At 41.4% G+C, this 446,208-nt stretch overlaps 2 protein-coding genes, 1 long non-coding RNA gene and 2 pseudogenes across 5 annotated transcripts; 3 read left to right on the top strand and 2 right to left on the bottom strand.

The window, feature by feature from the left end:
- Positions 1-12,486: 12,486 nt before the first annotated feature.
- GNA14 (G protein subunit alpha 14) lies at positions 12,487-135,719 on the bottom strand. Its single transcript, XM_081152254.1, has 7 exons — positions 134,790-135,719; positions 61,795-61,979; positions 21,207-21,361; positions 18,770-18,898; positions 17,112-17,241; positions 14,493-14,646; positions 12,487-13,519 (listed from the first exon to the last, which is right to left on the bottom strand). Exons 1-7 carry the CDS (start codon positions 134,911-134,913, stop codon positions 13,329-13,331), a joined length of 1,068 nt encoding a protein of 355 aa, XP_081008380.1. The 5' UTR covers positions 134,914-135,719; the 3' UTR covers positions 12,487-13,328.
- Positions 13,401-18,865, top strand: LOC308564271. Its single transcript, XR_013999916.1, has 4 exons — positions 13,401-13,562; positions 14,893-15,089; positions 17,086-17,529; positions 18,790-18,865. It is a non-coding gene; the product is annotated as an uncharacterized lncRNA (long non-coding RNA).
- Positions 84,382-86,219, top strand: LOC308564011 (protein BEX1 pseudogene; annotated as a pseudogene). The gene is made up of 2 exons: positions 84,382-84,437; positions 85,754-86,219. The product of its transcript is annotated as a protein BEX1 pseudogene (transcript).
- Positions 135,720-162,639: 26,920 nt separating the features above from the next.
- Positions 162,640-406,035, bottom strand: LOC308564270 (guanine nucleotide-binding protein G(q) subunit alpha; the record flags this gene model as incomplete). The annotated part of the gene is made up of 7 exons (XM_081152258.1): positions 162,640-165,349; positions 168,308-168,461; positions 215,943-216,072; positions 218,540-218,668; positions 233,839-233,993; positions 318,378-318,562; positions 405,900-406,035. The coding sequence occupies 7 exons, from the start codon at positions 406,033-406,035 to the stop codon at positions 165,159-165,161; spliced, it is 1,080 nt and encodes a 359-aa protein (XP_081008384.1). The 3' UTR covers positions 162,640-165,158.
- Positions 263,159-263,561, top strand: LOC308564010 (microtubule-associated protein 1 light chain 3 beta pseudogene; annotated as a pseudogene). Its single transcript has one exon. The product of its transcript is annotated as a microtubule-associated protein 1 light chain 3 beta pseudogene (transcript).
- Positions 406,036-446,208: the final 40,173 nt, after the last annotated feature.

The raw sequence follows: 446,208 nt of genomic DNA, 5'->3' as shown, positions 1-446,208 counted from the left end.
TCATTTTATTCTCAGAAAAAAATACAGGCCCGTGACTCCGTGGGTGTCCCCTGGCAAAGGGCAAAAGCCTGAAGGATGGCAGAGAGATTGTTCTGGTGCCCCCTGGAGCCAGCAGCAGTGGGTGTTTTAACTGCTACGCATGCAGAGCTCCTGTGCCTCTCCTTCCTCTTCCCTCACCAATAAGAACCTAGAAATGTCTATTCTTATTTTTTCTCTACCATTCATCTACCTGTCAGTACCTCTTGCCACTTCTTCTGTTTCTTAAGTAGAAAGACCCAGAATGTCAGGAGCAGTAGTTTTTCAGTTGTCTTAGAAGATTGTCTTCGAGACAGTAGATCAGACGCATCAGTCTTTTTAGGGTTTTGAACACTTTGCAATTATGTATTCGATTCTGTGTTCTTTCTTCTTAAATATTATCGAGGCCGTAATCTTCTTAATTTGAAAGCAGTCTGCCCTGAATTCTGTTTTACTACATTTAATGGCTTTCTGTTTGAGAACTTTAAGCTTGTTTGGTAGTTGCTATGGAACGAGGTCCTGAGTATTACGTCATTTCTTTCTTTGTATTACTTGTTAGCTATATATTCTGGCTCATGAGTGTTGTGCGAAACCCAAGGCAGTGTGTCTGTTTCTTGCCAGCTCTCCTCCAGAAAGCTATGGTCATTAGTAACAGCAACTTGGATTTCTGGTATAAAAAGAAGCTTGTGATTTCCTCACCTTTGCAAAATACTCTCCGAACCAAAGAACATGTGCCCTTCTCCAAAGGCTCCCCCATTTCATTGTGTGTATCAGTTGCTGCTTCCTGAGCGTCAGCAAGACTGTGGGGTTTTTCTCATCCTAAGTTTAGTACAACTGAGTTATTTTCTGGTCCCTAAATAATCATTACCAGCTGCATGCAGTCCCTCCCTGTCCCTCTCTCCCCCACAGTCCTAGTCCATTCCAACTATCCTGTGGCCTCAAGTAAGAAAATTTTCTTAACTTTTTCTATTATAATTGTTTCTCTTTTTTTCTAATGGAAGTAGCAGTAATATTATCTCCATGAATATGTATGTATCTATGGAAATATCCTATAAATAGTATTCTATTTCTATCTGGTTAAAAGACTGTGCTTCAAACTGTAAGTCTGAATCCATTAGTAGTCCATGAAATCAGTTTAACAGTTCAAGACCTAGTATATTTTAAAAATGGGATAGAAAAGAAAATAAGAGCAGTGCAGTATCAAGACCAAACATTGTTTCCTGAAATATTGTTTCAGTTAAATACTCTATACTGTGTGTACTGGGTCACAATATAAAATCGTATTTCCTATTGTGAATTGCAGTTTAGAAAAAAGCAAAACTGAAAACCTTGGAAGCCATTGCTGTAGGAGGCGTGGGCCCGCCAGTGATCGTTGGAACATTCGGATTGTGTAGCGTCTGACCTTAGATGGGGCGGGAGACCCACCGCCCAGGGAGTCTGCGGGTGTGAGCACATCTTTTTCGCGAGAGTGAGAAGACAGGATAGCTGTTGTTATGGTTTATAAAGTGTTTTCCTTCACAGCGTGTATCAGGACCCACTAAAATCAGGCATCAGTGGGACCAGAAAAGGCATAGAAAAGTTCAGTTCACAGACAGCACCCAAAAAAGGCCACAGGATAGCATTTAACTTGATGTGTTTCAACCTCTTTCCCACTAAGCATTTTACTAGGATTGGGGACAGAAGTTCTTATAAGCAAGCTGAGTTTGCTTCATCTGCCTTCTGTCTGAGTCATCACACAGGTAGCTGAGGCTCTTAAAAATGGGGAGCTTATGCACAGGGTATATTCTTGTGGGGCCAAAACATTGATTCACTGGAGGGTGCTATAAAAATGCCAATGCAGTTTAGCTGAAGATAATTTTATTTCCTCATTTCTGTAGGATTCAAGTAGAAATGTAGATAACTTGCATTCCTTATGCAACGTTCAAAACGAAAGATACTAAATCTGATTTTCTTCGGTGCTACCCTGTTATCACTGATAGCTCCCTTACATACTCTCAAGGGAACTGTTCACCCTCCTGCTCAAGCCTTTGAAATGATCCCTTCCCGCTAATGGTAACCTAATCAAATTAATTAGTTAAACTTTTTACGATTCTTGTTTATATTTTTTATAATTGGCCAATACAGCTATGGGCGCAGACTTCCCCCCACACTTTCCTTTCTGCCACTGCTGGTGTAAAGTAGGACAGGCTTCAGGGCCATGCTGAAAGCAGGTCAGCCCGTGTGCTGAGAAGGTGCTGGATCTTACGTGCGTGTTGCTTGCTCTTGAGTCCGCTCTGACTCCCGGTGACTCTGTGAATGAGTGATGGCCACAGTGTCCTGTCCTCAGCAGCCCTGCTCAGCTCGGGAAGGCTCCCGCCGGGGGCTTCCTGTAGGAGTCAGCCCACCTCCCATCTGCTCCTCATTTCCTGTGCCTTTTCTTTCCCCAGCATCATCTTTCCAAAGAACCCTGCCTTCTCGTGATGTGCCCAAAGGAGGACAGTCTTACTGTACTACCAACCTCCTTCATGTTTCTTTACTTGAAACCTTTTTTACTTTATTTTCTCCTTTTGTAAAAAAAAAAAAAAAAATTATCGTATTTTAAAGTCTTACTTTAGAATTACAGATTAGTTCTTTTTTAAAAGTATTTCATTTAAAAAAAAAAAAAAGATAATTTTGGTTACCCAAAGAGCTACGTGAGAAGTGTAACTTCCACTTTTATAGTCTATATGAGTATACTTAAAATTTTTTTACTATATACAAATACACACTGATTTGCAGTATAGTTTAATGCCTGCTATGATAGACATCTTCTAACCTGAACATCCCTGTCGCTGAACACCATTCATTTAGTATTGCCGATACCTTAGTAATGCGTTTCTCCTGTGGTGTCCTTGTAACAAGAACCCCTGTGAGAGTGGTATAATGTCTAATAATCAGAACTGTACTTAAAATAGAACATGTTGGAAAACCCCAACATTTTTTATTATGTTCTCATACCACCAGCATGCCATTGGCTACCCAAAAGTTACCGACTTAGGGACTGAAAACCATCAAGTGAAAGTGCAGATTACATTGAAATGTTCTCAATGATAATCATTTCATAGCCACCCTCACAAACTGCTAGAAATTGTGTCTGGGGCTTGTTGCAAGGTCAGATAGATTGTCACAGACTTTTAAAAATGATCGTCTCTGTATGTGAATATGTATAGTACATATAAAAATGAATTTTTCAGGGAATGTGCACTTTAAAAATACTTTCTTACTGGTTTTTGTATTGACCAAATAGTGCTTCTTTGGAATGCTTATTCTTTGGTAAAAATATGGTCTTTGATGATAATTAGTTTTTTAAATATCTATTTCTGTATCACTGCAATATTTCTCCACCTTTGTGTTCCTTATCTCTTTAATGTGGGCTCCTGGCCCAGCTGCCTGTTGCATAGCCTCTGCATTGCTTTTGTGTATTCTGATAAGATAATTTATAAACACAAATGTTTAGAGTGAAGTTCTTCCTCCTGAAATTCACTTTAGTCTTTTCCCCGCCCTGAAAATTGGTTGGCTGTGCTCACTGATAACTTTTCTAAACAATAATTATTTCTTGCTATTTATTGGTAGAATTAAATTGCTTGGTCATATGATTGCCCAGTTTAATTATGTATATCTTTTTCAAATAAATTAAGTCAAATAAAGATTTCTGATTTTCAGTTCATCTCTGTTTTTTGTTAACTGGTTGAACTAGAAACATTACCAATAAGCCTTTTCTCGCTTCTCTGAACTCCACCCTCTTTGGGGCCCGAGTAAGTGTGGATAACTAACAGATTGCCAAGCTCCTGATTTTTCAGTCAAAGCCAGCCCACAGCATTCCAGGCCATCATGATTGTTGCTGACTAAGAGCTTGAGTGGGAAAACTTGCTAAATTCTTAAGCATCAAGACTGCCTCTCAGTCTCAGAAGACTTCAGATGGCTCATTTCTGTAGTAAGTAATGAATATCTTTTGAAAGAAGGGCTAGGAGAGAATTTCCTACTTGCAGAATTAATATTAACAGAAATCATGAATTCACCTCTGATTGGAGATGTCAGCCTTTTCCTTACTTCAGAAAATACTTCACTAACTTTTGTTATGATTTATCCCACAGCCCTCCTGCAACTAGAAGTGGTTAAAGGCCATCATCTCGTATGCTTTGTCAGCCAAAGCTAAGTTAAAAATAACAATAACTTAATGCTAGAAAGTGCTTTACATTTTTTTAAATCCCACATTTTTTAATTGCCCTCATTACTGATTATCTTGAGCCCTTTTCCTGTTGATTGGAAGATCAGAAGCAGTTCGTGATGGTTAGTGCATGGTGCCCCCCTTCCCAAGGTGGTCTCGCTTCTCATTTGTTATGTTTCTCGATATTCTTAAGAGCTCCTTCCCTGTCTCTTTGTCCTCTTGTGCAAATTTTTCTGGCTATTTCTGGACCTTTACTATTCCAGATAAAATTGTAACATCAGTTTCTCAGGTTCCACAAAAACTGTTGCTTTTGCATGCATTTCTTGAGTGTAAGTTTATAAAGCTTAATGTCGCTGTGGTAGAATCTCTAGCTGTCAGCAGAACCCCTGTCTCTATTGTCACTGAGGCTTGTCTTGAACCGCTTTGCACTCGGCAGTGTTCCAGCAGGATGGGGGCCGCCTGTCCAACAGGCTGGCAGGAGGCTGAGCACAGCTCCCGGGCGCCGGCCCACTGTTGCCCAGCGCGCCCAGCCAACCTGGGACAGCTTGTAGGCGGGCTGGAGGTAAGACGTGTCATACCTTAAATCCCTACGTGATGCGCGCGTGTGTGTGTCTGTATATGTGTGCACACCTTCAAGTAAAAAGCAGCAACGAAACCATCTTGGGCCTTGAGCTTGAAGCACTTTCCAGGCGATTTTGCTTCTGCTTCTGCTTTTCTGAGCCAGCTGTTCAGGGAATTCCAAGGTAACGTGATGAACGAGCACAGACCTGCCCTGAAAAGGAAAGTGCAGGGGGGCAGAATACACCCCCCTAAGATATGCCTCTTTGGCAGAGGCATATCTTGAGCTGATTAAGAAACAGCAAGCACAGGAAAAGCCCTGAAAATCCAGTAGAAGTTAACCTTTCATAGGGGAAATTTACATTTTAAGAGAAACCGCATGTGTAAAGGTGTCTGCCTCTCCGTACCTGGAAGAGGGTGACTCTAAGTCACAGGAAACTCTCATCAGTGGAGAAGCTTCCAATAAATCTGAGGAATAACCCTCCCCTCGTTTGCTGTGCTTTTCCTGGTAACCTCCTTTAACTGGCCTTTCCCGCCCCCAACATCTTTCTTGTGTCTTTAGCTAAAGAATGTATTTAAGGGGATGGCTTGGGCCCTTTTGGGGAGTTACCCAATTTTCCTGGGTCTCTCTCGCATATGCAGGAGGTATGGGTACATATATCTGTACATAACACAGGGATACATGTTATTAAACTTGTTTTTCTCCTGTTAACCTATCTTTTATTACACAGGGGTGGGCTCTCAGTCAAGAACCTGGAAGGGAAGAGAAAAAACCTTTTTCCTCACATACAGTTTGGCAGCTCCTGATGGGACCTGCTGCGATTCTGTTCTTGCTCTGGAGCCTGGCGACAGGATCCTGGAGCACTGAGGGTAAGAATTCTTACCAAAGTCAGCTCTCCCCCGTCTTTATAGAGCCCAGTGGAGAGAGGACGGAAAGTTCACTTGTCTGTTCCTTTCCATAACTTAGACAAGCAGGAGTAAATACCTGTATGAACTAGTTCCTCGGGTACAGAACTGGAAAGGATTTTATTGTATTCTTGTTTTCTGTTGACCCCTTTCCTCCCTGAGACGTTTTCTTTTGTCTCTGTCTTTTGTGTCGTTTGTCCTGAGGAGGAAAACCATAGGCCAGATGAAATTTTCCTTTTGTCTTTGCCTGTGTCTTAAGAGCTTGGCGTTCTGACCAGCTCAAGAATACTCTCTGGTCTCCGCCAGCCAGAAGATGCAAGTATAGGCTCATCTCTGTCAGCCAAGTGAATAGGCTGGGAATCTGAGAGACAGCGTGCTAAGCAGCATTCTCTTTGTCCCATAGCGCCAGCTCGCAGGACAGTTTGTCTTATGGGGTCCCGGTCTGTGAGGGGCCTTCCTGTCTCTGGGAGTGAACTTTCAGATCTTGTGAGGACTGCATCTTCTGCACTCTCTTTGGGGATGTCTCATGCCCATGGTTAAGTCATAAAAAGGCTTATTGGTTTGAGTTGATATTGAAAGTAATACACCATTGAAGATCCTACTTATCAATGGCCAATGATGGATCCTTTACATTGGAAAATCTTTTATAGTTAAAAAAACTTTTGAGAGAGATCACATTCTAAACATTTGTCTTCCTGGTACCTATGGAATGATCAAATTGGAAAGAGGACATATGAAAGAGTGTGGCATCCAGCCTTAGGGACTCGCTCAACAAGATGAAATTACAAAGCTCTTTTTACCTACACTTTCAGAAGATCCTAGGAGATTTAGAAAAGAGAAAGATGGGTGGCCATTCACAACCCCACTCACAGGAGCTGTGATTGGCCGCTCAGGGGTGTTGATCCCCCCCCACGATTGTACTGTAGTTATCAGATAAGCAGATAGCTTCTAGGGAAACGTCCTCACAGAGGAAGCAGGTGACCAGAGTATCTCCCAGATCCTCCTGCAAATAATCGGGAAATGGGTCAGCTGGACAATAATAGAGGCTTTCCCTCCTAAAGAGAGTTGGTCCAAGGTTGAATTTATACACTCAAAAAGCGCATTTGAAGGCTTTTCTTGAAGGCTTTATACAGACTCTACAAAGGCATACTGCATTAGACCCTGACATTTCAGAACATAGGAATCTTCTGATTTCCATCTTAGAGGGGACATCTCCCTGATATAAAGAAGCGAATTGAAAATAATGTATTTGGATGGGCAGGTCAGCCCCATGATGTTATTCATGCCCACCCAATTGTTTGTGGAATTGGAAACAACTGTATTTGTCTTACAAATCTTTACCAAACCAGAAATGCAGTTCTACAGGCAATACAACGTCCACCTGTCCTTACCAATCCCCCAAACTCCTCTCTTCATCTCAAAATGCTTGTAGACATTGTAAAAGATTGGGTCATTGCTAACAATTGTCCTGCACTTAGGAGGAAAAAATTAAAGAGTAATGACACTAGATATCTGATAAATGGAAAGACACCAATACCCCTTGGAGAAAACTTGGATACTTCCTCTCTTTGAGATGCAAATTTTCTACCCCCATCTTCTTTAGGACCTGAGAGCCATCTCTTTGAAGTGCAAACTTTAAAAAGATGATTCTCATCAGAAGGAAAAAGCTATTTAGAAATTGGGCAAAAGAAAAAAACATACAACATTTGTTGTCTACTCTAAAAATATTGGTGGAAAAAAGTTTTAGCCATCAGAGTAGGTAAACTTAACTTAGTCCATTCACTTAACACAATTTGGATCTAACCATTCTTTTATAAACTATTGAGTTATGTATTATTATACCTGATTCATGGCTAAAATTTTGTAACAGTAGCCACAAGGTCTCTGTTTGTACGTATATATATGTCTGTATATGCATGCTGTAGATATGTGAGATTGTTTTACCTCCAGATGGTATGGCAACATTTGGAAAAGAGCTGTATTCATTGGCTTAAAAATGTGCACTTACATGAAATAAGTATTTCTAGACTCTCAGAAATATGGAAACTAACTCAAATGTTTTCTAAGTCTACATGATCTGGGGAAACATTCAGTAAATAATAGTTTAAGTTGGTTTAATTAAAATAGACAAGTGTTCAAATTTGTCAGAATTGGATATAATGCAGACACACAACCAGGGTTTATTCATTAAGGAGGTTTGTGTTACCTGTTACAAAATTCATCAGCAAGAAAAATAACAGAATCAAACAACATATGTTTATAAGCATAACCCACGGACACAGACATTTGTTGGGGAAAGCCTGGGGGTGGGATGGATGTAGGGTGCAGGGGATCAGTGGGGATAAAAAGGGGACATCTGTAATATTCTCAACAATAAAGATAAAGAAACACTAAAAAAAAAAGAAAACAGGATGATGGATCACTTTGTTTAATGGCTCATGAAATTTTCAGGAGTAATCTAAATATGGTTTTTAAGAACAAGTGAATTAAATAGGTGTAAGTGCAATGAACTTTTAAACAATTACGGGGTTTTATAACATGTCCTCTTTAAAACAGCTTCCAAATCTTTTTGATAACTTGAAACCTTAAAATTTTGCTAAGTTAAATAATAGAAATTCATTCACTATTTAGACCATTTTCAAATAAGATAAAGTACTGAAACGTTCATTACTGAATATAGTTTTATCTGCTCTTGGCTTTTTATTACAAAGAAACTAAACATATTTGGGGCTGTTACTGAACGTCTTGTGCTACATTGCAAAGCTGTACTACGAAGAAGCATATGCTTCTAGAAAAGTATTAAGAAATTTGCCAGTCTACTTAATGTTGGTGTGTAGCAGTTCCAAATTGCCTACTTCTTAGTTTTCAATAGAAATTAAGGTTTCAAAGGTTGGGAATTCTAATTATTACATGTAATTAAAACTGTAGAAATCGTAAGGGAAACAGTTCTATGTGCACGGAAAGTAAGATGTGTTTTTGGTTAAGAAAAGGCATGAGGTAGGGAGACGAGTTTGTTACGGGAAAGAGAGTGACTTTGTCCTGAAGTACAACCAGTTGTTTCAAAACTGCAAAGAGGAGAAAAAGTACAAAATAATGGACATAGAAAGCTGGGGCGTGAGAGAGAGAACCTGTGTACCTAAGGCAGCTAAAGTGGACTGAATTTATTATAAGGATTTAAAGATAAGCTTTAATATCCATAGTGTACTTAGATAAAACTGAAACTTAATTTTCTTTCATCTGCGAACAGGGTTTCCGTGGGCTCTTCCTGATAAAAGATTGTGACAGGTTTTTTAATCTGCCTGAGAAAGCAAGGATTTTGTTTTACTAAAATAATCGTGCGCTTCCTGTCATCTTTATCACCAGATCTTTGATTACTTAAGAAAACCAAGTCTTCTCACGATTAAGAGCTAAGTTTTGCTCACAACTGTGTAACTTCCTGGATCCGCCTTTAAAATCTTTTCTTTCACTTTGGTTAAAAAGGTAATTAAGTATTGTTTCATAATGACCTGTGATCCTATTTTGTCAAGTGTCCAAAACTTTTGATATTTTGGGAAAACTTCTGAAAATAAGTCCTTTTGACCTTGAACTAACTTGTAATTTTTCAGAGACCCCCCCCCCCAGGGCATCTTAAGATTTCTCTCTCCTGTAAAAAAGGTATTAAACTAACTAGGCTTTTGTTATATTACATGGGAAGGAATTGCAAATAAGCAATGCAAAAAAATTTTTAGATATTTGTAGGAAAACGTGTTATTAATATGTGTTTTGGAAATTGTATGAAAGTTCCTGGAAATCTGATATGTCCTAGTATAATAGTTATCACTGTAACTCGAGGTATCTTAAAATGTCACAGAAACAACCAAATGTCCTTGTTGATTGCATTATGATAAACTATCATCAGATCTTTAACCATGACCACTTTTTGTTGTTGTTAATCCTTACCTGGGGATATTTTTCCCTTGATTTTTAGAGAGAGTGAGAGGAAGGGGGAGAGACACAGAGAGAGAAACATCACTGTGATAGACACACATTGATTGGTTGCCTCCAGCATGCACCTGGACCAGGGCCAGGGCTAGAGCCTGCAATGGAGGTGCACGCCCTTGACTAGGAATCGAACCCGTAACCCTTCAGTCCGCAGGCCGTTGCTCTAGCCACTGAGCAAAACCAGCTAGGGCTAACCATGACCATTTTATTTTATTTTTTATTTTATTTTATTTTAAATATATCTTTATTGATTTCAGAGAGAGGAAAGGAGAGGGAGAGAGAGAGAGAGAAACATCAATGATGAGAGAGTCATTGATTGGCTGCAGCCCGCAACGCGGGCATGTGCCCTGACCGGGAATCGAACCCCGATTGCCTGGATCCTAGGTTGATGCTCAACCGCTGAGCCACGCCTGGCCGGGCAAACCATGACCATTTTAGTCTTTTGTCATTTATAGAAATTATTGTTTTGCTTTTGCAAAGTGCTTCATCTTCACGGAGATTCATGGGAAGGACTCTGAAAGGACAGGTTCCTGGTAACTTGCAGAGCACACCATTGAACTAAATAAGAATTGACCAAGAAAATTCTAAGGAAAAAGTGGATTCATAAAACCGCTAACAAAAGGTCAAGACTTTATGATCTGGAACTGAATGAAATAACAAGGATGGTTATAATTTTTAAAACTTTTTAATATTTTGTTTTTCCAGATTTAAGGAAACTTTTTTCTTTTCTCCTAAACTATCTATGACTTATAGCAATTTGGCAAGTTCACCTTTGTGAACAAGATGAAACAGTGACTCTTCTCCCTGCCTGATTCCTCCAGAATTTGGAAATTCTGAGTATTCTTGTTTTCATGACAACACAGTTATTTGCGTAAGTTCAATAAGAATCTGTTTTCCTTGTAACAGGACACAATTAGAAACACTGGTTTTATTACCAAGACTTTGGAAAGTCACGTTTGAGAATATGCAAAGAATCATGTGTGACCAGTTTTACGGACTTTTAATAAAGCCCCTTGGAAAAGCCACCTGGTACCTTGCTTGTAGGTTTGCTGGCAGCCTTACCAGGTAAGTAAGGAAGGTCACTTTCTGGAAGGTGCAGGAACCTCAGGATATATTGGGGACCTCGAGAAGAGAGGGAGGAAATAACCCAGATGCATAGGTATTGCAGGCAAAGTGTGAGGGCAAGACCTTCCCTTGGCTTCCTAGGCTTGAGAGGCTTTTAAAAAGTCCAACCTGAGATTCCTATGGAAAGTTCCAGCAAAGCAGATTTTTAAATGCCTCTATCTGGTCAATGACTATTCTTGCTGCACTTATGTAAATAATCAGGTCAAGTTTATTGAGACTAGATTTATTTTGCAAACAAATTAGTTTTACTATAATTTTCTTCAGTAAAAATGGGGATAAAAATGATGCTTCAGTAGAACTGTAATGCTCCTTGAGGGTGTCTGATTCTAGCCCTGTTAACTGTCTGCGGTTTCCTTTTCTGCCTGAAATCCAACTGGATCTTGAATTCTTCTAGTTTTTTCAAACAATCTGACTACAACTCTTCAAACTAAAGTTTCCAATTTTCCCCCCATTCTTTTGATTCAGAATCACTACAAACAAATTTTATGAAATTCCTAGAAACCTGATATGCCCTGGTATGTTTATCACTTGTAGTTCTCATCTTAAATAATCATATTTGCTTGTCAGTGGGATTATAATGAACTCCCAGCAAGTCTTTAACCATAGCCCCTTTTTAGTCTTTGTCATTCATAGAAGTTACTGTGTTCTTGTAAAAGAGTTTCCCAAAGCCCTGCAAACTGAATGTGGGTAACCTGACATCAGCTTCAGCTAATTGGTCCCAGTAGCTCCTGTTCAGACACTCCTCGTGCCTGTTGTGTGGGCCATTCAGAAAGTTTACAGAATTCCCGGTGACATCAGAGACATTCAAACTGCAAATATGCTTCATCTAGAAGTCTTCTGACTGGCTGCCCTTGGGACTCTGAGTTTATAATTTGCTCCAACCATTAACCTTGGTTTTCTTTGGTTTCCATAGAAATGCCTCTTATTAAATATCTCACTGCTCCCACCATATAGGCCTAACTTTGGGAGCCCACCTGCAACACCACTTCCTAAAATGAGACACAGCCATTGAACTGACCTATTCTCAAGAGCAAGAGACTGGTTCAAGGAAATAATTCAGCTATCGACTCAGCTGCTGGACTGTGAAACTCCTTTAAAGTTTCAAAGGTAAGACTGAAAGGGGGCAGAACACACCACCCCAGAATATGCCGCTTTGGCATAAGGATTTTTTTCAGCTGATCATTGTTTAGAAACAGCAGACACAGGAAAAGCTCTGAAATGTAGAAGTAGTGACCCTTTCGTGGGGGAAATTAACATTTATGAGAGAAATATCCATTTGTAAGGGTGTCTCCCTCTCTATACCTGCAGAAGAATGACTCTAAATTCCAAGAAACTCATCAATGGGGAAGGTGCCAACTTTAATCTGCGAAACCACCTTACCCTTGTTTACTGTGCTTTTCCTGGTAACCTCCCTTAACGGGCCGCCCCCCCCCCACCAGAGGGCGGTGACTTCCGTGGAGTGACTGTTTTCCTGGGTATCTCCCATGTGCACAGGAGGAATGCATGCTAGACTTGTGTTTTTCTCCTGTTAAGCTCTCTCATTATTACAGGAACAGATCTCAGCCCCAAACCGAGAAGGTAGAGGTAAAATCACTTTTCCTCTCCTAGAAGGACATTGGGAACATTTCTGAGCAGTTAACTGTAAAGTTACAGCATTTTTCTGTCTAGCAGCAGAACCATAACACAACCATGAGCTCAAAGAAACACAGCGTCCAGTGCTAATGGCAGAATGGTGTATTCTTGGCCTCCTCGAAAGGCACAGCGCACGTGGTTCAAACAGCACAGCACAGCTCTGGTGGCCGCCAGAACTCTGGCAGGGTTACATCACATTCGTTAAACAGTGGGGGCTTTTAGCTATTTCATATGTTTATAAGGCCTGGTCACATACACTGGGATATATATACACACATGCTTTTCACCAGTATAACACGTGTGATCTAGAGCCCATTTACCTTATGTCAGCTTTGGCTTCTTGGTGACCCAAGTGTGGAAAACCAAATTAGACGTACCAACACAGTCATTAATTTGACTTAGAAAGTTAACACAAAAAAAGAACCATTTAAAAAAAATCTTTGGTGGCATGTTAAAGGCATCATACTTTTCAGCATAGAGAGAGAAAAACAAAAATGCCTCAAATTAGTAGATTTAATAAAAAGCTTAACTTATTTTAAAAAACAGAAAAGTCACGCAAATTAATCCTAGAGGTCCCAAGGCACAATCTCTAAATTAACAGCCCACCCCCGTTACGTGATTTTTTTAATGGCTGTTAAACACACAAATTTATTTTTTTAAAAAAAACAAAACAGCAAATCACAGTGACTTTTTAAAACTCTATAAAACCTCAAATTCAATAATTACACAAAATCTTACAGCCAGAAGTCAAGAAAAGAAATATAAAAACAATTTGGGATTCAAGGTTTTTTTAAAGTGTCGCTGAACTGAAATGTCTTACAAGCTCCATGGTCCGTGGCCGTGGCCGGGGGACAGCGCGGTGCTGCCCAGCGGGCCGAGGGGCCGAGTCCCGTGTCCCGTGTCCCCCGCGGCGCGGGCACAGCTGCTACACGAGGTTGAACTCCTTCAGGTTCAGCTGCAGGATCGTGTCTTTCACGGCAGCGAACACGAAGCGGATGTTCTCCGTGTCGGTGGCACACGTGAAGTGGGAGTAGATGACCTTCTCCTTGTCGGGATTCTGGTCTTGATAGAGCTTCAGGATAAAGTCTCTGGCCGCTTTGACATCCTGCTTCGGCCCTGGTCACAGTGAGGGTGAGACAAGAGACACACTCACCAGCAGGTAGGCCCCCCCTGAACTCCGGGCACGCTTGTTCTCATTTGGGCTCTTTCTTGAAGCTATCTTATGTCTGGAGAATAGTTATAGCTCATGAACCTGTACAAGAGGGTGTTAAAGTGTCTCCCGGTATCTGAGCATTGCACTCTAAGGCAACGTGTTGAAGAACAGTGACGTGACCCGACTGACCTCTCTGACACGGGCCACTTTCGAAGAGCGGTCATTCTTACTAACTCAGGCGGGCAGACGTGGGCTGGGAGGGGCGGAAGGAAGAAAGTGGGAACTAACGTTGCTAGGCACCCAAGTCTGATTTTAAAGTTTATGGGCCCTGTACTCCGTGGCCAGCACAGTTAATATAGGGAAAAAGTGCTAAAACAGCCCTCCTCTAAATATCAGGGCCAAACCTAGTAACACTTGAGACCTCCGGTACCAGAAATGATTAGCAACAGGCCACAAACTGGCCTGCCTTGGATGGGTCATGTATACAAAGAACCTCAGTGTCGACCCTGTGTCAATAAAAGGACTGCCACACTGTAACCGACACATAAGACGTGCCAGGTGCTCTGACCAACACTGGGGCTGCACAGATAAGTCAGGCACAGTCCCTGCCCTCAGGAGCCCACTGGGAAGAGAGCAAGGTGAACCCAGGCTGCCAAGGGAGGTGCACCTGCTCGGGGTGGGGCGAGGGTTGGGGGACAGCCGAAAGGAGGAGCTGCCTGAGCTGGGTCTTGGGGAACAAATTGGAATTAGCAAAGGGAGCTGACAAGTGTATTCCAGGCCTGGGAGAGGCCTGTGTGGAGGTGAAAACACACAATGATGCAACAGGAGCTTTGTTGGAAGGTGAGAAAGGCTGTCAGAGGCAGATCAGGGAGGCCCCTGGGAGCCGTGCAAGGACTCGGGACCGATGTCAGCAAGGTCCACAAGGTGGACACTTACCTGTGTATTCTGGAAAGTAGCTAATTAGATGAGAGTACATGATTTTCTCTTCCAAAAGATCCTTCTTGTTTAAGAACAAAATCACGGACGAGTTGAGAAACCAGGGGTAGGTGATAATGGTTTTGAATAAGGCTTTGCTCTCTTCCATGCGGTTCTAAGGGAGAAAAGGGGAGCTTGGGAAACCACATGTCAAGTCACTGGTTCCATCCCTCTGTCCTCTCACCAGCTGCAGCCTGGGGGTCACTGTCCCTGCTGAAGCTGGTGAGCACGTAGGGCCCCCCTCACTAACCACCCCAAGTTAACATGTAAGGATATAAGAAGGGCTTTTGTGCAATATGGAAAAAGAAAGTTTTTGCCCATATTTGACAAAAGTTCTGTGTGTCATTATTGGGACTTCCAGGTGGAGAAGTTCACAGCTTCCGCCCTGAGACACCCATTTTATTGGGTGTGGCCTGTGGCCTGCAGACTGTGTGTCAGGAGTCGTGGGACTATGAGAGGAAGACTCGCGGGGGGCCACGGCCCTTAGAAACGCCGGACACTGGAGAGAAGGGAACCAAGGCTGCTGAGCTCGGACCCTGTGCTACACTTCCCACACAGGTAATACCGGTGTGCTCGACAAGGGGAACAGGGCCCCTATTTTATGGGTGGGGATACTGTTGTTCACAAAATGTAAATACTTTCCCAAGCCTCTATCTGGTGGAAATTATGCAGGACAATAGAAAATATTAACTGTTCCTGATTTATGGAGAGCAGACTAGGCATGTACAAATCTTATATGGGGACAACAGTTGTTCCAGATAGACATACTCGAGAAAGAGAGCAGAGTGCTAAGAGGAAACACAAGAACTTCCCTTTCAGGAGTTCTGAAGAACATCAAGCCCAGAGGAACACGCCGAAAGTCTCTCTTTCTCCACGACTCCCAGACACATGGGCTCCTGCTCAATATATTTTGGGGCATTAAGATATGGAATTTATTGCCAGAGAGGGAACCCCTCTTGCTTTTAAAACTTCTTTAAAATTTATTATAATCTGCCTGGCCGGGCGTGGCTCAGCGGTTGAGCATCGACCTAGGATCCAGGCGATCGGGGTTCGATTCCCAGTCAGGGCACATGCCCGGGTTGTGGGCTCGATCAATGACTCTCTCATCATTGATGTTTCTATCTCTCTCTCCCTCTCCTTTCCTCTCTCTGAAATCAATAAAGATATATTTAAAAAAATAAATAAGTAAATAAAATTAAAAAAATAAAATTTATTATAATCTTATCAATAATAAGCTCTAAGGAAATACATATGAAAAAAACAATTCCTATACACACAATGAGAGGGTGCAGCATGTCTGCAGCCAGAAGGGAAGAGTCTAGAGGGGCAACCACTTAGTTTTCTCCAAACACTGATTTTTTTTTAGGAGAAGAGAAAATGTCCCGTTTTTCAGCACATCGGGCTGAAGTTCTTGTCCCTTGCACACCTGACTAATCTTTTGAGTTTCCTGAGAAACATTGAAAGTAGTTCCCGAGGCAAATTTGGAGCTAATTTTTCATATTGATAACTCAAGGACTTTCCTTTTCAAAAAAATATCTGCACCGGAAGAGCTGGGCTGCGGCCAAGATTTCCATTCTTCGCACACTGGCACAAGTAAATGGGTTAATCCTCCACAATCAGCTGATGTAACTGCTCCTCAGGATATGATTTGTTCAGTTATTACCTAATCCTGGACAGGGTTCTCGATTGACTTACTTTCACACCCTAGAAGCAGGACACATTTTCCTACAAGGTCAAGAGGTCTTGTGAAGGGGGAGGGGGCAGTGGTATCCCACAGAAACTGCCCCATCCTCACAGAGAAGTGACTGACAACGGCCAGTGTCACTTTCGGGCGGACACTGAAAGCCTGTCAGGGTGGGTCAGCCCCAGCTGTCCGAGCTGGTCCCTTCCAGGAGGCCCCTAAACAGCTCCCGGCATCTGGCACCACTCCCCCTGCCAGCTCAGCTAGGGACCCGATGCGGGAGGGCCCTGCAGGTCGGGAAGCCTGTTCTCAGGTAAAGTTTATTAGAAATAGTGTTGTTCAACTGTGGCTGTGTACATCAGCATCCCTAGGGGACTTGGAAAAGATACTCCAATCCAGTAGCAGGAACCTCTACTATGGGATCCAAAAGATGGTATTTTCTCAAAACTCCCCAAGGGATTTCAATGTGCAGCCAGGGCTGAGAGCCAGTGCGTTTGAGTGGCCCCAGCCCTGGCAGCACATTAGATTAGACCCCACACCCCGGCTGCACCCCCTCCCCACCAGGTTTCTCTATCAGGTACCCATGGAATTCCAGTGGGCACCCAAGTTTGAGAGCCAGGTTTCTGGGTCAGTGATTCTGAAACTTACATGTTTATGGGTATTACCTGGGATCTTGCCAAAATGCAGATTCTGACTTATTCGGTCTAGGTTGACTTAGTAGGTCTACATTTCCTAGAGCATCCAGGTGATGTCTGTGCTGCTAGTCTACTCACTACTCTGAATAGTAAGACAGTGTAACCCCAGGAATACAGTCTGATGGCAGAGCTGGCTGGCTTTTTGCAAACTGTGAAAATAGGTCTCTGTCTTCCACAGCTCACCACAGTCCCCACCCGGCGTACCTCGTTGTCACACTCAGCCAGGACCTGGTCATATTCACTCAGAGCAACCAAAAAAATGATGGAGGTGACGCTCTCGAAGCAGTGGATCCATTTCCGCCTTTCCGATCGTTGGCCCCCAACATCCACCATCCTGTTTTACAGAAACACAGGTCTCTCAGAGGCTGGAACACACGGCTCTGGAAAAGGGCAGGATCATTCTGCCGTGGGAACCAGTGCTTCTGAGGCTCCTTGGTGATCTACGACTGAAAGGGGACCCACAACTGAGCTGTTTGAGCACGACTGCTTTGGGCACTGAGGAGCCACCGAAGTTTCCTAGCAAAGGGGGACAGAATGTAAGTGAAGTTGCTGAAAACAGGTGCAGAGGTCATTCCGGTGGAGCCTGCTCGGAGACACTGCTGAGGAAGCTGCAATCGTCCAGGTGGGAAGTATAAGCCTCCCCTTGGGCACCACTCTCCCCACTGGGGTGCTGGGGCACCGGCCACAAAAGGGGCAGAAAGACAGCCGCCTGCCAGGTCCACTCGGCTCTCTCCAGGCCTCTGCCCCTTCCTGTTTCCATGGTCCTCTCATTTACCCACGCATCCGTCCTACATTAGGTGGAGGCTGCCCCTTCTTCCCTAGAAAGATGCGAAAGTGCCTATGGGAAAGATGGCAGGGACTCACTGCCAAAGGCTCGGTCCCAGGCTTGAGTGCCACCAGGGTCAGGCAGCCTCTGCAAAGTAGAAGAGCGGGGGCTTCGAGAGGGCCAGGGGCCCTCTGCGGGGTGGCTGCTAAACAGCTGAATCCTGGCTCTCCACTGTGGACAAAAGTGCACACTCACTACGATCAGATAACATGTTTTAAGTGAAACAGCCCAGTTTTTAAAATGTTGGCTCAAAAGTTCTTTAAAACACCAAGTAGGCCAAAGGAAATACATCTGTGGACCTGATACAGGTTTTGGAAGTTGCGAGCAGCACTGATGCTGAAAATTCATGGGCGCACACAGCACAGGAGATGCTCACACAGGGCTCCCCAATGCCCCAGAGCACTGAGATATGTGGGGTTTACAGACAGGACCCGGATGTGGCGCATATAATGACTATTAGGAGGAATGAGGGAACTAATGGATGTAAAAGTGCTTTGCAATTTGCAGCGCTATGTATGCATAAGTACCATGTTGTTACTCATTTTTGCCATAATTAAATGCAATGAAGATCTACTTAAATCATCCTAAAACTACTTCCTATATTTATACATGGAAATTCTTATACAGCTGTAAAATAGTTTATTATCTTATGTAATTTTTAATACACATCTTTCTATTGATTCTCAGTGTCTTTAAGGATAAATCTTGGAGAAGGGAACAAAAGGGAAGAGAAATATTTTCAACGTTATGGAAAAGACGTCAGTATAGTCAGTGTGTGTGTGTGTTTGGGGGGGGCACACAGAAGAGTCATCCCAGACTCCTCATCTCCAAGGGGAACAGAAATAATAGAAAGGTGGGTTCCCCTCTATTCTAGCACGTGAGACCTACCACAGTCCTAAATACCCTGGGATGGAGAGGGCACACTGCCCTGAAAGGTCCAACCCCTTTTAGGAATAACATATTTAAGACCCTTTGGGGGCCTCCCAAGCGTGCACGCACAGATTCTTAACGGGCCGTGCCAGGAAGGCATTCCTACCGAAAGATGATGTTTTCCAGGTCAAATGGATACTCGATGATGCCAGTCGTGGGCACTCGGACACGAAGCACGTCTTGCTGCGTCGGCACATACGAGGGCAAGGCGATTCGGTCAATGTCAGTCAGGTAACTGTGATTTCAGAGAAAGGAGACATGTCGATCCCAATCCAGGGAAGTTGCCACGGCTCAGAGCAACCCCCACTCAGATGCCTGGCTTCCGTCAGTGACCCTGAGAGCCAGCCGTCCTACAGATGTTCCAGAGAGAATTGGATCGGGCCTCAGGAGCCTCTGGGAAGCCTGCAGCTCCCTCCCTGCCCCCCTCCCGGTTCCAGCTCCATCACTGGCCGGTGAGAGGGGGACCGCAGGATGTTGGCACCTGCCCCCCGCCTTCCAGCGGCCCTTCCTCCCACACTCGCCCGCGGCCACGAGCGCTGTGGACTGCACGTGCTGTTCGGCAGCGCTTTGCTCAGGGAATTAGTTTCTAAGAAAGCATACAAAAGCATAAGTCAGGCCGACAGGAAATCCTTTCAAAATAACAAGAGAAGGTTTTCCTGCTACACGGGGAAATTAAACATCTAACACAAACCAAAACTTGTCTTGGATTATGTTTGCCATATAGTAAAACCCTGAGCTTAAAACATATCACTTCTCTGTGGTAAAACCAGAGGCACTTAAGGCATTTTTTAAATAAAATAACTCACGTCCTGGCCAATGATGGAGTTGTGATTCCAAGCCCGGCGGCCTTCTGCAACCCGCCCCGTGCCCCATACGTGACCCTAAGGCTAATCGTCATTGGCTTCCATATGTGTGGTTTTTCTTTGGTTACCTACGCCAGTCTTGCTCCACCAGACTGTATGTTCCTTGACGTTAGAGAGCACTTGCTGTACCCTCACCATGGTACTTGGTCCATAGTAGGCACATATCACATTTTTTGTGCCGTGAATGTCCAAATAAGCAGACATGACTCACAATCACCGACCTGGACCAAGGAAATGCACAGGCGTCTCACTGGTTTCAATGGTGGGGCAACTCGCCGAGTTTATTTCCTCTGCTGCAGCTCTGCCCACCAACCTAGTCACTTTCATCATTCCTCTCCTACTTGTCCCCATTTTCAGGGCTCCATGGAACTTTATAGCAGCTCCAGTGGGTCTTTTCCAAATGGATCTACATCAAGAGCCCTAGCCCCTCCCCAGGGCCTTCACAGAGCAAATGATGCTGGGCTCTCAAGGAAGGGCCGGATGCCTTGGCCCGGCCGGGGGCTGTCCCTGCTCCCCAGCTCTCACAGGCAGTCTGCTCTCCTCTACGGGACACTGCCTCCTTCCTTCCAGCAGTTTTCTGTGCCCATCCGACACCTTAGTGGGACTTCTTTTACTTCCTTTTCCTGCTTTGCACCTAAATATTCCTGAACTCAGATAGGTTGTGCCAACCTGGATTAATGGATTAAATATTCAGCCAGGGACCAATGCCAGAGGTAAGACTCCAGTTCCCTCTCCTGCTCACTGCCTCATCCAGGTGACGGAAGCGAGTCACCCACCCACGCCAGCTCAGAGGGCGATGGCAGCACCTGAAGGGAAGGCGACACCTCGGGAAAGGACTTTGGGGCCCTCAGAAGATGGAAGATGACTTGGGCCAAGGGGGAAAGAGCTGCAGAAGCAGGAATCCTCTCTTGAAGAAGGACCATGATTCAACTACTTGCCCAGTGATCTGTCTGACCCAGGCCTTGCCTCAGGAAATTCCTAAGAAAATGAAATTCTCTGATCTCCCTGGGATACTTTGCATGCAGGACCATCTATTTTTTTGTGACCCTAAGGATAACAAAACTAGAGCTTTATGGATCAAAAACACAGGGTGTAGGCCTATTGCAAGTTGATAATAAAGAGAGCTCCTGGGCTGAGCTTCCTCCCTGTGCTGGGCACGCAGAGCCTATCTTGTCCACTAGAGGGCAGCACAAGACCAGCCACTGATGGGGCCCTTAGCACTGCGATCTAAATTCTGATTTTAGATTTTGGGGTAATTGGAACTTGGGTCTACTGATCAGGAAACCAGAAGGCAAAGGGACATGGAGAGGAGGAAAGTAGAGGCCAAAGGCAGGTGCAGTTCTCACTTAGATCTTTCAGCACCCCAAATGAGATCAGATCCACCAAGGGAACTCCACATTTTATTGGGCCTCATTGAAGAGCACAGAAGCTCAGGACATGGTGAGGAAAGGAGGGCATGGGCAAGGGGAGAAATCTGGATCCATGGGGGAACTGAAGGTTTTAGGAGGTGGGAAGAGCCTCACCATGAAGTAAAGGGGGAATGCAGACAAGCGGGAGGGAGGGAGTGTTGCCACTGAGCTAGAAGCAGCTCCTTTCTCCCCGTGAGAAGCTTCTTTGAAGCACAAGCAGCTCGCTGGCCTGCAAGCCCCTGGGGCAGCCCGCCCGAGGCTCTGTACTCACTATTTGGCAGAGTCTGACAGCTGGTATTCCCTCCTCCTGTCGTAACACTCCTGGATTCCTGGGTCCAGCCAGAGCTGCTTGATGGCCTGCACCTGGTCCCTGGAGAGCGTGGAGACCCTGTCTACTTCCACTTCTCTGATTAGCTGGGCATTTTCCTACTCGAAAGAAAGAGAACCTTTTATTAAGCGAAAGCAAGGCAGCCAACCCACCGGTGAGTTGGGCACTGGACTTGCCCTGGCTCCCGGATCAGGGAAGCCACAGGTGCTGGGGTGTGTGTGGCAGGTGCCCTCGGGAGGGGCTTCTCACAGCCACTCCACTCAGCTGCAGCCACATGGAGTGGAGCTGATGTGGCGCCTCACTCAGTGGCGAGAACCACAGAACCCAGCACCTGTCGCTTTTGGTCCCAGCAGTCCTCGGAGGCCAGTTTCACCAGCATGCAACACCCAGTCGTTAAGAAACACTGACCGATTGAGCATCATGGTGCTAACAAACTTGACTACCTCTTCAATATGCTACTTATTTGAATATCTGCACAGCCAATGGAGCAATTTAAAAATAACCATTGTCAGTGGCAAACCAAGGGCAGGGTGGCAGAAGTGGGTGGAAACAGCAAAGGAGTGCATTGTCTTCAGAGAATTGAAAAACAATAGTAACACCAACGAAGGCCAGTCTACTCTCTTTCCTCTTTTAAATATTTTTTTTAATTGACCTTATAGAGCAGTTTTAGGGTTACAGCAAAACTGGGCAGAAAGTACAGAGCGTTCTCATGGAGTTGGCCTTTTTTCTTTTAATCCTCACCTGAGGATATGTTTTCATTGATTTGAGAGAGAGAAATATCAGTGTGAGAGAGAAACATCGATCCGTTGCCTCCTGTATGCTCCCTGATGAGAGATCGAACCCACAGCCTTTTGGTGTTCAGGACAATGCTCCAATTGACTGAGCCACCCAGCCAGGGTGAGTCTGCTTTTTATGGTCACGTGTCACTGATAAAACTCCCGCTGGGAGAATCAGTCCCATAGCAACCCCCCATCCCTGTGCCATTGATTGCTGTTCTGTTATTATGTATATTATTATCACCATCATTATTAAATAATTATCACTCTAATACTATTACCCTACTTCAGTAATTAAGAACATTATTACTGTAATTATTACTATTACAGCAGCTACCATTTATTGCCCACTTACTATGTGCCAAGGGTTGTACATACATTATCGCACAAGACCCAGAAATCTTTCCAGACCTTAGCAAATGAAAATGGTAAGGTTGGCCTGCATCCACAGCACGTCCACGTGCCGGTCCCGGAGACTCAGCATCCCATCCTTGGCTGCAAGTTGCAACAGATGAGAGAATGCTGCCGAGAGAGGCAGGACCCGGCCCTCCCTCGCTCTCCCATCCTGCAGTCCCAGAGCAGTTACATCATGGAGAGCTGGCTGTGCGCTGGCAGCTGTGAGTCAGCAAAGCGTCTCTTTGGCAGCTGTGATCTCGAGCCTATACGGTACCCCCGGAAAAGTTGCTCTTGCATTACTCATTCTCAGCAGGAAGCCAGAGAACAGGGAGTTCAGATTCACCTGGCTCGAGCACGCCCGAGGCTGTGATGAAATCAGCAGAACTTCGCACCACATCCGTCACAAGATCGGACATAAACTCTTCCGCTAGGCTGGGACCCTCCGGCAGGCAGTCTCCAACAAGGCCGCACGGGGATGGACTAGTGGGAAGTGCCCTGGGCCGGGAATCAGGACCCTGGGTTCTAAGTTGTGCAGCTGGCACTTTTAAGGACCCCAACAAGTCACATGCCTCAGGGCCCTCGTTTGTAAAAGGAGCCAGTGATTTTCAGGGGAACCTGATTTATAAAGTATCACACCCAAATGTAAGTAGAATTAGCATTATTGTTATAGCAGATGCCTAATATTTCTTGTTTGCAAAGCAGGACACATTGATGGCCCTTAAACCACGACTTCTAACCCCACCCGCTGGCACGTTTGGCATTACCTGCCCTATTCTCAGCCAGAGGGAATAAGTGGAGACCTGGACAGTGTTTGTACGGGACACAGGGCTGTCTCCCACCTCCTTCTCTCTGCTCTCACCCTCCCTCTTCCCAGAAGGATCACATGATCTCTTCTCACCCTCTAGACTTAAAGTATCTGTTTTCTTCTTTGTCTTCCCCACAAGTCAGGCAATGCCACAAGGCAGAGTCCTTACCTCCCAGAACCCAGGCCAGTGTCTGGCAAAGGACAGGTGCCCTCTGTTGACGCAGGCGTCCAGTGAACATTTGTGGCATTCATAAAAATGTATCTAACAGACAGAAAATCACAAGGAAATAGCACAAGGATGCTCGGGCAGGACGTTTTTATCAGCCTGTAAAACTGGTTTTGGTGTGTGTAGTTTCGCTTAAAGCCCCAGAGCCCATCACCAAGGTTAAGTGAGGGCTTACTGTCCACTGTTAACGATGCCTGTGTGTTGGGAAGAGAGGGGATGTGTGGCCTTTCCCTCTGGCCGGGCTAGGCGATTTCACACACAGGAGCAGGGGCGTTTTGATGGGTCTGTTCAAACCACCTCGACAGGGCACAGCCTCTATGCGCAGGGGCCCCTTATAAATGTGGGAACAGTTTGTGCCATTTAAGACTGGCTTCATCTCCTGGGAAGAGGGGGAGAAGAGCTGGAAGAGGGTCGGGTTTAGGGAAATGTTGTGGCTGGGGAAGGGGACATGCTGAATCTGCCGTCACCAACATCTAGGTGGAGATGCCCAGGGTGCGGGTGGTTAAAATGGTTTGTAGTTCACAGGACATTCCCAGGCTAGGGGAGCATATTGAGTTGAAATTGCCTCACACATTCATTTCATGAAAGAAAAATCACAAAGAGGTAAATATTACGGGAGCAAATTCAGCGGATGCAACAGAAACATGGCCAGTTTCTCAAACACTGAGCTCATCTCTGGCTTCCTCTCTTCTTTTCCAAACAGAGCCACCAGTTCCACTGCCCGGGAGGAGGGACATGGAAAACAGATGAAATACATGTGTGTTTGGCTTGGAAATTCCCAGGGTGACAGTGAAAGGAGCTGCTCACGAAAGGGGTGCCTTGCTGGTTTCACACACGGTCGGCTGCCTGGGTGACAGAGCCTCTCAAGCCCAGCGAGCCCCTCTGGCTGGACCCAGAGCCCAGCAGGCAGCCCAGTTCCCCACCGGGTCCTCCCTGGGAAAGCCCCTGAACCATCCACTGCCCGGGACTGCGGGGCCCAGAGCTGCCGCTCCGAGGCCGGCTTTCTCACTGACTAGGGTACAGGGTTAGTGCGGTTCATATACAAGTTTTTAAAAAGCCACTTAGGTCTGGTTTCATTTCTGGCACCCCCCGCCTCCCCATGCCTGCCTCCCAGTGGCTCTCTCTCCAGGCCCCGGTTTCTCAGACCCAAACTGCAGTACCACTTCCTGCACCCACATCTCCTCACCCCCTGCTCCCCCAAAATCAGAGGTGTGCCAGGCAGGAGGGAACGGCTCTGAGCTCCTCTTAGTCTTTACTTTCCTTTATCCATATCTGAGCGGAAACTCGGTATTATTAGAGAGGAGAAGCTAATGACCCCAAAATTTCAGTGCCTCAACAACACACACACATACACTTTACATCTTTCTCAGTCCAACATGAGTCAAGGGCGGGGGTGGAGAGGACTCTGCTCCATATCCAGAGACCCAGGCACCGCCCCCCCCCCTCCAGTGTCCCACCACCTCCCAGGGCCCTGGGGTCCTGCACTGGACTATTTTCACCAGCTGGCAGGTGACAGAGGAGAGCATGGAGCAGTGGGCTGCACACCTACAGGCTAGGTCTCAACAGAGTGGACTTCACCTCTGGACACAGTTCATGGACCAGAACTAGTCACAAGAGGCCCCCTGCCTGCACAGGAAGCTGGAAATGGGGTTCTCCTGCGCTCAGGTGGAAAGTGGAATGGGATCTGGTGAACACCTGGCCTCGTCTCTGCCACTCACAGATCCTCAGTCTCTTCTTTTCACCACAGGGACCTTTTCACCACAGGGTCCAGTGCCTGTGCGAGCTTCTGTAAAGATCGGGGTAAACTATAGCAGCGGCCACATGCAGCTCACTGCCCGTCCGTGTAAGTTAAGTTCTACTGGGACGCAGGCTGACCCTGCCACACTGCTGGCTGAGTTCACAGCTATGACGGCAGCCAGCTGCTGCCACGGGGCCTGTAAGGTCCGCAAAGCCTACAATACCCCTCTGACCCTTGTTGACAAGAAGTGTACGCCGAGCCCTGGTGTAGATGAATGATTTCTAATCAGTTGTGCCCAAGTAGAAACTGCTGTAACCGGAGCTCCATTCACTGAATCAGTGGGCGCGTAACTACGAAGCACCTGCTCTTTGCCTGGCACAACATTAAGTACAAGACTATAGCTATGAAAGAACTTTGTCTTCATGGGAATGATGGTAAAAGGCATAGAAAAAGAATCCTCTAAAAAACATATCCAACTAGTGTAAAAAGCAAGAGAATTCTACCTAAGTAAATCTCCCCAGCTCTTCAGAATTTTCAAAGGGCAGTGCCCAGAACTGGCCCGGATTTTTTTGTGTGTGGACCTGCCCGGTGACTGGAAGCATAGAGTAGAATGAAACAAACCACCACCCAGTGGAGGAAGCTGGACTTGTTTCTGATCCAGGCTCCTTTTCACAAAATTCCGAGACTGTTCCCATTTCCTTTTCTCCATTACTTCCCTAGGCAGGTCGTTTTATTACGTCCTTGCTTCCTAACGTGTAACATTACACTGTTTGTTTCTGTCAAGTCTGTGCTATGTGACCAGCCGGGGACCAAGACCAGATGTTTCCAGGCACCCTGAAATCCAGAACCCCAGGCTGGCCCTGGAGTCGGGGAAAGGTCCCATGTTCTTCCTGGGCACGCCTGACAGCAGAAGCCACTGGAATAGAGGAAGACTCTTTAAGGCAACTCCAAAAAGATCCTCCCATCTACTCCTGTAGCACAGGTATTCTAGTCACACAGCACAATGTGAAGGAAACACGAGATCCAAGACTCAGTTCAGGAGCACCGACCAGGCAGACACATCCAAGGGTGAGCTGAAGGACAGACATTAAGAAATAAAGTTCTTCTGCCCAAGCCAGTGTGGCTCAGTGGTTGCAGCATTGGCCCGAGTACCAGAGGGTCAAAGTGTCAATTCCCGGTCGAGGGCACATACCTGGGTTGCAGGTTCAATCCCAGGCCCCAGTCATGGTACAAGCAGGAGGCAACGAACCGATGTGTCTTTCTCACATGGATGTTTCTCTCTCTCTCTCTCTCTCTCACTCTCTTCCACTGTCTCAAAATCAAAGGAAAAATATCCTCATATGAGGATTAACAACAAAAACACACAAAACAAACAAAAGTTATCTCAGGGGTGCCGAGCCAAGGCCTTATCTTGACGTCTCTCATTAAAGGGCGTCCCAACCATCATTCTAGAAATCCCTGCCTCATTGTCATTCAGAAATCTCCCTACCCACCATGAAGGTCAGAAAGAGCAAAGAACGTGGGAAATCAGTAGGAGCGGGTGGTCCTGGGCACTGTGAGCTGGACTGGCAGAGGGACATTTGCACTCCGTGGCCCCTGGCATCCTTGGGGCATTTGTCCCAGGGAGGGCAGGATTCCGGGACTCTGGATTTCTGGCTGCAGCTGGTCAAACTAAGTGACTTGCCCTTTCTGTCTCCACCCAGGATTCCTCATGCTCATTACTCTTGAGTCTTGGTTTACAAGATGGGACGCAGGCAAGATGAGGTGCTCTCCTCTCAACAGTTCAGCGCACGGGGCTATGGTCAGCCCAGCAGATATGAAGTGCTCAGCGCGGTGTCCGCCGCCCGGTCAGCTCCCCACAGAGGGCAGCCCTCATCCACTTCCCCAGGCCTTCCTACAGGCCTGGTGTTTACGTGTCACCTTGAAATAAGTGACACAGATCCCATGATTGCAAATTCGCCTACTTGCTCAAATTTGTAACCCCCCAGATCAAAATTCACAGCCCTGCCGTGGCCATTTACGGGCACGCAGAGAGCAGTAAAAAGCTGGAGATGACTGATGCCCAGGCTCCCGGAGGTGGCACTTGGTGAGGCTCTGCCTCTGGTTTAAGCTCTCATACTCTAAGCACGTGTCCTCTTCAAGGTCAATTTAGTGCCATGGTTTGACATGTCTGTGCTTTTCCTTGATTTTGCTATTTGAAATGCTCCCCCAGTGCAGTGCTGAAGCGCTGCCTGGGATGCTAAGCACAGAAGGCCGGGAGCCTTACGGAGAGAGGACACTGTTAGGAAGCTTCCTCGGCATGCGGACCTCAGGACACCATTCCAGCTCATCCCTCAATACTGAGCTTTGAATAAAGGTGTCGGGCCCTCGGGCCGTTTCCTCGTTGGTAAAATGAGGTGGGGTGATCTTTCCTGCATTAGCATTCTATAGTGCTAAAGAATGTACACCCTTCTTTCAAAATATAAAGGAAAACACACCCACCATAATCGCTCTTTCTGGAAAACCCAAAGCAATCATCATCATTGCTGAGGGAGGGTGAGTAAATTATAATGAACTGTGGATGTGAGAGACTGTCCCCATTAAAGTCCAAGGAACAGACAGAACCACAAAGGACAAGGGGCTGTTTCTGCTCCTGGGACCCAGGGTTAAGGCTCTTCTGGGCTGGCCCTAAAAATCATTAGCTTGACCAGTGTATCAGCCCATCTCTCTCCTGTGTCTTATCTAACCTCTAAATAACTGGGAGACAGCATCACAGCCAGTTACCACGCCCCCCAAAGATGATATGACCCCAACTCTTTTCCCTTTCTCATCACAATTCACCAGTAACCCTGAGGGCTCTGGACCTCGGGTTATCCCATCTCGGAACCTGCCAATCGATATGCCCCAGAGGCACTCAGCCTCTTCCCATAGCATGAGGTTCTCTGGGGTAACCTGGTGAGTGAGGAAACCTGCTGGGATTGGCGCAAAGTGAGTCTCCCCTCAAGCATCTCAGAGTTGTACAAACCTTTACCCAAGCTTCATACTTCCTGTCAAAAAATCCTGACCAAGCAGCCAGCTGAGCACATCTGGGTGGCGGGTACTGGGTATTTGTGTAAAGAACTGGACATGGTTTCTTCCAAGTCCCTGGAGTCTAATACAAATGAACACAATAATAAAAATAGCTAGAATAAACTGAGTCATTATTATGTTATCTCATTTACAAGAACCTTATGAAATTAGATACTCTGAATGTCCCGATTTAACAGATGAGGAAGCTGAGGCTGAGAGAGGAGGGGGGTGGAGGCGGGGCGGCATTCAAGCCCAGGTGTGTCCGGGACCCAGCCTGTGCAGTTAACTGTCATGCTCAGCGGATGTTAAAACGTTTCCATTGTAAAGGGCGGACGGAGTGGGGGTCGTGGTTGCCTGTGAAACCCCCCAAAAGAGTTGTTTTCTGCAAACCTTGCCTGCCAACTGCTCTTCAACACCCTAAAATGAAGTTCTTTGGAATACAGAATTCAATAGCGAAGCTCTTCTCAAAAGAAAGGGGGAAGGGGCCTCCAGAGAGAAAAGAAGGGTCTGGGAGCAAGCAAGCTTTTCCCACAGTGGATTGCAGTCAGGTACAAGAGAACATCTGACACCAAGCCCCAAGCATGACATGACTGTTTCCATAGAGAAGACGTTCAGACATACGTCACACAACTGGGAGTAAAATGTGTTCTTCTTAAAATAAAATATGAAAACCAGAGTTAGAAATACCCATTTGGAAGGCTCACCATTGATGCCAGTAATTGTATTCTTTAATCCTTACTCTAAAGGTTGTCATTTATATACTTAACACTTCTTAAAATCAGTTAATTGTTGTTCATATAAGTATCAATATCAGTATGATGTTTACAGATAAGTAAGCAACACTAATGCGTTCACATACTTATCTAGGCCAATGAATAGCCCTGACGGGGGAAAGCCTGGCCATTTGGTTCAGGCCTCTATGACTCGTGGCATGTCACCTAGTGACAGCTTCTCTGATTGCAAGTCCACTGACAGTGGCAAGACTCTTCACGGTCCTTGCTTTACACCCTCCAATAAAGCTTTAGCCAGAATCACATGGTCTGGATTTTATCTTGAAGTCCATCTCAGAGTTTATAATGCCTGGGTAATGGCTGAGACATTCTCACTCTGAGGGGGGGGAGGGAGAAAGTGATTGAGAGTCAGAGATTAGTGGGAGGTGTATCCTTGCTTTTTCCTGCTATGTCTGAGGCTAGTACAATATCAACCACTTGGAGGACAGTGACCTATAAATTCAAACTTCACGGGCATGTCCTTTGAAGTGTATAAAAGTTGACAAGAAGGGTTAAGTCGCTTCCACTAGTCATAAGGCAAATGAGTGGGAAGGGGACTGAGCCCGACTGTCCCCTAAGCTGTCCATACTGCTTCCTCGGTGCTCTCATAGCCAGCTTTGTACACGGACAGGCAAGGCCCTGCCAGGGTGTGAAAGGCCCCCAGGCAGACAGCCAGTCTCCCTCGCAGCCAAGGTGCTGCGTGAGGCTGTGCTACTGTTTGCACCGGATTTAACATCATGTTCCAGGGGCGCATGTTTCCATTGGTGCACCTTTCATTTCACATGCATGTTCATCTGGGCTCGAGACACCCTCACCCCCACCTCACACCTTTTAAACTTTCAAAATCATGCCCCAAAGATGCTATAGTTCCCCTTCCACACTGAAGCTTGTATTTCTGAGAACAAAATAATTGCTACACAATTCCAGAGAATCATCCAACAGCATTCCTTGCTCTGGGTGGGTTTTTTTTCTTTTCTTTTTTTTGGTTTTGTTTTGTTTTGTTTTTTGGTGTTTCACTTTTTCCATGCTTTTCAATAGCTTGAAAAACTTCAGCACACCACAACAAATATTTGGGTCACAGCTTGCTTTAATGATGTGCTTTCGAAATGGTGGTTTCAATTCTGGATGCATATTTGGTTGCTGTTTTCCTTCAGCAATGAGAACCCACAGGCATGTCTGCCAGGGAGCAGCCTTAGGAAAGCAGGGCACCCCAGCTTCCCAAAGTCTCCCTCGTCCTTGATTCTGAGGGAGGCCATTCTAGTACCCCCACCCTATAGTGCTTTAAAAAATATTTTTAATTTTTCAATTACAGTTGACATACAATATGGTATTAGTTTCAGGTGTACAACCTAGTGATTAGATATTACATAACTTACGAAGCAATCAACCCGATAAATCTAGTACCCATCTGACACCGTACATAGTTATTACAGTATTATTGACTATATTTAAAGAAACTCAAAACGCCAATTTGAAAAGAAATATGCACCCCTATGTTCATCATGGCATTATTTAAAATAGCCAAGATATGGAAGCAATCTAAGTGTCCGTCAATGGGTAAATGAAAAAAGATGTGATATATACAATGGAATATTACTCAGCCATAAAAAGAATAAGATCTTGTCATTGGTGACAGCATGGATGGACCTAGAGAGTGTTATGCAAAGTGAAATAAATCAGACCCATCCTGCCATCTTCAGAGCATCCGTCCTGGGCTCTCTCTAGAAGGGATAATAGAGGAGAAACTACTGCCTTTAGGGGGGCACCAGGCTGGTACATATTGTTGTGTCTCAGTCGTTACCCACTGTCAGTGACAGCAGGTCCAAGTGCACAGCTCTGAAAGGGAAAGGGGGGTCTCCTGGGAATTCCATGTGGCCTGAGGGGTATGCGGGAGCTGTAGTGCTTTGTTTTGGAGCAGAGTTGGGGTCAGGGATGGGCCCACCACGTGTGCACAAGCCTGCGGCGTTCCCAGTGGGCCAGGAACTGGTGGAAAGAGACCCCACTACAACTAAGTCCTGGATTTAATCAGAATATGATTACTAAATAAAAACAGAGGACAACCGGTTAGGATTGGTTTTCATATACACAACAAATTCGCTTTTAATATAAGGATGCCCCATGCTTTTGAAAAGAAGTTGTGCTAAAGTATCTTCTCTTTTCACTTTTTAGGTTTTTTATTTAAGTATAGTTGGTATACAATTGTATGTTAGTTATATTAGTTTCAGTGATTCGACATTTTTATACCTCACAATGTATCACCTCACTAAGTCTATTAATTATCTGTTACTCTGTAAACTTATCACAGTATTATTGACTATATTCCCCTTGAGGGGAGAAAACAGAAATCAGTGCCCATTCATCTCTGAGTGGCATCTCTCTGCTCTGCTCCCCAGTGTCCCAGGAAGTCCACTTAACTGTAGGACCAAAGCTTTTTTTGATCCCAAACAGGAGGACCAACTTTGCCCTTGACCCAAGACTCCAGGCCCACCTCCTCACAGGTCTCTTTCTGCCACCAACATTAAGTAACGCCCCACTGCCTGCCATCCCTCTCACACGCTATAAAGTAAGGAACGTGCACATTACTATGGATGTACTTTAACTCCACTGAGCTGTGCACTTAAAATTGGTTATAATGATAAATTTACTGTAATGTATATTTTACAACAATTTAAGAAAAGAAAAAGAAGCGGGGCTTGTCTTGCTATGAGATGCCTGCAGTGCAGCCCAAGCCTGGCACGCCCTGGGCACCCGCCTCCTACAGAATTCGGGCGCAGCGATGTCTCACCTCACGGCCTGCTATTTGCCTCCAGTGTGTGCTCTTTACTTCACCCACCGCAAATCCATGGCCTTTCTTGCTACCGTGATCTGTCTCCACATGGCTCTCTCTCCCACAGATGGCCCCACCCACCCCCTCCTGCCAGAGGAAACCTCACAGCTCTCAGCCCCCCATCTCCAAGATCCCCCTGCAAAGTCTTTCCTAAGCTCTCCCATCAGTCCGACTTGCAGGAGAGGCTGGGCCCCTGATTCCTCCTGCTATTTATGGAATATTAGCAATATCAACAGTTTTATTTTTTCCAAATGTCAAATCAGCTACTTGGTAGCCAAGCGTAACAACATGTCCTTATTCAACCCCACACCCCCCTGACTGACAGGTACAAAGCTTTCTCACAACCCATGGGGCCCACAAAGTGCCTTTTTAGCCTCCTGGCATCTCACGGCTGCCCGCTGCCAGGTGTCTCCATTCTCTACCCTGTCCCCAACCTCACAGTGGCCTGGGCTGAGGAGACCTGCCCACCGAGCTGTCCTGGGAGGCCACCTCTGAGTCACAAGGAGAACCTCCTATAGCACCCACATCGCTGAGCCGGGGCGCCCCCGGTACCTCTCCTGTTCTCCTGGACCAGTTCATTTCCTTCTCCGCTTTGGGTTCCCTACTCTACAACCCTGGCAGAAAGCTCTTCCAGATTCTAGTGAGTTGAACAGCGTCTCCACCAAATTCTGTCCACCTCAGAATGTGGCCTTACTTGGAAATAGTGTTGTTGGTGATGTACCTAAGGTAAGGAGCAAGATAAGATCATACGGGATTAGTGTGGCCCCAAATCCAACGGGAAGTCCTTATAAGAGACAGGAAAGGACACACCGAGACACAGGGAAGAAGGCGAAGTGAAGATGGGGACAGAGACTGGAGTGATGAGTCCGCAGGCCAAGGAAGGACAGGAGCTAGGAAGGGCGCATGGAGCAGACTCTCCCTCAGAGCCTCCAGAGGAGCCAACCCTACCGACGCCCGACCTCCGACGGCTGGCGCTCTCCCTGCGCGTGTGCCCAGCCGCGTTGGCCAGGCAGCCGCGCCTCTTAGACGGGCGGTTAGTCTTCTCTGTGAGGTCACCTGTGCTCGGGCCTGGTCACTGGAATACCAGCAGTGGAGGGGTCCTCTGACTCTTGCTGTCAGCTCCCCCATGAAATAGCCGGATGAAATTCTCTAGCGGCTCCCCAGCCTCCCCTCCACTCTCCCAGCTTGGATAGGAAAGACTCAGCCCCCACTCACTCTGCAGCTCTCTCCGCCTTGCAGGATTCAGGGGGAACGGGGAGCTTCAAACTGCAGCCAGCAGCCCCAGATCTCCAAACACCAACTTCCTCCACCACATCTGCTATCCGTGGGCCTCCCTACCAGGCTCCAGTGGTCTCCCCAGTAGATGGCTCCTCTCACGGTGGGGGAACTCGGCTTGAGTTTCCTCCTGAGGTCACTCTATGGGGACTTCAGCCTCATCACCACCCCATGGCCCTCTGGTGGTAAAACTCAAGGGTATTAAACAGGATAAAAGAGAGGAGTTTGAAAGACCAAGCTCTTAGCTTGATCCTCTGCAGCTACCAAGACATTTCAGGATACAGAGTTAGACCGGCTCTCCTCTAGATTTGAGAGCGAATGGCAGTAACTCTGAATCATAAAAGTCTCACGCCAATACGCAGACTCGTTTGCTGTCTGGATGAGAAAAGATACTGTGGGTCCCCATCACAGCCAGACACAGCAACAGTGCACCTGAAACAGAGGCCACTGAAAAAAAAGAAAAGGTTGCATTATAGGCGTGGGATGGTCAGTTCTAAGACAAATGCTGACCTTTGCTTTAGAAAATCTCCCTGTGTGGCACAGGGCAGGATCATGGCCGAGGGGATTAAATGGGAGAAAATGGACATTTACCCTTAACCTTTCGTTTTTAACTCCAGCCAAACATTTCTGTCATTTAGAAAGTGTGATTAGCTTTTAGATAAGTCTTTTTTCCTTCAGCAGAGAATATACATAGTTTCTTAATGAGTATCAAAAGCAACTAGAAATATCTCAAAAATGATTATTTGGCCCCCATTTCAGGAGTGGGTGGTGGTAGGACAATGCCAAAGTCAACAGGCCAGGACTCTATGAGCCCTGAACAAGGCCAGGAGATCTTAGGATAAGATCTTAGAAGCTGGACACAACCAGTCTAAATGAACGGCTAAAATTTAGGAGAAATTCCAGGGTCATTCTGGCTTCATGTCGGTGAAAGTTCATGTGTGGATTCCTTTCTTTTATACAATTGCTTTTTTTTTTTTTTTTAATCAGCAAAGAGATGAAAGAAAAATAAATATGTAATGAAATTGTTTTTTATCACTGTCCACATAATTACATTTCCTGGAACTCTATTTTCTCATGTGTATTTGAATTATTGTCTGTGTCCCCACCTTTCAGCTTGAATAACTTCCTTTAGTATTGCTTTTAAGGAAGGCCTGCTAGCCACGAATTCTCCATGTTTTTGTTTGTTCTTTGTTTTTTATTTTTAAATTTGGGAATGTCTATATTCCTCTTTCATTTTTAAGCCAACTTCATTCAGATATAATTCACATACCATACAATTCACCCACTGAAAGTGTAAAATTCACTGGATATATAGTCTAAAAGGAGCTGTACAGCCATCACCATAATCACTTTTAGAACATTTCTATCACCCCAAAAGAAGCCCTGTACCCATTAACAGTTAACTATGGGATGAATTCTGTCCTCCAAAACAATACGTTGAAGTATTAACCCCTGGTTCCCGGGGTTAAAGTCCCGGTGACTTTATTTAGAAATAAGATCTCTGCAGAAGTAATCAAGTTAAGGTGAAGCCATTAATACCTTTGACTAGTATCCTCATAAGGAGAGGAAAAATTGGACGCAGACACAAGCACAGAGGAGAATGCCACGGGAAGCCAGACATGGACACAAAGCGAAGATGGAAGTTGAAATTTGGAGTGACGCTGCCACAAGTGAAAGAGTGCCTGGGACCACCAGAAGCTGGAAGAGGCAAGGGAGGATCCTCTCCCAGAGACTTTGGAGGGAGCACGGCCTTACCAATCCCTTGATTTTGGACATCTAGCCTCCAGAACTGTGAGAGAATAAATTTGTTGTTTTATGCCATCCAATTTGTTGTACTTTGATATGGCAGCCCTGGGAAAATATACACAGTCACTCCCCATTCCCTTCACACTGACCCAGCTCTAGGCATCCAACAGTACACTCTCCATCTCTATGGGATTGCCTGTTCTGGAAATTTTATACAAGTGGAACCACATAATGTACAGTAGTCCTTTGTGACTGACATTAGCATGTTTTCAAGGTTCATCTATGTTGGAGCATGTTTCAATACTTCATTTCTTTTTATTGCCTGATAATACTGTATTATATGAATATATTATATTCAACCATTCATCAGTTGATGGGCATTTGGATCTTTTACACTTTGGGGCTATTATGAATAATGCTGCTATGAGCATTTGTGTGCAAGTTTTTGTGTGGCCATGTGTTTTCATTTCTCGTGAGTATACACCTAGAAGTTGAATTGCTGGGTAGCTCTATGTTTAACTTTTTAGAAACTGTCTGTTTTCCAAAGCAGCTGCCCCATTAAAAAAAAAAAATCCCACCAGCAATGTATGAGGGTTGCCTTCATTTTTGAAAGATAGCTTTACTGGATACAGGATTTTTAGTTGACAGTTTTTTTCCCTTTGAGCATGTTGGATACATACAGCCTTCTGGGCCCCTTGGAGTGAGTGTGATCTCAGGACAGTTACTCTTGGCTGTCTTCAATCTGCCATTTTGCTTGTTGCTACTACTATCATCAAGCTACCAGCACCTTTTTAACTGCTCACCACCAAGATTTCCTTTGGTTTTGACACTGACCTTGGGCATGAGTGTTTTCATGCTATATTCCAAGTAAAGTCAGTCCTCCTGGTGGAAAAACCACTTTTACATCCTGCCTCTTTCCTGGGATAGAATCCCTGTGCCAAAGCTGGAGGTGAGGACTTCACTTCCCCTGGAGTTAAACTTCTGCTCTACAAGTGGGTACTGTGTGCTGGGGAGAGGAAGTTGATAATCCTTGGTCTTCTTTTCTTGGCCCTCCTGACATGGAATTGCCACCCTATAAGTAGGCTTTGCTGGGGGCAACTGAGGCCCCAGTATGCTCGGCCTATCATGTCTGGGACAGAGCTTATGCCCTATGAGTAAGAGCTGAGTGGGGAAAGGGAGCCCAGACTTCTCAATCAGACTTGCCTAAGATAACGCTTCCACACACAGGATTGGAGACAATGAGATGCCCCTCTCAGAGTGAAACCATAGCCCTGGACTAGAAGTTGGGGAGAAAACTAGTAACTGGTCCCATCTTCTCAGTCACATCCTCCTGGATTACAGCTTCCATCACATGGAACTGGAGGAAGGCATGTGAGAATAGGTCATGGCTCAAATGCTACTAATTATTGATGTTTCTACTGAGCTATAGATTTTCTTGAATGATTGTTTCTCCATTTGCTGTATGCTCTTAGAACAATTTCCAGAAACTTTAAATGGTTTTTATAATTTTCACCAATTAAATGGTTTCACTGGAGAAAGGGTCTACCAATCTTCTCACACCATCATTTTGAAGATCTGAAATCCTCTCTTATATTCAGATGTACAGAGGTCAATCAAGTTCTCCTTTCCACCGCAATCTAAAACACCCTCCTAGATCTTAAGTCACTATTCTGTCTTTGTACCATGTTCGCTATGTGGTATAGACATTTCTAATATCAGGAATATTTTAGGTGCTTCTCTCTTTCCAGGAATATAGAAAGATTATCTTTTCCTGTCCTCACTGAAGTTGGGTGTGACTCCTATCTTCCTTGGCCAATGAAATGTGAGAAGTCTGTCATTTCCAACAAGAATCATTTGCTTGGAATTAGTTGCTTGATTGCCCCTGTATGCTTCTCTATCTTTTCTCCTCTGCTGCAACAAACCCTGGAGCTTTGTGATGACAGCATCATAAAATGGAGAAGCCTCTGTTATCCTGGATCCTGAGTGGTAACTGGGTAAAGTAGAGCCTTCACTCTTCTGGTTGGACATGTGTGAGGAAGAAATAAATCTTGGATGTTCTAAGCCACTGAGATTTGGGAACTGTTTGCTTCTGCAGCATATCCTAGCCTATCCTGACTGATAAGAATATTGTTTTTAAAACTTCTATCATATGCAGTACATTTTTCTGAATTTCAGAAGATATTGGTTAAGGTCAATTTCATCGCTTGGTGTATGTATAAAATCCTAGCTCCTTAGCAAGTCCACAAGGAGGTCTATGTCTGTGCCCTGCCAATCTGTTGGTCTCAGCTCTCCAAGGAAGCTCTACCTGCCTCTTCCTCTTTTGTATGTAACTGCATAAGGCTCACACCCCAAGCATACTACCTGTTTCTCCCCCCTTCCTTCACATGGTACCACCATCCATCCTTCCAGACTCAGTACGTGTCACCTTCTGCAGACAGGGAGGGCTGGAAGGGAAGGCGGGGTGAAGAGAGAGAATGAATAATACTGCATTTGCATATAAATTGCTGTGAAAATGGGAGGGCCCAGAAACAGTCTTAAGATGAACTGTATTTTTTTTCTTTAAAGAAAAAAAGAGCTTTGCAGAATAATTGCTTACAAGCTTGTGTCAAAGTTTTATTTCAAGCTCTTGGCAAGAAAAGACTGACAACAAGAAAAATAAAAGTCTGGTTAAAGATTATTCAGTTAGTCAGTCAGTTGGGTGGACAACCCTAACTTCCCAGACATTCTTAATCATTTAGAAGTATCAGAAAATTGCTCAAGCATTTAATTAGGAATGCAAATTACTTCCCAGAAGGATGTTGGGAATTACATCACACAGAAAGTTGTGCTGCAGACCTAGTTTGACATTTTTTCTTTCTCAGGAGGCTACAAAGAGACAGTGTTGGCTTGATTGGTTGTGGTTCAGTCATCAGTTTCCTCTTTAGAATTAAAAAGCATTCCTGGATTTTTGTTTTCATTCATTCAAGCATTTATTAAATGACAAATGACTGGATGCTGATGATATAAAGATGAAAAGAAAGTCTCTTCAGAGAGTTCACACCTTTGGGGGGAGACAGACATGTCCATACATAATTGTATAAACAAACAAAACTGTGCCTTGGTATGTTCAGGAGGCTCTGCAAGCTATGCAGAGGATGTTGGTTTATTAGGACTCGTCGTGATGGCAGGAAAAACGAAGAATACAGAGTAGGTTAAAGGAGTAATATTTATATTTTGAGGGACAGCAAGGAGTTACCAGGACCTCCAGACACTGTGGGAAGTGGAGAATGCTCAGAATGGACATGGCATGTTCAGGATATCCTGAGAGAGGGAAAGAGAGAGAGAGAAAGAGAGAGAGAGTGAGTGAGTGTGTGTATAAGGGAGAGGATGGGGAGACTGAGGTTGGGAGGGGTAAGGAGCCTAGAGTGAGTCCTGAGGGCATAGGGTAGCATCAAATCATATTAGGAAGGGAAGTGCCTGATCAGATGAGTCTGGATAGTATTTTCAATTAGAAGAAAGTGGAAAGAGATGAATGAGCAGCTGAAAGATCCATAAACATGAGGATAAAGCACAGGTGGGAAATGATCAGGGTCTGATCCCATCGAGTGTCAATGTCAACCATGGTGGCTGTAAAATACTCTGTGATGGATTCAGTCAATGTCCATTTCCTTGCCAACAGCCTATAGGAGATTAAGATATTCACACATACACAAATATAATTAATTAATAAGACAGAAATTGAAAAATACCTACCAAACCTACAGTTAAAGTGCAACAGGGGTTCAGAAAGCACAAGAGATTACTACTAACTGGAGTGATCAGGAGAAATTCAAAGAGAAGGTAGCATTTGTGATGACTTATAAGGGCACAATAGGATGACCTAACCTATCTCTGGAGTTTCAAAAGGCACCTCTGGGTCTCACCATCTCAAAGAGTTATAATTATGAACATCAGTGTGCTCATCACACCAAGCTGGACCCTGGAGCTGGTTAACACAAAGCTACAAAACCTAGCTGACATCACGTTTGATACCAGGACCACTACAGAAAAAGGGCATGGATGACTTGGAGGTTTAGGAAAAACAAGGCAGAGACTTAAAGCACTGTACCTTAAAATGCATTCCCCCAGACCCTCTCCCAGTCCTGTTTCTCTGAGGAAAATTCCACAATCACAACTTCTTGGGAAATATGGCAGAGTTTATTTCCAGAAACTCACAATGCACGTTAGTGTATGGAGATTGTCTCAGAGAAGAGATGGTTTTATTTGATCTACACAGTATTTCTCAAATATGTTGGGGATCATTTGAGATTTACCATTTATTTAAATCCCCGTTGAGGAAGACATTTTGGGAAATTCCAATTTAAAAGAATTGGAAATCCATATCTACAAGGAAATACTGAACTGGAAGTATTTACCTTTAAAGGTGAGAACCAAAGAGAGAAGAAGGAAGCTTCAAATTTGCAGAGTTGTTGTATACACACTGGAAACTCTTGCACTGCTGGACGACAGAGCACAAGGAAATGGGACTCCCTCAGTAGAGATCTAGGTTACACCAAGGAAGAACTATGAAAGATCTCAAGTTGCTACACAGTGAGTAGAGGATTAAAAAGACTCCTTTTCAAAGAAATCCCCGAAATATGGCAAAGGTAGCTATTTAGCCAAAAATAAATTCTTCTTTCCCACCACAGTAAAGAGTTGTTGCAGGGAAACCACTTTTGGGCTAAAAAGCCCTCTGTGCCACAGAGACTTGGAGACACCAAGTTGAAGATGGCAGACAGAAGCACAGTGTGAAGCATCCTGAAACCCTGAGTCACTGCATGGCAGAAAGTTGTCTCACCGGGTATATGGACAGTTTATGAACAAGAAATAAACCTCTACTGTGTTGAAGTGCTGAAGTCTGGGAGTTGTTTGTTATATCAGCTCGTAACACTCACCCTGATTACATAACAAATATGGCTAACAGATTTTGACAATGCTGAGTGGTGAGCACAGAGGTATTAATTATGCTCTCTACAGTTTGCTACATGCTTAGAATATTTCGTAGTAATGGAGAAGCCAGGATGCTCCACACCTTTAGACACTGAGAAATTCACTGCAGGTCATAGCTAGAAAAAAGGAAGCACATAGGAAGGGAGAACGTATATATAAGGGGCTTCAACTTTGTTTTAATGCTCTATTTCTTTAAAGACAAGTTGCTTTGAGGTGACGCAGTCAAACAAAGAAAGGCTACTTGCTCTATTATGCAGTTAAAATCCTATTACTTAATGAGTCAGCATTCTTCCCAGAGAGGATGATGCTTCGTGAAAGGCATACAGAAGGTGCATGATACCAGGAGGCCCTGGACGTGCTCTGCGAGGACTGGCTCCCCAGGCCAGCAGAGGGAAGGCCCTGCTCAGGGAAGGGCTGTGGGGCAGGGAGCATATCTCCATTGTTCTTGGAATCTTTTATTGCACCCTCTGAAGATGAGTAAATAGGGAAGGAATTCATTGTTTTTTCCTTCCTTTGGCAAATAATGACATTTCAAATCATGATAGTGGAAAAGTACCATTTTTGAAACAGTAGACTTTTAGGAAACTTTTGAGTAATCTGTTTGCACGAACACTGACTAGGTTACTTTCCCCTTCACTGATTCATCTAAGCCTCAGGTACAAAGTCAACTTCTCCCAGGACATAACACTGCAGTTCTTTAACTACTTGTCATAAAGCCCTTTTAAGGAGAGCTTTGCCCTAGACTGCCCTCATACAGAGCTCAGGTCCATGCAAACCTCCTGGGATGTTCCTAAGCACCCTCTGTGGCCCAGGAATAGCAACGGCTGTGAAAGAAGGGTAGTTTGATCGAAATATTCCACTAAAAACACATCTGAAAGCACATCAGTGCCCTTGACTACACCAGTTTCTTTGACCTTGTCGCTCTTGCTGGGGTGTGTTCTTAGTATATCTTCCTCCCATGTTTTCACATTTTATATTGACAACACTCTGCACCAACGACCCATCGAAGGAAGTAAAATTTGAAACTCAGAGCTAAAACTACCGAATGACTGGCTTCCACCTGGGGCATCAGAGGCTTGCTGCTGACGCTGACAAAGAGCTCTCTGAGCCATGCCCGGGCCTGTGGGTCGCGAGGAGCACCGAGTTAAACAAGACAGTGTAGTAGGAAAGATATGACCTGGATCTGCCAAGAAAGAAGCACTAACTGTATGGCAGGAATTCATGGGCACATTCTTTCAGCCACAAGGGGAATCGGAGATATTTTCATGGAGGTAGTGACATTTGAACTAGACCTTAGAGGAACAACACTCCTCCAGGAAAGGTCAAGTTTATTGAAAATCAGTAAAGTGCTTACTGTGGGATTAATCCACATTTTATGCCCCACTCATGGTATGCTGTTGTTGTTTTTTAATGGACTATTTTGAGCGAACAGAAAGGAATAAAGACTAATATAAGAAATGTTTTTGCACTGCTGTCCTTCTTAGTCAAATCGTAACATTGTATGGTATTTGCTTTAGGTCTTAATATCGCATAGAAGCTTCCTAGGGAGCCCTCCATTTTATAGTCTTCTCTTTCTCTCCAGAGGGAATCCCCGTTTTTTCTAACTTGGACTCTGTACCCTCTGCTTCTCCATGGCAGATGCTACCAACAGACTATTTAATCCTTCCCCATGAACCTTAGAAGAGTTCTCCACCCCCGGCCCCACTGACTGAGTTGTCATGAATGATAAAACCTACTGGCCTTGCCTCTAACTCCAGCTCTTTCCAGAAGGCTTAGAACCTAAGGGGTGGGTCTGATCTGCCCTTTGGCTTCTCACCTGGGCCAGAATCTCACCTGGGCCTTAAGTGCACACTCCAGAAACTGTTCATCTGGGGAGACAAAGACCACACCAGACCAACAGTCGGAGATCCTGGTTTCAGACCATAGCTCCTCCTGCCCCTAGAAATGTCACCATGGGCAGGACACTTAGGTTTACTGAGTCCATTTCTTTACCTACAAAACAAAGACACCACTTGCCTGAGCTGCAAGCCTACCAGGGCTGGGTCTGACCTTGAACTTACCTCTATTGGAACATCTCATAACTGCATAATAATTATTGACTCTTGCCTTCTCCACTGAATTGTGAACTTCTGAGAGTAAGGACCATGTGCCTGACATACAATAGGTGATCAATAAATACCGGATGAATTAAACTGACCAAGCAAACATATTTACAATCTAACACACTTATACACATATATTTATGATCTATAAAGCATACAAACAACTAGCAGGTGTAATTCTCTTTTGGCAACACAAATCAGCCTAAATGATACTGGGAGCCGGTACCATCCCACCTGAGCGTTGATACCTGGAAAAGCTCCTGGGATGATGACTGAGGCCTCAGCCTCAGTAGCTAGGCTGTCGAGGGTCAAATCCAGGCACTGCCACTTACTCGTCATGGCAAATTACTTAACCTCTTTGCTTCTCAATTTCTCATCTGTAAATTAACCCAAATCAAAACAGTCTGCACCAGGGCAAGGATTTGGATCTATTTTATTCATGAATCTAACAACATACTTTCAATAGGACTGGGCCCATAGTAGGAAGTCCAATTATAATGTAGTTCTTGATGAAACGGATCCTAGGACCCACCTCCTAGGGTCATCATCGGGATCATGTGATTAAATGGGCTGCCTGGAAGTGCTCAGCACACATAGTGAGCACAGAATATACTTGCAACTCTTTCAAATAATGGTTTTGATAGATAGTTCATGGCTCTGAGGGGATGAGTCTTGATCTTGGTCTCATAGCCCTCAGACTTCCCCACACTGAGGGATGCCATGGGCTTAGTTTTTCCCACAGCCTAACGACCCATGTCAGGGGCACTCACGGGTGTCTTTGGTCCTCGTGACTTTGTGTGGTGCCATTCCTAGGGTCCCATGATGACAGACAGACCACTGGCGGCGAGTGGGGTCTGTCCTCACACTCCCTCACCTCCACTCTCCTCCCCATTCTGTCTACAAAAATCCACACACTGGTGGAGAAATGCTAACAGCTGTGAGGAATTATGTGAATGGAATTTTCTGACACTTTGGCCTGATGTGAGGGGAGCGAATGTCAAACATGTTCTAGACTGGGGAGAAAAACAGGCAAAATGCAACTATGTGGGGAATTCCACAAACATATTGGAAACATAAGAGGGTATTAATGAAAGGGTAAGTAATTAGCCAGTGGTTACCCCAGGCCCTTTAGCCTTGCTACCTTTAAGCATCAATTCAGACCATTGATTCCTTAAGTAACATTTGTATATTTTCCTGATTTCAAAAGCTCATTAGGTTTTTCGTAATTATAAAAGTTCCTTGTAAAATTCTGGAAAATACCAGAAGAATGATTATAAAATACGGAAACCTTCACTACCACCAGTGATAACCACTGTTAGCATTTTGGTAAATCTCCTTCAGTATTTTATAGTTGATATACTACTTTAAATAAACAACTCATGACCATGTTTCAAAGAACTAAGGACAGTGTTTTTTTCCATCTAGACTGTTTACATCTTACCATGTTATGAAATAGACTTAATTTTTTAATATTTTAGTCTATTATAAAGTAAGGCATCCATACAGAAAGGAATGTACACCATATATAGACATTTAAATATAAGAATAAAAAAAAACCAGAACGAACACCCTGGAATATGGTTCTTGCTACTACATAGTATTTAATCACATGGAGGTGACATAATTCAATGTTTATCCTGTGAAGTACTTAGGACCTAGGATCTCTGAGCACACCTCTGATTATTTTTTAAATGGCATTTACAATTATAATATTGTAGGAAATATGAAAGTATCTAAAGTACACTGATGTTGTTACTAACACTGACCAAACCAAAAAGTAGAGAGAAAAGACACAAATCACCAATGCCAGTAATACAATAAATAGATTCACCACATAGACCCTGCAGACACTAAAAGGATTTATCTGTTGTTTAATGTTGAATTCTCTGATTATTTCTTTACAAAGATGAAATCTGGTGATGAACTACTGAGGCAAAGGATATATAACGATTTTTTAATTTAAACTTTTTATTTTGATATAATGATAGATTTTCATGCAGTTGTCAAAAAATAATATACAGAGATCCTGCATAACCTTTATCCAGTTTCTGCCAACAACCAGGTTCTATGAACACCAATACAGCGAAGATACAGAACATTCCTCCATCTCAAAGATCCCTTATGTTGTGCTTTTATAGCCACAACTACTTCTAACTTGTCCCAAACTCATTCATAACTCATGATGTAAAAGGTAAGGAGCCTACCTGGGAGGCACCCGATAAATGCGTTTATACTGTACGGGTGAGTTCAAAAAGTTGCAACTGAACTTCTCACAGAAATATAAAGGAGGCTGCTAGATGAAAAATGGCTTTAGGAAATATGCATCGTTGATGTTCATCCCTGTTTCCCCACTCCTCTGCATATGAGCTATGTGCTTGGATTAATTTCTAAAAATGCTCTACAGAAAAGTAGCAAATACCTAACTTGACTGAGGAAGTACACAGATATTTCCATCCTGTGTAGGCCAGACCACCAGGATTCCACTGCAGAAGGCAGCAAACCGCCCGCAGGCCCCTCCAGGGAGACCTATCACCTCCTTCTGGATTCTGGCCCCTCACTACCCATCCCAACGGCCTTCATCACCCTCTTCTGTGAAGTTTCCACCTGAGAAGTGAGAGTTTAAACAACGTCCCTCATAGCCCATTTAAGCTATGAGTAATGGAAACAAATATTTTTTGCCATTTTCCATCAGAAATTCTTTTCAAGGGCCCTTATAAACACTGTCATTTTTTTTTAAAGCCTTAAATATTTGATCACTTGTTCAAGAGTAAACAAATGAGATCTTCAATTCACAAGGCTGCCTCTCACGCGGAACCTGCTTCCCCTCTTCAGCCTGTAGGGCAACACTGTTGAGACCACACAGAGCTCTCTTCTGGAGGCCAAAAGTCAGAAATGTTTAAAAAGGAGAAAGCTCCTCAGAAGACTCATTACCACGCCAAGTTTTCAGCCTCCAAAACTATGATCTCCTTTAAAAAAGGGGGAGGGGGGGGAGAGGGGGAGAGGGGGAGAGAGAGAGAGAGGGAGAGAGGGAGAGAGAGAGAGAGAGAGAGAGAGAGAGAGAGAGAGGAGAGAGAAAGAAGTCCATATACAGCCCCACTGACTATGTCCTCTGTTGGGCTATAGAGTTTGGCCATCTGGTCAACTTAAAATTCAAGTTCACTGGGACCTCTCAAGTTAAAAGTCTCTGATCATTTGTATTTATTCTTTCCTGAGGGAATGTAGAATTAGAGATATGGGTCCAAATGGGAATCTCAAGAGAGAACCTCCCCCTGATAAGTAGTCTTTTGACAAATTGTTCACCCATGAATGCTTTTTACCAAGAATAAGTCTAGCCAAGGATATAGTTTAGTGGACAGACTAAATTTGAGAGCATAAGCAGACCCAGCCTGATGAGTAAAGAAAATATATAAAATAAGAATCTCTTGAAAGTGCCGGCTAAATAAGAAACTATTTTAATATTTGTATTTGCTATCCTTCAATCTCTTTAAATAAACTTGGCAAAGCTTCTTTAAATAACAGCATAAATAATCAAATCATAAATCACCCCAAAGCCAAGTCAGGTTTTGGTTGCCTTCCTCCCTTTCTGGTCACATTTGCATAGAGCTCCAGACCAGTGTTTGCAGGGCTAGATTGGAAATTACTAGACCTCATGGCTGCCTCTCTCCTCCTCTTCCGTCTCTCGAAAGACTGGGAATTCTGAAAGGCAGGGCTGAGTTGTAATTCATCTTTGTACTATGAGGACACACTATAGTGTCTGAATAAAACTCATGAAATAAATAAATGGATGCTTGAACGAATGAGTGATCCAATAAAAAATAAATTAGCAGATTTTGAGTCACATGCTATTTGCTAGTTAGAAATTCTCATATATGACAGAGAGGGACACAAACTGAGATTCAGCTGGTTTTCCATCAGGGAGGAAGACTACCATTGTAGCAAGGCACCACCGTCTGTCTTATTTTTATATAAAACTTTCATGTCCCCAGCCCTATGTGAATGTGCGGCATACTGACAAAACAACATCCTTCCTGGTTTTTTTGTGGGGAGTCTCAGATGAAAATAGGTTAGACCAGCCCGGCCGGGCGTGGCTCAGCGGTTGAGCATCAACCTAGGATCCAGGTGATCGGGGTTCGATTCCCAGTCAGGGCACGTGCCCGGGTGGCAGGCTCGATCAATGACTCTCTCATCATTGATGTTTCTATCTCTCTCTCTCCCTCTCCTTTCCTCTCTCTGAAATCAATAAAGATATATTAAAAAAAAAAAATAGGTTAGACCAGCACTGTTAGATATATAAGGCGATGTTTAGGAAACATATGTTAATATCACTTACAAAATTTAAAATTTTCCAGTAGTCATTAAAAATAAAAAAAGAAGAGAAAATAATTTCAATAAAACTTTTCAAACTCAATATATCCAAATCATTTCAACATATAATCAATGTAAAATATTATTGAGCTATTGCAAGTCTTTAAAATTCAGTGTGTATTTTATAGTCACAGCACATCTTGATTCAAACTAGCCACATTTCAAGGACTCAATAGCCACGCGGGGCCAGTGGCTGCCGTATTGGACAGCAAAAGGTTAGAAACATACTTTGCATTCATCTTCAGCAACTACTTCTTGTGTGGGTTTCCAGTGTCATTAAATTTCCTCCCTCCCCCCTGCCCCATCCCATGACTCTCAATTATTTATCCTGCCATTGTCAAAGTGGTTAGAGAGGTCACATTTCTTAAAAATATTTTTGGCAAGTATGCAGGGCATAAATTCTAAATGACAAGAAAAACAAAGCAGGTTTTATCCCCATTTCACAGCTAAAGGGTTAAAGTTGTGAGGTATCTATAGGCACATGGCTAGTTAAGTCTCAGGCCATAACTAAAACCTAGGTCCTGCGTCACTCTGCTTTCATCTCACCAGCTCTTAGAAACCAGAGGACTTTCTATCAGGGAAAACAGCTTTTTTCGGAGTTGAGTAATGAAGCAAAAGAACCTCTTGTTTCAATATGCTTACCCAACTCCTACACAAAAGGCCAAATGGTTCTCTGGGGTGACAATGAGGTTAGGTCTCAAAAAGAAGTTATTTTCCCAACTTGAAAGACATACTTGGTTCTGTTCCAAAGGCAGGAGAACCTTTAAAAATAAATCAATTCCTCATTTTAAGAACAGCCATGTAGAACATGCATGCTGGATCAAATGTCACGTCTGAGAAAATGTCACCATCAAAGCCAAGTACAGCAACCAAGCCCCCAAGCGGGATAACATCTTATCGAAATTCATAAAAAACAGCTGTCTTTCTCTCTATTTTCACTCATGCACTATTTCTTGTTTAAGGCAATATAAAAAAAGCATTTACTCCAAAAGTCAGAAAACCAGATTCTTCTTCAAAAAATATTTTTTTTCCTTTGGCTCCTCTCTTCCCAATTCTAACCTCTTTTATACCTCACTCTTGTTTAGTCATTTGAAAGTTTTTAATGTTAGAAAATCAATCTCTCTCTCCCTCCCCCCCCCCAACTTTTCCAAAACCACCATTACCTCAACCTCATCTTCCCCACCCACTAAAAAGAAAAATAGGTCCATAAAATGCATTTAGCATAGCTAAGAATCAGAAGTTGTGAATTTTATTCTTTAGTTTTTAAAATGATTAGTGCTATTGCTGTGATAAATCTGAAATTATTTTGTTTGCTGAAGGGTAGAGCAGATAAGTAAATATGTTGGTATTCTTTGGAACCAGAGTTGTTTTATGGGAGAAGAGAGATAAGTATAGATTGAGGTGAGGTGGGGAAAATGTGGTGTTGAATTTAAATTGAAGACTAATGATTACCATGTCTGTATGTCATTTGTGTGTGTGTGTATATGTGCCTGTATGTGTATATGTATTGTGTGTGTATGTATATGTGTGTATGTGAGTGTACATACTGTCCACTGAAAGGGTAAGAAGCATATGACAAGCAGGTAGCAATGAGCTCGCCTGGCATCCAGACCCTGGTTTCTGACAATTCCCCTATAAGTGGAACCACATGTCCTTGGAGAAGTGGCCGTGTCTAAGACTGGGACGGGGGAGTAAAAGCAGGCCTGCGAACGTAGGCCAGGAAGTAAGGGACACTCAACGGGGAAAGAGGGACACAGAAGCAGCTTGAAGGGCCTTCTGGTGGCCAGTTTCCAGAATCAAAGAGAGTAATTAGGATAATATACTGAAATAAGAAGGAACAAATTAGAATCTAATGAGGTCTTTTTCTTGGTGGTAAAATATAAATAGCATAAAATGTATCATCTTAACCATTTTTAAGTGTACAATTCAGTGGCATTAGGGATACTCATGTTGTGTGACCCTCACCTTCACCCATCTCCAGACCTTTTTCATCTGCAAACTGAAATTCTGTGCCTATGAAACAATAACTTCCCATTCCCAGCTCCCCCAGCCCCTGCCAACCGCATGCTCTTTCCTGTCTATGAATCTCACTACTCTAGGTACCTCGTACAAGGGGAATCACACTATATTTGACCTGTTGTGTCTCATTTATTTCACTCAGCATAGATCTCAACATTCAAGGTTCATCCATGTTGTAGTATGTGTAGGAATTTATTCCTTTTTAAGGCTGAGTAATATTCCATTGTATTTCCTGCATTTTGTTTCATCCACTCATCTGTCAATGGGCATGTGGCTTGCTCCCCCCTTTGGCTATCGTGGATAATGCTGCTATGAACATGTGTGTACAAATATCTGTTTGAGCTTCTGCTTCCAGCTGTTTTGGGTACATACCAAGAAATGGAATGGCTGAGTCAAATGATAATTTTATGTTTAATCTTTTGAGGACTAGTGAGTTTTTAAAAAGAGGGAAAAGAAATACTTTCTCTATAGAAATTTACTGGTTAATAAATATAAAAAATATGACCAATAAAAATCACCATTTCCCCCACGTGTGCAATATATCTTACTGGCAACAATCATCAGTGGATGCTAATGGGTGGAGAACAGGATGTTCTCACCGTGGCAAGCATCACCCCTCAGATTACTTATTAATCACAGAGAAAGGTACTTTTATAATGGTGAGATCTGGCAGGAACCACGTTATCCAAGTGGTTAAAACTCAGCATCAACAATAGTGGGACAAACTGGCATTAAGTGGGGAGGACACATCACCACATACTATTCTTTATTTTCTAATAACAGTTTCATTGAGATATAATTCACATGCCGGACACATACATTTACCACTCAAAGTGCACAATTCAATGGTTTTTTAGTATATTCACAGAACTGCGCAGCCATCACTACAATTTTTAGAACATTTTTACCTGTCCCCTCAAAGAAACTATATACCCATTAGCAGTTACTCCGTAATTCCACCATCCCCAGACAACCACCCATCTCTCTCTTTCTCTGGATTTGCCTATTTCTGGAAATTTCATATAAATGGAATTATAAAATATTTGGCCTTTTGCAACAGGCTTCTGTCTTTGAGCGTAATGTTTTCTTTCATGTTGTAGCATGTATCAACGCTTCATTCCTTTTTATTGCCAAACACTATTCCATCACCTGGATGTGCCATTCATCAACCAATGGACATTTGTGTCATCTCCACTTTGCCTCTATTATGAATAATGCTGCTGTGAACATTTATTTACATGTTTCTTGTAGACATGTTTCCACTTCTCTCGGGCATACACCTAGGAGAGGAATTGTTGTGTCCGCTGAAACTCTGTTTTAACCTTTTGAGCAGCTTCCTAACTCTTCTGCAAAGTGGCTGCACCATTTGCATCCTGAGTGAAGAGTAGGAGGTTTCCTCTGTAAACTATTCTCGCCGCAGCTTTCATTTTAATGAGAAAACAAAATGAGAAATCCTCTTTGTGGGGCATTCTATGATACAGCTGGCCTGGTCCCTTCAAAAATGTCAGTGTCACTAGAGAAAAAATACAAAGGCAAGGGGGGATGGTATAATTCAAGGTAAAGGGAATAAAAACTAAATATAATGCAAGGTACTTGATTTGTTCCTGGATTTTTAAAAAAGCCTTAAAAGACATATTGAGGGCACATGGAGACATTTGAACCTGCATTTTATATTGTATAATATTATAGCTACAAAGTATGGGGGTGCTGATGATACTATCGGAGAATGCGCTGGTTCTGAGAAGACACTCCTTGAAGTACTTAAGGGTGACATCATGATGCCTGCAGCAGACTTCTATTCACATAAAGAAAAAGTGTGTGTGTGTGTGCACATGCGAGCTCACATGTGCAAAAAGGGGAGATAAGGAGAGAAAATATCACAAAATATTACCAGTTGGCTGAGGGTATATGAGTGTTCATTGTGCTAGTCTTGCAAGTTTTTTTTCTAGTTGTGAAATTTTTCTTTTAAAAGATTGAGAGGGAAAGTTATTTGAAGAGCACCGAAACAAAACAATTGCTAACCTATAGAAAGTCTGAATTAAAATGGGGAGAGGATTTTTCAGATGCTACCTCAATTTATGATTTCAACTTCTGACAGGGTGATGTTAAAAAAAACTAAGAGCCTCACTTTAAGACTCACGTTTATGTCCACGCTGGATTGACATGAAACAGACCCTACTGAGATTCTTTCCCGTCCTCCTAGCTTGCCTTGGGCACATCTTTGGACCACTTTGGACTGCAGCTATCCAAACCATGGAGAGATCTGGGTTGACCTACAAGAGACTTGAGGGTTCCTGCAAGCTCTGAAATTCTGACTCTATAATCCAATTTTTGAGTGGGATTCAGGATAAATCTCTAAATATATTCTTACTGAGGTGCCACTTAGGGCTTTTGCTTCACAGAACTTTCGATGGAATGAGTAATTTATTTCTAACTAACTAAAAATCTTTAATCACATTTAAACAGATGAGCCTGAACATGGTAGAAATATCCCACAGTCCTTATGCCAACACACATTGCCCTCAGATGGGTCCTGCTGCACACTGAGGTTTGGTTCCCAGTCAGTGGCATCTAGGCATCTCACCAAGGAGCAAGCCTCCACCCATGACCCCGAGATGCCCCTGGGACAGCCAAGGAGACAGAGCTGGAATGTTCCCTTTGGCCCTTTCTATATCGGGCCCCTAGGATATAATTAGGAGGCAGCCCTCAACAGATGTGTAGGGAGTTATGTTGAAAGTGTCCAGGGAGAGAAGGGGGAGAAGAGAAAGGAGGCATCTTGTCTGGAGGTGTTCTAGGATTCTAAGATTATCTGATAAATGATGAAGCAGCCCAGCCAGCCCTTGGGGGAAGGGCAGATCCTCTCAGAACTAGCCAAAGTCAGGAAGGGCCAAAGTGTCTCCATATTAGAATTGCCTAGTAGATTTGAATCTCAGGCCCCAAGATCCCAGGGCACCAGACATTTTCTCATCTCAAAAAAACTCTATTTTTTTTAAGTCAGGAGGGAATAGAGGTTTAAAAAAAACAACAACAAAAAACCTTCCCAAGATGACCATAATCTTATGAAATTCCAGAATGTCCTCACTTTATGATTCTCTAATTCTAAGATAGGTCCTTCATTTCTCTATAGTTCGGAAATTTAAAAGCCATTTAGTCCAGTGCCCTCATTTTACAAATAAGGAAGAAGGTTCAGAGAGGACAAGTAACTTGCCCAAGTTACCCAGCTCACTAGCCACCAAGGCACTGTTCCAATCCCTGCTTTGCTCATCAGAACAGACCTTATTCTTAGACCCCAAGAGTGCCAGCCAAAGTGTGTCTAAGGCTGCATAAAAAACAGAAGACACCCCACTCTCCATGGGTGAAGGGGTCCCATGTACCAGCTCACTGGCAGGCACTGGGAACCAGGGACCATCCCTCACTGAGACAGAGAACTTGGAGGTTCCACGTGCCTGCAGTAGGAGACATCATGTTCACATCACTCCTCTTTCTCCTCCTATGCTTTTACCAACTGAATTAGACCAAACTCGTGAGCAGGTCTGGAAGTCTGAATAAATTGGGGGTGAAACGAGTTAAAACAGAACCACCCTGGAGACACGATCCAGGCAGAATATCGAAGTAAATGAGTCCCACTTACTCCGTCATCAGAACATACTCTCCAGGTTTTATTTGATCTTTCCCGACTATGGCTGGTTCGAAGGTCATTGTCATGTTTTGTTTGTTTCAATTTGCAAAATAAATTTAAAATCATCTCTGGCTTGTTTATTTATCTCCTCTAGGGAAATAGAAAAAAATTAAAAATATTCTTCATGCAACTGTGTCAAATCCACTTAAAAGAAAGCTCTTCAATCCTCAAACTTCATCCAACAGATGCACAATCCTGATATTTCTGGGGGTTTTTAATTGCATGACTCGTATGTGTAAATATTGATAGAGATAACACTGACAATTGTGTGAGCAGGTTGGAGCCCAGTCAAGGAGAAAGTAATTATTTGAAAGTGGCCAGGAACAGAGATTTTGAGAGAGAGAGAGCCCTCCTTTCATAGAATTTACTGTTTTTAAAATCAAACCTTTAAAGGAAGATCCAAGACCTCCCAGTGTATATGCCTTATCTTACCCATAGAGCAGGAGTGAGGGACATCTGGCCTACAGCAGCGTGCGAAATCATTTGGTCTGGCCCTGCCAAGGCAACTGTAGGCAAGACTTGAAATCTCATAAATCTAGGAGCTTTTTTCGTAGCTAATTTTTAAGTTGATAATTTTGTATGGCCCTGGAATGATGTTATAAATATCCAAATGGCCCTTGGCAGAAAAAAGGTTCCCCACCCCTGCCACAGAGGAACACGAAGCACAGGTGTTAACAGCGGGGCCTGGGAAGTCAGGCACCTGGGTTCAGTTTCCAGCTCTGATATATAAACCTGTCTGATCGTGGGGAAGCTATTTAACCCCAATAAACCTCAGTTTCCATATTGGTTTCTATGTTCGGACAGTGTCCACACTGAAGAACTGAGGATAAATGATATCTCTTCCATAAAGCCTGGCACAGAATCACACGTTTTAGTGCCCACCCTTAGGGAGCTAACTAAGCATAGGCAGGGATGGCCCGTGATAAGTGCTATGACCAGGTGATACACAACACTCTCCATGTGGAGGCATGTCTGCTGAGTAACGCTCCTGACCACTGCCCCTGTGGGTGAGGCCTGGGGTCTTCCAGACCCGAGGAGGACCTTATGGGTAAGTCAGTCCCATCCTGAGTAAGTATTCATTAGAAAGGTCGCATGACTTAGTTATAAAGCACATTCTCTGCCCGTAGCTTTAGACAAACAAATGCTATTTAGGTCACCATGTGCCTTATTTCTTTGTCTTATTTCTCCATTACTTTACAGCTGGGTTGCTGAGTTGTAAAGTAATTCACTGACTCTCTCTTCTAACTAATAAGCCAGCCATGCTTCCCTATGGCACCGTATTTTGTTTGTGTTGTGTTTTTTTTGCCCCATGGGATTCCAAAGCAGCTGCCTGGTGACTCAGCTTAAGAAGAGTCATCACCGCTGACTTAACTTGCACAGGACATTTATTGCTCACCAAACACATCCCAAGAACTGATGAGGCCAACCCCAAGCTTCCTCCACTGGCTTTTGAACCTCATGACTATGCAAGGCTTCCTGGTTATCCTGCAGCCCAAAAGCAGTACTTCAAATTGCCAAATATTTCTTTGGAAAAAACACACACATGGGCATGTAAACTCTCTGTTCCTTTTTGCCTGATGTCACAATCCCAAAGGTAAGGGAACAAAAACATATCATGTGAAAGAACAGCTCCGTCATCCTCCAAGATTGTGGATCTCACCCCAGGACAAAGCCCTCAGACAGCTTTGAATTAAGGACGTTATGTTCACACAAGGTATTAATGTTACGTCACTAACCATTATTGAGTCCAAAGGAATACAGAGATGAACAGGACATGACTTCCAATCGCAAAGAACTCCGAGTCTGAAGTGGGGGTGACGCATAGAGAACTATAGTGTAATATGCTCAATGCAAGGTATTACAGGTACACTGGAAAGAGCACCTAACCCCACAAAGCATGGAAGAGGGAGGTTGTCAAAGGAGCCTGCTATAGTATTGGATGCCTTATTCAAGATAAATAAATGAAGTTACTATTTATGAGTGCAGAGGGAAAAGGCGTCAGGATATTCTAACAGATGAAAAACATGAGCAAACAGAGCGGCATGGGATGTGCCAGAGCCACATCCAATAGGGAGAGCAGATGAGACTGGATAGCTTGTGAGAGACAAGTTCAGGAAAGGCCACATGTGACCCAAAGCTCACCTATTTGGGTTCACTGAAAAAAATCAAAATTCTTTTGTCCCAGAAATTGGTTCTTCAGTGGTTAGGCTTTTGGCAAAATAGCCTGCATCCATGTCAGGCCCTGGAGTTACAAAAGTGGGTAAAAGCAGAGATGTCCTTGGCCTTCATGGATCTTTCATTCTAGTCGAGGCCAAGAAAGACTTGGCTAGGCAAAGAGGGAAGGGGAGAGCAGAGAGAAGAGCGCGTGCAGAGTCCTGGGCATGAAGGAGCGTCAGGAACACTCAGGGCGAAAGAGAGGAGGTCACCACGGCTGGAGGTGCATGAGCCAGCAGTAGAGCGGTGGACACAAAACCAAACAATTTCCTAACCAGATCTTGTAAATGGTCAACTTAAACAAATCTTTACTTCAGTTACAGATAGAAAGTGCCAAAATATTTTTAAATTTAATTTAGGGAAAATACAAAGCAATAGTACCAACGTGAAAGCTATTTCAATTAATTTAGATCATTCTTATTTAAACCTGACAGAGTTTTAAGTGTCAGAAATCGAGATGAAGTACATGAGACACAATGTCTCAACGCCCCCTGAAAACATTTGCGCTTCGGAAAAGAAGTGTCAATGGAAAAAAAAAAAAAAGCAAAAGCTTACTGTTCTGGTTACTAATGAATATGGTTTTTACTCTAAAGGTAGATCTGCTGATAAACACACCCACAGTGTGTGCAGAGGCAGGTGTGTACACACACACACTTTTGACAATTTGTTTCTGTTGGATTAGTATGTTATCCCATTTGAGCCCCCACCTTAAAAAAAAATCTTCTGATACAGAGAGGATGTTTTGCCTAGGATAATATTGCAGAGCTAACCAATTAATAAGAAAATCTACCTCTAAATTCAATAATACTAGATGAATACATGATTCCCTTGGCAGGGCTCCAAAACAAATCCAGAGGGTAATTTACCTCTTGGCACAGTTTACGGCATTCATTCATCAGGGAGGTAACGAGGTATTCGGGGAAGGTGGGGCTGGGGGCGGGGCTAGGAAATGACACACCTGTTACCTCTCTACCAGCAGAGAGTGAGTCCAGCCTTGCCAGGAGACAGCAAATTGTGAAGGGCTTAGATCTCAGAATAACTTTCGTAGCATCACTAATTATGATTCTAGCTTTTACTGAAGAGTTTGAATCATGAGGGTGTTTCCCATTATATTTTAAGATAGCAGCAAAATAGAGTGTAATTTTAAAATTTATCTTTATTGTTGAAAGTATTAAGACTCGAGGCAAACATTTCACATATGTTGGACAGATGGACGGATGTTCAAATAGACTGATGGTCACGCTGGTTTCTGGATTGTTTGTAACTGAAATTTCCCCCTTTCACCAGATTTTTAAAAGCATCTCTTTGGATGTGTTAGGATGTGCTAACCTTGAGGTAGGGGAAGAAATTAATATTTCAATGGTCAAATAACTTCCTCTCCTCTCATCAGGCTCAGTGGGAATGGGTGGTCAGATTTACTTCTGAGCGTGATTAAGGAAAAAAACAGTTCTTTCTCCAGTACATTCTTTGCCCTTTTCCAAAAATCTTACATTTCAAGCTCTGATTATAGCAACTTTTACATGACAGTGAAGGCTGATTAATCAGAGAACTATTGGCATAAATAGAAAAGCTCCCGCCTAGGATTTTGGTGGAGAATTTGTTGTTGTGACTCTAGCTAGAACTCTAAGTTCTTAGTAAGAAGAAAAATGTGCCACACGACTTCACTATCCAAAAGGACCCGGGAAGAAAGAGCCTGAGCTGAACATCTGCCAGAGAGCCAGCGACCCTGGGCTCCAGCCAGCGTCTGAACAGGGGCCTCCCCATTCCCAGGGGCTCACACAGAACCGGACTCTTCAAATTGGAAGAGGAAGGAGGACTGAAAAACATATTTAAACAGATGTTTAAAAAATTAGACAATAAGAGTGTCTTAAAATACTTCCAGCCCTGAGAAACTCTTCTACAGAAAGTGACACCCATTGACTCTTTTCACTTAACTGGGCCTGATTTCCTCACATGAGTCTTTACAGACCCTTCTGGAACTCCAGCCTCTTGCTTCCTGAGAATGAAAGGCAAGCTGGAAAAGTTATATATACACAGATGGGACATTATCAAAGCTCATTTTGGCGTTAAAAAAAAAAAGTCATCTTCTGTGATCCTGCTCCATGAATATTACACTTTATTGCTTAAATGTAAAGTTGTATATTTGATGTGTAAGTTTTATACTCAGTAAGCTATCATCTCAAGAGATTAAAATACCTTTTAAAGATGTGTGAAAATATATAATTACTTACTTTCCTGACTGGCCATGTCTCTACTCACACTGTAAGCTACTTTTAGGATAAACAGAATCTACATCTTGGACATATTATCAACATAAACTGTATCCTTGCTTTTTTACTGATCAAAAAGAAATTGTAATTTCCACAGAGCAACAGTAGGAAAGGGAGAGCGAGAAGGTGCCACGGACCGGCCTCTGGAATGAGACGGGGCCTGTCCTCGCCCTGCCCCGCCCATCCCTAGAGCTCTGGGCTTCACACCGCTGGGCCCCTGAGAGACTCAAAGGAAACAAACACAGAACCTGACCCGAATCAAGCATGTCCCCTGGAGAGGCTGTCGAGACTACCGGCACCTAACCTAACCAAGGCAGCCAGCGCAGCCGAACAGAACAAGCATCCTCCCTGCAGTCACTCAGTTACTGGGGGGGGGGGGAGGGGGGGGAGCCTAGCTGGGCCACTCCAGGGGACAGGTTCCCAGAAGTCTCCCTCCCACTGTGGGAAGACTGAGAGGAAAGTCGGATACAAACTGCACACCTCCAAAGAAGACCGAGAAGCTGCACCAGTGGTCTCAACCTTTGCCTCCTAATCAGAATCACCCGGGAGGCCTCTCAAAGTCAAGGCGAGAGCTCAGGCTGCTTTCCAAGAATATTTAGTCTGACTCTTGGGGGTGGTACCCTGGGCAGCAGCAGCAAAGGCCCCTGGTGATTCCAACTCACAGCCAAGACTGCAAACCAACCACTTTCCGATGTCCTATTGCCTGACTGACTCAGGAGTTGGGAAGGGGCACTCCAAGGGGCTGACACTCAGGACACTACAGGGACCTGATGACAAAGGCATCTGTTTACCCAAATGCAGAACCTGCCAAACTGCAAACCCACCTAGCAGAGGCCCTGTGAGTCCATGCAACCCCCAACATTCAGCCTGAGCTGTGTGGTCAGCTAGATGCCCCCCCCCATCTCAGCTGTGACTGGGAATCAGCAAAAGCTTCCAATGGAGTAAGATGCTCTTTGGGGGAATTTCAGACCTCATTTCTAGAAACACTGAATTCTAAATTAGCTACTTGAAGTGGAATGGCAGACAAATAATTTTTTAATTATTAACTTTCCTTTTAAAAATGTTGTTTTTGTAATGAGTCCTTGCAATTAAATCTGTGTAACTTATGCAAATATGATGTCTCTAGTGTCCTCAAGGGCTCCTAAAAGCAAGGGGTCAGGGAAGAAGCTGGGGCTGCTGCCCAGAGAACCTATAGACCTAATTCTTTTTTCCAGGGACCACTGAACATGGAACTGGAAGGCTTTTGAGAAGTCAGGCAGGCTGACCTGTGCCTTTGGGAAATTCTGTACCTAAATCATCCAAGCAGATTCGCAGAACCTTTAAGGGGATCAGAAAGATTTCCTTCTAGAATGAGATTTTTCCAAGTTGGGAGATACTACAAACAGCAAAAAATATGAAGCTCTCCAGGCTGCAATGAAATCATCACTAGTAAGCATGAGTTATAAGCTAACTCAAATTTAGGAGGCCTGCCACTGAGCATGCCTCTGTAAAATTTATTCAAGAAGTTATAAATTCTCACACAGGACTCCTGAGACACATTCATAAATAGTGAGGCTTAACAGAGTGAGCAAATGCATAGGAATCATTTCTTTACAAATAAAAGCAGGCAAGGTAGGAGAAACTATTCTTCAAGGCTGTATCTTAATTGAAAAAAAACACACACACATGTTGGTTAAAAACCAAATGCTGAACTAAACTTCTGATCCTTTTTCTTTGATAAGCAGCCTGTCTGTAAATAGGCAAAGGTTTTCAGCAACTTCCCTGAGCAATAATCTTGCTAACATTTAAAATTAAAAAACCTCTAAAGTCACTTTTCATTTTGTTACACATACTTTTAAGAAAGTGTCCGGGCTCTGAAAAAAATCAGATAATCAAATCAAATCCTCAGCAAAGAAGAACTGAGGGAAGGAATGCACCTCCATGGAAATAAAAGCTAAGGAAGCTTTGTTCATTCTTATCTTACTAGTCAATTGTTTCAAGTGATGCCATACTTTGTAAAGAAGGTACTAGAGTATGTATCATGCTTCTTTAATTACTTAATACTATCGGAACATTAATCATCTTATCATTATATGACTTAAGTGAGTATGGTACTTTGTTACAGTTTCATGTTTAGAAATCAGTGTTAGCCCACAGAGAAAATTATTCAGAAAACAACAGAGAAGGAATGGATGACAATGACCTAAACAAGTAACAGAAGAAACAGTGAGTCCTTTTTTGGTTTTTGAACCTGCCCTAGTAATAACCTTGTATTTCTTGAGAGTCGTTTAATTTGTAAAGCACTTTCCTTTGCTCCTGTTGCCTCATAAAGTAGACAAGGCATGTGTGGGCTACATGGAGAAATGCAAGACCAGAGAGGTTATATGGCTTCCCCTAGAACCAGGGGGGCAACTACAGCCCGTGGGCTGAATCCACTTGTGGTCTGTCTTTGTGTGGGCCATGGGTTAAAGAGTAGCTCCTACATTCTGCCAATGGAGTTTACAAGTGAGTCCCACTCACGTGCCTATGCAGGGCCTATGGCTGCTTTTGCACTACAATGGCAGAGCTGAACACTCGCCACAGAGACTGTACAGCCCTCAATGCCAAAAATATTTCCTCTCTGGCCCTTCACAGAAAAAGTTTGCTGACTCCTGCCCAAGACCCACAGGGGAGACATGAGCAGAATCCAGGTTTTTAAGGACCAATCCAGTGTTCTTTCCACTCCACGTTGTGCCTTTCCTTACGCCATTTCAGCATGTGGTCCATCCTAGGCATATATGAGGGTAAGAGGAAGCATGATTAGGTATTTAAAGTAGAAAGAAAGACGGCATTGAGAATGGAGCCAGATATATCAAGTGAGGAGGAGACAGGAGGTACAACTGACTTGGTCCTAGTTTCACAGGTCTGCAGGAGGAGAGAAATCCTGCTCCAGGATGGACCAAATCCTGACTCTCACCCATGACAAATTTAGATTATTTAAATGCTGAGATTTAGTGCCTTTTGAGCTGATATTTAGATTAGATATGAGACAGAGTTGATGCTGGAATAGATTAAGACTTTGGGGAATATTGGGATGGGGTGAATGTATTTTGCAGGTGGGATGGACATGAAGTGGGGAGCCAACTCCACTGAGCTGAACAGCATTCCCTCTGAAATCCATGCAAATCCCAACCTCAGAAAGTAACTATATTTGGAAATGGGGTCTTTGTAGATGTAATCAAGTTATATCCAATGACTGGCATTTTTATAAGATGAAGAAAATTTGGCACAGAGAGGAGAATGCCATGTGAGCACAGAGACACGGGGGGGGGGGGGACTTGATGTGAAGACAGAGGCAGAGTCTGGAAAGGACATCAAAGGTTGCCAGCAACAGCCAGAAGCGAGGAGAGAAGCACGCAACAGTTTCCCTCAGAGCCTCCCGTTGGAACTAATCAACCTTAATTCTGGACTTCTAGCCACACAAATTTATCTTCTAAGCCATCCAGTGTGAGGTTCTTTGTCACAGCAGCTGTAGGAAACTAACATGGACTGGTGGGCAAGTGGACATGGCCTGATGAAAAGGAATGAAGATAGAGGGAAAAGAAGGAAGTGGTAGGTGTCAAGCCCCACAAAACCTTTCTGTTCCAAATACAAACTCAGAGCAGCCCTAGAAGACCTTGAGGGAAAACAAAACAAAACAAAACAAAAACCCAGAGGCCTTGATTACTAAACCTGATTGGGTTTTACGGACACGTCTCCAAGGTAAGCAGGACGGACTTACACTTAAGCATTTTCTTCCCAATAGGTCTGTTCACAAATCCATCCCTAAATTCCAAGCTTTCCCTGGTCTCCTTGCTGTGAGAAACCGAATGCATTTTAGAATAGAAAAAAATAGATTAAACCACAAGGTTCCTGACATACCTCTTCTAATCCTAAAATTTCACAGATGGCCTATTTTTAAAAATACCTTATACAGGGTGATTAAAGACTGGCACACACAAACACACACACAAAGAATGGCACAGGTTCAAAAGATGCAAAGCGTGTACTCAAAACCCATGTGCAAAAGAATCAACAGAGTCACTTCTAGAATCTCCCAATGGCTCCCTATGAACCTCTCACATTACTTGGCACCAGATATATTGAAGGGCAATCCTGCCTCAACACACACACTTTTCAGTATAACACTGTTAACAGTTGAAGCTAAAGGCAAAATACATTCCTTTATTTCTTCAAGATGGTAAGGAAATGGTGGTAGACACGAATCTGCAGACACGATGTAAAAGTAAGCCTAAGATTTGGTATGTGCTGTGTTTTTCTGGGCAATCCAATCACTGAGAAATAAAAAGTTTAGGTTGATTGCTTTGAAAGTCTTTGTATATTATACACACACACACACACATACATATGTGTATATATATGTGTGCATATATACATACATATACATGTATGTATATAATTACATGAATACAGGTGCCACCAGTTCATGATAGAGTTGTCCTTGGGGTCTGCAGTAAAGCCCATGCAATTCTGGCTTTTTAGCAGCTATATTCCTTTTTAATAGATCCACAGAAGACTCACCTTAGACGGAATATTTCTCTTTATCATCATGTCACGTTGTATTGCTTTAAATAAACTCTATTTCTAATCCAGATTCCTAATGAACTCAGACATAGTCTTTCCAATGGCTTTGCATTCCGATATCCCCTATAACATTTATTTGCCTCGTCCTCCCACCATCCTGCCTCATTATTCCCGGTCTTACCCGGATTTGTGTTTTAAATAACCCATGGTGATAGGAAAGCCAATGCCAGCTCACTACCGTTACTTTATCAGAGTGCACTGCTAGCTGGGATATAAGCATCACTCTCATAAGCTCTCACTTAACTCCCCAGAAGGGCTAGCTCCCAAAATAAACAAACAAAACCCACTGCTTTCTCCAAGTAGTCTACAGGGCATTTGTAAAAATACCTCCTATGACTGGGAATTCTTAACAGTTGGCCATTATAAACCCAAGGTCTCCGTTGCTCCACTGAAAAACTAACTGGGTATCTCAGCAGAAAGAGAAATGTATACGCCTCCCTTTCCTCAGTGCCTGAAATAAGCAGACTCCACAGCGCCCGCGTTTCTGGGTCCTGCATGGGGGAGCCCCGCCACAGCGTGCCAGAGCTCGGGCATAAACAGGAGCGCACGGCTGACTCCGCGCATCACACTTCTCTGAGCTGGAGCTCAAGCGCGTCTTCTGGTCTCTGACCAAAGCACTCGGTAAATCTTCTGTTCAGGAGCATCTGCCAGCCAGAGCAGGGAAGCATGCGATCACCAACAGGGCCCCGGCCCGCGAGCACTTACCTTATTCTGCTCACACACGTACTGTATCCGCAGCGTGTCCATGGCTCTGATCATGGCTTGCACGGCCGTGAGTATGTTTTGGTAAACCAGCTTCGTGAACCCCTTTCTGTCTTCGTCGCTGTAACCAGACCCATGGATGATTCTCATTTGCTTGATAAAGGTGCTTTTGCCACTTTCACCAGTTCCTAACGAGACAAAACAAGTGAGAAATGCAGTCAGCAGTCTTCAAAGGGAACACACTGAGAAAGACAGGACCTCCTGGCAGCATCGTCCGTATCACGATTAACAGGTCAATGTGGTGAACTCGGAAAAGGCCTGTCGAGTGTTGGTGCAGAGTAGTTTCATCCTAAATCCTGGGCAGAGCGGTCTTTACCCTGGACACCGCTTTTGAAGGCCTCATATCAATCAATCAATCAATCAATCAATCAGCCTCTCTCACTCTTACACACACACACACACACACACGCACACACACACACACAAATTCATTAAGGACACCTGAGTGTCTGTGTCACTTGGAGCAATCCTAAACGTCAGTTCTTATGACTAACACGGTTTAGGCCCCAGGGAACTGCTCCCCTGCATCCCTTAACCGAAGTCCTCAAGGAAACTGGCAACTGCATGAGAAAGCCCGACGCCTGAGGGCTCCCCACGGCCTGTACGGGGCAGGGGCAGTGACCGAGGCTGCTTCTCTGCGGGTGCCGGGCATGCACCTTTGACCTGGCAGGACTCGGGGCTTCCTTACAAGACGCTTGCTCCTGGCTTCAGTGTCTCCCCAGACTGCGCCATTTGTGTACCTACCTTGTGGTTTTTATCATATTCATGTACCACCTGGATAGTTATTTAATATTTTTGCATTCTTTTATGTAGATAAGCTTGTTATGAAAGGAAACATGAATGTCATAAATGAAAAACTGATATCATTGGCCATGATTAATCAAATTAAATTATAAGAAACTAAATAAGGGGGTGGAAGCCAGGTGGAGGGGATCAATGAGGGGGAAGGGGACATCTGAAATACTTTTAACAATAAAAAAGAAACTAAGATTTCAGTGACATTCCAACTAATAACATCTTGTCTAGCACCAGTGATCTGGGCATCATATTTTGAAAAACAATGCACACAAATTATTGTCCTCTTTACATGGAATTTACCCTTCTACGTCCCATCCTTGAAGGAACTTTCCCCCTTTCTGTCTAGAGGTATCTCGAACCCACCCATGAACTGCACCCAGATACAGAAAAGCTGAGGGTTGAAACTCATGTATAATTGAAAAAGCGCCAACAAAATGTTTTTGCACAAAAATTCTAAACTCTTTTTGAGATTTGAGAAAGCAATACGAGGTTCAAGTTTCAGATGGATTTTAAATACACAGAAAGCTCATGAAGCGAAAAAATGGTTGCTTTTGCGGAACCACAAGGTTACAGGCCAAAGCAAAATACTTACTTTCCGAGTGACAGACCAAGGACATCCAAACAGAAAGCCAATTGTTCTAAAGTTGACCTGCTGTCTTTAGTAAAGACGGCCTCCCTGAGAGCCAAGGCCAGGAGCCGATAAAGCTTCTGCAATGGGCAGAGCCATCTTCAGCAGTAGGGATGTTTTCTAAAACCCTCTGTGAGAAGTCATTGTTTCTTAGCTCAGTGTTACAGAATAAAAATCACAATAAAAATGAGAACACAACAGGACATTGGTCGCATGGTCTAAATGATCTGTGAGACCAGTGGGCTTAGAAGAGGGTCTAGACACACTGATATGACCCACAAGTTTGCTCTATAAGCACAGGGCCTATTTCTCTTGTTCCCTGGAATCTTTGGAGCCTAAAACAGAGCACACAGTAGGAGCCTAATACATATTCATGAATAAGTATTTGTTGACGAAGACCAGGATGGTCACTGTTTTGGAAAGCAATAGGAAGTGGGCCTTCCTAGCTAAGGGAAGGCTCTGCATGGATTGGATAAACCTGAGTATACAGAGCTATCTCATCCAGAAGCAGGCACCCTGCCACTTGCCCTTTCTCATGAGGACACTTAAGACCCAGTGCCAGCCACCCAGGGAAGCAGGCTCAGGTTCTGGATCAGTGTTTCCTGGGAGTGGAGATAGAAGAGTTAAGAAAATTTCTTTTGGAATCTTTAAGCTGGAGCATTCTCAGCAGCATGGAGAGCAGAGAGTGATGAGATTTTGGGGCACTCTGCTCAGCTCCCTCTAACATCCAGCTGACTCTGGGCAGCAGCCACCCCACACAGTGGGAGTTTCTGCAACTGTGAGTGCTGCAATCCTGGAACTTGTTATCCTAAACATACTGATTTATGAGAAAATCTGGCTAACACTGGGGAAAATTCCAAGTGATTCTCTATAGCCATAGTCTGAAGTTTGTGTTCCCCACCCCCACCCCAATTCAACCTAATGAACTGAAAACCTAATCCTTAATGTGATGGTAGTAAGGGCCTTTGGGAGGGGATTAGGTCATAAGGGTGGAACCCTCACGAGTGGAATTAGTGCCCTTATAAAAGAGAACCTAGGGAGTTCCCTTGCACCTTCCACCATGTGACGATAAAAGAAGAAGTCTGCAATCTAGAAGAGAGCACTCATCAGAACCCAGCCTCGATGGCATCTAAACCTCCAACTTGCAGCCTCCAGAATGTGAGCAATTTCTGCAGTTCATTTTATTTCCCACATTCTGTAGGCTGGAAGTGGAGGTCAGGTGCCATCAAGGTTGGGTTCTGATGAATACCAGTCTGTGGTATTTTGTTATAGCAGCCGGATCAACTAAGATGGACTAAGGCACCTACACAAGCGCAATCCAGTGGAGGGAGGGATGCTCAGTAGAAATGCAGACTCTGGGATCCTCCTCAGTTAAAGCCTGACTGGCCCTTGCAGGAGCCTGGGAATATGCAATTTTAACCAGCGCTCTAGGGACTTTGCTGTAACCAGAGCACTGGTCAGGAGCACTTCTCCAGGGCTCTTTCTAAGGGAACTTCTGCTAATGTAATCTACGAGGGACCGGAATGCTCAAGTTTTTACATCACATTCAGTTTAGAAGACGGGTTTTTATACCAAGTTCCAATTTCATTTCTGCATGAAATAAAATATCCCTGTATGAGCTCTGTTTTTCAATTTCCAGAGGAAAAACATTTCTAAAGTGCCATAAAGATTTATTTATTCAAGTCATCCCTGCTTCTCTGAGCCCCCATGTCACATCACAACCATGTCACCTTCCCCAGATTCTGTGCTTGCAAAGAGAGGAGGTGCTATGTTTTTCACCGCAAAAGGAGAAGAGGCACCGTCCCAGGCAGCACAGGACTGTAAACAACTGAAGACAGGGTGAAGACAGGGCTCTCAAACTTTGAAAGAATCTGAGTAATATAATCCTAGAATAGTTAACACGAGAATGAGTGTAAAATCAGAACTTGTTCTTGCTCTAGCTACGAGTGTCCAACAGTTTGATGTTGCTCATGTTGAAAAAAAAACAGAAGAAAGACTAGTAAACAGATAAAAATTCCTCAAAGGAAAAGAAAGCAGCTCTAAAAGAGACAATGGACTTAAAATCCTTGAGTCTCAATAGGTGTAGGAGACCACTTGAAACAGTGAAGCGTTTTGCTCAAACACCAGCAACTACAGAGTATCTGACCCACTCTTCTATCTGTCCTCTCTCATCCCCAAAGATAAATTGAAATGAAAAGAAATGTTAAACAAAAGTAGCTACTAGTGCAATTAAATGTAGGATCGGCTTAAGAATGGAATTCCAAACTACGAGGTTTGAAAATACAAGGCACTGCCCTCCATCCCCCTCGGGTAGCTAAAAAATTGTTCTCCCAAGAAGTCCTTCGTATGATTCTGACAGAATATGAAATGAGCTTTATTCAGGTTTAAGTAGACCTACAAATAGGTATATGGTGTTTTTCAGCCCACCACTGTAATCAAAATATGTGACTTTACCCTTGAAAGGTCCAGTTTAAATAAAACAGGCTATTAGCAAGGTTACAACAACCACTTAAAATGCAGGCCACGTGATTTTTGCTTTCCTTTCTCTACCCAGTAGGCCTGCTGACTCCCAGGTCAACACATCACACAGCTCCAGTATCACTTTTTCCATGGATGCTCCTGAATTCCCAGGTAGAAGACTTTTTCTTTTCTTCCTGTCACTACTGTATCTTTACATATCGTTATTATTACATTTTGTCATGATGTCTTTATGTTTATATGTCTTCTCACCAGTCTGTGATTTCCCCTAGAACAGGAACCCTCTTCTCTACCTTGAACCTCAGCACCTTGGGCAACACCTGCCACAGAGCAGGTGCTCAATAAACGTCTGAATATTGGAAGAATCACCTGATACCACTCTTCTTGACACTCTCATCTAATCACCATGCAGCCTTGGAATCTTTCCTATTGTTTCATTCAGCGGGGAGGCTTTCCCAAAGTAAATGAAATATATTCTCCCCCCTTAATTCTCCTCTTAATCCAAATCAACGAACAAGTTTGTGCCTATGCAACTCTTGAGTTCTCATCAAATGGTCTTCATTAGGGCTACATCCACGGAAAGAGAGAAATTTCTTTTCTGTTGTACAACTATGAATCACTAAGTTCACAATCCAATGCAGGATGTGCTTAGTCATTCCAATCATTATTTATTGAGCATATACTGAGTGCCTCGGTTGGGCACTGATTCTAGGGCATGCATTTTCACCCAAGTGGGGAAACACAACTCCCTGGTTTCCTTTCCTCCAGGCCAAGATCCCTTTGAACCTCAGTCTCCCCAGAACCATGAGCTCCAGAGTGACTATGACCAAAAGCTTTGGATGAGAATTTTTCAACGTGCCTCTTACAGATATCCAAAAGAGTTCCTTAAATATATATTTAATTTTCAAGAAACAATCTAATGATTCATGACTAATAATAATGTCCAGCCCCACTCATAAAGCTCTCTCTCTCTTGTGGGAACGCCTCTCCACAGGGTGAATTAAAATGACAAGTCTGACCATATCTTCCAGTTGTCCAGGATCAGCCTTAGTTTATACCTGTTGTCTTCAGGTAATTATTAATAGTATCTTTTTTAATTCTCAAAAGTGTTCTGGTTTGGCCAATAAAGTATATGGGTCACCCTCGGTATAACTGCCTAATTGGGGTTGGGAGAGACTTTACAGCCTCCCCTGGCCTTACAATTCTAATTTACTGCTTAAATACACAGCCCAAGATAAGAAAATCCATAACCTTCGCCTTAAGAAGAAACCTAGCTTTTCAGTAATTGTCATTATGGGAGTTGCTAACATGTTTCTTATATTGGGAGGATGTCCTTTTGACCTTGCTATAAAACTGGCTGAACAACAGAAGCTAACTAGCTGCTTTGTTACTGGCAATGGGAAAATATATTCAAAAGAGGTCATTCAACTAAAAGAAATCTGTATATGAAATAGCTATTATCTCTATTAATTGTATCTCCTGTGACCTACTTCTGGGGAAGAAAACTTTCCACCAAAAGCCAATTCGATGTCTCTTCTAAGGCAGTAATTAAACATATAAAAGAAATTCTGTTGTTTTAAGGGGGAAAAGAAAGAGGCAAATAAGCTCTCTCTTTTGATGTAATAAGTTACATCAACTGTAACTGAAAATTAAAAGGTTTTGTAAAAAAAAATAAAGTTACCTTTTTAGGAGTGAATGTGGGTGAGCAATTAAGTTTCTGCATCATTGCGGCAATATCAGCTTAATTTCATCAGCAACGACCCCAGAAGTTCAGACTCAGGGATCCCATTCCCATTTTACTTGATTGATATCTTGTTCAACAGGTTTATTTTTAATTGGAGTCTGCTGATTCTCCAATTCCACACAAATCCTCCCAATTCTTTCCCTAGTCCCCACTGTCTCATACCAGGTCCAGTCACATACTTATGGTACCTGCTGAAGCCGTGGAAAGATGACTTTGCCAGCCCTGAACTCCATGACCTCTAGAACCCCATGGCCCTGAACCCAGCCCTCCCCTCCCAGCTAGGACCATTTCACCTCAAATCCCCTTACCCAACAATTCTGAGCCACCCATTTTCCCTTATTAATCAGTTCCTTTGTGATTATCCTCAGTTCAGTTTTTGTCTCCCCACGACTAGATTAAAAATAGCTTTGTGTTTTGTATACTCCCACAACACCTAGCCTGACAATCTGCACAGAACAGACATGCGAGTGTCTGCTGGCTAAAAACAAAAGGGCCAGTGAGACGCCATCCTGCAGTTATTCCCATTTTCCAGGGCAGGACACAGTGCCACCATCACAGTCGGACAAAGGAGCTTCAAACCCTCTCTGGCCTCATTCATCTTTCTCCACCCAGTGGGGCAGCGAGGCCACAAGGCCAAGGGGACATTCCTACTTGCAGTGCTTGTCCCCTCCCAGCTTCAAGACTATGCTCCAGGCACCTGAGAGCATGGAATTTCACTGCCCAGTGGCCCCACACCCACTCCCGGGGCTATGCGGGCCCTTCCCCAATCCATCCTCTTGAGGGTGAACATCCCATCGGTGTGCACGTCCCTGGGCCTACAGGGCAGCCAGGACACAGATGTTTGTGAGGGGTGTGGACAAAGCGTGGATGTGCTGGCCTGAGTGCATTGCGGGTGGGAGGTGGTGACGACAAGGGGACACCAGCCAGGAGCCTCCATTTGTATTCCTGCCTGTGCCCTTTCTTTAAGTGCCTCCCTGGCTCCATACGCACTCAGGGTTAAAGAGATCAACCTCAATAATAAAATTTTCTTATTTATCACTTTCACCCAGGACATGTCTTCCCAGCCTGGGTACATATCAGTGTAGATCTACCCAGGAGAGAAACATCTAACTTCTAGTTATTTGCTGAAAGGGTGACAGACGAAAACAGAAAGGACGTGTTTTCACCCAGGGTCTTTAAGAACTGAAGAAAACTTTGAAAGCTCATAAGAGCGGTACATATTATTGGCTAAATATGTCAAGATTCTTCTGAGTTAGCCAGTGTTTCTGGCCTGAGGACAATTGGGGGGCGATGTCACATCATCACATTAAATCAATACCCACCCTGAAATAACCATCATCACAGAGCACATGCAGGTTCCAAACACATGCATTATCATAAAATGAGTTTTAGTTAGGCACTACAGTGTGAAAGCAATTTGATAATACCACTTAAAGTGTATTTAAAATATCGTCAAAGTAGCCATTAAATCACACTTTATATATTCTCCCACATAATCCAACTATTATCTACACTTTGAAATCCAAACAGAATCTAATGGGAGATGGAAATGAGACGGCCTTGGCAGGATTTTGCCGAAGTCTGATTGTCCACAGGAGAAACAAGATTGCTTAAGTGTTTGGTCACTTCCATATTCATACACTGGAAATTTCGTTACATCAGGTCTCACGATCAGATCTGCGATTTTTCCTTACTGGTTATGATACTGTGGGTCTAATTCCTGCTTTAAGTTCTGCAGGGAAATGAAAATTCAGTTCTGATTTTCCTGATGAAGGCGATAAATCTTTCCATGCAGTCTGCTTAGTCTTCCCCTGCCCCTGCCCCACTCCAGCGTATGTGGATGATTTTTTTTCCATTATAGACTTAAGGGGGGAAAAAGTCAACCTCTTTGGCAGGTGAGCTAAGAAATTTCATTATACTCACGCAGAGCTCAATGTGCCTGCACGTCAACCAGAACCTGAATCCAGACTCCTTGGCTCATGTTCGTGGAGTCTGATGTACCTTCTCTAGCTGTTCTTTTCTTCTTCGTTCTATTTCAAATTCTGAATCTTCTCAGATTCCTGGAGGATTCCATTTGCATTCATCTGTTGATATATTTACATCCAAACTCTGTCCTGCAGATAAGCAGGGTCTTTAACTTTCTTCATCTGGACTGTGACATCCGGCAACCACCAACTGACACAAGCTCACCCTCTGTCCACCCCAGCCTGCCCGTTCCTCCATGCCATCCAAGATTGCTCAGGAGACTAGAACAACTGGGATCTCATCACAGACGTACACACACGCTCGCTCACCCACCCTTTCAGGTGACCCCAAATCGCTGGGCCAGCAGGAACTGAAGCCCCTTCCAGACTGGAGCCCTCTTTCTGGCCCCCCTGCTCCTAAAGCCTGGTCAACTCCAGCCCCACAGGAGAGAGCAGAGTGAAAAGGGAGGGGAGGGCTATTCTCCTCCTGGGTCTCAACAGCACCTCTGGGAAAACAAGAAACAGCAAGAAAAGGGGGTTGGTGGTCTGCTCTTTGTTTTTTCTTAAAAAACAATCATTTTCATTTTCTTGGCTTATCTGCTGGAAAACAGCTGCAGTATTTTAGAGTGGCAATGTTTGCAATAATGCCTAGATATAAAGAAATGCCACAAAGCCGCCAGTTATTTCCAAAAAGTTCTAAAATTAAAAAAAATCTATAATATCCAGATTTGGGGGGATTACTTATTTACATGTTTGTGTTGGGGGACTTATTTTGGTGGGGAAAAGTGAAGGGAATGTGGCGGATTTGGAGACTGAGAGAGGAGCAAGTCTCCCGTTTCCCTCTGATGATGTGGCCTGCTGGAGAGGCAAGTCCCAAGATAAAAGGCCTATCAGAGTCCCTAAGCAGCTTTATGCAAGCTAACAATTCTCATACATCATTCACAGGAGCCACATAAACATTTATCATTAATGAAATGGGGCAATCTCAATTATTAGTCCTGCTTTTTGTTTCTTCTCCCCCAAACCAACTCTTGGATATGGCAAGACCACTTAAGTTCGGACCTCTAAGACAATGCAAGTGACAGAGACAGGGAGAGGGTAAGGCGAGGACTGTTTACCGAGACACTGTGCCAGGGACCACACCTGCCGCTCTCATAAATGGCATTTCAATAGTGTTGGGACTAGATTTTAACCATACATGAACAAACAAACAAACAGATCTGTATGGCATATCAAAATTAATCCCAAATGAGTTAAAGAATTACATGCAAAAATATCTAAATGATTGATATACTTCAAGAAAGTAAAGGTGAATATTTGTCCAATATTACATTGGGGAAATTCAGACTGTTTTAATATAAACAAGATGTAAAATACATTAAAACACATGAAAAGACAAAGATCTAGCTAGGTAAAAACTACTCTAACAAAGAGTTCATAATTTTCATTTAAAGAACTATTGCAAATAAATTTTAAAAAGATCAATAGAAGAGAAAATGTAAGTACAAAAAGACAATTCACACAAAAAAAATACAAGTTGGCATAGGAAAAATATTTGACCTCACTATAATGAAACAGTGCAAATTAAAATAATCAGGTACTATATTTTGTTCATGACAGGAGCAAAATTGACAAATTCCAGCATTAATGGGAATATCAGAAAACAGAAAACCATTCCAATTTATTCCTGCAGCACCTGTTCACAGCAGTAGGAAGGAGACTATGAGAGCTTAGATCAGCATCATTCAAAATGTGATATTATGTCATCCAGAAATTCCAATTCTAGGATATGCAACTTAAAGAAATCATTGGATTTCGGGTGTCTGAAGACATATGTAATGGGACAGTGATCACTGTGTTATACACAACAGCAAAAAATAAAAAAAAATTAAATGCATAATGATAGGAGATGAAATCAATTAGTTATGTTGACTCTATACAACGAAAATATCGTATGGCCAAGAAAGTTGATGCAGATGAGTCCTTACTGATATGGAATGATGTTTCTAGTAGAGTACATGAGAAAGTCTTGCATAAAACCCACCTTGCCAGGAGGGAGCATAGTAAATGTAAAGAGGGCTCCCTGTGTTCAAATTCTCGGTCTGCCTGTCACTTGCTGCCTAACCTTGAACCTCAATGGCCTCCTCTGGAAAATGGGAATGAGTATAGTATTAGCACTTAGACCACTGCTTAGCCCATAGTAAACGCTCAATAAGTGTTAGTGTTACTTTTAAGTGAAAGTGATCTGGGTTGCTTTTATGCCTGCATGCTCACACGCGCACACATATACACACACACATACACTTTCAAGTTAAAATTATAGTCACCAAATGTTAATAGTGGTAATTACTGGGTAGTAGGGGTAGAGTGTTTGCTTTTATTACTTATGCATAAGTAGGTAAACAAAATTTTATGCTCACTTGTTTATGAACATATCATATCTATTAGCTGTCAAGGTTTAAAACTAAGAGTTTTTGCTAAAATTTTTTTAAAGTTTTACTGTTACAAAGAGCAGGGATACAATCTGCTCTATTTCTTCCCTATTCTCAGTGTTAGAGCTTCATATCATGTAGGCTATTCTAATACTAAAGTTATCCATCTCATATGAATTTTAAAATGACATTAACTATTAATACTTGACTGAAAAAATTTCAGATCCCCAAGATAATTGTGTCAAAACATTCTCTGGCAAGACTTCTGGCTGAAAGGTCCACGTTTATAAAATAAAGAACTGAGCTGCATTAGTTTTCCTTCCTAAATCTTCAGAAAAATATAAGCCTCCTGCTTGAAACTGCTCACAGACATGGAGCTTATTACCCTGTGCTAGAAGCCAAGTTGGGATTCATTTATACTCTGACAAGTAAAGATAAAATCTCATACTTGAATTACATGTTTTTGTGGCTGACTTTTCTTTTTAAAAATGCAAATGCAAAAGTGATACTTTTTATCCATCTGACTAGCAAAAATTAAAGTCAGACAATAATAAAATGCTGGTGAATGTGCAAGTAAGTTGAAATTTTCATGCATTGCTGTGGGGAAAAATCAATTAGTACAGATGCTTTGGAGAGACTTTGGCAGTAGTTTTTAGAAGAAAAATATGCACATTCTAGGTTGGTGTTATATACTATGGAATTATTATTTAACTTTCTTAGGTGTGATCACTGTATTATGGTTATATAAGAGAATGACCTTGTTATTAGGAGGTCAATGATGGAATATTTAGGAGTGAGGTCTAAAACTTTAAAAGATTCAGTTAAAACCAACACCTAAATACATATATGTAGGTGTGTGTATATACATGTCTGTCTATTTATCATCTATTTACCTACCTACCTACAGAGAGTGAGAATGATACAAACTGAGTATTTGTGTCCCCCCTCCCCAATTCGTATGCTGAAACCTAATCCCCAAGGTGACAGTATTAGGAGGTGGAGCCTTTGAAAGGTGCTTAGGTCATGAGGGTGAAACTTAGGTCATGTGCAGCACCCTTAAAAAGAGGCTCCAGAGAAGTCAATTCCCCTCCTGCCATGTGAGGACACAGTGAAAACACAGCTGTCTATGGACCAGGAAGCCGGCCTTTGCCACACACACAACTTCTGGCGCCGTGACCTTGGACTTCCCAGCCTCCAGAACAGTGAGAAGTAAATGTGTTGTTCATAAGACACCCAGTTTATGATATTCTGTTATATCAGCCTGAACAGACCTGGGGGGTGGGGGTAAGGGTAAGGGTCGGGGTGGGGGGATGGGGGAGTGAGAGAGAAAATAATGGAATTAAGTAATTGGATGATTTAGGTGAATGGGAAGCAGGTAACTATTGTACGCTCTTTCAACTGTCCTATAGGCTTGAAAATTTTCAAAACAAAAGAGTTGGAGAAAAAAGTGTCACCCCTTCATGTGCACAAGACAACATGCACCACTGCACCAGCATCTGTGACTGTAAAGAATTGAAAATTGCCCAAATGGCCAAACAAATACATATTTGTTGGACAAAAATATTTCACAGCAATGAAAAGGCAGGCATTGAATCTGAGCATGGGTACATAGATGGATCTTATAAAACAGTGCTGAATGAAAGATAAATAAATAAAAGTAGGCTGCCCAATGAGTCTTCCATCCGTTACTTAAATGTCCATTTTTAAGCGCGCACCAAAGGTGTTGTTTCATAGCTGCATAGCTATGGAAGGACTGAACGGAGAATGGACTGAAAGAAGTCATGGTAGATACATGAGGTGGATGCTAATTCGGTGGGTGGGGGATCAGAGGAAAAAGAGGGGCCATGACTAGGTTTTCAGATAATACAGAGTGGGGCAAAAGTAGGCTTACAGTTGTGAGTACACAAAACATAGAGTTTATTCTTGTATTATTAATTTTGTGTTATTTGCCATACAAATAACTGTACGTCTAATTCTAAGCAACACATCTGGGGAAGGTTTTGTTGTGTTTTTTAATGGGTCAAATGCTTTAGAAAGGAATAAAAAGGGTTCATTATACAACGGAATCATTCCAGGCCACCACCAAGGCGTCACACTGCACCAGCATTTGTGTGTTAGCAAATCCCAGGGAACCGAGGCTTCCTCTTCTTCGCAGCCCAGGCCAGTCACCAGTGTGTGCTCTGAGCTCTCTCCCTTCTTTCTCCCAGCCAAGCCCAGGCCTCCCAAATCAGAAGCTGGCTTGAAAACTGCCTTGTACGTGACTGATACGCCACACACACGTCCCATGGGTTCTTTCTCCTTATGGTCATCAAGCAGGCTCTATGAGACAATGACCTTCTTGTCGCCCTTCATTCTGTGGGCTATGCCAACGTAAATATAAACCAAAGGAGTAGGGTGCCCCTCCGCAGCAGCCCACCCTGTGCCTGAGGGCAAGGAGTCCCCCAATACATGAGCATGCTGAACAAGTGAATGATGCATAAGTGAATAAGAGAGAAAGGAGGAGGGAGAAAGACAGAAAAAGAAACAACAGACTCAATGGGACCATGATGAGCTAGCAGAGCCAGCCGCATCGCCCAGATTTATTGCACCCAAGAGCAATCCTGGCCAGCTGGGAGAATCACCAGAACACGGCGCATATCAACAAAATCAGTCAAGCCAGGGGAGACCACCTTGCTCTCTCCAGTGTTTGTGTTCCAGGGCAACTGCAGACAGCGGGCTGAGCACGCTCGCTCCACAATTACCCAAACAATACTTCATTAAGAATGAAATATTGCTCAGCAGGGAATGTGAATGGCCATGTTCGGGAAAGTTTTTGGCAGGGGATGAAACCATCTTTAAAAAAAAAAACACAACACAAAAATAGGATGGAAAAACAAGAGTGGGCCTAGATAAATGGTACAAAGGAGTATGCTCCGTTTAACGGTGTCCCTCCTCCAGCGGAACAAGGGGTACAGTGGTTAATAAATGATTCTCTCATGGGAGGAAATGGCACCATAGAAGGGAAGGTTACCTTTAGCTTTCATCCCTAAACTAGACAATTCCTAATCAGAAATGAAGAGGCAAAAAAAACTTCCTTCAAAAACCCAGAGTATCGTTTGCATATTTTTACATTAGCAATTTATAATATTTTTGAAAGGGAAATGAGAAGGGACCTTTGGAATTATCTTACGCAACCCACTCGTTTTGCCAATGAGCTCACAAAGCTAGATGCCTCCCCTCAGGCCTCACCGCAGTTTAGAAACGCAACCCAGGGCTCCAGAACCAAATCTCAGATTTTCCACATGGTACCACTTTGTTCTTTCCTTCAGTTCCCCACCCTCTGAAATCTGCCTCAGTTTCCCAGTCTCCGAGGTGTTTGCTAGGAAATTAATTTTTAAAAATTATTCTTAAGAAAGTGAGGATATTTGAGTACAGATTGGATATTCTAGACTATGGAAGTGTTAACACTCTGTGTGAGGTAGGTAGGGGAGGGCATAGAAGGGAGGCGGCAAGCTGGAGTAAGGGACATAGTCTAGGAAGCAGAAAGAAACACGAAAAAGGGAGGCTGACACCTAATGAGACAGTGAAGAAGGGGTGGCCTGAATGATTAAAAAGGGGCTGCCAGCGTGGCAAAGTCCTGTGTGCAGGAAAGCACCCATTAGCTATTAATTCTGCTGGGAAATGTGTAACAAAAATGCAGTACTTGTTTCATGCCTGATTCAGTCTGTATTTTCAACCATTCTTGATAGTATAACCTAAAGTTTTTTAAATGCAAGCTCAAATAACTTTGTTTATAATTTTTGTTTTATTTTTCAAAAGGAAACGTCAATTAGGCCACCCCCACCTCCAGTATATTTACTCTGAAATATTGGGCCCCCCTTAAAGTGGGCTCACTTTAAGTGGCCTTGTCCCTAAATTATCATCTTTAGATCAGGGGCCCTCTTAGATGTCTTAATGAACTTATTCCAGCCCTGGATAGAGTTAGATCCCAATAAGAGACTTCTCGGCTTCTGGAAGCAAACATGGGTGCCTGCTAGCAGATGTCCAGTAACTTCAGAATCTGTCTGAATCCAATCTGGCTTTGGGTTGCTCACATAAATGCAGCAACTCAGTGGCAAGGGATTAAAGCATCACACCTCTCACCGTGTACTACTGACTAGCAAATGGAAACCCAGGGACTGGAGCCAACTAAGGAAGAGATTTATGGAGCTAGGAAACGCCGTCATCCCAGCAGTGGAGCCTCATGTAGATCCCTGGTCCACTCCAGAGCTCCTGCTGTACGTGACCATTAGGAGGGAGGTGCTGAATCAGTTTCTTCAGGGTGTGAGTGTTCCCATGGTGACAAGAACGCATGCCTTTAAACTCCAGGACAAATGAATGGAGTGTTCAGTAAACCAGGCAATTTCTGGGTATTTTCAAAGCCAAGGAAAAGACAGATAAGTCCTGCCAACATTGATTTGTCTCATTTCTAAGCCAGACGAGGCCAATGACGGGGAAATGTAAGAAAACCACATCCTAAACCAATATTGACTCAAGCGTAAAATATGCCTGATTCTCAGAGGGGCTTATCTTGTCAAATGAAATTACACTGGCTTCACCCAGGATGGCACTGACATTGGGACTGTCATGGGTTCAGGCAGAACATAGCAATAGGAAAATGTGTTTTTTTAAAGAAGTTTTTCCTATTGGTCCAATTGAAGCGGTGCTTCCTAAATACCAAGGATGGTTAATCTTATGGTTTCAAACGGTGATGATGAGCTCATGAATCTAAGTGAATAATTTTTAAAGTCTATAATCCTTTCTTTTGTGAACTACCTATTAGACAATTTTCTATGGAGTACAACTCTGGGTCTTGCCACCATTTATGTTTGTTTGTTAGAGTTTATCTAGAATTGCTTTAAAGAAAGACCAGCACTACTTTTACAGACTCTCTTCACCAAAGTTGACATGAATTTTACAGCCATGGGTTAGGAAGACTCTTATCAGACACTGCAATTTTCACAAAACAATGTCAAAACCATCCTTCAACTCCTTTGACCTGTTTTAACTTTAAAATGTATATCTGCCCTTCAACAACAGGAAACCCTCAGCAGACAAAGTGCCTGAAAGTACCTTTCATCAGATTCTTATTCATGGTTCTCAACTCTGGCCACACTTTAGAGTCATCTGAAGAGCTAAAGATAGAAGCCCCATCTTCAGGATTTTGATTCAATCTGTCCAAGGTGGGTTCCAGGCAGGATATTTTTAGGAAGCTCCCCTGGTGATTCTAAGGTGTAGCCCAGGTTGAGAACCATTGGCATCCAGAGGCTGTCAGGATGGTTAGACCTAATGAGCTCAGTTTTTAAAGCACTTATTATTATAAAAGTTCTACATGAATACATTCATCCTTATTTAAAAAGTGTAAATATTACAGTTAAATTCTGCCTCAGCCACCTCGACTGCCACTCACAACCCCGGTCCTCTCTTAATGACAGGTGCTCTTCCAGAAACTTTTCTATTTATTTATATACACGTGTTTTTACTGATCTATCAGTGCAAATACATTGTGAAAATACGTTTTATTTTTCAAAATAATTTTTAACGTGTCATACCACACAGGTTGTTCCGCTGCTAGATTTTCACTTAATAATATGCCTTGATCTCTTTGGATGAAGTACTTCTCTGCCTCATTATTTTTAACTGCTGCATAGTATGAACATGTCACAGTTATTTATTTCTATTTACCAACCTCGAGAGAGAGAGAGGAAGTTGGGGGGGGGGGGAGATCAACCTGCCTCTCCACCTGCCCATGCAGTCATTGGTTGATTCTTACATGTGTCCTGACCAGAGACCGAACTTGCAACCCTGACGCATTGGGACAATGCTCTAACCAACTGAGTTACCTGGCAAGAGCACCACAGTGATTTTTAAAAGCCACTCCTCTAAATCTATTCCATCCAGTGTGGTAGCCACTAGCTACATGAAGCTATTGAATACTTTAGTGAGGCTGGTGTGAATGGAGATATGCTATAAGCATAAAATATACACCAGATTTTGAATATTTACTACTAGAAAAAAAATGAATATAAAATATCTCAATAATTTTTCATACTGATTACATGTTGAAATGATAATATGTTGGTATATTGGATTTAATAAAATTAACATTAAAATCAGTTTCACCTGTTTATTTTTATAATGCAATGGTTAGAAAATATATATTATATTTCTATTGAATGGCTCTGTTTTAAATGATGGGCATTTAGAATATTTGATTTCACTTGGCATTACAAAAAAGTGCCCCAGTGGACATTCTTATACATCTCAACAGGGGGCAATTTTGCACCCTCTCAGGGGACATTTGGCAGTATCTGGACACATTTTGGATCTCACAACTTGGGGACACAATTGGCATCTAGTAGGTAGAGACAAGGGATACTGTTGAACATCTTATAATGCACAGCACAGCCTCCACAGCAAAGACTTGTCAGGCCCCAAATATCAAAGTGTTGAGATTGAGACATCCAGCTATGCCCGAATCCTGGCCCATGTGTGGAAGTAGTTCTCAAGGTAGCTCTTAAGTCGTGGAGTTGCCTGAGCTCTTGAAGGTTTTGTAGATACCACCAAACTCCCCTCCAGAGTGGACATGCCAGTTTCCTCTCCCAAATAAATAAAACCAGCCAGGAAAAGTTGAAAAGGGCTCAAAATGTAGTCTCTGAGTTCTCACCATCAATAACAGGAGTGGCAATATAACTCTGTGTTGCAGAGTTTTAAGTAACGTTTGGAGGTTTAATCTCTCCCATCCTTTTAAAAACTGTCTTCTTTGATCTCAGAACGTAATTCATCTGGGGTCCTGACATTGTTAATTTTTAACTAACTAGACTAATTAACTAGTATCTCTCTGTTTTTCAACTGTGGCCAGTATTTGAATGTTAGGAGAGTGGGCTGCAAGTCTCAAATGCTGTGCTAATTGTTTTTTAAAAATTACTTGTGTTTATCTTATACTCAGGGCCCTAAAGCACTATCTGTTTTCCCAGCAGAGGCTGCCCTTGGAATGACCTTCAGTGTAGTAACTGATCATACAAGTCGCATACCGACAGGCGTTTGTTCTAAAGCATACTCTATATTTATTAGTTGGAGATGATCCTGACAAATAAATCAGCAAGAAAAAATATATTACAGAACTAAATCTGTTATGCAAATCCAGAGGTAAAATTTATATAAAATGCACTGCTCCCATATTTGCATTTTACCTAGTCTTTTTTTTAAGGAACAAAATTATTTACCTTCTCCAGTTTTCAATTTTCATATTTACAAAAATGCAAATTGTAGCAAACGTGGTTCATGTTCCCAGTTTTTTGCATGACAAGTCAAATGCAAGGTGCTCCACAGTCAGAAAGTTTAGGAAAATTATGACTCTCATAAGCTTCCTCTGTTGTGAATTCCCAATAAAGAACTAACTTTAACTTTCTTCCTGCAGTGATTTTTGAATCATGAATCTATTCTCAGTATAAGAGCATGAGAAATGAGATGAATGCCGGAAACAATTACGATTCGTTGTGACTGGTCACCAATTCCTCCCCACCCCACCACCACATGCTTTAAAAATATGTTTTGTGGGGCAGTTTCCAAAGTGAAAGTATTCAAATCATGGCCGACATGTCTGGCTCTAAAATAATATTTATTGACTTTCATATTTTGACCCTAGAAGATTCTAGATAATAAAAGAAAGAAGGTGGGGGTGCAGGGGAGAGAAAGACGATGGGGAAGAAAAGGGAGAGGCTGAGCTGTAAACTCCTGCCGAAAGAGATTTGTCTTTCCGGTTTATCACTCTGTCCTCAGCTCCCAGCATATGTCCTGGGACATCTAGTCTAATTCAAATATGTGTTTAAAGAGTGTAAGATGGAGAAAAATAGTTCCCAGGTAAAAAAGCATACGGGTCGGACCCGTATTTGATTCAGAGGTGCAAATGAGGAAGAGCAAAGTTATGCGTGCTGGACAGATGGTGGGAGGTGGGCAGAGCCCCCCTCGACAGTTGCAGGAAGAAGCACCAGCCATGCCTTCCTGGGGTGTGGGAGGTGGGGGAGGGATGGTAAAGTCTCTCCGAATCTGTCTTGTTCTGTGCCCACTCGTCCTTTGTAGCAGGTTGCAGAGCAAACACGGTTGCCCCAGCAAACCTGCTTTGGCTGGCCTAGTGGAGGTAGCAAAGATGCAACTGACGCATACAAGTTACCCTTCAGAAGACCCTAACGGGATTCAATTTGTAAAAGAAATGTCATACCACTCCTGAGATCAGCAAGGGTCCTTCTGCTACTTAATCATTTCAGATGAAACTCCAAATCAAATGAGTTTGCCACTGTCCAGGCAGAAAGAACCTTCTATTTAGCTGAGCCGTGATGAAAAACCAGAGTCGCACAGGTTTACCCTCTCATTCTGTGCAGGGGCTCTACTGCCCCAGATGCATATTAAACTGAATACTTAACCTAACGTATCTCTTTTGCTGCTTTTTTTTAAAAAAATGGGGTAGAAAAATAATGTTTCTTCCCTGAAGAAGGTGGCTTGACCTTACTCTTGCTATAACATCTTCTGAGACATGCTTCAGGCATGCTCTTTCCTTCGTCCTGGCCGTGAGGTGGTAACTAACAAGAGAGGCCAAGGGGATCATGGTCCTGGTCTAAGGTGCACAACTCAGGAAGAAACACACGTTAGAGATGCAGCCTGGAAGGAAGGTGCTGGGGCTTTAGCAACTCCTCTCCAGAGCTGAGGGGCCAGAACGGTCCTGCCCAACAGGCTTCCTGAGCACCAGAACCACCTCTCCCGCCACTTGCCAAACTAATAAAAATGATGGATCAAATATAACAGCCAGGTGACTGCCCTGCACATAAACAGATGAGAAATTGAGTCACATGCATAACAGTGACTCTAGAAAAATTCCTCCCAATAGAAGCAAGGAGAGGAGCTTGGAAAGCAGAGGTTATGAAAAGGAGAAGCCCGTGCAGGATCTTGTAAAGGAGAACGCAGGAAGACTGGGAGGTGGGGCTGCCTGGTGGGTCAATTAACATCAGTGTCGAGAAGGAGGAAGGACCCCTGGTGCCAAATGCTGAGCAGAAATGGGACAGCAAAGATGAGACAGTGCTTTTGATTTGGTGATTAGGCAACTGCCCCAGGCCTCCAAGATCCTATCAGCACAGTGGCTGGAAGAAAAGAAAGCAAGGGGTGGCAAAGATGGACTTCTCTGAACATTTCAGAAGTATGTTGGAGAGACGGGCTGCTGGTCACTTGAAGAGAGGTCAAAGGAATTCCCTTTTAGCAACAAGAGCCATTCAGAAGAGGTCAGACAGGAGAGAGATTCTAAAGATCAAGGCAAGAAGAAGGGCCAAAGAAGGAGCACAGTTAGAGGAGGCCGGTGATCACAGACGGAGCCCTGGAAAGGCCAGGCGTGCTGACATCCACGAGGCGACACTCATTCGCAAAGGCCAGTCTATCCCACTTACATATTACAAGCAGCTAACAGTCAAATGAGAAAAAATACCAATTTGTCCACTTATATTTATACTCAACAGTGCAGTGATTTAGGTCAATGGTAAGCATTATGTCAATTTATGAATGGGAAAAGACACCGAAATGTTAAAAGTAATACAGCAACTATTTTCCTTCAACCCCTTTGCCTTTTAATTTCATCACTCATTCATTTAATCTTCCTTCTGTTCTTATAATACACCAAGCTCTGGAGGATGAGCCTATGGAGAATATGAAAGAGGAAGAAAGTGTAGAATGCACACTTTATTTAACTTGAAAGTAAACCTTAATCCTGAGAACTCAAATGAGGTGGGTTGGAGGCCTCTGTTAATAGACAAGCCAAGAAAATAGTCATTGGTCCTCTCCTTGGGAGCTTGGAGGAAGGTTGCAGATAGAATGGAGACAGTCAAGAGTGCTTGACTTTAATGCTAGGTGTCACCTGATAGGGGATCTGTTTTTACTCGAAGCACATCTAAACCGTGGACATGTTGAAATTCCAGCAACTCAGGGGAACAGCAGAAGCAGAGGGGGGCTGAGACCAAAGGACTTAATGGGGAAACCTGAGTAGTGTGGCCTGGAAAGCCCCTGAAAACTAGGATAAGCAGAAAAATCATGTCATTTGGGAAACTACAGTTGGTCTTCACTGGCAATGGGTGATATCTGGCCAGCAAGTGATAAAGAATTGAAAAAGGGACAATACTGACAACAATATTTCACAAGAAAACAAAATATCAGGGGGAAGAAACAGACCCAAACTTGGGGGAGGAAAAATTATAAAAGGTGTCTGTGAAAGTATTTAGACTGGGAAATAATATCCAAAAAAAATCCAGACAAATCTTACATCTTTTCCCCTATTTTGGATCAGTCCTCCATTAAGGCATTTCTCTTTTTTCAACTCTCTTTCTTTTATAAAGTGAAAACACATATATCTTAGTTCTACAGAATATGTAATGAGAGACTAATTCCAAATTCATCCCAAAAGATATCTCAGAAGAGGCAGCTTTGTTTCAATGGGAAATAAACTAATATGTAACCTGTGGTCCACAGTTTTAAAAATATTTATATCAGAATCACAACCTGTAATTAAAAACAGAAATTAACTCGCTACAAACAAAAAATCAAATTAGTTTGAATTGGCCAACGTAATGGAGTCTATCAAAGAAATTAAATATTTTAAAGCAATAATTAGCCAATAAGGCATCCCATGCCTTGAAATTTTTGCAAAAACCTGCTTCTTGTGTGTCTTCTGGGGACTCTGAGCATTTTGAAATGAGGTTAGCCCAGATCCAATTAGAAAGGTGAACAGAGGAATATTTCTAAATGCTTTGGGGTCATAATTTAATGAGCTGTAGCAATAATTTGCTAAATATTCCACTGGTGGCTTCATGGAGATAATATTGCAGGTAGACAAGCGCAGGTCTGTAGAACTAAGCAATTAGGAATTGCAGATATAAACCGTGAATAATAATCTCACAACACAGGGTGAAATACTTAGTGGTGTTATTTCAGCTAAAATCAGGTTATAGGTTATTTTAATAGCCTGCTTGAAAGTTACTTTTTTCAGATGTTGAAAATTTCCAGAGAACAATGTAAGATGAATTTTTTTGCATAAAGGATGTTGGGGTTGCAGGAAAGGGGAGCATGAATAATGAAGGTCTAGGTTTTAGCTTCCACTGGGATGTGATCGGCCTGTGCTCAGGCAATTGAATATACTGGGTACATTTCTCAGTACCTGGGCATCTGAAGGCTCCTTGATAGTGAGGAAGGAATGAGGGAAGGCGAGGCATGAGCAGTAGAATGAGGAAGGTCTTTCATCACAACCTCTAGGAGACCAGGATGCTTGACATCAGCTCAAGAACCATCATCACAGTTAAAAGACAGTCAGTGGCCCAAAACAACTAGACTTCTTGTACCATTTAGGTACCACCATTTGTTTGTTTTTGTTTGTTTGTTTGGTTGGTTTTGTTTTAACGTGTCTGCTTCTCTGTGGTTATTAGACTCGAGGCTGGGGTAAATTTTGGGGTTCGCATGTTACTAGCTCCCCCTCAAGAAAGAAGGGAAGCAGGGGGAGCACAGCACACAATCGGCTTAGCAGAGAGAGACCCTGCAGGACACAAGGAGGAGCAAGTTTCCACTGAGTATAGGCCAGTGCGCGGTGTTAAAACCAGTCTCAGCAGCAGAAAGATCAAGCTTGTCCTTAAGGGCATTTCAGGTATAAAGAGGTGAGGTTGACAGAAATAATGACTTCTGGTGTCTTTCTTATGAATTAAAGAAGTTGTTTGATAATTTCAGGTGAAATAAAGGGTTTTTCCCTCAGGTTACCACAAATCTGAAAAGATGGTTATATACATGCATTACAGCTAATAACAACTAATGAAAGAAAAAAACACTGATATAATCTGGAGTCCATATACTGGTATACTATTTCTCCTCTTAGATTGGATAGGTAGGAACATAAGGATTAATATATATACATTTTCTCCTCTTGCTTTTAAATGGGTGGGAACATAAGGATTGAAATCAGCTGGCGCTCTCAGGAATATTCATGAATCTTTGAGAGTCTTGTGATATATAATTAACAGTAACCATCACATTGGACAAGCTCTGATATATAATCTCAATAGCGTGTTTATTTACACTCAATCTCTTGCAGGCAGGCGGCCCTCCTCCACGACAAAGCTATGCTATCTACAACATGTGGTCCACCCAACCTTGAGGCAGCAAAGGAAGAGAAATAGGAGACACCTGGGCTCTTACCTACATTGTCCCAGAAGGGACTCTCTGCTAAGAGTCACATGGTTCCAATATAACTGTAAGGGAGGAGTAAAAACACGCAAAATATTTGGTGACACTAACTGATGTCTGCCACACACTCCCAACTTATTAAAGACAAGTAATCAGCCAGAGATATGCCTCACTGTGGGTAAAGTAAATGAGATTGCTAATGAAATGTTTAACTTCCCTAGAGGATAGTTTGAAATCTCCAATGTTAGCTGGAGACAAAAGGTAATGTTTGTGGACAAGTTGGTAGAAGGTTATGATTTTACACTTCATAAGAGCAGAAGGTAGCTGTTGGGGTCCCACTTGATTTCAAATAGGGATAAAATCCAAGTTTCTCAACTTCAAGTCCAATGTCATAAAAACTAGACGTTGCTTCCTTCTAGAATGTGGGGCTCCTATTGAGATATCAAAGTTGCCTAAACTTTCCACTTAAAAAAAAATTAACTCCAGGTCTTAGAGTACTGTTGATCAACCCTTGCAAGTTATAATCACCTGAGATATTTTGAAAACTAATGATGTCTATGACCCTTCTCAGGGTAATTGAATTACAATGGCTAGGTACAAACCCTGGCAATGATTTTATTTTTTAAGCTACCTGGGTAATTCTAAGAGGCAATTAAGTTTGGGAATCTCTAGTTTAGAAGAAACTCACCTTATCAGGAAATTACCAATTTCTATTGGTGTTAAGGCTGGGAAGCTTCAATAAGTATTAATGCTTGGGACCCACCTCAGATATTCTGGTTTAAGTGGTCAGGGTGGTGGGGGCTGGACTTTGGGATATTTAAAGTTCTTCAGGTGAATTTAATATGTAGTGAATTTTGTAAGAACTGCCATTTTACGGCAACACAGCCATCTCTAGCCCCACTTGTCAGACCAGAGGTGGCGTGAGTAAAACTGGGGAGGGGGAAGCAGCCCCAGGTGGTGCTATCCGTGGTGCTGAAATGTCACTGCAATGAATTTTCTATTGGTGAGGTGGTGAGCATTTATTGTTAAGATGATAAAACATAAAATCTTCTACTCTTGTATATTTTTAAATTGAGAGATAAAAATCTTTGGCTAAGCCCGGCCAGGCGTGGCTCAGCGGTTGAGCGTCAACCTAGGATCCAGGTGATCGGGGTTCGATTCCCGGTCAGGGCACATGCCCCGGTTGCGGGCTCGATCCCCAGTTGGGGGCATGCAGGAAGCAGCCGATCAATGACTCTCTCATCATTGATGTTTCTATCTTTCTCTCTCTCCCTTCCTCTCTCTGAAATCAATAAAGATATATTAAAAAAAAAAAAAATCTTTGGCTAAGCACAGAACTACTGTTCTGTGGGTTTTCAGTTCTATGTTATGGCTTGTTAAGGGAGAGAGGCTGGGGAGTATAGTGAGTGGTGCATGGGGATGAGAGAAGGGTGTTGAAAGAACGACTGCCTGCTGTTTGTCCAGAGATCGAGACATAGGTTAAAATAATTACGTCTGGTGCATTTTAGAATCCACATATTCTTATTTTTAGCTGGTGATAGTGTCCTGAATATTTTTTTAAGTTTAAATTATCAGAATTTTTTTTAAAATGTAAGACACTTTACTTCCCATGTAAAGTTTGAAAGTATAAGTGTAGAGAGCAGTCGTCAATCCAGTCTGGGCACCAGCTTCCCGCGGCCCTGTGCATCGGGCCCAGGGAAAGCGGAGCAGGAGTAAAGGCGTCCAAAGAGGAACAAGTGGTGAAAGCTCTCAACATGGAAAATGCCCAACAGGAAAATGAAGAAAAGGGTGAAAAAGAACAAAATGCTAATAAAGGAGAGCCCTTGGCCCTCCCTCTGGAAGCTGGTGAATATTGTGTGCCAAGAGGAAATCGTAGACGGTTCCGTGTTCAGCAGCCCATCCTGCAGTAGAGAGGGGACGGGGGTCAGAGGCTTGGAGAGCCACAGGCAAGGATGGGACAAGAGAACAGGGAAAGGGGTGGGGAGGAGATGAGACAGCCGATGGAAAAGCTGAGGGGAAAGCAGTTAAGTCATGGTCTGCGGGCAGTTAGCACTGACCCCTCTCGCCATGACCATCATGATGAGTTTTGCCTTATGCCTTGAATCCTGATGTTTCCTCTTAAGTTAATAGGGAGACACCTACTTTCTAAACATACATGTTTGTAATGTACCTTTGTTGTAAATCTTTTGATGTCACTTGTTTCTGATGGGTTTTACCAGCTTCTAGTTGAATATTGTGCTTTTGACCCAGCCTGAGAGATTTTGTTAGCAGGAGAATTTTACCTAGTGCATGGAAAGATACTTATTATATATTGTGAAGTTAATAAAGCAATTTTAAATATCAAAAAAAACAAAGAAAAAAAGAAAGCATAAATGTATATAGCTTTTATTTCCCTGCTTAAGACACAGTTTCAGAAAGAGCCTATTTTTACAAATTAACATCTTCACCTTGTACTATTTAATGATACTACCACTGAAGATTTCCAGTTGACATATTTGTGTAGCTTTATAAAAAAAATGAGTTAACATGGTGTTATAACCCCCCAAATTAGATGTGGCCTAAAGGGTATTGTTTCCCACCTTTCTCTCCACGTTCCTTACATTATTATTACAAATGACTTTTCCAGTCAGTAATTTCTTATATTCTCCACTGTTTAAAAACCCATACTTTCCCCCTTAAACTTTTATGGAGATGATATATGTTCCATAACTCTATCTAATAACAACTCAGGAACAAAAGGGTTGGATGAACACTTTAAACTTCCTCTAATTTATGACTGTTCTCAGGAACAGAAAATGTTTTTCAGAGTAAATGACAGTATGAAAATATGAGCCTCATTGTTAACCTAAAAATGTCAAACATCTGAACCCTAATTATAAACCAGTAACACAGAAACTTATTTCTCTTCCTTGCTAAATTCTAGCCTTTTCCATTAGTAGTAGTATGCGCATGCACAGAACTCTAATAAATCACACAGAAGTATCCTTTGGAACAGTTATATTCCTAGTCCTCTGCAAGAAATCATAAAATAAGGGCTTTAGGCTAGACACCAAAGCACTTGGATATATTAATGTGTATCCATAAGCTATTTTAAGTGTTAATAGGAGGGAAACTCTTTCATCTTAAGTTAAAATTACTCAAGAACTCATTTAACTTATTACCGGGCTATATGAACTTAAACACCTGAATTTACTGCTTTAGGGGTAAGGGGAGCATCTGCCCCATATTTTGTTATTTTTATTTATTAATTTTAAAAAATATATGTTTATTGATTTCAGAGAGAGGAAGGGAGAGGGAGAGAGAGAGAGAAACATCAATGATGAGAGAGTCATTGATCGGCTGCCTCCTGCACGCCCCCGACTGGGGATCGAGCCCACAACCCGGGCATGTGCCCTGACCGGGAATCGAACCCTGATCGCCTGGATCCTAGGTCGACGCTCAACTGCTGAGCCACACCCGGCCAGGCTGCCCCATATTTTTTTAAACAATCCACACTTCAAAGGAAGAATTTCAGATAAGTCCCATTTTCCCCTAAATGGAAGTTCAGAGCTTTGCTGATTTGGTTAGTATAACAGTAAAAGAATGTAGTTCTCAGACCTTGACAGTAGCTTATTCTTCATTTATTTAGACATTTAGGCAGTGGGTCTGGTAGCCACAGCCTTTTAGTGGATTCTAATCAAGGTGCTTTAAAACACACACACAAGGCCACCCATCTTCCAATAGTGGGGGCACCCTTCCTCCCCTCAAGGCTGTCACCAGGCAGATAAGGCTTCTCTTTGCCAAAGGGCTTTCAGGAGGGAGCTAGTTTACCATCAGTGCAATTGGAATCATTCTAGTGTAACTTCCTTATATTTCTGTTATTACCTATCTATAAATTAAACACACTGAGACCTTGCCTATTTATTGACCCCTTTCAAAGAGGGCTCTCTAGAATCTGAAGCAGGAAGACAGAAAGATTTTGAAGGAGGTACTTTGGAACTGCTGGTCACATTATTAGGGCTCTGGGGGGCTGTTTTGATGGTAAACTCATAACTTCCTCAGGCTCTGATAGATCCCAGCACCCCACTGTCTGGCTCTGCCACTTACTCAGCTCTGCAGTAAACTTGTTTTTTTCCCATCAAATGGTTTCAAAACCCTTGTTCTCCAAGGAGTCATGTTTTTTATGGAAGTAAACAAAGAAATCATAAATACTCCTCTCTCACCACTCTAAGTTCATATCACGGCAGTGTCAGGACACTCATCATCAGAAGCCATAAACATTAGGCCAAGGGCGGCAGAGTGAATCAATAAATGGCCATGGCAACAAGAGTAAGTCCTGCCTCACTTTTATCTGAGGACCTTTGGGACTATCATGCATCAGCGGTTCTGCGGTTTTGGTCTCTCACATAATTCTAGAAAACTCTATTGTGTCTAGGGCCAATGACAGTTTTATATCACTTGAAAAACTTGCTTAGAACTTGTTCTGCATTGTGCTTCCAATATGACTCAACTGTTGGGATGGGTACAATGGTGAAAAATACCAACCTATAATACGAAAAGAACGAGTTTGGTCACATGCTACTACAATCTTAAGATATAGATTAGCACGGGCTACCTTAAAACTCACAAAATTTAGAGTCAATAATATTGTAATAACTATGTATGGTATTAGGTGGGTACTAGACTTACCAGAGTGATCACCGTGTAAGTTATATAAATGTTTAATATAATATTGTATGTCAACTATAACTGAAAAATTTAAAAAGCACAGAACTAAAAACACAAAATTTTAAAAAATTGAATGAGTGAAAAAAAAATTTTTATGCAAGTATAACCAGAGCCTCAGTTTAAACAATGATGACTGTTCTTCCAACACTTATCTCACTTAAAACCTGGTCCTCTAGTTTCCCATATTGTAGTTCAGTAGAAACCCTCAAAGCACCTCATTTCTGCACAAGTTTGTCCTTATAAAGAAATAGGCTTCAAACATAAGGAGGATTCATTACCAGGAAAGGGAATGGCCCAGCTGAGTGAGAGGGGCAGAGGCTGTAAGGCCACTAAAATACTACAGTAAACTAGAGCTCCATGGTTTTCACACGTAATCAATCTTTCCAAACTGACTCTCATCCAAAACACAGCCTCGTGGCCGTAGAGAATGCTGTGGCCCTTACTTCAGACCACAGGACAACACTGGTGAAAATGTGTGGGGCGGCTGCTGAGTCACTGCCTCGGGCCCATCCAGCTCTGGGAGGTTGGGAGTGAGATGCAGAAGATGGAATGAAGATGCCTGTACCTGGTGAGGGGGAGGAGGGTTTGCCACCCCAAAATATGCCCTTTTGGGGGATTCTGATGATTTTAAGCTTAAGCTGGTTATTTTTAAGAAATAAAAGACTCAGAAAGAACCTTTGACCTTCCCCCTAACAACCTAAAAGAATTTAGATAGAAGACCTGCTCTAGCTATCATCATAAATAACTATACTTTAATATGAACTGGGCGTGACACACAGGGAGGAACCTGGCAAAGCCTGTTTGAGCATAGTCCTCTCTGGGTCCCATGGTTAAAGATGGCAGCAAACATTGGTTTACCAAACGTTTGCTTTCTATCTCCATGGCAACTGCCTTCCTCCCCTTTGAAGTACAAACCAATACCCTCCTCCTTCCTCCTTAGCTCAAGATGGCATAAAAGTCTAATCTGCCCAATTTGTCCCCAGGTCTTTTATTCTATGGAACCCCCAAATGTACATACATAATTACATTCGGTTATTTTCTCCTATTAATCTGTCTCATGTCAATTTAGTTCTTACGCCAGCCAGAACTATAAGGGGAAATTGCCGCTCCCCCATATCAGGAACTCTGAGATCTGTGGCACTGGTCCCGTCCTACGGCACTCCTATGAAGTTGGAGTACCAGACCGTGCGCTGGCCCTCGGGCACCCTGAACAAATCAAGAGTCATCATTCCACGGCTGAGAGTACAAGTGAATTCAAAGGAACAGAGCAAGGGGGTTGACAATTGTCCTCAGGTCATAATACTTTGTGCCAACACACACACACACACACCCCCCTCAACTGTTGACCCAAATACTACCAGGATTAGAAGTTCCAGATGGGGGGTACCCCAAGCCATGCCCTCCCCTAACAACAAAGACAAAAATTTGGAACCAGAGACCAGCAACTTGCCCAAGCTGGTACTGGTTCTGGTCTCATGATAGCTCGATGACCTTGGGGCACATTCTTACAATTTCCCAAAAATCAAGTTTCTCCAGTTATGTAAAGTGATGTTAGCATTGCAAATTCAAAGGAAATCTTGATTCCTGAAATCTCTGGTCCTGGGCTTTTCAAAGACCTATTATTTCTCCGTTAGCCATTTAAGGTTGCTTTCCACTGCAAGAAATGCTGAATGGACCCCAAGCTCTCCCCCAGACACATTTCAACTAACTGGATTTCATGTTCCCTTTGGGTCTGCTGACTGATTTCTTTAAGTCAATGGCAAGTATTAACTTGTTCAACTGTGAAGTGGTTGGACAAAAGTTATTGCAAAATGTGGCCTGTTTGCACTTTGCAGTGTGGATGAAAAAAGGGGTCTGCAGAAAGTAACCTCCCAGGGTGAGCTGATCTCTAAGTGGGCTGGTCACGGTGGGTAGTCATGCCCCCAGCATTTAACTTTTAAGGTTTTGTCTTTGCCTAAAGCCAGGCCTGTCCATTGTTTCTGTGAATCTAGGTTAACACCTTTGAAAGGCCTCTTTTCAGACCCTCAGAAGCCACTATCATGATGGCACATAATCTTGTTAACTATCCTGCAATCCAATTCCCACCTTGCTTTCTCCCACCTTCATGTAACCTTTACATTCCCTCCTTAATTCCAAGTGCATAAAAGAAGCTGCAAACTGCCATTCTAGGGAGCATTTGAGATCTTGCTTTCCAGCAATCGTCAGTTTGGCTCAGATAAATTCTTATGAAAATTCTCTACAGGTTAGGGCATTTCTTACTTGACACCAGCTATGTCCCTTCCTTGCTCTCAGCGATTCTTTCCTATTTTCTTCCACACACCTCTTTAGGACAGACTGAAACTCTGCCATTTATTCCTTCAAGATCTATTCAACCAGGTTTTTTGGAATTTGAGATTTGGGAATTTTTGTCTCCTTCTGGCAGGTTGGAAATATTACAGGTCCACTTGCAGCTTCTTTCAATTCTTACTTAAAATAGAACATACAGCTAAAGGAACCCTGTGCCCTGGTTTGCCCAGAAAGCCCTAGTTTGTGCCTGTGGTGCTGGCATAATTAATAGCACCCACTTTTACTCTCTGACTGTCCCAGTTTGACTGATAAATTATATTGTCACCTTATGGCTAACTAGATCCACTGGGAGTTCTCAAAGGCTTGGGGTGGAGGGGTATGGGTGGGAGGAGAAGGACCCTCGTTTATAGGGACCTTGTGGAACCTTATTTATTTGCTAGTCTGTGGCCGGCTGTGCAAGGAAACCATGAAGCCTGCTGCCGCCTTTGAAGAAACATGTTTGGAATCGTTTATTTTCAGAATCAGCCAGCCACATAAAGAGACTGAGAACAGACTCCACAGCCAGACATTTCCTAGCTGTGTAAACATGGGCCAGTCATTTAACCACTACGCACCTGCTTCCTCATATGTGAAGTGAAGACAGTATAGTACCTACACCATGAGGTTGTTGTAATGATAACATGAGTCCGTGTGCCTGCGTATACTAACTGTTAGAAGAGTTTTCTGCCCTAGACGCTCACCCTGCATCCAGATCCTAGTCTCACACAGCTACATATCGGCCAAGCATAAGGAGATCCACTTTTAGAGATTTGATACAAAAGACTTTGGTTTGGCCCTGGCCAGTGTTGCTCAGTTGTGTGGGCATCGTCCTGTACACTGAAAGGTTGCCCATCTGGGTTGCAGGCTCAAAACCCAGTAGGGGGTGTGCAAGAGGCAGCCAATGAATGTTACACTCTCACATCAGTGTTTCTCTCTCTCCCTCTCTTTTCCTCTCTCTCTAAAAATCAATTTAAAAAATTTTTAAAGACTTTGGTTTGGGTATTGACAGAATCAACCCAATCAGATCCTCTCTTTTAGCAAATAAATGCTAGATGAACTAGGCAGGTCACTAAAGTTGAATCTCAAGTGACAGAAAGCTCCTGTTCCCACAGTTCGACTAAGTCACAGACTCCTTAGGCCCCAGGGCTCCTGACCGCCCAGAAGAATCAGCCTTGATCCCACATTACTGTGAATCCTTGTCATGCTCTCCCATCATCCAACTTCATCTGCTGGTGGATCTCCCACCACCTTAAATAAATACAGGGGACAGGCCAAGCTTAATTCACAGAGGAAGAGGTGCAGGGGAAGTCTGGCACCCCAGACCTCAACATCCACTGGCACCTTCCCCGTGTGAAATATTAAATGCTAACATCTCACTCTCTGACCACAGCTTCCGTTCAACTCAGCTTCCTGGAGCTCATCAATACTTTGGGTTCCTTTTGCCCCCATTTTCCCTCAAATTATTTTCTTTCCTGGCTTCATTTTCTTTTTTACGCAGTCTGGACCAGGTGGTTCTATCATTTTTAAAGTAATACACATGGTTCTATCATTTTAACCCCCTTTCAATGACACTTTACTTTCACTTCCAGTGTTTGTCCAGCCATGGCACCCAAAGCTTCCAACCCTTGCTGATCCTACTCTGCCCATGAAAGCCCCAAAGAATCTGAAGAACCCTTGAGATAGGTGCTGCTGCTCAGTGCTAGTTTACAATTTCAGCAGCCCCTCGGTGCCGTGCTTTCCCCCGACTTTGGTCAGTTCCCACTTTTCCACTGCCCACTACAGCTTTACCAACTTTCCGGCCTCCTCCTTTGTTTGCAGATTCACCCCTCCCCTACTACTCTGCACCCCAGTTCCATACACCCTGGTTTGCAAGACATTGTCTACCAGGATAAAACCCAGACTCCTTAGTCACTGTCCATCTGCCCCTCCTGAGATCCTGTCCATCACCTTGACCTTGCAGGTGGCCAACACCAACACCAATTCACATGTCCATTTTGCATAATCTAGTCTATCTATCTGGATTTCTTTTTATTCTCTCCAGTCCACTAGACAAATATTATTTAACTTTCACACACAGCCCCCTTTGCCCAGTCATCTTGGCTGCCACAAAATTTAATCACTGACTCCACTCTTATCACTTGACACCTCCTACATATTTCAATTGTTGTATGACATATCTGTGGTTGCCAAAATATCTGCCTACAAATCTATATCTGCCACAAGACACTGAGTTCTGTAAGTCAGAGGCCTGGTCTTGCTTATCGTTGATTCTCAGGACATGGAGCAGTACCCAGGGGGTGTCAGAGCCATTGCATTGATGGACACCTCCATCTGGCTGGCAGATTGTGTTTTCACACCTCTAATCAGCCATGTTAAATCAGGTTCCCCACTGACTTCAGCAGTGCTAGCGTCTGAAATTTGTTTGGGCCAAACCACATATAGAAGGATGCACAGAGATTCCCCAGCAGCCCTCATGGGTGGAAGACCTAGATGTCTTGGGATATGCAAGAGTTTCATCCCATCTCTAATAGACCTAATTCCCAAACAAATTAGGAGACAGCAAATTCTGTGAATCTGCTCAGGAAATGGAGGCAAGGCCTTAAAGACTGAGTTCAAATTTGGAGGAACAGGAAGAAAGAAATCAAGGGAGGCAAGAGCACATTAACTTTATGCCTGAAGTTATTAAGCTTCAGCTAGGAAGGCAGATAAATTGCAGGCAGCTGGGAAATGTGGAAAAGCTCTGGCAACAGAAAACCTCATTCAAGGAATCTGGACTAGTCTGACTGCAGATTTCAAAATAAATGCTTTCTCTGTAAGTTCATGAAATTCCAGTAAACTTTTGTTTAGGATTTTAAGTGTTCTGGTTTTATCTTGTTGGTTGAGGGGTTAGGGACTTTTTAAAAAATTCTTTTCCGATTAGTTCTATTGGCTCTGACTGACCCATTTCTGAGTGTGAGTCTGGGCAGATGCTGAACATCTTAACTGCCACATCTAGTGTCTACAAGGTTATGACGAGATTCCATGATCTCCTACATGCCTCCTGCCCTCTACCACCCCTCCCCACAAAATATCCTTGGTTGGCCTTTTCACTAGTGTTTCTAAAACTTTTCTGTGCATACAGATCTCCCGGGATTCCTGTTAAAATGCAGATTCTGACTCAGTAGGTCTGAGGTGTGGTCTGGAATCTGCATTTCTATCTTGCTCATAGATTATGCCAGTGCTAGTTTGGGAACTACTTCTTGAGTAGCAAGGGTCCATGGCTGGACCCAATGTGAGTCATCCAGGGGACAAATGAGACACTTCCCTGATCCATAGGAAGAAAATAAACTTCTATTTACATTATTTTTATCTAAAACTTTTAAATCTAAACAAACACAGGTACCTTCACTTGTTTGATCTGTCAAATGGCATCCCATCAGGTTGTGGGAAAGAATCATGAGAAAGGGTGGAAATAAAATTCTGCAAATCGGAGGGGTTGAGAGAGGTGACCTATTTGTTCAACCCCATGCAGTTTACTGCAATAGGCTGAAATGTGTATGTCACAGAATGTATGGGACACATTATCTAGTTTCACTTAAATGAACTCTCACAAATGTATAAGAGGTTTAAGTAATGCCAAGAAGCTGCCAATTAAACATAACATTAAGAACTTAAACCTGCCAACTAAGAAGTTGGTCCAGAAATCCAAAATTATAATGATGATTATATGGAATACGGATTTATAGTCATCTTTAATTATGACCTTGAGGGTATATTACATCTGTAAATAATAGCAGTATATGCATGTAATTTTTAAGTAATAATTCCCACTTTGAGGAGCACAAATGCAAATATTATTTTATTGATGGGATCCACAATCAAGGGTTGGAGACCACTGCTCTATACTACCAGCTGGTCTCTCTTGTACCATCAAATAAACAACCTGGCATCCTTTGGTCAACCCTCCACCTCCAACCCATTTAGTCTTCAGTGCTGTAACACCCCCCCTTCCAAACCCTCCATTCCAACCAATGTTTCAGCTGCAGTGGCAGCAAGAAAAGCCAATGATTTCAAACTCAAGTGCCTACAACAGTGAAGGAGGGATCAGAAAAGTATAGAGAGAGAAGAGTGTTTAAAAAGATGATAGCACACACGTGATGATAAGTGGAAACTGCCTGTAGATCTCAGCACTGGGAATATAATAGGGAGTAGTAAAGGTTGTGGCATCATGGAGAGTGCATGCCTTCTATTCTTGCTGGGTTTTGCCCATACAGGCATGCAGTGCAGACCCAGAGTTGCCCGATCTTCTGGTATTTCAAGGAAAACATATATCTGGAATTTAACTGGATATCACACAATACTGCACATACACACACACTTGAATTTGCCAAGACTTCAAGTCACATTTGGACCATGAGCCATCAGTCGGCTCTAACCACTATATTTAGAGTTAAAACCTTTAGCTGAAGCCACATAATCATAATTAAAACAAAGAGAGGCAGGAAATGAAGATCAAAGTTCATAAGTCATGAAGTCAGAGTCAACAAAAAGCTAAATCCTGTGAAGGGGAAGGAAAAGAGAAAGAAATGCATGGAAAAGCAAGATGAAGAGGCCAGCTAAGGAGAACAAAAGAGCAAAGGCGGGGATTCTTGTTTGCTTCCTTCTTTTTTCCCTGGGGGTTGATAATTAACCCATCTTGCTTCCCCAGAGTTGTGGGCCCACTATGCATGGTCTTGGGAAAGTGACTTGTGCTCACTAATGTTCATGTCACTGTCTTTTTCTGAGCAACATTCTGCTTTTCCCAGCATTCCTTGCAGCAGGTGTGGATGTGTGACTGAATTTACACCCATGGAATGTGGGCAGAAGGGATGTGCAGGAGTGCCAGGCCTGGACCATGAACACACTCACACTCACACAGGCAAGCGTGCGGAATGCCCACTTTCTCCTTCGTCCTTTCCTCCATAAGGAAGCAAAGGTCTGGAGGAAAGTGGAACCATATAATCCACAAGGCTGAGCTCAGCTCCCACCACCACAGGCCCCTCTGCATTATGATGTGAGAGAGAAAGAGACTTCCATTTTGTTCAGCTACTTTGGTCTTAAGAACTCCCCACTTTGAGTAGTACAATTATCACGGCCTGCCTCCTCTTGCCCCAAATCTTTCCTTCTTCATCTAAACAGCCCATTTTCTTGACCATTACTCCAATGGCATGATTCCAGTCTCTGGCCTCTCATTTCTGAACATGCTCTGTTTGGCCTGTATGATTCTCAAGGTGGGGAGCACAATACAGAATTCCTAATCTGAAGAGGGGCATGACTAGTGCAGAACAAAACAGAATCGTCACCTCCTTTTTCCCAGATGGTATGCCTCTATTGATGCAATCTGTGATGTCTATCCACAAGCCCCATATGTTTTCTACTGGTGCTTGTCTTCTGCTACATCTTCCCCATCTTATAATTCCAGATTTCTCTCTTAGACTGTCAGAGCTCTGAAGTCTATCACAATAGGTTTATCTTGTTATTCTGTACTATTTCCTTCTTAGCATGCTGGAGTGAATTGTTTTTGCCTTTCTAGCATCCATTTGCCTTTCTATTTCAATTACACACAGTCTCAGTGGTACTAGCAATCAAGGACATCTGCCACCTTCTGAACTAGCAACCAAACATTAATAGGCTATACCAGCCACTCTGCCCTCTTACATCAAGAACACAAGAATTGAAAGCAACCAGAATAGATACATCTTACAAGCAATGTCTCACATGGATCATCCATTAATTCCTGCTACTCAGAATCCCAGAGCATCTTTCCCATAACTTGCTGTTTAACATTTCCTTGAATTCTGTGAGTCCCTCTGTATTTGTTTTTTATTACTGCTATAACAAATAACCACAAACTCAGTGGCTTAGCACAACACAAATTAAGGGTCTAGCATCCAGAATATATAAAGTCAACATAAATACAAAATCCAATTTTAAAATGGGCAAAGGACTTGAATATAGCATTCTATATGTAAGATATACACCTAAAAAGTGATGCTCAACATTATTTGTCATTAGAGAAATGCAAACCAAAATCCACTAGTGGGATACCTGCTAGGATAGCTATAGTTTTTTATAAAAAGGAAAATAAGTGTTGACAAGGATATGAAGAAACTGAAACCCTTGAATCTTGCTGGTGCAAATAGAAAATGGTTCAGGCGCTGAGGAAAACAGTGTGGCATTTCATCAAAAAGTTGCACTAGCCCTGGCTGGTGTGTCTCAATACTAGAGCGCCAGCCTGTGCACCAAAGGGTCGCGGGTTTGATTCCTGGTCAAGGGCACATTACTGGGTTGCTGTTCACTCCCAGGTCTGGGCATGTTGGGGAGGCAACCAGTTGCTGTGAGACATTGATGTTCCTTCCTCTGTCTCTCTTCCCACCTCCCCCCCTCCTTCCCTTCCACTCTCTCTGAAAAGCCATTGAAAATATATCCTCGGGTAAGGATTAACAACAACAAAAAGTTACACAGAGTTACTACATGATCCAGCAATTTTACTCCTAAGTATATACTCCAAAGAATTGAAAACAGGTACTCCAATAAGTACATGCATATGCATGTTCATAGCAGCACTATACACATTAGCCAAAACGTCAAAAAGGCCCAAATGCCCATCAATGGATAAATAGATAACAAACTGTCCTATATCCAAACAACAGAATAGTATTCAGCCATAAAAAGATATGAAATACTGACACATGCTACAACATGGATGAACCTTAAAAACATGCAAAGTGAAAGAAGCCAGACACAAAAGGTCACGAACTGTATGATTCCATTTATATAAAATACCCAGAGCAGGCAAATCCATAGGGACAGAAGACAGGTTGGTGGTTACCAGGAGGAGAAGGGCTGCAGGGATGAGAAACTGCTTAATAAATACCAGGTTTCCTTTGGGGGCTGAAAATGTTTTGGAACTAGGTAGATGGCTGCCGAGCGTGGGGAACGTACTAAGAGCCACTGATCTGTTCACTTTCAAGTGTTTACTTTTATGTATGTTATGTGAATTTCATGTTAATAAACATGCATATGCAAGCACACAAATTTATCATCTCACAGTTCTAGAGGTTAGAAGTGCTAAAATCAAGGGGTTGATGGGTCTGTGTTTCTTGGGGAGAGTTTGTTTATACCTTGCCTTTTCCAGCATCCGGAGGCTACTTGCATTCCGTGACCTGTGGCCTCCCTTCCAGCAATGCCACCCCTCTGACCTTTGCTTCTCTCATCGCATCTCCTCTGACTGACCCTCCTACCTCCTTCTTAGAAGGACCCCGTGATTACACTGGGCCCACCTGACAACCCAGGATATTCTCCCCATTTTAAGAGCCTTAATCCATCGGCAAAGTCCCTTTTGCCACGTAAGGCAATGTATTCACAGGTTTCGGGGTTTAGGATGTGGACATCTTTGCGAGGTCACTTCTGTCTACCACGCCCCCAAGTCCTTCCATGAATTCCTTTTCTTGCTTACGTTAGCAAGCGTCTATAGTTTGTAACTACAGAACCTCAATCAATAAAATGCTTTACATTTTTCAGCATTTTGAATGAATGGGGACCATGAAAGCAGGCAGGATTCTGTGATTTCTTGACATGACAAGAATGACTGAGGAGATCTGCAGGAATTTTACGTTTGGTGCAGTGCCTTCCCCAGGAACACGGAGGCAAGGTGAGCGGATGCTTAATAAGTGTCTGAGGGCTGAATGAAAAAACCAGTGAGGACAAATTACGGAAAGTTTAACAAAAGCATTTAATCGGAGGCTGCGGAAGGGTAAGTCTGCACGGAGATGGGTCAGGAAACAGAAAAAGGTAATAAATATAAAACCTATGCTAGAGCTCTGCTTAGCATCTATGGCATGGAAGTTGCTACCCACCCTTCTTTATGGGGTGACGCCTTCCTACTATCAAGCCGTAATCGGAGTCAGAGGTCACCTCAGCCCCAGGAAGTCCTTCTGCTGTCCCCAGACAGAATCAACAGCTTTCTCCACTCGGCAAACATGTACAGAGTGTTTACTGTGTTGCTCTGAACTGTTCGAGTCCCGGCCAATTTTTCAAAGGTGGAGCATGCTTCAGGATTCACTTGGCCGCTGCCTCAAAGTGCCCGGGAGCACAGCGGCGGATTAGCATGTTAGTCTCATTACGAGAAAGAAAGAAAAAAAAAAAGCACCAGCAGAGCCAAAAAGGAGTGCTGTTTGTTTTAGACATTAGCATTTAAAGGCATCTTCATTTTTATTCCATTGTTATATAGATCCTTCAATATATTTGAAAAAAAATCAAGTTTGGAATCAGAGAACTTTTGAGGGGCTGAGGAATCTATTTAGTTCACTAACTTTTAGGACCAGTTTACCAAAACCTGGCATTGGTTTTCACAGGTACATTTCTTGCAAGCCCTGCTGGCCTGGTAAGCAAATAATCAATCATGGGGACAGTCTCACTCTCTGACAGGACAGGCCACTTCATTTCCTTGAGCCTTTTTAGGGCAGAGCTATTTGACTGCCTCTGCCTTAAACAAACTGCTAGTATAGACAATTTATTTGACTTCGACCTAGAAATTTTATTCAGGTGAAACGAAACGAGCTAGGTTTTTATTAGGAAGTCAAGGTTCCTGAAAAAGCAAAGAACATTCTTTGTTCAACATATCATCTTGGGGTTCAGGCATCACTTGTATTTCATTCTCAAAAGTCACTGTATGAGTCAGCTTGGCCTTTAATAGACATGTGTTTGTCAAAAGGGGAGGGGGGTGTTTGTTCGTGCAGGGTGGAGAAAGCATTGAGGATGGCTGGATATTGCTTTTTCCTTTCTGCTTGGGTTGTAACCTTTAGTCGGTACACACTGGGTAAACTAGGTTACCTGAAGCAACACAGATAGTTGGAGCTGCCTGTGAATGCAGTCTCTAGAATTTTAATGATGACCATCAGAGTTGGTGCCTTCAGGACAGAAAACTTAACTTTCTACAGTGAAGCTGTGCAACACATATCTTTTACAGTCAGGAAAACACTAAATAAGAGTCCAGTTGACCCTTGAACAGTGTCAGGGTTAGGGGCACCAACCCCTTGCACAGTCAAAAATCAACATGTAAGTTTTGATTCTCCTAAAACTTAACTACAGTCCCTCAGTATCCACAGGGGATTGGTTCCAGGACCCCCACAGATACCAAAGTCCATGGTGCTCAAGTCCCTTATATAAAATGGAATAGAACAATGCCTACCATTGGCCCTCATTTGTGGGTTCCCAATCTGGATAGAAAATACTGTTTTCGATCCGTGGTTGGTTGAATCCTGAGATGTAAAACCCAGGGATATGGAGGGCGGACTGTACATTCAGTGAAAAAATAATCCATGTATAAATGGACCTGCGCAGTTCAGAGATTGTAACCTAATAACTGTGTGTATGTGTGTGTGTGTGTGCACGCTCACACATGTTTATTCACATGGGATCTTAGCTTGTTTTCCAGTTGTCAAAAATTGGAACATTTCACCTAAAAGAGTAGATTTCTACATTTTCATGAAATATAAGACCTAGTAATTTGGGGCCTATATTCCCCGGTGGCAACCATTGGCTTGGCCTGAGAAGTTGCAACCCCATTAGGAGAGATGAGCCTTCTCCAGTTTACCCCAGTCACCACCACTCCTTATAGTATTACTCATTAGGTTACCTGTTTGGTCCTCTAAAGGCATTTGATTTTGCAACCCCTGATCTACATCCTACCCATCCTAAGCCCTTCATAAATTCATCTGTATTCATAATTTTTTTCTTCCTCTTTTTCAGCTCCCATAGCTGTATTTGTTAAGGTATGTATCATACAGTAACACTAACACTGTAGTATACTGTGTCACAATACTTTATGTTCTTGCTTTATTACCCTTCCTGAAGTACAAGCCCCTTGAGACAGGACCCATGACTGACTGTGCCTGGCTTAGCACCAAACACAAGCAGGTACTTGATTAATCATTTACAATGAACAAAACCCAGGTATTTCATCATAAGAAAGTCAGAGCTCACAAGGCATGAGACTTTTCTCCCTGGGCCGGGCTTAGTTTCAATGATCAATTATTCGTCCTAGGAAAAATTATTAGGGAGCTGGTGTGGGGGGAAGGGAGATGGCAGGAAGAGAGATGAAGGTCCACTAGGAAAGGAGAGGAAGTCACATTTATAGGCCTGATGTGCAATTTCAAATTTTGTCCTATATTCACTTGCAGGAAAAAATTCCTTAAACTCTTTAATGAGAGATGTGTTAGGATTCTGTATCTGGTTAGGGCTTCACTTTGTTCTGTGTATTGTTACAGACATTATTACTCTAGAATCACATAAGAACCTTGAGGTCTTAAGGCAGCATTATGACCCCTCAATTACAGAGGTGAAAGGAAAAGCTGTACTTTGCATAAACAAAACACCTCCGCTAACAGCTCCTGACTTCTGAATGCTGAAATGAGGGGAGACTCACGCAGGGCCGAGTGGCGGGCACTCGGATGTCTGAGCTACGAGCAACGTGTCCGGCAATGTGTCCGTCTGCACCGTCTGAGCTCTGATCGGCCTGTCACAACACATCCTGCAAAGAATCACAATCACCCTCTTGCCTACAGATTCTCCTTTTCATCTTTGTTATTCAGCTACATATTGGCAAAGCAGAGAAAAGGCAGGGGGTGGGGGGTGGGATCCAGGTCAAATGTGTGCATAGTTTTAAACAGCTTGCTTTTAAGTATTTTTTTTACTCTTTCCTCCTAGTGAGCAAATGAGGAGAGCTGATAATGCTAAAACTACCTTATATTGTACTGTTGTTCAATGGTCAGAAAGTAGTTGGTGGAACTTTCTTTTTGCCTAATGCCTCAGCATCTAAAAGCTGTTTCACCAGCAAGGCCTCATTTGTTAGGAGTTGGGGGAGGGGAAGAGTACATCACTGCCAAGACTCAATAAACTGGAAACAGTTACAGAGATAAGGAAATAATTCGGCAGCAACATGTTGGAACAGCAGACTCAGAGACAGTCAGAATGTAAGAACTCTCAGTTTAGAGACCGGGGCAGGCCCATTCCCTGAATCCAGGCGTGTGCTTTTCTAGACAGTCAGTTCTTCTAGTCCAAGATAGAGATTATGTCTGCTCTACTGAAAAAGGCAGGTCAGAGATTCACAAGTGCATCAGCTGTCCCCAGCCCTCCCTACATTGGCCTGGACTAGTAGAGGAAAAGGGAACTTTCCATGGGTCCTCCTACAGGGCTGGTCTCCAGCTGGCCCTAAATAGGGCAAGTACAAATCACAGTGTGTCTTCCCCCCAAAGTTTTGGTGTCTATGGGTCAGCTGCTGGATTCTAAAGAACTGAGTTAACACCAGAGCCACAGAACTAGTCGGTCTTGGCAAAATGTCTTCTTTCCTAGTCTCTCAATTTTAAAAAAGGCCCCAGGTACACTTAGAAAATGTAATACTTTGGCTGGTGTCCATAAAAGATGAAAGAAATTAAAGAATTTATCAAGTGTCATGAGACACCCTCTCCTGAGTTAGAACTGCGTTTGTAATGAGCAACCCTTTCTCCGAACGGAAGACGCTGGGCTTGGCCTTGGCCCTGCCAGGTTTGCTCAGGTTTCAACGAAGGTGCCCCCCCCATGTGAGTGGAGAGCTGCAGGCACTGCCCAAGTCTGTGGCCACTGCAAACTACTCTGGTTTTGCTTAAAGCAAGATACCAATGTGTTATAAAAATAAATACTGCAGGCCTTTGGGAAGAGAAAATAAGTAACCAGCATTTCGTGTAAGTGTAAAGGTTAAACCAAGCCTGTTTTGCAGCCTGACATGCCAATCCCCAAAATTTCCACCGCTTATCACTGCCCAGTTCCAATGCCACCTTTTGCAAGAAATCTTCTCTGACTACTTCCAAACTGCTAAGCACTTGACACCTCGCTTGGCGGCAGTCCTACCTACGGTGTAGCTGTTTGCCATGTCTCCTGCCCCTGTTGGAATGTTTGCCACTATTGCCACATCTCTTATATTTGCCTTTTCCACACCACTTGGCAAGATTCGCGAGTACACGGCTGATGCTTGATGACTATTTGCTAAATGAATGTCTGGATTTATTCCTTGGCTTCGCTCACCAAGGATTTGAGGAGCTCAATTAATAAATTACAGATGGGAAGGACCTTCTCTACCCCAAATGGGCTATCGCAGCTCAAGAGCACAGTGGATGGTTCTCGCTGACAAATGCCTTCAGTGCTTCTTCCTAGCTTTTATCCCTATTAATGATAATGCCACCCACCCAGGGCTTTCCACGTCCACGCTGTTGACACACACACAAGCACACACACCCCTCATCTTTTTAAAAATATGTTTTTTGTTGATTTTAGAGAGAGAAGACGGGAGAAGAGGGAGAGAAAGAGAAATATTGATAAGAGAAACATCAGTCGGCTGCCTCCTGCACTCCCCCACTGGGGATCGAGCCAGAACCCAAGCATGTGCCCTGACCGGGCGTCAAACTGGCAACCTTTTAGTGCACGGGACAACGCCCAAACGGAGCCACACCGGCCAGGGCACACCTCATGCTGCAGAAGATGAAACCAGTGGCTACTTAACTCCCCTAAGCCTGAGATCACACAGTAAGGAAGGGGAAGCAGGATGATGGGGCCTCAGAGCTCCTGCTTTTATCCAGGAGCAGGCACCTGCCCCCTTCTGACCCGTTGACCCTACAGGGAGACGCTCACTGTGTGAGTGTAAGGCTCCGGGCTTCTCACCGCCGTCCCAATTCCTGCTGCGCGCAGCTAACCCACGCTCCCGCCTGACAGGCCTGTGAGTGTGACAAAGTAAATCTGGACAGCCCGACGGACAGGAAATGAATTTTACTGCGGCAAAATCCAAACAGCAACCATTCCGACAAGAGAGAGACAGGATAGAAGCCCTCGAGGCTTTTAGGGATGTTTTCAAAAGACAAACGCCTCTTCATGGGGCGGGCTGAGTGTTGTTTTGTTTTGTTTTTTTAAACAAAGACAAGATATGAGTCCTTTGGAAGACTGCCCAAGACAGGGCTGTGTTTATCCGCCGGGACAGGGAGAGTGGGAACAGCACACTGCGGCTCCCTCGGACCTACAGGCAGGGAGCAGTCATCCCCGCTGCAGGCCGGGAGTCCAGGACGCACGGCCAGGCGCCCTGCGTGAAAACAGCACCGCAAACGCAGCCGAACAGAAAAACGCGAAGCCACTTCATGTTCCTCTGCACCGCGACCTGCTGCTCTTCGAATGCCAACCACACCAGCTCAACAGCCAGTGCCACTGAACGAGCGCCATTCACTGCATCGAGCACAAACAGAAACATCAGGATGAATGAAAAGATGTTTTCTTAATGACTGAAATTAAGCCATGTTCATTAAGCTGCCTTTAGAACCTGTGAACAGGCAACACTGTTTCCATTCATTTCTTTCTCTCTGGCCAAAGGGACTCGTTGTATAGAACACGGTATTGCACAACTGTATTTGCGGTCTGTCTTTACCTCCATGAGAAAGAAAGACCCGACTGAGAAGTCGCACAGGCCCCCTTTCAACCAAGGCTCCTGCTTTCTACTCCGCCCGCCTCTTCCCCACAACGTCCCGCGACGAGAGCTGCCGGTGCCGCCGAGCGACGCGCCCTGGATGAAACGCTCCTTGGGATATACTTCAGGCGGTAACATCAGGGGGAAGAAATACGGGTAGGACATTAAGCTGACTCCAAAATATTCCAAAAGGGAGAAAAAAGCAGCGTGGTCATTTTACTGCCTTACTTCAAGTTGGAATTCTAAGCCTGGTTGGATCTGTTGAAGGGTGATTTTATAGCTGTGGGCAGCACTCTGAACCAACAGCATTCCTTAGGCCTAACTAGACCCTCCGAACTGCCCTGACAACCCAACATCTTGCCCACGTTCAAAGAGGTTGCATTTGTACCACGTAAAACCCTTTTGGTCTCACGGCCTGAACTTCTCTGGAGGACTGATACATTTTGCAGAAACGGCTGTAGGTAAGGGGCCCTGAACGGGCCTTCAACGGGCACAGTACACTTTAAAGACAAAACTGAGTTTTGAAAACAAATGCAACAGCATCGTATGCCAACATGTTGATGAACTTGAGAAACAGCCTCCGCCTCAGTTCAAGGTTCTTTTCCAAACCCATCCTCTTCAGCAAGTTTTTAAAATATTGGTCTTGCTTGGGGTTCCACCCTCAGTGATCTTCTCGGTAGAAAATACAGAAAAATGAGCTACTTGATAACATTCCCCCTTTTAACTTTCTCCAACAAATTTTTTTTTAATTAAAAAAGCCTTTTTTGATCATATGCAACCTTTTTCCTTTAGTGTGTACTGAATGCTGGCTTCGCCCATTGAGTCATTTTGTGTTCACCTGGCGATGTTCCATGGGGTCAGTCCTTTCGGGGACTCCACCACCTCAGCAGTTTGGAACTGATATACATGCTCTCCTGAGTCCCCTTTGTAGCCGCGTACCCTACGGCAGGATGGGGCACGTCAGACAAGCATTTCTCAGTTGAATGAATAAACTGAAATCCTCCTCGTCATTCAAGATCCATCTCAAAATCTGCTCCCGCGGAGAATTCTCTAGTCACCAAAGACTGTGGTGATTGCTGACCTCTCGTGCGGTTCATCGCTTTATATTTCTCTCCCTAATTAGAGTATATGCTGACCTCTCGTGCAGTTCATCGCTTTATATTTCTCTCCCTAATTAGAGTATATGCTACCTCACAGACGGTGCTTTCTGTCATAACACTGCTGAATAAGCAAAGCGGTAAATCTGCCTCAAAACCATCAAAGCCCACTGCTCCCGAGACCCAGGTAAAAACAAGGAAAGGGGGCGGGTGGGGGGAATCACTCTTTCTAGAGGTCTTACTAATTCCTGACCCAACCATGAACTGCATACAAATTACCAACTGGGCTCCAGCAGAGAGCCAAGAGGGCTCTGCCCTGGCCGTCTTCGCTTTGATGGGCTGCTTTAAGGAGAAGTCTCTGGGAATCCCCTATTTAAGTGAAAAGCACCGTGGTGGGTACAAAGTCTAATTGACCAGTTCAACACCATGATTCATTATTTACTAGTCAGGCACCTATTCATGCTTAAATAATAAACCATGAGCCAGGGATACAAAAATGACTAACACTGCCTCTGATTTCCAGGGGATCTCCCATTAGGGGAGACTGGTGTGTAAATACTTATTAAACAATGTAAGAAATATAAAAATAGATGAACACACCCAGTACTACAACTACTCGGAGGAGGAAATAACAACCGTTGAGAGTGTCAGGAGTTTTTCCACAGAGAAATCGATAGTTAAGCCTTGCAAAATGAATCAAATTTTCACCAAAGTCAGGAAACTGTATTCTGGACAATGAAAACAGCACTGGCATTATAATGCGTGCCTAGAACAGCCACTGCTGTTTACATCTTGGTTTGAATTTATTCACTGCGTAATTAGGTCATTCGGTAAAATGAAGGCCCTGGAAGAAAAAGCCACGCAACAGAGAAGCTTCGAGTAGGGGAAGGCTAGACCCCTGTGCTGCAAACAAACATCCCGGTAAGTGTGCGCAGGGCACAGGCCACACCAAGGGTGGAAAACCAGGGCTAAACCTGGCCCAAGGGATTTGCTCTGAGAGGTCACCTTCTCCAAATTCCCATAAAGGTGCATGAGAGGCTACCTGTGGCTCTGCTGATAAACAAAATTTCATCACCGTGACGAAACAGATGAGTGGGATCGATGACACTAGCTTTGTAATTTAGACAAGCTTGGCCCTGAGGGCACAGCACCTGCTAATCCCAGAGGAGCCTCTTGTGGTCTATTTCCAGCCCTGGGTTGGTCAAGTTCAGATATATTGGTCAAGTGTGTGCTGGACCATGAGCTGCCAGCTGCCACCAGGCCTCCTTCAGTCGAAGGCATTTGCCCTGGTGAGGCATCCCTTCCATCCACTATCATACCAAGTAACATCAAGTTTTAAGACATGGTAGCTGGTGACAGAAATGAAGAAAATTAAATCTAAAAGACTAGACAGACAAAAAAATGGTATGTGTTGCATCATAAAGGATCTCAATTTTAAAAGTGAGGTAACAACACCTCTCTTTCTGTTTTAATTAAAATTCAGCTATAAACAGTCATGCGGTCCTTGTTTGGGGGCCTTTCCACAGCTGTCTAGTTTTTTAAAAAGTATTGGAGGTTGAGATTTTATTAAGATGTCCAAACTCTGAATCTGCCTAACGGAGCAAGAGAAGAGAGGGCAGAAGAAGCACATCCCTTGTCATCCTTGCAGTTTTCTTTTTTTAATTAAATTTATTGGGGTGACATTGGTTAATAGGATCATACAGGTTTCAGGTGTGGATTTCGATGTTACAAGATCTGTGTATCGCACAAAGCAGTAAAATGTAATGATGGTCGAGCCCCTATCCTGAAAACCGAGCTTAAGCATTCTTACTGAGAAAGAGTTTTTGTCAGTAAAACTGATTTTTAAAACTTTTTCTTAGGAAATTTTGAGAGCAATTGATTTCTCCTTCAACTACCACCTGGAGTGCACAGGGACATGTGAGGGTTCTTCTTGACACAACTGGGAAATCTGTGACCTCCAGGCACTCCTTCAGGGGCCCCAAATGTGCAATGCTCTAACGCCTGTCACACAGCACCTTGGAGTTGCTTAACACATTCAGGCAGTTCCCCTTCAGTGTGGTCCAGAGAGCAAGAGGAGAAGCCACAGTGTGAGAAACAGAGCATGAGTGCTATAGAGATCTAGCAAGAGAAGTCAAAGGAAGAGTCTTTTTTACTCAAGATCAGTCAGTCACCAACATCAGTGTTCACAGGCAGAACCCTCATTTATTCGGATGAAATAAACATGCCTTGTAATAAGACTCTCCAGCCCTACACACGATACGATGTCTTGGGAATTAGGATTTCCAATATTTTCTTATGGGAAAACAACACATTCCTGTAGCCACAGGGCTTTATTCTCCACAGAACTTTCTCAGTTTCAGAAACTTTATCAGGGCCGGTCACATGGGTATGTGAGTTGCGTTACTGCACAGAGCCCCATGCTTAGAAGGGCCTTGTGCTTGGTTGAATGCTCTCTGATGCCGTCTTGAAATTCTTCATGTTTGCGCAGAGGCCCCGTTTTCATTTGGCACTGGCCCACACACTGTGCAGCCAGCCCTGAACACTATTTAACCTGCCACCCGATTCATAAATGTCCTGCATGTCCTGGGTTATATTTCCACGTTGCCAACTCTTTATTGCCTTCTTTAAAGTAAGGTAAACACCTGGTCGCACAGGCTCCTGACAAATCATTGGTTGTCCAAGTTTGGCCCAAAAGCTCTTCACACAGTCGGCAGGCTCACGCTGGCATCTGTCAGGTGGGCGTGCTCACATTCTTCTTCCACGAACAAATTACATTAGTATTTAAACCAGACATCACTTCCTACTATTACAAAAGCGATGTCCTTCCCTGAGCTATAGAGTAGCCCCCCCTTATCTGCAGGGCTATGCTGCAAAACCCCCAATGGATGCTGAAACCACAGAGAGAATCAAACCCTATATACACTATGTTTTCCCTTACACACATACCTATGATAAAGTTTAAGTTACAAATTAGGAATAATAAGATTGACAGTAATAATAAAACAGAACAATGATAATATACTGTAATAAAGGTTATATGAATGGGGTCTCTCTCTCTCTCTCATTGTTTTAGGGTACCATCCTCACCCTTCTTATGATGGCGCGAGGTGATACGGTGCTTGTGTGAGGAGATGGAGGCGAATGGCGTGGGCACTGTGACACGGCATTAGGCTACTGCATGGGTTACTTGCACGCGAGAGTTGGGTTCACTTGACAGTTGATTTGACAATCACACAGCTACAAAGTGACCAACTCGGACATGCTGGACAAAGGGATGATTCACGTCCCAGGTGGGATGGTGCAAGATTTCATCCTGCTTCTCAGAACAAAGCACAATTGAAAACTTATGAATCATTCATTTCACGGAAAGTGAAACTGCAGATAAGGGGGACAACTGTACCACTGTGATGGTTTCGTGGGTGGAAGTGGAAAGTGAAACACTTTGGTCTGGTGACTTTTCTAAGAGCCATTGATGCAGACCCCAAACCACACCTATTGGCCATCAGGACTGACCCCAGATTTCCCCAGTCCCAGCAGGAACAGGAGGAACTCGAGTACTAGCCTGGGTCTGTGCTTCTTAAACTACAGAAGAGAAACCTAAGGGCAGCTGGCTGTGTGCTGGGTGCACAATCCACAGAGGAAATGTCCAGAAAGTAGATATTACTCATTGTAATTAATCTGGAACATTATCTTTAATACGCGAACAAATATCTTACAGCCTAACGTAATTCCCCATTAATTTTTGTAAATATAAGATGTCAGAGATACTTCCTGCTGAGATACTGTTGGGTAAGCTGATACTCAAATGCCAAAGATTCCTCCTTCATTCTCCTCTGCTATTAAGGATCTTGGATGAAAAAGTTTAAGATGCTATTTTCTGCTATAACAAAAACCACAAATATGACAAGGTCTCACAGGGTGACAGTCCTGTGCTTTGTATTTAGAGGAAGCAAGCATCTGGTAGAGACTGAGTTTGAGCCTCTCTCGGTTGGGTAAAGCCCTAAGGGGAGGTCCACCGTCAGCAGAGCAGGGTGGGATTCAGGGTGGATGCTGTTCCTTACACCTGTCACTAAGGCGGATCTGGCCACATGGGCAACAGGACCAGCTGATCGCTCTTTCAAGTCCGTCATTATCTCAAGTCTGTAGATAACGTCTGAAAACATGGCAAAATAAACCCCACCTGGCTTCTCTTTCATAACTAACCGCCTTGTCCACCTGCTGGTCTACCTCACAAATCTTACCAAGGAAGCAGAATGACATGAAGCAAAAACACAATCCAGAGCCCCAAAATCCAGAATGAAGTCATGGTTCCACCCCTGGCTAAATGTGTCTGAGTTTCTGCAAAGGGAAAATGGAAACAATACCTGACTACCTACAAGATCATTATAAGGATCAGAGTAAATAGAGAAAAGCACTATGTACACTCCAAGGTGCTCACAATGATCACCTCATTCTTTCTACCCTTCTTTCGACTTTAGCATCATCCAACAGTCCAACTTAACCCTATGAAAATTGGTTCTTAGCACTATGAAAATTACCTAAATACCTCAACATTCATTTTTTAATTAAAATATTTAAATATGAAAATCCAACTGGCCAAAATGTCTATAGGAAACAGCCCACCCTGCACCTCAGCTATGCTGGTCGAAGAGATTACCAACCCTTGGATAGAATGATGGACACAAGGCCTCCCCAGTGACATCTAAGTGCTCAGAATAAGACGTCAATGCGGAAAGGACATCCCAGCAACTCCAGAGTTTTAAAGGCCTAGGGCCCTGCTCTTCCATTAAAAAAGCCTTTCATTTCACAAATTCTAGAGATAATGATTTAAAAAAATAAATAGCTCTGGTAAACAAGAACGATGGACGTAAATTCACACTCAGCTGCAAATGCACAGCAAGGGAGCCTTTCCTGCACACAGGTACTGGCAAGCAGCAAGCTCACGGGAGAGCAGCTGCAGAGCCCCAGGGAGGGGAAGAATGGGGGAAGGTGAGAGGTGATAGAGGGCTGGAAACCCCAGAGCAACTAACTCAAAGAGGAAGTTCAACCCAGCAAGTAGTCTGACTCACGTTTCTCTCCTTTCACGTTCTGGATCTCTGCATTTCGAAGCATAAGTTCCTACCATTTCCCCACTGGACTAGCAGGGACCTAAGACTAGAGTCTAGACTAGACTAGAGTCACTGTCAGCATTTTCTTTTCTTCCTATTTTTTAAAAAAAGAAGATTCTAAGCCAGAATATTCACTTTACACGACAGCCAGTGACTGCTGTGTGAATGCCAATTTGACTCTGGGGCCTACAGTGTCTGGCACCCAGAAATGCTCAGTAAGCATTTGGGGAACTTCTCAAGAGACCATAATCCCTGTTTTCTGGAGACATGTCTCTTACATCTTTGAGTGACAGAGAAGGCTCAAAGAATTGTTGCCCGAATGCGGCCATGAGATTCGCTTTGTTTCTGTCTTTCACCATGGATAACAGTAAAACACGGCTGACAAAGCTCCATCTAATGAGAAGGAGGCCAGCATTATGGGTCAGAAACCACACTAACCTGGACACCAGGGAACCTCGGTTCTAGCTCTGATGCTTTACTAATTAGCCAGTTTCCGCTCTGGGTCTCAGGTACCTCAGCTCAAAATAATGAAGTTGAACTGTAAGATTCCTAAATTCCTTCTGTGTTCTAAGATCCTATTATAACCAGCATTGCTTTTCCATTCCAAAACAAAACTAGATAAAAAACTATCCACTGGCAAAGAGTAATTCTTGATAAGTTTAATATATTCTGTTGAAAGACATCTCCCTTTCCTGTTAATGGGAGGGAGCCATTCAAACAATGAAGTAATTCAGGAAATGTTTGCCAGAGCAAGATGAACTAGATTCTTAAGCGGGCAGCGGTGAAATGAAACAGAAACATTGTAAGCGCTTTATTATTTTCCCCAAAGGAAGAAACTATTCTCTCCTTTTAAGGCCTTGGCCCAGGAGAAAGCAATCTAATTGATCTGGAAAAAAATTACCAGCAATTAATTGTTATTGTTCTCTGAAAAAGCTATCTCCCACCAAAACAATACATTTTGAGAAGGTAATTTTTCAGTTACTAGGATAAAAAACTTCATTTATACTGAATCTTTCTAGTGTATGTACAAATCTCTTTGAAGTCAATCAGCATTTCTCCCTACAAACCCATTAAGTTGGTTGTTATTTCTGGAACAACTAGTTAATGACTATTACCCTGTAATTATACAAAACCAGAATCTCAGCCTCTCGGACACTTTATTAATGGGCATAGCCCGTTCTTTTCAGGAGGTGAATGGCTATTATCGCTAAAAGAAGTATCATAAATATCAAAACTGACATCTGTTTTCATATGCTGTGTCTCCTGCATACAGAGGGACTCACAAAATTCAAGAAAATGTTAAACCAACCAAGTTGTGGGAAAGATGCTCTGGGGTTCTGGGGTAGCAGGAATTAATGGATGATCCATGTGAGAATTGGTACATGAATGCTGCCATCAAATGGGCTATAAAGGGCTTAATTAGTTGGATATCATGGGGTTGTCATTTTCTGGGTAGATGTTGTGAAAGGAAAAATACTATATAGCTCAAAAGCTTCAACCTTGCTAAGCCTTCTGTTTTGCACTGAATGTCTGTGTCCTCACAAAATCCATATGTTGAATCCCTAACCCCCAAACTGATATTAGGAGGTACAGTCTTTAGAGGTAATTAGGTTTAGGGGAGACCATGCACTGGCGCCCCCATGATAGGGTTAGTGCTCTTCTAAGAAGAGGAAGAGATACCAGAGCTTCCTCTCTCCACCACATGAGCACACATAAAGAAAACAGCTATCTCCAAGCCAGGAAGATGGCCCTCAACCATGCTGGCACCATGATCTTGGACTTCTCAGCCTCCAGAACTGTGAGAAATAAATGTCTATTGTTTATGTCACCCAGTCTATGATACTTTGTTATAGCCTCAAGCTAAATAAGACACCTCCCCCTTTTCTTATCTGGAAAATAAAGTATTTGCATGAAATGATTTTATATTTATTCAAGCTTCAACAGTCTACGATAATAAAAGAAAGGACAGATTACCACAGGAGTAGGAGAATTCCATGTTAGTCACTGTCTCATCTAGACAGAGATATCAAGTGACATGCTGAGAAAACACAATTAAGAAATCAGAATACGTGATTGCTGATGAATTCCAAAAATAGAAACCATCGTAAATCAATGACCAGGGAAAATGACTTGATGGAACCACTATTTTGAGGCAGAGGATTCAAATAAGCATGGATGGGCATTGGGATGGCACGCCGGGTCAGATGTGTTCAGACATGTCTTATTCGGATTAACATTATCTTCGCCTCACACACCTGAACCTGATAGAAAAAATGGCTGTGAAGCCAGAAGATGATTTCCCGTCAAGACTGACTCCCAAGATCCTCACTAATGTTTCTGACTGCTGAACGAGGCCTCTTCAATGCCTGCGTACTGATCTGTATCAGTTTCTTGGGGCTACCATTACAAAGTACCATAGATGATTTTAACAAACTAGATGATTTAAACAAACAGGATTTTTTTTTTTATCACAGCACTGGAGGCTGGGAAGTCCAAGATCAAGGTGCTGGCCAATTCTATTCTTAGTAAGAGCACCCTTCCTGGCTTGAAGATGGCCACCTTCTCACTGTATCCTCATGTAGTAAACTGAGAGCAAGATCTCTGGTGTCTCTTTATAAGGGCACTAATCTCATTGGACCATGGACCCACTCTCATGACCTCATCTAACCCTACTTATCTCCCAAAGGCTTACGTTCAAATACCCTCACATTGGGGGTGAGGGCCTCAATTTATGAATTTGGAAGGGACACAATCTTTCAGTCCATAACATGCTCCTCTACACTCACAAGCTAAAGCTAAAAAAGCCACTGATTCATTAATATCAATATCTATACAAGTTTGATCAAATGCAGGCAGCCAAGTAAAATACTCCTGTCACTCGTTTCTGTTACAACGCTATGGACCAGAGCAGAGAACAAAGCAAGAATCATTAATCAGGAATATTTGTAAAACGTAAGAAGATTCAGCTCTTGCTTCAGAGAAGACTAATGTGTGATGCCACCCATTTCCCCCCCTCACTTGTGATAAAAAGGATTTGGTTTCATTTCTTAAAGTGTTTTCCCCTCCCTTGCACTTCAAGGATGATTTTGCTCTTGTCAAACTGGGGCTTTAACTATGCAGGATCAGGAGGAAAGGGAAGTAGGCGGGTAAAGGCACATTCTGACACTGGGCCACATCCCTCATGACTTCAGTCCAGTTACATCTGTTTTACACCCCACCTTACCCTCCAGTGGTTTAAGGCAGCCAGAAGACTGGTCACTAAGATGGTGCTGTCAAGAACTAAGAAGGCCTAAGATTTAACCCTACTTAAAAGCTAACAAGTTAGCCTGCCACAGTTTTCATGGATGCTGGAAGAGGACATGAGACTCCAAGGGTCAGAGACAAAGAACTTTATTACTCGTAACACAGAAAGAAGCCTTTGCATCAGCATATTTGTCTCAGTTCCCCTGAGGATCTATGTGGGCAAGCCCAGATAGATGCCTAGATGCTCTGTGGTTGCATTACAGGAGAGGAACTCTGCGCTTAGGAAATGTGGATTTTATAGTGGATTGTATGCATGCCCACCCTTTACTCTGGAGAAGGACACTATCTCTGTCTTTCAAGGCTGTTTGTTATATGAACATCCTTGAAAAGAAAGTTCAGGAAAAGGACAGTTAGTGTCTCACTTGCAAGACATGCAGGAACATGAGTGGTCCATGAGAAATTACCTCCCAACAGTGGCCAAGAAGGTAGAAAGCAGAGATTTCAGAATCTGCCTTGGCTTTAATCATGCTCTCTTGGCTGTCCCCTTTCCAGCCCTTCTCTCATACATGTGTTCTCCAGAGAAAAAGAAGGAAGCAGAGCCAAGGCAATGAAAGTGAGAACTTATTTTTCTGCTACTGGCGGCTTTGAGTGACTTGTCCTTCTTGCACCCACCACAACCTGACACAAAAGTTAAAAATGGAAAAGACTATGCTCAGTGATCCAAATAGCATTTAGCCTTCAGATTTCTACACTGAGCTGCCCTTATGGCACAAATTACTTAGAATTCTCTCATGATCTGGAAGTTTCAAAACTTCAGGTGCCCCCAAAATGCACAGTATGAAGACCCAGGATCAATGCACAACTTAAAAAACGTCAGCCTAAGAAAAACTAAAGAGGAAACAACAGGTAACATTGTCACTAATAGTAATAAAACAGTCAATGAGCCACGTATTTCCACCAACAACAAACTATATATATATATATATACACACAGACACACACACACACACACACACAAGCATGGTCTCATAAGATTAAAATGGAACTGAAAAATTCCTGTCACCTAGTGACATCGTAACCATTGTAGCTCAATGCAATTCTCACATTTGTGATGCTATTGTGAACACACCTACTGCTCTGCCAGTCATATAAAAGTATAGCACATACAAATATATTTGGTACATAATACTTGATAATAATAAATGACAGTGTTACTAGTTTATGTATTTACTATACTTTTTAGTCATTATTTTAGTATGTACTTTCTAGTTATAAAAAAGTTTGCTTTTGAACAGTATGTTGTGTTACAGCACAGTAACCTCATGCATCTCATGTTTACCCAGTCTTTGATTGCATTATTCTCACTTGTGCTTGATTTAATCTCCTGTTGTTCTGTAAATTTGGTGTAGCCTAAGTGTACAGTATTTATACAGTCCACAATAGTGTACAGTAATGTCCTAGGCCTGAAACTAATACAAAATAATATTGAATGTAAACTGTAATTGAAAAATAATTTTTTGAAAAAAAGAGTTTTAATCCTGTTGGAATACATGTTGCAGGTAAGAGGAACCTATTCATTAAGGGTTAGCAGCTATTTCTCCCACAGTGTAAGAGAAGAAACAGCAGCTAGTCACTGACAGCAGCAGAGAGGTTATCACTGTATTTCTTGTTTGGAAATAGAGTGTATTAGTCAGAGTAGGCTAGGTTCTGTTGTAGTAACAAATAAATCCCAATATCTCAGTGATTTTACACACAGTGAGAATTTATTTTTCATTCACACACATAAAGTCCAATGCACGTGTTCATGGTTGGGCACCTTTCTGCCAAGTGGTGACTCAAACCACAAGGCACTGTTTATCTCGTAGCTCTGCCCTCTCTAGCTAATGGCCTCAAAGATGCCTGCAGAAGGAGATGAAGAGGATTGTGAATGGGAGATTCATTATGGGCCAGATTTATTACTGCCAAATAGATGGCACTTACTCTACATAGAAAAGGAGAGAAGTCACTTCCAATATTGTAGGCTGTAAGTAAATGACCCTTAAGATTGATTTCCCTTTAACGGCTTAAAAACCATTCTCTCCTGATGTCTCTGAATAAACGGAAATGATGCACATCACTTCCATCCATGTTCTAATGACCAAAACTGGACACATGCCCCACCCATCCTGTTGTCTGCCACACAGGGTCAGCCAAATCACTCTGGGTCCTTAGTTCTTGGGCTGTCTGGATTAGAATCCCCACATCTTAGTATTTTCTGTGTATTTCTTCAATAAATCCTGAGGCCCCATGCAGCTCAATTATGACATTGTGTCACATTGAAATAAACACATTGAAGCAACTAACATGTATTTAATTCTCCAATTCTTTCTCAGTCTACAAAATGCCAAGTAAGAGGTGTATTCTTAATTTTCAGAAGGTATCCTAAAAATGTTGTCCCCTGATCACTGTTTCTTTTAATATCTTCCACACAGAAAGAAAACATTCCCTGAAACTCTCCTACTCTCAATACTCCACACTCCCTCTGAAAAAGCCCCCTGCCACTCAGCCCCATGGCTTTTCCCTCTTTCCTCTTCCATACTTCAGATCACCTTGGCCTCCCTCACTTCTTCAGCATTCTCTCTGCGTCACCCACTGCCTAGATCTCCCAGGGAGAGCTACCCGCTGACCCAGTGGGAAAGAATCTTGTCCTCAAAGAGACAGTCAGGGGTGGTCAATTGCAAATACTCCCACAACCATAATTTACTGTAAATGCCAAGAACATTTAAAGCAGCAGAAGCCAGCTGGTCTCCTAAAGGATTATGAGCCTGGAAAGACCAGGGGGCTTAAAAGTCCTATTTAACTGAAATTCCATTTACGTTTGTCAATCTTACTCCTCTCTGTACCCGCAGTTCTTGGCACAGAGAAAGTTCTCAATTGCCCGTGGAATAGAGGCAAATGGTTCTGTGGCTGAAACAAATGTGACAGGAACACTATCATCGAACCTTTACACAGTAAGAAATGCCACCAGCCACTGGGTTCCATCAGTCTCCAAATTAGCCAGCAAATTTTTAGAGAATGAATTCTCCGCACCTTTCTCAGAAATTATCCCAAATTAATCAGTATGTCAGGAGACATTTTTAAGCTATTAAAGGGAAATCTATCTTCAGTGACACTTATTTATAGTCTAGAGTGTCAGAAGGGCCTTCTTTTTCTCCCTAAGTAAGCAGCACCAGTCTGGCAAGGTCCTGACCAGTTCTCACCTCCAGGGAAACTTGTCAAAACCCCGGCTGTCAGGATATAGCACTTCCCGTTCTGCCCTCGCCAGGCATTTGGCGCGTGCTTCATCCTGCTGTGCATCACCTCTCAGTGTTTGTGTCCCCTCTCCAAAGGACACGGGGCCCTTTGTCAGAGCAGAATGACCAAGCAGGAGCTTACATCCTGTTTACGATGGTAAACAGGCTGGTGACAAAAGGCCTTCACCAACCTGTTTATCGTCACACAGTCTGTACTCAGAACATCCCAACTCAATGTTGAGGGTTGAAAATGCTGTACATAGAATTACGTATATTGTGGCATATGATACATGTAACATGTCATATATATGTATATTTAAATAACGAGTGAAGAATTTTACTATACCCAAGGCTTCACTTTGCATGCAAGTCTTCAAAAGACTACAGAACCATCAGTTCTTTTCGTTTTAATTTTTTTAAATCAGAGAGAACCCAAAATACAAGAGAGAACATGGCTTCAAAGGGAGAGAGTGAGATGTTTTCTTGTGTCATAACAGTAATTCAATTTTTTCGTATCTTGGTATGATATAACCATACCATGGTTTATGATATAACTGTGGAATAAAAGAATGAAAGATCTGGCTGAAATCTCATAGTTCTTAGCCACAGGGCAGGATGGGGCGCACCCCATCTGTAGTGTTCATGCTGCGATACAAATAACACGCGCAGGGCCTTGTCCACCCAGACACTGGCTATTGTAAACCATGCTGTGCAGCGTTCACGGAACGGTAAGTAGAATGAAACATAATTCACGCAAGAGATCAAGGACCTCAGCATTCTGGGTTATTTGTAAGTGACTGGTCCGTGGAGGCGATTCTTCCCAACTTCACACGGCAGATTTAACAATGTTTAGGGCATGGCATGGCATGGACACTGACCAATCAGAACAGATGCTTACAGCGGCTGGAATGGAAACAAGGAAGCTAAATGCAGAGAGAGGCGTTACTTACTAGTTGCTGAGTAGAGGGAGAGCTGACATATTCCAGGTCTATTCTAGCCTGGAAGCAACGGGGCCCTCAGGCTAAAGGCTATTTGCCAATGGACATAGGAATATTTCAGTACTTAAGGCCTGGTACAGGCCTGATGACGCTCACCAGCTGATGACCAGTCCTGGTTACAGCTTTTACCCAAGCACAGAACCAAGACCATGTAGCAGTAGAGGGAAAATACTTCTTTATCTACGTTATGATGCCTGGCCCTGTGACTTACATTACGATTCAAAGCGAAGCACCATAAAGGCCTCATCCTTACCCTAGGGAAAACTCAAGAGTCAGTGACCAGATGAAGCCGTAGCTCTATTTCCAGCTCCCTGTGTCACAGCGAAGTCCCCTCTCTAAATACCCCAATTTCAGTCCTGGTGTCCACACTTACACAGACATATGGATGGGGAAATGTTTTAAAACAGAACTGTTGATTCCCTGTCCCCCTCCCCTCACTCTCACCCATCTCGGTAAATGGTATTACTATTAACCCAGGCACTCAAGCCACTTCCATAGCCTCTTGGTCTTTCTGCTTCCACTCTTATAAAATACAGTCTAGTCTTCCCTGTCCAGCACTCTGAGTTTCCTTTTTTAAAAGACAATCAAATCATTTGCTCTCCCTTGGCCTCCTGAAGCACTTAAATTGAAATCCAAACTCCTACTTCTCCAGCCATGCCTCCTATTATCCTCTCCCTCCTTCAACTCAACACAGTGCCTTTAGCCCTTCCTGAAACCCACTGAGCCTGTTTCCACCCCAGGCTGATTCCCCGTCGGGGACACTGTGTCACACCCTGGTATGCTCTTCCCTGTGTCTGCATGTAGCTGTCTCATCTCTCATCCCAGTCTCCCCTCAACAGTCACCTCCTTAAAGACGTCTTCCTATTGAAACCAGACTCACCAGTCCCCCAGGTCTCAAGTCTCCATTCTCTAGCCCCTTCACTCTTTCTTTTTCTTCACAGTACTTGCCTAACCTAAAATCATCTATTTATCATCACATTACGGTGCAAGCACCATGAGGGCAGGGGCTTTTAGTTGTTCTCTTCTGAATCCCAGGGGTCTAGAACAGGACCTGGCCCACAGTAAGCTCTTGGATATTTATGAAAGAAATAATTAATGTTTTAACCCACTAAAGCATGGTCACTTTCTGAAAATCCTTCTCTGGCATGCACACATATATTGACATAACACTGCTTTTGTGATTCTCAAAGGATCATCTCATTGTTGAATCCTGATCTTGGAATGCACCCTTCATGCTACTAAAGCAGGGAAGAAACAAGTAACCTCATGGTAAACTACTTGGAAGAGAACAGGTGCTTCTCATTGTAGATTCCTAGAATTTCAGAGCTGAGGTTTTAGTGATCATCTGTCACCAGGGTCTTATTTTGTTAGCTCTCAAGGGTTTCCAGAGCCATGCCATCCGATATAATAGCCACTAGCTGCCTGGGCCATTCAACACTTAAAATGTAGATAATCTGAATTGAAATGTGCTGTGGGTAAAATATATACCAGATTTCAAAGACTTAATATGAAAAAGGACAAGATATCTCATTGATAAATTTTATTAATTATATGTTAAATGATTATATTTTGATATATTGTGTTAAATAAAATCTTTTATTAAAATTAATTTCACCTATTTCTTTTTATGTAATTTCAAAATGAGACTTGAAAATTTTAAATTACACATGTGGCTCACATCTGCAGTTCATTCTATTTCCATTGGTGAGATTAAATGACTTCCCCTAAGTCCCACTGCCCTGTAATGGAAGACACAGAACACGCCAGACCTTTCCCTCCAGTCAGACTTCTTTCCACTGCCCAACAGTAGTTTTTTACCAGGGCGGAGAGAAGGGCAGTCAGAGCAAGGAACCCCTAGAACCAAACTACTCGTCAATCAAATCCCAGCTCCACATCTAATAGTATGTGACTTTGGGGGGCTCACTTAATCTTCCTTTCCCTCAGTTTCCTCATCACATGGAAAAAGTATATCACATACCTCAAGGATGGAATAAATTAACAGATATAAAACCCTTAGAATTATATCTGGCATACATCAGTGTTATGTAAGTTTACCATTATTATTTTATTATTAAATGTTTATATGCTTTAAAGTAAATTGAAAGCTAGAAGGTTTTTAACTAATGACAAATAGTGTTAGTTCAGGAGTCATTTTCATGTCAATAGATGTTTCCACAATGAGAAGCGACAGTCATTAGCAGTTCAAAACATTTCTGCCCCTGACAAACCTGTTCCGATACACTGACATCATTACAGATGTGAAGTCTTGTATTACGTGAAAATTCAAACATGGTTAGAAAAGAAAGGCATATGAAGAACTCTATTTATGCCATTTGTCACAAAGGCAAACAGCAACCAGATACTATGCCCTAGGTTGTGCTGGAGGCACACACCACACACATACAAAAACACACAGGGTGGTTTCTACCTTAGTGATCAAGGTAACCAACGCTTTCATGATGGCCACAGAGTTACATGGAAACTCAGAGCCAGAAGCATTCAGAGACCCCTGAATCCAGCCTCCTCATTTGACTGATGAGGAGCCTCCATGATCTTGTGATCTGCCCAAGGTCACACTACAGATTAGAAGCCACACTGGGACTCGTACCAAAGATTTCTGGCAATCCGTCTACCCGGCTTTGGACAACATCCACCTTCTTCACATAGTTGAAAGTTTAAAAGCATTCAAAGGAAAGGCAATTCACTAAATAGGCAATGCAGCAAGTGTAATAAGGAATGTGTAGTATTCTGAAAAAAACATGCAAATTTGAAATATTTCTAATTTTTCAGATATCATAATATAAATCAAGGTATTTCTTGAGTTTCCTTAATCATAATAGTAATTAAAAAACCCATTCTGTTTTGGCCAACACAGTTCTTCTTATAGAGAAAGTTGACTTTAAACAGAAATTTCAGATGCTCAAGATGAACATTTAACTAAACAAAGGAATACAATTTTCTTAGATAGTAAGTTTTCTGGCCATTTTCTGGTTTGCACCAAGATATAACTCCATTGTAGATAGAATTGGTTTAATTATCCTAATGGAAAATTCAAATTGCCTTGTAAGTGCTAACTGATTTCAAATTATCTGATGGTAATGGTGGTGTGTGTTTGTGTGTATGTGCACACGTACAAACACATAGGATAAATTGGCTTCATTGGGGTCATGCCTATTTGACTGCCACTAACTTTAGTGTCCAATCTTTCCTTAATGAGCTTATGTCAAATAAACCAACACCTCCTCGTTTCCTCCACCTGCCCATCCCCTAATGCAGACACAAACGAAATTATTAGGCAAGGGAGAAAGACTTCCTCGTTGCCCTAGTGAATGGTAATTTGAAAATGGCCAGGGAAAGTTCAGGCAGTTTCCTCATGCATGAGTTACCTATAGACAGCCTGCAATTCCAGAGCGACAAATACCAAGGCAGAGAGATGTCAAAGGGAGTGATTCAGCCAACTTTTAGACATTTTAAAAACAAAAAGGTATTTAAATTTAAACCTAAATGCATGCTTCAAGGACTTGCAGCTGGTGGAGTTTTCAGTAGGCTTGTGATTAGGGTTTTATATTTAATTCACTCTATTTCACCGTGTATTTAACTCATTCTTAAATTGCTTTATGTTTCCGTTGAAAGGGAAGAAATGCGGTAACAATATTAGACTGATAAGATGTGTTCAAACACAGGACATCCAGAGCAGAACAGAGACAAGCATTAAGAAAGGACCTCATAATCTCTCATTACTCAAATCTGAGATCTAAGCTTTTCTTCTTTAAAGTGACAATAAAAGAATTAGAAGTGATGCTCATGAGACAGCTAACAGTTTTTTTAAAAGTTCAGAATCTCTTCAACACAAGTCAGGTAATGAAGAAACTGCCACTGCAGGCTCTGCATCTAATCAATTCAAATGAGGCGATTAAAAGGTTTTTTAAACAGTAAAAATTGGAATAAAGGAATAAGTGATGCGTTGGGTAGCAAGAAATTGTAGGGACTTGAAAAATTGTCCTCTTAGGTTGAGATTGTAAATCTTTTCTTCGCTGAGCGGAACTTTGCAAGCCCCATTACACTACGGAGTAAGAACACCTAAATCATACATGTAGCAATAAGAGTCTAAGTTAAATTTAAGAAGTATAGTAATCATGAGTCAGCACTGAATTTTTTTGATACTGTTGTTATTTAAGGTATTTCAATCTGATATTAAATAATCTATTAGAGTTGTGATAAATTTAAGGAGTATTTTATTACATTTAGAGACAGTATTTGACTATTTAAAATAGGGATGGGGAACCTTTTTTCTGCCAAGGGCCATTTGGATATTTATAACATCATTTGCAGGCCATACAAAATTATCAACTTAAAAATTAGCTATGAAGAAAGCTCCTAGATTTATTGAATTTCAAGTCCCATCTGTAGTTGCCTTGGTAGGGCCAGACAAAATGATTTCGCAGGCCTGATACGGCCCACAGGCCGGATGCTCCCCACCCTTGGTGTACAAGAGTAAGATTAATTTAATTTATAACTTTAGGTTTATGAGGTCTACTGGAGTCTCTTAAATGCTTAGCTTTTACTTGCCAGCTTTGTCAGAGGTCTGAAATATTTGAGAATACTCAGGCCTTTAATACGTGTAAATATGTTTTAAAATGTCTGAAGGAAATCTAATCATTTAATTCACTGAATTAACAAATGGAGTTAATTTAGTAGTAAATTAAAAAGTAATCAAATAATTAAGTGAAATGCATGGTTATTTTTATACAAAACTGCTAGATTTTTAAAAATTAAAATGAACATTAAAGGCTTAGGAAAACTAGATTTTTCAATGTTAATGAATTCAATATTACTTGAACCAAGCAGCTTCAAATGTATCTTTGCTCACAGAAAAGCCTCTATGGAATATCTGCAAACTCAGTTACAGAAAATACAGGAGAGCATGTCATATATCTCAATGCTGATGACTGTGCAAGGGTGAGGGACGCAGGTACAGCATTGCCCATAAGCTGGCCAGTAACATCCTCACATTAGATTCCCCTCCCCATATTATTACATTCTGACTTTCCTGCCTTAGAATTGCATATGCTTTGGAAAGAACTCCCAGACATATTGCTGAGCACTGAAAAGCTAAATGCAAAACAGAATGCATAATATTTTATTAGCTAGGATTCTAGTTTATCTGCTATTGACAAGGGTCCCCTCATTCCTAGTTCAGGGTTGATATGGGAGCTTCATGGAATCAGGGTCACAGGCCTTTCCTACTTTGCTGCTTTTACATCCTCAACATCTGATTTCCATCTCTTTGTAAAAGATGGTTGCTCTAGCTCCTGCCAACAAAGTCACATCCTTCTGTAGAAGGAAAGAAAGCCTCCTTTCCTTTTAAGGTCAAGACTCAGAAATTGCCTGTATTATTACAGGTTTACATCCCACGGGATGTAAGTTAGTCAAATGGCCACACCTAGCAGCAGGCAAACTGAGAAATATATAGTCATTAAGTGGTGTCCCTATGCCCAGAAAAAAACTTCTAGTATTACAGGAGGAAAGAACAGATAGACAGGAGACTGCTAGCGGTCTCTGCTACAAATATGCCACATTTTAAGTAAAAAAATAATAATATATTAAGAGTATTCATTTTTGTACATAAGAAAATCTGAAAGCTTAGGAAACAAATAAGATGCATGAATTAAATCACAGATTCCAGAGCATCGGCCCACACTCCAATGTCAGTATGTAATGATATTTCATTAGTCCAAATGTGAAGGTTTAAAAAGAATAAACAGTCATAAAAGCACATTTATTCAATTTAAAGTGTTATCCTCTATTAAGAATAAGCCCTTTCTACTTTTTTGTGGTTAAAATATCCTTTCTTTTATGTAATAATGTTGATTCTAACTGGCAATATATTTGTTCATTCAGAAATGTATAGTGTCTGGGTGTTTCAGAAACAAGATGCTAAGGACTCACTGGTTCTAAGAGTCCCCAAGCTCATCAAATTTAGAGTCCAGCAGGGAAGACCGATAGTAAATACAGTATCAGAAGGAGAGTTTCAAGCTAGGATAAGCACTATTTAAAAAACAACAACGTAGGAACAGGCTATGGGAGAATATTCTGGGGAGACTTTGAACTGGGGAGTCAGGAATGTGTGGGAAGCAGGAATATTTAAGATACATTCTGCAAATGAGTAGCAGTTAGTTAGGACTAGCAAGGAAGCGTGTGTGGGAAGATGGATCGGCATATGCAGGGGCCTAATGAGGAAGTTTGGCCCAGTGAAAGTCCTAAAAGGCTAAGGCCCTGTGGCCAGAAATGAGTGATCACGGAATAAGGCAGGGGGTGGTGGGGGACAGACAGAGGGTCCCACAGGCCATGCACAGATTTTAGATTTACACCAAAGGGCAATGAGAAGACATAAAAAGGTTTTGAGCAGGAAAATAATCAGATTTACATTTTTAAATTATCGCTCTGGCTGTAGTGTGGAGAATGGACTCAGGGCTAGGGAGTGGTGGATGATGGAGTAATCCAGACAAGAGATAGAAGGAAAGAAAAATGGCAAATAGGATGGCAAGAATTGGGCACAGCAGGGATTTGGCCTCTGGGGGAGGTTCTGGTGAGATATGGGCTTTGGAAGACAGAAGCACGACTATGATTATATGTGGAGCACATAATGTCTTATCACTTCAAATATCCCTACTTAGTGCAAGATAAGATTATTATTTCTGTTAGCTGCACAGAAAGAGGCCGATTTCATATGAATTTTACTCAGGTAGTATGGCTCTTAACACACCAAAGTAGGTCTTAAACTTTAGGGGAGTTAAGTCCTTGCAATTACTGAGTCCCCTTTAGAGCTACCAAATTTCTTATTCATAAAATTAAGTGTGCAATGGGCCTCTAAAGTCAAGAGGTCTAATGCCTTTATTTTACAGACAGAGCTATACATATTGAGAAAAGTTCCATAAAGACCAGGAGGAGTTATCATTGTTTTCAAATTATTTTGGAATAAAGCAGTAGGGAAGAATAATAGCTTCTCAACTGTAGTTCCAGTTACACATCTAAATTTTATCCTGCACAGTTATGAGGAAAAGTCGTTACAGGGGTACAATGACTATTTTCCAGATATCATTTCAGTCCTGGGACCCAGGCTCAATTTGCATATTTTGAGACCACTAATCTAGGTAATAAATATATATTCAAAATGAGCACTTAGCCAAGATAGTCGACATTTTTAAAAAAAATCAATCCTGGGATTCTCTAATTTGTCTTTCTTAAAGAAGCAGCCTAGGCCTATCTTTTTCATGAACTTTCCTAGACCACCCCCAAACAACAGAGATCTCCACCTCCTCCAAGAAATTCTTCATACTTCTCATCCAGTATTTCATGTAAACTAAATAAAGAATCACACATATGTTCATTCAGCCAGTATCTGAGCTTAGCTTGGTGCTCAACACTGTGGGATCAATGGTGAGCAAAGCCTTCATGGAGTTCAAGGTCTCAAGTGAAATTCTTCCTAAACTTATCTATTGCCTGGATGTGGCCCATCCACAGTTATGCAGACATGGGAGCTCTCACAACATTTGGTTGCTCTTTTTTCTTAACCTTTTTTGTATATGACAGTCTAATCTAGGAAGCAACCCTTTTCAAAATTTCATATAATAACTCAAAATAAAGCCCTGTGGGCTAAAGGCAATACAAAGAGGTTTCTTCCCTAATCTAATTGCAGCATGAAAATTGGTTTCATGGATTAAATACAATATTAATAACTGGAAGAGTTTTGCTTTATTTTAAATTTGTACTATCTAATTAGGGGGAAAAAGGAGAAATAAATTACCTATATCCTTGATTCCAAGATTTATTACCACACAAGTGAACATTTTTAAGGTTGAAATGCCTTTGCATTGAAGTGTACATTTACTATGGTGGTGGTTGTTCTCCTGAAAAAGCTGTTTTCAAATCAATGGCAAGTCTTACAATCAGTGTTGCTTTAGAAACAACCAAATTCAACATGAAGATTTAGAGTGACTTATTGCAAGGATGGGTTGGCAACTTAGAGACTGGACTTCTAGCCTTGGTTCTGCTGCCAGTCGGCTCCTGACCACCAAGCCGTGTGACATCTGCTGAGTCACTTGACTCCTCTGGACCTTTTCCACCCCATCTATAAAATGCAGTTTTGCACTTGTGTTCCTCAAACTGTCTCTGGTAAGGGATGAGTTTTTAGAACTTTCCCCTCAGTTGCAGACTGATACATTTATAAAATACAATAAAAATACCCTTCAATGGCACAGCAATGTTAAATTGCTGTGAAAGTTTCCAGATGCTTACTCTCAATTTCTGTGCTTGTCATGTGTGAACAGACTGGCCTGGGCCCATTTGGAGTGGCACTGACTTAGACTACTACTAGGATTTAGACTGCTTTGTAGATTAGATGATGATTCTGCAAATTTTTCCATCTTCTTTTATTTGAGTTTGTTCAGTAATACAATTAGCTTATATTTCCCATTTACCTAGCAGCTGAGCAAGAGAAACAAAAATTCTGGGAACGAGTTATTCAAAAGGAGGGTGTTATTTATGGCAGGTTTGAGAGGGCAGTGGCATAGTTAATCCATTTGTGGGTCACTGACAACTAACAATACAGAAGACACCCTTCAGGAAGAATAGTAAAAGATAAGTGTTCTCTTTTTCTATTATTCTTTTTTTTTTAAAAAAGGTAAAAAAAAAATGAAGATTTATCAGTTACTTAAAAAAAAACTTGGCTACCAGGAATATTACCCTTTGGATGGAAATACCAGCCAATGTTTCATGGAGGGTGAATTTTTCAAGAGAAGACAGATATACGGGAGCTCGTACTAGAATATGCTTCCTCTGCACCACTTAGTTCAGGATAGAAAGATAACTGCTTAATGGTTATTTGCCACAAAGCCATTGCAATTTAAGGAGCATAACTTTTTGAGTAGAGCATCAAAGTGCGAGAGTGCACGCAAGCGTGACCACTCTGCTTTTGTAAGGACTCTGGCCACAGTAAATTGTACGTATGTGCTTGCTCTTCCTCTTTGCCCACCAATTTGGGGTCAAGGTTAAAAGACCCCTACAAATTACCCAGCTCAGATTCTAAAGACCCTTCATCAAGTTCATGGGGAGAATGCTTCAACTTTAAGAAACAGAGCATTCCCTAGGCAGGTCAGTCCCCAGGGCCTCCTGGGTAACTGCTCGAAGACAAGGATGTCTGCCTGAGGGCCTAGAGTGACAATCAGAGGCTGCCCAGTCCTGAGCTCCAGGCCATTGTTATCAGACGGAGTGTGTTCTCAACCTGAGCATGTGTCAGGATCACCTGCAGGGCTTGTTAATACAGATTGCTGGCCCCATTCCAGAATTTCTGATTCAAAGGGCTGGGGAGTTTGCATTTCTAACAAGTTCCTGGGAGATGCTGATGCTACTGGTCCTAGAAACACACTTTGAGAACCACTGGTATAGCACAGCCGATGATAGAATGGGGTAGGACCTCAGAAATCACTGAATCCAAGCCTCTCATTGTAAAAGTGAGGACCCTGGGGCTCAAGGGAAATGTCTTGTCATTTACCTAGTACTCAGAGGCTCCCCCCACCGCCTCACACACACACCAAAAAAAGAAACTCAAGTCTCGAGAGCCTTAATACACTTGCTCACTTCATGATTCTGTTATGGCCACACACTAGGCCCCTAATCTCTGAGAAGGGGTCACCAGCAGAGACTTCATGCTGTTGACCCTCCTGCCCACATGTCCTCTGGGAACTCGACGTGCTAGTTCTATCAGTGTAATAGTAGGTAGGTGTCCTGAACCCAGATGAGGGGTTGGCAGGGCAATGGGAACTAACTACTCGCCTAGATTTTAAACCCAGAGAACATGTTCTCACCACTATGCCATGCTGCTCTCCCCCAGCTTCCTGCCAGCTGGGCACAATCAGATGGTCTGAGATTGTGAAAAGTGATACCAGGATGCAGGAGATGGTCAGCGTATTTGCAGCTCTGCTATGGAGGTGAGCGTCCAGCACAGCTCAGTGACTCAGGGGGAGCAGAGTCACTGGCTGTGTGCTGGCAGTCTGGTCTGATACCAGTGTCAAGACTCCCTTGGATCCTGCCCTTTGGCTGAGCCTGCTCTGCAATTCCCATCGATTCTGTGTGCTTCCTGCTTCCGCTCCAATAAATTATTCTTCTGCTTAAATGGTCTGCAACCAAGAACCCTGGCCAACATGATAGCCCATTAATTTCCTCATCAGCAGAGAGCCAACTGCTCACAGCGGAAGTTGGGGCTCCCGCAGAGGCTCCTGCACAGACTTCTGCCTTTAGAGCTCTTAGATTTCCACTGATGCACTTCCATTCCTTTGACAGTGTTTGACTCACAGGGAAGCCCACCCCAGGCCATGTCTGTGATGGATGTCTCTCGGCCAGAAGTGACTGACCCAGGAGTTCACCCTGATCCACAGCAGGCCTTAGACTTGCACAGGGGAAGGAAGGCCCAGAGGGCCCTCAAGCTTGGAAACAGTGGAGCCAAGTCATGCTGATGGCTGTGCCCCAGAACTGCCCTGCCATTTGCTCTTTCCTCGTCTTTATTACTCAGTTCCTTTCATTTCATGAGATGCCCTGGTGAGAGCCCTTCCAATAAAGTCCCCTTTGGTCTGAATTCCAACCTCTGTCTTTAGTAACATAATAGCTTTTTGACACTGACTCACTGAAAACCTCTCTCTCTTTCTCTGCCTTCTCAATCTGGTTACCTCTCTCCCTGCAGCCCCACACGTGCGGGTTCTTACAAGGTAAGCTTTTCTCTTGTGATTCAGGTATCATGGGAAAAGAAAAAACAAAAGGTGATCTAGACTAGAAGGCACTTTAAAAAAGAAAAAGAACATCTTGAATGTTAAGACGTATTTTTACACTGCTCTTTAGCCAACTCACTGTCAGATTTTTTCATTTCAGCTCTGCTCACAGTCTCAAAACTTTCATCCTCTGACTCCATGCTTCAGAATGTGGTTTTTCAGGTACTAGATACTGAGCATTGATTTGAATTAGTGGACTTGATAGCTTTGTTCAAGTGGCTTAAGCATCGTAAAAGAAAAGGTGAAGTTCTCTACTAAAAGAACCAAGGCCCTGCAGAGAAACAGCTAATTCCTGGGCTGGGAAGGCTGATATAAGATGAGCCTGGAGTTATTTCTGAAAGTAAGAAAGTGCTCAAAGAAATGATGGAGGCATGTGACAATGACAAAGGGACCAGCTTGAAGGGGATTTCATTGTGCGAATAGAGTATATTTGAGCACAAAATGATTAAAAACAGTAATGAAGTAAAAAAACATTGGTTAAAAACAACACCGTAGGGATTAATGAGTTTGTATGGATTATAAACAAACAAATAAATAGCAAAAGGAAGGTTGTTACAGGGCCGACTGGTAAATGTGGGGGTAGTGCTGGAGTTGGGAAATCATCATTTAGTAGCCATCAAGTTACAGATTGGATCAGGACACAAAATCTAGAGGGATATTTTGATGAGCAGAATATGTGCATGGTCTTAGGAACTATCACCCCCAAAATTGTTAGACAGTGGAGAAAACAAGCAGGTGATCAAACTAAATATCACCAATGAGGGACAGACAGACATGGGGTGCCTGTAGAGGTGACCCCCTGGGAAGGACATACATCACCTACCTGGAGTTCCAGCCCAGAATGTATAGTTGGCATCTCTAGTTATAAGAAAATCATCAGACAAACCCCAAATGAGGAACGTTCTACTAAAAAGGGAGAGGGTTTAACTGAGGGGGGGGAAAGAAACAGGAAGAGGGGACTATATTTTCCAAAAATGTAAAGTCAAAAAAGCAATGCCAGCCTATGGAAATGTTCCAGATTAGAAAAAACTTAAAAAAGAACATAAAGAAAAACATTTTTAAAGAATATATGAGAACTGATACGTATAATTTACCCTCAAACATTTCAGAAAAACCGAAGGGAACAAATGAGAAAGAAAATGGGGTAAAATTTCAATAATGGGTTGACTGGGGAATAGGTATACCTATGGGTTTTTTGTATTATTTGTATTCTTACTAATTGTTTCCAAATTTTAAAAAATGTTTTAATGATTTGCGGAAAGGAGGTTAACTACAGAGGGGCACAGAGAAGTTTTGGGAATGACGGAGATGTTTTATATCATGATTGTGCTGATGCTCATACAACCATTCACATTTGTCAAAACACATCTAGCTGCCCACTTAAAATGGTGACTTTTATTGTATGTAAGTCATACCTCCACGCACCTTATTTGAAAAGGTACAAAGGGTAAAAGTCCGTTATCTGAAAGGTTGTGTGTTCGTTTAAAGGCAGAAAGAAGAGGGAGGCCTTGCCTTTGCCTCCTGAGGGGCTCCAGGGACGGCTGTGTCACGGCGGGAGCAGGCCGCCTGGTGAGGGGGGTTTACTGCACCAGCACGGACATGGGCCACGGATCAAGTCTCATGGCCTCCCTTTCGGAAGCACATCGTGGCACAAAACATTAAGCATTTCTGGATTAACATTTATTTTGTAGTGAACATAATAGTCACATAAGTGGCTAAGATAAAACACCAAAACTCAATGAAACCTGCCCCCGAGGGGTCCTTCGTATTATCCCAGATCCTGAGAACAGCACTTACTGTCCTCACAAGTTTCTCCAGTAGGCAGGGAGCAGCCCGCATGTGGATGGCCTCAGCATCCTGCCCCCATCTCTAAGCCCCTTCTCAGAGGACCCCTCCCTGCCCCTGTCACGCCTTGTCGTCCCCCGTCAGCGGTTACGACCACCTTCCTCATGGCAGCTACCTGTGGAAAAGCAGCTCCCACTCAGCGTGGAAACGATCCTCAGCTCCGCGCACCATGTGTTTGGATTAAACTAAGTGAGAAGGGAGGAACGTGGGCACACTGACCATTTTGTGCCTTTTCTTCTTCACAGAACCAGAAAATTCTGTCACCTTCTACTGAGAAACCCATACTCTCTACGCCATTTCCTCTAACAGGCTTCCAGCCCAGAAACATGACAGCTCTAAAAGGGGATTCTGTTGTAATCAATGCAATAAAACTTCCTTGGGCTCAGATTTCCAACTTTGGTACAAGGAGGAAAAGTGACTTTAAAATGAGCATATGGCCCTGGCCAGGGTGGCTCAGCTGGTTGGAGGTGGCAGGTTCAGTCTTGGTCAGTCTTGTGCAGGAAGCAACTGATCAATGATTCTCTTTCTCTCTCTCTGCCACTCTCTAAAATCAAATTTTTTAAAAAATTGCTGTTTAAAAAAAAAAAAAAAGAGCTTATGGCTCAAAAACACAGTGAGAAAGACTCAAAGCAAGACATTTTGGTCAAAGTACTACCAGGACTATTTAGACAAACTGCTATGCTACCTACAACTGAACAACTAAAATGGAAAGTGACACCTCTCTGGTGCTTAAAAATGCTCAAAAATGGACCAATGATAGCTGATGCTTACCAAGCACTCATTGCCAGACAAGGCCGAGAGAAGCTAGTCCACAGCTAAGGGGAGAGCCAAGGTCTGAACACAAACAGTATGGCCTAGGAACCTCCATTTTTAACTCTTATACCAACAAAAGTTCAATTCCAATTCCCCAGTAAATGTTCCTTCCAGACAGTTCCAACAGGAGGTCTGCATCCAAAATTAAGATTCAACCTAATTAACATTCACCAAGCCTCATTTAATACTTTAAAAAAAAAAAAAAAAAATCATTAAGAGATCACATTTCTCCCCATTTTATTTCTATTGCCCACACACTCTCCTTACACTGACGAGTACTTATCGGGGTTCTTATCGGAACTACTTTTTGTCCTACTTTCATCTGAGGAACTGATAAGGATTTTCTTTCTGCTGGAGTGGAGAACCTTCTTTATTTCCAACTTCATTCCTCTGAGAGAGCATTACACTGACATCTCGCGATTACTAGCCCTAACCAGACAGCAGCTTTTATCTTTCCTACGGACACTGGCCCACACTTTCATTAAGCACAAACAGGATATGCACTGAACCATCAGATGCACTTCAGAAACATCCTCAGCTTGTGTTATTGCAAAAGTATGCTTCCTTGTGGAAGAGTTGGTGACTCTGCAGGTCAGCCCACACTCCACACTCGATCCTAAGCTTCCATTTGCAAAGTGGAGCTTTCACCTGAGGCATCTGAGCAGTGGATCATCTAATTCACGCACTACAGAGACTCAGGTGAATGAACTTTGCACTCAAACTGCCTGACTTCAGACAAAACAGCATGGATCCTTCCCTGCCTCCTGTATTTTCTGAGTCATTGATTCCTCCTTTATTTTGAGAAAAAATAGAAGTGTGCACTACTCCCTTAAAGACTGAAAGAAATCAGAGGTTTTGAAGTCCATCCTTTGGGAGTTTCTGGGCAGCTCCATCTCATTTGGAAACTATTTCTAGCCATTTCTGAGTGACTGGCACTGACTCAAGGAGGTAGTCACAGCAGTCCTGCTTGAAGGGGACAGGAAAAGGGTTGGGGCAAGGACCTGGGGAGATGAAGGATTCTAGTCACCAGGATTAAATTTGACTTCCAGGGCAAATGATTTATCTGCAAACATTCCTTCCCTGGTTTGAGTATAAAATGCAAGCATTTTCCTTCAAACAAATAGGCTTAGTGCCAGTACAGTACAGCTCAGCTTACCACTTCATTTTTCATATAAGAGCCAGCATTTTCCAAGCTCCTAGTGTATTCCAGGCACTGTACTTCATACACTAACACACATCAAAATACATCAAAATGAAAGAGGGTTCAGCCTGTCCTTGACCAGAAGAAGTATGTAGCTAACACCAGCCCGCCCCTATCATCTATAGGGCCTGGGGCAAGAGTACAAATGGAGGCTCTCATAATTATCACTAAAGTGCTAATCAAGCTAGCAAACTGTCACACCTTGACAAATCCAGCTTTAGAACCACTTGGAGTCCAGGTATAATTTAGAATTCTCAGACCCCTCCAAGTTCCAGGACAGGCTTGAAAGAGCAATGCTTCCCAAATAACAGATGTCTTCCCTTCCCCATCCAGGGAGGCCTCTGGGACATACCTGTGGACCCTCAGCCCACATTGCCGGCTATTCCACAACCTGCACAGCTGCCCTGTTGGCCACTCCTCAGGGATGGAGTCTGCCTTCTCTGCTTGCAAAGGCCCTGCAAGCAAGCTTGGGGGCTTTGGGCAAAGATTTCATGGGTGTCTGGGGCATGAAGGTCAGTGGGGGCTCTAGGTGGGCAGCCTACTTCACCTGCAGACACTTAGCTCAGTGGGGAGGGGCACAGCCTGGGGAAGGTCAGACCCTGCCCACCAAAACGCTGGGAAATAAGTGTAAGGGGTTTTCCTTGCCTAGGTCGCAGGCAAGGCTGACTAAAAGCCTTCTCTATTTTGTTCTAACTAGACCAACTTTTCTTTCCTTAACACTTTCTAGGAGGGAGACTCCTTGTATCAAAGACAAGACCAAAAAAACAAAAACAAAAACCTGGTATAAGAGAGAATTCCTGTCTGGAAGGGATGAAAAAAAAAAAAGTTGAAGTACTTGCAGCTGCTCCAGAGGGATCTGACAGCAGATATACTGGTCTGAAAGCAAGAAAAGGTAAATATTCCTCAAAGAGCAAATGGATTGAACAGGGTTCTAGAAAGTCAGAAAGGTGGGCCCTAAGGCATAAATGGGGCAACCTTAAACGTTTCTTTCTGTTTTTGAAAATGTGTCCTACCTAGAGCAAGGAGACAAAAAGAGCCAGAATCCTAGGAACCTGAGTCAGCTGGGGAGGGGAGTTTTGGGTCTGCTGCAAACAGAGAGGCCTCCCAGAGAGAGCCAGGATTGGCAAGTGGAGGGAGGGGGGTCACAGGTCGAGGAGTGGCCAGGACCTGGGCTTCACCCCCACGACTGACCTGGTATCTCCTTTGCCTTTTCTTGGTCAAGTCTAATTCGCCCACTTTCTGGGCCTCCATTTTTAATTCTCTAAAATGGGGATATAGTACCTGCCCGCATCACTCTGCGGTGACGCCCGTAAGAACTTAGCACAGTCCTGCACTTGGTAAGCACTCCGGCAACAGTACTTATTTAGAACTGAGAGAGCAGGGGCCAGGGCTAGAGTGAACCCAAGATGTGGATCAGGCAGCTCCCCGCCACAGCTCCGGCCCGAACATCCCAGGTGGGGTTCTGCGGGATCCGCGTGCGCGGGGGGCGAGGGGTGGGAGGTCGAGGCTTAGGGACAGAGGCTAACCAGAGCAGCTGGGGAAGGCACACAGAGGTCAAGTGTTCCGTCTCGACCCTGTTGGGGGGCAGTCGGGAGTCGTCCAAATGGAGGTGCCGAGAACTGGCGTCTAAGACATCTGCAAACCCCGGGCCTGGAGGGAGCTGCGGGGCGCCCGCTCGGCTCCAGGCCCGGCGGGGACCCCGGCTGGGCCGCGGCTGGAGGGCGGGGGTCACTCACCCAGCAGCAGCAGCTTGAGCTCGCGGCGCGCGTCCTTCTTGTCCCGGCGGAGCTGCCGCTCGATCTCCGCGCTGATGCGCTGCGACTCCTTCTCCTCGGCCGACAGGCAGCAGCAGCCCGCCATGGTGCGCGCCCCCGACGGCGCGAAGCGGCCCGAGCGCCCGGGTCCCCGCGCCGGGCGCACCCGCGACGGGCACCGGCTTGCAGGAAAAAGGCGGGGGCCGACTTGGGTTTCCGAGTCAGAGGGAAACCTGGACCTCTCGGGTTTAATCCCTCCTCGCGGGTGGGCTCCGAGGCGGGGGTGGGTCCCGAGCACGGGGACCTACCGAGTGCCCCCGGGATCCGGGCTCCCGCAGCCCGCGCTCGCTCCGGCGGGACGAGGCGAGCGGGGCTCAGCGGCGGGCGTTGCGGGCCCGCGGAAGATGCGCACACCTTGGTCAGGGAGTCGGGCACCAGTCAGGGGGCGCAGACGGCACGGAGAGAGACAGGTGGGGCGTCGGTGCCCGGGGGAGAGCGGACTCTCCCGGGGCTGGGGGTGTCCCAGGAAGGCTGCAGGCACGGCGTCGGTTAGAAGTAAAGGTCCTGGCTGTCCCTGGTCTGGAGAGTTCTGAAAACCTCAGCAGTGACCGCAGACTAACACCAAGTGCAAAGGTCCCTGCTGGCGCAAGTGCCCGCCAGGAGGAGGCGGAGCGTCTCGAACCTGCAACCCTGGCGTCTGCCGGAGTTGGCCTTGGGACACACCAAGCCGGTGGCGCCTCTGGACGAAAGGGGCGAGCAGGGAGCTGAGGTGCGGGGCTGGGGGGCTAGAGTCTTCGGGAGCAGCCGCTACACCTGCCTCCCCGCCGGCGGCGTCCTGGCGTGGGGAGGGCCGCCCGCGCGGCTGCCGCGACCGGCGCGCTCTGGCCGCCGGGCCCGCGCCCTGCCCAGATCCGGGTTCCGACAGGTGAGCGCGTTTCACCAACTCCCGGCCGCAGCTCCTCCCCGCTGCCGGAGGAGCGCAGGGGAGCCAAGCCCCCGCCGCGGGACGGGCGTGCCGGGCACCGGGCTGAGCGCTCTGCCCTCACCCGACGTTGAGGTTCGAGCACCAGCCTCCCTGCACCGCACCCCCTGGATTCCTAAACGGGCTCCCTCAGCTTCTCGGACGCCCCAGCCCAGCGCGGGCTTGGTCAAAGCCCTTGGTCAGCTCGGCCGCTGGCCTGCAGGGCGCGGCTAGTCCCGAGCCCGCGGGCGCTGCGCTCGGAGAAGCGGCTGCCTCTGGGCTCAGTTAAATACGAGGAATCCAAGGGCAGACAGTAAATACCCTCCCTCACTACATCACCGGACGAGGGGGCTGGGGCTGCGGCGATGGAAAACCGCTGGTACTTTGCATTTTATATTGAGAAAGACTCCTGCTTTGTAGAGGGAGCTGATTCGTCGCCAGCCACACCTGGCAGTCCCCTGCCCCGGCCCCGGAGCCTGGCCGAGGTGTGTCCGCGCAGCCAGGTCGGCCCGGCGCCTGGGACGGCGCGAGCGTGTTTGAGCTGCATTGATAAAAACTTAAAGATGGAAAAGCACCTCTTTGTTCTAAAATGACACTATAGAATGTAGATGACATCTGATTTTGTCTTATGTGTAGATTTTGAGGCAGAGCGCAGAGAGGTTCACGGGAAAAGCAGAAAAGAGAAAGCGCAGGGAGGGGATCCTGCGGTACACAGCCATGGATGTTTGGGTTTTTCCCCCTTCTCTTCTTCAGGTCAGCATATGCCATTCAAACCACTTTATGGTGTTAGGTAATTAGCTAATGCTTCCTCTAGTAAGAGCAAGCAGCAGTGCCTTTCCTATGAGTAGCATATACTTAATCAATTCAAACGGAGGAGCACGTTGAGTGGAGAGAGTGGTGTGTTATTATATAAAGAACTTGGCATTATAATGCTATCCGGCAGTTTTGCAATTTAGAGAAGGTAGACAAAGCAGGCATTAAAAATGAATGTGCATTCTTAAATGCATGACTTTATTTTCATTTCCTTGCAGGCATAAGTTGACAGCAACAGTGACCCCTACAGGAAAACTCCTGGACATTGCTCATTTGACCCTTGGTCACACATTTCTCCCTTAGCCCTTACAGATTCAGTTACAATTTGAGAATAAGATCTCTTGACTCCTCAAACTAATAGTTGCATCATAATTATTAGTATTTTTAAATGAATAAAATTAGGGCAAATTTGAATTCCACATTATTTGGAATAACTGGTCCAAAGCTGGTAAGATTTCAAAAACTATGTGAAACATATTGCTCATGGTAAATCAGCAAATCTTTCCTGGACTGATCAACTTAGTAGTATGTGTCAGAAGCCTGAAATGTGTCCACACCTTTTGACCAAACTGGTATTTCTCTCCTTAAGAAATAATCAGAGAGAAACCATGATTTAGGTGCAAAGGTTTTATTTCTAATAACAACAACTATGATGCAAAACAACCTAAATGCCCAATAACAAGAAATAGGTCAAATAAATTATGGTATATCCATACAATGAGACATTATATAGTCACTAGCTATGTGAAAATGCGAGTGACAAATTTGTGAATAACAAAGATTTGGGGGGAAACCTCAAAACATATTTAGTGAAAAAGGCATGATACAAAAATTATAAACAGCATGATACAAGTTTTATTATGGGAACACACACATTTTCAAGAGACTAAAGGGATATGTGCTAACAAGGTAAGTTGCACTGAGTCATAGCTTTTTGGTTGGTTTTAATTACCTGATATAAAATTATTTGGGGTAGCTCTATTAAAATCATCTAGGCCCCACTTTCCTCAACTGTAAAATGAGAGGGATGAACCAGATTAAGCTCTAAGGGATCCCCCAACTGTAACATTCAATTCTTTCTTTGATGATTTTCACATTTACATGAGAGTATTAAAAATAACCATAAACCTGTTATTGAGCATTGGTAGCTAGTGAGAACTATAAAACTCGGATATCACAAGTCAATTATTTTTATATTACTATTTTTTATTCATGCCTCTAATTTTCTTATCTTCAGGATCTGGGGGCAGGATGAGAATAATTTTAAGTTATTAATTCATCTGCAACATCTTACCAGGAAGGGGTAGTTTTGAAAAAAGGTCTTAGCGAAAGCGAATGTTTGTTTTTTCCAGAGCCCTGCAATTCCATGTCATTCAGCTTGGAGATCAGAGCACAGCCGGGACATGTGGTTCAGATTCCTGCCAAGTGCTGGGCTCCTAGGGTGAACTGATTGATATTCCTCTGAATGCCCTTTGCATCCACACCAGGCCCTATACCACGCACTGGGGATTTAGATGGTAAGACCTTCCAGACTTTAGGTAGACTGTAGTCTAGCAGTAAAGAAGGAAGACTGAGACCCTGAAATCTGAAGCCACCCCTTCTTGCATCCTCCCAGAGAGCAGACAGTGAGAGCGTGCACAGCGGGGCCTTCAGCTGAGCCTCATTTCATGTCACTCTGCTGTGACTCCAGATAAATGTAACTAACATGTTCTCCCCACCTCCATGTCTTGGCACATGCTGTTCCCTCTTCCAGGAATGCCATCTTTCACCCCAGGTAAAGTTAGTTAGGTTACTTTCTTTCCCAAACACCTCTCTTCTGAGAAACCATCTCCACGTGGGCCTTGTCAGGCAGACCCATCTTTCTCTGCTGCCGGAGCACTTTCTGTGGTCCTCTCTTTAACGTCTCGCTCTATTTCACCTGTTTGTTTCCTCGCCGGAGCCACTAGTTACTCACAGGTGGAGGGTGTTTTCTTGTTCATCCTGGAGTTTCTAAATTAATAAAATGTAGTTGACTGAATAAAATTGAAAACAAGAAGAATTAGCCAGAGATAAGAGAAAGAAACTCAAAGAGAGAAAAGGAAGTTTGTGTGGTGGAAGACAGTGAAAAACCAAGTCCACAACAAATCGATGTATGACTTAGGGAAGACTTAGGTCCCCAATTTGCCCCCCTTAGAGGAAGTGACTGCCCTGTTTCTCATTCAAAACTCTGAGGAAATGTGCAAGTGGAGGGCTGGAAAGATGCTGTTCTCTTTGACAAATGTACTATCTTAGAACTTTAACAAGTAACAAAGTAAAAATGTGACCTTGAAATTCCCAAAACTGAAGTAGCCCTAATACAAATGCACCCATGCTGCTCTGTGGCTGTGTTTTTCAAACTGCAGTTGTGACCCATTCCTGGGTTCTGACAATCAATTTTAATTTTTTTTTTTTTTTTTTAGAGAGAAAGAATAGAATAGTAATAGAAAATAGTAAAGTATGCTGAGTGTATTACTGTGTCATGAAACTTTTGTTTCAATTGTATACATGAGTATCTACTCTTAGGCAGGTCAGTCATCATGGGGTGTTTGCTTAATCTTATGCCAGGTACTTTGAACTAAATGATTCCCAATTTTCTAATTCATTTTTCTGAGACCAACACATTCCAAATTTTCCACTCAATTTTCTGAGTCCAGTGTGTTCTCTATAATGTTTTGAGACCTTCTGCCCGCTCCCCACTCCCCTCCAAATCATCTCCAGTTTTTCATGAGCGTGGTAAGTTAGAGATATCTGTCTATTGTCCACCTATTGTGGACTTTGGATGAATTGACAGAGTAGTGATGGATGTTTAGATGAATGGATAAAAATTGTATTTGGTGGATAGATGTACTCAACATCTATTTTTCTAAGGCAATCAACATGTTACTCCAAAATATTCTCTGCCCGAACACCAGAAATTGTTTATTATATAACTTCTGAGAAGACTAGAATTCACACATAACATTTAGGGCGGTGGACCGCATACAAGATGGTAGTCCCGTAAGATTATAATGGAGTTGAATCTCCTGTAAGAAATCGAAGGATCTGTGGTTCAGGTGGATGTTTTTTTCTCTGATGAGAGCAATATCTGTGGAGCTCGGCAATAGATTCCCTGTCCCTCACAGCACCTCAATTTTTAGTGCACAGATAACATCCCAGTCAGTCAGCCACTGACCTGCTTCAGCCACAGAGGAGCCTGTCTCCCCAGTACTATGTACTCAGAGGGCACTAAGTCCCTCTCAGGTATAGCTTGATGGTCTTCAGAGGACATTGCTGTAAATCCTCTGTTGAGGACCTAAGATCCTGTAAAAGGACACAGGCCCACAGGAGCCACCTTAATCAGTATTAAGTGCCACTTGAGTATAAGCTTTCTGTGGTAGTGTGGAGCCAGCCTGTCTCTGTACTTTGGATATATTTTCAGGTTGTAATGATATAAAAGATAGATAAGTCTTAGTTCTTCCATCAGTTTTGTGTTTGTGCCAGGCAGGGTCATTGAAACCAAATACAAATTTCCAAAGTCAAAATATTGAATCCTCAGTTCTACTACACCCTCTTCATGTTAAAACACACTCCCCCCCCCTTTTTTTTTTAAACAAATACCACAAAGTTCCTTAATCTGGCGACTGCTCCAACATGCAATAGCCAAAACCATATTGCCATGACAATCCCTTATGTTTCTTTATCTTACCATCTTGATTTCTTATTTCCATTGATCTTCAAGCCACCTTTCACTCCTTCCTGACAGCCACTGTTATGGTGATCTGTGCCTTACCCAGCCAGGTTCTTGATATTTTCAATCAGTCCAGCCCACACTCCTGTTCATAGAGCAGAACTGACAGCTTCAATGTTCTATTTCTCACCCTGTCAGAAGGAAGAGGGGAGGGCTTGTGGGACAGTGTGTATAAAGTCTTTAATCATGTAGAGTGATGTCCTAGGCCTTCACATTCACTCACTCACTCGCTCACTCACTCACTCACCCAGAGCAGCTTCTAGTCCTGCAATCTCCATTCATGATAAGTGCCCTATATGTGTGTATCATTTTTTATCTTTTATACCATAATTTACTGTACCTTTTATATGTTTAGATATGTTTATACACAAATAACTTACCATTGTGTTACAATTGCCTACGATTTATAGTACAGTAATAGATTTGTAGCCTAGGAGCAATAGGCTGTGCCCTGTAGCCGAGGTGTGCAGCAGGCTAGACCATCTAGGCTTGTGGAAGTGCCCTCTGTGATGGTCACATGACAAAAGTGCCTAATGACGCATTTCTCAGAACACACCCCAGTCCTTAGGAGATGCAGGACTGTATGGACAAGGCCTGCCTGCAAACACACGTGACTGTGAGTGGGCAGGAATAGCTACTGTTTGGTTTTAAATCTGAGTTTTCATGGGAATTGGGTATCTCAAGAACTTAAGGAGTAAATATCTTTCTGATAAGCAGTTTGGAGATTTTTATTTTACTTGTTTTCCTTTTTAACATAAGTCCCCCTCTCCACTTACATTGCTCTCCTCCTGAATGAACCAATGTTAACAACCTAGTATGTTTTCTTCTCTATTTTTTATGCTCTCATATGATACATAAGCATAAAAAAGCTCATAAACATCCAGAGATGGAGCTTGTCATCATTGGTTTTAAAATGAGATTATATTACGTGAACTCTATATTTTCCTCTCTTCTCCAACAATAACTATGGGAATCTAAGTAAACTGTTACCTTGGATTCAACTCAGTCTTTCATACATTTATACATGTATTCCGTGATGTAAAAAAACCATATTTTATTCAACTTTTCCCCTTTGAGGAGCATTCATTTTTATTTCCAATTTTTGACCACTAAAAACAAAGCTGTAATAACATCTCTGTATATGAATTCACATGCACTAGTGCCTTTATTTCTATGGGATAGAGTCCAAGGGAAAAAAAACAAAACTGCTTAATTGAAGGATATATACATTTTTTATATTAACAGATGTGGCCAGATTCCTGCTCAAAAATTCTACAACAATTCACATTTCCACCAAAAATATGGATATCCCTTTCCCTACCAGCACTGAATATCACTCGTTAATTTTTGGCCGGCTGAAGGGATAGAAACAATATTAAACTATTGCTTTACTTTCTGTTTCTCTGACAGCTCATGAATTTGTTCATTTCTTCATAGCATGTTAGCATTTGCATTTGCCACCCTGTGAACTGTCTATTTACATCCTTTGCTCATTTTCAAAAATTAGGTCATTTGTCTTTTTCTTGACAATCTGTAAGAGCTCTTCAATGTTACATATCAACTTTGTCATCTGAATTACCACTTTTTTGTCTGTCCTTTATAATTTCAATGGAATCTTTTGCCATAGAAAAGATTCTATTTTTACATATCCAAATATCTCTAATTTCTTGTACAGCTTCCAGAATTACAGTCTTTGCAGGATGGTCTCCCCATTTCTAGATTGTACATGCAGTATCTTAGATTTTCTTGCAAGCACTTTTATTATTTTGTTTTTAACACTTAAATATTAAATAATATTTAACCCATCTGGTGTTTATTTTTGTAAAATGTGTAAGATAGGAGACTAATTTTATTTTCTTCCAGATGGATAGCCAGTTGTGCCAACATCATTCATTTACTGAACATTCCAGCCTTTTCCCAATGAATTAAAGTTCAGTCTTTGCCATGTATTATTACAGTCTCGTATTGACTGAAATCCATTTCTTTGAGCCTATACTCTTCCACTGAGCCACTAAATTTTGAGAGTTTACTGAGCAACCACAGATGATCTGAACTCTGGTAATATTTCATATAGTGTAATAGTTACTAATCTGCTAAATCGGGTTATTTCTGAACTGATCCAGGACCAATTAAGCACACTAAAGCTGGCCACGGGAAGGTCCTTGAAACAAACTGAACATCATTACAACAGTCTCAGCGTTGTGGAGAGTATGCCTTTTTCTTTTGAGTATATACAGGCACTGCCATGTCAGTGAAGGTATGGAGGACCCAGTACACACAGCAATCCAGAGAAACTTCGTACTCATACGCCAACTTTTTGAGCTATGTATCAAGCACTGGTGTAATAACAATTGTGAGAAACAGGACTTACCCTTATGGAGCACATAATCTACTAGAGAATATATTCAGAATTATTTTCTCAATGATTTTTGGAAAAGGGGGTTGCAGGGGGAAGAGGAGGCTACATAATCCTATAATTGTATTACCGAACTTTGTCCAAATTCCATTTCAACAATAAAGTTTAGTTTTAGAAAAACCAATAAATTGTGGTGCCTCATATATGTATGGAATTTGTGATTTGAAATTTGTTTGTTTTATACTATATTATGTAATGGCAAGGAAAACAAAACACTCCTGAGGACCCTTGATTTGTGGAGATAGGACATGGCATGTTGATTGCAAGCAACAGAGACCTAATATGAACTGACATAAGTTAGAAATGAACTTTATTAATGATTAGGACTAAGCAATTCAGGGATGGTCTTGGTTTTAGGCTCTGCTAGATCCAGATGCTCAAATGATGTCATAAGGAAGCCATCTCTCTCCATCTTTTTGGCTGGACTTGCTCCTGAACTCTATCCAGTCTCAGGTAAGTCTCTCCCAGCATGGTGGCAAGATGACTGCAAGAAACTCCCTACTTATCTATTGGCAACCTCAATAGAAAGTGAACTTTTCCTTCCCAATATCCTAGCAAAAATTCCAAGATTAACTCTGATTAACTGAGCTTGAGTCAATGGTTCTTCCCTGAATTGATTTGTAATGGCCAGAATAACAGAACCCTCTGACTCACCAAGCCAAGATAATACATCCACCCCTCAAGGGTGAAATTAATTTCAGTAATTATTTTATTTAACCCAATATAGTCAACATGTTATTGTTTTTTCAATGTTACAATTTCTAATGAATGTTTTATTTATATTAAGCTGCAGTTTACGGTGCATATTTTACACTTACAGTAATCTCCATTGAGACCAGCCACATTTCAAATGTTTTATAGCCACTAGCCACATTGGACTGGGCAACTCTAAAGATTCATTGTGGTATAAGAAGAATGGAATGGAATGGAATGGAATGGAATGGAATGGAATGGAATGGAATGGAATGGAATGGAATGGAATGGAACAAGCTAGGATAGAATCAGAATCAGAATTGAAGGAGAGAGGAGGGGAGGAGAGAGGAGAGAAGAGAGAGAGAGAGGAGAGAGGAGAGAGATGAAAGAAAAGAATGCAACTTGGAGCACTCAGGGAAAGAAACCTGTGTTCCTTTAACCCTGGAGCCTAGTGAAAGAATCTGAAAGTTGGTGTGTCTTCCTGAGAGAGGTACAGAGGTAGGCAATGGAGCAGGAAGGACCTGAGTCAGGGCTGTGGGGACCTAGTAGAGGACACCAGAATGAAGCAGGGTAGGGAATCTGCATCTCACAGAGAAGAGACGACTTGACCCAAGATTGGTTGAGAGGAAGACATCATAGCGGAAGCTAGCTTGAGCAGATGACAACCTCAGACCAGACCTCTCCCTGACCCCCACCCTCTTCCTTCCTTTGGAATTCAGGGTAAAGACAAGACAGGAGACCATAAATTGACTGAGAAAGATCTGGTATCACTGGTTTACGCTATTGAGGTTTTGACAAGGTCAGGTCACTTGTAAGGGCCCCCACAGTTTCTGTTTGTTTGATCTTCATTATTTGATTCCAAGTTTAAAATATAGTCAAGAATACTACAGGCCATTTAGATAGTTCTTATTTCATTATATTAGTAGGCATGTAGTGGGAATGTGATTTAAATTTTAAATTTATACGTTAAAACAAATCGAAAACAAGAAAACAGTCCATTTCTTTTCTGATTGATGAGAAGATCCAGCCATTTAAGACCTTACTATTCAAAGTATGGTCGGCCGACCTTAGAAATTCAAAATCCAAATCCCTCCCCAGATGTATTGAATCAAAATCTGCATCTTTAGTGACATTCCCAAGTGACTTATATGCACATTAAAGTTTGAGAAGTAACAGTCAAGACACTAACTAGAGGATGGGTGTCTGACATACTGGGTTTTCCAAATCAAAGGGTTATTTGTGGCAGACACTCTTGGGACATATTATCCATTTCTTCTTTTTCCTAACTAACAGGAAAATTTTATACCTAGCTGAAAGCTACATTTTCAGTCCCTCTCGGAGTTATGAGTTGCTGTGTGACACAGTTCTGCCCAATAAGATAGAAATAAAGGTCACTAGGGGAGGATTTAAGGAAAGAGCACAGATTCATTGGACACGCACGATTTGCCCACCTTCTTTCTCCCTGGTACCTGAACTTGAAGCGAGAGGTAAAGATACTTCTGTGACCCTGAGGCATTAAACCACATACTACGGATGGCCGTGTGGCAAGAGGCCCAAAGGGCCCTGGACTGCCTGCCTCCATACCTCTTTTACGCAGGTGAAACGAAGCTTCTGGTTTCAGTCACTGAATTTCCTATTACTGTCAAACTCAATCCTTAACTGATACACTGTTCAAAGTATTTCTTGACAAGTTTGGGGGAACCACTGGCATAGCAGCATAAATATGAAGGGAGGCAGACACTATCTTGGGGTTTTTTGCTTCATTTATGATTTTGTCCATCAAGAGAGACTGAAATGTGAAATGTATTCCTTTCACACTTGTGAACAGGAACAGCTGGACCTCCTCCAGAAGGCTGTCATAAGGGAGACGGATTCCTGCTGTAAAAGCATATTCATTTAAATTCTTGGATCCACAGACAGTCAATAATTGGTGAAGACTATTTCCTGTTAATGAAAAAGGGTGAACAGAGACTCACCCTATGTTGCAAATGTTCTTCCTTCTCATATGACAGTAATCCCAGTCCCATTGGTGGCTCACTATCTCTGTTAATTTTTTTAGACTTTTACCAAAGAAGAGGAAATGTGCTTGTGCATGAGTGTGTATGTGCACATTATGGCACATATTTTTCCAAATTATATTGCATCTTGTTCTAAAAACAATTTGAGATTGTTCTTACATGTCACCTTTTATCACCATTCAGGACTGACTTTGCACAGATGAATTTTTGATGTCTAGTACTTGGCTTCTCAGCCAGGTATAATTAATTCCTGGTTGGATTTAATGAGTTCTCACTCATCTTTGAAACCCCTCCTCTATCCCCTTGTACTCAGTAGAAGAGTTACATTTTGTTTAATGAATCTATTTGTTAAACACTTACTAAGCACTCTATTTGCAAGGACTGCAACAGGCTACAGGGGCTGGCAAGCTTTTTTGTAAAGAGCCTGATAGTAAATTTTTTAGGCTTCATGAGTCAAGAGGCAAAAGTGAGTATATTATGTAGGCACTTACATATAACTATGTAAAATGTAACCATTTAAAAATGTAAAAACTACCCTTACTTCACACCATATACAAAAATCAACTCAAAATGAATCAAAGACTTAAGTGTAAGAGCGAAAACTATAAAACTCTTTGAAGAAAATATAGGTGTAACTCTTTATGCCATGGTCTCTTAGATATAACACCAAAAGCAAGAGCAACAAAAGAAAAAATAGATAAATTGGATTTCACCAAACTTTTATGCATCAAAGAAAATTATTAAGAAAATAAAAAGGTAACCGGCAAAATGGGAGAAAATATTTGCAAATCTTATACCTGATAAGGGTTTCATATCCAGAATATATAAAGAACTACCATAAGCCAACAACAGAAAGACAAATAACCCAATTAAATGAGCAAAGGACTTAAATCAACATTTCTTCAAAGACCATATATACGAGTGACCAATATGCACATAGAAAGAAGCTCAACATCATTATCACTACAGAAATGCAAATCAAAACCACAATGAGACACCACTTCACATCTACTAAGACAGGTATAATTATTTTAAAAAGGAAAATAAGTGTTGGTGGGGCTGTGGAGAAGTTGGAGGCCTCCTGCACTGCTAGTGGGAATGTAAAATGGTGCAGCTGCTATGTAAAACAAGTTGGCATTGTAAAACAAGTTGGCAGTTCTTCAAAAAGTTAAACATTGAAGCTCCTTATCACCCAGCAGGTCCACTCCTATGATCCAAGAGCCCTAACTGGTACATGGACACTTCCCAAGACACTTTCATGTTCATTACCTTCTTTAATTCTCAGCGCCTGAGGTCGGTGGCCGAGTCAGGGCTGGAACCAGATCTCCTGCATCCATACTAGGCCCCCTTCTGTCATGTCGCACAGCCTCATGGAGGGAGCTGTTTGGTGCAGTGTAGGCTTTGCTGTAGGAACAAGTGTGTCAGCCTTGGCCAAAGTCAAGGGCACTCTCAATGCTGGAAGGAGTTTCTTCATGATGCAGCCAAATGCTGAGGACTGGGTCCAGAGAAAACAAATGAACAAGGAAAGGCTGTTAGGCACTAATGTGATCAAACTGCATGATTTATTTGCTTAATGGTTGCTGAAAAAGAATATGGCATTTAACCATTCCCTTCTCAAATCTTGTGTCAATCTTTTAAAATTCAACCAATGAGATAATTGAACAGAGAATCGTTGTGATTTTCACTTGCTACTATTCATGTAAAAATAAATCAAGAACAAACCATAACACCAGTTACAAGAGACCACATACTACTGTGTGATTTCATTAGCATGAAAGGCCCAGAATAGGCAAATCCAAAGAGACAGAAAGTAGGTTAGAGCTTGCCAGGGGCTGGGGAGAGGGAGAATGGGGCATGACAGCTAACAGGTATGGGTTTCTTTGGAGGTTATAGAATGTTCTAAAATGAGATTATAGTGATGATTGCACAACTCTGTAAATAAATTAAAAAACCAATGGAATGTGTACTTTAAACAGTGAATTTAATGCCTTGTAAATTATATCTTAAAAAAGCTGTTAAAAAAAAGAGCAACTCAGAAAACATTACGTTTCTGTTTTATAACTCTACCTTCTAATATTAATAGGAAACACAAATAACTTTTATTAATATCAGCAATGTGCCAGTCATTACATTATTTAATTATACCAACAATATTATTAGGCAATCATTATTATTATCCCATTCTGCAGATGAAGAAACTGAGGCTCCAAGAGATCATATTATTTGGTCAGTGTTATATTGCTACCTAGGAGGTTGTACCCTGGGACTTAAATCCAGATCTAGCTGATCCCGAAGGTTTAGGCTTAAATATTTGGATTATTTTTTGATTATTTGTTTTGTTTTTGTTGTTATGGTATGTATGGTGAAGACTTTTTACCAAAACAGGCAGATGCTTCCTGGTTTCTGAAATATCCTGAAACACATGTCTACTGTACCTGCTTTATCAAAGGCTCCCTTTGTGGGTGGGAGAATGGCTGGGTCATTTCACTAGAGACTAAGGGGATAAAATGATACAACGTCCCCTGCACCTGCCAGTTTTTAAAACACTCAATTCAGTTGTCTGGGGTTTTTATCTGAAAAGCAGACTGTAGACTTTCAGCTCTGCCTGAGCTCATAGCTCCAGGCACTTAGCTTAGATAAAATTGTGCTCTCAAGGTCTCTTTGAGTTGGACACTTTGTCCAGCCTCTGCCTACATTGAAAACCTCAGGATTTCCCTGTGTTTCAAAGATTAGCTGCTTTGGAAATCACTGGCGAGGCTCCCCTATAGTGTATGTTTAAAGGTGATGGTTATGTTTTTCTTTCTGCAAAATACAGACTTGGATTTATAGGATGTAAGGGGTACTGTTTGGCAGAATGTAAAATCCGTCTTAAATCTCCCCATATTTAGCAATGAAGTTCTCTCTCTCCTTCAGCAGATTTCCAATTGCACTTCACAGATGGATTTCAGCCTGTCCTTTGTCCCTGTTATATAAACTCGAGAACGATTATTTGGGCTATGTTTCAAACCAGTCTTCCTTGAACTTCAACCACCAAACACTGCTAAATGTGCCAGAAACTCTAACTGTAATTCTTTGCCAGAGTTTAGAAACACCACTTGACACTTTCAATGCCAGCATTTCCAGTCTTTGTCTATAGATTGTTCAGACACTGAGAAGCTCCTTTCTCCCTGTGTAGGCCTTGGATCTTTTTCATTGTCTCATTGCTGGACAGTAATCCTGCTTCCATGTCATTGGAGAGGGTGAGAAAAAAGAGAGAGGTGAGCTATCAAAAAAGGGGATAATTCAGGAACTCATTAAAAAAAAAAATAGAGTTCATGTTAGTGACCCAGATTAGAGAGAGAGACCCAGCCAGTGTCCACCAGCAGGGAAACTTTTCAAGTGTAAACCACTCATCCTAGCGCTAGTTGCTAAGCCAAAGATTTGAGGAGAAGTATGTGTGTGTGCAAGGGGTGGGGGGCTAAGAATAGTTTGATATATTTGCTGTCTTTGGGTATCGGCCCCTCTCCCACTTTCTGACCATCACTGTATATGTCGCCTAATGAACCTTTCCAGAGAGACAATTCCTAGTTACACTTTTTGTCCCTTACTCCCTAACCTACTTCTGCACAGGCACGACTTCTTGAAAACACTGTGGACCCATAGACACCATGCTGTTTATCCCCTGGGATTACATGTTTCGATGAGTTAAAGGAAGGCTATTTTTGATGTGTACAAATAAGTATAAGAATACAACAGACCTGTTGCACTTTAGGGGTGAAAATCATTTGCAAGTTGACAGCAGAGAGATCTGAGAACTGAGTGTTTCAAAGAGACTTCCCACACGGTTGCTTTTCTGTATTTGTTCTCCTGGCACTGAGTGAACATTTTAAATTCCCAGTTGTTCATTGAGGTTGACGATAAATTCAAGCAGGGATATATTTAATATCCCTGTAGAATTCTGATGGAAGTGACTTTGGGTTCTCTGCTATTCCTATAAAGCTGAACAAACTTGGTAACCAGAGTAATTGTCAAATGAAAGTGACCAGGGGAACCAATGGGACTTCAGGAGGGTGGGACACTTTGATATTAGAGATGAGGCAACTGAAGTCAAGGGAAGCAAAGCAACTTGCCTAAGGTCACAGAGGTTAAGAGTGGAGGGGCGTCCGTGGAGGGGCCTCACACTCATGCGGTTACTCGCTTGATTCCCATAGGGAGGCAACTTGGTCTTTCACGCCACCCGAAGCAGTTGAACACGCAAACCAACGGTGCGCGAATCCATGCAGGGCCTTGGGTAATGCAGGGAGGAAAGTGTGTTAAATGTTCACACTAAGAAAGGGAGAACTGAGGAAGGCCTGGCAGTGCCCCCAGAGTGGCAGAGAGGGAACAGGGAGCAGGCAGGTAGCTGCCACCAAGGTCTGCTGGACCCCAGTCCACATATCTGCCATCACTTCCTCCCTCAAAAGATAGGATTATAGAAAACGCAGCCGTACCTCGGAGATACTGTGGCTTCTGTTCCAGACCACTACAGTAGAGCAAGAATCACAGTAAAGCAAGTCACAACCTTTCTGCTGGTGGAGCGTCTTGCCTTAAATTAGTAAAGAAAACAACATGAAGCGAGGCATGGTAAGGAGGGGCGTGCCTGTATGAAAAGGGCAGGGACGCCTTTAGGTCGGGCTCTGACCCTTGACTGCACTTCAGGATCACCTAGGGAGCTTTAAGAAACTGGATCCCCAAGCTGCACCCCAAACCACAGTCAGCAGTGTGTTTTCAAGGTGGGCTCAGAGTATATGCAAAATTGAGAACAGCTGCTCTAGATGAATCTCCTGTGGTCCCATTAGGAATGCTAGGTGTAGTTTATTCCTGAATTCTGCTTTCCTTTCTAAAGGTCCTGACCTCTGCTATCAAAAATGAGGCAGAATCCTCTCACAGAGCCGGTGTTCTTTGTTAGTGATAATACAGTGACATACTGGACATATGCTGAGTTTGGGCCACCCAAGTACTGACCACCTTTATATTCTTTTCCAATGAACTACTGATAGCTAAGAAATCCCCCCCAAAGTTAGTGATTTACAACAGCAGTGACTATTACCCCTCAAGATTCCTTGGGGTGGCTGGGTGGTTCCTCTTCGGCCTTTGCTTGGGTTCAGTGACATAGTAGCTTTCAGCTGGAGGGTTGGCTGAGCTGACAGACAGGAGAAAGCCTCACACACCTGCAGTTAGTGTTGGCTGTTGGCGGGGGCACCTCAGTCCCTTACAGGAAGTTCCAGGTCAGCATTCCGGGAGAGTCAAGGTGGAGCTACAAGGTCTCTTAAAGGCCAGCCGTGGAAATCACATGGCTTCACTGTTGCTGCCTTTCACTGGTAAAGCAAGCACAGCGATGGCCCAGGGAATGTATCTTGCGGACCACCCACTGCAAGGAACGTCAGCGATCGGGGCCTCAGCTACCATGCTTTGGAACTCATCGCTGAGTTTGTGCAGAGGCCACAGGCTGGGTACTATTGCTGAGAGACACGGGATTCCCTTTTCAGTCAACTTTGGCTCAAGGAATCCCCAGTGGCTTTACCAAATATTTCTTAGACACTTCTACCCAGCTGTCTCTCCCTCTCTCCTTCACTCAGGATGGGACTTGCATGGGTTTGACGGCGCTCTCAACTTTCTCTCCAGAATTTCCTCCCCACAGGTGCTTCCCATAATCAACTCCTGGCGCGTTTCATCTTCTGTTTCTCAGAAAACCTGAATCAACCCAGAAACCTTGAGACCAGCGCAGCTTCGACAGGAGGGAAACAGACCCCGCTTGTGGACGGAGAAGCAGCATAGTCACTCCAAAGGAGCATGAGAGGAGCTGTCCCCACCACCTTGGTGCACATCTACCATGGTCTCCCCTCGGGAAACGCCTTCCCGCCACTCGGCACAGGCGCTTTGGGAGGAGGTGACTCGATCCCCGCTCTAACGGGCATGTGACACCAGCCGGGTGGTATTAACAGGTGGGCCTCTGGGGGGTCATAAGGGTCACGTGAAGTCTTGTGGGTGGAGCGCCTGGGATGCAACTAGTGTCGTTTTTAAGAAGAGAAAGAGACTAGAGCTCCCTCTGTCCACCATGTGAAGACACAGTGAGAGGCCCGCTGTCGTCGAACCAGCCGCAGACCCTCACTAGACACCAGCTCTGCAGGCTGCCCCCGGGACTCCCCAGGCTCCAGCATGGTGAGACTTGTTTGTTGTTTGAGCAGCCCGGTCTATGATATTTTTGCTCTGTCAGCCTGAGCTGACTGAGACAGAAGGCAAAATACCTGACTAATAATCTGTAAATTAATTACATATTGAGATAATAGTTTGGATATATTGGCTTAGATAAAATACATAATTATAAATTGATTTTACCTTTTTAATTTTATTTTGCTAACTAGAAAGATCACATTTCCAAGAAATTAAATCGATATTTTTATTTAAAATATTTATTTTGAAATAATTGTAGATTCACATGCCATTTTAAGAAATAAAACAAAGAGATCCCTTGTACCCTTTACTCAGTTTTCCCAATGAAAACATGCAAATTTAGAGAATAATCTCACAACCAGGGTATTGATATTGTCAAGAAATAGAACATTTTCACCATCACAATGGTCCTTCTTCTTGCACTTCTAGCGTCACACCCAATACCCGGCCATTCTCTTGGTAACCCCTGGCAACCACAACACTGTTCTTTTTTTAACCTGTAAATATGGTGGATTAGATTGACTGGTTGACTTTCAAACATTAACCTAGTTGTGAAGCCCTGGAATAAACCCCATTGGGTCATGGTACATGATTCTTTTTATATATTCCTGGATTCTGCTAGTATTTTGTTAAGGAATTTTGCATCCAAATTGTTATGGATTGAATGTTTGTGCCATATACACCCCTAAATTCCCATGTTGAAGCCCTAACCCCTAATGTGATGGCATATGGAGATGGGACTTTTGGGAGGTAATTAGAGTTAGATTGGGTCATGACGTTGAAGCCTTTATAATGGTATAAGTGGCCTTAAAAGAAAAGGAAGAGATCTCTCTCTGTCCACTCCCTCTCCTCTATCATAGAATTTGTGCCAGCTTGGATGGTAGAGAAAAGTGATATATGACACAAGATGCATTCCCAACACTCACAAGAATGTTTGATTTAATGTGTGGACTGAAGGGATCATAATGCCCCTCAAGTTCTCTAAAGGCAGCAAAATTGGTTATTGGAAGGAATTTTAACCACAAGTTCATTTAATCTCCTTAAATTTTGTACTCACAAGAAGAGAGGCTTATAACTTTGAAGATATAATCTACATGAAACAAATATGGGGAAGGATTTGTTTGGGACAGAAAGGAAACATATCTGCATTTTGTTTCCAGATTTCTCATTAGTCCTGTGCTCTTGCCCCTAAAATTCCTCAATGCCATGGGGCCCTCTGTTCGTGGTGGCTGAATTCCATTAGAAAGAAGAGTTAGGATGAAGAGTGGCTCCTTGCCATTGCCATACATATTCCTGATTCCTTCTCTGACCAATGCCTAACCCCCATCTGCCCCTGGACTAGGCCCAGTTTGGGAGATTGGTATTTGAATTGCGTGTGTGGAACACATGTTCAGTGCAAATTTTACAATAAAAAGTCCAACTTGACACTCAGTAGGAGACTAGGAGTAACTTGAATAGAATTGGTTGGTGAGGCTAGGATTTCCTTCTCAAAGAGCTAGATTGCGGGCTGTGTCAGGAAATGGTCTAGGAAGAAAATCTTTAATATTTTGTGTTCAAGATAACTGATTTCAAGAGGCCAAACAGTATAGAAGCAATACGCTCAAGAAAAGAAAGTATTAATTCTGCTATCCACTCGAGTTTTATTTTATTCACTGATATCAGGAAGGAAAGAGTCGTAAGCGCAGCTACAGGTTAACCAAGAGTGAGGCCTGTGTCGCAGTGAGGCATCAGGCCAACAAGGAGAAATCAAGTGTACACTTAGTCCAGCTGCTGTTTCATCATCGTTCAAATGTGCTAGTGCTTCAAGAATGTGCTTCACATAGTTTGCTTTCCACGTCATCTTATTTTCCCCAAACACATCTATCTCTTGGAGAATTCGTGGCTTCCAGCTTTGCTTTTGGAAAGTCTTAAGCGATTTAGCAACCACGACTCCATTTGCAAGATTCCGGCTAAGGCACAATTCCTGCTCTCAGAGGTCTGACTGACACTCTGCCAAGTGACCTCAAGGACGGAGTGATTAACTCTTGGGGCAGCCACCCAGTTGCACATTGAACTATGAGAAAGGAGGGCGTTGTCAGTGTAGCATTTGGGAGAAGTCTCAAGGCAGTCTCTGTATGTGGGCTTTTGGCTTGAAAGAATGTCTAAAGGAATATCAAGGTCGGGGCCCAGTAGGAGGCAAGGAGTGCTAAGAAGTATGTGTCAATGCCCCTGAACTTGGAGGTTACCTTAATGAAACATTCCTATAACAGGATTTTCAGTCAGGAGTTATCTGGAAGGCTCTAAGAGGAATTTGTCGAGTGATACAACTCAGATTAATTAGCACCGTGTCCTCTCTGGAAGGAGTCTCATCAGTGTTTTCAAACTGGAACCAACCATGCTAATTGGAAAAGGCTTTTCGATCCTGTATTAACTTCCTGTTGCTGCTGTAACAAATTAGCACACGTTTAGTAGCTTAAAACGATGCAAATCTAATGTCTTACAGTTCTGGAGGTCAGAAGGCTGACACAGGTCTCACTGGGCTAAAATGAAGGCTTGGGCAGGGTCGTATTCCTTTCTGGAGCCTCTGGTGGAAAATCTATCTTCTTGCCTTTTCAGCTTCTAGAGGCTGCCTGCTTCCCTTGGCTCATGGTCCCCTCCCACCTTCAAACCAGCAATGGCCAGTTGAGCTCTTCTCACATCATTCCACTTTTAAGATCACTTGTGATTACACTGGGCCCATTCAGATAATCCAGAATAAGATACTTATCCTAAGGTCATCTGATTTACAGCCTTCATTTCATCTGTAACCTTGATTCCCCATTGTATGTACCATAACCTATTCACAGGTTCCAGAGATTAGGTTGTAGACATCTTTGGGAGGGGGTCATTATAACACCTATCATGACCCCACTGACCTTGGAGGCTTGTGTTACCAAAGTTTAGTAGTTTATAGTTAAGATACCCTAGTTGGATTTCCTAAACCACCTCTTTATCATTAGAGCTTTTGTTTTACTAGCAGTTTTAGAAGGCATTCCTTCCTGTGGGATATACGGTTTTGTTTCTGAGACTTGCCAGCCTGAGCACAATGTATTACACAAGTGCTTTGTAGGTGGAGAAGTTACAGATTCAAAGAGTGATCATGGAAATGGGTGGCGAGGGTGGGGTAGAGGAATTGATCACTGGGGATGAAAATGTAGAGGATCCAAAGTGTAGGCTGCCAAACGGGTTATTTATACAGATGCTGGAGCCACCCAGGGGAGGTTAATAGGTGATAGGAACTAGGAGGGAACTGGGCTTGTTTATTTTCTAGATCATGGATCAAAGTTTTGCAAAGCCTTTATAAATCCCTGTGATCTCTTAAATGGCCTAATCATACCATGTGATGTCATCTGTGTTCTCCTACTAAAATACCTATGCATATTTAGCATGTGTGTTTTAATGATTTTAACAACCTGGACTCGTGATGCAAGAGCCTGCTGGGTGACTGACTCAACTCCCATTCAGAACTTTCTCAATTGGGCTCTTTCTTGAGTTAGCCATATGATACATATATGGCAAATGAGATGTGAGCAGAAATATGCTACGGAGTGTCTGGAAAAGCTCTTGCTTTCCTGACACAGGTACTCCCATCTCTTTCTTTAGTCTTCCGCTGTGTGTAGTAATGAGGGCTGGAACTGCAGCAGCCACCTTGTGACCATGAGGAAATGGCCTGAAGGCCTTAGGGATATCAGCCACGTTGCAGCTGAGTCCTCAAAGAATGAGCAGTATTGACTTGGGACTTCATGATACATGAAGGGAAAAACCGATCTGTTGAAGTCACTTTAGCAGACTTTTGTCTCCAAAAAATTCTTAGTGTACATGGTACATAGCAGACATAAGCACAAAGATAAAAATTCATGGTAATGAGTTGGCTTCTTCTGATGGTCAAAAGTGTGCCCCTCAGTCCGTTCCATACTGCTTAGCCCTCTAAATCCCCCAACCCCAACTAAGCAAGAGCACAAACAGATTTCACGTCAAAAATGCCCAGGATTAAACAATAGGAATAGATCACTTTCTCCCTAGTCTACTCCATGTTTGGTAGATTATGTGTAATACAATCTAAAGTACTCATGATACAATTTAATATTCATATTTAAGACCAGCAGATTCACATGGAGATATGTCCCATTCAAACTAATAAATCAACTCTCAACGGATGTCAAAAGGAAAAACAATCTTCCCATTCCTCAGTGTGCTGTTTGAATCTATCTTGGAAAAGCTAATAAGTAACAATAAAATCAAATGGTAAGAAGCTAGGAAGAGGTCTCAAACTGCCATCAGAATAAATGAAATGAGGCATACTTTAAAAATTTATAAATGATGGAGAAAAAGGATAAGAAATTATAACATTTCTGGTGGTCGGTTAGAGTGGGAGAAGTTAATCTTATTAGAGATTTTCCTGAATCACTCATATTTTGAACCATTAAATAAGTCTCTTGGTGCCTGATTCCTCAAAAACAGTCAGTTTACTTTTTACCTAAATGCCACCCCCCACCTTAGTTTACCTAAATTTCTGCCAAGTTCCAGACACATGGCATTTATTCTTTCATATGGATGTCTTTGAATGATTTTTCTGTTAAATATACTAAGCCATCACTGGAATTTGTTGTTTTTCTTTCTGGAAATATCTTTTCACTCTTTATAGAATTATGCCCAGCAACAGTGTTTGGGTAAACAAAATCTGGTCTCATGAAATAATTTGGAATCCTGACAGTGCCTTCTAAAAAGATAACCACATTTGATTTTGAATACAATTTTATTTAGCTTTGAACCATCTCAAAATTTACAGGCATGTAACCCCTACCCCAAAACTCATTCCTTTATAATCTAGTCCAAGGACTTACTTAGGTGGCACCTTACTGGTCACCCTCAGCCAGTCCAAAATAGTGACCTAGAGCACAGCCCAGTACCCCAGGGGGCTGAGTCTGTGTAGGCATTTGTGTGGTGTGAGTCTGGGGCTCTGCGAATTCATCATCCTTCATGGGAAGTGAGCAGTCTGCATGGGGAAAGCTTAACTCAGGAATGGAAATGATAAATGCGACAGTGACTGTGCCCTAAATCAGACAGGCCTGGCCCTTGTGCTTTGGATAAGACAACATTCAGTTTCCACACCTGCCAGGGAACCCACCCTCCTGCAATCTGCGGGAAGTATAGCCCCCCATCATTCAGAGACATCGAGGCCCCAGCCTAGGTTCATCTGCCCTGCAGAAAACATTGTTAATTTGCTGTAATTAGGCATTCTTTCATAGACAAGGCAGAGCTCTTTAAAGGTGGCACCTGGAAAGGCTGGCAAAAGAAAAAAAATGTTTAAGAAAACATTAACCATGGATTTTGTGATCTTTTCTGTCTTAATCATGTCAATATGAATTCTTTTCTGTGTGTCAAAATGCTTCTAATAAGGGATAAGCAAGTCTGCACACACTCATGCGTATTTGCACATGTATCTGTGTACACGACTTGAACAAAATCAAACCATTTAAAAATTTTACAAGTAACCCACATATGTATAGAGATTAGTTTCTAAGGAACATTTTGGATTAATGTTTTCACCTGACATGAACCTTTTTATAGGCTTTTTCTGTGTTCAGCAACAATTGAGCTGCTTGGAGACACAGTTCACATGTGCATACACACACACACTCTCTCTCTCTCTCAAGCTCACAAACTGTTACATCAATCCAATATCCAAATGGAGTTTGCATTCTTACCCACAGCTTCCTGGCTATCCATTCCTGCCATTCCTTTTGAGAGTTTAAATAGTTCATATTTCTGGCCAAGCTGCCAGTTCTCAGAGGCATCTTTGGCAATCAGTCCCAGGTCACAGGGAGCAGACATGCATTTGCTCAGGGCGCATTGGGCCAGCTAGGCCATCCTGCTGCCATTTTCCTAGGTTTATAGAAAGTCATCTTAAAAGACTGTGGGTGCTGGGCAGGTGCAGCTTGAGAGCACCCATTGTTAGCCTCTCTTCTCAACTCTGAGTTCAGTGACATCACCAATCAGTAGCTTCAAACTGGGCATGGTGGAAGTATTTGTTTCCACAGTGGAAATAAGCACCCTATAAACTAGTTCCATAACCCTGTGCCGCCACCCCCTCCCATTGTTAACCCTTTACCATGATACCACTAGGTGGGCCCTTTTGTATTGCTCAAAGAAAGCAGGCCCCTTTTGCTAATGTTGCTGTGGTCCCAGGGATATAATCATTGCTGCTATGCCCTTCCATGTGGGCCCTGAATCTCAAGTGTGCCCGACGGGTCAGAGTGGCAGGCAGGGTGGGCTTCCACACTGCCAGGCCCGGCATCCTAGGGGAGGCACACCCCAAAGGAGACAGACACGGTCTGCTCAGCTGCTGTGTTTGCTTCCTGGGTGCAAGGCACAGAATTCCCATCTGCAGACTTCTAGGGTTTGGAAGCCCCATTTGCCAGTCTGTCTTTTCCTGGTCCCTTCATTTCTAAAGACGCTTTAAATATCCACCATGCAAGTATATTGGGCGAACTGAACAGAGAGAAGATTGCAGGGGCCTTCTGCATGCAGTCCATCACCATAGGATAGGTCCAGTCCTCTAAGCTGCAAAAACACCTCCTCCAGGCCCAGAGGTGCTTGAACAGGGCTGGGGAAGGCTGCACCAAGGGATTCCTGCCAGCGGCTCTGTTATCATTTGGCTTAATGACCCTCTTAATTAAAAATGGGTAAGTTGCCTTATTGTACCCACAGGCTAATGGGACAGAAAAAAATACCTTGGATTCTTGGCGAAAACAGGATGTTTCTCTGAGAGAGAAAATCAACACAGATCAAATTTCAAGTCCTGAGGTATTAAGAATTCAAAGAAAAACGAATCTTTTCAGAAGTGCCTGTGCACCTCAGATTTAAAGAGACCCACATTTCATAACCAAGGCCTTGTTTTGCAGGGACCTAGGCAGCTTCCTTAAAATAGACTGTTCTACTCCTTGCAAATAGCTGGATCCGTATTTTAATTAGTCCTGGCAATAAAACAAAGGAACCATGGTAATACATAGATAACTTAAAAGAAAACAAACCAACTAGAAGCCCACCGTTAACCATTGCCTTCCATTCTCCAACCCTGACCAACATTTCAATAAGGGCTTCAAATGTGGAGTAAGGAAGAGCGTGATGACTCAACATCAGATAAGAGAATAGCAACTGGCTAACTTACCATCAGAAATTGCTCTGTACACACTATCAACGCACCACTGTTGTTCCTTAGCCTCAAGTTCCACCCCCACTCTTGTGATGGTTCAACTGGTTTCTAAAGAGGCAGCACTCAGACCACCACAAATTACAAAAAATGGGAGGAACAGGGAAGATGAAGAGCCAGACAGGGAAGCTTTCAGACCAACCGCTTTTTTATTGCTTCCAAAAGAATAGGACAGAAAAGAATGACTAGGCAGGCTTGCTTGGTGAGTGAAAATGGCCCAGGTAAAATATCTGAGCGTGGATCAATGTTCAGAGGGGATGCAGATGGACCCGGCTCCTGCAGTGGTCAAGCCCAGGCCGAGCTGGGACTGCTTAACACCCTGCTTTCTCAGCAGAGGCTGTGGGCACTGATCCCTCCAGACCTGTACTAAATGACAGTCCCCAGTCACACTGTTCCAACAGTCGGATCTGGAGAGAAGCGAACACCATCTAATATTGGGAATGGTCTCTGAAACGTGCAGGAATGGGATAGGAGAGCCTTAAACCGAAGGCTTTTCAGTAAAAAGGTCACTTTCTTCTCTAAAGTATTTGGACAAACTGTATTCTGAAAAACACAAAATTCTCTAAGCAAGGTCTGGGCTGTCAATCAGAAAGACCTGATTAGGTAGCAGAAACAGGTTTTGCTTTTGTTAGGGTTTTAAATCCCTCCACAGGCACCAATTCTCTAGAAAAACACTTGCTACCATCACCACCAACTTCACAAATTTGCTAGCAAAAGAAATGCTATGTTTTAGCTGATCTCAAAAGCTTAGATGAGTGCCTTTAAAAGTCATGACATAAAGGACACCTACGCCAGGACCTTTTGCCCAGGTAGAGCGGATCCGTTCACCACGCTGCTGAACTGGAAAACGCTGAGCCAAGCATCGCTGCTTTAGGCCCGTGCTTTCTCCTCAGTAGGCGGCTGCCTCAGCTGGAAGATTGCGCCCCTTTGTCAGTCTTTCTTGAACAGCTGTATAAATTTATTTTTACAGTTTCTTGCAATCTAGATCAAGGCAAGTTGTTTGCTTTTTTTTTAAAAAAAGCTACTTTTATCAATACTATCAATTCAAATATTCCTACTAATGGAGGTGGCTGAAATTATAGAAAGAAGGGAAAATACTTTTTTGGTTGGTTTCGACGCTACTGAACCCGTCTGCTTTGGAAAATGCATGAGCAGTATGAAGTGTTTTCAGGAAGAAAACATTTATTCCAATACTGCTCATAATAAATGTTCTGGGAGAAGCTTGGGCAACTTCAAGAGAAGCAAAACTCAAGAATGAAGAATACTGTAGTACAAAATTATGGCCAAAAATACTGTATTTTTAACCAGCAAGATCATTGGGGCATTATTATACAACATTAGGTGTTTTTTGCAAAACTAGTTCCCATCCCCAAACAATAGACAATACATGCATTTGAATGACATTTTAAGAACAGTAAATATGATTTTTTTAAATACTGCAAGTTAAAAATGTTTTCTGACAAAACTCCCTAAACACATAGGTCCAGTAAGGGTTTCCAACATGATGACGGGTGAGGGATCCAGCAAGAAGTTGCATTTAGAGAGTTGAGGAAAAGAAACCCACCAACACCATGTTTCCTTCAAAGTAACTTGAACAAAGTTACATAGTCATTTTTTATCTTTCTTCCTAAACTTAAAAATATTCTACTGAATATCTTCCTGTTATTTTTTTTCTGTCTACCATAGCTTATATGAAAATCAGAATTCCTTTATCCATTAAGATCCAATTTTACCAAAGAGGTGTTTTAATAACATGTAAATGTCATTTACTATCGGGTTGGAATTATGTGGGGAGATGGAAGTACATGACAGATAAGGGAGGTAAGAAGAAAATTAATATCTGAGCACCTACTATGTGCTAGGTGTGTATGCATACTTTGAATGGATGATTCTAGAGGCAAGTGTTACCGAAAGGGCACTGCTAGCTGGGAAGAAGGCAGGAAATGTTTTTTATTGTGAGAAAAACAAATGACAAGTTGAGACTCTGTACTAAGTAGCTACTAAACAGCAGGTGTCTGGCTCCAAAAATCTCTAGCTAATCACATACAACTAGGCCATTTCTTTTCCTAATTTGATGGAACCAAAAATTAAATCCCAAAGACACAGTTACCAGGACAGATCTATTAACGCTACATATGCTGGAAATATGTAGAGATAGATAAACATACAGTATTACTCATTTTAATTTTTGTGTGTTTCTAACCAAAGATATATCTTTGGAAGAAAATGTTAACGTATACCAAGCACACCTTATTTGTATCAATTGAGATGCTGTCAATTACCAATTAAGTGGTTTTCAACCCTTACTTAATTTTAAGAAGAGCAGCAATATACATTACAATATTTGGGTACACTTTATTTTTATATGGGTTAACATTCTGCTATATTTCATTTCATTCGTTCTTTTTTGAGAAACTGAAAACAAAGAGAAATTGAAGGTAATTTGAAGGTTATTTCCAACCAATATCTGAGTCTTGCAGTATTTCATTATGCAGCCCTTTCTTCCCATTATTTTTTATTTTTTTGCAAATAAGTCATTTTGACCCAAATCCAGCATAAATAGCATGTCACCAATTCCTAACTTAAGACAACTAAAATTTACAATCATGTGGCAGTATAAATTTTAAGATTACAGTTCGTACACCTTGACAATCAAGATAGTCTGAAGTACAAAAAGTAAATTGTCCTTTAGCTGAATTACCTTTTTAAATATTAGGCCTGCTAGTTAATCTACAAAAAAATACAAGTTTCAGGTGTTCTTCAAATACCTTTTGTAGATGTCATTTGTTAGTAAACAACATATGCAGGTTCCTAAGAAGACCGCCCCCCTCCCCCAGTCTATTCATGACATTCAACAGAGCTCTTTATATGGAAATGTTTTAAAAAAAACTTTGCGGGGGATGTATTTACTTTTGAATGGGCGTGTTATTTCCCTTTGTTTCAGATATGAGGCACAAACTTCTGAATTTAAGCTCTGTAAGGCATAGTACAAACCTCCAATTTACAGATAAGGAATTCTCTGTGGGTTGGAACTGCCATGTCACGCAAAAAAGGGAAAAATCATCTGTAAACTTGGTACACTGCGATGTGTTAAGTGAGTCATGAAATGGCTGCTTGCCTTGGTATGCTGAAGAAAGGTTTTTTTGGGTTTTTGTTTCTGAGTAAGACATGCCCAAGTCACCATAAAACCTGCCACAGGCCTCCGTCACCTAGAGCATCAACAGGAGTCCAGTGGCTCACGCCGATAACGCTTGCAATCACAATATAATATAAAGCATGAGTAAACTTGGTTTTTATACAAAACTGAAAAGAATCCCTTCCCGCCCCTAACCCCTTCAATAAAACCCCAAACAGAGAAATGAAAAAGAAAATCCTTTAGCTTCGACTGACTAGTGTGGCTACAATTAGGCCTCTAGGCATCACTGCAGCTAGGGTGATCAATTTTTTCCTTTCTCAAGAGAAAGGATCTTGTCATGCACCCTAAGAGGGACAGTGAGGCCACAAACCTCAATTCTGCATAGCAATCCCATTCCAATTTCATAAAGACACACAGAACAATCTTTCCCTGTGTTGCTCAGCTTCCTCTGAGCTTTAGGATCATGTTTAATCAACTACAATCTACTATAGCTCTATTAAATAGAATATCTTGATTCCCTACAACTGTAACACTTATGATCTTGTGATGAGGTTTTCTCTATACACACTGTAGGCCTTCAAATGTTGTTTACTTTTTTTTGTTGTTGTTGTTTTTTGTAATTTTTTTGCTGCACCAAATTTAAGATCGCCCTTTCAGGCAAGCAGTGGTCTCTAGCTGTTAAAACATTTCCTTAGTGGATCACAATAGCTTCTAAAACTGCCTTTCTAATAAAGGCCATCTGAGAGGTAATACTAAACTGTGCATTTGCCAAATAAGAATATGAATTGTATAAAAGCTCATATTCCAATCCTAGGTAAATGGCAAAAGTTCTACAAAGTTGGTTTCCATGTTTGTATAAAAGCTCCAACTGATTTGATGTATTTTGCTATGAAATTACCTTTGGGACTTATAATCAGTATACCTCTACTCAGGAATGTGCACATGATTTTATACAGCACGATGCTAGTACCGCTCTGTACGACAGTAAGATTTTTTTTTTCTTCTTTTCTAAATGGAAAAAAAAAATATCCCTAGTCAGAAATAAACTGACAAATTTACATTCTCCTCTCTTAAAAAAGTAAATAAAATAACATTATTCAAAATGTGAATTAGCTATAAGACATACAATTACATAGATACATATCAATACAGCACATTCAATCTGCCAAAACAATTAATGATCACAAAGCCAGTATGGATGCTGCAATATCAAGAGAGATGTATGTACAACGATTAGAGCATTCGTAATTGCACTATACTTACAGGCAGTCTGTTTCGTAATTAAATTACAGGTGCTTTCTGAGCAAGGAAAAAAAGTAACCTGTGTTTTTTGAGGCTGGGAGAGTAGAGAATGAGAACACTTCATTACTATTTAGTAACTCTGGTACTCATCTAATAAGCCATTGATTTTCTCCCTCCCCTTTGTTGTTCCAGGAGAGTGATTTATATGGAAGTTTAGACTTGTGCCAAATAGTATTATAGTTAAAATGAGACCAGTGTCATGGCCTAATTCTAACTTCCCAGCAGGTTTAAAACAATCATGATTTGTTTTCTTAAATCATGTTTCAACTCATGCTGCTTGACAGGAGAGCTCATCAATGCATGTGCTGTATTTTTTGCATGTGAAAATTGCACATAGAGAACTCCAAACATCTCTCTTAGTAGGTTCAGTTACATAAATACATGTTCTACGGAACAATGAGAGGTTACTTTTGAGTTAAGCCCACAAATCTTCCTTAACTTAACCAGTCACCAGTTCAAAAAGATCCAAGGTAAACTAGCAGTAGCTTCAGAGTTTTGCAAACTAAAGGTGACAGAATAATACTATCAATCAATGTTCTTGGCAGACCTACTCGAACATAGAGTAAAACTGGCTTCAAATGAAGAGACACAAGCGAATGTCACGTTGCATCACAGGGACACTTGTCCACATTGCTGATTTGGACACTCAACATGGAACGTGGAGACTAAACAATGTAATTTAAGGTCAAAGAAAAGAATGGACCATGAGAATCAAATTTACAGTTACCAACTGTTTGGCAACTGGTGTTTCAGGTTCATTCTCAGCCAATCATTTTAGGCTTCACAGTCTTATTCTCTTACAATTTTAAGATACCGGCTTTTATTTTTAAGTTCTTCTTATTCTGTTTTACAAAAAGCCAGCTTTGGCAACACAGACCCATAATAAAAGTCATCTAAAAATTGTGGCCCAAATACTAAGAAAAAAAGGGAGGAAAAATCTTAACTAAGGGGGGAAAAAATTAAGAGCAACCTATGAAAAGGCCCTGGGTAGCAGCCACTGGGGTAATGTAGTGTCTGTTGGCATATTTTTTGGCATCTGCAATTTAAAGAAGAGGCGGTAAAAGAAAGAAAAAGTAAGGAAGGGAGGAAGGACAATGGCACATGGCATTTCAAAAGAAAGGACTCCTTCTGCGCCTCTCTGCCCTCGCCTACTGACTTCTGCACATTTCTCTGAGCAGCCACGCTATGGCTGGAGGCAGAATCCAAAAGAAATGACAACTGTTAGACGGGCATCCAGCCCAAAGTGAGGCAAGACAATATACTTATATAAAAAACTCTATATGTGTATCCAGAGCAATACATTTAAAACCATAGTATTAATACTTATAATCCTTCAGCAAAAACTAGACTGTTACATTAAGCTGATGTTGATGGCTTAAATTTTTGAATGATGTTGTCCTGAACTGATTCATTCGAGAGAGAAACCTGACCAAGAATGGAACCAGGATAAAGGCCATTGTAACCAGGGAGAAATCAGGAGAGAGGTATGGGCTAGGGAAAAGGAAATCAGCTTCGTTTTGCTCAATAGAAAAGAGAGAGAGAGAGAAACAACTTATCTTTGTGAGTGCATGACTGAGAATTTAAAATACATTGAATCACGAGGTTTTGCCTAAAAAAAAAGAGAGAGAGGAAATGTGCTGGGACTGTATTCAGCATCCTGTTTTTCCTCGGAATAGTTTAAATAAAATCATAATATTTACTACAAACTCTGTGGACACACTCACACAGAGTCCAGGACGGCAATAAATTAGTATTATGCAAATTGTTTTCCACAGAAATACAGTCCCTCTGTATAGCTTCAATAGCCCACCAAGGAAGGGAAGGGCGGTGTCGAGGAGGCACAATTAGACCAGATTGTACTCCTTCAGGTTCAACTGGAGGATGGTGTCCTTGACGGCAGCAAAGACAAAGCGGATGTTCTCGGTGTCTGTGGCGCACGTGAAGTGGGAGTAGATAATTTTGTCACTGTCCGGGTTCAGGTCCACGAACATCTTCAGGATGAATTCTCGGGCTGCCTGCGCATCTCTCTGGGGTCCTGTTGGCCAAGGGAGGAGAGGGGCAGTTTGTGAATGAATGAGCTTCCATATGCTTTTGTACTTACCTTATTTGGGAAAAAGGGTCTACCTATTTTTTCTTTATTTTCCTTTTTACTCTGAAGAATATCAGAACTAGACTCGAGTTCATTAAAGAGCACTTGGAGTATGTTATGTTTTTAAGTATAATTATGTTATATGAATGAACACAAACTACAAAGAAATCATTATAGCCATGATAGCAGAAACAGAATTCCACAGCCCCTGAACAATTTGGCAATTCAAGTCCATGTGGAAATGATAGTTTCCCTTCCTAAAGAGAAATACCAAACTGGCACTCATTACGATTAAAACCTTGTAAGTGCAGAAATGTGGAAGTGTGAAATTTATAATACCATAAACATGTTTATTACAAAAACATCACTGCAGAGTGGGCCTAGCATTTGTTCAGTCTTAGCTCATCTTACAAGGGCTTCGGATCTCCTAAAACGACAGCTGCGTTTGCTTTGTGACTAACTGCCTTCCTGCCGGGGCCAAGTGTCCTATGCGTGTTAGGTGTATACTGGGGGAGAAGAACAGTAACCACCACCTTCCGATGTTAAGACATTCCCAACGGGCACATGTTGGACGGAAAATACTCACAGTGATGGGGAGTCTGAGGAAAATATGACAAAGGAGATATGTAAAGAGATCAGGAAGATGTCGTATAGAGAGGGGGGAAAAAGGCTTTGTTGCAGAAAAATACAACCGATGTGTGATGTGGCTGTGTGCTGCACCGAGCAACCTGAGCCTTGGTGGGCAGGCTGTGCTGGGTCTGCCTTCTGTCATCCTGAACGCAAGCATGTCATGGAAACATGCTGGTTGACATGTGGGCACTATGTGAGGGGGGAGAGGTCATTTCCCATCTGCTGATTCTCACCAAATTCTGAGAAAAATGATGAATCTCTCTTTCCGGGGGGTGAGGCAAGCACGTGTGTTTTGGTGTAAGCCAGATGCTCTGTGCCCGTCTTACTTGGGCAGATGTTGCGTTTAACGCACTTGCCGTGGGAGAGCAAGTGAACTACACATGAAGTTAGTTCCTTCCATAGTTTTCTCAGGGAGACTAAGGAATACAGTTTCAGGCATTTATGACTTGGTGGCAGGCTAGTGGCAGATTAAAAAGGGTAACAGTGAAAACACTGTTTAGGGTGGGAAAGTACTTGTTTTTAAAGGAACAGCACCACACAAAGGAAAATGTACTTGGAGAAGAGATGGGAACACAGTGCTAACAAAAACGGCACTATCTCTAATTGCTGATAACACCACAGACAAATGTTACTTTCAGTTCGCCAGCCTTCAGAATCTATCATGAATCTGGGAAGGGACCTTCAGTTCTTTAAACATGCACCGTCTCTCTTCCTTGGGCAGCACACCAACGCGCGTGGAATGAAAGGATGAGTAAAAGGCCATCCCTGTGTGTGTGTATATTCGGAGAGCTGTGAAGCCAAATTGAATAGTTTTTTGAATCGTAGTTTTTTGAAGTAATTGTCTTTGAGGGAGCTTTTAGAAAAACAGAAACAATGTTGAACTGATATCCTTCCCAGATACCATGTTGATGAAATTAATGTAAAACTAGTCTGTTCTCTTGCTGTTACGCACCCTCTACAATAGATCTTTGGGTTTATGCTCTTCTGTGGTAGGTACTATGCTAAGTGACTTGACTTTATGACTCCATTCAATTCTTTTTTACTTAGGAAGAAAGTGAGGAGTTGAATAAACTTATCCAAGGCATCATGGCAAGTAGCAGGGCTGGGACTCTGACAGTCAAAGCTTGTCCTCTAACTACCATTCTATCTAGACCAGGGTTTGGCAAACTTTCTCTGTAAAGGGCCAGAGTAAATATTTTAGGCACTTGATCTCTCTCATAACTACTTAATTCTGCTGTTGTAGCATGAAAGCAGTCATAGTGCCTAAATGAATGGATGTGGCTGTTTCAATAAAACTTATGGGGCAGCAGCTGTAACTCTTTCACTTTATTTAGAGTGGCTAGGAGCAGGCCTTGGCCAGGTAGCTCCCGTCTTGATATGCCCAGGTTAGGGTTCAAGTCCCAGTCAGGGCACATACAAGAATCAACCAATGGATGAATGAATGGGTGGAACAACAAATCAGTGGATACATTTTATTATTAGTTGATCAAGTATTTCTCAGAATGGGTTGGATGTTCTGTACAGTTGTTCAGGATTTTACAGTCTAGTTGGGGAGGCAAGATCTGTTTATAAGAAGGAAGTAAAAAATGCAAAGCCATATGAATACTGGATTGCTATTGATTCTAAATACTAGAGAAAGAGCTTAAAGTATGGGCAACTTTCCTAAGGAGGATGGTCCTTCATCGGCCCATAAAGCCTCCCCAAAGTAAATATTTCCTGAATATTCACTACATGCCAGTCGTTATGCTAAAATGTCACACATATGTTATCTATCAGAGTCTACAAAATAATCCCATGAGTTTGGTCCTAAAGCCCAGAGAAACTAAGTGACTTGATCGTGGTTCTATAAAGAGGAAGCATAGATTTGAACTCGGGTAGCTGACTTCAGAGCATGGCTCTTGACCCCAAAACGGCGTTCTCTCTCCAGAGAGAGGCAGAGGCAGACTGTCACCAAATGAAAGGGAGATACAGAGGGAATTATAATGGTTGGTACACAATTGGTTAACACTGCTGGATTGTTCCCTCTTCTGATATACTCATTGCAAAACATGCAAGAAGTTGTTTTCTTTTGCTGTATCTCTCAGTATTGTTAGGGAATGAAATGTTTCATGTCATCAAAAGATGGAGCAAACAAATATTCATCCTTCATCAGTCACAACACGCATGCTTCTGAGGGCAAAGGCAGCAGGGTGCTCTGCAGGGTGGTAGCTCCTGCGCCGGTCCTGGGAGGAAAACCATCTCCCCAGTACTGGGCTGGCTGGAGGGCTGACTTACCATCGTATTCCGGGAAGTAGTCGACTAGGTGGGAATACATAATTTTCTCCTCTAGAAGATCTTTCTTGTTTAAGAACAGAATAACTGAGGAGTTCTGGAACCAGGGATACGTGATTATTGTTCTAAAGAGTGCTTTGCTTTCCTCCATTCGGTTCTGAAAGAAATCATCAGAAAAACAAGGCGTGAATTACTTGATTACTCAATCTGTGAACTGTGTTTCTGAAGTCCCACCTGTCTTCTGTATGCATCCGATTTTGTAGCCTTGGCCTGAGCTGTAGTAACTTTTATCAGGATTTACATGCAAATGGTTCAGGACACATACGAGCTGTTCTCATGATGTAAACTCTCAGGTTGACAGGCAGAAGAGAACACTAATAAATCTGCTGAGATAACTTCCCTTCGACCTTAAGAGAAAGCAAGCAAAGCCACGAGAATCCTGTTGTACATGGCACACTGTCATAAATTCTCACCAAAAATTATTCATGACCAAATCCTTAAGATCTGAATTAACAGCTACATACTAGGCTTCATTTTTGTGTTTACTAAGCTGTGTTTAATTTGGGGCACCAGAATTAACTATTTTAAACAATGAAAACAAAGATAATTCTTTGCCCAAAGTGCATCTATATTTCTAGAATTATTACTAATATATATATATATATATATATATATATATATATATCCCCTGATAAAAAAACTAGTGGAAAAATATTTTTAGAGCATACACTTCCCTTTTATTGGAGCACAATTTCTCCCTACATTTCACTATAATTTTCATACAGGATTGCACAGGTTATGTGGAGACTATGTAATTACCTGGAGATAGAAATGTGATTATTTCTAACCTTCAGTTTTTACCCGAAGTTATACTATCAAACCAACCTTGGTAACATATAACCTTAATGAATTCTCAAGCAATTAGTCAACTTGCTCTGTAATGAAGATGCTAATCAAAGCTACTCCAGAGTCAAATCACTCCTCTTAGAAAATGCACTCATTATCCAAAAGTTAGAGAGCTTCATCCACATCTGCTTGCCAGGTGTTCCTCCCACAACCACACTCACTTCAAAAAATTCCCACCCTCAGGTCACAAATAAAGGTGGCAGAATTGGGGAGTCGTCCTTTCCTAGGACATAAGCTATGGTGTATGGGCACGTTTCTAGACATACAGGTGATACTTTCCAGCCCCGATTTAGTTCTACATGTTATGATTGAGTTTCAGGCAACAAAGAAGCCTGCCTGGGACTGAGCCCACCTCTACTGCTAACTGGAGGCTCAGAACATCCCATTCCCCTGGCACCCTGGTTGGTTCAGGCCTGGGTCAATCAATCAGAATATCTCTTCCCTGGCTTATAATCTTCAGTTCAGCTAAACAGCTTAATTGGTTTAATTAACCCAGGACTTTTGCTGGGAACTCTGGAACAGAGAAACTTGCTTTCATGAAGAGTGTGGAAGAGGGCTCATGTAGCTTCAGGAGCGCCTAGCAGCCATCTAAAACCAGGTCCTGTGCACAATTAAATTACAGAAAAACCATCATGGAGAACCATGAAGGCAAGCTGAAAAGAATTCCTATAACTAAAGAAGCCATGTTGTGACTGGTAGGAGGGGCGGAGGCATGGAACAGGCAGCTCCCACACCGTGTGGCAGTTAGAATCGGGAGGGGTATCTGGGATGCAGAGGTCCCCCCTGAGCAGCCAGGGGCCACAGCCCCACACCCGGCTCCCCAGCGCTGAGAAGAGGATTCCCTATAATATCTGGCTGTGAACAACAGTGAGGGGGGGGACTGCAGCCGAGAAAGACAAAGGGCTGCAGGATGCAGAGTCGATCTTAAAGAACCAGTGGGCAGACTCACTCACAAACTCCCCCCTCTAAGCTCCACTGCAGGAGCAGCAGCTCGAAAAGCACCAGGAACAAATGGGGAGGAACTAAACCGACTTCAAGGTGAGGGCCAGGGAGCAGGGTGAGGGTAACGGGCTCCTGGGACGGAAGCACTGGAAGGCGCTATGTTCCTTTGGTGAACCCTCCTCCCACGCAGGTAGCATGGCACAGGTGGGAGCTAAGTCACTGCTCTTCATTAGCCTAGCTGAGTCCCTTCACCCCACCCTCGTGCCCCCCCCCCCGACACGCCTGCCCAGCCCGAGCCTCTTCCAGTGACTCCTCCACATAAGCAGCCTGCCCCAGCTTGTGCTGTGGACTTTTGCAAAACCTCTCAAATGTCCGCAAACCCCAAACAAGCAGTGGCTGGCCTCAGCATACCTTTTATTTTTTAAAAATATATCTTTATTGATTTCAGAGAGAGGAAAGGAGAGGAAGAGAGAGAGAGAAACATTAGTGATGAGAGAGTCGTCATTGATTGGCTGCCTGCTGCATGCCCCCCACTGAGGATCCAGCCCACAACCTGGGCATGTGCCCCGACTGGGAATCGAACCACGATCTCCTGGGTCCTAGGTCGATGCTCAACCACCGAGCCATGTCTAGCCAGGCTCAGCATAACTTTTAAATCTTGCTAAGTAGCTCCAAGACTAGTACAAGTGGCAACCAGTCTCAGCTTACATTGTAATTCCCATTAGGTGGCCCTAAGTCTGGCCTAAGCAGTGGCCAATCTTGGCCTAGAATGTAGTTTAAATTAAGTGGCCAAAGACCCAGTAAAAGTGGCAGCTTGCCTCAGCTCACATCGTGGTGCCCACCAAAGGGTCCCAAGCCCAACACAAGTGCCAGCCAGATTCAGTTCATAGCATAGTCTCTCCCAAGCGACTCCATGCATAACACAAGTCACAATCAACCACAGATCACTTTGTAGCTCCTACCAAGATCACTTTGTAGCTCCTACCCTAAGCCTGGAACAGCAGTGGCTAACTTTGCCTTGCACCAGGGGACCTCTCAAGAGGTTCCAGAACCAACATACCTAGTGGCTAACTTTAGACCACATCAGAGTACCACCCAACCAGCTCTACAAACACACACCTGAAGGGCAGGTTCAGCTGGCACAAGAGCCTCACAAAAGTGACTTCTGCTCCATGGAGTCAGCCCTCCCACAACAGCTCATCCAATGTAGTCATGGCCAATCCTCACAGGCAGTCATTCTGTGTCAAACCCACACACAATCCACACAGGAGACACCCCTGGAGTACCTGGTGCAGTTGACCAGGGAGAATGAGCCAGAGGGCCCCAGAGAACACCTTCTATATAAGGCCACTCTGTCAAGGCTGGGGGATACAGAAGATTTACCTCATACATAGAAACAAACATAGGGAGTCAAAGGGGCATGATCCAAATGAAAGAACAGGACTAAACCCCAGAAAAAGAAACTAAATGAAATGAAGTCAAGCAACCTACTTCATACAGAGTTCAAAATACTGGTTATAAGGATGCTCAATGAACCTAGGGGAAGAACAGATGAATTCAGTAAGAACTTCAATAAAGGTAGAAAACCTAAAACAGGAGATAGAAAATATGAAAAAATAACCAGTCAGAAATGAAGAATACAATAACTGAAATAGAGTATACACTAGAGGCAATCAATAGCAGATTAGATGAAGCGGAGGATTGAATCAGTAATCTGGGATACAAGGTAGTAGAAGACACACAATTGAAATATAAAACAGAAAAAATAATTTTAAAAAATGAGGACAGTTTAAGGGACTTCTGGGATAAGCATATCAACATTCACATCACAGAGAGAACAGGGATTGAAAACCTATTTGAAGAAATAGTGACTGAAAACTTCCCTGACCTGGCAAAGAAAACAGACATACAAGTTCAGGAAGTGCAGAGAATCCCAAACAAGATGAACCCAAAAAGGCCCACAACAAGACACATCATAATTAAAATGTCAAAGGTTAAAGAAAAGGAAGAATCTTAAAAGTAATAAGAATAAAGCAGTTAGTTGTGTACAATGAAGCTCACATAAGGCTGTCAGCTGATTTCTTAACAGGAGCTTGGCAGACCAGAGGGAATAGCACAAAATGTTCAATGTGCAAAGACCTACAACCAAGATTACTCTACCCAGCAAGGCTATCATTTAGAATTGGAGAGATAAAGAGCTTGCCAGACAAGAAAAAGCTAAAGCAGTTTATCATCACTAAACCAGCATTACAAGAAATGTTAAAGGAACTTCTCTTAGAAGAAAAGAAAGATGAAAATATGAATAAGAAAATATAACAAAGAAAAAATTCTCACTGACAAAAGCAAACACTTAGTAAAGCAGTGGCTCAACCAACTATAAAACACAAAATTCCAAAGTCAAAGACAGAGAGAATCTTAGAATCAGCAAGAAAAAAGCAGTTAGTTACATACATGGGAGCGCCTATAAGACTATCATTTGATTTCTCAACAGAAACTCTGAAGGCTGGGAGGAAATGCAAATTAAAACCACAATGAGATATCACACCTGTCAGAATGGCAATCATCAATAATCAACAAGTGTTGGCAAGGATGTGGAGAAAAGGAAATGCTTGTGCACTGTTGGTGAAATTGCAAACTGCTGCAGGCACTATCAGAAACAGTATGCAGATTCCTAAAAAAGTTAAAAATAGAATTATCATATGACCCAGCAATTCTATTTCTGGGTATTTATCCAAAGAAATCCAAAACACTAATTCAAAAAGATGTATTTGCCTCTATGTTAACTGCAGCATTATTTACAATAGCCAAAATATGGTAGCAACTTAAGTGTCCATCTACAGATGACTGGATAAAGAAGCTGTGGTACATATATACAATGGAGTATTAGCCATAAAAAGAATGAAATCTTGCCATTTCAGACAACATGGACAGACCTAGAGGGTGTTATGCTCAGTGAAATAAGCAAGGCAGAGAAAGACAAATACCATATGATTTTGCTTATATGTAAAATGTAAAAAACAAACAAAACAGAAACAAACTCATAGATACAGAGAACACACTGATGGTTGCCAGATAGGAGGGCGATTGGGGGGGATGGGTGAAAAAGGTGAAAAGGGATTAAGAAGTATAAATTGCCAGTTATAAAAACAGCCATGGGGATGTAAAGTACAGCACAGGGAATACAGTCAATAATGTTGTTCATAACTATGCATAGTGTCAGATGGGTACTAGATCACTTTGATGATCCCTTTTAAGGTATATAATGTCTAACCACTATATTATACACCTGAAACTAAGATACTATTGTGTGTAAACTGTAACTGAAAAATAAATTAAAACAAAAAATAAATGAACTCCCAAAACCCCATGCCTAAATTTAGTTATGCCTCTAGATTTTTTAGTAATATCAGCCAATAAGCACCTTTTATAGTTCTGAAGCTATTTTGACTTGTAGCTTCTGTTTCTTATTATATCAAATACTTTTGGTTGGTATACCTAGATACATCTCCCTCCCAAATAAGCTCTTTTGAGTGAGGCTGATGCTGCTGACTCACAAATCACATGTGGAGAGGGAGGTGTGGAAAGCTTGATGAACCAGTAGGACAACGTGGAAGGCAATGCTCTACCCCACTGTTGGGATAGAAGTGTGAGTAGACACATCCAGCCAAGTGTCTGAGTCCCTGCTATGAAAATTTAACCTTGCCAGCTTCATTCTTTTTTGTTTTTCCCAATTAAGGTGAGTTAATATCCTGACATTATGCTGTGTGAGTTTTTTCACTCCACAGTGAAAATTCTTTATGTTCCCCCCACCCCCAACTGAGAATATTTACAAACCGACATGCTCCATATCAAGGCCCCTGGACTACATCCTAAATGGACTAAATGAGATTTTCACAATACTTCACAAGGTAGTGCAACGTGCAGAGCATGAGGCATAATCCACTTTGCTCAGTAGGAATTGCAATCTAGGAGGAACAGCAGGTTCCAGGGGACTTCATAGCACTTGTTTAGTCATTTGCCAGTGCATGGGGTTTCAAGGAGGAAAACAAAACAGCCCTGTAGGAGACACATGTATGGCTGAGGATCAGGGTTTTACAGGGAGCTAAACACAGGCTCCCTGTCAACTGCATGGGCCTGGCCTATGCCTGAGGCCCAAGGGGGCTTCTGATTTCTTGTCAGCCACCAGCCACCACATGTACTGGACTGAAAGCAAGTGTCTCTCCCAATGAAGGGTGGCCTGGATGGATGCAGGTGAGGAAGCAGAGACTAGATGGGCGTGCCTGGTCTGTGTCCCCACACAGAGATGGACATGGGAAGGGCAAAGTGGCCACAGAACCTGAGGGCAGGCTGTGAGCAAGAGAGCACATTGGCTTGGCTGGTCTCCATGCAGTCACAAATCCCTTGCCCCCACATTTACCCCTTGCCTGGGGTAAATGTGTGCCTCTCTAAAATGCACACGTTAAAGTGAACAATACCATTGTGATGGTATTAAGAGGTAGAGTCATCAGGCGGTGACTGGGATTAGTGCCCTTACAGAAATGATCTCAGAGAGCTCCCTCACCCCTTCTGCCATGTGAGGACAGAACAAGACAGACAAACATCTATGAACCAGGAAGCAGGCCTTCCCCAGACACCAAAACTGCCTGCACCTAGATCTTGGGCTTCTCAGCCTCCAGATCTGTGAGAAATAAATGCTGTTTATAACCCACCCAGTCTATGGTATTTTGATATAGGCCAAATGGACTAAGACAATGCTGATCAAGTAACCCTCCTCCCATGGGCTGGAACCAGTGAAAGGTAGAGCACAAAACTGGGAACATTCACCCTGATCCCTGGCCCATGGAGGACAGGCTATCTACTCCCCAGTTTGTAACCTCAATGGACCATACAGTATCTTCCACTGTCATCAGAAAAATACCTGCTGAAGCCATCAGTGAGGGGGTCTCATAACTCTAATCTCTAACATCTCAAATTAATTCTCAAGATCTCTAATCTGCAGAAAACATTGCCATCGCCTGCTAACACAAGACTGACTAATGCTGCCTATAGAGTAAAGCCCCCAGTTCCTCAGTCTGGCACTCAGAGCTGAGCACAGCCTGACCCCAGTGCACACCTTCCATCTGAACCCCACACAAATGCTCTCGTCCCCATAAATGGACTCAATGTCAGCACTGTCACACAAGCACGACTGAACGTTCCTGACCTGTGGCTTATAATGCTGTCCTCACTCCTAATCCTTCAAGGCCCAGATCTACCTGACTTCCCCAAGAAATCCTCTCCTGAGCCCTCGCTAGACTGGCTCCTTCCTTGCATCCCCAGCACACAGTCCTGCTCCTCGTTTGCCCATCACTCAGTACACACACAATAAGGGTTTGTTAGAAGCTGGGACTGGCATTCTGGAGATGGGGTGTGTGTCCTGGAAGACTAAAGACAGGAGTGCCAGTGCGTATTCCAGGTCCACGTGATGGCCAACAGAGGAGGGGGGTCATGCAAGAAGGAAAGACTTGACTGAAAAGCAAATGTAGCTGAGTTGCATCTTGACAGATGGAGAGATTACAGGGAGAAAGGAGAACAAACGCAAAGCAGAGAAGAATTTAAACCCACAAATCTGTAAGGAGATCTGGGAAAATTCTGCTTCACTATTTCCTCTGAGACATAACTCATTGAAGAATATCTTATGTTACCTTATTAAAGGTCATTATTACCTTAATTTAAAAAAAAATATATGTCTTTATTGATTTCAGAGAGAGGAAGGGAGAGGGAGAGGGGGAGGGAGAGACACCAATGATGGGAGAGTCGTCATTGACCTGCTGCCTCCTGCACGGCCCCAACTGGGGATCGAGCCCGCAACCCGGGCATGTGCCCGGACTGGGAATTGAACTGCGATCTCCTGGATCCTAGGTCGATGCTCAACTGCTGAGCCCCGCCCGGCGAGGTCATTATTAAAAGACCAAGACTAGTTGACTTTTTTATGTAATAACCCATGATGATGTAAAATTTGACTCAAAATTATCATTTGTAGCTTATCCAACTTTGGATACTTTATTTCCATAAAAAAAAATTCACATACATCCTTAACAAACATGGATGTTAGTGACTCAGGAACATACTCTCTCAGGTATTTATTTCATTTACATATGTCAACTGGGTAAATAAGTGCAATGACTCAAAAGGAAAATAACTCCAGAGCCTTATGAAAAAAAATTTGCAAGCCTGGTCTTCTGAATAAGGGTTTCCTCCCTCAATTACTTAGGAAAAAGCTTGCTGTATTTGACTTTGTAGCTCCATCAGGATCACGTTGTTATGTGTCCTGTCTGATGTCAACATGACCAGAATTCAAAACATATTCAGTGCCAAGATCCTGTTGTTGGATGGAGCGGGGAGAAGGAAAGGGTCAGGGCTATGAGCTGGAGACTGGTTTGAAACAAAGGCTCCATCTTAAATACTCCTTGTGACCTTGGGCAAGTGACTGAACCTCAGTTTCCTTCTATCCCCAGGGTTTGGGATGACAGAATGAAAGAGTGCATGCAAAGCTTAGCTACAAGCCCAACACACTGGCAGTAGCTTTCACTGGCAGCGACCATCAGAGATGGCAAAATGGCCATGGAAGAACCTCTTGGTTAGGCAGTGCCCCTACCTCAAATCTCTGGCCAAACCATAAACCCAGTGAAATCTTTCTACTTACTGGAATTGCACAAAGTTAATCTATTCATGATTTCAAGTCCATATACATCTAACTGGAAAATCATTCAGGTTTCCGCCAATTTCACTCATTCGATACTTGAATGTTTCTTCCAGTGTCTTAAAAATCTCTAAAAATGCTCTCAACCTCAAAGCAAACCAAGAGAACAGATACAATATATAAACGAAGCAGTTGAAATGAGAAATAAAGACACTCCTTATCTATCCAAATCAGACAATAGGGATGGAAACGATAAGGGCAGCAAACTCAGCTGGGCAGATGCCATTTCCTCCATGATTTACTTAGTCTTTGCAAATCTTTGCAAGTGATTATTTGCGATCAAATGTGGAGTACACTCTAGGCTTGAAGAGGGCTCCTGAAGGCTCTAACATTATAATTCCTGCCTATGAATCAATGTATTCTGCCTGTACAGGATGTTTAGAGAAGCAAAAAATAGAACATATTTGCCTATTGCCTCCAGGTTCAAGGTTTCTAGGCAATGAGATGAGATCACAAAGCAGGCCCTTGTAAAGAACGAGTGCAAACCAGCGAGTGGCAGGAGGAGAAAAGGGGAGGAGACTGCGGGAAGGGTTACGGGTCACACGCCCCCAGACCGAGGAGTAACCCTCTCGGCCCTGAAGCCCTCGGCCCTCGAAGTACGAGAAGATAGGACTACTTCCTTAAATATTTTCTAGTATTTCAGTTTAGCCAAGTAACCAAGTAGCAATCTCCTTTCAAAGACTATTTTAGAGCACACTGATCTTTCTACTTAAAATTACCCTACACTCCATATCCTAACTCATTTTATGCTTACATGCCAGTGAGCCAAAGTCTACCCTTACATACATAAATTCCTTCTTTGCTCATAACACTCATCATGCCTTGAGTATTCACACCATTGACTTTTCAATTCACTGATCTTCCTCCCATCCTTCCCCTCCATTCCCACTGTTCTGTGTCATCATCTCGGGGTAGTTCCGCTAGTGGCTCAAGAAAGATCGCCACCTTCTTGCTCTGTGATATGGTATTTCATTGCTAAAAGCAACTGCCCCCCCGACCCTGCTCCAGGCCTGCCTTTTAAATTGCTCTATCACACTGCAAACTTAAATCCCATGTGCTGTCACTTTCAGTGCAACTCTTCTCCCTCCACTAAATATCTAGACACCAGAGAATTTCCCTTAGCTGGTTCATCGCACATTTCTTCCAGCTTGAATCTCATGAGGACCGGTTCTTCCCATATTTCAAGCATATCTAAGTTGATGGCTATAATTTGTTCCCACTGGAGCTAACTGGAAAAGACCTACACATTTTTACATAATTAAGATACAGATTTACCTTCAGAGTTTAGACAGAACAATAACTTATTTAGTATTCCAATCTATCATAAACTCCTTCTGTCCCCAATCATATAAAATATTTTAGCAACAACCAACCAGATAGCCATGCACTGAACCAGCCATCAAAAAAGCCAAGGAAACAACTAGACAGATCGATATGAAGTGGCTGATAACCCGAGTGGGTGGACTCTAATCATGGACCTCGATGGGCCCATCAGCACTATGTCAAGAGTCCAAAGAAACATTTGACTAAGCATATGTTACATTGAGGTCACTGTAGAAAAAGCTCAGGTTAATGAACCTGAGAAATGATTTTTAATGTAGAGTCACATGTGGCTTGCAGCTACTGTATCAGTGCAGTTTTAAAGGACTGTGATTATGTTGTATATAAAATTTTATATCCTGTATTTTGCTCAACATTACATCCTAAGATTTTTGTTTTATAACTCATAAACATTTTGAATTGTTTTGTTAAGTTATAGTGAGTTTAATTAAATCCCTATCGTAACAGGGGTTTTTTTGCACTATTATAAATAGCACTATAATTTACAACTTTGTGTATAAAGATTTTTCTAGTTAAAATTTTCTTTATAACAGCATTATCAAAGCACATGGCAAAATCTAAGGGTCTTGATAACAGACTACCAAGTAGCTTTCTGGTGGGGTTGAACTAACATATACCCCATAATGTGTGATTTTGCTCATTTTACTGTTCCATTTCAAGAAGGGAGTTCTATCTTTTAAAAATATTTTTCATATCAAATTACATGAGGCATGAAATGACACATCAAATGACACATAGGGTAAAGAAAAATAACTCACTGCCTTGGTTTGAATATTTTTTGAATATTAGTAAAGCTAAACATTTTGCAATAGATTTGCTAACCTGTAGTATTCTCTTTTGTGAATGATCTGCTCGTGTCTTTGCAAATGAAAATTGTCTGCATGTTTCTTTGCTTTTATTTTTATTTATTTTTCAATCCTCATCAGAGGATATTTTTTCGATTGCTTTTCAGAGACAGTGGAAGGGGGAGAGAGAGAAAGAGAGAGAGGAAAACATCAATGTGAGAGAGACACATCGACTGGTTGCCTCTGGGCCAGGGATACATGCCCTTGGCCAAAATCAAACCCAGGACTCTTCAGTCCACGGGAGCGATGCTCTAACCATTGGGAAAAACCCACTAGGGCTGTTTCTTTGCTTTTAATGTTTAGTTATAGATTTAGATTTGTATGAACTCTTTATATACTGAAGTTATTAACCATTATTTTAGTTTTTCTTTTTGTCACATTTTGAATTTGGGGTATTTCAAATAAGTTTCCTGGAGCATGTTTGAAATTAAACAGCTTCAATATTTCTAACTTAGAAAACAGTTCTACTTTATTACAAAAACCAAATGTCAGTTTCCCAGTGGGGAACTTTCCTTAAAGCTAACTCGGTTTCTGGTACTAGCTATCTAGGTGAACATCAGCCAGTGCTCAGCCTGAAAAACTCTTCTGCAAATCAGACTGGAGCTGTAATCAAGGAGCAGGGTGTGTTTGAGTGCCAGCTTCCTTGGTTTTGGTTGTCCAATTTCTAATTGCACAGTTGATGAATAGTGACTTGGCCCAATTGCTGAAGACTTTGGATAAAGAGATATAGAAATAGATTGTGGGGATGTAGAAGTAGGGTTTAAAGAAAACAGACTTGATACAAGTGGGTTTGGAAACCCCACATAGCCTGAGAGGGCCAAGGGAGGATTTGATCTGTCTACACAAACCAATCACGTACACATCAGCACATCTCACTGAATCTGAGCAAATGCTTGTGTGATTGCCAGGAAAGTCTAAGTCTGGGGAAAATAAGGATGGGATGAAATAAACTAAGGTAACTCAGTAATGTATTTCTTTAATTGCCTCAAAAAAATTTTAATGGATGGGTCAATTTGGCCTGAAAACACGTGGCTATTTAATTCTTTGGCAAACACAATAGGGTGATATTGGTTTAGGATAAGAATTTGGTTTGCCTCTGTCCAAAGAGATAAATTCAAGGGCTTGTATGCATTGTATTTAGAGCTCTGTCCAAAGGGGTGCCACCTGACCTGACCCAGCCTTGATCATATACACACTGAAGTTCTTGTCATTAACTCTTGGTGCCTGTGTCTTTTCTCTCCTCTTTCTACCATCCAAAGACTGCAGGCATGTGGCTAGAATTTCCACTGAGCAGGATCAGACAGTAGGTAAAAATGGAGAGCTAAGATAGGGAATCAGACTATGTCTGGAACTGAAGCACTGCGGTAAGCACATAAATTGATCATATGACAAGAAAATTAAGAAGGAAGGAGGTGTAATCTGTTAACTTGAAAGTTTTCTCATAAAAAATACATATATTTTATAAATATTCTGAAAATAAGTCCCTTGTTAAGTGAGCTAGGTGTACTGTACGTACTCCTAGGGCATTTTTATTTTTAAACAATAACTTACAATTAATAAGGTTTTTTTCTCTTTCTTTTTCATTTATTTTATTTTTTCCCCCCACATTATCATTCAGGATGCCTCAGTTTTTTTCTTTTTAGTCTTATTTTCAGAAACAATATGTCATGAAACTTTTCAGACTCTGATGTATTTTTAGCTACATGAATGTCATTTATTTTATATAAAATATAATAATAATGATAACAACTAACATTTGTTTAGTGCGAATATGCACCAGATTGTTCAAAGTAACTTTAGTAGGTAAAAAAGGCTGGCAAGCTTTTCTGTAAAGGAACAGCTGGTAAATATCTTAGGCTCTGCAGGTCACACCATCTCTGTTACAATTACTCAATGCTGCTGATGCCGCAGGAAAGAATATACATAAATGACTGTGTGTATGCCTGGGTTCCAATACAACTTCATTTTGGACACTGAAATTTGAATTTCACATACTTTTTATGTGTTATGAAATATTATTCTTATTTTGATATTTTCCAACCACTTGCAGATGTAGAAACCGCCCTTTGCTTGGAGCTGTCCGGTAAGAGGGTGGGCTGGCTTTGCCCCGGGCCAGGCCTGCTGCCTTCAATGCTCCCCCCACGCCCAGGCAGGCACTGCTGGGACTCCTGTCTCCCACCGGGGGAGACTGGTAAAAAGTTACGTTGCACAGCTAGTATTAAGTTAAGTAACTACCATAGCTATGTGAATCCTTAGCAACATTACAATTTACATATATGTGTACATTATACATATATTTAAGAGTTCGAGTGTATTTACTTACAATTATGTTCAGATAATTTATAATGTATGATGAAGCACATGTATGTGGAAATAAAGGCAAAATATAACAACTCCCCCCTATAACTTTTTTGTAATATCTTTGAGCCTGAATTTTCTCCCTAGTTACCTTTTTCCTCGTAATTCTTACATATTGAATTTCTAAATTTATTCCCCCCCTTCTTTCTATAGCCTGGATGATGAAACAGAAAGATATTGAAATAAATGTTTTAATTCGTTTGCTTCATTTTAGTGTCAGGGCAGTAGGCCTATTTTTCCAGATGTTTTAATACCTCCCATCTGGCATTTTAAACCAATAAGATTATTGTGAAACAGTCCTCAGGTGAAGATGAAGATATATCTTTCATGTTACTTTAAGTAGTTTTAAGAAAATAATTCTACCAACATTCTTAATGAACAAGATCCTAATAATAGTCTGTGCGGATTTACTCTGTCCCTGCTTTTATTCTTTATTCCTATAGACGACTGACAATGTGAAGGGAGGGCAGGGAAAATAAACATGAAAAATCAAACCACTTAGATGATAGGATTTTGGGGTAAACTCTTGGCAAAAATTCTGTTGTCTGTATTACCTGCAGTTTTCAGTGATTTATCTGACCCTTGTTCTATTACTAGTGGTTTTATTTGACTGTGAACACTAGAACGAAGTCCTGGCACCTTTTAAAAGCAATGTTTACTGTCTGCTTATAAAAAACCAGTATCCCCATCTCGAATGACTTATGGGTAGGTACAAGAAATCCACGCGGCTAACTGTGGGCTGATTCGAATGATCCCTCCTTGGAAAAGTATGAAGTGCTGACACATGCTCTGGACTAACAAGCTTTGAGAAACAATGGGCTTCCTCTTGCCTTTTTTAAAAAATGCCAGCGTTCTGTATAACGTGTACATGACGGTAATTAATACACAAGGTGCAAGGGCATCATAAAATTTACAAAGAGACTATTATTTTTTTCAACAAAAAAGTATTATTAACTACCCCAATGAAAAACTGAAAACTGGTGATAAAGTGTTAAAATGGAAAGTTTCATTATTTTGCCCTAGAGAAGAATTTTCTCCTTCTCTTTGCTCTTTATTCTGATAAAAGTTTGCTGAATGATTTTTAAATATTTTAAATAAAATGTTTTTGATAAGACAGCTGCAATATAACTTTACTACTAAGTTGGATAGTCAGACAAAAAAATTTTAAATATCAGTGTTCCACTCTGTACAGAAAATTGTACTCTGGGTTATGCAGGAAGTAAAAGATCTCTTCCAGAAGCCAATAACCACTGAGATCAGAGGTAAGTCCAACACAAATAAACACCTTTAAAGACAACTAATAGAAATATTAAAATCACACAAATCAGCTTCTTCTATAGTGAAACAAAGGCGGTGGGAGTGGGAGGGGTATGTGGATAATTCAGGTACTATGAAGAAAGCAGACAACTTGGAAAGACCTGAGGCAAGACCTGGAAGGATCAACACATGAGCAAACACCAGTAATTAGACTTTATCAGGAGATTAAGCAGGAGAGTGCACAGAGCCTTGAAAGAGTAAATCCAATTTAAAACAGTTGAAGTGAAGTAATTCTTCGGGTATCCAGACAATAGAAATATGTTGGAAAATTTATGAACTCACAAATACAAATGTGCTGGAGACTAGAATATATGAATGAATGTAAAAGGAGAAGGGATCAGAACTAATTCTGCGGAAATGTAACAGATGAGGGAAACGGACATCACAGATCTCAAAACTGACGGGCAGAGTGAGGCAGCAAGAGTTCAACTCTGGGGGGCAGACGCGTTGTAAACCAGCTAACACTAAGTTCCTGGTGGAGGTCCCCTGTGGCGATGGTCTTTTCTGATTGATTGGTAGCTGTGCCATACTTGTTAAATATTTAGTGCACTTCTAAGATTTTGTAAATTTATAAACTATAAGTTTCATTCAACTTTAAGAAGAGCACGTGAAATACCCAGTCTGTCCTCTCCATGCATGCCACATTTCCACCTTTCAGGCCAAGTAAAGGATTAAGAAACTACTGCTCCTGATCTAACTCTGAACTATCCAGTGGAAGCTCAGAAACTGAAAGTGGAAGGAATTTTGGGTGACAGTGACCACGACCTCTTTAGTGGCTGTGATAACAGAAAAAGAGCACAGGTCTTAATATATATTCCTGTTGACTTTAGGAATGTGACTTAATAACAACTAGGACCAGGGTGCAAGGTGAAAATCATAGAGTCTAAGTTCTTTAAAGTGTATTTTGAAGGTCTCTACTGGTGGCCTCACGACCATCTCGCCATGCCTATGTCCATCACAGCCTGCTGTTCCCCCTAGTGGTAGAAAAGGTGAAGGTTCCTTTAGTGAGCACCAGGTGAAGCTTGGTTTGGGTTTGGGTTTGCAGGAAAACAAAGACTTTGCATCACCGCGTATCCTGGAGCATCCCAGCTCACATTCTGCACTGAGAGCTGCTCACAGGAGGTGAGGCATGCAGGAACTGAGACCACCTGAGGGAACAACTGATCCCGTTTCTCCACCTCACATTATTTTACTGCATCCTCTCAGAGCCTTTTGTGTAACTTATTTTCTGTTTCTCTCTTTGTTTTTTTCCCTTTTGAGGAGCTAAACATTTATAAACACATTTTCATAAATCCACTTTTGGTGCAACTCTACTGTGTAATTCCATAGCATGTGTCTTTAAAAGTGACACAGACCCTAAAAGATTAGATACTCTCAAAGATCTGATTTGGACCACTTGAGCCAATGCATTTTGATGATGGTGAAAAGAAACTTCCAAAACCATCATGGATGCAAAGGAAGCTTTCCCATGATGGAAACTTTTGAAAAAACAAAATGGGGGTGAAGGGAGGAGCTGTGAAGAAAATCACATAATCAAAGATACTTAGGTAATGTAAGGACCTAAAAGAATTACCATCAGGTCCTAGGCTTAGTAGGTGCTCAGAAATTGTTAAGTAAATGAAGGGAAAACTGGAAAAACTCAAACCCTTAAAAAATGCCAGGAGCAATTGGATTTAAAAGACTTTCTCAGAAACTTCCAAGCACAGCATATTTATTCAATTCCCTGAGACACCCAACAAAACGAAACAATAAAACCTAATGAAGACACTGGGAAACAACTCCAACCACAGACGTAGAAGAATTTCTGCCAAATATGTGATATCTGCACTGACCCAGAATTGCTGCTGAAAGCCATTAAACACCTTTGCATAATTCAGTCAGGCTGAGATTTGTGTGTGTAAATGCAGGATACACAGGCACTCATGTGATAAACTTTCACTCAGAAAACAGAGGACTAATGGTGTGAATTGGTCCTTGGAGAGGCTGAGAAGAGCTCATTAAATACCTAGTTCCGTAACTCATGGCTGCACAGGAAGCAAGACTGATGAGAGGAACAGCTGGGTTATGCTATCCTTACACTCTCCAAAACCCGGACTCCTAACCCAGGGAACTGCCTGAAGGGGGGCAGGGGAAAGAAAGCTGTTTAGTGTCTTACTGCTGCATAATACCTAAGAATCCCAAACATTTGAAGAAAATGCCTAGCATGAAAACAAAAAACCTAAGCAAACAAATCAGGACAGAGATTAATGTGAGAAACTGAGAATACTTTGAAAAGGAAAACAAAAATCCTCAGAAAGACATCCTTGAAACAAAAACAGGATACTGACAAAAAAAAAAAAAAAAGGAACTATCTGAAGAATAAAAAGAGCTCTTAAGAGTTTCAAAAACAAAATTTATGAAAGCCAACATACAAACAAACAAAAATGATGGATGGAAGATTAAGAAATTTTTCGAGTAGCAAAAAGAAATGAAAATTTGTAGAGAAAAGTTGAGAAAAATGAAAACAACCAATCAAGGTAGTCCTCCAGCCAAAAGAAATTATAGGAAGAGAAAATGGAGAGGATAAATTTTTCAAATGAATACAAAATTAAAATTACTTATAATAAAATCTCTAGGTTAAAGAGCCTGGGGAGTAGTAGGAGGGAAAAATCTTCACCAAATAGATCCTCCCTTAAATTTGAGAATATGTGGGATAAACATAAGTTTTTAAAACTTTCCATAGAAAATAGGGTAACATATGAATAAGGAAGCAGATGAGCCATGGATTTTCGAAAGAGAACATTAGCAGACAATGAAATAACATTTTCAGAATTATTTTTGTCTGAGAATTCTATACCCAGCCCAAATATCAATTAAGTTTGAAGGCAGAATATGGAAATTTTTAGACATGAGTAAAAATTTAAAACTCACTCTCTCCCTTGGACCCTGCAGGAGGATATGTCCTAGGGAAAATAAGAAAATAAACCAAGAAATAAGACAACACTGGATCCAGAAACAGAGAATTTAACACAGGAAAGAACTTAATTCCCAGGATAATGGTGAAACAAGGGTCCCAGGATGACAAATGTATAAGATGCAACAGAACAATCAGTCTTGATTAGAAAAGACAAAGGATTCTAGAAGGAAGATCTCCAACTAAAAAGAAAAATTACTATATTATCTGAAATGTTGACCATGTTTTGAAAGATTTCACAGATCCGTTGATGAATTAGAAAAGCATCAGCTAGCAATATACACATGCACCCAATCATGCACACAGGCGCGAGCAATTATTAACCTGAGAAAAAAGTTTACCAAAAAATGACTGAAATCACAATTTACTTAGCTTATTAATGAACAACATTTATACTGCCCTACAGTGTAAACACTGAATTACAGAAAAAAAATTGTGATATAACTATGTTGAAAGGATAGGGGAAAAAGAAATGGGTGAGAGGGTTAAAACACACGATCTTTATTCACCGTAAGAGATGGATAAATTTGATAAATCAAAAAAGATCAGGATAAACACGTTTAGAGATATTAAGGAAATAACAGAAACCAAGAGATAAAAGTTGAGGGTAGGGTCTCTGATGATCAGGACTGTGGAGGGGTGGCAGATGAGGAACTGCCATTTTAGATTTTTATTTATTTTTAATATATCTTTATTGATTTCAGAGAGAGGAAAAGAGAGGGAGAGAGAGAGATAGAAACATCAATGATGAGACAGTCATTGATCGGCTGCCTCCCACACACCCCCGACTGGGGATCGAGCCCGCAACCCGAGCATGTGCCCTGACCGGGAATCGAACCCTGATCACCTGGATCCTAGGTCGACGCTCAACCGCTGAGCCACGCCCGGCCGGGTGGAACTGCCATTTAAAAAACTGTATAGCTTTTAGTTATTCAGCTTTGTAAACCACTAATTGATTTAAAAATATAAATTAATTTTTAAATTAAAAAAAAAAGATGTACTTGTTCATGGGTAAAAAATAAATTTCTGGGAAAATGCACACAAAACTGCTGGCAGTAGTTACCCACAGCTGGGAATAGAAAAGGAAGAGTGTGAATATGAAGAAATTTTTACTCTCTTCTATATAGTCTCCTGTATATTTAGAATTTTTAATAATGAACATGTATTATCTTAGTTATTAAAATGATAAAATTGGCTAATATGTTTTAAGAAATTAACAATACATTTATTTTATATTAAAAAATATAAAAATCAAAAGGCAAGACATACAAGGAAAAGACAAGCCTATTGCTGGGAGTGATACATGGTGCAGAGTTGACAAATGCCACACAGAAAATCTAACTCTCGCTTTGTTCCTGAATACTCCGTCAAGGAGAAGACTTTTCATATTGAAAAGATAAACAGAAGGTCATCAAGGAGAAAATAAGATTGGTAAGGAGATTGTAAGAGGCTACCCTAATTGCTCTAAATGATATCAAAACGTTCTAAGGCAACATGTCAATCTAGTTTTAGTTATTACCATTTTTGTGAACATTAGTCTATCTGATTAGCAAAGCCACCAAGAAATGGGTCCAAAGATCCTGAATATTGGTCAGGAACAGGGTCAGAGTGGGATGGTGCATGGGAGGAAGTTTGCCCACGCTGTATTTGGAAAACCTCAGATATTCTAAGGACAACACTCACCTAGCTAATAGCACTTCCTAAACAAAAGGGCGGGTGAGAAGGCATTAGGGACCAACCTTGCTGACTACTAGGAAAGTGTCCCAAGCTTATAATTCCTGCGTAGGAACTTATGTCTTGAGCTTCTGTTCTGTGCTAGGTAGTGGAAGTGTCACCTCAAATAATTTATGCAACCTGTGAAATGAAGTATTCATTTCTTCCACTGTACAGATGATCAGAGCTGCAGCTTCATTTTCAATTTCCCTGTCTAGAAAGTCCATTTTTTTTACTAGGCCATTAGATGATATTAATTGATGAGGAATTTTCAAAAAATATCCTCATTCAAAAAAAGCAACACATTTAAGATGCTGGTGAACATCCCTCATGCTTTATTCCAGCAGGACAATATGTCATAGAGCTGGGTACTTGGGAGAGTTTATTTCTCAGCCTGATCCCCAAGGCCACTCCTTGAGAAGTCTTTTCACCTCTCAAGGCTCAGTTTCCTAACCTAGATATGAAATAAAATCCTGCAGAAGCAATACTAATATGATAAATATATTCAGCTATTTTAAAATGGATTACTTCAATCTTCACCGTTTCTTTTAAATCTACATCTCATTGCACTTCAAACGGTATCTTTTTAAAATTTTTATCAAAAGCTGTCATTTCAAGGCACTAAAAGTCAAGCCTAGGCAATGGGAAGGACAGCAAATGACTGAAGCCCTCTTAAAATACCCTAGAAGGATCAAAGGATTCATCTGGGCAATGGAAATAGATGTTCCTAGCACTCACCAGATACTCCCAATTAACTTTTAAGGATGAGCATAAAGCTTTGTAGAGCCTGATGCCCTAAGTAAGCACTACAGTAAATGTGGGGCATAAATTGCCTCCCATTAAACAACTGTGGAGGGATCAGTTTCCAACAACAGCCTAGCCCAGTAGGCTAAGTAGTGAAATCCATCACTCAAGGGCTGGGCATCTTTGAAAGTTCTGGGTAATAGGGAAAATTAAACCTTCTTTGCTGAAATTTTCTAGTTCTAGAGAGGAAATGTCAATTGCTCTTGTCAAAAAGCATGTGGGAATTAATGGCACAGCATCAATATGACCAATTTTTAATAAGATACAAAGTACATATAAATGACAAGTATTTAATACACGGATATTGGCTCACTGGGGTGGGAGTTGAGTGTACCATGTGGTCCAGGCACAACTCCCTTTAGAAACATTCATTTACATAAATGATATGCAACGTGCAGGTGATTTTTTCCAGTCTCTAATGCTGTACTAGAGACAGTGCCAGTGCTCTCTCAGGATTTCTGTTGTTACAGTCAGATTCCACCAGTGTGAAAAAGCTGTGCACAGGGATGGGGTGATTCAGCCTCAGGGCAGGCTAAGGAGAAGGTGTGTCTCCTGCTTGGACCTGGCTTCTGACTTTCCAGTGGCTGGCTGTGTCCAACCTTCCTCGCTTCTCCATTCTCTGTTCTCAGCCTCATAACCCCCCTTCCCACTCCGTCCTGGCCGTTCAATGCTGTCCCTCGTTTTGACATTTTCTCCTCCCCAGCTGCCTCGGTCAGAACAGGCAACTGGCACCAGACCCTTATGGGGGAAGAGGCTGACCCACAGGAACAATGAGCGGATGCCAACCAGACCTCCACAAAGTGAGGGCACTGGGCATTCATCCCAGTGTACCCCTTGTTATAACTCCCTTAACCAGGCAACAGAACATTTTCAAGGAAACCAGGCAGAAGGCTTTAAGTATGTTAGCAGGTCCTTCTCATCCTTCCTTTTCTCATTGCCTAGATTTCTCAGGAAGGCGTGTACATGGGAATAAGCTTCTGGTAAGAACCGGGGCACTTTAGAACATTCATGTACATACACGATATGCAAGGTGCAGATGATTGTTCTCCAATTGCTAACACTAGGACTTGGACGGGTCTTCCAGGCCAACAGCTGTTCCTGTGATTCCACTTACTGTGTACACATTTGAGAAATAAGTTGGCATTCTTTAAAACAATGTTTTTAAACTACAGATCACGACCCACAGTAAGAAATACAGTTTACAAAGCAATTCAGTAATACACACGTATAAACACACAGAGCTGAAGCTAAAGCTTCGTGATCAGTATTTTTCCTTATAACAGGAAATGTACCGTCTCACTCAATTGCATTTTGTCATCCCTTTGCCATTCCAGCCACCTGCATTTTAAATATAAGTGCTCAACAAGGCCCATTAAATTGATTTCTGTACCCAGTAATGGGTCTTGAGTGCTGAAAAAAAATATTGTGGGTATTCAGTATTTATTCACTAATTTAAAATGTCTTCTCCTCAATCATACTACAATAGCAAATATTTTGCAAGATTGGACTAAAAATAAAAAGTCTCTATAGCCAAATGAATACAGTTTTGAAATCTTGTGGTAGAAGTCCTGATTGGCAAAATAATATATTAGTCACATCTAATACATCTTTAAAAAATATTATCTCCACTGCAAATCAGCTATAAATTTTCATTTTATAAGTGCCAAGTATCAAAAAATAAATCGTACAATTCTTTTCCAACAACATGAAAAGATTCCTAATTCATGAACTAAGAAGTTCAATTATACTGATCTTTGTATTTGTTATAGAATTATTAAGAACGGATGTTTTGGACACCCAATCTTTGGACACGTACACTTATTTTAAATGTAAAATATGAAAAGTAAGACAGCCAGCAGCCTGCCTCTCCCCAGCAGTGCTAATCCTAATGCAGTTTTACTGAGTTAGCAAATAGAAATGGGGCCTTAATAAGAATATTTTAAATGTAAGGAGATTTTTGTTACAATATCCCATCAGTAATTGTCCTTATGTAACTTAGAAATACAAATAATGTGAGTCTCTGTCATTTCCAAGATGGTATATAGAGGCTAGCCCCATGCCCTCTCTTCTCCAACTAAATGGAGCAGCTCAATCTTCTCAGGAAATGCCTGTATTTTGGGGTTTTACTGACTTTATTTTCACTCTTCTCTCTGATTAAAATATCTTTAATTCTTACCTCCTCTTCTGAAAAAATTGCCTATTTTGAGTTTTATCTTAGAAGCCACCTCTTTCGTGAAGCCTCCCCAGTCACCAAGGTGGAAAAAAATCTCTGAAATCGAACACGATTTGTACGTATCACTTATGTTATTAACCCCCCTTTACTTTTCATGACAATTATTCATGTAAATGGTCCATCAGCCCTGACAGACCGTGAGTGTCTTACTTCTATTCTCTCTCCCAACACCCAAACACAAGCGTCTCACGGCGGGTGACTGGGTGAGTGAACATTCTGAACAAGGAAGAAAAATGTCATATATCTAAAATGGTGGAGTAACATGTATTTAATGCTAAAGTGGTTTAAAGACATACCAACTCAGGAGTGTAACGGGAGACCCGGTACTGCTTTGCCTGTCTAAGTTTTCCCCTTTGAGAATATTCCTTTACAAATCTGTTCCCCTTTAACAGTCCAGATAGCATGCATCATGTGTAGTCAGTGGAATCCCATTTAGTAATTAAAGTGATTAAGAGAAGAGCTATTAGGCATCTGTTTTCAATATCATTCCAGGCATGGCAATCAGTTATATCCTACCTTTCCCCACAATTCACTGCTTAATGCCTTCATTTTGGAAGAGCTGGTTCAGCTTTTTGTGGTCTTACCTTGCTAAAGTCTGCAATAATTCCACATGTTCTGTGAAGGTATTGCCAAAGGAACAGCAATATCCTAGAGTGGTCTGAGTGGCTTCCCTGATTGCATATGCAGGCCTGACAATCTCGTGCTGAGAAGCAGCTCTAGGGGAGCCTGGCACGTAACCAGTAAAACGAACAAACTGCTTATGTGAGGATTACAGCATCTATGTGTACGCACTTTAATATAGCTGAGTTTATTTCAGAAGGCCCCGTAAAGAAAAGACATTAGAATAAGTGTGGTTAGTTAGCCTAGAAGTAGGTAGAAATTTTATAATAGGGGCTGGGTGGGCTGGGGACAGAGGGGGAGAGAAAATGGTGACTTCATTCAAAGCAATGCTGCCACCCTTTGGACACCAAGAGCCAGAACCTGCATCTGAGTCAACAGCGCTCCCTTCTCCTTAGCATTAAACAAGGAAGACCTTTCACTTCCTGTGATTGCAATTTGATGGCTGTTGCCAGGACAACCAGGAAATGAGGCAGGAACAGAGAGACCTCAAAAAAACAAACAAAAAACCCCCCCAAAAACAAAACTAGGTAGGTCACTGAAGTGAAGTTATATTAATGTTAATTCTAACAAGAACAGCCGCTCTGCCAAGGGTTCTGTAAAAATGAATTTGAAATGAGGTGCCACTGCCTTGATATATGCTGGTTGCACGCCCATGTCAGGCCGCGAGAGGCTCATACATCAAAGAGGGCATGTAAGTGCTTCCCTTGGACTGGGAAGACAAAACGGCTTTCTCGAACTCTTATCACGCACACAGTGGGAAGGAAAACCTCATTTTAAAAAATCCATAGTCACTTGTAAGTTAATCACTCTGGCGAGTATTTCTTTGTGCAGCTGAACTGTCAAACAGGCAACAAAGCAAAATAAAACGGTGTGGCGAAGTCCCCAGGCAAAACCGCAGTTAATGTACCTGGGTGAAAATGGCAGGAGCCTTCAAAAGGACTGTAGAAACTGGGAAAATTTAAGATGAAGAAAGAATTCCAAAGGTGCACTATGAGCCTTATTAGGAAGTGACTCTTATTTGCTACTAAGGAGTGTCTCATTGATGCCCTAGGCAGGTAGAGTAAGTAGGTCCCTGTTAAACGTTTGCTAAATGAATGGAACTGCCAGGCTGAGAGGTTCTGATAGGACTGATGTGAACAAGCGTTTCACGCTCCCACTCAAACGCTAAGGAACAAGTGGGAAGGGAACGTGGAGTTCATCCAGGCGCAATCTCCTCCTTTTACAACAGATCCAAATGCAACCTGCAGAGGTAGAGGAACTTGTTCCAAAACCCACAAAGTCTTTCTGGTAAAGCCAAGACAAGAATTCAGTTTTCTCTCCCTTAAGTGCAAGGCTCTCTGTTTCCTCCTTTTGCTACACGGTGCTGTCTCTCTCTGTTGTTAAACCTTGTAACCCTGAATTACTTGTGCAAACTCTCCAGGTTTCTATAGAAATTACGCTCCCTGTGAACTTTGTCTTAATTCCTCCCAAATGATTTTAAATTGAGGGCAATTTCAAGATTAGCTTTCTTATAGATGGAAATTTAGTGGCCTCTGCTGAGGATTTGTTTCATAAATGGGTAGTAGAGAATTTAAGTCCAGTTTTGAAGTCCCACTGCTCAGACACATACTTGAGACACCCGTTCTTCCATGTGACCATCGGGAGGTGGTATGTTCATTCCTTCACACACACACACACACACACACACACACACATACACACACACACACACACCCCTCGAAGGAAAAGGTTTCAGGTTACAATATAAAATAGCTGCAGAAGGTACATCTTCACACTCACTTTTACAGAGGCATGTTTTCTTGGCTTTGAGATGGTAAACAGTCCCTTCGTGGAACTGTCAGGCATGCCCACTTTGCCTACAGAGGGCTGTACGTGGACACCTTTGCCTTCAGAATGATGACAGCTAACACTGAGAGTGTCTCTTTAATAGGAGAGGAAATAGCTTTCATAGATTAAAAGGTGCCTGCAGTTAGCCAGACTCCAATTCAAATAATAAATATAAAATTGTTTTGGGAGGGTTCTTGGGAATGTGGTGATATGATTGGGGCTGATAGGGAGAGGAAGTATAGTCTGATAATTTAAACGATACTCATGATATAGGTAAAACTACTTTTTTCTCTAGAGAGGTATAGAAATACCAATTTGGGCCCAGCCGGGCGTGGCTCAGCGGTTGAGCATCGACCTAGGATCCAGGCGATCGGGGTTTGATTCCCGGTCAGGGCACATGCCTGGTTGAGGGCTTGATCAATGACTCTCTCATCATTGATGTTTCTATCTCTCTCTCCCTCTCCTTTCCTCTCTCTGAAATCAATAAAGAGATATTAAAAAAAAAAAAGAAATACCAATTTGGTATCTATCTGATCATCGTATTTATTATTCTTTAGCATGTTTCCTAAAATCATTATTGCATAATATGAATGACAGAACAGGTACTGGATATCCTCCTTTAAAAAAACCCCAATATGTCAGATTTAATTAAAAAGTTCATGAGCCAGCAGGGTATTTAACAATGTTAAATTACTCTATGTACTTACTAAATGCAGCAAGAGTTTCCTAATTTGAAACAGTAAAGCAAAATCTCCCAGAACTCTCCTATTATGATGGTATCTTTGTCAAATCACTTTCCTTTCTTCTGTGTGGGGATTGACTTCACTAAGCCATAGTCAAGGAAAAAAATTTCTCTTGAAAGCAAAATCTCTGTCTTTCCCCTGTAAGCCCTGATGGGTGGAATACTGAGAAATAACATTGGAGGAGTGTGGAGAGGCCAAACTAAAAGGGTCTCTTTGCTGGCAACCTCTCATCTGTTGTCAGGAGTCAGCCTAGGCATGTGTCCTCAGCACTGAGTCCCTCCGAGACAGGGTTAGGTGCTTTTTGTTTCTTTTCCCACAGCACTGAGACAAACTGCTATGGGGATGTGTTACCGCCACACTGCCTCTCACTCCCTCTAACTTGAGTGTCTCCTCCATTTCCTGTAGACCAGAGCATCCTAATCATCCAGCACAGTTCCTAGGACACTCCATAAATATTTCTTGACAAAATAAATAGGTATTTTATATGGATTATCTCATTTAACATTCATAACAAGTTCCCAAGTCATAACAGCTATTTTATTTTAATGGTCCCAGTAAAAAGAGCGAAAATAACCAAAAACATTGTTGAGCTGTAGAATTCCCTTATTCTTTCCCAGCCTTGAATAGAACAGGACCTTGAAGAGGACACCACGTGGTCCTGGGCAGTAGGCATACTGTGACCAGCTAAGTGATGCTTTCTGCTATGTAAGTGTCCTGCACAGGATTTGGGGATCAACAGGACTCACTAACAGGAAAGACAAGTTCCAAGACCTGTGAAGTATTTCAAATTAGGAGACCTACTTCAAGGGCACATTACAACCTGAGTGGAAACCACGTAGTACAGCTGTGGATTTCTATAAAGCCAGAACTTCAGACAGCCACCTGCCCGGGAGCCTGGCGTGCTCCTATGGCAGAGGCTATCCACTACCCAGCCAAATGGACTCCTCCCCAGGGGAGTGACTTCCCATCGAGACTCCATGTCCAAGCATCTCCTGAATTTCTATGGGACCACATGACTAAGTTCTCACAAATGGAATGTGAACCAAGTGATGTGTGCGGCTCTGTGTCTGGGACTTCAAAGCAGCTGTTCTCTACCTTCAGCTGACTGTCACTGATGTGACAGTGACTCAGCTTCAACTGCCCACATGATAACCGTGCCCTAAGGAACGGTGGAGTGACGGCTGGAGGGAACTGGGCTCCTGTCTGGCCGTGAGGGGCAGGGCTGCTCTGCTGACCCGGATTGCTTCCTTAAAAGAGAAGTGCATGTCTGTATTCTTTAAGCCACTGTATTTTCAGGACTCTTTGGTCCCGCAGCTGAGCTTTCCCCTAACTAATAAGTTCTCTAAAAAAACAGGAGGAGATGGTGCCCTCATCTCCCCTTCACATTTCTGAGGTTCAAATGCCCTTATCTGTGAAATGAGAAGAGTAACTAAAATCCTTTCTGGCTCTAAAATGCTATGATTCACCATTATTCTCATTTCCACGAGACCCATCCGATCCCACCCTATTATGCACCCCGTTCCCTCGAGTTTGTTTTCCCTGAGCCTTGTCAGAGCCTCCTCCACAGCCTTTGCTTACCCTGATAACAGCCTGCTATCTCAACTTGGCGCTTTTGCCACAGAGGATCAAAGCCTTAACTTCAAGGACTGAGCTCCTATTTGAAAGCTCAGGTACCAACTGGAGTTGATGAGATTTTGGAAGGGCAAGGACTGTTCCTGAAACGATTCCAGTGAAATGGAACTGTCAGGCTGAGCTCTGCTTGTACTGAAACATAAACACGCTGACAATCTGTTACGACTGTCTTCCAACAGGAGAGAGCCTCACCCCACAAGCACTACAAACCAGACCCCAATTTTTTTGAAACCAGCGAAGGAACCATCCTCGAGGACCTATGATGACATCATTTCTGTCATGGCCACCCTAATATTTACCCTTCACCGGACCTGCAAATAATGACCAACTTTCTAACAGGTTAAAAATCTCTTCCCCATAGTTCTACAATGACTCCCACATCTACTGAATCGTTTTCTTCTTCCTTCCCACCTCCTCTCCAGCTCATCAATACTTCCTATTACTTCTAATTATTATTCCTAATACTTTGTACTACCGTTAATACGACTTTCACATCTATATCTCTTACAGCCCGGTATCTGCACTATTGGCTCAGGTCTCCAGTTCTTACCAGTGTAGAAAATACCCACTATAATATTTTCTCCCATTGCTGCCAAGCCATCAGTTATCACCACAGAGCCCTCACTATGTCTTGGATATCAACTTGTAGGAGAATATCAACCCTAACTGCATTTCTGTCTTCTACCAGTTCTGTTAATCCATTAGCAAGATAAATGTTCTCCAATTTCACTCACTGGCATATCAACTGTTTTTACAACTTCCAGTAGTCCAATGTCTAGCTCCAGTAGTACTTGAAAATCATTTTACAGTTTCCTCCAATCAACATATAGCTCCTCAACATATAAATATCATGCACATTTGAACTGCTATGAAAATTTCTAAGCCTGCTAAATCCAGGTATGTCCCTAAAGCTAAAAGCAAAATTCTGAAAGCTACAAACATCAATCATCTCAACTGTAATATTCCTTGATTAAACACCGAGTCTAAAGATCTTATTGAAATTAAAGCCAATTCAAAGTCAGAAAAGTTTATCTGGAAACCTCTTGTACAAAGAATTATTTCTCTCCAGCAGGGGGGGCCATCTTTGATTATTTGTTCGCAGTGCCCTGCAAGGACATTTGCCCTATATTTGCATTCAGAATTCTACTTATACCCATTCTGAAATTATCCATTTTCTTTAAATTACCCTTTGTAATAATACCTCTTTCCTCTAATATAGGTTGCATGTGTGTTTGACATGATTTTCCTTAAGATCACTTAGCACAGGTATTAATATATAAGAATTAAAGCAACAACTAAATTAAAAGCCCTGAACAACATTATAAATGTTCTAAGACACAATATCAAGGAATACATTTAAGAAACATTATATAAAGAAAAAGCAGGCATATATTTAAATGGCACATATATATGACATTTTTATGATACAACTGTGATTTAATGATTACTAAATATCAAAGTACTAATTTCTAAACTTGTTAGCTTTTAAAATGGAAATTACATATATATGGTAAAAAATTTTTAACATAAAAAATATAGAAAGGAAAACAGGAATTCCTTTCACCCTATATTCATGTTACCTCTCTGTGTTCTTCTGTATCATCTCAGAAAAAGTTTATGTACATACAAACATATAATATGTAATTATGTACAATTTTTAGTTAAATGGAAGTATATCATATGTATTGCCTATGCTTTCTTTTTTCCCCACTTACTATGTTTTTGAGAGTATTCTATGTCAGCTCATGTAAATCTGGCTTATATGTTTATTAAAGAGCTTGAATAATTTTCTGCATCAGTCATGTTGATGTTCACTTGTTTTTTTCCCAATCTTCTCAATCTCTGCACATAAGTTTTGTACAAATGTGCACAAATAAGTAAAGCTGCTGAGGCAAAGGACATGTACATTTAAAATTTTGAAAGATATCCAAAAATGCTTTCAAGAGACTGCTCTATGTTTAATTTAAAAAACAAATCATCTTGTTTGTAAAGACTAAAAACAGCCCACTGAAATAAATATACAGATAAAAATAAATAAAAGGACTCAACAAAGTGTCCTTAGAATATGAAACAATCTGGATGTGTACAAAGCCTCTAAAGACATACTTTTTTGGCAGAATTCTGCAGACCCCCACGAAAATACATATTTCAGATTCCATAGATCAATATTAGTAAAATAAACATGGCATTCAAAACAATATCATGCCAATTTTATCAACATTGATCTGAACCTAATGCCATTACATACAGAGGAAAAGTCATAATTTCATAGCTCCCTAAAAGCTTTAAATATTTTAGCAAATCCTTATTTGGGGCTTTTCAATTAATAATGAGAAAACATCTGGATGCTGAATGAACATAACGAACCCAAAATCTTTTTATATTTCTGTTACATTCAAGCATAGCAAAAGTAAACTCTTTTCATTAGACGTTTTTCAAAAACCAAAAATGGGATAGTCCCTTGCCAATCCGAGCACTGAGATAACATGGTTAGCTACTTAGATGTGAAATATGTAAAAGCCTGTGTTCAGCTCAGCGCCCTGAATGAACACGCGCAGGACTGACTCGCTCTGCTCCCTCTGCGGCCCGCGGTGAGGCAGGTTGGGGAACAGCGCAGAGGCCCGACCCACAAACTCGCCCTCCTTCAATCCAGGGCCCAGGAAACCCCCCCCTCAGCGCCACCCCACCCTGTAACTTGTGAAAAGGCCAGAAACCGACACCGACATTTTGCTAATACCTGAAGAATGAAAGAGGAGAAGACTAGTGACAGGGCACAGGAGCGGGCGGGAAAGCTTTAACAACGTAAAACAAAGCTCGAGACGGCAACAGGGCCCTGGATAAAGTAACCCACGGAAAGGGGGCAGGGTTTTCGTCTCCTTTTGCCTTCTGGAACTATTATGTGCCATGATGATAATATTCTATGTGCAAAGCCGCTCAAATTGTTTCCCCCGCCCCTGTGACTGTGCTAACTGTACTTTTCAGGAAGGTGCCTCTTGGACTTCGGTGAGTCACTGTCCTGTGACGGATCGAATGTGAAGGGATCCCATCTACATTCACTACAAGGGTAAATAAAGACCGTTACTCTGAACATGGCTGAGCTGTACAAACATACAGTCGAAAATGTCCTGTCTGGTGGGATGATTCTGTACAGAGACAGACACGCAGTGAAAAGCAAAGCACGGTGGGTACCACGGGCAACCTACTTAGGGAAAGGGCAGGTGAGAAACAGCGTGTGAAAATCTGTCACTGACCGGCAGCCTTGAGCATTGCAAGCTGCTCTGGGAAACCTATATAAATGTTCCACATAAATGCTATTTGTGTGCTTTCTGCAATACATTGCTATAAAATAGTTGTATTTTGTTAGTAGTTCTCATTTAATTGCAGGCTTATGTATTACTGGTAATGTTTACACCAACACTAGAAAAAGTTAAAGTCGCAAAAAGTGAAAAAATGGTTAGCTGGTGTCCAGATTTCATCCAATGCCACTAGAAAAGGTAAACAGAAATTTCCATCATTTTGTGGTAGAAAAATACAAAGCTATGCTCTCAAAGAAGAAAGTAATTATTAAGTCAGGGAAATATCAGGGTTCCAGTATCACAGTACCAGCCTTAGACTAAATTTTTACATAATACGAGCTTGAGAATAATCTGCATACATTTCATGCTACCTCTTAATTTAATGATAAAGGTGCCAAGTGTTGGATATTAAATGATTTTCCCAAGACGAATAGGTAAATTAATGGAATTTTGTTTTCCTTATCTGTAGCCCAAGGATCTTTCATACCCATGGTTTCCTTTACTCGTGGAAGAAGGTATACTATCCTGGGCTCTAGCATACTCTAGGACATTCTGGGATGATTTTTTTAATAGTTAGCAGTGGCAACATGGGGAATTAGATTAAATACCAGATCAGGAATAAAAGCCCTGCACGGAAGCCTGGCTTCATCAGTAACTAACAGTGTGCGTGACCTTGGGCAAGTCACTTAACCTCACTGAATCCCAATTTTTTCATTTATAAGGAGAAGGTTGAAACACAGATAAACTCAAACCTTCAGTGCTAACATTTTATAAATGTGATTAGTTTGTTCAACTTAACATAAACACCATATTTTTGTGAGAAAACAAGTCTTTGTCAGGACAACTCTGGAATTTACCCTCAGCTTTATGCAACTACTTCATACTGTAGTTAGAGTACCACCTAGTGGACATTTGACTCACTTGAGTAACGGAGAGTCAAAACTTTAGTTTACATAAGGGCTAGAAAGCTTTATCTATTACCAAAAAAATAAAAATAAAAGGATTGGAAGGACACCCAAAGATCATATTGCTCTTTCTCCCTGACTTTAGGAGGGGTCAAAAATAACTATCTTTGATATATGAGAATCTACTTATTTACTAAAGTGATTGATTTCCATTATTTGGTATGCTATAAAAATAATATTTTCAAGAAACTGATATCAGGTATGGAATGAAGGATAATATTTGCAAGGTATACATCTGATAAGGGTATAATATAAATAACTCTTATAACACAACAACAGCAACAAAAAACCTGATTCAAAAATAGGCAAAGGAATTGAAGACATTTCTCCATAGAAGAGATACAAATGGCCAATAGGCACATGAAAAGAAGTTCAACACCACTTAGAAAAGTCAAAATCACAATGAGATACCACTTCATATCCATCAGGATGGTTATTAAAAAAATAAATAAAAACCCAGACAATAAGTGTTGGACAAACACGCAGGGAAACTCAAATCTTTGTACACTGCTGGTGAGAATATAAAATGGTACTGCCAGTATGAAAAATACTAAGGCAGTTCCTCAAAAAGTTAAAAATAGAAGTACCATATAATCCAGCTATTCAACTTCTGAGTAGAAGCAAGAATTGAAAGCAGGAACCCTAACGAACTGAAAGTGTAAACTTGAACAAATACCTATAGACCCACGTTCAAAGCAGCATCATTTAAACCGCCAAAATGCAGAAGCAACCCATGGGTCCATCAATGGATGAATAAATAAACAAAATGTGGTATACACATACGATGGAATCTTATTCAGCCTTAAAAAGGAAGGGAATTGTGATACATACTACATGAATAAAATTTGAAGACATCATGCTAAGTACGATACTGTTTGAGTCTGGTTAGATGAGAAACCTAAAGTAGCCAAATTCACAGGAGAGTAGAATGGTGGTCTGTCAGGAGCTGGGGAAGGGAGAGTGGGCATGAACGCTTCATGGGCTCGGTTTCAGCTCACAAAGATGAAGGCGTTCTGGAAACAGGTGGTGGTGATGGCTGCACAACACGAATATTCTTAACACACTGCACACTTAAAAATGGTAAACTTTATGTATATTTTACTACAGTAACAAAACTGGTATCAGTGTGAAGTAGAAAATAAAAACCTCGGTTCTCAGAGAAGAAACAAGAAAAAACCTCTTGTTTCCTTAGGACATTTAAAAAAAAACTTTCCTTAGTTCCTTTTCTGCGGTTTAGAGTTCACATTACTTCAATGGATACATACTGGAAAGAGCGAAGTGCTCTTAATAACTGTTGAAACACCTTCAAAGGGGAATCTGGGAGAAACTATTAAACACCATTGTCCCTTGTGATTTTTGACTAATAATGCACATTTGATGAGACTTCTGGGCATCTCTGATTTTCTTGAGTTTGGTCCAGGAGGGAGAGGTGCTAAATGTGAAAATGTCCACTCCAATCCAGGGCTCAGCACGGGGTGGGGGAGGGAGGAGAATCGGACATTGGCACGGATTCAGGCGCCTGGCGTGCTGGCCCCGCAGCTCTGCTGCCACAGTCTATAGCCCGAGAGCGGTGAAAGCTAGTGACAGCTGGAGCTGCCTTTGATGGAGGAGATGGAACTCTATCAGGAATGACTAACTCTGAGTGAATGCCCTTTCTAGTGTTTTCAAAGAGGTGGCTGCATGAGGCCTCTTTGGGGAGCTAAGGTATGGCTGTCCTTAGCAAAAACTACTGAAGTTAACTTTAGGTTTTGATAAACCCTTTCCAGTGACTTTCCTTTCCGCAATACTCTCTGCATTCCTGCACTTAATTCATCTCTACAAAATCTGCCTTTGGAAAGACATACTGAGGAAACTAAATTTCCCTTACATATAAATGCCAGGGGAAGCTTAATGTGTATTGGCATTTTAACAGACCCGAGAAAAGCCAAATGCATTAACTTCTAACTTCAAAATTCTTGGTGTCAGTCTGCTGGCAAAGGGAAGGACTAGGGGGAAGGTATGGATCCTCTGAGTCCATCTAAAGCCGGGTCTTTCAACCTCTGCACTGCTGATTATTTGGGGCAGGATAATTCTTCGTTGTAGGATGTTTAGCAGCATCCTTGACCTCTCCAACCAGATGCCAGTAGCACCCCTCCAACTGTGAGATCCCCAAAATGTCTCCAGTCATTGGCCCTTTGCTGTTCCTTGGGGGGCAAAATAGCCTCCCCCAGCCCAGTTGAGAACCACTGTTCTAAACATACCATGTAGGTGGTCAGCTGCTTTATCAGTACACATCACTAGTTACTCTGTCCATGGAGTTTATAAACTCACTAAGAAATTCAGAGAGATACTGAAACTATTAGAAAGTAGTACAAGACAGGATGTAAGAATAAGTGCTCGAAAGCGCAAACAATTTGACAGGAACTCTTGTCAGATTTCCACACGAAGCTTTCAGGGCAATTTGCTAAAATGAAATGAGAATATTAATATCTAAAGAGAAGTCTCTCTTTTTCTTAAATGACAAAACTGCTTGAAAGAGGAGGAACAATATAGATTTCAAATTGGTGTGTTTTCAAGGGATTTCGTATATAAAACATTCCACCTTCTTTCTCTTGCCTCAGCCCATCCAGATATTTAATCAAGACTGTTAAATCTTTTTTTTTAATATATCTTTATTGATTTCAGAGAAAGGAAAGGAGATGGAGAGAGAGATAGAAACATCAATGATGAGAGAGTCATTGATCGAGCCCACAACCTGGGCATGTGCCCTGACCGGGAATCGAACCCCGATTGCCTGGATCCCAGGTCGACGCTCAACCGCTGAGCCATGCCCGGCCAGGCAAGACTGTTAAATCTTGAAGTCATGATGCTCCCCCCCGCCCGCTTGCTTCTTCTGCCAGGGAATATCCCTAAAATGTCCTCCAAATGTTGGGAATTTACTGAGTTTTAATGTAGCTTTTATACTAGGAGCCCCAGGTAAGTAGCAAATTTCCAAAGGGAATGTTTTTAGGCTCCTGAATTAGGAATCACCATCATCATAATTATAATAATCACTTTCATAGCATTCACTATGTGTCAGGAACTCATCTAAATACTGTACATATATGAAGTCACTGGATCCTTGCAAATAACCCTAACACTGTTGAAGAAAGTACTGTTATTGTCCCTACTTTACAACTAAATACACTGAGGCCCTGAAGAGCCCCAAGGTCAAGTAGTGAGAAAGCAGCAGGCCTGGGGGTCTGAATCCTCTTTAGAGTTCTAAGCACTTTTTGCTAAAACTGCTAATGGGAAGTTAACAGCCCAGGAGGGGTGCTCAGACCTCTTTAGGCCTCAATTCCCTCACCTGCAGATGTTCAATAATAATTCAGCCCTGGAATTTTCTGCCATGAGATACTCGGCTCAGAGGCAAGAATGTCCCCGCCACAACTCGATCTTCAGGCGCAGGGCTGTGAAACAAGCACTGAGCTCGGGACCTTAGGACCTGAGTTCAAAGGCCTTCCCCTCCCTGCACGCAGCCCATCTGCTCCGCAGTTTCTTTCTTGTTTTTAATCTTCATCCAAGGACATGCTGGGGGGGGGAGGGGGGTGTCGGTTGCCTTCTGTATGCACCCCGACCAGGGCTGGAACCCACAACCCAGGTAGTGCCCTGACTGGACCTCGAACCGGCAGCCCTTCAGTGGGTGGGGCCATGCTCCAACCAACCGAGCCACTCGGCCCTGCTCTCCAGTTTCAAACAGACTGATTGGCTTTCATGGCAAGAACAGCAAGATCCACTTTTCTTTCAAGTGTTCCTTTATATCAAGAAGTGTTTTCTGAAGAAACCGCTCTCTCAACTTTCTGTTAAGGAATCAGCTCTCCAAGTTCTACTTTAATGTGGCCAAGCACACAGGAGTCTACACAAGCTGGTGGGATTGAAACCGATGGGCAGCAGCAGTTAGCAGGGGCCTCGGGCTGGCATTAGGCATTATGAAGCTTCTCCTCCGGTAACATCAGTTACGGCCTAACAATGCTGAGGGGTGTTCTGAGTCCCTCGTGACTCTGGATAACCCACTCTGATGACAGCCAACTGGAATGAGAGACCCATCCCAGGGAATCCTTTTAACCCTGGCCAGTGATGTGCAGACACCGATAAAATGAGGGTGTGTGCTGTCCCAGATACAGAGAGCGAGCTCAGTCTTTGTTCCTTGAAACCCACTGGAGTGACACCCTATATCGAACAGCTAAGCAACTGCTCTAAGAACAAATCTGTCAAACCACAAAGAAAGGGGGCGAGCTGCTGGGGAGAAGAAACAGGAATTGCAAACAGCACTCGGCGTTCATAAAGCTCTATATCCCAGGCGGGCAGAAGGTTTGATGGGGATGCACGGGTTTCTTATCTACTGAGGCTATGATACTCTACAGAAGAACACAGATTAATAGTTCCAACAAGGATGATCTGTTCTTGGTGTGAAAGATAAGCCGGTCCTAATAGGGATTGCGTCCTTGGTTAATGGAATAGCTACAAGCACTAGTTTCTCCTCATGATGTGCATACTGACTGGTTAATGGGACTGAATAATTAGCAAAATGATTGGCACAATTTGAGACATTTCAGGTGTTAGAATTTAACATATGGTCTGGAATATTAAGAATTCTGTGTTAACTTTAGTGCTTAAAGTGATACATATCATTCCACAAGATTAGGTTTAACATGTATCTTTCATTTTTTAAAAGGCAGTCTCTCGATGGGAGGAGATAAAGGAAGACCGTATCGATTAATGAACACAAATCCATTGTCTAATAACGAGTAGAATGGTTTTTACCCAGTTAGGTGCTGGTTCACCTATAATGTGCTCAGTGCCTGGAGGATCTGTGGAAAGGCAGGTAAACACTTCCCATCCCAAGACCCAAAAAAATACAATCTCAATCGAAACCAGAGACTAGAGCCTGCCAGACTCAAAAGGACAGGGAGCTTATTATCAGTATCAACAAAAGGCCTTTGTCAGAAAAGTCTTCCTCCCCGGGTGTGTTTATTACCATCTTTCCCTTTGGAAAGAGCTCTACTTCTGTGTGAGCAAGCATCTGAAATTCCAGCCTGTGAATCATGTAGCCAGGCGGCTCAGACCACCCTAACCTCCAGCGCCACCATCTCAGGAGCTTCTCTTGTTCTATAAGTCCCACCGCAAGACTCAGGCAAGACCTCCCTACTCGGGGGGGAGGAACTAAACAGCACAGAAATTCTGGCCATTTTAGATAATATGAATTAAAACAAAAGAGTACATATGTTTGGTATCTGTGCCAAAGGAACTCTTACTGAGCAAGGTTAATTTGGAAATTGAATCACAAAGCAAAGATAGAACTTTTAAGATTTTTCTTTCTTAGGTTATGAAAAATAAAACACTGCTTTACCCAGTTGGCCCATAGTTTTTATATTTAAAACCATAGTTGTTTTTTGGGGGGTGGGGTGGGGTGAGGAGTGAGTCCATCCATTACTCCAGTTCAATGGGCAGCTCTAAGATGAGATGAGAGGGAAGCACCTGCATATGAACAGTGCATGTTAGAAACTTAGTTTAATGAACACATAACCTGGGCGCAAGCTCTTTTAAATTAGATTCTGTCTCTTCCTGTTTACTAAGTTGACAGCCTACGGCGGGGGTGTGGGGGCACTGAGAGGATGGGGAGAAATGGGGCACACATTAAACATAAGTTTGGGCTGCCACGGCTTCAGCGATTAGTTTCTGACCAACCTCACTGGGCATGGCAGCCTGGTGCGATTGTGGAAGTGAGGCAGGAAATGATCAACATGCTGCAAATTAATCAGTAGGAACGTGTTTAATGTCATTTTTTAAAATGAGAAGTCAAACTAAGAGGCATCAGGTGACACTATGTTTGACAGAGAATAAAAGATATATTCTCCTTTTAAGTACTGTGCCCCAGAGCACAGGTGAGCACTAAGGGTGTCCACAGCTCTCTGGCTGTAGGCAAAAATCATTCTAACCACTGATCTCTCAGTTTAGTGTGCACTGGACAGGGCTAGCTACACAATTTACAAGGCATTATGTAAAATAAAAATGCAGAGCCCTTATTAAAAAATAATTAAGGTGGCGGCATCAGAGGATAGTTAAACCAAAAGTGGGGCCCGTGTAGCTGCATGAGATTGCATGCCTGTGAAACCGGCCCCGTTAGTGGAAGACTGTACATGTTAAAACATACAAATTGGGTAGAATTTGTGGCTGTAGCTGATTTTGATAATTACTTTTATCTTAAATTAAGTCACAGAAAGGAAGAAGAAAAACAAAGACTGCCTGCCTTCACACTCCCTAACCGAAACAAAACCAAAACCCAACCGGGAGGTTGGGAGCAACCACTTCCCACCTGCTGGCGCGTGGTGCTCCATCCTCACTGACCCTCCCAGTGCCCAGGTGGAGCCCAGCTCCAGGCGGACTACCTGCCCCCTGACGCCCGTCCTTTACCAGTGACGAGTGTTGTGCAATGTGAACCTGGAACCTTTCTAAACTGGAATCCACATCAACAAATACATTTTAGATTGTATTTAGTACACACACATATACATAATATAATGGGGACAAAAGTTTCATAAAATAATAATTCCAACTGACTGTGATTCCCTTTGATATTTTCTGTTCAATTTTATTTAAATCTGTTCTATTTCATTTTTTAAAGATGCTGTTCATGACCTACCACATGGAATTCAAAATCCAATAATGGTTCCAACTCACTGATGGGTTGAAACCCGCGATTTGAAAACAACATTACAGTGGCTACTGTTTTTCTCTGCCAGGTGTGCTCTCCTCCCTGACCCCCAGTCTTCTGGAAACCCAAGCTGTATCTGACTACTAGGTCAATGTTAACTTATACGGAGACAGTCAACACAGTACATTCCTGTCCCTAAGTTTTTCAATTTGAAGTTGGAGTGGAAACTCCCTTATCTCTTGGGTTGCTATGCTGGGATGATGTGATTCAAGGTTTAAAGAGAGATGCCCAATCCAATCCCTGGTTCAAGCAGCCCCTAAGAGAACTTCCTGGTTGCATGAGCCACTCTGTGCTTGAGCTGGTTTGTGAGAATTTTTGTCTTTTCGACCACAAAGTCATGAGTAATATAAACACTATGATAAATAAAACATGTAAGCAGATAACAAATATGTTATGAATATGAGAGCTGTATTTAAAAGCCATACTGATTTCTTCAGTTCCTTTCTCTGCATTTTAAAACCTTTTTCTTCTGTTATTCCAAAAAGAATTTTCTTAACCTAAGGCTTCTTTGTTTTTTAGCACTTGTACAAATAACAGTTTCCCCCACATTTTATCTTATTGAACAAATATCAGTTAAGCCTATTATTCTAGCTGGAAGGCATAAATGTTAAATCAAAGAGTTCTCTTTTAAAGATGATGTTGTTTAGAAATGAAAGTTATCACACCGTTTCTTTCATTATTAAGATTATTGGTACTATGAACTCTCATTTACTGAATGTCTCTGTGCTCCAATAAGTTTGTGTGTTATCTAGTTTAATAATCCTCATAACACTTTGAGACAAATAATGTCGTCATTTTGTACATCAAAAGGGAGGCACAGGGATATTTTGTTCAAGATTACCCGGCTCGAAGTGGGTGGAGATGAGATTGAAACCAGGACTCTCTCTGATTTCCCTGTTGCCTCTTCAGAGACTGCCTTGAAGTTGTACATCACAGTGGCCCAAAGTCCTTCAAAAGAGATCCCTGTTCTCTTATTCTCTTCAAAGGAACAATTCACATTACATGAACTGGCAATTCAAAAAATATATTGCTTTCATTCATTTCTTCATAGACTCATGCATGGAAACATGTTGGAGATATTCCTGTAGCAGATTTAACTGGGGCAGCAGAAGAAACCTAGAGAATGGCAGTTAGTCATGCCTCTGAATCTTTTTTCTTTCTGTATGTTGTTATTGACTTCAGAGAGAGGAAGGGAGAGGGAGAGAGAGAGAGACAGAAACATCAATGATGAGAGTCATCAATTGTCTGCCTCCTGCACACCCCCTACGGGGGATGGAGCCCACAACCCACGCATGACTGGGATTCGAACCGTGACCTCCTGGCTCACAGGTTGACACTCAACCACTCGGCCATGCCAGCCAGGCAATGCCCCTGAATCTTAATCTAACCTCTCTGAAGAAAATGTAATGCAATCTGGACCTCCTATTAAAAAACACTGAGTGTGAAGTCCCATCAAATGTGCTATTTTTTTGAGAGTAACAAAGCCCGAGGCGATGATCTTCAGCTTTATAAAAATGCAGATTCCCCACTAAAAGGCAAACTCTTCTCTTTTTAAAAAAAAAGGGAGAATCAGATGGTATTCAAGAAAGACCCCAGCTAGTTAAATCTGGCTACCGAAGTCCGGATTCCTCTGGCTTTGAGCCCACAGCATTTTCATTTGATCGTCCACAATGTCGAGCTGTCACCTACTTGAGCTATAAGCCTTCTGCATTTGCTCCATCTAAGATGAACAAACAAGGTTGAGATAAAGCCTGACCTCATAAAACTGTTTCCCTTATTTCAATAACTCCTTAATTTGTATTATTTCTACAGGCTGTCTCAGTTTTAAAGACATTTTGAGCAAACTGACAGAAAATGGCTGTTTTCTAATACTGCCAGGATTCTTGACTAGTCACTTTTTACTGATTTATTGCTTGTATCTCCATCCTAGTCTTCTTAAAGCAATGAGGAAAACAGAAAGCAACCTAAAAAGCTTGTTTTTATTTAACTAGATTCTAATTGATAAGCACTTAAAAATATTTCTTAATTTCTAAAATATCTATCATTTCTTTAATGGAAAAAAATAGAAAATAAGTAAAATGAATGAAACATAAAAACAAAATTGCCCTTAATCTAACCATTCAGAAATAATATTAATTATACATCCATATTATTACTTTAGTATTTAAATAGTATTTTATTTTTTAGATATACACTGATTTTTTTTTTAACTAATCTCCTACTGTTGAATAATTTGGCTGTTTTCAATTACTCACAACCATATACAGTGCTATGAGAGACGATCCTCCATGTCTTTGAGACATCTAGCCAATTAAATAATTAGTATAAATCCCTGTACGGGGAATTACTGGATTAAAGAGCACAGGCGCCTTGAAGGACTTCACACATCACCACAGGCCTGGCAGTTACACCAGTTCCCCCCTCCCCTCAGCAGCATATAAGAGCCTCTGTTTCTCTACATCGTTTTTATATTTGATCTTTCCCATCCTGATAGGTAAAGGGCACTTCCACACACCAGGTGTGTTTCTAGGATTATGGAATGGTCAGATAAGCCTTTAAAATTCGATTGAGAGAAGCACATACACATGAGGAGCAAGGACCTCCAAAAATCCACTCTTCCTCAGAAGTAATAAGATAACTGGCAAAAATTGTAACAACAACTTTTTCTGAACTTTGAAAGTTACCCAAAGGCTTTCAGCAATCTAAAGAGCAACTCCTTAAGAAAAAGAGCTGAATTTATGTGAGAACAGTGAGTTTTACGGTGTATTGGAATAATGCAACTAGTCTTGAAAACCAACAGCCCCTCAGCCACAGCAGCTGTGAAAATCAGCAGTAATATTAAATGTAAATGAACAAACACTGCAATCAATAGGCAGAGACTGGCAGACTGAATTATAATAAAAAACCATGATTCAACCCGAAAAAAAAATCTCAAAAACAATGCTGAGAAATGAATCAGGGAAGGCTACACAAGGCCTTTAATTGTATCTGTGTCATTTTCTTTCTGTAAAAATAAAGACTTAAAGCAAATATGTCAAAATTTTAAGTTCCCTATAATTTTATACTTTTTCATTTCACTGAAATAGTTTATGAAAACAGAAGTACACAAAATCCACTTCCCTAGCTATTCTCAGTTTTATTCTTACATCAAGTTGTATGTTTAGGCCACAGTATTGGCTCATCACAAACTTTGATATTATGGCACCAACTTACACTGAGCAAAGCTTCAACAGCCCTTATGATATTTGGTTTCTGGAGGGATATTATCATGGATATAACTTACTACCTCCCACAGCATCTCTTTATGAAGCTGCAGGAGTCATTCAGGCTCAGTACCAGGAAAAGCCAATTTGTTTTAAAAACAGGGTGACTCTTGTAACAGACCATGATTACCTCCTTTTACTGGTTGGTAAGAGATGCTTGACTAAATTTTGGACTACCACTAGGAAAGGTACCTGGCTGTGTGACTTACATTTCACTTCTTAATCTTATCCTCCAATCCTTCTGTCCTTTCATCCAAATTTTTGAGGTGATTTATTTTATCCTACTATGTGTGTGCAGTTATGCAAACACACACACACAAACATAACCATAAAGGAAAATTTTGATAGATTTTATTATATTAAAACTTACTACTTCTGTTGATCAAAAGACGCCATTAAGAGAATAATTGGCAAACTACGAAGTGGAAGAAGATGCTTGCAATACATATGATAAAAGGCTGACATCCAAGAATGTAAGGAACTCCTACAAATCAGTAAGAAAAAGATAGATATTCCAAAAGAAAAATAGACAAAGTTGGTAAACAGCAGAGCTAAAATCCCAATCTGAAGTCTTACTGTGTTTTACTTTAAAAAAAAAAAAAATATATATATATATATATAGTTTCAGTTATTTGTAATGCTATCACCTGGCAATAATGAGAATCACTGTTTACACCTTGGTCTTGATATAAAAATCTTCCAAATTATTTTCTTTGTGGGAGCTAATAACCCTCCCTATAATAATTCTATATGTGTTACTAGTTGTGATTACAGAAATCAGATTATACTAATCATACTATTTTGTAATCTTTTTCATGTAACATAATTCATCTTTTTAAAAAAACTATTGCATAGATTATACTAATATGGGTTCAATGTAAAGTCTTTAAAAGGTTTCTGATACACATTCACACAAAAAGTGTCCATATGTGTGTCTGATTCCCACACCCTTACCAGCAGCATTAAGGTATCTAGTTCAAACTCATAAATCGTGATCAGAAAAATTCCTTCTAGTTTCCTTTAAACAATGCAAACAAAGAAATTAAGAAGTAAAATAACGGAGGAAACAGAAATGGTGAGTAATGAAAAAGGTGAGGAAAGGAATTTCAAATAGGAACAAGTGGCTAAATGATCAAAGGAGTAAGGAAATGGAAAAGGGGTTAAATATAAAAAAGTAGGGCGTCTTTCAGGAATATCCTCGCTAATCAGGCCATGAATCTGAGACAAGTATACCAAAGGCTGAGAAGCTAGATGTAGTTTCTGATTTCATAATTTATTAAAAGTCAACAAAGGAGGGTTAGAATCAGTCTAATTGAGACCGGATTTCTTAACCTAAGCTCTTACTTTTAACTACTACTTAAAAGTTTCCTTTAGCCATTTCCTTTTGGAGTTCAATTTTTTTCTCCTCAATTTTTAGTCAGTTTTCCGCTCAAAGCTGAATTTTATCTGAAAAAAATTCCCAGAGCTCCCTTGGAGTTTTTAGAGCAGAACAAAGTACATGTTTCACACTTTTAAAGAAAATGTTCAAGCTCTGGTTGCAGTTGAATAATTTCAAAATGGCTTCATTTTGAAACGAAGTAGAGGAGAAATATCCAAAGGAAATGCATCTTTTAGACTATTTGTTTTAAGATAGTTCAAAACCAACTGAGCACTACAGGAACTGTGAATTACTGGTAGAGTCTACTGTTACCTATGAGAATAATCAGAGCTTAGAGGTAGAGGAGAGGTATCTCAATCCCTTTTTGAAAGGGCAGGATTTTCATTCTATTTCCATGCTCCCGGCTACCTTTAACAGCTCCTCTTGTTTTTCCTCTGAGTTCGTCTCTAATTTCTGGGAGACACTGTGAAGGAGGGGAGGGAAAGCTGGTATAGAATGGCAGGGGACAGAGCCCTGAGAGATCCTGACCATGGGTCTTAATCTCTCCACATTGTATCCCTAACGCACACCAGCAAACCTGGATCTAACTTCACAGGGAGGTCAGCTGGTGAGATGCAAATGAGTAATGGTTTAAGCAAGTTTTGAATAGGCATAAAGCGCTTAAGGGATTGTAAATGTCTACTCTCTTCTTTTACTATTTTTGAAAAATATACTGAGCAATTCCAAGAATCAGATTCGAAGCGTAAAAGGTTATGAGAACAAATATCACCTTGGAATACCAATATCACCAAGGAATACACCTTGGTTGAAAGGGGGGCCTGGGGTATGAAAAATTCTCTTTATATTTTCTAAAACTAAAACATAGCCAGTCACTGACCAATTCAAAAGTATTAACATAAGTTGGAAGCACACATTCAAAAAAGAAGTGGAGGGGAAAAGAGTCTAAGTCACTGAGATTCGATAAAGCGGTTGGTCCGCAAGGCAGACCCGGGGTCAATGTCTAAGAAAGCATCTTTGTGTTATGCTCAGATATTCACGTAAGAGAAAACCAGGAAAATCAAGACTAGAGGACAGAGTTTGCATACACACTGATAAACTGAAATATGTTATGCGAATGCCTTGCGGTGTGCTCGGGCTTTCAGGGCCACTGAAATGATATATGCATGAGTGATTGCAGCAAAGCAGTTGCTTCGGGCCGATGTGTTATCCCGGGAAGACCAGACTCCAAGGGACTACGCAAGTCAACACAGCTCTGCAACCCCGACTGCTCCAGCCCACTATCAATCATGGACTTCCTTCTTGGGAGGAAGAAACAACAAAAAGAAACGTATTCCCCAAACTCGAGGAGGGCTGAGCATCTAGACAGACAAAAGCAGATCTACATACATTTTGAAAACTGATGCAAACACTTAAAAATATTAAAAGCAAAAGCAATAACCTAAACTACTTCCCATAGCAGCTTTGGCTAGTGGTCTGTAATCCATTTTCTGCAGTTCCCCAGCACAGAAAAGGAAGCTGTCGGTATCCATTTGCAGGTTTTTTTCTCACAATTATATACCAAGGGAGATACAACAAAAGTCTGCTCTCCAATGAAGTGATGAACATCGGATTTTAAAACCAAGAACAAAATTGGGGGTGGGGCAACTTATTTCAGTTTTGTCTAACAAAAACATGAAATTTAAGGAAAGTAGAATTCCTTAGTTCCAAATTTCCTTAATGATTTAAGAAAGTAGAGAGGCAATGACATTTTCATATATTAGTACAACTAAAAAAAGTAATAATGTGACTACATCCTGATATTAAAAAATACTTTGACAGTGTTTCCTAATTACCAGCAGTGCCAACAGTGATGATTATAGCTAACATGGATGAAGTTAATAAAGAAGCGGTATTTTTCTTATCATGCTTAAGATTATCTGCAATACTACCATCAGGCTTTGAGGTCTGAAAACAAACAACATAGAAATGACTTTTATCTCTGCCCTGGCTGGTGTGGCTCAGTTGGTTGGAGCGTCATCCTATAGACCGGATTCGATTCCCAGTCAGGGCACATGCAGGAGGCAACCAATTGATGTTTCTTTCTCTCTCTCTCAAATCAATTAAAAAATGACTTTTATCTCATAGAATTATAAGTTAGGCTTTTAAAATATTCACAAGTGATCAGGGAGTCCTAATGAAAATATAATAGATTTATTATTTAAATTGTAGCATAATAAATCACCACAGGAATCAAAGAAACTACAAAAATATTTTTTAGATGTACATAGTGCCTATACATGGAAGTTACTGTGGAAAATGTAATTATGATATCTGATCATCAAAACAGTGTCATCTTATTCTAATTAATATAAAATAATATACTATTTTACACAGAAACCTGATCTCTATAAGCAACATCTGGTGAGGAAATGGATGAACTAGAATTAGCTGATGAGCTGCCTAAGAAATTTACTTTCTGTTCTGTTTTGAAAATTTTAAATTGGTAAAATGATTAGCATTAAACCACAACATATATTTCTTTATAGTTACAATGCATTTATCTCATATGCAATATGTACTGATAAACACATTTTTCCTCTAGCTATAATGTAAACAGTGACATAAGAAATGAGATTGTGTTTCTTACATCTTACAAAAGTATATCTCTTTTACGAGGTCTCTTAGGGCAAAGTTGATTTTTGTTTTTTTCATTTCTGTATCTCTTTAGATTCCCTGGTACCCAGCAAATAGTAGACAAGCCCTCAAAATATTTTTTTGTCTTGATTCAATATTTAACAACATCAGAAATATGCAGTATGTTCAAAATACAACCAAGGATTATGGAACAACAGACCAACGCAGATATAGATAAACATAGAAATGCCTACAGTAGTCCCCCCCTTATCTGCAGGAAACATGTTCTAAGATGGGTGCCTGAAACTGTGCATAGCACCAAACCCTATACAGACTATGCTTTTTCCTATACACACATACCTATGACAAAGTTTAATTTATAAATTAGGCACAGTAAGAGATAAACAGTAACTAAAATAAAATAGAAAAATTATAGCAATACTGCAAAAAAAATCATGTGAATGTGGACTCCCTTATAAAGTAGAAAAGTTTCACCTTTTCACTTATAAAAAGCACTGTATTGCTTCTCTTTGGCATATAAGAACTGCCAGCATCACCACTCCTGTGCTCTGGGGCCATTATTAAGAAGAAAAAGGTTACTTCAACACAGACACTGCAATGCTTTGACAGTCGACCTAATAACTGAGGTAGCTGGCTACTTAGTGATTAAGGGACAGGGAGCATCTACAGCGTGGATACTCGGGACAAAGGGGTGAGTCATGTCCCAGGTGGGACGGTGCAGGATTTCATCAAGCCCTCAGAATGGTGCACAATTGATGTGTGGCTCAGTGGTTGAGCGCTGACCTCTGAACCAGGCGGTCACAGCGAGATTTCCGGTCAGGGCACATGCCCATGTTTCGGGCTCGATCAATGGCCTCTCTCATCACTGATGTTTCTCTCTCTCTCTCCCTTTCCCTACCTTGTTCTGAAGTCAATAAAAACATTTTTTTAAAAAACCTTAAAAAAACAACAAAACTTATGCATTGTTTATTGAGTTGTTTATTTCTGGAATTTTCCATTAGACATCTTTGGATCTCAATTAACTGCAAGTAACTGAAACCACAGAAAGTGAAACCGTGGAAACGGGGGGACTATTGTATAGAGATATCACAGCTAAAATTCTAGTGGCAATTGATTAACTTAAATTTTGATAACATTTTCAGGCGATTTCCATTACAGCTACAGAAGGCAACTGGCTGATAAACCTCATTCTTAAAAAGAAGTTGTTTTGATTGGTTCAAAAGCTCATATACTTGCACCCAGGAAAGATTCTGAAATGCATGAATTGGTAATTCTCAGCTCTATATGAAATAACGGTTCCTGAATTCTTTATCAGTCCTACATACAAAAGAAATGCTATGGAGGATTAGATGGGCACATTAATGGAGACATTAACACTTACAGAAAATAAAATACTTAAAAGGACAAAGAAGCCAGAATTCTTGTATACCTAACAGATGTACATTAGAAGTATATTTTAATATGCCAGATCTTATTTTAATCAGCTATTGGAGATATCTTCACTTCCTTCTCTTTATTTTCTACCCTATTAGAAGGATATTTAATACTCACTATTGGCGTGTCAGTCTGCAATCTTTGCCTCTAACCGGGTATATCAATGGCATCTCCTCCATTCCTCCAACACACGCACTGAATTCCGGCTCAAAGTCAGTTTTCTATGCCCTTTAATTGTACTCTATAATCAACTCTGACTCATCAGCAGCCTTTATTATCCTCAAAATCCATATTTATACCTGTTAAATTTTCATGTACTGGGGAGGAGCTTACATTACTGGATCAGTTCTCCAGACAGGCATACCAAGGACACTCACTGCCCAGTAGAGACGAAATTATGCAACAACAGCCTATAGAATTCTGTACGCAGAAGGCCGCATCACCAAGACCCTTCGGGCTCCACAGCGGACCGACTTAGAGACCAGCTGCAACATCACTCACATTTGCTGAGAGAGGCTTTGAGTTTTGAGTTCTCTTTGGGACACACCCACCACACAAACAATGATTTAGACAAAATGAAAACAAAACCAAACAGGCTGACTCACTCCAACTCTCCCGACTCCCGCCTGCAGGAAGAAGGCTACAATATGAACTGATGATTAGCCTAACATTTCGGTGTTATTTTCATTTTCAGAGCCTCTGCATTGTGTGAAAAGTATCAAATGGGGTCTAATTAGAGCTGATCATACAGACCTGCTCAGACATCTGACAAAAGAGCTTACCTTTCTGAGTGTACCTTGTGTACCACTGGGTGACTTTCCATTATTTTAAAAATCCCAAATAGTCAAGAAAGCAATGAAGTCAGTTTATTCCATACCCCACACTCTATCTACTTCCTAGTGTTTATTTGTATCAGATAATAAAATGATAACCCACTGCCTGTTCAATAGGCACTCACCTCGTTGTCCGATTCCACGAGAACTTGATCATATTCACTAAGCGCTACTAGAAACATGATAGAGGTGACGTTTTCAAAGCAGTGTATCCATTTTCTTCTCTCTGACCTTTGGCCCCCTACATCGACCATTCTGCAAGGTTAACAATATTCATATTAATAGCATATAAAGAAAAAATCAATATAAATATAGCTTTACTTACAAACTTGGGAAAACTACTCTCTAAAGAGGATGGTCATCCAAGTCAATTCAATGAATACTTACTGAACATCTAATAATTTTCTGTCACCTAACAATCAAAGTCAAGATATTCTGGGTAATAAATCATTGTGGTTATCAGAAAGCTACCAGATGTGTATGAAAATTATAACTTAGTAAAAATAATCCTGTGCCTAGCCAAGCAAAATGGTGTTTTACTCAAACACTGAAGAGTAAACAAAATGAGTTTTATTTATATTAAGCTCTAATGGCAAATGCTGACTTCAGTTTATCTTCCTATAAAATGAGAATGAAGATCCTCATATATTTCTCAAGGATGCTAGAAATGACTGCAAATACATTTAAAAACTGGAAGATGCTATACATTTCAATATGGGTGTGTGTAATGCTCCAATTAGATCAAAACACAACTCCCCTGGACCTTTATCAGTAGGGTAAGCATATGCGGTTTTCTTCCAATACTGGCAATAATTTGGGACAGGTCCAGGCATACTGGGTAACAGTGCGATTAGCCTTATGCATAAAACAACTTGCTAACCTGCCATAAATATATGCTACAAGAGGCCATCATTTAAACTATTTCAAGGATTTGTTTTTAACACTTCAATTCTTTGCTGAGTTACTGTTCAGGAACCAACACTGACATCAATTAATTTGAGTGATAATATATATATGAGAATACCTAGCAGTACTTGGCAATGGATCCAAGTTTCTTCAAACTGTTGTTCCATATCTCAACAAAAATGTGCACAATGTTTGCAGGGTAAAATACTTTCAGAGAATGAGGGTTTTAGGTACAAAAGTTGGAGAGTATGGCTCTGTATGCGTCTGTTGAAGGCTGCAGTTGTTTCTGGTGTTCTCCTGCCTCTAAGCTTTAAATCTAAACTAAGAAATCAAGGCTCTTCCGGTGACTGATTCTAAACGTTTTCTAAGGCATGGAAGAGGTATCTGAGGGGCAAAACAATGGACCCAGGGAGACTTACAAATATGGGCATCAAAACTGGAATTCTTAGGTCTTTAGAAAAATTAAAATGCTAGCTCTTGCCTGATGTTCAGTGAACAGTATGCTACTCTGTTACATGAAATCCTGTCATACTAATCTCTACAACATGCTTTTGATGGCAGAAAATTATTTTTCTAAGTCACTATTTATAAAACAATAAGGATTTGAAAATCTCCATGAAATGCTATATGTTTTCTGAAAATATTCTGTAATATGGTTATAAGAGGAATGAAATTTTGGTGTCTCAAATTAAAGATCTCTAAATGCTATGAACTCAAAATTTAAGTAATCCAGAATGTCGAAGCTATAAGGAACCTTGGTGATCATTTAATGCAACTGTTATACATGTGAAAAAAACTGAGGCAGAATTATTTCCAAAATGTTGCACAGTTTTAGATATGTCTATTAGAGAAAATACAGCAGCTCGATGTGACCACAGATTCAGAGGCTGATTAGAATAAAACACAGAGTGCCTTGGCAGGGAACGACAGAGGGCCAGCTCAGCAGAGTCTTGTGGCAGACTCACACAGTGAGAGTTACACCCTCCTACTTCACAACCCTGTATTGTATGTAGTTTTCTTCAATGCGATGGGCTCTACCAAGGAACTCAACTCTGCACTCAAAGACATATTCACATGTCTTCATTTCTCAAAGCACCCTGTGGTTTGTATTCTAACTAAAAGGACAACTGAGTGATGGTGTAGTAAGAGATTAAATTAAAATAATCAGTATTATTTTTTCCTCATCCTAAAAAAAAAATGACATCTTAAAAAATACTTCTGCTGAAGTATTACTCAGAACAGCAGCAGTGAGGAAGTAATACTTTCACTCTATTTTCCTATGTAAATTTAGATTACTCAACCCATATTCAAAATCATGTATTTTGAAAAATTTCAAGCAACTTATCTTAGGAATACAAAGCATCCCATAGTTTTATTGCTACTGAAAAACTGCATTGGTACCAGAGGGCGTGGAGGAAACAGTGACCTGAAAGCTTCTGCCAACATATAATTTCTATTATTAACAGGGTCATATACAAATCTAGTAATATATCCATTGTCTTCATAGGTAAAATGATTCCCAAAAAATTATAATCAGGACTAATGTTTGAGTAACTAATTTTATTCAACCAATCAGCAAACTAAGATTTCATTGATTTCCTGGTGATTTAATCTGACATGAGAAACCTGCCCATATATCTTTCCTCGGCTGCTTCTTTCAGGCACACATGATTTCATTTTGTATATCTACTGATAATAATTGGTACACAGGTGATAATGTTTTAAAGCCTACACATGATTTTAATATTTACAGAGGTCATCAAATATTCTCAAGGCATAAGAGTTTAGAAGTGGGTTGTATGGACTCAGTTACTACCTGAAAATGACACTTTGTAAGTCAAAGGGGTATTCGATGATCCCTGTGGTGGGGACTCGAACTCTAAGCACATCTTGTTGCGTAGGCAGGTAGGCAGGGTCGGCAACACGGTCCAAGTCGTTAAGATAGCTAGAGGGGGGAGACACAATGAGAACGTCAGTGACACCATCGCACTGCGCCTGCCTGTGGAAAGAGAAGGGCGAAAATGGATCACGAGAGAGAAGCGGATAGGAAGGAAGATCAGAAAGTGGCAGAGAAGTCTGGGAACTCGAAAGAGTCAAGTCAACCTGCCCTTGGTCAGAGCAAGGTGACCCCTCTATGGACGATCTGGCTCACTGTATTTCTCATTTGTTCTCTTAAAATCAGTTAGAACCCACACAAGAGAAAAAGAGGGAGAAGAAAAGTAATCAGACAAGTCTCTTACTCTCTACTTGCTTAGCAGGTCTGGAGGGTAAAACAGGAGTTTAAAGCATAGTTTTTGAATTATTTATACAAATAAAGTTTGTATAAATAACCAGATAAGAGTTACATATAAGGTCAGAATGCTTTTTTTATTTTTTGGCCTTTTGCAGAACATCAGTTTCTTCCTGGCATGTATCTCCTTAATGCCCTAAGGGGGGACACAGAATATCATGTCCTAAATTCTGTCCAAAGTCTAAGTCATTCATGACTGAGGTGAAGCCACGAGATTTCTAGCTACTGAGGTAACAATGTCTAAGGTCAGATATTCCCAGTGTTTAGGGTCACCACACCTAAACTTTAAATTTATCAGCTTATATTATATTTTTCTATTCCTTTGGAGAAAAAAAACGCACATTTTATTTTGAAATAATTTTAGACTCCTAAGACATTGCAAAAATATTAGAGAGAAATCCCCTATACCCTCAGTTACCCCAATGGTAATGTCTTATTAACTATGGTACATTATCAAAACTAGGAGCCTGACATTGATCTAGTACTATTAGCTAAACCACAGACCTTATTTAGATTTCGCCAGTTTACACACACACACACACACACACACACACACACACACACTGAGGACATATAGTTGTATGAAATGTTATCACATATAGAGATTCGTGCAATTACCACCACAATCAGGATACAAATTTGTTCTGTTACTACAAAGAAACTGCCCTGTGCTCTCCATCCCAACCCTAACCCCTGGCAACACATGTTCTCCATCAGTATAACTTTGGCATTTAAATAATACTATATTCCATTCACTTTTCATTCTCTCAAAGAGCAAAAAATAATTTGCAACCCTGAGAATGACAAAATTTGATATAATTGATGACAAACAGGTGAAAGTGACTGTCCTACATGGGACCCTCACCATTCAAAGAGGCACAACGACCCCCTGGCCCTGGGGAGCATGGAGCACAGACGCGGACGCAGCTACAACGTGTAGGCGCAAAGTACTTGCCTTGTGAGTAAGGCTTAAGGAAGCGATGGAGCCACTAACAGGACCGAAAAGGGTCAGAGCTGCACAACCTTTATGCCCACAAATAAGAGACAGTGAGTTCTGAGACATAGTATAACAGGAAATGTCTCGTGCAGAGCATGTTATAACCCATCAAGCACAAACACTCCGTCAATGTGACCGAAGGTAAGGGCTTTGTCTCGTTCATTGTTATTCTTGCCTTAGTACCTACCTGGCAAATAGCACTCAATGAATATTTGTTGGTTAGATGGGTGGATGGGTTTCCTATGCTGAGGTTTAGTTTTAGCACTATTTAAATACCATCCACACTAGTGTTATTTCCATTTAATAATGACATTATTAAATTTGAAATTGGGTGTTGGAAAAAAGTTACATTAAGTCTCTTAGATTCATGGGATCATAAAATAGTAGAACTAAGTCTGACTTTAACGAAGAAAAAAAATCACTGCCTTTTTAGAAGTCTATCAATCCTTTAAGACAAAAATGTATCTGCCTAGAAATTCCTACACCAAAGCAACTAATTAGTATTCTAGTGGCCTTATCCCAAACACATCAATGACACTCTAGCTGGCAATTAGCTCTCTACTGACTGATCAGAACCAAACTTTAATTATTAAAAAAATTCACTGGAGGGTAAAAAGAGGGAGGGAGAATATGGGCATGAGAGGCAGGAAGGAAATATAAAGATGTACTGGGCCTCAAATTTTAGTCAATATCTTGGCATAGTCTTGGAGTTGTCTGATGGGGTTAACAAGTCCATGTTCCAGGAGTTGGTCTGTACCTCATCTTACAGATGAACCAGCTCACCACACATGAATGCAAAATCAGCTGGCTACTCTGTATAGACAGATTTTCCTGACTTATCAGCTCCTTGATTTGAAAAACTTAAAATGAATGTACATTTTGAAACCTACAAGATCACTATTTAACTACTATATACAAAAATTTAATTCGGAGAACTTCTAATTTACATTGGCAAGCTTGCTCAGAAATACGCTGCCCAATAAACTGTTTCTACTCAACCCAATACACAGGAGGTCAGAACAGAGGGTGGCTAATTCCTGTCATGTTCCTGTGGTGAAGAAAGATGCTGGCCTTCTGTTCTCAAAGATGAACTAAGCAGACTACTCGTGGCCACTCCATTTCTAAACATGTATTTGCACAGGAGAATTTAAAGAACCAGCACGTGCAGTGGGAAAATACCTGTCACTCTGCTCGGCAGGATCCTGGCTAGTCTCTCTCTAATTTCGAGTGAACCGAGCTCCCTGAAAAGCATGCTCAGGTAAGAAAAACAGGGCATACACCTGTGCTTGGAAAACTACTTGCAAGGAGGTAGCGGCTGCCCCACAGATAGTCAGTGGTGTCTCTCTGTGAACTGGGCATTGCTGAGACATCAGCTGAGTATCAGAAACATCTAGTTCTGGCAACAGTGTTTTCTTCCTCTTCACCTTTTGCTCCTCTGCAGTATCAGTACAGTTCATGGAGAGTAACAGCAGCACAACATGATGACCTTCTACTGAGTGCTTGCTGCCTGCCAGGCTCTGTTCTGTCTGTTCCTTGCTGGGTCTGAACATATGTTATGGCAAGGAAAGGGCCCTTAAAGACGCTCCGTACACTCCCAGGTCACTTGACAATGAACCGCAGCTCTTTCTTGACATTCTTTTTGCTTTGCCGCAGTTGGGTGGTGGAAAGGCTCACTCTACCTGGAGTAAAAAGGTTAATTTAGTTTAACAACAAAAACTGAAAGGAACTGTATCAAGCCCTGCTAGCTGCAACATGCGCTATCTAGAACCAAACAAACACCCCAAACAAGGCAAGACAAACAAAACAAAACAACGAACCCTCCGAACAAAAGATACGAACTATTTTCTCCTAGAGGAAGGTCTGAGCAGCTCAGAAGCTACATGAAGGTTGTTGAAGATAATTTGTGAAGCAGTTAAACCTGCAGGCAAAGAAGAGCAGCATTTTTCACTGCCCAGGAGAGCCGGTGTGGAGAGCTTCTGCCCACGTAAGTCCCAACCCCGTGTGCCCCTCGCTCTGGCTGACCCCCAGCACTCTCTGCATGTCACATTTGCTTAGGGGGAAAAGCCACTTATTCGCTTAGGGACGGAGTTCTGGCACGGTAAGACCAGAGCATCCTCGTTTGTTGATTCTGGTCACATTGTGAGAAAAGGGAATGGAATCATCTCTTAACTGAATTGTACTTTCCATTGAAGCATCTCATATTCTGAGGGAAAACATTGGTGAAATATTGGGGGGATGGGTTCAGGTTGGATTATTCCGTTCATTTAACCTTTAACAAAAAAACACCAAGGTCTGAACAAATTTATAGTGCAGAGTAAAATCAGAAAGTTAATTATAGCTATAATTTGTTTTGTAGAAATGAGTTTGAGTGGCTGCTGAGGTCATTCTTGGGGTGTTGCTATGGTGACAGGCACAAGGTACATTTCCAAGGCAATGTATGTTTAACAAGTGGCTGGCCGCAGCTCTCTCCTGCTGTCAGGGAGACAGCTCCCGTGGTATACATAAGGCTCATTTAACTGTCCAGGAGACAAGACACAGCTAGGACTGTGCTAAAAAATGGAAGGTTTAGTGGATTAAACTCACTCTAATCCATTCATGGGGATTTAATGACTTGCCATTGCTTTGAGTCATTAATAATAGATATCTTTATAACTGATTAGGAAAAAAACTCATTATTTTTCTACATGTTTGCCCAGTTAGGGCTCTCATGCTCCATGGGGTGAGGGACCATGACTACCACTGTCCATGCTGGTCACCAACCCTTAGCCGAGGGCCTGGAACACTGCAGGTGCTCAACCTGTGACCCTAATTAAAACTATTTTATGGAAAATGCTGTAGTCATTAGAAAGGTGGTTATACCTTTCAGAAGAAAACCAAGGGGTAGGGAGGGTGTCTGTCAGCTACTCACGTAATCAGCTCTCTGGGCTCTTATTGGCCTGTATTACGTAAGAACTGAATTCTGAATTAAACTGCCTCTGATGGATGTAAAGACAACACAGAGAGGAAAAGCAGCCTTTGTTTAACTTCATTTACTAGCTATGCTTCCTGCTCTTCTTTAGGCCCTGGCCACAAAATGATCTAATTTGTATGTCTGTTTTATGCCTCTTACTAACAAGCTTTCAGACCCGGGGTTCACTTTAAGCCAGGCCGAACGAGGGAGGTAGTGGTACCTAATTAACAGACAATTCTGACACAATCTCTGTAGTGAAAGAAATAGGTTTCTGATGGTTTTCAGTGAAAAGCAAAGCAACAAAGAGACTCGTGTAAAATTTCAGCAGTTCCTTTCCGACCACGAGAACAATGCAGGGTCATCTGGAACTCAACAGCATGTTTTGACCATGACATTCTGGTAGATGCTAAGGGTATAAAGATTCCCCGCCTGTGATCCCTGCCTGCAAAAAGTTTACCAACTTGTGGGAAGAAAGGGGTTTAATGAAGAGGAGAAATGGTGGGGTTTTATGGGGATGAAATGAACATTTGTATATTTTGGACAGAGTCATTTTCTGGGAACCTGTTTGAATCAATCGCCATCTAATCCTTGGTGAGTATCTACAAAACATCTTTCTGTAGCGTGATGGACTTGCATGAAAGACTTAAGGAAATCAAGTACATTCGTTTATAATTACACCTCATAACTGCTGACTTCTTTATATGTTTAACTTCAAGATCATCTCTGGCTGCAGAAAAAATTTAAAAATTCAGAAATGGGATATAATCCATAACTTTAAATGACTAAAAATATACGAGGAGCTTAAACATCACTATAACAATATACTCAAATCAAATTAAATGGGGCATTTTCTCCCTAGAATATGTTTTTAAAAGACATGCCAATTGTTCCTTCGTTTTGATAATAGTTTGTCAATAACATTTTTTTTAATTAACCTTCAAATTTAACTTACACTTCAATTTGACATGTAATGAAAACTTATTTTTTAAAATTTTAATTAGAAAAACCCCACCACCTATGACTAGAAGGGTAATTGAAATCTAAACCAAGAATAACATAGAAATTAAAAATTCAAGTTTTTTTTGTTTTTTTTTTAATGAAGGCAACATAAATAAAAGTCAGAGATAATTTGCCAAATAATCTATATCACACTACCGCTGGGGTTGAAAAAATTAAAGTTACAGACCGGCAACCCTCAGCAATTGTATCAAAAGGGGGAAAGTACCTGTGAGTGGTAAATGGAATAGAAATCTCTGACATTTAGTATAAATCCAACCAAGCATAGTGAGATAATGAAAATAGCATCTTGGGGCATTCATGCAGCTTGCTATGAGGAATTTATTGGGTTCTTCAACTCCTATGTAAGGGCCTCCTATCAAGAGGTGATATTTTTAACAGATATGCAGTTCAAGTCAGATATTAAGATGAAGTTCTGGCACAGAAAAAGACTCTGGGTAGAATTGCACATTTTTAATTATTAAAAAGAAGGTTAGAAAAACTAGGTCGACTTCATTAAAAAAATTAAGAAGACCTCATTGTAACAGGAACAGTCTTGGGGGATTTGAAAGATAGATCATGCTATGAGATCTTATTTGACACTGTCAAAAGTGGTGGTGGAAGCTAAGGAGAAACCAGAAACACACAGGTATTGAACAGTTGCTATGTGAACATAGGATTCAAAGGAAAAAAGTAGTATTTTCAAAGTGAACTTTAGAAAAAATGGAGTTAAAGTAACAGGTCTGCAAAACTGCCATCCTGAGGGAAGAATCAGGTACAGATTTTGGTACCAAGTCCCTCCCTTATCTGGCAAATCCTACTGCTGAAATGAGCCTGCCTGGTAACCTGGTTAGGCTGATTAGCTGCACAGGATTACTCATAACACAAACACTTCCGTCTCCCGAAGAGCTCATTCTGTGGAGGGCAATTCAACTTTCCTCTCTAACGTCTGGCACACCATGATTAGCGTTCAAGGAGGTGCAGCATTTGTTACAGGTATTCTGTTCTTAAGAAGTTATTTTCAATACAAAACTCCAGGTTTAAAACAAAGATCGCCCAGTGGTAGCAGGTATGTGACAATACCACAGTTCATGAAAATTACTCATGGGACAATATTCTGTGGGATAAAAGAGAAGTCTAAGAGATCAAGAATTTTAATTTTCCTTTGCCAAAGAACTGAGCTAATCTAGAAAACCCAGAGTTTAAAAACTAAATTAAGTATCTCATAAGAAGATCCTATCACTGCATTTGGTAACTAGTTTCATATCTTATGAATCTTATATACGGATAGTTGATCCAAACATCTACAACAGACCACTAGTATCAAATGGGGAATGGGCTGAACAACTAAGTGTCAGGTGGACACCAGGGCCAGGACCAGGCATAGGTCAGATTCTTAGGTCTGTTGCTCAAACAAATAAATTGGCTTTGTAATGAAAAACAAAATAAACAACAGTAACATGAGAGAGAACAAGATAGATAAATGGATAGATGGATGGATGGATGGATGAAGAATGAATAGATAAATAGACAGATAAGAGAAAGGAGGAAGGGGGAAAGAGGCTTTTTCAATTTGCCTATTTGGCTCAGTTAATTTATTCATCTTTCTATGATAACTTTCAAAGCTGTTGAATAATTTTGATACTATTTTTATATTTCTAAAACATCAAAAACAATACCAAAGACTGCTTTTTATTCTAGCCTGCCTGTCTTGAAATGTAATGATATTGCTTAACTCAGTCAATTTACACATATTTATTGAAAATCTGTTATAAGCTAAATTCTAAAGCACTTGTGTGTGTTGGGGGTTGGTACAGGGAGTTGGTACAAAATACTTATATATATTCTTTGCCTTTGGGATATCAGGCTACCTGGGAAACAAAGATAGCACAGATGAGTCAATTAAGAAATAATTAAGTACCAAATTGTGAGCTGCTAACTATGAATGCAATAAGAAGGGAGAGATGATTATGAACTGTAGTCACTAGAGAACAGTGTGGAGAAGAAGTGGGGGATGAGTTATTCCATGCAGACAAGAACAGAAGAGAGAGATGAGAAGAAATTTTAGCAAAGACAAAATTTACTTAGTCTGTTACTACTTACTCATTTGACAACTTTCACTGAAGGCCTACACGGAAAGCTAGGCACTGTGCTTACAACTGAGTGGGAACCACAAAATTAAAAAAAAGGATACGAATCCTGTCCTCAAGAAGCTTATATTCAATAGAAATAAAACGCTATAAATAACCATACTATAATGCAAATGCCATGTGGGCCATAACAGAGGTTCCAGTGATTGTAGCCAGGATAGGCCATGAGCAAAAGGTTGCTGTTTAAAGCAGATCTCTCGCGGTCATGTGACCTTAACTTGGACACTGATTCAGTAAAATCAGAAGTTTCATTTTGACAAGAATGATGAGATCTGAGGAGCTGGTCATGCTAACTAACTTTATTAAACTAATTACAGGTCAACATTCCATTCATAACTTTAAATCAAGAAGCCATAGCGATCATGAAGAAGAACATCAGGGTTGGCCAATCAGAGTCCAAAGGCTGCGTGGTAGACCGGGAGTAAGAATAAAGGAAACTGAATGACCTTCAGGGTTACATGAAGATAACAAGGTTCCTGGGCTCATCTGTGATCACAGGTGGGGCTGTCTTCTAGTCAGTTCTAGTTCTATTAGGCCCCTTAACAAAAAGCCTGTCAGGCCTCACTTTTGGTTCAGGTGATTAAATCTTATCATATTTTCCTTAACCAGCTGCCACAGGCATGATAATCAGTCGAAAGCCAAGACACGAGATGTGATCCTTGCTCTTAGGGCCAAATCAACTCAATGAACATTTCTGGTCATTTATACATACCATACTTAGTACCAAACATTCTTTGCATGACATTTAGAGGTACTGACAGGGAATACAATCTAGAGCTTTCTGATACTCACTTCCTATCAAAAGTTTTGTTGTGCAAAGCAATATTTATGAAGTATTGCTGAAGTAAAGCAGGCCACCCACTTTCTCAGTATTCTAAAATTTATCTCTGAGTTAACTCAGAGAATGAGGCCTAAGCTAGGTTCTATCTAAATGATGGAAGAAGAAGCACAGTACTAGTTGTCCGTCAACATTCAATCTTCTACAGAAGAGCTCACAATTTTTAAAGATCAGATAGAAAATATTCTAGGCTTTGTGTGCCATACAGCAACTATTTGTGGGCCATGTTGCAACTATTCAACTCTGCTATTGGGTGCAAAATCAGATACAGACAATACACAATACATAAACAAACGAGCTTGGCTGTGTTTCAATAAAACTTTATTTATAAAAACCGGCAGCAGGCTGATTTTGACCTGGTTGGTTTGCCAATCCCTGTTCTATAGTAACAGCACCCTGGGTTTCAGCTGGGTACAAAGTCATCCTGAGTGGACAACGGAAAGGACTGTAAGGAAGAGGCCAAACTACTGAAGGTGAAACTGCCAAAATGTGAGCAAGCAGCAAACTGGCAAAGTGAAGTGTGTCTCACACCCACTGTGCCCATTAGGCAGAGAGAATGGATGGGCACACAGGTGCCAATGCAAGTCCTTTCCCTAGTAGGCTCTGTTATGAAGGTTAGAGAGTGGCTAAGCATATCTCAGCCTCATCTTATCATCTCTAACAGCTCCAAGCCTTCTGAAAAAGGAATAATAAAGACCTCAGAATCATCAGAGTTCACTGTGGAAGACAAATACAGTGGCTTTTGTTTTATTTATTCTTGCAAAAGGTTATTTGGCTCATTAGACAAAGAAACAAAACAAAAATAAAATAAATATATCACTTAAGTGAAAAAAAATGATATACCACGCTATTATTGTCACTCTTTAGAAAAGAGCAAACATATTCAAGATAATTGCCATCTTCTGAGTGTAAGATAGCATTTTTAGTTATTTAACCATGTAGAGAGTAATTTCTCTGTCCATTACGTTTCCAGGTAAATTTGGGGGTGCTAGGTTTTCATCTGACTGCATAGAATAATGTTTCAGTTGAATGAAGGCTGCCCACTGTCACAGACTCAAAGAACTTCAGAATTTAGAAAAGAATTTTTCAGATTTCAGGTTTTTGGCAAAAGACTACTTTGTCAGTGTACACCTTATGAGATAAAAAAATTTCTAATCTTGATTTACTGAAGTCCCTTCCAAGGAGTTTAGTAGATCAGACACCGATTTTTGAGGCAAATGAGGTTTCTACTTAGTCAATGCCCCAAAGATGACAGGAAATTCAACCACTGGATCCTGGCCCAATGTTTGTCTGCCTCTAAAAGCCTGTAGTAGGCTTACACTTCTATCACCAGATCAAGAGAAAAGTCAGGATGGCTGTGAGAGACAGAGCCAACATACCCTGGAGTTCAAGTATTTGGCTCATCTATCAGAAACATTTTATTTTAGCAAGGTACCTCTTTAAGGATTCAGCCCTAAATCAGGTGGATATGCTAATCTACCTCTGAAATTCCTTTTGCATTTTTAAATTCAACATTCATATTATTTGTGCATTTAAAAATTAACTTAAAATTCTAAGCATGAAGTTAGAAGTAAACTCCAAAAGCCAATTTATTTATGTACGTCGGATTTATGGGCTCCAGAGCATGTGAAAATTTCAAGGTGTCTGATATGACCCATAGATACAGAGAACAGACTGATGGTTGCCGGAGGTGAGGGGGCTTGGGGGGCCTAGGTGACATAGGTGAACGGACAGAGAAGTACAGATTGACAGTTACAAAATAGTCATGGGGATGTTATAGTACAGCATAGAAAATGTAATCAATAATATTCTAATATCTATGTATGGTGCCAGTTGGGTACTGGAAATATCAGAGGGAACACTTTGTAAATTATATGATTGTCTAACCACTATGCTGTACATCTGAAACTAATACAAAATAATACTGAATGTAAACTGTAACTGAATTATTTTATTTTTTTATTTAAAAAGAAGGTGTCTGATCTATTAAACTCCTTGGAGGGGACTTCAGTAAAATGAAATTAGGGATTATTTGATCCCATAAGGTGTACACGGACAGAGGAATCATTTGCTAAAAGCCTGCGGAATAAGGACTTTTCTCACTATATGCCGATGTGATTGAAGTATGTGTTCTCTGGCTAATGTCAGGGAGCTTTTGGTACTGTAGGCAGTGAACTCATTTGACCTGATGTCTCAGTATTTTAAAGCAGGTGGTAAACCCCAGAAAAAACAGTAAACCTACAGCCATCTGTTTACTGTGCTCTTTATCTAAAGCTATTCAGAGCCCTCAGGCTTTTTTACCAATAATGAAAAAATAAAGGAATTTGCAAAACCTCTTGAGCACTTTAGAATGCTTTTATTCTAGCATTAAAGAGAATCTGAAGAAGGCACCGAATGAAAGCCAATCGCCTACTTATCCCAAACTGCTTCTCCCTCATCCAGTTTCTCATCTCCTTGTTTCTCCTAGTGCTGCCTGCCTGTCCTTTGAGCCATCTGATTGCTTATTATGATCAGCAAGTTGGCTAATCAAAGTAGAAAAAGGGAAGCTCAAATCGTTTTATTGTGTCCTTCTTACTGGCTTTATTTGACTACAGCACAAAGTTATTATGTGCAGTGTGGAGGGGAGGGGTTAGGCTAAAATAAAGAAATACTATTTTGTAGGCTAAAATAAAGAAATACTATTTTGAAATTATCTGTGACTCAGAACATCTTCCATGCTGTATGAATAACTGATACCCGTTAAACATGGCTAAGTTTTCTCGATGATAAAACCATGCGGGGTCGGCTCTTCAGTAAATTCGATGTAATTTCCCCTCCTGACTTTATACTTACGAGATTGCCTATAGGCACCATTGATAAAAAATAATAAATCATTTGTACCTTTCATGGTAAATGATTTACCTAAGCATAGATATTTATCTATTAGTCTATCTATCTATCTATCTCCATTTATCTATCCATCCTCTGTGAGGCTGTATTTCACACTAGTTAAAAACTTGGGGTTTAGAGGCAGCAAATCTAAATTCAACTCCAACTCCTATCATTTATTAACTGTGTGACCTTGAACAAGTTACTGAACCTCTCTGAGACCAGTTTTCTTCCTCTGCTTGATGGGGAGAAGAAATATCTACCACTTTGGATGGCCTTGAGGATTAAATGAAATAATGCATATAAATGACTAAGCACAGAATCTAAGGTATAGTTATTCAGCATGTAGCAGCCATTGTTGTTTTTTGATAACAGAGCTTTCCAGATCCCAGACCTTCCAAAACAGCAGGAAAAAAAAAAAGACTTGAATTGAATGCCTTCAGCTCTTAAACTTCATAGTTCATTTATAACAGCCACGGAAAGATAGAGCCTACATCATGGTCACTGAAATAGTGGAAAAGTACCCATCTATTACTTCATGGAACAACCATTTGTGAAGGTCAAACACAAGCAGTCACTGGTAGGTGCTGAGGGAAGGAGAGAGGGACTTTAAATGAACATAATAACAGACACGAAAGAGATATGTACAAAGTGTTAAGATAGATGGAATAGTGACTCACTATCTTTGGTGTTAGGCAAGACTTTCAGTGGGTGTGGTTTCAGATTTGGGTTTTGAAGGCTGAATAGGAGCTCATCAAATAGAAGAGAGGCATGCTTGACCTCTGCTCTCTCAGTAAGTGGCCTGAACTGACTTTCAGAAATAGCAGGGTCCTTGAGAGAATAACTGCTTTGATGCAAACCTTAAGCATATGTGCTTGGCACGCCCCAATTCTCACATTGCTAGAGACTAGATATCTATGTACTATAGTCCCTAAATCTAAACTAAACAACCACAACCAGAGACAGTCAGTACTCAGAGAATTTGGTCTATCAATGAATAATTTTCTATTTTAATTATAAAGATAAAATAACACAAAAACCCCACATGAAATAAAGGAGGCAAGATAATACTAAAGATATACCAACAGAATGTACACAAAAAAGTCAGGAAGGAAAAGGCATAACTACCTCAAATCAGAGAAAGGAATCATTCTAAGTTATTCTGTGCGAGTGAATTCAGTATTGGGAATCAGTGATGCTCAAGACAGGGGACCTACATCCATCAGTGCTATCCCTATAGTCCGCAGAGCATCTGCTGGGACTAACTGGAGAAACGTGGAACACAGCAGCAACTGGATGACTCCAAAAAGCCACCTGTCCTACCTTTGTGCTGGGAGGGTTTTCCTGACTCAGGAAAAGGAAAAGGAAAAGTGCCCAGGGACTAAGAGGAAGAAGAATGTGACTCTAACACTCAGGGCCCCTGGCACAGTGTGACTGAAGGCAGGCCAGCCAGGCTGCATGGGCGCTGACCGACGAGTGCTGAAACTTCCCAGGCAGAGGCTAGAAACATGGGCCAGCCAACTCAGGTTTCCATATACAATCCTTATCTGGCTGGCAGGAATAGATTGGTTCTATTCTCCTTAAAGTAAGCAGAGTCTGCTAAAGAAAATGAAGGGGGGGGGGGGAAGAAAGAAAGGAAACAACTAAACACCTCCCTAGGTTGCATTTAGCTGAGGGGACCAAATGTCCCTGCTTGACCAGGAGATTCCCCATTTATCCTGCTATTTCATCATAATTATTAATAGCAACCCGTTCCTTCTCAAAGTGTCCTGGTTTGGATGACAAATGACACAGTCACCACCTATTTAGTCCATGTAACAAACTACTGTGACAAAGAGAAAATGTATTTCAGGATAATCAAAGAGCACCAGTTGAGGAGTGAACCTTTCAATTCACAGAAGAATGCCAACGTAGACCAACTGACTAAAGTAGAAAATCTTTCTTTCACAAATCCAAATGGAACTACTAAATCAGACAAGAAATATCACTTGGAATTAACACTATTAGGTGATGAGTTGACGGGGAACTGAAGATCCCTCAGGGACACCACACTGATGGCTTTTGGTGGCAGGAGGAAGAACATAACCTTATAACGGAGGGTGCCAGGGTCCTGATACTCTGGTGAACACTGACTTCACCAAAGACGGGTAAACCCGTGCATGACGTGAGTTTTGCCTCCTACTCAGAGGGTCTAGCCCGGGAGCAGGCGGTAAAGCAGTTTGCTAGGGGTGCCCTCACCCTGGTGAGCACCTCACCTTAGACAATGGTGTGCCGATGCCCCAAACAGAGGAACTCTCTAGAGGGAGAGCAGGGGTGTGCCGGGCACAGGATGGTCAGGTGAAGAGCAGAGGGAGGGTTTATGACAAAAGTAAGAAGGTAGGGGGAGAAATGGTGAGGGCGACGCATTCATTCATAAAAGTAGACCTGTCAGATGGAGGAGTTATTCATTAGTAAGGGCCAGGAGCGGCGAAGGAGCAGCAAGTGAGACGGAAGAGGAGGTAAAGGAGCATCAGCGGGGAGGGCGGAGAGGCAAGCGCCAGATAGGAGACGCAGTGAGCGGGGACAGGGGACAAGGGACAAAGCACAGCAACATGGGCGATGCAATCTGAAATGGCAGAGGAAACAGAAGGACAGAGGGGGCAGGAAGCAAAAGAAAGACAGCTGGTCAAAGGTTGAGGGGGCAGAATTTGGAACAGACACGGGCTGAGTGCATCTTTTTCATCTCTGCGCTCAGAAACTTACATGGTAGGAGCTCAGGAGAGAGCCAAAGAGCAGGAGGGGAAGGGGGGGCAGGGGGCCGGGGATGGGGGGGCAGGCAGTGAGCGGGCAGGAAGGAAGAGTGAGGGGGACAGGAAATAAGGAGCCAGGAAAGCACACCTTTCAGAAGCACACGAGAGGGTTAACACTAGAGCAAAGGGGACTGACATGCCAGATGCACGGGATCCCAGTTTCCTGTAAGAACACCAGAACTGTTCTGACCCGGCAACATTTATGTGGCTGGCCTGCATCACATCTTATACAAATGCCTGGAACTAGGGTAAAAGCATGACCAACTTGATAGAAAAAACAAAACTGACTAGCTCTTGGATCTTCTATGCACTACTGAGTGAGCCAGGCAGCCTACAGGGCTCCTTATTTTCCCCAGGGTGCTGCTCTTGCCCAGAGGGTCATTTCAGCATATGAACTGACCTGAGGCAGCTGCATATTTTCCACCCATTCTTCTGTCTGCCCAGAACCAACACAAGAGGTGGATGCTGGTTAACATAATTAATGTGGACAGAAATTTGGCTAAATACTACAAAAAAATCCATTTTTCAGGCGCCTGATTATCTAGATTGCTGACTGCATTGATTACATTAATCCAGTGATGGCCAAATCTTTACTTTTTTCCTGTTAGGCGAGATTTAATCTAGAGAACTCAAAAATCTCTCCAGGATGCAAATCTCTCCCAGGATAAGATTTTGATTGACAACTCACAAAATAACTTTGGCATGCAAGCAAAATTAGACTCACGCGCAATTTTCATGCAAAGATAAACCTATCCATCAACATAATTTTGGCTCCAAGAAAGCAGTCAAGATTCTGTGTCTGGAAACTAGAAACTAGGACGTCTGATGTTTTAGAAGCCATAATCAAGCATACTTGTTTGTAGTTCTTGCCGTGTGTCGGTGTTTTTTAGCACATGAGTAAGATTATAAATTTATATTAGAAATTAATATTCAAAGATTTCAAATCACAATGGAGTTTGTGTTTGTGCAATTTGGAGGAAGAGATAGGTTGGTGAACTCAGATTCCTGGAGTCATCAGTTGGTTTTCTAAACAGAAAAGAGTAAAGGAAACACTCTCCCGAACTCAAAATGCCAGTCCCTTATGAGGTTGGAGTAAGTTTATTATCTATACTTCCTAACTTTGACGTTTGAATCAGACACTATACACAAAGCAGAGAATGCAGAAGTTAACACTGCAGAGAACCTGCACATGGAAGTAAAGAGAAAGATCCAAAGGGCCTCCTGGGCAAATACTCACTATTTGGTAGAGTCAGATAATTGATATTCTCGTCGTCTATCATAGCATTCCTGGATTCCAGGATCATTCCATAAACTCTTTATTGCATCTACGTATGGATTCTCAAAAGCAGACACCTTCTCCACATCAACTTCTCGAACTAATTGTGCATGAGCCTGTTAAAGAAAAAAAATAGCAGTTTTGATCTCCTTTCCATCACTAAACATTGCCTTTGGTTCACATGTTACAATGAGCACATTGAGATCTTCCTTTAAATACTGGTTTTCAAACTGGTTTGTAATAAGCTAGTGCTTTTTTTTCTGAGATACAGCCCAGTCCCAAATCATTCCTTGTAGAGTAAACCTTGAGGCTACTTAAAGATGACTGGAGGAAAGCAGAGTGTGCAGCTCCCATCAGAACAATGAGGATGTCATGCTACACACACGGCTGGTTTTAGGTGATACTCACATCATAAAGCAATTAACTTTATTAAAGGGAAAAAAGGAATAACTATCTCCTCTGTAGTTTATTATAATCAAACACATAATATACCCAGCACATAGGTGTTACATCTTAGCAGAAACTCAGTCAGACTCCTTAACTAATCAGGACTACTCTCTATAGTTTAGAGTGTAAAACCACCAGAACAGCAGTTAACAGCAATGACTTAACTTGAACAACAGAAACCATTCCCCTTCCATTCCCACACACCCCAACTCCTAAAATATTTATTTTATATCTGACTTCTCCACATTACCAGGTTGAGGACCCTATTCCAGTTTTCAACAAAGAAAAAGGACTTTGGTATTTCATTCTACAATATTTAGCAGGAAAGAAGTAAGGAGATTTTAAAAAATGTTTTCAATAAAATTGAAATAAAAACATTGTATGGTCAACCCCCAAATTAATCAAAATATATCACTGTTTAACAATCACAATTAAAACAGGTTACATGGATGTAATATATATGCAAATTATACATATACATAAATATGCAAATATGATAATTAATTACCCTGAAAACTGGAGGTAGGCGGCTGATAATTTATTCAAAGAGTCTTAATGTTTTACAAAAATACAAAACTCTGAACTAAGTTAGTGAGTGGCTATCATGATCACACGATGACCTAGTCATGCATTTCATAGAGTTTTAAGCAGATAGAATTGCAATAAATTTTATCCATCTCAGGCCTTGTCTGGTTCCCAACCTTTACCTTCCTTCTCTGTCCATAAGTGAGAAGGGCTACCTGTCCTTAGACTAATCTTGACTTTAATAAGGTTTTAAGAAGTACAACATGCTAAGACTGAAGAAACTACCTTTCTTGCTAGTTCTGCTCTGACCTTGACAGTCAGATCTAGTAATAGAGAAGCCCTAGCTCCACGATGGACCTCAATCTTGGAAAACAGGTCCCTGTAGTTGCTTTCTGTACCTAGTCCCTACCCAGGCCGTCTGCCTTGTTATCCCACCAGCGGTCCTGCCAGCCTGGAGTCCTGTTCCTGAGTCCCACTCCAGGTACCCCTATCTCAATCATAGTTCCCCATGAGATTCACTCTTTGAAAATAGTTATCACTGGTGACCCAATGAATCCCTAATGCGGTGCTCTGCTTGGCTCTGGAGGACTTGTTTTTCTGTGCTGGACACCAAAGGCTGTACTAGATCCAACTTCTCTGCCTTCGGCCTGCTGAATCGGACCTCCTCCAAACATAGAACACTAGGTGTGGGGGCCTCCCCACCCTGCCCAACAGGTATGTAAGAACGTCAAGTTTCAACCCTTGCCTTTCTGCCCTTGCTCACTGAATATGATCAAGCTCTAACTCGTTGTATCCTGAGACATGACAATGATTACCTTGCTATAACCCTAAATTAGAGTACCCATCGTTACATCTGTATTCCAGGGTTCTCTGAGGATTCAGTGGATCCTGGAGGGCCGCTGGGGGCAGAAGCAGGGATATACAAGATGGTTTCTTTCAGGATAAACTCTCAAGACAGGGTTTTGAATCTGACTCTGCTTCTTCTTATGACACCAGTGTTAATCCTAGTGGGGAACATACTGCCCCACTAGCCTCAAGTGGCTTTGTACTGTGTTACAATACTGTAGGGTCCATGGTTCTCAAAAGGTGATCTACACTCTAGCCACACCACCTAGGAATTTGATGGAAATGCAGATCCTCTGATTCCACCTCAAACCTTTTGAATGAGAAACTCTAGGAATAGGCTGAGCCATAGAACTGCTATGGGAAACTAAAGAGAAGAGGCCCACAGAGGCATCAGTCATTCCAAAGCAGGAGTCATTAACAGATGTTAATAAGGGCTAGGAAGCCATGGAAACAAATAAAACAGGCTGCATATATGCAATAGGGAGTGAAGGGGACTGTGGCACACTGGGAAGCACACGCACTAATTAAAAAGGGCAGTTGCTATTTAGCTCCAACCAATTGCTGACATTAGGAATGTAGGTCTATTGTTGCCAGATCTTCCAATTTTTTTAAAATATATTTTTTTATTGACTTCAGAGAGAGAGGACAGGACAGCGAGAGAGAGAGAGAGAGAGAGGGAAACATCAATGACAAGAGAGTCATTAATCAGCTGCCTCCTGCACGGCCCCCTGCAACTCAGGCATGTGCCCTGACCAGGAATTGAGCCTCGATTTCCTGGATCATAGGTTGATGCTCAACCACTGAGCCATACCAGCCGGGTATCTTCCAATTTTTTTATTTTTTAAAAAATATATCTTTATTGATTTCAGAGAGAGGGAAGGAGGGGGAGAGAGAGAGATAGAAACATCAATGATTAGAGAGTCATTGATCGAGCCCACACATCAGGCATGTGCCCTGACTGGGAATCGAACCCGGATGGCCTGGATCCTAGGTCGACGCTCAACTGCTGAGCCACACCCGGCCGGGCATCTTCCAATTTTTTAAGGGAAGCCAAATAGATTTTTATGTGAAACATCTCTAATTTTAAACCTTGGCAACCCTATAAAAGAAATAAAGTATGTCTGTGCCCAAGTTTGATTGGGGGACATTCATCTGTAGCATTTGTTCTAAAAGATTCGTCTCCATTTGCTCCCCTAATAAGCTTGACCAATAACACTATGTCCCTGTGTAGAACCTAGAACTCAGGAGCTAGCTGGCCACTGGTTAACACATGCTAACAAATGAGTAATTTTCAGAACTTTCCTACACTAATATTTATACAAACTATTATACTATCCATAGGGATAAATGGTTGAGAACTTTCTCTGAACTGGCTAGTAGCCACATGGTGACATGGGTTAGTGTGGGCAGCATTTGAAATGAACTGGATACTCACTACACTGGGCCAGCCATGCCATTTGGAAGGATTTGTGTTTCTGTTTCTAGAGAAGTTAGCTTCTGCCAGAGAAAACAGTTTCAACATACCAGACACTTTCACCATTATGATTAACTGTCTATTGGACCCCATTGAGATGCTAGGTAATATAGCAACAAGGAGTTAGACATAATTCCCATGGCGGGGAACCATTCATATAGATGGCAACCAAACAAAGCACAGGATTATGTGATCCGGGAGTAGGAACAAGAGGGAATTCTTACATTTCCAGCCTTAATTTCAGTTGGCTGTAAAGGCATTTAACTAAAGACAACATTCTCAACAGTGTATTGTAACTTTCCACTGAGTGCCTGCTTCTGTAAAGTGAGACTACTTTCTGTAGCCAGAAAACTCCTATCATGGTCTATCTCTGCTTACTTTTTCTTACATCTTCCTTTCTGTACCTTCTTTAGCTTTTGTTCTCGGGCTATGTCATGTGCCATCTCTCTGATTTTTCTCCTCTCCCTAAATGTGATCTTTGCATCCTTTGAACCATGGAGCTTTTACATTTTACTTTGTTAATCACTGTGTTTTCCCTTATTCCTCTTGTAGACTGTATGTTGAGGGACAGGGCTGTAGGTTACTGACTAATTTCTTTTGGGACCCAACACAGAGTAAGCAGACAAATATTGGTTTAATTTAATTGCACTTAAATATACATATAAATACAATGCCATGTCCTACAAGTCAGTTTCTCAAGGAAACAGTCCGTCCATTACCTGTTCTCACAGCACTACATAATCCTTACCAGCACTTCTCTCAGTAGCTGGTGTACAAGAACTTGTGTGATATTTGTTAACATCTTCCTCCCTGATCATAGTATAGGTTCCAAAACAGGCTCAACGGTGCAGTATCAGGGCCTAGCAGAGTGCGTGCCACCTGGTAGATGCTTGATAAATATCTGTTGAATGAAGAATGCAAGGAAGGAAGAGTGGAAATTGTACTAAATTGGAAATCAGGATATCTGACTTCCAGTCCTGGTTTACCTCCAACACTAGCTATAGCCCTTAGAAGAAATTACTTTACTTCTTTATAACTTTACTTTTCTTGACCATAGGTGATGCAGTTGGAGTAAATGATATGCCTTATCTAGCCATAAACTGTATAATTATAAATATATAATAAATACATCTACAATGTGTAGAGGACCAAGGAGTTATGACATTGTCCCTCTAGAAGCACATATCACTTATTAAAATGAGACTTCACTATTTCCAGCAGTATCTAACAGTACAGGGCAAAACATAGTTAAGTCTGCACATGAGCAATGCCGCACGTGGACTGAGCGAGCAAACTCAGTATTGACAAAGAAGGCCAAACAAGGTGTCAAAGAGAAGACAGGGTTTGTCTGGCAGGAGGAGATGAAGATGCATGACATTTCCAAGGAGGAGGAATAGATGGACAAAGGTTCACTGGACAAAAAAACATGGCACTTCCTTTAAACTGTGAAAAAACCCAGTCTAGTGAGGAGTTTCGTGCTATTCATTCAAATTAACCTCCACAGTGAAAGCTATATGAACCATATCCGCTATGAGCCATAACTCTGAGAAGTCAACCTCCAGCATCCATGAAAGGGTATCGCCCTCAACAGCACACAGATCACCAACTGGCCTTCATCCAGGTCAGAATTTCTAAGTCATTTTTACTGCCTCCTAAACTTTGTTGTTTAATTCCATCCTTGTTGTTTTGGAAAATGACATTCAAATATAACCAGCTGTAATTTGTATTTATGTAAGAGTTTTCAACTGAAGTTATCTAATTGTTTAAAAGTATGATAGCATTTTACAAAATACAGAATTTTAAGATTGCCTATATGCATGACACCAATGGAAGTTCAATCCTCTCACTTTCTTGGTAAAAAAATATTCTGTATGTGGAAAGAATGTTTTTTAGTATGCTAGAATAAGAAGATAAATTAAACACTTTTCTATTTGCCCAAATGTCAAATGTGAACAACAGTAAAAATCACAAGTAATTATGTGAAATTAAACAATTACTAATAAAAAAAACTATGATGAAGTGATTTCTAATAATATTATAAGTAATAAGTCAATTACAACTGAGTACCCTTTTTATTTTGAACATTTTATAGAGAAAAGCAAAACAGAAAGAGTTAATCATATAAACAAAATGTAAAATATAACTCTATTTCATTTTGTTAGAATTGAGCACACTGGATGAAAATATTTAATGGTGAATGCTAGCTTTCAAACTCCTTAGCAAGCTGGTGGCAAGCCTTAGAGGGAACATTGTGAGAACTAAGTAGCTACTCTTAGAAACTCTGGCAGAATTCTAGGGAAAGACCGCATGGAAACCGCAAGCTGTGCCAATGTGGTAACGTCTTGTTTTAGTGATTCGGTGGTCATAAAATTCAGGTAAATCTTAGACGTGTTGATATTTCCATGGTTGCTTAGGCAAAGTGGGGGAAGAACTGAGTTCCCACCATAGTGGGCCTTTGCCCACAGAAGGCCAAACCTTCAGAGGGAACAAAAAGGATCTTATAGTCACTTTGGAAGGATTCTCAAAAACTCATTAACACCTCATGGTGGCTTTAGGCTGGAATGTCACACCTATTCCTGTTCCTATACTCCCGAAGTAGAAAAGCAAATGCTAACTTCCACATCTGTCGAAGCTCTTAGACACAAATATTCAGCTCATTAGGCCTGCACTGTCTGAAAAGATGTCCAACACACAGAGAACCTCTAAATTAGAAAAAGTCCCAACCACTGTTGGAATCCATTTTAACTCTGAAGTGAGGCTCACAATGTCCTGTTCCTTTTCCTTGGCGCTTATTTTCATTTTGGTTTTTGATTCTAGAGAAACTGCAGACCCTAAAAAAACTGGGGGGAGGGGGAGGTCCCAGGCTTTTTTGGTTTTGTTGTCTTCTGCTCAAAGGAAGTACAAAGTAAAACAACTGAATATGGGTCAGATCGCTCTGTTGTAATCCCACCTCCACCTGTACAAATTGAGCATGACTTTGGGTAAGCTACTTAACATTTCTAAGCCTCTGTTTCCTAATCTGTGAAATGGGGGTAATAATAGCACTTATCTTAGAGGGTTCAAGTACAGAATGCACTACAACGCTTAAAAGCAGAGCCTAACACCTAAAGCTACTAGTTATTTAAAAAGCAAAAGAAAAGCCCCAGTGTGGCTCAGTTGGTTGGGCATCTTCCTGTGCACTAGAAGGTTGTTGGTTCAATTCTGTCAGGGCACATGCCTGGGTTGTGGGCTTGATCCTCAGTAGGGGGCATGTGGGAGGCAGGTGACTGATGTTTCACTCTCACATCGATGTTTCTCTCTCTCTCTCTCTCTCCACCCTCTTCCTCTCTCTCTAAAATCCAATAAAAAAATATTTTAAGAAAAGCAAAATAGAACAGAAAATATTAACCATGGTGTATACACCTACTAGGTTCTGTGACCTTGAGCAAGTCACCCAAACTTTAATTTGCTCAAATATCAAATAACATTCTGGAGGTCATACTGGATACTGGGTCTCTGGCTCCTCAAATTTGTAAGCATTCCTTAGCATAAAGTTTCCTACACAAATCTTAGATAAGAACTGTGCTTCCTTAGACCACCTCACCATCTCTGACTTCACGATTTGAACTGACCTCCATTAAGGTGCCTTATACACAGAGGGACAGTTGATGCACTTTTTTAATGAGCATTACTGCATAAATGACAAAGCGCAGCAAAGTCCTGCTGAGCTGCAGCCGGCCGGGTTCACACAGCAAGTGATTCATTCCTACAGAACTGCCTCTCCACATTTACAATTCAACTCATGGCTCAGCAAAATTACAAGTTACTCCATGACACAGCCTTTCGGAGTCCCTGAGGAAGATTATAAATCCTGTGTTTGGAATCCTTCAGACCTAGGGATCTGCTGATTCTCTTTTGTTAATAAGTGCCCATGTCCTTCACCCCAGTATCAGAAGGAGAACACTGGACCTCTCAATGGGAAATCCAGAGACCCGGAGGAGAGGAGAGGAAGACTGAACAATAGCTTGAGATCAGACCAGGTTTCAATCATAATTATGTCACATTCTAGCCCTGTGCCTTTACGCAGGTCACTCAACTTTCCTGAACCTCAGCTTCCTCATCTATAAAATGGGTAAATAATGTATTGTAGGGCACTTAGGAAAATTAAAATGTTAGTAAAATGCCTAAAACAATATTGTAATTATGTAATCTTGTGTTATCTCAAAATTACCATTAATAAATATTAATTATTTCAACAAATATTTATCTACCATGTGTCAGGCAATGCACTAGACACTGATAAAGCAGAGAATTTATGTTAAATAAAATGTTCCAGATAACAAAATATTAGATAAGAAAGTTTACCAAACTGTCACCTATTATTCTACGTTTATTAAGATTTTACAAATTGATTTATTATCCCCTTATTAAATTTGCTCTTCCATCGTTAGATTTTTATTTTTAATCTCCATTATGGCATTCGTCAAGGCAATTAATGACTATAAGGCACACTGCCTTTCCCAAAGAACACCTGCTGAAAACATACTTCTCCCTTTGGCTTTGCTTTATTTATAGGCTGTACTTGCTTATTCTAACATACAATGGATTCCTTCTTGGGAGAAGGAAATACTCCATTTTTCTGTTTAAAATATATATATATATTTTTAAAGAACTCAATCTCTTTCTTGGCCCTACCACTGTAAATTCCCATGTAAACTATTCTGCTACTTAGTTCTTTGCTGATCATTTCCCTTCTTCATGACCGTCTGCCATGTCATAACGATCAGTACCAATGACATGTAGGTCAGACGCTTGATGCTTGACGCAGTGGCAAGCAGTTCCAAAGAGTCTGCCGGCTGATGTAATTACATGGTTCCATTGCACAGCATCTTGCCCTCGGGTCCGTAAAATCTTAGGATGCAATATAAAATTTTGCACTATTTGAAATGCTACTGATTACCTCATGATTATGACACTATCATAATATGTAAATATATGTAGTGAATACTACAAAAAAGTTCATTTTCAAAGAACTTATACAAAGTCACAGTGATAAAGAAATTAGAAAAGGAGACTCTTTTAAAGATAGGCAAGTTCATTAAGATTCAAAATAATTAGGTATACCTAGATGGCTGCCTTCAAAGGATATTTGAGGAATGTTAGTAACTTGGGATTTTAATGACTGCTTATCTGGAAAATGGGTTCTGAAATCAAAATCAGATAAATGTGGAGTGTGATGGCTATACAAAGTTAGGTGGATGTCGTACTGCAAAGGCAGGACCTTTACTAAGGTAACGGTGCTGAGAGTCCCTGAGCACGGGGTAGGGTTGGTGACATCACTTTATTTCTCAAACTTGTTTGATTCTGGCAGCTACCCCCCAATCAGTCGATGAGACTGGTCTTCTTGTGAAATCATGTTTTGAAAAACACTGACTCGGGACTGAGACTCCCAAGAACACACCGGGGGTTGATTTTACAGAAACGAAACAATGAGTGAAGGGATTCTCCCCACCCTGGCATCAGGCAAACGCCTGCTCTGTGGACTCACATCATCTTCCTTTCTGAGATCACATTTTGCATGTGGCTCATTTCCTGATGGTAGAAGACACGTCTCAGAAAAACCTAATCGGTTAGCCCTTTGCAATGTCTGTGCTCCTGCAATCTTATTAACAAGCAGAGCGTGCTGCTGCTGGTTTGGGATTTTATTTTGTTTGACAACAGGAAAAACAGATAAAGACGATTCCCCTGTTCAGCTTGGTAGACATTCAAACAAAGCCAGAGGGGAAAAAACACACAAGCTCCTTAATGGAGGGCGGCCCAGCTGCTCCTGGGATTCCCAAGTCTTGCACAGGCAAGGTAATCTTTCTGGAGCATCCGATGTGAAACCGGACCCCTGAGGCTTCAGATCTTGTGTTCAGGAGATGAAAAAAATTCGGAAAAAGGCTCATCTCACAGAAGGAAAGAAGCTTCATAGAACACTTACTTAAATATCTCTTTAACTCAGAGAGCAAGCAACGGTTCCAATAGTAAGAATGTAAAAAGAAAGGATGGCAATGGTGCCAAGTTGTCCTATGAACAGTAATTAAACATTTAGAATCCGAGGAGCAAGAAGGGGAGGGAAGTAAGAAAACTCACATCTCACCAGGCAATTTTGTTTTTCGTAAATTAATTTAAAAAACTGGGGGGAGTAAATGAGTTATATAATTTGTTGCTTTGAGAAAGAACCCAAATTTCAGAAAGATTACAGATAAGAATCAATTGCAGAAAGTTACTTGGACCAGTGTTGAGAAACCTGCAACTTTCCAGTGGGAGTATGATGACAGTTTAGAGGCTACACATGGCACTTTTGAGTATGAAAATGGTTACTAAAATTAAATTATTAAAAGTTAATGTTATATATCTTTAAAATATATGTTGACTAATAAATCAGTTCATTACATTGTGTTCTCAAATATAGAATTCTTCCTAAAAAGTAAAACTTTCATATATCTGTATAAAGTACAAAAAAAAAAAAAAAAAAGAGTAGAGGAATTTTTTCTTGGTCCATTCATTTATTTTAGTCATGTTCTTAGCCATAGCCATTCCTAATATCCTGTCCCTGACAGTTTTCAGAAGACTACATTTCTTTTCAATATGAACATATTATAAATTTAACTATTTCATAAAATGGCTGCAATATTCTTTAAAATTGCATTAATCACTTTAGGTTAATAAATTTGAAACAGTTAATATTTTCAAGTGGGTCCTTCTCTGTAGACCTCAATATTTTTAGTTCAGAAATACCCTCTCTTAGAGGCTGAAATACCTGTGAAGCCCAGAACAAATTCTGCTAAACGGAAAGTATTCTTAACTCTACTATTTTTTTCAAATGCAAATATGTAAATATTTCAGTTCAATATTTTCATAGGAACTATTTTTTCTAGCAGTTCATAATATTATTCTTTCACAAATACTTTTAGGAGATGAAACTCATGACTGGTAGATTATCACAGCTTGTTTGGACACAATTATGACTTATATGTGAGTCATAATCAATTCCAAGTACATTTCTGCCCCGTAGGCTTCGTAATTTAATAAATGCTTTCTTTATCATGACACCATGCATCATTAAGAACTATATTCATATCTTCTTACAAAACACTTTTACTTTCAATATTTTTAAGGAAGCAAAAGCATTTACCACTGAATTTTGTGTGATTGAAGATATCATTATGGCCACAATGGTGAATGTTAAATATGGACAATTCTGTACAAGTTACACATTATTTTTAACTTTCTTGAGGAAGAAAAATTCGGTATTTAATTTGTTGTTAAACATGCATTTTCAGGATTTTTTTTAAAAAAAGCTTATAATGGCCCGGCCGGTGTGGCTCAGCGGTTGAGCATCAACCTGTGATCCAAGAGAACCCGGTTCAATTCCCGGTCAGGGCACATGCCCAGGTTTAGGGCTCAATCCCCAGTAGGGGGCGTGCAGGAGGCAGCTGATCAATGACTCTCTCATAATTGATGTTTCTATCTCTCTCTCCCTCTCCCTGCCTCTCCCTGAAATCAAATTTTTTTTTTTTTTGAAAAGCTTATTATGGACAAAAGGATTTACTGCAAAATAAGGATTTACTGCAGGATCAAATAATAAAACAAATAGTAACAGATTTATGTCAAACTATAAACAATAAAGCCATTGAAGCCAAAGCTTTCAGACCACCACGGCAAGAGTGCTCAGTGTGATTTTCCATATGCACCTAACAATTTCCTGCTGCTCCTGCTCAGCGACGGCCTGGTGTCTTGGTGGACCTCACAGCCTATGGACCCGAGCACAGCATGCCTGGCTAATCACAACAAACAGATGGGAACGGCAGCCGCGCCACATCTGTCTCTACCCCCTAGAGGCTGAAAGGAGAGCACTGTCCCTAGTGCCCCTTGTTCCAGCTTACCCATATTAGCAGTGAATGCTCACGTGCTGTATTTAAAAGCTTTGAAAAACGCTTTTCAAAGGATTTGGAAAAGAGTTGGAACATCTTTCAGATGTAACCAAGTGTTAAAGGGAGAAATCTGTTCAACTGCATGGGCAGAATCTGGAAACACAAAATGAAAGCCTATCAAATCCATCCTGGGTTTTTTTGTGCAGCTAGTAATAAGAATGCTAGTCCTAAATAGAGGAAATGATACCTTTGCCACAGCATTTCATAAAGCTTAAATATTATACTATACATAAAACAGTAAACAGAAACAGCCTTGAGTGTGTACTTCAGGTAGATCCAAGGGGAACGATGGTGAAATATCCCCATCTAGCCCTTGTCTTATATTCAGCGAACCAACTCCTTTGGGGATTTCAACTTTTGGAAATGTGTTCCAAAAATATAAAATAATTTCAATGGTTCTTCCCAACATGCTTTATAGCACTACCAGTTTTATATCTTAGGAAATGCTGTTCTAAGCTCTTAAATTATGGGTTACTGGTGATTATTCTACAGTTACAATGGTTTTTCAACTAGAAGCATGTTGACTTTAAGTAACACAGAAGTTTTCTTTCCTCCTCAAGAAAGCCCCAATCTCATTATACTGCATTCATCTCGATGTCATGTTTTCAAAACATGCAAAGACCACAACCTGATTAAAATCTTTTTAAGACAACCAAATAGATATATATGAAGATTTTACTAGAGATTATATATCCAGACATGCTCTTCCCCTTAAATTCTGGTGAGCTACCCATGGAAAAGCTGAAGTGATTGGTGATGTAGCATGGGTCATGAAATAAAACCAAGCCAAATTCATCTCTATATATCTCAAAAGGGCTTAGCAAATTGCATTGCTTTTTCAGGAAGATAAAAATGCATATTGCCTCTTTTATGTGTTCTTAGCTGTATATCTATTTTTGAAAAGGTTTCATGTAAATTGTAAATTTAGCTCCTACTTCCTTTTTACTGTGCAATCTGAGCTACAGTCCATCTCTGATAACATTCTGATCTTCACTCCAAGGAACATACATGGAAGCTGCCTCTCAGAAGGAAGATAACCTTTCACTAACCTCTTCTGTGCTTGTGGATAGTACAAGATAACCCTTCCTTCCTGTCTCCAGCTTCTATGGGTACCATCTACATATATCTTGAATAGTATTTTAAAATTACCTTTACTTGGTGAGAGGAAATTTCAACCTTTCTAGAGCTTCACCATCTTTTATTAAACAGATCTCTTGCTAGGAAAATATGAGTTAAAGGAAGAAACTCATCCCTCTTCAGCTAAGGCAGAGGATGGAAGGGAGAGAAAACAAAAAAGGTGGCGGTAAAGAGAGAGTCAGTGTGCCAGAATGGGGTTAAAAACACAGTGCTCATATAGGCAGAGATTTCAGAACCATTTATCTGGGTTAACTACCATGCTATGACATGTTCTTCACCTTTTATTCTCCATTCATCAGTATCAGACTTAAGAGAGATAAATTAGACAGTGATAAAAATTTGGGGGTATGAAGGGAAAACTAAGCAATATATTCAAAATTATAAGCAGAAACAACCTGAGTGTGTAGCAGTAAATGTAGCCCAGAAGTTTTACATTTATGAAGGAAATCATTAGTCACAAAGAGCATAGCCCCTCATTAAAAAGCTAAGCAACAGAGCTGGTGAAGACGGGATGGATAGTGAAGCCTAGTCTTCCAAGAATCCTATCCATCCTGCCATCTGAGCCTTTCCTGACAGTCTTATCTTCTTGGGGGATTCAGTCTTCATAAACCGTTCGTTGGGCACAGGGTACACATTGCTGGCACTGCTATTTAGTCGCTCCATGTTTGTGTACACAGAATTTCCAACAATGCTGTACATTGCTTTAGGGCGGGGACTGTCTAATATTTCTTATACTCTAGCACAATGCTAGGGCTACTCAATAAATACTTTTACAATGGAACAAAACTGTCTACTTTCCAGTATATTTGTCCAGAAATGCGATGTAACAAGACTGTGGATGAAAAGAAATAATGACCAGCATTGGACAAGGAAGCAGTCCAGGAAGTTGGAAACCTGGTTGCGTTTCTGGTATGATCTTGGATTAGCCTCCAAGCCTTCATCGATTAAGTGTTGAATTCTGTAACTGAGTTAATGGATTTGAGAATGGCCGAGATGCCTTCCTCTAATAACTACACAATCAAACATAAGCTGGAGTGAAATTACAGTATTTAACCAGTGGTATGGGTACTAGCCAAACAGAACAGAGCAGGTTCTGGACTTTTCTTGCCATGCCTCACATCCACCTTTTAGCTAGTAGATCCCAAAGAGGCCAGAAGCATCTCAGAGTAAAAGCAGGGCTGCTGGGGTCACTCAAGGAACTTGGGGCAGTGGCTTTAAAATACTATAATTTAAAATTTTTAACACCAGTACAGTATTACCAATGGGTAAGAGCTGAATAGCAACTGTGCCTATAAGTAATATCTTTGAGTCATAAATATGTTAATTTTATTCAAATACTATTATTCTCATCTGATGGCATAGAACTACTTACAGAGCTGGCAATAAAATGAAAATTGGAATTCCTACCAACACTATAGATAATGTATCTTTTTCATTTCACTTCTCCCCACACTTCTAACTCAACATTTTTTGGAGGTATCCAATCTTTAACTCCTGGCTTCTCCACAACAGCACTGATTACACCTTGCGATAAGAAGCCCAAGCCAAGCTATGTTCCCTCTTTTGCTCAATAAAGCATCAAGTCCAAGAACAGATCTAACTACTATCTTGGTTCTGTAGATGAGGAAAGTGCTACTTTTTTGTTCACAATAAAATTCCCTGTGACATGTAACAGCAATTATGGTCCCACCTAGGAGCTTGTGACCCTGTGAACACAGCTGCAGCCTGAGGCAAGCCAATGGTCTGAGAGCCCAAGAGCATGATGCAGCAAACGGGGGGGGGCTGATGGAACCCCAGTACTGAGTGGTAAGAAGTATTACTTAGTGTTAGTACTTGGATGAACATTATAATCACCTGGGGAACTGTAAAAAACACTCGTGTCAGGGTCCCGCCCTTGGAGAGTCTGATGTAATTGGCCTGGGAAGCGGCCAAGGTTGGTTAACGCTCCCGCGGTGGTCTAATGTACACCCACGTTGAGAGCAACGTGGACACCTTGTGGTGTCCAGAGCAGGGGGCACATAACCACCCACAGGGTGAGAGATGAACTATCAAAACCTATGTGTTTAATGTGAAAAGGAGAAAAATAATATATTTTAACTGTATTTAATGGATGGAAAAACAATGGTACCCTCCCTCATCTGACAGCCGAGTGCGGCGTCCAGGAGAGCTCCTGAGAGATCCTTCCTCCATTCATTCCTTTCAGTGTGTTGCTGCCTAGCTCCATTTACGTGTCCCCAGTTGGTAATCTACAGATTCTCTTATCTTAAAGAGTAGAGTCCAGACAAGAGTTTAGAATGAGAAGGGGAATTGTCAGGGAAACATTTTGAGCCATGAGAGGTTTCCTAATTATGTGAACCACTTACAAGAACTGTATAGCTTAAAGAGGAGCTGCATGTTTTTCTTTTACAAAATGACAAGTGTTTTAAATACGCTGACCTTTTTTATTTTTTGTCATGACGAGGAGGTGGAGATATTTTAATGAACATAAACACATTTAATCAATCTCTTGGAGGCCAGAGAGCATTTTAACAACAGTGAGAGAGAAATCGCTAGGAAACCTGGGCTGTGAAAAGAGAATTTTGAAAATGGATATTTGGAAATGTTTCCACTGCGATGTGGTTTTGCTGTCAAAACCAATGTAAGGTGTGACACTAGGAAAAAGCAAACTATCTCATGTATGAACTTAAAGAACTCGGGAGGAAAATTTAAAGAAAGAGTTTCAGGGGGCGTTTTAAACTGTTTGGTTAAAAATGAATGATGTAATGCATTTCAATTAGTCTGAAAGAAGTGTTGGTTGATACCAGTGAAGATGGAAATTTACTAGCAAAATTCCAGTTAAAAACCTTTGCATAACTGGTGAATGGGCCTGAAAATGAGCACTATGGTTTAGCAGGCACAGCCAATGAGACAGTTTCTTCCATTTACAACTTCATATCTTGTGTGATATCTTTTTATTTATGAGTCATTAAAAATAAGTACTAAATTAAACTGAACTTAGAACCAGACCACTGAATCACTATGACATAGAATTAATCAGATTTTTAAAAACATTAAAATGTTTTACATTACAAAGGACTCAACATTTTGTTAAGCATAATTTCAATAAAAGCCAAAATAATTTTTATCAGTGGGGTACATGATCAAAAAAGTTTGGCTCATATTCTGTGTTTTCAGTCAGCCACCCCAAAATCAGAAATCTGAAATGAGAAAGGACGTTTGCACTGGATACTATAGACACTGGTTACCTGCTGGGTTGGTGGTATACAAGAGGGAGGTACAGAAAAATTAGGAATTCTGTCCTATAGAGTGAGCTATGAAGAAACTTCTGAACTCTGCTAAAGATTGGTTTAGACATCAAGCATAATTGCGTCAGCAGGCAAATGCCATGAACCTGGGGAGAAACTGTGCCTACTATTTTCATTCCCCCAGTGTCTCCTACTATGGTTTTGTATGGTGGGTGCTCAACAGATGCTGTTGACAACAGCCAATTATTTTTTGGTGAAAAAATTGTATAATCTCAGCAGTGTAGTAACAGGATCCACTTCCACTAATGCAACATCAAATCACCATGCTTATAATTGATGATGTGTTGTTCTGATATAATATCTACAATGGTCAGCCACTGGGAAGTGGAAAAATTATTAATTAGTATCGCTGCATCATAAAAAGCCTCCGTTAAATATAGTACAGTGGAAAACTACGCGCTGGTGTTCTGAGCCCCAGAAGACACCCACTTTCAATCTGTTAGGATTATCTGTTTCACACTCCATGTATTAATATTTGGTTTAGTTGCTCAAATCACTAAACATCTTGATCTTAATATTACTGTGCCTATAAAAATGCCCATGTGATATAATGGAAACTATTATATAAAGATTACATCTCAGATCACGGAAACACAGTTTCCGCTTTTGTGAAATATTATCCTGAAAAGCAAATCTTTAAGGAAATGGATTAACTACAGGCAGTAAGTATTCATGAACATTTTTATGTATTCAAATAACTCCCCTTTGGTTTCCTTCCAGTGCCGGGGTCCCCTGTGGCCTAAACTAGTTGGATGCAACGGCCCCCACCAGGGCGCCTCTGAGCGCATTAACCGGCAGCAGGGTCCCCCACGGCTCCGGATCATGTGCCTCTCTCACCCGAGGTGCCTCTGCTCTGGGTAACCGAGGAGCGAGCACATGTAGGTCACAGACATCCTTTGCAGAGATTTAAATCCATCCCACACCCCGGGCAGCATTTAGAGCACGTTTGCCGCCCCCCCCCCCCCGGCTGCTTTTCTATTTTTCAATATGGGGCACAAAAATCTCCTGCTTAATTTCTCCGTGCAGCACCCATCACATGCTGCCGTCCCACTCATTTCACCAGAAGTGTCCTTCGCTCCCTGCTTGCTGATTCACGGTGGACAGGAGCTGGAGAAGGAACGAAGTAAATCCACCCGAGGATTCACCTACCACGACAGTTTTTCCCTCAAATCCAGATGTCCAATAACAGAGCTCTTGCTCTAACTACTCACATTATTTGGTTTGAAAGTTATGATACAGATTGTGCGCCCAGGTCTGCAGAGCTGTAGGCACACACCCTACTGCGGGCAGCACCAGGGCGGGAGCAATGGACATGGGGCACCCGGGACAGGATGCCGGCAGGCGACGCCTGGAGTCCCAGGATATGCTAACAAAATATGTATCTAGGTAGGCGAGCAACCACAGCACCCAGAAAGTTAATGTTAGAATTTAGAAAAGCACCTAGGAAACCCCAAAAACATGATCTGGGGAGAACCCAAGTCAATGATAACAGGTATCACCTGTTAATACGCATTAACGGAATGCTCATCTCCCAGCCCTTCAAGACTATTTCACCTTTACCATTATTCTCCCAACACTTGCAGGGTATGTGCGAAATACTTTATTCTATTTAATATCTAAGCACCTACTTTGTGCACAGCACTGTGATGAGCGCTTTAAAAGATACAAAGATGCAAATAGTGAGACAAGTATGAAGACAAATAATAAAAGGAAGAAACGTGAACAAGAATGCAGACAAAGCGGTGTTCAAATAAGAGGTATCCCCCAAGTGCACATACTGATGAAACATGCAGATCTTTCTAGGAGCTCCTCACATGCCCATCCTTACACTTAAATCTGTGATGCCCAGAAGAGGAAGCTAATGGGAGCCCAGTTACCTAGTACAGTTACGTTATGTACCATACAAGGCCCTAAGCCCAGGGGGACAGTGGGAACCGAAACCCCGCCGAGTGCTGCTGGCCCGACACAGTGTCCACGCACAGGAAAGCCTTTTGCATTTCACACGAAGGCACTGCTCAGATAAGGCCAGGCCTGCAGGAAAGGTGCCAACTGTACCAGCTCATAGACCTTTCTCCGCTTTGCCTCCAAGCAGCATTTATGGCAGTGTGTGCTGCACAGTCTAACAGCTAATTCTATACTGCCATGTGCTGTTCCTGCTTTATTTTATATTCTTAAATATCATCTCTCTGACTAGACTTTTCCTGGGGGGTAGTAGCATGTCTCAATTTCCTGAGAATGCCTTAGTTGGTCCTGAATTTCTGTTTCAGGTACCTGTTTGGACCAGAAGTAAACAACTAGTGGGTTGGTACCCAGCCACTTTCGGTTAATGACAGACAATTCCCAGGGTTTGTAGTAAAAACTTCTCATTGCTCTCTAGGGTCATCTGGTTCATGCCTCTGTATTTGGCCATGTAAAGACATGAAACTGTTCTTGAAAAGATAGGTGATATCCTGGGGGTAAAACTGAGTATCTCAACTTGATTTAATTATTTATTAGTTTATTTTATTTAATTCCTTAGATGCTCATGCTGAAGAAAAATTGGGACCTGAGAAGTTTCTCTGAGAATCTCTCTCATAGGATATAACAGCGGCTTCAGAGAGCAAGGAAGTCAGCAAGCTCCGCTTCCTCTTTAGGCAGTGAGTCTGGTCAGACACACACATTTTTAACCTGTATTCTATTGCTAAGCAGACAATTTGCTCAATAAGGCAAATGTTTTATGTAGCTCGTACAATTGCCACTCTTTCTTTTGCAGAAAAGACTCTACATAAGGAGAAGCTGATCCAATAGTTAAAGTATGAAAGACTTGGCTGTTGCAGAAAAAACATTTTCTTCCAACATCTAGGCAAAGACAGTTTCCAAAATTCCTACGGTCTGATAAATTAAAACCACATGGAAAATGGTGTTGAGGGTTTTGGATATGTGTGTGTGTGTTTCATAGAAAACATTTTAAAATATGTAATAATACGTTTAGAACTTAGGTACCAGGTACCAAATAAATACTATCATTTTGAAACTGAATGTCAAAATTCTCTGTGTTAAAACAGAAAATAAGTAATAGTTGCACATAATGACTTAGTGTCACCCTACAACTATGCATTTGTACCTGTGAGGGCAGACTGAAACAGTGAAGGCAGTTTGAGCTTTCTGTTTTAGCTCTCAGATGCACAGCAGGTGATCTGTGATGGATGGAATTCAGTATTCCCCACTTCCTCATTTTGCTCCCCTGTAATTTACACAACCATTTTTGGGAAACACTGACTATTGAGAGATTATTTCTGGCATACATTATGAACTGTTAAATAAAGGTGGTATATTGCTTTTTTACTAATTTATTTAAGGCTTGTGATTCTCAGCAGATCTGATTTTATGCCTTTAGGCTAACTAAAATGGACAGTCTATGGCTTGAACAGCTTTTGGCAAAGAATTTTTAAAATACACTATGACTCCATCTTTTTTTTTTTTTTTACAGAACACTGTGGAGATCCTACATCATTAGCCAAATTTAATGCACCATACTCTGCAACTCTGGTTGGTTTTAGAAAGAATTACAAACCTTACTTTGAGAATAAAGCCTGGGCCACTTGCGTTTAAAATGACCCAAGGCATCTGATTCCTGGCATACCTGCTGGCAGGACAAGGCGCTGCCCTGAAGACCTCACAGGTACTGGAAAGGTAGCGACTTGTGAAATTTGGTAGTAAGAACAGTTTCTGGAATGAACAAAAATCCACCTCCAATCTGCTTTTTCAAAAACCTGACTAAGAAGATGGGAATAGGCAAGATCTACTTTGGGGGCCTTGAATTGATTGAGTCTTAAGAGCATTACATAGGCAAGTTCTGTCATGGTATTTATTGGTTATTTGAATTTTTGACTTCAGATTAGCAAAATGACATATTACTGGGTGATGTAGTTCTCTTTTCAGTTATTAAACTCCACCAAAAAAAACCACCCCATACAACAATATATTTACACACTCTTAAGACCAGAAGTGACTAGTGAGGAGAGAAAACCTAATACTTTAAATCTAATGATTTAAAGAACTGCGATAAGAATATAACTTTCATAGTACTCATCAATGGTTCCTGGAATAATAAAAACAAAACTAAAAGATGTTTAGATTCAGTCAACTTGAGAAAGAAAATATGTTGTAAATCCTGTATCTATTAAGCCTACAACTAAAATTAAATCATGGAATTTATGTTTATAGAACGCATTGTGAATATTATTATTCATCTTAATGACATAATGATTTCTGATTTCCTATCTTCCATAGCAATGAGAAAATAGATGTGGCCTGCAATAAATCTTCAGTTTTAAACACTAATGATTTCAAAATTATGATGTTGTTTTGTAACTTTTAGTTGTAAAAGGAACTATTAGGAATTTATTTCCTTTATGAAGAACTGTTTACCTAAAATTCAGTAACTTTTTTTCAGTGTCTCCCTAATTTTTTTCTACTACTTTTTAGTTCAAGTAAAATTAAGTTAAATAATTATATGTAACATTTATATAGAAAGACATAAGTTAATCAGTTGCTCTCTCTGTGCATCTGAAATGATGTTCAACAAATGCCGACGACAGTTGTTTCTCAGGGGTAGGATTCTGAGTGACTATTTAAAGTTGTCTCTCCATAATGACTGACTGAAAGTATTTTTTTCAAAAAAGGAATAAAATCACTATCCTAAAAATGCATCAAAATGACTTCTAAATATATTACTTGACATGAAAAGATGTTAAAAATACAATATTGTAACTAAAAGGTAGATTGTAACATAGTAAAACACCATTTTTATTTTTAAAATCCACATGCATAAAATTCCCAAAAGAAATAAATCAAAATATTAAGGGCTATTAAACCAAATGGGATACTGAGTGATTTTAATTTTTAAATTGATCTTTACAAGCAATTTGTCTACAAAGGACAGTATCACTCATGAATTTGATATAAATAAATGTACACATTCAAAATAGAACCTGGATCATTTTTACTGGGGTGCAGCTAAGATTTTTAATGGAAATTCTGAACAAAAGATGATTTCTAGACAAGACTTGTGACTCTAATGAGAAAAAAAATCCTACTCTGAAAGAAAGCTTTAATTTCTGAGAGCTGACTCTATAAGAGACATGTGGGCTGAACTTAAATGGCACCCTCTTTACAATGATCATCTTTGGGGTCCACAGTGGCCGGGCTGGGGACTGCCCTTCTCCTTCCTTTGTTGCTCTAGAACTTCCATTTCTGGTTCTCACACTCTGTCTCTGTTCTCCCCAGGACTCCTTTGGTGAACACTATGTTATAGCAGGTGAATATAGCAGTTCTTTCTGAACCATGTGTTAACCCAAACTGGGATTCAGTCTTGATTGACCAAGACCATAAGGCCTCATCCAGAGTCTCAATTTTTACAGTAAAATGAGATGGCCATTCAAGCATTGCTTTATTTCAGACAGTCCTTCATTCATTGACTTGGGGCTAAGGTAACTAAAGAAGGATTTAGGGAAGGATTTCTGAATGGGCTGAAATCTGCTCCCCATGAATTGTTACACCATGCAACATTTTCCAGAAACAATGAGTTTACTAGCTGCCCAAAGCCCTGGATGAGCATGTTGGAGAAAGAAGGGCCGGAATTTGACACTTACAAATTATAGCCTTTATACACAGACCAAACTCTGCTTAGGACTCCTCATTTGATTTGATTTTGAATACAGGCTTCCACAAAAAGATCACATTTCACTTTCTAGCATGTGCTTCCATGGAGTTGTTGAGACCATCCTGGGACTGCCAGGGACAGCAGGGGACTTGAGCGCTGGCTGCCTGGCCCGAAACAACACTTGTGCCACAACTTAAATGAAGCTCCATGAATGACAAGAACCAGGAGGGCAGGAAGGTACAATTTCAATGTTGAGAGCTGGCTCTACTTGGTGGCACCATCTGATCAGATTTGGAGATGGCAAAAATTTTTTATTTAAAAGTAACTACCTTATTCTGTGTTGTGGGTTACAAGCTTGAATGTTACTCTCGTCTTTCTGATAAGACTAAGAAAGCTGAAAAATACACAAGAACTATGTATTTAATTAGAACATTAACCAAAAGATGCCTTCCCCAATACTTTAGCCTTCCTAGGCCCAATTTATGATGACAGAAAGTTCTGTTTTTTTAACACTGCTGAGATTTCCGAGAGGGCCAAGTTCAACTTTTGACTGTCTGTTTTATTTTCTTCGCCAGCAACTGGAGAGTATAGCCTTTCCAGATGACTCAGTGATTCATCTTTAATTCATTTTTCCTGTCTGGGAACCTGGACATTTTTCTCTGCAAATGTTCAAGAAGCACATGTTTCATTTCTCAAAAGAAAATGTTACATTTCTTCCTCTGCCCTTTTGGATGCATACTTTGCTTGGTGAATGGCTGATTGAATAATGATTTTTTTAAAAAATACGTAGTCTGGTGATATGAAAGAATTCATGTATTTCTAAATAGAACATTTCCTCTTTTTTAAAAAACATGAATGGATTAGCATGTAGTTAGGTGAATTGGGTGTTTGGTGCAGATGTGTGCATTTCATTATGTTTTATGACTTATATGTTATATAAGTCTTATGTCTGCATCAAATATTTTAGAAGAAAACAGTGAATGGGTGAATGATCAGCCTTCATTATTAATGTTAGAGTCTAGGTCATGTGAATGTGCCAGCCTCGGGGAGGGGTGGGAGGGAGATTATTGGCTCGTGCGCCTTGAGTTGGCAGGGGCAGTTCCTTTCTCTCTGAGCCCAAGGTCACAATTCATACTCTTCCTTTCCCTTCAGGGACAGCAGCAGAGAGAGAGGGGCAGAAGGTGGTAGACGGGGAGAGCAGGTCATCCATGGCCGCTTCCCAGCACTGTGAAGGCCTACGGACTGTACTCTGGTGAGAGACGTGAGTGGAAGAACATCACTGCCTCTGCACTGGCTGCTGGGCCCCATCCTGCTCTGGTGCACTCCAGACATCACGCCTCATGTATTCATGCTTTTAAAAAACTCAGCTCGACTGAAATGGCTTGAAGCACAGACACACACAAATACACACAAAGAATTTTCAATATTTTCTGCCCCCTATGGGAGTTTAGGCTGACCTATAAAGGAAAAAATTCTTTGTACACATAACACATATATTAGTGAACATTTCTTAACTGCTTTGTGGTAAGAGAGTGGCATTAAAAATAGATATTGAAAGATTTAAATAAAAAAATTATCCAGCATCTCACAGTGAAGTCAAATTTTGCACTGACATTTCCAGCAAGGGCACATGGAAGGAAAATAGCCCAAAGCTCTCAGCATTGTATTTAAAGCAGCATGGCCACAGAGAAATGATTGGCAATGGGACAATCATCATTCTGCAATTTTCACAATAAATTGGGCAAAATCACTGCAATTTGGTACAAATGTTCCTTTCAGGTATATTTCTCAGAGTAGGCATTACATTTTATGCCAATGTTTCTTTTCCCTCCTTGCCTCTAAGTTGCATTCTAGAATTTTTATTAAAAAGGAATCTACAATAATCATTATTATTTGTTTTAGATTTATCAAGGGTTGTATCAAGTATTAATAAGTAATTATGTACATAAATAAAATTAAGTGAAACAAACCATATGTAAATTATGCCAACTTTTTTAAAAGACAGTTTGACATTGGTAAAAGTCCTCTGACATGAATAACTCTGACTAGACACCATCCTTAACACTGAGATTTTTTTTTTTTTTTTTTAAAGGAGAAACCGAGTCAGAGGTAATTTCTTAGCAGGGATGCGCAGTGGCTTCTTGGGGAGGTAAAGAATCCTGTCCTGTGTCTGTAAGTTGGGAGCACCCTCTATTGCCCAAAACCATGCCTTCAGTTAAGTTATTCAGAAAGCTCTGCATAATATATGCCAAATCATTAAAAATGAAAATAGCCTTTTGATTTATCTGCAGGTGTATAGCTTAGAAATCACTTAAGGACGATTTGACATGGGAGTTTGATTTTCAATAAATCAAATCCCTCCCCAGGGGGACTTCTATGGCCCAAGAAATGATATTAAGTTTAACTCCCTGATTATCTCCCCCGCCCTCCCAGACAGATGTCATCACAGTCCAACCACGGAGCTACACCATCCCGCAGGCCTTCCCCAGCTGCCCGCAAGTCACCCTCAGCTGTTCTTCAGAAGGGATGCTAGTACCTCCTAGTGTGAGCCGGCTGGAGCTACAACCCAGACCCAGTGCTCTGGCCGTGGTGAGGAAAGCGGGAATAAAACCATCTAATGAGTTCCCTCTTTATGGCCTGATCAATCCTGACGGGACCGTGTGAGCAGAAAGGAAAAAACTCAACAGACAACATTCCTCAGCTAACAAAATGGATCCGGTTTTCATCAAAACCAGTTTAGACATGCTATTGGGTGGAATGTAGAAAGAAACCCAATTAATATTTGGTGATGGAAAACAATCTTGTTTTGGAGAAAAGAGATTTTCCTTCATTTTGATTTCTGTTTGCTATGTTTTGGAGATGTTACGCTAAAGGCTGCCTAGAGAGACAGGAACGCTGAAAGATGTGTGGCATCGTGCTTTTAGCATGCTTTCCAAGGCCGGGGATGCTGGGACGCAGAGATAGTCACCTGGTTCCCACATGCTGCTGACTCCGGGGCCTTGGAATGGTCTCAGTCTTGGCAGGACAGCCCCTCTGCTGCCTCGGAGACCTCCAGGTGTACGGCTCAAGCAAGCTGGGCTGCCTTTGGGACTCCCGGGATACTCTGATGAGTATATACCTCATTTGCAAGGCTCCTAGAATTATATATGCTACCTCAGTGCAATGATATCCATTATTAGAGGTGCCACACTGACCATGATTTCTACTACAGCAATGCCTGAGGTAGGAAAGAGATACCAACCTCAGGTTCCCAGGACAGCCTGTTTCCCAGCAGATTATGGTGTGCAAACAGACCCCGTAAGCCCTTTCCTGGCAGAAAGCAATGGAAAGTGCCACCAATTCCACACCTGGGCAGGAGGACAAGACCAAGGCAAACTGGAAGAGACGGTAACAGAGCCGCCAGTCTCTTCCTCAACCACCCTATCCCCTCTGACCCCTCCTCCTTTAAAATAAAGGGTGGGGGGAAGACCCATTTGACTGACTGAATGGATGTTTACATTATTCTTTATGTTATTTCTCCCAAAGACGTGAGTATTTTAACTAGCGACAAATGCATAGGAATAAAAGAAACCATCAGAATAAACTCCAAGGAGAAAACTCAGGCTTCAACCAGGTGCTGAGTGTAGGACGAATCCCTAATATTCTGAAAATCACAAATTGTCAGGAGAAATTAAAATGAAAGATGAGCCCAGCTGAGTGTGGCTCAGCGGCTGAGCATCGACCTGGGATCCAGGAGATCGGGATTCGATTCCCGGTCAGGGCACATGCCCGGGTTGCGGGCTCGATCAATGACTCTCTCATGATTGATGTTTCTGTCTCTCTCTCTTCCTCTCCTTTCCTCTCTCTGAAATCAATAAAGATATATTTAAAAAAAAAAAAAAAAAGATGAGAATGTGGATCTCAATATACCACAGGCTCTCCATGTGCCCTGGGCAGGTTGGTTAGCATCTGTGAATCTGCATTTAAGCCATAAAATAAAATTAGAAATCTCTTTAGGAAACTATTTTACCTACCTCATCATGAAACTTGTGGGGGTGAAATGAGATACTATAGATGAAAGTGTTGCTAAATTGCAAAGATCTACTCTAACGTGAAATTATTTTTTAGCATTTTAAGACTGACTGGTTGGGAATATAGCTCAAAGAACTAAAGATTTTAAAAAATTCATTTTTGCATTAGTTCTTGGTTCCAGTTCTTGTCAGAAAAATTAAAATGCATTTCGCTTTCCCCTGGTTATGTCTACTGTTTGCTTCTTTTAATAAAGCCAGTGGCAAGTGTCCGAAGCAATTGCTGAGCCTAAGCTGGCACTGGGCCTTCCTTTTTCAAAAAAATTCTCTGGTGGTAAATGACTTCCTTCAGTGTATTATTTCATTATAAACTTAGGATGGGATCCTGGAAATCCCTCACAATCCATCTGTCATAAAAAAGATATGTAAGTTAGATTGTCAAATATAGGAAACATTAGAAAATCTATTGAGTTCCTTTGTGGACATAATTTTAAAAAGCAGTTTCATCTGAGCATGGTTATGTCCTCACTTGAACCCCCAAAGTTACTTAGGGAAAATAATTTCAAATTCACCATGGCAAGGCTTGTGCCCACCCCTGCACTAATCCTTCCCTCAGTCTCTCAGCCATCTCGCTATAAAGATGGCCTCCTCTTCCAGAAACACCAAAAGAAGTAGAGATACTTACTATGAACTTTTACAAGGAATACATACTCTGGAGTGGACAAAAAGTGAGGGGTATAAGAAGTCACCCTCTGGAAGAAAGAGCAGTATCTTGGAAGGTCTAGTACCAGGAAACCCAAGAACAGAAGGGCCTAGACCTGTACAGACAAGAAGGTCCGAAGAGAATGTAACTGTTAAGGAAAGAAAGAGTTGTGCTCAAGGACCTAGGGAAGGTCACAAACCAGCAGTCCAGCAAAACACAGCTTAAAAATGTGTTTTTGGCCACATTCTGTTGATATACAAAATATTATTTAAAAATATTGAAATAGTTTCCAACATTAAAAACGGGGAAATTTCACATAAAAATCCTAATTTCTGCCTTCTCTTGAAAAATGAGAAGGTACATGGCAAGTCAGGACCTGCAATTCCACAAGGCAAGAGCTGTGGTAGCAGCTGCCCCCTTCCGAGAGTCGCACACTCTCCAGTCTGGAGGCCTGGGCGATCCTGGGCAGGCCGAACAGACCTCTTCAAAGTGTGAGGCAGACAGAGGACTAGTTAGAAGGGTAAGTTATCTAGGGAGCAGAGAGATTACTGGACTATTTATCACCTTATTTTCTTCTTTATATGAGAACATGCAGCAGAGTAAAGCATATATCCCCCTTTTAACTTAAATGTCGTGAACAAGGCTCTCTCCTTGGTTAACCCTCCTCTGCACAACAGCATCCTCAAAGCTTACCTAATAGAATAACATTTGTATAATGCTGTAGAGTTAGCAAAGCACTTGCACACACATTTTCTTTCATGTACCCCTCAAACACAATTTTGCTTGCTATGCTAGGCAAACAGTATTATCGCCTGCTATAGATGAGATGGAGCTCAGGAATTTGGGTGGAATGTGCACCGGTCTTTTGCCACTACAACCCACGGACTCACCACTCCCCAGCAATGACCTGACCTGTACTGCAAGGAACACCGCACCACTTCCACCTGCCTGGCACCGTGGTCACTCAGATACCAACAATGCCAGCTAGAGATCTAGGAGGCTTTTCCCTTACTGGGATAATCCTTCCCTGAGCAGATCAGATCCGTCCTCTGAAACTCAGACTGCCAGGAGTTTGTTCAGCCTACAAGGCAGTGGTCAGTTCTGTCGAGAACCATCCCTTATTTGTTCACGAAAGTCCTGCAAATATTTTGGCAAATAAATTCAGAAAGCCGGAAACGCTAATTATTAAGCAGAGGCAAACCCACAGTAATAACATAAACAACAAAGTGCCTTTTCAGCGCTGTTATTCAACGAGCCTTCCTGTTGCCGGTGCCACGAAAAACACGCAGGAGTGGCCTGGAGGAGATGGGAGAGGAAATGACTCCTTTAAAGACCACGTCCTGTGGGCAGACTGTGGCCTCAGCATTTGCTACAGCAGATATCAGAAAGGAAGGGTGGGCAGGGTAATTGGCAGGGAGAGAAAAATGGTTTAAAAAATGGAGTTCCTGAAGAACACCGCTTAGGTGGGGCACTTACAATTCTGTAATGGATGAACTTTTTTGTTTTCAGGCTGGGAATGAAGAGAGCAGGGAGATAAAGATTTTGATCAGCTGGTCGCAAAGCGTGTGAACTAGTCTTTTGTCAAGACATGCCTGGCTAGGTCCTCCACACATGGTTGTGCATTTTGTGCCTCGTGCAAAAGTGAGCGCAGTGGGGTCAACCCGGGGCCTGCAACCCTGCCGGCACTGTGCTTGCCAAGCTGTGTGCCTTGTTCAGCCAGGAAAAAACTATATGCTTTTTGTAACTGGACGCCCTTGTTCATTTGCAAAGGCATGCCATGTGCTGGCAGCAGCCCTGGGCCTAGACGAAGGTCTGCCCATTTCAGTTTCTGGCCCTCTGAATCCATGTCATTGTATGTGTCAGGCAGTGTAGTCATGTTATACATCCTGGATTCGAGTAGCAGCCATGTGGAGCCTCTCGCATGTCAGGTAAGTGATTTTCTGCCTTACTTGCTCCAGCAGAAGCAATGAGAACAGCCCCACCTGCCCCTGCTCGTTAGGGCCATTGTGAAGCCACTGCCAAAAGTTTAATCACCTTTCTTTCCTCAACATGTCCAGAAACGTCTCCCACAGTGCCTTCCTGTATAGTAACATCACCGCCTTCCTCCTCATTTAAGTTCAAAGTCAATAAAAGAATAAAGATTATAAGTTCAATGATGTGCTAAGTGGCAAAGGGCCACAGGCCCACTTTAATAAAGCAACTTCCATTTTCCAAGCAAATCACGCACTTCCACATGTCTAAATTCCAATCACTCTCACAGGTCCACAAGCCATCTCACTAGAACACTCTTAACAAGCACCTCCATAGCTGGCATCTCTGAGGCAGTAAATCAAAACTCAAACCCCATATTGGCTTGTTTCCCCAGACAAATTGCTGGGACACAGATTCCTGGCCAACTGCAGAAGAGCTGGCAGACCCATACCTCTTCCAGAGTTGGCTTGGCCAGGGCAATGCAGAACAATTGGTCTCATTGCCATCTGAGATGACAATTAATTAGTGTGGTGGAAACAAGGAGCAGTCTATCCAGGGAGCTGAGCCTCTGTCCTCCTGAGGGCTGTGGCACTGGCCTCTCATCGGAGCCAATGCCTGCATACAAGATGCACTGGGGATGGCTTCTGGCCTCCCTTAAGGCAGTCTATGGGGCACAAGGGATGGAAAACCTTTCAAGGACTTCATTGCTGTGGGGGGGAAAGGAAAGAGAACACCAGTAGTGTTAAAAATCCAACTCAAAACCAGAGATAAGTAGCAGCAAAAAGCAATAGTATGTCAGAGAACACTATTTTAGACATAATAAGAAAATATAAATGTTTCATTGAGAAGTGCCTCAGAGCGTGGCATACAGAAGGATGTGTGGTGACAGGATCCAGCCCCATTGAGGAAAATCTGAGCTCGGTGACAACATCCTCAGCAGGCTTTATTAGGCCCTCGTACCAAGCACATTGCTCAACATGCTGTTGAATGAGAATGCATGAGTCACAGGAGAGCACCCTCCCCCTACTTGAGCCAACAGCAAAGGGCATCGCTTATTTAACTGTAGAAGAGGGTGACAGATGACTCCCAAGGGTTCTTCAGAGAGGAATATAACATCTCATCGCAGGGATGGGAGAATTAAAACATGACTCTTAAAACAAGCATCTTAAAACCATTTGAAAAAGAGAACTGATAAGGGAAGTCACTATCGCCACAGTCGGACCCGCTGCCACCTAAAGCTGTAGGACCCTGCCAGCCTCGTGCCATGCCATCGAAGAACACCTTCAAGCTGCGCCGCACCTTTGAACAAAGAGATGTCCAGCTTATCCGAGAGCGGCATCCAACCAAAGTCCCAGTGATGAAAGAACGATATAAGGGGGAGAAGCAGCTTCTTGTCCTGGATAAAACCAAGCCTCTTGTACCCAGTCACGTCAGCAGGAGTGAGCTCATCAAAATAATCCCAAGGCGCCTACAGCTCAACGCTGATCAGGCCTCCTTCCTGGCAGCAAGTGGGCAAGGCACGGCCAGCCGGCCACCCTGATTTTGGAGGCGAGTGCGCTGAGGATGAAGGTGGGCTCCTGTATATGGTAGGTGCCTCTCAGGAGACATTTGGGATGGAATTGTCCGTGGAAGACAAGAAAAGTGCGTCTGTTCTAGAATTTTTTTAAACCCTTACCAATGGGGGGAAAAAAGGATGTCACAACTGAGATTGACCAGTTCATCTAATCCCAGATCATCAAAGCAGTAATGTTCCTGCTTAGGAGTTTTAGAAAGTTGTTTTTGTACTTCAAGCAGAAAAACTGAGCTCCAAATGAGCACATTCAGCTTTGGAAAACTATATTATTTAACCTAGGTTTTCTTGTTTTCAAATGTAGAAGTTTAAAAATAAAATATTTTGCAAGTTACCAATAAAAATTTTTTAATGTAAAGAATAGAATTATTTAGAAATAAGGAATAGTTTTTTTACTAAAGATTTTATATGCTTCATAGAGTACATACCCCTATTCCTAGGCTACAGTAAAAGCCTTGATATTGAGGTGGCGTCAGGAGTTCAATTAGTAGCTATACGAAGTCTAAAAATAAAAGCTTGGTTTAATTCTGACCCCCTGGATACCTTACCTGCCAGTTCTTTCTGTTTCCTCTCCCAGCCAAATGGAATTAAAATGGTCATCCATACTGCCTTTTCGACCTGTCTCCCGCCCCTTGGCTCCTAGCCTGTTATAAGTCACCTCCCTGCTCCACTGGTCCACTGACACTGCTCTGGTCAAGATGATCGAATCCAAAGAGCCCTTTTCAGGTTTTCTCTTACTTGTCTTCCTTTCAGTATTTGCTAATACTGACCACTCTGCCTAAAACTGTGTTCTTCTGTGATTTTCTGGTACTACATTCTCCCTTTTCTATAATACCAGTAGCACCTTACCTTTCCACTTTAGCATTTCACCTGAATCCCAGGCCAGTATTTCCAGATGTCTGCTGGGCCCCCACCTGACATCCACAGGCACCTTCTATTCCGGTATGTCCCAAGCCCCCAAAGCTGGCCTCCCTCTTCTTTACCTGTCAGGGCTAACAGTGTCCTTATTCACCTAGTCACCTAGGCAGAAACTCTGGACAGTGCTGGCCCCTCCCTGCCTCTTGAATCCCACTTCCAATTAGCCACTAAGCATTATTCAATCTACTCCTTACCCATCTCTCATACTGTTTGCCTCTGCTCCACTTCCACTTGCCTTGGGTCTGGACCTCATCATCTCCTACCTGGATCACAGCAAGAGCTTCTAAACTCATCTTCCTGCACTCAGGAAGCTCCCTTTCAAATCCAGCCTCCATACTGCTATCAAATCGTGCCTTCTGAACACAAACGCAATCACGTCACGCAACTGATTAAAATCTCCCCTGGTCTTCTCACCTCCCACTCTGCATCTTCAATCTTAGCGAAGTGGACCTCCTTTCAGTTCCCTGAGCCTGGCAAGCCCGTTCACACCAACATACCTTCTCTCTTGAGGTTCTCTATGCCGTATGTGCCCTTGTCCATCCTTAAAAAGTGCTTCTTGTCCTCCATAACCCAACTCAAATGCCTCCTTTTCTCTGAAGGCTTTCCTGACCCTCCTTGTGCCCATCCCCAGGGAGTGACTCCTGTCTCCTTGCTCACACAGTAAATGTGCATCTCCATGCCCCTGTCTGTCGCACACAGGCTCTAGGAGTGCCCTGGGGAGACACTACCACTTTTCTTCTCTCCCCTCTGAAGCTCCTAAATAAAGTGCTCTGAACCTTGCAACCACCAATAACTTTTTCCTGAAAAAAAAAAAAAAATAGAAGATATTGCCCTTTCCTAGACCTTCACTGGTGTATGTAACTTCCTAGCCCTTCGTTCCATGCAAACCTGTGTTTGTTAATGTGAACAGATATTTATTTCATCCAACAAGGACATTTCTACAATGGGGAGAGAGCAGCAGAGTTGTATGGCTTACCTACATGCTAAGAGGCAAAGATTCAGAGACCAGGTTTTCAGATAGAAGACCCATTTTTTCCCTCTATGATCAAAGAAAAGTTTCTGTAATAAACTTCCCTCAAAACAGGATGCCTATTGTGTAGGACATGCCTCCTCCGCCTGCCACAAAATTTTAAATGATCAATGATAAATTTTTTCTGATGTGTATCATTAGCTGGGAATTCTGGGTACTTTTGTGTGGGGAGCCAAGATCTGTGCTTCCCCAGAAAGTATACAGGACTTATGCTCTATGGTCATTCTTGTATATATACAGAGGTCACTGACAGGAACCCTAACTCAGTACAACAGGTAAATGACATCAAGCCCATCTTAACATCACTGTTCTAAGTGTTCTGCTTTTTGTTTTGATCTCCAAGCAATTACATATACCTCTGCTGCAGTAACTGTGTCCCTGCCTGGTCCCCATCAGTCTCCAACTTGGTGACTCCCTCCCAGTCCCGTCCCACCCTAGAGGTTATTACAAACACTGGCAGCAGGATGTAGTGGGAAGCTTGCTCTGCCTACTTTAATTGCTGCTGCCCTACTTCCGCTTGCTACAAAGACCCCTTACTCTCCACTCCGTCATTTTCCAGCCTCATGCAACGTTCACCCCCACATCAACTGAGCTGGCTCTTCCCTGTCGATGCACTGTTTCAGGGGAAGGTTATTTTTTTTGGCTTAAGAGGCTTTCTCTTCCAGCTCTGGATGAAAAATCAGCAAAGATTCCTGTTCTTATCAACTGAGTGCTTAAGTAAACAGAGCAGGTGCCAGAGTCAATAGGATATGAAAAAATGAGATTTTGCTGAAGATTATTTGTCATGGGGCTCTACTGCCCACCTACATAGAATCAGGAGTTCACACTCTGTGAAAAAGAGCATAAAGGGGAAAGAGCCAGAACTTCCCCAAGGGGGGCGGGCTGGTCTGCCTGCACTGAGTGGTCAGGTGAGGCCCATGCTTTCGTGTGACCAGGCGGGGTTCTCCTCCAGCTGAAAGAATGCTCACGTCTGTTAACCCAGAGAAGGAAACACTCCACTCAGCCCTGCCCTCATTTCAGTGGACTCTGAGTGTCCTCTGTGCCACCTGACCACTTCACCTACTTAGGACTGAGCCTCCTTTGCCTGGACTCCCAGCTCAGAGGCACAAGGGCTTTGGCAGAGCAACCAGGAAAGGGATGGAGTGGAACTGGGCGAGCTGTGCAGGGGCAGAATAACCAAGGCAACCATGCTTTCCCAACTGGCTCTGCCCTGCCAAGCCCAGGAGCCCCATGCCCACTGACTAGGGTGTGCTGTCCCTGGCTCCCACACTCTTGGCCACCAGCAGCACTCAAGTTGGTTGGTTCTTCCAGCCCTTCACTGCCATGTGAATTTACACCCTCTTTCCAGGTATGCTTGTATCATCTCCAGGAAACACTGCTGCTGAACTCTGGGGCGATGGGAAGACTCCTAGCACAGTGCTCTTTCGCCTACTCTTCTTTTTCCTTCAAAACAGAGCACCTTTTATAGGCTGCGCAGGGATCTCAGTATCTAATGAGGAAACCTGTTTTATATCTGAATGATATCTCTGGCCTTGAATTTACAATGATATTTTCTATAAAGAGCTGAAAGAACTTTACAGCAATCCCTCATTAGGACTTTGATGGCGATTTCATCACCATTTTACCTGTGGGGAAACAGAGACAAAATAAAATTGAAGAATTTACACCCACCGGAGTATAAATTCCGAGGCTCTCAAAATTGTGGCTCTTTGAGCGTACAGCTTCAAGCATGCACAGGTGGAGAAAAGACTTTGCAGCAGGCCTTATATTTTCCCTTTTCTCATTCTATAAAAACTTATGGTATTTTAGAAAAGTACAATAGGGAGACAAAAGTGGGTAAAAGTTGTGATCAACCAAATTATACCAATAGGAAGGAAATTTTAGAAGAGTACACTGCATGTCATTTTCCTACTTGATAGTTTTTCTACCCAGAAAAACAGAGAAATTGTCAGCAGCAGTCAGGAGTCAGATCTGAGCTAAAGTTACACTACTGTGTGGCTCTGAGCATATTTTAAATTTCTTAGTTCCTCATTTGAAAATGAAGATGGGGTGGTTCTCTCAAAGGGATGCTATGGGAATTACATGAAATGATGCACATAAACAGGATTAACAGGGCCGTGCACGAGGCAAATGGTTAATTAGATCAGTTCTTATTATTATGTATACTACTGGATGAATAGCAGATCCTGTCTTCAGTAATTGTGAGCTCAACAGTTTATTTTCAAAACCATTTACCAGGAAAGTAAACTGTGAAAACCATTCTCTTGACCAAGAACTTGACAGTCTTTCGGACAATACAGTAGAGCAACAATAATTCTAGATTTTCTGTCAAGCCCTGAGAAACCCTGATCAATTGGCAGTTTGAAAATGAACCTATGATATGCACAACCATAAATCACAGAGACAGGCCTGCTGGATATGATACAGAGCAGCGCACTGCGGCGTGCCCTATTATTCCATTAAATTTCAATTTAGGATCTTTGTAAAATTATGACCAAAAAACCAAGGCACTATTTCATTAGAAGAAAGCAATTACCTTATATCCACTCTGTCCCATTTCTAAGAATCTTTCCCGCTATTACATAAACCACCTAAATGAATTTTGGAGTGCCTCCAGGCAAGAGGACAGAGCTTGCTGAGATGTGCTGATATGATAATGACAAGCCACTGCTATAAGGAAAAAATGAGTTAGGGGTTCAAATTGTTTTTGAACCTAAATCGGAAGACTCTCTTTCTGATTTTTATCCTGAAACCCAAATATAAAGCCACTATTTCATATGGATCATGTGTCTCTCTTACATCCTGTATATAACTCTTATACCCATAAGTACATAATAGAGAAGACTGTTGAGTTAGCTTCTGGAAAAGTACTCAGGTTTGCTTGTTTTAAGTCACTTGCAGCCCAGATGAATGTATTTAAGACTGTTATAAAGTGCAATGGCTGAAAACCACGTCTCATGAGAAACAAATTGATCAACTTCATGGCTAGACATAATGCAACTGATAGCCCCCACTTATTTCTTAAGCGTGACTGGTCACATCAATTTTAACATCAAAATTCTGGAAATACTTGCTATGGAACTTATCAGGAAATATTCAAAAGAAATGAAAATAGGCAAGATCCTTCATGAGGCCAGACTAAGCACAGGTGAAACTTGGGAGTTACCTGTTCACTCGCTGCTTCACATGTGGTGTGTCCATGCGTACTCTTTCTTTTTAAATGGTCCCTAAGACCAGAAGCAAATCAGCAAGATGTGAACGTGTCCTACTTTCTGTGCCCTGGGCTGCCCTATTCATTCATGAACAAAAGTCTGAATGCCTTTTAAGGAGATGAGGCCAAGGCAAGGCCAGCATCTCCCGCTTTTCTATACTAAGCCAGCGCACCACCACACAATGTGAGCTCTGCTGGAGCCGGGCACCTAACGCAATCTATAGGCGCAAAGGTGCACATGGTATAATTCACAGGTTGGCATGGTAAGCAGGATAATGGTATGAATTTAGCTTTTCTCTTAAGAGAGTATCATTTCAACATGTAAGATCTGCTCCCCTTAGGAGCTCAATGTTTTGAAATATAAAAATTTTAGTTTAATTTGGGGAAAAAACACCCTTTATTTTCAAAGGACAAATAACCAGTCTTTCTGGGAAATGGACACTTCAAAAATAGGAAAAAAGAGTATTTGATAAAGCTCTGCAAATAGTTCACTGTGGTTATTGCCTTTTTTCCCAGAAATGACTTCAATGACATAAAACAAAAGTACCGTTGTGCCTTCGTCCCAGCCCAAAAGAAATTACACAGACTTATGCCCTAAGAGTGGTCAGTTGGCATCTTAGTGAAGAAATATCTCTGAAAATACAAGTAGAAATAAAGAAGGGAAACAAGGGAAATGAAAATTAGTATAATGAGGCAACAAGCGGGAAAAATTAGGATCAACAAAGCGAAAGTAATTACAGAGGGTAAAATAAAAGAAGCACAGAGAACCTTGTTAAAGATGAACAAACGTGTTTTTTTTGCAAAAAGTCCCCTTTCATAAAAAATAAAAATTAATAAAAGCAAACTAAAGTATCATGGCTCCTTGGCTAGAGATGTAAGCTATGTTTTCAATCACAGCCTCAAAGGATGATTCTTCAGGCTCCTATTTTGATGACGCTTGGTATACATATAAAACCAGCTTATTATCACACCAGTTATTTTCTTTTTGTTGGCTTAAATGAGGTCTATTTTGTATGAAAACAAAGAATATGGCCATCATTGGGGGAAAATCATAAAATTAAACATGCAGAAACAAATATGGTTTACCTACAGCCAAAAAACGAATGCCACAACTGGTGATATTAATTTATTAAAACATTTAAGGGCAAAGACGCTAAGTTTTAATTTCCTTGTGAAAGTCAGTTCCACGACCTACCAATACAAAATACAATGCAATGAACTCTAAAGAGAAGCCTTTGCCATTTGTTATAAATGTCATGACTGGCTAGAATGTGAGAACTAAAAACAGGTGAACCAAACAGAAGCATCCATTGATATTTTATGTTTGCATTAAACACAGAAAAGCATTTAATTTAGTTCTTATATTTACTATATACTTTTGTCAAAATATACATACAATAAACCTTCTAGTCAAAGGAATGAGAAACTAACACAAGCTGCAACTTCATTCCTGGCATAGGGCTTGGTTCACGGGTCTGGTTTACCAAATATTTGTTGAATGAATAAGTAATCTAAATACCATTTATATTTGCTTTATATTTTGGCATATGAAGTACCTGTTTTTCAGTGAAAGGCATTCCTGGGCCTACACAAGCATTTCTGTTCTCTAACTGATGTGGGCAGAAGCTGTGATTTAAGAATTCGGTTTACCCTATAGTGAACCTCCAACTCTGGGGAACTGAAGAGGTGCCTAGTTCTTGGTCTTGTGACTGCAGATGAACCTTCCTATGAAAGCCAAGTGCAATCGACCAGAGCAGAAGAAATGAACATTTTATATTTCAGAGACTGTTGTGTTGTGTTATATAAAGAGTTTGGAAATATATATACACGACTACTAACAAGTAATCAAGTCAATTAGCTCGACCTTTTAACAAACTGGAAACCTGGATTTTTTTTCTGGAGTAAGTGAATAGTACCAGTTTTTCATACAGAAGTTTTGTATCTTTGGCAGCATGCAAGGTCTAAGCGATCCTTTTCCGGCCGGTGTGGCTCAGTTGGCTGGAGCATTGCCCTGTGCACAGGAAGGTCGCTGGTTCGATTCCCGGTCAGGGCATATACTTAGGTTTCAGTTCGATGTCTCTCTTTCACATTGATGTTTCTCTCTCTCTCCTTCCCTCTCTCTCTAAAATCAATTTAAAAAAAAAAAAAAAAAAAGGCTGGACCTTACCCCAAACTTCCCCTTATATGGTGCCCTCAGTTCCTTTAGAAGCACACATTAAGCTTTCAACACGATTATGGCAGAAGGAAAAAGATGAAGACTACCAAAATTAAGGAGAGTCCCTTACAGAATTACTTTAAATTAGTTTTATGATATAGACTCTGAGTACTTTATAAATGGGTCTGCTAGGCAGGCAATTAAAAACTATTTCTGGAATAACCAGGCTGTGTATCAACTAAGCCTTTGCTCCTATTATATTATTTTACCTTGAAAACAATAAACATGAAATAAGAGATTTAAACATAACTTCTTACCACCAGTCCTTTTAAATAAATATTTAATTGAAAGAATTTTGTGAACAGTGTGGAAATACTCTGTGGAATCAAGAGGTGTTAGTACCATCTGGACCCACACCTCTTCCAAATTCTCTCCATCACTAAGGCCTCCCTTCCATCATCATGGAAAACCGAGAGCTGACCTTCTTGGTCATATAACCACCACTGCCTCTAAAACCACAGAAAAGCCAAAAAGTTAAGCAAGGCACGCTAGGCAAAGCAAGAGAGTGAAATTCAGACCCATCCAGGTTCAAGTGTGAGGAAAACCCAAACTTGGACTTGGCTGGGCACTAGCATCTCGCTACCTCAGGGCCCTTTCTTTACCAAACATGGAATTCTCTGTTGTGAAATTCAATCACTTTCAATAGGCATCTAGAACTTGACCCACATCTCTCAGCTCTGTGAAATTAGTGGTGTACAGTTCCCTGAAATACCATTTTTAACGATATCACACTTCTTATCTAGATCTCTGTTTAACCTGCAGGGATCCAGATCCGCTGCAGTACACACTGTATTCCAATCCAGGCAGGGGGAGGGAGAGGGCCATCTACCTAAGTTCCTGCCCTGAATGTTAATGCCTGTTAATAGTAAAAGGAAAGAACTTCATACTATTTTTAAAAGACCATTTTATTTTCTTTTGTTTAACTTAATGAAAAAACAATTTATAGGTAAAACATGTTGAGAAGGCTTAATAAAGGCGTGTGTGTGTGCGTGTGTTGAATTTAGGTTACATGTTTCACATAGCATTAGGTTTCTTTTTATTTCTTTACAAACTCCCCAAAAGCTTTTTTAAACAGAGCTGTCAGCTCTGTTTGTTCCAGTCTCTGATTTACAAAGAGCCTGAGGATGAGAGCAAGTACCAAGTCGGCAAGTTGTAGCATTTCCATTACAATCCTGCTTTTGATCCCATGAGCAGGAATCTACCCTTCCTGCTTTCCAAAGTGGGGCTCTCTGCTCACCCCAGTTCTGGCAGGTGGCAGGGAATGGAAGAGTGTGGGGGAGGGGATGGTTTTCAGCTCGTGGGATGAAGTCCCCAGACCCAACGATAGCGTGGGTTCTACGTTTCCTCCTCCAGCATTGAGATTCTCGTTCCAGAGACATGTGGTCTGGACCATGAAACCAGGCAGAGCTTTTCAACATAATACGTAGCCTGTCCCACATGAGGACAATTGCTCTAAATCCATAGTAATAAGTGAATCAAAGAAGTAGGGTGTTTTGCTAAAAATCAGTCCCCTTCAGTCACCTGGCGTGACCACAACTACCTTCTTTTCACTGTCAGACCAAGAAATGTGTCTTCACTTCTCACTATGCCCTAATCTTCCTCTCTGAGTCAACCTTCTATTCTGAGTGGGCAGCTCTTTCAGATCTCCAGAGGCCTTACCTGTGGTCTTGTCTCAGTCTGTATCCTGCTCTGTAGTATGAGACACCATTAGTCACCTCTTCTTGAAACTGCTGCCAGGTTCTCTGCCAACTCCTCCTCTCTCCTTGGCCAGGTTCTCCCCTCTGGCTGAACCCCCTGTGCACTCACTCCCCTTGAATTCTATACTAGTCCATTATGTTTCTCTCCACCCTATCTAGGTCATTCCTCGAGCTGCAGATACCACCTGCATGCAGGTTAACCCGAGACTCTCACTTCTTCAGCCTATTACCTCTTAAAAGCTTCTGAACCTGCTCTGTAATAGCCTGCGGGTATTTTAACTCCTCTAACCTGATGAGGACTGTGGGGCATCTCAGGTCAACTAACTCCTTCCCTCGGCCTCCTCCTAATTTTCCTGTTACTGTCTTCACATCTCTATACTTGGGTCTCCTCACACCAGCTATAAAGCTCAGTCCCTGGGCTGTTTGGGGCCTTTGTCCTGCACACCAACCACAGTAACGGAATCTTGCCTCTTCCTCCCCAAGACGGTCTCCCGTGTTACACCCTTAACCTCACATCACCCGTGTGAGTGCCCACACCTGCTTAAAGGCTAACTCCTAGAAGTTTTCTCCACATGGCCTCTCTTCTTGCCACTAGTATTTGGTAGCACAACTGTGACACTTGCCATACTGCTGATGAATAACAAAATGAAAGCCAGGAGCTACGAGCTCCTGCAGGCACATCCTTGCAGTGTGTTCAGAGACGTATCTAGTCATTCCCTTCATGGGGTGGTTTGTTTGCTTTCACTACAGAGGAAGGCACCTGTGAAATACTAATTTAATGATAGCATTAAATCAGCCCCACACTTTCATCCACTTATCTGTCTGGCTACACTGTGTATAAAATAAAAAGCCTATTAAGTTTATTAGGCCATTAGTATAAAACTTGAAAACATGATTTAAAAATGACCTCCATTTGTGCAATTTGGAACTTCTGCTTTAAGTAAACAAGCACTGGCTGCCTTTTAACATAAAGATTTCAACTCTAAGTCCTGGCCATCCAGAGAGATAATCAGATCCAAGCTCAAGAAAATTAGCTCCATTCAGCTTTTCCTGTGTTTATAGATTTGGACCGACTGTCCAGCAGCACTTTTTCAATGGAAGGCAAGATTTTAAAACGATATTTAAAGTACTGCTAGGCTGGCACCAGCCATACAGGACGCAGAGAAGTGTGCAGCTGGCCGTGTAGGATGAAGACTGACTGTAGGAACCCACCTTGCCACTATTCTGGGTCTTGAAAGAGTGAAGCTCTCACTGGGCTCAGGAAGCCACTTGTGAGCTAGCAAAATTATAACTTTTTATGCTGGACTTAGTAAAGTATGCAGTGGTAAAAACATTTCCCTGCTTGAGCGAAGAAAAAAATCCCCAAATAAATGCACAGACAGACATCTATAATTTATCTTCTATATTAGGAAGGCCAGGAAGGGGATGATTAAGTTAAGTGTGGTTTCATGCGAAAATTTTCAAAGGAGGCTGACTTTCTATTCTTCCACATTGAACAGAAACCGTAACATATTCCTAGGCTGAGATTTCACATCAAGGGTGCCCTGAGCAGAATCACTATTTCTCAGCAGCACAGGGCCTGACCCCGGGGGGCATCTGCAGGCTGGCTGAGGGAACTCCGCTGGTGTCTGGGTTCCACGGGCGCTCTCAGGCCTGGTGCCCACCTTTCCGACTGGTTTCCCTGCCAGACCACAAACGCAAGCACCTCACATACATGACCACTAATACTGCCAGTGACCTGGAAAAACAAATATTATCCTTGATTCATAGATGAGAAAACTAAGTTTGAGAGAAGGTAAGTAATGTGCCCAAACTGGGGAGGTCGGTTTGCCTCCTTTCTCACTGGCGGTGATTCTCAATGGAGGCCGAGTCCATAACCCGTGTCAGTAGCGTCTTTATCAATAAACCTATTCCAGGTGGCCCTCAGAAGGACAAAGGCAGTCTTTTTTGTGTGCATGGGAGGAAGACTGACAGTAACTGCGTATGGAAGTATCACATGCACCAGCACACATTCAGGAAAATATTCCTGATTCTAGACTACAGTTCGTGCTATGAATTAAAGTTGCATGACATGAAGAACTAGCTCATCTGATCTAGATGATTTCTAAGCAGTATTATGGATGATGACCAGAGATAGGTCTAAAAGACACACAGGGCCCACCCGGTGTGGCTCAGTGGTTGAGCGTCAGCCCAATAACCAAGAGGTCACTGGTTCGAGTCCGGGTCAGGGCACATGCCTGGGTTGTGGACTCGATCCCCAGGAGGGGCGTGCAGGAGGCAGCCGATCGATGTTCCTCTCTCATCTATGTTTCTATCTCTCTCTCCCTCTCCCTTCCTCTCTCTCTAAAAAATCTATAAAAACATATTTTTATAAATAAATAAATAAATAAATAACATGAAGGAATAAATAAAGTCTTTCATTAAAGCCCTATGAGCACAAATCACTTATCACCTTGGACCAGTAATTTAGCTTTGAGATGTAATTCTGTGTAAAATCTACCAGCCCCAAGCATAAATATTAGACTTTGATAGAGCCAATTTTGCTTAAGGGTAGGTGATACTTAGGAGTTATAGACACCCTGACTGCTTGCTTCTCTTATCACAGATGCAATAAGCATCAGCATATATTATGATATACTTGTCTTTCTAAGTATATATCATAGCATGTAGTATATGAATATATAATACCTATATATTTTCTTTAGTAGTAGAATTATTAGCAAATTATATTATTAAATCAATTCCATCTCAGAACAGTTCTATGGTAATACTCTTCAAATAAACCCACTCTGTCCAAACCAAACAGAGTTCACTGCTTTGGTGTTCAAGGTACATGGCCTTGAACTCTTTTCCATCTGCAATTATGCTTTTCAAAGAAAATGCCAATCCTCACTGACACAGGCCAAACTTTATGAGTTATGAGTCAGAGGATACTTAATGATTTGTGGCATAGTCTGATGAAGAGACTTACCTTTAATAAGGAAACAGTTTATTAAGTTTCTTCTTAAATGATGAAATTTCCTGAAATTTAACTCTTCAAGAAATATAAATGCTAAATATATAAACATTATTTTCAACTGCCTCTCCGCTGTCTTTCTCAATATTTACAGACATAAAATTTCGTTCTAAATAAACTAATCATGTAAGTAATTATTCATTCTATCATCATTTTGATAGAAAAAAACAAACAAACAAAGAATTGACATTCGGGAGAGGAAATTTAGCTGAATAATTTGTAGCCTAATAATTTGGGGCCTAATTAAATGAAGTCAGAAAATGGTATTTTCTACTCTTCAATGTCAAGCCATTTTCTTTCACAATGGGAATAATAGGCCCCAACCCTAAGTACTTGAGGAGAAAACATAGAAGGAAGAATGATAAATTAACAGGTCATGGTTGCTTGTGTTTATCAGAGCATTTCAGGGACATATAAAATATTTATAAAAGAAGACTGGATGTATAGGAACATAGTCACTTGGGTCAAGAAGGCTAAATAAGTGTAATCAACGTAGGGAGAATTTTATCCTCTCTTAGAATTGGTAAACAAACATATTTACCACATATACATGTAAAGACTAGGACAGAAATGAAATCTTAAGTAGTACTTTAATGACATCACTGCCTTGCTGAAAAATTCCTAACTGTTCTCAAATGCTTAGGATAATATCCAAACTTCACTGTGTAGCCTAAAAAATGCTCCTTAATTTGGCCACTACATACCTATATTATTTTAGAACCACTACTCCTCAGCAGGGCCACGATTCACTCTACTGTGAATGGACCTAACCAACCATCTCTGCTCAAATGCACCCCCTTCCTGGAATGTGCTCCCCACTTTCCATCACTCAAGACCTAACACGAGGTCCCCCTTTACCACTAGTCTTAAGCCACAGAGAACACTAAAAATATTTAGAATTTCTAATTAGATAGCTAGCTAGATAGAAAAAAATTGTAACTTAAATATCTATATGTATATAGAGAGGTTCTCTCCTAAGTAGCGTCATGATAACAGGGACTTTGTCTTTGAGATCTTTGAATCACCTGCAATCAGAAATACAGTTAGGATGGAAGAAGACTTTACTTGGGGTGGTGAACACACAATGCAATATACAGATGATGTATTATAGAATTGTACACTTGAAACCTACATAATTTTATTAACCAATGTCACCCCAATAAATTCAATAAAAAAAGAAACACAGCTAGAACAGAATAAATAATTACTTCCCTTCATCACTTGGCTCTTTTTAATAACTCTGGAAGGTAATATGCTGACATAACAGTTTTTGAGACTAGGATAAAATATGACTTTCTGGCTACAAGAGCTTAATTAGCTAATGGAGAATTTTTGCATAGTTTCCTTGGGGGATACTTTCGTTATGTGCTACTGATAAGCACATTTGTTACATATAAATGAGGTTTGAGGAAGTGGTTTGAAATGTATGTTTGAAACATCAAAGAAAGTCTGATGCCTTTTTTAGGTGCTAGCTTTTTGCCTACCAGTAGCACAAACTTTACCCTAAACATTAAAAGTTCAAGCTCTCTACTTGAAATGGGCACATTTTATTGAATGTAAATTACATCTCAAAGTTAATCTTTTTAAAAGAAATGTAAAGCTTAGTTATGACTCTGCCTACAGCATATACCATATTACAGGATATACATAGTAGCTAAGGAACTAAAAATTGGTTGACAAAAGACAATTCAGTTTCTTTTTTCTTGTGATACCACTTTATTTCTCTAAAGACATGCCCTCTGGGTTCCCCAGAAGTATATTACATCTGTTTAACCAGCAATGTACTTTCAAATCACAGTCACTACTCAGTACTAGTATTATGTTTTGGAATCCAGGGTGAGAGCAGCCAGCCCAGCAATCTGCTCCAATGAGATAGGTTAAATGTAGAGCTCAGAAAAGTTATTGTCAAAACACCCAGACTGGCACAAACAGAATTTTTATTGTTTTTTGATTTGCGGGGGAGACCTGTTATGAAATCTCAGAGGGGTCTTCAACAGCCGAGGGCTTTTCTGATCCCTTGTTATGTCTTTTTCAAAGGCAAGGTATTCAAATGCTGCTTCCAGCTGGTTTCCTCTCTCCTTCACTTTGCTTTGTCCCCATGTCTGACTCCATGATGAGCTCCCAGATGGAGTGATAAAGATGTGTCAGTTGTACGAAGTATGCTATAAAAATATCACTGTTTTCTGATCTCTAATACAACTGCAGAGTGTTACTACCTGAGTGGACAACTGGACACCTATGGTTCTTGAACATCAGAGACCAGCTGCTATAAAATAACATAAAATAAAATGTACTCTTGTAGGACAACTTGAGATTTTCTGATTATCTGAGCTCCACTGAACTTTCTCCAGGGGGTGGGTGGGTGGGTGGGTGGGTGTGTGTGTGTGTGTGTGTGTGTGATGTTTATATAAATGGCCATGTGGAAGGAGCAAGACTGGAGATTGAACGTTTGGACAAAACACCTCTGTGCCCTAAATTATTACCTTATGTATGCTAAATGTCAAGTTTTACTTTATTCCAAGGCTAATACAAACTACATTTTAGTAGTTCCTCCAAATCAAATCAAAGTAGCTCGAGTGTCCAAAATTTCCTGAAGAGCAAATGTTATGACCTGCTTGTCAGTCTTATAACTTCTATATTATATTCTACTATATTATATATGACTCAATACTTCTTGAGCACAGCACTGAGCTAAGAAACTGGAAATGTGACATGGAATGCCAATGCACTGCGTGCAGTGTGGTCATAAAGTGTGCACTTAAAGTAAAAATTACATGTGGTCAAAATTAACTGAAAATTCCTAAAATCACTGTGAGATTACCCTTAAACTACTAGGATCTGGGTTCTTAGTAATTTAAAAGCAAAAAAAAAACCCACATTATTTTGTTTCTATTAGCATTTCAGTTGTGGCTTTCCCTTCCCTGGGGCAATGGAAGCCAAGGCTTCTCTTCCCCGGGGCACTATGTGTGAGCTGGACTTGCCACATGCTAAATGTGTACATGACACAGCTCTGTTGTGTACAGAACTGCTTCTGACTTTAGGAAACTCACACTACAAATCTAATTTCACATGAGGTACAAATTACAAAGCACATTTTAACCCACTTCAGTACACTCGGTTCTTGACCACAAATTTGTGAGACTGCTGTGGAAGAAATTACCCTCCACTTCACAGATGGGAAGATGAAGCCCAGAAATGGAGACAAACCCCGAGATCACACGCACGAAGCCCCTCGGGGCCTCTGACTCGTGGTCCCGTGCACTTTAGAGCACACTGGCCTCTCTCTGTACCATGCACGGCCACGTGAAGGGGGCTTATGTAGACTCAGAAAGCAACACAGTACACCTGAAGGTTGTGACACTGACTGGACACTCTCCCAAGGGTAAGGACAAGTGCGAAAGGAAGAACGGGGACTCCAAGGTGAAGCCTGGCGGGAGGAAGGGAGGCTTAGAGGACAGAAAGAGGATACTGCAGGCCACAAAGGCCCTGGGGGGAGGGAGCAGCAAGCAAACGGGCTTTGCTGGAAGGAAGAATGTACTGGAAAGTACGAGAGAAGACGGTTTTGTATCACTCCCTTGGGGTCTCTAATCCTGAGGATGTTACAACACTCCAACACCCCGCTCAGCTGAAGCTCCTTGAAGGGGAGAAACGAAACTGCAGTGACGGAGGTAAGCAGATGTTCGCCGGCACAATGAAAGGGCTGGATCTGTTTTCACGTCCAAGGTATAACAGCCGATGCCGACCCGCGCTGGGTACAAAAGGGAAACGAACCTTATTATACTTATTATCCTTCGTAGGCTGGGCTTTACCCCCGAGGGAAATAAAAGCTTGTGCATTCACTAACAGCGCTAATGGCAGACATGCCTATTTATTTTATATTTATTTGCAGTGCTCCCAGGAGTTGAAAATTTCCCCAGAAATGAAAGCATATGTAGGAATCAAATCACGAAGCTGCTCTTCTCTTACTGCAAATAATGCATTCAGGACTTTGTTGGCAGGTGTTTTTATGTCAGTGGCATTTCCTGAGACACAAAGATGCGGAAGAGGTGGGAAGGGCTGGGGAAGAAGAAATGTCTGGAGGAAGACCATGAAAGGCAGCCTCGAACACCGCTTCTGGCCCAGGGGGCAAGAGGATGCAAGATTTCCCAAAGCAGCTGTGTGCCGAGGCACCAAACAAATTAAGGACATAAACAAAACATCTATTGTTGGTGTTCAGATTCACGATCATGGGTGGTTCACACTGATGCATCTAAAGCCTTCCATCATTCTTTTTGCTTAAGTACAGAACACATCCAGACTGCAGTAGGCTCTGCACACAGTATGTGAGGCTCAGACTTGCCTTGGGTATGTCCATAAAGAAGGAAAAATGAGTTTTTCTTCATGGTCCCACTTCCCTTTTCTGGAACGGTGTACCTTGGGGCAGTGACCCAGGTTCCAAGGTGCTCTTCCTATCACCTCATCCTATCACCCACCTCATCACAATCGATTCTATCTTCAACACACTAGCTCAGGGATTTGCAGATAAAACTAAATACCAGGAGTTTCAAAAGAAAGAAACAGGTCATTTCAAGGAGTCTGGTGATAGCCTTTGGGGCAGGGGACTTTCCTCATGTCCCCAAAGCCTCTTGAACTTTGGTACCCACCATTTCTACTTACATTCAAGGGTGGCTGGCTGAAGCAACCCACCTAAAGTTTAAAATTCAGTGTGATTTATTTCACCCACTGAGATTATTGAAAACCAATTCTCTGGTTAGGCTTCAGTAAACAGCAGAGGGGGAAAAATGAGAGGACTTCATCACTGCTTCAGATAACTAGCGTCCCTCACACTCCTCCAATCTAAAAACGGTCAGCTGCTTACCCTACATCCTAGAACTACTTCCATTTGCTTTAGAATTTAAATCCTCTACACAGCCTAAGTGAATCTCTTCAGTCACAGGGCAAGGGGTTACATTAACCCACATCTTTGCTGTTAGAATAAGTGTAAGCATAAATATAATTTAACTTTTTACCAGGCTCAGCCACAATCAGCTGTGCTAACTGTCCCCAAAGAAGGCAGGAGCACCAGCCAAGCCCACAAACTACTGGGCTGAGAGTTGAGCATTCACTGCAGGCAGGTCCATCTACTCTTCTGCTAATGACTTTATGGATTTGCTTCCCGTAAATATGATCTCCATGGAGCCCTCGGGAATGGGGAATCGCCCTGGAAAACATCCACTTTCACAGATCAGAGCCAATCTTAATGCCAACAAAGAGCCTCAGAGGCTGATCTCATAAACTGGTCACCGTTTTCCTGGTAAGGAGGAGACTGAAGCCGCAGCACTGAAGACATCACTCCAGGCTCAGTCACGTAGACAACAGGAGTCTCTGAGAGAGTGAGCGAACACGAAGGCGATGCGAGGAAGCCAGCAGAACTTACGGGGGTCAAATAAAATAAAAGAATCCTGATCCCAATCCATCCACCCAGGGTCCACCCCACAATCAGACTAACCAGCTTAACTCACCATTCTTATTTTTCAGTGTGTGTGGGGGTGGGGGGTGGGGTGAAAAGAGGAAGAAAAAGAGAAAGCCTACATATAGAAAGGTGTGTGATACACAGCAGTTTCTCAAAATCCAATCACCCACATGACACTCACACAATTTTCTGCCATATCTGCATATCATCAGGATTATTATTTACTTCATAATTTTAAAAGGCACCTTATATCATAGCTGTAAGTGAAAAACAAATATCATATTCCATATACACCTCCAATAAACATAAAATATATTGACTTTTTTAAAAAAAAAGTCAGCCCCTGAAGTGGAAAGAGAACGGGTACAGGAAGGACCCCAAAGAACAGGGCCCCAGTGAGCAGAGGCACAGATGGCAGAGTCTGGTCGCCCCCCCCAGGAACGCCGGGCAGGGTGCAGAGCTCGGCTCCGACACGCAGCAGTGTGAACTACCCACGGAGGAAGAGGGCTTTTCAGACAGGCCTGGGTTACATTTCCAGCACCAACCACAGTACTCTCTGGATGAGTTTAGGCAAGTTACTCAATCACCCTATTCAACAGACTGGCCACAAACCTCCTTTTCACAGTGGTTGCAGAGAGCAAATGAAATAATGTACTGGCACGCAGCACTTCTCCTGCTCAAGAAAAGGTATCTATTATGGCTGCTGCTGCTGCTACTGTTTTAACTCTAAAACGAGGACAGGCAAACATCGCCCCTCTACAGTATTGTCCTAAACCTACTGTTTTCAGTTAATGTTTATTAAAGGACTTGTTTTCTAGGTGCTAGGCATTATGCTAAGCACTGGATGTTATTTCTCATTTGATCCTATCTCTTTTGAGCCTTCTAATAACCCAATAAGGTAAGTATTATTAGTATCCCTCTTTGACAGAAGAAAAAAGTGGGACTTGCCCCAGGTCATTCAGTAATAAATCAGTGAGCTGGCTTCTAGACCAGTTTCTGTGGAAGCAATGAAACACTGTGGAGAGCTGTAGGAGTGTGAACTATCTACAACTCACATGCCCTCCACTTGACTCTCATTACCTCTTAACCACACAATATAACCTTAAAAGGCCAAAATTCTCCACAAAGAGTAACTGAGAAAAAAAATCAATTGAAATAGATCTTCATGTCTATTATAGTATGAAATGAAATGTAATAAATCCTTTCAACTAAATTTATTTTCAGCATACTAGCCAAAAAACTCATACTTGGAAGCACTTGAGATTAACCGTTTTCAATACTGACATTTCCACAGATGAGAGCGTTAATGAATGGGTGCTATGATTACCCTGTGACATTCTCTATCTGACATCGCTTGCAATGCTCCCCTTGCTTTCCTCCAAAGACTCTTCTGTGGTGGACATTCAAATATTCTGTACTCCCATGTAATTTGTTTATATTCCCTATTCCATTTTATAGAGGCTATCATTATGAAGGTTATTATTATTATCAGTTTTTCATGAAATTTGTTTCAGTATCATGAACACCAAGTACAATGGTCTCAGTAACAGAAATAGCTCCTCCAACATCCCATGGGACAATGAAAGTGGGTAAAAACTCATCAGTTATTTTCAAGGGACACTTGAGATTTGGAGCAGACCTGCAATTCTGTAACATTTGTCTTATTTTTCAAATTAAGAAACTCTGCCAAGTGGGAAAAAACATAGGTGAGTAATAAATGTTTATCATTTTCAAATGAAGCTTGTTATTTGAGAAGTGTGATACAATTAAAGTAACCTGCTTTAATTTAAAATTTTAATATAAAACAATTATGATCTCATTTTGTTTAATCAAATAGGAATAACGTATTTTTATTGAGATGGGGGCAGGAGAAGATGGCCTTAAAATGCCCTGCAAGCAACACGCCCCCACTGCAACACCTACTTTTCCGATGTTGTAATTACTTACTGCCCCACAGTTCAAGTTCTGCTAGCCTCAATACAAGTGTCCCAACTACAGTTGACCCCTGAACAACATGGGTTTGACTTGCAAGTGTCCAATTACACGTGGAATTTTTTTTCAATAAATACCTGTGCTGTTTTCAGTCAACAGGTGGGAGTCCATAGATATGGAGGGCGGACTGTATGAATTGATCTACCCCATTTTATATAGGAGACTTTAGCACCTGTGGATTTTGGATCTCTGTGTGGAAGGGCGTGGAGGGGAGGCACAGTCCTAGAACCAATCCCCAGATACCGAGAAAAATTAAGTTTTGGGGTGTCAAAAGTTATAAGCAGATTTTTGACTGCACAGGGTTGATGCCCCCTAATTCCAGTGTTGTTCAAGGGTCAACTGTATTCCCCCACCTGAATGTCCAATGCATTTTCAGTTTACTGCACTGACCAAAGCTTACTTTCTAACTCTCCCACAAACCAACTGGCCTAGTCACCACACTTTTAATGACCATGTCCCTTGTTCCCAGGTGCCTGGGCGTCCCCTGAGGACAGAAGCAGAAGTCTCATTCGCCCCTCTAACCCCAGCACTCAGCACAGTTTTCAGAACAGGGCATATGATCAATAAATATTTGCTGAGTGAATGACGGCCTTTGTTTAGTCTCTACCTTAACTGCCAGTTCCCAGGAGCATTAGATGGATAAAGTTCTGGCTCTCTGGTAGGAATTATGCAAAGCAATGGAGGATTTTGTTTTTAAAGAATCCCTGCCAAGTACATAAAAAACTGCAATCCAACTGAATTTTTAAATTTGATTTGGGGATAACAGCCCAGGGTAATGGCAGAAAGGGAAAAAGAAAGAGAAGATGTGCTTTTAATTCGTAAGAGCTGGTCTGGACGCCACCTCTGTGCCTTACAGGCTATGTGACTTGGGCAATTTAATCCTCGTGGGCTGGGTTCATCTCTAAAATGGGAAGCATAACATACATATGATTGTTTTGGGGGGGGGGGTTAAATGCATTGCATATAAAATGCTAGCACACTTCCTGGGCCATAAAATGCACTAAATATGTTGGCTTCCTTGCCTCTCCCAGGGTCCCTTTTCAACCTCTAGTTATTTAATTTAAAGAAATCATGATAATCAAGTTCCAGGGAAAAAAAGAAGAAAAAAAGTGGGATCTAAAAATTAAGGCCTATTACAGTGCTATAAAGCTAAACATTTGAGACAGAAACTTTAAAGTTCATGAGATTTGTGAGTATATTTTAATTTAAAATGAATAAAATAATGAGTCTGAAAAGTAATGACAAGTGAAGAGCATCTGAAAAATCTGGAAAAGGTACAGGAAAAGACTGCAGCTTTAACTGTAATACTAAAGGCCTATTTTTCTCTTTCCTGTGGAAAATCATTCTTTAATGGCTCTTACTGGATGCCGATTCTTCTTATTGGACATATGCCTTTGAGTAATATCTGTTCAGACTAATTAGAAGAAAAAAACCGAAGCCTTGATCATTTTCTTGACAAAAAACCACTCAATATCTAATAGATATTTGTGGGCAAGGCCTAAAATATTTTAAAAGTTATACATAATGCCTTTAATGATTAAAAATGTATTCTTGCAAAGTAGCCACTGAAGGAGCAGATAAAACAGAGTGAGATTTAATAGAAAGATTTAGGTTGTGTGTATAAACAAGTCAGACCAGATCTGAAAAATCTCATTTAACCAGATCACTGAGTTTGAACTTAATTTCTACCCTCTGGGTTCTGCTCTGTTGCTGAGCTTGAAAATTCCCTGTTAGAGGTATTTTAACATCCTCACGTGGTTTTCACGATGTGTGCATCACACTCTCCTTCAAGGAAAACACAAAGATCAGTAATCCGTTTAATGTCCAGGTGTGCCACACGGCACAGTAACAAGTAGAAAATTGGTTACCACCTCAAGGAAAGGAGGGAGGAAATATCTCATAATTGATGGTATTTGGCAATGTATTTATCAATCAGTCCTCCCAATGAACAAGGAAGCCACGGAAGCACAGTGGCCCTGGAAGAGACCTGCCTGGGACAGAGAGAGTGCGGCTTGGTGAAGCCGGCTCACAGCAATGCAATGGCTGGTTCATACCAGCTTGAGAACAAGTCTGGCACTACCTGTGCCCCAGCTCTCTCTGCAGTAAAACGGGAGAGTTGAGAAAGACGTCCTGGCTGATGCTTTAGCATTTAGGGATTCATAATAATTTTTATAGTTCCACTGAAATCCAAATGGAATTATACATTTTGCACATAGTTTAGATTACAGCCAATAAACCTGGATATTTTACTAAACCATATTTTCATTTTCAAAAGCTTAGTTCACTAATTTCATGGTATCCTAAATTTTATTTAGCTGAGAGGGATAGAAAATGGGCATTTATCAGGGAGAGTTTCTGGTTTCTTCTGAGGCCCACTGTTTCACGTTAGTTTACTCCTGGTGGCGCAGGTAGACACTGAGTGTTTCACACTTTTCAATTCATGGAAAAGACACACTTCCTAGGGTCTGCCCATGCATGACAGGCCTGCGGCTGAAGACAGTGCTCTACGGGACCACAGAAACCAGGACTGAACACATTCTGGGTTTATTTGTATAGGTATTGGTGTGCAACAACAGCCTGAAGGCAAGGAAAGACACTGAAGGCCTGGGCCCAGGGCAAGTCCCTGGGGTCTTCTTTCTGGCATGTCCTTGCCAGGCTCTCTGTATGGGTCAGCAAACTTACTCCCTTCCTCCTGCAGGTCTTGGACCAAATGTCAGCATCTCAGTGAGGCCAACATCTTCCTTCATTCTGTACATGTCCCATTCCCCTTACACTACTATTAATTTTGTTCATAACACTGATCATCTCCTAACACACTATGTAAAAGATTGTGCTGTTTATTTTCTCCCCCACCCCATACACACGACAATGTCACTTGCACAAGGCAGGAGCTGCCATCTGAGGTACCTTGAGCACCCAGAACACTACATGGCATGTAAGAGGGGCTCAAAATCTCTTTGGTGAATAAATGAATGATGTCCCTTCAGCTGATTTTTTTTATAACAAATGCGATAGATGACTGACCCTTTTACTCACAGCCTATTTTCTGCACAAGTACTGTCTTTCACTGAGTTTTTATGGACACCAACCAAGGGTGTAGAGTATTCATACTCTTGAGAACTGTTACTGACCGAATTAGCTAACAAGAAATATTTTAAATGGTATTATGAATGTATTGCCATGTCTTTATATATAGTTTTATGAAAAACAGAGCCTGCTAGGACATGAATCAATGTGAAGCTCTTTTCCCTTTCCCCAAATGATGCACAAGATGGGAGAGCAGGAATGCTGGGCAGCATCTTTTATGGAAGTGACCTAAACTGAACCCAGTGTTCTGGAAAAATAAGCCATCCTGGAAGGCAAATAACACTTCTAGGAATTTACCTAAAGGTTACAATCAAGCAAATATAAAAGGTTTTCAAGAATCTCGTTACAGCATTGCTTACGCTGGTGAATGACTACAAACAATGTAAATGTCTAACAGTCTGGGCTGACCATGCAAGCTGTTTGTAGGCACACAATGGGAAATTGCACAGCCACTAACACGCGTTGGAGAAAATGGTCAAGTGACAGGAAAGGCATTCACAGGGAGGGTCAAGGAAGTGGCATGCTGAGACTCAATTTTTGGTAAGAGAAATAGGAAAAGCAAGTGTTGGTGATTCATGGCCCGGGGACGCGACACTTGATAGAAACTTGTCCTCTTTTTCACTTGTGTATGTTCTAATTATTTTTTCAATAAAGAAAAACAATTTTTAAAGTGCCTGTATGCAGATGAGAAACATAGGAACATGAGACTGAGCCCACCGTGAAACAAGCTGAGCATTTACTCAATGATTTTCAACCCAGTAAGTCTGTTGTTCTTACCATCCACAGTTATCTCCCTTTTGAGAAGAAAGCAAATTTTCTGGAAATCAAAATGCAAACATTTCAGTTCACAGCTTATTAGCCTAAGAAACTATCATACAAGAGAATAGAAGTGATTAGTAAAATCAATTAAGACGTTTAAGTGATTGGGGAAAAAACATAGTAGCTGAAAAGAGAAGGGGATGTGTTTTTCCCATCTGAATTCCATCAGTTAATGGAAATGCAATTAATATCCCCAAATACCCACGTCTCAGTATAAACACAGTCTTTGCCCTGACTCTCTCCACAGAGAGAGCCCCCAGCCTCTGCCTACTGTGCTAGGCTAGCCTTTGTAGTGGCAGGGGGAGTGACATCAGGCTACACTGTGTATGGGAGTCTCAGGACCTTTTCAGCAGCATCTAATCTGGAGAATACACTACCTGAATTCTCATTACCTAGTTCACAGAGAGAAAACAAAGAACTGGGTAGAGTGCTTTTCTAAGAGGCTGAGGAAGAGTGGTTCTTTGCCATAGGGAGAAAGAAAGGGCTGGTTCTTTGTGATGCTTGGGTTTTAATATACTTTCTTCTGCATCGAGTCTCTGGATCACTTGTGAACCCAGGTATGAACAGTGTTCAGTGTCTGAGGAAAATTTATTTACCTTCCATGCTGTCCTACCCCTATCTTTGCTTCCTCAACTCCCTCCAATCCCGAACTGCCCAATTCCTGCTCCCTGCCTACCCCCACCAAAATAATTACAACTGGTAACATAGACACTACCAAGTTTGTTTAACACTGTCATAGGCTCTCAAGTGCTTCTCAAGATTTTGGTGTCTCAGAAAATTGAGTTTAGCTGAAAACAAGAGGATGTCTTTGACTCACCAATATACTCTCAAAACAGACACGGAGGGCCACTTCCTGATGACAGATAAATCTCTGAATGGATGGTTGCTCTAGGGGACAAGCAAATCATATAGCTGCCACAGAGACAGCCCGCCCAAAAACATGCTCAAAGCTACTGACGTTTCTGTAGATTCAGAAATACTCTCAGGGCTGGAACTGGGGGAGAGAGAGAAAAAAAATTTCCCTGGCCGGAGTGGCTCAGCTGGTTGGAGTGTTGACCATACACCAAAAGGTGGCGGGTTCAATTCCTGGTCGGGGAGCATGCAGGAGGCAACCAATCGATGTTTCTCTCTCAGATCGATCTCTCTCTCTCTCTCTCTCCAATCAATAATATCAATAATAATATATGTAAATCAATATATATATTCCCTCCATTAAGTTAGGTAGGTGACTCCTCTCGCACTTGCTTCTGGCAAGTTCCTAAGGGGTGGGGAGCCAGCTGCCTTCGGGCCGCGGCACACCAGCTGTCCCTAATCAGTGCAGGCCATTTCACCCCCAATCTCCATTCTGCTGCACTTCAGAGAAGAGAAAAGGCAACGGATTACGAAACCCAAAAGGGGTTTATTTGAAGTAGGGAAAAATTTCAGGCATGAAAGGAAACAATGAATGAAGCAAGCTGCAACAAAAGTGAAACTTTCCACAGCGGAGTAAGGAGTTAGGAATCTCAGCTCCTCCCGCTGCAGTCGCCAGCCGCCTGGAGAACATTTCCTTCGCCCCCCACCGCCACCCCCAGGTGAGGGAAAGCTCTGCGCCACTTCCTGCGTCAGCTGCCGCTCTTAGGAAGGGTCGCCCTTCCCGACATGTGGAGGGCGAGGGATGTTTGGCACGTCGGCCTCCTGCTAATACACCCGAAATCTCTGTCAGCATTCCCTGAACTGTCAATGTCTCCTTCTGCTAGGGAAGGGCCACTGCCCCAAGGACACTGAGAGTTAAGACACTTGTCAGAACTGCCAGGGTCCAGAGAGGGAGACTCTGAGGAGGAAGCGCTATTTTCTCATGTGGGACTTGGTGCCACCGTTCTTCAATGAACAATGGCTGTGAAGATTCCTCAGAAAAGAAAGCCATAAACACAGTTCACTGTCTTTTTTTCAAATCCTCACCTGAGGATATGTTCATTGATTTTTAGAGAGAGGAAGGGAGGGAGGGATGGAGGGGAGAGAGGGTGGAGGGAGAAACATCAATGGGAGAGAGACACCTCGATGGGCTGCCTCCGGTACACACCCGACCAGGGGCCAACCCAGCAACCTGGGCACGTGCCCCGCCCGGGAATCGAACCTGGGACCTCGTGGTGCACAGAGCCACACCGGCCGGGGCAATGCTCACTGTCTTTGAACACCGGCTACCACTTATGCTCGATCCTTGGTTGTGTTTTCTTTAAGGGCAAAAGCCTGCCGTTCATTTCTGTTTTCTAAACTCTTCAGAGAGCAAAAGTCATGGCCGCTGCTTCCAGGAAAGGGAAGTTTTTTGTTGTTTTTTAAAATATATCTTTATCCATTTCAGAGGGGAAGTTTTTAAAATGGGAGGAATTCAATAAACCCATCCGTCAAGATGTCCTACTCTTGAATCAGCCCCAAAGGCCGTGCACTTTACCACCGCACTGAGGCAGGCGTGTGTCGGAGGAGTGGCAGGTGTTTTACAATTAGGGAGTTCATTTCCAACAGTCGGATGCTCTGTGTTCAACGGTGACAGATAAAAGCAACATTTCAAAACCCAACTTTGAAGCGCTGGCCCTTTGCCCCTGCTCCCGCCCTGCGAGGCGCGCCACGGCCCGGTGCGCTGGCTGTCCACCTTTGGGCCCTGCGTCAGAATCACCCTCAGGTGGACAAGCGCATTACTTCTGAACCTCAGCGTCCGTATCTACAAGCCTGACGTGGTATTTACATCACAGCACTACACGCAAAGTGCCCGGCACTCTGCCTGGCCTATAGCAAGCCTTCAATAAAAATGGCAGCCGCGGACTCCTCCTTTTTTCGGAAGCAGCAGGTACAGCGGAGAAAAGCACCGATACTGGACGGCCGTGGACTGAAACTCCAGCCCTCCTGCTCATTAGCTCTGTGATCTTGGAGAAACCCACCAACTTCTCTAAGCCTTATCTATAAAAATGGAGAAAACGGTGGTGCCTATCGGTTGGGTTTCTAAAGACTAAGACCGCATAGGCTCCCTGCCCATAACAAGCTGACTACAGCCAGGGGAATAACGCCAGAGCTGGGATGGACTTTAGAGGCAGTTTAGTCCCACATCCTCATTTTATAGCTAAGAAAACTGGAGCTCAGGGAAATGAAGAGATGTGCCCAAGGTCTTGGCCTTTTCTTGAAACTCCCAGTGCTCACACGCTGACAGAAGTGTAAGCTCTGCTCTTTCTCAGGAGTTATCAGGCCTGCAGAGCCGAGAATGCCAAACAATCCAAGCGCATGGCAAAGTAAAGATGATGTTGAAAACAAAATCCCAAGAACAAGCTGGACTTCTAAGAGAGCTCTGCCGAGGGCTTAGTAGGTTTGAATGAACTATTTTCTTTCTATTTGTTAGGGGTTAAGGAAAAGAAAACAAGCACCAATGGAGTCTTCCTCTACAGCACAACTTTCCTGAGGGTTAACTGGGTTTCAGTAACAGAGCTTGGAAAAAAAGAAAACATAAAATGTGTAAATCAGGTTTTTAGCTTTCCAGGGGGTATGATATTCTACATTTACAGCCCACAAAGACTTTCCTTTGCCTTTATGATTTTGAAAATACCAAGTCCTCAAATCTAAAGACCCTTTTCAAACTCCCTAAAATCATTCATGGTTTTGAACAACTTACATTTCCCTAAAATTAATTTTTAAAAATATGACTAAAAAAGAGAACGTCTAGAAAGAGTTAAAAAGGGATGAGAACTGTGATATTATGATTTATAATATTAACTATATAATTTGGTCATCCTTCCTGTTCCTGGCACAGAGTTCCCAGAACCTGGAATTTCCTAAGAGCCATAAAGGTGAAAGGAGAGTCTTTTGTTATCCTTGACAAGCCCCTTTGAACCACACCAGAGTTTACGTTAATGAGTGATTGCTGGAAAACACCTAGATGACTACGAGATGGGGGCTGGTTGCTAGAGGAAACCAATGACAGGATTAGAGGGTTAGGACTTTCAGCCCCTCAACTGAAACAATCACCAATAGCCAATGATTTCATCGATAGTACCTACAAAATGAAGCCTCTGTAAAAATCCCTTAAGTACAGGGTTTGAGGGGCTTCCAAGTTGGTAAACACATGGAGGTGCTGGGAGGGTGGCACACCTGGAGCGGGAGGGCACAGAAAGCGCTGTGCCCTTCTGTATACCCTTCCCTAAGCATCTCTCCCGTCTGGCTGTTCTTGGGTGACATCCTTTTATAATAAATGAATAATCTAATAAGCAAACTTTTTTTTTAGTTCTGTGAGCTGCTCTAACGAACTGTCAAACTCGAAGAGGGGGTCGTGAAAACCTCTGATTCATAGCCAGCTGGCCCTACCTGGATTTGTGATTGGCATCTGAAGTGGGGGTAGGGATGCAGTCTTGTGGGACTGAACCCTTAACCTGTGGGACTGATACTAACTACTGTCTACTAGGTAGACAGTGTCAGAACTGAACTGAACTGTGGGACATCCAGCAGAATTGTTTGGTGGGGGGAAAAAACTGACATTTGGTGGCCCTAAGTATTGAGTGTAAAGCAAAGTACTTGTAAAGCAAAGAGAAGAGGAATACGAGTTTTTCCTTTAAGGACAAAAAAAAATGGTATTATCATCTTGACAATATGTCTTTTGTTGAAACTAGATTCAAATTCAATAAAAGTGGATATTAAAAGAACATAAAAATCTTACCCTTAAGGTTTAAACTTTTAATATGATTTAGTGACCTACTAAAATGCTCTAATATATTGTCTTCAGCATTTAAAAAGAAACGTAGTGCCTTTTATTTGTACAGTTAAATAAATCTGGAGAAACTTGTCAGAAAATATATTTACACAATTTAATTAAATTGAGTTTTTTTAGCAGCGAAAAAAGAAGCATTTTAGCAGCTAATTTCTAATAGTCCAACCATTTTTCCCAGAAAGTGGGAGCATTATGAGTTGCTGCAATCCAGAAACAATGGCCCATGGATTCCTGGAATAAATGTTGAGTTCTTTTTGAAAATGCATTCCACTGGCTTAAAAAATAGAGGGCTGATTAGCAGGAAAGATTTTGGTTGGTGGGACATTCAAATATATATTATCTGATAATAAGGTGTTTACAAGACAAATGGAAGAGTAAGTCATGTAAAGAACAACAACACTGTATTGAGAAGTGAATACAGTCTGTGGCCATACAATCAACCACAACAAAGGAAGTGCTGTAGAAGCTACTACCCCCATAAACCTGTATCTGACTGACTGAAACTATAAGTAAAGCTTAGCAAAGCTACCACTTCAGAAATCCCCCTGCACCCACCTCCCAAAAATAGAGAAGCCATTCCCTAGAAAAGCTGATTTAGGTCTCCCATGTTTGGGAAAGAGCTTCAAGTTTGCTTTAACAATACTGGCAGATACACTCAGGCTACTAAAAACTGAAGATATTTCCTACATTTCAAGGTAAAGGGTCTTAAAGCAAATCTACCTATTCTTTCAGACTATAATTTTAAACCAAAATGAATTTTATACTTTTTTTGCCTTTATCAAAGGAAATAAAGAAATCGTTTTTAGGGTTCAGCCATAGACTGCTTATACTTGAAATAAATCATCAGACTGTTTCTTACTTGCTTCACTCCCTCAATTTCTATCTGCCCCCAAGACAAGACCAGCCTTGCAGCTTTACATGCAGTTTTGTGCTTGTGCATCTAAGGAATGTCGGCTAAATTGGGGACATTTGCTGGGGGGGCACTATTAGTCTGCTCTGCCATCACAGCAAGAGTGTCACAGAATCCTAATCCAACAGTCCTCCCCGTTGCAGTACTGTAGGATGTTTTTATTGTTACACAGGTTCCTAATAATATATAATATTAAAATGTGATAGTATATATTGTTATATGTATTAGTATACAATTTAATTAGTATTGTATATAATAATCACATATATGTGACATATACACACATTTATTATTATTATTGAGGGCCTATGTTGTTCTTTTACTTAATTTTATGTCACTGCGAGCATCGTTTCATCCACACCCTTTCAATAAGTTTTTATTGAAGACTTATTGTAAGCCAAGTACTGGTTCTTTGGCTCATGTAATGATTATATGTATTAGCAATTACTCTAGATCAGCAGTTCTCAAAGTATGGTCTGGGTGCCCCTGGGGATTGCTGAGACCCTTGAAGAAGGTCCGGGAAGCCTAACAGCTCACATTCTTTCGTGACTGCAGTGGAGTTTTCCAGAGGCCACAAGACATGTAATGATGCCATCGCTCTAATGGCTAATGGAATGAGTGCTTATGTTTTGACAGTGTCTCAATTTTAATTTCTAATAAGGTAAATGTCAATAGACCTAGCCTATATAAACAAAAGCCCATATAGGGGTCCACAGTAGTTTTTAAGAATGTAAACAAGTACTGAGACTAAAAAGTTTGAGACTCTCTATTCTAGAGAGTCCTGAAACTATAAAGACTTCAGAATACTAATTCTTGGGTGGCTTCTGGAACATTTATCCTTCAAAATGAGTGTTCCCAGAGAAAACAGTACAGCAGTAATAGCTCTGCTGGACTTTACTGGCAGGATGGGGGGTTGGGGGTGGGTAAAGGCAGGAAGGGGCAAGTGATTAGCAACAAGAGTGAAAACAGTTAAATGTCACCAACCCTCTCATACCTCAGTAAAGATGACTATAATCTAAACCTAAAAAATACGTACTTGGGGTTATCTTGTAGTTAGAGTTCTGCCTGCCTTTAAAAAAAATAAATAAATAAGAGTACTGAATCTTAAAAAATCAACACTGAGTCTGCTTACTCTGTACAGGGGCACCGATCAAGAAGATTGTCAGCTTTTGGAAAGATGCTTTCGGCCTGAGTTTACGAGAAAGATGAGGAAAATAATCGTTCCTGTAAATCAGAGCAGCAGAGGGGGAGCCTCCAAGTTATTCACTAACAATTAGCCCAGCGAAGTCCCTTAAGTGTCTGATGCATCAAAACACGAAAGCCATTTGCTCCCTCAGAGGGCAGAGGATGGGCGAGTGCAGAAGAGTCCATTTTCAGCATGGAGCAGGTCATCGACCTAGAAAACCAGAAACGTTTTATACTCTGCTCATGAGCCCCAGTTCCTCTGTCACGCTACATCCTTTACGCCCAGGGTTTCCGTTGAGACGCCATGCATCACATCTTAAACTAAACACCTCAAAACAAATTTTGATTCCTTCCACTTTAGTCAAAATATATCTACTGAATTAAACATTTCAAAAATTTACTTAATCCTACCTAATCTTTTATAAGGCTGTTTATTCATTTCTGATCTGTGACTAGAATCTTGCCTTTGTAAATACGGCATTCCAGGCGTTTTCAGAATATTTCCAAAGAGGGATCACTCCCCCAATGATTATGGACATGATGTTGATCCTTCCAGCCCCCATGTCATGCTGCAAGCTCATTTTCAATTTGCTGTCCATGCTGGACCCCTGACACTAGGCAGGAACGTTTCCTGCTTTTTCCCTCTTCCCATTATTACCACAGTCTCTAATGAGTTCTGCTTGCTGTATTAAATTAGTTTGCTTCCCTTTGTTAAAATAAATCACCGTTTATTTCTTAGCCAATGAATTCCTATCTCTATATCTATCCTCTTGTTATTTCCCCCCAGAATCTTAAGTTACCATAGGCTAGAAAGTTTAACAAATGGCCATGTCATCCCATTTTGGAGCTTTTGTCTTGATCTTTAGAATAATTTTCCACTGATGAGATAATGTTTCTATCAAAGTCAACCTGTATTAATTTTACAAACAAAAATTCGATAACACACCAAATCCTACCTGCCTACTGAACTGAAACAAGCAAAACTACAAGTTAATTGTTCCTTTTATCTACTTATAAAACACATACAAATGAATCCTCCAAAGAGACACTGGTTTATTTGCCTGACATGCTCTCTCCTTTATTCTTTAGTATTTAGCTAAAATTTTTATTCAGATGTTTTTGTTTTCTTTCCCACACATACAATATTTTCATGGAAATAAAGGTACAATTGCCTATTTGCACATATGTTTGTATTGGTTACTTGGGTAGGTAGGCAGAACACTAATACCCCTTCTAGAAACCTCCCCGGCCCCGTTATGTGATTTGGCGGGTAAAGACTTCAAAAATGTACCCCAGCCATCCCACATGAGTTAAGCTGCGCCTGGGAAAAGTTTAGTAGCAGTCATTTCCTAAATGCTCTTATTTTATTCTGAAAATACAGGGGGCAGAACAATATGAGAATTAGAAGTAAGTCATAACACAGCATTTCAGTAGTAATATAAATTCTAACAAAAATGCACTGAGGAGGGATCAGGATACTCAAGCTCAGTTTTCAAAAGACCTAACATCTTTGTGCAGGAATCATTTGCCCAGAGACCTAGAACATGCCGATACGTGCAGTGCTGTTCACTCTTCCAGTGGGACCTGGTTAGAGCAGATTCCAAAGTTCCCTTTCTCTCATTTCCCAGTTTTGTTTTGTTTTTCTTCAAGCACATTTTAGACTCTGAGCAACTGATCCTTGTGGACAAACCCCTTTGAACTAGAGCTTTAAAGCCAGTTCATCGCCCCAGGCATAAAACAAGATGAGAAATAAGCCTTTAATTACTCATTTCACCAAACCCAGCCTTTTTTCAAAAGCCAAGGTTCTGTACCCAGAAAGCCCCCCAGCCCTTTCTGTGCTTTGAGCACCAAATTTGTTATTTAAAGACCTACTGGATTCCAGTTTTACTTGTCCACCTTTGGCATCTAGAGAATTTTAAATCCAGCCTTATAAATAGATGTCAAGTCCATTGAATTCACTAGAATGTTACCGGATACACCTGAAGCCTCTGTCCTCACCTCATCTTTACAGTCAGGCCTTCCAACCCCTCCTCTCTCTCCCCAGCACCCCTACAGCACTCTACCCATCACCGGCACCTTCAGCCTCTCTGGATGCCATGTAAATACATGAAGTGTGTTCAAGTCACACCACCACTACCACTAATCATCAAGTGCCCAATGAACAGACAGGACGTCCTCTCACATTCACAGGCTCAGTGCTGGCTGCCACGGTGTCCCCATGGTTCCTTCCAGGTCAGGGCCCATTTTCACCGACAGCGTTGGGGGTGGGGGGATACGCTGTTCTATCTTACAGGAGTGCATTTCCTAATCACAGCCCATTCAGTGATATGCAGTCCCTCGGCGCTGAAAGCGATTTTTAACAGTAGTCGTGAGCCGTGTTTTGTTAAAAACTGAAGCTGAAGAGCATTACTGAAAGTCAGCATGACCTGGGTTTTATTCTATGGCATTACTGGTGTGGAAATCAAACACAGGCCAGTCATTCTTACGGGATAATGCTTCATTTGTGGGGCTTAGATAAGGATCTGTCAGTGGATTAAAAACAGGGAACAATCCCTTTTGGAAATAATACAGTTATTTAGTTAATAATACAGATTTGGAAAAGAAAGCAAGCCTCTGTGATATTTTGTAAAGTTTTTTTCTTACCCTCTCAAATAGGAGAAAAATTAAGGAGGCACGCCTAGAACGTACGCCTACCTGAAGGCAGTGCACACGAAAACGCTGCTGAAACCTCGCTTTCCTGCCCTACCCAACTCCCAGCTGGCAGAAGGTAACTGCCCACTTCGTGGCCAATCTGCGCGCCCTGGAGGCCGGCTGCGCCGTGCGGTGAAGAGGCGAACCAGGAGGCCACGCGCGGACTCAGGGCACGTGCAGGCTGTTCACCTGGAACCTTGAGACGAATTCGAGGACATCTGGTCCCGGCATTTGGGCCCCTGGGTGTCACAGCCCCGCACTGGGCAGAGGGGAAGCGGCCTGCGCGCGGCCCCTCTGGGCGCAGCAGGAGGGGCTGAGCTCTCCCCGCAGCGACCTAGCCCCGCGCCTCCCGCTCCCGGGGCGGGGGCAGGGGCAGGGGCAGGGGTGAGGGACACGGCCCAGGGAAGTCGGCCAGGGCGGCACCCCGAGAGGTGTCAGAGGTGAGAGGGGAGGTGGGGACACTCTGGAGAGACTGGACCCTTGGGTCTCAGGCCCTCAGGAGAGCGGGGGCGCAGCACAGCCTTCAGTGGGAGTCAAGTTCTTCATACCCTTCCTTCCTCCTTGTGGGAGATGACAAGGAAGAGAGAGGGCTGGGCAAAGAGCAAATACAGAAATCCTTTCGTTAGAAAACACCTGAAATTATGCAGCTTGTCATACAATCGTAGGAGGTATGATGAGGCAGTGAGGTGTCCTCAGAAGCCTGCTCACAGCTTTTATATACAAATTTGGGGTGAGAGAGTTATTCGTATTTCTTTAGTTAATCAATCCATGATCTCTACTTAAAAATATTGGAATTTACAACCTAAGAAGCTGAATTGGAACATTTGTAAACTACTTAACAATACTCAGTAGCTATTTCCTTCTAAAGAACTTAGAATTCAGTCACTTTAAAATAACCACAATGAAAAATTTGAAATATACATAAAAGTTTGGAGAAGGGTAAAGTGAATCACCATAAACCCTTCAGCAATCATCAAGATTTTGCCATCATATCCAAGAAGCTTCACTTATTCCACCCTTTAAAATTGTTCTGTTAAAAGATTTCAGAGCAAACCCCATTTGTCATGGATTCCCTACATGCTTTTAACATGCATCTCTAAAAATGCATATAGATGCATATAAAAATAAAGTTTTATAAGTCACAATGTGCTTTATAAAACTGGCAAAACAACAAGCCTGGCAAAACTAAGAATAATTTCTTGCCATCAGGCCTGGTCTATATTCAAATTTCACTGATTATCTGAAAATTATTGCTTGCTTTTTTTTTTTTTTAACTTGCTTTGTTCAACACAGGACCAAAACAATAGACACATATTGCATTTTGTCTCTTTAGTTCATTTTAATCTAGAACAGCCCCTCCTCAACTTCCTCTTTTTATCATGCCAGCAACTTAAGGAAGAAGAAACTAGCTCCATTAAAAGCATTTTATTCACTTCATGTTCCCAGTTATTTACTATGCACATCAGAACAGAGTGGACCTGATTGATACCTTCCAGCCTCAGAGTCAGTTTTCCAGTTCCCTTACTTTTTGTCTTCAAAGAAGAAAACAACTACATATGACACATCATAGGGGCAGCTGTGTTTTGTCTTCCAGAAGTTATCTACATTACTAAGGACTAAACATGTCTGTTATTACAATGATACTTAATTACAATGGGAAGCACACTGAAGTCCTATTTTCGAGACTGGTAGGAATCCAGCCAAACCTACCCCTTTGCCCCACTACAAAGGAGGCACCAGTGCCAAACCTGGGTAATTCTTTCAAGAACAGAGCTGCCCATTGTTAATTATGGAGTTGGGGAATTAGTAGGCTAACAGACGACTGGGATGCAGAGGCAAAATCAGTTTGCTCTATCACAGAATGTGCTCAGCTCATTTTCTCTGTCAGGGGTTTTTAATTATTTATGATGAAGCTCCATTGCATGTTTTGTAATAATAATGAAGTCTTAGTAACACAAAACCTCACTGCAGCAGGGCACAGCTATTAAATCTTTGCTGAGAGCAGGGCGAGGGAGCCAGGGCTTGTTACCAGCTCTTTTTTGACTGGTAATGACTATCGGGTCTGTAGACCAAAAAAAAAAAAAAGAGAGAGAGAAAAAGAATTGGCCAACTCTAAATGGCAAATCCAGTTTTGTCAGTGAAGCCACCAGTGGCCTTTTTGCATTTGTCAGCCACAGTTCTTTCCTGCTCTGCCCTCACTGTTCGCCTTCAGCTCTGGGCTTGAGCCAAAGGCTGATGAGCCCCGACAGTGGCCCCAAGCAAAGCTTCCTGTGGCTATGTCCCCTGAGAGTCTCATAAAGATCATCTCCTTTTGACACTCCTGGTTTATATTCTATGAACTGAAACACACACACACACACAAAATATGCATGTGGATGAAATGAGGCCACTCAGGACCTGGGTGGCTGCTGCAAGCGCCCAAGTTGGCAAAGCCCACAGTGTGTGGCTGAAAGGCGCTGGGGCCCCTCCTTCTGGCTCCCCGGCACTCCACTGTTACTCATTCAAACCCGTTATCTCATTTCAGAAATTACCGTGATTTAAAAAAAAAAAAATCAGCGATCATTTTAAAAGGTTTTCTCTGAGGAAAAAGCAATCCAAGACATGTTTCATTTAGAATAAAGCCAAGTGAATGGTAGGAAGGGCCAAGGTGGGATGGGAAAAATTATCCAGAATTAAATCTATGGGAGGGTAACATCTTTAGAAGCAATAAAATACAGCCACTCTTAATTACCAAGAGGCCAACTAACTGTTCTGTCCCTGGATAATCTAGGCCATTCTCCCTCTCCAATCTGAGGTTATTTTCTCACATGCTGTACATTTGTGTTACTTAGTGCTAATAAAAGGCACAATACACCACACACTTGCTATCGCCCCTCTTCAACTGCGTATGGGTTTCTGGGGGACAGGGGATGTGCTTAAATCAGACCAGAGGTTTGCACACAGCAGGCACTCAATAAATAACAGCTTTAGCCAAAAAGTTCTAAGGAGTCTCCCTGTCCCCCTCACCCACCCATCCAGGCTATACTGCCTGTCCAGGGTATGATATAGTGTTTCCTATGATAAAACTCAGTATACTACATTGTAAACTGGCCATATCCTTACTTGCTTGTGTCCCCAGCTAGCAGGTTAACAACTCAAGAGCAGCTTAGCTGTTAGTTATAAATAATGCTTAGGACCAGTGCCTGCCACATAGGTGTTTATTAAATATCTTGAATGAATGTGGCAGTGAAAGAAATCTATAGACAAAAATTTGTATTTTTTCAAATAAATTATATACAAAAGAAATAAAAATCAAGCTTTGATTCAACACTCAAAAATCAGCCTCTTTGTTGATCTACATTTCCTCTTTGAAGACAGAAAGGGAACTGAAAAAACACTCTGCTGCTGGAAGATATTATGAGTTTATTGTATACCCATTTAGTATTTTTGGCTATTCACTTATAATATATACACTTCAGGGTGTTTATTTCCTCCTTACATATATTTTTTAAAAACAGGATTACATTATGCATTATAGTTTACAACTTGTTTTTAAAAAAAATAATATGCCATGCATGACTTCCCAGATGAGTACATACCGTTCTCCTTCACTGTTCATTTCAGCTGCAGAAAATTCTGGAGAGTAGCCATACCATAATTTATTTCTTCATTGATAGATATTTAGGTCATTTACAAGTTTTCACTATTATAAACAATGCTGTACAGAACCTAATTCACAATTAATGTGTTTGTGTGTGTGTGTTTGTGTGTGTGTATGCATTCCATGTGCAAGCATGCAGACTCTGCTCTGTACCAGGCACTGTACTAGCTTGGGATATAATGGTGAGCAGATACTAACCTGCTGTCAAGAAGATCAGAGCTTAATGAGAGAGATGAACATTCTTCAAATAATCACATTAACAAATGTATGATCACAAATGAGATAAATGCTCGGAAATAAAAGAATCTGAAAGAATGGAGAGGTGGGTGGCATGTGCAAAGGCCCCAAGTATGAGGAAACATGGCAGAGGCACAGAAGTGAAAGCCTATCTGGCTGGACCTCAGAGAACACTGGCGGAGAACAGTGTCCTTGCGCACTTTTATGAGTGCTTCCATCACATATTTATTTAACAAATATGTACTGAGCACATATTACATGCAAGAACTGTGGTAGGTGCTGTGGATTCAGCAGGAACAAAAGCTTTCATTCAAAAGCAAATTCTGTAGAGAGGAATTGCTAGCTGAAAGAGCACATATAATTTAAATTTTACTACATGCTGCCAAGCTGCCCACTTTGGGGTTTAAGTCCTTCCAGGGTCCACTTGTTCACTGGTTTAGCAGACTCCTCAAAGCTATTTCTTGACTGAATTGGGTTCCTTGGCTCAACATAGTTCTTTACTAAGTCAGTCAGTGATCCTGGGGTTGCTGAACTGTCGGGGGCCACATGGACTCCACATTCTGACAGAACCACATGTACAAATACCACAGTAAAAAAAGATGCATCAGACACTCCATCAGGGGATGCTAAGATATTTTACTGCAAAAGAAGTTTATTGCTAAATGAGATTTGGGGCCTGGCTGGAGAGTTAAATTATTCATGTTATCCCTGTTCTTCCTGATCATGGAAAATCGAGTGATGACTGTATGGAATCCGCTACCCAGTAGGGCAGCTGATAACATCTACTTGTGGTTAGATATGGGATGCTCAGCAATTCTCAGCAATTCCTCTCAGGTTCACTCTCTTTCACTAATTCCAATTATCTGCACCTCAAGCAATTTTTTCCTTCATTTTTTCCATCCTAACCCCCCTGCTTTACTCGCTCCCCTTTCTCGGCAGATGATCCTGCCTACCAGTTCTGATGGAACTGATCGGAACTGTCAGTCAAAAGCTGCCTTCCTCTCCGCTAGAAACTTGAACTTCAATGATTCTCTTTTTACTTCCAACACTTTCAAAGTAATGAGTAGCCCGCTTCTCCAGAACTTTTTAATGCCATGTTCTCCCTGCTGTCAACAACTTCCCTCTTTACCAGCAATTTCCACTGACCTCCCACACACCCAGGTCTGGTCTTAAGTTAAAAAACTAAACCAAAAAAACTTGTTTAAATTCTGCTTCTGGCTTCCCCCTCAAACTACCATTTCTCTCCCACATCCCTCCCCTCAGTCCTGGTTGGGATTCTCACCACCTCATTTCCCAGGTGTTCCTCCCGCTTCCAGATAGTGCCACGTGTCACACTCTGGCCTCAGCTGTATTCTGAAAACATAGTCTCCCATCGCCACCTCCTCTAGGCCTGAGCTCTGGACGGCCCTCGAGGCAGCTAGAATCAATCTCAGGAGTGTGCGATTCAAGGGTTCTCACAATCTGGCTCCCCTGAGCCTTTCCAGCCTGCCAAGCCATCGCAAAACTTGCCTCACCTTGCTGCCTTTGGTCCATCACATTGCTCATCTGTTAGACTCCTCCCATTGTTCAGGACCCAGTGCAAATGTCACTGGCTGGTCTCCTCTGCAGGCAGAGCTACTCTCTCTTATTTGTCCCTCCCTTAGTTGTCGTACTTGTCCGTGTCCCTCACTGGACGGACGACTCATTCCCCGGAGGTGGAGGCTGTAGGACCTTACTCACCCCTGTATTCCTCACACAGATGGCCTAAAAACCCTTGTTTTGAACCCATCGTCCCTGTACTTCTGCATTTTCAGCCTAGTTATCTAGCTTTTCTGAATCTGGTTTATAGGTAAATTGAGTTAATAATGCTCACCTTTTAGGATTAAATTTAATTAAATTTATTATAACCCACTGGGTAAAGCAAAATGCAACTTTCAGAACTTTCTTATACCTAAAGCAAGCTCCAAATACATAAAAATATATCTTATTTGCTTTCTACTTGCTGTCACAATTAATTTCCCAGTGATATCATTTACCTTATAAAAAAAATATTTTTCTCATACCTGTGGTACATCTCCAAGTTTCACCAAGCATCTTTTCAATAATATTACTTTGGGTATTAGCATTAGCATCCTATTTCATTAAAAGTCTCAGCCTCGGTGCAGACTTCTACAATGAAACTTTGCTCTGCAAACAAAGTTCAGGGGAATATCTTAACAGGTTATGACAGTGCCAGATGAGATACCTGGTCTGACACCTACTAAAATGTTTACTTTGAAATTGCAAGAAAGTAATAAAGGCAAGTGAGAATGTTTACAATAATAAAGGACAGGAGATCTAAATTGTTTTTAAAAATCAATAATCCACATAATGTTATCAATGGTGCGCTCTCATTTCAGTCTTAAGGATGGAGTTTACGAAATCTAAAGTGGGGTAGGAAAGTGAATATCGATTTGCTTCTGGATGAAACAGGATAAATTTGAATGGAGAATATGGAATTTCCCCCAGCTTTGTCCTTGGTGGCACTAGAGGGTACAAGAGCTGCCTACAGCCAGCCGGCCTCCTAAGCTATTAGCCACAGTAACTGAATGAACTTATTTCAAAGTCCTGTTTTACTTCATGTACTGATCTCAACATGTAATCTTGGAGTTTTTGCTTTAATAATTTTGCCATTTGGCGCAAACCTCAGTATTACACATAGTTCATAACCATAGAAGGAAGTAAAATTCATAGCTGTCACTAATCTCCAGGCAGACATCAGGGCCTGTTAGCCAGAGAAGCGATATGAGCAAGGCCAGGAAGGAGTGGCCAGTGCAGGAGCTGGTCAGGACAGGGGCCGGAAGGCAGCCTGAGCGAAGAGGGCCAGAGGTCACAGGAGAGGTCAACTCAGGGGGGCAGGGGCAGGCACTTACGAATGAGGGGGAGACCGGACATAAAAGATTCAGGTCTGAGGAACCCAGGGTCTGACTCCACCTAAGTGGGCTGTCATAGGCACAGCAAGAATGGAGCTGATGGTCGTGGCAGCCTTACAAAAACCTGGGTGTTAGGTTCATCTAGAGATGTCACCTACCCGCTTGGCAACCCTGAATATTATTTCATGTTGCAAAGCCTTGGTTTCTTTATTTATGAAAGGAAGAGAACAGTAGCAGGGAGTGTGAGGAATAATATGGGACACTAAGGTGTCCTAGGACATCTGGTACCTGGTGTGGACAAATAGCTGGCTAAGAGTGAACCTCTCAATAAATGTTAATTCCCTTCCCTTTCCCCAGGGATGAGGGTGACTCTTCCGCTCAGGCTCTATCAGGTTTACAGGTAGGTGAGTGATCCACCCTGGGAGAAGCTGGGGTGGGTAGCAAAATAATTTCCAACATGAGCTTTTTTAGTCCAAACCTATTATTAAAGTACAAGTGAATATACCTTATTTTTATTTTTTAAAATATATCTTTATTGATTTCAGAGAGAAGAAAGGAGAGGGAGAGAGAGAGATAGAAACATCAATGATGAGTGAGTCATTGATCGGCTGCCTCCTGCACACCCCCGACTGGGGATCAAGCCCGCAACCCGGGCATGTGCCCTGACTGGGAATCGAACCCTGATCACCTGGGTCCCAGGTCGACGCTCAACCGCTGAGCCATGCCCTGTCGGGCTACCTTATTTTTAAAGGACTAAAAACAAAATTGTTCCAAAGTGAACTGTCATTTTTCTAAAGGAGGCTCCAGGGTTGTATGCTTGTGGGAGGCCACGTAAAAACCTGTGCCTGTTTCCTCACATCTACCAGCCAGGCTGCCCTCCGCTCTCCTGGGAAACACTAAGACAAACCAAAAATCCCACTGGATCATTGTGAAATCGAAGGCAAACCATAAATGCCCTAACAAGAGCAGTGATGCGATGGCTTCTGACTTCCTATATCTATTTGCATAATTTGGCGAGCCAGGTCAGACTTGCTGACCTAAGATAGAGCCGGGCCCTTTCCCCTGCTAGGTTGAACGTTTGCTGGAGCAAGTTCACAGAAGATTAATGGTACATCCCTGCTCCTACTGGGACAGAAAGTCTCTCCTGTTACATTTTGGAATACTTTTGTTTTTAGTTTAGTAAATAGCTGATGGCAGTGACCACAGATAATCAATTTCCAGGACACAAAGGAATCTGGATAATGAAGCTGATGGAAGCTCACACTTAGGTTTTAAGAACAAGGTTCATAAAATAATTAGTGCTTAGGTCAAATAATTAGCAAGTCTTTCGGGGTGACCCAAATTGCAGTAGGTGTAGGCTAACATGCTTTCACGTTTCTTTGACTCCAGAATGTTGAAGCACACCAGCATGTTGCAAAACGATGCACACTCGTTCTGCTTAGTTGCGGAACAATTGTTCGATTGTTCAGAACAATGTCTGTGATAGGATCTCCAAGGAAGCAGCTAGAGTCTATACAGGCTCATTTCAAAAAAAGACACACAAAGAAGGATACACACAACACAAACTGTAAGGAAATGAAATGCAAACTTAATAAAATATACGACAGTGAGATCATGTCAATAGGAACTTTTCTAGTTTGCCTGTAGTAGTCTATGGCTTAGCTAAAGAAAACGAAATCCGCTTCTTAAAATGATTTATCATAAAAATGCTACACATATTTGTTTTCTCAGCGTTCAAAAGTTAAGAATGGCCCTTATTTCAAGTACTCATTCTCTACTACCCAGAAATAAAATTTGATCAGATATGAAGGATGAGGAATACAAAAGTTCCTCATTCATTTAAAACGGAACTCTGACTAATAATGAGTTGTCAGCCCTGGCTGGGGTGGCTCAGTGGTTAGAGCGTCAGTGTCGGACTGTGCGCTGAAGGGGCTCAGGTTCGATGCTGGTCAAGGGCATGTACCTGGGTTGCAGGTTCGATCCCCGGCCACAGTAGGGGTGCATGCGGGAGGCAACCGATCCATGTGTCTCTCTCACAGCAGTATCTCTCCCCCCCCAACACACACACCTCCTTTCTACTCTCTCTGAAAATCAAGATTAAAAATATCCTTGGGTGAGAATTAAAAAAATAATAATAATGTTATCAGATATATTTACAACATTCATAACAGTACTATTAGTGAGAATTTTATGATCATCTGTATTGCTATTATAACAATATCTACATTGACAAGTATAAAATCACTTCTATAGTTATTACTATTGTTATAATAACCTAATTAAAATCCAGGCTGGGCTGCCTTTCTGGAGGCAGCCCTGCTCAGGTGTCTGCTGCGCGGCTGGGCTCGGGTATCTGCCTGGTGATGAAGCTCCCCAGGTGATTTCAGACCTTACCAATATCTGAGAACCACCGCCTCAAGCTCAGGGGAAATCTTTATAGACACGAAATGAAAAGATAAACCACCAAAAGTCCTCTTTAGAACAAGCAGTGTGACCATACTATTTTACATGTGTCAGAAAACTGTGTGAGGTAACTACACAGGGCCACTGGGTATAGACTTGCTTATGTCACCAAAGGTTGATGGTGTAACTTGGAGAGATTTTAAATTGAATGCTTCAGATGTGAATGTCATTCAGTACCCTTTTTGAATTCAGAAGATTTCTGTCCAAATGATATTTGAAAGAGTCCTCATCATAGGTACTATTACTCTTGTCCATGCTAAACAAGCCATATGTGAGAATGAGCACAACATGCCAGCCAGGAATTAAACGCCTATTTGGCCTAGAGCTTGCTGGCACCTACAGTGACATTTCTTCTTCATCACAACTCACTTTTTAAATGAAATAAACAATGCAAGTAATCATATCTGACATATAATTAATATCTCCAAAAAGTTATAACAGCCTCAGCTTAATAACTTTAAAAATGTCCCAATCTCTGGAATAAATCTAGATCAGCTATGGTCAAACAATTATAAAAAGAACATCATTAAATTTTTTTTTAAAAAGTAAGCTGATGTATAACTTTCACCTATTAAATTGAAAAGGCTTAAAACATTAATAAAACAAAGTTGGCAAGGATATGCTAAAAACAGGCATACTCAGACCCTACACTGTAATATGGTATGATCTTTTAGGAAGGCAAGTTAGCAATCTTTATCAAAAGCCTTAAAAGTATGTGTACATCTTGACCCAGCAATTCCATTTCTAGCAATTTATCCTGTAAGGATGTTCATTACAGTACGAGTGAGAAAGCACATCAGAAAAAAAAGTATTTGTGGTATATATCCAATAAAAACAGTATGTATTTATATAAAGGTCCACACTCCCTTATCTATAATCTAAAATCACAAAAGTTCCAAGAACTGAAAGATTTTTCTTTGGAATTCATTTAATTTCATTTATTGTCATTGATGACCTGCTGCAAGGCTATTTACAGTCTTTTATTCCACTAATTGCAAATATTAATATATTTTGCTGCTGAAATGTCAACAGTGAATCTATATTTATGTGTACATAGTTAAATCTTAGTGTGTTTATATATCATAATGTTCACAGTGGCTTTCTCACATGGTAAAATTACAAGTGATTTTTACTTTCCTCCTTTGCTTTTATATGTTGTCTGGATTTTGTTTTTACGATGAGCACATTTGTCTTTAGAGTAGCCTGGATCAAGACCCAATGGCAGGTCAAGAGTGCAGAAGCAGCTCAGACACCTCCCCTGGCTCCCATGAAAGATCATTCCACAGGCAACTCTGGGAAGACAGACAGACACCCAACAGTGCCAGACGCATCACTACGTGCACCACCCAGAACGCAGCCAAGAGGACAAAGGGAAATTTCAAAAAGGAAGCGAGACTGTGTATGCTTCCATGTAGAAATCTTTGTCTCGACTGCAGATTAAACACTCAACCAATTTTTTTGAGTAAATCTTCCCCCTCCAGTAAGACTGCAAGTCCCTATAAACAAAGCACGCGTCTTAAACTTCCTCTAGCCCAAAGAGAAATGAACAATGCTTAGGTGTGTTGTTGTTTTTTAATTTAACTAGACATTAAACAAATAATCATGTTATGAATCAAAAATAAAAAGAAGAAATAAAAAAGTATAGTTAGGTAGCAGAAGTCGAATGATTGTTAAAAATTAAAGAGTATAAAAGGCTCACCACAATAGTAGTATCACACAATCAGCTCTCTGGTTATATTTCCATTCGTTCGTTCTACCGTATTTACTGCACCCAACTGTGGATCAGGCCCTGTGCTGGGTCCAAGGGGCAGCGCAGTCACAGAGCAGTCTTGCCTCAGGCCCCGGCTGAAGTGGTGGGAAACAGCCGGAGTGGCCGCACAGAACTACACATACTCTTTCTCAGAAGGAAACTAAATAGTATGTGTCCTGGTGCCAAAGTTGTTTATGGAGTCAAGAACATAAGTTGCCTTTTGGGAATTATTAAACCCAACTCTGGTTTAAATCCAGCTCCATAAACTTACAAATTGAGTGATTTGGGAACACATTTTAAACATTTTTCATCTGTAAAACTAGAATGCTACTACCTACACCTCCTACTTTTGAGCATATTAAATACCTGACATTGTACCAGGCTCAGAAGCACTGGGCAGTTATTTCTCTCCCCTTTCCTACCCCTCGCTTCCCTTTTCCTCATTGGCTGCCCCCTCTAAGCTGCAAACAGCCTGGAGTCCAGATACCAAGATACCTTGACTATCGGAATTATCGGTGCTCCTTGTTCTCAGGAGTAACAAGGACCCGGGAACCCCTTCACTTACATTCCTCACAATCACTTAAATGCTAGACCAGCTATCCTAGGTCCTATCCGAGGCCAGGCCGCTGCTTTCAGGACACCACTGGTGTATCTGATAATCAGAAACCATTTCTCATGCTGGAGTCATAGCCGCTTCAATACTTTTAAACAATCCACAGCTTCTCCTTAGCACATTCTGCACTTTACCGAAAGGCCCACACATTTCTCCCAGCCCAGCTCTTTCTGGGAAGAATTCAACCACCACCACTTAGTGGGTGCTTACTATACCGATGTTATCACCCTAAAAGTTTTAGATCTTCTCTCTATCTTCTCCCATTAGTGCCCACATCAACTACATGAAGAGGTACCATATGGCCCTGTGAAGGTCAAAGTTCCTACAACTCTGACAGCTCTGATAACACCAAATGTTCCATTATAACCTGGAATACAGGAGCAAGGTTATCTGCAGAATAATAGAATCCAAAGTACTTTAAAACCCAACTTTAGTGAGGGTTCGGCTGCAATGTACTATAATCAAATAGCTACACATCTTTCTCCCCTTTGGCCATGGCACAACCTGTTACCAGCCAGTAAAAACAGCTTAAAAAGGTCAAGAGAGTGAAGGCTAGGCTAGTTTTCAGAATGCACAAAAATAATCACCTGAATAACTGAACTCCTACCACAGACATGCCAGTGTCTACTCCTGTCTCTACAGCCTTCCTTTTAGCTCAAAACCTTTAAGAGTTTGTACGACAGAGGATATGTGTATGCCGAAAGAAGCTTATAACCTACCAACCAATCTAATACCCTTGTTCATCTCAGCAGTGATACCAAGTTTCTTGATATATGTCAGTAATGCCGCTCTTCTAAGTCACTTCTCATTTTAAACAATACCATATTGTAAGAAAACTGCATAGTTGCCTTACAGTGTAGTGGTGGCAACGAATTAAAGACATCGCCTTAGAAAATTTACTTTAAGAGACATAAAACCAGGAAAATGTATGTGTTCAAAGTATAAGTCTACAACATATCAGCCAAAATTAGTAATCACAGCTTTTAATGAAATACTTTTCTATACCATAAAAGATAGGCTTCCTTCTATAACAGGACACAAAAATGTCATTCTTTTTTCAAGTACATTTGCTTGCTGGTATTTGTGTTTGCACACACGGGAAGTGCTCATGAAGATCATGAGTATGTTAACAATATACTACTTAAAAGCCCAGTTACGTAGCAAGTATGACTGGTTTAGGGCAAAACAATCCAGTGGAGAATAAGAGTCCAGTTCCTTAGCACAGTAAGATTCGAGGCTTTGATACACACATGGCTTAGATAAGCAGAACTGCCGTTTTGCCAAGTATTAAGCAAGCCCTACCGTAAATGTCTGTAAAAGCAAAAAGTGAGCTCGGAACTGTACTTCCTCAGTGGGGTGAGAAGGGAAAGGAAAAGTGCTAGCATTTCTCACCCTCCCTACATGGCTTCGGACTTCATCAGGCATTCACTTTCCTTGGTTCCAACAAATACACTCTGCGTCTCTAATTGAAAGTAGATGTTCTGGTTTAAAATTAAGGGGAAAATCATGCATTACTTGGTTGAAAAGAAAAAAGAAAGCATTTGTGTGATGCTTTGCCAGGAGTTAACTAAGAACAGCCAAATGACCAGATTCACAACTTCCTACTAAAATGTGTTAAACTATGCCACATGTATTTTATATGGTGGCTGTCAGTCCTGGACATCCAAGGTCTGAGCAGCTGAAAGGGATTTAGAGGGAAATTGCTTAAGCAGCGTTCTTCGTGTGTTTGGACAAATCAGTAATGTTCCTTAGAGCACTTTTTAAAAAACAGCCAAATTGGTTTATGTTGACTAGCACATGAGAGATACTTTCGTTCATTTGTTTAACAAACAGAGTGGAACCATGTGCCAAATATTGTGCTAATTTAAATAATTAAAGCCCTATCTCTGCCCTCAAGTGTGAATTTTCTTCCTTTCATCCAATTTTAACCAATGTGGATTACTTGAAGGCAGACACATGGGATGAGTTACTTCCAGATGAGATGAGCTGCAAAGCAGACTGGGGAAGTAAGCTAGAGAAACATTATCTGAAGACAGTCACTATACATGTACAATATGGAGAGGATGCTTGTCTTCCATCAGGCTCATCCCCACATATATAAATAATGTCCAAAGGTCATTTCTAATGCACAAATCAACAAACACACACAAGTGTGTGCATAAATGTGTGTGTGTGTGTATACATATGTCTATAGTTCTGCCTGTGCTTAATATCCCTACTTCACCTAAATAAGTTGCTACCCAATATCCTCAGACAAAAATGAATTAAAAATTTACATAATAAGATTAAAATACTGTTAACCAAAGGGAAAAACCAGCTTGCATTACCTTCTTACCTGACTATAGCCCTCACATTGAGCCATCTATTTCCACAACAGCTGGAGACCACAAAACAAATAAAGAAAACCCAGGTGAGCCTGTTCAATCCTTCCACTATGCTTTGGATAGTGAAGATAGGAAATCAGAAGGGATTCTGGTGCCAAATCAGCCAGATTTGAGTGGTGCAGATAAATGTTGGCCTGAAAAGGGGTCAAGGGAAGAGAACTTGGTAGAACCCCATTGCACTCACAGTCCAGTTCCCACTCTTGTTAGAGAAAATGCTACTGTGAGAAGGAACATGATCCCACTAAATAACAACAAAGCCACACAGCAGCTCCATCACCCTTCATAAATGAAGTAATTGATAAAAAAAAATGGCATGTTGTTAATCTAGGAAAAGTAGAAGTCCTTGTACTGAGCTTGGCAGCCAACATACACTGAATAAAGAAATAAACTAAGGCACCAAGGAAGGGAAGATGTTTGCATTATAGAGTACAATTATATTATTTGGATTCACCTTTGGAAATCTACCCATTAGTGAAGGACATGTTCTTCCTTAAAGAACATGTCCTTCACTTTAATTTAAAGTGAATAAATTCAGTTCTTGTACAATCTTGAAGAAGAAATCTTGAAAATAACCAAAGCTGAATGACTTATGCTGTACAATATAAAATTCACTGCAAAGCTTAGTCATTAATAGAGTGTAGTATTGACACAAAGGTATACAAAATAGACCAATAGGTCAGAATAGAGAGTTGAGAAACAAATTCACACGTATATATTTATTTGATTCGTAACAAAGGTGACAGACACTGCATTGCACTGGGTAATGGATGGTCTTTTTGATAAATGAGTTGGTTTAATTAGATATCCATAAGGGAAAAAAGTGACCTGTCCCTCCACCTCACGCCATACTCTACAATTCGTCTGAAGTGGATTTTAGATCTGAATGTAAAAAACAAAACAATCAAGAATTTAGAAGAAAAAACAGCAGATTATTTACATGACCTTAGAGTCAGCAAAGATTACTATAAATGGATATAAAAAGCACTAACCAGAAGGGTGACAAATGATGAACTGGATTTATTACAATTAAGAACTTATTTTCAATAAAAGAACCAAGAAGGGAGATCAGATCCCAATAAAGTCCTAAGAGAAGGGAGAAGAAAGTGGTAAACCAACCTCAGCAAAAAAAGGTGGTTGACAAATCAAGTCAGTCATAAAAAGTCTCTAGATTACTTTAGACTGTTCATTAGGAAAGAAAAAAAAAAACTCTCAAAAATTTAAAAATCAGGAGTAAAAATTTCCTTATGACAAAGTGCAGATTGTCTTTGGTAGTCAGTAGCCAACAACGCAATTAAAATAACTATCATTAACAATACCCACAAAACCTGCATCTCATTTTTTTAATCAAATATATTGGGGTGATGCTGTTTCATAAAATTATATGGGTTTCAGGGGTACAATTCTATAATACATCACCTGTAATATTATATTGTCTGTCCACCACCTCAAGTCAAGTGTCCTTCCATCACCATTTATCACTTCCTTTACCCTCTCCTACCTCTCCCCAACCCCTTTCCCTCTGGTAATCACCATGCTGCATCTGATTTTGAACTTTAAACACTGTTTTAAAAAAAACCTACAGAGATGTAAATAATGTAATCACTATGGGATTTAGATACAAAGAAAGAAAAATCTCCACTGAGCTAGAGATCATTATCAAAATGAATCTGTTTATTGTCTTTTAAAAAAAAAATTATAAGTACTCTGGAATGCACAAAGTTCAAAAAAGGTAGAAGCTTTAAATTAGTATGAAATACCTTTAACAACAGCTTCATCTCTGTTAGAGATGTGGACTCAAAGAATCAGCATGTAAAAAATAGTGTTGGGAAAGGTTTCAGAGGTTGTCAAGTCCATCCTTTATCTTATTTCAGCAAAACTTCCTTAAAGAATTTGACATGTTAAAAATACATTCTATTTTTGAACACAGCCAGAAAAGGAGATTTCTCTACCTCCCTTGATATCCCATTTCAATGACTGTCACTCAGAGGAAAGTTTTCCTTAGAAACCTCCTAAATCTGGTCATGCTATTTAAATTATTTTCTGTTTGTTTTATTCTTAATAAAAATGAGAGTAGTAGTATTCATTTTCTCCAAGATGACAATTCATCTTATAATAACTTCCAAACTCCTTTTTTTAATCATTTGTAAAACATTTTCGTATATGTTATCTATTTAACACTTGAAACAATCCTACTATTATCTGTTCCATTTTATATATGAGGAAGTTCAGGCTTAGAGAGTAAAGAAATTTAGATTTAGGAAGGAGATGTGACAATCCCAAGGTAACTCAGCTATTCAGTGCTTGGTCTCAAACTCAGCTACTTACTTCATATGTAACTGTTACTAAATCACTAACCCCTCAACCTCCTCCTGCTCCCCACCCTGAACAAGCCCAGAATAAGCAGTTGTACTTTGGGACAGGCTTAGCAAATGCTGAGCAAAACTGAAGGGTTTGCTTCTACAGAGAACCCCTGCCAATTTATTTTCTAAACTGACACTGATTTTGCAGTGGATAATTGTGATTTGTGCCAGCATCATTCCTCTTCTTCTACTAACTGAACCCACATTTCCCTCAGGGACTGTCCATCAAATTGCCCAGCCTTGTCCAGAGAGCTAGCACAGGATCCAGGCTAGGCCAATAGGGCAAGTTTTCCCTGGAATTTGTATCGTGAGTGGAGTGAAAGAAGACTGAAAACAGTCAGAGTTCATCGGTCTCACAGATGAGTTCCTAGGACCTGCCCTGGTTTCCAAGAGCTAGTCCTTAAGCTTCTCCTCAACTCCGAGAATGGCCTCATAGTCCTACAAGCTCTTTTACTGCTTCAGTTAGCCAGTGTTGGCTTCTGTTGCTGAGCAGAGAACCTCGACTGATACAACTCTTCAGAGGAACAGATTAAAATACATAATGATTAACTTCTGTTTTTATTGTGTGCTTATTATATAGGTGAGAAATACTAAAATGAAATCAGGCTCTTGGCATTTTGTAAACTAAGAAAATGCCCTCATGGTGGAAAAAGAAGTACAGAAATTTCTTGTTCCGCTGATCAAGGCAGGAATAAGGTGGCAAGTTCTCGAGGATCTTGGCTACATTTATCTTTTGAAAAATGGCTTCTGAGGTCTTGGATTTCTCAGGAAGTTCAGAAAGTTCAGAAAGCTGTACCTGTGTTTAAAGAGGTACTTTCCCTGTGACAAGTCTTTTCCTAGAAGAGTTCACAGAGGACAACAGGTACCGTAGCAACCTGTCCTCCCGGCCTTTGCACCCAGGAGAAAAAGGAAACACAGTGTGGGGCCCGCACACTGCTGGCTGGGGAGTCAAAGGCAGTGGCAGCCCAGGTGCTACATGAGCCTTGGTCACAAGGACTAACAGTCTAAAAGTGGAAACCAGAGCAGAAAAGAAGGTGACATTGCCTACCCAACATTAGCAGGACTTCTTCAAGAAGCACTGCATCAGATTCTTTGCTCTTCCTGGGGTTGGCAAAGGGAGCCGAGGCCTGTCAATACTTCGAAATTGCATAAGAATACCTTGATTTCACAGTTCACAAAAAGTATGAATGAGGCCGCGATAAAGAGATGATAGCAGGATCTGCACCTGGGAAAATCTGCTCAATGAACAGAAGCTCCTACAACATTTGTGGCATGTTGTGCAGGAGACAACGAATTATGAAACCACAAGCTTGCTTACTGTAAGGTAGTTTTAAATCTGACTGGGAAATTAAGGCACACGCCTGTGAAAAGGAGCGGGCCATGCAGGAAGAATGCCAGCGGCCAGGTATAGACAGGAAGTACACACAAAACAAGGGTCAGAGCCTTATGAGCTACTTACTTCCCCAAGTAGCTCTTTAAGACAGTCCTTAGCAGGTAAACATAGAAACTGCTTATCTCTTCCTTTTTACTAAGAGCTGACTTCAGCAGCAAAGCAAAAAATAATCAAAAGAGTACATCTATATAAGATAAGAAAACAAAAAATAACAGCAATGAAAACTCTCCCTTTTGGAAAGTAAGGAATGATGCAGTGATCTCATATTCCAGTGCCTTCCACAGAGTGTAACTTTTGGTTTGACTAAGGAACAAATATTTAATCCCTTTCAACATCAGCTATCAACATTTGTGTTTAGGGAAATGGCAAAGTACTATTAGGAAGAAACAAACCCTAGCTCACAATATAGTCTGAAGAAGTCCTCAAACTATTCTCTCCCGTTGGCTGAGTCCAAGCAGCTCACCTATAAACATTCATTGTTTGGCAAAGTCCAAGAACAGGATAGTAGATACACAACTCAGGGAAGAATGAATCTTTATTTTGGAATTTATTACAAGCCACTCCTGAACTGCTGATTCCTGGAACACTGAGTACGGTCTACAAAGTCATGCGATGCCATCTGGGATAGGGATTGTGGTCTGGACTCCCCCTGACCACTGCACAAGCCCCCCCCCCCCCCCGGCTAAAAAGAGGGACTCTGGATTCAATACAGTAACACATAGGAGCAAGAGAAAATCCAATATTCTGGTGTGGCATTCCATAATTAAAACCATTTCCACAGCAAACAAAACTGCGAGTAGTTTTCCAGTTAAAAACAGGCCATATCATTTGTAAGTAATGCTTTGCCTTATAAAATACATGAACTCAGAAGCAAGTACAAAGTTAGGCTGGACAATCCTGGAAAGTGTTTTTATTTAATGCTACTACCACAGATTATGGCCAATGTAGGCATGTGGTGCAAAGGAGCTTTTAAAAAATGAAATGGTTATTTATTTTATATCTTTAGTGTCCCAAAATAATATAAATCACAATGCACTGCTTCCCAGTAATTGCTAATAAAATGCACACTAAATCCCTTAAACTATTTCTAAAATATAAAGCGTACTGCAACCAAAACCTTCTGTAGAAAATTCTAACCAAAACATAAAATATTATTAAATAAGTATCATAAACACGAGAAAATAAAACTCGGATTTCTTTAGCCCGGATTCAAAACCTTTCGCAAGCACATCCTATACCATATTTTGGTTCTCATCTTCCAGTTCTCCTCTAGAAGAATTCTGCTCAGGGAAAACTGGCCAATTTACACCCACCTGCATGCACATTCCTTTTTCTGAACGTTTTCTTCAGCCATTCCTCCTCCCTAGTGGGCCCCTCCCTCAGCTCTTCCCTTGCCTCTTCCTGAATTGTAAATTTCTGCCCAGCTCTGATTAAACTTTTCTGCATCCCTGACAGCACACTGCATTTATTCTCTTACGTGGATAAACAATTTTGCCAGCTATTTGTTGATGTGAATAATCATCTCAGAAGGGGAGACTTCCAGCTGCTTAAGCTTACAAATGACTTACCTACTCATAAAACAAGGACTTTTTTGAGCCTCTACTATGTACAGGAACAATGTCAGGGACGATGAAGAATGTTAAGATAGAACTGGCATAACATTTACTTTCAAGGAGCTTAGCTGAGTCTAGTCAGGAAATCTGATCAATACCAAATCGCCATAATTAATACAAGCTGGACAATTATAAATACTCAACTACAGATTCTGCTAAGGGAGGGTGGGAGCACTTAGCACCCTGAGGGAGAGGAGAGGACTCCAGGAGGAGGCAGCAGTTGGGTGGAACAGGGAGGGGACGTGAATCCTGAGCGAGCACTACCAAAGCCAAGGCCTGGGCAGAGCTCAGGGGGTTAATGGGGAAGCATGGGGAACATGACGCATAAGAATATAGCTGTTGCAGTGAAATGGAGCAAATGTGAAAACAATTTATGCTATGACTTAAAGGGCCTTAAACATATTGAAGAATGTTTAATTCAGAGGTCAGCACACACTGATGTCACTTGTTTAGGAAGTGTGTTAAGTAACAAGAGACATGGGAAGCTTTCATTATGATTATGATATTTGAGAAATTATATTAATTATGTTATCTGAGCAAAATTAATTATGATATTTGAGAAAAACCATACTAACATAATTTTTCTGATGTTGATTTCTAACTGAATGGTATTCAACACAGTAAAGGCTACTTAACTGGAATTGATATAAAGAGCTCAAATAACATACACTGTTAAGTATTGTTCAATGTGTTATATGAAGAAGGCATAAATTCTACTCCATTTTCTACACCTACATGACTGAACAATAGATGGTCTTCACATGAAAATCTAACACCCAGGCAAGGTCCTGAATGATTCTCTGGAGCATCCAAGAAAGATGATTTTTGTTGGTAAAATTTAGGGAGACTATGGTAAGGTGTAAATTGGCAACATGTGTCTGCTGCCACACACACACACACCAATCACACCACACATGTGGTAACTCAGCCAAAATTCATCAGGTTATCCTATTATTGATCAACTGCAGTTTGGAAAAGTCAATGGCATTAAAAAAAAAGAAATCCTTCAACAGAACTGTCTCACAACTGCAACAAAACAAGCATATTGCCTATTTCAGAAATTCATTACATGAGATTTCTTGGGGGGGGGGGGGGGACGGACGACGACACGGGACTCCTGATCTTTTTAAATCCAGGCTTAAATATCCAGGCAGTCTCATCTGGCTCAGATGCCACAGTCCCAAGCTCACCAATCTGTCCAGATCCTTTCCCTCTTCAGAAGCAGAAAGGATTATTTGTGGAGGGTCTCTCTGTTTGATATTTATGGAGACTCTCGTTGCCATCGAAAAAATAAGTGTGAGGATATCATTAGATAACAAACAGTCAGTTAATTTCAAGAAACCATCCAAGAAACAGAAATGCCTGATTTTAAGATGATCTATATAGTTAGAAACTTCTAGATGGTTACAGGAGTAAAGGTATAAAAAATTGCGTTATTTTGCTTGTAATTCATTTTTGTAAGTTGAATCTGTTTATGAGTCACACTGGGCAGGCCAACTCCTTGCAGTGACCTATAGATCCTGGTATATGGAAATGACTTCAAGAGTAAATTATCTAGAATCCTGAGAGAATGGAAGTTCTGACTGAAGACTCAAAAATAACTGTAGGTGCAAATGTGGTGTTTTGTCAACAAGAGGTGAGATTTTACCAGCTTACTACAAAACCAGCGCCTATCGGCCCCGAGGAATGAGACTGCACAACTGAGTACGTCAGTGGAAGCACCGACTGATTCACAGAACGGAAGAAAACAGACTGCAGGGACATTTCTACAAATTCCAAATAGATTTCCCTTCCCTCCGGCTGGGGGCCTCTGCACAGATGTCACTCATTGGTGTAACTGCAGTCGTCGCCTATGAGCTTCCCACAGGGAAACTGCAGATCACTCACACCCGGAGCCACCAGCACTCGCACCAACCTTGTCTGGAATCACATATCTATAGTATCAGGAGGGTGAGCAATGACAGCATTTGTTTTCACCAAAATATAAGCCTGGTTTTCTATTTCAACTAAAAGATAATGCCGGATATTGGAAAAGTTTGCTTGTTTTCTAAAAAGTCGAAAATTTCTGTTTTTCCCCCCTAACCCTTCGTCAAATGATTTTAGAAGTTTCCATGACTTTAACACAGTTGCAGAGGAATATGTTTGAAAGGTTATTGGAAGTGACAGATGGACGGATCTATTCTGAAATAAAATTAAGCCTGTGGTACTACTGAAAGGAAGTCACAAAATCCAAAATTAAACTGGACAGAATGGTCTTGAGCTATTTTCATTCTTTTATCAAGGAAGCACAAAGAGTGGGAGATTGAAGCAAGGCACTGCCCCTACTATGAATTCTCTCACGTTGGTCAGTGTCTTGAACTTACAAACTGTCTTGTTAATGGAATGTGTGCCCCTAAATTTTAAACCTTCATACATTTATCGTCGAACGTCCAAATGTCTTTCATCGATATCACTAAGAACACAACTCTAAATTTTATAGATGTGACTTTAAAGGTTTAAGAAAATACATTTAAAAACAACTTAGGGAACCATTAAAAGTCCCATTAAGGATGAGATGAAAAATGTACATTTCGAAATCCCACTAGGCACCCCAGATGCTGGTCCCATGAGCAGCGACGCCTACCTTATTGTGCTCGTACTTGTAGGGGATCTTGAGCGTGTCCATGGCTCTGATCATAGCCTGCATGGCCGTGAAGATGTTCTGATACACCAGCTTGGTGAAGCCCCTTTTGTCTTCATCGGAGTATCCGGACCCGTGGATGATTCTCATCTGCTTGATGAACGTACTCTTGCCACTCTCTCCAGTCCCTGAAAGACAGACAGCAGAAGCTCATCAGACCATGACACCTTCCCACAGTCTCCCAGAAACTAAACTAGAAACAGCGGCTTAGACTTGACATTCCCCAACCGCCTGCTCAGAGGGCTATCACAGGAGAGCAGACGGGCATTGCCAGGGGTGAACACGCCACTCATGGTGAACACTTGGCAAAATTAAGACAATGAGAGACCACTTCAGAGGCAGAGGAGCTTAAAAAAAACAAAGCTGTCACCCCTTTGGAAGCCACTCAGCACAAATTTTGATAGTGATTTATAACATGTATCTTCTAAGAAACACAATGAAAACAGTATCTTTTAAACAGAATAAATACTTGATAAAGTTCTTCCCTGGGGAATAGCTGAACCGCTTCCAGGAGGCTGGTTGTGCAGCCAGGATTTGGGTCTGGAAATGACAATGTGCTTACACAAATGCTGTTCAGAGAGTGATAAGAGAAAATGCCTGACCGTTTCTAGACACCTCTTATTTTAAAATGGGGTATACAGAGAGCACAGTAAACAGATAAAAATGAAGATTTTTCTGGACAGCAACTGTACTGATTTCTAGGGGGGTTGGTTGACTGAGTATAATCCCAACCATGAATACTGGGGGGGGAGGGGGGAGTATCTAAAAAGTAGCATCTCTAATAGAAATAAAGCTATGAAGTTGTTTCTCATCAATCAACAATTTCTAGAAAGAAACTGGTACCTTTACTTTCCCAAGCAATACAATGTATATAGGGGGGTAAGTCTCGATTGCTTCTTTGTGTGTGATCCCCATTGCAGAGACCTGCTCTGAGAGCCCAACTATAGACATAACCATGAAATCAGAATCTCTGCCAGTGTTTTCCACAATAACAAGAAGAAATCTTAATGTTTGAGGTTAATGGTGTGAGAAAAGGAAAGGGAATCAGGCAACAGGGCCTCTTTCTCCTGGCTATCCAAGAAGCTTCTGCATACTCATCCCCCAAAATAAAACATTAAAAATGAGAACGCGGGAGGTGAAGTATACACTACACTACACTGGCTAGCGTTTCGGTTAAGTCATGCAAGGCAGTCTACACCTGGCAACTCTGGAGCTAGTGGCTAAGTCCCTGCCATCACACTAATGCAGGCTCCCAGGAATGTGGGATAGGTAAATGAATGGGAAGGAATTAAGAGTTAAGGAAAAAAAGAATCCAAAACTCAACTCCAGAGTAAGATCTTTCCCTGTTGCCCCAGATAAGGCCCGAGTCTGTCTCTCCATCTTCTTGTCTTGCTCGGTGCCCCAGGAGGCCGACCGGCAAGGATTTTCTAACATCTCTCTTGTCCTCAGTCTTCCACTTGGATTTTTAGTCCGTGAGAGGCACCGGGAGGAGACCACAGAGCAGGAGAATTGGGATGGGACATTTATTCCCCCAGCTCCCTCCCTACAAGAGCACCACAGATTTGCTGTGTCCCCTCCAAGAGGCCATGGCCCCAGCTGGGTGGCCCTCTACGTTCCTGTAGTGACACCCCCCCCTTGCCCAGCTGTTGTGGGGCCCCGGTTACTGCACCAGCCCTCACTGGTTACCTACACCAGGCCCACACCTTTGTACGGAGTCCCTGTATAACAAACTCAGCCACCCAGCTGGAGCAGCCCTATGTTTTCTGCTAGGACCTGAGTGTACACCACCAAAAGGAAAGACGAGGCAGCTGAATAAGATGAAGGAACGGGAAGGCGAGGCAGTGGAGGGTACCCTCTTCTTCCTCTGCCCTTTCTTTATAAATCTTACTTACAAAGCACCTGCTTCTAGTCCCTAATTCACACTCTTAACTCTCTTCTGAAGGCCAATCACGATGAAGAAATGATAGAGCCCAAACCAGAATCCAGGCTCCTGAATCTCCCCCAAAGTACCAATAAATCCAGCACCTGTCCCCCAAAACATGCATATGTACCCCTCCTCTGTCCCCCACTATGTCTAAGTCCAACCTCCAATACAGACAGGAGAAATTGTGGTCTCCACCTCCTGGATATCCCCTCTCTTGTAAAGGAAACCAAAAGAAATCTGTGTTCAATCCTTCATGCTTTGCCAAGCGCTCATCCTCTCGAAAATCTGTGAGGGAGATGTGTTTACCACCCCAGCAAAAGAAAAGGCCTCGGAGAGGGGGGGCGGCACGGCCGGCAGCAGCCAGCAGCAGGGCGCAAGCCCAGGCTTCAGCTGCACAGTTGGGTTTGTCCCTACAGCTGCCCCTTGAACAACATAGTTGTGAACGGCACAGATCCACTTATAATGGAGCAGTTCAAACCCCCATCGTTCAAGGGTCACCTCCTTGGTGGGGAGTCTGCTTATGCAGAGGGGAGGCTGTAGTTCTGCCTGGAAGGTCAGCACCCCTAACAGCCAACTTGTTCAAGGGCCGACTGTTCACAGCTGCCACAAATTCAGGATAATTAACTTCTACTGCCCACAGTCAAAAATGTCTCAGCCTGGCTTTGACCACAACCTATTTTTATCCATTTAACCTAATTTTGAATTTCTGAGTACTACTTTATGAATGGGGACCCATTTTGAATCTTAGAGCCATATTCCAATTGACTGGCCATCCCTCCCAGGTAAATTTCATTCATAAACTTAATGTTCACACTCTGATATAATTACGTAAATGCAGCAAATTCAAAGTGAAGCCAAAGCTTCATTTAGGAGAAAATCTGTGTGACACAAATGGTGGCAGAATGATAAAAGTAGTCAACTAAAATAGTATTCAACTAATACTGGACTTGACCTAAAAGAAAGTATATGAATTGAACTATCAACCAAGCAAAAAACTCAGCTTCTTTGTTCTGCAAAGAGTTTTGTCATGGAAACAAATGACCTGTTCCTAACAAATGTATAATCCAAAGAGCATGTACTTCTCCTATTTTTATAGCCTTATACAATATTCTCGGAGGACTGAAATGGACATTTTAACAATCTTCTCTGGATTAGTATAAAACAAATATTTGGTACAATAAAAAGCCCCAGCTATTCCCAAATTATATAAAATGATGTTATTTTCTAAGGCCACATGAAAGTATAATGAGAGACTTCACAATTCTTCAACTCCGAATGAAAGAAAGCAGACTTTTCCACCAGCAGACTGCTTCATGAATGCAGTGGTGGCTAATCTCTTTTCACAGCACAGGGCACAAATAACTCTTGACCTATTTAAAGAAATAGAAATCTACCGTTGCCAAAGCCACTTATAAAATAAAATCTAGCAAGGAGCCCTGACATAAAGTATGTGTGTTTGGGGGGAGGGGTCTCATTTTTGCTAATTTGAATATATCTCCCACCAGATTAATAACATGAATAAGCATATCAACACAGACAAGGGTGTGAGTCCCACAAAACTCCTGCATTTCTCCTTCAGTGGTCTCTGTATATATGGCTGAAGATTTTTCCCAGAAAAGTCATTTGTATCTTTGGCTTTTCTTGTCGCAGGTCATCAAAACACCCAGAAATGAGACTAAGAATCGAACTATTTAAAAGGCCACTTCATTCAGCATGCAAAACTGGCTTTGTTTTCTTCCCTACCCACTGGATCAAGAAAAAGCACAGAGAGCAATCTCCAGTTCACTTCACATGTCCTTCCATCAGAATGCACATCAAATGTGAATTTAATATCCTACTGTGCAGTAAGTGCATCCCTTTGTAAACTGTGAGAATACAGCATACCAGTCGTACACACTCTCACACAATCTGATGCTTCCATTTTAGGTTTTGCCAAGATCTTTTCATCACAAGAGGATTTCCACATACAGCCTTGGCCACAAATCCATACTTACTCCATGTATCCTGCTCATACTAAGCAGTTCTAAAGTTTACACTGACTTCTGCCCATTTGCACAATGTAATCTGTAAATAGTTCTGTCCAGTTACTCTCTAAAGGCAGGACTGTTTTTCTCATTCCACACCCTATCTGAATGAGTTTTAAATTCAGTAATATATTGGCTTCTTAATGACAATGAATTATTATTTACTGCTGAAAGCTATCATTAGTTCCTTCTCTCACAGTTAAGTTGGCTTCTTGAACCCACACTTTTAGCAAAAGGGCTCTGAGACACAATCTATGTAGTATTGCTCAGTGCCCCAAACTGCTCTGAAGAATGCTGGTGTCCCCAATTTCCACACCAGGGTCCTGGAACACAATCACTAGACACTGCAGACAGGACCTTCAAGGGTCCTCATAGTCCATTCTCTTTATCCTGAAAGAAAGGTAGAAAATACACCTTCTCCGGGCGTCTTACAGGCCCAGAGAGACCCACACCATTGTCACTTTTTTTAGGCTCCCAAGAAAAAGAAGAAATGCCAAAACGGAGTTATAAAAACTGTGGTATTTAAAGTTGTACAATGAATATATTCATTTCATCCTGCCAGTGCCTCTGATGACTGTATTTGGAGATATTGTCAAACCATCAGAAGTCTACATCTGAAGCCTTTAATTAATGTGAAGGCTCAGGCCAAATGGCCTTGCCCTGCCCTCTGGATTGGCCAGCACCCAGACAAAGAATGGCGATGGACAAACCCAAGTCTCATAGAGCACAATTATAATTCAAGTAACTGTACTTTTAAGGTTCACTACTTTAGGCCAAGAGACTAAAATACAGAATCTCAGCGCCACCAAAGCTGAACTTGGGCTTCTTCCACATACACTTGGATACAGTAGAACCAGAATTTTCAACAAAGACTTTTCAACCCACACCTGCAAAAAATTAACAGCACTGAGATAAAAATGATTTAGTAACACTGAGTCAAAATGCAATCCATGTGTTGTGCACATTCCAAGCTACATATTCTAAAATACATGTGTTCTGCCTTCTACATATTTTCTTCCAGTTAAACTTGAACCCTGAACCTCAAACTGAGTGGCTCTGAGTGGGAAGTCATCATAACTTCCTCTCTTTTAAAGACTGTCCTTTGAGGGCAAGGGTTGGGGATACCTACCCCTTTATTCCCAGCAAGGTCTGGCAGAAAGTAGTTTTTAAAAATAGCATAGAAACTAACTGAATTTAGTCTCACCAACTGTGCGTAGAAACTGCATAGATGGGTAAGTCAGTAGTTAAGTTGTTTTTAAGGGAATGAGAGATAAAATGCATTGAAAACGCACTTTGTTAAAAATATCTAGAAAATCATCTAATCCTGGGCGTCTCGACATAATAAAATCCTCCGGGGAAAGTACCTGATAGTGCTTCCAAGGTGCAAGATGATTTTCATGGAAAATCCATTTTACCAATGGAGTATCCATGGCAAATATCTGTGTATTAAAAACTAGCATTGGTTGGTTCTACAATCTTCTGAATTTACTAAAAACCACTAAAATACACACTTTTAAGTGGTGAATTTTATGGTATAATAATTATATCTCAACTTTTTTTAAAAAAAAGTAACAACTAACATCAGTATAGTTTGAAGAACAGAAAGTTTGCATAAATTTTCATGCTAAAACTTTCTCAGGGGGTGACTCTGAGCCAACCTGCCCAAGCTCCCTGCATCCTTTCCTTCTCGAGAGCGAATGTTCACTCTCCTCTCCTCTGGGTGTGTTTCAGAGAAATCTGAGAAGTCCTGAAGTCACTTTCTTTACAAGGAGGGGGAGTGACTTGTTCAGGATTCTGCTGGTTGACAACTAATTAGGAAGAAGATGGACTAGGCTCTACTAAAGTCTGTCCAGGGCTCCTAATCTTCCTCCCTCACAAACTTTCTTTTTATAAAACACTTTTCTAATTCGTCAGAGTTGTAAATATTTATTATAGAAAATTCAGAAAAACAGAAGAATTTTCAAAATTGCTGTAATTTAAACATTTTGATATTTGTCTTTCCAGTCTCCTTTTCCAGGCAAATGTACTCTAAAATGGAAATAATGCTGTGTTGTTATTTTTCACTTAACATACTGTGATGATTTTTCCAACATACTAATTATTCTTCAGAAACAGTTAATGACTGACTGAAGGGCAATCATAAAAGGTGTGTGATTACTGAACAATTCCCCTGTCGAAACACATTTTGAGTATTTCTAAGTTTTCAATTTATAAAAAATGTTGTGATAAGCATCCCTGAAGAAAAAGCTGTGTCTAAATTTCTACTTCCTTAGAAGGACATCATAGAAAGGCAATTAGGTGAATGAGTTACAAAGCTCTGATCAGATTCTTCTTTACCCCATTTTTTTAAACCAACACCACACTTTTTTAACACCTACAATTAATGAGACAAAAATAAATCTTTGTTTTAATTTACATCTTACTTATGAAGCTTGTTTCCAACTTAGTCATTTGTATTTCTTCTATGAACCTGCCTATTTTGTTAATTTAAGAACTCAGTGTCTTTTTATTGCCTTAGAACAATTGAGTTTTTAAAACAAAATCAATCCTGGGTTACAAATATTTCCTCAACTTGTCATTTATTGACAAAATGTGGTATATAAATTTAAAATCTGTATTTAATTCATCTGTGCTTTCCTTTGTGATTTAATTGGTTTGTTTTTTAAAAAACCCATAGATGTATTTTATTCTAGCTCTTATGGCTCTATGTTTCACATTTAACTAATCTATATTTTTATGTGTGGTGTGCAGTGATTTTTTTAAATAACCCAAACACATTTTTTCCAAAAATCGTTTTATACTTTAAAGCTATTCTGTCAAAAAATATATATTTCTAAATATAATGAAATGTTTGATCAAAACATGTGGTTTTTCCTGTCCCCTAATGTACTCCCAAATGGTGATCAATAAAGTATATGGAACATACCACCCTGGCCTGTGTGCTCAGTGGTTAGGGCATCAGCCCTAGCACTGAAGGGTTCCAGGTTTGATACCTGGGTGGCAGGTTTGATCCCCAGCCCCAGTCGAGGCCTGTGCTGGAGACAGCCAATCAATGTGTGTTTCTCATGTCCATGTCTCTCTCCCCCCCCACTCTCTCTAAAAATAAAAAATAAAATATCCTCGGGTGAGAAGTAACAACAACAAAAATATGGAACATTCCAAGTCTCCAGAAGCAGCTCACTGACATTCCTTCTGTTCCCTCTTCCTCCACTTCCCTACCCAACTAGCAGATCAACCTTCCTTTGCTCATTGCACATTTAAAGGCCTCTCAAAAACGGCAGAGAAGATATGCCAGGATGTTGAAGATCCTATTCTCTCTGCCATTGTGTAGGTCTGTTTCTATCCATGTGACATATTCTGCATACGCTGCCTTTCCTGGTTCCATCTCCCTACAGCTCTGTGACCTTGGGTAACTTACCTGTCCTCTCAAAGCAATACTACTACCTACTTTACAGCTCTACTGTGAGTTTTCAGTGAGTTAATCAAGTCAAGCACAGTGTCTGGTACACACAGGTACTCAAATACTAGCTGTACCTTACAATGCAAAATCCAGTGGGAAAATGAGAGAACAGTCTGATACAGACAGGCTGGGGGGCAGGGCAAAAATGTAGTTATCAAGAGAAATCGTATTTTAATGCAGTATTTTTAAAAAATCAAAATTAATGCCAAAATAATCCATGATGAACAAAATATCACAGTTTTGAATAAAGACAGGATCGCTAACAGTGCTTCCATTCTGGCCCTTGAGAAGCTGCATTAAATACTGTCTCCATGGCACGTACCTTACATTACCCTGGTCTCAGTCCTGACTCTAATTCTCCACTCACCAAAGTAGCTGAGACAATTATCTCCAGTATTTCAATACTTACAGCCACAGTGTTTGAAGATTTTTAGCTTAAATTGTTTATTCATAGTTTTATTGGGTATATGCTCCATGCCAGACATTCTTCTAGGCCAGTGATTTTCAACCTTTTTCATCTCCTGGCACACATAAACTAATTACAAAAATTCTGTGGCACACCAAAAAATATATTTTTTGTAGCGCTCACCAAAAAATGGTATAATTTGGATTAATTCATACCAGACAACTATTGTTGTATTGGCTGTTGTCATTTTTTATTTGACAATCTAAGGGAAAAGAGGTCAGTGCCCCTGACTCAATAGTTGGGTACTGCATGTTTTAAAAATTCTTGTGGGACACCGGTTAAAAATGCTGTTCTAGGCATAGGATACAGGACATGCAGTCTCCTTGCTTTCACAAAGGTAGCATTTAAGTATCAGGGGCAGATGACATGAGATAAATAGACAGATGAATAATAAAATATCAGAAGGAGATGAATGCTATGCATTAAAGTATAGAGGATAATGAGCTGCAGAGTGACATAGCAGCTACTTTAATTTGGGAAGCCAGGGAAAGCCTTTCTAAGGTGCATTTATGCTGATACCTGAATATTCAAAACCTAGCCACAAGAAAATTAGAAGGAAATCGCATTCCAGGCAGCAAACAGCTGACACAGAGGTGGGAGCAAGCCTGGCTGGTACGCTGGAGGTACAAGAGGGCCAATGTGGCCAAGGCAGACCAGGTGGTGGGGAAACGGGGCAGGGAATAGTGCGGGAGCCTTAGCTCCAGAAGCAGAGGCTAAGTCACATGGGGTATAGTATTTCAGGAAAACAATTTAAATTTTATTCTAAGTGCACTAAACAGCCTTGGAGAATTTCAATCAGGGAAATAAAATGGTTTGATTTACGCTAAGTAAAGAATGGATTGTTAAGGACAAACTAGTAGGGTAGTTCAGCAACCCAAGCAAAAGCTAATGGTAGTTTGGAACAGAATGATAGGAGACATGGTGGAAAGAAGTGGAATGATTCAGGATCCAGTCTGGCAATGGATGAGAAGAGGGTGGAAAGGGAGGAGATGAGATGGGGATAACTCCTAGATTTTTGGTTTGAGTAGCTAGATGGATGGAGGTCCCAGATTCTTAGCAAAGCCTATAGATGAAAAGACTGGGCAGAGACAAGTTCATGCAGTTTACAATGCTTATTCGTTCCAACCAGAGCCCCTTTTGTGCACCTACAAGGTCCACTGCATTGACGTGGTGGATATACATTCACATGAAATAGAAGATACGATCTGTGTCCTACATTCTCTAGGCCTCCAACAAAAGCAAGGACACAGCCATGAATGAAGTTCTTATGCTAATAGATGAGTCAGAGCAGACTGCAAAACTGGGGCTATAATTTCATTTCCTATGAAATACAGCTCCTTATGTATAAAAGGTATGAAACTGTTTAGCTCTTACACACACACACCCCCCTAATTACCTATATTTTTAAATGATGATGTTTCTACATGCACACTTCCTTAAGAGAAAACTGGGACTTGACTGAACATTATTTGGAATGCATAAAGATACCATAAAAATACCAAGTCATAATAATAATATTTTAAGAACCCTTCAGAATAAATATCCACCCACAGATTTTTTTAGCATTGATTATTTCACATAATAAAAAGCACGAATGTAAGCATTCCAGATTTTTCAGTTACACATCATCATAAGCTGCATACTTTACAAATGTGAGGGTGGGAAAGGAGAAGATACACTTTGGAAAGTACTCTGAAGGCCTCAGTAAACCAGTAAATACATCCTCAGGATAGAATGGCTTGTGGGGCCGGCCCTTCCTATGGGAAAGCAACAAATTAAACTTGTAGTAGAGGAAAGGCCCAGGGCGGATCTGAAATGCCATTTTCGACCTCATTTCGTGTTCATCAGGAGATGATCTATAGGCAGGTGTGTGGCATGGAAAGGGACAGCAGATGTGAGGGACCCTCTAAATCCGGCCACACCAGGGACAGAGATGCACACATGGTCACCTGGCCTGAGAGCTGAAGATGAGGGAACTGACCTGGGCAACCTCAAGGGTCCCTGCTGCTTTGAGATTTTATGACTATTTTCCTTCTCTGTATGTTCTATGGCATTAAAAACCATTCACTGTCTCTCTCACGAGGCAGAAAAAAACACAAAACTTGACCTGTTATGTACTGGGTAGTCAAACACTACTTCAAATGAGTTGACTGAAAACTGTAGTAGTCTTCTTTCAAGGTTAATATGTCAAGATTTTTATTTTTTTTTGCTTTTACTCATGTGGCTTCTTTACTTTCTGCCTCTAAAAATAATTATCCTTTGAGGTAGGGGAATTAAAGGTGCTGGAGGGAGGGAGCAAGTGCTGCTCCAGTTAAGAGAAGCTGTGATCTGGGCTGTCTCACAAAGTACATGGGTATCCAGACTGCAGAACACGGCACACTTTTTGAGTTAATATCACCCCAATATTTCAAATAATGATATGAGGAATACTAAGGAAGGGTTGTATGTGGTTCCGGGTCTGCCCAGTGAGCATAAAACTGTGACAGGATCTTGAAAAGGGACTGTGTCATGGAAAACAAGAGTTAGGGAATCTGCTCAGGTAGAGTGGTTATCAAAGTAGCAGGGACTCGTAGAAGTTCACTGTTCCTGTCGCATCTGAGAGTTAATTAAAATGAAAACTAAACTTAGAGAAATGTTTCCCTTTTCTAAAAGGAAGAGAAAGAACACAATTAAAAAACAAACAAACATACAAGCAAGCCAAACCTATGCACTGTTCACATTTTTAAAATCCTCTCTTGGAAGGAAACGTGGATGTTGATCTAAAAACACAGTACCTGCTGAGGGTCTCATTATTGGCACGAGTACCACCCAGTGTGGATCTTAGAACTAATCATTTCCAAAAGGCTAATTTAGGGGGATTCGACAACTATACCACAGAGAGATGCATTAGGAAATCATTTGGGCTCTCAATTCCCCCAGAAGCATAAAACAAAAATAATTTTTAAGATTTAGCATTTTAAAAAAGCAGGAACATTTACCAATAGAGGGAGGAAGGAGCCCCTTTGTAGTCAATGCTCAGGGAACTCTGAGGATAGGGCCACGAAATGCCCTTGCTCTTTTAGATTTGAACTAGTCCAAAACTATCAATGATGCCCTTTGGGCGTTCACATGTGTTGTCCAAAGACAGGGCAACATCTGGCACCCACCAATGGATGTCAAGACAATTCCCCAGTCCATTAAAGAGTTGCCCCCTGATTTGTTTCATTAATTTAAATTTTGCACTCTAATTTATTTTGCCTGATGGCCATATGTTTCTCCAGTGTTGGAGCCAGGGACAATAACAGACATGCAACAGAGTGGTAATGGAACAGATTCTCCCTTCTGCCTTTTGCCCTCTAGTTTTTTTAGAAATAGCAATGATCATCCAGAGTCTCAAAAAAAAGGGCCTTTTTTCTTAATCTTAAGTAAGTTTCCCATGGAAAATATGCCTTCTTCCTGAAAGAATACAACATACTCTCTTTGCTCAAAAGGGTCACACCCAGAAACATATAACCAGCAGGGAGGAAGAAAGAAAGGACAGCCTTACAACCAGATTTGCTCCTTGAAGAAGTTAAAATAGAGAAAAGCACATTGGTGCATTTTATTAGTTTAGTAAGGCTTGCACATACGATGACTTCCTACCATTTGACTGATCAAAGGGGAAGTGAAACTAATTACCCTCTTAATTTAAATGGAGCCTCTTCTCTTACTACGCAATCCATGGAATTGTTCCAAGAAACAGAAATTACAGTTAAAGGGGAAGAGACTATTGGAATGGGTCTTGATTTTATGTGACATGACCCAACAAATGTCCAAATTACATTAGCATATACTCTGATGCAATTTCTTATAAAGTGACCTAATACATTAACATAGCATATGAATGAGGCTATGTAATAATAGTGGTTTGAGAAAAGACAAACCAGAAATCAACCATTATATGTGCAACATTTCTCTGAAACATTTCATCAGAGAAAATGTAGGTAAGTCATTAAGGCATCCAATGAAAGTTTGCATGACCTAGACAGTGCTTGCTTACCTGAACCATGAAGGAGTTGGCAGAAATTAAATCAACTAAATGCAAAATATTTTTAAAAATATTTTTAAAGAAATATTGAATCACTAAGCCTTGCTAACTGTAGCGATATTTCTAGGCATTTACAAAACTATACACGTAAACGTGTGTGTGCACACATGCACCGCTGAGGCAGGGCTTCAATAGCCTAATGCTGACACTAGAAAAATTACTTTCATATACTGTTGTCTACCGACTGCTCTCCCATATATACTCACCAACGCCTCTTTTCAAAGGCCTGTTAATGCACTACACATTAAATACAATGACTTACAATATTCTAGATATTCCGCAAACTAAAGTTGAGAATATACGCGAGGAAACTTCCCCCAATTAGGCATCTTCTTAATAAATATTATTGCTAAGGTGATTAAGCCATTACTAATTGCTTACATTGTACTGTAACAGAAATAGGAATTTTATAAAGTATAGGTAATATACTTTCTAATAACAGCTTTATTGAGACATAACTAATATACCCTACAATTCACCCAATGAAAATGTCCAATTCTATGGTCTTCAGTTTATTCATGTAACCATTATCACAATCAATTCTAGAACATTTTCATCTTGGATAATAAAACTTGAATAAGTCGCCAAATATCTAACTAGCCAAAACATCAGACTACTTCTACTACTACTTGCTACTAAATGCATTCCTTCTCTTTTTAAAGTATATATTTATATTTGGTCTTTGTTGTTTTGTTCTTTTTCCACTTAACACATGCTCAAGAGTTTAAATTTGATTCAACAGCCTATAAGGAGCCACTGGACATTTCTGAGGAGGTTTTAACTCTATCATAGGAATCCATTAAGAAGACAGAGGCATAGCATGAGGGGATAGTTCAGATTTCACAGGAGACAACCTAGACAAAGAACAGAAGAGGGCTGCAACACAGCATCAAAAAAGCTGGAAAGATGCTGTGAAGGCACAGAAAGGACAGGGCGACAAGATCTACAATAGCGTTAAAGGTAATTAGCTTTGCATGGTGGGATGACTTATATATTCTACAGTCAACAAACTGCATGACTATTTTGTAAAAAGAGAAAAGATGTTAAAAAGAAATAGAAAAAAGTATATTTTCCCCCTTACAGAGGATTTTATATCACAGATGTAACAGAACAGATGATAGAGATGAAAAAATACTGATTGTGAAGTCAGAACAAGTAAAAAATGAGGTGGTTTAGAGCCCTCTTTGGATTTCCCTACAACCTCCTCTTCAGAGGATAAAAATGAGATAAAATACACAAGAAAATTTTAAAGCCTGATCAAGTATTATATAAGGAATGATTCCATTAGATGGTCAGCCTTTAGCAGAACAGGTACTCTTGGGTTTTCTCATTAATTCTGCAGCGATCCACCTTTATGAGTATCATGACGCATTTGCAAAATGGTTGGCTGGACAGAGTATAAAGTGAACTGATGTGCTGGATTAGAACCATAACCCTCACTTCATTCGACCCTGTTCTAATCAAAGGAAGGAAAAAATGAGAGGGCATTTGCAATAGGTTTCCTGGGAAACTCACCCCAAAATAAGAAGTGTATCAATCCCCAGTAAATATATTAATAATAGTCCTTGATCTTAGGACCGTGAACACAGTAGGGGTTCAAAGAAAAAAGGTTGATCAATAATTATGATACCCCCAAAAAATTCATGCATACAACTGTGGGGGTTCAGAGCTAGTCACCCCAAGAGTATGTATTAACTTTGGTTATCTTCTCGTGCTGATCTGTCTCAATCTATCTGATTATCAGACCAACCAGAGGAATCTTGAGGATACAAGAAAGTTTCTCCTCCTCAATACAACATTTTAAAAAATAAACTGAAATTTACCAAAATGTTACCAGTAGCTTTGTTTGGGTTGTGAGAATACAGATGTCATTTTTTTTTCTATTTTATAAATTTTGAATGAGTATTTATTAAATTTTAAGCAGTCTCTGTAAATCCCAGGAATCTATTGCACTTGGCCTGAATCATTAACCAGCTGCTTAGGTGACTGTGAACATCTATTTACCCATCTGGGTTTCAGGGTCTTCAAGTTTATCAAGGAAAGGCTGGAACTCATGTGACTACTGATTAAAGACATCTGAAGTGTCTATCATAACAGTAGATAATGCTTTAAAAGTGATGACTTTTTGATAGAAACAATATCTATGAATGAAACGTTATCTATAGTAGTTCCTCTTGTTCCAGTTAGCACATAATAAGACTAATAACCTCTAAGGGCAGATATTTGGCATTACAGAATCCATTTCTGACCTCGTAAGCTCTCAAGCCAATACAGATGTGAAGATTATTCTAACCTGTAGAACCAAAGAAATGGCTCCCCCTCAGGGGTTTTGGTTCATGAGCCAAATCTGAGCCTCAAGATCATTGTAAAGCCAAGATACTTGCCCTGGCTGGTGTGGCTCAGTTGGATAGAGCATTGTCCCATAAACCAAAAGGTGGTGAGTTCGATTCCTGGTCAGGGTACGTACCCAGGTTGCGGGTTTAATCCCTGGTCCAGACAGCCAATCTCAATCTCTCTTGATCTTTCTCTCTCTCTCTCAAATCAATAAAAAATAAAGCCAAGATACACACCACAAAAGAACCCCATAGATGTTAACTACAGCATATGCCAGCACATGTTCAATGTGTCTAGAGAAACAAAGTGTATGATATATCATATTTGTCAAGTGTGATATGATATAATGGGCAAAGAACACCAGGGAGGCTAGTCCCTTTTCTGCCATTAAAATGTCTGACCTTCAAAAAAAAGTTTGACCTTGAGCTGTCACATACATATGGGCCATAATCCCCTCTATGTACAATAAGTCAGATTAGAAAAGCTCAAAAGTGCCTTCTATTTCTATCATGATATAAATCTTTAATACCTACATTTACACAAGGCCACCCTTAATTAAAGCTTGTTTTTTGCCACAATGCAAACTGGGGGAGATCAAGTGCCTTTACCATGAGTTGACTAATGCCTATTTTAGGACAGTCCTACTTCATGTTAAGTAACTATCAAAAAATGCTTTAAAAATTATTTCAATAGCAAGAGAATATATTAATCATATATCAGGAGAAAGTAGGCAGCATGAACAAATGATACTTGTTCAAATTCTATTGATGCATATAGAAGAGGCACGTAATATTAACAATACAGTATCTGTTTGGTGGCAATAATAGTGATTTTTCTCTTGTATTTCCTAAATTTGGTACACTGCACATATTTTTAAATCAAAAGTTATAATAAATAGCATTTCAGAATTATTCTAATAGGGCTCACAATGCTTTAGTTGTACAAAGTTAGTCTTCTTTCTAAATTCATTCAGAAGCCAAACATATCACCAATAAAGGCTATTTCATATAAAGCTTTGTCTCTAAGATACAGGTTGTCACCATTTTCCAAGGCTCCTAGCCATCTATGCACCATCAAGCTGCCTCACTCCATCTACCCTCTTTAGATCAGACACCAAAGCATGCCTCTTTCTTCCCCATTAAACTTGACAACATTCCCCAACCCATTCTGAGGCCCCTACCAGTCCAGCCAGTAGGGAAGATGTTTGGGGGCAAGTGGAGCTTCATGGACCCCTAATATTAGCTCTAGTCCACTACCATCTCTCCTGTTGAGACATTGCTCCAACCTCTGTTGGTCTGCTATCGTGACACCAACTTAGCTTATCCAGAGTGGCATTAATTATACAAAGACCAGTCACATAGTCAATGAATATAGTATGACATACTTCCTCTTTAAATTAGTTGTGATTCCCAATTACTTGTTGATGATTAGAGTGACAAGAACACCTAAATAATTCAGGTATTCAACATCTAAATAGCCCATCAGACACCCAATTCCTGGGAGGACCTATATTAAAAGATGCCATGGGGAAAAAGAGAGAGCGAGTCACTCAGCTCAGGAGGGATGTTTCCTCCCAGAGCGCTGAGGGTCCTGGCCCACCACAGCCCAGAATGAAGCCGAGCAGCTGGGGAAGCACGAAGGTCAGTCAGCTTTGCCGCTCCTTCTGAGTCTGTCTTCACAGTGGGACTTCCTTATTTGTTTGAAGTATTGTAAATTCCCAGAATATCAGGCACACCCAGGCTCAAATGGAAGTACAAAAACACACTGCCAAGCCAAATACAAATGGTTCCTTGGCTATTAGTTGGAGGCCATCCATCAGATAAGGTTAATTTTCTTTTACATGTTTAATATGGCACCTTCGCAAAGGAGATAAGAGGGCCTTAATGAAAATCTACTTGCCAGCTTTGAAAGTTAGCACTCAAAACAGATAGGAAGTGGCTGTCAAGTTGTTTTACACAGAAAGTAGAAAATAAGTAGTAAACAGAAACCAGATTTTCTTAACTTCTACCCTGCTTCATTACCACTAAAGTAAATTTACTGCCTTAGGTCATGTTTGTCTGGGTTATGATCACATGCAAAACCTCAGCCAAAATTGCTCACCAATATTGTATCCATGTGGCTTTTCAAGAAAATGCAAAATGATCTTTATGTTTATTAGGAAGACAGAAAAAGCTTTCCCACTTTGGAAATTGCTTAATTACCTAGGTTAGAGGTAAGCTACATACTCAGAAATAAAGAATAGGTCCTCTTGGGGGGGGGGGGAGGTTGTCCTAATTATGCATGGGTGATCTAATTAAACTGTCATTCACAATTCATTAGAGCTATTAATAAATTGTAAATGGGAAAAATGGATATTATAGTTAAATTTACAGGCGTGTTAAAGCCTATTAAATATTAAACATAAAGACAGCCAAGAACTGGTGGTGAAATTTTGTAAGTATATGAACTCTAGACCTCACTTAGGTGGGGACCCTTAAACGCCTCTAAGGGCTCCAGACCTATACCTCCTTGTTTATAAATGAGGAAACTGAGGTCTGCTCACGGTAAGCGAATTGTCCAAGCTTACAGCCTCTAACTGCCCAGCACTTGTATGGTTGCCACACTTCCTGAACTGCATGTCTGTCTTTGTTCCAAGCAGAAGATGCCAGCATGCCTTGCTGCAGTCGGTGCCGAGGAGGGTGAGGAATCCCGGAGCAGTTCACAGAACAGACATGAGAAGGGAAGTTAACCATGAAGAGGGGAGAGCACCACGTGCTGAGGCGGTAACATCTCCAACAGAACAGCAGCCACGTTGCTGGCTGACAGCGCGTGAAAGAAGCCTCAGGAACTAAAGAAACAGAAAATCTCTATTAAGTCTGATGTGGCTAGAAAAACAGAGTTCCTAGGGATTTCAGGGTGAATAAAATATCCTTACTACAAATTACCTATTATCAAAAGAAAATTTTCACTTAAAACAAGACAGCATCACACCACTAACCAGCCAGCAGAACTATCACTATCCCAGTAAAGAATTTAGAAGAAGCAGAATGAATTTTCTTTTCTAGCTCTAGGAATCATGTGTTTTCTTCTTAGGTAGGATTCCACATTTTAAGGGAACCCCAAAATTATCTAGGTAAAGTGTTAGTGAGTGCCTGACCCCCCAAGCCTTCCATATGAACCCGTGCACTCTACTGCTAGACTCCTAAAAAACTAGACTCTTAAAATGACCCAGAATCAAACAAAAAGAGCACATGCCCTGTATTCGTGTTCACTGTATTCATTTTACACACGAGCAGCATATTTATGATAACTTTTAAAATCCTTGCTAAAGAAACTGCTGGTGCCACACTGGGAAACAGAGCGACTGACACCTAGGCTCTCAGGACAGACGCAGGCACTAGGACTAGCTGTGTGGCTGGGAGCCAGCTGTCTACCCTCTGCTGTCACTTTCATCATCGGCAGAATGGAGATAAGCATGCCTATCTCAAAGGGTGTTTCTGCAGATAAAATACATGTAAATCCCTCAGCAGGCTGGTTGCTACATAGAAAAATTCCGTAACTGTATTATGGTAAATAAACCCCAAAGCCGCTCACTAAATAGCCTCATCTCCCGTCTCTGCCCACACACTGGCCCTCCATCGGGCTACGCCCATCTCCGCACTCGCCCAACAAGCCATCTCTTTCAGAGCTCCAGGCTCTTCCATTCCTTCTCCCTTTTTCCCACATGCCCTCCTCTGCCTGGCCCAGTCTCCCTCATTCTTGTCCTTGAAGTTGGCCAACTCCCCTGAGGCCAGCTGGCCGCTCCTTCTATGTCTATTATGTGATTACATCTGGATTATAGTTACTTATGTAACAAGAAAGAAATTTATTTACTGGACTGGGGAGGATGGGGGGAGACAAGGACCAGCCTCTCCAGGCTAGTTCCAAGAGGGAGTGGGCTATCAGCAGGGGCCAGGCCGGGCTGCACTTCCCAGGGAGCGCAAACTTTGGGGAGAGCCTCGGTGTGAAAAGAAGGGAGGAAAAGATGCAAAGAGCACGAGATGTGACTCTGCCCTGTGCTAGTGATGTCCCCACTTCTTCTCCTAAGTTCTAAACCTCACAAGCCGAATATGATTGTGTGTGCCTGTGTGTGTGTCCACAGAGAAAGACAAGAGACAGAAGTGTGTGCCATGAGGATGTCTGGAAAGGGTTCTGAAATGCCTGACCAACTAAACTCACATTCAGGCTAAGTTTTACCCAAATGTCAGAATGGCAGGAAGCTTCCACGTACTATATGAGCTGTAAATGTTTATGTGTCCATTTATTCCCCCATTACACTACTCACCCATTTTGAAGTTCTCATGGCTGGGGAAATCGTAAGGCAGAGTAGTTTAGAGCAGCACTTCCCAAAGTTGACTGTGCACTTGAAGCACCTGGGAATAGTACAATGGTACCTCGGTTTTCTAGTGTAATCTGGTCCGGAAGACCGAGTTCTGCAACGTTCGAAAACTGAGGGATCAACAACCAACAGCCAGGCCTCAGGATCTTCCCTCAGCGGGAGCCGCGTGGCATGTTCGACTTCCCAGGCGTGTTCGAAACCGAAGCACTGACTTCCGAGTTTACAGAGTTCGTAAACCGAAATGTTCATCAACAGAGAGACGTTCGAAAACCAGGGTACCACTGTATTAAAATGCACATTCAGATTTCACAGTGCTCGGGTGGAGCATGAGACTGTATGTCTGAACAGGTGCCAGGTAGTGCCGATGCTGTGATATCATGTAGGCAGCAAGCACTTGGAGCACAGATGCTAAGAGCCAGACTGCCCGAGTTCACAGCCTGGCTCTGCTACTTAATGGCTATGTGACCTTGAGCAAGATACTTCAGCTCTCTGGGCCTCCTTTTTCCCCCAATCTGTATATAAGAGGACCTACTCCCAGGGTAGTTACTGAGTATTAATCAGTGAACATGTGCAAACCTGCCTAGAAGACTATATAGCACAGAGAAAGCACTAAGCAGATGTTAGATATTGTTATCATTAACATTTATTTCTGACTATCTCCTATACCTCTAAGAGTAGCAATAAAAAAAAAAGCAGAAATCTATGTTTTTCAATAAAATAATACTTTTGAATAAATTGAAAATATGAGCAATAAATAAAACAGTATGTACAGCAAAAGCTTCAGAGGACATTGCTGTAATAAAACATGGACAGAACTTAAAACTAGTCATTTTAAACTGATAAGGAGGTGCAGCCAATATCTCCCATCTCTCAAAATCTCAGACTTGGCTTAAGCTCACTGTTCCAACTTGAAGACACAACTGTTGGTGTCCAGGGTGGCCTTTCACCCTTTTCCAGCCAGGGGAGAGAGGCTGAGGCCTGACACAGGGCTAACCAAGAAGGCAGGGGCCAGAGAGGTGGGGCTGAAGGGGGGTATGGAGTTAAAGGTCTGGAGCAGGGGCAGCTGGCTGGGGTTCAGCCAGGAGGGTAGCCTCAGCCACACAGGGTACAGCCATCTCTAGTACTGAGTCAGGCCCCCAGTTGCAAGAATCAGCACAAAGTCCTAACAAGTGGGTTGAGCACAGCAAAGAACAATGACCGTTACTATTTACTGAGCATCCACTGTGCATCGGGCCACGGTCATCTCTTTCATCCTGAAGGATGCCCCTAATGGTTAAGTTTTATTACCCTAGGTGCAACATAGGAGGCTTCCCAGCATTGTTTGGGAGATTCATTCATTACTCATCCTTAAAATGAAGAATCCCATAGCAGCTGACCCGGGAACCTCAGCAGGAGTGAGGTGACTGTCATGGCACTATTCCTCAGTAGGAACCAAGCAGAACTCAAATTCTGAAACTCAGGCATGACGCAGGGAGCCAGGCAGGAGCCCAAGGTCAGCGTGGACCACACCACAGGTCAGCAGCAGTGCCAGCCACTCGAATCTAAAGCCGCTGGCTGGGCAGGGCAACCACCACCATCTCAGCCCAGGTCACAGCCTTGGGGATGGGTTAGGTGAGCTATAGGAGGGAGTCTATTGCTCCATCTGTGAGGAAGGTGGGGAGCTGATACCAGGTCCAACAGAGCTGGGAACTTCACTATATTATTAAAGAAAAACACTAAGAGACTTGTATGCAAATTCTCTTTGAGGGCAGGACACTTTTCCATATTTTCTATTATCTTTACTAATATTCAAACTCAAAGAAAGCTCCACCTTGGTTCAGAATCCTGCTCTCTGCCTCCCTCTTGAATTCCCTAGAGTCTGGTATTTCTCTTGAACCCTAGGAAGAAACTACCCTCAGAAAAGATTGCAGCTTTGTGTGGCCAAGTCTTACCCCATCTGGAGTAAAACAAACCCTCTCCCCACGACTGCTTCTTCCTGTACTTTATTTCTTACAGATGTACCTTCCTATTTACTCTAATTCATATTTAAAAAACTGCATCATATCTGGTTTCAACTACATGCTGTAATGTTCTCACTGGGTTCCCTTCCTGAAACAATGCTCCTCTGTCAGCAATTATAAACGATTCCATTAAGCTCCTATTCATGTGTTGGTCAGCTCTACACTCATCACCAAACGCTCAGTTCCCTACAAAGGGAACTGCCCATTTCGGGGAACTACATCATTCCCCGTCTGCAATAGGTTACGCTTGCTCACATCTTCTCTACACTGATTCCTTCTTGATTTGCTGTCCGTCCACACTACATGATCAAGGAGAATGCATTACAACATATTTAAATTCCACCACTGAAATCCACACCAGCAGCCAAGTGTCCCAGCAAACCTTCCCCACCGAGCATACAGTGACACTCCCAGGGCCATCTGCACCCTACTGTTAATCCACTCCACATCCTGCTTATTTCAATATCTGCCTTCTTGTGTATTAAAAACATCTGTACAGATAAACAAGAAAATGTTTAGAAGTGGTTATCTCAAGGGAGGGAATGGGGAAGGGAAGGCAGCCTTTTCCCCGCATCACTGTGCTGTTTGAAATATTTTACCACGTGTGAGCACCGCACTTATTTTTCACTGAATACTTTTTATAAAAGCACCAGTTCACTTGTAAGTATATGTATGTATAGGAATAGTCACTGCAATGTTGTCATGGCTGGGGAAAGGGTGGAAAGTAATAGGTAGAACCTGGAAATGTCTAAATCAATCAAACAAGAGGGTCTTGGTGCATTAATCAGATTATATTCATACACCAATACTGGGCAGCTACAAAAAATACTCTGTTGTCATTGGAAACAACCATTATATATTTAAAAAGCAGGTTATAGCCCAGCCAGGCGTGGCTCAGTGGTTAAGCGTTAACCTAGGATCCAGGCGATGAGCGTTTGATTCCTGGTCAGGGCACATGCCCAGGTTGCGGGCTCGATCCCCAGCAGGGGGCGTGCAGGAGGCAGCCAATCAATGACTCTCTCATCACTGATGTTTCTCTCTCTCTCCCCTTCTCCTTTCCTCTCTCTGATCACTGATGTTTCTCTCTCTCTCCCCTTCTCCTTTCCTCTCTCTGAAACCAATAAAGATATACTTTTTTAAAAATAATAAAAAGCAGGTTATAAAGCAACTCTTTTAATTTGAAAAAATCTGTATTCTTTATGTAAGATGAAAAACACTGTGGGGCAAGATTTATATTCTCTATCTCCACATCCATCTACATTGAGTAAGGCACATCTATCAAATAAGAATGCTGAACATAATCAACCTTTACCAGAATCATCTTCATTCACCTTGGCCATTGCTCAAGGTGTTTGGACTCACTTTTCACTAATAGCTTCAGAGTCAGTTTACAAGTTATACAAGCCAAATTAGCTTCCGGGCCTTATACTTGACTCATCTAGTTGTTCACTTAAAATATTATCTAGTCAACCACTTTAAGTAAAGCCCAATCTGTTCTCAGTCCATGGCTGGAACGAGACCTGTACTTGGATACCAGAGAAAAAGTTTCCTCGAGGAGAGGAGGCTGCAAAGATGAACTCCGAGGCCCTTTGTACCATGTAACCTCACAATTTTCTACATTCAGTTTGTGGCAAAGACCTTTAAAGGGCTTATCTCGAAAAGTCATCAGATCCAAAAGATGTGACTAATCTCAAAGTTTACATTTCAAAATTTCCCAAATAAGCTTCTTCAGTACTCACTGTGCACCAAGGATCAGTCAACACGACACAAAGCAATTCTACTGATGCAACCAGGGGGATGGCACTGATTGCAGGCTGATCCCAGCCTCTGTACTACACCTCACCCTACTCCTAACTACCTGCCTAAAGGCGTTCTGATGATCATTAGGATAATCATGAGTGCACAAAACTCAAAAATGTCTAATTCTCTATTTGTTAAAAAGCCTCTTAGCAAGGCTGAAATTAGATAATACCTGTGTTTTGTATTTCTCTACCCCATGTAATAAGGTGAAAAAGTATATCTCAAGGTGTGTTGATTCAAAGCAGAAAATACATTCATTTTTGCATTTAAGAAGTTTTTGTGGTGGTGGTGACCTAAAAATTCTATATAACAGAGAAGAACATAAAGAAACCTTTCTGCCCGGCTGGGCGTGGCTCATCAGTTCAGCATCAACCTAGGATCCAGGAGATCACTGTTCAATTCCCGGTCAGGGCACAGGCCCGGGTTGCGGGCTTGGTCCCCAGTCGGGGGTGTGCAGGAGGCAGCTGATCAATAATGACTCTCTCATCACTGACGTTTCTAGCTCTCTCTCCCTCTCCTTTCCTCTCTCTGAAATCAATAAAGATATTTTTTTTTTTAAAAAAAGAAAGAAACCTTTCCTAGAACTTTCCCAGCATTTGTAAAATCCAAAACAAAAATAAACACAGCACACAGAATATTGTTTTATAAGAAATTCTCTTTCCTATCTCCCACCTTTTAGTCATTCTATAACAAAATATCGACAGTGCACAAATAATAAAAAAGGAACTAAGTATATTCACAGTAATCAGCTATGCCTTTATTCCAAGTTTATATTTTATTTCCAAATCATTAACTTAGAAGAGTTAGGAAATGAAGAAAAATTAAGACTTCAGAAAAAAATTAAGTTTCAGCTTTTATAAAGTTATTTGTTACTTATCAAATCTCAATAGAAAACAGCCAGTATGCATTTAACTTAGTGTTTTCCAAATTCAGTTTACCATGCTAAATCAGAAATGTGTCACTTGTCTACTAAAATGCAACATGTGTCTCATTCCATCTATTGCTTAATAATTCATAGGTAAATGTCTAAGAAGCCCATTAATAAATAATGACCAAAAACAAAATATTGGATGTCATGCTTGGGACTCAAACTAAAAGACAAGCTTGAGACTGGGAAAACATGGAAAGCACTTCCAACGGGGAAAGGAGAGAAATAATAAGTATATATTTAAGAACCCTATCAAAATGAACAATTCTTTATCATTCACTAGTGAGAGGTTTTAATAAACATGAAAAAATATTTGTAACTTGGAGTAAGGACAAAATCATATGCTCCACTAGCAGTTGCATCATGCTGAGTGCCCAAGTGCATCATCTCCGCGAAGCCCACCAGATGGGAATCACTGAAGGGGCGGGGAGATGGGCAGCGCACTGCGCTCCTCAGCCGCTCTTCTGGGAATTACCCCCAGCCTGTCTGAGACATGCTCTCCAAGGCACCGATCCCTGGAGGGAGAGGGCTGGGTGTATTTTGACAAGTTCTTGAGATGCTTCTGATGTGCATCAAAGTGCAAGAACCCCTAATTATTCCCTGCTGTCCCTCCACAAAATCATCTCTGGGCGTTTATTGTTATTTCCATGTTTGTGGTATAAAAAATAACAACTTTGAGTGTTTTCAAGGCACTATCCAAAAGTTGGTGTAAATGAGTCGAGAAAGCCGCATGGAGGAAAGGCGAGGCCTCCCCTCTGCCCTTTCCCGGGAGGAATGTGCTGGGCCAGCTAGCCGCGCAGAAAGCACACTCGAAAGGGCGGAGCCAGAAGAGAACCGGCTTCCAGTGAATCCCGGCACACCTAGCCCAGCGTGCGGCATGCCTTGGTCTCTTTCTCAAAACAAAAACCCAAACAAAATATGAGCAGACAGTTCATGTGTGACTGCTTTGTGAAGTAAAATAATCCTCTTATGGCATTTAATCTGCCTGTGTTTGAACAGATAATAAATACTGTGGCTATCGAAACTAAGGAAGTAAACAGAATACAGCTGGCTGACAGTGAGACAGAGCAAGTAACGACTGCAATGAGCTCCTGCAACACTGGCCTCGCTTCCTACCTGCTGTGGCACAGGCCTTCCCTTAAACCCACCGTCGCTCTTGGAATTTATCTTCCCCCAAAACATACTCACTGTTAAGAGAAACAACCAATTATAGTGTTATCCTCCGCTGTCAAAATATTTGTTTAATTCTCTATTCTCAACAAACTCAAAAATCTGGTCACAAATATTTTGTATCCCACTTAACTGAGTGGCACAAAACATTATGCTTTCTTCCAGAAAAAGGTTTAAGATGTCTTAGAGAGAGCCCAGAATGAACATTGTTTTGAAACAGGAATCGACGTTTCTCAAGTGGCCTGGAAAGATGGGCAAAGAGGGTCGCTTAGGTATCAGTCATTCCCAGGTAGGACAGCGTCCAATGCCGTGCTTTCCATGAGGATGACCTCTAATAACGCAGTGTTGCGAGAATATAGCTGGGGACAGAACGATAGAAATAAATGCTGGCAGTGTAAAAATAAAATAATAATGATAATAATATCCAAAGAGATAAGGCCAGTGTCCCTGTCCCCTGGGGCACGCGTCCTGTGACTGCCTGCGCTCCACAGGGGAAGGGGCAGAGTCGCTCTTGCAGGGGAAGCAGTTAATGAGAAGGGAAGGCTCTGATGGCGGAGGAGAGCACGGGGAACCTGCTTGTTTTTTCCAACTAGGTCAGGTTCACAGAGGCGACGGGAGTTCACGAGCGACTTGGAAGAAAGATCAGGAAGGAGGAGGTTGGAGGCCTCAGGGAAGCCACCCTATTTATCACGGTGGTAAGCTGGCCCCTCCATCACAGGATGGAAGAACAGTGCACCTGGTCCCGCACCCATTAGAGGGAGCAAACTGTGGCAGCCAGCCGCAAGGCGCAATCAGAACGCAAGCGCGGGCTTTGTTTAGGCGCGACTGCCGCCACCGCGTGACATCTGCTGGCCCTGCTTCCTACACGGTACGTCAACCCTGCGGCAGCTCATACAGGCAGGCGTGCTCTTACAAGAGCAAACGCTTTATTATTAGTCTATACTTTGTAAGTGTGCCTTTTAAAAGAAATTTTGCCTTTATAAAGGCAATGTGGGCAAATTACTTAATATTTCTGAGCCTCAGTTTCTTCGTATTTATAAGAGGAATAGCAGAGTAGCTATTGACTGAGAAACTTGTTGACAGAGTTAAAATGACAAATAACTGTATTTAGCTTAGTACCTGGAGCACTGTAAATTTTCAGTAAATGCTGGCTGCTGCTACTCATTTTTCATTATTTCTCAAAATCCTTTCAAGAATCAGAATTTAAAATTCTATGAATTGATCAACCTTTTTCATATGTTATGGTCTATGTCTCTATTGTATCCTACTGCCAATTCAAAGAGAATAAAGATTAGTTTGAACAAACAAACAAAATAAAATGTAGCTAAAAAAGTACATCTCCAGCCCCAAGCCATAAAATACACTACTGAAACAATAATAAACAACTTTCAGATTGTGCAATACTGTGGATGACAATGGCCTATTCACTAATGTGAAAAATTTAGGATTTCCTTTGGAGGTTATGGAACTGACAAAATGTAAAAATGATTGCATGTAAAGCTGATAAATATTTTTAAAGAATCACCTTACTTGAATTATTTGCTAAGGTTAGAAATATGTTTTTTAAACGAGCCAGCATTTCTAAGACAAGATGTTCGTCACTAAGGTCCTCTAAGGTCAGTCACAATCTAATGCTAGTATCAACCGGCCAGGTGAGGGAAACACCCGAAGCCATGAGTTCAGGTCAACAGGGAGAGTAGTGGAGAGTAGTAGAGACTGTGACCAAGCAGACAGTTTAGCCTAAGGACAATCAAATGCAAAGGAAAGTATGCAAAACAAAATATGCCTAGAGACTGCTTTCAACCCAAAGACTAGCAGTTTAAAACCCTTGACAAACTCTTCAGTTCTCTGATGATTTTCCTTTTCCCAGTACAAAGGTAATCAAATTGTTATCAGTACTTAATACAGTTCGCTGCTGAGAAATAGAGAAACAAGTGATCACTCTGCTGTGTGTGTAATATAAGCCTCAATGTCACTGTTTTTAAAAGGTGTGGTACACAAACACCTGCATCAGAGTCATGCAGGGAGGAGGTCCCAAAGAGTTCAAGTTTCCCAGATGACTCGCACATTAAAGAGAATCCTCTTCTCCCTATAACACTTTATTTTGCAAAATTTTTCTGTTCTATTCACATTGTTAGTGTTAGTTGGGTTCTATCATTCCAAGTGTCATTCTTCATTTAAATTTTCCAGGCCAAGGCAGGGAAGTTCAGTTGGTTCTAGCACTGTCCCGATACACCAAGGCTGTGGGTTCGATCTCCAGTCAGGGCACATACCAGAATCAACCAATGGCCTGGCCAGGTGTGGCTCAGCCGTTGAGCGTCGGCCTAGGATCCAGGAGATCGGGGTTCGATTCCGGGTCAGGGCACATGCCCGGGTTGCGGGCTTGATCCCCAGTCGGGGACATGAAGGAGACAGCTGATCAATGACTCTCTCATCATTGATGTTTCTATCTCTCTCTCTCCCTCTCCTTACCTCTCTCTGAAATCAATAAAGATATATTTTAAAAAAAAAAATCAACCAATGAATGCATAAATAAGGGGAACAACAAATCGATGTGTGTCTGTCTTTCTCTCGCTCCACTCCCCTTCTTTTTCCCTCCCCCTTCCTCTCTGTCTCTCTAAAATCAATAAAATATTTCTAACTTTCATTCTATAATAAAAATATTTTCTTGTGTGTTCTAAGTCAAAGAACCATTATTTTGGAATCATTTGTCTTATATCATTTTCTACACACAATTTTTATTTACACAGGTCTTATTACATTCTTTATATTTAGAGATGATGTGAAATTTATAAGTATTAAATGTATGATATTCAAAATCTCCATAAAATACAAGTAAATCTTGAAATGAAAATAAAGACTTCCCTCACAAATCAGTATTTTATAGAAACAATTCTGCACATAAATTTTAAACTACCACTTGCAAACCATAATTTGCCCAAAAGTATGTTTTTGAGGAAATAACACAAGTCAGTTTTGAATGTTTATCCAAACTTTATAGCTCAGCGCATCTCCATCACTCACTGCTTTATTCCCTCGCTTATTTTTATCTCTGTAATTACTAAAAATCACTGACTTTTTCCTATCTTCCTACTCCCCACAATATTTAGTATTTCACAATTACTCAAAGGAAAGTATATTTTTTAAAAAGTTAAAGGAATCTCTCCAAATACCTTTTGACAAATCTAACTATATGCTAATCAATTTTTCTATGGCAAATTCTTGAAAACTAAGGATGTCAAGATTCAGACCCAAAGAAAAGGTGGCTCCCCAATTCTGGGAATCCTGCGTGTTCAGCCAGGGCCCCACCCTGGGGTTGCAGAGCCTGCAGGTGAAAGCCAGATGCAACCCGCTGGACAGCCTCCACCCTCCAAAAGCAGGGCAAAGGTGGGGGGAGTGGATTCCTTGCCTCCTCATTCAATACCATTTTTTAACATTGTTATTAGGAACAACAATGAACAAGACGTGATCACTATCTTTTGTCTTCTGAGTATTAGAGAAAAGAATGGGGACAGCTTTGGTTTTATTACTAAGGGTAAGGAATTTTTAATTCTGCTTAAAATGCTCTATCAAATAGTCCTGCCCTTTCTTTTCAAAACTTTCTTTTCCTTTACTTTCTCTGCTCCCTTTATTTTCTTCTCTTCCAAACTCCTCAAAAGCAAGAGATGGGTGAAATAACCGATGTTGGTCCATTAAGGTAGGTATCCCTTTCTTTTTCTACTCAAATCCTAACTTTTTTCTAACACATTCAATTTGATTATTCTAAGAAATGCATTTTAATACTTTTGAATATAATTTTCACATATGTTTTATAATGTGGCTAGGATTTTGTTTTTATTCAGGTATGGCGAGGCCAATATTAGGAGATGACTGCTACTGAACAGACAGTTTGTTACAGTTCCCAAGAGGCGGGGCACGCCACACCAGATAGAGCCCTGTCACATCACGTAGGGCCACACAGGAAAGCACCAGGGTCAGTAAGAAGGCAGAGGGAGCAAGAAAGCATGGGCCAGAGCCATTACTGGAATTTTCACAGGAAGGAATGGGCAGATGGGATTGGCCAGTATGAACAATTTCATAGGACCTGGAGTGTAGCACTTCCCCTAGGTGCCTGATACCAGGCCATGGATGATATTAGAGCAAGAATTTAGGGCTCCAGCAGCAAGAGCTCTAAAGGAAGTAGCTAGCAGAAGTAGTCTGTGGGCTGCTTGGTTTGCATATGACAAGCATGCTCACAGGAGAGTAATTTGCTAACTCTAGGAATTAGCCAGCCCTGGGAGGAGAGGGCTCTCCAGGATCTGCAAGGCCAGATGTCAGATCATCAAGAATACAAAAAATAAGAAAACAGTTACCACAAAATAACATTGGTAAAAGATGTGATAACCGAGCTAAGCTAAGGCTACAGAGAACCCAAAGTATTATGTCAGCCTATTACATCAGCATTCCCTTCACTAACACTTAGAACACAAAGAAAATTAAGAAAGGTAAGAGCTCACTTTCTCTCCTTCATTTTTCATGCCTATGTTTTCAATGCAGTACTAATGAGTACAGAAAGCCTGGAAATCATTGTGTACAAGCAACCATTTCATAAAAGATGCATGAGATCATTCTCTATGAGATACCCTTAATACATTTCGTTATTGGAAACACATAGTTCAGAATCTAGCAAACAAAACAGTTTAAAATACCACTCCCTTCTGTGCACTGCTAACAAAAACAAAAGTCTTTCCTTTAAAAGTAGTATCTGGTAATATTTGATATATAAAATTAAAATGACAAAGACAAATGCTTTCGGAATCTAATCAATTATACCAGAGTTTGAATTTATACTCATTACTAAAAACAAACAATGGGGAAAAACTAGGAAATCTAATAAAACATACAAAACAATTGTTTTAAGATGTTGGATAATAGGCAACACAGGGACACAAATAACGTAAATCTTATGACTGCCCCAGACAACTGTCTGAAAGCAGTTTCACACAGCGAGGCGTGGGCAGAGATGGGAGTTCAGGGACGCTAAAATTTGCATGACAGAAAGCTGGGAGGGGACAGCGCACAGAGAATGTACAGAGGGCCGACCTTGCACCTCTGGCTCAGTAATGATCTACGGATGAGTAGAGTAACACTCCATAAGATTTGGGAAAGAAACACTGGAAAGTAAAGTCCAAACATTAGATCTAGAAGAAAATATGGGAGAAAATTGGTGACCTTGGGTTAGGCAACTATTTCTTAGCTATGACACTAATTGCATAGTTCAAAGAAGAAAAAAAATGATAAAATGGATTTCATCAAATTAAAGAAATGCTTTTCAAATACTGTTAGCCAAATATATGGTGATGGAAGATGATTTGACTTTGGGGTTGGGCACACAATGTAATACGCAGATCATGTATCACAGAAATGTACACTTGAAACCTATATAATCTTATTAACCAATGTCACCCCAATAAATTTAATTTAAAAATAAGACAGAATAAAAAAAGACAAACCACAGGCAAGGAGAAATTCTTTACAAAGCATATATCTGGACTTATAATCAGAAAATATAAAGAACTTCCAAAACTCAGTAAAAAAATAACCCAAACAAAATTTTTTAAATGGGCAGATGTGCATCCTTTACCAAAGAAACAGATGGCAAACAAGCACATGAAAAACTACTCTACAATATTAGTCATTAGGGAAATGCAAAGTAAAAACACATCCCAACACCACTTCACACCTACTGAAATGACAAAAATTAAAGGGACTGACCATACCAAGTGCTGGCAAGGATGTGGAGCAATGGGACCTCTCAGACACTGCCACTGGGAATGTAAAAATGGTACAACCACTTTGAAGAACAGCTTGCTAGTTTCTTAAAAAGTTGAACATACGCCTACCATGTGTTCCAGCCATTGCACTCTTAGGCGTTTTACTCAAGAGGGTAAAAAAGGCAGGTGAATGTTCATAGCAGCTTTACTATGGTAGCCAAAAGCTACAAACCATCCAAATACCCATCAGTGGGTGAATGGACACAGGGCATGTGGTGTATTCACACAGTATAATATGTCTCGGAAAAAGGGAGCTATCTATTGATATATACACAACAATATGAAAGAATCTCAAAATAATTTTACCGAGTGGGAAAAAAGGCAAAAATGGACACACTGCACAATCCCATATTTGTAAGACTCGACTACATGCAAATGAGTCTGTAGTAATGGGAATCAGACCAGCGTTGCCCCAGGGACACAAGGGCTGAGAGACTGGGAAACAGGCAACTTTGGGATTTGGTGAATGTGTTCATTATCTTGATGGTGGTAATGTGTACAAATGACAAATTTTATTAAATTTTACATGTTAAATATGTACAGCTTAATGTGTATCGACTATATCCCCAAAAAGCTATCATTACAAAATGTTATAACAAACTATAAGGGCCTATCTAAATTACTTTTACTGGGATCATATTATATACAGGCAGAATATTGTGCTATATATGTTTTCCTTTATAATAAGATTTTACTAAGTTACAAAGCACAGTTTAAACTTTTTAAAGGTAATTACGGTTCCCCAAGGGAATGAAATTCATTTTCCTTAGGCTCGGTTTACTACATCCATGCCTCACAATAGCAGGCACTGAATCTTATTACTAGCCCAAACTGCACCCGAGGGAAAGTAAATAGGGCATTAATAAACATTAAAACAAAGTTTACTCATCATAAAGTCAGGAATTTCAAAGCTAAGAAACCCATGAGGGAGAAGAGGTAATGAATTTGTGGAAAATAATGATATATAGTCTACAACTGCAAATTGCCTCTTGAAACGTCCGTTTTCCAATACTAATCCTTGGCACTGGTGCTGAAGTTGAACCCCCCCCCCCATCCTCCAGTAGCCCGTGTTCTTTCTCAGGGTCTGGACTCGCCTTTTCAGCAGAGGTCAAGGGCCTCCTCCCCCTTGCTCCCCGCCTTGCTCCCCGCCTTGCCCCCCGCCTTTGCCACGGTCCACTGATTCCTGCCCAGGTCCTTGGTTGGTCTGGGCTTGGGCTTGGCCAGTCCATCAGCTGCCATGTGCTTCCCTCTTGCAGTTTCTTCCAGACACTAGTTCTTCGTCACTCTCCCTAAGGGATTTTCTTTCTCAGTTCTTTTTTTTTTAACTTCATCTTCTTTTCAAAACTTTTCCCTTCGTGGAATGAGGAGGCAACAGAGGAGCTGCAGAGACGGAAGCTGCCTCTGTCCCCGGTCCCCTGATACCCCGGTGGTCTAGCCACAGCTTCTCCTGTGGAGGGAAGATGACCACCAAAGACCTGTGTCCCCATACTGCGGCTTTTCGTATTTGAATGTCACCTGCACAGTTACTAGGCTTCAGCCACCTGCTGTGCCTAGAACCAGCCCCTCCCCTAAAATCGAGGTCCCAGTTTTGTTGGCATAGGTCCTTTCCGGTCTTCTCTATACTCACAAGTGCCCTCTTGTTTCCCTTTCTTAGCCACCATAAAAAGGAGCGAAGCCCAGCCGGGCGTGGCTCAGTGGCTGAAAGTCGACCTAGGATCCAGGCGACCGGGGTTCGAATCCCGGTCAGGGCACATGCCCGGGTTGCGGGCTCAGTCCCCAGTGGGGGGAGTGCAGGAGGCAGCTGATCAATGACTCTCTCTTCACTGATGTTTCTCTCTCTCTCCCTCTCCTTTCCTCTCCCTGAAATCAATAAAGATATATTTAAAAAAAAAAAAAGGAGTGAAGTATGGATACTGCTACAACATGATAAGCCTTAATAACACTACGATAAGTGAACAAAGGCAGACGCAAATGTCTTGCATGAATCCATTTACATGAAAAGTCCAGAGCAGGCAAATCCTCAGTCACAGAAAGCAGACTGGTGGTTATCGGGTTGGGGGAAGGGGAGAAGGAGGGTGACTGCTTGGGGATGATGAAGACGTTCTGAAATTAGATAGTGGTCACGGCTGTACAACTCTGAATATACTAAAAACCACTGTACTGTACACTTTAAAATGGTGAATTTTACGTTATGTAAATCATATCTCCATTTTTTAAATTACTCAACTTTAAAAATTACTCAATTTTTAAATCTCAATTACTGAAAATTATACAAAGACAGACACAGACACCAAGGACATCATAGGCTTTAGAATAAAGTATTCCAGGGCCACTTTGGATAAAATTAAGTCCCTGTGGGCTAAATGAACCACTACACGGAAAAGGGGAATTATTTCCCCTTTTCCTCTGCAGAAGAACCAAAGAGTAAAGGTTTCCTTTAAGCGTTTTCCAACTCTTATACCAATGACAATAAATGTATCAAGAAGTCTGAGTGCTCATTACCATACAGTTTCCTTCCTCTTGGGCTCTGAAGTCTATCTGGAGCAACCTAATGCAATAGCAAAGGAAAACGTCATTTAAATTAGGCTATTAGACAAGGCAGTGACATTCGATGCATTTAATGTATTTCCCAGACACTATCTCAAATGCTTTCCATTTCCTAATCAACAACACTGCTCTATTCTAATAGATCTAGCCATCAGATGTAATTGGCCTTCAATTACATTTCATTCCGAATTAATCTTCATAAGTGTATGAAACCAAAGGAAAGACGATGCTGTTTGCCAGAGCAGAGATACTAACATGCTGGGCTTCTTAAAGAGAACCCAGGGGGACAACCAGTGCCAGCACTGCCTGTGTGAGTAACTCCTAAGTGTGGAGATTTTATGGGAAATCACCTCCTGTGGGCAAGTTTATCCCACTCTCACAGAGCCTGGGGGAAGTAATGCCACCAGCATCTGCACCCACACAGGGACAGCACCCTTCTTCCTCCCCAGTGTTGCATGATCACAGGGCACGAGAGTTTACTCCAAATAAAAATATTTTGGACAAATCATGGTAGAACAGCATTTTCCCCCCTGGAGAACTTATAGTCTATTTACTTTTATAGGCTAGCTTAGTTTACTCCCCAGGTCTGTTATTTCTAAGCTCTAGGAGATACAGTAATTCCTCCAGAAGGCAGCCAAGCAGACCATTCAGTCTTATTCAACCCCCTAAATGTGCTCCCTTTGGCCTTGCCACCTGCAGGTGGGAAATACAACTGTGGCTCTCTTAATGATTTCACACCCTGTGATTCCCTGTAATTTCCTAACACACCCGAATTACCATCCAGGGCCCTAAAGCAGCAATTTAAGAATTTCTGCTGGTCTGAAAGTTAATGCAGCCATCAAAGTTTCCAATTCAAACTCAGGAATTAGCTTGTTTATTGCCCAAGATCTTGCCTCCCTATACAATTAGTCTGATCTGCCGGTTTTAACACAGCCCAATACTGAAGAATAAAATTAAGGCCAACTTGAAAACAGAAAAGTCATAAAATGTAGATATCCACATCAGGCAATAAATAAGTGAGATGTCCAATCCTTCATTTGGTGAAGGAGAAAGATGGTAGAAGAAAGAATACTGACACAGGTGTATCTATCTATGTTAGAATATACCATTAGTTTTCTTAATATACCAAGGCTTTTAAATATCACACAGCAAAATGTTTTTCAGTAGTTTCATCAGCACTGGAAAACATCCTAGCTCACTTTCTAGCCACATCGACAGCTCAACCCTACGGATTTTCCAAGAAATCTGAGGCAGTTCTTTGTTGCAATACATGAAGGTATCACGTGTTGTGAGCACCGACTAAATTAAGGCAAAAAAAATAATGTGTTCTCACTCTCAAGCACGTGTTCCATAGACACAGGGAACCAGCACCCTTGGGTGCTCCCCAAAGCACGAGCAAGTTCCTCACGACCAACTGGATGCTAAAGGTTTGAACTGCGTTATGAAAGCTGATGGTCATGAGCCCCTCCTTCCTTTCTAGTCTCCCCACACTCAGCTGCCTACTGCCAACCTGCATGGCCTCGGCCCCAACATGAGCATCCTTCCCCAGTTTTATTCACTACACAGCCATTAAAAGGCCCCGTGCACACAGCAGTCAGAGAAGCACCTGGATCCTCCCGAGGCGGCCGGCGTGGGCCACAGTCAAAACTCGGGGTGCTGCAGGGATCTGTCCTTCTCCCCTTCTGCTGGTTTATACACACACAGGAGGGAAAGAAATGCGTCACCTTCACTTTTTGCAGGAAAAACAATAAGATTAGACGGGAAGTACAATCTTGCTCTGGATGCTCCACTTTCAGATCCATCAAAACCACAGTGAGTGCATTTCCTAGAACGCCCGCATCCCATGCCCAGCAGAGCCAGAAATGTAACAAGTGACCAGTAATTCACTTAAAAAATTTTGGATCTAGCAGGTTTCTCCCACTTCTTGAACAAGCAGGATTTTTCTGAGCTGCCTTTCAAAATCTAGAACATAAGAATCTAGTAAAGGTGCTCAGATAGAGCTTTAAAAAAAAAGCCCTCTGCTCATGACTTTTCAGATCTCAGTGATTCCATCTTTGTCAAACAGAACTTCCTACAATGAGGCATGTTATCTACCTGGTCTTTATCTTTGTTCTTTAGTTGTGACTATCCACACATGCCTATTGAGCATTTGAAACATAGTGCAACAGAGGGACTGAATTTTTAATTTTTACTTACTTTTAATTAATTTAAACTTAAACCGCCACTTGAGCCTAAACTCTATCATCTTAATGCAGGTTTAGACAGACAGGTGTGGTCCCTGAAAGAGGGGAACAGGCACAATGAACACAGACTTGGGTCCAAATCCCAGCTCTGCCACTTAAGACCACTGACCTTGAGCAAATATAAAATAGCATGTTAGTGGGAGAAGTGTCATGAAATTAAATACAGTAAAGTAAGCAAGGCCCCTGTTCAGTATGTGTTAGTTTCCCTGCTGCCACTGGCAGAAGATAAGAAAATACCTTCCCCCCAACTTATGCTCCTGCAGAGAAAACCACCAACCAACCAAAGCCTGCAAGGGTAGAAACCAAATTGCAAATGGCAGCTTGTTTCTGGGAAACGGGATTGAGAATTTCCATCTCTGTTTTATATACTTTTGTACTCCTTGAGCTTTTTTTCATATATATAACAAATTTTACTTTGATTAAAAATAATAATAATCATTTTTAAAGGGCTGTTCCAAGGTTTTAGCTTTTTCTTCTGGTATTCCCAAAGATGGGCTGGGGGCAATGCAGGCACAAGAGATGCTGGCTCCCAGCCGTGAGCAGGTCAAAGGGACAGGAGGGTGAAATTGGTGGCCAGTCGATGAAGCCTCGGAGGCCTGGCTGAACGCCAGCATCAAGGGTACCGGCGATGCCGAGGCTCATCCTAAGGGCAGTGCAGTTAATTAGATTAACCAGCTTCACACCAGTGCGGCTGGAACTTTTTCTCATCCATCTTAGTCAGGAAGAGGAACCCTCCTGCGGTCACAGGATGAACTCCCAGCAGGTAACTTTCCTTTTTAAATGTATCCGTGATAGTTAAAGGCAAATGACACCTTTTACACACTTTAATACAAGACTATATAGAGAAATAAGTTATCACATAAGTCAAAGTTGGACAATCAAATAATCATCTTAACACATAGGTACTGACTCTATTCCTGATTTTAAAACAAAATAATTCTAGTAAACCAGGAATAAAGGTACCTATCTTTAATGCAATTTAAAAAAATCTTTTTCAGACTCCCAATAGGTAAATACTAAAGGCATTCCCATTAAATTCAAGGCCACAATAAGAATTCCTGCAATGGTGAATATCACCGAATATTATACTAAAAGTTCTAGCCAAAATACTAAGGTAAGAATTAAAATGCAAGAAACAAATACTACAAAGGAAACAAAGTTATTATTTAGGGATTATATAATCATTGTCTATAAAAAGACAAGAGAAAAACTGATAAATTCTATAATAATAGAATTAAGGAACCTAAGAAATATTCCTTAAGTATTAATCCAGCATGTACCATGGTAAGTCCTGAGGCAGGTGGTAGGGATACAACAGTGAATAAAAAATGGAGACCCAGGGTACATTTTAGAGCATAACAGAAAATAAAATAAAAATATAATCTCCCCGTACTCATTTCCCCTGTGTTCATAAACAGTATAAATGCAAGAGACATTGGTTCCCAGGCAATTCAGTAAATGGGCTGATTAAGCCCACTTATAAATGTACAAAAATCCACAGCTTTTCTATAATCAGCAAACACCAGTTAGAAGACATAATTTAAGAACAACAGTCTATTCACTACAGCAATCAAAAACAAAATATAAAATATCTAGAAATAAATGTAACAGGAAATGTGTAGGACCTATATAAACAAAGTAAAATATTTCACTTACTGAGGTAAGACACAGAGAAGGCATTTAAAATTTTTTTAAAGGCAGACATACCATGTTCCTAGATTGTAAAGGTGTAAATTTTCCAAAAATGCATCTGTATGTTTAGCGCAATCACATTCAAATATACCAATGGGATTTTTTTTAAAAAGCTGACAAAACGATGCTAAATTTCATTTGAAGGATAAATGGGTGAGAATGGCCAAATTTTTTCTTTAAGAAAAACATGAACTTCAAAAGAGCCGTGATCATGCCCACGTTTTGAGATACAAGTGGCCTGAGAGCCTGGCTCTGTGGCAAGCCGGCTCTCCCCGCCCGGCCTGTGCAGCTCCAGAGGCTGGGGTACGTTTCACACACAGGCAGTGGGTGGCTTCATCTCTACATAACCCCTCAGGGCGGAGCAACTCCCCCCGAAAGGAGGCCTCTGGAGCCAGATGTGTGTGAAGCCACTAACGTGCAGGAGAGCCGGCTGCCAGCACAAAGAACAGACGTTCATTAGGAAGGGCTCAAGAGCACACTGAGATTCAAGCCAATTCTTTGATGGAAAGGGGGGGAAACCTGGTGAGAATGCATTTTCTGTGTCTTCATGTTCAATAGTAAAGATTTCCAGGAAACACAAAAATTGAGCATGAAAATGAAAGACTTTATTGTGCCACTATAAGATAATATGGTAGAAATTTAATTTTCTCCTATAATGACTACTGTAGATTTGGATTCCTATGAAAACCTGAGATCAAATCAATAATATTTAGTGGGTACATTTATATTTGCTTAATTTTTATAGCACTTTAGAATGTAACTCATTCACCCACTCGTTTCTCAAGCATGACCCCCCCCCCCAACTGCTTTCCAAGTGGATGAAAATTCAGCACACATGAAGAGTAAGGGGTTAGGCCTGTTTCACAGATACAGATAACAGACTGGAGAACTTGCCATGTATCACAGAGGAAGCGAGCTGCAGCTGAGACGGGGGCTGAGCTTCCAATACCTGGGTCTGAAGTAGGGACTCTCCTAACTCTCCCCTCCTTTTCCACGGCCAAGAAGCTAATGAAGCCCAGAGGGTCTTAAGTTATGAGTTTCTACCCCCATGTGCACAGTCAGCTATACTCTGTTCTGAAACTAACAGGCTCAATGCCCGAGCCTGACCAGACAGCGGTCCTTTAAATTTTAATACCGATGGTTCCAAGAGGGACCAATGATAACAACTAACACATGTGTGCTTACTCTATGCCAGACACTGTTCTTAGGACTTCAAAGATACTTACTCATGTAATCTTTATAGCATGCCTTATGAAGTGCACACTAGTACAATCATACCCCAATTTACAGATGACAAACTGAGGAACAGACAGGCCACCTAACTTTCCAAAGGCCACAAGAGACTGCTAATGGAGAAGCTCAGGGGTTCTGCTCCAGGGTCTATGCTTTCAATCAAGGTGCAAGGCTGCCTAGCACCATGCATGCTGACACAGAACTCATCTCTCTGTATACCCCAAGGCCAGCTAAGAGCACTCTCTGTAACAAGAAAATAAACATATGATGGCCCAACCTAAATTACCAGTAATAAAGTTTAATTAATATAAATTGCAAAGCATGGCTAATTGTTGTGGTTAAATCTTTGGACTCTGTTATATAGCTGAAATTATTCTTACACAGTGTTTGGAATTACTCAAACTACCAAAATCTATCCTGAAAACAATAAAGATAACCATCACCTGTGAAATCTTACTTTGGTATCAGCCCACTGTGACAAACCCTCTCTGAATGGCCACAGCCTTGCTGGGATGGCCTTTAGCACACTCTGTCTTGTATTGGCAATGCATATTTATCTTGTTAACCAAAATGCAAGTTTCCTGAGAGCAGGGGCCATCCTATAAAACCTTGCAAAATACTCTGTACATAAGTACTTAAAACTTTGGTTACCAGGAATACAGTGGAATAAATATTTTTATTGTGGCAAACAAAAACATGTAAGTCCTGTAAATAAATCTCAGCCACATTTAATCATTTTGACAATTAACTTCCCCCTGCTGGCAATTTCTCTAATTCATCATGTTTATGGAATGCCTGTCAGGGAACAAGGAACTGCAGTGAGTGCGATATTTGAATTAAACCAGTGAAGCCACACAATTGTCCTATGAGTGGTCCCATTATATAATCATCCCCGTTTTATAGATGAGGAAACCGAGGTTTAAAAAGATAAAGGAACTTACCCAAGTTTCCACCACTAATGAGAGAGGGTGCTAGGATTCAAACTCAGGCCCTCTGCTTCCAGAGACTGGGCTCTTAACTACTTGTCTCCATAACTATCCCACCCCCTACTCTGCCCCTCACCATCGGCTTAAGTTAGACCACCAGAAGTTTCTACCTACAGCCCAACCCTCCTCATAATCTCACTTTCTAGCTAAACTTTAGTATATTCTCAACCTTTGAATGAAGGGCAATATAAGACTAGTCCTATAAAATGTGTACTGCGCTAAGAATCTTGCGTGTCATGATTCGGTGTGCTCCTTTGAAGGCCCATCTGAGAGGTATCCTTTTGATCTTAGCATCATGAAGAGGTGCCTCTGTTAAACAGTTAAGAGAACTACAAATTGCAGAGCCAATAAATTTGCCAGAAATAGAAAGTTGGATGCCCAATTTAAGGTCCACTGAAATGTTTACACATGTATACATTGTTTATATGTGTGTATATATAATTTCATTCTGGTTCCATTTATTATCCAATTATATATTATATATCCAATTAAACATTATAATTAAATATAATTATTATGATTGTTTTGACTTTTTCACCTACTTCTAATTTATATTATATATTATATTATATTATATTATATTATATTATATTATATTATATTATATTATATTATATTAATTATATATGATAAGAGCATCATTAAAATGCTTTCGGGAAAAACTGGAACATAAATAAGTGTCCAGTAGATGTTCAGCTCAATTTCAACAATCAAAACTGAAAAACAATTGGGTGACAGAGTTATTCCTAATGGGGGGTGGGTCGGGGGGGAAGACCATCTAACAGGCTTATTTTTTAAGTCTAGACAGTAGTTTTAAAATTGTTTAGTTAGTTAGCAACATTTAACATCCAAGAGATTTCACGTAAAAATTCGGATTCCTTGTTTCTCTTGAAAAACTGGAAGCTCTGCTAACCCTTTAAGCCTGCTCTCCTCCACATGTGGCGACAGTTGAAGCTGAACAACTTCGAGGAGTCATGAGATTTTAGTTTGCCAGAGTCCCTGGCAAGATGATGCCACTCATTTAGAAGCACCTGCCTTAAATCACGGTGGCATCTGACTTTGCAGCCTGGACTAAATCAACAGCAAATCAATTCCTGATAAAGAAGTCTGCAGCTACAATTACTAGGCAGGATTTTCCAGCTGCTGGGGGAACCTCGGAGTACCCCTTTTACAGCCTTTATTTTAAAAGATGGGATTAGTTAGAAATTTGGCTAGAGAGAAGCAAAAAAAGATAAAGGTGTTTTGCACAAAACCTCCTAAGGCAGGGCGCGCCGTCGAGCGGTGGGCACTAACTCCTTAGGAAGTTCTTTCCCCAGCCCTTTCCCGCACTCCGTTCCCCACCGCAAGCCCATCACGGACGGCGAAGAGCTCCAGTGGCACCATCAAGTCACCCTCCCCCAGGGCTCCAAACTCACCGAGAAGCCTTTCCTTGACCGCCCACCTGGAGGCGCCACGAACACAACAATCCACTCTTCCCAAGGTCAAACCAAAACCAAGCCCCTTCTTGAAAAACAACTGTTGCAGCCATTGTTCCCCACACAGGCACTCGGAGTGTTCATGCAGAAAAGTCAAAGCCTCCCTCGCAGGAAGTTCCAGGAAGGAAGCCGGTGCCCAAAGCTCAGCCACTCCTCGGACCAAAGAAAACAAAGGCCGCGCAGGCGCCAGGCACCTACCCCGCAGAGAGGCCACAGCAGCCTAGGGGAAGCGCCCGGCAGCAGAGCCCTTCCGTTTGCACTTTTGGGGAAGAGTAGAGCGTTTGGGAACACATTTGGAGCAGGATCCCACCATGGAAGTTAAAGATCTGAATGGGATTGTGGCTGCCAGTCATTTGGTTACCCCACCCCAACTTACTGCTGTCCCGACTCTGGAAACTAGAGCTCTGGACCGGCCACGGCAGTATCCGGCGGCCAGGTACAGCAGCAATGTGCCAGCACACGCGGGAAGTCACTATTGTCGCTATATCCACAACAGCTGAAATCCTTCTGTGGGTTTTTTTAACATTATTTTTAAAATAATGTGTGTGCACTTAAACTTTTCCAAACTGAAAAGATGGTAATAAGGGGTAAGTGTCTCTGGACCTATATTCCCCATTATTACTGTTTTTACAGCCCTGGAGAGGTTATCAGTTTAACTAAATAATAGGCTTGTATCTCTTCTTGATTTGTCAACCTCAGAGCGAATCTGTTGACTGCCTGCCTGCCAACCTCCTATCTAACTCATTCACACTTCCTTCACCTCTAATTCTTCCCTAGTTCTCTGGATTCTGTTATTTTTAGTTCTTCAATCGCTCAGCTCTGCTTCTTGTTTCAGCGGCGCTGTACGGCACTTCCCGCCCCCACGGGCAAGAGGAGGAAAGGGGCATCTGACCTATCCTTCCGTCGCCTCTTCCCTGTGACCTAGCCTTGGACTCTGTCAGCTCTTCCCCGCTTTCCGCAGTGCCAGGTTTTTAAGCCTTGGTTTGTTTTTTCTGTAGTTATAATTATGTCTCCCTTATCTCGTGTGGAGATTAACCAATAAGCTATTTAGCAACGTTTACAACAGTACCATGGCCCACATATTACTTCCTGCAGATCCAATTGCCCTATTCAACTCCCAGGGAGGGTCTGGGGAGGGGGTGGGAGCGGGGGGAGGGGCTCAGTGGGGGGAAAGGGGGAAGATCTGTAACAGTTTCAACAATGAAGATAATTTTTTTTAAAAAAGAAATATAATCTTATATCAGTGAACTTGGCTAAACCTCAGAGTCAAATGGGTTCTCTCTTCTTACACGCCATTAAACGCTCAAAATTATACCATTTTAGTTTACTTTAATTTTCCCATTTGTAAAAAAACATATGAAACAACTATTTGATTATCCACTAGTTCTAGTCAATATTTAAGTCCATGTGGTTGTTTGAATCAAAACTACATTACATTACCTCAATACCATACAGTGTTGGTCCCTTTCTAATAATGAAATGCACATTATTGTGAAAGCACAAGGGAACAGTTATTGAGCTAAACAATTAAGCCAATAAAAAGCACCCCTGAGGCCCCAATGCTCCAAGGCATGTGCCCAAGGGGAGAGATGACACCAGGTGAAGAGATGACTCACTTAGCACGGGGACTTTTTCTCTTTTTTTTCCCTATGTGCAGGCTGCCTTCCTGGCTACTCGATTTTTGTTATTGTTTATTTGCTTTAAAAAACAGTAGCAACGACATATAGACAAACAATTAAAAACACACATAGTCTTAAATTATTTACCTGGCAGTGTTATAAAACAGAAAATAGGTCATAACACCTAGCAGAGAGTAAGCTGCTTGTTCCAAGATAAACTGATTTCTGAAACAGGCAAAGTTACAGGGGAAGCAGTGTTGCACAGTAGAAAAAGCAATGGTTTGGGAGTAAGATACAACTGAGTTTCAGTCCTGGAGAAACTGCTTTCTTTTTGGCCTTGGGAGAGTTACTGAAGCCCTCTGAACCTATGATTCCAAATCTGTAAACAGGCAACGCACCACCTCTGTTGGAGAGGTACTGTGAAGATGAAATAAGGTGATGTGTGTTAACACGACCAGGACAGTCCCTGGTGCTTACAAATCAGTGCTTAGTAACAAGATCTTGCATGTCCAGGCTCAACTGTCTCTCAAATTAGCTATGATAAATGAAGACTGGGCATTAAGCTATACTTACTCAGGTCCAAGAAGGAACAGAAGAGTGGGGTGGTAGGCAGGTATTATTAAGAATCTAGTCATAAAACTAAAGAAAATGTACAAAATGAAGACAAGACACACAATGCTAGACAAATTCTGGTCAAGAAGAACGTTACTACTAAAATCTTTTATAATCAGACTTCCTGGAAGATATTTTCTAAAGGCCCCTTCTTTGATTGTAATTCTGAACTAGACCTTAGTATATTAAAATATTTTATAAGCAGCATATGCCATGCCATGAACAGTTAAGAAGTCATTACAAAAGACACTACTTTATTAATAAAAGAGAATAAAAATCCATAATTCACTATTTATCCAAATGTATGGTTTTTTTTAAAAAAAAGTGAAAGGCTTTGTATGAATCATTCTATATAGTTGGTTACAAAATTGTTAATTCTAGACTTCTAGGTGATGAATACTCCCACGCTGTACATGTACGAATCATGCACAGAAACATGGTGTCACTAAAACTTCTTCCTCAAACCATGGAGATACTTCAAGCCCTACCTCTGAAAGTTATACGGATTTTATTCTCTGAGATCTAAACATTCTCTTCTTTAATTTGTTTGCACCTGCTTAATCCACGCTATAGCAGTGACATAAATGTAAAATGACTTCTAGCCAAAATGACATTACTAGACTCCTATACACTTATGAAAATAGCTTCTATTGAAAGTGGGTGGTGAGGTATTAGGATGGATCTAGACCACTATCTAAATGCACAATATTTTCCATGTTTATTTAATTATATTAGCAAGTAATATTATTAGTAAGCCTTTTCTTATATTATTTCATTGGCCTTTCACTGTTTCTCTATAAGGTTAATGTTAAACCTGCTTTTTATTTCTACTCACTGCCAATAGTCCACCATATAATAGTATTTCCTTTAATCGGTCAAGATAGAGGAAAAAGGTAATTAAAATGCTCTCTTTTAACCATCAAAAGGGAAGGGATATACAAGTCAATAGCAAAACAAAAACAATCTAATTTAAAAATGGGCAGAGGATCTAAATAAACATTTTCCAAAGAAGGCAAAGATGACCAACAGGTCCATGAAAAAGAGTTCCGCATCACTGATCATCAGGGAAATGCAAATCAAAACCACACCTGTCGGTATGACTATCCTCAGAAAGACAAGGAGTAGGCCTGGCCAGTTGGTTCAGCTGGTTAGAGCATCATCCTGTACACCAATGGTCGTGGGCTCAATTCCCAGTCAGGGCACATACCTAGGATGCAGGTTTGACATCCAGTCGAGGCACATGGCAGCCGATCGATATTTCTTTCTTACATCGATGTTTCCCTCTCCCTCCCCCTCCCTTCCTCTCTTTCTAAAATCAGTAAAAACATATCCTCAGGTGAGGAATTTTTTTTAAAAGTGTTGCCAAGGATGTGGAGAAAAGGAAATTTTTGTGCACTTGTTGGTGGGATTGTATATTGGTGCAGCCACTATGGAAAACAGTATGGAGGTTCCTCAAAAAATTAAAAACAGAGCTGCCATATGATCCAGCAATTCCACTTCTGGGTATTTATTCAAAGAAAACCAAAACACTAACTCAAAAAGATATATGCACTTCCACGTTCATCTCAGCATTATTTACAACAGCCAAGATATAGAAACAACCTAAGGGATGAAAGGATAAATAAAAGGTGGCATATATATATGCAATGGAATATTATCCAGCCATAAAAAAAGAATAAAAATCCTGCCATTTGCAACGTGGATGGACCTGAGGGCATTATACTAAGTGAAATAAGCCAGACAGAAAAATAAATACTGTATGATCTCATTTGTATGTGGAACCTTTTTTATGGGGGGGGAAAAAAAAAGCCCACAGACACAGGGTGGGCTAATGGGTAAAGGAAGTCAAAAGATGTAAACTTCCATTTTTAAAATAAATAAATAACGGGGATGTAGTGTCCAGTGTGGCAACAGTTAGTAACACTGCACTGAATAGTTGAAAGTTGCTTAAGAGAATAAATATTAAAAGTTCTCATCACAAGAAAAAAATCTATAGCTGTGTATGCTGACAGATGTTAACTAGACCCTTGTGGTGATTACTTCACAATTCTACATATAAACACTGAAGTATTATGTTGTACACCAAAAACTAATACAATGTTGTGCGTCAATTATGCTGCAATTTGGGGGGCGGGCAAAATGAGTCCTATTGTTTATGAAAGTGATATTATCAACTATTTTGAAAATTCACTTCAACATGTACCTTCCGAGCATCTCCTCTGTAGGAAGCAATTGACAAGATCCTGTCCTGAAGGAAGGCGCAACTGGAACCTTGGTGGCAGCAGGTGGAAGACAGCTACAGTGGCCCGGGGCAAGTCAGAGTGAAGTTGGTATAAAGGCAGAGACACAAAAACAACATTTACTGTGAATCAAATAAATTCATGGCTGATTGTCCGCTCCGAGGTCATATGTTCTGTTTTATAACCAACTGAAAGTCTAATGGGCTGAAGTGGTTTGAAAATATTCTCCCTTTTGCCAATCTTAAGTCTCATTTGTCTCATATTCCGCGGTTATTTCTCAAGTCCCTAAGCTTAAGGAAGGCCATTGGGCCCTTCTCAAGAACATATTAACCAGGTATATATACACCATTGCTCCAGCGCCTGTCTTCCCATAGCACAGAAACCAGAAAGCTGCTGGAGTCTTACTCTGCTGCTCAATTTTACCTTGATTATAATTTCACATCACTTCCATATGGCTGGTTAACTGCCTAACCACCCATAAGAGTGATTACATTATGAAATGATGAACCCAGCAATTAAACTGACTGGGTAGGTTTGAGGACAGAGCTATGCTTCTGTGTTTGGCCCCCTGAGGTAGGAAAGCATCTTGGTATTTGACCCAGGTCCTTCCTGGAGGCTGGGCCACATCGAAACCATCCCAGGCCGACGACTCACGGACCGACTGTTCGATCCTGGCACAGAAAGGTCACGCTGTCTCTGCAAAGTGCGACCGCCATCACTCGCAGCATTTCCCACACACTGGTCACGTCTGCCTATGTGCTAACAGAAAGCCTTTAATACAGAACATTTTTAGCAAAGCAGTATCACTAGTCTCAGAAAGAATTTTAGAAAAAGGAAATGATTCTGGTCTTCCCAAGGAGGCCTGGGCTCAAATTCCACTTCTCACACACACTGTTTAAAGAAACAGGGAACCGTCTGACTGCTGATGTTGGCAAAATACACCTGCACAGGCACAAAAGTGAATCCTCTTATCTGAGTGGTGGGGGCAGGTGAGAGGCCAGTCAATTACGGTAATGGGATTGTGGGCTACTGAAACCCCGTAGGAATTTTTCACAGGGAAGTACATCTTTCCATGGGAATGGCAAAATGTAAGAGATAGACACACATAACATGGGGGAGAGGGATGACTACAGTCATGCCTTTGAGTTATTACACAAACATTAGCCTTTTCTGAGAAGTAATGTGACCTGACTGAAAGGCTTTCGTGGAGGTATTTACAGGTAACAAAAATGCTATTATCTATTCACTGCACAGTAGTGAAAATATGTTCTCATTAATAAATCCTCTACCAGGAGTCAATGTTAGATTCTGCATTAAAAAAAAAAAAAAAAAAAAAGCCAATACAAGTGTTAACAAGATAAATGTGTTTAGAAGGGGCATAAAGAAACTGCATGCATGGGCCTCTAATTGGAACCTATATGATGTACCAATGCTTGAGTTTTCCAAACACCTGCACTACCCAGCTTTCTGCTGTACTGATGTGGGAGACTGAAGAAAATGTGCAGACACTTCCTACACAGAAACAGGTGTTTTGTTTTTAACTTAGCAGCTAGTTCCATGTAATGATCTCACACATGGTAGTAACATTTATGCAGTACATACTCACGGAGTGCTGAATATCAGCCTCCTACTTTCATAGAAAGCAACTGCGTCATTTTTTAAAGGTTCTTAAATAAAAAGGCCAACCTGCCAGTAGCCAGTTCATACTGCTAACAGCAAATGGAACGTGTGGACGTGGCCCTGTTTTTATGCTCCCAGGTTCCTCTCTGGTTAGCCTCTGGTTGTCCCCATAACCTCTCGGTTCTCAGACTGCTCCAGTGGACCCTGAGAGAACTGGTGCGGCCTTGGGCCTCCCTAAAGAGCTGTTTTCCTCACTCCCCACAGCGGGTGGCTGTGCGCCCTGCTTGTTCTCTCAAGGCCTCCTCCCTGTGCACTGGGTTTAGCTGTTCTATGAGCAGCTAGTCTGTGCTCATTTTCTTGCAATTTATGGAAACCAGCAAATGTATAAGTGACCTATGTTTGTAACATCAACCATCGCTGGCATGTCTGACCTTGGCTTGGGCATCAGCAGCAGGAGAACTTAGTGACTCAAATGGCCATTCACTCTATCCCACTCTCTCGGTCGGGGACATCCCTTTCTGGGATGACGCCGCAGGGACAGCAGGGTAGACAGGGTCCTGCTGCACATCAGCCATTGTGCTCAGCATCGGGGGACACAGAAATAAAAGAGCTAATCTTCTATGCTTTCATCCATGGACTGGTTCTCTCCCCTCAGAAGTCTTACTGGATCGTTCCTGTTCATGCAAATAGGATTTTGGAGGAAAAAAACACACACAACAGCTAAACCGAATGGATCAGGCATCCCAGAAGGACACTGAAAGGGAGTTGTTGACTCTCAGGTGAACTATGTGCAGAACTCTGATTACTCTGAAGTGCCTTACACAGCTGACGAAATAATCAACCAAGTCCTTGGAAGATATAAGATTCCTAAAAGGATAAATTCGTTTTATTTTTATTTTCTTTAGAACTTTTTTACAAATTCATATGCTTTAATGGTCTAAATACCTTTTTTTTTTAACATCATGAAAAAAAATTCCCTTCATATAACATTTGTAAAACTTGACCCATGGAAAAGAGGTAAATTATCAGTCTATTCTGGAAAAAAAACAGGTCAGAATTTAAAAACAAATGTGACTAACTTTTTAGGTAATATTTATGAGTAAGTCTAGGCTAGAGGCCTGGGTGGACGGGTTTAAATGTCTGATGCTCTCTGGCACCACAGAACTGTCACAATAATGTTGGGATGGAACCATGATAAATATGTGGTCCTGAGGACTTGCAGGGACTGAGCTGGAATATAATCCCTCTCAGGATCCTAGAGTTTTGCATTCAGAAACTCTGGGCTTGGGCTCAGAAACCTGCAGTTTTAACAGCATCCCAGGGGCTTCTGGTGCAGGGGTTCCTCCCACACTCTGAGAGATTCTGCTTTGAAGGGCACAGAGCAGAGTCAGGGAGAGAAACTACTTGGTTCTTCCCTGAACTGACAAAGGAACAAGTTCCCAGGGCAATCCTAGAGCAATCCTCAAACATACTGACATATTTAACAGCCAGGGAGAAAAAAAGGCAGAATTTACAAAGTTAAAGGGAGCTACCATTTCAGCATCCCAATGCTATAGCAAAGAAATGGCAGTTATACAGCTGGGCATATACTACTTGCTCCGAAATGGTTTTCAAAAGAGCCTGTGGAGTTTTGTTTTGATTTGGTTCTGCTCCTATGGAAACCCAGATCACATTATATAATGAAAGAAGCTGAAGAAATGAATGGTGACCAGTCATTTTTACAGAAACTCATATTCCACAGAGTAAAGGATAGTTGTATGCCACTTAAAATATTACATGCTATTAACAAGTATAAGGGGGTGAGCTTCACAGCTAAAACGCTGTGGCTGGGTGTTGCTTTGACAGTGCAAGCAGGATTTTTAAAAAATATGTTTTTACTGATTTTAGAAACAGAGCAAGGGTGAGAGAGGGAGAGAGAGAAACATCAATTGGCTGCCTCCTGCACGCCCCCTACTGGGGATCGAGCCCACAACCCAGGCATGTGCCCTGACCGGGAATGGAACAGTGACCGGGAATCGAACGGGTGACCTCTCAGTGCACTGGATGACGCCCAACCAACTGAGCCACACCAGCCAGGGCAGCAAGTAGGGTTTTTTAAAACCAGCTGTCATTCAATTCAAACTTAAATGAACTTTGATCTTCTTAGTAGGGCATGAACATGAAGACTTTTTCTTTCTTTTTTTTTTTTTTTCTGGAACAGTCTGACTTTATATGGCCTTTCTATTTGAAGCGCAAAGACAACTTAATAAAACAGTATAATCCCCCTCGACTGTGGCCGTTTCCTAGCCCTGCCACAGTTTAAAGCCCCACAGTTTATTCTTCAGCCACGTAGATTGCAGCCGCCGCCACCCTGCCTAGATATGCTGGTCATACCTGCTGTTTGCACACTCTCCATCCAACAGAATCCTGCTGTCCCAAGCAACACCATGAGCCTAATATAAACAGCCATTCTCTTGCTAAGTAACCTTTGAATCTTACTGAACTTCCCAATTTCATGTACCCTGTTACAGAGATGTGGGTTTGACACCTGAGGCTTACTGTGACTGCTGCTAATGAAATGACAAAATCACCTCCTTAAACTCAAGCCAGGACTCTCACACCTACTCAAAGGTCAGGCCTTATGCTCTTGGCGGGGTGCACCCTGGCCCCTCCCACCATCACTCCCTCTCACACTGCCTAATTTTCTTCAGAGTTTTAATCATGGTTAATTATTTATATCTGTGTGTGTACTGGTTAAAATACCAGTCTTCCCTACCTGTTTGGAAGTTCCAAGGACAGGGATCTTATTCTGCTGTGTGTCATTGTTCCTAGCACTTAGCAAAGTACCTGGCATATCACCAAAGAAATTTTTTTTTCAAGTAATGAAAATTACTCTAGATACCAGAGGTGCAAAGGTCTAGTCCCTCAGAGCTGGTTACCACCATTGCCATAAGCATCTTCCGTCTGACCTTGTCTTTCCTCCCCTGATGTACACACTGGTTAGCCTGGCGTAGTTGTCTCTTCTTTGCCTGTCATCATATTGTTGGGGTAGCAAAAACAATACTAACTCCACATGAAGCTCTGCCTTCATTTGGCATATCACCTACAAGCAGCACCATGCAAACTACAAACATGTCAATACAATCCTGAGTGTCCCTCTGGGTCTGCAGAGTCGTGGGCACATGGAAGCTACTGGGTGACTGCCTTCAAGACTTCTAACGTGCTGGAAGTTAAGAAGGCTGGAAAACTTTTCTAGCAATTGAGAATTATACCAAGGTTCCACATTTGGAGGAATATCAGAGTAAAATGTGCTAAACAAAACCAGACACTCTGATTCACTCTTAGTGAGAAAAAAGGACTGAACACCATTCACCGGGTAAAAACATCTAAAGGAGGTTTTCCACTTAAGTAATCCCATGTCCTTGTGAATCTCTCTCAGCGGTTCACCTGCTTGATCACAGCCAGGGCTCTGTCTAAGAATGAGTCACTCTTTCATTCGGCCAACAGTATTTACTGACCCTCTACACTGTACCTGGCCCCATTCTTGACGCTCGGGGTCTAGCAATGCACGAAGCCCCCTGTTGAGCTTCTAGCGGGCAGAGGCTGACAGCAGGCAAATACATGTACAGGATGTGACACAGCACTGAAAACCCCCAGGAAGGCAAACCAGAAACAGCAAGGGGTTAGGGTGTGCGGTGGGGTCCTCACGCAGACCAGGTAGTAAAGGCCTGCAGGAGAGGAGGAGGGACCTATGCCGATTCCAGGTGAGGGAGCAGTGTAGGACAAACACCCTGAAAGGCGAAATCCCAGAAGCAGAAGGGAGGCTGCTGGGTTCAGGAAACATCAACGAGGGTGGAACAAGGAAGAGTCCAGAAGGAGAAGAGCAGGAGGCGATGCCAGAGAATGGAGGGTGGCAGGAAGAGAGCAGGCAGAGGACCAGGAGGTCTCCTAGGATTTTAGCTCCTACTCCGGGTGAGGCAGGAAGCTCCCAGATGGGTCTCGGCACAGCAGTAATACAGCAGCCTTATGGCTCCACCGGATAATTGACTTCTGTGGGAAGAATACACTGGGAGGAAGGCAGGGCAAGGGAAAACTCCCTTTAATACCTGCACACTGCATATAGTACAGTTTCTGTTCTACATGGCGACCAAAAGCACAGTGATTAATGTGCCGGAGGCTTTGATCCGGGACTAAGACTCCATCCATAGAGGACAGAACCGCCGCGTTCTCATCTCTCTTCTGAAGAAGTCTGATATCACGGGCTTCAGGGTAGACAGGCCTGGTTTCCACTCCCATCTGTTCCACTTGTAGGAGGGGAAGCATGGGCCAAGTTATGCTCCCTCCTTAAAACAAAAGTGAACATACTACCCACTGAGCATGGAGCCTGGCGGAGGGTGCAGGTGATGAATAAGGGGTGGCTGTCACCACTGTTACAGTGACGATGCTCAGAGACCCCACAGCTTTGTCAAAAATCCGCATGCTGTAGGTCTATGAAGACATAGTAGCATCTTCCTCATTTACTAGCCCAACTGCCAAACCTTCTTTAACATGCAAATACCAGCGACTTTTTCAAAAACTGCTGCAAGTCCAAATACTTGCATTTTTTTCAGGATATTACTTCATAAGATTTAGCAAAGATGGCAGTAGTTGTACTAAAAAGATCAAAGATAAGTGTCAGCTATGGACTTAGAACCCCATTTTCTAAGTGTCAGCTATGGACTTAGAACCCCATTTTCTTGGTAATGGAGATAAATGATATTCAATCCCAACCCTATGCCAGGTGCCACCTAAGAATTCCTGGGTAATTGCTCTGTTTGGTAAATTTTTCAAAATAAATTCTTGTTTATTTATTTATTTTGAAAAAAATCTATCTTCTCTTTACAAAAGAATGAGGTGTGTTTTTTAAGTAACCTAGAAAACCAAAGGTTACACTTAATAGACACATTTCTTGTCCTTTTTAAAATCCACTTTTCCATCATTTTCTGTTTACAAAGGCAGATACCCTCCCCCCCATAACCTTGCTGGCAGAGCCCCAATTCTGTTAGGGCATCCATCGCTCCCCCTCACGCACTTCAAGGGATGGTGAGTGGTCCTGCCCTCAGTTCAGGTGTGAATCCTGAAGCCTGAAGGGGACCATCACTGCGTGCAGTGTCCGGCTCCCCTTGCCAGGGCAGTGAGCTGACCTTTCGAGGCAGGTCTGGATGACTCAGGGACCCGAGGAAGGACTGAATACCAATACTGCGCTGACTCTGGGTTGGAGGGACCTTGGGAAAGTCTGCCTTGCTCCCAAGAAGGAAAGACTGGAAAAAAGAGGCCTAGATCTGCCTCATCTGGATATGGAGACGGAAGCCCTGTGGCTGGTTTCCTAAGTGTCTAAGGCAAAAGAATCTCAGAGAAGCCAGAGGCCCGAGCTGTCACGTCTGCAGCTTGTCCTACCTCTGGACTTGCTTGACATGAAAGAATTTCCTCCTTGGTGAAGACAATTAGAATCAGGTGTTTCTGCTACCAGCAGCCTGCTACAACTTGTTTTAATAAGTGATTACTAATTTTCTTTTAACCCAGGATTACAGTTTAAATTATTTGGATTAATGACATCACATTGGTACAAATGAGTAAACAAATGACCTTTCCTCTCTTATTTACTGCTTTTCCTCATAAGTGTAATATATATTCCCTTCTGAAAATCATTTTAAAATCTCAGGTTCCTGAGGTTTTTTCAAAATAATGTCTTTGTTTTTATTATACTTACACATATGTATTCTGGTTTGGTTACTCACAGAAGCTAATGAAATCTGTCTGCCCACATATAGTTATGTATTTTGGCAACTAGAAGGTTGAAAAGACTTACTGCAACCTCTGAGCTCCACTTTAATTCTGTAGGTATTCAGTGCCTCATGGAATTACAGGGTTTTTGTCCAAAAGCAGTCTCTTTTTGAACTTTTTCCCGAGTCCTTCCCAGAGCCATCAGGCTTTTCAAACTTTTCCCTGCATAACTGTGTCAAGAATCCTGTAGGCTATATGTCTATGTGCATATACATATACAAGCACACGCATGTATGCTTGTATGCATGTACGCATGTGAGAACCTACATCATCAGAAGTTCTTCCTTGGAGTCAACTTAAGTATAAAAAGGTGCTGGAATCTAAAATTTTGCCTAAGCATTTCACTAAGTGACAGCTTTCCTGCAAAACAGATTCACAAAAATCGAATGTAGTTATGAGATGCCAATAAATAGTGTTTCCTTCCTTTCAGCACAAAGAGAGATGTTTATTTGCTTGCTTTCTTAGACACACATGACCTAAGAACACATTCCTTGCATAACTCCACATTGGCCTTTTTTATATGTGCAAAGAAAGTCTCTACTGGAGTCTCTTATCGCAATGCCAAATGAATTTTCTTCAAAATGTATTTGCTAGAGTCCTATAACTAGAGTCCTGATTTCAAGGCTCCTTACATACTCAAACTACAGAAACTGCTTGCAAGGATCCACAACAGAAGCTGCAACAAGAACATTTTGGTGACCAAACTGCTTCTACACTGGTATGAGAATGTTTGCCATTTACAGTGGACCTAACACTGTTCGCCACTTGCAGATGACTAATCACTTATTTAGTCAGAGGCCCCTTCAAAGCAGAGCAGGTGGTTTTAAATGGAATGTGGACCTTCAGGTGGCTGATGTGGCTCTTCAGGCTAAATCAGTCACTTCTAGAGATGTACCGAAAGTTGACCTATTTCTGCTTTGCCACAACAGTGACGTTTCTACCATAGCAGAAAGAACATACTACAAATTAGAAACCACTGTGGAATACAAATGGCCTCCAACACCAAAAAAAAGGTAAAGCTGGACACATTTAAGGAATAACACTGAAGTCCTTAACTTGGACCAGCATGCCAACCAGCAGCAGGAGACAGAACCACCAAGACTCATCTTTTCAATATTCCACCTTCAGATCTCCACCGCCCCACTCACTGCCCTTTCGACTTCTTTCAGAATTCCCTTCCCTCCTTTTACTTTTTTCTGCACTTTTTTTCTATCATGTCCCTCTGCAAAGTAGAACCATGTAAGAAACACCTAAAATGGACCAATTACTTTTAATTTCCATAAGAAAGTGAAAATTTCCTACTGAGCTCTGGCATTGATGCCACATACAGGTTAGTCATGGGTTGAAAAAACTATGGTCACCAAATGCTCTATGGCCTTGTAGGCATGAGTTTTACTCTGAAAAGAAAGAATAAGAAACACTAAAATTTGTTTTTTTAATTTTTTTAAGCCTCTGGGGCTTTTGAGTGACAGCCAAAGTCCTAAAAGCATAAGAAAAATTCCTAAAAAAATAAAGACTGAAAATTCTTAATCCCAGTAACCTCTACAAAAGTATGGGGACAATTTGTTGTCTCTATAGCTCTTCAAAAGCTAGGAGAACATTTGAAACAAAAAAAGGGGAATAGGTTGATTTTAGGTGGAATTAATTTTTATTCTTTTTCTGTTTTAATTTCAAAACATTCATTATCCTCTAACAAAAAAAATTTCCAATATTGTTAGCTTAAATATCCAGCTATATTAATGGTAACCTTACATATAAAACATGGTGCTTTGTTTGCATTAGAAGCTCATTAAATTCAATGCAAGTCAACTTAATTTAGCTCTCAATATCCTATAAAGGTCTAAACTACAAAACCCTAATGGAGAAATATGCTTTGGTATCCAATCTTTTTAATTAGTTGTCATAAAATACTAGTAATAGTTTACATATAATAGACTATTGAATTTTTCAGCATTTATCTTTAGTATAAGCAAAGCAAATAAAGAAATACAAACACACTGTTGATTTATACGTGTATTGATATGAGAAAAAAGCACATAGAAGAGCAGTTTATAATTTATTATAAGGTATTCCTCTTTATAATACCACTTGGAATCTTTCAACAGAAAAAAAGAAAAAATATATTTTGAGAGAAGCTGCATGGACACATAATTGTCAAATAGCGTTGTGAAAAGATTTACTTAGAATTAAAGTTAGTTCATAAAATCCTGTTTAAACTAGTAAGGTATGAAAAAAAAATATTGTAAAATCCTTATGAATTGAGGAAACAGTTCTAATTCTCCCGCAATGAAGCTGCTCTATAAACTCAAATATGTTGAGTTTGTTTTAGACAAAGTATGTCTATAGTTATTTCAGGACACCAGGAATATGTTAATACTCTTCAAGGACTTAATTAGCCCTATTACTCTGCTTGCTTCAAAAGAAGTCTATGAATCTGTTACTATCTCTTCAGAACTGGGCCACTATCATTTCAGATTCATCTACTTCATGATGTGTTACTAGTTTCCAGCACCTATATAATTTCATTTTGACCAATCCTATGCCTATATCCACTAACAACATTCCACACTCAAAGCCATCTCTCTCCCTGGACTCAACATGAACCACGCTTTTCCATTCTCGTCTAGGCTGAGTTTTCTACATTTCCCTGCATTCGAGCTTACTTTCATTTCCTTTCCCCTTTTCAAAATTAACTTACCTCCTATAAGGACTTTTATAAAACTCTACCTGAAAAATCCAAGGTATTCCCAATACTATAAGTACATCTTTATTAGCACTTTCTTGGTTCTAGGCCTAACCTTGGACCACATACAACTAACGCTGGGGTTAGCTGAACTTTCTCCTTGCAAGAAAGAGAATCAGTCTAACATTTGAATATCCTTATTAATATTAAGTGCTACTTGGTTTCATAGGTCCCCACTAATCAAGAAAACCCATTTTAGACTTTAAATAAGTGAGGAATAATCTTCTACTAAATTAAGTCACTGATATATGTTGTCTGTTTGTTAGAGTAGCCCATGCTACTCTATTACAATGCTCTAAAATGAAACTTAAAGGTTACATATTATTTACTGTGGGCCAGACAAATTTAACTGCTCTATACATATGAACTGATGATTTAATCCTCACAGCCATGGTGGTACAAATGAGAGAGTACTATTAATACCCCTAGTTACAGATGAAGAAGCCAAGGCAGAGAGAAACCTTGCAGCCTGTCCAAGATGCTACAGCTATGCGGTGGCAGATCCAGATGCAAACTCTGGTTCCAGGGCTCCAGAGTCCATGAACTTATCCACTGTGTTCTGCTACTTCTCCTAATTTTTATAATTCAAAGTAATATTAATATGACCAATGATGGTACAACTGGGGTGCAGGGTGAAGACTGAGAGAAGGTATCACCAAGAAATCTTCAATTTCTTGGGTACCCTTCAATCTTCAAGGTTACAAAGTTAAGATGAGAGGGCAGAAGCAGGATATCATGGACACAATAATGTAAATGAAAACTTAAACTTGTCATGCCATAGAGAATTTTCTAGACGTCATTAGAGACTTTGGTTTCATAAAATGACAAGAGCTTACTTTCATTTAGAAGGTTTAATAAATTTAATACCTTAAAAGTAAAAAATGAAGGGATCTATGTGACTAATCTTTGCGACACTCTCTACCTGCCTAGAGAAAGACAGCTAAAGAATTTCTTACTCGTAAAGGAGGTATCAGCTTATCTAACAATTTTTCTGTCCACCAGCACAAAATCAGGAATCCACATAAAACGGCTCCCTTCAGGGGAGTGAAGTACCTTGGGTGGGACACAAGAGCTCCTCAACATGCACCAACAATACTCTGCTGTTCCCAGGGCTACTTCGCAGGACTTGAGGTGGGTTAGGGCTTTATTTTACTTTAATTCTATTTTTGATAAGTTTACAACTTCATGGAAGTGCACTGATTTTCACTGCAAACATGACAACAAACACAAACAGTATCCCTGAAGTCATTTGTACCCAGCTATCAGAAACTGGCAACAGTCAGATGAAGACTTTAAGATGTCTTTTCTTTGCTTACATACATAAAGCTTAATTTTGTAACCCTTCTATTTCACAAAAAGAACACAGGCTCAAGGCTACACTTCGTTCTGATCTCAGTAAATTAGTAAATAAGCAGTGTTTTTTTAATCATTGTCAACTGTTCTTTCCTTCTATGGACGTAAGTCAGACATAGATCAACAACAGCTGCACTGGAATAGTAATGACGGCTGATACTGAGTAACTTACTGAGCATTTACTACTGCGAGGCCCTGTGGAAAACACGTAACACATAATACATCTCATTTATTGTTTACGACAATCACTGTGATTATCTCCCACTTTACAGAGGAGGCAACCGAAACTTAGAAAGATAAAGTGGCTTTTATCCTTTATCACGCAGATAACAAATGTTGAAGTTAAGACTCAAACCCAGGCTGGGCAATGCCAGAGCCCAGACCTTTAGCCAGCATACTCCGTCCATCCTAAAAGATGGTTTGTGAGTTGTCTCCTCAAAGCAGGTAACAGTAATATCAAAGAAGCCTGTCTGAGTCTCCCCAAGGCCTCCTTTTATATAAATGACGACTTGAAAGGGCTTGAGTTCCCCTCCTACATTCAACAAGCACGCAGCTAGCACATTTCCAGAGATTCTTCAGGGCCTAGTTGCTCTGTGACCACCAGCTTCAATTTCCTGCTGCCACCAAATTCTCTGTCTCTGGGTTGCCTCTTGCCTTTGGCCTGCTATGCTCTTTCCCTATCAGGGCTTGGAGTCTCACCCTCAGGTAACAGAGCTTGCTATGGGGTCCCCCTTGGGTAGTCCAGAGACCCCTCTGATCCCCAATACAAGGCCTCCGGCAGAAGGCTGCTGTGTGAGATCAATAAATGTGTGACTTGCAGGAGGAGGCTGCAAGCCACTCATCACCAGTACCCTGCGAGCAAGGGCAGTCCCAGGGACCACCGCAGGTCAGCCCGAAGGGCATCTCAAGAGGAGACTTGGGGAGGCTCCTGTACATGATCATTACCCTGCTAATAAATATGGTTAGTGGCTTCCTTAAAGGAGGGAGGAGCTGCATCGTCAGGTGACTTATGCCAACAGCCAGCAGAATCAAAGAGCCAACCTCTCCCGCACACGCACACGCACACACTCACACTCACACTCACACCCACTCAGGCCAGGGCTCAGAGCCAGAAGGCCAAGCCCTCCCTCCAAGGCCTGTGTGGAGCTCGTGGCCATTTACGAGCAGGAAGGGCAGGGCCGAGCCGGCTTCCTGGGGAAGGCCTCAGGCGGTCCCACTCCCTGAGAGTGCGACACACTCACCGCCCGCAGCACCAGGCGCCAGGGGAGGAACACCGGCACTGGCATCTCTCGTGCTGCCTTTTTTGTGGGCAGCATTTTAAAAAATAACTTGTATGTATGTTATCTACTTACAAAACAGATCTGAAGTGAGAATCTGGTTTCTATGAACTATCCCAAACACAAATGGCATAAACCACTGTCTCAAGCTGAACATCACCCCACAATTCTCAGTAAATCAACGCTCTGGTCCCTATGCAAGAAGAAAGGGACAGCACTATCCCTGTCCTCCACATTCCTGACTTCCCACATCTGGGCTGTTGCTGCAAACAGTTCCTGTCACATGCGCCCAGAGCACCGGATTTGAATCTGATTTCCCAGAAAATACACATGTACCATCCTTTATGAGAATGTCTTCAAATCCTCTAAAGAATACAGTTACAGTACTTAGAAATTATTTTCTGCTATATATCAAAACAAAAAGAATATACCACGTAAGACAAAATAAATCAAAATGTTAATGAGGTTCACAAAACCACTACTAAATAAAATTCTCAGTAATACTTTGTACTGTATAAAACCCAAGACAAAAGTGTTTATTAACTCTATTTAAGAACCACTGCAATAAAACTTGGAAGAAAAACAGGAATGTGTACCTGTAGGTATTTAGCATTGTCCTTATCCTGTAATGCAAACAGAATCAATGAGCAAATCATCTTGGCTTACAAGATTCAATCATCTAACAGAAGAATTTACTGCATCCGGGAAATGAAGGCTGCCCTGGATGGTTAGGAAGGGTCTGAAAAAGAAAGCAAATTTTTCTGATTTAAATACTTCCCCTCTTCTGCTAAACAACCTCTTTAGGCTTGAGAGACAAATGTTTCTGCATTTTTCTAACCCCAAGCTCAGTATTTCAACAGCTGATAGAGAGTGTGCCTGTCACAGAAGATGTTCTCCGACGGTAGAGATTACGTAATGCCAATCTGCACAAGAACTAAGGAACTGGGCCTCCAAAGACAGAGGTGGTATTAACACTTCCTTTTCTTGCCAGGTGACTGAACAAAAAAAGATGCAAGCAAGTCTTTGGGGAGCTATTTACTTCAACAAATATTTATCAGCTGTCTGTGTGGGCCTAGCACTGTGCTAAGAGCTGGGGTTGCGGAGATGAAAGTGACAAAGAAATGATTTGTTCTTATGAAGCTCTAAGCCAACTTTCAAACCAAATTTCATACACTACTCGATCAAAAATCACCAAATACGGAAAATCAGAAGTCAATACAAATAAAGAAGGAACAACTTCCCATAAGTGGGTTAGTTCCCTAGTGGGGGGGAAAATGTTACTAAAGCTCTAATATAAGGTAACACTTAGTAAATGAGTATCTAGCCTTCCTTAAGCCAAAACAGATGAATCCCTCAGCAGTTATAGATCATAACTTAAGAAAAAAGTAAGAATATGCTTAGAGAGCACTACAAGCATATATTTAATAGAGAAATTTGCTTATAGAACAAGACACTTTGTTTTAGAAAACTATCTAACAAACGTTCAAATATTAGAGAACATAAACTATTAGTAACCAGAATGTAATATACTGACTTTAATTACAATTGAGAGCTGTAAAAAGAGGTTAATTAACATCAACAATTCATTTTTGTTCCTGGGTTGAAAACTATGGGATAATTTATAGGGAAAACTAACGTAGACAGGTGAAAAATAGGCCTACATTTTATATGAACACAATTTAGAGAAACGCCTCAGTCCACTGGTAAATCTGCTACTAATCCAACAGTTCAGACACAGAAACAAAAGGAGTTTCAAGGTGTCTACACACATATCATTAGAAAAGATTATGTAGCAGATGTTATACTACATTTACGTCTCAGAAAAGACCACGGTGTCAATTCAAGTGAAAATGGTTGCCATTAAAATAACCACGAACTCTAATAAGAAAGCTTGTTTGATGATATGTGCAGAAGACAAAGAGTAAGCAAAAACAAATATATAATGACAGTGTGTCACCTCGCTGACATGGATTACACCAACAAGCATAATACTTTGCTAAGATTACAAACTGATAATTAGCCTTCCAACATGCGACTAATAACACATCGTTCCATTAGCATTAACTTAAGGTTATTCTAGAAAGTAACTGTAAATGTTTGCTCCGATAGAGCTTTAAACAGGAAACCAGCAAATTCTTACTATTCATCTCTTAATTTGGTAGAATTTACTCCAATAACCTTTTCTCTTAAAGACACAAGCTAGAACCCTACAGAGAAAAAATGTTTAAGAGCATGTAGTCCCTGGTGAGATTCAAAATATTTAATAACTGAACAGTATGCACCTACCAAACAGAATGGACACGGCAACAATCAGAATAAATACAATTAAAAACAAAAAATAACAAAATAATGCTGTGGTAACCTTGTGTCTTGAGTATCAGATGAACATGTAACTCTGTCAGAATACAGAAAATACGTGAAAGAAATTAAATAAAGGCATTTATGTCTTGACAACTAATTCTATAAAACAAGAAACTAGGAGTCTTGGGTTGGGGTGAGGAACAGAAATATCTGCCAACAGTGGAATATTATAATGCCCTTAGTAAGGAGTGCTGCTCTCAGTGATCATGAATCCATCTCAGTCCGTCGAATTATAAAAATAAATATTATTTTGAATATTCATACCTCTTTGCACTTTGTTTTCAAGAAGCCAAAGTTTTGCTGGAAGACCTAAGTTTTGCTCTGGCTCCAGCTTCTATTAACAGGAAACTTAGAGGAGAAGGAACCAAACATTTACTGAGATCACCTTTCCATCTCTTCACAACAACCCACAGGAGAAATTATTATCCTTAGTTCACAAAGAAAGGAGCTGCAGCTCTGAGGCCTTCAGAGCTTAACCAACATTTTAAGACTAATAAAGAGCAGAACTAAGATTCACACTTGGAGGGTCACATAATCTCTCCAGGCCACTCAAGACGGGGGACCACCTGTTTATTTCATCATGATTTTCTGTTTCAAAGGCACATGTGGAAGGACATCATAAAGCATCATGGTTGTATATTTATCCAGAAGATAAGGATTTGTCAATATGGAAAAACCTGATACCATTTTTCGGGGATTTGCACTTCTTTCTCTGCGTTCTTTGACTTTAGCAGTCAACCGTTCCATATAGTACTCAGTCAGCGGTAAGAATGAATCAGAGGGAAGACACGTGTCCTCCCCAAATGTTCTGATTGAGAAACGACTCCCTTATCACTTCCTCTGAGCCACTTCACAGAAAGGATCTATGGAAGGAGTTTATACCAGTTGTCAAAGGCCAGAAAGAACCAACGTCAATGGGATTATGAAATTAATATTTAAAGAATATACAGACTCAAAGAACACAGAAAAGATGCTGAGAAAGAATCAAGACTCCTGGTTTGGTCGCTGGTTTTACTGGAAGACAGAGGTATCTTCTATGACTTTAGGCCCCATCTGGACACCAAACCAGACCTTGAGTATTGAGGAAAACAATGGCCATAATATCCTTGATGCCCCTGAAATCTCAACGCCAGCCTATCCCCCTTTTCAAGGAGGAACCAGAGAACTGTCCATTCTCTGTGACATTCCCTAATCATGCCAGCCCACAAGCCCGCCTGTAGATAAATTCCTATACGTGGCAGGATTACACCTTCACAACTAGGAATCTGAACCCATACTTTACACAAACTGACAAGAGGAAATAAATGAAATTAGGACTGAGTGGGGAAAAAAATCAAAGATATGCAGTTGTCCCAGGCAGCCCCGAACACAACGGGTTTTCTATCATCTTCATATGGACTGTCTTCTATTCCCACCCGAATAAATTCAGGGCCATGAGAGTGTCACACTTCTTTTCAATCAACCACTGAACTAGACATACAGGAGGTCGTAAACCCTTAGCAGTTATCACATAGGAAACATCAGAAAGTTCCATATCGTAGGAAGTTTTTTAAATGCTGTATTTTATGAAGCAAAGGAAACATGAAATTTAGGAGTGGATATTCATGAGGAAAAGGGCTTTAACAATTTAGAGGGAATTCAGCAACCAGGTCAAAGAACTGTTTTAACCATTATGATTAGAAAACCAAATTTTTGTCCTGCACTTAGGAAATCTGTTCAAATGTGAAGCAAGACATTAAACAAAAGAACAAAAGTTCCTGAAACATGAACAGCACCTTCAAGAGAAAATTAAATAAAGTAGAATTAGCTCCCTTAACTCTGGCCCACGAGGGCCAGGCCACTGTCACCTTCAGGAATGTAGGCCCAGAAGGGAGGCTTTTTCTGGCGGTTCTTCATCTTAGACCCTCAGATGAGGAACAACAAACGGCTGTGTCACTGGACTCCACCGTGAATGCACTTGTGACCCTTTGCCTAAGTGGAGAGTGGCAGCAATCCACTCCTTCATTGTGCAATTTTAAAACCCTAAGTACAGATCCCACCTCCAGGGATCTGAAAGCGGGCATGGAAGAAAAGGAATGCATAAATATTCCTACTCACAAGATAGAGCAGGCTTCGACCCACCCAAAGCAGCCTTCCAACTGTGGGTATCGGCACCTCTCTGCCCCTGGGCTTTCTCCAAGTCAGGGACAGCCACTTTACAAGCGAATGGCAGGAGCCCCCAACTAGTGACCATTCAGAGTTACTATAAAAATACCCCAGCTGCCTCACCCTTCACGTGAACTTGACAGCATCACTGTTCTCCAAAAAGCGGAATGGAGACCTGGACCAGCCTCATCACCACCACCCAGGAGCTGGTGAGAAACGCAGGCTCTTGGGTTTCAGCCCAGATTAGTCTGGCTCTGCACTGTACAAAGGTCCCCAGGTGAGTCTCGTGCACATTAACTTTGAGAAGCCCTGCTCCACGCCATCTCCCAGAGCTTCTTCCCTGGCTTGAGCTCCACTGCCCACCGCGGTGGCCGGTTAAATAAGGCACCTCTGCTGGCTGCCTCCTCTCAGGTACCTCGCTCACTCCCACCAGTGCTTCGTGCACGTCCCCAATGAACGTGGACACGCGACAGACAGTAAGATGTCACGGGATTTCAAAAGAGCCTCCGACTAGTACAGAGATCAGAAGTGTTGAGAAAGAGGTAGCCTGGAGATGTGCTCTGCACAGGCAGAGATGGAGGGATAAAAGGCAACCTGTGGGAGGGGGAGGGGAGGCAGTGAAGAGAAAAGCAGCAAAGATGTGAAGGTGGAAAGAGAAGGAAATGCGTTAGAGCCTGAGTTTAGCCAGTGTCAGATGCGTGAGGGCGAGTGGTAAGAAATAAGGCTAGAAGGAGGTGAGATCAGAGGAACCTGACTGACATGACAGATGATGTCTGACCTTTATTTTGCAACTGATTGGAATTAACAATGTGAACAGATAACAATCATAAAAAATATAATTTAAGAAAAACGACCTAAGAGAAATGTGAAAACTGTAAGGAGGGTGGGGAGTTCGAGTCTACTTGCCCCCCTGTGTCCCTCTTACAAGCGCAGCCCCCGGGGGAGGTGGGAGTTTGCCTGGTCCAGTTTGGAGAAGGAGGCCTAGTATTACCTGAAGGGTAAATGACTGGGTGTTCTATGTGTACATAACAATGTCTGACTCACAGCAGTGACCAGAACGGATTATGGAAGAAGAAAAATAATAATATCACTGGGCATTTATTTGGATAGTGATGTGGTGTTTTCAAAGAGCTTCCATACACATCATCCCCCAAGCTCCTCCCTACACCCTGGGCACAGCCCTGGGGCACAGCCAGCCTGCCACACGAACACCCTGACCCGGGGCACTCCCCGTCAACAGGCTGGGACCTTCAGGAGCGGATGACAGGGTCTGGGTCACGGGTCCCCCTGCTCACCCCCGGGTTCAATGATTCACTTGGTGAACTCAAAGGGCTCTGCACACAGTACTCATCACTGTCATTTATTACAACGAAGCAAAATCAGCAGAGAGAAAAGGCGCATGAACAAAGTGAAAGAAACTAGGCACAGACTTCCAGGGGTCCCTTCCCAGGGGCGTTTCACAGGATGCACTTAATTCCCCAGCAAGGAGCTGTGACAACACCTGTGAAATGCTGTCCACCAGGGAGAATCGCCTGAGCCTAGGCATCCAGGGTTTTTATCAGGGGTCAGCCACGTAGGCACCATCTGCCTAGCACCTGCCAAAATTCCAGACTCCCAAAAGGAAAGCAGGTATTCAACATAAACCACATTGTTTATACAAACAACTTAGACACCATGAGCCACTCTTGCCAGTCTGAGTGATGACAACTCTCTGGAAATCCAAGTTCCCAGATGCCAGCCAATGGCCAATCCTGGGAACAGGACTCTTAAGAGGACAGCAGTCAGGCCTGCGATGTTAACTCTTTCCTGCAGGGTCACAAATGCACTCTTGGAACTCGAGTTCCAATCATGCTATTGATTTAATGCTCTGGCTACTTACCAGAGGCAGAGTATTACAAATAGGTATGTGGGGGAGTTTGGGAAGGTTGAGTATGTTAAATACAAGGATATAGGTACACATGCCAGTTCTACTTGGAAAAAATTTGTTCTAACCTGTCAGCTAATTTCAGGAAGTACTATGATATAAAAACAAATTCATTATGTGTGTACAAATAAGAAATGTAATTACACACTCCTAATTTGCTGCAATTACGTCAATAAAAAAATACTGTACATAACTCCTGTCCCCACAAGATCCTAACTCATTACGACTGTCTTCTTCCACTGAGATCTTGAATCAACCCCCCCAAAATGTTACTTTTTAAACACAAAAACATCTTAGAGAAAAAAACTCTACCAGACAATAAGGAGCTAATAAATCTACTATTACTTTTTCCCCCCGTTCTCAGCATGTGTCTGACTGGTGCTGCCAAAACATTAAATCACCTGAAACCCCACAATTACAACACTCCTAAGCATCGTTTAAACTGGGAGAGTGCTTTTCCCCTTCCATTTTATCATGCTTTCAGAAACAACACTTATCTGAAGGTCTCCTGAAATCTGCCTTTTGTAAATTTACTGCAAAGTTATGATGGAAGTTGAGATGGTTACATATGTGCGCTGACTTAAAACCATCTAAAGTAACAAGTAAAGGCAGGTTTGAGACTCCCCTTGTTACTCCCAAGGAGATGATTTTTGCAATGTAACACACAATTTTCTTAACCTCGGAGGCATGGCCTTGGCTGGATGGGGTAAAAGATCACATGAGGTGACTGGATGCATTTCTTGGCCTGCCAGGAGTAAATTTCATTTCTTTGCTACTGAGGTTTAATGCTATGTGTGACGTTGTTATTCCTTGTGAAAATGACAGAGAAGCCCAGGGCTCTTTGCAACAGGGACTGTTTGGCTTTGCCAGAGCACCTGCCCAGCGCAGACGCTCCCTGCTGACTTTCCATTCAGAGGCCGGGCTACATTTGTACCTAAAGAGCCCTGGTCCAGAAACTGAGTCTCTATGTTTTTTAAGTGAAGTTAGCTTCTAACCACGTCATTATTCACAAAGAGGAAAGAAACAATCATAAGGGAAAAAACATGCCAATAAAAGAATTAGTGCTGATATTTGTTGCTTGTCTTTCATTTTCAGCTAGAAAAGAGCACTTCAGAGCACAGTATAGAGCAATCCAAAAGACGTTTTGTTTTGTTTTTTTTTTTGCAAACAAAGAACACTTATGAAAATGAAAATCTTTAGGCCATAATACTTCATTTTAAAAAAAAGAAATAATATAACGGTATGAATACAGCTTCTGATGCTGGTAAATGTATTACTGCATTCCCTTGCTCAAGTAAGCCACCCACAAGAAAACAGGGAGACGGGGGAAAAATCAAACAGCCTCTGCACCATCTGATTTACCATGGGTTCTATCAATTTATATGCAAGAACATACAAGAAGGGTTGGCAAGAGCACTCACATAGCCACACATTATAACTTCAGTTTCAACGGATATGAACTATGCTTCGTTTGCGCAAAGTAAATGTCAGCACAACCACATTTTTTCTTACAAGGAATCCTGACCATTAAAATTACCCAAGAAATTACAACAAGGAGAGCTCCTAAAGCAGTGCTCTGGTAAATCGGGGATGTTTCTACATGCAGTCCTTACCTTGGGAGACTCCACAAGTCTTGGACCACAGCCATCATTTATACATATGCAGTCAGCACATTTTTAAAAACTCAGGTTTGGCCCGGCTGGGCGTGGCTCAGCGGTTGAGCGTCAACCTAGGATCCAGGCGATCGGGGTTCATTTCCCGGTCAGGGCACATGCCCGGGTTGCGGGCTCGATCAATGACTCTCTCATCACTGATGTTTCTATCTCTCTCTCCCTCTCCCTTCCTCTCTCTGAAATCAATAAAGATATATTAAAAAACAAACAAACAAAAAAAACCCTCAGGTTTGGCTTGCAAGGCTGAAATCTCCAGAAAGGTATGTAATGTCTTATTGACCGTAACTGGATATGGCAATGTGCCCTGTTGTAAATACAGGTATAGAACAATTTTAAAACATTGGTTTAAAAGCCAAAAAATTTTTTAGAATAATTCTCATTGGTAAGAGAGAAGAAAACAAAAATGACCTCAGGTATTTCAACAGGCTTAATAATTAGGGTTAGAATAGAACACATTCTGTAAATTACAAAATTCATGAAGAAATAAGCAGTACATTCCTGACAGTACTGCTTACAAGGACTGAGTCCATTTTTCCAACAAAGTGAGACTCAAAACAATGACAATGAAGCATGTCTGACCAGCCTGAAGACCTACCATACACACATGGGCAGGGAGAAAGATTGTCTCTCTAAAGCTGACATGCTCAAGTCTTTACACAGACTTTTTTTGTTAGAAGTTCTAGAAACAGGCAATATCCTTCTACCCATGGGTAACAGCCGTAAGCGCACAGGACACTCAATTAAGAGACAGAGGAAAGAGAGGGCAACATTTTCTTCTCAATTTTTGGCTAAAGAAACAGAATTATTTACTACCAATTCCTCTCCCACCATGACCAACACCACGCAACTGGAAGAACTGAGTTCACTTCATATTAAATAATCAAACGTATTCTGAATAAGACAACTTCCACTCAACTATCCAATTTCTAAATGAGAAAATGTAATGTGATTGCTAAAAATGTGAACATGATGCCAAATCCTGTAAAAGTGCAGGCTTCCCCCACTATCTGAAAGTAGGGCATTCCTATGAAACCTTTCACAGGCTGCAACTGTGTAAAGTGAAGATGCAATTACCATTCATTTATATGGAATAAATTTTGAGCATTTCCAGACCCCCAAATTCAACACACACACAATGTCTTTATTTCATTGACCATAATCAAAATGCTTAATTACGTCCAGTTTTATGCTAAGCATAATGCCTTTATACAGCTCTCTTAGGCTCTTCTGATACCTTAGGACACAGTTTGCTAATTAATGCACAAACTAAATGGAGATCAAGCACAGACAAGGTTCAAAGCTATGGGGCCTGATGCTGACTGTGGTTCCAGGGAAGGAGCTTGCCAGGGCCACTCCCGCTGCTCAGAGTGCACACTGTCTCTACAATGGCTCAGCTCGCTGCCAATCAATCGCTGAACATTGTTTTTCTTTTCCACCTTTTTTCATAAAAACAAATATCCTCTTGGGATTTCTTCCAGTTAGCAAAAACAGGTACTAACGTAGGTCTTTCATAAAAGCAAAGTGGCCTAACACAAACTTTCAAAGAGCAGGGGATACCAATATACAGAATTATAAGCTGGCTTTCTCCCTTTAAGAATCACTTGCCTTATGGGAAGAGAGATTAAAACAATTTGACTGTAAAGCAAATAGGTACCAAGTGAAATGTGCTTCTCCAAAAATATTCCTTTTCTCCTACATGGAAATTAGAACTAAGAGGACAAGGGAAAAGAAACTGCTCCTTCCCTCTTTAATGACCAGGCCATTACAAACTGGCTGGCAACCTAAACTTCAGGATGTAGGATAGACTAAAACAGACCACCCACAATATGCAATGTCAGGGGTGCTACCACCCCCCCCCCCCAAAAAAAAATGCTGTGACGTGTGAGAGACCCACTCAGGCAGGGCAACCTGATTTCATTCTATGACAGACCAGGCCACTGTTGAGGAAGGAAGAGCAGATGTGCCTTCTCTTAATTGATGTCCCTGTTCCCTTTTATACCAACACAAATTAGATACTGACGTCAAATTCAGGTAGTATATTTTTGGCTTTATATCTTTATAAAGTAAACAACAAAGTAATAACCAAAGACTTGGAGTCCACTGGAGATTCACATTAAATAATGGACTGTGGAATCTTATTGTAATAAATAAGTTCATCTAACTTTCCTCTGAGAATAAACTGGGTAGGATTACAAATGCTACAAGTTGGGGAGGAAAGTTTAAATGATCTTGACCTTGGAAGGATGTTCCCACAGAATCAGGATGAAATTCAATAGGAACAAAGTACTCAGCAATAGAAGAAGAAAAAAGTCCATGCAAATACATGATAAAGGGACATGCAAAAATTCAGAGGACTGTATGCAGATCATAGATGTCCATAGGTCAAAAACAAGGCTAGGAATGTAGTACTGTGTTGAAAATAAATAAGAACACTGGTAGAGGAAGTTACAGAAGCCCTCTGCACTCAAAATTGCTATATTTCTTGGACGATTTATTATAACAAAGATTTCTGGAGTCTTATGGAGAAGATATAGAAATATTATCTACTGTGACTTCATAAAACCATTTCTCAAGTGTTGGGTTCCATTATGGGTTTTTTTTTAAGGAAGAAAACAAGTCAGATAATAAAGAACAAGATTTTATACCTGCCTTATGAGAAATGATGGAAAGAACTCATCATGTTTCACAAAGAGAAAGAAAGCCCCAGGCATGCCATGAGGCCAACTTCAGTTATTTGTAAAAGTAGACGTGGGTTCCAGAGTCCCAGTGTCCCCAGGAATGCAACCTGAAACTAGTTTCAAGACAGATTTCAGCTCAATATACGAAAAATTTCTAAGAAACATAGATGACCAAAGAGAATTCCTCTCGTGGGATGATGGTCCCACCACTGAATGTAAAGGGGGGGAAAACTAACAATAAATCAGGGAATGTTACAGAGGTGGCTCAAGTATGGGGAGCAAGTTTGGACTTTAAAGCACATTGTTAACTGAGATTCTATAATTACAACTCTCTATGAAAGACTTCGCATGTGTTAATCATAGTCATCGAGACTCATAAAGCAGACTTCCTGGAAAGAAGACAAAGTACTCTAAAAACAACAATAACAACGTCCTTTCTATCCTTCAAAATGTACAAAAATGGGGGGTAAAGAGAGAAAACCTCATCTATGTTAATAATAGCAAAGGACTTAGAGAACAGAAGCAATACAGATGGACCGAAGAGAGAGAATCTGCTAGGGGTCTCTACACAGCTCTTCTGTCTGTAAAACAGTGCAGTGTTGAGGGAAGCCAGTGGCAAAGGTTCTGAAAGACTCCCTGGTACCCCTCAAATTGAAGAACATAGTTTTAGAACTCACATTCCCACCTATATCAGCAGTGGAGGGGCTAAAAAGAAACTAGATGGCCAACTGATCCCAGTTTTTCCTCTGACCTGGCACGGTGAAGGACTAAAAGCATGCCGACTTTGCAAAGTGGTCTAAAAATGCAGAGAAATATACCCAATAGCTGCACAGAACAAAAATCCTGTAAACAGCAAGGCACCACTCTGAATGATTTCTCATCAAAGTGGCTGGCTCACCCAAAAGGGAAGGAACAAATGGAACTGGTTATAAAATACAACAAAATTAAGAAGCAGCAAAGCTCTGAAGCTGAACACTGCCACAGAGCCCTCCCTACCACCTTATTCAGTCAACTAAAGAGCTAAAAACAAAATATATACCATCACCTTCCAGCCCTCCAGCTCAAGTGCTAAGGGAAAAACACAAACAGACCCAAGACAAATAGGGAAGGAAGTCAATGAGATTCCACCCACACTATTTTTGGACAAACAGTAGGGCCAGACAAAATTTGGAACACTCCTAAGAAAAAAATGAAGACAAGGCACAGAACATGCAAAAAAGAAGATGAAGAGAACTCTGAAAGATTTACTCTAGAAAACAGAAGATAAGAGTATAATTGCTTTGTCCTATCAAGAAAATTTAAGAAAATGTGGGCTGTTTAAAATGAAATATTAAAAAATAGGATAAGGGCCTAGCTGCGTGGCTCAGCGACTGAGCATCGACCCAGGATCCAGAGGATCGCTGTTTGATTACAGGTCAGGGCACATGCCCGGGTTGCAGGCTTGATCTCTAGTAGGGGTGTGTAGGAGGCAGCCGATCAATGACGCTCTCATCACTGATGTTTCTCTCTCTCTCTCTCCCTCTCCCTTCCTCTCTCTGAAATCAATATATATTTTAAAAAATAAAATAAAATATAAAATAGAATAAGGTAGAAAGAAGCTGTAAGAGCTAAGAAAGTAAATAATAAGAAAAAAATGATATTGCAGAACTTAAAAATGTATTTGAAGCATCAAAAACATAGAGCAGCCATTCAAAACCTATTTGTTAGCACTTGACATTTATGTCAACCACTGCCAAATCAATGGTGCAGATAAGAAACTGGAGCCAATCACACAAGGAAAAGAATGGAGAAATAAAGCAATTACAGGGAAGTTGACAGCTTTGCTAGAGAAACCTCAGAAATCCAATATATGAATGATTGGTGTGCCTAAAGAAGAAGAAAAAAATTCTTGGGGAACGGGGAAAATATTCAATGATAAGTTGGGGAAAATCCTTAAAATAAACGAATAAATATACAGATGGAATGTGGTCAGAGTGTTTAGGAGAAATAATAAATAGAAAACACTGAAGCATAATTTGGTAAAGTTATTAAACTTCCGAAACAAACAAACATCCAAGTAGAAAAAGCAAATCACAAAGAAAAAATATTCGGCTGACTGCAGACTTATTCTCACCAAATTTATATATCAGGACACGATGGAGGAACATCCACCATGAGACAAGTAATGCAGATGGAAAAGATGTGGTAACCCAAGAATTCTATACCCGTGCAAGTCATTAATATGTGAATGCCACAGGAAGAAATTCTCAATCACACATATCATCAGAGAACCCCTTGTGAAAAAATATATGTGAAGGCACAATCCAATCAACTCATAAGTGAATGAAAATAAAAGTATACAATTAAAGAAACTGAGAGAAGAAATATCTGGTGATAGGCATTTACTGAAACACAGAATTACTACTAAATATATAGTTTTAACTGCAGATATAAATATAGATGAGTATTAAAATTTCTGAAAGGAAACTAAATAATAAATAAACAATACATGACAAAAATAACACTTAGATGAATTTTTTTAGGCTTAACTAGAAATGATTCCCTGTGATTATCCCAGGTATTGATTATGAAATCAAAGGCTTAAGAGTTTTTAGAAGTGTGAAAATAAATCAACTCTATGCATGAATTTTGCAAAACTACAGAATCATTTTTGAAATGTTAAAGATTACCTGGGCTGCAAGATCAAATGTTAACTTCATGCCAGCAAAGATAAAAAGAAAACACTGACAGGGAATATATGTGGAAGGAGAGAAGCAAACCATTCCAGGATTAGGAGAGTGTATACGCAGCATGTAAACAGTCAGGAAGCCATCACTAAGGAGAGCAGAACAGACAAAAGGTGGATTCAAACAATGAGCATGAAAACAATCCTGAGTACCAGGTACAACTCTCATTCCCTCTGACACAATAAACATTGTTTTTATATTCAAACTAAGGTAATTTCAGTTTCTATATGTTTAGCCTTCAATAACCATCATTAAGTTACAGGGATAGACTTGAGCCTTCAGAAAAATGTCTCTAGCCATGGACAAGCTTATGTTGTTCTTATAAGAGTTTTTTCATTCGATACATTCAGGGTTGTCTCAGAGAAGTCTGTTAAAGAAAATAAAATATAGATATAAAATAAAATGTGTTAATATTATTACTAACCATTAAGGTTTAGAGAACCGGTTTAAGCCTGGCATCCCTAACTTATCTATAACAGACAGAAACAAACAAACAAACAAAAAATTAGAACATGGAAATAGAATACCAGGGAAAGCAGAGAATAAAAGTGACATAAATGGGGGGTTGGTGAACTATAGCCAGAGTGCCAAATCCAGCTTGCTGCCCATTTTTGTAAATAAAATGTTATTTAAACATAGCCACACTCATTCATAAGCAAAGTGTTTATGGCAGAGTTGAGTAGTTGCAACAGAGACCATAAGGCCTAAAAAGCTAAAAATATTTACGACAGATCCTTTACATTTATCCCCCCACCACTAAAAAAAAGAAAAAAAAATCCCAACTCCTCGTAATAGGTGTACAAATTTCTCACTGCACATGGGAGGGGACGTAATAAAGAGCATTTCATCTCTGAAGTCAATAAACTGAGAAACATAACTTGAAAACTACTACTAAAAGTTTTGTAGACTACTGATAGTTAAACACATTACATACCTTGCAATTTTTCAGAGGTGAAAACACAACAAAAAAATTCAACACAAACGAAATAGCAAAGGAAGGAGAGAAGGGAGAGGGAGAACGAAATGGAGAGAACTGCCAGCAGTCAATAAAAGAACTGGAAGGCAGAAATCAGAGGGAGAAAAAAGTACTCTCAAGCCAAGATTAAAACAAACTCTGAGAGGAGCAGTAACAAAGAGATTAACAATAATTAAAAATAGATGGAGAAGCAAATGGAAACAAAAGAACCATATTAATACCCAACAAAACTGAATTCAAGATATAACACCATTAACTTATATAAGAAGGTAATTTTATAACGATAAAAATTTAATTCTCGTGGACATTTTTTAGGTACCTCAAAAAAGAATATTTGCATACATAATGCAAACATTTCAGGGAAACAAGAGAAAGTGTCATAAACACTAGTGTTATGGAAGACTTTTGCTCAATTCTCAACACCTGGCAGAATCACAACATACTATAAAGGAGATTCACCACAAATGATGCTGGAACAATCAGATATCCACTTGTGAAAAAATGAACCCAAAGCCCTACCTCACACCATATACAGAAATCAACTCAAACTGGACCAAAGACCTAACTATAAGACCTAAAACTACAAAGTCTTAGAAGAAAATACAGAGGCAAATTTTTGTGACCTTGGATTTATATGACATTAAGAGCACAAGGAACAAAAGGAAAAAAATAGATAAATTGGACTTCGTCACAATGAAAAGTTTTGTGTTTTGGTACAGTTTTGCACGTAGCCAAACCTGTCATATAATTTTGTTGGTCCCATTTTCTTTTTCCCTTGAAGACATTCATCCTACAACACTCTATCCTTCCATAGATAAAATAGCCAATTTTCTAGAAATGTCTATGTTAATAAAATTGAAGCTAAAAGTGATTTTTAAAACATCTAACTAAACTAAATAATAAATTAAGGCACTTTTCTCTATTTTTGTAAATATGAAGTTTAGAAAATAAAATAAATACTGTATAATAAAAATTAATTCCATACAATGTAAATAAATACAAGATCTTTTTTCGCCCCCATCTGATTGATAAAACCATAGTGATAGCTGAGATATACCAAAATAGTCACTAACAAACTGACAGTGGGAAAGTAAACCAATACAACCTTTCTGAAAGGCAAAGTGGCGATATGCATCAAAATTTTAAATGAATCTATCACTTGGCTGATGGCCCAACTCTGAGAACCTTATCTGAAGAGGCAATTATGCAAGTGTACAAAAATGTATCCTATCCCCTACAATATTCACTATAGCACTGATTACAAGTTTTTTAATGGAATCAAACTAAATATCCATCAGCAGAGGTCAGGTATAAATGGTGGTGTACTGGCAAATATTTAACTAGTTCTGCGGGGGAGAGGAAGGAAGGGTAAGCCCTGATTTGTAGCATTTGCCAATTTCTGTGGTATAAATACTCCCATCATGGCTGATTTCAAGCTACCAAAATGAAGTCACTGAATGCAGAGTTCAGAAGATATGTGTACAACTGGTGTTCGTGAGCAGTTGCAAGCTAGCTACACCACTGTATGATTCAAAATACATTGAAACAACAACAACAAATACACTGAACACTAAAAAGCCAAAAAATATTATGAAAAAGATTTATATTAGCATAGCAAGATATTCATTATATATTACTGGACCAAAAAAGGCCAATTACATACAGAACAGCATATGTGGTGTAATCTGTGACAGTGTGACCTTACATGTGCATTTCATTTTCATTTTGAAGGAAAAAGAATCATGCAACAGTGATGTGTAAACACTACATTCAACCTAGTTTTACCCATAACAATAGCAGTAACTCTGGTTTTCAAAGAGTATATAAAGCAGATTAAGATTTTTATTTTAAAACAGAATAGCAAAAGACCAACAAATGATTTGACTTCAAAGTAATTAAAAACTTCTATATTAAATAATACCAATAAATAATACCAAAGAAAAAGAAAAACAACAGACTGAGTTTAAGTTGTTTGCAATAAATATAAAAAAAGGCTAATTTCATTTGTGTTTTCAGAGCTCATAAATAGGCAAAGGAAATGAAGAGACAACTTACAAAATAAGAAATTCAACTAGAAACAAACATATGGGAGAATGATTATTCTCACTAGTGATCAAATAAATGCAAACTTATAATTATGTACCATTTTTGTCTGACATTGATACACTCACGATATTGCTCATGATGTTGCAATTGTATACAATTTTGGAAAATGTTTTAGGTGTGCATAATCAAGAGTCATAAAATTTTTCATATCCTCTGACCTTGAAATAACATGTCTATTAATCTACTCTAACAAAAGTGTGTGTGTGTGTGTGTGTGTGTGTGTGTGTGTGTTTAAAAAATACTATCTCCACCAAGAACTTCATCACAGTATTATTTTGAAAGCAGAAACATTGGGACAAACCTAAATGTCTAAAGAGAGACAGAGACAGAGGGGGAGGGAGAGAGAGAGACAGAGAGACAGAGAGACAGAGAGACAGAGAGACAGAGAGACAGAGACAGAAAGCAAATCAACATGTACGTTCTAATAGAATATCACACAGCAATTCCAAATTTTAACATACTGACATTATATAGCCACAGAGAAAATACTTAACATGTAATGTTAAATTGTACAGTATGATTAGACCTGTATAAGAAACACATAAAAATAAAACAGATTAGAAAGGAACATACCAAAAAATCATGTTTCTTATGTTAGATTGGTACATTTTGGATAAATTTATGACTAAAGTTTTAAATCCTTTTTTTCAAACTTTGTATAAAAAAACCATTGCATTATTTGTAAAATTTCACTATCACTGAAAAACAAACACACACACACACAAATGTTATTAACAGAATGGACTGTTAAAGGCCAACAGGAAAACAATATATTTCTTGAGGATGTAAAAAAATTCTTAAGTGAAAGAATATGAGCACTTCTTGTCACAAACTTTGTCTATTAAATACAAGTTTTTCTCATTATTTCATTTTTTTACTATTTTAGAAAGCAACTATACCACCGCAGGATACATATATCAAACACTCCTCCTTATTTCATTCCAAAAGAAGAGAATAAAATACAATCTATGTTACATATAAAGGAAGATACATCATATATAAAGGAAGGATATTTTTAACAGAAAAAATAAATTACTATGTGATTCTGTGACTCAGAACCAGGGATGCACAAGCCTTAGTTAATTCTGGGAAGGATACATTGTAAATTGAGTAGCGATTCACAGGGACTCTAGGGATTTAGGAAAACCCTAGACAAGAACCTCTGTTCCCATAGGAAGCATGGCCTGGAGCGGAAAGCCCTACAGAAACAGTGTTTCTCAAAGGACAAAGCCAGTGATTTTCATGAAAATATATTTGGAGTCAAGATTTCCCTGAAGAAATATTAATGAAGTCCTACGATTTCCTCCATTAAAATGTAATTCTTTGCCAAGAATTGTAGGGACAGGGAAATACAAATTATCCAAAACTGATCAAGCAATATACAGGTTAGGTAGCTTCTCTCCCAGAAGATGGGAAATTTATGGGACTCATTACAACAGATGTTATGTGCCCAACATTTCTGAGTTACTTCTAATGTGTTCTGGATAACAGCTTAGATGCTGATCCAACAAATAACAGGAGCAACTAGAATGTTCTGAGGACATCCCACATCCCATTCATTAAGCCTTGAACACATCAAGGCCCTTGCATCTCCAGAACCCAAGTCTGATCCAAGCGTGGCTCCAAGAGGAGCCAGGATCATGGTAATTCATTAGTTCTTGACCCATTAGGAAGTGTTTGGGAATAAAAATAGAGATTGATTTCAAGTATCTTTTGTTTCAGTACTCCCTACCTCTGCTCTCAAATTATTCAGAATGATTCATATTATTCAAAATATATTTGCCTATATTATGAGGCGAGACATTTTCTTAAGTCGGTTGTATCATGGACAAACGTAGCCCATTTTGAATCTTATTCATAATTGGAAGTAGGCTTCAGGGACCTTGAATAATCTGAGAAAAAAGTCTACTCCCTGGTTTTGGATGTGATAGCTCAGAAAGTGAACAGCTCCTATGAGAACACAACCAATAAATAGGGGCCTTTCTCAGCTAAAAATTACAAACTACTTCTAAACAGGCACATGTAATGAAAACCTTTCATTACACATATTGCCCTTGCTTTACTGAGCTTCACAGATGTTGTATTTTGTACACATTGGAGGCAAGACCCTCCACCAGCAAAACTCCCTTACTGCAGTGGCCTGGAACCCAACCCGCAATATCTCAGAAGCAGGCCTGCATTACATACTGCACCTGGGTATGACTCTACTTGGCAAGAATATCTCATGATATTACTTATCTACTCATTGCCTTGGGCAACTGAAAGGCACTCTATTGTAGGAGGAAGCCAGCCAGGTGGAAGCCGACTTTCTAGACAAGGATCTCTCCAGAGACTTTCTAATAACCTATCACCGGATTAGCAGAGTTCTCAATCCAGGAATAGATGCATGTCTGTCACCTTAAAGAGTTGACGGGGGCAAAAAAGACACAGAACCATGTTGTAAATTTTCTTTTTCATATGTGAATGGGTTTTTTCAGGACACTCCTTGACGTGGTGTCTGGGCTTAGTCTATCTAACCATCTACAGGAGCGAAAGGACAGGAGGATGCATGCAACAGAACTCCCACACAACCCAGGCTTCCACACTTGCTCACCTTCCCAACTCACGATCTGGGAGAGGAAGGAGAGGAGGGAGAGGAAGGGCAGGGTAGATGTGACAATGATAAAGACATGCAGCAGGGCAGTGGAGCTGACAAGGGGAAGCTGCACTGGCCTGGCTCTTCCTGATCAAAGACACCACGCCAGCGCGCTGGGCACCTCTCCTTTCGTGAGGACCTGGCTGCACCACCCTGCCAGAACAACACCTCTGCCCTGCCAAGCCCCTGCAGATCCCCCCTGACTTTCCTTCACCTGTGACTGTCCTTTTCCCCTACATCTGTCCAACTCCAATTCTGAAATCAAGGAAAGTGAGCCTGAAGCTGATAAGATACTGAGAAGGCCATGTGCCAGGAGCACAGTAGGGGTCGAAGAATGCCCAACGCCTGCCAGGCACCTCCCGTAGAACTGGGCCTTGTAACAGTGTAGCTCTTTCAGAAAGAGCAGGGTGAGAGTCTAGCTGTTCCTTCTTTGGTCACAGAGCCCCTTCTCCAGAATGTAGACAAGAGACAGGAGCCCTGGCTGGGTAGCTCAGTCCGTTAGAGCCTTGTCCCGATGCGCCAAGGTTGTGGGTTCAATCCCGTCAGGGCACATCCCGGAATTAACCAGTGAATGCATGAATAAGTAGAACAGCAAATCAATCTCTCTCTCCCTCCTCCCCTTTCTCTCTCTCTCTGAAATTAATAATTTTTTAAAAATATTTAAAGAAAGAGAAAGACAGGAAGTTGCTTTCTTTAAGCCATGACAACTGAAGGCAGTTCAGAGGCCACAGCAAAACAGAGATAGATATAGGTAGGTAGGTAGGTAGGTAGGCAGGTAGGCAGGTAGACAGATAGAGATAGATACAGATTTTCAAACAGAAAGCATGAGAATTCCTTACTTCTTATTACGTACATATTCAGCATTATTTGTTTTTCTGGTTCAATGAAAGCCACAGGAAAATATGCAAATGCACACAGTAATAAAAGAAGCAACGGACACAAATGGTCCATCCAAGGGTTAATTCTAAATCTTTCCTGCAAGCCCTGGAAAAGGGACCTACTGACTCCAAATATAAAGCAGTCCCCCAACTGTGCACCAATGAGGGCTATGAGGCGTTCGCAGTGCCCAGGCCCAGGTGGCCAACCTGCTCTCACTGACACTGGCAGAAATGGCCTGGGCAGCAGAGATTCTTTGTAAGCAAATGTAAAGCATTGCTTAAAGCCCAATGAAGCTAAAAAATAAAAAGTAATGGTGAGTCACAGGTAGCTGCCCCAGGGTATCTAAGAAAACTCCGGGGCCTGAGCAGGGCAGCTGGAACACTGAGCCTCTTGGCTCCACCTCTGCACCTCCCAGGATGTTGCCCTTCCTGCAGGAAGCAAGAGACCCATGCTGATAGGACAGCAGGCATTTGATACCATTCCCTGTGAAGGCAGTTAAACTATCAACAGCAAGCCAGGCGGCAAGAGGGGCGACTCTGGACGGACTGGCTCAGGCCTCCTCCTCACTCAGCCCTCTTCACAGCTCTTCCCTGGGGTGCTGGCAGCTGCCTGCGGGGCACCAGTTATTCCCACAGGGAAAAGGAGGAGAGTGCGGGAGGCTAGGAGGAGCCCACCAGCCCTGGCAATGCCTCCTCGGACATCCCATCACTTCTGGAGGGGGCTGGGGCTCAGGCCCCTCATCCAGGGGTGAGTGTGGGCACAAAGTGGCCAAGATGGCCAAAGCTTCAGAGGGGAAGCAGGGAACGTTCCCAAGTTCAAATGACCCTTAGATTTGACCCAATCTCTTCTTCATTCTACAAGTTTCTATAGAAACAGTAAAGGAACAAACTAAACACCCTCACGTTAGAGAGACAGGTAGGACATGAGTACTTGACTGCCTTTCAGTTACAGGTTTTAGAATACACACACCTAAACCTAGAATGCGCTATGCAGACCTGTAAGGAGCATTTCATTATTTAGCCAAATAAACTTCCACAAAGACAGTCTACAACTGTTTTTTGCAGGATTTACCAATTTTCAAAAATTCTGTATCACAACAGAGTGACAAGAGAGTTAAACGCTTCACAACTACCCTGGCATTCTTTTAAGGGCAAACCAGAAACGAGAATTAAAGTCATCCTGTATTATTAGAACAAGTCACAGGAAATGGGTCAGCTCTTTAGGACAAGAGGAAAACTGCCTTTGCAGTCTGCAGAGAAGAGCCTGTGATATAACGCAGGAGCTCTGAGAAGCCTAGGTCCGTAATGCCCACTCACGTGGCAAGAAAGTACCATTGTATCTTTACTTTAAAAAACAAACCAAAAAACCTACTCAGATTGATGGGGTGTAACAAAAGCAAAGGCCCTGCCGATGTCTTCCTCTCTAACTATCTGGATGGAAATACAATGACATGTTTTAAGGCCCTCAAGTCACTGAGATGGGGACTTTCAAATCATTAAATGAGGAACCCGAACTGTTGCTCAACACAGGCCTCAGCACTTTCTCCCCTTCTGGCAAGTGCACTGCATCCTATTTTGAAACCCAGTGGCCCGCGGCGACAGGTTGCCTAGCTGGTGCTCAGCAACTCTCTGCTAGGAGTCAAGAACAAGCCCAAGCCGCGCCCCTCCCCCGCCCTACCAGAAAGAAAGAAGTTTTTCATTTTATTCAATGGCAACGTTCTTTGTTTTGCAGACCAAAGTGTGGCTAAAGGTAGTTAACCAGCTCCCAAAAGCACTTTCACAAGTGTCCTTCTTTTAATGTATTAAAGCCCCCAACTTCCCCTCACCAGCTCAGCCACGTGACGCTCGAAAGCAGCACCAGCTTGGAAGTTCCTTAAATCCTACAGGCCCGTGCACAACGCAGAATCCCAGGAGCCCCTCCTAGCGTCTGTTTAAGGAGCTGCGATGGGAGAGTAAATGGGTGGGCAGCAGTCACACAGGATTCAGAGGGGTGGGGGAGGGGAGACTGAAAATGGGTGGTAAGAACTGAAGCATTTCCCTCTAGAAACAACCAGCCCGCTGCAGTTCCAGGAAATACGTGGAAGATGCCATCTATCACCCTGCTGCCGCTTCAGCAATAAGAAAAGGTAAAAAAGAAACAAGAAAAATAAGAGAGATGAAAAAAGTTTTTAAAACATAAAAAGGAAGCAAAGGGAAAAAAATTTATTTATTTTTTTTAGCAAGTGATGGTGATTTTTTAAAAAATCAAATTCTGGAAGAAGCAATTAATTCATGATTTTGATTCTCCAAAAGGAAAAACAAGAGGCTATCTCTTAGAAACAGACATGAATAATATCTTTCTAAACATCACTATTCACTTGCAACAGAGCCAAAAAGCCTCACTCTAGCTCTTTTTCTTTAATTTGTGGATCAATTATTGTTCCCATCTGCGAGGTGTCAGGAATATAACAGCACTAATAACATTCGCGTTCCTAACCACACCACAACCTAATACACACTTCCTTGAAACAACTATTTTGTTTCTAAAGCAATCAAATTGCTCACAATCCAAGATTAAGCTTGTAATAAAGGTACGTGGAATTTTCAAATTTCTAAGAACCTGTGTGTGTAACTGTTCTCCATTCAAACTGCTTGATGAACGCTATTGGCTTTTCAACCCAAAACAATGTAAGAATGTTCAGATGAATCACTCCGGCCGGAGAATGCATGAGCAGCAAGCATGGAGACAAGGAGGATTTCCATGTCGTTTTTAAAACAGAATTCCTTTTACTGAGCCCCAAGTGGCCCACAAAACAGCAAACAGGAGGGGCAAATGGAGAACATATGGATGATACTCATTAGAAGAAAGCAAGGAGTTTAAATTTACTTCTTCCAACTGCTCTACTTTCTTTTGGGAATCCAGCTGCCCACCTGCCTCCACCCCCAATTCCTGACAAGAGAATATTTGTAAATCCAGCCAGGCATTGTGCTACACTGAGATACAAAGAAACAAGAGCCACTATCTTTGCCCCCATGGAGCTACCAATCTAGCTGCAAAGGCAGGGCAAGTGCTCATTAATAGTTTCTCACAGTTAAAGGAAAAAAAGTGATACACTTCAAAGAAATAACACATGTATAACTCAGGCGTTCAAATTCTCAAGATCATCTGCTTCCCCAGTTGTGTAATCCCCGGAAAGCTTCTACAATGGCCTTCAGATTATTTTGTCTTTTTCTTTGTATCAAGAGCCAATAGAAAAGCCAAAGCCAGGAAGGATAATAATACTCAGAAGGACATGTCAGTCCGAGGGCGTCAACTGTGAAACAACAAGAAATGTGAAAAGTGCTTGTAGCCTTTCCTGTTGGCAAATAAGAAATAAGGAGTGTCTCATACAGCCCATGACCTTGCACCTAATAGGTGCTTAACATTTGTTCATTTGACCAGCATTCTGTATGCAGTTGTCTTTCTCATGGTATGCCTGCTTAATGAAAAAAAAAAAAATCAGGGGAAATATTTATTTTCCAATAATCGGCAAATGTTTTTGGAATAAATGAATTTGAAATATATGCATAACTTTATTTTTAATAGTACTCATTTTGTTCTTAAAACTGAACCACAAAGGCTTTTAACAAAATATTTAGCACTGATTTCTGAAATTATGGCTAGGTAGAAGGGTCAACCCCAGAGCTACTTTGCCAATTCAGTTTTTGGTTCTCGGCATTGCGGTATGGATGTTTGCTTTTGTCTGCAAAGTCCAGATTCATGACCACCTAGGATTTATGAACTCATTTCCGACAGCATGCTTAGGTCTTTTTTTTTTTTTTTCCTTTTACTGCATGTTAGCTGAGAAATCGGACAGATTTTTACATATCGGTAACGTAACAAATCAAAGGTGATTGTCGAACAACTTCCTATAATTTTATTAGTAACAGCTGTTCACACAAAATAGCGTTTGGGCCTGATAATAGCTTTCTTTAATGTTACTCCATTCGGCAGAACAAGAGAAAACATTCACTGTTTACTGTAGTCGGCTACTGCCACAGGTTTAATTACTAACAATCACACATTTTACCTTCCATTGCTACTTCACACTTCCCTGGGATTAATTCTGCAAAAGATCCTGACAGTGCCCTACAAGCCATGATAAAAGTCTCCTTTTGAAAAGTGCCATTGCCCTCCTCTCCCCTTCAACTAGGAAATTAGACTTTAAATGTGTTGTTACAAACACACGTGTTCCCCTCAACCCAAGACTGGAGAGTCTGGAGGAAAGAGATTCCCTCCCTCCCGGATCCAGGGAGAGAGCAAACCTAACCAACCCTCTTAAAATGGATTCTCTCTCCCAAGACGTGCCCCTGAGCTCCCTGCTTTCCCCCTCAGTGCCCAGTCAACGTGCCCATCAACAGAACTGATAACCTCCCCTTAAAGAATCATCAACATAAATGCTGGAAGAAAGGCATCCTTGGAAAACCACCTTCATGTCTCTTCCAAGTCTGCCTGGATCTTGAAGAAAAATCTGCTCCTTTTTCCTGCTAAGTTTAGCAGAGCATGCAGCCTCACCACAGCAAAAACTGTCTCGGGTCCTTAAAAATGCATCCGCAATAAGAATCCTAACTGCATTCAATAGGCATCTCTGACATGGGCATAAGCCATCTCTTCCAGAGGGCGGCTGGGGGGGGGGGGGGTGGCTTTAATGAACAAAATTTATTTGTAATGAACAAAATGGCTACTAAAGTATTCTGGTTCTCCTTTCCAAACGTATGTAAAAATATTCCAGGAGATGCACCCGGGACGATTTCACTGTTCGGCGGGGTTTTAGTGTGTGCCAAGGCTCCCAGAGGAAGAGACAACGTAAGTACAGGACCGACGGCTAACATGGCAGCTCCAGGCGACGAATCCACAGGGTTCACTGCACAGGCCTTGCTCCGGAAGCTTTGTTCTAAGTCTGCTACAGTTCTGATTTGTATGAAGGATGCTCCCACTTCACTCTTCAAATATAAACTATAAGTACTTTTTTCAAAATAAATAAATAAATAAAAAGAAAGGAAGGATGATAGGAGAGGAAATGAGTCCAAATAAATCCTGACATTTAGAAACATACTCAAACACTTGAAGGCTCAAAGAGTAGCAAAAATAACACCAATCTGGTCTTGAAGCAGCCTCATAAACACCATAGTCTGGTATTTCCAGGGAGATGCTGTTATTAGGGCCGCTTGGAGGGGTGTTTCATCCTGCGGTTCTGGCTGGCCCTCCTCAGCAGCCACTCGCCTCGAGGCTACGTCGGGCAGGCAACAGCCCCATTCTTGCTCCAGGGAGCTCGACAGACGGCAACGGAGAGGGTGTTTTCATCCAGGCCCGTGTGAATGAACGCTCCACAGTCTAAATGTGCCAGAGCATTCCCAGCCTTCTATGTCCCTCCTTGCTCTGCACAGTTTTCAGTACAAATGTACACCTCTCAAATGTAAAATGCTCTACCTGCAATCCCTAAAATTCTGTCGTCAACAACTATGGTTCCCCTCACTTCATCGACAAGTAAATCTTAAAAATCTGTTCAGCCACCACCTGTACTCTGATGAGTGTATCACGGAAAAAAGTGTATCTCAAAAAGATGATAGGGTTAAACTAGCTTCTACACGATAAAAAGTAATCATGACATGGAATGGTTTCTTTTTCTTTTTCCTTTAAATGTTCATACTTAAAGCATGACTGTTATCATTCCCAAATGCACCCAGCACAGAACGTTAACACGCTGTTTCAATATGTGATGTTACATTTTACATTGTGTGATGTTACAGTTTACATTAACACTTCCTATCCTGGAATGCGTCTGTATTCAATTGGCCCAAAGAGTCACATACAATTTTTTGTTTAAAATCATGAGTTTATCTGCTACAGATTGAAAACATTAAATACCCATGTCTCCATAATTTATTCATTATTTTATGGCCCCAATTTCTATCAGGAGGGTCATAAATAAATTTACTCAGTCAACAAATACTAATTGAGAGCATTCTATAAGTTTGATACTGTGCTAGAAGCTGGCATTTAATAGTGACCAATACAGACACAATCCCTACCTTTATAAGCTTCCAGTCTAGCATAAGAAGAAAATCTACCATCACACATGTAACTCATGGAGAAGGTCAAGAACATATATTCTTCCACCTAAGACTGGCCTATGCCTGTTTTCAGAAGGTGGAATCCAGTAAATAAAAAGGTTTGGTAAATCTTCCTATCTGATGATTAAGATCTGAAGAGTAAAGATTTCAAAAGCATGTAAAATCAAAACAGGTAAATAGGAAAAAAAATGTATCTTCAAGGAATCGAAAAAAATTTCAGCATGAATATCTGTGACTAGAAACAGACATTCAAAGCCACTTATTTTATATAGATTTAAAGACATTGGTGTTATATAGTGTGACCTATGAACCACAGATAGGAATATTCAGTTATTAACATTCATGAATATTAATCAATTAAAGAAAATATACTGTACTTTACTGTACTTATACACCCAAAAAGTATGTAAAAATTTCAACAAGTTATTATCTTGCATGCAGGTGTAGAATACAAAGTTTTCAAAGGTTTCAAAGAAAATAAACACTAATAAAAATTAATTTCAAGAATGAAAAAGTTTAAGGAAACAAGAAAAGAATTCAGAATTAAATCTATTTTATGGTGGTAGGTTTCTGGGTTCATTTTTTCAAAAGAATAAAAAATCGAAATATGTAAGTACTGCTGAATTTGGAACACATTTGGTACAATTGCTGGATATGAATCAAAATAGCCCAAATTTTACTGTCATCCTTTCATCTAGGCAGGTAACCATTTTATTTCCCTTTCTAATTTCTCCATATTATTAATATATAAAATTAAATAGTTATGTGAACAAATGCAAGGGTCTCCTGCCAAATAAGTTTCCATTAAAATGGTCTCAGGAATTTTATTTAAATGTAAGGGTGATTTTTCAATTTAAATAAACTAGTTAAAAATAATGGTGACTCTTTAAACATCCTGTAACCTCCTTTGGATAGGTATCATTTAAATGAATGAAGGAATCCCAAGGCTCATGAAAGCAGCAGGTCCGGACTTCCTCAAAGGGAACCCTCTCCAATACCATCCCTTGTTCAGATCAACCATCATTTCTCTCCTGGACTGAAAATATCGTGAAATCAATCACACGCCCACACACACACAAACCTACATTTAGTATACAGCATTCACTATATAAATAGTGTAGGTGTTGCGGAAGTTATGTTATGAAAGCAACATACCTAGAACATGAAACTGTAGCAAATCTTACGTGATGTCTAGGCATCATATTTCTAACAGAAAGTTGTATAATTTTTAAATGAATGTAGGTGCTAAATGAGAGTCATATTTTTCTACCACTTCTAACAGGCTGTATTTGGAGGCTGGGGTGAGGCTATATTAAACCCTACTCAAGTATCTAATAAGAGAAAAAAAATTCTCCACACTACCACCACTTTGCAGTAAAATTGGTTTACTTTAATTTTTTTTCCTAGCTCCAAGTTCCTTCTTTAAAGCACAGTATGTTATTTAAGTACACAGTATGTAATTAAGCATTCATATATGTGTATTTCCCCAAAAGTCCTCCTAGACACTGAAACCTAGGCCCTCAGACAGACAGACCCCCTGGGCTCTAACTCAGAGCTGCAAGGAATCCAGAGCTGTCACATTTCAGGCAACAGGGCTGGCTTGAGATCTCAAGCGCTGGATTCACAGCTAAACAGAAAGAAGTGAAGACTGTAAACAGGGAAGAAGAAAAAGAAAACCATTCTTAAGTCTCTCTAAAATACATGCTTTTCCCCTCAATGCTGCACATAAACTCCCTGTACATTTTTCTTGCCCTATTTTCTTCTCAACCATGAGAATTCAGAAAGCATTCAACTACATGTTTTCAGCCACCAGAAGTAGCCCAAAATGAAAAAAAAAAAATTAAAACCAAAAAGATCTTCATTTTCCCATTGCATTTCCCCACCCCTGGCTTCATTTCCTAAAGCCTACTATTTTATGCAGCACTTTGCCTTCTGTTCTTTATAAACATGCACACATTTATCTAATCTGGTTTCACAATGAAGACATAAAGCATGGCATGTGAATTAACCATTTGTAACTATGTGTGATCATTATATTTTGTTCCTGCTTGTAAATGATCCAGCGAACAAGCAGTTCAGTCAAAAAGGCAACCAGGAGATGGAATGCTCACGATAAGAAAGAAAATGTATTTCTCAAATCCAAATTGACAATACAATATTTTCTTCCACAAATGTATGAGAAGCATATTTATTATACAAGCAAATATCCTGGACACAAGTGAGGGCATTTTTCAGGCCTGTAACTGCAAAGCTGTTTGCTCTTCCTACCACAATAGTTCAGAGTTATGTCACGCTGGCTTGAATGTGATCTCTGGTCGTTGATTCTGAACATTCTCTCAAAGATAATCATCAATAGAATTCCGAATTGAGAACCAACATTTTCCTGCTAACTTAGTGTTAAGGAAGAATGTTGAGTTGGTGGGGTTTTTGTTTTTTTTCCAGAGATAAAAGGGAAATTTCTGCTGTACGCTTCCCGTTTTTCTTCTAGCCCAGATTCCAAAGATACTAAAATGCTGTCCATTTTAAACAAAAGGTTTCTATTTGTTTCCATGAGAGTAATCGAGAGGCTGCACTGGTTTTCAGTAGTAACTATTGTGAATTCAGGCCTACATCTGGGTTGCCTCATTAAACAAAAGATACCCGTCACTGTCAACAACCACACAGCACAGCGCTCCCCAATTCCTCTTCCTAATCAGGAAAGAATGGTGCGGACGAGAAGCACGCCTGTCACCATCCACTGGTCAAGAAACTCTTCTGGGGGCCCTCCTTTCGGTGGTCAGGTGGCTAGAGAACAGCACCTGCGTGACAAATTTCGGCTCGCCTCCCCACCCCCCAATACATAATCCTCCTTTCTTTGGAGGGCCAACCACTGGGCTCCCTCATCGTCGCTCCCTGGAGAATCCAGGCTGTCCACCGTTCCACCATTCCCTCCGGACCCCAGAACGCACGGATAATAGATGCACACAGGCCGCCCGGCCGCACCATCTGCCAACCTGCCCTCGCTCCCCTCGCACCCTGGGGCCACACACACACACACACACACACACACACACACACACACAGCCCCCCACTCCACGGGGCGCCGGGGCCACGCCACTGGAAGTTCAACCCTTCTGCCCACCTTCACATCCCCGCGTCTATCTCCCACCAAGTGATTTGCCATTTAGCTGATGCACAGTAGATAAAGACGCACCCCTAATGCACGACCCTCAGGGATACCCGAAGGCACACGCCGAGGCCCGCCCGGCCCCACTGCGTGTGTGTGCGCGCGTGTGTGTGTGTGCGCGTGTGTGTGTACACGCGCGCGCGCGCCCGAACGGGTGCGGGTAGCGGCCGGGGACGCGCCGGGGGAGGGTAATGACCAGGCGCGGGCTCCAGGGGGCGGGGGGCACTGGGGGCAGCTGCCCCGGGAGTCGGGGGGCGGCGGGCGCGGGGCGTCAGTCCCGGCGGGAGGGCCCGCGGCAGCCGGCCCCGGGCGGTACTCACCCAGCAGCAGCAGCTTGAGCTCCCGGCGGGCGTCCCGCTTGTCCCTGCGGAGCTGCCGCTCGATCTCGTCGTTGATCCGCCGGGCTTCCTTGGCCTCCTCGCTCAGGCAGCACGCCATGATGGACTCCAGAGTCATTCTTCCAAAGTGTCTCCGCTACAGCCCCGCCGGCACCCCCTGCTCACACGCGCGCACACACACACCCTCCCGCCCTCGCTCCCCCGAGGCAGCGGTGGCCGCTGAGCCCCCGCCGCCCGGGCGCGCGTCCGGGACGAGCTACGGGAACCGCCGCGGGGGCCGCGGCCAGCGCCGGGGCCACCAGGTGGGCCGGGGGTGCGGCCGGAGCGGACGGCCGGGGCCGCCGGCAGGAGCGAGGCCGGCGCGGGAGGCGGCCGCGGGCGCTGGTTCGGAGGGCGCGCGAGGAAAGGCCGCCGCGCCCGGCCTCGCTCAGACGCCCGGGCTTCCTTCTCCGGCAACGGGCGGCCCGCCTCGCCCCCCGCGCCGCCGCCGCCGAGGCTCTCCTAAGCCCTGCGCTGGGGGGCGGGAGCACATCCACCGGGGCGTCTCCGCAGAGAGCGGCCGCCGACGGCTCCCCGCGCCCGGCGCGCCCGCTCCTCCCCGCCGCCTGACACGGCTCCCGGGCGCCCTCGGCCCTGCCCGCGCCCACCGCCCGCCCGGCCGCCGCGCGCTCCGCCTCCGCCTCCGCCTCCGCCTCCGCCAGGCGCCCACCCCGGCCCCGATTGCAGGCGCGGAGCGGCTGCTCAGTGCTCGCCCTCCCCCTCGCCACACACACACATTTTCTTCTTTCTCTGAACTGGAGCACAGATCCGGGAGGGAGGCGGAGAGCAGGCGGAGGAGGTGGCAGAGGAGGAGGAGGAGAGGAGGAGGAGGAAGGGAATGGGCGCGGGAGGAGGGAGGCGGGAGCGGGGAGGCGGCGCCGCCCGGCCCCTCCTGGAAGGCTCTCCCGGGCTCGTCGCCGCCGCGCGCGCCTCCCAGTGCGGCTCCCGCCTCGCCCGCGCTGCTCCGGGGCTGGGCCGGCCCCTCGGGCTCTGCGGGCGCCTTCCGCTCCCGCGCCCTCTGCGGGGCCCGCGGGCGCAACGGTTACGGTCGCCCCTGGAGGGGGGCGGGGCCGGGTCGCCGAGGCGCAGCCGGGGCCGCCGCCAACCTGCCGCTGCCGGCCGGCCGCCCGGGAGGGGTAAAGCAGGAATATGGCGGCCTCTGCCTGCCTTTCCGCCCACCGGCCCCGGAGCGCGGCCTCGGCCCTCCGGGGAGCCCCGCGACCCGCCGCCGCGGGCCCCGGCTCGGCTGGCGCCCGGCGCCCGCGCCCCAGGCTCCCGGGCGGCGCGGCCGCGCTCGCGGAGCCCCTCCGCCGCCGCGGCCGGATTCTTTCCCGTCCCTGTTTCTAAATCGCCATTCGGTTAGAAAGTATCTCGCGTCACCTCTGACCCCAGTTCAGTCGTAGGAAATAAGATACATTCTATCGGGGAGCGCGACCGGGAAAGAGAATTGAAGCAGGTTGGGGATGGGGCGGCGGGGGGATTAATAGGCGAAATGTTCCACAGAGATCCTGGACATAGAAATCTAAATCCTGAGCAAAAAATGTGAAAGTGCCCAAGTTTCCAAGAGCTTCCTGAAAGCTTCCAACTTTTTATGCCATTGAGGTTGTTTTGGGGGTGGTTGTTTTTTCTACACGCTCTCCTCTGGTTTTTTGAAAAGGCACAGTATGTTCAACATCCAAGTAAGCAAATGTATCCTTCTGGGTGGAGATTGAATTATGGATGACTTGTGGAAGAAAAGAAATAGGTTAAAACAGATCAATGAAAACCAAGATTCCCCCAGCAAAATTTTATTCTAGTATTTTGTTTTTCCACCGTCCATTGGGGCACTTTACTTAAGAATGTTATTTGCATATTTTGCTGTGATATAGGTCTGAAAAATAGCCCCCCAAAATTTCCTTGCTCATTTAGGTTTGATTTGGTCTAATAGCTTCAAGAGGTAAAACTCCTATTGCTTCCTGCCTTAATGGAGCCTGAGATCTTGAAAGTAAATTGTATTATATGAAGGGAATCTTTTTTTCACATTGTTTTTCTGAGATGTCTCTGGTGCAACCTGCTGATCCAGAGTGTAAACTAAGGTCATGACTGTTCTACAGCTTACAGGTCAAGAACCCACATAGGGTTGTGGGATGACAGGTGTGTGACTACCTTTCACGTGCCATTGTCTGTCTGTCTCTCTCTCTCTCTCTCTGCCAGGACTTAGATCAAACAAGTCATGGAAATATAGAATCTATATTTTAGGCTCCCTTTTTTAAAGGATATTTAGCCTAGAAAATGATTAAATTTCACCTTGGGCAAGAGAGCCAAAAGGACAAACTTCACTCTCTTTGTGTGAACACCTACAGAAAGCCTCTAGATTTGCTTTGAAATTAACATTTAAAATTAAGTAACTAATGAAATTAAAGATTGGAATTCAATATGCAGAAATTTGCAATGGCTTCAGGGGAAAAACTTAATTACAAGTTTGCATCCTCTAATAAATGTATATAAATGGGTTTCAGAGAGATACAAAATGATAGGAAATCAAATGACAGTCAGGAAGCTTCAAGTGTTTGAGTTTCCTAGCCAAGGATCCTCTGAGATTTTTGAAAATGTCTCTCAGACTGTGCCATCAAGCTACCAGGTAATCCATTTTGACTGAATTGACCTATTTTGTGACGAAAGGAATTAAACCGTTTCAATATACTGTAGAGAGAAAGTCTGGTTTTTTGCCCCTAAGTCCCCAGCATCATGGACACTCCTGGGCATTTAGTAGGTATTTGAATGGATAAGACCAATAGGAGGATGGTCTTTCAAATATCGGGAAGAAATCAGGAAGTAAGGAAAAAAACACCCTACAGTGATAAAGCCATATATGGTGTCAAGAAGGAAACAGGAAAAGAAAATTCCCAGTCTGGGCTGAGATCTATCCAGAAATCTTTGCATATATATCTGGAAAGCATTTGCCAAGCAAATATACAAGTCAAGCAAACAAAATCCATGTAGAAACTACTGAAGTTGTTGACCATGTTCTAGAGGCAAATACTCTTTAAAATATGCAACTAAACATGGATGTTACAAAGTCCTAGTTCATTAAATCAACAAACATTTATTGCCTCATGTGTAAATAAGGTGAAAGTGCAGGAAGGGAGAGATACTAAGAGGAATACAACATGATCCTTGCCCTCAATAGGCCTATAGTCTTAAGGCGAACAGCTACAACAAAAGACAAAATGAAATCAATTTGTATTAAGCTCAGGGTAGAAGTAACAATCTACAGGTATAAAAAGAAAGGAATAATTCATTTTGTTCCAGAGAACTGGAGTAGGCTTCAGAGGAAAGAGGACATTTGAATGCAACTTAAAGAATGAATAGGTAGTCAATAAATATGTATCTATACCACTAAAAAGTAAATCAGTAATTCCAAATCACCCCTAAACAGACAGTGAGATGATAAACCATTTTGAGAATTCCAGGGCAATTGCTAGATAGCTGAGAAGCAAACCATAAAACACTAGAAGCTTGAACATCGAAGGCCAGAGGAACATGGGAAGACTGTCACCTCTTCTCTGCTCTCCTGAGACAGATACTTACCCCCATGATCAGATCACCCTGTCTTTTGAGATCTGTAAAAAAACAAAAACAAACAAACAAAAAGTCAAAAACATAGTTCAGTCTCTAGGAGTGATCCTAGAGTCCAAGTGAAAGGTCGCACTCGTAAAAGGAGCTCGTGGGGAAGGAAAAGCCTGCACTCCTGTTCCCAGAGTCACTTCGCATGGCTCTTTCACAGCATACACCACACCACATCCCTGTAATTGTCTATTTCCCTCCCTCCCCCCCCCCTCTCTCTCTCTCTCTTTCTCTCTCTCTCCTCTCTCTCTCTTAGGAGCTGCTTGAGAGTACAGACCTTGTTTTTCATAACTGTTTTCAGGACACCTAAAAGAGTAGACCAGATAGTAAGGGACAAATAAACAGATCCCAGAACCTCCATCATCATCAAACACTCACAGACTGCCTGTCCCGGGTAGTGCACTGTGCCAGATGCCTGAGGCATACAAAGCCCTTAAAGGCTTGATAATCTATATGGGCAGACAGTCCACATGCATAAAAGAACAGACAACGACGATAAATGAGGAGCACTTGGCTGCTAATGTGCGGTATGGAGACCGGAGCTAGGAGTGCAGAAGAAGGAGCGGTTACCCAGGCCACCATTCAAAGCAACCCTAAGGAGTATGGAGAGGCACACGGCAGTCACCTGAAAGACCACTTGGAAATCAGCCCGAAACATCACAGGTCTTACAAGAGCTGGGAAAGGACTGCTCTGTGCAGAGCTGGCGGGCACTGCTGTCTGGCCAAGGAATGAAGTGGCCTTGCTGGTGGGGCGGCAGGCAAGCAGGCCCAGGGAGACTCAGAGAGCTGCGAATGGCACCACCTAGAGGACAGTTTTCATAACCGCAGAAGGATCATGGTTAGCTGAAAGAAAGGGGGCTTAGGGTCAACAGGTGGAAGATGAAAAACCAGGTGTGAAACTGAGCATTTTCTTCTGAAACGGACAATCCTCACACTGCAAAGCCACCAAACTGATATTCTAGACATAACTGACATAACCTCAGTGACATCTTTCCATGACTATCCTCAGAAATGCGTCCAAGCGAGCCTCTGACTAATCAAATGTACCTATTTAGTGCTTATCATAGGTCAGCATTTTCACAGGAAGCATTGTATTCACAACATGAAGGCCATCCAAGTGCCACCAGACTGGATGGCCCTAAAGGGCAGGTCACACGGAAACAATTTTTAAAACTGAGTAGAAGAATGTTTCAGCCATGGAAGCTCCTTACTAACATTTGATGAATGAATGAATGCGTATGTACTAAATCAGATCGTGAGATATCAGGTCACCCAAAATCATGATGCAAATCCTTCTGGCATCAAAAGCATGAAGAAAACTTAGCTAATATGGGAGTTTCCTTCCTGCCCTGAAGTTTCTACAAGTTGGAGCCACCTGTCCCCCAAGACTCTCCGCCTTTGCTGGACTTCCACCTGAGCCCAAGGGTGCAAACGGGTGGTCTTTGGCCTTAAGAAGTGTTAATGATGACTCAATGGTGCTATTAAAATTTTTGAATTAGCTGTTAGAACTTAAACATCAAGAAATTCACAGAGGGATCAGGGTTTCAGTTTCCTGGTCAAGATCTGGTAATCCCAGGCCTGTATTGCCACATGGCAACCTTTCCCCACACCTGATTCATTCCCCATTGCTGCAAAGCCTGGACCAGCTTACACCCCTCCTTTAGCAACATGCTGTACCTGTGAGCGTGCCAGGCGGGCACTCTAAGGCAGTTAGCAGGATGGAGATTGGGTTTTGGAATTAATCAGGTAGTTGAGGCAATTGATTTCCTTTCCATTTTTTGTTTCCATGTTTCTACATCTAAAAATTGTTTGTCCCATTATACTCAACTCCCTTTGATGATTTCTCATGTGGACCTCAATAAGGGCAGGATTTTTGGTCTGTTTTGTTCACTCCTAAATCCAGCACTTAGAATAGTGCCTGGGTTGGAACAGATGCTTAATAAACATTGTTGAATGAATGAAAAAGAGAGGCTTCAATCAAAGAGGCCACATGTTGGCCACAAGGCAGCCTGCCTCTGTTCTTTTTTTCCTTAGCTAGATGGTATCCACCAAAGTTGGCTCCCTCTCTAAAATAATCCTTGGCCCCATGCTTCAAATTTTTTTTTATTATTATCTTTATTGACCTCAGAGAGAGGAAGGGAGAGGGGGAGAGGGAGAGAGAGAGAGAGTAATATCAATGATGAGGGTCATTGATCAGCTGCCTCCTGCACGGCCCCTACTGGGGATCAAGTCCGCCACCCAGGCAGGTGCCCTGACCAGGAGTCGAACCGTGATCTCCTGGATCCCAGGTCAGCGCTCAACTGCTGAGCCACGCCCGGCTGGGCTTTCAAATTTTTGGCTCAAATGAGTTCACCAAGGAAAATTAGCTATCACTAATTTTCAAGATAGCTGTGGAATACAATATTTTTGCTCAAACCCTAGATGGAAGATGTATTAATTCCACCTAAATCAACTTTATAGGAAAGTTGATATTCCTGACACAACTTCGTTTCAAGTACTGTGCACGTTATATATTGGAGATCATGACACAATATATAGTCAAAGTTAATTGCTCAATGTGTGATACATTAGTGAAACACAGCACATGTTGATGAAAAATACTAAGTAATTAAAATATCTGTTGTGTTGCCCTCTCGATTGAAATGGCCTTCATGTTAACCTTTCAATTAATTACTATCTTTGTAAATTTTTCAATCTGCCATTCTGAACTTTATCAAGATGTAAGAGAGCTAATAGCTTTTCATAGAATATAAAACATCTCTTCCTGACCACAAAATTAGATATAATGGTATCTCTCATTTTATTTTTTTCCTTTCCTTTCTTATTTCTTAGGCCTGCGACAATCTGTTTGAGCCACAAAAATGTCCAAAAGCCCTTTTAAATTTTTCAATGTACTTCCTTCTTTTTATCCTCATATAAATTCTTAAGAACCAGATTTGGGGTGAGTATTTTAGACCACATAGAATGGGAGCTGGAATAGGGTGAGGTGAGTGAGGCACTATTGTTTTTTTGCCTTAAGCTCCAATATGGCTCCACACAGAACTATTAGTGACTCTCCCTTTACTGAAAATTGTAATAATTTGTTCTTCATTGGTTATTGCATTATTTTTTTAAAATTTGCCTTAAAATGTTATTTATCTCTATTACTGAGATATTTGGTGCTCTCTTAATTTTGCCCCCAAGGCAGATGCCTCACTTGCCTCACCCTCTCCTGGCGCTGGTAGAGAAGTTGTACATGAATTGATATACAAGCGGAAGATTTGTCACTCTAGAGAAAGAATGTGCTGTGAAGGATTATCTATTCTTTACTACTTAAAAATATACATGATTTCTGCCTGTGACATGGAACAAAAGAATTGGGTTAGGAAGCCATTGATTGCCTGAATTGAAGCAAAAGCTTTCACAGCCTCTCCAAAAACAGATGCCATCAGGAAAACCAAACCCCCCAAAATGATGAGAAAAATGCAGAAAATACTACATATTTTCAGCTCACTGTTTGACTTACAATAGGAAGCAAAGACCATAGAATAAAGAGACTTAAGAAGCCACGTGATCCAAGGAATTTCTTTTAAATCCAGAAAACATTTAACAACAAAGTACAATATGGGGGAGGGAGGAAAAAGGGACACCTGTAATGCTTTCAATAATAAAGATAATTGTTTAAAAAAATAATGTACTCAAAAGCCAATCTATAAAGGGGCAAAGGTTCGGGAGTGCTAATTAGGGAGAAGTGACCTGGAATCCCCACGGTTCCTCCTCTTTCCCCTTCCTTCAGGCCATTTTCAAAGCCTCTGAGCTAATCCAATCGGTGCATTTCCCAGCAGGGTCATTCATACCTAGAGGGGCAAAAACTTGGTCCATGTTCTGCTGCCAGGAAGTAGCAAGAGCAGTAGTAGAACTTGGGTTTTCTCAATCTCAGTTGTTTTTTACTTCTGATGCCTGTGTTTTTAAACTGAACCAGTCCTTGGGGAAGTTATGTTTGGTTTCCAGCTTTCCTGGTCTCAGAATTTGCCATCTTTTTGGAAAGGATCAACGGTCCCTTTAACCTTTCACCTGTTCTCAAAAAGCCCATAACCTATTGATAATAAATCACAGCATCCTTGCAGGAGTATTTACATTTTCCACTGTATGGTTCTGACCCTTGGCTGCACATTAGAATCACCTGGGGAGACTTTAAATCATACTAGATGCTGGATTCTCACTACAAATATTTGGATTTAATTGGCCTGGGGTGGGGCTTGTTATATTTTTAGGTTTGGGTTGTGTGTGTTTTTATTCCCCCAAGTATTCTAATAAGCAGGCAAGATTGAGAGCTGAGTTATAGTAATAAAACTAATTACATATGTGCAGGCCTCAGCCAGTAGGTGGATAATGCGGCCATAATTACCTACTCCAACTGGGAGGCCAGCCCTGGAATAACCTCGGGGTTCACCAGAACCAAGCTGGTCCTGTCCCTCCACCCCCAACCCACTGTCCCATCAGACCTTTAGATATTTTTAATTTCCCTTCTCTCCTCATTATTTTCTTAAAGTTTTTCTCAGTGGTGAATGTCCTGGATGGGAGGGAGCTCAGAAAATACAGGAAAACATGTAAAACCAAATGAATGTTATCCATAATCCTACCACCCAAAGATAATCCTTGTTGACATTTTTTGTTAGGTTTTGAATCCTTTCTATTTAGATGGATAGATGTGAAATTATTTATAAATTAAAGTAATAGAATACACACTGGTATTTTTAAAAATTATACAGACATATGGAAAAATGCTCAAATCCAGCAAAATTTTACACAAGAAGTCTCCTTCTCGCTGCCAACCTACTTCTCATCTCCCCATGGGCAACCATGTTACCAGTCTTTTGCAGACTTCCAGAAATAGCTATGCACATGCAGACATATATATATATATATATATATATATATATATATATATGTATATCTCTTAGTTACAAAAACTGTTGCAATTGTTCAAATAATACTGAATTGTTAGACATTTATGTTGTTTCCAATTCTTTATCATTATGAATGATGCTGCAATAAACAATCCTCGCATACAAATCTTTGTGTGTATCTCCATAGTCCTAGAATAAATTCAACAGAGTAGAATTTTTGGTTCAAAGTATATGCACTTTTTAAGGCTTTTGATATATAGTGTGAAATTGTTCTCTAGAAAGTTGATAGCAATTTATATCCTACCAGCAATGTATGAAAAGTCTAATTCTTCCTTTTTGTTAAACTGCAAGTACTAGTTTTAAATTATGGGGTTGATTTGGGGTCAAAATACATGTTGTGATTTTTTTTCTTTCTTAATGGTAATCTTTCTTCATCGTTATAAGCTATTCTGAGGCTTTAATAATTTCAGAGACTTTTTTATAAATCTATGCCTCTATCTAAAAATTATTATAAACACTATTTTAATTAAGTAATAATCCATATAGGTAAAGCTAATTTTTTAGAAGTTTGAAGTCATTTTATTTTAGGGAGTTTAAATATACAGAAAACTCATAATTCAGGGAAAAGTCTACTTGGTAGTACATCCAAAATATTTCGGCTTTTTTTTTTTTAACACAAATCCACAAGGCCCATTGTTCGGCTACATCTTGAGTTTGTTCTATATGTATTTCCAAAACTTCATTTTGATGATGTGAAACACCCTTTCAACTCTGCATCTAGGTGAGTAGCTTGCCCAAAGCAAATAAAAACTCTACTGGCTCCCTTTCATTCACAGGGAGCCACCGTAAGGAGCAGCGTGTTCAGCTGCATCAGGATTAGACCTCAACCATGACATTTTGCAGAGACCAGGGAAAGGACGTTACCAATTACTCAGGAAAGAAAAAATTGTTCCCCAGGAAGATAGGAAGTCCTATTAAATATCTACCTTGTCAAGACACAGGCTACATGCTGCACTTTTGCTACTGTACTTATAGGAGAAAATCTCCAGATATAGTACATTTCCATTGGTTTTAAAAAATAAGAGCCAGATTAAGTAAAGGTAAAGCAATTCCATGGGAATTCTTTTAGACGATTCACTGCTTCAATCTTTTTAAAGTCATCACACACCATTTCTCTTGGACTCTATGTCCTGCCAAGTGATTAATATCTGAAGGTCTGAAATCACTCAAATGCACGTAAGTTATAGTTAGAACTTACCTGAAGTATATGCCTAGTGGGATTTTTTGGTCGGGCCTGCCTGCAGAATTTTGAGGCATGTGGTGGAATGTCAATGAGATGGCAGATTGCTTAGATGCCTGCTGTTGGCTCTGAAATGCCCTCTGGGCCATGTCATTGTGCCAAAGGTATTTATTCCAGTTATATCTTTCCACAGGGTAGGCACAAGGCTGCCAGTTCTACTAACTGCAATTACAGGCCTACAGATCCTAAATGTCTTCAAGGCAGGAACAGAAAAAGAAAGGTTATCTGAGAATTCCAGAATCACTTTCTTTTCCTTCCATGAAGAATAAAAACTTCAATGACGGGTTGACCCATGGGGTTTGGTGCCCTGACTACATGGAAGGCAAAATATTGGTAAAATGGCAGGAAAATAATTTGTGTCTCCTTGATACATCATATTCAATTTATTTTAATTGCATTTATTGTTAGGCCACATTTATCGATTTGGTAAAATAGGCATGTCTTGCAAAGGCTGCTGTTATGTCACTTGAATGACTTAACCTCAAAATCTTTGAGCTACCGTGGGGACCACTCCTGATATGTCTTAGAATTGGAGTTGACAGGCATGGTATTAGGGTAACAGGGGGATAGTTGGGCAGTAAAAGGGGAGGGTCACACTAGTTTGTCCACTGAAGCTTGACAAGATAGATCCTACTGTAAGTCCTGATCAAGGCAGGTGAGTGTTAAACAGTGTCCAAGGATCACAGGTACACGAGCTCACGTTTAAATAACTTCATTTATTCTTGTTATCATTTTTATTCCTTCATGTATTCGTGTAACTCCCAGTTTGCAGGAAGGCAGGCCACAGAAAGACGAAGGAGTCTGTGAGTGGAAGGAGAGTCAGGCTCAGGAGAGTTGGCTGCAAGGCAAGAAGGTTGGAACCTGGCTCTAGTTCCTGGGACAGGCCGAGTGCCCTGGGGAGTTAGATTGAAGGGAGGTTAGCAGAACAGAACTCAGGGCAGGGAGCAAATCCAGTGCATTGCCTCAAAGGGAGTTTCATCACAGGGTGACCTGATGCTGATCCCCAAAAAGTTAGGCTCAGCAGCAAGTCCTGGACTGGTCCTGCGAGCTGGAGATGGGCTATCCCTGTGTTGACCCCCAGTGGTCCTACGTGCTATTTGGAAGAAGTGGACAACAGCGTCCTGCACCTGACAGCTCTGTTCTCCCCTTTCCAACAGATCAGCTCAGTGGTTTCCAGTTCTGGATTTTGTTTAAACCAATTTCCAAAAACTAGATTTCTTCTAAGCTAACCATTCTGAACTTTTTGTATATTCCTCAAAGACATTTCTGGGCTTAAAAAGAAAAACAAAACAAAGCACCAATATATTGTTTTAAAGCTTTACTCACAGGTGAGGGTTTCTTTTAAGGAAAAAAAACCTTAAAAATTTTAAATTATTAGTTTTCGTTTCAGGATCGTATAATATGCATCCCCAGAAAAAAAATTTTCTGGGACCCTCTATATTTTGTTTGGATTCTGTTAGTGGTTAGTAATTTTGTTAAGCTTTTTTTGTGAAAAATGGAGCAAGTCAAAAATAGGGAAGAAAGAAGGGAAGGAAGGAAGGAAGGAAGGAAGGAAGGAAGGAAGGAAGGAAGGAAGGAAGGAAGGAAGGAAGGAAGGAAGGAAGGAAGGAAGGAAGATATCTTGTTTTGAAACCTGAGGCTATATGATTGCAAAGACCAGAAATGGAACAGTTATCTCCTGGTCTCAGTATAATAGTTGAGCCCATGTCCAAAGTAGAAACCATGTTTCTTTTCACATGCTTATTATAGAAAACTTAGGAAATACAAAAAGTATAATGAAGAAAAAGAAAATTTCTCTGTAACCCAGCATGATACAGCTCCTGACCTTCAGAAATTATACCAGCAAGATGACAGGAGAAAGTCAGCCCTCGCTTGGTGTTCATTTCAAACACGGTTCACATTTGGGAGGATCTTAGGAAGGTTCACAAATATGCTAATTTCACATTCAAGTGAATACGAAAGAAGCTCGTGGTTTTTCTCTTCATAATAAGCTTTTCTAAAGGAAGAGATTTCTAAATTAGAAGTCGCTCCTACAACCTAAAGTAGGGAGAGGGAAATAATCAAGTAAATTCCTTGGAAATCCTATTTTTACTATAGCACCATGCAAATGTCACGTCAGTGCACACAGAAAGTGCGAGTTATAAACATTCGCCAACACTTAACACATTTTTTGCTAATTAACAGTATGCCGTCTACAAGTCATGCTTCCTAATTGATTTGCAAAAGGTTAGAGTTATCAAAACAGGATTCATAGTCAACACCATGCTCGGTTCTTGGGTGGGTGGGGAAGTGCTGACCTGAATGAGCGAGGGGCTCAGGTTCTGCCTGCCCGTGATCACTGAAATAGCTGCGGGCCAAGTCCTGAGCGCTTGCACGGCTCTACTCTACAGTGTGTGACAATGAAGATCCCTAGAACTTACTTAGATCCCTTACAATGTTTTATTCCCTTTGCAATAATTAAAAAAAGGTCAACTACAAGGACAATTATAAATCATCCCCTTGCAAAAGAGGATATACACACTATAAATAAAATTTTTGACATTTGTAGAAAATTTTAAATGCTAAAATAATGTATTTCCAGGAAAATTTTTGTGACTGATTTCTTGAAAATCTTTGGAAGCCTTTGAAGAAGAAAAAAATTAATACTGCCCTCAGAGGCAGTCTTTTAATTTGACCAAAAGTAGGGAGTCATAATTTACAATTTACACCATTTTCATGTGACCAATATGGTTCATACTAGAAAAATAACTCCTCTCATCATTTAAGAAGACTCTTGAAAGGGCTGAAAATGATGATGCAGCCATCCCACAGTGACTTCTGCAAAACTGAAGATAGTAAAGACTTATCCTAATGCCCAAATCATTGAGAATGTAGCTGTAGTTAGGACCCTCAACTAAAAATGCAGCAACTAACATTTCACGCACCTCGGTACCTAAATAGCTCACTGGTACAAGGAAAAAGATACAGCCTAAAACACTAGAGATTTTAAAAAATGAATTAATTCTAGTCAAGAAAGTCAAACTTAAACACCTTTAACAGCCTAATGCAATAAGGCTTTCCTTTTAAAATATGCTATTATTTTAAGGAAGTGGTCCTGATTTCTCATATTCTCAGCTGAGCCTTTAAATTTCTTCCATTTTTGGTGCTTTTAGAAGGTGATTATTTTAATTTTGATCTTTGGGTTGCTGAATATAACCCCTCCTCCTATTTTCCCATCTTGCAAACTGACTGTATTGATGCATTTTCTTTGGTGGAGATTCATTTTTCTTTTTAAATTAATTGTCAAACATTGGTGATAGTGTGAAGAAACAGGCATGCTCTTATAAATGGGCATCATTTTTCTAAACAGCAATTTAGTGACACTAGAAAAATTTAAAAATAAATAAATAAATAAATGCCTGAAAAACATGTACATCCTTTGACCTAGTAATGACATTTCTAGAAATCAACACAAGAGTCAAATATTCGGGAATTGGCTAAATAGATTATATTCACATGATTAAATATAAAGAAACCATAAATAATCATCTATATAAAAAAGATGCCTAATATAGTAGAAAGTATAATATGAAATATAATACATTTTAATAAAAAATTGGGTTATCAAAGATACTTCTTTTAAAGTTTATATATACATAATGGGAGTGTGTGTGTGTGTGTGTGTGTGTGTGTTTGGAAGGCTGTGACCAAAATATCAATAGCTGTATCTTGGAAAAGGGATTGTGGGTGATTTTTACTTTATATTTTCTGTCCTTCTGTATTTTTAAATTTTCAAAAATAACCTATTTTACTTTTGAAATTAAAACATATTTAAAATACATTTGTTTAAATATACAGCAATGTGAATGTATTTAATGCCATTGAACTAACTGTGCAATTACAAAAGGTTAAAGGGAAAATTTTATGTTATGTATGTTTTACCAAAATAAGAAGTTACATTTATTAGAAAATCTAGGTGTCCTTACATTTTGCAGTGACTTTTTAGATACACCTACCAAAAGTATGATCCATGAAAGAAAAAGTTGTACTTCATTAAACCTATAAACTTCTCCCAGAAAGACACTGTTAAGAGAGTGAAAAGACAAGCCACATATTGGAAGAAAATATTTACAAAACACGTATCTGATGAAAGACTGATATCCAAAATAGATATAGAACTCTTAAAAAGAAAACAGATAACCCCATTTACAAATGAACAAGAGATCTGAACAGATCTTTACATCAATGAAGACAGATAAATGGAAAATAAATATATGAAAAGATGCTCAACATCATATGTCATGAGAGAATGCAAATTTAAAACAACAGTGAGAAACAACCACCTATCTGTTAGAATGGCTAAAATCTAAAACACTGACAACAATGTGAAACAATAAGAACTCTTATTCGTTTCTGCCATTCATTGCCGGTGGGAATGAAAAATGGTAGTCACTTGGGAAGACAGTTTGGCAGTGCCTTACAACACTTAGCACACTCGTATACAACCCAGCAATTGCATTCCTTGCTATTTGCCCAAATGAGTTGGAAATTTATGACCATGCAAAAACCTGCACATGGATGTTTATAGAAGCTTTCTTTATAATTGCCAAAACTTGGAATCAACCAAGACTTGGAGAAATAAACTGTGGTACATCCAAACAATGGAAAGAAATGAGGTATTAAACCATGAGGTATCAAAAAGACACGGAGGAAATTTAAATGCATATTGTTAAGTGAAAGAAGCCAATCTGAAAAGGCTACATACTGTATGGTGCCAACTCCACAACATTCTAGAAAAGACAAAACTATCAGTAGTAAAAAGATGAGTAGTTTCCAGGTTTTCAGGAGAGGGAGGGATGAATATTGGAGCACAGGGGATTTCTAGGTCAGTGAAATTCTTCTGTATTATACTGCAATGGTGAGTAATGTCACTATACATTTGTTAGAACCCACAGAATGTCAAATGCAAAGAATGAATCCTACTGTAAACTATGGGCTTTAGCTAATAATGTGCTGTACCAATATTGTCTCATAAACAAAAATTAGATTAAAATATTATTTAACTTGAAAAAATATACTTATTAACCAAAATGAAGGTCACTGTTTCCAGTTACAATTCTTCTAAAATACCTATTTCCGTTTCCATAGTTACCCCTTGGTTATTTACTTTTATGGGGGTGCAGTTCAACTTTTTATTTACTTAAAATCAGAATATGCACAGCACATGCAAGCTATCATCTAAACTAATAAAATAAGCAATTACTAAAGCTACAGTGACTTTAGGTTTACATTCATCAAGTTTAAATCCATCTTATGTGATTTTTAAAACCTTATATATTAACTGAATATATTGTTTGCTGATAAAACTTGCTCAAATGCTATTGCTGAATGTACAAGTCATTGAATATGTCAGTACAGCAAAGATAACACCTTTGAGGACTGCAATGTGCCAGACATTCCCTGAAGAAGAAGAAAAAATACAGCTAACAAAACTCAGATAACGGACATCTGAGAATCTGGACACTTCATGTCAGTGTTTTGAAGTGTTTCATTAATATCTTGAGACAAGTGTAGCAAAATCTTGGCACGATTTTATTTCAAGTCACCAATTTTGTTTTCACTAACATCAGAAATTTATGGCTACATTGCCAATGCCAGGTCCGCTTAATCTGACTTAAGAGTTGAATATGACTTAACATGGGAAGCTCACACTACCCCAAAATTAACATTGCGTGGTGATTTATGGTGCCTGACAGCAGCCTCTGCAGATTTCCAAGCAGATAATTTTCATATTATGTCATTCAGATAGGACTACTGACTCAGTAAGAGTCCCAAGTTCCATCATTTTAACATTTTGATTAAATAATTTCACTACCTTGAATAAATAATCCATATACAGCTTGGGAATCTAATTTTTCAAGGTCCTAATAAATGTTTCAGAAGAAACCAGGGCAAAATACTCACATGCATAAACCTTAAGAGTTCTGTCATTTCTGATGATAATAAACATTAGGGACAAAGAAAACTAAGATGCCAATGGCATTCGTTCAACATAAATATACTTATTGTTCTCTGTGAAGACACACAGATGTAATTTTCACAACGCAGAAACAAGTTGGGACTTCAGGGCTGGGACTGGGAGGAGGACTCTCCTACCTGATAATAGAGACAAGTAGAAGTCTCCAGAGCGATGTGGCTAAATCAATCTTGATTCGCATTTGCTCATGCCAAGGGATCTGCTCAGGTGCGTAGAATATGACCAAAGGGGCCTCCTGGCACCATTACTACTCAAAGATACTTGGGTTCATGAGGCTTCTAAGTTTTAATAAAACGTTGTTCATCAGCTGAAAATCTATGAGCTGGACAGAACTGGGCACTTTGGGACGATCCCAGGCTCATGGTATGGAATTGAGCCTAAGACCCCAGTCCCCTCAAAGAATCTAGAGTGGGATCAAGTAACCAAAGCAGAAAGCCAGTCCTTTATGTAAAACCAACACTCTAGTTTATGGTCCCACTACCAATATGCATGCGATTATAGCGAACTCTCTGTTACGGTAACTGTTGTGACTTGGCTCTCTGGGCCTTGACAAGTCCAAGAAGCCAGGCAGTGACACTAATGTTAACTTTGTTTTCATGCATCTCTCTTTGTCTGACATTAAAATACTAATTTAGTCCATAGAGTAAAACATGGTCATCAGACTTGCACTGCCAGGAAAGCAGTCATTCCCATTAGATATCTGTCCAGGGGATTCGATTCAGCCTTGCCTGGAGCTATGCATTTTGAAACTTCAGGTACTTTCTCATATAAGTTGGCAAGTTACCCAATTTTCTGTTTGATGTTGTAATCGGGTGGTTGATGTCATAGATCAGTAGATACTCAAATCTCTATCCTACAGGGAGTGCTGACATTGGCATGAAACAGCTTGTTAAATTTGGCACTCTATATTGCACATTTGGCCTGCTAAACAAGTATTATATGGAGGGAAGATGCATCATATCTTAAAATTGTAGACGTGTAGAACAGAAAGAGACACTAAATACCTAACTGTACTCTCATTTTACATGTGTTCCCCAAACACTGTAAAATCCTAGAGGGCAGGGACAATGTTTTATTCATTTCCACCAAATCAACACGACCTGCTTCTTTATACTTGGCATGCAAAATAATTTAGATTTTTTATATTACAACCTTTCTGAGAGGAAACACCTGTTTATTGCAAGCATGTCTCTGTACCCCAAGTCCCTAGTGCTAAGGTCAAAGCCCCCAGAAGTGTGGTGCTCACTATGTCTCAGGGTTCGATCTTGCTTACTGTTGCCTCAAAATTAGAGAGGGAAAATTAGCCAGTTCCCCAATGGGTCTTTCATTGCTCCATAGTATCAATGTCGAAACAGGAAGCACAAGGCCCCATTTATCATACTAGCCTTCCCTAGCTCTCCACAAGTGCCACATGCAGAGGACGGGTCACCTACTTCTATTTTACAAGATAGGTCACTGCTGTAAAGGGTACCTGTGCAGAGCCGGATGGAGGATGTGTAGGCGCCTTGGACAGAATGTTACCCAAGTCTCTTCTAGTGCGTGCTCCTCGGACTCTTTAGTATTCAGCTGCCTTTGGCCAGTGAGTTGGCTGCCTTCCTGGGTATGACAGATTGCTCAGTCTCCCAGGCCAATTCACAGCCTGAAGATTTCCTTAGCTAAATGGAGGAGAAATGTTGATGGTATCATTGCCAGTCACTGTTCTGAGTACCATTGATGCTTCTGAAAAATTGAACGGGCAGGGTGTCATCAGAAGAGTTTTCCTTGTTTTTTAACAGACTATTCTCTGATAGACACTTTTGGTTGCATCCCCTCTCATAATGATTTCTACTTCTCTGCAAGTATCTCCTCTTTTCCATTCACCGGCTCTAGAGGTGGGCACCTTTGTCATTTTCATAGTATGTGGCCCTGTCTCCCTGTCCATCACTAATTGGATGGATCACTCCTGGGCACAGGGGACTGATCAGGAATCCTTCCTGAAGATTTAGAATTAGGGCTGAGATTTCCATCTCAGACCTAGAATGGGCTCTTGAGTTGAAGAGATGAAAACTCTTGGGAACTGTGGGCTAATTACTTTTAGCCATGTTGGTTTCCTGGTGCCTATAGCTGAAAGTATTATTGATTAGAGCAAATCTATTCCCAGTGAGTATAGAAGAGGGCAAGAGAGGAAGCTAACAGAATGATGTGTCCAGTCTTGTGCTAGGCAATTTGAATTTATTATCCTGAGAACATTTCTCTTAGTAAAATAAAAATTGGCTCAATGATATAATCATGGGATCTACGTCCTTAACAGAACCTTGATACGTCTTCAAGACTTAAATATCCATGTCAATCAAATATAGCCATAGAGTGTGAATTGTACCTTTCTCATTCTAAACCATTTCTGAAATATTTATTTTGTGGACAAATATTGATTTTGGCTTCCCAGTATCCATTTGCTGATTTAGTACCCAAATCCCTGATTTTCCTTGGGGAAACTATCCTCTCTGGATTTAGTCATGCTTAAAAATGATCTACCCCTAGAGTTTTCAGTTACATGAACCAATAAAAATCCCTTTGCTAAAACCAGTTTGAGCTGGGTTTTTGCCACTTGTAATTGAGAGAGTCCTGCTTAATATATTTGTTGAAAGCACATATCCATGTTATCAATAGGCTCACTTATGTCCTTTGTAAACTCTTTCTTTTTTTACTATCTTTTCAAAAAATATTTAAAATATATTTTTTATTGAATTTTTTTTAGAGAGAAAGGATATGAGAGAGGAACATTGATTATTTGCCTTCCATACGAAGCACTGAACCTGCAATCCAGGTATGTGCCTTGACCAGAAATCGAACTGGCAACCTTTCAGTACACAGGATAACACTCAACCAACTGAGCTGCTCCAGCTGTGCTCCTTTGTAAACTCTTTGACTCAGCTCTAAGGCTTCCCATATTTCCCCACTCTATCAAACAGCCCCTTATCTGTGTGTGTGTATGTGTGTGTGTGTGTGTGTGTGTGTCTTCCATCAAGGCCTTGGTTTTAAAATACACATCATTTAAGAGACAATATGGCTAGTCATTTTTCAGGTTTGGTTAACAAAAGCGTTTTAAGTGCTTGGTTGAAAATCTGTTTTCTCAGTTTCTATCTCTCTCTTTCCTCAGAGTAGAAAGTACTGTCAAAGATAAGTCAAGGCATGAATCTTGGCATATTGTCAAAATAATAAGAAAAAATATAGCTTACAGCTCACTTTCACATTGTTATTTCATTTAATGTTTAACTTGTAAAGGAGATGTTGTCTTCATTGTTGTGATGAGAAAACAGATTCAAAGAAGTTAAGGGACTCACTAATTGATCCACAATAATGATTAAGCCTCACATAGAAGAGAACTGCCAATATGCCAAGCACCTTTCATGTTTAATCCAAGTCAGAGACATTATATTACATTTGCATTTTATAGATGTAGAAACTCAGACAAAAAAGTCACAGAACACGCCCAAGGTCATATCACAGGCATGTGCTATTCCATATCTGCTAGTTAGCACAATCAGAGTGTGAATTCCTCCAAGCCAAGTCAAATGACTTTTGTACAGACATTATTATTCAGTATAGCAACGTGGCAAAACCCAACAACTAGAAGCAAGAATGAACTTGACCACATGGGGAGCTGCTCATCAAATTAGAGCCTGGAAACATTATTTTTATTTAGCACTCTGATAGCGATGCATTAGGATTTATATATCTTGCATTAAAATGTCACTATTTTAACTAAAACTAAAATAAGTTACCGACTAGCACATGATTAAAATATTTTAGAATTTTCAGATGGCGTATTTAGTTAGCTCGCTTTATTTTCCAGTTATTTAAAATTAGTTAATATACTGTATTCCCCAATCTGCCATCTTTAAATCTAATTTTAAATCTTTTAGCATTTAAACTCATTACTAAGCTTACCTTTGGAGAAATATTTTGTGAGTAATACATGACATTTGTATAGATAATAAAAAATACAATGGTATGTTTCAAAGAGTGAAAACATATTCTTACAAAAATTAATTGGACCAGAGATGTGTATATGTCTGTGTGCATGTGCATGTGCATGTATATGTGCACGTGTGTGTGTGTGTGTGTGTGTATAGAAATGTGTAGCTTTAAATTTTACTGATCAGCAATTGCCCTTAAGGAGGAGATCTGGGTTTTTAGTGATTTTTTTAAAAAAGCAAGATTATGCCCGGCCGGGAGTGGCTCAGTGGTTGAGCATCGACCTAGGATCCAAGCGATTGAGGTTTGATTCCAGGTCAGGGCACATGCCTGGGTTGTGGGCTCGATCAGTGACTCTCTCATCATTGATGTTTCTCTCTCTCTCTCCCTCTCCTGTCCTCTCTCTGAAATCAATAAAAATAGATTTAAAAAATAAATAAATAAAAAGTAAGATTATAAATGACAGGTCACAACAATGATTTATAATAATAAGATCTCCAAAAAAACACAACAATTTGTTGTTTTTGACCAAGTTTTTATTACTTTTTTGCTATGTGTCTCCATTTTTCCATTTATGAAAAAAAGATACTGACATTGATTTTTGCACATTTATAAAAAATTTAAAAAAAAAGACTTTGTCATAAAAAATCTCTATAGTAGACCTACATGGGAATTCCATCATCTAAGAAAGATAACGGTGGCCACCAGCTAACCTGATAGCATCTTAGGTTAAACTTTGTCCTTTCCAACTCCCATCCCAAACAGTAGAGGCCAGAGTACAGGGAGGTCTAATACCCAGGGCTAAGCCTCAAATCAAGTCAGACAGAGAGGAAGGCCAAGGCAATGAACTGGGCAGCCAAGTAAAAACAAGTATAAGACAAAAGTACAGGAGCAAATCCTCGGGTGTCATCACCCCTCTTCAACAGTTGCCACAATTTTGCGAATCTTCTTTCATTTTTCTTCCCCCAGCTTGTTCATTTATTACTTTTGCTGAAATACTTTAAAGCCCATTCTCGACATCAGGCATTTCATAGTCTGCATTATACATCTCTAACTGATATTTCCCGAAGCATCACTAATTGATAAGTAAGTTGAAAATTTAACATCTTTAATACCACATATATATTAAAATTCCCTCATTGCCTCAAAGGTATTGGCTTGGATAAGGATCCTAACAAGATTCACATGTTAATTCTGGTTGTTTTGGCTCTTAAATATCTTTTAGTCGAGAGTAGTCCCATTTCCCAGCTGCCCTTTTGCCATGTTTTTGATTTGTTGGAGAAACTAGGTAATTTGTCCTGTAGAGCAATGTCTCATATTTTGGATGTCACTTAATTTGTTCCTCCATCTCTCTGATTTCCTGTAAACTGGAATATTGATATAGATACTGGATTGAATTCAGATTAATGTTTTAGGCAAGAACAAAATAAAATATTTACAACCCATGGGCTAACTCTATAGACATGGTTTTATTTGACCCATACAGTGTTTTAGCTTTATTTGGCCCATATAGTTAAAAAACTTGAGTTAGTTTCTGAATCAACCTGAGTTTTGGCAGAAAATAGGTGGCACTCTCAAATGAACTCTTTATAAAAATATGGACAGAGTTACGGGTCAACAACAGAGAACAGCAAGACACTCTGGGGCTTGTAACTGCAAGAAGACATTACATCCCCATACCTGGAAGGGCTTATGGACAGGAACCTTTGGTATAGTACAGTAGCCATGGCCAGCCCAACCCAACCCAAAGCCTTAGAGGGAAGGAAAAGGAGAAGTAACACTCCTTCCTCAGCATTCCTGCTTCCCAGTGACCACTGGCTGGTGACTCCCACTGGCTGAGCCCAACAGGAGGCTGGAAACATAGCAACCCATTGATATTGTCCCTAAAGGCCCGCCTCCCCACTCAGAGCTGGGTCAAGAGTGTGGAGAGTGGATCTGGAGGGGCAAACGCTTGCCAGTATTTACAGATTGAAAGATTTTTATACAAAATTCTATGTTTTCAGCTTCTCTTGTCATATGAGATGTTCTCACAGCCCTAAATCCCGATGTTGACAACTGGCCAGAGCTGAGCCTAAGGCAGGACATAGGAATGGTACTGTGGATCTCAGATCATTCCTAGGAAGGAAAGGAGGAAAACAGGAGAGAAGCCTGGAACTGGACCGATTACTCACCTGGAAGAAACTAAGGTTTTAATCCAGAAGGTGCTGAGTTTATGTTGAGTTGTCCAGATTATGTTTTCTGCTGTTAGAAGTAATGGAGGTTCATATGAAATTAGCTCAGTTTGATTAGAGAAAAACAAAGACACATTTTGCACACTTGAGTACTGCATTAATATGAAGTATTATTCTCATCATGGTAACAGGAACAAGAATACAGGAAAAAAATAATATATTTACAGGTGTGCTGAATACGCATTGTGGTTGATCGCCACATATTAAAATGAATATTCCCCTGAAGACAGTAATCATATTTTAGAATGCCTTTTAACCTACAGGAATAAATCTGAAAATGTTTACTTAAAAGTACTTATGAAATTTTTATCTTAAAAAATCTTAGTAACCAAATTAAAATTTTGACATTACTATGAAAAAATGATTATTTCTCAGCACTTCCAGTTCCTAGGTTGTTACTAAGGTCACTATTCTGCACATTGCGGCCACTGAATATATAGGGCCACCATGTACAGTAGTTCTGGTTCTATATTGTACAACATTAGACAGTGCCATTCACAGTGAGGGGTCGGTAAATAGGCATTTTCTGTTATTTTTTCCTCTTCTTTATATTATTTATTATTTCTGGGTAAAAGTTGATTAATTATGAATGTTATTGTGTATAAATTTAAAATTATTCTTCCTTGTAAAATGTTAACATATAAGGTTAGTATCCTGCTTTTCTCTGTGATGAGGAGAATTCATAAATGAGAATTTTCTTTTTATACACATGGCCCAAGTGGAAATAGGTAAGATTAAATATAATTCTTAAGAATTTAAGGATGTAATAGCAAGGTTATAATATGTAAAACTACAAATAAAAGTTTATCAATTTTACAGATATTATAATTATGATATTATCTAATCTTGAATATTCTGCCTTTTGTTATTTAAATTTTTGTAGGATTTGTTGGCTCAAAAAGTACATAATATACTTCCTAAATGTTTCCACCTAATGCACTCTCTTAATATTCTTATTAAATATCAATCTATTTTCCTATACACCTAATTATTTGGAAATTCCTATGTGCTTTTGTGAATAATTTTAGTAGCTTTAAAAGTCATCATTAATTATCATAGCATATTAACTTACAGTAATAACTATGCATTTATTTCAGCTCACTAATAGAATTTTAATATATAAAGCATATAAAGGTATATTTCACTTTAAGTTACTTATTGAATGAAAGCAAATATTTAGATAGTCACAGAAAATTTAAATGACAGGTCTTATTGGCATAACTGAAGTCATTATGCTGATTATGTGTGATGGTGACTTAACCGAATACATGCTCATTGGCCACAGTCAAGTTCAAGAGTATGAGAAATGAGAGTGAAAAAGGCAATCAACTTTTCTGCCTTCCAAAGGCAAAGACTGAAGCCAGAACTTCTACTTCCCAGGTTGATTTTTTTCCCCCCTCTATCCCCTTTTCTCCATTCCCATAGCTTTCGCCTTGGCTCCTGCTCTCCTCATCTTCCCCCTGGACTATTATACAAAACTGGAGATAAAAAATCTTAAACTTAGGTTAGCAGATAGAGACAGCACATAAGGAAAAGGTCTCAGAATGTCAAAATCGCTCTTGAACATTTCCCACAAGAACAGCATATATGGTTTTGTGTGTATAATCTAAATCCATGCACACCAAAGTGTGAGAACCATTGAGCTCACACACACACACACACACACACACACACACACACGCACGCACACAGGAAGAAAGAGAAAGTTTATATGTCTGGGTCATCAGACCAGGTTCTCTTTAAAATGACTATCAATTCCCTTGTGCTGATGGAAAACGGGGGGGGAAGTCCAAAGCGTTTACTCAGTTTCATTAATAGGAAGGCTCTGTAACGGGAATGCATGGTAAGGGATTTCCCTTCCTGTTGTTGGAAGGATTAAAGGAGCCACATCCTACACGAGTATTCAGTTCTAATGTCTGAGTATAAATTAAACTAAGGTCATACTTCCCATTGCCTAAATTTTCTTTCTAGAATGCAGATCTGATCCCATAACACTCCTCTATAAAACCCTTCTGGAGACTGAGCTACTGATCTTTGATTTCATTGCCAATAATTACAGGGATAGTAGGTGAGCCAAAAATCAACCTTTCTCCCCAGTGGAGAAACATTTCACGGCCCATTCCCCTCCACATACAAACATGTGACCCAGAGGGACACAGGTCACAGCTGGGGTTTGTTGTTTCGGTTAAACTACTGGGCAGTGTCACCTAATGGTTGCAGCCTCAGTGACCATAGATGGCATCACCCAAGGCCACTCAGACGTCAAGAGAAGGATATGAATTTCCATCAGTCAGGCTGAAACGAGGGTGTGCCATTCTGAGCATCTGACACTCACAAGGGAGCAGGAAGTGTTCACGCTCAGGAGCTGCTGCGGATGGTGTCAAGCACAGGCCTCTTCAAAATCGGGCCCCCGTCACCCTCACGGCTTCATCCTCTGTCACTACCAACGTGCATCGCACGTTCACGCCACACTGAGCGACTTGTGCCCTCGGAATACGCCCAGTCCTTCTTACATTCAGCACCTCCTGTCTGTAATTCCCTTCCTCGGTCCTGTTCCCTAGGACCTTTCTTTGATGAGCCTCTTGAGTGACTTCTCTGCAAATTATTCTTTCCTGATTTCCTACCTCTCTCAAAAGTGCAGCTCTTTTCACATCTCGTCTAAGTCAACTATCACTCTTGACTATGATGTAATTAATTATTTACAGGAAGGAAGGCAGGGGAGGAATGGAAGGAAGAATGAAGGGAGGGAAGGACATAGGGAAAAGGGGGGAGATTGTTTAGGACTGACAATAAAGACTATTATAAATTTAATATGTGAGGCAGGCTCCTCTAAAATGGAAGGGTCAGAGGATCGAGGATATTGCTTCTCCAAAATAGAGACAGACTCATAGATAGAGAGCAGGCAGACAGCTCTGGGGGGTGGAGGGGTGGAGGAATGAGCAAAAAAGAAAAAAAATAGAACTCATGCACATAGGGAACAGTGTGGTGATTGCGGGGGTGGAGGGGGATGGGTGGTGGTGAAAGAGGGCAGAGGGGATAAATGGTGATGAAAAAATACAATAAAATTTAAATATATATATTTTAAAAACAATATTGCTTCTCTAGCTATAGCTCCTTGCTGTCCAGAAGTCCATAAAATCTCCTCTAAAACATCTGAAAGCACAAGCCTCACTCTTCAAGATTTACTCCAACGCGTTCTCACGCCCTGTGGGGCTTACCTGACACCCTGCCTCTGTTCTCCGCGAACTCCCATCCCGGCCTTATCGTGATGAGCGCTTTGACTCGCCCAGCCCTGAGTCACACCATTAAGCATCCTACATTATGCAGGTCACCAGGCTCTTTTCCCTTCATCTTTCTCTCCAGGAGTGGGCAACAAGAGGCCTTCTTTGGCAGAACAAATGAATATTTGCTTATTTATTAATTCACTTCCCTTCCCCCCCATCCACTCGCTCACTCAGCAAACATTTGCTGAGTTGTACTAAATGGAAGGTGCCAGCCAAGGACTGCGTAATCTACTTAGACTAGAGATATGCTCTCTTCCTCTCACAAAAAAAAACCCCACATAACTGTTCTTATCTTATTTCCTTTGCTAGTCTCTATCTTATTCTTTCGCAACAATGTTTGATTAAAAAAAATTAACCATACAGCAATAGTCAAGGAATAGGCAGCCAGAGCAGTTCTGGAAACATCGATGTTGTGCTGAGATTACTTTTTAACCCTTCAGGCAAAATTTTGCTAAGAAGCCCTTTGCTTGTCTGGTTTCCTCAGAAATGTTTTGCCTCCGCCATCTGGCTAGGGTGCTTTACTTCTTTTTTAGGTTTAGTCCCCCAGAAAAAGCTGACACAGACTGGAGTTCAGGCAGTGTGTCTGAGCCGGTTTCCACACAGGAGCCAGGAGCTGACAGGGCCTTACTGTGACCTGGTTTGGGAGCAGGCAGGAAGCAATCGCCCTGTCCTGATACACACCGGAGGGGGGCAGGCAGCCACCGGGAGTGAACGTCTATTACCTGTCTTCAACTTCAGTTATTTCTTAAGTGAATGCAGCTCAAAAATTCAAGTAGTGACCAGGAATTGTTCAAGAGGTAGTTCTTTCGATGGTAGTCTTTCCAGAATCCTACTTCTTAAATCAAAAAGAGAGAAAGAGGGGTGGGTTTTTTTCACTCTTATTAGCTCTGCATTGCTTAAGACAGTGGTGTAAGCTGTTCTCTGAAGCATCCCAGGGTGCTGCCCAGGGCCCTGGACCCTCCTTGAGGACAAGGATGGCCTGGCTCCAATGCTGGTTCTACTTCCCATAACCACTTTATTTCTATTCTGTCCACCCGCTGCTGATGACCTTGAATCATCATTTTAAAGATGGGATCATATGGGTCCTTTTCAAATTTAATTTTTACACTTTTTCAGTGTCTATAAAAGCAAAGAATGTTTACCATAGAAACTCAAAATAAGGTAAATAGAATAAAAATTTAAATATTCTAGTATCACTTAGGGATAATCATTTTTAGCATTTTGGTATCTGCCTGTGAGTTGGGCAGCCTGGGATTAATATTCCAATGGCTCAGGGATCCCCACCTGGTATCCATGCCCTAGTGTAGTCCTCACCCCTTGAGTGTGGCTGAACCTTGTGATTTGCTCCTAATCAATACACTACAACAAGGATGGTGGGATGTCACTTTCTGATTAGGTTAGAAAAGCGCTATTTCTGTTGAAGGGCAGGTTCTCTCTTGCTTCTCAGTTTACGTGCTTGAATGAAGCAAGCTGCCATACTGGGGAGGCCCATATGACAAGAAACTGACTGAATCCTACCCACACTTTTGAGATTGGAAGTGGACCTTTCTCCAGTTAAGCCTTGAGATTACTACAGTCCAGGGAACTCCTCGATTGCAGTTCTTGGGAGACCCCGAAGTACAGAAATGAGCTAAGCCATGCCCAGATCCCTGGCCCATGGAAACTATAGTTTAATAAATGTGCATTGTCTTGAGCACTTTGTGGTATTTGTTACACAGTAATAGATAACTCATGCCAAGGGTAACCTGTCTGTGAAATAGCAATATATGGCCACAAATTCTTTAACACTTCGCCATCCAGAGGTGTGTTCTATGTCCATGCGATTGCTTCCAACCAGAGCATACACCAAAAGTGACACTATGTGACTTCTAAGGCTAGGTTGTAAAGGGCCATGCAGTGTCTACTTTAACTAAGAAACATTTTTTAAGCCTGAGCTGCTGCACAAGTCCAACTATTCTGAGGCTGCCATGTTGTGAGGAAGCCCAAGACACTTGGAGAGGCCTCATGTAGACACTCCAGTCCACAGTCACAGATAAGCCCACACATCCCAGCCCAGGCACCAGACAAGTAAGTGAATAAGCTTGCAGGTGATTCCAGCCTCAGCCATTCAAGTCCTCCCAGCTGAGTCCCCAAACATTGTGAAGTAGAGACAAGCCCACTATGCAGTTTCTGAATTCCTAACCATGGGATTTCTGAACATAACAAAATCCTCAGAAATGCTGTTTCTTCCATCTCCTGATTTTTGGGGTGATTAGGTACTGTAATAGGCAGCTGGAACATTGCCCAATGCCACACAGCTTGTAAGTAGTAGAGTATCCAAGTTTTCTGATTCCTACTTCATCATTCTTTCCACCACTCCAGACATTGCCTTTTTATCTAGGGCGTTCCTTTCCAATTGTTATGAGAGAATCTCTACTGCAGTGGTGGTCAACATATTAGAATCACTAGGGAAGCATTAAATATACGGATGCCCGGGTCCTGTTCCCAAAGGTGCTGACTATTTGGTCTGTGTACAACCTAAGTATCGGGAAGCACCTCAAAACTTCCTAGGATGTTTTGATATACAGCCACATCTGAGACCCACTATGCCACATCAGTATGCTGATAAATGCAAAAGATTACACCTTGCAAGGATCAAATCAATTCTCAATGACCCATCTTAATGAATGAAGCAGAGACAGAGAGAATCCGAAAGAGCAGATTAAATAATAATTCTTTTATATATAGATTATGTGTGCATGTGTGTGTGTGCATGGATGTGCACATGAGCACCACTGTGTGTATGTGTGAGTGTGAATGTGTGTGTGTGTGTGTGAATATTGAGGAGGCAGAAGATTAGTTTTCCAATATGTATATGCCAGGCAGCATGCTAAGCACCAGGGGTTACAATAATGCTAACACCCGATATGTTTGTACTAAAGGAACTTACCCTCCAGTAACAAGAAAAAGAAGAGGAGCGCCTTGGAATCTAAGATACCCTAGATTTTGGAAGTATTACTATCCTGCCCTATAAGACTCATCACAGGGCAATCATAATAAGTAGAGAATAATGAAGTAGTGTTGAAACATAAGTGCTAAGCACTGGCTAATCTCACCAGCTAAATGACTTGATTCTGGATGCTAGCCTCATAGCTCTCAAAAATCAAAACTGTGTGTATCAGATAAAATGACAAATATCTATAGGCCACAGACCTTTGGGGTTTAAATTCTAGGGAAGCATGAAATATACAGATGTCTGGGTCTTATTCCCTCTTTGGAATTCTCTCTGTCTCCGCTTCATTCATTAAGATGGGTCATTGAGAACTGATTTGATCCTTACAAGTTGTAATCTTTTGCATTTATCAGCATATTGGTGTGGAATAGTGGGTTTCAGATGTGGCTGTATATTAGAACAACCTAGGAAGTTTTAGAAAAATCCTGATGCTTAAGTACCCCAGACCAAATAGTCAGCACCTTTGGGAACAGAACCCAGACATTTGTATATTTAATGCTTGCCACAGACCACGGAAGTTTAAATTCTTGACTAAGTGGATCTACTGATTCCTGTGAACTATGATTTAATAAAGATAAAGATACATGCCCGGCCGGGCGTGGCTCAGCGGTTGAGCATCGACCTAGAATCCAGGTGATCGGGGTTTGATTCCCGGTCAGGGCAGATACAAAAACAATGATATAGTAGCATAGAAGAAAATATTTTTTGCAATTTGTTTTAAATAAGAAGGTTTAAGAAACTTCACTTGAAGATGAAATTACCAAGAATGTGTGTGTGTGTTTTACAGTGCCTACATGTACACAGAATTACTCCATATATAAGCTACATACTTAAAAGCTATAAAATTATAAACAATTATAGTGTATTATAATAATCAAACTTGCTAGGAGACTAGATCTTAATTATTCCCACCACAAAACAAAGTATCATTATGTGATGTGATAGAGGTATTAACTATCACTACAATGGCAATCATCTTATAATATAGTATAAATATATCAAATCAATATGTTGTACACCTTAATTTACACAGTGTTTTATGTCAAATGGGTTTCAATTAAATAATTGTGATTTAAAAAATATTTTAAGCTATTAAAATGTTCTTGTTTGCAGTGATAAAAACAACAACATTGAAATTCCATAATCAAGGTAAACTCTGAAACAATGGAAGAAAATGACTCACTGGAATATGAAGCTTGTAACTGAATAATATACTTTGAGATGAGATTATACTTTGAGGGGAGATAAGTCGTATTATCACTGAAACCCTATCTCAATTTGATGAAATTACACAGCCATTTAGAAATATATGTATATCTATCTGCACGTGTGTGTATTTCTAAGATTATATATTTTACGTACCACAGAGAAATAGGAAGAGGTTCTGGCCAGTGTCACTCAGTTGTTTGGGCATTGTCCCGTGCACTGGAAGGTCACTGGTTCGATTCCCGGTCAGGGCACATGCCCAGGTTGCCAGCTCAATCCCTGGTAGGGGGCGTGCAGAAGGCAGCCCATCAGTGGTCTGCTGTCACATTGATGTTTCTCTCTCGCCCTCTTTAAAAATCAATAAAAAAAACCCTTTTTTTAAAAAAGTTAATGAGCTTTACTGTATTTTTTTTAAAAAGAAAAGAAATAGCAAGAGAAATCAAAGCTAGAGAAAATTATACGTTGGCTGGGACCTGGCTGAACCACAGTTCTAACTGTAAATGTATTGCTGTTCATGGAAACATGGCTCTGAGATAAACAGCAGGTTCTCCTTTGAGTGGACACCACCTGGGTGTGTGTGCCAATGAAACACATTCATTCTACCTCTCTTCTCCAGTTTTATCCCTGCAGGTCAGCGTGTTTCCTTGACCGGCTGCCAATTAAACCAGACTCTGTCATTTGCAATGTGCTTTTGCTAGGTGTTACCCTTAAATTGTGTCCAAAAATCATCCTACTTTGCCCTACATTGCCAACCTCAAGCTTTCATTTCTTGAAGCATTTAAGAAAAACAGTTTCTTTCTCATTTCCTACTTCAGAGGCACTGTCCACATTCACACTGAAAATAAGGGTAAGCAATAAATCTCACCAGACTGCTTGGGCAAATCTTCATAGGAAATTAGTTTTTGAGCTGGCCCTGGAAAAAATAAAACTGTTGGACATGGTCAGAAGTTTCTAAAACTCACACAGTACAAAACCTTCAGGATGTTTATATCATAGGGAATGGAGAAGTAAAACTGATAAAAATTAAATCATACTACAAGACAACAAAATATGTCCAAAAATTGCTTAAATATTCGGCAAGTGCTTGGTGTAGATAATTTGTGCTATGAGTTTAGAAAAGGGGGACATCTCCACAAGATGGAATAAACTTGAAGTTGGAGGCCTTCAGCAGAAAGTTGAATTTTGTGGACATTATATACATGGAAAGAAGCAGCAGAAGTAAAAGATAAACAACACATAAGAGAATGATACATTAATGCACTGCACTCCCTTGCAGAGGGGAGGCATCGTTCAAAAGTGTGTTGTAATTTAGTAATTTATAAAATTTATTAATCTGTAAATACCTACTCCAAAGTTAACTGTAATATTCTGCTTTTAGTGGCTGACACTTTCATTTCTACTCACCAGTTCCTCTTCCACGAGCTGTACATCTGCATTTTCACAAGGGGTCAGGGTGTTGGTGAGTGGGCAGGCAGAAGAAAGACAGAGGGAACTGGTTGGACAATCCACCAATGACTCATTGTCTTGCTCGTAAGCAGAGATGTCATGATCCTTTGATGTCTTCAGCTTTCTGTCTATGCTAAGTTCATTTCCTATTTTCTAGGCAGCTTCTCTAAAATGAAAATTTATTTTTTTAAAAAGGAGATAAACTAAGGGACAATAATTTACTTTGCAGAAATATTAACCACTAGTAGAATACAGGAGCTGAGCCACGGTAACTTTCAACTCCCCCCTGTCCATTTTACAGAAGAGAGCTGATTTAAACTTCATTTACACATATCTGATTTTCAAGGTCAAAGTCACATAGGCAACAAAAGGGAGCAGGAGAAAAAGAGCACTAACCTAGAAGGTGGGGTTCATCATATTTGAGCTCTGCCTTGTACTGGAGTGCGGCCTTGGGCTCATGGCAGTAAAAGTGTGGGCCTGTTTTCCACTGGTTACTTGCAGCTCAGACATTCTTGACTGGGAATTTTATGTGTATCCACTCCACGAATTAAGGCAGCCCCAGGGAGTAGAATGTCACCCAATACTTTATCCAAGCCTATGGAAAAAGTACTGTATGAGTTCCGTGCCAGTTTTTGAGTGTGTGTGCATGGATTGTGAAACAACTAGACAAATACTTTTTTAAAAGTTTCATCATTCAGGGGCAGGTTTTCATAATGTATACTGTTCAACAAATCAATCATTCAGATTTGCATAGGAGTCACGGTGGGCCAACCCTTAGCTTGCCAGGGAAAGGTGACATGCCAAATAAATGCATACTATAGGAGATGTTATTAACAGAATTTGATACAAAGAGGGGCCTGAAATTTTCCTACAGAGGTGACTGTACAAGAAAGATTATAAATTAGGGCAAGGAAATTTCAAGCCCAAAAGAAGAAAATGTATAAAGGTTTAAAAATAATGGTGCCTGTTGCCAACCGATGTGGAAGAAATGCCATCACCTGTAATATACAGACCTGGCTCTGAGAGCCACCTGTTGAGAAAGCATTGAAGAGTAATGACAGCTGTTCGCTTAACAAATCTGGGGAGAAATTCAATTGCCCCGGGAGGCCTTTTCAATTCCACTACTAGTTTTCATTAACAAATTGTCATTCATATTGTAATGTTTACTATGAAAGTTGCAATAGTTTGCTTTTGTGAGATACTATCATAATACATGTTTAATAATCACTAATAAATGAAAGCTCAGTGATTCATGGGCTGATTTCTTCTTTACCTAAGTAAGTCATATTTTCATGTTAGCAAATTATTAAATGCATAAAAGCCTCACATCCTCATGCCCTGTATATAATTTGATTTAAAGTAATTGCACATCAATGTGCAATGACGTTTATTTTTCTTTTAACCATTTAAACACAGTTGATTGACACAAAAATTCCAGAAAATGGACAGTGTATGCATGTCTTTGAGGTTGATGTTATTTAAAAGATTTGTGTTTGAAAATTTGAAAACTAATGGCAACCCAAATTGTTCCTCTAACACTACAAAACAACCATTTTAGAAATTAATCCCTTGTGGCAGTCATACAGGGTGTTTCCCAAAAATGTATACACACATTTTGAATAATTATAAAGGCAGTGTTTATTAAAATACATTTCATTTTCATTCAACAGCTATCAGCTGTTAAAGTGTGTATACATTTTTGGGGGGACACCCTGTATATGAGCAGAGAATTTACGTCTAGAAGATAATAACGTGTTCTAGGTAGAGCAGAAAGCTGGAAGGAACTAGAAAACCTTTTTCAATAGTCAACAGTAAACTACTGATATAAGGGCTGAAGCATGACAGCAACTGATACAACAATTTTTTCTTCCCAGCTCTCATGTTGTGAACACTGTCAACAACAATCAATAACATGACTGAAGCTGCAAATGTGTTCTATATTTTTTCTATGTGTATGCCATCAGCGAAATAAAATTTTGAGCTTCAGTTGGACCAATTTCTAACCACTTTATTGTAGTTCAAGGCCACCGTATTGCACAAATTCAGGGTCACTATTCACATTTTATTCAATTGCAACTCTTTGTAGATAATGTGAATGGTGCCGTCTTTGAATTGTACAGCATAGTTTCCCTGATGCAGTTCATAAAAATTACAAAGTGGAAAATGCATATCACTGAATCTCAAGTTACTAACGTCTTTTTCTCACTTTTAGCAAAATTGGATTTCAAAGGCCACAGTATTTTGGAAAGAGAGATCCATCTTAGATGTTTTATTTTAGTTTTGTTCCTTTTCCTTCCCAGCATTCCCTTCTTTGGGCCAAAGGTTCTCCCCTCACTTCAAGCAGTTTTGGTCCCCTTACCAGTCACCAGTGATTACAGCATCCAGGCTTGACCAGTCATGGCCCTGTACTGCCTGGATGATAGTGATTGGTCCAAAGATAAGCATGTGATCTTAGCTGGGCCAATCAGAGTTCTTCCATGAGATTTTGATATGTGGCTATAGAGCTGTGGAGATGGAAGCCTTGGGAATGTTGGCAGCCGTTTTCTCCACTAGAGGGAAATCCTGTCATGTAAAATTAGATCAAGAGATTAAAGCCAAGCGGAGAAAAGAAGAGTAAAGGGATAAGAGGTAGAGGAAAATATTTCCAAGGACATCTACTTAATTCCATCAATTTACCTCTGACCTCCCAGTTATGTCTGCAAATAACTTATCATTTTTTGCTTAATGTAAACTGAAATGAGTTTCTGCTGCCTGCATTCAAAGGAGCCTTGATCTCCAGAGCCCATGATCGCAAGTGTTTCATTCCTCTCAGGAAATTGCCCTGAGTGGAGCTGATTCAAAGCCACTAGTTCTACGTCTTCTCTCAAAAAAGAGAAATCGAAAGGTTTTCTTTATTTTAAACACTGGATCTCTGGTGTTATAAACTCACTTGACCTGTGATATTAAGCCAATATTTGTAGTCAATACTCAAGGTTAGCAACAACATGTTTCAAGCGAAATTTTTAAAATATCTTCTACATTCAAAACCTTTCTGAGCAGAGTTATTGATACGATAAGGGACACTGGTGTCAATACCACCAAGTGTTCACACTTTGCCACATCAAGCAGATGGAATCTGTCTCACCTTTTACTAGGGTATAAATTTTTTCTTACATTAAGTGCATAACTAGAGAAAAAGTCAAAATGTGAGCATTAATTCTAATACTATTTCAGTCAATAACTTAATTGGTCGAACTTGGATAAATTGTGTAACCTGTCTGAGCCTCAGTTTCCTCATTGACAAAATGGAGACATTAAAAAAAAAAAATCGATGTGTTTAGATTTTCTGTTTCTTGCATTTGACCGTTTCTTAATCATCATATATTCTGATGTTCACACAAAACCTGGCACAGAATAGACACTTAACAAATAATTGTTAGGAAAATCGGTTGAATTAGTGAATACTTATTTACCTAATGGGTTGCCATGAAGAATATATAAATTAATATAAACAAAGTAAACATTACAATGCCTGACTTACTGCAGTTGCTCATAAATATTGGTTTTCTTCCCGCCTTTCATCTTTCCGGCGTTGAGACGCAGACCGTTTAGTGTACCTGATGCTTGTCCACCATTTCTCACCCTGAGCCTTTTTTTATTCAAAACCAATCCACTAGCTCCGGGGTCAGCTTCACCGCGTGGGCCACAGCATCGAGCTAGAACACCTTGCTCCACTGTGCATGTCTCTCTGCATGTTTTTTCATATTTGCGTGTCCTCTCTCCTGCTTAGGTCTCATTTCTACAGTGTCCAGTACTAGGTATGACACACGGCATATTCATTAAAGGGACAATAATGATTCTCGGACTTAAAAAAATGTACCTGCTTGGAGCTAGTTGGAGTCTCCCCTTCCCGACGTTGCTTTATGTAAACTAGCTTACTGCATAGGCCTTTTGGTTTTGAATTTGCTTTCGTCTGTCTCTGTGAGGCTGATGCTACACTCCCTTGTTTCACTTGAGCATAAACCACCTACTAAACTGGAATTACAACTGCTAAGAATACCATGCAATTTATGGTTTAAAAACAGCTTTTCACACACATCGTTTCACTTAGTCTTCACTACGTTTGAGTGTAGCATGGCTTCGGAGTACAGCTGAATTACGCTGGAATCTTGACTGTCTCACTTGACAGCTGTGTGATTTTTAAGTGAGATGCTTAACCTCCCCGACCCTCAGTTTCTTCCCTTGAAAACTTGAAAGAAAATAGAATCATGCCTCTTAGGATGATTGTGGGGGTCAAATGATATATATAAATCATGTACCATAGTCAGAATTTAATCAATGGGATGAAGCCATCTATTAAAGGTATTGTAATTATTATTATAATTTTTATGAGAAAAATCAAGGTATAGAGTGCAAAGGAAGCAATCAAAAGACTGAACAAAGAGATTTGATTCTAAATGCCATGTTCCAATCTACTTCTTTGCCCTTCTAGCAAAGCCACCTGCAAAACCTTCTTCACAGTTTCAATTTGATCTTTGTAACAACCCCAAGTGGCTTATGCAGAAAATTACTCTTCAGCTCTGTGGGGAAGTGAATTTTAATGGATGAATCTTAATGGCTGTTCAAACTAATTGAAAAGGTTGGTCAGCATCACAGCCCCAACAGGAGAGAAGTGGAACAGAAATACAAAAGAATAATGCATATGTAAACCTGACCTAGAGAAGATGCGGCTGATGGCACTAACCCAGGACAAACGCACTTGACAGTGGCTCATAGAAATTGGAATCTAACCTCCCTCTTACCTGATACTCAAAGGCAGATCCCTTACTTTTAAAAAATTTTTAGCTATCTCCAGCCTGGCGTGGCTCAGCAATTAAGCGTGGACCTAGGATCCAGGCGATCGGGGTTTGAGTCCTGGTCAGGGCACATGCCTGGGTTGTGGGCTCGATCCCCAATGACTCTCTCATCATTGATGTTTCTGTCTGCCCGTCTCTCTCTCCTTTCCTCTCTCTGAAATCAATAAAGATATATTTAAAAAATAAATAAAAAAATTTTAGTTAATTGTCCAAAAAGGTGCAAAGAGGCTCCAGAAAAAAAGCAAAGAAAGATTTTTTTAGTCCCTCAGCTCTCTTCATGTTTAGGAGGCTGGATTGCTGCTATTATTATTATTATTTTAGAAATGGTAACATTTAATATAATAGGTATCATTCACTGAATGCCTAGTTTGTGCTAAACACTATGAAAGGAATTTTAGCTCTAATTCTTTCAACAACTTTGCAGTGTAGGTATTATTATTCTTTTATTATAGAAGAAAAAGATTGCAAAAGTTTTCTGGTTACAAAGTACAGAGTGAGGGTCATGGGTAGAAAAGAAACTCAGGTAAGAGAGAAGCTCTAGCTTACCCAGCTGGAATTCTCTCGTCCCCTCCCCTCCTTTCCCCATCATTCTCCATCACTCCATCCCTTTCCCTCTCTTCTCTCCTCCTCCTCCCTCCCCTTCTTAGTAGTATCTATCTATCTATCATCTATCTATCTATCTATCTGTCTGTCTATCTATCTATCTATCTATCTATCTATCTATCTATCTATCTATCTATCATCTATCTATCTATCATCTATCATCTACCTATCATCTATCTATCTATCATCTATCTACTTATCATCTATCTATCATCTATCTATCTATCATCTATCTATCATCTACCTATCATCTATCTATCTATCATCTATCTACTTATCATCTATCTATGATCTATCATCCATCCATCCGTCCGTCCGTCCATCCATCTTGCACTGCTGTGGAATGAAACAAGCATATAATTGCCAAGAGCCCTGCCTCTAAATACAATAGTCATCTCAACTGATGTTTTGTGTTCTTATCCAAACAGACTGTCCTCAGCTTCTTCAGGCATCTCAGCTAATCCCTGGTTACACCAGAGGCCTCCTCCTGAATAATAGCAACAAGTCTCTTACCTTCTTTGATTCTGGGGACTGATTACAGGGCTATGTACTCATACTTCCTTCTGAACTGCTGCTCTGGCCTCCCCCCAACGTCCTCTGCCGGCTTCTCAGCAGCTCATATTTTTCATGGCCTCTCACCCTCTTCTTCATGCGTGCTTCAGATTTTACTACAGGGATAACAGAGGTGAATTATACCTCAGGATAGAAACAAGCAAACACTGAGAGCAACCATCACCAGTCTTAGAACCCTTGCCCTTCTCTGCCTTAAAGAATGTATTTTGGGCCCAGCTGGGCATGGCTCAATGGTTGGGCGTCGACCTGGGATCTAGGCAATCGGGGTTCGATTCCTGGTCAGGGCACATGCCCGGGTTGAGGGCTCGATCAATGACTCTCTCATCATTGATGTTTCTTTCTCTCTCTCTCTCCCTCTCCTTTCCTCTCTCTAAAATCAATAAAGATATGTTAAAAAAAAAAAAAGAATGTATTTTGGGATTACTGCTTTTCATAGCCGCATCAACCACTGTGTCAGCCATGTAGTGGGACCTGTCATTCTTATGTAGACTTTGTCCAAAGATTTCCCTCAAAGTACCAGAGGTCAATCTAAAAATCATTGTTACCTTATCATTCAGAGGACTTAAGGCCCCCTTTTAATTCAATATCTTCCAGCCCTTCTAGCTTGGGATCTCTCTTTCATCACCAATAGACACATTGAAGCATATTCATAAAATAAAGATAAATTTTCCCCTGAGATAGCTTCTGTTTCTACCTTCAGGGAATATAAGCTGCTATCAGTTTTCCTCTTTTTCTTCCCTGTATCTTTGTTCCTTCTGTACTTACATTATCTCTTAAGTATAAAGGCCAGAGATCTCATTTTACCATGAAAACTAACACTGTAAGTGCAGGGAAGAAAACAGCATATTGTGTTCTGCCTGAAGGTAGGGGATATGCCCCTTCTGGCATGTCTTCCTGAGCTCTCGGTCATATTCTGGCAGTTTCAAGGCACTCGTGCTGATGGCTGTAAGGGAGAACACATATTTGGAAAGTTGATGGAAGTTTCCCTCTTTCTTGAAATCTCCATCAGTCTAATGGGCTCAGCCATCATTCCTGAATAGTCATATATCATTTGTTTAGCAAATATTCACTAAGTGTATATGAAAATATCACGAGCACCATTAAGCACCATGAACTTAATGGCCAAGAAAGGATTAAAAGCCTTGTGATGGATGAAATGATAAGAGTTTCCCCTACGGACTATGGGGAAATGAAAGAGGAAAGCTACTAACTCTGGCTGAAGAGGTCAATGAAAAGCTCAACTTTATATTGTCAGACTCCTTTCTCTTTTCTATCCCATAGTTTTGTCCAGTTGATTAAACCACACTGTGGTTTGAAAGTTGCAGATGCTAAACTTGAAATTCATATGTATTCATGCTCAGGTTCATGTAGACTTTGGAGAGAGGAGCAAAAAAGTTCCTCTCTAAAGTTGGGCAGCATGGTGGCCCAGGATTCTACCCCAGGAACATTGCTTACATCATCCATTTTCCATAGACAATTGGAATGACCGGCCAAATGTTCTTGTAGAAGAGGCTATGTTGGCATAGTGGAAACTCCAGTATTGACCCTTAAGAGACGTGGATCTGTTAACTCCCAAGTCATTAACTAACTGAATAACAAAAGTAAGCCTCAGTTTTCTCATCAGTAAAATAATGGAATAAGTGATTGGATGATTCTGAAGATTTATTTCAGATAAAAGATCTTGAATCATTACAACTTTCAGAAATGTTACATTTAACTACTTATCATGTCCACATAAAGAAGGAGCCAGTCTTATTTATCTTTTGATTTATTCATTTAATTATTCATTCATTCCTAACATTCTATAGTTAATCATGAATTTTATGGTCAAATAGACTTTGATTTGGGACTTGGTTTCTCTACATTCTAGATAAGTGACCTTGGACAGTGAACTCATTGACTTCTCTGTGGTCCTGTTTCCTCATTTCTAAATGAAAATACTATTACCTTCATCATATGGCTATTGAAAGGTATATTAGAGTTCTTCACAGAAATGGAACCAAGAGAATGTGTGTATGTTGTGTGTATTATATGGATAGATACAGATATAGATATATAGATAGATATAAATATAGATATAGGCATAGATATAGAGATTTTAAGGAATTGGCTTACATAATTGTGAAGACTGGCAATTCCAAAATCTATCAGTTAGGTTGTCAGAATAGAGACACAGAATAATTGATTCTGCAGCTTGAGTTCAAAGGCAGTCTACTGGAAGAGCTCCCTTTTTCTAAGGGGAGGTCAGTCTTCTTAAAGCCCACAATTGATTGGATGAGGCCCATCCACATTACGGAGGGTGATCTGCTTAACTCAGAGTCTAGTGACTAACATGTTAATCTTACCTAAAAAATATTTTCACAGCAACACGTAGACATGTTTGACCAAATATCTAGGTACCAAATTGACATATAAAATTAACCATCATAGAAGGAGTACTGGTAATTCAGGAAACAAATTTAGCACAATGACTAACACAGAAAACAAGTAATAAAAATTAACTATTATTATCACTGCTGTTATTACTATTGTTTATTGAGTACTTTGTGTGTGTGTTGTGCTGGTTCTGAAGACATAACTCACAAGATATAATCTTGGTCCTCAAGGAACTTATAATCTAAACATGATCTTAATAAGCTACCTGACCATACAATTCAGTGTTTTGAATAGTATGAGAGCAAGAGTACTATGAGAAATATAGGTACTATGAGAATACATAAAAGGGCCCTCAAATCAGAATGGGTTGAGGGACAGAGATAACTTAGATCTAATGGGTGAATAATAATGTAAATGGAGGAAGAAGAAGCAGATGCATGTTAGAGAAATAAGTACACGGAACTAAAAATGACAGAGTATGATCTAACACAGAACTGCAAGTTGTTCATCATTATTAGGATGGAAGAAGCAAACGAAGACCAGAAAGATAGACAGATGACAGGGTTGAACCTGTAAAGGGCTCTTACCAAGCTCAGCAGTTTGGACTTTATCCCCAAAGCAATAATGACCTAAAATATGGTAATGATGTTGGAAATGGAAAGAAGAGACAAATGTGGGAGATCTCAATAGGTGGGATGGATAAGATTTGATGATTGATTAAATGTTGGAGGTGGGGAGAGGGAGGAAAGCTAGGACTTAGGTAGGAGTGAGCTGGGCTATGTTTAGGAGCTGCTATAATTCCTTTGGATCCAAGAAACGGTATTTTGAAGACTGTTGGAGGGCTTTGCTCTGTTCATTTTCACATCCTGTTCTGCAGTTTCCTCATCTGTGAAATGAAGATGGTGGACTCAGTGTTCTTCGAGAGGCCTTGTCTTACT

The sequence above is a fragment of the Miniopterus schreibersii genome, assembly GCF_964146895.1.
Source record: "Miniopterus schreibersii genome assembly, chromosome: 11".
NCBI classification, from domain to species: domain Eukaryota; kingdom Metazoa; phylum Chordata; class Mammalia; order Chiroptera; family Miniopteridae; genus Miniopterus; species Miniopterus schreibersii.
This window is presented reverse-complemented; position numbering and strand designations above follow the sequence as displayed.

Bases quoted from the DNA above. Each gene is read 5' to 3' on its own strand.
- GNA14 (XM_081152254.1), bottom strand. From the start codon at position 134,913: ATGGCGGGCTGCTGCTGCCTGTCGGCCGAGGAGAAGGAGTCGCAGCGC. The intron at 17,242-18,769 runs GTAGGAATGCCT...TCTGTAAAACAG, and splicing joins CTGGAAAACATCATCTTTCG to GATGGTGGATGTTGGGGGCC. The intron at 13,520-14,492 runs GTAAGTGTCCAC...CACTGTGACCAG, and splicing joins CTACTTTCCAGAATACACAG to GGCCGAAGCAGGATGTCAAA.